Raw genomic sequence first — 576716 nt, 5'->3', positions numbered from 1 at the left:
CTGTTGTTTACCTCTATCTAAAGTAGTCCTAAATCAGCATTTTTTTAAAGTCTGGTCATAAGATAAAGATTTGCATAACTTAATTGCAAGCTTCATGAGTTTGGTGCAAATATACTATACATGCAGGAATAAGATGTTTGGTGGGTTTTTTTTGTTTGGTTGGGTTTTTTTTAAGATAGCTTCCAAAAGCCATAGCTAGACGATCCCAAACCAGAGTCTAAAAATGCTCTAGTGAACATGCATAGTGTTCTGGTAAGCTTTTCATACCAAGACTCTCTGCTTATTGCAAGGTTGTCTATTCAGGGTAACGGGAATACGGGGGAGTCTGGTGTGTGTTTGTAAGGGGAGGCCAGGGCTCGCATTTCAGCAGCACTGCTTATGCAGCTGCGATGCTCCCCTTCCCTTCCTGAGCATTTATTCTGGTCTCACCATGGCCTGTCCCTCTGATAACAGCACTTAGGGAGTCCCTGTGGTAAACTGGGTATGGGAGCTCATCTGGCTACCAAAATTCACCCTCAAAATGGTGTTGTCATTTTTCTTCACTCCTGTGATTTCCTTAATCTGGTTTGTCGCTCAGTCATACAACATCTGCTGGCACGGCGGGAGGTGCTGTGAGGATGGGAACTACTGGCGAGCTCAGGAAATGACACTGCATTGCAAGCTTGCTATTGAACCGGTGGCTAAATATTTATCTGTGACGTGAATCACCTTTTAACCTTGTAGTCATTCATAAAAGCATTGAGGAAAAAGCTGATCCAGTTACTTAAACTATTATGTCAAATTATTCTGGGATTTTAGGCAAATAATACGTACTTTCAGTGACAAACTAAAAACCTATTGAGCATTAGAAATAGGGTGTTAAGGGTTTAACCTAAAATCACAAGCTTCCAGAATGCTGGTTTTAAGAACTTTTTTCCTTCATTTGCCCACTTTGCCTCATCCCTTCTTAAAAAACAAACAAACAAAACCTAAACCAAACTGGAATGAGGAGGGGGAAAAAAGTTTGTGAGGATACATAGTAGATGTTTTAAATTCACTTACTTCAAATTCTGATTGCTTTTTGATATCAGATCTTTTTTGTTGTGTAAAATGGGAAAGGTAAATTCCAGAATGCAGTGCTGTGTTGATGCGCTTAATGGTGTAGTGAAACCATGAGTTCTCAAAGAGAGTAAATTTTCTATTTAAAATTCAGTATTTGAGGGAATTTGAGGGGGGGAAAAAAGGACTGTTAGATAGAAATGTGTTCCTGGTTTGGATGTCTGGTGATTCTTTCTCCTCTCCTGCGTATCTCCATTCTAATCTTGTTTTATTCAGTTGCAGTTTCTGGGTGGTGACTAGTACACTGTAGGCATCTGTATTGTGGTACATGGTTTTCTTCCCCTCTTGTGTACTAAAACCCTGGCTCAGGAATTACTGTAACTCTGACACTGGAAATAAAGCATTTCGGTCTTTTCTTACAAAGGAAGAAAATTAAAGGAGTGAGATTTTCAGCTGCATTTACATTTTTAGGTTTGTGTAAAGATGGACAGAATCACAGATGTCTGATTTTCAGAAGTTGAAAATCTGTGAATGCAAAGCGGTATCTGTACAAGTAATTGAAGGCTTTTGGTGGCATTAACTGCAAGAAGCATGTTCTTATCTGAATTCGTTTGCTTTTTTGTTTAATCAAAATGGAGAAATGAAAGAATGAGAATGTATAAATCATGTGATGTTACAGAAATATGCTTTGGTTGTCAGGGGCTCTGAGAATAAGAGACTTAAAGCCTCTAAGGTAGTATGTTACCAAATGCAGCACTTAAGGGTATTCTCATACTGACACAAACTACACTCATAGTGCTGCCTTCAAAGCTTGTCCAGCCTAAGAGTGGGCCAAAATTCCCCCCTTTGAAATTAAAAAATGTGCTTTTACATTGATCAACATTTCTGTTAAAAGCTAGAGGAAGTAAAATACACAAAGAACCCTCACCCAAAGGTCAGTCAGACAGGAAAACAAACCATCACTGACCCCAAACCTGCAAATAAAATAATTACTGGAGAGCTCTGTTACAGCGTATGACAAAGTAAATGCGTTGAGTTACTTGTCACAGGCCGGTCTGCATAATTGTGCTTATATCAGCGATCAGCTTGGTTCCAGCAAACAGCTTCTTACTAAGTGTTTTCTGAGGAGGAAAGAAAAAAAAACCTTTATTAAGCAAAATAAAGGCAATTTGAATGAAAAGTGCCATTAGGGATGTGATGGGGAAAATACAAATAGTCCCTTGAAAGTGATTAGAAGACAGTTAAAAATGCAGTTGAATCCACAGAGCCTGCCAACACGCTAATTAAACCACGGAGCCACTGGCTTTGTATTAGTTGAACTTTCCAAGCCATCTACCAGCACTGGCCAACCGCAAGGCAATGAGAGCAATCTGCAGGGTAGGATTTGCATGGCAGTTCTATTCACAGACATGTTCTAAGAGTAATACTTATGGGGGGACATGGTTTGCAAAAATAGTTTGAATTAGAAAAGTTAATGGTGATGTGTGAAAGTTGACTGATTTCCATTTTATGTTTGTGCCCTTGGGAGAAAGGGCAACGTATACTTTAGCTGCAGCCTACTGACACTTCAGCTCTGTCCTACTCATGGTTTTTAGTTTTGTTTTTATCTTAAGATCCTGTTAGAAAATGGCTAGATTTGTTTTTTTCTTTCACTATATTTAGATTTTATGGTTGCTATATAAGCACCTTGTATTTTTAGTAGTAAACTGCAAAGCTTTTGTATTCGGCAAGTTTCAGGTTGCATAAACAGCTTATGATAATACCAGAAAGTCCCACAGCAGATACTACGCTGTATGCTGTGCTATGTAGTTGATGCATGTTATAGTTTTGTCTCTAGTGCTATAGTCTAACCTTAGAAAAGCTTTAAATTTATTTTTATAGTATTATTATTGTGTGTATATATATTACATGTATATAAACGCTTTAAATTTATTTTTATAATATTATTATTGTGTGTATATATATTACATGTATATAAATGCTTCTATTCATGCTAGCTTGCTGTGACTTCTGCCAAGGAAACTTTTTTATTTCTCCTGAGCAATGTGGGTTTTTTCTTGACCCATCTTTGCATCGTAGTCATTAAATAACAAGCAATGAAGGACTGTGTGTTGCTAACTGAAGCAACTGTAAAAATTACAAGCGAATTGTTTCACGTTCCTCTGTTCAGCGTTGTAAGGATCCAAACAGGCAGTTCCTGTTGGCCACAGGGCTCACAAAATGCTGTGTAATAGATGTCACTCAAGAACACTGGTAAGAAACTTCAGATCCTAGTCACGAGGTGGGTCATTTATTTGATGATTTGAATATAGCCTGGTGCATCATTCCTTCTCTGAGAATGAAATGCAAATAGAAGAGTATCGTCTCAAATTAACCACAGGCTAACTCGATTAGCAAAGTAAACTGAGGTACAGTAGGAGACGAGCTTTGAAGAACTTGAGTCCTTAGAGGAGAGATTTATTCCTATGGCTGTTGGACATCTGTCGGTGATTACTCTCTCTGAGCATCAGTGGTTCTGATCACAGGCTTGCTGGGTGGCTGTTCTCTAACACACCTCCTGTAGCGGTCTTCTTGACTGCTGAGACTTGTCTTCATTTTTCTGCCTCCAATCTTGATATTTCACCAACTGTTGCTTTCTGCATATCTGCAGGAGGGAACCGTTTTCCCCATGTTTTGTTCTGTTTTTCCCTGAGGGACTGACCTTTAGAGGGGTTGTTATGTATGACCTGGGTGAAAGTGCCAAAGTAAATGATATCTGCTGGCCTCAACAGTCTTTTCTATTTGTAGTAGATGTAAATTGGTTTTCTGTTTTCTTTTTTTTGTTCCCAGTGTCAAAAGGCTTTTGGTATTTTGACAACTCTTTTTTTTTTTAAAAAAAAAGGTGATCTCAGCCCAGTCTGTGCTGTCCTTTATGTACTGCCAGACATGTGAAGATGACTCTGAATCCTGAAGAGACTCCTGCATGTCAGAAACATTTGTAGTTCTCCCCCACTTTTCAAGGTTGCTTGAGCACCTCATGATTTACACAGGACTCAAACATCATCAGTCCAGCGCAGCATTTGTTTGCGTTTTTTTCTGAATCATATTCAAGTGCTTTTTGTTGTGGTTCAGATCATTTACGTAGTCTTTTAGTTTTATTCTCATCATCCAGTTTGTGAAAAAATAATCAGTAGTTAATTCTGCCACATCCAGATTTCTGTAGATCTGTTTTCTTCCTCTGGCTGCCCACAGATAATCACACAGGATCACAGAATCCCAGGTTGGAAAGGACCTCAGGGATGATCTAGTCCAAGCTTTCTGGGAAGAGCACAGTCTAAACAAGATGGCCCAGCACCTTGTCCAGACGACTCTTAAAGGTGTCCAACGTGGCCAAGTCAAGAAGAAACTGTTGAAGTGATCCCCTCCCCAAAAGGAGTTGGTAGCATGCCTTTCTCTCTCCCTTCCATCAAAGCTTTAAATTATTTGATGTATATTTTGAAGATGAGGTGTAAACTTAAGTTTCACATAGAAAAGCAATGAAATATGACAGCCATTCTGAATATTTTGAGATTTATAGGAACATAAGAAAATCTGTTGGGCCAGGCCTGAGGCTTATGTACTTCAGTATCTTGTTTCTGTATTCAGGGAAGATAGATTTTCAAGCAGTCCCATCACATGTCAGTGTTACAAATGCAATTGTGGGCAAGACCAATTCTTGCTAGGTTTTGTAAAAATGGGAGGAAAGAGGTGGTCCTTGTGTTGTAGGACTTCTAACAGGGACGGGGAAATTGCTATTTTAAGCTGTTCAGGCTTTGGCTATGCAATTAAAAATAATAATTCTAAATACTTGTATGGGTATGGAAAATACTGCTGCTATCATCATGTTCCTGATAGGATCTTTCTTTGTGTGCTTTGAATTCTATCTTGTAGGAATCTTACAATATCCGATTATGGAACATGAGGTTGTTCTCACTGCTTTTGCCTTGCTACATTATTTCGATAACGTTCGTCTCTACTGAAAACGATTGGAATTTCTTAACTTTTTGTATATGAGTGTTTTCATACCTCATCATCTCGGTAACTCTTCTCAGAACTTTGCTTAGTTCTGTAGTTGTCCTTTTGGACAGAGTAAGAAGTATTTCAGAGAAGACAGACATAAAGAAAAATACATCTCTGTTTTTCACTGTTTTCTTTTAGGCTTTCTGTTGGGTGATGGACTGGCATTGATTAAAAAAAAAAAACAAACACCACCACAAAACCAAAACCAAAACCCAACCAAACCCAAACCAAGCTGATTTTGATAAAAGCTTCATTTCTCTCCTCCTGAAATTACAAAGCTAAATCAGAATGCTCTGTCATGAAAAGAATAAAGTACATTTTTCTTATTGATGCTTATTACTTTATACTTGGTATTGGTTTTAATTTGCCTTTGGCTATCTGTTTCATATAGCTTATTCACATTTCTATAATTCCTGTCTGCTCTTGATTAATGTAAATAATTTTATCATTTCCTCCACTCCCACTCGTTTGTTTTTTTCTGCCAACCAAACTAAAACTTCTATTACTGTTTTTGTAGAACTTGCATTTGCCCTGCGTGATAGTGGTACTGCTGCAGTTACCTCCTTCAGATGCCTGAATCATGTCTTCCAGATAAGCTGGACCTTGACAGCTTACTGTGCTGCCTTTTTTTTTTTTTTTTGCAAGGTTTAGTTTGTTTACAATACCATATCATAAAGGTATGTGACATGGGAGTGCTAAAAGGAGACTGAAAAAGAATTCAGCTCAAAATTAAGGAAAAGTAAAAAATCTTTGACTGTGGTGAATAGGCTCGATGAGTTCTGGTGGGGCTGTTCCTCTAAAAGATAAGTGCCAGCCTTAGTTTTCATGGAAGGTGATATCATTATATTCAAATACCTACAGCTGTTTATGCATAGAAAATATTCTATACAATCTGAGCTCTCAATGCATTAAAAAGCCACAAAGATGCTTTCCACAGCAGTGTTGCAGGACTGACATATTCTGACAGCAAAAACGGAGAAGCTGTCAATGTGGTCTCAGGTATGTTTTAACTGGTGCTGCTGTTTATTGAGAGTTGTTACCAATCTCTTGATCAGGTGAAGAGAGAGGATGAACGTACAATGGCAAATTAACTTGAAGAACAATGTTACAGTAGAACTGTGCTTCAGTGGGGTCATAACTAATAGCAGTAGCTAATGATCACTATTAAATACAGTAAGTGGTGCACCTGATTGATAAGGTTCAGTTTTTCTGATTGTGCTCTAATATTAGTGGAACTTTGTTGTTCAGAAGTGGGTAACAAAACATTAAAAATGCTTTTGGATGACCAGGTCTAATTAGACCTCCAAGATGTTAACATTTTAAACATAAAATAGAAGCGTGAAAATTAATAAGCTATTTATTTGGCAAAGATCATATGTTTGCAAGGCTGAATCGCAAAGTAATGGGTTTTGCATTTCCAGTTAACATACGGTAGTGCTGCTGTGGCTTTTAAAAATCCTTTTGCAGGGTTGGGACTTAGAGCTGCTTTATGAGTATTTTCATCTGAGGGTGGATGGGATGCTTTTAATTTAAGGCATGCATTTGATTTTTTTTGTTGTTTGCTGTTCCTTGAAAACAAACCGAGGTGTTCAGCGCAAACGCTCTTACTTTTTGGTTACTAACTCCATTCCAGCTTGGGGCAAGTCCACTACTTGCCTCCCAGAGCTGCTTGATGGAGGAGGTCTCGCCTGACAAAACTTGCTTTTACAACCCAAGAAAATGTGTTTTAACCTCCGCCGTCACCACGAACGCGGGGCCGGTGCGGTAACTGTGAAATAATCCTCAGAGACACTCCGCTAAGCGCCTTCCTCAGCTTTGCCCCGATGCGGTTTTCCTCGCAGGAGACACCGGGGCGGTGCTCCCGGCACCGCCCACGGCCTCGCAGTGTTTACAAACACTCGTCACCGGCAAGCGGAGCTCCGCTCCGCCTGCATCCCCGGCGGCGTGGCGGGTGACACCCGCAGAGCCCTCGGCGCTGGGCCGCTGCCGCTCAACCAGCCAGGAGGGCGCCGCCGCCATGAGGCGGCGGGGGCGCGGGGCACGCTGGGTAGCAGGGCGGGAAGCGCGCGGCGGCGGCGGGCTGAGGGCAGCGCGGGTTTCCTGTCAGGCGGGGCGGCCCTCACCTGCCCCGCTGCGCCCGGCTGCGTGTTTGCCGGTAAAACCCGCTGGCCCGGCGAGCAGCTGCGTGGTTTTCTCTTACACACTGATTTCCTTTCTCCCCGAGGTCATTAGTACGCTAAGGAGTGACTGGTCGAAGTTAAATAGCTGTTTTCACCCTCCTCCCCATCCTTTCTCCCAAAAAAGCATGTTCATATGTATGTCTTAGGCATTTTTAAGAGTATTAGGCTTTCCAGTGCTTATTACTTAAAGAGATCTGAAAGACATCCTTAAAAAGAAAAGCCTATAAAAATAACTTTTTTTGAGGTACAGCTCTTTATTTTCTCCTATTGAAGTCACTTCAAGAATTGACAGGGTGTATCACCAAGGCGCTTCACACCATCCCAATCGCTCGCTATTTTTTGGTATTTTAGAGTGATTATATTATGCTTTTTTAGTACTTTCCCCTTGACCAAAATGCGTTTGTGAGACATTGACTAAATCGCAGCAGAAATCCTACGAAGACTGATGCACATTGTTAAAATTTAAGCATGTGAAGAGCTCCAGTATAGGTATCAGGGTTACTTTAAAAATGTAGTTGTATATGGCAGCGGTTTTGAGGCTGCATGATGGAGGAAGTTGTTACTGCTTACAAGGGGCTTCTCACCTAGAAAATAGAAAAAAATGTGTGCTTGTCAGGTGCAGGGATATCAATATGTGAAATCTTCCTTCTTTTGGCTGTGCAGGTTTTGGTATTTGAAGTGCTTATCTTGCTAAATCACATAAGAATATACTGAGAACTGGTTTTGCAAATTGATGTTGTAGGGTTTTGTTTAACAAAAAACAAATCTCACTGGAAGCTGGTGGCACTTATTGTAATAAAAAGATTATGGATAGCTCCTAATGGCTTTTAAAGGTGTTTAAGGCTGGTTGTGTCAAAGTAAGCAGTTAGGGTCACTTAATCTACTTGATTATTCATCAGGTTTCTCTAGCAGTATTTAATGCTTCTGGATCTGTGAAAAAGTGCATCTTGAGAAGGCAGCTTCACCTTGAGGGCTACTCAGTACAGAGCACATATATCTAATACAAAAGTCAAAGAAAGAAAACTTGATTATATGAGTTTACCAGCCCCAAGCACAAGCAGACTGTAAATGAGCATCAAGAAGAAAAGAATGTGTCTAAAATATATGTAGCAATTTAAGGGAAGTTAGGTCAAATAAAATAGTATTAATGGATTAGACCTTACATAGTACTTATACATTTCTGTTAAACTTAGGCTGAATTGTTTTAAGGTTAGATGATGCACATAAGGTCTGCTGATTCTTAATTTCTCTGATGCAGACGGGTGCTGCTGTATAATTCGATGGAGACTGGATAAGATTGGGCGACTTATCTCAAAGGGTCACAAGTGGAGCAGTGCAATGAGTGCTTTGAGACCTTCTTTAGTGTCGGTGGCAACTGTGGCAACTTGGCGCCTCAGATCAGATTTTGGTCAGTAACTTGGAGCCCTAGTTCTGTCCTGAATAGTTAAGGTGGACGCAAAGCAGACAGAGAAAAAGAATGTCTTTTGCTTATACTCAACTGGCAGTGGAAAAAAGTGTGGAATAGTACATAACTGCTATGCAGCTCCAACATCAGGAGCAGGTTATGTTCAAGGAGTGGATTTTTGGGGTTCCCAGACACCCAAAACAGCATTGGAAAATTATGTGTAAGCATGAGTCGTTCCACCACATCTAGCTGCTGTTTCCTGCTTTATACGACAGAGAACAGAACTGCAAGTGGGCAGGTCGGAATGACCTGTAACTGTGCAGTTTTGTATGGTCACAAAGAAAGTGACTAAATCTGCACCAATTTAGAAAACCATGGGCAGAAAGATCTCAGCTGTCCTCCTAAAATGAATATAGCTTCTGGCAATGGATTTTCGTAGAATCATAGAATCAGAATTTGTCGTTTGCTCTACAGTGTTGGTAATTGTCATGGTTTTAGTGGGGATAGAGTTAACACACTTTCTGTTAGCGTTCAGTCACTTGTTAGAGAGCATCATATTGATCATTGGATGCTTGAAAAGTAATTTCAGCATTTATTACAAAACTCTGTTCAGCGTTGTGTTGACAGCTGTGTTCTCTATGCTGTTCCATTATGAAAAGAACAGGAAGGCACATCAGCTTTGTGAATTTAGTACTGGATGTTATTAATAAATTAATACAAATTAACAAAGTTGTGATCCACATAACGGCAAAGCATTAAAGTAGCATTAATGCCTTCAACTTTTGCGAACTGAGCAACTATGAGAGTGGTGGAAAGCGCTGCTGGCCTGATGGGAATTCACCTGGCTGCTCTCCCAGTCTGCCTGTTTTCCCTCTCCGCGGGTGCGGGGGTGTGTTAGGAGATGGGAATCCATTGGTAATTTTCAGCCGGCATACCCCTCAGGATCCCTACCCGATTGTTAGCAAAGCAGGCACAACATTTCCATAGTCGCAGCAGAGCCAAGGGATAAAAAAAAGCTGAGAATCAGGGAGTCATAACTGGCTCTCTGATGCTCCACATTTTCTGTGCCAAACATATGTTGGTATAGAAGGAAGTCTGATTCTAAATACCAAAGTGTGGGCAAGATTTAAGTCAAGTTTTCTGTAAAAGAAACCAAAGCTCTAAACTGTTGCTATATTTTGCCGCATCTGATGTGCGTCTCTGTATAAATGGAATTAACCAGTATGGAATTGTATTGCGGCCACTTAGAACAAGCGCCGATACAACCCCCAGAGTAAAAATAAGGTTTGCCGTAACTCTGCAGGTAGCAGGCACCGTGTTCTCTTCCTTAGCATACATAAAATATTTCTACAGTTAAAGATCTGTTGACTCAAATGTGCAAAAACAGAAGTTTGCATTTCAAATTTACTATTAGGTGTTTGTTAGCGAGTCCATTGTTTTTGTCCAGAGTGTAGAAATGTTTTTAAAGATTATTTTCAATTCCTGAAGAGCATGTGTCACTGAAGAAATTATTTAAATGTCTTCTGAATTAGTAACAGTGTACTTCAGTACTGTAAAAAAAAAAATGCCCAAATGAACAACAAAAAACCCCTTCTGAACAAAAACTGCTTGAAAATACTGTGAGGGTCTGGGCTGTTACAGTGAAGTGTTTGCAGTGTTTATATTTGTATGTAGGCAAAACTACTTTTTAGCACCATCTTCACTGTTTATAGCCAAAAGGGTTTCTTAATTATTTGTTTCTCAATTCTGACAGAGCGCCTGGGCCTTGTAAGGGTTAGAGGAGAGCGTGCAAACATGCCCAGAAGGTTTCGATCAGGTAAATCATCCTCAATGCAGGCGCTACCTTTGACACAGTCCAATTCATGTCGTCTGTTTGGTAGCCTGTAATATTTTGAAGTCAAAACCGCCGATGTGGATTCTTGGTCAGCTTTCCCCATGCTGTTATCTGTGACCTTTTCTCTCCCGCGTAGGGCGACCCTCGGGAGGAGCAACAACCTGCTGCAGCCAGCGCTTGTCCGTGTCAGGGCGCGAGCTTCTTTGCGCCCCCGTTCCTACGGGAAGCCGAGCGAGGTGTGTGCGCAAACACACAGGCTCACTTACCTGAAACTTTGCAATTTAAAGCACTGTACTTGTTTTACGCAGATGTGACAGAACTCCAGGACAGGGAGTTACCTCTAGTTTTACCCTAACCCGTAGAAGGCCGTCAGCTGCATATGATGTATCAAACCTGCTTTTAATCCTGTGGTCGGTCGAGGCTGAAGTTGAGGAGTTACGAACCGCTTTCCACGTGGTAGCCCACCCCCCCGGCAATGTTGGGGTACTTGTGTTTGTCCTACTCTCGATTATCGCCCCCCCACCGCTGTTCCTGCAAGCATCACCAGCCCGGGGCATATGAAAAAACCGCCCGTGGGCTGCGGGAGGTGCCGGCGGCCTCGCTCGGGGGGGGGGGGCGGGGAGGAGCGGGCGGCGGCAGCCCGGCCTCCCGCAGGTGCCAGAGGCCCGGGGCCCCGCCGCCGCCCCAGCCTCGGGGAGGGAAGGGGCTACGGCGAGGAAGATGGCAGGCAGGGCGGCCCCGCCGGGCTGAGCCAGCAGGCTCCGCGCCGCCCTGCCTCCCCTCCCGGCTGGCCGGGGAGGGGCCGCCCCGCCGCTCCCTCGGGCCGCCAGCGCCGCGGCAGGGCCAGGGGCTCGGCGCAGCCCTAGCCCTTCTCCTTCTCCTTCTCCTTCTCCTCCTCCTCCTCCTCCTCCTCCTCCTCCTCCTGCCGCCGCCCCCGCCGGAGGGGGAACAAGGGTCGCTCCGCTCCCCCGCGCCCGGATCTGCTCCGTGTTTTCCGGGCCTTTCCCGTGTTCTCGGGCCCCGACACTCGAACGTGCTGCGCGGCGCTGGCCTCGGCGCCGCTCGCCATTGGCCGCGCCGCCATAGCCCCATGGGCGTGCGGGCAGCGCATTGGCCCGGCGCCGCCGTCCATCAGCCAGCGGCGGACTGCGTCAGGTTGGGTTGAGCGGCGTCCCCTTCCCTGCCTGTGTCTGGCGGCGGCTGCGGCTGCGGGGCCGGTGCGGGCGGAGGGGCGCAGCGGAGGGCGGCCCGCTCCCTCGCTCGCTAAGATGGCGGCGGCGGCGGCGGCGGCCGTGGCGCGGCTGGAGGGCCGGGAGTTTGAGTACCTCATGAAGAAGCGCTCGGTGACCATCGGCCGCAACTCGTCGCAGGGCTCGGTGGACGTGAGCATGGGCCACTCCAGCTTCATCTCCCGCCGCCACCTGGAGATCTTCACCGCTGCTCCCCCGCCGCCGCCACCGGCCGGCGCGGACGGGCCGCCGCCTCCGCCTCAGGGGGACCCCGCAGCTGCCGCCGGCGGCGGCGGAGGGGACTTCTACCTGCGCTGCCTCGGCAAGAACGGCGTCTTCGTGGACGGCGTGTTCCAGAGGCGGGGGGCGCCGCCGCTGCAGTTGCCCCGAGTGTGAGTAGAGCGGGGACCGGGCCCGCCGTCCTCCCCCGTCGCACCGGGGCCCGCCGGGCCGGGCCCGGGCCCACCCGCCGGCGCCTCGCCGCGCCCGGCTGCCCCGTCCTCCCCGGGAGGGTCGGCTGCCGCCGCGGGGGTGGTGCCGCTGCTCAAACGTGCCGGTTGTCCCCGTTGCCGCTTGGCTGGCACATGGTGCGGTGACAGGCGGGGAGCCGGCCCCGTCCTGGCGACACAGGCGAGCGGTGCCCTAGGCCTGCTTCTCCCCGGCACCCCCCGGGCACCGGCGCCTTCGCCTGCTGCCCTCGGATGTGTCCTTTCTCCGGTATCCCGGGCCCCGCCGGCACGTCCGCCTCCGGCAGCCGGGGGTACAGGTGGGAGGCGTGAGACCCCGGCAGCGCCGCGGGCTGACAAACGGTGCTGTGTCTTTGCACGTAGCAGTGTCTGTTGTGAGTTTGGGAGCAAATCCGTCTGCAGCAGTGCTTGGAGGTATTGTAATTAGCAAATAGAATTGGATACACCCTTGAGTATTGTTTACGTCCTTTAAAGGAAGCCAGTCAAGTGGTTATCCACATATCTGGGATTTCTGAATTTAAGATCAGTGCTGAGTAAATCTTGGAACACCCTTGGTGCTCTTGCAGCGTGCAGGGGGGTTGTTTCGTGCGTGTGATTGCCGCCTGATTTTGTGGTAGTTTCTGCCTCTTTGCCTAACTGTAACGTTTATTTTTATGGGTAAACTGAATCATCCGCACGAAATACTTCTGCTAGTCTTAGTGGTTTAAAATGCGTTTCTTTACGCGACAACAAAGGTGTTAAGAGTTTTTAAATGGTAATGCATTCCTTTACCATTACCAAACATTAACTGTCTTTGCAAAATAATTTTCTAGGGGAGTATGTGAGGCCTACCTACTACGTTTAAGGATAAGTTGAACTGTAAATAAGTAAGCTATGTTTTGAGCAGTCTCATGTAGGAAAAGTGAAAGTGGATTGGTTTAGTATATTTTAGCTGTCTTAACTAAGAAATACCTAAAAGGTGACGAGCGTTTTACCTTTATGAAGCATGCCATTAGTGGCAGCCTTCACACCTTACAAGTTTTTAAACTGTGTTTAGGATGTTGATGGCGTATATTTTCCACTTTGACGTATTAACGATAGTTTCCCCACCTGGTTCCTCTGTGAAAATCAAATTGTCTTACCTTTCTGCTTTCTAGGAAATGCTCATTCTGAAGGGGTTTAGCAGTGCCAGTATGTGTAGAGTTGTATAATCAGGAATACAGTTGGATGACTTTTTTGACCTTTAACTGTAACTTCTATTCTTGCTTTCTGCTTTTTAATATTAATAATAATTTGCCATGTGGTTAATCTATATTTTAATCGAACACATTTATGAAATACAGATCAAATACTTTTTTTCTTTGTAAACACAGTTTGGTATAATACACTAATTTGCAAGCAAGTCATTGGGCATTGTATATGTTGATTGCAAACAGTCTAGAATTAGTTCGAGTAATTCAGTCAATAGCACTCTGTTAAATGCTTAAGACGTTGGGGAAAAAAAAAAGTACTGCTTCTTCATGCTGTCCAAGTAATTATTGACTTGTCATTTATTTTGGTTCTTTCTGTCGTTGTTGCTTTTTAAGGGGAAAGAAAATTCTGAAGGATTTTTTTGTGTGTCACTTTTTTTATTGAACAATGATGAAAACTTCTGTGCAGTTGAAATTTCTTCACGAGGGTATGTGGGTGGTGTTACAGAAACTAGCATTTGCTTGAAACAGTGTTCAGGGATTACACCATTTCTTAGACTGCACGCTAGTAGCCTTCAGTTTCAAGATCTGTAAGCTGGTTGCATTAGTTATCTCCTGGTTACAAAATGTAGGTGTGATCTTCCATCAAGTCTTGTAAATAAAAGGTGGCATACCTTCAGTGCTGGCTGGAAACAATGGAGCAGTGTGTGTGCTGGGTGAGCTAGGATTTCTTTAGTCAACAGGCACAGGGATGAGTTTTATCTTGAAGGGCAGGCAAAATCTACAGGGTCATAGTTAGATTGGTGATTAAGATCAAATGTTGCTTTGTTTTTTTTAAAATAATCTGTTTATAAAAGGAAAGGCTTACTGGAGTTCTGTAGGGAAATAGTAGTTTCATTATTTGTGAAGTTTTTTTGTTTGTTTTTTTTTTTTTTTTTTTTAAACACAGGAGTCCAAACAAATGCAAAGCAGACGTTATCTGCTTACAGCAAGTCATTACTGTGAATTACTGATGACTAATACCGTTTGTAGCCATGTTCTTGAGTTTCATTGTAGATTTAACTGGTCACAATGAAGATGATCTCCTGGATTTTAAGACTCAAACTCAGTTACTGCGGTATAACGTAAACATTAATTAACAGTTGAAACATGATTGGAAAGAAAGTAGTGTTGGCATGAACTCGAGATTGATGATTGCTAACCTCCAGCTCAAGTAATCACTAGATCTATTTTTGTTGTTGTTGTTTAATCCTACTATGTTGCCAGTGATATGCTTTGCCTGTGACTACACAGTATCATTGGAAATTTTAATGGCAGGTGAAGTTTAAAAAAAATCAGGGTGGCCTGTTCCTTCTGTTTGTTTTTAAGTGATCTTGGAAACCAAGAATGGAGGGTCCATCTCTGTTTTGTCTAATCAGTAGTGACTTACGGATGACTCCAAGTAAATTATTGTTACAGATTTGACATGTCTTGTTTAATTGTCACTAATAATTGTATGTAGTTCCAGTGTCCTTGGCCTTTTTTTATTTCAGCACAGTGTTTAAATATGATTGCATTAATGATGTTATTGAACTTCCTGTTTTTGGAAGGGAAAACAGAAATACAACTTTGTTGTCTCTTGCAAAACACACATTTTTAACATCTGCTGGGGAAATTAAATTATTAATGTTAGAGTATACTTTTAGCTAGAATAAAGACATCTTTCTTTCTACAGATATAAATGCCGTGAAACATCGCATTACTGCGCGTTAAGATAACTGTTCTGGTTGCTATTTTTAATGCTTCCCTGGAAGCCTCGCTCACAATTCGAATGTTTAAGTTCTCAAGCAGGAGGTAGTAGCTGTGGGAAGTGTGTTTTTATTTTTCCAATTCTTGACAGACTCACATAGGTACTTGTGTATATACAAACCAGCTGTCGTCTTGTTCGTGAATAAAATGGGGGCTGGGGGGAAAACAGCAATTTTTTTGTTCATGACCAGTAAGTAGCTCCTCTGTCAATGTCATAACACACAGAGACATTGGATGAAAGAGGTTTTAGTGTCCCCCATTAAATACACACAAATCAAAGCAGTTCAATTAGTCTTTTGCAACTACTTCTAAGATGCATGGGCTATCACTCACAGTTCATAAAGTTCAGGTTTTTTAATTGGTTTCAATGATGCTTGTTAAATTTCCTGACTTCAGTGAAAGCATTGTTAGGATATATTGCTAGGTAAATAATAACATTAATATTTGACTTTTGAGGTACGTGGCTTGAAAAATACCTTTTGTGCTGGGCACAGCAGCAGTTGTTGACAGAGCTCTTGTGTACAGCTTCTGGAGAGGCAGGATTCCAGACAGATGTAACTGATACAGCTGGAAAAAGCAGACTGGCTTCTGGGTACAGCTTAGCTCTGAAGAAGTTTTTTTGTTTTGTTTTTATTTTTGGGTTTTTTGGATGTGCTTTGTGTATTAGCATTTGACTGTGTGAAGATCCTGACATCTTGGGCTCAACTGTTCCGAGATAACGTCTTGTTCATTTTGACAAAACCATGTATTTTGTATTTTATTGTTTTTAGTTTTGTGGAAGTATAGATTTGTGAATCATAAACAAGATACCATGAACATAAGAACAGCATTTCTGAGTCAGAGCAACGATGCATCTAGTCCATTACCTGCCTCCACAAGTAGTCAGTAGCAGATGCCTCGGGAGGAGTGTAGAAATAGATACACAACCACAACCATTTGGTTCTGTATCCCTTGTGTTTGTTTTCTTTTGGATCCCAAAGCCAGAGTTGTTTCTTTTTGAGTTAAAACCATTTACTGTTTGTACTTTTTCTCTCTTTTTAAAAAAATATATTTATTTTTTTAAAAATCTCTGTAAAACTCTTGTATCCACAACATCCTTCGGCAGTGAATTCCGCAGTGTGATTGGAGCCCATGTTGGAAAAAATACCTCTTTTTGCTGAGTTTTTTTGAACTTGACACTTGGTAATTTCATTTGATGCAACTTAAGTTAGCCTTTTTTATAATAAGAGACAGTAAATAATTCTCCCATTCTATCATTCATTTTATAGATTTCTTTACATTACTAAGTATGGGAGCTCTTAGAGTAAACCATGTTAGGCTGAAGTGAAGCATACCTGACATCTACTAACTAATCCTAAGTTGAGTGTACATGGTTGCAAACTAAAAATTTGTTTGTCTTCTTGTGCTTTTCCTCCCAGTATTCAGAGGGCTGAATGAATATTTTTAGTTTGGTCTTGTAGTCTGGGTCTACAAAGTGGGGTTATTAATGCCTTTTAAGTAGTAGAAGCCTTCCTGCCGACTGAAACCAGTAGATTCTGAACAAGGATCAAGTATATCTATTAACTAAGTAAATTCCTTGGAAAAGTTTTTGTTCAGCATTACCTGAGCAGAAAATAGCGCAACAGATTGCAGAGAACCTCTGATGTCTCTGTGCACTTTTTTCTGTTGTCTTATTGCAGTTAGTTACACTACATGCAAAGATGTGATTACCACATGAGTTAGAGCAGGGCTGCACGCGTGCTCAAGGAAGATTTCTCACTGGAAACAGCTCAGGTTTGGCTTAACAGACGAGGTGGACGGATCATAACATCTCCTTAGGTAGTGTTACTTGCTAGCTTAGGAAGAATGATCTTTGCTTGTTTTTGTTTTATCATTTATGTTTTAAAGATTTTCTTTCTGAGTATAAGTGTCAGGTACTTCAAGAAATCAAACAAAACACTTTTTTCAAGGAATGTATTTGTAAATATAGATTAATTACCTCAGGCCGGATTGGCACCTGCTTTTTCCCTTTCTTGACAACACTTTTGGTAGATAGCATTGCTCCTAGGGAAGACAGCTGGCTGAAATGTCTGAGACATTACTGCTGATTTGTGTTCAGAGGAGTATTTTGGAGATCCATACCGCTTGTATTAAAACTATGAATTACTTACAAATTATCTCTATGCATAAACTAAGAAATGTTGGACTTGGCTGTGACTCATGAATCGGATTTCAGAAACTTTTATTTACTTTCTTTAGCAGACACTGTGTCCTATGCCGTAATGACTAATCAGGTTAACTGGGCTATGTTTATAGGTGTTTTTTTGGCTACTGTAGAGTAGGATTTGCAAATGTCAAGCTCAGTAGCAGTAGTGTTCTCACATAAGTGGATCTGATTGAAAAGGAACGTAGGAGGAAGAAGGTAGAGAGCATATTATTTGAAATGAAAATAGATGAGCGTGAAGTTTCTGTAGTCATAATTTGTGTTACAGTTGTTTCTGTCATGTCACTTTTTCATATTACTGTTTCAATTGCATAGAATTTATGAGTAAATTATTTTTTTTACTGAAACAGTGTTGCAAATTATCATAAACCAATTAGGTGGCTGAGGTAAAGCTTAAGCAGTTTTGTATTTGGATTAATTTGCACTTGCCTTCCTTTTTCTGTTGGTGTGATTGATATGTATATGAAACTTCTCTGTACCCAATTCCACAATTTCACTGATCTTACAAATGTTTGTATGTCTGTAGTTAGCTGTAGGAGTAGGTGCATTGTTTGTATAGTTATATGAAATACTATAAACTGGCAAATCATCTTAAGAATTAGTGGCTTCTTTATCATCTGTTAAGTTACAGTTATATGACAGAAGCAAGGTCAGTGTTGTTTTGGTTTAAAGGTACAAAATCAGTATTAAAACTGTCTGTTCCAAGAACCTGTAGCTGAAACAGAGTTTTGAGATTCTTACCTTCAGTTATAATAATGAGGTAAGAGATATGTAAATTAAATCAGTCTTTGCTTTGTATTGATTAACTCAAAATACAATACTGATCTTTGGTTGTGAAATGCACTGTGTTTGAGTAGGAAGAGCCAACTTCTGCCATCGGATAAGTGTAAGTTAAAGAAGTAGATAAAGTAAGTTCGTCTTTCACCCTTGCTTTTCAAAGTGAGTGTGTATGCTTAATTTGCTTCTAAGCAGGAAATGACATTGTCTTATAAATATTTATCCTTCGTGAAGGTAGATGTGTTTGAGAATCATTCTGCTGTGGAGGAATTTTGCTGCTGTTGGTTTTGGTGTTTTGTTTGGGTGCGGATTTTTTTTGATTTTTTTTTTTTTGAGCAGGTGTAATTCTCATGCACATAGCAAAAGATTTTTTTCACGTAGTCACGCCTAAGCTATTCAAAATAAGATGATTGTGCATCTGATTTACTGTATTTTCAGTATATACAGCAATGCCTTCAAGACCTCTTAAGTCCCGTTAACTTATGTAAAATTATGTAAAACACTAGAAAAATAATTTCAAAGAAAATTAGGAATTTGCCATGTGGTAGTGTGAGGCCATCTCATTTGCAGCCTATAATGAGTTTTCACAACAGTCTTGTCTTTACTGATAAGCTGATGTCTTTCATGGAACTTCATACTGAAATATTAGGAAGGTGGTGGTTTTATCTACTGTCTTGCTTGTTTTCATGATAAAAAGTTGATGTGTAGTGACATTTGTTTCCTGTGACTTCCTGCCTTTAAGGAGTTTTTTGACCTAGATAAAGCAGTCAGAGAGGAGGAACCATGTTTATTCTGCAGCTATTCCACATTGGATGGCATAGAAAATAAATGTTACATTCTTCAGTTAAGATTTCATTGCTACTGTTGTATTGCTGAAGGGTGCTGAGGCTTTAGTAGGTTACTTGAAGAGCTAGTGCAAATCTTTGTAATACGTCTTTTTTTAGAGGGCTAAAGAAGGTCTATACATGGTTGGAGCCTTTGTTTCTTTGCATTTGCTTGTGTGATTCTGCTGCAGCTACTGCTTGTGCTTCTGTGCTGTTCTGTCCTTCTCGTTAGTACTGTGAATCATAAACTTGTACAAACCATCATCTTCATGTATGCTGCACAGCTGAGTATTTGTGGGAGCAAAATTTTCAATATTCAAAATTTCAGAATGTCTTAATGAATGTTTATATGAACACATCACCTTTCTGTTTGACCATGTGCACCAAATCAAATAAAAGACATGAGCAGATTGGCAAACAGTTAATGTCCGTGCTAAACTGTGAACATTCCTATTGTCTTCAGCAAGACAGCTCGTGGGGATAAGGATGCATGTGGAATTGAGCATTCGTAGAAGCAGGCCTGTAAAGTAAAAAAGCCCTGAGATATGTCAATATCATAGCTTTAGGAAGCGTAACAAAAGTAGTATAAAGTTGACTGGAATTAATTTTAATTCAGTGTTTTACGTTAAGAGTTATGGAAGGGACCTCCAGTCAAACTCCTGCTGAAAGCAGAAATCACTTCAGCATTGGGTTGGACTGCTCAGCACCTTGTCTGTTTGAATTCTGAGTATCTCCAGGTATGGAGAAGTGTTAACTGTAAAATGCTTCATGTAACTAGAACTCCATACTGAAAAAAAAAAAAAATCTGTATTTCCAATAGCAGAATTCTGGGAATACACAGGCTGGCTAGCATAATGTGCAGCTTTGCACTAAATCACAGAATCCCAGGTCACTACTTGATATTGCTACTTGATACTGCTGTTGGTGATCTGAAGTAAATGCAGTTGCTAATAAATATTTACAGATTATATCCGTGTTGGTAAATATTGTCCTTACAAATAAAGAGGACAAAAACTGGACTTAGTGATTCCAATTTAAAAAAAAAGCAAGCATCTCAAGGGGTATGCAGGCCAAGTCTACAGGGTAGGAAACTGTTCTGAAAAGTAGCAGCAGAGTGCATTTGAAAGTCATGAGTATAGAGGAATCATTACATGCCTGTACTGAGATGATGTGTCAAAGCTGAGTGGCATGATGGTTGTGTGCAAACAGGGGAGCTATAAAAGGGAGTACCAAGAGGTGCCAGAACTTCATGTAGTTCTGGAATCAAAATTTGGGTTAAAGAATCTTGCAAAACTACAAGGGTTTAAGGGAGTGATTGCTAAAAAGAATTGAAGGCTGGAGGAAATCCCAAATAGTGAGGGACTTAAGGAGTTCAGTACGTTTGTCTTGTCAAAAAGGAGTGCAAGATGGCTTTTATGGGAATGAATTAGAGTATGGAAAGGCTTGCTGATGGATCACAGGTATAAAAACCCAGAAGGTGTAAACTGAACTCTGAAGGTTTGAACTAAGTGTATTTTTTAGCAGTGTTGGAACAGCTTACTAAGAAGAATGGTGATATCTCCATTTCACCATCTTCTGCTGATCAAAAACAGGTACCTTCTTGGAAAGAGTGCTTTAAAGAAAAAAAGAGTAAACCTTGCTGTAGTCAGACCTGGCAATTAGGTGCAGTGTAGGTATGGCTGGATGAAATTTCATGGCTTAGGGCTAGAAGAGGTACAAGTAGGAGAAGCTTCTTAGCTGTTCAGCCTTTACTTCCTCTGCAAGTCCTTTTTTTAATACTCTCCTATTGGGTTATAGCAAGAGACTTTTTATTGTGTGTTTTAACGAGGAGTCAGTGCTTGGCTTGGTTTTTAATTAAAATTGCTTCTAAGGCGTCAAGCATCTAGTTGGGCATTTGTTTATTTACACTTGCCAGCAGTGTTCTCGCATGCAAATGGTTTTGATGATTTTGTTCATTATCATTTTCATCTTCATAGTGGAGTACACTGTGAAGTTTCAAAGATAATTTTTATATAACGTACAGTGATTCTTTGAAAATTCCTATTCTTCAAATAAGTCTTAGATATAGCTCATGAGGTATAAGACCCTTAGTTCCCATGTAGATAAGAAGTCAGGTTAGCATGTAAAAGAGAAGTGTTTACACCTTGTGCTGAAATGAAATTCAGGTTTTCTAAATCACTTAAAGAAATAAAGATGAATGTGTGGGTTTGGTTCAGAGATGATATGGACGAACTAATGTGTTCTAGAAGTTGCTTTTAAATTCTGATTTTTACTGACGTGTTGCAGTATGGGAGCAGATAATTTGCATACCCTTTCCCTCTCTTTTGCTTTTTTCCTTCCTTTTCTTCCTGTCACAGCTGGGAAAAAAATAGCTTAACTTCCATCAAAGCATCAATTTCCTCAAAAAACATATACCTGAAATATTACTGTCTTAGCACAGTGTACGATACATTGTTGTACTACATGTAAGGTAACAATCTGATTTCTTTATGAAGATAAACACATAATTATCTGGTTTTTGGTGTTTTGCTTTGTTTTTGTTTTGATGGAGTTTTTTTTCCTATGCTTTTTTAAAGACTGATAATATATGAAAATTATGATTTATCACTTTGTCCTGTGGGCACATTTGGGGTGTTCTAGGCAAAAGATAATTTGAGCAGACAAGGCATATAGACACGGTTTATATTCTTCAGTAGTAGTTGGTTGGTGTTCTGTAACATGTTACAGTATTAGTGTGGCAAACACACAAGGAAAATAGTTAGAAAGTTTAAATGTTGGGAGCTGACTCTTAAAAAGATTTCTCTCCTTAGATAATGCTGCTATCTTCTGGTCTTTCTAGCTAGGTGAAGAAGGTCTGGGTAGCAATGAGGGGAGACAGGGACTTAAATAAGCTTAAAGAGCATAAGGCTTAGAGAAGAGAAGGGTGAATGTACTCATGCAAAATCCTGTGTGGAGCTAAGTTCATATCTGAACCAGAACAAGCTGATTATTTAAGCAAGCAAAAAACCCTGTAAGAATAATGGTAAAGAGGATGATTTTAGCATCATGCCACATACAGATAAGAAAAATGGAAGTGGAGAATTCAGTTAGTACACAAGAAAGATGAGGACGTAGGCCAATGTTTTTTGCTTTAGATATGGACAGGGTATTAGTGGGGTTTGTAGTTGTTATATGAGGAGAAATGAAGGGGTTTGCTCGGAGGCTTGAAAAAAGATTGGAACTTGAGGTGGAGAGGTCACCTCAAGTTTAAGAGCTGAGACTGAGAAGTAATGTAATTGTTATCCTTACAGAATGGAAGGAAGCTCTGACTTTGATATTTAATTTGGGAAATGTGATTCAGAAAGATCTGGGGTCTCGCTTTTTAGAAACACAGGTTGTGCTTTCATGAGCGTCTGAGCTGATGGAGGGTTTCATTGCTGCTGAAATGGAGCATGGGAGGGGAAGGTCTTGTTTTCTGCAGTGCTCCCAACTGCAGGTTGTGCTGGCCTTGAAGCTCATCAGATGTTCCATAAGCTGCTGAGGTCTGCTTTTTTTGCTATTTTTGGGTGGTTTTCTGTTGCATTGAAGTGGCTCACAGAGAGGTCTGGCAAGCAGTGGAGCTGGCACGAAGTATGTGGTGGGCCTGCACAGACTTTCGGCAACCGTCAGCTTGCTGTGTCTTGTGGAATCATACGTTAAGGAATTGCAGTTATAAGAGCTGTTATGCACTGCGAAATAAAAATGGAAAGGAAAAGAAACATCCAAAACAGTAGAAGAGAGGACCAAAAATAATTTTGATGTATTAAAAAAGCACTTGCAGCATAATATAAACATGTTCAAATCCTAACAGTTCTTGAGAGAGCATGCTTTTTGATAAAGGGCTATGCTAAATATTTGTTTTAGGTTAAAAAATATATTAAAAAAGTGAATCTAAGTAGACTGAATGCTGAGATAGCTCAGTTGTGTCATACCTCTGGTTAATATGTGCTTTCTGGCCCTTTTTTTCATCTCTGCATACATACAAATAAATAAAGAAAACCACTAGAGCAAAAGGGGTACAAGTTGCTTGGCTATGAATCATCTCATAGCAGAGGACAGCATTAATGTGTGGTCTTCATTCCATATGCTAAATCATTTTGTCTCCTGCTTAGAGATAGACCGTGCTCTGTAGGCCATTAGTCCAGTTGGTGGTTGAAGTATATTCCAGACTAGGGAAGTCACAAGCTCTAGGCAACATTGAACATTAAGGATATAGTGGAGGTAGGTGGCCCTTTTTAAAAATCATATGTGGTGTTTTTTGTTTGTAGCCATCCCATCCCTTCCCCCGCCCGGTGCAAAAGCCCTTTTATTTCGGAAAGCAGACTTCTCTACCTGTAAGGCAGGTGACTGACTAGAGTGTGTGCAGCATTCTATCATCTGCCTGAAAGAAAAAGGTATTTTGAAGACAACTGTAAAAACCTTTCTGTTTTTTACATGTCCTTAATTGCAGGGGCTGCATATATCTGTAGTATTTTTTCAGGAAATATGTAAATCTGCTGAAGTTGTGTGTGCATGTTGATCAGAGGTGATCTGCATTTCCTGTGTTGTCTTTTGAGGGTCTCTGCTTGATACCATGCAGAAACATCTCAAAAAAAAAAAAATTGTCATTTGAGAGAGTGCTTTTTCTTTCTCTGCTTTATGCAGGATGCTAAAACCAGACTGCCATTTAAGGCAAACGTGTTAGTAGTCAAGAAATAAGTTTAGTTGATCGAGCTTTCCAAAACTGCTTAGGTAGCAGGCTTGAAAGTAACTGTGCATTTGTTCCCTGGTCTGATTTAATTGTCTTCCAGCTGTCACTCTGAGGCGTCCTTCAGAGGGGATGAGGTGAAACATTGAAGAAAAACAATAATTTGGAGGAGGAGCAGATGATAACACAAAGCGTCCTTCATTTCCAGGGCGGTATTCAGTGGACTTGGATACTGACAAAAGTTAGGAGGAGTGTATTATGTAAATTATCATCAGTCAGAATCCTGTTTATAACTTCCACACATGTAAGCATTAAATAACGTATTGAGCAAAGATGTGTTAGAGGAAGCAAGTTATTTCCTTTCCTTACACGTGTGAAAATTCTGGGTGTGGCTGGGTTAGGTTCAGACAGGATTTCTACTCGGTATTCTGCCTGATCTGTTTTATGTGGTCATTGGTTGATACACTTGTTTTGGGGTAACTGATTGAAGCACTCTCAGGGGTGTGGGGGTGGGTGTGGAGATCTGACCCAGGATATTCTTTTATTGGGTAGAGGGGTTGATGGCTTTCGTTCTTTCTGCCCTTTCATCTCACCAAGTGTATGTGCTTTTTAGTAGTGTTAGGGGCTGCAAGCCAAATGGTGAGCTGTTTTGCTGTTCAAATTATATGAAAACATTGCTTTGAAGAGTGTGCAATCTATTCTTAAGTAACTTTATTAAAATGACTGGATTGGGTAACAAGATTCTCATAGAATAATGAAATTCATCCTCATTCAGTCTGACTTCCAATGATACTACCAAGAGTTAGAGTACAGCCTTTTTCCTGGCAGCACTTTTGTAGCTACCTTACTAAGTTGAAGAATAAAGGCAGTAGTTTAAGGTGGTTACCCTGTACTATGAATGCGGGTTCTGAAATGAATGCAGAACTGAATTCTGAGCTTAGGGTGGGCTCCACAGTTTGTGGTTGATTGTAGTATTATTCATTCAGCTTTCTAGATATTGATAATCGCTACAAACATTTTGGACCTGGAAACCACAGTGTGTATGTCAGTTGAAATGTTCAGATGACAGGCACGTGTAGCAACACAGGAAAGAGATGCAATAGGTAAAAACCACAGTAGAACTTCAGTTGTTTATCCTCTTGAATTGAAATTCAACCCTTTGTTTTTAAAACCTTTTCCTGGTATTGGTCTGTCCATAAAGCTGAGAAATGCAACTAGTCTGTATTATCAGCAAATTCCAGAACTGTGTAACAGTGCTCAAATGCCTTGTGAACCCTGGCAAGACAAAATAACCTTCTGCAGTAAATGGTACAAAGCTCTATCATTTCTTGCCTGTTTTATTACTTAGTTCTTGACTAGCTGCATCCTTTCTCTTTTTTCTTTCTTCCTGAAGGAGTGCTGCTGTTTGAGCAGAAAGCACATAGTGACTTCAGAAGTTCTTGTGAGCTGACTGAGCTGTACAAGTTCTAGTGAGTGGTTAAGCAGAGGAATGGGGTGAGATGGAGGGAACAGTGAGCAGCAAGCTGACAGAACAGGCTTTTCTGGAAGTGTTTCATTTTTACTGGTTGTCTTTCCTTGAATATCCAATTCTGTGAAAGTCCAGGCTTTCTGTGACAAAACTTTCTTCATTGTAACTGAGGTTCTGCCAGAATTCGGTTAGGGCTTTAAAAAAATGTCATTTTCTTAGCTGATTTCTGTTTTAAAGCTTTTTCTGTGGGCTAAGGTGCCGTTTTCTCATACAGTCATTTTTCCTCAACTGCATCACAGGATATAGGGGATATTACCTGTTTGACATAGAAAAATTTGTCACTAATTAAATATTAAACTTGTCTGAATGTGAAATGGGAAACCTCATTCACGATTGGGAGAAGAATTCAGATCCTTCCACCTGTCTCAGTGTTTTAAAGATGTAAGTTAAATTCTGAAAGCAATATGTGATCAAGATTTTGCATTTCCTTCATGAATTTTGGCCTGTTTTGAATAGATTTTACTGTCTAGTGCAGTTCAGGCAGCCGGAGCAATCATCTGCAAGCAGACACTAGTACACTAATGTTTACTTTCCCGTCCATAGTGAAATAACCCTGCCTGTTTTATGGTGTGGTTATTCTGAGGTTGGAAGATTGTTGAGCCTGGAAGAGATCACTAACCCCAGCTTGCTACTTAGCTATAAATAAGTTTGGTCTGCTGTGGGCTAGTAAGTACCCAAGATTCTTATGTGAGGTTATTCACTACTATCTAAGGTTATCAGCAAAATGGGTGTTTTTAAGCCTTTAAAGAAAAGAAGCATGCAAACAAACAAACAAAGGCATGTGAATGTAAATAAATAATTCAGCTCTCAATCAGAAGGATAAAATAAAATTTTATAAAAGTTTTAAGTTTGAGCTAGTGTTTTTAAAGTTGTTTTGGCTTAGCAGTAGCTGAAGAAAACATTACTCATATTTGTGTGTGTGCTTTGTGTTTGCTGGAATGTAGCTGAGAAGTGTTCCGTAAAATAATTTAAATTAATCGGAAAACCTTAAGAACATGGTTGTGTGGAATAGAAAATAACCATAATGTGAGTGAATGTAATTTTGACTGCTTGGAGAAATAACAGGGTAGTGGACAGGGAGAAGAGACTGAGGAAGGTGTTTCTGAGGGATGGAATTTAGTAGTTTAATCAGAAATGTTGGTTGTAAAAAAAATTAGGCTTTTCTACAGCTTTTGAAATTAAGAAAAAACCCTGCAGGTGTGGAAATGAACATGGGAGGCGGCAAGGTAGAAATGTGTTGACTAAGTCTCTCTTTGTTTGGGGAGACTTGAGAAGGCAGGTTGTGTTTTTGGTAACTTTCATAATACTTTGATTCCATTCTTGTACTGAAATGTGTTTATGTTCCTTGTCTCCAAGGTAAGCTATTGTGTCTGCAACTTTTTCTTTTTGCAACAACATTTGATATTAGTTCTTCCAGTTAAAATTCTTATCTTGAATGTCTGAGTAGTTCAGGGTTAATTACTTTCAGATAAATATAGTTAAGTACTGGGGGGTTGGGTGCCTGTTGCAGTGACATTGCATTTCAACTTGGAGATCCCTGGGTTCTGATTAAGGAAGAGTTCGTTACTGATGTGTTACACTAATGCAGTTTTGTCCTACTTGTGACTGTTTTGTCTTCATGGTAACTGCTTGTTCAAACTTTCCCCAAGAGATTTAAAGAAGAGAATGTATAGACTGCCTTATGTTTTTATAGGGACATTTCGTGGTAAATAAATTGCTGACTGAGAACATACTGACAGTGTCTGATACAGGGAGAGCAAGAAGTTGAGCAGATGAAGTTCTTCACTGAGTGAAGGAGACTTTTATTTTTAAATCTGAAAGGTCTTTAGATACTTGTATTGTGATGGTTCACACCATCTTTAAGTCATTAGAATAACCCTCTTAAAGATGTTCTAAATGGAGACAGGATTTGACTTGTGCAGGTAATGATTTAATACAGAAATACAAAGGAAAGAGAGATCGCTCTAGGGGATTTAAACTTAAAATACTACAGGATGGGTATTTAAAAGGAAGTAAATTGATCTAATCATAGCTGCTGGTTTGAAGGCAGAATGGGTTTATATGCTCAGAATTAGCATACAGTAGTGAGGTGGTGATCCTTTCGCAGATGAGGTCTATGTGTCAGCACTAGAAGCAACTTTCTTGGTCTAACTTTCACAGAAAAGGAAATGACACTAGTGTGGGGAGGCAGAGCTGGCTGGTACAGAAAGCAGGTATTTGAAGTTGCGTGTTTGAACTCCAACTGAATTTGTTTTTCCCCCCCGTGTGTTTTGGAGTCCTAAACCTACACCATTGCATTTAATTGTTATCTGGGCAACGGGCTGCATCACGCTATATATTGCTATGTTTGAGACTGTGAATGTGAAGTTGAGGACCAACTTCAGAGTGTGTTGCTGTTCTGAAGTTTAATTGTATGCACGTATAATCCATAGCACGGATCCCAGCAGAAGGTTGCCTCTAAGAATCACAGATACTACAATAGTAATTTTATATAATCTTACATAAACTGAGTCTACTGGTTTTAAAAGTTGCTTCACACTACCACTGGTTATATTTAATATGAGCTCTTCAAATGAGTTAGTGCCAAGCAAAGCATTGTTTGGAGTATGGAGAAATAACCTGGAAGCCAAAATTAGCATGTATTCATTTTGAGTGGTGTGTGTTTCGTCAGGGCTGCCCAGATCATGTCGTCCCTGAAGGCAGTGCATTTCAAATTTAAATGTTTAAGCTATTACAACATGGAACATGCTGGTGAATGGTGCCAATAACATACGCTAAACATATGACCAGCACATGCCCCCTCTTCAGCGTAGGCCATGAATTATTTAGTTTGTGTTCCAAGCTGTTTATTTTTGAGAGGTTTTTCCCCCCTCTGTCAGTGTCAAGCACTGAGCCTTTTGTTTCTTTGTTGTTGTTTTTTTTCTCTCCTTCTTTTCTGCTGTTGCTATTGATTCTGTATTTCTAAAATTTTCTGCTGTGTTTACCACTGTCGCCGCCCCTATTTTGTGCTAGTTCTTTCAGGATGCGGTTCTTGGTGTCTCATGTGGTAGTGTCATTGAAACTGTGGAAACTAGTCTGATTATTTTCAACTTGAAATTGAGAGATAAAATTACCTTACACTTAATCTTTTGGGACTTGGTCCATATTCATTAGTTAGCTGTGATACCTGTTCTTTGTGATTTTTTACCATGATGTTTAACATTTGTGAAATGGCAGTTTTTTTCCCCTCATCCCTTGTCATCTTCTGTGAGAGAAAATGGTGTTAAGCACACACTCCATAGGCCTGTTCTGGTCTTTAAAACCATTTCTGATCACAGCTCAAATTCAGACTGCTTGTGACTCTTGAGCTGCAGCAGCTCTGTGCCGTGGATTCTGATACAAAACGTGTGAGTGAGCGCTGACCCAGACTGACAGCCTGGGGAGTACTAGGGAGCAACAGGAAATAAAACTTTAATGTACCTACAAATATATCGCATCTTTGCAGTGCATTTTATAACATTTTAGGGAGTACTACCTCTCTGATGGGGTCAGACTTGACACAGAATTCATTTGACTTGGTGAGCTTTTCAGAATGCATCACCTCTAATTATTTGTGTGCGCTGTAGGTAACATGTTTAACTTTGCATACTTCTTTGAGATTATTTTCTTAAATGCAGTTTTCTCCTAAGACAGTGCATTGAGTTAAAGAATACACTATTAGAGAAGGCTTTTGCTTCTCGTGTTAAGTATATTGGTAAAACTTTATTTTTCAAGCATGTGCAGTAATTGAAAGTCTCTTTCTCATTGTTCCTGTTTTTAAAAGGGTTTTTTTTTTTTAATCTTCATGTTAGATTTATACAGTAGTACAGTTTTATTACAACATGAACAGCACTTTCACCTCATTGTTTTAAGCATACCTCTTTGTAAGATTCAGGCTGTGAAGATAAACTGTAACTAACCCTTTGGTTTCAAGGTTAGTTAAAACAAGCTAATTGGGAGTTAAGCTGGAAGAACCATCCTGTTCCGTCCTGTGCGTTAGCTCTGGTGTTCACGTCAGATTAGTTTACTGGTGGGCCTGAAAAACAATCCCTTGGAAGAGAAGGAGAGAGGCAGGCTCAGGATTAGTTTTCTGTCCAGTCAGAAGTGCATTTTTTTCCATTACCAGATGGGAAGAAATTAATAAGGTTGATAAAGTATCTTCACAGTATCTTACATACCGGTCTTATCAGCATTTGAGCTGATCTAAAGGTTCTCTGCTCCTGAAAGGTTTTGGTCATTCTTTTTAATTCCTGATCCTGGCGCCAGGGTCCAGCCGCCCCCTTACACTGGCTCTGGCGCTACTAGACCCCTTGTTAGCCAGTTCTCTCACTAGCCCCAGAGAAAACTATTTTCCTCTTAAAAATGTTTTGCTGGGTTAGTTGGTACTGCATAGTGAGTTGAATCAGCTCACTGAGGGGCCTGACAAACCCTACATGTAGCAAAGAAGTCCCTGGCCTCCTACTCCATGGGCAAAAAACCCCACACACCTCAGAAGAAGAAGGAATTAAAAAAAAAAAAAAGTAAAAGGTGACCACTGTGGACAACGAAGTTGGACTGGAAAGGCAACAAATCTGTACTTGTAATATTTTTAGTAGTTTCCAAAATGTCTGTATGATTGGTGGTCCTCATTTTGCACTTTGCCACAGCAACAACTTCAAACACAGATACTTGATAACTGGTTTCTGGTAGGCTCTGTTAAGCTTTGCGTTTTGTTTTTTTGAGCAGTGACAAAGTTTTAGGGTTTCATGTTGCATTTCAAGCTTTCTGTGTCAGGTGATGGTGTCCTGTCTCATTGCCTTTACAATTCTTATGGAAAAGTCACTGGTTTTTGTGACAGTTTCATACAAACGGATTGTTGTTTTCTCAGGAGAGAGAGCAAAACTGATGGTAAGATATAATTTTGTAACTGAACTAATTAGTGCTCTTAAGGTCTTCATTATGTGATTCCTGATGATGATTAAAGAGTGGTAGTTTAAAAATATCTAGTGAACCTTTTTGACTCTTTCTAAAAACCATGACAAACCAACTTGTGCATTAAAGTTAACATTTAATGGAAAACTTGTAATATGTGGGGAAAAAATCTTGATTCTTTCTTTTTTTTGGGAAAGGATGTTAAAAACCATAGTCTTACACAGATTGTTTTTAATCATATAAGGTGTCTGTTATCTTTAGTGTTTAGCTTTTCTGACTTAAAGCTTGTACATCGTTCTCTATATACTGGAAAATTGTACATGTTATTAGACTATAGGATAAGGCCACGGGCGTGCCTTCCAGAATTGTTAAAATGTCTCTTAGATCTTCATATTTTAATCTTTCCTTTCTTCTCCGTTATTGTTTGGATTTTTAAAAATAGAATTTAAACACAGAAATATTAGTCTTTCACTTTTCCAGATGAATGTTTCTAAAATCATAAAATAATTTGATGTATGAGTTAAAAATGAGGGAAATGGGCTCCAAATATGTAGTAGTATTAATTGCTAATTCTGTATTTATGATGACTTTAACTTAGGGGCCACCTTGGATATTATGGTAAATGCCACACTTTTATGGTGCTTCCTGTACTAACATGGATTTTAAAAAAATATTCTCAGGATAAAAGTTTTTTTGTCATTACTGAAGGAAATACAGTATAATGCTGTACACATATATGGAAATTAGGAAACGCTTTCTGTAGCTAGGGATTAACATTTCATTTCAACATTACATCTTTCTGAAAATCTGAATCTTTCAAATATTGGTTGGTTTTCAAGCCTAAATGGAAACATGTTAATTTAAGTACTGTGAAAATTAGTGTTTGCAGTTCTTTTTTTATGCAGTAACGTATGCATGGAACTCATTTGCATCCTTCAGCTTTGCTATACAAGTGGATTCTTCAGTGGAAATTTGAAGAAATCCCATGACTGATGAAATGGTTCTTAAATACGCAATCATACGTTCAAATTTCACTATAGAAATGTATGATTTTTATAGCAATCAATATTTGTGTGTGACAAATATTGAATAGTAACAGCAAATGGTCTTCTGATATAGAGAAGGTCCAGCATATAGATAGAGGGGGGGTGGGTGGAGAGTTTTTGATGGATAATTTGGAAGGTTCTTTATATGACAGTTTTGTCAGCCCCATTCAGGGAAGAATGATACTCAGCTGATAAGCTGGGGAAGCCTGACTTGAACAAATGTCACGTCCCTTTTGAGGGGGGTGAAAGTAAGACCCCTTGCTTTATATATATATATATATATATCTATCTCTATATCTATGTTTATATCTCTCTGGGAAAGCTTTGCAAGTTTCTGCTCATCAAAGGAAGTTTAATTGTTTGAGCAGTTCAGCAGAATGTTCCTCTGCGTAGCTGTACAAGAACCTCTTCAGAGTTGGCTGCATTTTCTAAACTTAACCCTATCAATTTGGCTGCACAGGAGGAAGAGAAGACTGGACTTAATATCGATTTTTGTTCTGGAAGACTTTAACTAATATTGTGTCACTTACTACCTACAAAGTTGGTTTGGCTCTAGCATGTCACGGAGAAGAACCAGAATTTAAAGCAGTATGATGTACAGTGAAATAGTGCATTACGTACCGGGACAAGTTTTTTCCATTCTGATGTTCTGTTTTTAGAAAATGTAATGGTCTGGAAAACCTAAATCACAGAATAATAATAAAAGGTCTGGAACCTGAAGCTAACCCAAAAGAAAGCATTCTCAAGACACGGTTGTTTTAGTACCAGAAAACCTCCGATTAAGTTTGGTTTACACAACCAAACTACGTGCTTTTTGTTGTTACCCTCCCACAGAGTATTCTCTGATGTATGGGATCGATCCAGTTATTGCGAACTCTGCCGCCTGTCTATAGGAATTCTGTTAGGAGGAGGCCGAGGGGAGAGCTTATCGCTCTCTACAGCTACCTGAAAGGAGGCTGTAGCGAGGGGCGGGGTCGGCCTCTTCTCCCTAATAACAAGCGATAGGATGAGAGGAAGCTGCCTCAGGCTGCGGCAGGGGAAGTTTACGTTGGGCATTAGAAAAAACTTCTTCACCGAAAGGGTTGTCAGGCACTGGCACAGGCTGCCCAGGGAGGTGGGGGAGTCTCTGTCCCTGGAGGTATTTAAAAGAAGGGTAGACGTGGTGCTTGGGCATATGGTTTAGTGATGGGCTTGGCAGTGATAGGTTAGCGGTTGGACTCGATGATCTTCAGGGTCTTTTCCATCTTAACGATTCTATGATTCCAGGTTGAACAGTGTGCAGCAGTGCTCTTTATTTAGATAGGGCAAGAAGTAAAAAGAAAAGTGAAGATAGTACTTGCCATATATTTCTCTCTCCAAAACGGTTTGGTTATTGTGAGAAAAAAAAATTTAGTAATCTGGCCTTTTTTGGCCAGTGAAAGTTTTTGCAATTTCATTACATTAGTACGGAGCAGTGTAGGAGTATGACTAATGAAAAAAATAGCAGATATAACATAGATACACAAAATTCAAGTAAGTCACAGAATCACAGGTTGGAAGACGATCAGGGATCATCTAGTCCAACCTTTGTAGGAAGAGAGAGAGTCCTTCAACATTGCAGGTGGGTAGGACACACTCTTACTTTTCAGCACCTCCAGCTGGTGTTGCTGGGATGTTTGCAGGTGGTTTTGCGCTGGTACAAGTAACAGACGTGAATGAGTAACAGTTTGAGTAGCTTGACGAGTATTTGTCATCTTGAATGAGGAACTCGTGTTTATTACTAAAGGAAAGCAAATAGGGAGCCCTTTTTCCCCAGATATTTTTTCAATGTTTAGGATATAAATTGTAGCTGCTTCTGCTTTATTTTTGTGTTTAAATTACTTGAAATACTGTTTTAATTTTCTGTTTGATAATAGAAAAGAAGTCCTGCTTCTCATAGATACACAGGGAATGAGGTTTGTGTAGCTTAACATCTTCAAACTCTTCAGTATATAACTGTATAAATTTTAATTAGAATGTATGCATTTAATGTGTAGTTTTCATGGTGTAATAGTAAAAGACTGGTGAAATGAAAATTCCTTTAGGTCTGTTTGGGAGGACGTGATATATTGCTTAAGATGTTCATGTTTTACGTGTAGGTTTTACAGCCACAATTCTTTTGCTCCTTAAGCAGCTACTCCTGTGCAGCAAACTCCAGTTGAAATACTTCTCTCTTACTTAATTGAATAATCTCCCTTTTATTGAAGATGGGTGTTTCACCTGGTGTTCCGCCTCTGAAAGTGGTTGTAGGAGAAGGAAGACTTAAGGATTGATCCAGTGGTTTAAACAAAGATTGGGTGTTGGGGATAAAATATGTTCTGTTCTCTGCTCTGTTGCACGCTTGCCAAAACGACTTGGCCAAGTCACAAATCTGTTTAATCTGTTTTTAAAAATGGGGATAGTACTTCATGGGCGGAGGCAGGGGGATGATGAAATTTCAGTGCTCTTTCTAGCACTTTTTGTCAAGAGCTATGCTGTGCCTTTTGAAATTAATTCCTTGGATTTTGAAGTGGCTTGCTTTGTCTGCAGTGCAAACACCCTTGTTCTCTCCCTTTCCGATTTGCCACCCCTCTCCCTGTTCTTCAGTACTATTGGTTCTGTTTTTGCCAGCACCCCAGGCTTTCTTACACACACCGTTCCTGTGTGAATGCCACTCTCCTTAAACTTTGGTGTCCTAGGAGTGCAGAGAATGCTGGATTTAATCTGTTGATGCGTGTTCAATACTTCAGTGTTTTCTAATGAAAGATGTTACAGAAATGCAGGGCAGTATGTTTAGTCAATTATAGTTGAGACCTTGAAAGTAGTATATATGAGAACATGCAAATGCCTTCGTTATTTACTAATACACAATACATAACCGCCATTACTCTGACAAGTTTTATTCCTCGTGTAGTTTCTAGGACGTGTACATATTTAGAGCAGTAGGAACCTTGTGAGGAATGCTGGGCTTAAGTGGTCATAATCCATTCTGTTAACAGTATCTGCAGTCAAAATACTGGCTTTCTTGGTCAAGCTAAAAGGTCTCAAGTTCATAAAACTTTATTCTGTTGAAAAGCATTGAATATGCACTCTTGTTTACAAACAGAGTTCTGCACTTCCTTTTATGACTAGTAACTTCTGGAGCGTATTTTTCCGTATTAGTTCATTCAAATTTCAGTCTTCCAAAGAGAATGGTTAGAACAGTTGCATAATAAAACCATTTTTATGCAGTAAGTACAATACATCTTTTAAATTAAGGTGTCATGATGGTTTTACTTTACCCTTTTTGAAGGGAGATTAGACTGTGAGATGACTTAAACTTAGTGAAACATCAGCAGACTTCTACATTTCAGCTAGGGATTTTCCTGCTGGGTTAGTAGATTGGCTGGAGATACCAGTGGCTCCTGGTAGCAGGTAAGGGGAGCAATCATGTGGCTGGGAACAGAACTGGTGCAAGAGGCAGGGAAGAGCCTGCCCCACCTGGCAGTGCTACATCCCTGTATCCCATGAAACCATCCCCAAGGTCAAGCTTTTAGTGCTAAGAGCCTGGTTAGTACTGATGCTTCAGGAATCCTGGCTTACATTTTTCATCGCTTTACTGGCTGTTGTTTGGAGTGAGTTTCATTTTGCTTACTATTGGGGTGTGTGTGAGTGAGTGAGAGTGTATGTGTGCGCTATACCTAGGCTCCCTTTAAATTCAGTGAAAAACAGGCATCCCTAGACCTGATTGCTCCAGACCAGTTTGGGCTTTTCCCTTCTATGGGATGTACACTGTTCAGTGTCTGTTCATTTTCACTCACTATAGAGTTAGATGACTAATACAGGTACAGGTTTATGCTTGGAGAAATTAATCCTGTGCTTCATGTTTGCGTGCTATACCCTTTCCTTCTCTATATACCTTTTCCTTTATCAGTGCAGTGACAATAGTTACTGTATATTCTGATGAAGGCTTTTTATTTGGTCTGGGTTTTTTTTTTATTCCTGGACAGATCTGCACTTGTGTGACTATCTGACTTGTTAAATCATGTCTGTTGTTTTCATTTCTTTTTATTCTTCTGCACCTTCCTGCTGCCCCTTACAACAGCCTATGATTTGAGAACTTGGCATGGTCTTAGAGGAACAGCTCAGGAGGAGTACTTCTTGAGGAGTATTTTCCAACAACAGTGTGTTTGTTGTAGAGTAAATATAATCGCTTTGCTTTGCGGCCTTTCAGACTGTTTGGAGCCTTGATGGGTTCTTGAGTGTCCACACAAGTGATTAAGGAAAGTAAGTTTGTGTAGGCTGTGGAGCAGTCCTTGCATATAAAATTTCTAGTGCACCATCACCAGAGAAGTCTTAGGAATTCACAAATAGAAGAAAAAAATTTAAAAACTGGTTTGAATAAACATTCTGCAGAGTACAGTTGGTTAAAAAAATTATCTCAGAACCTAATATAAAAATCTTGATTTCTGTTGAGATGCTCAGTAGTCTCACCAAAGTGAGGCAAGTATGGAATGGCCCTTGGATGTCAAACATCTTTAGGTAGGTAATTGTGAAATGTAATTAATGCCCATAGCTTTCTGAGAGGAGTCTGAAAAAAGTCTGCTATTTGACCAGACAGGCAGAGTTAAGGGGGAAATGAAACACTGCTGTCTGCTCAAAATTAGAGTTGGTAGGAAGCAGTTTTTGTAGTTCTTCAATGGCCAGAGTTAGTCATGGATTTCAGTGTGAAATAAAGGACTGTTCTGCACTTGGAAGCAGAGTTCTTTCGTGAAAAGGCCATGTAAAATAAACTTTGCTTCCTTGATTTGGGAATAATATTTTTTCTGTGCAGCCTTGCCTCCGTGGGTAGCTGTTCTTTTGGTAACAATTAGGGAGTTTTGGCATAATTTTGCAATAGAATGCAGGTCTCTGATGAGGTAATAAATGAAGTCTTTTGTTACTAAAGTAATGTGTGAGTCATGAGTGCTTTTTTTATGATTATGCTTGCGTCAAAACACATCATGACAGCACTTGTTCACTGTACTTCCCCCTACTGTTCTAATTGTAAGGAATAGTAAAATGCCAAGTGCTGTATGTTTGGCTCTAAGCAGTTTTATTTGGTTTGCCGATAGCTTTCTATTTAGCACTGAATAATATTATTATAACTTCAGCGTTTCTGTATAAACTTTTGCATCCCCATGAGTACCCCGCAACCAAGTGGGGGTAAATGCCAGGCACCTCTGTAACTAGCTAACTTGGTAGTAAAGGATACAGTGGTTTTGGTTTGTCTGCTTCAGCTCAGCTATGATTGTAAATCATATACTTTATGAAAAGTTTTTGAATGGTATTTACTGTTGTGGTAAAAGTTTGAGCTTGCATATTTGATACTAGGAAACCATTGTTAAATGCAGTTATCTGGAAGGAAGAAGAAAAGGTGATTTTAATTTTTTTTTTTTTCCACTTTCCTGTTGCAAGGGTTTTGTTTCTATTTTTTAAACAGGAAACTATTGTATTATAGAGTTATGTGTGCTCTGTTGGGACTCTAAATAGCCTTTTGAAATTTGGCAAAGATAGAGGCACATGATCTTTTGGACAAATTTTAATTTGTTTTTATAGTTTAGGACGAAATTTAGGGGTGGAGACCACACAACCTGACTCTGCATACGGCCTTTGTGTACAGAGATGCTAAATACCCGAAAATGCAGTGTTTCCATAGGCGGAGTTTCTTTTGTATTCACAGGCTGGGGAGCCTCAAATTCCAGAGGCATTACATGAGCAGTTTTAATGAATTAGTGTCTGGTTTTCCTGCAGCAGATGTGACAAGCAGCTTTATAAGCTGCTTCCCATCGATCGCTGTTTTCCAGCTCTTTTGTGTCTTTCTTTTGCTTAGAGAAAAGCAACGAAGAGCTTGGTTTCTACAGTAACTGCTGCCTACATTCTTGCCTGCAGGCCAATTTCTTTCTCAGTTCCTGCAGCCTGTGCAGGGCTACTGTATTGAATTTCTTTAGGTTTTGGGTTGTTGTTTCTTCCCCCCCCCCTTCTTCTTGCTGGTTTAAATATTTTACCCTTTAAGAAAAGAGGAGAATGCAGTGGCAAGTTGTGTTTTTGAGATATGTATTTTTAATTAATGTTAGCACGTTTCCATGACTGTAGGATAACCTAAATGACTTTGCTTGCTGATCAATACCAGTGTTTGTGTGGTTGGTATATAAAGAAAATGAAATGTCTGACTGCTAAAACAAGAACCTTTGAAAATTTGTAATAGCGCTTTCATTAATGCTTGGTTCTGTAGCATAATAATGCAGGGGAGGGGTGAGATCAGCTTTAAGTTGTTAATAGGATCATTTCCATTTGCAGCAAAATTTGCCGTAGTTGAACAACTTCAGTACATGTCTTTTTCAGTCTTGACTCTTAAATGCCCTTAGAGGAATTGTGTGAAATGTGTGCATTGTTTCTTACGAAGTTAGCTTTCGAAGTGGGAAAGAAGAATTGAACACCATTTCAGACAAGAACATGTGTTCACTACTCAGTTTGTGTTTGCTGCTGGTGGTTCAGGAATGTTCCCGTTGTCGTCATCAATATTCTGCTGTCATAGGATCATTTTTTTGACGCAGACCGGCTTGTTCCAGATCCTTCTGAAAGCAGGTTAACACCGTTGCTGTGATGAATACCAACAAGTTTATATACTTCTTATACACTTGCTAAACACGAGGAGGGAAGTATGTAACCTAGATTTCCCACAGGGGAGCCATTAATTTACAGCTAGATCATATTTCCAGCTTTTGCTTAGAATTTGGTAAAAGTGTTCTGTTGGCCATCTTGAATTAACACGAAGCTACAGCAATATTTCATCACTTCTGAAGACGCATAGATCTTTGCTTTTGAATCTGAGTGTATAGATAGATCAGTGATATTTTTTTTCTTTAGGGTGTTTTTTCATACTGCTTTATGTCACTGTGTAGACAGTGATGGCACACCTGAAAAAACACACAAATACTTGTGAAAAGTGTGCGGGGTGCTCAGCATAAAAAGTCTAATTGCTGGTTTAAAAATCTGATGGTGTTTTTTTCCTTATGATATGGGAGGTCAAGCTTGCTATAGAGCCTGCACATTGTCTGATGTGGAGGACATGCTTTGCAACTATTGATCTTTGGTCAACAGAAATCAATTGCAAAGGATACAGAGAATTAAGGGAAACACACACGAGGTCATGATTCACTCCCCAGATGGAAAAGCTGCCACTTTTTAAAGGGCGGTTGCTTTTCGGGTAACCTCTAGAAGTGTCCTGACTAGTAATGACCAAACATAATTGAATGTAAATTTATGGTAAATTAGCCAAATAGAGACTTAGTTTAAAATGCTGGAGGCAGGGAGGAGGAGGAGGAATCCATCCTAACACAACATGTGTGTCTACATGTTCTTGTAGGAAGTGATGCTGTGTTCCTGCTGGGGTAGTTTCTCACATTGCTGCACAGGGTGTGGTCAACTGCAAGCAGAAGAGAATTAAAAACTTCCTTTTTAAAAAGCTAGCAGAGGAGTTGGGCTTTCTGTTTCTTTAATACAAATTTTAGAAGTAAATTTTTTTTAACACGCCACCCCCCCACCCCCCCCGGTCAATAGAGAAAAGTGGATACTCCTTTTTTCTGTTACCAATGATACAGAAAGTTTTGCAAATGTAATGTTAAAGCTAAAATTTCTGATCGGAGCACAAGGTTATACCTCATGTAGATGAACAACAGCTATATAAAAAATTGCCCATTGAGAAAGTTCTCTCTGTTTCGGACAACAGAAAATAATAATCTAATTAGTATTGTAATATACTGGATCACCCTTTCAGTGTGTCCATTATTAATTTTCCTATACTCTTAGCATTTTTTCGTATTATAAATAAGTTTTACAGCAGCACTTTTTAGTGTAATCCTGGAAAAGGTTTTGTAAAACAACTCTCTGCACAGCTGAAGAGTCAAAAATGCTACAAAAAGTTGTGTAATTTTTTTACTACTAACCTATACTTTATTGGTAATCATTTAGTGCTGCGAGTTTCCAGACGTCTATTTAATATTGTCACTGTTCGGATGGATTTATCTGTCTACCTTCATTATTAGTTTGGAAACCCAGGTTTTTAGCTGTTCGGTACTTTAAGATTATCTTATAATTTTGACTCTGCTTTGAAGCAGCTTGGTTCAGTTTGTCTTTTTAATTAGTTTTGGTTTTGTCGATTATGTTTAGACCTAAAGATGATGATTCTGTTCTGGAAATGGACTGCAGTATTGACTTGTGGTTCGATTAAACACAGCCCAAAGTCTTAAAAATAAATTCTGGATGTGAATAATTTCGTTTGCCTGCTCTTGGTGTTGAACAATCAGAAATCTGTTGGTATAAAATTCAGAAGAGGAAGTTAGAAATGTAGTTATATTTCTTTTGGAAAAGGATAGGCTGAGTGGAGCAGCCACTTCCTCCTTGGTCTGGGGATTGTTGATTTTCTCCAAGGTAGCAGAAGTTACTTCTTTCAGGTATCTCCAAGACATGGAGTTGCATCTCTTCTTACAGGTTTCCTAGTGTTTTGCATGTGTCAGTTGGGTCTGAGGGGGGGAACCAAGCTCAGCTCTTTCTTTAGAGGTGCACCTTTTTCTCAGGACGTGAAGGCATGATACAGAGACTTTACAAAGCCTGAAATTATACGTAATTGTACTTCAACTTCTGAGCTTTTTTTACCTCCCTGGTATTTCTTGTTGTTTTTGTAAAGACTCATCTTTGAAGCCTTGCTTATTTAAAATCCAGTTAAAAAGCAATAGCTAGATCTAGTTTAATTTATAATTAATTTCCTAATAATCCATTGTAATAAAATCAATAATAAATGAAGCAGCAAATGGAGAAAGGATGAAATTGTGGTCCTTGTTCTTCCATACTGAAATTTACCCATTATCAGGAAGTAGTACAAATTGTAATTTCCAAGTACCGTGTTCCAATGGACACTTGAATGCCGCTCGGTTTTGACATCCCAGTCTTCGATTCCATTTACAGGTGTTATGTAGAAGGACATAGAGGAAGCGGTACCTTTGTGCCTCTTTCTAACCTTGCTGAGTTGGGGTCGGTGCTGCTGTCCATCAGTGACCTGGGGTGTGGGACAGAGGGTGCCCGTTGCAGGTTGCAGATAATGCCAAATTGGGGGTGGGAACGGTTAATGTGCTGGAGGCCAGGGCTGTCTTCTAGCGGGACCCGGAGGAACCGACTGACGGGAACCTCCTGAAGTTCAGCAAAGACAAATGTAAAATCCGGTGTCTGGGATGGGTAAAGGCTGGGAATGACTGAGTGGGGAGCAGCTCTGCAGAGGGCTGGGGGGTCCTGGGGGAGAGGGGCTGGTGTGTGTTTCAGCAGTGCACCCTTGTGATGGCAGAGGCTGGCCTCGTACTGGGCGGTTACAGTGTCTGGTTTTGGGGCCCCATACAAACAAAAGTGATGACAAACTGGAGGGGTGAGGGGAGGGCTGCTGGGATGCTTAGGGAAGTGGCACATAGGGCACATGAGGAGAGGCTAAAGGAGTTTGACTTTTTGAATTTGTTTGTTTGGCCTGGAGAAGCCCAGTGGTGGATGTAACTGTAGTCTTCCCCTGCCGAAAGGGCGGTTATAGAAAAGATGGAGCCAGGCTATGCCGAGCGGCTCACAGTTTGAGGAGGAGCAGCTGTAGCAAGTTGCAACTAAGGAATTATACCAGGACAAATGGGAAAAACCCTTCACTGTTAAGTGGCTAATTACAGGAATGAATTGGCCAACTTTGTCCTTGGAATGCTTCAAAATTTGATTAGGCCAGGCCCTGAGCAACCTGGTCTAACCTGGAAGTTAGCCCTGCTTTGAGCAGGAGATGGGGCTAGAGACCTTGCAAACTCAATTTCTCTGTGGTTCTGTCTGAATGATGTAAAAAAACCCCAAATTTTGCTTGACTTTAAAATACAATTAAACCAAAAGCAGGACTGGAAATATGCACTGTAGTATCTTACTGGTGACTTTAGCTTCAAAGTGTGCATATTTTCTACCAGAAGTACAAATAAACGAATTGGCCTTGAGGATCATTTTTGCTGGAGTGGTGGAGGAAAGACTGTAAGTAGGTAGGTAAAGGGGAATTAGAAGAGGGATTAGTTTCAGATCTCCCTTCTGTGGAAGGGAGGGCATAGCTAGAAGTACAGTGATTTCCATGTTTTCATGTTAGTTCACCAATCAAAATAGGGGAGGAGATGGAAGTACGAGTAGCATCATTTTAGCCTGCTGTACTCTCAGAGAAAACCTAAGTTGAAAAACGTCTGTTTAGTGGTCCAGGTGTTGTTAATTACCTCAGTTTCCCTTTGAGGTGAGTTACAGTGTTGCCCGTGTTTGAAGTCAAAAATTGACAAAAGCAATCTCCCAGATGCTGGCTGGTTTTTTGTTTGGCTGTTTTTTTTGTGGGTCTTACCTTTCTAATGTAAAAAGTTGAATCTCTCCTTGGCTCTCAGTAAATGAACAAGAGTTTGAAAACTCTCACCTTGTTATTCTTCTAGGTCTGTTTAAAATCTAGGGGGATCCTCACGTTAACTGGTGTTCAGTGTCATAGTCAATGTAATAGAATTATACTACACAGTTGTAACTACCACAGCTTAGGGGGTTATTAGTGCCGAACCCCTATAATCTATTTGGATGTAAAATCTGGAGGTGCTGATAAAAGAACAGTAGGATGGCAGCTTCTGTCCAATTTCTGTCCTGGTTCTTAAATGACAGTTAAAAAGGAGTATTCAAAGGATAATGAGGCACTGAGTATCACAAAAGGGTTTACGTACAGGGAGGAAATTAAATTTGTATTTCTATGTTTTGGCTCCCCGGAAGGAGACAGGACGGAATTCCTCATTTTCAGTCAGGTGGTATTTTCATATAGGCAGAATTACAAGCGTATAAGTAGCTTTTCCCTGCAGTACAGACAGAACTGCTATGGGGAAGTGAGGAAATATTAGAAATACAGATGTGACAAAACTAGACTCTGTACATTTTCCCACAAGACACTTATCTGGGACCCTGCAAGGTTGGTGAACGCCTCAGGGGTAGTGGGTAGATAGCATGTCTGCATTTGGCTGGGAGCTGTCGAGATAGTAAGTTTTCTAGGGAATAGTTTGAAATGATTTGATGCTTCTTGTCTGTCTTCCAGTAGTCAACCCAGAATGAACTTCAAAAAAAAAAGAATAATTAGGATCATGAGTCACATTTTGGTTGTGACACGTGCTGCAGTTCCCTGGATCGCACGCTCTGTCCTCCTGTGCGACGCTCTGTAGAAAGCACAATGCAAGTAGTCGTCATGATCAATAAACGTACAAAATTATTGAAGTGTGGATACTGCAAATAGTTGTTTGAAATATATAAAATACAGCGCCAGCATGTCAGCTAAATAGTGCTACTAGTTTTCATCACTTAAATACCTAACGCATTTTTCATCATATAAATGTTAAAACATGATATTTTGTAAACATTCGTTTTTAGGAATCTGTTGGATCAATCTCGGTGGCTCCATTTGATTTCCTACTCCAAATGGCATCACCCTATAAAGGAAGAATGGTAGTTACTTGAGGAGATGAGGCAAACAGTGACAGCTTGCAAAACTACTCTTTTTTTTCTTCCTCCCCCCTTTTTCTTTTTTTCAAGTGGGTTGAATAGATGAGTTTCTTCTACAGCAACCACCCTGTGGTAGCACATCATGAAACTATTGTAAACACTTTAACCAATGAGTAAAATCAAATCCAGCTTGCTGTAGACTAAATGTTTGATCAGGTCTCTCCCTCTGGGTGTGCTGTGGTTTTTGTTTAGTTCATTGTATAACTAAAGAATATGCCAAAACCAACTTGATTCTGATCAAATTAGAACATGTTCCGTACTTGATTTTGGAAGTAAATGTAATATGTTTGCGTTAATGCAGTTTAGTCAGGAAATCTGTTGGTTAATATACACTCTTTATTCTGCTTTTTGGCTGAATTACAGCTATTAAAAATATGCTTCCGTTAAAAAAACCCTCTGTTTACAAATATGAATCAATTGACAGATGTGATCTTTTGAGAATATTCAGGTGTTTGCATGTTCTAACCAGATAGGGATTTGTGAGTATATTGTGTCTGTCTTAACAACGCCATCCTTTCAGGCTCAGCACGTGAAACGTTGTAAAGTGTAACAGTAACACCTTTAGGTTTAACATAGTTCTTGACTATAAGTTCCAAGTTTTGTTTGGCACATTTACAACCTATACAGTACCTTTGAATAGTCAAAGCTCCTGTTTTAGGGGGTGTTTTTTGTTTGTGGTTCCCCCCAAAGTTAAGCAACATCTGAGATCACCATGTCTCTGCCATGCTTTGAAATATGTGCTTTAGTCTTATCTGAGTAAGCTGCCCTTACTTCTTTGGCAGAAGATGCCTGAAGGGCAGATAATGCCTTAAGGCAGTGCAATAGTGTAAGAAGGGAGACGTTTTAATATGCATACTTACATGGAATACTGGAGGAACTGTCGAGTCTACATTTTATGTATTTCCATATTTCTGGTACTTGTGTCTAAGTTGTGAAGATCCACCTCCCTCCCCATCCTTACCCACCCCAGCACTGGAGGATTCTGGTTGCTTATCATGTACTGGGTTTTTTTACTAGGCAATAAGAAATCTGACCAGTGAATGAGCATCTAAAGCTATGTCCAGTTGTTCCTGCATTCTTCTTAAGTTGAAATAAGTTTCATCTGAAAAGCATTATGTTAAATTTGCAGGTATGGAATAGCCTCATAAAATACATGGAGCAGGTGACTAGAATTTAAACCTGTCTCTATATCAAACATACTGTTGTTCACTTTCTCCCGAGGATTTTTATTTAATCTTCAGCAAAAAGGATGCCTTTGGCAGCCCTCTTTGCATACCCTTGAGGAGTGTTGTCGTTATTGCTGAAGAACTTAAATTTTTTTAAAAATGGTTTTATTAGCAAAACAGCTGAGACTCGCTGAAACAATATAGGCAAAAATACTTCCTACTGGAAAAAGCAAAGAAAAGTTGTTACTGAAGATATTAAAAAACAAAACAACAACAACAAAACAAAAAACACCAAACCAACCCAGAAATTGGTCCATTTAACTTCCTCGCTGAAACGCATGTGCAGTTTTTTGGCATAGATTCTGTTCCTAATTTAGTACATTGAGCATGTTTCAGAAATAGGTCGTCTGTTAAATTCGGACATGGTCCGCACTGAGAGGTAAGACTGAGAGAAAAGGAAGGTCATTGTCGATTCTCTCTCTTTTTCCTGATCCTTGGATGTGTATTGTAGGAAAAAAGAATCACTGCCGTGCATGTGGCAAGAAACGTAGTGAAAATCAAATGCCGTCTTTGTTCCATAAATATCTTTGGAATAATTTTAAGAAATAAAAACCAAAACACATGAGAGTTAGTGTTTTTAAGGCTACTCAACAGCTGTGTGTTCCTTCCAATTCTTACATCACTTTTATGTTTAATATATTTTTCCAGAGAAACTACCACTTTTGTTTACAGGCTGTATCTTGCATTCATAGCTGTGTTTCTTAAGCCTGTTCCTTCATGCTGCTATTTCCCTTCTTTATAAAACTAGATCTACCTAGAATCGCTTCAAAAAACCCAAACCAAAACATTTTCTAAGGTTTGTTTCTGGGTGTTGTGTCATTGGAAAGGCCTTTACATCATGTGGAAGAGGTGTGTAAATATAACTGTGGGTTTAGTGCTGAGTGTAGTCTAACAGCTGGAGAAAGAGGAAGATAGTAAAGTTATTTGAACTGTATTTTTATAGATGCTTTTGTTGAGAGAAAATTTTCTTGTTTGCTCAATCTGTTTATTTACTGAGAAGTTACAAATAGCGTGTTCTGTTTAATTGGGTTAACTTCTAAATGCTGTATACAGCGACGTAGAAAGGAAAATGCTTAAAAGTGCATTCATTGTATTTTATTTTCCAATTTAAAAAATAATTTCACAGTGTTAATTTATCATTAGTCTTTAAATTTGGGCATGCAATCTTTGGTAATTTACAAAAATGGGCAATTTATTGAAATTGGCTCTTAAATTCAACTCCAAGAAAGGTATTTGAATGTAGTGCAACAGCAGCAATATGCTCTGTAAATTAGCAGAATTAGGATTTATATGTGTTTAATAAGTATTTTAAAAGAAAACAAACTAAACCTTTTAGTTAGACCAGTCTATGAAACTGAGTAGACCTCAAATTGGCCAACATTTATGCTCCTGATTAATTTTGATATCATGGAGCTACCTGTTCGTTTGCCGCAGCCACTCTTTGGCCTCATAAAATAATAGCCTTTTGTCTTCAGAATAGCACTTCTTTTAGGGACAGTTGTGAGATCAGGATGAACCTCAAGAGATTTAGAGACAACACATAAACTGCTCTTGTTACAAAGAATTGCATTTGCTTACATTTCTTTCAAAATTTTAAAGTTGCTCGCTTGGGGATCTTTTTCTGCTCACACTGATCTTTCTATACGATCTCTAAAATGAAGATGGTTACAGGTAATTACATACCATCCTGTACCTTTTTATTTTTAAATAAGGTTAGGTGATACGTGCAAATTATGCAGAAAATCTTGCATTCTGTAAACAAGTGGCTTATATATTTTTTTTTTACTTTTCAGCTGTACTTTCAGGTTTCCCAGCACAAACATCAAGATAACATTCACAGCTCTGTCCAATGAAAAAAGAGAAAAACAGGAGGCCCCGGAGTCCCCAGTGAAGCCTGTGCAACCCCAGATCTCTCCCTTAACAATAAACATTCCAGACAACATGGCTCACCTGATCAGCCCCCTCCCTTCTCCCACCGGAACTATCAGGTATTTAAACCCTGCAGATTGGACGTAGGGCAACGTATGGTGACAGGCCTTGGATGGCTTTCTAATTCATTTTCAGTGTTTTGCTTTTGTGGTAAAAGTGTAGTTGAAGCTCAGCATTAGCTGCCTTGGAGGAAACCACCATTTGCTAACTAATAAGATAGTTGCATGAACAGCCTTTAATGCTCAAATTTAACATGTTAAATGTGTAAGTGTGCGCTCAGGAGCCTGGCATTCTTTGAACAGCAAAGGAGCCTATCTTTTTCTTACGTTCCAGATAATATAGATTGCTTTTTACTCTTGCATGCTTATGGCAACACTTTAAATAAGATAAGTCAAAATTATACCATTTTTAAACATTCTGATAGTCACTGTCTCTCTGAAGTTTATGATTAGAAAAAATGTTTTTTGGTTATGATTAGTATGGAAAAAGAGACTGGTCTCTTACTCTAAAAGATTTGTAATTGATTAGTCATTGCTGGAAGTAAGTGGATGTTTTGCTTGAAGTACAGTGTAAGATGCGTAGTTTACTGTAGGGAAGCCTTATGCAAGGGAGGCTAATTGGGTTTTCTTACTTGCTCTGCTGCTTAATTTGGTAATTGTAGCCATTGTCTGACTTGGTTTTTGGGACCAAACTCAATGAAACATAAGCGAGGTGTCCTCACAAACTAGTAAAATCAGTTCAGATACAATTTTTAAAATTCATAGAAAGTTCAGGAGCAAAAATGTCATTTAAAGGCACTGAAAGTTGTGTTTCAAAGTCACATACATGCTTTTGAAAGTTTTTTGTTCCCTTCTCCCTTCCTGTATCTTCACTTGAGTGAAGGTTGTTAATGCTTGATTTTTTAAAAAATGTAGATCTTGTTAATAGAATTCGAATGTAAAGATAGTTGACTTCTGTCATTGCCAAGATCTTTATCTCAATATCGTAGTGTTCAATGAGATCTGGATAAATGGTGGAAGCAGAGAGGAAAGAGATCTAGACTTGACTGTATAACAGGTTTGATTTCTTATTAAAATTCAGGGAAAACATATCTTGCCCGAGAAATGACAGAACAGCTCATAAATATTTCAGATAATATCACGTATATCACCACAGTCTTTGCCTCACTATGAATTTTGTAATTCTCTTCAGGGCTTTCATGCACCTGTTGAGTATAGTTTATTACAAAAAAAAAAAAAAGAAAAAAAAAAGACGACAGTGTTGAGTCTATTTTGAGAGCAAAGCTTGACAGTTTCTCTTCAAATCATCCTGTTTTATAGAAGACTTGTAAACTTGCTTTGATTATACCATATGTGTCGCTTTGTCAATATATGCTAAAGTGAGCACAGTAGAGGGATGTTGTCAGTTGATATGTGAAAACATAGAACAGCAGTGACCTATATTTAAAAAAATAAATTAGTTACATCTTTTGGCTCTAATCAAAGATTCTTCCTTACAACACTTAAAAAATCCCATCTCCATTGTAAAATATATCACTAGTAGCAAATTGTTGGTGGATCTCTTGTGATGTGAAACTTAAATAGATTTTTTTCTATATATATTGCCTGCTCTACAGTGCCCGCCTTGTTTCTGTACGTAACAAGGGATGTAGTAAAAAAGCTTGAGAGGCCAGGCAGGCAAACAAAACTTGGCAGATGTGAATTTGTTAAAGCTTTATTGTATGAATCTAAATAACATTCGCTGGCTTTATTTGTTACTCGATGTTTTGAAGCATAGACTCAGGTTAGGTTAAAGATTGCCTTTGGAGATACGGCTGGTTCTGGGGGCACAGCAGGCTTTGTCATTCTAATTTTTAGTTAAGTTATTTTGAATTTCTCAGGACTGTGTTGAAATCAGTTACAGTATGAATCGCTGAGAACTATGTGTCCTTGTAGAGAAATGCCAAAAGTTGTGGAGTTTTTTTGGGAGAAGGGGACAGACGTCACCCACTGACTGTCCCTGTCCTGTCGGCTAAATGGAAACTGTAGAAGAAAACCGGCTTTGTGCCGCTGTGGTTGCTGTGGACTGTGCAAGGCAGGGGGACAGCCATTAGGAAGATGTTACAGTGAAATTATACGTAATTTTGTCTTTGTTTTTCTGTGATGGATAGCAAAATGTGAGGTATCAAGCCACTTCGTGCATTTGTTTGGCACTGTCTTTTGCTTTGTAGCAGTGTATCTGCTCTGTTGGCCTAATACTGTGTTAACTTAGATGAGTCGGTGCTGATGCATCCTATTTATAGATGAGTTTATGATTTTTATAAATATATATGTGTGTTTAAGTATGTGCACATACCTGTAAACCCTTCAAATAATGTTGGTTTTAGATTTAAACGAGAATCAGAACTTCCCCCCCCACTGCTCGCTATATTTTCTCAAATGTGCGAGAATACCGCGCAGGAGAGATGATCTGTTTTAAGCAGACTGAATACAAGCATATGGCAGAAATTTCACGCAAGACGTGTTTCTTGTTTCAAATGAGTGTCTTAAAATTTTGTGGTTGCTTATGTAGTGAAAGTGCACTTTTCTGTTCGTACATCTTACACAAATACAATACAACCTAATAAATCAGTTAATCCTTTTTCCTTTGGGGAGGAAAGCCTGAGCTTCATCTGACAGGTTTCTTCCTGCAGTGATTTTAATTTCCATGGATGAGTTAGAAAGGCTTGGAAGACAGGGTTTATAATGGAAATACTGGCAGACCCTTAACTGTAGCCTAGAAGCTCTGGTAGCAGGCTTTTCTGCAAGAAGAGCTTTTTGATTAGACATAATGTGGTGATATACTGTATAACAAAATAGTAGGATCTTCTTTTTATGCTCTACAGTGCTGCAAATTCCTGCCCATCTAGCCCCCGTGGTGCAGGCTCTTCAGGGTACAAAATGAGTCGTGTAATACCATCTGACCTACATTTAATGGCTGACAATTCACAGTCAGAAAATGACAAGGAAGCATCGGGTGGAGATAGCCCAAAGGTAAACATTGCTTGAAATCAAACCCATAAATTACATCTTAAGTGAACGTAAGAGTTCTGAAATTTTGTTTGCTAAAGTATATGCACTCTGTCACAGTTTAACGTTACAGACTTTAAAAACAATTTGTAGGGTTTTGTGATTAGATGTGAGATTTATTTAGAGCCCTCTTCTCTTTGGGGGAGGGTCTGTGTGTATTTTCAGTTATGTGTCTGTTTATAGGCTACTGAAAATTCTTGCCTGTTGTATGTTTCTCCAAATTTGTAATGTTATCTTAAAATCTGCTAATCAGAAGAGCAAAATTGTCTTAGTTTCTTTTCTGCCTCAAGATTTTGATCATCCAAAAGTGCTTTACATCATGATAATTGTGTTTTGTAACTTTTAATTTAGAAAGGGATGTACATCTTTAAAGTTTATTGATGCAGACTTTTCTTTTTCTTACACAGGACGACTCTAAGCCACCTTACTCCTATGCACAGTTAATAGTACAAGCAATTACAATGGCACCTGATAAGCAGCTTACACTAAATGGAATTTATACGCACATAACTAAAAATTATCCATACTACAGGACAGCAGACAAGGGCTGGCAGGTAAATTTGATTTCTGGAATGTTTTTTTAGTTGTGAGTAGTACTGGCAGCTATAAATACTCGTAAGAAGTCAGTTGGTGAGCCTAACAGCCCTTCATAAATAGAATGTGTCAAATGAGTGTGTTGTCTTTTTGCTGATTGTAAGTTCTCCCCCCAAAAAAGGCAATTTACATTATTCTATATTTGAAACGTTGCTTTATTCATGGAATGGTATTTTCTAACACTCTAGGAGGGATGCATACAGACTTTTGGGGAAGACAAGTACAGTTGGCACTGTGGATTTAAATATACGTATGCTATCTAGGAATGTAGCTGTGTTCTGTAACTTAATTTTATCTCAAGATAAAAATACGTATGTTTACACAATTTTCAGATATTAAATGTTACATGTTCAGTTCTATTTGAAAACGGTGATCTTGACCGTGCAATATAGTGAAGGAACCAAGCGTGTGTTGTCTGTCATTATCTTGCACTCTTAGGTGCCCTCTTTTATTTGTGCGTTGTAGCCTGTTTGTGAACTTCATAGTTTCTGTACTGAGTTAGACCAAACGCTTTCAATTCTGTACAATTAATTTCTGCTTTCTTTTCATTTTTAAAGAGACCAGCCTCGGCATTTGCCAGGATGACTAACCGAGTATGAATCAGTCTGGCCTAGCCTTTCCAGATACGCAGAAAGGTTCAATGCCTTTGCTGCTGTTTTTAGTTGCAGCAAAGGACAGAAGAGCACAATTAGCAGGACTGGCCAGTTTGCCCATGTAACGCTCAGACTGCACTGTCGATCACGGGGTATCAATTTCACTGTGTTGCTGCTTAGTACAGTCATGATCTGCAGCAGAGGCATGCTCTGAAGTTATTTTCAGGGAAGTAAAATTTGGAGAGACTGGGGGAGGGGAAAAGTGAGGAAGTGGTAATACTCCACTGGCTACACAAGCAGAAGACTAAAGAATACATGCCTTCTCAGTAGAGGAATAGATTTTTAAATATTAATCACATACTTATTTGTCACAGGGCTTATATGAACGTTGAATCACTCTTAGAGGAATTCTAAGGTTACTGGGGAATGTAACTGTTCCTGGCTTTTTGCTGTGGTTTGGCTGGTAAAGGACTCAGCTGTTGTTGTGGCCAGGAAGTCTCTAAGAATTTTGTTTCCCTTCACACATAAGCAATGCAGAATCCTGGCTGCAGCCATACAAACAGATCTGTTTTAGTGAGAAGATTCTGTTTGTAAAATGATGGTGTGCTTTTTGCTTCCTATTCTGAAATACCTTGAATATCTCTGTGTGTAATGCTTCTTCATGTAAGCATTGTGGAACCAAACATGGGCATGTGTTGTAATGAATGGTTAAAGAATTCTGCCTTAGAACAGTGTATGTATTTGGATGTAAAATGCTTCACAAAACCGAGGCGATAGACACAGCAGATACACTATGTACTGGAATAGTTAATTAGCACCTATCCAGAAAACTAATTGGAAAAGCTGAAAATTAGATGCTGTTCAGTCACTGGTCATATAAAGCACTGCTATAACACTAACAGGTGTATCTCATGTATGAATAGCTCTGCTAGCTTTTATCCATCAGGTATTACGTTACAGTTAGGGTGACTTAAATGATAGATGTTTTAAATAATATTTGAGGGTGTATCTGCACATATTATTCAAAACGCAGAGGACATACATATGTATAGTATCCAGATCCTATACCTTAATAAGAGTATTGAGGTATTTATATCCTTTATTATATAAATGTCTCATTTTGTTGAGGACTTGACTCCTTTTCATGAACTTATTTTAGCAGGTACTTTTGGATCAACTCTTTTATTCTAGCATACGGAGAAATTAATACAATTTATAAACATGGTCTTGGCATCTTTCTAGTTCTGTTTCAATTTTTGGCAGGAAAAACCATTTCTGGTTTCATCAGTTTGCATTTAAGAAACCATACATGGTTATCATTGCTTTAAGTTTTCCAAACTTGCCATCAGGGTCATGAACTCAGCCATTGGAGCAGGATTTGCATTTGATTTTGCAAATTTTTGAAGAGCTTCTGATAATGTAAAGCTTTTTCTCCATTCTCCCTCTGTTGCCCCACAAGTATTTCAGTATGTATGCCTATCTTTATTTCCTCCTTGTTCAGTGATAATATTTAGCGAGATTTCAGGTTTATAGATCATAAAAAAAAAAAAAAGATGAAAAAAAAAAGTGTGTAAAGCCAAGCAGAGATACAGCCACTTCAGGGTGTTAGCAGTTTTCTACATCTCTGAAGAGTTGTGTGCGTTACCGCAAAGTGAGGATAAAGTAATGTGTGAAGCAGAGTGCAGTAACGAAGATCTCGCTGAAGAGCTGTTTTAGGACCTACTGCCATTTGTTGTTTTTCTAGACACACTAAATCCTTGGCCTCTTTGTTGAGACAGACTGGACTGCGGGTGAACTCCCAACAATCTAGCTGCATTTGGAACTTGTGTAATTTAACCTTTTCTCTGTTGTGGAACAGTAACAGGATTATCATATAAGATCAGAATCAGTACATGCTGTATTTTACTGGCCCTCCTAGAATGAACTGACATTGTCTTTGACACCTGGGGAAGGGTGGTGTATGAAGACTGATAATTTTTCCTCCTTTTTTTTTTCCCCCACACTGCGTTACGCTCAAGTATTTGTAGTGTTCTAACAGTTTGTTGCAATCACTGTGTTTCTCATTAGAGAATTAAATGGGATTCCTGTTATTGCTGCATTAGCATACTGTTTTTTTTAATTGTTGGGGAAGATTTGAAAAATGCAAGAGTCCTTTCAGGTTTATGGCGCTGCCTTTGTAGTGCTCTGAGTTCTGTTGAATTAAGGAATTAAAAAGCTGAACCCCGAGTCTCCTATAGTACAAACTAATGCAGTAGGCCACATTCTAACTTGGAAAAGTTATATGAATTCTACATATTTTTTTATGTTCCATAGAATTCAATACGTCACAATCTCTCTCTGAATCGTTATTTCATCAAAGTACCACGTTCCCAGGAAGAACCAGGCAAAGGCTCATTCTGGAGGATAGACCCTGCCTCTGAAAGCAAATTAATAGAGCAGGCTTTTAGGAAAAGGCGGCCTAGGGGAGTACCTTGCTTTAGAACCCCTCTGGGACCACTCTCTTCTAGGTAAGGAAAAACAGATGAACAAAAAGACTATGGCTGTTGTTTAATCTTCAGGCTGATACAGACATGATAGTTTTGGATACAGTCACAAGTTTAGTAATTTAATTTCATCCAGACAGTATTTAAATTCTGTACCATTTCCTAGGAAGGCTGCCCCATACACTAGGCTTGTTTTTATTGCTTGTGTTAAAGAACTTGACTCAGTTCACGTAACTAACTGTCACATTGTTAATGTAAGCAAGCCTTGCCGTACCTTTGGTTTTGTTTGTTTGGATTTTTCCTTTTTTTTTTTTACAGAATTATAATTTTCATTTCTAACTGCCATCTACTGCATTTTAAAGCTGCGTGCAAAGAAAATTATCAAATGCCAGCTACCATTTTATTGAACTTAGAGATGACAATTATGTATTTAGTTTGATAATTTAAGCAGAATTCGTGATGGGGAAATAAATGGGTTTAAATTATTCCCTCTGTAAAGTTACAGCCTTCCTGCTGTGCAGATCTTCTAATACTTGCCCTGTAGACTGAGATTTGCTCCTCATTCTTTTCCACCAGAAGAAACGTTCATGTTTCACAGATTATTTAGAGAGTCTCCCTAAGAAGGCATCCAGCCACTTCTTCTCCATTAACTATAACTGAAGTTTGCTTTTAAATTCTGTCCCTGTTTAACAGAAGCTTTATAAAAGATGATCAGAACTGCTTTGGGTTGTAACTGTACTTGCTGGAAGGCAGAGGTGCCCTCCTGTGGGCAGTGTGTGTTACGGTCTCTTTAGAGGAAGGTCACTGTCTTTCACAGTTCAGAAGTTAAAACACATCAGCTGCTGCTTTCATTTTTAAATACAGAAGTGCCCCAGCTTCTCCTAATCACTCTGGAGTGTTGTCTGCGCACTCCAGTGGAGTCCAGACCCCCGAGAGTCTGTCCAGGGAAGGATCTCCAGTCCCAATGGAACCTGAGCCTAGCGCTATCCAGCCAAAACTAGCGGTAATACAAGAAGCGCGATTTGCACAGAGCGCCCCAGGTGAGGAATCCTGAAATAAGCGTTTGGGGGTCGGAGGTGGGAGAGTGCTAGGATATGTTACCAAGACTTCATGTGTACACCAGAAAAACCCCAGTAAATATTTAACTTCTTAACGTTTAGAGCAAATCTTTGATACACATAAACATGCCAGGTAAGTCCCATTTGTGTACATACGGACTGTACCTGTGTGCTGTTCCAGCACCCCGGTCACTTTGTTACTAAGCTGAGATTGTGCTTCTGTCCTCTATAGGACTGTACTGTCTTGTAGCAGTTGTTGCTTCCTTTCAAAATGTATTCTTATTGGTCTAAAAAAAAAAAAAAACAAAACCCCAACAAACCCAAAACTTCAGGTTACATGGGTTACAGAAGTAAGTAAATGTCTTGCCATGCATCTGTGGCCATGTCATCTTTTCAAAGGTGGGGATAAAGAGAACTGAAAGGATAAGGAGAGAAAGAATAAATTTGTGTGACAAAAATTTTCCTATGTAAAAAGGAAAAGAAAGAGCCTAAGGCATGGTGGGATAAGGATGTATTTGTTTAGTTACCTTAGCTCATATGCTTTTGCCATCCATTTTCTTGGTGATATTCTGATACTACAGAAGTGCCAGTGACCATTCTGTGGCAAAGGCAGACACGGTCCTAAGCAGAGACACCCGCCTTTCCCCAGCCAAGGAAGCTGAGCGTCCTGCCAATGCAGACGTGCTCCACACAGCACCTGAAGCACATATATGTTCCCATCTATGGAAAGGAGTTTTACTAAATGAGTATTAAACATAGCTTACGGCTGCACTGGGGGGAGGAGCGGGGGCTTTAGCCCAAATGGTGTATGGGTCTTACTGATACAGCACTTGCCTTGAATATGGCTTGGAGTAGCCATATGTCATAATCTTCATTGTCCGGTTTTATCTTTCGGATCACTGAGGTATTAGAGAAGGCGGTCGTTAATCATCTGAGGCTTTAGTGTTAAGTTTAAAAGAATGACTGGCTTAAAAGGAATAATGAAAACTGGCAGCCTGATGTTTCTGTCTTTCTTGGCAGGATCACCTCTATCTAGCCAACCAGTTTTAATTACTGTACAACGGCAGCTACCACAAACTATTAAACCGGTCACCTACACTGTTGCAACTCCCGTGACAACATCGACATCCCAGCAGCCTGTAGTTCAGACAGTGCATGTTGTCCACCAGATACCAGCTGTGTCTGTCACAAACGTGACTGGATTAGCACCAGCAAACACTTACACTGTAGCTGGACAGGCAGTAGTCACGCAAGCTGCGATGGTAACCCAGCCCAAGGTGGAACCTCAAGAAAATGGAGACCACAAGGAAGTAAAAGGTGAGAACCTGTGGGGTTAGTTGTTTTGCTACCTCTTTATACAGAAGTTTTATTGTTTGAAACTTACCTCCAGATGAATGCTTGAAATGTTTGGGTAAAACTGAAGATTTTGCATCGTAATTTCCCGGATCTGTTAGAGCTAGTAGTAAAACGGTACACTACTTCACTGAGGGTTGATTAAAATACAAATGGTTCTAGAACACTTTCTTGTTCTTAACAATGTTCTGTCTTCTGTTTTTCAGTCAAAGTGGAGCCTATACCTGCTATTAGTCATGCTACAATAGGAGCTGCTAGTCGTATCATTCAGACATCTCAGACCACACCCTTACAGACAGTTACTATAGTGCAACAGGCACCTCTAGGTCAACACCAGCTACCAATAAAAACTGTAACGCAGAACGGAACGCACATAGTACCCATCACCACTGCGATACAAGGACAGGGCAACGCTGGTACGTACTGTGGCAAGATGTGCTGTTGCTTTGTATGTGTTAAAACCTCAGTGAACAGTGCTGTATTTTTGAATTCCGTTCTCGTGTCTTTCGTGGTTATATTGAAAACCAAATTCTACAAAAAAATTTAGATTACAGCCTTGTAAGGGCTCCCTGTTGGTAAGAACCAGTGTTTCTCTTCCTTGATGATTACCTGAACAGCTATTTATTCTCTTTGTGGTCGTTATAGGGATGTACTTAGTGGTGACAACCCGTCCTCCCTCCTCATTAAACCCAGGATATAAACAAGTTTTAAAAGAAGTTGCTGTAAAACTGTGCCATTAAAATGGTAACTGCTCCCCAGATGATTTGTCAAGAACCAACCAACAGGAAAACAAGACAGAACTGGCTTGTGGGTTGGATTTTTGAACTGTTACTTTTTATTCTGTTTTTGTTGAACCTGTACTAAAAATGAGAAAAATTCTGTAAGATTTTGAGATTATTCTTGTCTGGATACCATCTTTCCCCTTGCAGGCTCAGCAGCCTGAGTGGGTAGCAGTACGTGTTCAGAATTTTCATATATTCACACTTGTTCACAGAACGTTCGGTTTTGGTTTGCTTTGCAGGTGCACACAGCTTTGTTCTTAACAGTTTCACTTTGAGATGTTATCTGATACTGAGGTAGTGCTTTTGTCGTGAAATATGTTTGTGGAAATAGTTTTAGGCTATCTTATATCAATTTATTACATGCGTTTTTGCGCTAAAGTCTTTCCAATGGAGTGAATTATCTGCTTTGTTTCCTTTTTACTCTTCTTCCACCACTGACATTTATAGGTCAGTGCTCTGTCTGCTTTCACTTCATTTCCAGTTTAAGTAAAGCAAAAGCAATTGCTGTCAGACTTCATATGCGCTTTTTTTTGTCAGAAGGGACCTACAAATTGAGCCGTGAGTCATGTGAAATATACTGAAAAGTTATTTTTGAAAGTAAGAAATAATTATTTTTGTCTTTTTCCTAGACTCTGTGAAAACTCAGCTGATTTCAGCATGTTTTCCTTGGTAGGGAAGCGTAACGGCTGCTAGGCATTTTTAAGAAAGCGGCTGAACATAGGAGTAGAATTGTGGTGCATCTCGCCGTTTCGCTGCGCGTGCTAGGGGTGCACTCGCAGCGATGGGAGCTTTCTGAGATTCCTGGGCTTAAATGCCTAATGAGATGTTCACGTTTTGAACAGCAAGTGAGGTGTATTCCAGGCCCTGGTCTCTCTGTTGCAGTAACTCCTAAACCAGCAAGAAACCAGGTAGCTCTCGGGCGAAGCATCTGAAGGGGGAACTAGGCCTACAGGAGTACAGATTTGTTGGCACGTGTTACAAAGACACGGCGTTCACACGCGTGCGTTCACACACGTATGTTCACACGCATCTGTGCTCACATGAGACGTCTGTGTTCACACGCATCTGTGCTCACATGAGACGTCTGTGTTTACACGCACATTTCTGTGTGTACCTGTGGGTGCGTGTCTTTGGAGAAGGAAGGTTTGTGCAATCTGATAGCTAAGAAATCCAGAGCAACTACTGTTCTTCTGACATTCTCTATTAGTAGTAAGAAGGTGCTTTCAGATCTTACTGTCAGCAAAACAGTTTGGCAGCGCTTTTTACTTCCTGTCAGTCTAACTGAAGGCTGTGAAGTTCAAACTAAATTCAGGTTTCTTATTGCAGAACAAAATCACGTAACTAGATACTCTTTGTTTTGACTTTCAGTGCAGATTTCAAACACCGTTGTTCTGTTGTGTATTTCATACCTCCACGTATCGGTTGTGGCTGCAGCCAGCAAGTCTCCACTAAACACACCCCGGAGTGCATAATGCAGCAATAGTCCTAATGCATGTTTGAAGATGAGGGGTAAACTTCTTGGGTTTATTTGTGCACCGATAAACTTGCAGTAAGGCGTTTTATTCAGAAGTAACTGTCTCTATGGAATCTGTTCAGAAATTATACAAGGAATAGCTATTCTAATACAAGGTGGATGTTGAGATACACAAATTATTATACAGTGCAGTGAAGGTTTCTGTATCGGATAAATGTTTTCTGAAGTATTTGTTCTACCACTAAATACTAAGTACAGAACAGTTTGGTTACATGGAGAGGTGATATTCCAGGAGTTCTCTAGGATAGCTCACTAAGAACAGATACAACAAGGCCAGCAAGTAAGAATTCCTTTTCGACTTCATGCTTAGGCTCCAGTAGCAGGGAATGCTGTAATAATGTCAGCAAAGCAGTGGCGCTGAAGAAAGTGAGCCTGTGTTTAAAAAAAAAAAAACAACAAACAACAAAAAACCCACACCAAAAATCAAACCAAACTGCACCCCCCCCACCCCCCACAAAAACCCCAATGCAGTGAACAAGTAAATATATCTTCAGAATTTTGCATTATTTGCAAAGACATTTGAATAGTTGGTTTGATAAAGTCAGGGTCAATATTGAGAAATAGACTGCCAGCAAGGGGAGCGGGGACCTCTGGGTGTCTCGGAAGGTTTAAAGGACTGTACTCGCCCATTAACGGTGGCTTGTACTCTGTCTTCCATGGAATGAGAAAGATTAAAATATTTTTTAGGATGTTTGAACTGTCTGCATCTCTGTTGATCTAATTCAAGTTGCGCGCTTGAATCTAGTCACATACGTCATTTGTTAATACTGCTACTCGCTAAAGCACTGCCTTTTCCCTACTTTGTGGGTAAACGCCTCATTATCTGCCAAAGAGGAATTGCTGCTTGAGTCATCTGCATCTCGTGGCTCGCGAATTGCATGGCTTTTCTTAAATAGCTTGTGGCCACAGATGACTCTGACGTGGCGGTGCTCTCCTTCAGGCCAAGTAGTGCATTCCGCAGCCTTCACAGGCACGGCCCCACCTACTGAGGGGGATGTTGAGGTCGCTTCCCGGTTCTGTCACAAATTACGGTGTAGGTTGGCTTTCAGTCATTTAATCTTTCCCTGTCTTCAGCTCCCCGCGAGCAAAATGGAGATATTTCCTCGTGCTGCCACTTTTCTCCAAATCCGCGTGAATGTTGAGTGATTTGGGAAAATACCTTTCGGGCTTGTACAAAGATTGAACGGTCGGACCTGAATCTCGGCTGGGATTGCCAACGCCCCACGTAGTACAAATAAAGGGATTCATCATTTTAATGAAAACGCAAATTCGCTTTCGGTATCATCTGCTCTGGCGACAGTGAGGGTGCTGAAGTCTTTATTATCTCTTTACAGCTGCTGCGAGTCCTTTGCATATGTTAGCAACCCACGCGTCTGCATCGGCATCTCTTCCAACAAAGCGCCAGAACGGAGACCAGTCAGAACAGCAGGAACTGAAACGTATCAAAACAGAAGATGGAGAGAGCATAGTCATAGCTGTTAACGTGGACACCCCACCTGTGGCAGTGAGTGATAAAGGCAGCCAGAACTAGAAACTTAGGGGAGTTCGTTCTTTTTTTCTTTCTTTTTTTTTTTTTTTTTAAAAAAATAAACTCCATGGTGCCAAAAGGAGACACTTAAATATAACACCTAAAACGTTGGAACATGTTCTCACGCAGTGGGGAAAGGGGCCCTGTGATCAGACTTCAACTTTCAGCACTGAAAAAAAAACCAACACAGGTGGCCTTAAAACTTGGTAACTTAAAGTCAAACTGCAAACCATCTTGTTCCAGAGGCTGTGACCCCCGCTCCTCCCTGCCCCTACTGAACTGTGTACACTGAGAAGTACAGTGTTGGGGAGGGCTGCAGCTTTAAAAAAATCTTTATCAGATTATTTTAAGGACTGAGTATCTCAGTGTAACGGCAGCATGATAAGCGCTTAGTGTGAACTGGTTTCAAATGATTGTATATTCCTTAAAGGGAACAGAGGCGAGGAGCCATTTCCTACATCTTGGCAGCTAGCCTTTCATAACGACCTACCCGATGCAGTTGTTGGTAGATATGCAGTATTTTGTTGTTCACATGTGGAATTAGAAATTTTTGAGGTGTATTTTCATTTCTTTGCAAAATAATGGGGTCTTTGACATTTCAAATCACTCCATTTCTACTCCGGAAACTTTGGAATCACACAATACTTTTCATGTGAAATTTTGTTTGGTAAAAAACTGAATGTAGGGTTTTTTTAACCAATGGAATGATTTACTTTCGTCTGTCCTGTTAAAGTTCAGATAAAGCTACTTTATTACATCTGCAAATTTTCATATTTTAGCAGTTGCCTGATAAATTTAATCAAATTTTATTACCATGTGTAGTGATCAAATGCTTCTTTGGGCTTGCATGTAACTGATTAGAAATTACAATGTAAATGAGCCGTTAACTGACGTAAAGAACTGCTATGAATTTGACCAGAGCTGCACTTATCTGTTTCTCTTTCTGCTACCTTTTGCTGTTTGTTACTTTGTGTTGACTTTGACTGTCCCTGGCATATTTTTCCAGTCTGAAGTAAAACAAGAGTCTCGCTTAATATTGTGTATGTTTAAGATAACAGACTGTTCTTCATTTAGAAAGATAAAATTCTTTATCACGAGTCCTTTTAAAAAGAGAGTAAAATTATCTTGTCAGAGGTATATTCGATATTTTTAAGCTTAAGCACCCATCAGTAGAAATTAATCTGACCAGCTTCTCTGTAACACTTTGATGTCATACACTGACCTTTTGGGTCTCCATAAGAGTAGCTGTTGTGGTTTTCTAACAGTGGCTACCATATTATTATGATTTTTTTTTAAAGTGTGTGTTCTGCAGTTGAACATTTTAAAATGTATCGGTAATTTCTCACTTTAATCACGGTAATAGATTCCACTTTACATTTCAAAATTAAATTTAAACGTAAGGCTGCTGTTCAGTCTTTAATTCACATAACGTCTTATTTCCTCATGCGGTAAGGTGAGTGAAAGCTAGATAGCTGGCTTAATTTGAATCTGATTTTTGTCATTTTCTGTAATAATGATGCATTATTTATATTTCCTTTTTCACTACGAAAGGAAAAACTGTATTTTCATGACGGACTGAACAGTTTGGAGTGGTTTATTTAGGCAGCTTTTGGGAACTATTTACCTAAAGACCAAATATGAGAAATCTGTACAAGTTTTGTGTTCATCCACAAAATGGAACTGTTACAATGTCTCTGCAGATAATACATATTAAAAAACTATGAAAAAAAAAACAAACTCTACACAAGCTGAATTTATAACAGGCATTTAAAAAAAAAAAAAGCATAACCTGAAAAGAAACATTTCTGTAAAATTGCAACATTTTCTTTAGAGGTTTTAAAAATAAAAAAAGTAAAGTTTTAACATACTTTTTTTAAGAAAAAAAATCCAGTACTAGTAATTTAATTTGGTGTTGAATGAATTGACTAGAATGTGGTTTATTTTCAGAATTGAGAATCTGTTCACAACTAGGGCTAGGTGAATAATAGTGTATAAGATTTTTTTAAATAAAATTAAATTTTATTCAGCAAATTAAGTTGAAATTACTCAACAGGTGTGAAATATTTATGTATGTTTTGGGGTGACTAATGCACTTATGTTGGCAGCGCCAAAGGAAACGGTATCAGACCGACCAAGCCGAGGTGATCCCTGCCGGCAGCTGCTGGTGGGCACGCCGCGCCTCCCGGGAGCGGGGCGGAGGCGTGGGTCTGGTCCCGCTTCGCCCGCGCCCCCGCCCCGTGCCTTCTGGCGCACGTGGGGCCCGGCACGGGAGCGCGCCTCCGCTCCGTTCCGATGGATAAACCCTTTGGAAAAGCCGTGCGATGTGAGAAGACTGCCCGCGTCCTTACGTAAAAATAACAGCTGCTTACCCGTGCCTTTGGTGATGCCGAAGAACGCTCGTACGGGGGAGTCGCCGGTGCTTTTGACTCACGCAGACTCCTCTGCCTTACGCGTCGGGCCTTACTAAACTGAGTCGTCGGGTTGTTGAAACAAAACCGTTCCCTGGTCTGTCTGTGTTTCTGTGCCTGCCACTATTAACGCAGCGATGGTTACCGCGTAATAGCCAGGGCTGAACGAGGCTCCTGTCACGCTGCTGCTGCGCCTGAGGTGATGCTCGTGACCTTTCTTAAATCGGCCTGAGGTGCTGCTCGTCCCGGACTCCCGCGGTCAATATGATTTTTCTTTTGCAAATGGAAAATTTCTTCAGGTGGTTCATGTTCGCAGAGCTTTGACCTCTCTTCAGGAACTGATGTACCCGTTCTAGCTACCTTTGGTGTTTTACGGTGCATGGTGTTCTTTCCTTTTGTGCTTCTTCTAGGCTGCCGTGCGGTGCCCTTTCTGTTAAGGGTCAGCTTTTGTGTAACCTTTTAAGACGACTTTTAAAAAGACTCCGAATCCTGACGTATGGAAGACCTAACGCGCGTTTGCTCCTAGCGACACAGCGTCCGTCTCCACTGCCCTCCTCGCAGATCCCCCTCCCTGTCCTTACGCAGCTTCGGCTCCGCTGCAGCGGCGTGCGGCAGCAGCCCCGCGCCCCGGCAGCACGGGGGAGGCGGCGGGACGTTCCGCCTTGGTGCTGGCCGCTGTAGCAGCAGCTGTAGGGCCTTGAACGATCCGGCCCAGGGACTCCACGCCCTCAGGGCAGAGGGGGCTGTGGATGGCGTGGGGTGAGAGACCAGTTCTTTGATGGGTGTGGCCAGGCCCCGCTCTGAGCTGCTGCCTCCCCCTGCCCGCATCGCCTGACACATTTCATAGAATCATAGAATCATTAAGACGGAAAAGACCCTGAAGATCATCGAGTCCAACCGCTAACCTATCACTGCCAAGACCATCACTAAACCATATGCCCAAGCACCACGTCTACCCTTCTTTTAAATACCTCCAGGGACGGAGACTCCCCCACCTCCCTGGGCAGCCTGTGCCAGTGCCTGACAACCCTTTCGGTGAAGAAGTTTTTTCTAATGCCCAACGTAAACTTCCCCTGGCGCAGCCTGAGGCAGCTTCCTCTCATCCTATCGCTTGTTATTAGGGAGAAGAGGCCGACCCCGCCCCTCGCTACAGCCTCCTTTCAGGTAGCTGTAGAGAGCGATAAGCTCTCCCCTCGGCCGCCTCCTCTCCAGACATTGACCGCAGGGGTTGCGGTCCGGACGATGCCATCTTTAATTGTGCTTGTTTAGGGAAATACCTGTTCTGTGCTAACCCCAAAAGATCCAAGAGCACTTCTGCTTCACAAACCACTGTTGCTATATGGGAGGCAAAACTTGGCCTTTACTTGCATGGCTGTTACAGTACAGGTTCATTTGAAAATGTTGGGGTTTATAAATTACTTAAATCAAAAAGTGGAACTTGAAGTTTCAGCAATCTATGATTGGATCTGGGTTTTGTATCTTGATTTGATTTCCCCCAAAAGGTAAATTTTGAGTGGTTGGTAGTCAGTAACAGCGGTTGAGTTGTGATTTTTTTTTTTCCCTATAACACATAATTTTATATCTATGTGTGTGATAGATATTTATCTAAAAAAGTATATTTCTCTCATTTACACTAAATGGAGTGCTGCTTTCTACTAACCTGATTGAGCCCCTTCTATAACTCCGCAGCCTGACGTTCTTACTAAGAATGCTACGTTGTGTCTGACGCAAAATCAACTGATAAAAGGGAAGGCTGAAGTCAGTAAGTGCCTGTCGGTTGCTTTTAACCATCAGGTTCTTCTTGATCTTATTTGTGGACTGGAGATGAAAACACGTTTTACTCCTGCTTCTGCTTGTTTTCTTTCCTAACTATGAATCAAGCCAGACTTTGAGTTAAGAATTATTTTTTTGTATCAGAGTCTCGTTCTTCTAGAAGCTGTGGTAGCATTCGGGGCTGAGCTCAGGCGCGCAGCCAGGGATTTGCACCAGGTCACGCGCCCGACGTCAGAAACACGTTGGCCACAAATGTATTGGTTTAGCACAGGCTGCCATGCAAACGGAGAGGTGAGTATTTCTTTAAATAAGTTCAATGAGATGCACGCTTTCTCACATAATTTTCATTAATGTTGGTTTGGTTTCTGATCCTCTTTATGCATTAGTTGTGCTTTTTTTGTTTCTAGAGAAGTATCAGAAAAACTTACTAGAAGGCTGCGGTGGGTTTTCATGTCACCGCTCTCCAGAAGCCCCGGGGGCAAATCAAAGGAGGGCCACGAAACCGCGGTGAAGGGCTGGAACGGCTCAGCGCGTAACCTATTCCTTGAACGGAAAGAACGGACTATTGTGTGAAATTCCCCAGGATCTCTTACAGCCAGAACAAACAGTCATTGCCACCTTTAAACAAATACAACCTTTGGGCAAGGAGGAAAAAAAATAAATGCCGTAAAATGGGGGCATTGAAAGGGCTTCCTAAGCCGCAGGTCGGGCGGCGGGCGCGTGACGCGGCGCGGGGCTGTCCGGCTGAAGCGCGCCTTGTTCCGGAGCCTTTGCACTTAGCTCGGCGCCGCCTGCCGCAGCCCTGTGGCCGACGCCTGCCACCGCCAGCGTCCTGTCCTGCGTCTTCTTCCGTCACTGGTTGATCTTGTGTTTTCTGCTTCAATGTGAATACTTAAAGGTTCTGAAACGCTCGTATGCTGTGGCTCCTGCCACCTGGAATTCCATTGAATTTACTGCACCGGCTCATCTTTTAGTTCTCCTTTCAGGATTTTGAACGGTGACGTGGGTGCTATGGAAGGAGACAGCAGAATTCGGGGAGGGAAGGTGTTTAGTTATTTTTAAATACAAAAGAAATTAATAATCTATATACTTGAACGGCTGATGCTGGTGGACATACGTTGTTGATTTCAGGAACGGTCGTATTTCAGACTGTGCCGATTGCGCCATTTCCTCCCCGGCGCAGGCAGCCAGCGCTGCACCCCCCCCCAGTCGGGGCCGCTGCGTTGAGCGGGGCTGTCTCCCAAAGCCAACGTGCTTCTGGCTAAGGGTTAAGACAGCTGTACTTAAAGGAGTAAATGCTGTTGGATCTCTGGACTATAACACTCACCTTAAGCTAACAGCTTGACATTGTAAAATCTATTTAATCTTTTGTCACATAAAGTAGACTGCTGACAGCTCCTGACCCCTCTTTTACGCTGCAGTCTCACGCAGAGCCAGGGTGTGTTTGAAGGTGGCTGGTTGCTTATTCTGGTCTCTCACTGCTGGCCCGGGGCTAAGCGCGTGCCCTCCCGGGGGAGCGCAGAGCTGTACGCCAGCACGCGGTGAGCACCCTGCTGCTGCCGGCCTGCGCTCTGAGCCTCCCTGGGCACGGCCGCCGTGCCTTATCGGCCATCGCTCGGCGTGGTGGGTATGTACGTGGTCTGTCACATACTTGACGTGCTGTTCATCTTCCAAAAAAGTGACTAACCTCAGCTGATTGCAGAGGTATGTTTATCAACTGTCCCACTTAAACCAAATTTTAGTTTAAATTGCGTATGTGATGCAGTACAGCGGAAAGTGGTGCGATAAAGTGCCGGCAGAGCACCCTGCAGCCCACACCATGTGGGAACACTCATTTTTGATCCCTGTAAAATAGCCTACATACAGAAAGATAAAGATTTGCAAGTAGTACAAGGAAGAATTTGAGATGAAATCCATTCAGGTACGTATGAAGGGAAACCACCACCCACACAGTGCCAGTCTCCGCACCTGTGGTTAGTGTATTCTCATTCTTACTGTCACAGGACCAGCTCTCTGGGCAAGTTTTGTAAGTTCAGTAGTTTTAACCAACCAAGACTGGTGCTCATGGCTGCTCTGGTCAGCGATGGGAGAACTTCAGTGGGAGGATGGGCTGGGGCTTCAGCAGATAAGATACACAAAACCATCACCGCACCCTGCAGAAGGCTTCATGCTTTTGTTAAAGTAGTTTCCTTGCTCTTTAACGTGAGCACAGCTGACTGGAGCATAAACAGCTTACACCTGTGCCAGAGAAAGGATTTAAATCATCCTTGGAGGCAGTTTCTCATGCTTTCCTGCGCACACACGTCTCCAGGCAGATGGTCGTTACACTAATGCAGCTGCTAAAAGGCAAGAAGCCTTGGAAGGGCAGGTGGGGTGAGCAGGGCTGGACAAGACAAGGCTCACACGGGCACTGCGCCTTGGTGCAGTGTAAATACCAAGGGAGGCGGCCGTTGTACTCGTCCGGCCCTGCGCGCTGCGGCTTCACGCCTTCAACAGGCTCCGCTATTCCCTCAGTTACAGATTTATTCCCCCAGCCTACGGCACTAGGGACGTGGGCTGTGATCGTCAGTGACTACAGCAAAATTAGTTACTTTTATTTAAAAGAAATAACATATTACAAATAAGTGTGCAAAACAATTTGTGATTAAATACATGTAAAAGCGACATGCAACCTCGACATCAAAATCTGCGTAGAAGTTAGTCCTTAGTATGTTACGTGATGCTAAAAGAAACTTGTCAAATTTAGAGTTTGCAGCAAAACAATCTTAGAGTGAACTGGCATGTCAGAGTTGAAGCAGCTGTGAAATTAAGTTTCAGAAGAGCAAGACTTCCCTCCCCCAGGTATTTAGTGCTATGAACGGAGAGCTTGTGGCTATTTCAGTTTCTGGGTTAGCATCCTGTGCCTTAGTTCAGCAGTAAATATTAATTGCCATATAACCATTTTGGGGAAGAGTTTACAAGTCAGTTTAGTCTAACCTAACTGTCCCTAGGCCAACACTATTTAGTATGCAACATCTCAAATTAAAAAAAAAAAACCCAAAAGTTTCCAAGTTTCAAGCCATGGCAGAGCAGTATACTTCGTGCCACCTGGTTCACTTATTGTGCTGGATGCGTAAGCAGCCTGTCCCCTCTTCCAGCTGAAGCCCAGCAGCGCTAGAAGCAGTGAGGACAGCTCTCACACCTGTTCCGAGGGTGTTTTTTTAAACCTGGAATGGCTGCTTCGTTACAGAATGGCCTCTCCAAACACAGGAGCTCATGCGCTCGCTCGGTGCGCCGAGGAGGAGAGCCAGTGCCTAAACACACCTTGGGCTACTCTGTACAGTTTGGCACCTTGGACCACGAGCGCTGATGGCCGCCGTACGCGTACAGGAGCAGCAGCCTGAGGCTGCGCCTCCACCACCCGACCCCGTCCGCCAGGCCAGAGGACGAGCATGGGTCGAGCTACAGGTATCTACGCCACGCGTTTGCCCGCCCGCCCTCCCCTCTGCTACCAGGACGTGCTCCGGGGAGGGGAAGGCAGAGCGCCTGCTCCCAGCCCAGCCGGCGGAGCCTTATTTAAGCATGAGCCACAGTATTCCCCCCACTCCCAGCCATCCAGCGGAAGTAAAGCAATGCCTAAAGTCCTGTTTTCACATCCCTTTTTCTAAGGCTAGCTGTAGTCTGTACAGCCCCCTGCAGCTCCTTTAGCGTGGCAGGCACTCGTGTTTAATCTAAAGTCATTTCACAGTTTAGATTAAGAGAAACCCAATAGGCACAAGCTTGTTGAAAGCCACCGTCTTGAAAACTTGAGTTGATGACAGTAACCCAAAGAGATTTTAATGATGAATACTTGCAGAAATGAGAATAAACATATGGAGTCCACTACTTCAGCGCTTGTTCTGATCACGTTGGGCCAGGCTTCTCAGTGAGGTCTGCTAAACTCCTTGATCAGTATTGGACATCCGTATACTGTCCTTCCAAAGACGTGGAATAGCCAAGGCAGTACTTTGACCCACGCACTCCCTCACCTCAGTCAAAGCTTGTCGTCCGTCATTTCTAGAAACTGAGCATAGACGTCCCTTGAGCATTCCCCTTTTTGGTTGAATAAGAACTTGTAATAGCTGCCATCTGCACATATTGCTGCAACAAAAACAAACACGTTAAGTTCAGCTGTTGCAGAGGTACCCTTCTGTTCCTTCAGCTGTAGGACCTTCCGGGCTAACAGAAGGTGCAGAGGTGCTCGGGAGGAACCTGAGGTCCGTCAGTCCCCGCACAGTGTCTGTCAGCCCAGCACCACACCCACCCTGGGCACCTGTTTGATCTTCCTCCCGTGCAGTGTTGCGCAGCGAGGGCGCCTCTTCTCAGCTGAGGGGGCCGTGCAGCGCTGTCTCACCTGAGCCTGCCCTCCGGCTCAAAGCCCCTGTAGTTCAAAAAAAGCTCGGGTCTCCAGACAGAGCCTGGGGGAGCCGCCAGCACTTACCTATGACAGCGTTTGGCTCTGTTCCAAAGGCACAAATGCATGGAGAGCCTGAGGGAACCTGAAATTTGGAAAAACTCCATTTGGAACTGAAGTATCTGGGGAGAAAGCTGGCAGAGGCCAAACTGGAAGAGAAAGGAGAAAAAAAACCAAAAAGCACAAGTCAGCGAGGTGTTGGCTGGAGCTGATGTAGAAGCGTTAGCGTGTTTGAGTCGCAGGGTTTGCACTAACTGCTAGTTTTGATTGGCTTTTTTATTTTCTTATACTAAGTAGCGGGTAGCATCTAGGGAAGTCTAGGGAAGGGCACCCTACAACTGCCTTTCTGGCTTTGTTTTTAAGTGACTGCAAAAACTGCCCAAAGGATTGATTTTTTTAGTAGCGGTTGCTTTATGTGAAGTGTCCACAAAGCATGTTCAGGCTAAGAGAGAGCCACCAAGAACCCACCCGAACCTCTGCCAGAGTCGTACAGCTCCGCAAAGGACAGCGGAGACTGGGCAGCTGCTGTGCAGTCCTACAGCTGCAGCTTCACTCAAGCACAGCAGATTAATCTTACCCCCTCCCGCAGTGTAGCTATTCGCTACTGCCGGACAGGACCAGTGTTCTATTAAAAGGTCAATCTCTCCCCCAGCCCCGCCAAAGGCTTCAGAACAGCTCAAACCCTACCTTGACTGCTTATTTCTTTTAGGGTCTTCTGCAGCAAAAATATGTACTGTGCCATGGTCGCTGGATACGCAGATTAGGGAAGCATCCTGATTGAAGTTAATACTGCAGAGAGCACAGACAGTCACAGTGTTTCTACGAGAACACACACACAGCTGCTGGCGTACACAGTCCTGCTCCTGCAGCTGCCCAGGGCAGCTGCCAGCCCAGGTGTTAAACAGCCCCCCCCTCCTGGAGGAGCTGGGGCTCCTCCCGTTCAGCAGGGCTTTGCTGACAGGACCAACAGCCCCCTGGCACAAGGAACAGAGGACCTGGTTTACCAGGAGCAGCCGGGCAGCAGCACATCATTCTGCCACTTCTGTGGAAAGAAACCGCAGCCTCTGCTCCAAGGAGTAGGCAGGCATTGGTTAAAACATGCCACATTCCTGCCCCAGAGTGGTGCTCAGTAGAGGGGAAGTTCCCCCACTCCTGCGGGAGCGCTTCCAGCAGGGGATTAGTCAAACTTCTGCCTTGGGCGCTCACAGGCAGAGCAGCACAGTGTTGTAATAAACCTCCGCTCACCCCCAGGAGCTCAGCCTAGTCTCTCCAGGAAGCGTTCAACAGCATCATTGCATTCCCCGTATTTCAGCACGGGTTGAAGCATGCCCAGCTACTGTTTATTCTGTGCAGCAGAACAGGCCTAGCAATACCGAGGGGTTTGTCCCAAGCCCTGTAACCTGTGCTGCGCTTCACACGGCTGCCAGCTACTGCTCCTCCTCGCCTGCACCGAGGGGAGAGGATGAATCGCAGGCCTGGTGCGGCCCTGGGACCTCTCACCGCCAGGACGGTGTGGCTTTGTGCCCGCGGCAGCATAACGCTGCTTCACTTTTAGAAGGTGGCTCGGGTGCCGCTTACCAGGCTGCCGCGGCACAACACTACCCACAAGATGACAAAGCTGAGGCAGTTAACCGTACCAGTATATATTGGCTGCCTGTGATCCTCTTCGTAGCTCCTGGATTAAATGCCCTGATGAAGTATCAAATATTCTTATGAGGGTCCCCTGGAAAAGGAATCGAGCATTATATTAGGAAAGACAGAAGACCCTTTACATCTGCAAATGCATCCCAAAACTCTGACCAGCATGCCCTACACATGCCATTTCTCATCTCAGAAGATCTGAGGGAGAATTTTTAGGAAGAATATTGATCTGCCCCCACCCCATCCCCATGCTGTGGCAGCACTGCCATATACAACATTGGTACTTCGCTACTCAACTCAGGAAGTTCCACCCAAGCTCTTCTAAAGCACTGGCGCAGCCCCGGCGTTAGCTTGCAAACGTCAGACTTGCGTACAGCCCTCTGTGCCCAGGTCCTGCGAGTCCTTTCTTTCTTGCTCCCCAGAGTCACTACTCTGTTTTGACTGCTACTCTGCAATTTTTCTTTCCCCCCACCTAAGTACAATCAGCCTGTGGATGGTCTTGCCTTACAGTTAGTTCAGTTGAAGTATTCTAGAAGAGCGAGTTACCTATTGCATGCTCATTATCTGTATCAATCGGAAGCTGAGAGACCCCACGGATGAGTCGGGTTACGGACAGAATACTGCGTTAGAAAACTGAACTTCATTTAAACTAACTTGACACCAGAGATGTAAAACAAGTCTGTGTATCCCAAATAAAGCGGTCGACAGTTCAGCAGCACTTTCATCTGATGAAGAGTGGGTCTACGTTGTCACCTACAGCTCCTGTTACACATCTTGTTAACAAATGCATCTCTCCAGTTGCACACCAGTAAGGAACAGACCCCAGCACAGAAATTCAGGGAAATGTCAGCTTAGTTTTGGTTTAAGACACAAGCTTGAGATGTTTGCTTACAGAAGGCTCCATATGGCAGTTCCCCTATACTCCTATTTCAGTTTGAAAATGCTGTTTGAACTTTTTCCCTATGCAAAAAAGAAATATCTCAATTCAAATTTAGCAATGGAGTTGCCAGTTCTAAGAGCTTTGTTTAGAAGATGTGCAGTAATTAAGCACAGTTAAGAGAGACTATGGCAGCATCTTCTTTTTTTAAGCTCTTCGAGCTACAGACTGTGCAGTAGAAGCTATTCGAAATGGAGGGTCGTTGGGTTAGTTTAGCTTGTCCTTGAGAAACTCACTTCAGTTGAGTGGAAGAAGGCAGCAGGGACTCAGCTTGCCTCAGGCAGACGGGTGCATCTACGCTCCCTTCCCCTGGACGCTTTGGAACCAGTCAGCCTTTGGGAGACGAGGCTCACTAGCAGACGGCAGCGGGGCTCCGCGGGAGGAGGCAGGCCCATGACACGCTTTTCGTTCTTTCTACATCTCCCGGCATCAGCCCAGCCCAAAGGGCTTTGCACTGCGCCATAACTTCAGGTTTGCGTCAGCGTATTGCGTTCCCTAGCCCTACGTAACATATGGCCGTGCACAACTCGGTAAATATTCCAAGAATCATTTATCACTTACGCTCTGTATGAAAACATTGGCAGGATGTGCATGAGAAAGCCGGAGGCAGTGCGCCTCCCTCCTGGTCTGTAACAGGAGTTAAGCCAGAGCAGAACTAAGTCCTCCAGAATGACAGACCTATTGGAAGTATTTCCTTAGCCAGGGGCTTTAAAGTGAATTTAAGCAGAAACTGATAAAGGTGAAAGTACACAAATAAGCTCCACCCCGCCTTAATTTTAAAAATTAATAGCATTATTGAAGAACACATGAAACATTAACTGCTTGGGCCACATCTCATTCAACCGTCACAGAAGTGTCACAGCTACAGTCAGCTAAAACCTGAACGCCACTTCGGGCACTGCACATGGATTGCTGTTTGGCTCTCCTGAAGGAGCAGCAAAGCTAAAGAAAGCCTGAGAAGCCATATTTCAATGACAAATTTTCCAGTTAGTTATTTCTAAGTCTTTCCTACAAAAGGATGCGACTTCCTATTTTGCAAGGAGTTACTACAGTGGCATGCACAGTAAATCAGAGGCAGGAGGATGTTATTCTTACTTTTTCTGATGCTGTTGCAATTCTTGTTCCCTGCAGGTTTAAAGCGATACAGCTCAAGACTCCTTCATGAGCCTGTATGTCGACAGGAGGCTTTTCCGTATTAGCGAGATCCACTATCTGCACGTGCCCAGTATGTGTTCCAGGAAACGCAAGAAGAGAATTATTACTATTTGGACAAAGGACACAGAGACCTAAAGGACAAAAGAAAGAAAAAAGGAAAAGAATAACTGTGTAGTTCCTGTAACCTAATACAGTTTTCAAATATGAGTTTCTAAATATATCAGTAATTTCAGAACAAACAACACACATGTAGCAAATCAGAATTTCATTTTAATGGCTATTGTGGTATCCCAAAACATGATCTGTCCGTAAGTGCAGAGCACAGAGGAGTAGCATAATTTTAACTCACTCTCACCACTTTATTTCAAAGTAATCTAGTGGTGGTTATCCAAAATCTGGATGTTTTCAGAGATCAGCTCCATCAGTCTGTTACAGCAAAGTTATTAAAAAAAAAAAAGTCTCCTTAGTAGCTCAAAAAGGGTAAGAGTTTATCATAGGTGGTATTTTAGTTTCTCCTCGGTCAGTAGAACTGATTAATATTAAATTCATGTTTGAACTTGGCTCTTACAGTACTTGCACTTTTTCCTTCATCCCTTTTGCAGGCCACTTAAGGCGAATCACGTCTCTCCCAGGTGTTCTGCTGATACCAAGTAAGTTCCTGCAAACGGAGTCCACGGCCAGCAGAGCAGTGGGTGGGTATCACAAGGAACAACGTAACTTCTGCTGCATCCTTGGCCTTATGCCCACCAGCCTCTACATCAGCAGGCCGCACCTGCATTCAGGCGGCGCTGCCCTGGGCGCAGCCAGCAACTCCACGTTTGCTTCTAGGAAACCTCTGAAGATGGGGACTCTAAGCCTAAGTAACGTCCTGGTGGAGAAAGTATCTTTCAGATGTCCAAGCTGATCCTCCCAAGATATCGAGCATGGCCAACACCGCTCATTCTACTCTCTGGCTCTATCCAGAAGAGTTTGGCTCCATCATTTCTGTAACTCTGCTTCAAGTAGCTGTAAGCCACCAGCTACAGGCAGCCCTTCAGAGTCTCCTTCTGGCATGACTAAATGAGCCCAACTCCTCAGCCTCCCCACGCAGGCCATGCACTTTGGGACCCAGACCCCTTCACAGCAGGCATGGTGGTGTTTGGAGGCAGATGTTCACACAGCTGCCATTACACCCTTCCAGTTTTGGACCCTCACGTACCCAGCTAGTCTTGAGCATGCAGCTGACATGAGAGTATGCTCACCCCTTCCCTCTCCTGCCAGACAGCACCTCCCTTTCTCGATAAAGTCTCCTACTGCGACAAAACCGCTTCCTGAGGCTACACCCAAGCCCTGTCCCTCCCGCGCCTACCTGGAGCCTAGAGCTGGCATCACTAAACTGGACAGCCCTGGCCCGTGGCACTAATGCTGGGCTTGGTTCCGGATGCCTTCTGCTCATTTCAACAAAAGACAAAGCCATACCTTGCTATTTAAAGGGAACTGTATCTATTTGCTAATTAGAAAAGAGGAATGATTCACTTTAGAGTTTGTGTTTATAATTAAGATTTCAGCACAAAATACATAAAGTTTACAGGTTCTTTACAGAAGAAAGCATACAGCTCTTATAGACGTCAAATATATAACAGGAGTACATGAAAAAGCTTTTCTGTGCCAAGTATTAATAAATTTTAACAACCAGTTTATAAACACAAAAGTATCTCCAAAGGACAAGACTACAGCGCACTAAGTGAACTGTTTAATGACTTGCTAAATGAGACTGATTCAGGCAGCTAAAGAGCATGTCAAGAACAGAATAAATGTGCTTCCATTCCCCAGCCCACCTACACAACTAACCTTTAGGGTTGTAGCAGGTTTCAAAGACGTGCAGCTGGTGGGGGTTGTGTGTGAATGTGAAAACTTTAATCATTGAGTCCAAGACTACCACAATTCTGAAAGAGACAAGAAGTTCCTGTGACTCAGTGTCGGTAAGACAGGGACATAGATATTAATTCAGACCTGCAAAGGCTTTCGACTGATTCAGTGGCGATATTCCATCCCCAGACTTACAGCCTTGCAAAAACCCAGGCAGTGATGAGCCTGCAAAGCACTTGATGCAAAGCGGTGACAGCAGAACCCCTCTGCCCACACACATCAGGCTCCAGCTGCCAATAGATGCTTTTGCCCTAGAGATCCTCTTGAATTCCCTTCACACTCTTCCATACCAAGAAAAAGTCAGCAGCAGCCGCACGAGAACATTTCCCTACATTAGGGGGCCAGAAAGCCTTACAGGCTTTTCACCAAGGTTTCAGATACCAGCATGCTTGAGCTGCGATCTGTTAACACCTAATGTTTGCCCCCCAAAGCCTGTTTTACCTTTAATTGCTGGTGGTGTTTACGCAGGATCTTTTTCTTTCTACAAACAGCTGGAAACAGATAACAACAGTGTACAACACCAAGATGGGCATTTGGAACACTTATTTTTTGTACCTACCTGTCTCTTCGCAGCTTAACTGCTTTGACTTCTGTAGAAAACTCTATCTCAATGACAGTCTTCTTCTTCAGGTCATCCCAGATCATGACTAGAACAGGGCAGAGATTGCATTAGATCATCAAGGCAAATCCAAAGATCCACATCGTCTGCATTACAACAACTGCTGGTTTCTGAGAAGACTAATCAAGCGGAGCATCCAATAGCTAGGCAGTTACAGACTGGCGCCCTGCTCACCAGACGGCATTTAGCTACAACCTGTCAACCCACTCTTTCATACTGACTCGTGCAGGTAGGAGCTGGTAAACCCTAACCACAAAAGCTGACAATAAAAATACATTTTTCTAAAGACAAACAGCTTTTGTTTGTTTTCTGTTAAGGGTTATCAAAGAAATAAGGCAGCAGTCAGAAGCAGCAGCACATTTTCCTACAAAGCTTGCCAGCCAGGGACCTTTTCCCCCCTCGGGCTGCTGAGCCAGACCCTCTTTGCAAAGGTAACTGTGAGAAGTGCAGCCTTTGTCACCAGGTCTCGGAGACCAGTCACTGCAGGTAACTGCCTGTTACCACTGCAACAGCAGTGACGCAATGTATTTCACCACACTTACTTGAACCTGCTGCACCATCCCCTCTATCCAGCCTTCAGAATATACCAGGCCCCAGCTCAAGGCAGTTGTTTTGGGATTTCTCTGGGCAGTTTCACACAGAAAGCACGGCAAACGTGCAAGATCTATTCCTCGAGACTCACCTTTGTTAGGAGGGTACTTTGGCTTTTTCCCTCCACCTACTAGTGCTAAATAGTTGCAGCGAAACAACATTTCAACATGGCCAACGCCACCTTCTAGGAATTCTGAAAGACAAATTTATTTTATTTAAAAAGGTCAGAATCTGTTAAAATGCTATCTAATCTTTATCACTGTTACAAGACAAGCTCGCGTTATCTAGCGCTTCTCTCAGGCACCTAAGAATAGTATCGTCCTACCCCAGCTGACCTTAAAAAATAGAGAATCCTCTAAGAGTGGGGTGACAGACCAGAAATCTTGGTGAAAAGGGTGGCATGGATTTTTTTTTTTGTTTGATGTTTTTGGTGCTTGTTTAAGAGTAGGATTCTCAGCAAAGGTGCTTTATTTTTCATAGCACTGAAGATCACCACTGTTGTCACAGGCCTCATTTTCATATGTAGAAGACAAGAAGTTTTAAAGTTATATTAAAACATGCTGCATGAGAGGAGATCAAACAACATTATCACAGCAGCTTGATCATTTCTATGCTACAGTGGGTTTGTAAATATCTTTAGAAAGACTGTCCAGTTAGCTCAAATTCATCCCCCTCGCACGCACTCCTATGCTAATGCCATGCAGTTAGAAAAATACCAATGATATTCATTAGTCATGAACCTTTTTATTTGCAAGTCTTCATAGACTTGGTGGATTTGAGGAAAGGAGGCAAAACGCACATAGATGTAACTGAACTAGACTCGCCAGCGCTGTTCCCTGGAGCATACCCACAGCTGCTAGAATAGGTAAGAGGTACATCCCAGCTCCAGCAAGCCTCTACTCAGTGATGCAGGAAGCCTACTGAAAGCAAGTTCCATCAGCTGCTACACACAGTTTCTCATTTATAGCGCAAGGAAGTTTTTTTTTTTTCTTCTGAAGAATCTCAACTGCAGAGGAAAGAGAGTAAGATGCCGTGCTTATGGTGCAAGTGGAGGAACGAAACAGCAACCAGGAAATTTGGGAAAAAAAAAAAAAAGACTTTTTTTTAATTTGATGGCATTTGAGTGGGGGCTTGGCTTTGTTTACATAGCTTAGAGGGATGCTTGCATTCCACTGGGGAGAGGGAACTTGACTGTCAGGAGAGGCCGTAACTGTGGCCTTCAAGGTAGATGAGCAGAGTTAAAAACATGAACTTATCCTTTAGAAGACTGTCCGATAACTCCACACACTGGCAGCCTGCAGCAGGAAAGGTGGATGAAACCAGTAAACCATTTCAGAGCTAGAGGAAAATTCAGGAGGACTCAAGAGAGACCTACTGTTAGAAACAGGGATGGGAGAAAACAGCAATGATGTCCGAGGAGCTGGCAGGAAGCACTACGATGGAAGGATGTAGGCATATGCACAAAGGAGAGGACAAGGGAGATTCAGATAGGCATTAGGAAGCACCACAGTACATCTGGATGAGGAATTTATGCTGGGACATGACCACACAATGCTGAAGGTAGATGCCTGGAAATATGTTCATACTAGAGCAGTAAAGCCTTGGATCTCATACAAGTCCTTGTGGTTTCTTCAACAACACTGCTGACTGCCGAGTTTCCTTCCTGAACAGCAGTATTTGGCCACTACCCCCCTTCTGCACCACATGCTCCTCAACTCCATTAAAGCATTTAAAGCATGACAGCACATTTTGTTATGAAGAGGTACTACCACCGGGACAAAGATTTAAAATACTTACGAATGAGAACCTGAGACAATTTAAGAACGTGCAATGTGTTCTGAATCTATGTTAGAACACGCACTTTAATTATTATCTTTACAGTTCTGACAGATGGTGCTTGGATGAGGAATATCATGGAACTCCTGGATATAAGAGAGACAAGCCAGGGTGTAAAAGTTCAGATTTGGTTTCATACTGGGTTACAGAAATCAACCAAATAGTCCCAGATGGAGGTTGTCTATCTCAGGTAGGTTTAACTATACATGAAAGATGCACAAGATTTCTCTGTGTACCTATGCAGCCAGCACAGTCTGACCTCTCAGAATCCACAGGGGAAAGGCAATCTGATTCGTAACAGACTTTCCAGGACTTCTGTGGTGAAATAGGAAAGTCCAGAGCTACTGGCAGGGAGGGTTTTGACAAGGAGCTCAACAGGGCTTCAGCCTGGACTCTGATCCTTTGAGCACACTATCACAGGTGACAGTCCCAAGACATGTTCCTTACAGAAGAATTTAGTATTAAGACCAGAAAACAGTTTGGCAGCTTTGGCCACATGAACAGTAACTGAAATCTCTTACAGTACTGGAAAGTGAGAGCATGCCTGGTTTCATAGGAATTGCTATTTTAAATACATTTTTCCTCTTATTAAGTCCTTTTTTATCACCACGGTGATAGAGTGTTTGGAAGTGCTGGGAAATCAGTGCAGCATGGCAGCTTTCTTCCTATATTTAGGGTTGGAATCACATAGCTAGGTTTCTTTTTCCCTTATTTTGACTCAGTTTGCTTTCTGATAAAAAGCCTCACTACCTGTTAATATAGCTCATCTAGACATTTCTGTTAAGACATGATACTAGGTTTACTGCCTTAAGATCCTCCCAGATTTTTTAAGAGAATATAAAATTTGGAGTATTAGAGGTCTGAGCTCACAGTGCTCTTGCAAGCAATACTCTAAGTAGGAGAATACTCCAAGTAGGAGAAATGTTAGGTTTGGCTCTCCAGCAAGAACGCCACAGTTTTATAGCGGTACTAGCTCACCCAGATTACTGCACAAGAATGGAACAACTTCTCTTGATGGTACATAATAATGCTGCAGCGAGCAGCTCTTCTCCCACTTGTGGATAACCAGGCAACTTATCTCCTGTTCAGGACTACAAACATTAGCAACAGCTAACACAATTCAGCCTCTGCAAGCGGGTGAGACACATTCATCGTCAGCCGGCTTTATGCACATTAAGAGCATATAAACATCTGACCAGGCAGTAGCATAAGTGAGAGTCCCTTCGGGACCAGCATGGGCTTCCATGCTTGAGGCTTTATTCAAAGCCTTCCAGTGATGGAACAGTGAAAGCTAAGCAAGAATCTTACAGAAAAAAAATGAGGCTGAGCTTCCAACCCAGAACTAGCACGCTATAATAAGTACACATTTTACCTTGTTTCTCTTTTTCTTTGAGTGGATCTGCGTTATAGACTCGGAATCCATTTTCCATTCCACATGCAAAGCATCCTGTAGTAAAAAGCACACATATATACACACATATAGAGTAACTGCGAGATACACTCGAGAACTAAGCCAGAGCCAGAGGATTAAGAGAGCGTTACTCCATAACTGCATTGTTAAATTCAAGCTGAAGACCACTTGAAGGCTTTGTTAGTGTTTGCAAGTGAAAACCGTTTAGAGGGGTTGTCCTCTATGCTGGCCTCTGCTGAAAGCAGAAAGTTCTCAGTATTCTTTTTAGACAGGTAAGAAAATGGAAGGAAAGAACAGCAATTCCCAACCCATCTGTATCCTACACCACACACTACAGAGGGAAGGAAACCTGCGTTTTAACTTCTATGGTCCAACAGTGATTATGAAGCAAGCCACTCCTTTCTTATTAGATCCAAATTCACACCATGATTATGACTATATGAAGTATGATCCACTGTTCATATTTCACAGAAGAGAGACTCTCATAGGTTTTACAAATGCTCTAATGAGAGCCTGCTGAGTCAGATGCCAATAATTACATGCCAATAGCTTAAGTCCAAACCAGGGAATGATTAGAAGCCAGATTAAAACACTCTGGAAAATCATTTTAGTTATATTTACATACAGATTTACGCATGTGCCTTTTTAGTGGAATCCATCAAGCTATCAGTATCCTGTCCTGCTGGTTTACTCGCTAACAGTGAATGCAGTTACTAATATAAAGAAATGCCAGTGTGAAGTTAGAAGCAGCTACCGTTGCTAGAGGCAGACTGACAGAAGATCAGTTGCTACACAATTTATATGCACTATATCAAAAACCCAGTTAAGATATTCAAGGTACTGGAACAGAGATATTCAAACTAGTCTTGTTTTATTCTAAAGCACTGCAATGACTGCAACGATTTAATCCCCCCCCAAGTGAAAACTGAGGAGCTTTGTCTAAATGCACCCCTTCCCCCAACTCAGTACCCCAGTGGGTGGGTGGAAGGAGGGAAGGAAGTCTGTCTTTACTCTTAACATAAGGTATCCAAACCATTTCCTCACAGCCAGGTGACCCACGATGTCCTACACACAAGGCTGGACTGGTGTGCTGTGGAGCAATGGCTCAGAAGTGGGCAAAAGGGCTCAGACTGCAGGAGGCTGCTTCAGGTATTCCTGGAGCTAAAGGCTGCAGAGCAGCCAGCAGCGGTTCTCACAATACAGGCAACTGCCTTTGCGGTTTGCATACTATGAGCTCAGTTAAAAGCACTGCATATATGCTCACTGAGAGGCAAATGAGCAACATTCACTACCTGCCTTCCACTGCTTGTATCTTGGTGCAGATTAAGATGTCTGAAGAAAAAATACAATTTGTGGCTCTTTTTTTGTTATAACATGGAACGAGATCAATTTTCTCACATAAGAATATAAAAAACATATAAACTTGATCTTGACAACGGTATTACTCTAAAAACTCCACAATTTAGGAAAAATAATGCACCCAATTTGAGATTTCTTTTTAATACTTCAAGAGTGTAATTCCAAGTAGGACCACTCCAAAACCAAACCAACAAAAACAAAACCAAAACCAACAAAAAAACCAGCCAAATACAACCCTCCCAATCAACTAAAACACAAAAGCAACAAAAAAAAAACATCACCCCCCTTATCTGCTTTACAAACCAGTATCTTATGAGGGGTGGGTGTATATTTGGCAGCATCCTTAGGGTTCCTGTTCACTGAACTCACACATACAAAGGAAAAATTACTATGAGATCCACCCCTGCACCCTTCAATGTAGAAGGGAAACAAATTAACCCTCTTATTTTACACATAGTCACTAACAGCAGAGTCACAGACCCAACATACCAGACTGTTCTAGCACTACCGCAATTAGCTAAGCAGTGATGAAAACAAACACCCAAAAAACCTACTCCCCCAACCCAAAAGCCTCACAGGCACAACTTCATCCTGTTGAAGAATCTGTAATAAATTAAATACAAAAAGTTCTTGTTTACATATGTACATATGTAAACACACATGCAGAGTGGTTAACAAAAATACAGTAATTATAGAAAGATTAGCAAACATATTGAAACAGATGCTTTCCAATTAACTATATTTGTTTTACCTCCTCCCTTCTCAGTGCATCGCTCTTTAGTTTGCTCTGTCAGCTGAATACGTACAAGCACGCTGCCTTGAGATCCCAGCACTAATAAGCTGCCACCTCGCACAGTGTACTTTACTGGGATAAATAGGAAGCAAATTCCAATGGAATAATTTCTCTCTACATAAAAGACTGTACAGGATGAGAACTAATCTGTTTCTGGTAGCTGTAATGTATATCCAGGTAATTATTTTTCCAGCGACAGCTTTATAACTCAATATTGTATTTCCAGGAGACACAAAGGATAGCCGTGCTGAAACTGTTCTATACTAAGAGAGCACCGTAATGTTTTACTTGTGTTAAGACCAGCAGCTTATAACAAACCCAAATGGAGCATTGCTAATGCAATAAAATGCAGACATGACATTTCCTGTAGCACCACTACAGCTTTTCTGCAGGGCAAACCTCGTGACTGAGACGTGGGCTGCTTTTAACGTCCTGGGGATATCTACAGTTTTAACTGGAGACAACACACCAGAACTGAGGGAACATGAGCAATGGTGACCTTCCCGGCACAGTCAATCATTACTGACAGAGATATGAAGTTCGTGGTCATGGCAACCAAACAAGAAGGGGGAAAAAAACCATACAGGAAGATTACAGCTACTCATTCAACTCCATGTTACAGGAACAGCTTTGGAACCCAGTGTTTCCCATCTGACTGATCCCAGCGTTTACTAGAGGATCACAAATTTGACAGTTCAGCTACAGCTTGGAAGCTCTGATGTACGAGAGAGCTGGGGAGGGGCTGCCAGAAGAGGGAATTGCTGCAATAGTAGGTATGCTTTCTTTCAGAGGAAGTTCACATTTCATTTTAAGAAGGGACAGACATGCTGTCAAAGAGCCACTGTCAAAAGAGAACTCACATATTTAAATTACAGAATTATTACCCCAACCCACAGCTGTGCTTGTTCCTACAGTAAAAGTACTATTTGCCAGCAGTCCCAGTGAGGCCACAGTGAGTTTTCTTTGTGTTTCTAAAACCAGAGAAAAAGGAAGAGTTAAATAATGACTAACCTAGCAGCTGCACAAGCTGAAGGGGGCACGCTGACATAAAGGAATCTGCAGGCTTTAGGGCCTGAGATTCAGAAATTGTAGCAGTGAAGTCTAGGGAAGCAACTATGGCAGGCGCAGTTCCTGGCACGGTAGTTGTTCTCGCCACAGCCAATTTGGTCTAAAGCCCTAAGAGAGAGCACAGAATCCTACTAAGGGGTCCCATAGCTAAGCATTTCAGTCCACTGAATGAGTTCAAATTAATAAGCCAAGTGTTTCAACACCAAAACAAGTCCACACCTCGGTTTTCAAACTAGCTTTAGAGTACAACAGTGACAAAAGAGAAACTAATCAGCAATTTACACATACACTTTCTGGTATGGTAGCTTATGATGATGTCTATTCATTTCTGTAAAGCACTTTAATGTCCTTCTGAAAGCATTGGAAAAGTGCCTGAAATCAGTAGTACACCAGCTTGAAATTAAGAATCTAAAGTTAGAGTATTTTATTTGAAAACAGCTGAGAACAACTTGTAATATGGGCCTTCCCTTTTTTGCGGTTACATTGTTTATTTTTTAATTTAAAAATAAAAAGCAGCAAAGACACCCAATTAAAAAATACAGTATCACTCAAAAGAGAGTAAGGGAAGCACATTTCTGAAAAACTGCAGATGCTAGCTTTATCACTTATCAGTCATGGAAGTTAAGACTTGGAGAGACTTATTAGATCATTCCTCCCATCTTCCCATCAGCATGGGATTGGCTAGTCTTAAATTACCCAGAAATTAGGTTATTGTGACAATATATGCAGACACCCACACTACTAAGCTTCAGCACTCAACTGACTCATATTGCTATTTCTGGTAGAAGAAACAAGGCAGAAGTAAGCTTCTCCTCTTATCTACTCTTCTTTGGGCAACCAAAGGATTAACCTTCCTTTAACACTTTAAAATAGCCCTAAGTTAGTAAAAAGTTAGCATGCTACCTACAGTTCAAAAGTCGTCATTCCTAAGCAGGAAGAGCTCCAGGAGCCTGCAAGTGGAAGCCACACACGGGTTTTGTTCAAGGTTTTTGTTGTTACTCAGTTGGCTGGCCAGGCTAGGTAGGCTGGGACTTGAATACTGCTAGGAAGGCGTTTCTCAGTTTACAGATTCCCAAGACAAATTCCTTAACATACTTTGGATATGACATTATTCAAAAAAGTGTTTATGTTGCATTCACTCCTACAGAATTTAAGGAAACCTTTGCAAAAAAGAACAAGTTTTACATGCTGAAATGATGCACTACAGGCATTTGGCAGTAAAGGGGAACGTAGCTTCTTACAGAGTTCTCTTTATAACCCAGCCCCACAGCAGACCAAGCATCAAATACAACTACTTCATTACAGACCCCTACAGATTTGAAATGAAGCTCGTCCTCACAAATCTCCTTCTCCATCTCTGTTGCAAATGCAAGATGAAGACAAGTGCAGAGCTGCTGAAAAACAGACTATTCCATTGTTTTCAAGTCAACAGGATAGCATGAAGAGAGCTACCAAGAAGCTCCCTGCATTAACAGCTCAATATACTACTGACAAAACATTACCAGAGATCTTAGACTAGACTCAACATAATAATTTGTGTTTACACACGACTTCAACAGCATCAGCAACAGGTATATGAACCTGTTTACATGACAGAAGTTCCAAGACTGTCTTAGGCAAGAGCGTTATTTGTTGAGACAAAAGGATGTTACAAAATTATGACCTTCTATTCCTTATTCCACAAAAATGACACTTGCTCATAAGGCTGGTGCTATTTTTGTATTGCAAAAGCAAGACAAGGCATATGCACCCCCTTTCTAGAGAAGGGCCTTCCCCTTTCTGACAAAGGAAAAAAAATAAACCAAGCACACAGTTCTGAAGCTTTTTGGTAGTCCATGTCTGCCAATATGATTAGTTTTAACCACCATTTTTACAATACAAATCAGGCAAAGAAGTTACACTGCAAATTTTTAGTGTGAAGCACTTCGACCGCTAAAGCGATGTTTTGTGAGTTACCTTCTCAGCAATGCAGTTTCAAGAGCGCATCCCTTTAAGCGCAGGATTTAAGGCAGACTTATACAACTCCAGGAGGGAGGCCAGCCCGTTCTGGGCAGCACAGCTTGCGGCAAGCACCAAACCACCGCCTGGGAGGCGGATGTGTTTGAAGATGGACACCAAGCACGACCGTTCCTTCCCCTCTCCCCCACCCAACCCCTCCGAGGCGGCTGGGTGCACGCACCAGACAGGAGAAGGGTTAAACCAGACCTCTGTAAATATGGCCTTTCCAGCTTTTTAAAGCAGGGCTTTAAGCTACCTCCACCACAGCAACTACAGCGCCCAGACCCCGGCCGCAGGCCCCGCAGCAGGGGCGGCCCAGGCCAGGGCCCGGTTACTCACCGGGAGGCACGGCAGGCCCGGGCCCAGCGCCGCACTCCCCTCACCGGCCCCGGGCGGGGACCTCCCTCCGCCGGGCTCCCGCCCGCCGCCCCTGGGCGGCACCAGCCGGCTCCCCGGGAGAGAGTGGCCTGCGCCCCGGCCGGGCCCCACTCCCCTCACGGCGCCGCGCCCCGCGGCCCCCCCTCAGCCCGGCCCGGCCCCACCGCCTCACCGTGGTCCTGGTTGAAGCCAGCGTAGAGCAGCCCGTTGCCGTGCGGGTTGGCCGGGAGCAGGTTCATGACTCCTGCCCGTTCGCCTCCGCCCGCCGTTCTTTAAACCATGGCGGCGCCCGCCCGCCTCAGCCCCGCCGCGGGAGCCCGCCCCAGCCGAGCCGAGCCGAGCCGAGCCGAACCGGACGGGCCGGCGGCTGCTTCCGACCCTGCCAGGCAGCGCCGCCGAGCGCCGAGGCCATCCACCGGGCAGGCTGAAGAGCGCCGAGCAATGGAGCGGCGCCGCCCCACGCCCCCGCGGCCTGCCGGCCGGGGAATAGCGACGGGCTCTAAGAGAGGGGAGCGGGCCCAGGCCCGGGGCGGGGGTTGCACCGCTGGGCGGGAGGGTCTGCTCCGGCGAGACGCGTCTCTGAGGAAGAGGGATTTTCTCCGCGGGGAGGATATGGCCCGAGGGCCGCGCAGGCACAGGGCCCCTCCGCGGGGGGATCCGGCCGTGCTGGGGAGCCCGCTCCTGAGGGATGCGGGCCGGTGGCTTTACCCGCTCGGACCCCGCCCGGGCCTGGGGGAGCCGCTCTTCCTCACAGGGGAGCCCCCACCTCGCAGGCTGCCGGCCTTGGGGCTGGTGCGGGTGGGTGACCCGGCGCTGGTGCAGCGTGAGCTTCGGCCCGGTGCAGCCCCGCCGCCCCCTCCAGGCCTAAAGGGCCGTCTGGTAGAAAGCGCTCGCGGCAAGGCCATACTGAGTAGCAAACTAGTAAGGAGGGAAGCTATTTCTTCTATTCTTACTAGTTAGAATACAGTGAAATGGTTAGAATATGCTGAAACGGGATCCCCTAAATTAAGCAAAATACCCCAACCCACAAACCCAAACACTGCCAACAACAAAAAAAGCCCCTTCAAAATTCATTAGTTTTCAAGACCCAAGGCCATGAGCAACCTGATCGGAGTTCAACAGTGAATTTACTTCAAGCAAGACGCTGGACCCGATGGCCTGCTGAGGCCCCCGCCAACCTGAATTACTTGATGAGCGTATGGTGAGCTGTGAGCCCACGCTTCGTGTGCGCTCACACGAACACCAGCTGTTCCCTGTCCCTCACGTTCATTCGCTTCCTTTTCCGTACTTGCTCTGTGCCTTCCATGTCAATGGCTTGATGCTGCATTTCAGATTTGTGACCTACTCCTCTCTAGCGCAGACTTCTCTTTGGAAATTACTGCAGTTTTTCAGTTTACAATGGCTTGTTAGTTAGAGCTATCTGCAGTGACTAGTTGCTACATTATTCTTTGTGCACTCATATATAAAAAAATTAAATCACATTGCATCTTCACAATATTTTGTCTTCTCAGGCACTCAAGAGACTTGGTACATGCAATAATGAGCCCTTCTTTGCTTTTTCTGAATCTTCCTCTTTCCAACTACAGGCTCAGGCTTTGCTTACTCCATGTGGGACGGCTGCAGGCATTAGCAGAGAGGAGGAGTGCTACCCCAGCCTCGCCTCCTTACCCTGTCGTTAACACTGGCTGGCAGGACGAATAGAGAACGTGACCCTGAGGACACAAACATACATATTAAAGCTCTCTCCAGGTAGGCATTCTTACTGCATATCACATACAGAAAGGAAACAAACTAATGACCTGGTGAATGAAGAGGCCAAGATTATAATTCAGAAGAAACTTGGAACAGTTGGCAACGCACATTGAAGAGAACTCTTCATCCTGCATACAGCCGCTAGCCAAACATAACAGACCGCTCCCGAAGTACGGATGTCTCCGATTCAGGTTTAACCTCTTGTAGCTGTAGGCTGCTATGTACATTTTAACCTGTGGCAATGCAATTTCTACAGTCTAACGGCTTAACCCCGCCACCTTCAGCATTCCACTGCAGCTCACTCGGCGCAGGCAGGCCAGGAGGTGGAGCCTGCTCATCACCGAGGCAGCAATCGCACAGGAATTCCTTCCACCGCAGTGTTTTGCTACTTAGCCTTTAACTATGAGAAGACTTGCTCTTGATTGCCCATTTCTTTAAGTAGTGATGCGTTGATTGGTCCAGGTCCTGGCGTAACATGGGCACTTCACTGGCTTGAGTCTTCCCTACTCACCTATGGAGGCTGTGGAAATCTATGCTGATCCAGAAGGAATGTTATAGATACATAACTTGATGGTATCTCACAATAGTGAAGACACCTATAAGAGACGGCTGAAGCTATACCATCACCTCAAAGGACTGTTATTGCTCAGGAGAACAAGTCTCACAATTCCTTCACAAATGGAAGACCTGACATGTATTAGTCTTCCATATTTCAGTTAACAATATTGAAGACAGATCTTGTATCAAAAGCATTACATGATGCTTTTAGGATGACTTCACATTCCTGGTGTCAAGTTCAGCTATATCGTTCTTCAAATTCTTCAAAATGAAGATAAAGACAACATTCCCCAGTCAAAGAAAGCATAATAAGATTTATTTTCCAGAAACATTTATTTTTTTAAATAGTGCTCTTCCCTTATAAAGCAGCTCTTCAAGTCATGTTTCTTTTACCACAGTGTCTTTGGCATTTTCCTCCTAGAACTTTCTTGTAGAGTGGTATAAAATGTAATTTTTTATTTTATTTTTTACAGAAAAATAAGTATTTAAACCACAAATTAATTCCCCAAAGTATTAAATAACATACCAAAAACTTTATCAAATCTATTACATACACTGATGGGACAAAACCTTGTTGTGTATGTGCTTAATAATTATATATACATTTTTAGCTTAGTTAAGTTAGTTCTTCAAAGTTATCAAGGAAGCTTTACAAAAAATCCAAATGCACAATTGCAGTATTACTAGAATTTGTCACACTATTTGTAGAATTTAGCAATGTATACAATACATTGTGTTTAAAAACCTCTGCCTGAATATGCAAACTGATGACTTTTTTTTTTATTTTGGAATAGTTTGCATAAAGACAGGATTTTACACAATTACACAGTCACTTTCCAGATTTCATGGAATTAAGAAACGAAACGAATATAATGATTATTATCCCCTATATGAAAACACATCTACGAGTAAAAGCAATGGCATCATGCACATCAGAAACTAAAACACAGTATGAAAATCCAACAGGAAAACATCACGTCCTTTCAGTTGCACTGAACACGCCGTTCATTCCGAAGCAGCATTACTGTAGTGAGCAAATAAGACTCTAAAATAAGACTTGTTTTTCTTATTTTTGTCTATGTAGTGCGATACATACATAGAGTGTGCTCAACCGTTAAACAAGGAGTCCTTGCGTTCAAGGCTTCACAGGAGGGGATTCCATCCAGGTTCCTTTACCCACAGAGAGCTTAAGAAATTTTACAACTGTTTCTTGTACAGTTTTTTGGTGGGCTCTGTGGTGGACGGATAATTTTAGCCTTCTTTAAGCTGTTCCTTTTATTGATGTTGCTGGATGTGAGGGAGTACGAGCGTCCATGCATCATCCTGGCATTAAGGCCATTCGCCATGGAGAAAGATTTGAGATGGCTTCTTAAGGCAACAGGGAGAGGGAGCTTGTCAACAAGATGCACGGGAGTACAGGAAACTATGGCACGGCAACAAAGGTCTTGCAGGCTCAGTACTTAAAAACAGACATAAAACTTGCGTTACAATAGCATGCTTTTGTCAGCCCCGTGGTGGCAGCACACCCAGCACTCTGCATGCACTCTGTACTTCCAGGAAGAACTCTCATTTCTTCTCCCACACCCTTTACCACATACACATTATCCAAAATATCTGCTGCTTCAGTTTCTAAGTCTTAATGCTTAGATGACTGAGCATACAAGTTCTAGGAAAGATACGTTATTCCCTACAAAAGCACAACAGGTTATACCTGCAGATATATTTTTTTCTGATTAGAAAGCACAATGAACGGAATTCCCGATTCTTCTTTTTTTTGATGTTTTTGCATCAGGGTTAAAGTTTCTGAAAATTATTTTATATTAATGAACCATAAACCTACATTTATACATTTTCAGTGTACATCGCTTACCCTTGTTCGGCCTCCAGAGCCTGTCCATTCCGTGTCTCATCAATACTATTCTTGCTAGCTCAGTAAAGGACTCAGTAATATTGAAATTACAAAGTGGACTGACTTCAAAAAAAGTCATGCCCAGCCTCTCAGCAAAGGCTTGTGCTTGTTCAGTAGACACTTGGCGCTTGAAGGCTAAGTGAAGGCGATTTCCAACCAGGATTTTTGGCACACCAGGAGCATGCTGAGCAAAGAGACACAAAACCCAAAAATTAATAGTTTGGCTTCCATCTTCCCCTTCCCTCAATTAAAACAAATAAAAGACTTTTCAAGATTTCAACACTAAGTGGCAGGTTGGACCAGATGATCTCTACAGGTCCCTTCCAGCTTAAATTATTCTATGATTCTCTGATCTAAAAATATCCCTTCCTCGGAGGAGACACTTGCACAGATGATGTGGCAAATCTATAGCAAAAGTGGGACTACAATATGAAATCTTTGCCCTCCATATGCTTTCCATCAACACCTTTAAAGAAATCAGACACTAGCTGTTACATTTCCAACTTCCTTGAACTATAAACATAGGAAGAAGATTGGAAACTTGGCATCTTGGATAACTGTGGAGTAAGCACTGCCTGCAAATGCCAGTAAAAACAGTAGGAAATACCATAAGCAGTCGGTCTTAGTCATCTGTTACAGACTACTGACACTCTGGGATTATACCTCACCTCATCTATTTCTTTTATCCATCGATCGATTCCATCAAATGACCAACGATTTGTAATGTCATACACTAGTATTACTCCCTGTATTAAAAAAAATAAATGGTGAGTTTAACAGAGGCATAACACAGAATACTATAATCTGTAAATTCTCCCAGTTCTGAAATCGTCTTGTAAGAGGCTGAGCAACTTCTCAATGGAGCAGAACCTCAGCATCCTGTGAGACCAAGCCCACCCCTCCATGTAGATTCCAGACCAGCTAAGGGGCAGAAACCCTCACTTAGTTTTAGGGTCTAACACATTGGTAAATATTTATTTTCATAGTGGACGAGTTTGGTTGATCATACACACATCACAAATCATAGCAAATAAATATTTTTGGTCTCATTTGGTAGCTTGAAGATTCAATGCTCTGTGTGGTTCTGGAACATAACAGCCGCAACTCATCCGAACCAACACGTCATGAATTATAGCAATACTTCAAAGTCTGAAGCTATAGTGACTTTTAACATGTCTGTCTTTTTTTTAAAGCCACTTCCTTACAAGTCATTACATTTCATCACATTTCAGACTATGCTTGTATTTTTCACAATACTCTTGACAGTTTTACGTTATCAATGTCTCTTACTTGGCACACAGTTTTACAAAGTACTATTAGCACAGCTTTCACATGATCAAAGTAAGATAACATGCTTACGTTATTGAGGTAACCAACAAGAGGCATAAGAATATATATCACTGTATTTTACCCTGGTTGAACTTCAACCTCATGGATTTCCCCTACCCAAAAGAAAATCCTGCCCATCGTTATTTCCCACATTTCACGTTATCTTCAGACTATTACTGAATCTGCACACAATCTACAAGTGAGCCATGGAAGCCGTCACGACGGCTTGCTAACTCTGCTTGCATTCATCCAACAACCATTACTCATCACTGAGAAAGTTGTACTTTGCTTACCTGAGCACCTCTTGAATAAGACCGAAATATGGTGCAGAATCTCCCTTGCCCTGATGTATCCCTAAATGAAATAAATATTATATAGATTTAAAAGAAGTAGGTGGCCTCCTATGTTAAGAGTTCAGCTAGATTAACTCATCTGTACTGATCGGTATCAGCCCCTCCACCAGTCATGCAGTTACGCAGTCACTAATGCATGAGAGCCCTTCTCGCTCTCAGCAGTTTTTCCCCACTGGCATTCTGCCCTTTCCTCTACATTTCTCAGATTTCTCAGCGTAAGAGGACAAGGACTTCAAACTTTACTCTTGTGATTGCCCTTGGAAAACAAAGGCTATTACTCAAGTGTAAGTATGCCACTAGACTGTGCTTAATTCAGCTTGAAGAAAGATTCCGTTTTCACAGCAAAAGAAAAGTGGGAGGAAACAATAGGTATCACCAAGGAAACTAGTGGAAAACAGTAAATTCTTCATTTCAGCAGCAACAGCTCACCATGAGTCTGGTGTGATGAAGGCATCTCTACAGAGTCATAGATGGCACAGATTTTTAGAAAAGCATGCACCAAGGAGGAAAAAAAAAAAAAAAATAAATATCACTGCATAAAGTGTTTGGAAGGAAAAAAAAAATAAAATTTATAGCTAAGATCGTGATAAGAAGTAAAATCCCATAAAGACTTTTTGAGGTATATTACAGATCTTCAGATGCAAGGCGCATATTTCCGTATATGGCCAACTGCAGAAATGTTTCCAATCTGTTATTTTAAGGAGTCCAAAGAACATCCTTGCCCTTCACAAAAAGAATTAAAAATAACTTAGCTTTGACACAAATGCATCTAACGCCAGTAATTAAAGTTTCAAACAAAAATGAAACACCAAAATTAATTTTAAAGATGGAATCGGCTCAGGATTGTCCCTCTGTAGGAGGAAAAGGATATCATCATAGTAACAATTCATTCTCACCTCCAGTTCTCTACTCTGTCTGAACACTGCTTCTTCCTAGACCCTGTCTCTCTGATTGATCTAGATGATGGTTCCTCAAAAATCACACTCCGTCTCCTTCCTGTCCTGCACTGACCTTACTTCTCCCTCCTTTATGCCATGAGTTTAGGGAAAGAGGAAAACAATGTATTTAAGAGGTAGCAATGCTGCTGCATTTTTCAAGTTGTACCACTTGCTGAGTATTTCTAAAGGAACAAGAAGATGGCCATCTTCAAACAGCCTTAACACAAAAGCACCCTGACAGACCAAGAATTTGACCCTACAGGAAAACCAGTTGTAAAATAATGTTATTTGTTCTCAACATGTTTTTATAAAGATCAAATCACATCAGAATGCATATCAATTAAATTATATCAGCAATAATGCCACTTTTTTTTTTAATACTGTGGTTTAGTCGACCATTACTACTAATAAATGGAACAAAGGGACGTTGCTATGCAATCACTGTATGCTTTCTAAAGTACTTCCATGGTTCTCATTACCAGTATATTTTATAATCTCTGAAGGCACTTGTAATCTTTTGTGCCTTTCTTCTGCATTTATTATGCGTGTCTCATGTAGAGAAATTGTAGGGTCCCCCATTTTACATGAAATAGATACAAAATGGAGGTAAAGAGAAAGCACAACTTATTCAAAGGGCTAGCTGCCTGGCTCACTCTTCCTCAGTTGACTAAATACTTCTGAAGCATAAGGGAGAACGCCTGCTCTGAAAAGCTGCATTTCTGTCTTTGAAATATAAACTACAAGGAAAGGTGAAGCACACACTTACCAGAGCTGTAGCTTGATTCGTCGGCCATCCAGAAGAATCGTTGTAGTCTTACAGTCTACACCTGTGGGGAAGACAGTCATGCAAATCTTAGAGCAACTTGGAGGTGTACAACAGAGACACAGTTACAGATTTCAAAGAAGCTGACCTCAAAAAAAGGTATATGTCATCAGTACTCTATGAAGTGCACGTAGTAGGAACAATTTGTTCATATAAAGTTACAGAGACCTTTCATATTACCTAAGCTTGGTCTATTCAGGGGACTAGAGCATCTCCCATATGAGGAAAGGCTGAGAGACCTGGGTTTATTCAGCCTGGAGAAAAGACTGAGGGGGGATCTCATCAATGCTTATAAATATCTGAAGGGTGGGTGTCAGGAGGATGGGGCTGGACTCTTTCCAGCGGTGCCCAACGACAGGCCAAGGGGCAACGGGCACAAGCTGGGGCATGGGAAGTTCCCCCTGAACATAAGGAGAAACCTCTTCCCTGTGCAGGTGCCAGAGCAGGGGCACAGGCTGCCCAGAGAGGCTGTGGGGTCCCTTCCCTGGAGACATTCACGCCCTACCTGGACACGGTCCTGTGCCCCCTGCTCTGGGGGTGCCTGCTCCAGCAGGGGTGGGATGGGGTGAGCTCCAGGGGACCCTGCCAGCCCCCACCACTCTGCGATTCAGAGCAGATGTCTTAGGCTCCATTCAGGTTGATAAACGATCTGTTTTATTCATTATCATGATAGTATAGATGCTTAAAGAGTTTTATCTCTTCTCAAAGAAAGAAGGAACTAGGTTTTTTGCCTTTTCTCTCATACGTACATTGCAGACTAAATGCCGTTCTCTTCCTCCATTCCCTAGCTTCATTGCCTCTATTATTTTTTTCCTTTCTTATAAGAGCTGTCTATGATTCAGAGGTTATATCAGATACACATGTCCGTCTTATATAAAAGCAGCAGATAGTGCAAGAAGTGGCTTGCCTTTTGTCTCCAGCCTTTCCCATTCCTATTGAGAACAGCCTTCACTGCCCAAAAGACCTATGCAGTTAGTGTCCAGCAATCACAGGCAGGTTCCGTTTATTCCTTCCCATAACATGCCAGGCCTTGTGGTTGAGCTACAATATCTCTTTTAGATGAGCTGAAGTACTGCAGTGTTAAAAGGAAGTATGTATACATACTTATACACTCATACACAAGCGCACATACAACTTAACTCACATCTTTATTGTACCTTTTGTAGTCTTTGCAAACAACCTTCAGTGCTTTATAATATTACCTTTTCACTGCTAACCTGGCATGCCCCAAGAAGCAACTGAACTGTGTAAAAACGAGCTCAAGTCTAGTATTACTGTTTTCTTGGGCAAAACGGATGTGTTAGTTACAAACAGATTAGGTAAAACTAATCGGAAGCAGTTGTGTAGCTGCAGTTGACCCCTGAAAATATCCACCACCATGCTAGGGTCAATGGCTTTGAACACTGCGCTTCGCTACTGCATCCACAAATTGCATAATTATAAACTTTAAAAGAAAGAGAGGCTTTTATTTTTTATTAAATGTTATTTTAAAAGTGTGCATTCAGTATTCACACTGTGCAGCCAAGTGACACAGTTTCACTGGTAAATGCGTTTTTCTCATGTTTTCTTTGCTGTGTCATCGTTAACTTCTTGAGTTGAACATTTGTTCAGAGTCTTCCACATGAATTTTAAAAAGCATGGAAACTAGCTCTGAACAGTGTTCTGAAATGTAATCAGACTTGTACCTTGAAGAGAGACACGTGCTTTACTTTCTGAGCATAAGCAAAACAAGGGGATGAGAAAAACATTGACATGGAAAAATAAATGCATACAGAAGAGTGCCCTAATTATTACTTCAGATTTCAGCACATCTTTACCAGAGGAACAGGGATGACAGTGCTAAAGATGACCCTGTAAGCATCAGGTTCACTATTATGGGTGGCATCAACATCCAGAGCAAAAAAAAGTTGATCTATATCTCAATATTTGTATTGATAAACAACAAAATGCTTACCAATATGATTTTTTTTTGCTATATTTATTTAAGGAAGAGAATTTTGGAAGTTTAGTAAGAGGACATATCAATTACTTACATTGCGCTCTCAAAGAAAAAGCACCGGCACATAAAGAACAGATGGAAACCTGTCTCAGCTGCAAGCAGGACTCTGGGGAGGCACCCACTGTGCAGGAGATCTGCTCTCCTTGCCTGAAAACATGTTTTGTCACCAAGTTAACAAAGTGGATCTCCTGTTGCTCCTCCAAGAGAGTATTGCTAAGTGCTGCTACCAGTTGTCATGAAGAGGTCCCTAAAGCAGTCACTGATAGTCTATTACCTCCGTTTTTATAAATGAAAAATGGGTTTAAAACCCACCGGCATAAATAAGCAGACACAGAAAAGGAAGCCTCACCCGCTTCCTTTTCCAGAAGGAAAGGAGTTTGTAAGACTAGGTCTGGAATAACGAACGGGTGCTAAGTTTCCGAAGAGAAGTTATTGCAAGGTGATGGTTGTCAGCTGAGTCAGCTCCCCCTGTAGCCACAGGCAGAGATGCTTTGTTTGTGCTTCTCCTAAAATTTGCACCACACTGAAGGGCTCAAATAGCAGTTGTCACATGTAAAGCGCTGTCTTTGGCACACAAAATTTGAGCCCATTTTACAAAAACAGCCTGAAATTTGAATTCACTAAGTTATAATCACAAGACTCTACTCTCTGAAATGAGGTATTGATGTGCTATCCCAGGAAATGTTCTCCTAGTTATAAACCAGGATAATTTATTGCCCAGAGGTCGTGCACCATTACCCAACGTGGCTGTCTCCAGGTTTTAGTCTCAAGGCAACTCATCTGTACACAGCTATCACCAGTTTCTCCTCCAGAACAGACACGGGGGGCTCTGAATGCTTTTATTACACAGCACAATAGCATCAATTCCTTTTTGTAGGACACCTATTGTCACATAGATACTAAAGCATACGGTGAAACAAGTTCTTTATCTCTACTACAAATAACTTCACTTCTCTAATTTCCTGGCTTCTTCCATGTCAAAACTTACATCCATAGATTAAATAGCTAGTAGCCAAAAACTTCCATTGCAATATTAGCAAATTATTTTTACTTCTGATTTTACTTTTTTATTTGTTGATACCAGCAGAGTCAAACCAGCTTTAAGCTTTCTTTATAAAGTGATTTAAAACCAACAGATTCTGAATGATACTTGCACTGCGGTACTATTAATTTAAAATATTTTTATCTATGAATTGATTTGACTTGTTACACGGTTTATGGAATTTCTAGCAGCAGTAGCAACCACTAAGCATCTGCCCACTTTGAAAGAACAGCAGAGGAGCAGTAAGTCACCTTGCCCTACAGTCTTGCCTAAGTCACAGCCCTACAGAAACGGATATTTGCAGTTCCGAGAGCAAGGGCATTTCTTAAGAATGAGAAGCCAAGAGGAATTGCCTGTTACTGAGATCCTGGTAAAGAAGCAGCTAGCAATGACCAGAGAGGTGACAGAAAGCAAGCTTAAGAAGCAGTCTTGCTGTGATACGAAGACCAGGTAGGTAGGAAGATCAGGAAGATAGAGGCATTGTGATGGTACGTCACAAGTCATTAGGAAGCATATTTCAAAGATGCCGCTTCATGTCTATTGCCTGCAGGATAGTTCACTTGAGTCACAACATACAGGTTCGCTGCTCCCGCTTTTGCAAAGCCATGAATACAACCTACTGTCAAGTAGGAGTGTATTAGGAAAAAATCTCTCAACACAGCTCCTTCTAGTCTGGCAGCAAAGAGAGGGAGCTAAATTCCTCTGATCTTTCCAACTCAAATTAGAGGCTGGTTCGGTGCCATGCCAACTTCACGGCTCCCAGACAAGCGCCAAGCTAAAAGGCCAGGGACAGCAAAAATGGGCATTTCAAGCTCTTTGCTCACTGTAGAAGTGTGAATTGAAGCATCTTCTGCCTTTAGTTCAGGCTCTTATCTGTATATTTGGAAAGACACATGCAGAAAAAACCCCAATGTATTACCACCAGTTTTGGCAGACTTATTTTCATTTATTGGCCAAAGTGTTGCAGTTCTCCAGCAGTATTAGGAAATAGTCAAATCTACAAACCACAAGTTTAAAAAAAAAAAATTTAAAAACCCCCAACCAAACCAACCTATAGACATCATCTTGGGACACTGAACAAACTAGGATATTGAAACTGTTTGCACACTGAAAGAACAAGTTTAATCATTTCAGAAATTCTCGAAAACATAAAACATGCAGAACGAACCCTGCATAAGACTATATAACTCATTCCAGCATCCTGTGCTACTGCTGATATTTCCCGCAGGGTGAAATACCTCTAGTAGTTTATCTAAAGTTAATGAAGAGGCACAGACCATGTTTAGCAAACACTGACACATCCCACACAGTGAACGGGCATCCATCATTCTGTTACAAGACATACCAAGCACAGAAAATTAGCATTGCATAGCTAGAGGACACACAGCTGAACAAACCTGGCGCTGTGCTTTGCACCACAGACCATAAACTACTGCAAGTCGCTCATGTTTAGCCACACAGAAAAAATTGTAATATTTTGCATTATGACATGTACAAGACAAATCTGAAAAATATACTGTTACCAGCTGCTGTTTATGAAAGCATTTTATGGGTTTCTCAAAGGATTTTTGAGGAAGAGATGGATTCAGAAACTTCCTTATGCTTCAGCTGTTACACAGATAGAAGCAGTTGATAATATAACCTGAACACCTCTGCAATTAGCGTTTGCCATTGATTAAGAATCAAAACAAAAAGCCTTTTGCCATGAATCATCAGGAACAGCATGAAACCGTAACAATGAGAGCAACAGATGTGGATTGTGCTGTTGCAGAAATCAAATGTCCTTCCAGAACATTATTCACTCATTTAGTAAGACAGAATAGCTTTGTTTGGATATGCAACTAAAATGTATTTCTACACAAGAAAGGGAAGTAAAAGGCTGCTAAATAAAAAAAAATTAATCTTTGAAATAAACCAGAAAAACCTCCCAGTGCTTAATACTTTCATGTAGACGCTTTTTAAGAAAAATTATTTACCTGAAGCCTCAAATTGAAATTAAAGAACCTGAAACAAGGCACTACCCTTGCTGAAGGGTTTGGATTGCTTAAAGCTAATTTGTAATAGATTTTGTTCTTCTTAAACACGAAATGAACAGATAGAAAACTGAAAGAAATATTATTGAACCCAGGAAGCACTAAGATTCCCAAAGAAGCATTCAGCTGTTTAACAACAACTGCAGTAAATAGGAAGCCATCCTCTCTGCATCGATGCTCTGCAGCCATTACCACACTATCACTTCTGCTTCACTGACCACACTCCATTCACGTCAAAACTGATTATTTTAAGGCTTCCTGTGAATTTCTGCTACTCTTGAGCTTACAGTAGTGTCTCAAAGCTTCTGGGGTTTGTGACGGGTCTCTTCAGGGTGGAATCCTTCAGTCATTTAAGTTTCTTATTTTGTGTTCCACCAAAGGCAACATTATTTGCACCAAAAATCTTTTCAGTTTAATAATTGAGATTCAATGATCTATAGTGCAACTAACAGCCAGTCATTTGGCTTTGGAGCTGTGCAAAAACCCACACTGACTCACCTGAACAAAATCTGAAGCAATGGTCCACAGGCCAACCATTGGTCATATCTTGAGAATATGACAGAGTAAAATGCAGATTTGTCCCTCAAAAATTTTCACAGGAATTGGATGTTAGCCTAATATTTTAATGGTTTGGAGCTTGTTCAGCATTTGCTTTGGATCTGTGTTCAACTTTGATAATTTATAGGAGAGGCAGGGGAGAAGGAAAAACAGGAAAAAACCCAATAACTTTAAAGCTAGATTCTTCAGAGCTGTCCTTCACCGATTCAGCATTGAAAGAGTTTATTCAGTGGCACATTTGTCTTAGAAATGGTCCCCAAAACAATCCTTTTTAGACCTGAGAAAGTACATAATACATGACTATCTCTGAACGTGGTGCTCTCTTGCCTTTTAGCTCATAAACACTTCAAGAATTGACTGGTTTAATTGTTTTTACTTACTCGTCTTAATGTGTCCTTTCTTTAAAGTTTAAGGCATGTTGCTCCTTGTAGATAACTGATGTCAGATTAGCAGCTTTCGTATTTAATTAAAACAGAATCTAACTACTTCAAAATAATAATAATAAAACATTCCAGCTCCCTGCCTCCAGGCCTGATCACCTTCCAGATATTTCCATGTTAAACACCTTCTCTAGCAATTGTTCGCTCCATCAGCTTGTCCAAATTAACTGTTCAATAACAGTTATCTTGGACACATACTAATGTCTCCTTCCCACTGTCTGGTTCTGTGCCAATAATTAAGTGTATATAAATAAATATATGTTTATATTCAGTGGGATTCTGGGCCTGTATTTAACAAAGTCCACTGAAAACATCTTTCAGGTTCAAAGACTGTTGGCTGCACTTCAAAAACCCAGTTTTAGGTTTCAGTGAGTGCTTAAAACCATTTTCTCATAGGCATGATGAGAATTCAATGGTCCCACCGCTTCCCACTTAAAGCTCCCCCAGCTATCAAGCTTTGCACATACACATTAAAACTGAAGTCTAGCGTTTCTCTTCAGAACACATTTGTAACTGTTTGAAGTATATTTGGCAAGTGACACAACTTCCAACTCCATTCATTTATTCTCAGCAAAAGGACCCACAGCATGCTTTTGATTCAAAATTCAGCTGAGCTTTGAAAACTAAGCCCCATGTTTTCAATATCATGCTGCAAAGAAATAAGCTCTTTGCAATAAAACTGGACTGTATCTTTTGATATATAAGCACGAAGGTCAGGTTATGTGACAGTCGCACTTGCCTTTTCAGAATAATCATAACTTTCCAGATTCCAGTCTTCTCCATCGCACCTAATTACTGCAATAAAAGCCATCTGTTTGCAAAGCACAGATTGCCTATTCAGATTGAAAGAGACACTAAAATTTTAGATCTAGACTGTATTCTTCACCTCATTAATCAAGCCATAAACCACAATTACAAAGTCTCACAGAGAATTCACTCATTTCAATGATGTGAAAATCTTCCCAGTTTTAAAAAGAAGCTATTTGTATCAGAAAGCTCGGCTTTATATTTAGCGTTGTTTATGGTCGCAGACATGTGCCAATATCACGGTCTATCCTTCAGTACATCTGTTCTCCTTTAAATGTTTAAAGGAATTAAGTTTACAAGAAATCTACCCTTAAAAAAAAAAAAAAACAAAAAGAAAGTGCTCTTTAACAATTACACAGCTGTTTTTCATAGTTACAAAATCTTTAGAGCACCAGGTTAAAACCTGAAGATCTCAGAGCACTTCTAGTTGGCTGTAGTGCAGACTGCTGTCGTCAGAACCAAAGGAAATGGTAGCAGAATAAGAAGTTTGACACAACTTTACGGCCTACCTCCAATACTAACCTGAAAACAAAATTAACAACAAACTCCAAAACCTATGTAAGCCCCCCAAAATTAATTAGTCAGGCTGCTAATTTACAGAGGCAGTAACTGAAGAAGTTTCTGTTCATCCTCTTACTATTAGCCTTAATAAGTAAACAAGCTAGTACTATGCATATTAAATTCACACCCTTCTCAAAAAGAACATGCAAACTACTTGTTAAGTACATGGGTTTTTTAATCATGCCTTAGCTTGCAGTATTTCTGCTAAGATGGCTAATTAAAAGGTAAACATTCAAGGCAGACAACTGTTTCGAAAGAAAACTATTTGACATCAGCTAATAATCAAGTTTTAACCAAAACTAGCGAATGATCTATTTCCATTCACATTAAGAGGAAAGGAAATAAATCTCCTGAGATCATATATCATTCTCTTCTGTCTTAACACTTGTCAACAACAAAATAGCCTCTTTACAATCTATGGCCTTAGAAATCTATTTTACAGTAAGAAAGAGAACTGTTCCCATCCCCCAGGTCAGGAAGAAGCAGGAACTCTGCACTTCAGCTCATCATTTCCTTTCTTCCACTCCAAAAGAAAAGGATATCGGAGGCATATGGTAAGCTTGTCAACTCAAATGTTTACTACAAGTTGCAGCTAACATCCTCAGATGAAAGCTGCTATATATAAACATGTTATTGTTTATAAATAGCAGCACTGCAGGAAAAGGGAATGCTATTATTAGCTTTACTGACAAAAAAAGTTCTTCCTTTATTTCAGCACTTTTATTAATAAATTTTAAATAAATTGGGAAGAGATTAATATATCAATCTCAGCAATCTCATAAGCGAGGTGGTTTCTTCTCAACCCCTTTTTCCACAGATGTGAAAGAATCAAGAGAAACATGGAGCCTGGGGTGATCCGTGATCCCAGAACGCCTCTGGTGCCTCGCACCTAGATCCAGCTGCTCACAGACAACTCTGCAACTCAGGCTTCTGACTGGAAAATTCACATTAAAAGACAAGATCCCCAAAACTACAGACAGTTCTGGACATAGATTGAGATGGGATTGTTACTGACTGGTAGCAGTTATTAGCCAAAGGTGGGGGTTTTTTAAATAGTTATTTAAAGCCAAGAACCTCAGATTATGAGTTATGAGTGAACATGGATCACTCAGTTCCCTACGTGGGGAAAGGAACATACTGTTGGCAGAAGACAACAAACATCAGCTTTACGATTTCCCTGCTCTCCCTCCAAATTCTTTGCAACTGAACTAAAAAAAAAAAAAAAGAGTAATGTCACGAAGTTCCCAGTTTATAGTCATTGTTATAAAACAGCAACAGTATTTTAAGACAGCTCTTTTCTACTTAAGACTTGCATTTTATATAAAAAATTGCTGTCTACTTTTACTCCATTTAATATCAAAGTAAAGATAACCACAACCTAGTGCCAGCAAATTTGATTTAAAAATTAACCTCTTATAAGTATGGGGCGGGGGGGAGAGGGAATATTCCTCTGTGGTATCTTCTCACTGCTGCTGTTCATCAATTCCTTCAAGTAAGAGCTGGACGGCAAGAGGAGTTCCTTTGCATGCATCAGGCATGTTGTTAGCAAGCATCCTGTCTTCCTAAAAAACTCAGTTACATTATTTTCAAAGAGCATCAGCTCTCAAGGGCAGCCTCTCATTTACAATCCCACCTCTACACTCCTTGCAATTACATTTCAGATTTCAATTTCAATTGCAATTAGGGTTCAGATGTGATTCTTTGTTTCACCTTCTTTGAGATACACATGTATCCCAAGCAACAGCTAAGATACGGTGCTCTGCCTATCTGTGGAAAGTACAGTGAAGGGAAGCTTGGCCAGGCTAAGACAATTGACCCCAAAAAAGTGGAATAAGTTTTATATAACAGTTGATTGTCCAATGTTTCAGTGCTTGTGGATATCTTTGTGGTATAATAATTCTTTAGCATAAAGCTTAACAGTGGGGGTTGAATCGTTGTGGTGCATGAGGAAAAGACCTGAAGGCAGGTTACATATATTTTAAAATTCTACAAACCAAGAAAGAAATGGGACAGAGCCATGAAGAACTTGCCCTTACTTACATCTTAAACGCTAGGTTTGAAATATGGCCAGAATCTGGGAGAATAGCTTTAAACCTACTATAAAATATTAAAAACAGATGCAATATTCCACATTTTACAATATTTTCCAAAAGCTAACAATGACCTTTTATGTCTTCACACTTCATTAGCAGTAAACCAGTGCAAAAGTACCTGGCACGAGAAGAATCGCAAGAACATCGAGCCACTGTTATTGTGAGCTATAGGCCTAAAAGCTCACCAAGAACAGTTGCAAACCTCTCCAAAACTTCCCTGGGCTTTTAATCAAGTCTCAAATAAGTGTTTCTAAACAACCACTTTCAGTTAAGCGTATCAATATATCATAACAACTAGAAAAATCAGAATTGTTCCATAAACATATTGTTGTATATTATGAAAATGTAAGTAATACTTATGATAAATGGCAAGGTATAACAACCAAGGGTTACACAACCCAACCCAAAATGCCTACTCCAGGCTGCCATCAGTACTCCCAGAAATCACAGCAGTATTTGTCACCAAGTGTAGTAAAAGGAAAAAAAAGCAGGTTGGTTTTTTTTTTTTTTTGCACCCCACAAAGCACTGCTTGTTAAATGAAGAAAAAAGATTACTTGAAAAATAATTCTTTGAGCTGAACAAGTAATGAATTCTGTCATTATGACGACCGAAGATCAAAGTGGGAATTCACAACAAGTAGCTGTAAGTGCCATAATTTTGCTTTAAAGATGCCAGAGACCAAAATTCATATCATTATTGAAAAATTACTGTGGCTTAAAAGCTATTATCCAGAAAACATACAGCACAGGCAGAGATACTTGCAAAGGAAGAGCTTTCAAACTAACCTCCAGACTAAGCAACAGACGACCAGATGCACTTCTTAAATTTGGAATTCCAAGTGAAACACATGCTGCAATAAAATGGGGTTTATAGATAATGTTACCATTAACTCAAGGAATGCCCAAGTCATGAGATATCTTCAGGACATATACTTCCACGAGAAAAATGACGGAAATTAAGTCTGGCTTGGATTATGCTTCCACTTCTCCCCTCTCCTGCTCCCAGCTATTCCAGCCAGAAGAGTTGCCAAAGTTATAACTGTACTGCTTTTTCAGGGCAAAAGAAAATTAACACAAAACACTAGCAAACACTTTTTGTTAGGATTTAAAGGAGAAAGACAGACTATCCATTACTGATGCAAAGCTCTTGTTCCACCCATCATTTAGTTGGTTTCAGTTTCCCAAGAAACTGATTTCAGGTGAATAGGATCAAAGGAAATTCCAGGTTGGAGCAATCTCAGAAGGTCATCTAGATCAACCTCCTGCTCAAAACAGGATCAGATATGAGGTCTGGACACTGCATAACCTCTTCGGGCAACCTGGTCCCCAGCTTGACTGTCTTCACGGTAGAAAAGTTTTTCCCCTTACCCATTCCAAACCATTCTTGTTTCAGCTTACACTAGTTGTCTCTTACCCTCCCACCATGTACAGAGCCTCACTGTCCTCCTGATGACCTCCTCATGGGTACCGGGAGGCTGCTCTTCAGTTGCTCCCCAAAGGTCTCCTCCACAGAGGTGACTCATTACTCTGCGGCCAAACTTCATTGAAGTTGTTAGAGCTGCAGACTTTTCTTCACTTAAAAACTATGTAATTATTTTTCATGTAGTCTTCTGCATCCAACCAGCCTGTCTCGCAGATGTTGAGGACAAACACAGTGTAGACTGATAAGTTAGTCTGCCTATAAAACTGCAGCTCTCAAACAGTACTGGACCAAACTCCTGTTTGGAGACAAAAACTAGAATTTATATGGAGAAATTATTACACCACATTTATTCTTGGACTCTAGAATCTTCTTGCTCTAAGACTAACATAATTCTAAAATGTTTCTGTCTGAACTGAAAAAGAAAATAAGTTTAAAAGTTTAGAGGTTATGAACTTGTTTAAAATTCCGTTTATCATGCTCCTATATTATAAAGTATGTGTTCAAGTTAAACTACAATCTACTGATTCAGAAGTGGTTTTGAAAAGTCAAGGCTATGCTTTACACAAACTTCACTTAGCATATTTACCGAAGCAAACATACAGAAAGATTAGAAGAACTGAGCCCTGCCTGACTGAGATCATGCACTGTGCATAGGGATTGCTAAGACAATTAGAAAAGAAATAGATGTATCCAGATATCCATGTTAAAAATTCTGCACCACAGGACTCTCTGTATACTGACTCAATCATTCCATTGAATGCATCAGCTACATGAGCCTCTTTTCCTCAGTCTAGTCTTTAGAGAGTGTTAAAAAGGCTGCCAGACCTGCTGGGTCTCTTCTGGGTTTTCCAGCTGGCAGTTTCATATTTCATGTGCTTAAATATCCCATTTTAAGGCACTGCATAAAGTCAGCTTGCAAACAAAGTATAAGGGCACAGGAGATACATTAACACATTGTTGTCCCTAAAATTTTGAAGGGATTAATTATTTTGATTCAAAACCTTGGACTAAAATATTCCTACCCCCTTTTTCTTTCTTTTAATTAAACTGTTTTTTGTTGTTGTTGTTAACAGTTTCTGTTTCATCCAATCATCTATAATGGCTCATTTTCCATAAAAATGAGCAAATCAAACATACGGTCCACAAATACACTTATGACTGCTCCTTCAATACATTCTTTCAGAGTACATAAGCATTCTTCGCAATTTCAGCTTTGCCGATGTGGGATTACAAGGACACGTATGTTGGTAGGGTCAGGGTAGGGCTCATGGTGTGAAGTCGTACCTCAGAGGGAAAATGCAAGCAGTGGCAGGAGCATAACAGTGAGTTACTAACTGCCAAGATGTGCTCAGCATACCCAGTATAAAAACTGGGGAAAAACAAAGAGGTAAAATCTGAATCATAAGCCTGGAACATGCCACATGGTAAACAAATTATGGTTATTAAATGCAAGTGATGGGACTGCATTTGAAAGTGTGAAATATAAGCTGCAATTCATCTAGGGCAAATGCGTCGCTCTTGGACTGCAGCTCAGTTGGAACCGCTGTCACGTGTTCAGTCTCCTCTACATTTACATCTGCACACACATGGGACTTGTATCTAGCCATGTAGTAAGAATAATTGGAATTTTTCAATAAACAGGTTACCTTCTTCTGACCCAAGAATGAAAGTATTTTTACAAAACATTTATCCATACTTTTGCGTACTGTAGTACACTTAAAGAATATGCCCTATTTTAACAAACAATTAAAACAGGTATTTATGGCATTGGGAGTTTGTGTTATGAACATGAAGCCGAGACCCAAAAGTAATTTATTGGGAGAAACTCTAAATAGTTTGATTTCACATCAGTCAACACCTTATTTTAAAGCTGCATTTTTTGGAGGGCTCGTAGCAGTCCAGAGGTGTGTCTGCGCTAAGTGGTATTGAATGTTTCAAAGGAGGTCGCGGAATCCCACTTACTCTAGCATAAGGGAACAGAAATGCATAGCAAAATGGTTTCTTGAAATTGGCAAAAGGCCACAGAAGGTTGCAACCATATTTTTTAATTAAAAAAGAGCAGACAGGTTACCCATTTTCACAAATGAAGTAGCTGCAAAGAATTCTCTATCTCCAAATATTGGATTAGGAAGATTGGCAGGCGCGTGAGGGAAGCAGACCTCAGAAAGCAGCCAGGTTGGGATGTTCTTCCTCTTACCGTTTTTAACAGAGCACTAGGCTAAATCAGCTCAGGATGACACTTCTTATGCTCTTAACTTAGAAGTCAGTTACTTTTTAAAACACTTGGAATTCTTCATTCCAGAAATTCTCATCATAGTTACTCCACCTCTGCATATTAAACTACCAGTTTCTACTTTGAAATCCAACATTACACAAATAATTTTACTGTCCAGGATAACTAAGTAACACAGCTTTGACTCTTCCAGCCTCCTTGTGCTCACCAGCTATTGCTTCATCACCTCTGTCTTCTGACACCACTTGTTGACTTCACACGGTGCTTTCTTATCAGCACCCTTCAATGGCAAATCCCACGCAACGAAGAAAAAGAGCAAAGCTGTTATACTGGCTTTCAGCTTAGCACAAGAATACATCTCATGAACAATAAATAGGTTTCTCTGCTTCTGACCATAAACATGGTTCCAAAATACTTAATCTTCACTGTTTATATGCCTACAAACCAGGGAAAAATTACTGACTTGACAGAAATGTTTTTGTGTGCATGTAAGGGTGTTTTCACTGCTAGGTCATACCTGTCCATTCCCCAGTTGGAGAAGAGTTACTTTTCTGTCCTAGAGAGGATTCTCACCTTGCCTTGAGCAAATCTTCAGAGATTTGGTTCAGACAGCCTGAGCATTGTAAGAACCAGAGTATGTTCCACTTCCTTAGAGATTTACATCCTTTAGGGTTCAAAAAACCCGTACCTCCCATAAAGAATCACTGATCAGATCCAGTAAGTCTGGACACAGCACATACGTTTCTTCTACCAAAACGCAGTCTAATTAATTTATCAAACAAGTATGTAACTATACCAAAAGCAGGTATGTACTACCTCAAACATTTAAGACAGCTGTTCCTCAATGCACTTTGTCATTTGGCACAGCTTGTTATTGATGATACTTTCTCTTTTCCGCTTATCCCACCCAGCTGGAAGAAGATACCCTCTTAGATGCCACAAACTGCTGTAAAGATGTGAGCAAGGTTAGTTTCTGGACCTTTAAATCCTGTCCATTCCTGGGCAGAAATTATAATTACTAACTTCATAGTAGTTAGCTTTCTAACTTTCCATAGATTTGAATTCAATTTATGGCTGTTGTGAACACCCATATTTTTGTGGACTTTGCCTTGAGTAGGTACTAAATTATAGCCAATACTGACGGATGATTTTATCTTATCTTTCTGAAATACTGGACATTAAATACAGAGCATATGTTGATAAATCTGTGTTTGATCTTCACTTACTTATGAACTTGCAGGTCTAACTACTCAGCTTGCCCAGTTCATACTTCCATATTACAACACATCAAGATAGAAAAGAAAGGGACAATTATTTGTACAGATGTGTTCCACTATATCAACAGATTTAGACGTTGATAAAAAAGCACAGGAAGCTCACACCAAACATGTTTGCTGTATTACATTTGAGTTGATCCTTAAATAAACCCAGCACGACAAACACTAGCCCAATTCAAGTGTTTTCTGTAAATACTGCATTAGTTTCATATTTTCAGTCTCATATTAAACAAAATCCAGAAGAGCTGAATAAAATGGGATACAAACAAAACTTTTAAACTTAGCCAATTTCTATTCTTAATCCCATTTTCCATTCTTGTTTAGCTCCCAGAACAAAAACAAATTTACAGAAATATGTAAATGTAATTTTACCAACGTATCGGATAAAACTTAATCCTGGCACAGGCAAACACAATTTTGGTTAGGCCAAACCATCTTAAAAGGACTCAATTACCTTGAAGTCTGACCACTTTTCAAAATAGCCTGGACTTTGTCTTTCATGTTGCACACCTGTCTGAGAGCCTGACGGTAATTTTGTTTTTGCAGTCACTTTCCCACTCCCTCGTATCTATGAAAAAAATAGGGGGGGTAGGGAAAAAAGACACCAGTAGCCCAAGGGAAACTGAGACAGGCAGCACATAGTTCTATTGAACGAATGTGCATGAGAAAGACAAAGAAGAAAGTAAGCTATTGCTGTAGTTTCTTCTGCCACAACAGTCTAAAATATTACTTGTAGCAATAGCAGATATCAAATTCAGACAAGTGTGTGCAGGTGGGTTTTAGGCAGGAATCTGAAAAACATTCGCATGATGTTAAGATTTCAAGGCTTCTTCATTCTGAAACTATACAATAATATGCTTGACCAAAATATAGGTGTTTTCTGTGTTGTCTTTTGTTGTTGTTGTTGAATACGCCTTGCTAAGAAACATGAAGACCAGTTATTGGAAAAGAACAAGGTACACAAATACCTGGTTTGATTATGTGCATGTGCTCCCAGTTTTGCTTCCCCTCCCCCCATAACGTGGTTGGGTGAGGAGAGGGCTAGGAAGAGAAATAATTTGAGCCTACTGATTAAGTGGTTTCGAAACTGCACTATAAGATGACCTAGCTTCTGACCTTCATGAAACTGTAACACTCCTTGTCCATGAGATGGGTATGAGTGCATGGCACTTGAGTTGCAATATTAAAACAAAGAAATACTATTAATATATTAAACTGAAGAAAAATGGCCAAGTAGAAGAAAGTGTGCAATAAAGCAAAACTAATTTTATGGAAGGTTTGAAGAAACGTATGAAAAACCAAGCAGGCCTAGGATTTCTCTTGCTCCATTAAATCAAGCAAGGTGAATATTCACCGCTTCAAAAAATGTGCAAGACCAGCTAACAAATACAAAGCCCAACACTGCCCGATCAACCTGACCATCACAGGAAATGCTACAGTATGCTTTACCACATTGTTTATGAAAAATATGGAAAAAGAGGTAAAAAAAGGTGTCACTCAAGTATGCTGCCATGGATCAGGGAAGAAAACACAACATACTGGTCTCACAAGGTGGGCATGAGACTCCAAACTTGAGATATGGGGATAGGGGAAAGGCACATGAATGGAAGCAAAGAACAAAGCCAATCTGCATTAGATCATAAGCATTTTTTTCCCCCAGTATGGAAAGTATCTATCGTAAGTAAGGCAAGAATAAGGGGAATTGGTCAAAGCAGGATCCACATCTTCAGCTAACATATGCCTCTCATAACTGACTGCCTATTAAGAATTGCTACAACCTGGAAAGGACAAAATGTCATTATAGATGGTGGAAAAGGGGGTAATTGTTTCAATTTTTCTTGTTTAAACACAGAAGGGGAAGAGCAAGTACAGAGTGGGTTCTGTTTACTGAACTCTCTTCACATGCAGTATATAATACAATTTAATGCTGTCTTTCAGCAGTAAGCACAGCTCTTGTACAATACCATACTAAAGGGGCAGTCATATCTAACATATTTAGAGTAGAATCTATTACTGCTTTACAGACTCATCCCAAAATAGGTTAGATGCCCTATTTGAAGCAACTATCTCTTTCCACCAATGCCACAGAAGCCTACAGTAATAAGACACTAGATGTCTTCTAGGCACTTGGTGTATGAAATCAAACCTCACCTGCTTTTCCTTGTACAAGAATGCAGTTTAAATCCTTTTAAACTGAGATCAGTGGGTGTATAACTGGATTTTAACAAAACTCAAGGGGGAAAAAATTCATGCCTATTCAACCTTTTAGGAAAAGTTACTTCATCACAGCTGAGAGCGATCAATTTTTGCTCTCCTTGTGCGGTGACATAGTCTAGTGTATTTATAGGCAAGCATAATTAACCTCAAAAGGTGTTTATTTGCTCTCAGACACTGATGCTCAGCAACTTTAAACAACTCTTCTGCTGGAGAAATCCTAATAGAATGGGCGGAAGATTGCCCCTAAAAGCTGGTGCCATGTGCAAAGAACTACAGAAAAGTAATGATGTTGCCATCAGTTTCTATCGCAATCTTTAGAACGTGTTGTTTTTAGGAAAATATAATGGTTTCAAAATAAGTCAGTGATAAGCAACCCATCCTATTCATTATTATACTGCTAGGAAAACAAAACAATTTTATTTCCCCTTCCTTTCAGCCAAGTAACATTTTCAAAACCACAGTTTTACGAAGACAGAACAGAGCAACTTAACATCAGATCTTTGTGATAAGACTTTTACCTCAACTAGTTTTGTATTTGGTCTTGTTGGGGGTGAGGGGAGGAAACCACAGTCAGCTCACAAATCTGTGTCTCTTAATTTCTTGTGTTTCTTTGTTTCTTTATTTTACTTAGGGCCTGTTCCCTCCTCTTTACACCAAAGAATGGCTTTGACCTGTGTATTAAGTTATCAGGAAGGGCCACCATGAACTCTGTCTGCTGGGACACGGGCAGCTGACAACTACCCCAGGCTAAATCCTACATGATGTGCAAGGGCAATCTTGTTCTCCCCATACGGTCTGAGGTCGGGCCATCCAAGCTCCAGGCCTACATTCTAGCCACTTAGTGTTCAAGACAACCCCTGATTAACACCCGCAACTATTACACACCAGAATCTTTTCAAGCATCCGGATAAGACAACCAATACCCCAGTGGAGTTCTCAATCTAGGGGCAAAGAGAATTTATGTGAAGAGAAACAACTGTGATGTGAACTTACGAGGATACAAAAATGTTGCTTGGTGAGAAAGGATGAGACACAATTTGTCAGTTTAAACCTGATGTTCCTGCAAGAAAAGGAGTAGGAGTAACACAGGTTTGAACAATCATTCCTTTCAGTCCCTGTGTCAAGCAATCACACTGGAAGCAAGTTAGTATAAAAGCAAAACCAGAATCCAGCTGAATAAAAAATCTATTAGTGCAAAACATCAAAATATTTGTCTACCTAGTGACAGCACATCTAAGGCATTATGCTCTAGTCTAGAAGTAATTATTTCCTCTGAATTTATTCTGACAAGAAATGAACAATGCTTAAAAGGAAAGTTTCTGTAGCTCTCTAGAAGACCATTTTTGTGCAGTTTTTCTTACCAGGTTAGATACCAAGAGTGTCCAATCTATTGTAATTTCAGTTTTGAGCATGATATAGGAGAACTATAAAGGCAGGCTGCCCAGACAACTAAACTTACTGCTTACCTGCCCATCTCCAGGATAACTGCTTTCTAAATCATCTCTGTGAATCATGTTCACCAACGCATCTTCCATGGTAGTCCTTACTTTGTGATGTTAATAAAGCTTCTCCCCTTCTTTCCAACCCAGAGCCCTTTGGTCATTAAGAAAGATTTGGAGACCAAGAGATTGCACTCCTCCTTAATAGCTGAACTATGCCAAATGCTTCCAAACCACAGCTTGCGGAGCAGCAGCAGCTTGCAGGGACTTGACTGATCAGATGATGCTGGCTTTCCTTCCCCTCTCCAGATTTCATATCATTTTTGTGTACTGACAAAAAATAGTAAGACATATGACTGCCATATTTTCCTGGGAATGAGATAGATGGCAGATTTATTTCTGAATAGTTAAGATAGTGCCGTGAAAAGTTAATTTGTGGTTTATACAAAGTTTGAGCCCACAGAGTTGAGAAGAGACAGTCACACAGCTGCACATAAAGCCTTCAGGAATCTGATGGCTGAAAAAAAAAACCCCCACACCCTCCCCTCCTCCCCCCGCCCCCCGTTCTAGTCAACTCCAGGTTTTATTTTACCTTAGTTCTTCTTGTCTGCTTAACTGTCTTAGGTGCTGCTGAAGACAACAAGCAACGAAAACCCCCTTGATCCTTCTTTGCTGATGAGTCCATCCTCACTCAGCCCTTCTTCCACATCTCTTAATATCCCATGGGGCTCATTTAGGTTCTCGTCCTTCCCAAAGGAGGGGTCACACTCTGTTCAACACCTTGTCCTTCTCTATACTTCCTTTATAAATAACCTCTCTACTTCTTAGAGCACTGCAGTGCATCTTAGCGATACCTCCTGTTGTTCAGCACAAGAATAAACCCTATATCAAAGCTAAATTCTAACTTTTCTTCCTCAACTCTAACACACTGCTGTCCTTTCTGAAACCCAGCCCTGTAACTTCAGAGTCATCTTTCCATTTTATCCTCAGAATTGGTAAGCTCTCTGTACAGCTGGTCTTATTCAAGCCCTCATCTGTCCTTCATCTTGATCACTCTCTGTAGCTCATTCTTTCCAAACTTCTCAACATGCATATTCCCACCTTCACTTTGTTAAATTTCAGCAGTGGGAGTAACCTCTTTCCTGTTGCAATAAACATAAAATTCTGTCTCTCTTGCATACATAAATTTAAACATCTGCCCAGATTGACATGCTTCATCACATTAACTTGTTTGTCCTAATTTTCAAGGCCCTTCGGTGTTTTTCCTCTCTCTCCTGAATTGTTCTTGTCTTTCACCACATCCTCTCTCTCCTCTTCCATTGCAGTCTCAAAACTATTCCCTTTCATCCAGCTCCACAACAAAGTTTTGTCATTTCAAAGCTTGTATGTGGCATATTTTGACAGAATCTACCATAGCACTAGACTTTCCCTTTCCAATTCAGAGACGTATCTGGCATTATGAAAGTGGTGGATCCTAGCAGTTAAGTAAGGACTTGAAAATGGTGAAAAAGTCAGTGTTTATCAAGCTTTTTAATCAAGTTAAATTAGAAAATGAGTCATAATACCAACAGGATGTTTAGCTCTATTCCTCTCCCTGCACCTCTATTTTACTAATCCCTGAGCCTGCGCAGATTCCTCACAGCTGCATCCTACACAGCCACGCTCAGATGATGGAGAAAAGGCTGAGGGGATACAGGCAGAAAAGGGATATCAGATACAAATCACCAAAGAAACTGGGCAGCTTATGTGCAGTGTTCAAAAGTATTTCAAGTTTGATGCACTCAAGAACATCAGAAATTGAAAAGTGAGAAAAAATTATCATGAACTTCGACAGTTAAAATCCTTCCTTAAAGGGGACTGGACAGTCTACCACAATTGTGTAAACACTGAGGCTCCACATGTACAAAAATTCTTAATTATGACACTAGTTGCATAACATGAAAAATCACATTATACTCCTTCCACACTTTACTACCATGCCATCTGCTATATCTGCCCTCCCCTTGTAACTCATGTCCCTCTCTTCAGACATGCTTGTCTTCTCGGGCCTAAGAACATCTTTCAGTCAGTGTGAGACAGTGACCTTTGCATAGGAAAGTTTGTGAGGTCTTGAATTACCATATTTGCCTAACCCTGTATAGTTCAGATTGATAAATATCCTGGTGAAGAGACTACAAACCATGAAAGAGCACAAAAAAACTTAAAACACCGTATGTGTACATTTTTAAGTTATTAGTTGCGATGAATTTCCAAGCTGCCTGCTAAGTACTTATAAAATAATTCAAAAATAATATTTGTATTTCTTGGCTGTCAAGAAATCTATTCACAAAGCTATAGTGTTAGCCACACATTTTAAGTATTTTTTCAGAGCAAACCCACAAGCATCACAACGTTTACATGCAGAAGTCTGAAGTAAAACCAATGAGCTCAGGAGCTGGTCAACATTCTCTCTCAGTTACGTCAAGATACACTGGCAACTGAAGTGCTCCTTCAGCGTAAGGATTTATAAACAAGATTGTGACTATGGAACAGGGCCAGACTAGGCACACTCTCCGCAAGCCTTCTGTCCTTTTTCTCCAACCACCTGAAGAGCATGAAGAGTAAATACACTGCAACAGCCCAAGGAGTAATTTAGCAAAACTATTAAGCAACCATCTGAAAACGTACATTGATGCCTTCAAGGTACAGTCTGACTCATAAGCAAGGGTACAGAGAACTCTCCTCCCTCCCTCCAGTTCTTCGCCATGAGTCAGTACTATGAACTCAACATAATAACAGATCCTAAGTCAATGTAAAGCCTTCCAGTGAATTATCTAGTCACAGACTTATACTGGCAGTTAATTAAAGCAATGGGTAATTTGATAAGGTAATTTGCTTTTTAATATGCTGCATGATACGTTTGCATGAGGGGAAAAAAAAGAAGCGAAACTAGAGTATGTTCTAGGCAAACAAGATTGAGGGATTGAAAAGAGGAGAACAGGAGGGAAGGAAAACAGAAATCCCCTTTTCCCCGGGCCATTAGCTTAGTTTTAAGTCAGCCTGCGATGTTCACAACTCCCTATTCTGCAGGCAGAATATATCTGGCACGGATGAGGCTCTTCAGTCTTGCCCTTTAAAAAGCTGAAGTGCAAGAACATACTACAAACACGAACCTTGATCTTAAAGGGCTACCCTTCTGACATTAAGAACATGACAGTGAAAACAGGAGAAAGAGAAATCTTCCTTTTCTGCTCTTTCAGTGAAAGCAGTTTCACAGCAAAAACCTTTGCCCTTCACAGATTCTTTACTAGAAAGACATTTTTATTAGTATTTCCCTTTACTCATTGATAACAACAGAAACAACTGCTTTGGAAGATAAATCCTAGCACCTTGATCAATACTTTCTGTGCATTAAGACGTTTCTCTTAAACTTGAGCTCCGGAACGTTTCGCGCACGAGCCCACCTGCGCGGGGCGTTACACCCCGACAATTCCACCTCCTTTCTGAAAACTACGTACAGCGAAACATCGTTCCGCGCGTCTCCGCCCGCCCTCTCCGAGGGCACCCCTGGGAGCCGCACAGGTCAGCGGGAACCTGCAGACGCGGCTGTCCCCATCTCACTTCCCGGCCCGAGAAGCCGAAGTGCACGGCGGCCTCTGCCCCCCCCCCCCGCGGGCCCGGGTCCCGAGAGGCTGGCGGGAGGCCCCTCCTCGCAGCGGGGTGGGCTTACCCATGTTGTACCCGTAGGGCGACTCGGAGGCGCCGTCCTGCAGGCTGGCCAGGATCTCCCCCTTGCCCACGTCGCTGTCCCCCACCAGCAGGAATTTCAGCAGGAAATCGTAGGCTTTCACCGGGCTTCCCACCTGGCTCATCCTCCCCGTGGATACCCCCGGCGGCTCAGCTCCCGCGGCCCATCCCGGGGCCCGAGGGGGCCAGGTGAGGACGGCGGGCGGCGGGGTGGGCAGGCAGCGGCATATCCGGGGCTGGCGGGGCAGCGGCGGGAGGCGGCGGCGCCGTCCCGTCACGGCAGCGGGAGCAGCGCCCGCCGCGCCATCCCTCGGATGCCGTGGCCGGAGCGGGGAGGCTCTCGGGGGGCGCCTCCTGCAGCGGCGGCAGGCGGCGGTGTTAGGGGCGGGGGACGGCGGCAGCGCGCGTTATGTCGCGACAGAACGAAGGCGACAGTCTCTTCCGACGGAGGGCCCGACCCTCCCGCCGCCCGGGGGCACGAACGAGCAGCGGAGCGGCTCCTCCGCCCGTCCCGCTCCTCCACCTGCCGCCGCCGGCTGTCACCGCACCGCTGCCTCACGCCGCCGCTCAGCCTGCCCGCCGCCGCGGCGCTCTGACAGGACACCGAGCCCCGCCCCCGAGCCTCGCTATTGGGCGGTTCCTTTACGCCCCCACCCTCCTCAGCATTCATTGGCGCGCCGAAACGGTAGCCCCGCCCCGCGCCAGCTTCTATGCGAGTGCTGTAACGCCCCCCCGCACTCGCCGATTGGTGCACCGAAAAGCGCTAGCCCTGGCCCCCTCGGCTTCTACTGGGGGAAGGCAAACCTCAACCGCCCCCTCCCTCGTGCTCCCTTCGGGACACAGGAGCTCAGTTGCTAGGGGACTCCAAGGCGGCCATTGGCTCTTTCCCCCGTCAATCGCACTCAGTCGCACCGTCCCGCCGGCGGGAAGCCCTCCGCCCGGACCAAGCACCGACGCCGCGGTTCGAGCCCCAACCCCGCCGGCCGGGCCGGGGCCGGCGCCCCGCAACCACAGCTGCGGCGGGGTCCCCTCCTGGGTTTGCAATGATGACGGCGTGTGCAGGCAGACGAACGGCCCTAGGACTCGGGTAGGGCTTGCGCGAAGTAATAGCAGCTTCTGGACAAGGAAGGTTTCAGGACTTTCCACCAGCACCTGCCTCAGGTAGGGAACCAACGACCGTCCTGCAGAAGGCAGGGCCCAGCTGTAGGTATGGGACGAAGTCACTCACTCCACACACCTTAAAAATCTTGCTTTCAGGATATTCATAGCCAGAAGAGGCATGTTCTTTTTCCATCGTACCCACGCCAGCGTTGGCTGGCTTTGCTCCCTCGCTATGCACATTCAGATATCACTGTGTATTTGTGCAGAATGGGGGTGAGGCTTGGGCAAGATCTCAGCAAGCCTGAGATCTCCTCCTGGTCCTGCAATCCAGCCTGACAACAGAAGCACCTATACCCAAATGCCTACCCTTATCAATACCACAAAACATATGCTACAATGCAGTAGGTCGGGAGCTGAGGGAACGGGGTCATCTTTGGAGCAAATGCTCACTCTTCCCGTGCCATTAAAATAAATTCAGGTTTCTAAAACAAGGTGCATCAGTGCAATGCCTCTGACCCCAGGTGTCAGGCCAGTGAGAAAAACTGCAAACGACTGAATAAAGATTTACAGGAGCATCTCATCTCTTAAATCTTACCCTAATGCATATATTTACTGCCTGAGCTCTACACTAGGCCCTTTATGACCTCGTCCTTTGCCTGTAGCACATCTGCCAGCAAATATAATAAAAAAATTATTTAAGAAAATCTTGTTTACCCTGAGTAATTCCTAAATATGAAGAGAAAATTTGGTAGTGTCAAACTGCTATAAAAATACATTTGTACAATACAAAGACGTAGAGAAACATCAAAAATAGCGCTGTTACACACAAAGTATCAACTCCACATAAAAATGACAACTTCATGAAAGGTCTTTATGTCCTTGTTTTACTGGACCCCACCCTACGGACACACTTTGCCCAAAGCACCTCTAATTCAGAGGAAATAACCATACGCATAGAACTTACTCTGTATTATCTGCAGCCAAACATACGCCCTATATTGAAAGAGGTATGTCTATACCTTACATTTCTACTAAAAAAAAAACCCGAAAGAAGAGCTTGACTAATAAAGGCTGTTTGTATGGGTATGACACAATGTCAATTTACCGGTCTCTTAAAAAAAGAAAGAAGTCTTACATGCTTATTTTTATTTCAGGATTGCAAAGAGAGATGTGAACTCATTAATATCCTTGTATCATTCCTCAGTAATTTTAATCCAGTGCAAAGAGAAGAGCACAGAGGGTTCTGTGGCACTCACCCATGGGCATCAGAGCACCACGTTCCCAGTGTCAGACAGGCCGTCCTCCCTCTGGCATACTCACGCATCCAAGAATTGCACCTCTTTATAATCAAGTCATCACTTCATGGAATCAAAGTCCTGTTGGAGGCAGGATAATAAATTTGCAGCAATAAACTAGAGTTTCACAGGCTCCAGTGTTTTACTGCCAAAGGTCTATGTATAAAATGAGAGAGACGTGCTCTCCTTCCAGATGCATCATCTGTCAGAGCTTCTATTTCAGTTTTCAGTCTGAGATGGCTAAATGCAGTCGTAGCCGTCATTTGTACTCTTCCTGTGGAAGCAACTTGTAGACAGCTGGAGTACAGCCCTAGGCACCAGGAAACTAGTGCTCTAATCCCAGTTCTAACACAGATTTCCTTTACAAACTTGGCCAGCTTGCTCAAATTCTTTCTGCCACAGGTTTCCAGACCTATCAAAGGTATTTGCTGCATCTATTAGTACAAAGGAGCCTCGTGGGTTTTTAATACAAATTTCAGTGGAGCACTTTGGAGGTGCTCTAAGACAAATGCTGAAGTACAAACTAATCATTATATCTCACTTTACTGAAATTGCATGTGTTTGATTTTTCCCAGAGTTTGCTAAGGAAGAGTGGAGGAAAAAACCCAAGCATTTTCATAACAATGAACTTGGCAAATAAAGGTCATTTGCCCTTATTTTTAAATTAAAAACTATGAAGAGCTTTTCAGTTGCTGGAAATTAAGAACTAATGCCTTTCAAACGTCTGTACTGATGCCATAAATAGCAGAATTCTGGAATGTTTCCACTTACCTGAGTATTTCCACTTATCTGACATTTCTGTGTAATCATGTTCAGAAAATAAATCTGTGCCAAGCCCAGGTTTATTTTGAGGGCAGCGCATGGTTATGCTTTATACAGGAACCAGTGAGCTAGAATACACCCACAGATCTTTAACCCATCACGTGTCTGAATAATATAAAAGAAAATGCATTTGCTAACCCACTTTCAAGCGTTAAGATAACCTGGTTAGGGGCACCTGAACAGAGGAATAATGACATGTATATTGCTCTTCTACTGTGCCATACAGAACGAGGCGAAACAAGTCAGAACTGCAAATAATAATAATTTTCCCTTGATCAAGAAAAAAAAAGACTCTCAAACAGCTATAATTATGGAAAAAACCCCACTTTTTTTACCCTCACAAAGTACACAATTTCTTATTCATTATTACTACAATGATCCAAAAAACGAAATGTTCTCCCTGAACTTTTTGTTGATGGCAAAATTAGTGAAGAACAAAACCCATTGGCAACCTGGCATAGTCTATATCAAAAAGAGAGGAAGTAAAACCATTAGACTCTGGAAAAAAGTTACCTGATTTCTGTTTCTGCAGAACCAAGAACAAGTCCTCTGCCTTTGGTCACATTTTAATTCACATTCTACCGCAAAGTCACTACAGAAACCGCCGAAAACTAATCCATGAAGGCATTAACTCGGCAAACAGACACATCAGTGACTCTGATCCCAAGGTCTCTGCATAATCAGAATAATGGCCAAACTCTGCTCCTAAGGTCTATCTCAGTCTGTTATTTTGGTAATGGAACTTCTTGTTCCATTTATCTGCTCATACAGATGACCTGAGGAATTATTTAAAACACAGATTTGTCTCTCTTAGGTGAATTATGTTTAAGGAAAGAAAGAGAAAAACAAGCACTATCACCAAATCTCAATTAGTGTCTTACAAATCATCTCTTTCCATCATGGAAAGTCCTACATCCTTCCTGATCCACCCTCTAGGCCTATCCATGGGTGTGGCAGAGGAAAAAAGACAAAGAGCCCACAGCGTGTTTCTCACACAAATAGAGGCTTGGAGCCCCAAAAGCCCTAATGCATATTTTCCATGTATATATATAAGCCAACCAATAAAAGGCTACACATACCAATTACCTTTTCCCTTCTTGTACATACTGTCAAGCAGTAAACAGAAATTAGCAGCTGCAGCGCTTTTTTATTCACGATGTATATATTAACTGATGACTCACCAAATAATTTGCAGCCCAGCATGCCAGTTGTCTTCTCCTCCACAGAAATGAACACTATTTTAAACAGAAAGTTAACCACTGTGGATCTTGCAGGCAAGCCAGCATGCATCCATACAAGATAAACATTGCTGGTGAACCCCATCAGGGTTAGAGGAAAGGGGGTGGTTCCAACAGCATACTGCAAGCTTTTTAAAATACTCAAATAGGAATAAATAATACATGCAGCTTAAGAGTGGAGGCAGGGAAGAAAGGATTATTGCAAAGTCAACCCACACTGCCACATGGCCTTTTGTGCTACACGCTGCCTTCACACAGCAGGCAAGGCCTGCACTGCATGAATGACTTCGGTATATGGCTAAACTTTTTTTTCAGTCCTCTTTTAAGTACATTTGGGGCCTGACTCAATAGTTTATTTCAAATGGGGAACAGTAGTCTATGGCACAGAGGCCAAAGATGGCACGCAGCAAGCTTAGGGAAGGCTTGGAGCTGGAACTTGCGCTGAAAAGGGTGTCTGTGAAGAAGCAGCTCCCAAATCCTGGCTCACACTGACTGATGTCTGCAGGAGTTGGGAGCCCGGGCCTCCTGCAAACAGATGCTCTGTAGCATCTTCAGCAATGCAACGTCTCATGGGTCTTGCTGAATTTCTTCCAGAACACTTAACCTCTAACTTGGAAAGCAAGCTGACAGTTCCTCCTTCAGATTATGTCCACCATGTAACTAATAAGCTTGACATTACAATTTTGGTCAAATTTTTGTTATTTCCTATCTGATCAGATGCAATCAGAAAGTACAATTCAATTAAATTCTAGGGCATGAAGGGCAGTTACCCTCTACTCCTACAACATTGCCGATGCTGTTCTTCAGTGCAGCATGAAAAATTTCTTTACTGACAGTATGGAATATTCTATTACGACTTTGTATTTGAAGACTAACCACGCATTTTATTCTATTCTAACTCCATTAAATCTATTTAACAAATTCTAATTGGTTTCTAATTGCTGTGTCAAAAGAATAAATAACAAAAAATCAGACACAACAGGTATTTTCCAAGAGTTGTGGAAGTGTCATTTAATCAAAATGTGGATTTTGAATTCTTCCTAATGTCATAGTTCTTTAAAAACTGCAAAACAAGAAAGCAAGTCTCTGATCTCAGAATGGACATTACTCCTTCGCACTCTGAATAAGAAAGAGGGTTCAAAGAAAACTTACAGCATTATTTTCCACAACACCTGCTGCTGATTCCTAGACTCCAAATGGAGAACTGAAGTCTCCCTCAGCATAATCTCAATCATTCTTCACCAACCACTGTGGACAGCTGAATCCAACCTTTGCAACATGGGTTTAAGGCTAATTTTACACCAAGAGTCAGGAGAGCCAATATGTGGCAGAAAAAAAGATTCCAGCATACAAAAACATATTCTCACTTGTGTTTCCATGCTATCGTGGTACTAATTTATCCCTGGTTCTCAATAAGCCACAGGTTCTTGTGTTTTAGGGTATCACTGTCACATCCACAACTTATAAAGCCCTCCACAGCCAACAGTGTTAAGTGACATACATGCTCTGCTACACAAAAAGGCAAGATAATACATACCATCCAACCAATCTTCTGTAAGCAAGATTTAGCATGCTCATGACATATTTGGAGCTGCTAAAAGCCCAAGCTGCAGCTATCATGTGTCAGTTCAGGATTTTTTAGACGGACAGTAAATGCATGCTTCTAATAAGCACCAATTCTGTTACAAGTCCACTACGTGAATAGCCTTGGTACATGCACTAAACCTAACATCTGAGATGTGAAATTTCTTGTGTACAAAATGTGTAGCTCACTGGCTCCTGACAGTACGATCCCATCAAGTGCTTTCCAAGAAAATAAATACATTGCGCGTGCACACAGGAGTGTGCAACACATCTCATAACTCTAATGTGTGTGTGTAACTCAAAACTTGGGGATTTGGAGCAAAAACAGAACACTGATTATTTGTTCAGGCTCTGTAGAAATGGCCAGATACATAGAGGCCTAGCAAAAATAGTCATGGTAAGTCTGCCTGGATTGCTATAGATCCAGAAATCCTGCCAAATTCAAAATACCAGACCCTAATGAACAGAGTCTAGGTTATTAATAAATAAATAAAAATTTAAAGCTGTGTGGAACCTGTTAAAAAGGAAAGGTACATAGACTTCTGGAAGGACTTCAGTCCTTTCACCACTTGCTATTTTGCTGCTGCACAGGAATTATTAGAGGACTGCACTGTAATCTTCCTGCACAAAACCCCAAAAAGAAAACTTCCAAAGCAAAATCCAGTTTAAAAATTGAAAGTACATGTCAGTAGCTCTAAATTAACCTCAACTGCTGTTTACATAAACTACTACATAAAAACAGATGTATATCCATAGGTGCCAAAATTGCTCAGGCAGCACAGTAATACTCTTAAAAACTCCAAGGCAAAACAGTATAGCGAACAGGGAGGTAGTCAGGAAAAACTAAAGATTAATTAGTGATTGTAATCAGTCAGACAACAGATGGTTAAGGAAATAGTAGGAAATGAAAACACAGAATCTTGCACTAACAAAAAAAATTAATAGAAGATCAGCTATGCTTAGAAATGTGTATTTTTAAAATAAAAAGTTACTTGCTAAATAAATAACAAAGTCTAACAGGAAAAAATATATTAATTTAATGCAGACCTACACTAGCCAGCATTCAATAACAGCAAGCTGTTATTGTTAAATAACAGAATGAATTTGAGCATGTACCTTTATAATAGCCAGAAAGCACATTAAATCCAAACATCTTAAAGTTACTATCCATTGCCTTTGTTACATACATTGCCCTACTGCAGCACCTCTTCCATGACATGTGCGTCCTCTGCATCTATACTAGGGAATAATTCACCACACGCCCGAGGGAAATAAGTTCAAACGAAAATGTATTTGCAGGCTCTCTACAGCCCAGAAGACGTTCCAGGAGGGCTGGGATTTTGGCTGGCATTACTTATCCCCCTGCCCAGCCCCAGTGGGGCGAGGCACTCCCCCGGGTGCGGAGCGGAGGCAACACTGAGGGGAGGCCCCAAGGCCAGGCCTCCCCGCTATTCCCCGTCCGACTCTGAGAAGCGGTTTGACGCTTCTCCCTCTCCCAGCCGAGAAGCAGCGGCTCCTTCCCGGTCCCTCCCCAGCACCTACACCGAGCCCTCGCCCGGCCCCCACGACCGACTGTCCCCGCGGCAGCGCCGAGGCCACCAGCCAGCCGCTCCCTCTGCGCCTCCGCCGCCGCCATTTTGCCAGCCCTGGAGCCCGCGCGCCGCCCCGCGCAGGCGCAGTGCCGCGCTGGCTGGGCAGGCAGCATGGAGGAGACGCTGAGGCGGGAGCTGGGCACCGCCGTACTCCGGCCGACGGGGCACCTGGGCGGCGGCTGCATCAGCCAGGGCCAGAGCTACGACACCGACCACGGCCGGGTGTACGTAAAGAGCAACTCCAAGGCGGAGGTGTGTGTGAGGGTAGGGGCCGAGGGTGGGGTGCGTGTGCGGACCCCTGGGCCGGGAGGCGGCTGTGAGGGCCGTCGCGCTGAGGAGATGGGCGGCGGGCTGGCCTCGGTAACGCTGCGGCCGGCTGAGGGGAGACCTCATGGCGGTCTGCAGCTTCCTCACAAGGGGAGGAGGAGGGGCAGGGCTGATCTCTGCTCTCTGGTGACCAACGCCAGTACCCGAGGGAACGGCAGGGAGATGTGCCAGGGGAGGGTGAGGCTGGGCATTAGGGAAAGGCTCTTTCCCCGGAGGGTGGTGGAGCCCTGGAACAGGCTCCCCAGGGAGGCATCACGGCACCAGCCTGGCGATATTCCAGAAGCACTTGGCCAAGGCCCTCAGAGACCTGGTGTGAATGTGGGGTGTCCTGTGCAGGGACAGGGGTTGGACTCGATGGTCCTTGCTGGTCCCTTCCAGCTCAGGGCATTCCGTGATTCTATGAATGCAGGTGCCGGAGAGGCGGCCGGCCGCGGGGTTAGAGGGCGGCTGCTGCCCTGTGAGGGCCAGGCTGTGGCGGCTGCTGCGGGTCTGGGGCCTGGTTTGTGGCGGGGGTGCCCGGGGATGGGCAGGCCGCGGTGGGGTGGGCACGGGAGTGGGGAGCAGCGTTTCGGATGGGATGCTTATTGTCGTATCAGTGCTATTTGACCAGGGCGTGCAGTAAAATGGCATGCTGTTGTGAGTTGTCAGTTATGGCTGTGGTGACAGTGGTGTCCCCGTGGCTGTGTATGCTCTGAAAGTGTCTGGAGCAACCTAAAAGGCATAAAAGAAGGTATTTTATACCTAGAAGGTGTCAAATTGTCTATTGAGGGTATGCATCTTTCTTTGTTGCAACAAAACCGGTAATTCCCTCCATGTAAGAAGGAACTTTTCTCAATAAATTATATTTTCCACAATTGTTGTTCAGGATTTTTGCTTTGTCCTTTCAATACTTGGTACCAGCTACTGTAGAAGATAGATATCTGCATTTGATAGAGATAAGTATAACGCAGCATACCTGTATGGCATCCTTATTTGCAAATCAGAGGCCAGGTGGAATTTACTTTAAAGGTACTCTACACTTGTGTCTGTCAAACGAAGAGCTTCACTGGAAGAATAAACCCCCGAACTTGTATTTGTCTATAATAGCAAACAGATGTTTTCAAATGCACGTATGCAACTATGCCTATTCCAAATTTGTCTGTGCTTTCTGATCATATCAGGGAGCTGGATGGATGCACTGAGGTGGTAATATGGGAAAATACTGGTGTATGTTAGACTGAAAATAGTTTGAATTGATAGCAATACAGCGACTCCACACAGGCCTTTGTTAATTGTGTATTTAGGTGTACAACCCAGCTAGCTACAAGATAGGCCTTGGGGAAGAAAAGATCTGGATAGATTTTCTATTCAGTAATCATTTCATTTTCTATGCTTTTGCCTGTGTGTGGATTCTGAGTGCTGATTAAAGCAAAGTTTGCCAAACTGTATGAGTGTGCTGTGCTGTGTGTGCAGCAGTGGGTGTATATCAGCAGATTCTTTAGAAAAACAAAGTTCTTTAGAAAACACTGTGGGTTTTACTCTATTAAAGTCAACAGCTGACTTTAACCTAGTGTGATGCTTTAGACAGAGGTACAGTATTTACTGATTTCCTCTGAACAAAGCTATCTCATGGCTCAGTAATTCAGCAGTTCTTCATTCTTGATCTCCTGTAGGCTTTGGAATTTTTAGTCAATGTCTATTGCAAATTGTCCTTTGACCATGTTTTATGTATCAGTACTAAAAGGCTAATATTCTGGTTCTGTTTTATTAATTATATTTCCTTGCTTTTGCTTTGAGCAGATACTGTAGATTTCCCACATACCCTTTTTCTGCCACCTCTGCCTAACTCTTCTGGAGTGGCATTTCTTCAAGTGACTAGTGCCACTGATGTCAGTGGAGCAACTCAAGAGAATAGATTTTACTCGGTGTGGATAACAGTCATAGAAATAGGTCCTAAATTCAGAATGTCTTCAAAGCAAATGCAGTTGGTAATGGCTTGGGTTCTAAGGGCTTCTGTGTGCAAGTGCAGTAAGGGGCATTTGGCTGCTATCACTGATATGCTTCCCCCCCCCATGAGGGAAAAGAAGTAGGCCAGGAAGAACTCTGTGACTGCAAATTAGACTGTTTTGAAGATCATCTATTACTGAGGAGTCTGTGTCAGGAAAGTCATGAAGACTGTGAATGTCAACACCATTCTTCTAGTCTCTCAACTGATGATGTAAATTGCCCGTAGCTTTCTAGACATTTGCTGCATAATCCATTAATAAAATATTGATTACATTTTACAAATATGCAGTTTGCATTCCTTCAGTTGTAAACAGGTTTTCTAAGTTACGGTTATGGTTACAGAGAATGCTAGATCCTAAGTCACTTCCACAGAGTCAGTTTATGAAGTGAAATTTCTGTAACTAAAATCACTGTCAAGTCTGATGGTGTGGATCTGACTGTATCTTGTGTGTGTAGTAACTGCTTGCTCCAAGCTTTTTGTTTAACATTTTCAGCCTTGATTGGTCTTGTGCGAGAGCTTTGTTTACCTGTGACTGATGTTCATAGAGACTAATGCTTTCCTTTAATGTTTGGCAGGCCAGAAGAATGTTTGAGGGAGAAATGGCAAGTTTGGACGCCATCTTGAAAACACAGACAATAAAAGTGCCTAAACCCATCAAAGTTATAGACCTGCCTGGGGGCGGTACTCTGTTTGTGATGGAACATTTGGAAATGAGAGGCTTAAACAGGTAAAACACAGTATTATCTTTGCATCCTTTAACCAGAAATTTTGACAGTTATGTCAGTGAGGTCACTTGTTTTCAGAGGGGAAACTTTAAAAAAATTTTTCTCAAAGCAAGTCAAGATACATTTGGGAAGTTATACAGCAGAGAACTAAATAAAATACTTCATAATGCTTCGCCTAGCAAATTGGTCACACATCAAGAACTGAGTGTGGTTTTTGTTTAGTTTTGCATTTGTTTGGGTTTTGTTGTTTTGTTTTTTTTTAGGTAATTAGTGATTTGGTTTTTTTTTACAGTAAGATTCCCTTTTACAGTAAGGAAAATGTGCAAATGCCACCTTTGACATACAGATGTCAGGGGATAGCTACCATCTGTGTTAACAGGGAGAAAATGATATAACTTTGCCTTAACTGACGGTGCCTTGAGAACAGGGAAAGATGTGAGAGGTCAAAGACAGGAGAAGGAACACACCTTTGTTAACATGGGAGGCAGCTGGCTGTCAGAGTTGTTTGTAATTACTGCAAGACTTTTCTGAACTGTGTAGAGGATAAGCTTCTATTAAAAATTGATACATAAATAAGGCCCACCTGACACTTTCAGCTTCTAGGCTTTTTAAAGAGGAGAAGCTAGAGACAAAGATGTGAAGAAGAGGATGAGTCTCATTTGGCTCTGTTTCCCAAAGACAGTTTGCCCCCCGCCAAAAAAGGAAAAAAACATAATGTGTTGCGTATCCTTTTCTTACAGATATGTTACTGAAAGTTCCTATAGAAGTGATATCACACAGGAATTAGAATTGATAGTTTCTCATTGTTACTAAATTTATGATTGCTGCTTACTTTTAATAGCGTTGTCCGAAACAACCATGTAAGTACATTTTGGTTTATGTTAATGCATAATCTTTATAGGAAGGGGAGCTGTTTATGACTAGAATATTTTGAAAATGTACTTTGTAAGACATGCAGAACTTCTTTAACTTGCTTGATAAATCTTTTCAAGTAACTCCTTGATATTCAAGAACTGGATTCGTTCATGTGTCAGTGTTGCTAAGAATACTTCTCTTTCTTAGACATTCAGCAAAGCTTGGAGCACAACTGGCTGATCTCCACCTTCATAACCAGCAACTTGGGGAGAAGCTGAAGAAAGAAGAGAACACAGTTGGTACAGTACACAGCTGTTTGCAAATTTAACCTCGTTAATAATAATCTATAAAATAGTTAAAATAGCTTTTGTTATTTCAGGATAAGTTCATCTTCTTCCACTAAAGATATTATGAAGACAGATTTGGATGAAACACCCAGGCAGGGGGCCATCTTTTTGCTTTTGTTTGCTCTGCTTGGATCCCTGTAAGCAAAACATTTATTCAATTTGGGACCTTTGGGATCCCGAACCACAGTTTCTGCAAGGACATGGTATCAGAGAAGATACACTACCTCAAAATATGATTATGAAGATTATAATATAGCTGCTTTACATCAAGCTTTAAACTTAAAACCAAACAGCAGCAACTATTGTAACAAAAGAGTATTAAGGTGCAAATTTGTTATTCTCAGTAGAAGAAGCATTGTACCCTTGTGTAGTTTTTAAGGCCCATTTGCATTGTAGATACTTAGAATCTTGTCATTAGTATTGGATTTTTGTCTTTGGTTTGAAAGGTAAAGGTCAAGGGCAAATGGAAGTCCAGTTTGTGGATCAATTTGGCTTTCATACAGTTACCTGCTGTGGCTATCTCCCACAGGTAGGTTGTACTTCATCAGACTGATAGAATTTTAAGTTTATCTTATTTTCCCTTCAGTGACGCAAAGAGCCAAAATTATCATAATGGAAATTAATTTATTTCTGTGGAGTCGTAAAAAGACAAAACACTGTTCAGCCTGCTAAGGAAAGCAGTGCTTTGAAAGCACTTACAGCTGCATTGGACATTCTCTTCAATTGCTTCCTTTTTATCACTTAGAGAAAATTATTTATTCCCCTAGTTTAGTATTTTAAGATAACAGTCTATTAAGTGGTGACATTTACTGTCCTGCATGGTATCAGCACAAAGGCTGTATCATCCTCCAAAGCTTTATTTGAAAAAGAAAAAAATCTGTCTTTTGTGTGGTGTAGAACTAATGTCTTCATCCCTGTTCCTTCAGGTGAATGACTGGCAGAATGACTGGGTGACTTTCTTTGCCAAGCAAAGAATCCAGCCGCAGATGGACATGATTGAAAAGAATTCAGGAGACAGGGAAGCAAGAGAACTTTGGGCACAACTTCAGGTAGGAGAAATTCTTATATTATAGTGATAGCTAGGTATCAGTTGTTTAGATTTTCTTTTCATAAAACAAGGTTCCTGTTTGTTGGTGTGCTCCGTGTTCTGTTCATAAGAGACTCCAGCTTTTAGGGATTAAAATGCTCCTCATTCTAAGGTATAATGGCTTTTGCCACATCACCCTATGCTAATATTCTAAAGTGCATGTCTGCCAAATAGCACTTTGCCTAACTGTTTGGGAAATCCTAGACCAAGTTCACGTTTCTCATTCCCTGTAACATGTTTGTGATGAGAAATATATGTAAGGAGTACTATTCTGCACATTATCTGTTCATTTAAGGTTTGCATCTGATTAGGTGACTGCAGTATTAGCTACCTGGATACTACTTTGTAGAAATCCCTTCAAGGTTGGTGAGAGATTCCTGAGCCTTCTAATGCTGAAGTGCTGGTTGTGGTGGTTGTTATTATTGAAGCTGGTCAATATTGCAGCACCGAATGCAGTTTTAATTTTTTATATTCTTAGTGCTAGACAACATTTGGATGACTCTTCTTCAGCTGCTGGCTTTTACGAAAAATAGAAATCCTCTGATTTTCTCAGCATCTCTGTTGACTAGGTCCTATGCTGTTTCAAGTTCCGTACTGGTTTTTTTTTTTAACAAACTTTTAAGAAGTTTCAATTAATGCTCTGCATGTGTGCATGCAGATAAAGCTCTATAATCATTCACCTTAAAATGTAATCCTTATGTGTCTTGCTTTTTTCCCTCTGCAGCTGAAGATACCCAGTTTGTTCTGTGACGTAGAAATTGTTCCTGCTCTCCTGCATGGAGATCTCTGGGGAGGAAATGTAGCTGAGGATGATTCTGGTCCAATTATCTTCGATCCGGCTTCTTTCTACGGCCATTCAGAGTATGAGCTTGCAATAGCTGGGATGTTTGGTGGCTTCAGCAGTTCTTTTTACTCTGCTTATCATACTAAAATTCCCAAAGCTGCAGGGTTTGAGAAACGGCTAAAGCTTTATCAGCTTTTTCACTACATGAACCATTGGAACCATTTTGGCACAGGGTACAGAGGGTCTTCTCTAAACATTATGAGAAACCTTATAAAGTGACTCTCTGCTTAAGCAGAACACTTCCTAGGTTGCTTGGAAAACCCTATGCTTGGTGGTGCAACTACAGGAGTAGTAATGTTAAAAAAAGCTGCTAGACCCTTGACCTTGTTGCACAGCTAAAGACCTAGAACCAGTGAGTCCTGCTGAATACCAAGTGTGACATAGTCATCCCTTTTTAGGATAGTTGGCAATACCTTTATGGGGGAAATACCTAAGGAAGGAGTTTATTCAGTTGCACAAAAGATCTGTCGGTGTCAAGAAAGCACTGCATGCTTGAGAGTAGGCAAGTTAATAGCAATCAAGCACTTGAGTGTATATTATTTGGAAGAAGTTATCTCTTAGGGACCAGTTGTGCTTCAGAGTAGAGGAATACCAGGGTTTGCATTTGCGCCCTAATGGAAAACATTAGAGAAGTTTTTGTGAAATGGAAACTTGCTCTTCTCAGTTACCGAGGAGGTGGCTAAAAGAGTTGCTCGTTGCTTTTTGCTCTTCACCCCCCCACAACCTTTACAATAGATTGATCAGACTCTTTCAACTCTTCATGTCCAGTTACATGCATGAAAACAATGTTAACAAAATATTTTGAAAGCCAATGAGAAAATTATATAATGGAAACTGAAAAATTATTTGTACTTGTTCTTCATTATGCTAATGTGAATCTGTTGGATGGATACTGCTTCCTCTTCTGTTACAAAGCTGTGTGAAAATACTTATAAATTTTTTCTGGCATGTGCCTTTTGGTGCCTCTCATCCTTCTTATGGGCTGTTCTGTGCTTGCCAGTCAGTGGGCTCTTACCTACAGCAATTTTGTTTTCACCAGAACTACCTCTCTCTCCTTTCCTGGATTATGCTTTTGTCCAATAGTGTGCATTCTTAGAGACCTTTTCAGGCAAGACTTTACACATACACATCCTGTGAAGATGTGTTTCTTGCTAATACAAACAGATGACGACTGTTGTCATTGCCCACAGGATAATGCCATCTAGTTGTGGTATAGGCTTCACATAAATTTTCTGTAGTTTAGACTACATTTTTCTTCAGTCCCCACTAAGTGCACTTTGTAGCTCTTGGGATAAGAGATGTGAAACCAAATGAAGTTGAAATTTAACTCCCAGAACAGCAGCCCTACACCAGTGTCAGAAGTTCTTTAAGGACAGCTTTGCAGACGAGCTATTTCTTGTACCTTTAATATTAGATGATAATACTAAAATTGTACTCTTCTTGATGTAGGCTGGTAATGATATTTCAGTGCAAGCTACCAGGTAGGTGGGAGAGATGCATGATTCCTAACGTGCATTTTGAGTGTTTGGGAATGACCTGAATTAATTAATTAAAAATGTTTTTCACTGGATATTGGCAGATTACTGAGGGCTTTTCAGTTGCTGGTTTTGTAGTTATGAGAATTGGAAGCAAGTTTAGAGAACACTATCACTTGATATAACTTTCTCTCCTTAATTCTACTGCTCTTCTCACTGGCTGTTTAACTTTTGCTACAAAAAGTTTGAAAGCCTTGCTTGGTAGAATAGCTTTTACTTTTACCTTGTTGCTTAAATAAAAAGTTTGCCAGTTGATTATTGTTGTCTCTGTTTTCTGACTTTAAACCTTACAGCTTGCATCCATTTTTGGGAGCTACTTGCTCTAACCTGTTAAAGGTTCCTAGTTTGTTAGACAATTATGGTTAACCAAGATGTTGATGGGACTGTGGTCATGGATTTTAATCTGGAGCAGTGTGTCACTGAAGAAAATTATGTCCTGTTTAGTTACGGTATCATTTGAGGTCCTGTCTGTGCCTTCAGACAGGAGCATTGTACCAGCTGTTTGGATGTGGTTGATGAAATGTTAGCATCTCATATCCTCATCCCATTCACCCAAACTGAACGCCACGTAGTGCAGCTGACTGGAGGAATGCTGTGGAATTTTAGCCAGCAGTCAGTCTGGTTAGATCTTTTAACTGTTCATATCCATATGCCTTCATAGTAAAGTGAGAAGTTATTTAACAATGTCATTCTGTTTACAAATCTTCAACAAATCAGCGTGTTTATTTTGCTAAGATACCTAAATACTTCTTATCATCACGAGGTGAAAAGTGATAACGAAGGTGGATTTTCTGTCAGTCGTAGACCTGAGTGATAAACAGTAAGTCTTCAAAGATCACCTTTTCCCAACAGAATTTAATCAAAATATTTTTATGTTTGAAGGAAAATTGTGTTGTATGCAGGTTATGTAAATAGAAACAATTGTAGTCAGAGTTTTAATTTAAGGGGTAGTATGGTCACTTTTTCAAAGCTATTTTGTGCTACAATTAAATGAAAGGGGATAAAGAGGAACACAGATGAATTGTAACAGTGAGCTCTACTGTACCATGGATCCCTTGATTTTGAGTTCTTATAGACAGCAGTTGAATCAGGATGGAGAAGAGGATGAAATCTCTTCTGAAGGCAGGCTGCTGGTGGACCCTGAAGACAAAATTGCTGCAGTTCTGTAAGGTAGTTTTTTTTTCCTTGCTTATTGTGTAGTCCTGCACTCGTCTTAGAATTCTCTTTGATCATTTTGTTGCAGTCTCTGTTCCAGGTGTGCCTTTGTTATTCTTTATCTCTTTCTCTCATCGTCTAAAGCTAACGTGTTCTGCTTTTCCTTGCCATGTATTCTTTCCTCTCGGTTCTCTCTCTGCATTCTAAATCTGGCGAGAGTGTTTCCTTGTGCCCACACTCTCATTCTATATTTCCTGGTTCTGTATCATAATTCTGCTGACTTTCCTATTTGTACAAAGAAAAAGGGTAAAAGAACCACTGGATTTTTCTTAAATCCACAGTGTACATGTGTTTGTATATTGTTAAAAAATGGTAATATCCTTCATGATGTTTTTAAGTCTTGTCAAGGTGCATCACAATACATATATGGCATATGTAGGCTAAAGTATCTCAAGGCATTTATTTTTAATACTTTAAAAACCAGATCTCTCTCTCTTTTTTTCTTAATTTAAATTTTGAAATTAATTCCTTAAGGAATTAATTAATAGGTTGGGTTATGATTGTGCCCAATTTCAATAACATCAGCTTCTGCCTAGGAGAGGAGTTAGGGGAAGGGAAACTTGGGAACTGGACATGATGGTTAGGATCAGAGGAAAATTCAGGTTGGGAGAGAGCTCAGGAGGTCATTTAATTCAGTCTCCTGCTTAAAGCGGGATGCTCTATGAGGACAAGCCAGGTTCCTTAGGTCTTTATCTGGTCTGGTCTTGAAAACCTCTAAGGATGGAGGCTGCACAACCTCTCTGGGCTACTGGTTTCATGGCTTGACTGTCCTTGTGAAAATACAGGTTCTCACAGAGAGGTTCAAAATGGATGTATTTCTGCTGAATTGCTTATAATTCTTATGTACCCTACATCTCAGTGTGATTTTTTTGTTTTCATTCTCACGGACTGCTGCCATCTGCAAAAAAACAGTACGAATGTTGCACTCTAGTACTGTTTTTCTTCCTGCTTTATGTCCTCGCTGTTGTTCCAAAGTAGATCTGGTGATTTTAACTGATGCTGGACTGTTCTAGCAGAAGTGAAAGCAGGTAGGAAATGCTATATAATTAGCTTGTCTTATAGGCGCCATTTGTGACAGAAGATTTAAGGGGAAAATATACTTCTGGTAACTAAGCCACGCCTGAATCACATAATCTTTATTATTTTCCTTTGTGAAATAATACTTGATTATTTTTCAACATATTTTCAATGAAATCTCCAAGAATTCACTGAAATCTCCCAAGATGTGGTTGATATTTTATACAGAGCTACAGCCTGTACAGTTGAACTGAAGATCAGGTCCATGGGATTAAAGGAGCTCTGAATTATTTGTCCTTGGATAGTTCTTTACTGAGAAACTATAACTTCTGTCAAAGGAAGGGAGGTTTTAATGGTGGAAAATATTTTCTTGCTCTTGGCTTACACTGTTCTATATTGTTTCTTTCTTTCTATGATTCTTTAGATAGTGCTACTCACAAAGGAGAAGGAACCAATCTTTTTCTCATTGGTGTGCAAGGGGATATCTGTCTTCTGGACAGTCTTTGAAAACACTTATTAGAAGCAGTTGTGAGCAAAACAAGAAGAAAAGACCTGGGAAACTGAATAAACTCCTCTATAAGCATAACCCTGAGGACAGGTCTTAAACCAGGAGCCCAACAACGCTCATAAGTAGTCCTTTGTAACTCCTCACCGCCCTCGCCCATCTACCGCACACTGTTAGCAGTTTCCTTCGTGACCTGGCCATGGTGCTGAACGGTTTGTGGGAGGAGGTTTCCTCGACCCACCAGTGGGTTTTTTTCAAGCACTCTGGGCCTTTGAGCCCATCTGGAATGGTTTTGAGTTGTTTTACTTCCAGTGTGTGAAATGATGCTGTTCAAAGCTGCTTGACTGGAAATAACACGAGCAAAAATGTTAGGAAACCAGGCCTTTCACCTCTGCATTACTAGTTAAATATTGATCCAGCCTGGAAGCAACCCATCTCTTGGCTGCTATGTAAGTGATGCAATATATATGGATTAACACAGTCGTGCTTCTGGTTTAACGAAAAATAAAATGTGAGAATGCTGAAAGAAATGTTATAGTCAGTAACTATTGGCATCTTCACTGGAAATTGGAGGAGAGAAGTCCATGGCATACTAGGCCACAGAAATTGTGTGTTCAGTAGTAACACTGTGGATGAAGATGCATTCTCCTTGTTTGTTTTGGTTTTTGGGGCTTTTGGGTTTTCTTTTCCTCAGTGGGTAGACAGAAAAATGAATTAGGGTATCTTTCACTAGGAAGAAATAAGGGTCCCTGTTGCCAAAAGATTTGCCTTTCCCTGGGTGCTCCACTCCAAACTAGGGCATGATTCCCTCCTTTCAGCAGCATTTGGAGACCATTGTTCTACTAGCAGGGGACCCTTTAGGGCGTCTTATCTCCTGAAATTCAACTTGCTTGGCATTTTCACTACCTGGAACTCAGCCATATGAGTCATACTGACTCTCTGCCACAAACTGTCCAAGATCTACAGCTGTAATCAAGTTGCTTTAAGTGCACGTGCACTGGCTTATGTGATTTAATGTACACGCTGAGCCCTTATGCTTTCAGCTTTGTTTGATCTGGGCATAGTTGTTTGCTTTAGCGGCTGTGGCTCACTTTCTGGGCACAAATGCTCCATGAAAGTGTATGGACAAATTACTTGAGACTGCTACAGTAAGTGCTGACTCTTCCTGACTTCTCCCCGACGTTACTTTTGTAGCCCTGTTTTGTGAATGATCTGTTTTACAGTTAGTATATCAGTGATATAACAGAAAATATTACAGCTGGACTTGGTAGAAGGATTGCCGAAGCAGTCACTGGTAACTTCAGACATATAATGCAAAGGTCCAACCAAGATACATGGCTTCTTGCTGCTCTTATGTACTCTTCTGTATTTGAATCACTGTTTCTGAGTCCAGGTCACGAGCTGCACTTGTCCAGCTTGTGCTCTTACTCTGTAAGCAGAGTCCTGCTCAGATAAACCTGGATGTTAGCAGAGTTCCTCCATAGCCACTTTGTCCCTTGGAGGTCTGCTGTGTTGCAGCTGCTCCATGTACCATAAGGAGCTACCTTCTGAGAAGTTACTTGTCTGAGAAATTACTTGTACTATACAAAGATTTTTCACTCCATGGAGGACTGGAACCATTTGTGAATGTAGTGAAAAGCCTACCTAAATAAAGCCAGTATTTGTGCAGTAATCACTCCTTTCTCTGTCAAAACTAAATAGCTTATATGAATCAATGCAAACAAATAGTAATGAAAAGAGAAAATCATGAAAGCAAAGTGCAACAGTGGCATCAGAATCCAGAAATTCCCTGGGGAGATGGTAGGCGTCGCTGCTCCAAGTGAGAGCAAGAACTGCAGCCTTTTCTACCAATTGCACTGTGCTAGGAATCAGTCATTGCCGCCTAACCAAATATGTTATCTTTATACAGATGTTATTCAAACAAATATTGCAGAGTCTGGGTTATGATAACATGTTTTAAAGGTTTAACACTTTATACCTGGGGATGTCAGTGCACTTTGCAAGTATGAAGTGATTAAATTCGGTAGTACCCAAGGGATCTTCTTTCTGTGTGTCACAGATTGTGAAAGGAGATAAAAAGGTGAAATGATGTCCTAAAGATCACATTAAATCTGTAGAAGTGTATAGGAAGAGTATCCCAAATTTATTACCAGCTTGATGCTTTTACTGTGAATTTTCACTTGATAGCATCCAACCCTAAGCACCTACTATCTCACTGACTTGAGGACACTTTCAGGCAATAAAAATCTTTTGACTGTCTCTTACAAGAGACAGAATTATGTCCCAAGAAGGGAAAGCGTTCTAAAGATCTCAGTGATGACAACAGAACTCCAGTCCGCACGCAGCAGAGATAAAACTCACCAACCTTTCCACGTGCTTCGGGTGGCTGACTTATGGTCAGCAGCATAATTTAATTGCATCCTTGTGGGCTGCAACTTTGTTTTTCATATCTTAAATAACCACCTACAACACATCTGCGCAATTTGTACTGTTGCATTTAAACTCCCTCTAGTGGGTGGGTTTAACAATGACGTCTTCTACCAATGTGATCACAGAGCTTAAAAAAGAAAAACGGGTCCAAACTACAAATACCAGCAGCTCCCAGCACAGTTGAGAGAGGACCCAGGACACGCCTCTCAATTTTATTCTAGCAAATATTTCTAAAGTGTTTTATTTTTCATGTATAACTATAAAAGCCCCTGGGAGACAAAGCATTTTGAAACATCATCTCTGGATTTGCCTTTTTTTTTTAATTTTTTTGGCTGATTTTTTTTTGATTTGGTGGGTGGCCCTTTCTACCTCATAGCAGAGTGACAGTGAACGAAGGACCCAAACCTTTAATCTTGTTTTGCAGTGGATTTAGCAGAAAGCAGCTGCAGCAGCCTGCAAATCATCATGGAAAAAATCCTGAAAACAGAATTGAAAACTTCCGTCCTGAAGGCATTCGGAGGCTCGGGAGGAGGATACATTAGCCAAGGCCAAGGTTATGAAACAGACAGTGGACGAATATTTGTTAAAATCAACCACAAACCTCAGGTTAATGCTAGTGGATATTTAACTACTAATACTGTTGCATGTAGAGAACTTTTTCCTTTAAAAGCACCTGATTGTTAATAATTTAGAGTTCTGCATTTTCAGGCTGACTTTTAATTATTCCAGTTTTCAGACTTCTTTTTAAGGTGTAGTTTATTTTAAATCACGTATTAATGCAGCAGGTTTGGTTGATGCAAAATGAGGTGTAATGCAATGTGATAACCCTCAACAACAAGAACTGGCATTGCAGTATGTAAAAGGGGCTAAGTACAGAGCTGTTGGGGTAGTAAAGTCTAAAGCTGAATTTGCATTCATTGCATTCTTTTTCATGTTTCAGTTGGGAGGCTAGAATAGTGGGAGGGAGGAAACAGGGCGCCAGTGCTAAAACTCATGTATTATTTTTAAAGCTACAGAGGTTTCAGATGTCCCCATTGCTTTTTGTATTTCTAGCAGTAAGATTCTTGCAATTTTTCAGGCCAGATTTTTGACTTTTCCATTACTAAATGCATACAGTACCAAATGGCTTTTTGTAACACCACAGTGCATCAGAAATTTGCTTTATCAATACCAAAAACATATAAAACTGCTCGAAAGAACAGCATCTTTACTTCAGAAATGTAGTGTTCAGGCTTAATATTTGTACTGTCATCTCCATCTGGTGGCCATTGACCTGCATGAAAAGGAGAACCAGTCCAAGGAGTCAATCTTTTACTTCATTTGGTAGTGGCCATGTCTGATTTTGAAGGAAGGAGGTTGTGGGTATTATCCTCAGAGATACTGTTACATCTGAGTAGTTTGGTATCTGCATAAACAGCTGGAAATCATGGTGAAAGGTGACATATCCTACTAGCCTGGAATGAATTGGGGAAAAAAGAAGTTAGGATTAAGGTACTTGAGTCTCCCTGCATGGACTGAAGCCTTGCCACAGCTACATTCTTTTATCAAGATGAATTAACCCTTGTAACTTTTCAAACAAGGCTGTTTTTTTCAAAGTACTTGTTGCAGACATCCATAGTTTACCCCAAGGATATTCTTATCCCTTGACAGGCTAGAAAAATGTTTGAAGGGGAAATGGCAAGTTTGGAAGCTATCCAGAACACCAATACTGTGAGAGTGCCTCAGCCTATTAAAGTAATTGACCTACCTGGAGGAGGAGCAATGTTTGTCATGGAGTACCTAAAGATGAAGCACCTCAACAAGTATGTCTGTACATCATCTTTTTACTATGTTTTGGGGTGTATTTTCTTATATCTTACAGTCAGTCAGAAAACTTCATGAGAAAAACCTCTCTATTCTCTGAGAGCTGGAGCTTGTATCTGTCAAGGTCCGTGTTTGGTGTGTGTATGGGTACATATTAAAAAAATACATATTAATATCTACATATATGTGTGTGTATACACTCCTTCCCCATGCTTTGCTCTTCCCTGACCCTCTACCTGCAATAGAGATGGCATGCTAGTGCTAGCCTAGAGCTTTGTGTGCTGGTCCACGTGGGCTGAGATGCTACTAAAGTGAATGTGGTAATGGCTCAGTTTAGCCCATCTTTCCCTCATCAGATTTCTCATTTGAGTTTCTTTTCCCAGCTTATGTTTTCTTTAAACTTAAAGGCTTCTTGTGTCTTTGAAACCTCTGCTTCTCTAAGTATAATCTTCAAGTATGCTTGAAGCCGGTCGACAAGGCCAAAGGCACTAGGGTGAGGAAGAGCGAAATGGATAGATAACATGAGGTTCCATTTTGTCCTTCAACCAACCTGAACATGGAGTTCAGGAGTCATGGGCTCCTGTTCAATTCAATCACTCCAATTCATTCATTCAAATCCATCCCACTGTTCCTAGGAAAGATTTTTCTAATGTCTGACCTCAGTCTGCTGGGTTGCATTTTAAACCCGTTATCTTCTACCCAGTCTGGGCATGGAGAAGAAATTCACTTCCATCCTTGCAGCTCCTTTTCAGGTATCTGCAATATTTTAACTGTTTTTTAGTTGTCTGTCTTCTGCATTAAGCAACCTCAATCCTTGCCGATGTCTTCTTTTTAGACTTACTATTCTTATTGCTGTTCAGCTGATCTCGAAGTACGAGGCCCAAAAGTAGTTACCATGTTCTGTTCTCTGCTTATTAATGTGGAGCTGATAAGGAGGATGACTTGGTCCTCCTGCACTCTGTGCTCCTGTTTACACAACCTTGTGTTCTGTTTACCTTTCTTGCAAGAGCATTGACGGATGTTCATTTTATTATCTGTTACAACCCATTTCTTCAGAGTTGTTGTCTAGTCATTCGCTCCCTCTATGTACTTGTGAAGTTGATTAAGGTTCTATATTTGCCAAACATATACTTCGTCATATTTAATTGGGATTTTTTTCAGTTTTGTTTTGTTTTTTAATTCCTACAGATATTCTTCAAAGCTTGGAGAGCAGATAGCAGATCTTCATCTTTATAACCAGAAACTTGGAGAGAAATTGAGAAAGGAGGGAAACACAATTGGTAGTGTATTGATATCATGTACTTAACCAAAAATGAAATAATCCATTTGGCTGTGGTACAGTATTGCATTATAATTGTAATGATAATTAAAGTCAATATTGGGAGTGTTTCATGAGATATGTCCCTCCTGGCCCTGTGCCGCACTTCTCAGATGTACATTTTGTAAACAGGAGCTATAATTACTATTATAATTTTTAAACATATAATTTTAACCTTGACCAAACTAAATTAATTTAGTATATACTTTGTTGTATAAAATTAGGTGGATACTGAAATTTAGTAAGGAAACGTGCTAATATTTGATAGTTAGAGCTTTCAACGTTTCAAATTGAAAATTTTGACTAGTTGTCTTTTTCAGTGTCAGTTAAACCTTTCAGCCTCATGTACAATCAGTCTCTTAAAATGTTCTTGACCTTACAGACACCCTCTTTTTGTTTACTGTTGGTATAAACAAGTGACTTATTACAGAATATGGTCCTAGTTAGTAAACACATAATTAAGGTCCCCTTTAAAGATGTTGGGGATTACATTTTTTAACTCAAATATGTAGCAAAATATACAACAGTTGGTGCTCCTTGAAGACAACTGTAGTTCAGCAGTGTAAGGTGATGAGCCAGTTTCTACTGACTTCAATGAAAAAACCTTCCCTCATTCTTTGCAAAGTGGATTAAGATGTAAATGAAAAAAAAAACAACAAACCACCAAAAAGAGGAAGCCATACAAAGAATTATTCTTTTAGAGTTGTCAGTATTAAAATCTGAGCTACCAGTCTGTATCTGTGTCTTTCCCACGTCTTCAGGGATGGACCGGGTTTCACTTTCAGTGGTGAACATATTAGAACCTATTATTTTTGAGTGAAGGCCAAATTACTGGCAGGTCACAAATCTATGAATCAAAAATAAGCCATGTTTAATGACAACATGTTCAGTTGTTGGATCAGTAGATTGCAAACCTCGTACGTGTACTCTGTTCCTGAACGTCTAACTCACTTGTCCAAGGAAAAGTCACTAACTGACAAATTGTGCCTCCATTTCTGTTCAGTATCTTCAGGTTTAGAGAGTTCTACCTTTAGAGGGTTGTGACCATGAGATAAGTGTAACTTATTGCTTAAAATTATGTTATATGCCTATTCTCTGAAATTTAGTTCTGTGTTTGCAAACTTTACTACATAAGGATCTCAAAACTCCCAATATTTATTCTGTTTCTTAGGTAAAGGTGCAGGTCACTCTGAGTCTCAGTATGTGGATAAGTTTGGATTCCATATAGCCACTTGCTGTGGCTATATACCACAGGTACGCCCCATGCCCGTGAAAGCTAACATGTACTCGTAAAGCTCTATAAACTCCTTATACAAAAGCTTGTTTTGTTGGCTTTCAGCTTTATGATCACAGTTTTGTTTTCACTGTTTCATTCTGACCTGACAGTGAAGGGAACATGATGGCTGTTCAATGCGTGTGCTTGCTACAATGCACATAGCAAGCAGATGCAGTGGGTCAAACAAGAAGTTGAAATTACGTGGTGGTTCTTTAGCTTAGTGATACTTAACAAAATAAGTATCCCTTCACATACCATGTCTTGGCTTTGTTTCTTCTAAACCCCTACTGTATGGATCTCAAATGGCATAATTCTCTGCTTCTAGGGAGCCTCATCATGTAACACATCACATAAGACACTGGAAAGAGCTCTCAGAGACAAATCAGTCATTTCCTGGCTCTGCAGAGGGTGGAATTTCATTCTACTATTTAACTGAATGAACTTTCAATATCTCAAACTCTTTGCTAAGTACAACTTTTCACCAAATTAGAAATGCATTACCCAATAAAAATTTCCAGACAGATTTTGGAATAGAATAGGGAGTAACTAAAATGATCTCTCCAGAAACTCTCCCTCTAAAATTCATTAGGAAAATCTGAATGAATGAAAATAGCCAGAACCTCATTTTATATCTCCTGTAAAGCCAGCCCCATCAAAGCGTGGAAGAAAGAATCACTCCCAAAAGAATGATCAACGAAATGTCTAATAACATTGTCCGTAGGTCATACTAACATCATCTAGGCCATTGTGTCAGCATTGAACATCTTAACTTGATATCTATATATTTGTAATACTATGTACATGTCAATATTGTTTATTACAAGCCCCTGTATCACATTTTCTAGGTGAATGAATGGCAGAGTGATTGGCCCTCCTTCTTTATTCGTCACCGACTCCAAGCTCAGTTGGATTTGATTGAAAAAGATTATGGAGACAGAGAAGCCAGAGAACTTTGGTCACAGCTAAAAGTATGAACTATGCCTTAAATCTGTTTTTTTAAAGAATGTTAGACAATATGTATCAGTGGAATTTTAAAGGTACTTTATAAGAGATTTACACAGGTTTTAATGAAGAGCAGTAACTGGACTAGCTTCACAGCTGCTCCAACAACATTGTCAGCTGAACAGAATTCATGTTGCTCTTTCAGTTTTTTAACAGATAGTGAAAAAACCCTGCAATTCAGCATTGACATTTATTTCTTAGGATAAAGCTTATAATAAGAAGATGGTAAATTCTATCTAAGAACTTGGTGTTACAAAGTAGGTAAGATTCTGCTGTCCAGGCAGATTTTTTTTTTTTTTAAATAGGTCTGGCTCGCAGCTGAGGCTGTGGTTCAGGTCACGCTCTGTGCAGCACTTAGGAAACAGCCAGGAATGGGTTCCTCTGCAAGCTCTACATCACAATTTTGTTCCTTAATTCTGGTTAATTGGTACAGATGGTTACTACTGCCCTTTTTGCCACTGAAACCTTTTAATTTAACTGAAATTTGTTTTATATTTCATGTGACAGCCAATACAGTCCATGTCTAGAAACAATGCATTTATACTAGATGTTGATACTAGACTGTGAATTAAGTGATTTGCTAAGCTCTGTCAAGAACAATCAAGAACAGTTATTACTGGCTAACAGTTTAGGCTTATGCTTGCAGCCATCAACTTCAAAAGCACCCCACGATGACTGAAACCAGGCAGTATTTCACGAGCTTAATCTCTTATGTTTACAGTACTTCATTTTATTTAATATTTTCTTCAAAACTCTCTAATTCTTATGTGTTTGTTCGTGCTTTTTCAGCTAAAGATTCCTGAAATGTTCTGTGACGTAGAAATTGTCCCTGCTCTCCTGCATGGGGATCTGTGGGCAGGAAACGTAGCTGAGGACGACTCCGGGCCAATTATCTTTGACCCTGCTTCCTTCTATGGCCATTCAGAATTTGAACTGGCCATTGCTGGAATGTTTGGTGGGTTTAGCAGCTGTTTTTTCTCTGCCTATCATAGTAAAATACCGAAAGCTCCAGGATTTGAGAAACGAAACAAATTGTATCAGCTCTTTAATTACATAAACCACTGGAACCATTTTGGGACCGGGTACAGGGGATCTACCATAAATGTAATGAGAAAACTTCTAAAGTAACCAGAAAGGCTTGGGGAATTCTGACGTAGTCCCTTAGTAATGAACAGCCCCGGCTTATCAGAAGTAACACAAACTAGGAATTAATGTTGACGCTAAAACACCTGACATGTAAAAGGCTTAGTACACTTTTGAGGCTCACTAACGAGCAATTGTGTGATTTTTTAACTTAACACGCTAGTTTACTAGCACAGCTTCATTCCCCACTGAAGGAAAAGACTGCGTTGTTGTTAAGACTCCACTAGGTTGGAAAAGTAGCATGACAGTCAGCCAAATCTTACTCTGCAGGGAGTCCCCCTTCACAGCCGCTGTGTTTCCACAGTTGTTTGCGTCTTGCTGCTTCTGCTGCTGCTCCACCAGCAGTTCATTACTGAGAGCTACTGCTGTGGGATTGTGGGGCTGGAAGTAATAACGGGTTCCTTACCTGTCCCCTTTCTGTTCTGTTTTAGTTTTCTCTCTCTCTTTCAATCCCTTTTCCCATTTATATTTCTGTCATCTTTCCTTTCCCATGTTGCATGTCCTGATCCAAAATTTAAATCAGATTCTGTGAATCTAAAAATGAAAACATCCTCTTTTTGATTTAAAGAGTAGACAAGGCCCTTTGGACTGCACTTGGTAAGCATATATAATTAATAACATTTCTAATATTTATTTTAATTTAGTGTAATTTGTTTACATGCTTTTGTTTTTCTCTTGCTATGAGAAATTAAATTATAGTGTTATTTTGTAAAAAGGATGTCTCTGTAGTTCCTTGGTAATTAACCTTATGGTCAGACCACGCAAGTTTGATAATAACATATCATAGTTTTAGTATGCAATTTCAGTGTGTTAAACTATGATAGTAAGGTATTTAAATAACTTTGTAAAAAGATAGCGAAAAGTGGGAGGGAGGCTTAGTATTTTGATGACAAGGAAGCCTCTGTTGCTGCTGTGTTGATTGTTGCTTGATATATTTTGAATTTTATAAAATAATGTACAGTAGGCAAAGCTAGTCTGTTCTGCCACTGCTGGATTATTGAAGGAACAGTGTCAAATTAGGTGGCTTTATAATGATTTTTAATATTCCTAACTGCTTTATTTTTACAGAAAACATAGGCAATGAGAATTTGGGGAGAAAACTGCAACAAAGATACTGGCATACAATGTGAGCTAGTGTACATTAACAAATCCATGTTTTTTTTAATGGAAGAAAGTGGTAAAGAAAGTAGATGTAAGTGCAGTCTGACAAATGCCTGTGTGAATCCGAAAATTTGAGTAACTGAACTTATGTATTTAGGCTTCAGATGCTTGTTGTGACTGATACCTAAAATGTTATATTCAAAAATGCTGAAATATGTTTAGACTTTTTTCCAGCTTTAAATGGCTGTGCTATAAAAACTTAATAAACTTTAAAGTTAGATGTTGTGATTTATACTATTAGAAAAATGCATTTCGTTCTCTGTAAACATAATACAACTAGTTAAAAATTTTTACTTCCATTGAACTTGGGCTACAATTAGGGGAATTTTAATGGTGTGGTTATAATGCTTAAATACAATTATAACTGTGGAAAAGTGGAATAATAGAGTTAGAATACAGTTGAAATTGTAGCTGATAGCTAAAAGATCCAGGTCTAAGGAAACAGCAAAGTGCATGCATACTGTAATTTATCAATGTTAACAAAAACACATGTATTACATTGGAAAGTACATGTGAACTTAAGATTTCTCCTTCTCAAATAAAATACTTGCCTTGCAGAAACTAGGCATTTGGTGTACCTGCATTTGTGATTCTGGTTTGTGTTAACGAATTTGAGCCTGAAGATATTTGGGTATGGATGGAGTTGCTGGATACCGGGAAAGACAAGTTACTTGTAACGTCCTGAGCAGACTTGAGTGTCTCCCTGAATCTTCTTTATAATGAATGGAGTGAAATGAGCACCTCTGAAGGAGAGTCTCTGAAGGAGACTCGTCTCACTCCAAGAACCCATTTTTGTTTGCCAGCTGGTCTGATCCTTCAAGTTTATTTTATATTAAGCAGAAATATAACCCAAAGTATGTATTAGTAGACATTAGTAAATGTCTACTTTAGACTCCGACTTTGGTTTTCTAGTGTTGGCAATGTGTCAAGAGAGAAGTGGAAAAGTAGTGCTGTCATCTGGTAAAATATTCAGTAGCTAGGCGGGAATTGTGTGGGAAAGGAAGAGTGGATGGAGACGTGGTACGTCTTGGGCTGAAACATGACAAAATATCTTCCTGAGAAAGCTAAAGGGAAAGAATCTGGCAGGAGAGATAGTAACTGCTGTGAGGGGGCAGACATCTGAGTCTGCCCACTTGCTTCCCTTCCCTCCTTTCTGTAGTTGTAGCTTTCAGCATTCAAACTTTGTTTCCAGAATTTTATGAGATTTAGATAATGAGTTATTATATTAACCATGTAATTCAATGTTTTAGCGAGGATAAGGGTGAGAAGTGGATAACGGCGTAACCCAGTGGCCTTCCAGAGGCGTGCTGCCCCCTCTGCGCGAGGACAGGGGCAGCAGCTCTTCCCGGCGTCAGGGGGTTTCCGCGCTGGGCAGAGCCTGCGCCGGGGCCGAGGTGAAGGCGGTCAATGAGGGGACGGAACCCCCGGGCCGGAGCCACCCTCCGCCGAAGGACCCGCCGACATCCCCCCCTCAGCCGCCGCCCGCCCTGCGGCGGGAGGGGCGGAGCCGCGCGCGGGAGCGCCGCCGTCCCTGCAGCCTTTGGTCCCGCGCGGCGCCCCGTAGGAGGGAGGCTGCGGCCGGCGGCGCGCGCGGGGCAGGCGGCGGGGAGCGGCGCGGCGGTTGCCGGCCCGGGCGGGGCGGGGTGAGGTGAGGTGAGGGCGTCGCTCCCCGTCCCCGGTGCTGTCGCCGGCGCCTCCGCCACCTCCGAGAGCCGCCCGCCGTGTGGGAGGGCCGGGCCGGGCCGCGGCGGCTGGCGGGGAGGGGCGCGGTGGGCCGCATGGCGACGGGCGGGGCGGGGCCGGGCCGGGCCTGAGGAGCGGCGGCGGGGAGAGAGGGCTGGCCGCCGCTCCGTGCCCCCGAGGGGCGGCTTGACTGACCGGGTGCTGCTCTGCCCAGCTGCTGGAGCGAGCGCCCGCCTGCGGCGTGGCTTTGGGCGAGATGGACGGAGAGCGGCCGGGGCCGGAGCCCGAGGAAGGCGGGAGCCAGGAGCCGGGCGTCGGCACCGCGAGAAGCATCCTGGAGAGTTTCACGGAGAGTCAGGAGGTCAGGGGGCTCATCGGGAACCTGGAGGGAGTCTTTGGGGACCTGGTGGCTCGAGAAATGACCGTGGAAAAATTCATAGGTAAGCGCATCATCCAAGGGGGGCACGTACTTATATGGCTTACAGGAATTTATGACTCAGAAATGACTAAAACTCTGGTTTTGGATTAGTGATAATGCTGGACCTTTATCAACAGGTAGTGTAGAATGATTTCTTTACTCATTTTGTTTCCCAGGTATATATATTTCATTATTATGCGGTATTTAACTAAATAAAACCCTAGGTCTTGGTTTTAAGAAATCTGAATTCTGCCCCATGTTTAGTCTTCACTTACCTATTCAAATGCAGGCAGTAATTTAGTTAAAGCTTGTCAAATAAAGCCATTTTTGTACCTAATTACTTGTTACAAGTGCATACATTTTGAGCTTTAAACTGGTAATCTCATATTTTTGCTTTTATATTTCATAGGAAATATGAAGGCCAGCTGACTCCATACAGATCGTGTAACTGTTTCTGAGTGGAGGCAACTTGGATCTGACTTAGTAGCTGAGCTTTTGTGCCATGTAATGAAAGCTATTCTGCTTCTAGACCTCATCTGGATGTAGAAGTGGTATAATTACGTGTGTGTAGCAGCTTCCTAGGTAATTAGTCTGTTACGATGCACATCTGTGTATTGGATCCAGTATTCTGACCAGATGATTTGCCAAAGTTAATTCAAAGTTTCATGTATTTACAAATCAAGTGGACTAGCGTTTTGCAAAAATGGTGAAATTGCAAAAACTTACAGGAAAAATATTAATCTGCTAGAAACTAGGTAGGCAAACAATAAACTGGAAAAGCCAATATTTGGAAAACAGATGCTGCAGAAGTTACTCTGTAGAATTATACTTGATTGACTTAACTGTCTGTTCCATCTGAGGAGGTTAATGATGAACATGTTCAAAAAGAGGTAGCAAGGGCATTCATATTTGTGTTGATTGTTCAGTATCACAGGTGTAGTAGTAGAATTTGATGGGATAGAAAAGAAATTACTGAAAAAGTCTCAGTGGCTGAAAGGCCATTGCCTCCTCCAACCAACCGTCTTGCTATGCCTCGCTATCTTTCATATCATATATGCTGTCTCAGTGTATTTAAATTTTATTTATCAAATTTTTGCATGCATCTCCATTCTGTCATGTAAGTTCTTAGAAGAAAAATTGTTTTCCTAGCCCTCGAAACCTGTGGCTTTTGCACGGCTTGGTGAAGGTAGGGGGATATTGCTGTATGATAAGTATAAGAAGAGTGTACCATTGCCCAGTAAATACAGCGTTAATATACTTAAAACCGGTAGGCATTGTACATCTTGTTCAATATTTGGTTGTAATATTCAGTGTCATAAGGTATCATTCGATCCTTGGGCAAAATGTCCCAAACATGGTAATAGGCTAAATGTGTGGGATATCACCTGGAAGCTTAACAAATATCTTTAATCTGTACACAGATAACACGGTAAGGATCAGTTGGAGAGGATTTTAACACAGATCTCCAAAGCATCCAAAAAAACATGTGATGCGCGCTTTTTTTTTGTGAACTGTTAGAAGTTTGGAAGACAGTTTAATCTGCAACTATAATTTTGTAGAAAATTTAGGAAGATCTGTTCTTTGAAATAATACCATTAGAAGAGCTTTTTTTCCCAGTTCATTCTCTTCAGCATTTAGACTTGGAGTTTTACTTTAGATTGCCAGGCCGTGATCTGAGAAGGCAGTTTGGCAAGATAAGGAATTTGCTGTTAAATTCCACTTCTGCTTGAGAGCTGTTGCTTTGAGTGTTGATGGAATTTCTTGTTTTCACTAGTTCTGTTATTTGTACACAGCTTAAGGTATCATTAGTTACAATGGGAAGTATCATTAGTGATGATTAGGAGCTCAGGCTTGCCTCTTGGTAGTAGACAGCGCTACGGTATCCCAATGGAATTGTACAAGTTACTGCAGGGATACTGTTGGACTGGCTGCTGTCTTGAAAGTGGTTGTGCTGCAGTGCTGTTGCAGTTGTCTTGAATCTAAGTGTTGATGTGACAAGTGGAGAAAGGGGATAGAGAGCAAAATTGTTCGAGAAAGAACCAAATGTAGAAAAAGGGAGGTAAAGAAGATATTTTACTTTTCTGATTAACAAAGCTGTTTTCTGACCATATATCTGGAATGGCCCAGGCAATCTTCAGTGCAGTACAGGACCACTTGATGATCTGTTCTGAAATGCAACTTTCATTCCTGTAGCTGCTTTTCATTGATTCTAGGTTTAAATTGAAACGCTTTTGTTTCTAAAAACTGTGGCAAATTGTTCGTTTTTTTTTTCAATATTCAAATTCAGTTTGTTTTTCCTCAAGTCAGTTCCCAAAAGGAAGATAACATATTGCTGGCAGCAAGGTAAAGTAGTGTGAAAAGTTTAGAGGAGCACAGATAGTCATAGCTACAGTGTGTATTTGTCCAGTTTAAAACGTGTCAAGGATTCTTTGGGGTTTTTTTCTGCATAATTCCTGTGTTCTGCTTCAAAATAAAAAACTAGCTCTGAGAATTGTGAAGAGCACCTTCACTTGCAAAGTAGTACTATGTTGGTTTTCCTTCTGCTATAGTAAGGTGGCTCAAAACAAAGAGAGAAGAATTTTGCAGTGCCTATACCCTGTTTCATTCCAGGTCCTCCGTGGTGGAACTGTATCTTTAAATATGTTCCAGGCATGGGAAGGAAGATAGACATGTGGTGAAAAAACCCAGTGCGTCCAGGGAGAATTTCCCCATGGCTATATTAGCCTCAGGGTTGGAAAACTGTCATGCTGCTACCACACTTCTTTATGTTGAGATATATATTTGTGTGTGTGTGTTTTTAAAGACAATCTGTAATTTGACATGGTAACAAATACAACAGTGTGAAAAAGTAAGTGGGATTCCGTGTGTTAATGAAGAAGATGTGAACAGAAAAGCAGAAAGGTGTAAAGCAGCGTTCCGGTTGCTGTGTGGGTAAGAGTGGAGTGTAAAGGTGGTACATCTGGAGCAGCTACAGTCTATAGTAGTTTAATGGCCTCTGTTTGCAGAGTTCTGTGAGATACGGTGTGCTGGTAAATTGCACTTAGGAAGGCAGAGCCACAAAGATCTCTGCAGTGAAGGGCAGCAACAAATTGCGTGATTGTTTCATCTAGCTGTGGGATTTGTCCACAGTAATATGAGAGACTCCTGAAGGGAGTTTATGATTGTGCTATGGAAGTGGACAGACTGTATTTTTACAGTTACTTCTCTGTGTTCTTCTTCCTTTTTGACCTCGCTTGCAGGTGGTGGCGGCACTTAGCTCGAAGATACTGAAATCTTAAGCTGAAGCTGTCTAGGATCAGGGGTGTATCTCACAATTAATGCCTGTAAGAGCCTTTAATTTGAATAGCTTATTACAGATATCTTTTCCTTTTCAGGTATAATGGACAAGTACCAGGAGCAGCCTCACTTGTTGGATCGCCACTTAGGTAGGAATGTCATCTTTAAATGTTTTTTGTGTATATATTTGAAAATGTGTTAAACTGAAAGGTCCATCTTTGCTGTGGTTGTTATGACTTACATTATATGACTGCTATCTACCTCTTTATTATTATTAGCAGTATGAGCTAGCTGTAAGCGGTAGTCTCACTGTTTTTTCTCTCATTTCATTAGAGTGGATGATGAATTCATTGTTGGATATAGTACGGGACAATGGATCTCCTGCCCCGCTAGTTCACCTGGCTTTTAAATTTCTTTACATCATTACAAAGGTAAAAAACCCGAAATTGAACATTCTGTAAGTGAAATGTGTAAGTCTCCAATATTTTCTTTGTTGTTTAAGTAACTTCAAAAAAATTTCACATTTTCAAAAATATCCCTAATTAATGCAGTGAAATGTTTTAAACTGTACTGTGAAAGATTAGTTCTCTCTTCTATGGTTTTCCTGATAGCTTATGTTATTTAATGATCCACAATAGTAAAAATCAAGGTCTGAATGCAAAAAAAAATAGCAGATGTTGAGATACTGAGTGATAAAACAAGAGTCATAATGTTAAAAAGAAGAGTGAAGTATGATGAAGAATGAGATGGATTGTGGAATTTTCATCTGAGCATAAGAAAATATTTTTTGACTGTGGGGTCTGAGCACTGGAATGGGTTGCACAGAGAGGTTGTGGAGTCTCCATCCCTGGAGATACTGAATACTGGACATGGTCCTGGGCAGCCTGCTGAGGTGACTGTGCTTTAGCAGGAGAGTTGGACTAGACAGTCTCCAGAGGTCCCTTGTTTTAAAGGTAAAGAACTACCATTCCATTAATTCTTATTAAGTTTGTAAAAACATAAAAATTTCCAGTATTTAAGACTCTAATTCACATCCTTACTGTTCTTGCCACATGAGGATTATATACAAGAAGTTCCTTAAAGGGTCTTTTCCTTGGTACTTGACGATGCCAGATGGCTTACTAAATTTTGAAACTTTCTGTTATAGGTGAGAGGGTACAAACTCTTCCTCCGGCTGTTCCCTCATGAAGTAGGTGATCTACAGCCTGTTTTGGATATGCTTGCAGATCAGAATCCAAAAGACTCTGAGGTGAGAACTTTCTGTATCTTTTGTTTAACTTTTATGTCTCATACAGAAAAAGCTGGTGAACAATGTAAGAGAAGAATCTGGAAAAAAGTTTGTAAAGCAATGACACACCCTGTCAGGTGTTAACTGAACATCTGGATTTAGTATGGAAGTCCTCTTGTCACAAGAGAAATGTCTTATTGAAGGAGAGGTCTTGTGTTTTTCTTTCAGAGGGCATGTTACAAGGATGTAGAAGCAATGGCGGTTGAGGTGCAAGTAAAATCTTCTAACCACTCTTATAAGGGAACAAATAAATTGAAACAATAGTAGTAAGAAAGGCAGTAAAAGATACTGAACTTCTAAAAGGAGTAACTGAAAAATCCTTTTGCTGCTATGCCTATCATTAATGGTCACGCTAATTTAGCCTGAAGTTGTAAAATGACAGGAAGCAGAGTATTTTAGGTTTTATGTATTTATTCCTATTTCTTAATACAAACAGGCTGGTTTTTTAAACCTTTGGGTTTTGTTAAAGTTGGTATGAGAACTACTATTTTGATGAGGAAACTAAGATGATAGTTAATTTTCCTTGTTTAATTTCATAAAATGTTTTATTCTTCCTGAACCCCCCAGTATTCATCTTCAGATCTGTGAGGATTTTTTTTCTTTTCTTTTTCTTTTGAAAGGATGAGGTAAAGATTGGAGAAAACTGCACAATTATGGCATAAGGCATGAATTGCTTGGATTTTTCTGTTTGATAATATATTCCTGGGTGTGGAAAAAATAACACAGAATTTCAGATTTTTTTTCTACCTGTTTGCAATTTGAAAAACAGTGTGACACCACTTCATTATGTGTCCTGATTTAAAGTTTTATTTGGCTCGGAATGTTCCGGGCAAGAATTCTGATTCAAAAAAATATTTAAGCAAGGAATTTTTAAGCATGGATTGAGATAATGGAATCGTAGAATGTCTCGAGTTGGAAGAGACCGATATAAGGATTATTGAGTCCAGCTGAAGATACTGTAGTTCATATTATATTTTTGAATAAGGAAAAATAAGAATTCCAGAAGGCTTATTAAGATATGTGAATTTTAAGAGAGCTCGTCATCTATTATAAGTAACAAAAATAATAGATATGAAGACAGTAATTGTATTGCTGCTCTAAATTGAAATGATTTTTAAATAAACCTTATTGCTTCTGATCACTTTGCTGCTGTTGTTGATGTAGTTGTACAGCTTTAAAGCTTCTAAAAATTCCTTCTTGTCTGTCTCTCAAAACACATCGACAGTTGTTTCAGTAAAGCCATGAAAGCAATACGTAAGAAATGAGGAAGAAGAGCGTATTTCTCTCACATTTCTGACTGGAGGCACAAATGGGCTGAGGGAGGAGAAAACAGGAAAATGGCAACATGTAGTTTTCCTTTGGGAAGGAAATAAACTTGTCTAGATTTCAGATTCAGAGTGGAGGGTCCGTTACTTCTGTTAGAGTTCTCCTGTTTGGAATCTCTTGTGGTTCTGTCTCCTTTGATGTTTTAGATCATTCAGGTTCGGAGCTTTTTCTTTGTCATCTTACTTTAGAAGTTAGTGGATAGATTGTGCTCCAGGCACTTTGTTGGAGTACATTCCAGAAAATGGAGTGCATATTTTGCCTTATCATTATTTTCCAGACTTGGGAAACTCGGTATATGCTTTTATTATGGCTCTCCATGATATGCTTGATTCCTTTTGATCTGGCCCGTTTTGATGGAAATATTACTTCTGAGGAAGGGCATGCTCGTACGCCAACAATGGATCGCATCCTTAAAATAGCAAAAGTAAGTATAATACATCTCGTAATGCTTTCAAACCGGTGGTAGTTTTCTTAGGCTTAATCTTTGATATGTGATAAATGATTGTCTTTTCAGAATATTATTTAAGGCCATATTTTCCTATCTAATCTGTAAAGAATTTCTCTGTAGTTTTGGAATCTTCAGTATGTTCTTTGCTGCTTTAGCATCAGATGAGACTGTTACTTATTTTCCCTAGAACTATCTTATTTTATGACTATCTGATACGAATGCATTTCTTTGATTATGTTAACAGCTTTTAGTGCTTGAAGATACTAGCTAGCTTTTTCTGAAAGCCAAGTTTGATGATTGACTTAGGAAATCAGCGTTCGATCAGGATGAGTAACATTGGAAGCTATGACCGCATGGAGAATTTTCAGCAAAGATAATAAAGTTTCACTAGGCATAAACCGAAGTGGCTAACTTGTCATTCCTTTGAGATAAAAGTAAAAAACCCCCTCCCCACAAATACCTGAACAGTTATGCTTTTGACACTGGCAAGACTTAAGTGGTGTATCACTTGTAGGCATGTAGTAGCACAAATATGACTGTGAGTTAAGGTTTCAGTAAAGGTAAACTTGCTTTGAAAGACACTAGAAGGGAGACTTTGTTGTCTGAGATATGGTCTGGTAAATGGGAAATTTAATTTTTTACCATCTTAAGCTCAGTTTGTAATAATAATGATTACATAATATATGTAATGATACTGAAGTTCGTAATCATAAGTATTGAGAGGTATTTTCATGTACAAAGTTGTTACACAGTTGTTATTAAATCTCCGTGTATGAATTCTTTTGCAATTAGTTTTCTTTTACCTTTAGTGTTACTTGGTTGTCAGTGACAAGGCTCGAGATGCAGCTGCTGTACTGGTTTCAAAGTAAGTCTCGTTTGTTCTTCCTGGCAGAAAAGAAGAAAGCTATCTTCCATTACTTCTGTTTTTTAGTCTGACATTCTACTAATAACAGTGTTGGGAGGACTGGAAGTTGCTGGCTGCATGTGTTGCTTGAATCAGATCAATAGTGCGTTTGTTATTGGAAATGCTGTGTTTTCCTCTGCTTACTAGAGGAACAGGGATCTATCACAAGTGATACTGCTAATAGGATGCTGTTCAAATTGCCTTCTAGGGACTGGTTTGTGCCATAGGGTTTCAGAAGAATACAATTATTCTGTGTTACTGCTGATTTTTGCAGGGTGTTGCGTGGTAAATAGGAAATTGGTATCTAACATTACTGGCTTGAAGTTTCCTAGAAGTTCTTAAGTTATGCAATAGGAAATAGTAATGCTAGATTTTTTTTCTTAATATCCCTCTTGTCACTGTCTTCATTCTCTCATCTAAAAGACAGTTCATCTGCGCTGCTTCTGCTAGCGCACACGTATCTTTTTTTCCAGTCTATATCGCAGTATATATTCCAATATATTCTAGTGGAAGAGGACTTTAGTCAGCTCAGTTTGTCCTTTTGTTTTTTCTTTTCTTCTTTCTTTTTAAAGCAAACAAAACCCGCATCTTTCCACTAGCATATACTCTGTCTACGCTAGGGGGCTCTGCCAACGTAGTTTTGCCAGCGTAGCTGTAGGAGCAGAGGCTCTGTAGGGTGAACGAGGTGAAGTGATGGCAGTGGATGCGGGTAGCTAGCCTGGACAATAGAATCTGTGTTAACGTTTTTCTCTGGACTAAGAGGCACAAAATTTGTGGGATTAATTATATCAAAATAGTTGTTAAATAGAACATCTAGTAGAGCAGATCCTAACTATCTTTTTGGGAAATAACTGTCCATGTACTTATTGGAAGTTTATTCTGAACTTCAGTCACGGACCCAATGCTTTTGAAATCTGTATTTAGTGAATATAATGCTACAGTTCTGAATCTGATGGCAAAACAAACATTTTTTTTTGTTTTAGAGCTGACAGTGTCGTGGAAAATTCATGATGGAGTTGAGACCAGAATCAAAGCTCTCTGGTGACTAGTCCTGTACTTCTCTGATTCACTCTGAAATATTTCAGAGCAAAATTTAACTGAATGCATAAATCATTTGAACAGTCTTCAATAAATAATCTTGTCTGTTACATACTTATTTCCATGTGACAGAATGTAGGTTTGTCTCCTTATCCCAATTAGTTTTTGCAGTCATTTTGGAAGTGATAACTGGAAGTTTCTTTTCTAGGATTTTTATCTATCTGCATTGGTAATCCGTCTTGTCACAAGTTGACAGAAGCAGAGGATTTGAGGTGAAAGTATGACATAGAGCGAATTATTCTTTAACATTCATATGTGCCTGAATCTGTCCTTTATCTTCTTCACTTCCTAAAAACCCAGAAAAAAACCCAAATCAACCAACTGTGATAGACTCTTGAAGGTACCTCCAGTATTGGGAAGCCTTCTCAAGTAAGGATGACAGTAAAATATTCTTTCATCACATTATACAAATTGAATTTGCACTTCTTTTGCACTCCAGGGTATCTGTAAAAATGAATTACTAGTGGAAGCATTCATATAGTAATGTGATTGATTACAGCATTACATTCATGCAGTGCTCAACCCCGGATTTGAGGAGGATTTCGTAAGTGTCTTGCATCCTTGTGCAGGCATGTTGTTAGCAGTTGTCTTATGTCCTCTTCACCTCCATTTTTATTGGCTGAATTAATTTTTATTAAAAGTATATATTCGTAACAAATAAGGTGATAGAATACATAAAGCTTGTTCTAGTACCAGCTCCATCAAGGTTTGTAAGACTGTAATGGGAGCAAAATGACTATTTAGTGTACTATAATTATTTAGTTTATTATGAAAACATCATTTTCAAACTAGTCTAATGGTTAATACACTTCACCAGGAATTAGAAGACCCAGGTCCAAGGCCTTTTGGCACTTGAATTCACTGTATTCACATCCCAAAACAGTTCTTTAATGAGCGGGTGTAGTTGTTCTGAGATGAGATCACTGTTTCATCTTACTGAAGTTAGTCTGTTAGTTAGGCAGCAATGCAAAAGCCCTAGGACAGGCAGAGAGATAAGATACAGGAATCTAAATCTAACATGCTGAGTAGGAAATTCCTTGGGGAGGAAGGGGAAGCCTGGTTTCTGGTTCCTGCTCTAATAAGTCTATGAGTATCAAGTGAACTTTAGAAACATCAGGATCTAAGACCTCCTGTTTTCTGAAGTAATTAGTCTTTCATATGGCAGAGGAGCTGGAGTTTGTTTTTATGAATTCTCTTTTCTGTCTGCTCAGTGACCTGCTTGCAGTAGGAGGAGATGAGGCTTATCCCTATTTTCCTTCTAGTCTGGAGGTTAGGGCAGTCCTTTGAGAAATAAAGATTTAAACTCCTTTGGGCTGAGAGAGGGTCCAGGAACCAGTTCATCTACTTTACATGTTAATTCTGTTACCTGCGCTATTGTGCAAAAGAAGGCTTTGTCTTTGCTGCTCCAACCCCCCCACCCCCAACTAACCCCTCCCCCAAATTCTCATCGTTCTGTTGCTGAACACAATAGATACTGACTTGGAAGACAACCCAAGTGATCACTTGCCTGCTCACTGTTTCCTGTGTTCTCTGTATTTAATATTCCCCGTTAGTTAGCTCCCCATTTAATTTGTAGGTGTGTGAAGTAACCTCTGCATACATCCTTCTTTAAGCACTGCGAACTGTATGCAGTGGGCTTTCCCATGTGCCTTGTTTCCTTTGATTGAGTTGAGAACAAAGTTTCTTAGTCTGAATCTCTGCTGGAAGAGGACCCTAATTTTTAGGTGCTAAGAATGTTAGATTAGATAACTGAAGCAGATGCCCTAACTGTAGCTCGGTTGGCACTGGTGATGACTGACTGTAGGTTTAGGGAAGTAGTTCAACCATGATGAACCTCTTTTGCCCCCTGTAAAATCGGTAAAAATGCATCTCTTGACCCATCCAGTGTGTTAAATAACAGGAGTTTGACCTTTTCAAATACCTGAAAAACCAAATGTAGCACTGGTGATTACTCTTTATGGGCCTGGCTGGCAACAGTGCAGTATAGACCAATTGTTGATTTGCACCAATAGCTGTTCTTGGTGAGAGTGGTGGAGAGTCTGCTTTTTCATTTCAGCTTTTCACTAACTATAATGGAAATAATTTTTATGTGTGACCTTTGGAAGGTTTGTTGCTTTACAGTTGAGATGAGAAATCTCTAGAATCCAAATTTGTAGGTTGGTTTGAAGTGGAAGTGAAATTCTGGGTAAGAGCCTTGCTCAGGAACAGAAGGGCTAAAAATATGATGGTTTGTAGTGTTCCTCCCCTCAGCTATTTAGAAAAATATCCATTGGAGAATAGTCTTTAGGAACTGCAACCAGTTTGGATAGCAGGAAAAATTATTTTTCATTGAAAATCATGAAGTTAGTAACTGCAGCATTTTGGTTTTCTCTGGGACAGATTTATTGTCCGTCTTGATGTCAGGCAAAAAAGGATGGCAGACTTCCTGGACTGGACACTTTCCATGTTATCTAAATCCTCCTTCCAGACCATGGAGGGGACTGTTGTTATGAATGGCATGCTCCAGGCCCTGGTAAGTATGGTTTTTCCTTTAAAACATAGGTGATTGTATTTATGATTATACAGTATTGCTATGGTAGACATTGAATAGCAAATGCACAGAGAGGCTCCTGCTTATTAAAAATGGATAAGATAGTATACAGCTAGAATTTCCTCCACAACAGTTCTGAAGATGTAACTTCGCACATATGTATATTTTCTTTAAGTATTCTTATCATCACCAAATGAAAGTGAAGTTACCTGTATATATACTGATAAATAACTCTCAAAAATGCTTTTAATTACCTGATTGTATCTTAGTGGTCATTTCATAATTCAGTTTGGGTTGTTTGGGTTTTTGTTTTTGCTTTGGACAAAACCTTTGAAATAAATAACTGGAACTGTACAAAATGAAGAGTTTGGGTGTCTGATATAGTAGTGGTCCCTCCTAGACTTTCCAGAACTGGTAACCAAAATGCAGCTGAATCTTGAAAGTTGTATCCATTCTTCTTCTACTAAAATATTGTCCTCAGTAGTTTTAATAAGGCACATTAAACTTGTTAGAAAGGGTCCTTGAGTAGTCTGAAAAAATGCACTATTTCCTGTGTTTTTGCTTGCTAATCTGAACAAGTTTTTTTTTTAATGCTCCTTGCCTTGTGGAGTAACAATAGTTTATGACTCAAAGAGCTGAATTCTTAGTTTGAGTCTTAAAATTTACATACTGTGCATGGGAAAAAATTGCTAATACCTGAACCACTGCTATATGATAGCACTCCTCTTGTACATTCTAAGAATATAATTTTATAAAATCTTGCTTGTAGTTTTACACCCTCAAAAGCATTGGTGTGCATTTTAAAGCACTTGAAGAACAGTTCCGGTATCCGTTCCAGTTTTGATGTCCAAATATATTTGGGTGGAATGGAAGAGTTTGTCTGGGTGGAGTTGTTCCTTTGTGTTTGTGTTGTCGACCAAAGCCGATGTAGCACAAGCGAAGTCCGATGACATGACACGCTCTTGTGCAGTCTTTGTACAGGTTTAAGGATTTGCTGGTGTTTGTACGAGTTTCTATAATTTGCATAATTTTGCAGCTCTTTTTAAATAATTGCTATGAGGACTTGTATGCAGTATGTTACTAAACATCAAAGCAAAGTTCTGGAACTAGTGTGTGGTGTGTGTTTTTTTTAGGTATTGTTTTTTTTTTCCTTCCTCCAGCAGCTCTTCCAAATCAGAAGATACAAGAAATGATCTATATTTAGAATAACTTGGGACTTGCTGCTTAAGCAGGAGGAAGCATGATTTGTATGCATTGCAGTATGTTTCAAAAGACAGAATGATGTTTCATCATTTTATTGTCAGATCTGGAAAGGGAGACTGACTGTTTGCCGTTCTAGGTGCATGATGAGACCTGTAGGATGTATAATACATTAGTGTTTTGTCATAATTCCTTTGAGTTTGGCTTTGGCTCTATCCACCTGTTCATTAGTGCATACTAAGCGAAACAGGTGAATACTTAACAAGTAGAATCGAAACTAGAATGTGATACAATATACCTGGAAGCAGAAGACTGCCTTCTTGCATTTATATGATTTTTTTTTTTTCTTTCTCCCTGGGATAGGAGAAAGTATTTATCAGGCCAGTTTTATTTGTGTCCTGCAGCTCATAACTCCTGTTCCAGTTGGTAGGTACGAGCAGACTGAATTTTTAAAGCCTTTTCTTGCATTCGGTCTTCAATTTTTAATTTCAGTTACTACACTGTAAGCATGAATTATCTCATGGGGGGATAAAGGTTTTCAGAATGATACGTATGCAGGTATGTGTGTAAGCAGACATGCTTAAGTGGAATAGGAAATATTTATTTAAAGAATTTAATATTAAGAATTTTGTAACACACTTGTAACAATAGCATGTTGTCAAACTGAAAAAATGAGCTGAAAATAAAAGCACTGTTTAAAATAAGTAAACCTTTTCTCTTAAACACGCAAGATTTTAACAGTCTATAGAGAAACATAGTACGTAATTGCTACGTGTCTAAAGCAGAACACATCCTTGTGATGGACGACTAAAACTTGTGTCAACAGCTTCAAAATTTTTTGCCCTGATTCCTCTGGTGATTTGTTACTTTAGGAGTCAAACTGTAGTTGCCTGGGCATTTCTGTCTGAACGAGCGGGAGAAAATAGACCAATTTCCATTTTCTGGTCATTACAGCAAGGCAGGTTTTGGGAATGTAACCCACCAGGGTGGGGATAAAAAGTGTGCCTCTTCATCAGATCAGTTTAGAGTAGCCCCTAACAGGGTGGATTTCAGTTGGGTTATGATATTACGCTGTTCAGGATCTGCATTTAGGAAGTAGCTTGTCGTGAGACCGGCATGGCAAAACTGTTTTAAAAAGACATGAAACTCTTGCATTTCAATGAACTGAAACTGTAAGTTAGGTATGCAATGAGTAGTTCGACATTGCTGCACTTTGATCTGCCTCTTCGTGGCCTTAAGTCTTGGTGATTAGGTATGCTACTGTTTAATCTAACTCAGCATTATGCGTAGAACAAGTACTACTGTTTCATGATTCCTGTTGAAACATGCAGACTGCATTACACATTTTAATTCCACTGATGCTTTTTTCTTTTTTTTTTTTTCTTTACACCTGTCGTCAGTAATATATCATTTCACAACAGGTGTGCACTAGCAGGAATCTTTCCTTGCAGTATTTCAGATTCAGTTTTTAAAACTGCCCTCTTTTGTTGAAACTAACATTGCTGTATTGAATTAAATTCACTTTTTGCTTGGATACATTGTATATTTGAAGGATTATAAATGTTGGATTAATAAGAAATCGCCACTTTTTTAATACCATTTGTTTACTTGATGGAAAGTTCTAACCTGCTTTGAGAATCTGCATGTTAAATTCTCTTGGTCTGGAGGTTTGCTTTTAAACCTGCCATTATATCAAACAGCTTTTTAGTTATTGCTGCAGGGTGTAGCACTCCCAGTTCTTGCGTGACAGAGATGTCATCATGTTGAGGTAGCCTTGGGCATTGAAACTTATTAAACCTTATTTGTTTTATAAGTGATTCAGTATACAAGTGTGAGTAATAATTAAAAAAAATAAAACGCCCTACACAGTGATCTGATGAAACTCGAGAGTCTTAAGAACAGGGCATTTCCCTGAGCTGTCTCTAATGCAAAAGTTATTTAGCAACAGCTACATGCTTATGTAAGTTTTGCTCCAGGGAAGAAAGAACTCTCTAACTCCATTCTTTCAGACCCAGAGGCACAAAAATAGAATATTTCCAAATAGAATGTTTCCCAAGTCTCTGTATTTTTGGCATTCTCAATGAATTAGCGATGCTAGGATTGTCTGTTGGCGTTATTTTTTTTAAAAGGTGTTGTTGCTTAGTGGTTTGGTGATAAAGGTGTGCAAAAAGCAGTGTTGATATAAGGAGAAGAAAAAACCTCTTATGTCTCCAGATACCAAGGGCGCTGACCTCTTTCTGGTAACACTGTATGTATCTCCTCTCTTTTTCAGTGGCACAGAGTATTCTAATGTGGCCTTGTCTAATACTTCTCAGTTTTTTCCTTCTTACCATAAGTATTGTGCCAGTTCAAGGTTCAGAAGTTCTGTTAACTGTAAGACTATTTCTTTTTCCTCTTAGAATACAGTCCTGTCTTAAGCTACTATGTTTTTTTTTCCTTCCAAGTATTTCAAATCTGTGTTTTTGGCTAGTCTTGTTAAGATGAAAAGGAACTATTCTGTTAGCTCTCCATGTGTTAGTCTAAACTTTCAGGCTTTCAGCAGATAAATAACTAAGGCCCTATGAAAACTGAACTTCTTTTGCCAGCCATTTAACTGGGCTGTGTATTGACGTTTGTCAGCTTAATAGCCATGTTGATGATGACATTATCAATACCCTGACAAATACGTGACCTACAGAAGGAGTACTATTTGTGTTGAAGACACAGTAAGAATAAGGGCTTTAACTAATCTATTTTTACCATTAGCTGCACATATGGTCTATTAAATATTCTCTACTTTCAAGCGGACCTACTTTTCTGACAGCATGTCCTCCCTCACCTTGTTTACCTCCCCACATCTGGCCTGGAGGCAGGGATGGCTGATAGCTTTCCCTGGACCTAGGTGTTGTGTGACTACTAGGGGGTGCTCCAGAGTAATGAAAGATACCATTTTCTTCTCTTCCTGTAGAGGCTGAAATTATCCTCCCGATCCTTGACTGGGTTGGTTACAACCAGAGGGTAGATTCAGACTTGTGTCTCCTGCTCGGCAGGAAGATACACTTGCTACCAAACAGTCAGGCCACCCTTAATGGTGATTTGTATAGCTTGGGGAACATGTCCTGGAGATGATCCCGATTGATATATCTCATGAAGGTCGGGCCTAAAGTGGGTTATGCAGACAATTGGAAGGTGTGGTGTGTTTCTTCTGTGATTACTAAGAAACTAGGTTTTGTTTTCCTTGCACCATGCTATTTCTAAAGCAAAACCAGACTTGACAGTCGTCATTGCTTGCACACCACTGATTTTCTCTAATTTGTAGGTGGCTTAATTATTTATAAGAGAGGGAGTTACATACTTTTCAACAGTTCAACAGGTTGGGTAAGTTGGTGTGCGCTGTATGTCCTCATTAAAGTGAAGACACCGTGGCGTAACTTTGCCTGGATACTCCAATAGGCAGGCTCCTTACTTGCAGTATTGTTAGTTGCTGACACTAAAATGTCTATGCAGGTGGCAAACCAAGCTTATTAATTATTTTGTTTGTATCAGATTTTTTGAAATGGTGTGCCTTGGATGTTTTTCTTCCTTCAAGGCAGGAAGTTTAAGTTGAATACTGTAATGCTGATTTGCCCTTTTTTCTTTTTCTTTTTCTTTTTTTTTTTTTAATGTTTTCTGTTCATGCATCATGTACTCTTCTTTTAGTATAACCCCTGTAAGCTCTAGGTTTGCAGGTTTTTCCTGAGATGGTAGCTTTGCCACACATGCATGACTGCAGCACATGGCAGAAGAAAATACGTACCCTTTTTTCCATTTTTATTTTCTTCCCTGTTTTTTTCCCCTAAAGGCCAACATTGGTTAAAGTGCTCTTTTATTTTCCCAGGAAAATATATATAGTAAGCTCAGAAGTTTGGGAAATTTGGGCTTGTGAATGCTTTTGCATGCTTTGACTCATACAGAAGTAATGAAAACTTCTCTTCTTGACATTTCTGTAATCAGAAAAAACCCCAGACAGTGGAATTCCTGCTGTGTTGAATATCTGAAGAGTAGTTCTCAACAGCTTGGTTATTACCTATTTACTTCTATAAAAATAGTTTTTTTGGTAAAAATTGCTGTTAAACTTTTCTCTGATACAGAGAAGTACCTGATGTATCACTTGCTGAAACACCAGGAATCTGGCAGAAGGTTGTATCTGACCTGCAATGTACGTTGGTGGGTGCAAACAGAACTTCTTTTCCTTTCAGACATGTGGCATTTTCAGCTGTGTTTACTCCAAAATCAGTAGGTAACATATTCTGTTGAGCAAAACCATGTAAATATGAATTCCCAGTTTTTGAAAAGATCACTATTAATTTAAACACAGTAGCTATGATGTTCTTTGATTACTTTTTACTTCCGCTAAAAATTTGCATCGATCAAATCCCTTAATCCGTATCTCCGTTGATTTACAGAGGTTGCTGTGGTGATTTTGACATCTGAAAGTATATTTTAAATTCTTGCAGTATTTTGTTTGAGAGTAGATGTTCTGTCTTGAAAATTAGATTTGAAAATAATTTGTTTAAGTATGTAGTTAAACTGTTATAGGGAAACAATGTACGTTTCACTGTTTTGTTCAGAAAATAATAGAACTGGTTGTGAAATGGAATCTGCCTATTTCACCTTTCTAAATTGACTCAGAGGCGTGTGAGGCTGTTTTCTTACTTTTTTTAGAAAAGCAGTAAAAAAATTCATGTACAATATTTGAAATATTTGGAGAATTTTCTCATTTCCTGCTTGTGTGTTTGTTAATTCCCACATCTTGCTTAGAGGTGATACCTCCTAGTTATGTTTTACCCTGAGGAAGCAGAACTGGATTCAAAGTTGGCCTTGAGGATGTGAAAACTCACAAAGAAACTTGTAGGAAGGTGGTAGAATTTAGGAACTATGTAAGACTGAAAATGTATGGATGTTTTGAGGATTCTATTCCACGTTGCTCCATCCAGGCACTCCCAGGCAGTATGCTGAGGAGTGTTTGTCCAGGAGCATTCCCAAGGCTGGATTAAAAAGCTGTTTCTTTACATTTTCACTGCTTCAGGAATTATACTGTGTTTTGTTTGAATACGCATGAATATAATTCCAGTAATTTGGAGGCAGCCCATGTGTGTCTTAGAAACAGTATCTGCTCATAACTGGGCTTTTATACAGAAAGGAAAAGTAGTTGTGAGGATAAGGTGCTGCAGAATCTGGCAACCGTTGCAAACTTGCTAACCTTGTGAAGAAACCATCTGATGGGTTTTAAAAGCAGAACACAGGAACAAAGTGATGAAGAAATGAGCTTTTGCATGTTTCAGCAGAGAGGCAGAGAAGTTTTAGAGGCGCTCTAGATTTCTTAACTATACCAGAGATTTGCAGATCTTCTGTCAGCTTTTCTTTAGGCTTTTTAATACAAGCAGTGCATTGTTGTATGTTAGTGGGAAGTATTTATTTTTTTTTGATACTAATATGGTATATTGATAGAAGCTATGCTATGTTTATACCATTTGTGTTGGTAGTTATTTCTATTAGCTGTTCTTATGGGCCTGAAGTAGTTCCGTAGCATTTCTGCTTTTGTAAATGCAGGTTTTAAAGGACACCTTACAATTGCCTAGTTACTCATGAAAACGTTAAAAACCTTATGTAATTCAATATGTATTATCAAATTCCCCTATATAGCTTGTAGTAGAGCTGATCAGAAGTGCTAATTTAGGATCCTAAAATGCAATTTAGTAACGAAACAAAATGGAATGGGTACATAGCCTAAAGGTGTTTTTATTGCCTTTGTTGCTCTTAACCACACCTGCAGTACGGGAGGCATGTGTGCATTTGGTATGTGTGAGAAAGTACATATTTTAAGGTAAGTCTGTTCTTGTTTAACTCCTAGGCATATTTATTGAGGAAGATTTTTTTTTTTCTGGTGAATGACAAAGCAAGGAAAAATAAGGGACTGAACACAGTAGTTCTGATGGATACTAAGTGAACTGAGGAAACTTTACATGTGTAACATGGTTTTGTTCAGTGTTAATAGTCCATTCGTCTCACTGTAGTGCTGGGGCTTAATGGGATTTTTAATTGTATGTGAAATGATTTTGGAAACTCTTGGCTTGTTTAAATCCCTCGGCACAGGAATTAAAGTTTGCCTGTTGGAGGTATATTTGTAGCAGGCTTGCAGTCAGAGATTTCTGTAGCTGTCTGTGTTTAGTTTAACATGGTGTTTTCAAAAGCTGTTTGAGAAGCAGGGTGAAATCCTCAGCCGTTCAGCCTGTACTGCATCCTGTCTGGCCGAGTTTGGTTGCTACTAATAACTAAGCTCGCTCACATGTGTCCACCTGTCCTGCTTCTGAGCAGTGACCAAAGTGTTGATGTGTACTGTGTGCTGTGTCATCTAAATCATAAGTGAGCCGTGTTCAGTTCGGAGACTTTCATCGTCGGGAAGTCCCAAACAGGATATAGAGTTACCCTCGTTCTTCTGCCTTTATTCATGTTCTACAAATTCTGCTTCACTTTTCAGAGGTTCAAAGCAACATGAGCTGTTTGAGATAATAGGTGCCATGGTTGCACCTGCATTGAGGTCCAGTGACCAAGCACTGAGCTGGGTGGTTCAGAGAGCTGAGCTGGCTGAAAAATAGTGGCTCTTGCTTTCTTGCTTTCTTGCTTGCTTTCCCCCTTCTTTCTCTTCTCCCCCCCTTCTTTCTCTTTTTTTTTCTTCCCTTCTCTCTTGAGTGGTTTTTTGGTCATCTCAGCTCCTTGAGTTGGCTGCCTGTATGACTGGGTGGGGGGGGCTGGGCTACAGAATCCTTAACTTGCATTGACTTACAAAGAAGTAAAACTGCACCCTGAGACTTTCTTCCTTTTATGCTATTTAAATTAGTAAACACTAGAGATTATTGCAAGAACATTAAAAAGAATTTTAGAACTACATGCTTGACAGATTGTGCTTTAGAATCTTAGACTCTCATGTCTGTTTTCCCTCTTTTAATTGTAGGCTCAGTTATTTAAACATGGCAAAAGAGAGGATTGTTTACCATATGGTAAGTTTGTAATATCCTGATTTTGTTTTTAAAGCAGTTCCAATAAAAAAAAAAGAAAAAAAGATTAAACTGATAACAAGTGGTGCTGTAAAGAGTGAAATCAACGGGGAAGTTTATAAAACATGCAAAATGAGGGGGAAAAAAGAAGAGATGACAAAGTGAGGGAGGAGCAGACACAAGTGGGCAATGTTATGTTTGAACAGCTCATTAAAGAATTTGGCAGGTGATCACACTGGCCATTGCCAGAAAACAGGAGCTGGACACAGAACATATAAACTATAAGATTTGGAAAATATTTTAAAAAATCATTAGGACATAAACTGATTTTATACATATTACTGCTGAAAATTTTGCAGAAAATCTTCCAAGTTTTAACAGAAACACAGATTTTCAGAAAACCGAAGTTTAAAGAACGTGCTACGTACAGAGCCCAGCTGGAATCATGTAGTGGTACTGGTGAAATGAAAAAAGTTTGTAGTGAAAAGCGATTATAATGAATGAAATTAGGGTTAAATGGGTACATCCTAAAAGCTGTACCTGAAAGGACAGCACAGAATTTTCTGAACAGCGTAGCTGCATGTTGGAATTATTTTCATCTCATGGTGAATGCTGGAATATGGTCAGAATTGACTGCAAAATACTAGCTTGTTTTTTATGGACAGCAGTAAAGAAAGGTAGGGAAAGGTGATGGCGAATTACAAAACACTACAAAAGACCATGTCAGTTTTGTGGAGCTTATCAGAGCACCAGAAATGTGGTTTGTGCTATTCATGGGAATCAAGCAATGATGTAAACTCACTTTAGAATTCTTATGATTTCACTTAATGGAATTATTTTGACTTCTGAGATGAAACTTTGTAGATCTAGTGCTGGAAACAGTTTCATTCTCCCAGTTACTGAGTCTGAGATGCAGATTCATCCTTACAAAATGCCTGAGATATGGGTAAAGATGGAGATAAGATAGTGAAGACAAACAGAATGGAATGACAGGTGTGCTGTACAGCTGGTCAGGAACAGACAGAAAATATTGAGGAATGTCATCACCTAGACATCACCTAGAAATAGCAGACAGCACTGCAGAAGCTGAAAGAGTAATAAGACTGCCAGGTAAGCAGAATAATAAATGGGGTAGATAAAATATGGTATAACACAAAATTATGCCATTTAAAAGATGCAACTGTACAAGACAATGGTCATAATTAATATGAAAGGAAGGTATTTGGCTCACAACATTAACCCTGCTAATAAAATTAGATGTTTTGGTCTTCCTGTAGCATACAGAAAGAATATTAAGTAATTATGAGTCTGGTAATAAGAGGAAAATCAGGGGCATAGCAATGAATAAATTTACCATAGAAAAGAAAGAATGCTCACAACTAAGAAGCAAATGTTCAGACAGAAACTGTTGGGGGTAAGAAAATGTGAGAGGCGAAAAGATCAAAGATTTTTAATTATTACAGTTTATAACAGATCTGACGATCAAATAGGAAAAAAATAGACAAATGTCAATGAAAGATACTATTTGAAATCTTTTGCAACATAGAGCGTGACTTAAAAGTAAGCACTAGTCCTGAAGCCATTTGCATGGGCCTGTAGATATTTTAGCAATTCAGGAGTTGGCAGGATTTGGAAGAGGCTTGTATTTATATATTCTTAATTTTTTTTTCCTCACTCCTAAACCATTAGTCTCACTAGGTTTTACAACTGCAAAAAAATCCAGGTTACTGGAAGGTATTGAAGTAATAGTCATTCTGGCTTTACTGTTTTGCCTGCGTATATTATTTTATTAATATTTTAGCATGTCAGGATAAATCATAAGCCTTTTTAAGAACAGAAAAGATTTTAAAGTCACATCCTATAATTTCTCAGACTTTGAAACAATTGTTACATCTTCGATTTCTTAGTATTTTGAAAACCCTGATACGAGGCTGGAGTAAGAGGTTGCAGAGTATTTTGCCAGTATGATTCCATATTTGCAGTGCTTATAGCAAGAATGATGGGTCCTTCGGAGCCCAAGTTGTTAGCCTCTATTAACTAATGATCAGCCTTCAAAACAATCCTTAATTGTTTCAGGCTGAAAATGTGAAAGGACTATTTTATTTGTAACAGGGATGTGTTCCTTGTGGAAATTTTGAATCCTGGAAATTTATACTCATTAATCAAAGATTCTCCTTTCGTCTGTTTTTTTTTTTTTTACTTTGCCGGACAAATGACTTTGTTACCTTTGATGTGCCCAAATGAAAGGTTTTGTTGCTGATTGTTTACACATACACAGTATTTCTCATGTCTAAATGTTCATGGACTTTCATCGTCATAAAAATTTCTGTGCCAGAGGAGTTAAGTTGGCGCTGCCTGAAAATAATAAATGAGGAAAGGGAACAGTTTCTTAGTATGCAGAAACTTTCTGCAGAGTAAATGAGTTAGATTTTCTGACTGCTGGTTCTGTTAGACTACTGAAAATTCTTAGACCCTGAAAGGTACTTAAACGTGTTACTTCTAGTGAGAATTAGAGGCATAAATAGTCTCAGAATTTAGATTCATTGTAATTTTCATAGTCAAAACTAATCCGTAAAGCAATCCTTCCTGTTTGGTAGGTGGAGGATATTACTACTCTTTGACCAGTGTCAGAGCTACTGCAAAGTAGGCAATAGGGCATTTGCATTTCAGTAATACCTTTAAAAACCTAAATCTTCTAAAGAACTTTCAAAATGTTTCAAAATTTTCTTACTGATATTTTTTTTTAAAAACCATTTTTCTAGCGTGTTTATTTTCTTTTACAGCTGCTACTGTACTTGAGTGTCTTGATAACTGCAAGCTGTCAGAAAGTAATCAGATGGTTCTTCGCAAGCTAGGGATGAAACTCGTTCAACGACTTGGACTGACATTTGTGAAACCGAAGGTAGCAAAATGGAGGTTAGTTTAAAGCTGAAGCAGTTTAAAAAAAATTCCAAAAGCTCTCAAAAAACTTAAAAATACCTAAATCCATATATTTGACTACTGTCCCTTTGCCCTCCTAACCTCCCCTGAAAGACAAAGAAAGAAATCCACGTGTTATTTGGGAATGAACATGTTCTTTAGTTGCACTATCTGGAAAAAGTAGATTTCTTGTGCTGTATTTAGTTTCCTGTAATTTTTTTCAGTTTTGGTATAGTGAACCAGAGCTGTGACAAGCCAAATCTTTTGATTTTTCATGTTACACAAGCAGAAGCCTGTTCCTATATAATGCATAACTTGGTAAAGGTGGGAAGACAGTGACCTTTGTTACTGAAGCTGATTTAGTACAATTTTGTAAGAGTGAACATAACTTTTTCCATTACATAGTTCTACCTCAATTTGATAGAAAGTTCACAGGGGAAAACGTGGTTTGCGATCCCACTTTCATTTTGCATATTAGTCAGGTTTTGGTGTCTGGTTTTACTTACTGCCAGAGGGCAAACTCTTTTTTAGATTTCTCGCACTGATACTTTAAAATTGCAGGCTCCCTTGGTGACTATTTTTATTGTATTTCTTTTACCAACTTTTGAGAACGTCCTTAGGCATAGAAAATTCTTTTTAGGTGTAGAGTGTACCTTGCCCAATGGCAAAAGTCAGTTTAGCATGTAAAGTATATCTTTTGTAAGAATGTATCTACACCATGGGCTAAGTATCTGAGTACAGCTTGGTCAGAAAGTACTAAGCTAGCTTTAACATTTAAAAAGCAGTTTTTAATAAGTTGATTTTATTAATTTTGGGGTTTTTTTAGGTTTTGGAGAGGTTTTTAAGGCATGGGAATTTTGTCTCTCTTTATTGTCAGCGATGGAAAGTAGGTTATATTGAAGCAGGAAAGGGAGAGATAATGAAAAGGAACCATTTAAATAGTCTAGCTCTTCTCACCTTGGAAAAGAGACAAGTGGGTCAGGAGGAGGGAGAATGGGATACTTTTCCCTTTCCTTTAAAACAACCACTAAATAACTGGAGAGCTGTACACCGAGAGGCGTAGTAACTTGACTAGCAGGCTTTATGGCAGTATGCGCCTATTGCAGCTGGAACTTAAATCAGAAAAATAAATGAACTGTGTCTGTTCCTTGTGCAGATACCAGCGTGGATGTCGATCTCTGGCTGCCAATCTGCAAGCTCAGGGTTCAGTTGTGCAGGATCAGATGAAAAAAGTTGCTGCCAATGAAGCTGACGATGAAGAGGAGTATGACATTCCAGGAGAGATTGAAAACGTTGTAGGTGTGTTAAAACTAGACAGAAAGTAATGAAAAGCCTGTAAATTAAACATATTGGAAAACAACCTGCTTAGGGCTAAGAAAGTCATGTGGGTATCTGTGCTAATGTGAATAATTGGAAAGACTATAAAATTTTGGTCTATGCAGCTGGTTAAAATATACTATATTTTTGTCAAATGATTTGGATTTCAGCATCTCAAGCAGAAACTCAGTACTGTAGCATTTATTGTGGGGTTGGGGGATGGAGTTACTGAAATACATTTTACCAATTTTATCCATAATGTGAAAGAGAGATCTTGAACCTTTCACGGATGGAAGGATGGATTAAAATTCATAATGAAAACCAAAACATTTTATTTCGTGAAAGCTTAAGAACTACGCTTGAAATTTTTAAGCTGTGGTAGTATCAAAGGAGCAGCATTTTTTTTATTAGTATGCAGTCATACGGTCTTCTGCTAGCTTGCTGGGGGATATGCTGTAAATAAATAGGCAAAAATTGCATCAGAAGACTTTTATAACTGAATAATCTAATGAACCACTGAAAAAAAAGCAACATGACCTCCATTTTGAATCTTCTGCAGTACTTAAAATTTCAAACCAATTTTCTCCTTTAGAAAATGCTTTTGACATCTTTCTTGTTTATTTGATTTCAAGTCGTACTTGTGTGACAAAGAGAAGAAATCTAGATACAAATATTTTTATTTAAACTAAGAGGAAAATAAACTGGAATATTTTAAGAAATGTTTCTGTTGTTAAATGAGAATAATCTGTTTTGTTTAAATAAAATTATCTGCAGAGCAATTGTTGGTTGGACTGAAAGACAAAGACACTATTGTCAGGTGGTCTGCAGCAAAAGGGTAGGTTTCTTATGGTTACTCTAAACTAATAAACTAAGGTGTACATCAGATTGCATTTCTATGTTGTTATCCATGATTGATAATTTGAGTGTATTGTCAATATTCACAGTTTACTTCAGATGGCTTTAGCACAGCTCACGGTATAAAGTAATGTTGGTATCTTCTTCTGATATGAAATTGGGCTAGGCTTCAGGAAAATTTCAGATAGGTTTGGAAAGAAACATTCTGGATAAGACTTGATTTGAAGGGTGTAAAGTACCATTTCCTCAAAATGTTTTTTTCTCTCCTGCTTTAAAAAATGGTGGGACTAGGCTCTCTTCAATAGTGCCCAACGACAGGCCAAAGGGCAATGGGCACAAATTGGAGCACGGGAATTTCCACCTGAATATGAGGAATAACTCCTTCCCTGAGCGGGTGCCAGAGCAGGGGCACAGGCTGCCCAGGGAGGCTGTGGGGTCCCTTCCCTGGAGACATTCACACCCCGCCTGGACGCGGTCCTGTGCCCCTGCTCTGGGGGTGCCTGCTCAAGCAGGGGTGGGATGGGATGAGCTCCAGAGGGCCCTGCCAACCCCCACCACTCTGATTCTGTGATTTCTGTGTTAAGTTCGCTGCTGTGTAGTATTTGCTTCAAGTTTGAGACTGTTGTTTTAGGGTAATGGTGTAAGGATAGTAGTGCTTAGTCGTCTTTAAGTCAGTCATCTTGTAAGTTTCCAGTAACAATTTTTGATGTGACTTATTCATCAAATGCAGTACTAATGAATCACTGTATGCCTTTTTTTCTTTCTTTTAACTTCTGTAGAATTGGTAGAATAACTGGAAGACTTCCAAAAGAATTAGCAGATGACGTGATTGGGTCTCTGTTGGACTGTTTTAGGTAAAAATCTTATTTCATGCTTTACATGCACCTGAAACGTGTCTGGTTATGAAACAGGAGGACAACAGTTAGGAAGACAGGGCTAAAAATCTGTAAATTTTGTTGCCCTTCCCCCAGATTTCAAAATCTTCTAAGGCATGGATGTGCTAAGGGTGTTCAGTAAAGAAATTTTTCCTAATCCTTCATCTTGACCCCATTCTAAAGTAATACGGAAGGACTGAAGTTCAACTTAGGGAAAATAAAAATTAAAAAATGCTCTTTAACTTGCTGCTTTAAAAACTCCTGTTGTGATCATGTCTTGAGCGTTGTGTGGAAATTCAAAAGGGTTCTGAGGAACACCAGAGGTATGAAGCCATCTCTATGTGAGGGGAGGCTAAAACATCTAGGAAGAGTGAGGAATAAATAAATGGGGTATAATAGAGCTTTATGAAATCATGAACGCCATGGAAATGATTGCCCTCTAGATTTTAGATTATTAGGAGCAAACTGAAGTATCAGGTGGCAGGTTTGGAATAAAGAAAAGGTGGTGGTTATTCACACAGCACATAGTTAAACTGTGAAAACGTCTTGCTGGAGGATGTTGTGGATGCTAAGAGTATATGCCTGAACAAAAAAAACATTCTTCTTTCCTGCAAACTCGTCCGTGATCTGTCAGAGTTTGGAAATGTTTTGGAGAGTGTTGCAATATGCTTGTTCTTGTCCTGTACCTAAGGCATGTACTGTTAGCCGTGTCAGAGAGGCTTTTGGGCTAGCTGAAACTTCGGTTTTATCACATACAGCTGCTAGGATGTTCTTTTGATGCACTTTATTGTTGGATGCCTTGTTTCTGCATCCATGTAGAGCATGTGAAGGACTAAATTATTAAACAAGTATCATATGCTTTTTTTTAATATCAAATTGCTCATCAGGTCTACATTGAGTACTTGAGCTTTAAGATTTAAACCAGTGTTTTAGACTAAGCTAATGACAAAAATAATTTCTTTATTGGCAAAAAATATTGGTAATGTTCAGTTTGTCACTCAGATGTACTCAGTTTTAAAAACTCTTCTCATATTGGTTGTGAGTACAATTAAAAATAGCAGCTCAAAGGTTAGCACATTAAAAAAAAAAAAGGTATAAGGTCTTAAAAAGCTGCAAGGAATGGATCTGCTTAGCTGATACTTACTTCCACTGCATTACTGTGATTAATTTAAGAGGTGCTGCTGATCTCAATTATCCCTGGAGCTTCAAAGACCTGTACTCACTGTGTTTTCTTTCCTTGTTTTTCAAGTCATAGGGATGAGTAATCCAACCAGTACTTGAGTGACCTGCTTTCTTCAGAAACACCTGGGAACAAATGTAGACAAGGACAAAGGGAATCTCTTCTGTATTCTTTAAACTAAATATCTAGTGACCAAAATAAAAATCAGTCAGTTGCTCATTAGAGGCACTTTAAGTTATATCTCTTGGGATAAGAAGAAAAGATTTCTTATATGTAGATAAATTAAAAGACAGGAGACAGGGAAGAAATAAGTGATCATTATTCACAAGGTAGTGAGATTATCAGCGTGGTCCTGCAGGGGTCTGTATGAGCCCTGTGCTGTTCAACATATTCATAAAGGATCCTGGAAAAAAGGTGAACAATGGGCTGAGGAAATCAACTGGTTGTTTAAGTTAGCTTATATAGTGAAAACTAAAGGTGACAGAAAAGGAAATGTTATATAAGCCTAAGTTAAGTAGCTAGACAGTAAATGACATATGAAATATAATGTCTAATGAATGTAAACTTATGCACTTAGCGAAAATGCAGTTAGCTATAAAACAGTTATTGGTACTTAGGAAAGAGGTCTTGAAGTCACCGATAGTTCTGTCAGAATGTCAGTGGAATGCTCAACAGCTGTTGGAAAAAAGAAGGCAAATGGAGTGTTAGATATTATTAGGAAAGGATAACAAAACAGAATCACTGAAAAGGGATTTAACTGATGGGGATTCTTCCAAGTGGACAGAAGAAGCAGAAGGATATAATGGAGATATATAACATCATAAATATGAAAGAAAGAGGGAAAGCAAGTAATTGTTTAGTGTTCACTCTCTCATAATGTGAGAAATGGGAAGCATCAGGAAGTACATTTTCAAGCAATTATAATTAAACCGTGGAAGTCATTGCCATAGGATGTTATAGAAGCCAAAAGTGTAAAGGGAGTTCAAAAAGGGATTATACAAATTAATGGAAGAGAGTCCCATCAGAGGTTATTAAATATGACATTGTGGCTGCAACCTCTGGCTTGAGAAGTCTCCGTACTGCTGGTTGCCAAAGCTAGGAGGAGGCTGAAAAGGGCATGATCCTTTATGCTTTGTCTTTGGCTAAGCATCTGCTATTGATCCATGTCAGAGACAGGATACTGGGAGAGATGAAGCTTTGATATGACCTAGTCTGTCTGTTCAATGTTTTATTCTTAGATTCGTATCTCTAGTTCAATACAAAATGAACTTTTTGCGTGTTTATTCATGCAGTATGCAACCTTTCCGCTTTTCAATCCACTAAAAATAGTGTAGCCTTTTTGATGTTTTTTTGCTGCGTTCACTACAAATTGCTCTGTTTTGTTTTATGTTTTTTTAAAGGTGAATAAACACTACTGTTTGCTCACTGCTCATATAATGTGTTTATTGGAAACTATCACCCGAACCTCTTTTGTTAGTTAAGGACTGTGTTTGGCATTAAATTCATTAGTTATTCTGGGCACGTTCTGTAAATCTGCATCTTTTGCCAGTGTGCTAGAAAGTTGTTTTCCTTTTCTGGATGAGTTTCAGGTATTGTACTCTTCTGTATTGAGGTTACATTTATATTGATAAGCAGGGTTTTTCTGCTTATTTTATAAGTTCCACTCTAAGAAAACATGGGAAAGAAAACATGTTCAACTTGTCATTTGTATATTTTAGAAGTCTGACAGGATTAATAACACATGCTGGTTTGGATTACATGTCTTCTAAAATATTAGGAATTCACCATGAAAAATGAAATCCAAAAAGGGAAGGCTAGTCTTAACGAAACTTGTCTTTGTTCTAAAATTAGTTTCCAGGAAACAGACAATGCATGGCATGGTGGATGCCTGGCTCTGGCTGAATTAGGCAGAAGAGGATTGTTACTCCCTTCCCGAATTTCAGATGGTGAGTTGTAGCTGCTGAACATTAGTAAGTTCATGATTAACAATTTATAGTATTAGAGATTGAACGTGTGGCAATAGACTGGAATTTGCTGATATGATTGTGCTGAATAATGACTGTAGCGTTGAATTCTAGAGTAAAAGTATGCCTATGGGGATACTTAAGGTACTTCTGTCAAAAGCATTTTCGTGGGGTGTGTCTTTTTATACTTAATAAATTTTTTGTTCCAAAATGAAATTAGTTTCTTGGGGTTTTCTTCTTTCTTCCTCCCTCCCATGTTTCTTTCTACAGTTGTATAAAAATACTTCTGTATGTCTCTATATTGTGTCAGTGTCATTATTTAAATAGGTTATATTAAGTAATTGATGACTAACTTGCACTTTAAAGCTAGTAGCATATGTTTCTGATTAAATTTCAGAGGCCAATTTTGTGTAATTTATACAATGAACTGTTTAAGTTTTTAATGTGTTTTTGAAATATCAGGATGGAAAGAAAAATAACAGGGCAGAGGAATTGTTTCTTTGTATATTCTGTATGTATTAACATACATCGAAGTACAGCGATATTAATGTGAAAGTAGTAGTCCTCTGTGTTGTGATTTTGGTCAATTTTTTCTAGAGTTGAAAGGACAAAAGCATTATGTAGTAGTACACATCCACTGTTGGGCACTTCTACAGCAAAAAGGTTTCAAAGCTGGTATTTTGTGCTAGTAAATTCAGTTGCCAGATCTTTTCTATTCTGAAGATCTTGAAGTCTTCTGATCTGAAGACTTGTTCTAGAAGAAACTGTAAAATATGGTATTTAATACAATTTATTATTCTGTCTCCATGAAAAGAGTTCATGCCAATGTAGTGTCTGTTTTGCACGTGAGAATTTTTGTGCAGCTAGCACAAAAAGTGGGTTTCCCAAACACTTTCCCTTAGTTGGTTTCCCTTTTCTAATTACTTTTGTCCTTGTATGATGAAGATTAAACAGGTAAAAACCCCTCAACTTTAAGAATGGGAAGTCATCCAAACATAAGCCTCTATTTTAGTTCTAACAAAACTGAAACAGTACACCTCTATCAAGCTATCAGGATAGCCTCATGTAATAGATTATTTTAAATCTAAATTGGAAGTTTCATGCACGTTTGATGTTGCAGAGGACTGCAAAGGACAGGAGTGAATCCTTGCTCTGCCAGTGACTTGACCTGTGCTGTGAAACCATCTCTTCACTTTTTAGGTTGAGTTTTTATGTAAGTAGAATGGGGATGATAGTTGTATCCTTCGCACCCTTCTTTTTCCACAGAGTTGCAGTGAAAATACATTGCTGCCTGTGACAGTCATTTTAATATACATAGGATTATACACAATTTTTTGTCAGATGGCATAAGATGTAGCCTTCTGTTACTGGGGTGGAAGAATATAAAGCTAAGATAGGGGAGGAAGGGAAGGAGGGAACACAATCATGGCAGCAAGGTCTTGCTGGGAAAGAGATAAGCGTTAAGGCCTAAGTATGAATGATTTTATAGGAATTGGAAGTTTCTTAATAAAACAGCGCTAGGAATTCCAACAGTCATTATATAAAAAGATGGGTAAGAGACATAATCAGAGATCAGAATATTGACTAAACTGCAACTCCTTTGGTTATCTGATATTCAAGGATGAGTTATACGGAAGGCAGAAATGTGTGATATTATTGAAGGATGAGTAAAAGAGGATAGTCTGAATTTGTAGGGATAGAATTTGGAAAGACTGGGACACAAAATGGAATGCAGCTAATGAAGAATATAACTGGTAATGACGGATCATGCTATATCTTCATCAAAGTCAAACCTTTATTATTGCTGAGCAGATCTAGGCTGCAGAATAGCAATGGCACGCTTGGCGCTGTCCCTTCTCTGTTGTTTTTTTCCTTTCGCTTTAATGGACCTAGTTTAATTTGCAAGTCTGTCTTGTTCAGTTTTGCTTTATGTAAGTTATTCAATCCACTATTCATGTAGAAATTCAAAGTCAATAATAATTTGGAGAAAGAAATGGGAATGAATTCTGGAAGTTGGAAGAAAAGCTAACACAGTGATGTTAAGAGGAACTGTGTTGTACTTTGAAAGACAGACTTATGTTCAAATTGTCCTTAATAAAATTATGTATGAAATTAGGACAAGCGCAAGTAGCATTCCTAGCTAGAATAAGTCACTACACAAGTCAAGATACAGGGAGTCACTTCTAGGCAGCTGTTACACAGGAAAGGACTTAAGAGTTCATCCTTCCATCTCACTTGGTACTAAAATTATGACACTTGGGGTACTCATCTTAGGACATGACACTTGAAAGATTATTTAAAGAAAGCTTGCCTAAAGCAGCAGGCATCATGAGGAGGTTAGAAAAGACGACTGACAGGGAAAGACTGAAAGAACTAAGATGATTTGGTTGAGAGAAGACAAAGCTGAAAGCTTATTCTCTTCCTCTTGAAAGAAAACCTTTACTTTTGACAGCTAGTTTCAGTGGCCAGAACAGGACTACAGGTAATGGGTATAATTTGCAGCAAGAGAACAGATAAGCATTAGGACAAATTTTCTTATTCTGAAGGAACTGGAGCCCTAGAATAATTTGTTTAGGGACATTGAGTTAGAAAGATTTCTGTTAGGAAGGACAGAATTCAGGTTAAAAGGTATGGAGAATGGTTTGAGTAGTTAACCTTCATCATTCCCTTCAGCCAAGTTTTTATTGAATTCCAGGAATGGAGATGAGGTAGACTTCACCACTGGAACTTGTTTTTATGAACAATATTTATATAGAGGTGGTGAAGAATAAATCCTTGAATTGTATGGAAAACCACCAAAAAGTGTTTCCTTGTTGATTTAAAGAAATACTAATTAACAACAAAAACGATGCATCAGATTTTTAAAATTATGGATAAGGGAAACAATGAACCTTTCTGCTTCCAGAAATCAGTGCAGCAGTGGCGACGCTAGACTCTGTAATTTCATGTTTAGAAATTATGGATGTGGTAGCATATGTCCCTAAGCTTGAAGCTTTGAACTTGGCCTGAAAAAAAACTTTCTCCTTGTTTCATCAGGTACTGATGCACAACTTGATACATCGTACTCTCTTCCTGCGTTGCTGTTGTAATTTGAGTTAATTGGACTCTTTCTGTTACCATGTTCACTTTGTTCAAACTCAGATTGATATTCTTGTCTTTTGGTAATCTTTTTCTATGAAAGATTAAAAATCAGTGATGTTACCCTTTTTTATGTTTCTTAACTCAGAAACTTAACCCCTGTAATTTACGCTTTAATGGTAAACTTCTTAGAACGCTCAGGCTGAGCTGTCAGCTCAAAACACCAAAACACAAAAAATTAGAAGAAAAACTTTGAGAGCTCTACATTGCATTGCATGCAGCTCTGCTTCCTTTCATAGGTTTATACCTACTAGTAATGTTTAGGCGGGTGAGGATGTTTCTCATCTAAATAATGAATCTATGAGAAATGTATATCCATAGTTTTGAGTGAATAATACTTAGTCTGGGGTAGCGCATACTGTGCAAATTTATGCAAGGTGTTTTATAAACAGTGAAACAGCCTTATTTTAGTTAAACCTTTTGTAGAAGCTTTAAGGCAGAGGGAATTCTGAGGTTTGTCATATGGAGCAGAAGTACGGGTGAATTGATCTGCCTCATGAACTTCCTTCACTGAAGGAAGCTCCTTTTTCAGAGTCCATTGGTATTCCATGCCAAATTCTACCTGTAAATTGAAATTTTAGCTAGCAGTTTCTTTGAAATTTTTCTTCAAAATATGTGCTACAGATAGTGTAGAGAATGTATTTGTGTTCATTAATGACTTTCCATATATTTTAAGTACAGGCCACAGATTTATTTGAAAAATTTCAAGTTTATATACACAGTTATAGAAGCAGAAAATAGTTTTAGGACGTATGTAGAAGCCCACCGAAACTGATAATTAGTGATACATGTATACTGAAAGAAGACTTTCACCAGGAGTTTGCCTCAGGTGAAATAAATTATATAAATAACCTTTTAGGCTTGGAGTTTGAAGGTTGCCCAGAGTCTGTCCAACCTCAGAGGATTAGGCACCTAAATTGTTTAGATCTTCGAATTTTCAGTATTGTTTTCATAGTGATTCAGTTAAAGGTGAACATAAACTGCATTTATTAAACTGACGCAGACTTTCTTTGGTTTAACTTGAATCGTGTTCTTAGTTGACATAAGAAAAGCTTGCTTACGCAAGATTTGGATCAGTTTGTTTAAACTGGCGTCTGCCTCCGAGTAACAAAATTTGGTCTGTTCTTTTGTATTATGGCATAATGGCAAAGTGCATTCATATGCAAATCAGTTTTTACAGTAAATTCTAAATAGCCATGTTTAATCTTAAGCTTATTTAAACAACTGCACGGTGAAAGGAAAAGTTTTTCAAAGAAAAAAGACAAAAAAACCCTTTTAAATGAAATTAAGCCTGGAAAAGACTATGACAGTATGTTACTGAACAATATTATTTCTAGAGCTTAAACATATTTTAAGAAAGGAAGTTGTAAATTATTTTACATTAATACAGTTGCAAAAAACCTTAAAGATTCATCTAATGTACTTTGGCTTTAGTAATGAATGCAAAAATTCACTCATCAAAATCTGAGCTTATACAAGGGAAAGGTCAGTTACTTTAAAATATTAATATAAAATTATGAACATTATTTACATGGGAGAGATTGAATGTATCTCATCATGGACCAAACCCAGTAAGAGGCGGTTCGTAGAAATTTTACTGTGTTGCTGGTAACTAGCTTCTGTGACCAGAAACTCATCGGAAAGTGAAGTATTAAGATACTCTTGTTCTCTTCCTTAAAGTGAAGACTCTGCTACAGTCATTTGGCCTAACTCTTTTAGTGCCTTGCTGTGATTTTGCTGATTCTTTTTGATTTGTCCTTTTTTGTCCTTTTACTTTTTGATTGCACTGAGTATCCTGAGTATCAGAAGAAGTAAGAGTAGCCTCTGTACATGAAGCATTACTGTCCTGAGGACTCTGCCCTTCGTTGTCCATTCTAACTTTGCCAGGGCTGTATGCAGCTAGCTGACAGAGAGCTACAGCCGCTGTTTGTTTCTGTTCATCACAGCTGTCAATTATTCTTAAGTCTTGAGCTTCATTACGGTGAGCTGTGAAAGATGATTTGTCGCAGGCACTGTTAATAGGGTTCTTGGGGTTACATGCATCTGCTCCGGAGGTTTCGTTTTCAGTGTTTGAAGAAGTAGCAGCACCATTATCGTGAGACGGACTGTGGAATGATGTTTTCAGGCTTACTGTGTTACAGGAATCTTTTACCGAGAGGTTCAGAGGCATGTCTTGCAATTCTAGAAAGTTCTGACTTTCTGTTTTGGATGTGGTTTTGTATGTGTGCTCATGAGTAGGTCCTGTGTTAGTGTCAGCCTTTTTTGAAAGATTAAGGGGAGCTATCCCTGTGTCTTCTTCCGTGTTGGACAGTGAGCCTTCATTGTTATGGCATTCGTTCTGTGCATGGGGATCTTCATCTGTGACGTTAATGCTGAAAGAAATGAGGAGAAAAGAGAATTCACCATCAGTTACTCTCTTAAATTGGGGCTGAGGAAGTGGGCAGGAAGAAGAGAAAAAGAATCTGGCTAGAAGGCTGACAATTTTATTGTTTCTCCTGTAACTCCCCCAAGTCCCTTTCACCACACACATGCTGTAATACAGGTAACTGCCTGAACTATACAGCCACGTGCATGGTAATGGCATTGGAAATACCTGGCACACTTAAGGCAAATGAGTGGTCTATTCACTATAGTGACTGAGAGTTGTACCATGTTTTGCACAGTTAATATTGAACAAGTTATCTCAGTGCTATAAATTTAAATATATTTTAGGGGCACCGTGCGAAATGTAGCTACCTTTGTGTGTCCCTAGTACATCTGACAGGAATTCCAAAAGTTATTTTATTATTTTACCTGGTGGGTGAATCTCCTCTATCTTGCTGCGTCTGCGCACTTTGAAGTAGAGTGGGTTGATCAGTGCTTTTTCTCACAGGTCTGAAAGCTGTGAAGTTTTCTTCTGGTTGATCATACTTGCCAAGTGATGTGGAAGATGACTTGTTAGAGAGGTCAAATAAGCCTTCGCATGCCTGGCTTGTCTGAGTGAAGTTGGTCGGGCTGGGTCTGCCAGGGGAGCCCGTTGCCGCACTTCCTGCGAGAGGGCTCATTTTAGCATTCTCTCTTTCATTTTGGTCGTCTTTGGAATGGCTTTTGGCATGCAATAATGTCATTTCTTTTTCATAATCTGCTTGTTTTTTATGTGAACTTAGAGGGTATTGTTGGGATGGGCTTAAAGAAGCTGGATACAGCAAGGTAGTTTCTTCCATTAGATGAGAATTTTGATCTCTGTTAATACCAGCTACGTGTGAAAATCTGTAAAATGGAGGATCTGTTGGCCTACAAAATCCATATGGTATCGGAGGAGCAGAATGATATTGTTGGAACAATCGATAGTGTTCATACGCTGACGGATTTATGGGTTTTGGAAGTGGCCCAGGGTGGGGAAGAAAGTGTCTTTGATCTTGTGTGCCATAGACAGACAGAGCAGAGCTTTCACACTCTGAATTACCTGGAAGCAAGTAAGGTGTGTAGATGGCCAGCCTGTGCTCATAAAAATGGGGTGAGTACTCAGGAATCATCGGTTGCATGTAAGGTGAAATGGAACCAAAGCCTTTCGTGGGAGCAACTTTATGTGGAAACTCTGGGAGGAAAGGAGAGCCTGCTTTCCATGGGTGACTTGGTGCGTGAAATGCAGACTTAGTGTGAAAAGGCGAACTTTTGTTAGAGAGCGATATAATTTCAGCTACTTCACTAGTTTCTGGGCCTTTACTATCTCTGTGTTCTCCTACAGGAACGAATGCCGAGGGCCTTACAATGCTGTCCAAAAGGGGCTGCATGCTGATAGCGCTTTCTGTTGTAGTACTGGCAGGGGTTAATTCCTTCTGAATCGTAGGTTTTTGTCCTTGAGTTGCTGTGTTTGTTGCCTGGTTTTGTAATTCAACATTTTCCTTGGCATCTTCTTTTGCAAAAGGATATTGAGGCTTTGAATCGAGGTTTGACAGTCCATTTGTGACAGATTTAGAAGTAGTTGGTTTGACTGTAGGTTCGAGCTGATTGATCTGTTTGGGCTCCAAGGAACTGGTCTTTGGACACTTAATAACGCGATCTTGCTCCGATACTAAAGTAATCGAGTTTTTGCAGAGGCCATACTTCATATGGTTAAAAAGATGGGATTTCTCATTGCAGGTAAAGGGGCACTGAAAGCACTTGTACTTAAAAGGCTTTCCTGGTGGTCTTGGGATGTAGTGAGGCTTCTTTGGTTTACGTTCTTTGAGGAGACTCATTTTTTTCCCTGCTTTAAACAATTAAATGTAATGATTCTTTATAAAAACTTTCTTGTGGTTAGCTTTCCTCTGTTTTAGCCTCTTGATGTTTCCAGTTTTTCAGGTTTCTAGAATCCTTCTCAGGTGAAGAGAGGAAGCCAACTCCCGTGGCGTCTCAGGGAAGAGGGGGTGCGGGAAAACAACACTTTTGCAACTGGCAGTGCAGGAACTGTAACACAAAGTTTAAAATTAGCTGTGGTGGAACATTGGAACTAAATACAACCAAATACATTCTTTTAACCATATTCTCCCTCATATTACCTACAGTGTGTTGTGGGTTTTTTTTAAACAAAACACAAATGCTAGATGCCAGAGTTGAGATAGACATGCATTAGACTTCGACATCTGTCCGCACCTAAACAGAGTCACAGAAGCGGCTTAATTTTCAGCGGTGCTAGTCATCCGCCACTGGTACCGGCTCGCTGGAGGTTTCTTTGAAAACTGAAGGCACATTCATTCAGAAGATGAAAGTAGAAATCTAGGTGGAGCTATTGAGAGAGAAGTGGAGGTGGGTAGGATGAGAAGAGGCAGGTCCTGGCAGCAGCTGGATATGGGGCAAGCCTGTCGGGCCGGTTGCGGAGAGAGAGGAGGGAATTTCCTGCTTTGGTGAAATGAGGGTGGAGTGGATTGGTTGCACTTGGGTAGCTGACTTGGCTCTTTCAGAGACTGACCAACCCCCTCTTTCACCTGGCATGGCATTTCCTAACAGCCTAATCTCAACGGATACCTCAAAAGTGGCCAATCTCTCGAAGGATAAAACCACACCAATTTTCTTCCTCTTCCTAATTCAATTAAGAGAAATGAGTACTGCAATATCTGACTAATAGAATCTTCTGCTTGATAAACATATTTCACATTCTTCTGCTGGGTAGCGCTTTACATGTTGCATATAGTTAACACGGATGCACAAGTGTATTAATTCAGGTAAAAAAGTGTCTGACAGCAATTGATTTATAGGAGAATGATCTATCTGCCTTTCTTCAGAAAAACGAAGGTTGTGGATACTTTATACAGCCTAATGATTTGCTCAGTAGATAAGTCAGGAGGGCTTGTATCAGCTTGTTCCATTATGTTCACTGATTCTGAAGGCGTGAGAAACTCTCAGAGTGAAGTTCTCATGATTTTATAGGATGTGTTATGGCAGAGATCTAAAACCCGATGATTTCATCATGAACTATAAGCATCATTATCAAAATGATGACTGTTGCAAAACCACGTACTGTATCTATTGTGTTACCCGAAACTACAGGAATACTAATTGTAAGCGTGACTAGATAGCTTGAGATATATACTTTTTTTTTTTAAAAAAAGCTTTTTATATAGAAGTTTGAATTATTAGTATTAAAATACTAAGATTATGAAAAGAATTGCTGGTAATTACATGCTGTGAGATTTTAGTTAGAGATGTTTTGCATTTCTTAAATCAGAGATTATTTAATAGAAAATGACATGCAACACGTTACGAAAACTGAAGGCAGAGCTACAGAATTGCTGCTTGTTTCATCAGGTATAGTAATTCTAGCAAATTGTATTAAATGTTGTTTCTGATGTCATAGAAATGTTAATTTTGTTAAAATAGTAATAGTGAAGGCACCCTGAAAAATGGAAAGCTGCTCTGTAAGTAGAAAAAACAATCAGGTTTTTTTTTTCTTTTAAATTTAAAAATGATTAAATGTGCAATAGCCTAAAGAACAAGGAATGTGTAGAGAAGTGGCTTTTTATTTTCAGGTTTTAGCAAAGCTTTATTTGGTTGTTTGAGTTGGATACCGATACTGTAACAATGAAGAAAAAAAAAAAAAAAAAAGACTTATACAGCAGCATGTTAAAGTCTTGTCATTGGAGTCTGGTTAAAATGGTAGTTCAATAAGTTTAAAAAGAAACATACAGTATTTAAAAAGCATTTTAAATAATGATAGCCAGAATTCCTTTGAAAGATTAAGAATAATGTTTTTACATTTAAAAAAAAAATAATTGAGGTGTAGGAGGGGAGGTCCAGACAGGGAACTGGTCTTTTTTTTCTCTGCCTTAGGTGAGCTCGTTGCATTTATTTTTCACTAATGATGTATAACTAACGTGGACAGTTTGTAATGGACTTGGTCAAGTCAGTTTGTACCTGCTGTTCTTTATATCTTCTTGGAAGTACTTGTGCTAATTATTCTTGAAAAAAATATTGTTGTCAAAACTCCACTGCATTCTTAGCTGAGCCATTTATGATAACAGTCTGAATTTGCATTCAGGTGCAGCACTTATAATAAAGAGATGTTAATTAGATTTTCTTGTTCTGCTAGCTTTCCTTTGCTTAATAATGAAAATTCCTGTGTGTCCTGTTCCCCCCCACCCCGACTTTGTACTTGGTATTTAGCTTTGATTCAAGTTATTCCTGTTCAACAGAGTATTAACTATCGTTTCTTAATAAGATAAAATGCATTGTTGCAGTTTTAATATTAGAAATTTAGAGAATTGGCGCTTCTTTGCCAGGTGGACAGCAGGAGGGAATTACTACAGCTTTTTTTTTTTTTTTTAAAAAAAAGGTTGTTTTGGTTGCTCAGCCTGCAGACACTAGTGCTCCCAGAACCGGCTGCTCTGACTCGAGAGGAGCAGAACGAGTAGCTTATTTTAAAGAGTTGTTTACCCTTTTGTAAAATTAGTGTCAGCCATATGAATGTTCTGTTTCTCTCTTTTACTGTTTATTCCCTTTTTTTACTTATGGTTTAAAAATGGCAGCAATAAAATATTTCTAATCCCAGACAGGAAGGATAATTTCTCCTCCAATCTCTAAGTAAAATGCAGGGGTATCTGGCAGAGATACATATTTCATTATTAAAAAAAATTAAAACTATTTCGTCTCACACATATAGCTGGAAAAGGCATTAATGGTTTAAAGTGGGTGCAGCCAATTAAAACTGTCTCTGTATAAATAATGTTAGTTACTTCCAGTTGTACAATGTATGTTTTATGCTACCAAAATTAAAATTTAGTATTAGAAAAAAAATCAAAATCAGTAGTTGCTTTTTCCTGAAACTTGAATGTCATAACTTGTGATATTCTTTAAAAATAGAAAAGATTTCTTCAGCAGCAGGATGATAGTTTTAATGCAATTTTTTTTAGATTGAGAATTTATTTCCTGTATACCTGATTTTAGAAATGCAGAGTTATACATTATTATAATTTTCTCTTTCTAGTTTTGAAATGTAGCAGTATTGTTTATTTATATTTGAATTGAGAACAGATTATTCAGATAATATTGGTTAAACTTGAGGTTGTCGTAGCTGTTTGTTTCTTGTCAATAGTATACCTCCTCACGGCTGTCTCATCGGTCGCCCTTTCCAGGCTGAGGCTGGTAGCTGCAAATTTTCTTCCTTCTTATTTTAAAAGTATGTTCTTGCTACCTCCTTGCCTTTAACATATTAGCAAGTTCAGAAAGCAGTATCATTTAACGTTGTGTTCATGTGTGTGTGTGTATATAAATATATAAACAAAAATGTACGTGGGTCTAAGTATATACATACATATATGCACATTTGTGTTCATACACACACACATATGTATATATGTACATGTTGTTTTTTAGGTTTTTAAGTAGTCTAAATTGTTTAAGATGCCCAGTTGATCAAAGAGGAAATTTCAAAATGTCTTTTATTACAAGCAGGGATGGTAATTATATTTCTTTTTAGGACAGTGCTTTAGCAAACTACGTAACAGTTTGTCATGCACACTCCATTATTATTGCAGTATCCTTTTGGTGATGTTGATCTCTCTGACCAGGAGTACTCACTGGGGTGGAACAATTTGAAGGACATGCTATAATTAAAATATTGTGATGTGGCATTATTGCATAACTCAAGGACATGCCATTGTCACCTACCTGGAGTGTTGCAAGAACAAGATTTGTGAGTTTTATTCTAGCTGAGATTTTCCAGTGATTAACTACCACTCCTTTCTAAACTTCCAGTTCCTTTAAACTGAAAGATAAATTTTAACGCAACTGTTTGTTAATTAGGAGGAAACATGGGTGAGAGGAGTGGGTTGGCGAGGACTGGAAAGGAAATATGTGTTGAAGGCACAGACCGAAGAGGGACTGCGTGCTTGTGTGTGAGTGTGCGCGTGTGCCTGTGTGCGTGCGTGTGGGAGGAAGTACAGAAACAGAGATTAAATAAGTTGGTTAGGCAGCGTGGATAAGAAATAAAAATCTTCGTAAATATTAAGTTAATAAGTCAGTGTCTTGATACACTTTAATCAACTAGAGAGAGGATAACTCAAAACAATCCAATTCTCTGTGCTAAATTCCCAGAAGCTGGCAAAAATAATAAATCAGAACTGAAGTGGAGCACCTTATTTTCACACAAGCTTTTCAGATTAACCTGCCGCTGCTGTATGAAGAATAGTTGGCAGACTAAACATAGCATTTTTAAGCAATACAGCTTTTTGTCATTCTTCAATATAATACATTACCTTCCTTTATGAAAAAAGGTGCTTGAAACACTTCTTACCAACAAGAGTTAATTATTGTAAAAACTTACAAGAGTTAGTTTCTCTCTGAAAATATTTCCCTCTCCTGTTGAAACTTTCTGCTGAAAGCTTAAGCTGGTGCAGTAAATGCACCTGCTAGGAGCAACCTAGTCTTTTGAGACAGCTGAAAAATGAACACCTCTGATTTACTTTTTAGATGTTAATGTGAACACGCTTTCTTTGAAAAAAAATGCTCTAAAGAAATGTACTTACCAGATACATAGGTGTCTGAAACCTTCAAGGTGATCACTGGTGGTAAGCTGTAGCTGTCACTGCTGAGAGAGAAGTACCTGTTCTCTGCTTGATCTCTAAGTGAAACTGCAGGAGGTTGTTTCAGGGGGAGGGACTTAAGAAGTGTAGGAGTTGAGCCCTCGGGGTGTAGAGATGCACCTGATATTACTCCAGCCTGAAGCTACGATTCATTTGTTTGCGTCCACTGCTTTCATTCAGCATTACCTCAGCATCTAAGCTATCGAAGAGAGCTCTTGTCGCTTCTGTGCCCTCCAACAATCAAATTTTACTCTAAACTGTAGAGTCTGTTCCTCCGAGCAGCAGTCAGCAATGTGGGGTCAAAAATGGCTTAGGTAACATACCGAGCTTTTAATATATATAACTTCCGTAGAAGTGACTCGTGAGCAGCAGAATTGACTGTACACGGGGGTAGCAAAGCTTAAAAATAATTTTACTCTTTTATTAGAGATTGACATTTTGCATCAAATGCCTTTGTACCTTTAATTTTTTTTCCTCTTTTTTTTCCTCCCCCTCTCCATTTTTATTTAAATCTTTTTGTCCTTCATGAGTCTCCCTTCTGAAGGCGGGACTGAACTAACTCCAAGCTTGCTTGCCACAGGAACCTGCCAAAGCTTGTCTATAATCAACAGTCAAATGTACAGATCCTGTAAATGGAAAGGAGTCACCTCCGTAAGAAATTGATAATCACGCATATACGCTTGCTTAGGAGCTGTGCAGCTGAGTGGTGACAGGAGAAAGTCAACCGATGATCCACTGATTAGTACTAGCGCTTGCTTTTGGTTGCATTTGTTCGAGTTTTCAAATGACGAATTTATTAGTGTATTTGCCAGCCATCTAATGACATTGTTGAGTGTTTAGTGAAATAATAACTGGTTGTTAAAAGGAAAATCTTTTGGTAGTTCTATCTCTCTCTAAAAAACATTCCTGTTACTGAATGTTAAAGGGGTTTTTGGCTACTAATTCTAATGTTATTGAGACGTTAAAATTTCTGGTCATAACTGTTAAGTTCAGCTGGATGAACATGATAACCCTCTTATTTCACCCACTCGTTTATAGATAAAATAGTTGCAGATTATTGAAACTTTAAAACATAGAGGTATGGTAAATTTCATACTTGGCAAAAATATTGTCTGTTGAACGAAAATTATTAGGGAAATTGTCACTACAAAACGTGTTCAGGCAGTAGGTAAGAGTTGTTTCAAAATCAATCTCTAAAGCAGTGTCTTAAAAATAATTTTGAAGGTGTGGCCTTTGCCTTGGTGGAATGACTTATGGACATTTACTTTCCTATCTAGGTACACAGATCACCATCCTTCCCCTTGCTATGCCAGGGTAGTTTCCTGGAAAGTTTTTCTGAATGCAAGCAATCACTAATTTTAAGGTAGAAAGATGGCTCTTGGGGGGTTTTTTATTAGTTTTTTAAAAAAATATGTTCTCACAGTGCAGTTTAGCAGTGTAAATAGATGTCATATTACTGTCTAGTTGTTTTAGATGGAATAACAAGAGTGTTTGTAGTCCATTGTTCTTCTATTTAGCTGTAAAATGTTTCGAAGAAAAGTAGTATATTAGAAAATTCTACCTGCAGAGAAAGGTCTTGCAATGTCTGCATTCAGAACCATCCCTGAAAAGACCTAGGGAGGAGGGTCCTTTGCTTTCACAACAGCAGATGTGATTCAGTAGTCCTCACTTGGCAGTGGATAGCCTTTCTGTCATGTCAATGAGTTTGTGTGCCATATCAATATACGTAACTATCCTCATTTTTCTTCTACAAGTGTGGATCATTTTATGTTGTCTGCAGCTGAAGGAGGGTACCATCAGGTTTCCTTATTTTGTATGTGATGGGGTGGAGGTAGGTTGCCTTGAATAGAATCAGATCAGATATTTTGTTTTGAAAAAATAAATAAATTTGCAATTTCTGGCATCTAGTGGAAGCTATTGAAGGATTCCTTTAATAGCGGTGACTGAACTGGCATAAGAGGCAGTCAATATTTGAACCTGATTTTACTTTTTCGCCCCTTCCCCCTATCCCCTTTCCCTGATCTAGTATGTGGAGGGGAGACACGATGTCCAGTTGCTGCCTTGACCCAAGGAAAATAATGTTTTAAATCTAGCTGCTTCCTGGAAGTTGCCGTTATTAGTCAGGTCAGCTGAAATGAGCTGTGAACAAAGTAGAACTGGAAAAAAAAAACCAACCGCTAATATAAATGCTCCTTTTCTTGATACTTGGATGGTATTTAGAACCTGAATCCGGGAGAGAAGGCTGATTGGTAGTCCCCAGAAAAGGAACGTGATAGCTCCTGTTTGTGTGTACTTCTAGAAGTAGTAAATCTTGACCGCAGTGATATTGTTTCATCGCTTATTTTTGTTAACTCATTTAACTTGCACCCTGAGTACTAGATAAACTGAACCCCGTCACCTGTTGGTAGCACCCTTTTTAGTTTACCTGAGCACGAGTCAGATTAAGAGAACCAGGATTGATGTAGTAAAGTTGGATTTATTGATATTATTCTCCCAAGTTGCTTTTTTAAGAATGTGATTATTTTTGTATCTCTGGAGGGCTAAAGCAAGTAAGTGTTATTTAGCTGTAGCTGAATTTCATAGGTTTAATTATTGTAGTGTAAAACTGCTATCCTATAAATGTTACAAACTTCCTTCATGTTTTTGTATGAATTTTTTAGCTCGGCTTTAGCACTAAACAGAAAACAAAATGTCACTAGCAGAAACCATACATACAAATGGGATGAAGTTCGCCTATTCTTGACACACCCTTTACCTAATTTTTATTTTCCTCTTGTACTTCAAAATTCCATGCCCTAAATGTACAGATTAGTGCCAGGTGTTGCGCTGGTCAGTTATTAACCCCTCCGTTGATCAGGTAATTCTTAACTTTCTGCTCTAACGCAAAGAATGGCCCTGATGACTGAGCCGCTCTGCTGTTTTGACTTTATCTCATATCAGTCAGAGTTCTGATACTGGCTTTCAGAGGATGTCCACTGGTTGTCAGTCATCAACAAGGTTTCCATATCTTTCTAGAGGTGCCTTACAATTTCGTGAACTAGCTAGTTATTCCAAGAAAGAAGAACAATCATAGGTAAATGTGAATAATCTCATGTAATAATCTCATGTAGTTGAACACTGGAAGTTGAAGTTGAAGACATGGAGCTAGTGAAGCTTAGCTTGCCATGTAAAGGAAACATCTTAGAATTGTGTGACTGGCAATATTCACTTTTATCTTTGTCGTTGTAGATGTCTCTAGATGCGCGGCTGTGAGCTAAATATTCAAGAGAATCCTTTTTTCTTTCTTTTGATCGCCTAAGCTGAAGTAATCGACCGATTTTGCTTTCTGTATTAGCATGTTTGGACTAGGTTATTCCATACCATTCCCAGAACGGGGCAAATGTATTTTAATATAATGGCTGTAACTCATGTTGTGCCCCAAAACATTACATGATTCTTGTACAATATTCTCATAATTATTTTCTTCTATCCCATATGAATAGTTATTAGCCTTAATGCTTTTCGAATAACACCTTTGAAATGTGCCTTTGTTTTTCATAATGATTCCAGTCCCTGACTTGGGAGATATGTCTGGGCAGATTACCTTGCTGATGTTTGTGAGCCACTTGTACTAGAGCAAATTATTTGTATGGGAAAAGAACAAAAGCTGAGCAGTTAATAGCAACTGCAGATCATATTTTCAGATATGTATTGTGGCCTGTACTGTTAGTGTTTGGCCTGGAACTAGGATGATCTTCCTTATGGTTCCCATCCTCACCCTTGGGCAGTGAAACATCTTGGGGGAAGTAACGTCAGAAATTGAGACTGTAGGCAAAACTATGAACTGTTTATACGAAGGGGTTTTTAATAGTCATTCTTCTCACTGCCAGTCATTCCGACAGAGATGTAAAATGTATCTTTCTTCAGTTTCTCCTTGATCCTCTGGTTATAATTCCCTTTAAATTTTATTATTTTTAGAGTGTTTTTCATGCAGAATGATTTTTCATTTTCTGCTTTGATTTCAAGACTTATGCCAGAGATTCTGAGACAGTTCTCTCACCTAGGTGAAGGTTTTTCCCGTAGAACCCAGTAGCAGGACCTGAGCTGTGCCATGCTCAGTTCTCGTCTATATGAAGTCAGTCCCGCACATTTTTCTTGGAGGCATAATTGGCGTTGTGCTGCCGTGATGCCACTCTCAAAAAGAGCAGTGAGGCATATAATGAATACTCCTAGACTCAAAATATTTCTAGCTTTCAGGTATTCTTTGAAACTTGTCAGATTTTGTAAAGATTTAGATGACTACTATATGTTGTCTACTACTTAAATATTTTAAAAGTGGGGAATATAAACAAGCACGTGAAATCTGACGCTTTGTTTTATTCCATTTAAAGAATACTGATGCTGCAGGTCTGAACTGCAGTTTGTCTGTTCTGTTTTTGAATTCGAAATCACATGTTACCATTTAGCTGTAGAATTTCAGTTGTTTTCAGAACGGATCAAGCAGCTAAATTTGCATGTAGGGAGAACTTTTTTAGCAAGAAATAATTTAAAATCTTATGATCTGATGATGTATTTCTGTGAATTTCCACGTTTGGATTGCAGCAGTCCTAAATGAAACATTTCTTACTGTACAGCGTATGTTAGGCCCAAAAACTTATATTTCAGTGTGGTCTCAGTATGATTTCACATCTTTTGTTTTGTGCTGCATTTGTGGTTTTGTAGGCTTCAGACTATTATTTATAGGGGTTTTTTATTTAATTGGGTGGGGATAAATACTAAACAAACAAGAGAATCCTAGTTTACTTGAATTTCTGGTTTGCTTGTGAAAGGACGTTATTAAAATTTCTCTTGATGACAGCATAGTATAAACTTTCTAGCTAATAAGGTGTGTCATATATAGGAACATGAAACTTCCTAGGTGTTCTTAATATGTCAGTGGTGAGATTAAAAGTGTTCTGGTGTTGAACTCCCTCAGTGGTTTGCTGACCACTGGAAAGTCGCAGCTGTATCTACTAAATGGCTAGGGGCCTGAACTCTCCCTACTTAAAGCCAGAGAAAGCCTCTTAAATCAGTGGTAGAACTATTAGTGTTTCACAGGCAAAGGTAACTTGCTCTTTTTGTTTGTTTGTTCTGCATTCTGTGATCCTATTTTTGCTATAAAACCAGATATGTTTAAAGTAAGAAATATTTACATCTCTGAAGAGTGAGAAAAGGAAGCCAGGGAAAGAAGATGGGAAGAGCTGTGTGGTTACACTTGCAATGAATTGGTGCTTGTTTTGGGAGGATTCCAGCCAGAAAGCCGTTGGTTTTGATCTGCCTGCCGCCTTATATATCCTTACCCATTCGCAGTGAATAGCCTGAAACACTCCAACAGTCCCTGTCTCCTTTCTTAACTGTGGCAACAATGAAAGCAACATTTAAACAGAAGGCAATAACACTGATGAGATACACAAATAATGGCTAATTTGGAAGTCTGGTACTGGTGGGTCAATGCAAGTGATCCAAATCTTGAAATTTTTTTTAATGTCAGAATAAATAGAAGGGATAGAAATAGAGAGTGTGGAAAAAACCAACTCGGAAGAACCAGGCTTTATTTCTTCTGCTTATAAATTACCTTCAGAATAAAAGGAGAAACAAAAAAGTGTAAGAAGAAAGTAGGGAGCATTGAAGTCTGTTAGTGAGGGGGCTGAGAGAGATTTGAGAGGGGACTTGGCAGGGTATGAACTCTTGGGATTCAATCACAAAATCAGTATGCTTTTTACCTCTTCAAAGGGGTCAGACACAATGGTGCCAGTAGGCCAAAAGACCCTGGCTTAGGGAAATATGGTGTGTATTAGCTCTGCTGAATGGTAAGCGTGTTGTTTAAATAGGGAACACTGGTTATTTCAGCTGGCGTTTCTCTGTTTTAAAAATATCCCGTTGTCAAGTATATTTTTTTGTGAGAAGTTGGTATGAACTGAAGTCTCTCGTGCTGTCAGAAGGCTTCTAATAGGTGCAGCTAGTCTCAATAGCAAATGCTAGGGCTTTGAAGGAATACCTGTATATGCATGACTTCTATGTCTGCAGGTTGAAAATTCCCTCAGCTTCTGTTGCAAATATTGTATTCATTTGGTTAGAGCTCTGTGGTGTGTCCTGTGGTAGTACTGGATTATCTGTGTTCCTGGTACAGAGAATGCTTGCGTGTTTGCTAGTACTGATAAGAGACTGGATTCCTGTGTGTTTTATCTGAAAATACAGAGAATGGTGCTTCCTGATACTTACATATAGCTTGATATGCTTAAAAAACCTAAACAAAGTCTCAAAAACTCTACATACAATGAGAAAAGGAGCATTTTTGCTTGTCTGATTTCACTGTGCCATTTATTAAAATAAAAAACCCTAACAAAAAGTAAGAACAATACTGCTTTCAAGTCTGCTGTGGAAGGAGGTTTAACTTAGACTAAGATTTACATAGTCTTACAGAAACCTATTATGTAGCTGTTTAAACTTGTTTATATAATCTGTTTTTAAGGATTGCCTTCTGTCTTTTCATATTCCAGAATAAGTTGTTTGGTATTGATTTGCAGCTGCCAGTGTTTTTGGATGAGGACGCATCAGGAAGTCAGGCTTCTGAAATGTGTTAGTCTGTTCTGTAGTGGTGGTTAATTGTGAGGCTGTTGGCGAGATTGCAGGTACTTTTCATCATAGATACAGGAAGAAATGAAAAAAAGATCTACCTGTCTTAGGTGGACTCTTAGAAAATAGAGAACACCCAAACCTGAAAGGCTGGTTACAGAAGAATTCCTTTTCTCTAACACCCAGGTGAACTTTAAAAATGATGTGTGGTCTTGAAAGTAGTATTTTAAAAAGTTATAATACATATGTCACCATAATAGTTTTCAAATTAGCAAGGAAGCATTATAAATAGTGCAGATCATTTTTTTTTTTTTTTTCACTAGCCAGCAGGTATGAGCAAGAATGAATGCCATAGCCGAAGCCGTAGCAGGAAAGGTCCCTCCCCCAGCGCCACTGGGAAATGGTATAAATACTAAGCAGGGAATAAATGACAATGAATTGCTTCTAGCTTTTTCACTGTAGGGTTTATCTCAGTATTGCACAACCTTAGCCTAAAGGTTGGGGTTTCTTTGGTGATTTTTCTTTTCTGACATGCAGTGTTATAAGTTTACAAAATTTTTATACTCCTTCAGAGTAAGTAATTCATTTGCTTAGTAGGATTTCTTCATAAGCTGTTTCCTCATGTCCTTAAACTGTAGTTTGCTGCTGGTTAAGTTAAAGGAAGAGCTTTGTTAGCTGTAAACCTGTATGAAGGTCTCTGGTATGGCCTTGGGCATGAGTGGGTAGATGAATCCCCAAAATATTCAGCACTCTGTGTTTCAGAGAAGGTAGATCAATACTGTCTCAGGTCAGCTCCAGGCCTTTCAATGTAGCCGGGTAGGGGTCCTTAAAGATTTTCAGTTTTTATGGCTGCATTACATAATGATGTTGCGATAGACTGGCCAGAATCCAGATCTGTCTGCTTCCTCTTTGGCCCCTTGCCATACTCAAAAGCTCAGACTAATTTCAGTGTTGTAGCACTTCTGCAAACCTGCCATGAGTTTATTAAAGCAGATACCTGGGAAATGAGAGCCAGCATCCATCTTTTTAAATACTGTATTTAAGCAACATGACTGGTATCAAACAGTAAGTCTTTGGCAGAGGTGCAGTTAGAATGTAGTTCTTTAGGGCAGCATCGAACTTCACCAACAATCCCTTCTCTCTGCCTGAAAGCCAGTCTTTGCATTACATATTTTCCTCCCTCAGCAGCGAGGCAGACAACGATCTCCTTTGCTGCCCAGCTGTGATTCATCGCTAGAGCAGGTCTTTCCTGTGTGCTGGCTGAGATAGGTCCATGGAAAAAAATATCACGTGATCCTATAATTAGAGACTCTCTTAATTCATTACGTAGTGAGAGACTAAACTGAGATTGCAACCAGACAGACACAGCCCTTCATAGAGTCACGGGTTTGAAAATGGTTATTTGGTTTGTGGAGATGCATATATAGAGCCTTATATACGTGGGTCAGCGTTAAGAATTGTGAGAAAGTTACGGCAGCTTAAGAGACTTTAGCTGTTAAATTCCTACATACCTTCTGAGCATGCATGAATTTTGATACTTTCCCCTTCTTCCCTGGCAAACTCCTAACTGGGTCAGGCTTGGGTGCAGCAGTGAGAGAAGAGAGGGCACCTGTGACAGTTTTAAGGCACTCGCCCTCCAGGGTGCAAGGTTAGTGCATTTCACAGAAACACATGAGGATTTTTCGACAGACAAAGCAGCGTGTGCGTTTTCTGACCCTCATTGAAGAATTTATCCTCTCGATGAAATAGTCCTTTAAAAGTAAATTCTGAAGTAGACAGCTTGTATAGAAAAATGAGAACACAACATGAATGTTTGGCAGAACTTTAAACAAATATTTATTTCTGTAATGGGCCTAACCGGAAATGATCTGTTTGCATCTGTGTGGATATCTGAAATATCAGTATAACAGCCCTAATGGAGTTACAATTAGGACCTGCCTCTTTCTTCTAGAAGAGGTTAGAGTGCCACGTAAGAGCATGTGGTCTCAAATCTGAACTTCTTTACAATGAAAAGCCAGAGTTCTTGTTTTGGCACATGAATGATAGTGATAGGCATGCTATTTAAAACATGGGAAGCTGACATACTGTAGATACGGCTGTTTACAGTTTATTTTTTTTACGCCTGAGGCTCACAAAGAGGACAGACAAACCTACCGACAGACACTTCTGCAGTTAGTTTCGTTGAAGAAAAACTTGAAGAATAAAATTGTTATTCTTTGTATTGATACTTACAGCTGTGTTTAATCTTCATAATTCATTAATTGTAATGTTCTTAGCTGCTCCTAGAGTGACAATGTGTACAGTACTTCCTTCAGTAATAGCAGACATCCATTTTTGTAGTATTTTTTCTTATATTTTATAATTCTAAAATAGAAGGTTTTGCGATATATTACTTATGAATTGAGAAGGCTTCTCTGAATAAATGGTCCATATCAAGACATAAGTCTTATCTAAGAGGCAACGTGAGCTTAATCTGTTTTAAGAGTGGCATATTTTAGTTTTAAACCAAATTTCAACAATTCTTAATTAACTTGAGATCCAGTGAACAAATCTGTTTTAAATGAAATAGGGTTGGCATGAAATTTTGAAGTTGCCTTGTGGAGACAAGACCTAAGGCTAAGGAACAGGTTTTTGTTGTTTGTTTGTTTGTTTGTTTAATTGCTGTATTTGTATGTTTTATATGATAAATATGGCAATAAATGAAAAAAAAGTTACAGTCTGAGGTCGGAGTAGTGTAGGGCTCCTGATGGCATGTGTTATAGTCTAGGTTTGTGTAAAGTATGTTTTTAAAGGAACTTTTTTGAAGGAATAGTATGAGGTGTTTTTTATTTACATACATGTGACCTCTCATTATACAATGTCTTCCATAAGTTCTCACAACTAATTGTTCAGTGTTCAGTACCTGCACCCGAAAGGTGTTTGGCATCTGATTGTTTAAAACCTGTCTTTAAAAAGCAAAATATCTGTGCAACCTGTCTGCAGTATGAGGGGGGGAAAAAAATCTGTTTGTAATGCTTTGAAGCCAGAAGTCGTTTCTTTATTTTCACAAGGCTTGGGCAAAGAGCTGTGTTGCAACCTGCAGTTATGTTGTTAGGTAAGGCAGGGTGGAGCGTAACAGGTGCTTATTAATACCTCTAGGCTACAGGTAAAGGTGACTGCATTTTCTTGAGCGTTCAGAGACCTAAACAGGTGGATATTGTTTTAATAATTAGGTTGAGAGTGGACACTATTTATCCTCTGTTTTTAATGGCAAAGGTTTGATGTATGATCTATGAAAGAAATGGTAAGTTTTAAAGTTAAGGTACGGTTCAGTTCGTCTCCTTATTGCACCTTCCAGCCCCCGCCCCCTACTTTAAAATAAAAAAGGCATGTTCATAATTTCAAAGGTAAAAATTTGTCTCTGCTCTTCCAAGTTAAAATAAGTTTCTTCTGGAAGTTTTTTCTAAAGTTTTTTTAATCTGTGTTTTTATTTATTTTTTTTTAGCTATGAATTTGACATGATCTTAAATCTGAAAAACCTGAAACAATATAGAGCTGTGACAACGCTGAATGTTTGAGAGGTGGTTAGAATGGAGAATTCAAATTGGATAACAGACACAGAATTAGAAGCTGACTACAAAGCTTTGAACTTCATTGCTGCTTTGCGTATCTAACAAACCTCTGGAAGAGTAAGAATGTGAGGAGTTTAAATCAGAGAAAAATGTTAACTAAAATTAAACTTAGAATTTTGTGTTTAGACTGAAGATGAAAAGTTGTGTGCATGAGATAACACGAACACGGAGTCTGCCAAACCATGGATTAGGAAGGTCTTTTATAAGATATTTCAGTTACAGTGACCTAAACGCTACAGATGGCTTTGCCTGTACTGCTCCTTCAAGACTTCCTTCAGCCAGGTCTCCTAACACTGCAGGAAGCCGTAGCAAAAAATAAACCTGTGCTGTGTTTGAAGAACTCTAGGGTAAAGAATGAAGTGAAACCTGGAACCTTTGTAGTGTTTCTGCTGGTTTTTTTTGTGACTTTTAGATACCAACAGGAGATGTAATGCTGGACTCCCTTTTTCAAACAGACAAACATTTTTCAGGAGCAATTTTAAAGTCATATTTACCATAGTCCACAGTTTGCTGGTAAATACTCTATCAGTGTAGTATGAAACTTTAACAGCTGTCCCCTTGATCAGCATTTCCCTGTTGTTGTATTTGTATTTCCTTAGCCCTTACCGCTGCGTACTTCACCTTGTCTTCCCTGTTTTTCCCACCATTCTAAATGTCCACTTCTGTATCCTTCCTTTGCATTATACCCCTTTGCTCTCCAGACTTCCAGTCACGTTGCTTCTCTTGCAGCCTCAATGCTCTGAGTCCCGGCCACAGGACATCAAAGAGGTGTGAGTCTGAAGGCCTGCTGCGAAAGCTTGTCAGAGCTGCTCAGAGTAATTGTGCTGCTGTTCCTGGCATTTCCTTAGTTTCTGCTGTTACAGACCCCAGGCAGCGTCGCCTCTGTCTTCGACCCCAATGAGCCAGGTGCCATTTGGTACTGACCCTACTACTGAGGAAATTCATGCCCTGGATTGAAAAGAACCTGTGTTTTTTCTTTGATGCAGACGATACAGATGTGAGGAGCTGCATGGGGGTCCTTCTTCCACATTTCCTTCAGTGCAGAGAGATGAGAGTGCACTCACAGCTGTCTAAAGTAGCTGGAACAATCAGCCTGTGCTGAAGGAAATTTGTAGCTGCTTTGCAAAATTGCCTTTGGCATCTGTTTTAGTGTTCCTGTAGAACCAGCTAATTCCATTTTTTTTCATCAGTTGATGCAGCATTTTTCAAAACAAGCTAGTCAACATTTTTAAAGATTTTTATTGCAGTTTCTTTAGGAACTGGGAAGTGCCCAAATATCCATCCATCTTTGCTCTATCATTTGCATGAATGGGAATTGTTTCTTTTCCCATGTAGTCTTTGTGCTCCTAATACTCATATCTTGTCCATCCCTCTGATTGCTGCTTTGTTTTCTTTAGTAGGTTAAAATGAATTTAAATGGCATTTTGACACTTCCCTTCTCCAGTTGTGGTGCCTATTTTTTTTGTTGTTTACAGTAGCAGACATACAGTGATGAACTGTACATTGAAGTTTAATTATTTTGTGATTATATCCACTCAAGTATGTCCAGGCACAGTTTTCTAATGAAATACAGTTCAGTGATCCCATTTCTTGTTCAATGGGATTACCTTTTGACAAGTATTTTCTAAGGAAAAAAGATACATTTGATGAATTTGATACAAGAAAGAAAATCGAGAATTTGTTTCTTTTTTTTCTAGAGGCTGTTTGTTTCTACAGACATTATTCATTTATTAGACATGCCATCTAGAGAGAGATGTATTCAAATTATGTGTCTGGATTTGCAGATACCAAAAGGAAGCCTTCCGGGGAGCCTTGCATACACATGGTATTCCCTAAACTGTGGCAGTATGATACTAGAACTGTGTAAGAGAATTCTTCTTTAAGTTTTTGGAAGCTCTCTTATCTGTACAAAAGTGTTATTGACTTCTGCACTTTTGCTAGAGATATAAGCATGTAAGTGAAATTCTTAATCAACTTGTTTTCCCAAGCTTATTTTTGTCACTTCCTTACAACAGTACCTATGTTATAAGGCCTTTGTAATAAGATTCTGGGATCTTCATTTACCTTTACTTCTGTTTTACTACTCTGCTTTCTCGGTTTTCCCTAATATGATTAAAAAAAAGAGTAGCTGTATTCTACTGCCGACCCACTGCACCGGTATGGCCTGGGCTTATGCTCTATGCAATAGCATTTCCTCTGGAGCTCCCTCAATAAAACGTGGCAGACACATAGATGATATTGAGGTCTGTGGCTTTTAGGCCTTCCTTGGCTGAAGCACGCTCAGGTCAAAGTTTCTTGTGTTGTCCATTAAATCAGGAAACGATGCTTGATCCGTGCATTTCTAAGAGCTGCCTTGGATAAGATAGCTGTCGTATCAGTTGATCTTTGGATTTTGATTCGTTTCATGAATACAGGTAATGCCACTCTTCTCCCAGAAAGGAGCTCTGTGTTCTGGGGTACGTATGTAGTAAAAGAGGTACTGACACTGTCAGCCCAGGCTGATTTTCTAGGGCAGGAGAAAGGAGAAACAGAATATGCTCAGGAAAACACAGTATGTTATTTCCATTTGGAAACACAGTGTATTTCTCCTGCTGATTTTTTCCACTTCCTGTAACTAGGTGGATTCATCAAGTGCAACTTTAATAGTCTGGGGTATAGTTTAGTTTCTGTTAAGTGCCGTCCTGGGTTTTAGTGTCCCTTCCTGTCCTCACCATCCCAAATAGCATGATTGAGAAATAAAAGGCAGCTTCCCAGGACATCTGTCAGCTGTGTTTGTCTTGAATCTCTCTACTGGGCCTCATGAGACAGCATTTGCAAATTTGGGCATTAGAGTCAACTTAAGTGGATTTTGAGTGCATTCTGAAGTGCAGCGCATGGGTCCATATTGCTCTTTAGGATGCAAATACCTCCATCTTATTTTCTCACTGTTTAACAAAAATGGATGTGTTGGTGAAATCAATACAATTAACATGACTGACAGGAGGAAAAAAAACACGGACCTTTTTTTTTTAAAAATTTGAATACTGTTTTCCTTCATCAAAGGTTTCCAGTCTTGCATTAAGTCATTCTGTGCTGGTGAAGAGGCATGTAGTCATCACTGATCTTTTGGATGTCTAAGCAGAAATGAGAGTAAAACCCACCTGTTTGCCTTTCTGGGTTACATTGCAGTTTTATACGTACTTTGTCTTTATGAGCTCTGCAGTTTGGCAGTGCTCGTAGGTTCAAGTTTAAAACACTGCATTGAAGTTGCTCAAAATAACAGCTCTACAGGGAATAAAATATCACTGCTTACTTGCTTAATGCAAGAATGATGTCACTTTGCTTTAAGATTATGCAGAAGCTGTACCTAAGTCCCTTTCAAGACTGCTATGTTGATGATTCAGAAGCATTGTTAATTATGAAGAATTTCTTATATTTGGATTTCTACCGTGATAAACGTTGCCTGTGAACAGATGGATACGGATTCTTTTATTTTATGGTAGTTACAATACTGTGTTTCTTAAGAAATACTTTTTGTAGTGATAGAAGCTGCTGTAATATTTAAACTCCAGTACTTTAAAAAGTGGGGACTATAAAATTTTGCATTTTCAAAATTACTCTGACTTTTGTAGATATATCACTGAATAATAAATGATATCAGTGCTACTTCTTATGTTAACCCACTTTATTTAATCCTCATGGAATTATATGTGAAGGAAATAAAACAATAAACTGCCACTGATAAAGAAACAAAATAACATATTAAAAAAACCAACTCTTCTTTCTAATCATCTGTAAAATCACTTGTATTAAGAGCCATGCTTTCTTTTATTTCAGAACACACAACTCCACCCTGTGTCTCTTCTCTAATGATCCCTGAATGCTCGTATACCTTTTTGGTGGGTCACTATATGGTCCTAATTGTTGCTTTTGTACACTTTTTAAATTTAACAGTTGTTCCCGTCATTTTGAAAGCGCTGACATATGATGAGAAGAGAGGGGCGTGCAGCGTGGGTTCCAATGTGAGAGATGCAGCGTGCTATGTGTGCTGGGCCTTTGCTCGTGCTTATGAACCTGCAGTACTGATACCATTTATTAATCAGATTTCAAGGTAAGTGGTGGCAATAAGAAACCGAGCTGTTTACAATTAGTTTTAAAAAAATCTAGTCAAAATTAGGAAGGAGCTAGAAGTTCATCTAGTAGTCTAATTCTGTATCTTCCAGAAGTTAATGATCTAGGAGTCTAATGCTCTGCCTTTATCAAGACATCAAAAATTAGATATTGACCAAAAGTGATACATCCATTTAGGGGAAATATCTTCACACTTAAAAAGAAGCTAGTCTGTCCAATATAACATGAATGAAATTCATTGATCTCTGGATATTGTTCACCAAGGAGTGGAACTTTTTGTTTCTCTGTGATAATTTTTAATAAAGTTCATTGATTCATGGTAACAGATATGCTGAATATTATAAAGAAATGAATATGAGTGGGGTGATGATGATAGACACAACACCGTTGCCTTTCCATGTAATTGAAGAAGTCTAAAATTTCTTCCTGTTGCAGTATGATGCAGTTTAAATTTTTGGATTGAAATACGTCTAAGTATTTCCTTATCAGGCGTGATGACTTTATTTCCTTCTGTTCATCTGTCATAAGAAAACCGAAGAAAAATCCAAAGAAATTCACTGGAAGAAGATTCAGAGAAATTAGTGGAGGCTGTGGGGGGGTGTCATCTGTTGTCTGCTTGATCACCTGCTTTATGGTGAGGTCAGCGAAACAGATCCGGGAAGTTTAAGAAGATTTGGAACTGTAGTGCAGTAGAGGTAGGAATAACAAACCACTCTAAAATTGTGGAGTTGCTTTATGGTGTCATAAAGAGCTGCAAATATTAGAAGAGGAGAAAACTTACGGAAGAGGATACTTCTTACCTTCTTAGGTGAACACTTGTTTCTAACAGTCCAGGGGTTTTGGTGATTCGTCAGGTGGGTATTGTGCAAAGAATATAGCTTGTCTTTATTTACCAACATACAGCCTGCAAGTTGAGCAGCTTGGCTCAAAAAGAATAAACTACACTTCAGCTCTTCAGCTCTTCTAAATAGCCATTTTGGAGCCCCCGGTTCTTCTGTACAATTGATAGTTTTTTTAAGTATTCCAATTCAAAGATTACTTTGAGTAATAAAATCACTTCCGTTTGCTGAAAGTGATAAGAACTTGAGCTCTACACAGTGATTCTGAATTCTTAGTAACATCACTTTTTGAATGATGGAGTTTTTATTATAACTAGTAACACATTTTAGTTAAAGTTAACAAATACATGAGAGAATTTTTTTTCTCCTGATACCATCTATTTTTATGGAGTACCCCAGTCCAGAATGACCACAGTATTAAAGCTGAATGGAAACACATGCATGTACTACTTTCTCAATCTGTGGTTTCTGTTTCAAAAGAGTTTCAAAAGTAAAATTTTCAAAACATTTCCAAATCAAAATCTGTGACACTGCAGTGGTGGACTAGAACTTGGTGCAGCTTTTCACTTAATACTGATGATATTTTTGCAGATACAAATTGGTTTTATCTTTTTCTTCTTTCTTTGGTCTCGTGCTTTTCTTCCTACTTGCCCTCTGTAGCATTTAGCCTTTTAGTTGGCAGCACGCTGGCTGACATTTCAAGGTGTCATTAATGGGTAATTTGCACTGCAAACACAAAGAGGTAGCTTCTAACAGTTTCTTGGCAAGCTTTTAGTACAACCATTGATAGCAGCAATTCAGGCATCTTTGTCTCCATTGGAGGGGATTTGATCAGTAGTCATTGCATATTATCTTTTTGAAAATAAAAGTTTGGACCATACAGTGATTTGTGGTCCTGGATATCTGGTTGCATTTCTAGGGGCTGCCTTGCTTCCAGATTGAAATAGTTCTGTCAGCAGTCTCATCCAAAAAGCCTTGTTTGGAAACACAGGATTACTTACTTGGCTCAGCAGGTTCCCAAAGTATGTGGCTTTTTTCTTTAAAATTTTTTTTAAATTTTTTTAGTTTTTAAAGTTCTCTGGGACAGTCTGTAAGCCCTACATATCCATTTTTATTCCTTGATACAGGCGCACTGGGCCCTTGCGGGTCTCTGCTGTTGTTCATCCTTGTGTCCTCATGTTCCAGTGTCGGTCCTGTAATGCAGGGTCGCACAGGTGTCTCTTACCTGCGTGGTACTTGCTCCTGGGGTTTTTTGAGACCCTGATAAAGTCGTTCTGTCTAAAAACCTGCTGTCAGATTTCTTAAGGCCAAACGCTGTTTTTCTTCTTTTTTTAAGCTCTCATATCTTTTCTCTGAAGTGAGCAGACAAAAAAATCTGAAGACATCTTAGCTTTGTGTCTCTGATAAAGCAGTTTCTTCTTGTTTTGATGATGTTTCATCTACAATAGCGTAGGTACTAAAGGAGAGAGGGGTCTTGTTCTAGCACAGCCTGGTGTTACGTGATGCCATCCACTGTTTCTGTAGGATGCTCAGACAGAGAATGCAGTGCTCCAGAATAGACCTGCTTCAGTTAAGTATGCTAGAAATAGTGATATTTACCATACTAAGTTATTAATGAAATATTTTATTTTGAAGGGTCATATTTAATTCCCTTCTAGCTGGGTTCCTGGTAAATTATATATAGTATGAAATTCTTAACATAAAGGTACCTAAAGATGTGTTTGCTCAGTGAAATAATCGTGTGGTTACATCTCGGGTTCTATTCCTATTTTTAATCTAACCGGCACAGATAATGTGAACAATGAAGACACAGTGACACCCATGACCAGAACGTTAACAAGTGTTTCCAGCGGGCTGTTATCAGCTGTGCAGAGTTATTTACTGCTATCTTTAAACTTGCAGGAATACATTTATATTCTTGCTGTGAGCAAATCTTAAGCATGAGTATAGCCATGCCAATACTAAAGTCTGGTTCAAAACTGGTGCCTTTTGTAGGTTTGGTGAGCAGCCTTAGGAATATAAATCCTCTGCTTCCATCCTCTGACTTAGTTGAACAACTTTAAGGTTTCTTTTAAGGTCTGGCAAGCTTGTTCCTTATGAAACTTAAAAAAAGCATTAAGTGTGAGTGTGTAAGCCTTCTATTTATCAGAATTCTAATCTGTTCTGTTTATCAGAATTTTTCTCCTGTTCACGATGCTTTGAGCAATATATTTCTTTTACTTTCACTGTACCACAGTGCAGAACAGGGCTGTTCTCTGCACGTTAGGCGCAAGCTCACCATTTTGATTTTTCATGGTTTGTTGGGTTTTGTTTTACTGTCGCAAAGCTGTCAGTGGGACCTTGTGGACAGGTATGAAGGAGGTTATGTTTCTGGAGAAGCTCCTGTCTTTTAGCTTTCAGACTGTTCTGGAAACAAATTCTTCTTTTCTTTTCAGGAAAATGTCAAGTGAAAATATCTTCTGATATATCTCCTACCTGTGGTAGTAATACGAGCTAACACTGTGGCTATGCCAGCTACGACAACTTCAGTTGTTTGGAATAAGTTAGTGGAGTGGAGAGAAACACAGGGCGGGTGGCAAGGGGGAAGCTGACAGTTGCTTATGATCAGTTGTAAGGTGGTGTGGTTTGTATATGCTTGCTTTCCTAACAAAGCTGCACCGTATTTTAGCAAGTATTAACGCTATGTTAAAGCTTTACTTAAAAATCTTTGTAGTTATGTTGGCCATACCTTTTCTAAATATAATCAGCTCTTGAAGGTAGAATTGCCACTCCAAAGAGAAACGGTGAAAAAGAATATTCAAATAAAGTATGACACACAGTTTCACCTATTGTGTCAGCAAGCCGATAATTACATACAGCTTTTTTTTAAATCTAGCCTTAGGTGTGTCACTGTTTTACTTAAAGAAGAGTCATACTTCTAGCCACAAGCAAATTGTTGCTACCCTTAAAAAATGCAGAACTCAGCACCTTGAAAGAAAGTACATAATATCCATTGTGAGCTGAATTACACAGCAAAAACCTCTGCCTATATACGAATACAAACTATTAGATTCTTACAGGAAAATAATAAATCAATTACCTGCAAGGAAAACACTACCTCCTTAAAAAAAGTGTGGTGAGTGATCACGATCCTGAACTGTTTGCCTTGTCGTGGTGCTAGAAATTGCCAATGGTTTATCCTTCATTCGCAGTCTCTGACACTGCTCTTTACCTGGCTGGAGGAGCACAGATAATGCTGACCTTGGAGCGTAGGCAGCTGGTTGCTACAGTCAGACTCAAAAGGCAAGGCGTCGTGGTAAAGCAAGCGCGCTGGGGGTAACTAGAGGTTGTTGAGTTACACAGCGAGCTGCTGCGTGACTTCCTACTGCATGTTGTGGCCTTTGGCACATGTTAGTGTATCTTGTCGGGAAACTCGCTTGGGTACCAAAATACAGAAGCAGCATGGTGCTTAAACTGGGTCCTGCCCCACGACCCATTCAGACTGTGGTACAGTAGTTACAAATTAAAGCAGAGGGGTAATTTGGTGGTGGGTTGGTTTTTTTTTTTCTCCTTTTCTTGCCTGCAAAGTTGTATCATCATGTAATGGAAAGACATTTTCTATGTTCTCGGTAGTCAAGGGACATACATATTTCAATTCTGAGTGGTGAAAAATCACCTTACACTGCATAAAATAATATTTTTCAGTAAAATTTATGACAATGTTTTAAAAGAAATATCTGTCTCCATATTCAGTGATAGCTGTTTCTTCTCTGCTTTCTTACAAATGTTCTGTTATTAAGTGATGAAATTGTCAGAATATTGAAGTCACAAACGTAGGTTGCTGTAGATCATAGATCAGCGCTTTTGCTTCCTGACCTTACCACTCTTCTTTAAAGAAAAAAGACGGGGAACGCTTACTAGAAATACTCACCTGAGATTATTTCTACTAGTACTTGCTCGTATTTTCACATTGGTATTTTTTCCCTACCCGTATTTCAACAAGATACAGTCACTCACATTTGCTTATTTATTTTTTAAAGTCTAGTTGAGCTGGTTTCGGAAACCTTGCTTGATCTATTCAAACTGCAGGACCACAAAAAGAAAATTCTTGGCAAAGTAGATGAAACTTCACTTTTATTGCAGGATAACCTTACTACATTTTGCAATGCATGTACTGAAACTGCTCTTCAAGCACATCTTTATGAAAGCACTACTTGACCGAGATTTTTTTCTCTTCCAGTCTCTCTTTTCAAGCTTAGCTATGAGGGAAGTTAAACATAACTTAATAACTTGGAAATACGGGTAATTTGATTCCTGCCCCCTTGGGTGTGGAAGTTACAGTCTGTAAAGTGGCAGGTGCACACTAAGAAGCTGAGCTGTTTTGTTTAAAACCTAAACAAAAAATAAAAAGGAAAACATACTTCTACTCTATTATACAATTATAGTGATTAAATTTTTGCTGGCTATCTTAATTATTTGGAACTGTTGCATAGTCAGAATGTAGTTTCATTTATCTGTCATTCGACGGTGTAGGTAATCAATAAATGAATCATTATTTAGAAAGATCTAATTGCTATCTCCCATTCGGCAGCGCACTAATACAAATAGCGCGTACAGTGTAGGAGTGCGGGCGGCTTTGTCTTCCCTGCGGTGGTGCGTTGTTTTTGAAGAAGGGAAAAAAAAAAAGGAAGGTGTGGCTATGGATGAATGATGTAGCTTGCTCCAGGGCAAGATTGTCCTGCAGAATTGGGGAAATCTGAAGCATTGCTTTGAGCTACATCTTGTACCATGATGAAATATTGAGAATAGCTTTCTTCTTTTATGTATTTGAATGTTGCCTTCAGAAGAGAGTTGTGTGCCTACTGTGTCTTCCACTTGTGTAAAGTTATTTCCTGCAGGGACGTTATATGTCTTTTTTCCTCTCTCTCTCTTTTTTTTTTTTTTAATAATAGCATTTGTAACTCCTGTTCTAAACATTTTTTTCCTTATTTCCCTTTTCTATATGTGTATTTATTATACTTCCATCGTTTTGCCCTAAAACTTTGGTATTGGAGTAACACACTGAGCAGCGTAGGACGTTGGGTGGCTGGCAGAAAGCGTAAGAGCTCGGTGCAAGCTGCGTTCGAGGGCCTGCGAGAGTATGCAGTGTAGAAGTGGGAATCGTCACTGCATTTCTCCTTTCCTTCAGACCTTCTCCTTGCATAGATAAACACGAGGAATTAAATCTGAGACTGTAGTTTTCAAACTAGGGCTTTTTTCCCTAGGAGTGCTGGCTGAAACAGGCTCTTTTGCTTGCTCCTTCAGCGGTGCTGTTGCTGCAGTTGAGCGTAGCACAGCTGAATGGGATAAAGTGAATGGGGGAGCTTCTCTGGTTTAAAAAAAAACCCAACACCCTAGCAGAAGGAAAAATTAACTGTGCCTAGATCTGTTTTCATCATCCAGCTGTCTGTGAAGCCATTCCAGTTGGGGTGCTGGCATGATTGAAGAGGTGCGAAAAGGGCTGTTTGCAGCAGCAGCTCTCCGCAGACTCGGGTCTGGCTCTGGTCTTGCCCCCTTTTTTTAACTTGCTTGGATTGTTCAAAACTGTTTTGCTTGTGATGATTATTATGCCTTCCCTTCCCTGCCCTAATATATAGTAAGGAGGAGAGTTTTCTGTCCTGTCACAAGTTAGACTTTTGCATTTTTTGGGTTCAGGAAGGAAATTTTGGGTTTGTGCCAAATTGGCAAGAGGTATGAGAGTTGGGCTTAGTTTTTTTTTTTTTTCCCCCTTCCCACAGCTTCAGGGTGGTATGCTTGAATTAATGGTAACAAATGCTCAGAGGTTAGCAGTAGGATAAGCTTCTTGCTGCTTGTGACTAGTATAGACCAGAAGTGTCTGCTACAGGGGATAAAGGAAATTCAGATTTATTGTCTGGTACATCTGGTGCTTATAAGGAGAGGGTAACCTGATATTTCTGATATTTCTGTGTTCTGATGTCTATCACCTGGCTGGCCTCTGCTCTCTGATTCTTTCTGCCATGTCGGGGAAGGTAATGAGATCAGTGTTGGGCTGAGGAAGCGAGCCGCTAACATACCTTGGGTCCTTTTAACTTTCCTGAAGCCAGTTAAGAGAGCACTTGGGGGAGAGGGGAAGAAAGGGAGAAGAACTATTAGTTGACTGATAGAGTTGCAACTTGCTTTTAAAAGTCCATTTGTGTTTATTGCACACTGAACTGCTTGCCGGGCATACAGGCTAAATATACCTTAAGGAACTACAAAAGGTGTTTCATAGAGACTGCAAGATGCAAAGCCGTTCTTTGCTCTACCTGTTAGTAGTCAGGTGTGGTACGTTTCAGGCAAGTCAAGACATGATTCTTTAACTGGCTTAAAAAAATATCCCACTTTGTTTGACATAAACAGGTTTCTTTATGTTAGGAAATCCTGGTGGAGTATCACATAAACTCCCACGACAAAGCAGACAGGTGAAGACACCTTAGACATGTTTCATCTTAGGCATGTTGCTTTCCTTGCTAATCCCTGTGTTACGGCAGTCTGTCCCTGCATTTTCAAATAGAAATTAACTTGAAAAAATTATTTGTGTCGTTTGATAATTTAAAAATACTTCTATTAAAAGAACTAACAAACCAGGGACTACAGTATGATTTACGAACATAATGGGGCTACGGGGGCAATGACAAAATTCCTGGCTTTTTTTGTTTTGTTTTTCTTAAAGATGGTATTCAGTTGCAGCACTGAATAACTCGGGTGGCATCACATAGACAGTATGTTGTTTTGCTGGTTTTACTTATACAGGCTTGTCTTAAGGTAACAGAAGAATAAGAAAAAAGGGAAAAGTACGATTTGATTATAAGCTGAACTCTTGTGTAATAACGTGAGACTGTTTTCTATTATATTTAATAAACCACATTTTAAGTCTAAATATGAAATTGGAAGAGCAGTATTTATTCTCCAGTGATGGTCTTTTAACATTTCCAATTTGAAAAGACTGCATAATCTTTCAGATAAGCATGTTAATATTTAATACATACATCCTTACACTCATCCCAAAGTGTCCCTTCTGGGCCACTGTAGGAGACAGGACAATGACTGGGAAGGTTTTTAGTCTGACCCAGCACAGCTCTTCTGAAATACTCTGTAACACTTAACTTCAGGGAACCTTTGAGCTTCCTGGCTTGATGAGAGGTTATTTTTGGTGTTTGGTTTCTTTTTTAGGTTTTTTATTTGTTTGTTTTGTTTTCTCAGAAGAGAACAATATTGAAATATTGCCTAACTGACAAAGTAATATTTTCTCTTATAGTCCATGTAATTGGAAGTATCAGGCAGAAATTTTCCTCTTTTTGCTTTCCAGGATGATTTTCATCCAATTGCTTAGTTTTCAATGTTCTCATCTATAATTGAAAGATTTTCAGGAGCTATTAATATCATTAAAACTGTATACCTTTAAAATTATTTTTAAGTTTCTCTGTATGACAGAAAAAAATCAGCAAACATGGTATAAAGATGATGTGTGTGACCCAGCACTTTCTCAGCTGTTAGCCACGTATGCTCCTTCTTACTGGAATGCTTCCTAAACATTTGCTCTTCCAGTCGCTATCGTTTGGATGACCTCCCTTTGTCCCTCACCTAATGTCTTTGTGGCAGAGAGAGGAATTGCTCATGCAAGAAGCAATGAGAAAGCATTATTGGTTTGTGTTTGTTGTTTTGTGTGGTTTTTTTTAAATTTCATTCTTGCTTTCTGTCTCTTGTTTTCCTTAATGGAGATAAACTTAAATTACAGAGGCAACACTGATTGTGCTTTTCGGTGAATTTTAACAACACAGTATTCTTCACTGTAGGAAACTGATAGCCACTACCCAGGGAAGCTTGATATTATCAGTGTAATTAATATCTTTATGCTAAAGCAAAGCTATTGTGGATTTACTTTTCAGCCAGTATTTATTTCCTGTTTTGCCTGGAGTCAATAAATAATGTAATGAAGAGTTTCAGAGTTTGAAAGGAATAATTTTCTGCTTAAATGATTCTCCTGAAGTGATGTTTATTTGTCACTGAGGTTAATTGAATGCTGGAGGTGGATTTCTAAAGCTGTAGACTTTGTGTCCTAGGATATATTCTCTCCTGTTGGGTGGCACATCTTTTAAAAGCAGTTCTTTTGAGACAGAAGAAATAAACTGTGCAGGGTTACCAAACCTTGTGCCAGAAATAAATAGTTCCGTGTAATCATGCCTCTCTATCTACAGGTCACCTTTGTAAAAAACTGCTTTGCAATTTATCTTGCAGGTCACTTTTTAGCAGGATTTGCATATTGTTTTCTGATTTTTTGTTACTTACAGGATGTGATTGTTCTTGTAGGGATCGCTGCAGGATTCTATTGCTTAGCTTTTAGTTTTGCTTAAGCTTTACATAAGACTTGCTGTGCATTTGGCTATTGAGAAGCTGTATTTCCAAATTTTAATTCAAAATTGCACTGTATGAGTGTCACATTAGAGAGCATAGTTATGTCCAAATTTTAAACTCCTATATTTAAAATAGAAAAGCTTTCTATGCAGTTAAACATATTTGCATACTCCTTAAATTGCTTTAATCCAGTAGGATGGCAGTTGTCTGTTTATACTATGGAAAGTCCACTGCAAACTAGAGAAACGAGGAAGTACATAGTTATTTAAACTCAAATTTTAGTTTAGGCTTGTATTTATAAATAATAAGCTCCAGAGGAAAGGCTGCGTGTTCTGCTTAGAAGTCTAAATGTTGAAATGACGACATTAAGCATTTCTTCTCATATTTTTTGGTACTAATACTCAATATTTTATTTCCTCAGTGCATTGGTTATTGCTGCAGTATTTGATCGTGATGTTAATTGCAGAAGAGCTGCCTCTGTAAGTTATCACATTCTAGCTTATATGTTTCTGTTACTTTTTGTTTGTTTTCATTCAATTTAATTATTTGTACGATATATAAGCAATATATTGTGTTGTGAGAAAAAAAGTGGTTTTTTAAATCCTTAGAAGTATGGTGTGAATTTAGATTTTGAATTATAGACCCCACAGATCCACATCTTGATTTATGGCCGCAGTTCACAGCCTTCTGTATTGTTGTCATGATGGATAAGATAAAGTATCTAAGAAGGAACTATTTAGCATTTTCTAGTCACGATATCAAAGACAAAAGGGTCATTCAAAATATACAAACATTGTATCTTTTTCAAGTCACCAAACTGTTAAGTTCTGTAAAGTTATAATTTTCTAGTTGTTCATTAGCTGCAATTGCGGTAAGTTGAAACTTTCTAGAACAATATCTCCCTTTTAGACATTTTTTCAGTTATTGTACAAAAATCCATAGGACTGGGGATTTTTAAATTAAAGTGATAAATCCATTAGGCAGATATCAGTATCCAGTTAATAGGGGTGACACTGAAGTATATTCTGTGGAACCTTTCTGTAGAAAATATTTATGCTCTTCAGAGTTGAAAAGAATGTGTGATTCTTCCTAAAAGAAGGGAATTTATGGAGGAGAGGCTATAGAATTTGAGAAGAAAGAATGGACATCTTATCTTTGAGAATTTAAGTCAGGGTGTTGTATATATTGAACTTGATTTCTTAAAAAAAATAAAGAAATATGAGTTGTCTGTTTCAACAGATAAAACAGATTAACTTCCAGAAATATTAAAAAAGACCCACTCTGTAAGTGTATTAACTCCAACACGGGACCGAATGATGTCTGTCAAAGAACCAGGTGTCTCTATTCCAAAGAATAAACTTCCCTGTGAATGCATTTAAGAAAAAAAAAAAAAAGGCAGTCTATGCGACATGCAAATTAATTGACAGGTCTGTCTTATTTTTTGACTGAAATTTTGAAAGCTAATGCATTTATAACATAAGAAGGATTTCTCAGGGATACCTGGATAGCATCCTTATTTTTTCTAGCCACACCTCTGCTTGAGAGTTTAAGCTGTTGAATGAAGCTGCAGCATAATTGCTGGGGAAGTGAGTCAGTTGCTTGTGTAATCATATCACAAATCACTTTGTCTAAATAAGTTAAAACCAAAGTGTGGAAGCTAAGATACTGTAGATCGCTGAGTACTGATACAGCATATTCGTTACATACTGTACAGTTAATGGATATGAGCAATGCTACTTCCCCCAAACTTCAACTCATAAATTTTAGAAACTGTAGAATTTGGTATTCCTGGCTAATTTAAGTCACTTTATTAAAATAAAATCCTTAGAGGAAAACAAAGGTAGCTTTGCTTTCCTGAGAACTGCATAAAACAATAAGGAGTGTAGATGACAAAAACTGAATTATTTATTTGCTCTGTAGAATTTTTCCTAGGAATCAGTGGTAATATGTATAAAAGAGAATTCTTTTTAATGTGACTGCCACTACAAGTGTACTGCTTACCTTTAGTGGCTTGATATAATTGTTGTGTGTTATCTTCATTATGTTTCTACACTTAAACATAAACCAATAGTTTGACAATGAAATATGGTGCTAAACCAGATATGTTTACTAATGCTATAAGCTTAGTGCAGATTGTGCTTCCGTATTTCAAATAAGTACAAAATACAGTACATTTTTTCCTCACTTCCCTCTTCTACTTTAAACCAAGCTATCGAGTATTCAGCAATTCAGTAATTTCCAGTCAAATTAATTTCTTCATTACTACATTCTAATTTAGAGCTGGTCAAAATTTGGAATTGCTGTTTTGGTGGTTAGTTATGAAAGTACTGGAACCTTTTTTATTTTTTTAGAAAGACGGGCAAAGGAATATTTTGTGCTTACCAGGCATTACTACAATTTTGAAGAAAAATACCTGGGAGTCCTAATTATTTCCAATCATTACTACACTTAAATACATCTTTAAATAAACAACATGTTTTACTAGATTTTCCGTCTATTACAATATGCAATACATTATAATGCAGAGCACCAATAAAACAAAATAGAATCTAGAGATATTTTGAACCCTGGGGTTAGAGAGAATGAAACAAGACACTTCTTTTGAAGCTCCAAAAGCATTCTGAGCTGGCTTGTGCAACTCTTTCATGAATAATCATTCTAAGGAGTAATCACATGAAAAAGTGATCTCGGATTGGGCTCCATTCAGCTCTGGCATGTTAGAGAGAGGGCTTCTTTTTCCTTTTGCTTGGCTGATAGTTTTTGAAATCATGACTCAGAGGATGTTTTAATATTTTTTTCAGGTTTTGTGGGAACAGCAAAGTATTCAAATTACAAGGCTAGTTGGTCATCTGGGTTCTGATATCATTGAACCTTTAAGATCTTTGCGTCCAGTTTTTCGATGTGCAGAAGGGGATTGTATGAAAAATTAAATTATTACAAAACAATTTAAATATTTGGCCTCTTCTAGGAATTTGCAGTTGTTTGAAAGTATGATTGAAATGGTAACATTTTCAGTTATTGAAAATCCCCTAAGTATTTTGACGAAAAGTCTTTTGTGAAACAATAAAAAAGTGCTAAAGGAACAAGGAGGAAATCCTGACAAAATTAAATGATCTCTAGAAAATTGTCTTTTCTTTTGGATGAACAATATGTTTCCTTTTTTTCATACTTCTATTTTACTTTCTCTCACAAAGCTTTAACAGAATAATATTGTGGGGATGATTACGCTGCACAGAAAATGTTATGAGGCAAATCTTTCACACCCAGGAAAAAATCATAAAATCATAGAATGCCCTGAGCTGGAAGGGACCAGCAAGGACCATTGAGTCCAACCCCTGTCCCTGCACAGGACACCCCAAATTCACACCGTGTCTCGCCAGGCTGGTGCCGTGATGCCTCCCTGGGGGGCCTGTTCCAGGGCTCCACCACCCTCCGGGGGAAGGACCTTTCCCTAATGCCCAGCCTAACCCTCCCCTGGCACATCTCCCTGCCGTTCCCTCGGGCCCTGGCGTTGGTCACCAGAGAGCAGAGACCAGCCCTGCCCCTCCTCCTCCCCTTGGGAGGGAGCTGCCGAGCGCCATGAGGGCTGCCCTCAGCCCCCTCTGCTCCAGCGGAACAAACCCAGGGACTCCAGCCACCCCTCGTACAGCTTCCCCTCTGAACCCTTCACCAACTCCATGGCCCTTTTCTGGACCCTCTCCCATAGCTTTATACCCTCAATGTCCTGCGGCGCCCAACCCGGCCCGCAGCCCTCGAGGTGAGGCCGCCCCAGCGCGGGGCAGAGCGGGACAATCCCCCCCCTCGCCCGGCTGCGATGCAGGGCTCGGTGCCCCCCAGGGCACAGCTGGCCCTCGGGGCTGCCAAGGCACGCTGCTGGCTCACGTTCAACTTGTCGTTGGCCACGAGGTCTTGCTGAAGCTAAGAGAGGTTCATGGCGATGGGTATGAACCTCCCTCAACCTGAGGAACCACCTGTGAAACAAGTTAGTATGCAGTTTTAGTCTGCAACTGGAAAATTTTCTAGCTACTGAGCTATGTATACGGAATTTGCTGGTTACCATGTTTCTTTTCTTTTCTTTTATGAATTGTAAATTCGTAACAGAAGCATGAAAATGTATGACAAGCTGATTATTTTTCTCCAAGGCTATTAAATGAAATAGTTGAGAAATATAGTAAGGCAATACTAACATCTGTCTTTATAAGCAGTGGATAAAGTTGTGTGTTTTTTATAGATAACCTAATCAATTAGGTGTAAATTGAAATGTAAATTAAAGTTTAGAATACATCAGATGAATCCTAAGTACTTTTGCCATGCTGCTGGACTATTTCTTAGATCTTCATGATTGTTTTTGTAAGTTGAAAAATGAAATGGTGATATAGCAGTGGAATTTTAAAATTGATACATTAAGTAAAGAAACCATGTGAAATCTTTAGGTACAATAGCTGTTTTGCTGCAACATTGTCCATAGACCCCTATACATCTTTTCCCAATGATATTGCCACAATATATTTCAGTCCTGGGCCTACAGATACATTGTAAGTAGAATAAAACTTTCAGTGGTTTGAGACCGGGTGTACATTGTTTGGATATCAAAGTTTCTGATTTAAAAAGAAAAAAAAAAAGAAGAAAAAAGCTGTACACATTTTCTATCAGTGAGGCAGTTGTCTGAGCAGTACATTTTTAAAAGAAATTGTCATGCAGTGATTAAACTATTAAAGCCCTTGGATATGATAGTTGAGAGCATCATCCATGCCGAAACATCCCTATGCTGAGTGAAAGGGTCTCAATAGCATATAAAGGGGATCTAAAGCAAACATGTAAATAAAAAGAAATAAATGATGCAGCACAACATGAAACAATGTCCTGGCAAATGCTGGCTGGGAGCCTATGTTGGTAGAGAGGTAAAGAGTGAAAAAAACCCCATGTCAGAAGCTGGGCTACAGCATACAATAAAGAGCAAGTGTAGAGCATTGCTACAGCTCGTGTTCCTGTTCTGGAAGGCTGATTTATGTGTTGCCCAAGGGTGTATCTGCGCTGCCGCCACTGTGGAGGATAGCCCATGTGGTTCTACCTGAGGCAATCCTAAACTGGTTAGCTCGGGGCCATTGCTGGAAGCGTGGCTGCTACTGCGAGCAAGCTAAGGTGGGCTCCCAAACCTGCCACGGTGGTGGGTAAGCGGTTCAGAGTCAGCCTGTGCTACGTGTCCTGCAATGGCTACACCGCGAGCAGGAGCTGAACTAGCCTGGGCAAGTCTACAGGAACTGTAGTCATTATCCTAAACAGACATAACCTCAGAAATGCACTAAGAGACTCTGGCTTCATTAGGGCTTGCTTCACCTGTGTTCTGTGAGTGCTTGCTCCATCTGTAGAGTGTGATACCTTGGTGAGCTAACTTAACCTTTTGTTTTTACAGGTGGATTACTGCTTGCATACTGTATTTATGTAGGAAATACAAAAGCTCTGTCAAAGTTCTTGTGGCATTTTCAGCAAAGACTGGGACTTCCTCCCTGTATGTTAAATACCAGTTAATTGTCAGGTCACAAGTGGTCTCCATCCCTGGAGATTTGTGTTTGTAGATAGCGTGACGTTCCCTAAGAGAAGCGTCCAGATAATGATGATCTGTCTTCTCTGAAAAGAGTTAAAGTGTATGGAAGTTTTTGTTAATACTTATGATTGTATATCCTTTTAAGGGACAAAAAATAATTGGCCCTTTTGAGAGAGGGAGAAAAGTCAAGTAGGGACGAGGGAGTGAAGTAGGTTTTATTCTGTATACCATACAAATAGAGATTAACTTTATGGTTGTATTGGTTGCATTTTGCAAGATTTTGAGTTTGTTTAATGTAAAACACAAAAACATACATGATTTTTGTCTTCAGGTTTTACAATTTCCGTGTTTCAGTGCGCTTTCAGATGCGTATCTTTCAAATAAGTATTGCATTCTCAGTATTTTTGGTCTGAAGTTTTCATTGACAGAGGATCAAACTTTGCCTACTATTAGCAAAGTATGTTGAAGTAGTCAGGCAAAAGTGAGCTGTCTTGATTTCTGTTGTCTACAGGTATTGACTTTCAATTCCAATGTGAAGCCTTGTGTCACTACTCAAAAGCACTCTTGTGGGTGTGACTAGTTTAATAAACTTGCATTCTTGAACTGCTGTCATGCAACATACAGCTTTAAGAACGCCAGAACGTAGAGACGCAGAAACAAAAAAGCCCTGTGGACTTGTTCTACTGACAAAGCTTACTTTATGTAAAAAAGAAAAGCCATGGGTCATTTATATTGTTGTGTATTTTGAATTCATCATCTGGTGTTTATCAAAAAGCAAACCTGACTTGTTTTGGTATGTTTGTTCTCTGTTCCTTAGGCTGCCTTCCAGGAGAATGTTGGGAGACAGGTATGGTAACTTTCCTGAATCTTCATTCATTAGTGCCTTGGAGGGTGCTGTAAACGTGTAGTACCTCAAATCAAAATTAGACGCTGTGGCTTCAGAGAAATTAAGTAAAAGGATGTCACAAAATAATTATTTTTGTTATCAGTAAACAGGTTCTTGTGGAATATTTTTTTTTTGAGATGTGAGTTCTATTCTAGTATTCTAGTTTTGGAAGAAAATGAGCTTTCTGGTAATTTTAAGTCATTCTGAAAAACAAAGTCAGCATGTACGATGGCCATTATACACCTTGCAAACTGCAATGCTCTTAAAGCAGGAGAAGCGCAACTTGTTGGTTATTCTCTTGCTACATTGACATTCTAGTTTTCAACAGAAGTGGAAGAGCTGAAGTGTGCTGCAGTGTCTTCTGTGGTTGGTGGTACAACAACAAACTAAGCTTAAAAGTCTTCAACTCAATATTTGGTTTTGCCTGTTGTACCATAATGCTGCCATCTAGATATTTTGAGAAATCTGTTACTTTTGGAGGTTCCTAAGTGCTTTAAAAAAAAAAAGTACTGTGGTAGGTTCCTATGTAACAGCAACATTTAAGTAGCTAAAATGCTCAAACAACTTTGATTTGCAACCTTGAAGGAGAAGCAAGTAGGATAAAGATTTGGATTTCGGAGTTTCCTGGTTTCTCATCAGGAACAAGTAAAGCTGAATATACAACTTAGAGGGAGAAAAGGGTGGGGAAATGGTTCAGTGGTTCTTGTGACAGAGCAGGGCATGTGAGTGTGGTTAAAGCAAATTTCATTATCAATAAGCTATTCTTTAAGGGATCTTTGTTAAAATGCTGTCTAGCTTTCCCTGGTATCATTCATGAAGATCTCTGTGTTACGAGCCGAGGTAGTATTCCTTTAGAGCTACAGGTATTAAGCAACGTGTCCATAACTGGTGTGTGTATTTCTAGATAGAATTAGGTTAATAGCAGAGAAAGGGCGCAAGAAGACTGGGAGGAAGAGGGTAGGTATTTTTGGTGGCCTGACCCTACCTGGTCTGTGATAAGTAGAAGCCAGCATGATTCTTGCCTATAGTTACTGCCCTGGAGAGGTTAGTCACCACACAGCAATTCAGCCCGATGCCACTTCATGAGGTACTGAATGAAGTAAGCGCCTTACTGTGACTTCAGATCCAGGTGAGATAGGGCTCCTGGGTGCTGAGGCTTAGAAATGATTCCATGTAGCAACAGTCTTGTGGAGTCGTTTATTTCTTAATCAGAGGGGTGCAGTCTAAGTTAGTTTACAACCAGAAAGCTTGCTTATTGATTCTGCTTTGATGCAAGATTCAAATTTGTCAGTGTTGGTAGAACACACAACAATTTTTGCTTACATGCTGGCACGTTAAGGAGGAGTTTGCAGCAAAATAGTAAGTTATTCATGGCGTGAAGGATGCCATCAGTCTCCAGTCAGTTCCTGTAGAAGTTCAGAAGTTGTGCTTACTGAACCATTTCTTACTTCCTAGGAAAATGGTCACTTAATCAGTGGATACACCCTCTGTAGTTCTTTACCTGGATGTAATGTGTTGAAAGAGACACCCATTCTTGAATTGGAAGGAACTAAAACATATTCTCCATCTGAAGTAACAATGCTGATACTAAATAGTTGGAGCAAAAAGTTGGTCTCGCTTACTTCCTTGTTTCTGCCTGATTCACCTTTGCAATTCAACATGTCCTGAATCCGAGAGCTTGCTCTTATGGCCTCAGAAAAAGGAGCCATTGTATCTTATACTTCATGTAAATGGAAACTTCGAAAAAAATGGGGAGTTTTTTTTAAGCATAAATCGTGAGAAATGCACATACTTCTGATAAAACAAACTTTTATATTGGAGAAGCAAGTTTTAAGTGTTTTGACGGAACAGAAGCTGTTAGCTTTTCCTCTGAAGTCTGTCTCTGCCATCAGCCGTGACCTCTGTACTCTTGAACTTGGTTGCAGGAATTTTGCTGTCTCACTGACATGCACTGTGGCACGGTGACCTTTGGTGAGGTGGCATCAAATTGGCACACTTACAGCCAAGTAATAAACAGCAAGCTTCAACTAGGAGCTAGAACTGAAATTGTTTAGCTGTGATTTTCCTTATGTACAGTATTACATGCATTCTTAGATATTTAATTGTATGCCATCTTGTTTGGCTACAAATCATATTGAGGTATTTCTCATGTGTGCATTTTTCTCCCTAATTAGCGTTTCAGTAGGTTTTTGGAGAGTACATTAATTTCAACGCTTGCCATAAATATTCTGTCTATCCTTCTTGGTTCAGCCAGATTCCTGGCCTTGTTATTTTGGACTGTTGGCATTATGCTTCCCCGAGTAAGACCTTCACAGTAGCTGACAACTGCCCACTGCTTGCAATATATACGTCTTCAATTATTCAGGCTTAGATCTAGAGATATTTTCTACTATTTTTCATGGCGGTATCCTAATGTGGAAGGGATGAGTGAGCTGTAAACAAACAAAACTGTATCATATCCAGAACCTGTACTTCCACATACCCTGATTGCTTAAATATCATATGATTGTCCCTTTTGTAAGTGAGCGTAGTGTCTTTCAGTTGGCTGTTTTCCATTTGTACTTAATTATGGCTTGTGGAGGCTGTGCTGCCTCCTCCATTCCAAAACACAGCCTTACTGCATAGTACTGTGTTAAACCAGTCATAGCCAATCAAAATTCTGAATATATGAATTTTATTGCTTATATAAAAAGGCAAATTTTTAGGTGGCAATTACATATTTAGAAAGATAATTTGTCTTCTAAAACTGGAATTTTTTTGAGCAGTGATGTCAGAAGTGTGATACTTCTGGAGGATTCAATGTTTCAGGCTTTGCTGGGAACTAGTCTTCTTTTTAAAAACAAACTAACCCCAGTTTTTAGTTCATTAATAAGTAAGTCATAAAATATATGTGAAAGTAGAAACAAACAGAAATAATTAAACCTCTGTGTATTCTACGTGTGATGCATTTCTTGGTTCCTGAATCTCTCATTTTATACTTCACAAAACTCGCAGCAGATACTTGTTCCTTCACATAACCTGAAAACATGTTTACATTTATCTCAACGTTCTTTTAGATAAATCATTTCTTGTGTACATACATAGTCATGCATTCACCAAGCATATATTTGGATATGACTTGAAGGTGTTAAGATAGCTATTGCATAGTTTATTGCCTGCTGCTATTTACTTTGTTTATCACTGACTCATAAGCGAAGCTAGGTATTTTGCTGTTTATATATCCGATATCCTTTATATCTTTAGGACAAGTGATTTTCCTATAAATTAGAAATTGTAGTTTTTCACTGCTTGGAGGGTGGTAGTAGATTTGTTTTCAGTAATGTTACCTACTTGGAAAATATCTTATGTTTTCAAGTAATATTTTCTTTTTTTTTTCCCCCCTCTTCCCTGTGATGTTTGTAGGGCACTTTTCCACATGGCATAGACATTCTAACTGCAGCTGATTATTTTGCTGTTGGTAACAGAGTTAACTGTTACCTGACTATAAGGTAAGCATTAGTTTTCCTAAAAAAGAGGGACGACTTCTACAGCAGGAAATATTGGTCTGATTGTTTCACCTTACTGAACACTATGTTTATTACAGTTGTTTTTAAATAAATTAAGATTTTATTTTTCTTATTTCTGCATCAAACTGTTTATTATGCATAAGACATGGTGAAAATGTGACCATGATTTTCTTGTCTATGTGGAGGAAGCAGCCAAGAGGCAATATTTGCAGGTGTCACAATACTGTCTAAGCTGGTCAAAATTAGAGAAGGCCAGGGGATTTTGAAGAGTTGTAGTAAAAGGAGAGGCTGTTATGATGGCAGATAGACTCTGATGTGGGTAAACAAATAAACAAATACCCATTTAAAATAGCACTTTGCGCGAGTTGTTGAATTTGCAGTCTGTTTATAGACCTTTAACTTGCGTGCTTATATTTTTCTTAGGTAGCTCAGTGAAAATCTAACCACGGTATGCAGTAGTGTTTGAAAACACAAACTGATTGCCACAGTATGGAGTCTGCGAAGAATGTAATGGGAAATACCGTAACTGGTGTGGTGCTGTTATAAATCAGCCTCTTTGTGTCTTGGAATACTGTGTCGTGTTCTGGTCAGCTATCTGAAAATACAGTAAAGCTGAAGTCAGGGAAATTCAGAGGCAAACTGGGTGCACAGGATGACTAAAATGAACACAAGATTGCACTTCCTCATGAGAAGATGAAAAAGGCTGAGGGCTGGGTTCTAGCTTTAGTTGTCTGAGACAGACAGTCTAGCCTAGGTGTCTAGCCTCTCTCCATAGCCAATGCAAAGAGACAGGCACCTACAGAAGGTGATTCAGACCATTTAAGATAGGTCAGTTAAATTGCCCTATGGAGTTGCATGTTGCTCAGAAGCCGACAGGTTAGAAAGGCTTCAAGAGGTTATATTCTTGGGGAACAGAAATAGCAAACAGGTAGATGGCAGTTTGTGCTCCGTTGCCAGTTTTGTGACTTCCAGTGAGCATTTTTTAAAGACAATTTGCCCTTGAACGCACTATCCTCTCCTCAACTATTTTTTCTAATTAATCTGTCCACCTCTGTATTGTCCCTTTTGTACATAATAAATTCAGTCTGTACATATCTTCACCTTTTACCTACTGTCATTCCTTCTGGGGTCCACACCCTCCTCCTACACTCTCCCCAGAGCCTCTCTTCCCCAGAGCTCCCGCCTGCTGAGCTGATGGGGAAATGCGGTCGCTTGGATTCGGTGCTGCTCTAGAGCCATGTAGCGTCAATGGCATTTTTTAAATTCTGGCTTTTTGTACTAGCAGAAAAATGGAAGATATTCAAAATTGACAAATCAGGTTTTATTTTCTTTCTCTTATAATTTTGACCCGGAGACTAGTTATGTTTTCCTCACTTTTTGAGATTTGAATATTTACTTTTGTTTTTTTCAGATGCTCATTGATTACTCATTGTGATTTCCAGGGTTTTTGTAGGAGTGCTACTTATCCAAGTGAAAATATTTTTACTGTTGGTTTCTTTCTTCCACTCTTGTGCCTTTCTTTAAATTGCGCAACAGAAACAACAAATTTGTAAATTCTTTATAAATAATCTTACGCAGCTAGCATGATTTCTTAAAACCATGTTCAGTGTTAGTAACCAAACTCCTCTTTGTAAAGTATTTGTCATCTCATTATATTACTTTCAAAAATCTTCACCACTTTGCTCTTCAAGGAGGGTGTAATTATTTGGGTCAATATTTAATTATTTCCTTATTTTTGTCTGAGAAACATCAAAGGAAAAGTACATAAGCATATATTTGGCTGCACAGAAAACAAGTATCATTATGATGTGGTAGGAAGAATGGACCTCTCTGATCGGTATGCCTTAAGGGGGTGTAATTGTTTATGTAGCTTGAAAAAGCTGCTTGAGGTCCATATTCCAGATCTAGAATCTTTAGCTGTCCTTCCCCCACCCAGATCAAACGATCCTGGGACACTTTGTGTGCCAGCGTAATGCCGTTATGTGAAAGGAGGCAGTGCAGGTGTGGAGGTTGGTACTCCCGCATTCCTTTGAGCAATAAAAGCCAAAAAAAGATGTGTCAGTTTCTACAGCTGAATTTGGGTTTGGTTAATAAATGGTGATATATTCTTGCAGAGAGGCAGTATCAGATATATAAATATAGGTATATGATATATGTGTGTGTGCGTATAAATAGTTGCTTATATCCTTTCAAATCTAAATATTTTTACACTAGTTTTTCACGCTGGGTGCCCCTTTGAAACTTTTTGCTGATGTTCTTTGGAGGATTCAGCTCCAAAGAGGAAACCCATTTTGTAAAGAGTAAAGAGATTATGTGATTCCAGGAGTTCTGGGCTTGGTAAAAGCGGAGTTAAGGAAGGAGCTTCTTAATCTAAGTGGAGTGGGATACAAAAAAATCTTACCAGCAACATTATCAGGAAGGCTATACTTGTATCCAAGGCTACTTGCATTAAATACTCAGTGGGGTACAAAAGATGAGGACTGTAGTTAAAGATAGTTATAAACTAAAACTGAAAATGAGATTGGGCTGCAGACATGGCCCAAGAGATCAAGTTCGATGATCTGGGCAAAGAAGTTCAGATTAAAATGGTTGGGAAGAATGGTGAGTGCTAAAACTAGGACCCAAAAAGCGAAGAAGTGAATTCAGATATGGCAGGGAGAAGGTGTCTGTTACTGTATGTTCTTCCAGAACAGGGAAAGGAACTAGAGAGTAATGAATTTTATATACTGGCATCAACAACCAGTTAAACCAACTGTCTAATCCCCCTCTAGGGCTCGTAGCAGTCGTAGATAGTACTTTTATATCCTGTATTGGCTCAAGTGACTGAGGTCTGTTCTGTGGATTTAAGGATTCCTACTCTTCTGATGTGTTACTTAGATATCCATATGGTAACATGCAACAGTATTTGGTTTTTGTCTTTGTTTTGCTTCTAATTACACACACGTATATTAATGGAACACTATTATGGTTGCAAAGTTAATCACTCAGAAGATATGAAAAGGTGAAATTAAGGTAACCCATGTGTCCTCAATTTCGTCTCTTTGTGCATGCCGTTTTGATACAAACAGATTCTGCTGATAGTTTAGCTTTCCAAGATGATTTAACACACATCAGGTGAACAAAAAAACATTTCACTTAACTTCTGTTGACCTTAACTTTCAATAGTTGATGCTTCTGAAAATTGGAAAGCAAGTGCGGCTGTAAAGTTAGGTAGTTATGCAGGCTACCTAGGGGATTAATTCTGGGGTTCCCTTACCTTTTAGGTCTTGATTTTGCAGCTTTGACTTTTTTTTGTCAGAATTGACTTTTTGGGTATGATTGATTTTTGAAAAAGGACAAATTGAAAACCCATACTCAATTTTGGACCACTGCATTTATGAAGATGTAGCATGTTTCTATAACTTAATTTTACTGTGTGCTGTGGATTACATCATTAATAGGTTTCTCCAGTCGGAAATAATTGTATGAGTTAATACGCACATCTAGATTTTCTGGAAAGTAACAAGGGGAATTGAATGTTTATTTTCGCTTTTTGTTGCTGTCAAGCTTTTTGTATGTATAGGAGATTTTATAAAGAATCTGAAAGTTTAACAAAAGTGATTTTAATGTTTTTCAATAATTGTAAAATATTTCCTATTGTATTATTTCGTTCAGCTGCATCTCATTGAGGAGAAGGCAGGCTTAATTTTTTTTATTGCATTAAAACCAGAGGATTTAAATCTTTGGAGTTTGTATTAAAATGCACACATGTTGATTCTGTACTCTCTTTGTGGACATGTCTTTTTCAGTGTATATATTGCTGGCTTTCCTGAGTACACACAGCCAATGATCGATCATTTAGTTAACATGAAGATTAACCACTGGGACAGGTAAGTTCATAAAGCCTAATTATTAATATTCAGGAATTGACTGTTCTGCGTATCATGCTTTCCTAGATTATTTCTGTGAATTTTCCTTACACTAGAGTCTGCAATAGCATTTGACTGAAAGAAACTGGACAAGTAGTGGCTGATGTCATCTACACCTCCCTAGCATATTGTCACTTAAAACCTGCTTATGAATTTTGTCTTTTTGCCATGACCTCAATCTGTTAATAGATTAATAAAACACATTTATATGGTATATAGTGTATGAGGGGTAAACACCGTCACCATACAATTATCATAATTAAGGTAGATTTCATGCATAGAGATGGTGCTTAGTCATATTCAGTGTTCATGAAGATTAAAATGTGTACATATAACACAAATGAGATTGTATCAGTGCTGATAATAGTTTGCATCATGAGAAATAATAATAGTTTACTGAGTGTCCCTGCCAATGCATAGAATGAGCCCTCGGGTTCTGCCATCTACACTCATGTTTTTCTTTGTCTCTTTCAGCAATAAGTTCTATTCACACCGCTAAAAGCTAGCTGTAGGCTGTCTGTTTGGTCCACTGTTCTGTTTTGTTGGCTTTTTTTGTGTGTGTGGGGGAAGCACAGGATGGACAGAGAATACTGTAGTTTTTAAAATTGCTGGGGTTGTTATTTTGGTTGGGGACAGGAGTCCCTGACATTATTTTTCTTTTAATACATTACTTCTACTAAACTGCTAACCCCCAAAAAATCCATAAATGCTTTTTTACATCTTCAGTGTTATTCGAGAACTTTCAACCAAAGCTCTGCATAACCTTACTCCACGGGCTCCTGAATACATGGCACATGTGGGTAGGTAACAAAGAAGTTCTGCACAGCATGCCATATCGAGTGTTCTAGCTTATGTAGCAAACGTGTAATAAGAAAATATAAATATGCACCATGACGTAAGAAAAATTAAGGTTTCCCCTGCAACTTAATATAGTTTAGTGACGCCAACAGCTTTACCAGTTTTCAGATTTTACACAAAAATTATAAAATACTACCAGATCTTTTCTTATCTGGGACTGGACTTTAGTTATCTGCTACACTGGGCCCTACCAGTTCTGAGATGAATAAATGGGTGTAGTCTTGATGCAACAATTCAGACAACTAGCCCTCAAATTCCTAGCTTTAGCTTTGTTGATATGGCTTTGATGTCATAGAAGGTGGGGGGATCTGTTTTGTCTTGTCCAGTCTGACATCTTCAGAAGAATTCCTTTTTGACTGATGTGTGTGTAATCAAATGTTTCTTAGCGTGAATTCAGGATCCTTTGCTCGGCCCCCTCAAGATTCTGAGGGTGTACCAGTTGCTTTTTAGTCGGGCTGGAAGAGAGCACCTGACACCCAGGTGAATCTGCAGTTACGGATCTCACCTAGGCTCCCTACGGTTGGACTGGGGAGGTGGCAGTTTACATGGAAGTACAACTCCATGGAAGTACAAGCCTCATTTCCCTTAGCACTCAGCCAACCCGATGCCTAACAGCAAGTGTGTTATTTTATTTACTCCAAACAGGCAGGTCGTTATAAGTACAAAATTTCTGGTGTGGTTTACTATGCTTTGTCAGAATTCACTTATATTCTTAAAACTTGGTTTTCATATACTGGCCAGGATATATTGGCCTGAATTTCCAGAAATGGTTTTCCCATGTTATTTCTAGGTGGTCATGATTAAATTTAGAACTGTGATCTGTAACTATGCTTTGTTTTTTGTGTTGTATTTTTTGTGGTGTTTTTTTAAAATTTATGTCTTTCAGTTTTGCCAAGACTTCTGCCTTTATCAGTGGGCACAGATCTGCACACACGCCACGGGGCAATTCTTGCCTGTGCTGAGATCACCCATGCACTGTGTAAACTAGCAGAAGAGAATAATAGGTATAAATGCAAGATTATCTTGACTATAAATTTTCCTTTCATGTCTGGTCTATTGAAAGCTTCCTGACTATAATTATGGAAATTTCCATCTTACTGAACTTTTCCATTGAATTTTTGTTTGTTTTGATCAGTCATGCCAAACCTTCACATTTTATTCAGTGATGTCATAAACTAAGTCTAAATTCATCATCAGGAAGGTCAGATCATTTGCTGCCTTACCTGGAGAGTTCAAACTTAGCATGTAAATATAGATTAAACCCCTTTTCCCCATAAGTAGGCTGTCTTCCTGGTGCGGGGACAGTCTTTTGTCATCAGTGTTAGAGAAATACCTCCTCAAGCAGTTTGTTAACAGAGTTGGACTGATTTAATTGTAGCTGCTGAACACTGAGCCAGATATATATATATGGGTGCATGCGTGTACACACACACACATATTACATACAGGTGATGTAGCCAGAATAATTGATAAAATTATTTGGAGATGTCTTTGCTTTAATGTTGTGATTAAAGAAATGAGTCATTTACCTTTTCTTTCTTCCACAAGAATCACATGTGAAAAATGGTTCAAAATCGTTATTGCAAAAACTAGAATTTGGAAGTTAACGTTAGTAGTAGAATTTTATACTAGTATGACTTAAATTGGGATGAGCATCTGTTTGACATTGGGGCAGTGGAAAATAACACTCCGGAGTGCAAACTTCACTGAAAATACATACAGTTCTGCAGGATCCATAGATATATATACAGTGAAGAAACAGATTAAAAAAAACCCCACAACAAAACCAAATAGGCAGACTTTCTGGGTCATTTTTGTTCTAAAAGTTGGATAGTTGGATAATTTATTTTACTTCTGACAACATTCTGGTGCAGTCATACAAAGATATCTAAAGTGGTGACATCTAACAAATCTAATGTTGTCATTGTTTGTACAAGCTAAGTATACCGAGATGAATTCGGATAATAGATACCAAAAGTGTGCACTGATTTTTTTATGACTTTTTATTATTGAAAAAATAGGAATTGTATTTGTCAGCAGTGTCTATCAAAAGAATTTGTGTTACTCTTCAGAGTTCCCTTTTGAAGTAAGTTGGAAAGTTAGAGAAAAAAAATGCAGAGCATTTTTAGTGCTAGGATATACTTGAAACTGATAGAAAAATCGCAAAGTGTTGGTATCCGAACATACGACTGAGCTGAGAAGGGTTATTGGTGTAGTACTGATTATGATGTTATTGGTAAATGACACTGATTTTTTTTTTATAGTCCTTTAAGAATGAGTTTGCTACATGATGAGGAAAGAACTTATTATGTTTGCTGAACTATTTAAAATTAAATATTGCATATTTCTGTTGAGCATAATTTGGAAATCAGTGATTGTTTTTTTTGTTGTTTGAAAGTACAATGAAGTCATGGAAGAAAAATTATTTATAGCATGGTTAGGAAACCAGTCTTAAAAATGTTGTATATCTTTACAGATCTCTAACATATTATTTCAATGAAAAATCATTGGAGGGACTTAAGCAAATCCATCAAGAGGTTTGTAGCAAGTATAAAAGTATCTTTTAGCCTGGTATGTTGTATTATTTTTAAACAAACATTTACCATTAATACAGCTGTTCTCCACCTTCCTCTCCCCCTTGCCAAAAGTAAATGATCTCACAAATAGGAATTTGGGCACGCACTCCAGGCTCTCTGGTAGCTAGGTGTCCTTGACGTTGTGTCGTACTCCAGTATAAGTTTGTATTTGGTCCCTCTCTGTTCCGCCAGCTTCTTGGCTAATTCTCTGATGCTGGCTGTTACTCTTCTGAAGCGCTGCATGGGGGTATGCTTCGTTTGTTTTTCTTTCCCCTTCTGTTTCTTCTCCCTTTCTGTACCTACTCACTGGCCTCGCAGATAGACGCATGGCTGTTGCCTTAATGTGACTGTGCTCAGAGATCTCCCAGTGAGTCCATTCTCTGTCCTTTCTACTCTCTTACTTTTTTGGGATTTCATGGTTAAATCCTTGCGTCCATAGTTTACCTGTTCATAGACCTTCAAAGTCACACTCTGTATTTCAGCTGATGAGTTGTCTTTATCTCTACTTATGACAAATGAAGTCGTGTCCTGCTCATAGCAATTTAAAATACATCTATGGAGATAATTTTGTCCAACTTGTCACTTTACTTTGAAGTCATCCCATATTGTTCCCTTTTCCTTTTGGCTCCTATTCCTTCACCCTATGGAACAGACAATACTTCAGCATTCAGGCTCCTACTCATTTTCTGCAGTACCTGTAGTACCTTCAGTCCCAGTTTCAGCGTGCTAAAGCTGTCAGGCTTCCCCATTTACCCAGTATGCTTTAAAGTACGTGGGTGTGTTAGTTCTGTGCGCAGGTGAAAGCTGCTGGTACAGGTTGAAAATGCATCCTTGTCCTTGTTTAACTTTCTCTCGCTGAAATGCCTGAAAGCTTGAGCAGCAGTATCTGTGCTGTAATTGAGGCCTTAATTTTGGTATGGTACTTTCCAGTGTCTGCTGTTGTCTGCTCTTGTAACTGCAAAGTTGGTGTAAACTCTTTCTTTTTAAAAATCTGTTTTTTGGGTTTTTACTCCATAGAAGTTTGATCGCTGATTTTTGAATGTTAACAATGAAATAATATTTTTCAGTCACATTTGAACTTTTAAAATCTTTTTTCTGTTCTCTCTAAGCTGACAAAGTTATTTTCAGTGTTCAGACAATGAGGTATATTATAATTCTGAAAGGGCCAACTGTGGAAAGCAAATATATTTTTGAAAGCCAAACTAGCTTCCCCAGGGTATGAGCAGCTAGGATGTGGAATTCAGGAAATTAGTGCTTTGTGCATGTGTAGAATTTATTTTATTTGAATGTAAAATTCAAATGGATAGAGAGGTTTTTTTAAAAAATATTTTTCCTTTGAATTTTATTTGTAAAATAATCCAAAGTGTTGCATAGCTCACAGTATATAGACATTGCATGTGAAGGAGGAAAAATGAAACCACTTGTATCAAACAAACTCCGCTAATATTAATGTTTCTTGCTCCCCCCCCAGCTTTGCAGTCGTCAGTTGTACAGGTAAGAAGATGGATGCAAAAAAATCGGTTTTGAAATAATTTTTGAAAAGTATCAATTAGAAAGTAATGAAAACAGTAGGATCCTGGGGGGCTTTTTGGTTTGTGCAAGTTAATTATACCTACCACAGACTGCCAGGCGCTCTCAATTCATCAGAATGCAAGCACATGCGTTCTTTTGGCTTTGCCTACCTATTAGAGAGGCTGATGTCGTTCTGTAATGGTTGTGGTGTTTAGAGAGTGCGACTCACAGGCACGTTAGATTAATGGGAAAGTGGTAAGTACTGGTCTCAATATTGTGATAGAGACAGTTAAAGAAAGGAAAGAATGTGAAACAGAATGTGCTCACTAATCCATGGCTTCCGCAGTGTGCGATGGATTTCTTTCCCATTATTCACCTGTACTGTAGTACTTGTATGGTTCAAATAGATCTATGGAAATGACCTTGAAAATAAGTTAATGAGTCCAAATCTATTTATGAATTTTTAAAAGGAGCTTCTATCTAAATTCTAGACTTACTTTCTTCATCCTCTGTGATGAGTAGGCCAGGAGTATTACAAAAGGTTCAATGCAATTTTTCAACTCTTGTGCCAAAGAAAATGTAAATGAGTTTTCACAGAGCTGTTTTTCATTTCCTATTTATTGAAGCTGCCAGGAAATAAAGGGAGTTTGCCTAAGTAACTGTTCAGTAAATATGAATTAAAACTGGTATGTGACTTCAGAGTTTATTCCTAAATTTAAGGAAATCAAAACATAATTAATGAATTGTATTCCCTAATGAATGTATATGCGAATGAGGGCTTTTTTCCTGCTCTAACTGACAAGTTCTTTGAGCTTTTGGGCAGTTTAGTTCACTTCTTTGCACGTGACATAAGTGAAAACAGTAAACCTTAAGTAGTTTTTTGTGTAATTATTGGTTATAATTTAAAGACATTTTATGTAAGTTTCTGTATCCTGAAACTTTCTGAAAAAATGTTAAAATTTACTTCTTGAGGGTTGTTTGTACTAACGTGAAACTTCCGCTCCAAAGTTAGCTTGTACTGGTGGATGGTTTTAATGCTGATACTGTGCATTCGTGTCTTTGTGGGTGGCTGTCTTGGCTCCTATAAATTCTTTAATGTCAGGGTGGAGCTTGGGTGTAATTTGTTTTTGTCATAATGTGCACTTCTTGCACTTAATGGTATTTATAAGATGCCTACAGAAATGTTTTCATTCTAGATAAGACTTCTAATTCAGCTCCAAGCAAAATTGATTCACTGCTGTTTAATACTTAGGCTGAGACAGAGATGTCTACTCTAATCCATATTTTAAAATATCAGTATGCATAAAATATTGTAAAATGGGACAAGAAAACTAAACTAGGTTATAAAAACAAACCAGCAATCTGAGTATTGCTGGGCAAGCATTCAGTGAAACAAGCCAAACTTGTTTTGTGATGAGTAATTATTGCACATAATATTCCAAAGATTTCCATTTGAGAAATTGCTAGTGGGAATTTTCAGTGTAACAACATCTTGCAGGAATGCTGAAAACCTCTGTGTTTTATTTGTGTTTCTAGTTTTTAAACTGCACTAACAAAAAGTATCAGGCAAGAGGTCTCAACTGTTTGTTAGATATTTTGCTTTCATTTCTGGCAATGAAATAGCTGTCTTTTTGTGGACCAAATGAATTTTAATGCTTTGATCAAGTTGTTTCCAGAAATTGTGTTGGCCTGTAAGAAAGGAAGTGTAAGAATGCTGTGGTGTTTTGTGTTGTGTGGTGGGGTTTTTTTTGTTGTTGTTGTTTTTTAAATTTGTAATTTATAAATTTTAAGCTGGAAAATGGGTCATGAGTTCTTGATTGTCTAATGCTCAGGATTCCATTGGATCCATAAGTACTTCAAGCTAAAAGAGATAAAGCCAAAGCGCTGTAATGGCGACCTTCCTTTAACTAACAATCTTATTTTGTTTAGCAGCTCTTGTAATGTCTTGCCTGATTTTGAATGATGACAGTGAATTATCCTTCAGTCAGGACACAGCCCAAATTTGAGTTATTCTGCACAGTCTCTCAGCTTTGAGTATACTTGGCGGAATCAAATTTGTTTATGTTGATTGTAGAAAATCCTGTCCTCTACTGTATTAACATTTTTTGAAAAATGGAAGTATCTTTCCATCTTCCTGTATAAGTCCTTTTCTGGGTTAACCATAGTAGGCTGAAAAAGGCGAATGCAAGTCCAGGCACATCAGTATGTACTTCCTTCCATTAGTCTTGATTCTGACACATTTGATGCACTAGTTTGTCTTGAGGAGCTGGTTGGTTTAAGCATTTGCATGGCACTTCCAGTTGAGTATTGTGCAGTGAGCCTGATTTTCTGTATTAAATGGGCACTAGTTATAGCCAGTCATATGCAAACCGTGCCGCTTAGACTGTTTGTCCATCGTGCCTGTTTTGTGCTATATGGGTTATAGAGTTATAAAAATTGTGCTATATTTTATTGGCTTTAAACATTACTTTTAATATAAAAACCTAAGACAAGAACTTGTGGCATCTGTTGCCTTAGGCTGTCTCACTTGGGATAGGAAGTCAGTCTGCCACTTCAGACGCGGTGTTAATGGTCAGCTTGATTTATACTATGCTTCTACTGAACCACGATGATTAGCATCTTTTTTTTTTTTGTAGCAGATGTATTTCTGTAGTGCATAAGACCTTGTACTGCTTCTCAATATGAAAGGTCCTCAAGAAAAAGATATTTTTAATAGTAGTTCTGTTAAGATTCTTTAAAAATGCATCATCTGATACAAGGTTCTTGACTAAATATTCAGCTGAATAGATGTTCAGAGTTCTTTTTTACCTCCTTTCTTAATAAAGGTAATGGAGGTCTTAATAGAGTTGGGTAACAAGATAATTTAGGGACGGATATGGAAGTGCTGCAGGTAGATATGCTGGGCTTCTTCCAGGTAGTTGCACTGTGCTTTTGTATTTCAGCAAATGGCCTATTTATTGGGCCGTCGGGGTTCCCATCAGAGCTGGGTATGACAGGATACACAGTGTTTGTTAGCAACTCCCACACTGGATGATTCAGTGCAATGTGCTGCACGCCGAGTTTTGCTCTGATCTCATTCCTGTACTATATGAAGAGACTGGCTGCGTGTATTACACGGTCAGCTACAAGAGACGAGCAGTTTTATGTTTTGAGAATAGTAGCCAGTGTAAGCTGAGCTGTCATCTTCAGAGTGTCAACTTTTCCAAAAGATTAAGGTAGCCCGTAGGTGCTAGGCAAAAGAGAAACTCATCTCATTTCAAAGGCCTTTAAGGTTGCAACTAATCTCGATGGTTTCAGGGCAAATGTGTTTCTTGGCAGACATCTACATAAAAGAGGTTTTTAGGCATATTAACTTAGTCAGCAAATAATTCCAGCCTTGCAACAAAGCTCATCTTAACAACTCTTCCAAGTTTACTTTTGCATCCAGTAGCAGGATGGTTCTAGGAGGTCGTGCTATACTATGTTCAGAAGGTGGAAATCTTTTGCTACAGACCGAAGGCACTGGGAAAACTCTTATTTCCATACAGCCAAGATTTCACCTGTAGTCTTCTGGTGTTAGAATACAATACAAAACATGTATGGTCAGCATATGAATTTACTGTAACCTAAAAATAGGTGTTTGTCTGCTTAGTATAGCTTATTCTCTGCATCTTCAAGGGACGGTGCTAAGAGCTTTATTAAATACACAGGCTTTTTCATCTGTGCTCAAAGGTATCTCCTTCCTCCTCTGTGTACCTTGTGATAAAGCCATTTTGTACTTCCAAAGCCCAGTAAGTGTACAACCCGGACCTTTTAAGATACCTCAATTCTATTTGGGACAAAGAGTTCCTATGGAAAATAATTGGTTACTATTCATATGGAGATGAAAATACCTACTCAGCAGGTGGTTTTAGCTTCCTGGAAATTGAGTATTTGCAACTGAATCTCTTCAGCTATTCCAGTACTTTTAACTTTGGATTCAGATGTTCATAAATTAAGTAATAATAATAAAAAATCTATGAAAGTACCTTAAACTTTCTGTATGCACTGAAAGCAGCACTGTCATTGGTTCTGATTCAGGCCTGCATAATTTCAAAACAGATACCAGCATTCTTTGGTCAGTAATCTTAATTCATTGGTTCTACAAAGGATTATACATTTTGATTATATTTTCCACAAATAAATTGTGACTCATGCCGAGCTGTTTCTAGGAGAGAAGCATTGCTGTGGAACTGCACATAGGAAGGAATGCTTAGGAGCTCAAGGAGCCTGGGCACTGCATCACTCAATTTCCAAATTGAATTAGTAATTAAACCTTGAAACAGGTACATCTAATAATGTGATGCAATTTGTGGATGTGTCTTTGGAAGAAAAAAGAGAGAATACTGACTGTACAGCAAAATTCAGAATCTCTGAATTAGGTAGATCCGTATCTTTTTAATTTAGTGAAATACTGGAGAGCAAGATAACATTAATACAAAGATGCGCATCGTGTTTGACAAACGAAACACTGAGGAAAGATCTAGGATTATGATAGACTTCTCATTTCTTAAAATTGAAATATGTATGAGCTGTGGAAAGGCAAAAAAAATTTATATATATCGATGGACACACTGTGATGTCTAGGCAAGAAAAAACTTGAAAAGTTTTGCAGAGAAGAATGCATGGAATCGCAGTGCCTTAAGAGACAGATTTGATTGTAGTTCCTGTGTTACGTGGAAATCTTACTATGCAAATCACTGTCACCATTCTTCATTCTTGCACAGGGACAACAACCCTCAGTGAAGCTCTAAACTCTGAAATTAAATTGAGTTGATGTAATGCCAAAGGAAGGGATAGCTGTCAAATTATTACCATAAGAGTAGCTTTAAGTGGCCTCACTTCCTTATTGGCAGTGTGGAGAAGTTGAGAAGAGCAGCCTTTATGAGTCAGTTCTTGCTTTGTAGTTTGAACAGAAGTCCGTATCTGAATCCTTGCATCAGCAGACTCTGTTGCACACCAAACAAATTTACAAGATCATTATTTTCTACTCGTTTGCAGTAAGACAACAGACAAAAGGCAAGGAATGGGTGAGGACAAAATGAAGGGAAAAGAAACGTTGAAGAGGAAGCAAGCCTTGCCACATCATGCTTCTGTTTTTGCCACTGTCTCGCCTCCTTGCAGCACTTCTTTCTTTTCTAATTTAAATTTTTTGGAAGCTGGAGAGCAGATAACGTGGCAAGAAGGTGGGGTAGATAATACAAAGACGTTATCAGCATGGGGATGTAGAATCTGTGCTTGCTTCCTAAGATGATAAACTGAGCTGTGCATTATTACATTGAACTTAATATATTGGTTGTCAAAAGCAAAAGTTTCCCAATTAAAGGAAGTGCTGATCTATGGCAGATGAGAATATTGTGGCGTTGGCGTCTCTGCCTTAACTGAAAAACCAATGAAAATGTTGGGCAGTCAAAGACCCAGTGCGTGTTACAGGAGGTACCTACTTGTGTGGAATGGAAAAACTTGTTTAAAATGTTTAGGCTTTTGAAGCTCATATAAAAGGATAAATTGGAGAACAAAGTTCTAAGAGTTGTTAGAGTTGCTAAGTTTGCCTTCTGAGCATAGCTACTAATTTTATTGTGGGGAGGGAGGAGGAGAGGAGGGAAGAAAAGGTTTTTAAAAAAAAAAAAACCCCAAGCAAATAAACAAAAATGCCTTTGTTGTTCCTCCCCCTTGCTGGGAGTTTCTGCCAGAGTGTGGCCATACAAACAGGTGATTAAGGGTTTGGCACACCTCGGGGAGGAAATATTCTAGCCAAAGCGAAGGGAGACAAGAATAAGGAGCCGAGGGAGGAAATATCCAACGGATGGGCATGGGTCGGAGGTTCTTAAAATGGAAAAATCAAGCCACAGAGGGTGACACTGAGCAGAACACCCCACGCAGTGCTCACGGCACCTTGGGGTATCCACGTAAGCAGCAGACATTGCTCAGCGGGACGAGGGGACGGCTCTCTGCCCAGAGACGTGGGAGGCTCAAGAATGGAGGCAGGCCCTGCCGTTTCTGGGATGCTTCTCCCCCTCCCCACGTTCTGCCCAGTTCAAACGTTCTCCTCCTCATGCTGTCAGAGGCCAGGCTAATGTTCAGCAGGATAACTGGGCTGGATAAGCCAGAGGTCTGAGCTGGTGAGACCGTCCCTATGTAACACACACTTCAGGAGGGTCTGAAGCATAGTGAGCTATTTGTTTCACTTCTTTTTCTGATGCGTTGAAGTTTTTTACCCCCTTGCTTGTGGTGATGAATGCAAAGCCACCTAGGAGGGGGCTTCAGCAGGGAATGGTGGAGAGAGAAGGCTGAGAAACTTCGCCAGTAAAGTAAATCAGTTAACATTTGTGAAAATGGGAACTGATAAGTGAAGTTTCTATTCAGCGTTCCAGAGATGAAGATTTTGTTAAAATATTGCATGTAATTGCTTTTCAGGCACGGAAGTCAGAAGCTCATAGACTCGTATGACTGAAAAGTCCTACAGCAGGTCCCACAAGTTTGGAATGCTTCTGAAGCAAGTGAAAAGAAAAGCAGAATGAACATGGCAGTCTTTTATTATTCATATTAAAAATTAGAAAGACTGGGACTGCATTTTTGTAAGAAAAAAAGTTAAATGTTCAGGAAGGTTTTGTGTAAATCATGCTGAAGACAAGGCAACAGTTGATTTAAAAAGAAGTATTTTAGAGTTGGTCAAATACAAAACTGCAGGTATTTTTTGACCTGCTTTCATTCTGAAATGGTTTTGAGGTGTTTTTCCTTACTAGGCAATGCACCAAAATTGGTTGTGGTAGGTTATTCTCTGAAGGCTCTGTTTCTGCTTTGCAGGGGTTTAGGTGGAGAACTGATGAGACCAGCTGGTAAGTATCACAGCTATGGTGTGAAAGCAGAAAATGTGCAGTAATGAATTCTTCTGTTTACTTTTTTCCAGTTTGTTTTGCGTATATTGTGTTGAATGCATCAATTATGCACAGTAATTAACAAAAATACAAAGTTTGCAGGCCAGTCAGAAGAGAGCTACATCAAACATTGGCTGCCAGCACAATTGTGAATAACCCTGTTTGTGTAAGAGCTGGAGATAGTTGTTGGGTTTATGTCACACATTCCCTCCTTCCCTTGTTGCACTCAGTGAACTTTATTCAGGGTTGAGCTGGCTCCCCTCATTGATATACTCAGGTTCCTCTCCAGAAGAGATGCAATCTGTCTGTTAAGACAGATGTCATCATGTAACCAATTGATAGAATCACAGAATGTCCTGAGCTGGAAGGGACCCACAAGGACCATCGAGTCCAGCTCCTGTCCCTGCACAGGACACCCCAAATTCACACCGTGGCTCTGAGGGCCTCATCCAAGTGCTTCTGGAATATCGCCAGGCTGGTGCCGTGATGCCTCCCTGGGGAGCCTGTTCCAGGGCTCCACCACCCTCTGGGGAAAGAGCCTTTCCCTAACGCCCAGCCTCACCCTCCCCTGGCACATCTCCCTGCCGTTCCCTCGGGTCCTGGCGTTGGTCACCAGAGAGCAGAGATCAGCCCTGCCCCTCCTCCTCCCCTCGGGAGGGAGCTGCCGAGCGCCATGAGGGCTGCCCTTGGCCCCCTCTGCTCCAGGCTGAACAAACCAAGGGACTTCAGCCTCTCCCCATACAGCTTCCCCTCTAAACCCTGCACCAATTTCATGGTATCATAACACATATATGTACAAAGGTGAAGAATAAAGACCATATAAACAAGTTTGTGGAAAGGGTGGTATCACAGAAAAGGTTATGGGTTGTTCACATGGATTTTGAAGATTGTTATGAAAAGGAAGGGCATTGCAGGAAAAAGTATCCATCTGGGTAGCCCGGGTGGGTAAGGAAATGATGCCAACTTGAGCTTCCTGCTCATGGGTTGAATGAAGAAAGTGCTACATAGCAGATTCTGGCTTTGAAGATGTGAAGGCATCCAAACCTACTGGGTAGAGGTTTTCAGTACCAAGATGGAAGGGTGATCAAGTAGAAGAATTGAAGGGGGCGTGGGGATTTCTGCAGTCTTTGAACGAGTTTACAGTCTTGTGACGTGATAATGCAGGCTGAAAAGAATAGATAGGTGTTCTTAACATGTTTTAGCTTTTAGGCAGCTGAGTATTTCATAGTATTGGAGAAGTACAAATGACAGTATTTTGGCATGATACAACTGTGTAGGTGGAATAAGAGAAGAATTGAAAATGTTCCACAGATTGCCTGCATGTCTAATGAAGCTGATGGTCTCAACCACAATAGAGCATGAAAGAAGTGTAGACAACTAAGGAGGAACCCTAAGAGACTTGGGTTTAGTCACATTGTACTTAACCTTGTCTGTGAATAAATATCAGAACAAAGAAGCTGGTGTACAATATTGACTGGAGTTTGAGCCCAGGGAGCCTGATTGTGTGACATTACCATAGTGAGGACTGAATTCAAGAGTAGATTTTGAGCCCAGTAAGTTGACTATAAATGAAGAAGAGGATGAATTGTATACAGAGCCCCGAGTAAGATGCAAAGATTAAGTTGTGGGAGGAGAGGAAAACAAAAAGGTAGCATTATATAGTAGCTTGTTCTGTCCCCTCCCTCCTCTCCACCAGCCCTCCACCAACTCTAAAGCAGTCAGGTAGTGAGTATAGTAGAAGTTTGCAATGTTTACTGTGTTGATCTCTATTTCCCCAAACAGCTTTGAAATACTAAAAAAAAAACCTGTTCTGAAAGTGGTTTTGTAAGCTTAGAACTCATTTAAGTTTATAGGTTTAAAATAGTAAGACTTAATTATTAAAATGACATTTTCTCAAATTCTGAGGATCGAAAGAAGTAAAACTGCATCCAGTTTTATAGCTCCTAGTGCTGTACAGTGAACAGATGCCACTCCTTGAAGGTCCAGAAAAATGGTAATAAGAAGTAGAAAAGACTTTCATATATATTTGAATAGTTTTTTCGTGGCTGTAGTATTATCCTTGTCCAAGGTGGTTTACTGTCAACAATACTGCATAGCCATTGACACACTGGTATAGAAGGGGAAAGGTGGCCAGTATGTATGTATGCACCTGAAATGTCAGAGGGGGGAAAAACATACCACCGAACAATGGATTTGCATGAATAATGGGACTGACTCAGGTCAGAGGACAGTTACTGCGTAGTAGCTTTTTTGTATGTAAAAATTAAGAGAGTAATTTCTTTCCAGTTTCTAATTTCACATATTTTGGACTTCTAATTGCAAAGTTTCTTCAATTTAAAACTAAGGCTAATGTAACTTGATGTAGTTGTATCTTCAGAATGGCTGTAATTTCTCACTTTTTTTATTTATCCAGTTATCAAATTTATTTTCTTACAGTCTGCACTTTAATTGAAAAGTTGTCACTATCAAAAATGCCATTTAGAGGAGATCCAATAATCGGTATGTCGTATTTTAAATAACCTTCCATTATCTTAGTAGTTATTCATTAAGCAAAAGTATTAATGAATTATGTTTTTCAAAGAAGCAAGGTTGGGTAGCCTAACAAAAAAAATCAAAGGTACACAAATACTGCAACAGATGGTGATGTTATTTGGAGATTTGTTTTGTAGCTGTTTACTAGTATATTTTTCTTCCTGTCAAGTTTTCAGCATTACCAGCTATGTATGTTGTAAACCAAACTGGAATAGCTATGCTAATTGTGAATCACAACCTTGTTTATTTTGGAAAACCAAGGAAATGGGTCAATATGTATAACTGCTCGTCTTTGTAAAAAATAAAACAGGGAATGTTGAAGTTCAGAAAGTAAGAAAAATTAATATCAATTTTGTTCCTTACTACTTCAGGTGGCTGGCAGTGGTTAATAAATGACAGTCTACGAAGTCTCCCTCTTGTTTCAAGTGCTGCACGACAGCATATTAAGGTACAATAGCTCCTCCTTCATGGGGTCACATTAAATACAGAATTAAAATTATTTTTGCTTTCTGTTGGTGGATTATCTTCTGTAGAATCTAATTGGTTCTCGAATGTTTGTTTCTTAGATTGGTAAGAAGGGTTATTTTTTAAAAAAAATCCTCAAAATTCAAAGGGAGCTTTTTGATTAACACTTGAGCCGTTGTCACAGGGGTTGCGCCTGTGTGTACATTCGGACAAAGCAACTGACAGGCGCTGGCACTGACAGCGGGCCGGTGTTGTGTAGTCGCTGACGGTAGCCTGAAGCTTCGTGGCTATATGGTTACTTTGATATGATACGTTGCTTCTGTTTTGGTGTACCTGTAATATGGGTAAGATATCTTGATTTTGGTAGTTTCAGAGAACTTTCGTGAGAACTAAAAAGAATCTCTGGATGATGTGCTCAGGCCCGATGTACTGAGGGCATGTTTGTTAACAATGAGAACATTGGTCTGATCAACTGGAATTATTCAGGAAAACGTGCTCAAATTTTCCATCAAACTCTGCTGTAAATCCTTATACTGTGCTCTCAAGCTGCTCTAATTCTGAATATTAAATCCATTGATGGATCTCTTTCATGCTGGTTTACATATATGATCTTAACACCTCCAGTTATTTGCCTTAATTTTCCCAAGTAGTATTATGACAGTTTGATCTTGCGCTCTTAAAGGCTCTACCAAATTATAAAGACAATTTTTGTCTGCCCTCTTAAAGCTTATAGCCTCACAGAGACAATGTGAATATAACATATTGTGTTCATGTTGTTAGTTTTTAAAAATAAGATAAAAAGCCATTGCAAGTATCTGGTAGCTTATCTTTTAAAGGCTTCCTTGGAAGGCCAAGTAGACTAGAATGTATCCAAATCACTGAAAAAAATTAAAGATTAAATTTGAATTCTTGGAATATTCTTCCGGCATTATCAATTTATTCAAGGTGTTTGTATGTCTTATAACTGGAACTTCTAAACCAAGCTGAGAACTAATTATAGACTTCAGAGAATTTTGGCTTGTTTGGTTAACATTAATTAACGTTGAGCAAAGTGTGCTTAGTAAATGTCAACTTTCACTTGATTTCTGTATATATTTTAGAGAGAAGTAATTTTAAGGACAATGCTTAAGGCATTGGGAAGTAATCTTTTTTTCTGACATACAATATATTCTTCCAATATAACTTCATGCATTTAAGGTGAAAACAGTTCTCTTTAGAAAGTGAAGGATCTGAGCAACCTGCTCCAGTTGAAGATGTCCCTGCTCACTGCAGAGGGGGTGGACTAGATAAAAGGCCCCTCCCAACCCAAAGTATTCTATGACTCTATGATCTACAGCAATTAGATAATTCTGTATATTTTGCTACTGTAATGCTTGTGGTAGTTAGAATATTATTTAGATGAATACTGATTTTCTTTCAAGTCCTTGATTTTGCATAGAGAGCAAGTCTGAGGTGTCTCTGAGGGTAGAATTAATAAGCTGCACAGGATTCCTGCATTATCATTTAAGATTTCTTATACCCGGAGAACATAAGTAAGGATCATTGCTATAACAGGGAGTGAAGAGGGCATAGTTTTTGTACGCTTTCAAATTTATGACCACTTTGGTCAGCATTATATTATTAGCTGAAAAGTATTATTCAACCATTAATTTTATGAGAAAATTTGTTACATGCTTTTTGAAATAGCAGCTGTATTAGTTTTGTGTTCTGTATTGGTGACTGAAACCACTCTGAAGACTACGAGGTTCAGGCATAATACACAACCTTTGATCCTTTTCTAAGCCAATTAAGATTGAGACACAAGGATTGTGATACTGGATAGTTTGGCTTTTTTGTTTATAACCTTCAGTCGATGGGTTTTCTTCTGCGTTTCCTTTCTGTAGCTTTCTGCTGGGGGAATATGGTTTGTTTCTTATCAGTCTGGCATCAATATATTGAAGATGAAATAATGGCTTCTCTATTTTGTAATACTGTGTCATCTTGGAGATCTTTTAACTGAACTGAAAATACAGTTGATACATTACTATTAATGTCTTAAATAGTAATTTAGCTTACTGGTACTTTTGAAGGAATAAGACTACAATCTGTTTTTTTCTTACATAGGTTTCCTGTTCAACTATTCTTAAACCAGTATTGGGAAGAAATAAAAAGACTGTAAATGTCAGTAGCAGAAGGGAATGATTTAAAAAAAACCACTCTCTTTTTCCTTAACGTTTTAATTCTAACGTATCGTAACGTATGACCTTAGTAAATATATCAAGTTCACGGTTTTGCCTTTGTTACAGGAGTCTGCAGTCTCTGCACTGGCTGCGCTGTGTAATGAATATTACATCAATGAAAACGGAGAAGCTGATCCAGCTCTGCAGGGTAATGACTCATGTTTACAGTAGAGGCAGAAAATACTGGGCTGGACCTAACTTGCTCTTTGGAGGTATTGGATAAAATGGGGAGGAGCATCACTAATTTTAAAGGACCTTAAAATGCTCCAGGAAAGAATCATAAAACCAACTGAAATTGTAGGAAATGTCTCAAGGGTTTTGCTTGCTTTAGACTGGAGGTGAAGACAAGGTACCATAATGATGAATATTAGGAAAAGCAGATTGCTTTTCTATTCCATACTGTAAAACAAAGAAGCAAAGAATACGTGTTTGTGGCAAATCCTAAATTTTAATGAAATGAGACATTTTCAGGTCATATTTTGGTAAACTGTATGCAAGAGATTGTGGCTGACTTAAAGAAGAATTGGTTGGGGATAAGAAGAGAAGGACAGCAAGGACACCCAGAGTTCTTGTAAATGTGCGTGTGAAACCTCATCTGTTTGGATTTGGATCAGTAGCACAGGAGTGGGCTTAAACTTTTGTTAAGGGCATATGAATCAACATCTTTTTTTAATATGGGTTTTTTGGACCTTTATTTCAAGTATCAAATTGTATCATGTCCGTGAGAGACAGATTGCTGGATTCTATAGAAAGATATTTTAATAACAACAACATTTATGTTCTTGTTTGTCTAAATATGACAGTGAAATTGCTTAATAAAATCATTTATTTTCCTATTTTTTGCCATTACTAAGTCATTTCTAAATCAGGTAACAGAATACCTTATTATTTATTTCTATTATGGTAGTTCCCAGAATGAACCTGATACCTATCACATATGCAGTAGCATGCAGTCTATGCCCCAAAGAAGTTAGGGCTGATATATAAGAGCAGCCTATCTTGATTTATAAATCTTTTCTATATTGCTAAATCTCTCTATTATTTTTTTTTAAAAAAAAAAAAAAAAAAAAAAAGACATTTCCTTCATGGCGGGTTGGCACTGCATGCCTGACTTTTTGTGAGCAGCATGGGAAGATGTGCTGTGGTACTGAGGCAGATTTAAAAAAACAACCTCAGGAAAGGGTAATGTTTTGTAAAAACAGAACACTTTGTGCAGGAGGAGGCAATGCTGAATCAAAGAAAGCAAGCTAAAAAGTAGTTGAAAGGGTAGTAGGTCACATTTTAGGTGAGGATGAAGTTTCAAGCTTCTGTAAAAGTGGACTGGAAAATTCAGCCAGATGTAAAAATCAAGAGGGAGAGGTTTTACTGGAAGAACACGTAGTAGATGGCTGCAGCCGTTCTGATGCTCTACTCTTTTAGATGCCTGTTTAGATGCCTGAAATTGTGGTTTTTTCCTGGATTCTAGGTTAACTTTTCATCTGTCTTGTGCTTAAAGGAATCATGGCGATGTAGCCATGATGGTCTAGGGACATAATTGGAGTTAGATTTGCAGACACAGGCAAAATTTTTCATCAGACTTTCTGGAATGATTTACAGAATAGAATTGTGAGTTGGAAATTTGTCTGTTCTAAAAAATCTGTAGTCATCTCTGTCTTGATTATACTTTTATTTGGCCTTCTACTGCTCTAAAGCCTCTTCCACAATAAAAGAAAGGGACATTATATATGCAAGCATCTTTTAAAAGAAAAAAAGAGTTCTGTATTTCCGTCACTGTGCCAGGACAAAATATATATTTCATGACCATTAAAATCTGTACGTTACGAGATTGAAATCCACCACTAGAAATCCTCCCCGTGATGTCTGATGCATGTATGTGTGGAAGCTACAGTGCAGAAGACATTCAGTGGCAATGCAGGTGCCTTAGATAAATCTGTTAAAGCAGGTCTAAACATGATTCAGGGGATTAAGGGGGGAAAAAAAGGTTTTGGTAAAATTTAACCAGTGTTCCACTACAGCTTGACAGATTAAAATGAAAACACAAAGATAAGTGATTCAGCATTCTGAGCCTGTCCCTATAAGACTGCAGTTCTGTTGAATCACTTCTTTTGCCTCTGTTTCTTTTCACCTTTTCTTTGTTTTATTTTTTTCTGTCTTAATGTGTTCTGGTTTGGTTTTGATGACTTTCTCTTTAATATTCTTTCAGGATGGGTTCTGTTGAATTAATATTGTAGACACTTCATAGGCCATGTTGTTTTATGAAGCTGAAGACTCTTAGAAGAATATTAACATTTGCATTACCCTCGCTAGCATAATTACTAAGTAGTTATAAGTAAAGAGCGGCTCGTTTGCTAGTTGTCATGTCTTAATTTTATGTCATTTGGCTAAAATGTCAATCTTAAATTTACATCAATCAAAGGGAAGACTGTCATAGTCTTACTGAGATCATCTTGCTGTCTAAGCAAGCATTTCATCTTCCTATGGCCTCAAGACTCTATCTTACACTCCAGTGGTTTGGAAAATTTTAAATAATAGATGTACTTATATAAAGGTATTGCTAACCTCTGGACAGGGTACTAGTTCCCTGATGTGAGGAACTAGTTGAGGCCTGTCGATTGCACAGGGATTTAAATTAAAAAAAAAAAAAAAAGTCAGTCATGAGTTATGATTAATGTGTAGTTTCTTCTGGTGACTATTCTTTTTTCCTCTAGCAAATATTGCTTAATCATTAAATCTTAGATGACAGTAAGCAATGGCCCAATTATGTAATCTTCCTAGGGTCTCTGATGCTTTTTCTTTGAAGATTAAAAAAAAAATGCATATTCAGACCACCTTTCTCCTTTTTGAACCAGAGCTGTGCTTATTGCAGCTCTCTTGGTTGTTCTTAGAAGCTTTTCTGGAGTACCTTGTTCTTCTCTGATTTTACAGAAGAGTTTAATGTAGTACTGAAAAATCTGGTAAAGGAAGCATTGTCTGTTAAGTCTATGATAGACTACAGTAGAAATACGTAGACAGCTTCCTCAATTCTTTTTTTTTTCCTTTTTTCTTTTGTTATTCATCCTCATTTTCCTCTTTGTATCACTTTAGGAGGCTCAATGATGAAGTATTTTTGTGCCCAGTTCAGTTTATCCTTTTTCCTTTTGTCTCTGCTACTGTTTGTAGAGCCCTTGTCCATCTGCTGTCATGTAACAACGCGCAGATTCTGAGCACAGTAGCCCTGCTTCCAAGTGGTCGCTAATTTTTGAGCTTTCTCCTACACAAAGCCCAACTTTGTTTTTGTCTCTACATAAAAGTGGCATGATGTGATCTTATTGCTTAGGTATGATCCATGTATGCGTTTAAATCCTGAGTCCAGTTAAGACTTTTTTTGGGGAAAACTGTTGAATAACAGACCTTCATGAATCCAGAGACATCTCTTTCGTAACACAGGGTGCTTGTCTAATTGTGGAAAATAATGACCTGTAAATATAAGAGAACTTGTTTCCCTAGACTATGACTAGGATTAGACTGTCAAAAATCTGACTTGATATATAGAAAATAAAAATTCATTCATTTAACAGTGAACATCCTAATTTATTTTTTCTGTAGGAAATTAAAGTTATTCTGTATTTCAGTTTATTGAATTATAAAATTTTCTAGCTGCTCTTCTTGGGGGATCTTCTTCTGTTTTACTTTTTTTTGTTAGCCAAATAGGTGATGATAGTGGTGCGGTATTTGCTTTTCACTCTGCAATTGTATTTTTGCTAGATGAGCTGGTGACACAGTATGTTTCAGAACTACAAAACACAGAGGAAATGATTCGTTGTGGCTTTTCACGAGCGCTTGGGGCCCTTCCAAGATGTCTGCTAAAGGGCAGGCTCCAACAGGTGAGAAAATATGATCATTACAATGAGAAGAGGGCACAGAGTATTTTGAATGAAACCTATGATCGTAATCAAATAATAATGATCGTAATTAAAGGTCTTTGTGAAAGGGGTTTGGATTGTAATGTACGGTAACTCCAGAAAATCGTCATTAATTTAGCTTGCTGTAGATTCTGATAATTAAAGTTTAGTCCTGCTTTAGTAGTGTTAATGGAAAAGCAAGAAATTGAATTATCCTTTTGCTATGGAACATTTGTCCAAAGGGAAAAGTGAGGCATGCTGACAGGTCGTGATGAGAAACCAAACACTGTTGACTGCTTGGTTCTTTCATATGTGATTAAGCTCATCTTAATATTACATCTAAATTTAACATTTATCATAAATAATGCATTGGATTTAAATATATCAAATTTTATATTTTTTTCAGGTTTTAGAAGGTTTGAAAAAAGTTACCTTGATTTCCCCTGCAGACGTGAGCTTTGCAGAATCCAGAAGAGATGCCCTAATAGCAATTGCAAAGTATGTTAAGCATGTTTATTTTTGACTAATTTTAATTCTTTCTCTAGAAGTTTTCTTCTGTTCATTCTGCTTTCTGCTGTAGTGTGGTTTGTGAAATCAGTTACGCTATGACATACATACATTTAGCAAGGAACTGTGTGCATCTCCATTATTCAATATTTCTTTGATTCAGAGGATTATCACACATTTGATGGTGTTGTGGATTTTTAAAATCAATTAACTGAATACCTAGACTGTATTTTAAAGATTTTAAAGTTCGCCTTTCTCATGGGCTGCATTTTAGTGAGCTTTAATGAGGAGGAAGACTGTATGGTTTTTTGACCATAAGAAGAACGAATAACAAGAAGAAAGAAATTGCACTTTTTCTCTAAAGGAGTATTTTCTGATGTGCCACAGTGGAGTTAGTGTTAACAGTATCTAGTGTATATGCTCTTGAACTGTTACAATGCAAAATAAAAAAAACAACAATCCTTTCTGTTAACTATGCCTTCAGTGTAAAGAAGTTTGTTCATGTCAAATTCAATGCACATTATATTAGTCCTTTGCTCTTCTTGCTTCCTCCATTTTAAGGCGAGTTCAGAAACTGGCAGGTACTTGAAGCATGTTCCTTTTTGTATTGTTATAGATGTAGAAACAGGCTGCTTATCTATTGAGCTGTTTTGCCTTGCCAGTGTTCCTTTAAACCTGACCACTGGTCAGAAATCCTCAGGTTAAATACATTACAGTAGGCTCAGAAATATTCTTCATACTGTTTGTAGCAGATGTTATAGGTATTTAGAAAATTGTACGTCCAGGGAATTTTACCAAGCAGCAGAACAAAACTATGATCTTAATGTTTCTCCTTGCTGGTGTGGTATCCGCCCCCCCTGCCATTTTGTCTTTTTAAAGGGTTTGCCAGACAGTAGGTGTAAAGGGAGAAGGATCCCAGGAAGAATATGTCTGCAAAGACAACGTTACTCAGATTTATGCTACGCTACTTACTGGTGTGACTGACTACACCACAGACAGCCGAGGAGATGTTGGAGGATGGTAAGATGCCTTACAAACGGAGACTTAAACATAGCTGTTGTGTTCGAAACGGATGTCTTTTCAAAACTTGTTAGAAATAGATAGCTCCAGGCTTTTGGAGATTTGAGTATAGATAAAAGTACACTGAAGGAAGAGGAGTAGAAAGTGAAAGGAGAGGCTGACAAAAATTTGCCCCGTGCCTCGAAAGTTAGGAAGGTGGGTACTGTTGTGTTTTAACCTGAAGTTCAGCCTTATTCTGTTTTTGTGGATGACATTCTTTTATTTTAGTGAATATCTGGAATGTATTTAATTGTAAAAATGTACAGAGATTTAAGCCATTACTTCTGTTTCTTTGAAATAATACGTTTACTCCTACCTAGTGAACTCTTACTGTACGTTCGTGTTGTGGGGACTTTTTGCCAGGAGAGGGAGCAGTTGCATAACGTATTGGTGACAAAATTTCCAGGCTAGTAACTAACCAAGATGGATAAAACCTTTATTAATTGTGCTGCAGTATTACTGACTCTTTTCTAAGTTTAGGTGTTCAATGATTTAAGCTATTAAATTGCAAGAAGAATTAAGTTAGAAAGCTGTAGGAATATAGCATTCCACGTGGTAGTTACAGGGTGAGAAACTATGTGAAATATGGACCTTAGAGAGCAAATGAGTGCTAAGGAAATGTACAGGCCCTCTTAACAGGGTGCTTTTCTGCATGTGTTTATGAGCACAGATATGGCCAGCCTGAAATAGTGCTTATTAATAAAAAGTATTAAATTAGGAGAAATCAGGAATTAATCCAGTATCTGCAGATTTTAAATCTATGACAATTTTACTGCTATGTAGAAGGCTCAGAGCAGTAACATTTAATCCTTGTATAGAGAAGCCATAAACTTAAGAAAATTAATGCAATAAATTAATTTTAATTGTCTGTTAGTTGTTGGAAGTTGATCTTTAGTAAAATGCTGGTTTTGACAAAGACTTAGTAATTTTATTGTCTTAATCCATAATTTTAATTTGAAAATATGCAGATATAGGTTGCTTCTAGATACAATTCTATACATAAAGAACAGCCCTGTGTAACAGTATGGGTAATACTGTTTGTATGGTATGGTAATATCTTAGTAATATATATGTGACCTGCCTGGCAACTATACAAAGCATCTCAGGGTGCAGAGATGCACGTTCAGGATTGCAAATTAACAACCTGTTGATTGTTCAGATCTAGTATCTGGCTATGCTTTTGTTATGTACCAGGCAGGAAAGGGGGAGTGCCTGAAAAGTACTGGTATGGAATAGCTTTGTTTGTTCAAAAGATTTCCACATTTTCCCAGTTTATTGAAGAAGCTCTTGTCTAAAAGTGCTGAGTCACATGAAGGGCTTTGGTGTTTAGTTTCAGTCATATCCTTGCACAGTGTTTGTATGAAATAACTTTTTAGACATTTTTTCAGTCACTATCCTCTTCCCTGAAGGGTGTTTTCGACAGTAGTGTATGGACATGAAACATAATTTCCTTTTAATTTAATTTAGTGCCATCTACTAGGTTGTGTCTGGCAGCTGAGACTCAACAGGTGAGGAGGGGTAGAAGGCTACTGAAATGCAGGGCTCCAAGCTAGGTATGTTGTGGTTCTGGCAGAGCTCACAGGCGGTGGTTGTGACCTGCGATGGTAACTGCTGACTTGGGAAGGCTGCAAAGGCAGAGAAGTTAGCTGTGCCTTGCAGGGGAGGGTGTGCACTCCTCCTTGCTTGTCATACTTCCTTCTGGAGCCAAACCAGTCTCAATCACTTGCTTGCTCCCTCCTCCCTGCTGCAAGCAAAACAGTCCAGTTCTGGAGCATTGGCTGCGTTCAGCTTCGGCGGCCATGCATAGCATGCTGATCCCCGTTCAAATCCGGTAGAGTAATACACGATGCCAAGTATGCATTGTGTGAGTTCAGGAACTTTTTGTTTAGGCTCAAATTTCTGGTTATGTCTGTTTTAGAATTCTGTCCTACTCGCTCTTGATTTTAGCATCGTTATTCTATTTGGTAGCTCAGGTTTGCTTTAAAAAAAGAAAAAAAGGTTAATTACAGTGGCATTCACCTGTTCAGGATTGTTTATTAGCTCGAACACAAGGGCAGGTGCTGTGAAGTACATTTGGAATTATCTTGAGGAATGGGAGCAACTATAACACACCCTATAACTTACTGTTGTCTTATGTAGGAAGAAGAGTTGTGATTCTTGTGCAATATGTATCATGCTAGAGTTTTGCATTGCCGGCAAATATCAGGTAGTTTATTCTGCTGTCAAACGTGAATGCTGGTACTCTACCAAGTCATTATCAGTCACTGAGAGCTCATAAGTTCCAGCGTGAGTTGCAATAGTTATTTATAAGTACTCTGTCTTTGAACAGAAAGTGAAGTGTAAGTTCTACAGTAGGAGAAAGATACTTTGTGCCATGTTAGTATTGGGCAAGTTTTTTAATTGACTAGCCTTGTTGCTTTAGGGCCCTTCAGTACAATATTTACAAATGTCTTGGAAAAGTACAAAGGTCAAGTAATCCAGACTACTCTTATCAGCCTGAGTTAGTATTTGTGTGTTTGTGTTTTTCTTGTTTTATATAATGATACCCAGCTCCTCAGCCTTCAGTACTGGTTCCTAAAATTGTCATACAACAGGGAAACAACAACACAGGACAAGAAATCAGAGGAAAGTAGGTGTGTTTGACATCTCAAACTTAGAAGAGGAGGAAAGAAGGATGCAAACTAGTAAGGATCAAGAGCAGGTCGTTCCAGCTTGCGCAAGGGAAGAAGGAGCTTGGCTCTCCTTCTCCTCCTTCCTCGGCCCAAAAAGAAGCAAGAGGGAGGTGAATAGGTCTCTTGTTCACAGAATACAGTAACGCAAGAGTGACACAGGTGTAGCTGAAAGAAAACGTAAGAGCAGCCATAGAGGGTGGGGAGTCAAAGGGAAGCGATACTAAACTTTTTGCTTTCCAAATTAGGCAAGATACTGAAGTAGATAAGAACCTGATTAAATATAATTAGTTATTCAGATTAACTTCCACATCTAGCAGCTCTCACTTCAGTTCCCCATACCTAGTGTGTTTCTTTCTATGTCTAAAAACAAAACAAAACAAAACACCCCCCAAAACTCTACAAAGTGGAAATTCTCAAAGAAATCCTGAGGAAATTAAATTCCCAACTGCCATTAGAATCAAAGTGCTTTGAGGACCAGATTCTTTTAAAGCTGCTTTGGCAATGCCAGCCAAAGTCAAGAAATATGTAAATTAAAGGGGGAAGGGGAATTCTTTCTCATAGCAAGCTATTGGCTGCTAAATACTTTTGTGGCCTCTCAAATACGCTTGTTTTCTCATTCTGAGTCTTCTAAACCATTGACTAAGATGAAAGATATGGGGAGAATTGACATTTCTCTGGAGAGACCTTGTCTTTGGCGTGTAATTTTTGTCCTTCTTTAATGGAATCGTGGGAAAGTTTAACAAACTTTACTTTCCATATGCAAACTCTACATTTCTTTTGACAGATTGTTTGCTGGGACTTGTCCAATCTGTCTACAGGTGTTCAACATGAATATCTAATAGTCAGATACTATATGAAAAAGTAGGAAAACATCCTTTGATGAAAGATTGGCAAACTTGTATTAAGCTACTTAGGGAAAAATGATGTAATTTACCTTTTTGACCATTATAACAAATGTCCCACCCAGTTTTAGATTGCAAAGGCAATTATTTTCAGCTTGTTTTGGAATTAGAAACAGGAGCGTTTCTTTTCACAGTAGGCAGGCGTACCTTTTAAAATATTTCAATATTTTTTCTTTTTAATTATTAGTACTAAGAAAGGATGACATTACCATGAGTGACTAACGTGATGAATGTGCTGGTCCTGGTCTTCTGCCGGATCATGTAACTAATTGAGGATCTGCCATAGTGCTGCTCATATCTTAAGAAACTACTTTTAACAGCTCATGTATTGACAAGGCATGTGGTTTAAAACAAGTGTATTGATTTTGGTTTTTGGTTGAAATTACACTCTTCATCCTTCTTTTGTATTGATACTATATTTAGACATTTTGAAGGTAGAAAATCTTCAGCATATAGATAATATGCATTTCAAGAATAAACTAGTGTTAGTTTATATAATCTTTTTTAAATAAAACTAATTATTGCTGAGCCACTTAAGCCATTCTGAATCACTTTGTTTAATATTGGAAGTATTAAGCCAGAAAATTTACAAGAATAGGACACTTAATGCTTAAATATCTTGTCAAAATGTGGGCTGGCCTTTTTAGAAGATGATTTGAAGCAGATGAAGGACTTAGGTTTAAATACATCTACTTGCACACTGAATATTACTAGTTATATAACTACACGAATATAACTAAATAGTTATTAATCCTAACCTTCTTAAAATAAAGAATCAACCTCACAACATCTGGCTGGAATAAAAAAATGAGATGGTGAGGCAGGGGGCTTGCCTGGAAACGAGGGTGACCGTTGCACCCTCTGTGCAAATGTGGGTCTCGCTTTGCAGAACGGGGCTTGGGGGTGCAGCGGTACACAGCCCTCTTCCTCCCCAAAACGCGATAGCTGCTCTCAGGGGTCAGCACTGTTATTGTTTTGAATTTTTGCCAGTGTCTGTTTAACTTAACTGCCGATGTATTTCTTTAAATAGATAGTGATGTAACTACTCCCGTGTTCTGTTTCCACAGGGTACGTGAAGCTGCTATGACAAGTTTAATGGAAGTGACGCTTCTGCTGGTTCAGAATGAGGCCAAGTTAATTAATGCCAACATGTATGCTGCTTGTACTCTTTCTGTGTCTTCTCTCTTATAACTGCATTCCAGTCCATACAAGAAAGCGGTGCTTACATACTCTATACTTACTCCCTTATTGAGTGTGACAGAACTTTTGACAGAAGTGCACCAAGCTTACACCCGTACAGATGCTGAGAATATTTTATGTGTTTTTCCAAGAGACTAAGCTTGTTGAGAGAAACTGGGTGGCAGTCCCACCTTCGAAATACAGTGCATCTGTGGGATTTGGTCTATACTTGCAATGTCTGTGGATCTTGCCAGTATTGTTCACTTAAATAGAAAGCAAATTTGCTGGCTTACCCAGAGCATCACATCACTAATTTGGAATGTGATAAAATGTTCAGATGTGTTTGTATTCATTTCTGTCTTCTTTGTAGAATTATTAGTGAGGAAATACAGAAAAACATAATTTACACTGAGCTTCTGATTTTCAATTTCATGATACATTACTCCTAATAGTAAAAGAAAACCCAAAGCTTACTGGTCTTTATAGGTTCACCTGCAGCACAGCTTTCCTAGTAATGGTGTTGGTTTATAGCCAGAGCATGCCCAACGGTTACCTGAATATATATATAATTTCTTTCTTAATTTAAAAAACCCAAACTTTGAAGTAAAATACTGGACTCTGTAGGAATATACTACTCAACCAGTGCTCGCTGTCCAGAGGCTTCCTCCTATGGGTCTGTCGCCAACATAGGTTATTCACATGAACTTAGAAAAGCATTCCTGCCAGTTGGATCATGTTTTGTAAATATTCTGGGTCTTGCTGTAGCTGAAGGAATTGTAGCTGCTTTTACTATCATTTGTTATCCTTTCTGATGGTGTAAAGGCCCTTGTGGAACATATTATTGCAGCTGAGAGTTTAGTTATGAACGTAGGCAAAATAGGATATGGTTAAAAACTGGCCAGAGGCGAAGAACTGATTAATTTGGGATATGTGAGATTTAGGACAGACCTTGTCCTCAGCTACATGTGCAATTTTCTCAATTTTCTACTTGAAAATGTGCTTTTCTCAAGGTTCCTGCTCTATTTTCATCTGAAATGTAGCAGTTCCTCCAAATCATAAAGCACCTTTGTATCTTTTAGGATGAAAGGTGGTATGTGAATACCAAATACTATGTAATATTAACAACATGACATTTTTGATTGACCTATCAACGACAGAGCTTTAAAGATTCTGTCACCGTATTTGATGTCTTAAATCCCTTGTACGTTCATTACAAAGAGTTAAATCAGAATACTTTCATAGCAGGATATTTTTGATATTGTTGAAACAATTTTAATTTAAATACATTCTACTGATTAAATTATGTGAATAATTGTTTTCTTCTTTGTAGCTGCAGACAGATTATGTGCTGGCTGGCTCAACAGTCGGCTGAAAAAATAGATAAATTTCGAGCTCATGCAGGATCCGTGTTCCTTGCTCTTTTACATTTTGACCGTCCCCCAGTTCCACACATACCTCATCGAGAAGAGCTAGAGAGGATATTTCCAAGGTAATATATTGAAGAAGGTGTCCTAAACCAGTGAAAATAAAAAGATGAATGCACACAGTTACACCTAACACAAGCAACCCAATGTAATTTCTGTGCCCAAATGCCTACTATGTGTATTGAGGAATATTTGGTGCTGTTTGTTGGAATTTCATTGAAGTGTACAATGAATATGCATAAACATATAAAATAGAACTTCTTACTGCAAGAAGTAAGTGTTAAATGAGTGTGTGTCAAAAACCATAGTTTCTGAAGGAGATAGGTCTTACGTGGTCGTGCTGCACAAGTCTTTCTCTGGATCAGCCCGAATTAATTTCAAACCCCTCAGCCAGTTTCATGGTGGATGATAGAGTTCGTGTCAGTAGCAGATAGCTGGGAGACCATTGGTAAAACAGATCTGCTGGGAGCTGTGTTTTGGTAATCCAGCTGTTTATGAAATGGCTGGTTTATAATCTCATTTTCTCTTCATAATGTGAGAGCTGGAATTTACTGGCAGTCCCCTCTCCTGATTTGTTTTTTCCCTGACTGGAAAACACTGATTGATCATAATGATAATTTTTAATGAATTGTATTATTTTAACCAAGCTGTAGTTGCAGTAGTTTTCCAAGATGGGATCCTTAGTTAAAGTAAGAGTGAGAAGAACCCATTTCTGAATGGTGATTATAATACCTGACTGGGATGAGGAAGGTCCGCCTTTGTGTCCCCGTTCTGTTCAGCAGAATCTCAGCCTCCTGTAACCCAACAAGTGCTCACTCTGCTAGACTGCTGAGTGATCTGTGGTGGGGTGTCTGTGTGCCAGCCTTTCCTGGGATAAGTCTGTCTTTCTATCGGTTGTTGGTGGGAGAGAACTGGGAATGGAATGCCAGAAGGACACCCCTTATTTTCTTGTGTTTCCTTCCCCTTTCCCCAGGTCAGAGAAGGAGACTCTAAACTGGAATGCCGCATCAGAAGCTTTCCCTCGAATCACCCAGCTTTTGGGTTTGCCAACATACCAATACTATGTGCTTTTGGGTCTCTCGGTGTCCGTTGGAGGATTAACGGAGACAACGGTAAGAAAGCAGTGGCGTTCCTGTTTGGTAGGAGAATGCATTTACTTGATAAAATTGGTGACTAAGCATTTAGTCTGTTACAGTGGATATTGCAGATAATTATTTCTATGAGAATGTCAGATGTAAAATTTTTAAAAGAAATCAAGTCATACTGATAAATCTGATGGGCTTTATATTTTTTTGTATTTAAAAGTATGTCCTGAAGTTACTGAGCATGCAGGAAACAAGGAGTAAGGACCTTTTTTTTTTTCTCATTTCCTGGCCTGATGGAAGCTGAGTGTTCCAGCCTGTTGGCTCAGTCAGCCTCGTATGTTTATTTGCTCACCTTTCAAAGCTGTTAACAGAGGAAGAGCCATTCATCCTGCTAAATGTTGTGGCTAAATGCAAGGTGATTGCTCTTTTTAAATGAGCTGAATCCCTGTGTTCTTTTTTTTTTTTTCCCCCCAAAAATGATACAAGGTGTTAATTAGTATTTGTCAATATGTGTTACAGTATTTTTTTGTTGATTTGGTATGCTTTCTAAAAAAGAACCAGAGAGATACCAAAAGTTACCTTACAAAGAAATACAATTCAGATGTCTGAGTCCTCTGAGCTTTGCAATCTCTATTTCATTCTTCTGGGCATGAACAGTATCTTTATCACTGGTTTTGGTAGTCTGTTATGCTGCCAAAATCTTCAACACTGTATTATAATTTTAGTGTCTCCTTCTGTCCTTCTATTACAGCTTGTCTTGCTAGTTTCTGAATTCTTAATTTCAGCTATTTGGCTTCAAACTTTTTGTTATTTGATTTGATATAGCCAAAGATATAACATATATGAAAACAGCTGTTGGGGTAAGGACATGGTTCAGTATGAGATTCAAAATGACACTGCAGAGAAAGACCAGTAGCAGAATATTCTGGACTGCCAGTTAAATCTTTAAATTGCAGTAGCCCTGTAACAGCAGCAGGAGGTCATGAGTCAGCACTCCAACAGTGTTTAAGAGTGTTTCTAATTAAGATTGCTGTCTCTAATTAAGAAAGCTGGTAGAAAAGTGGTAGGTGTCAGGCAATGTAGTTTTTGTGGAGAGAGAACAGCTCCGGCTGGGTTCACAGAAGAAAGGAGGTAATCATTTCGAGCTTGTCTCCCGCAGCTTCCACTTTTCAATCTTACTATGAGCCGTTTAAAATATGCCCAAATGATGGTTTCTGCCTGGTGCCATGGGTTCTGTGCTGGCGAGCGAGAGATGCCCATATGCCTCTGGGTTTCATGTAGCTGAGAATTTGGTGTCTGTGCAGTCTCATGTATTTAAACCAATTTTAAGAATTTTAATGTTTCTAAAATAACAACTAATTATATAGCAATGGCTATTTTAAAACTTTAAAAACATATGCTTATTGGCTTGTGACAATAATTATTGGATAGACAATGTAACCCTGAACGGATTTTTTTTTTTTTTATAGCAGACATGCACAGGAGATTCAGCTTTTAGTCAAGCACAGTTAATTATAGGAGGCTCCACCAAAACCAAAGTTATTCGTATAAGTATAAAGAGAGAGGAAAGTTGTGGAGAAACAGACATTCTGACTGCTAACCGAGGGCAGAGGAAAATTCTTACTCAACATTTTAATACCTTTTTTTGTTTGTTTGTTTTTTAAAAAAGCTCTGGTTGTGCTTGGTTTTGAAAAGTGTAAACAGTTCAGTTACTTCTAGCTCCCTTCCCTTGTTACCATCTGCCAGTATATTTAAGGAAACCTTCTGTACTGTCTTCAAAACATGATTTTGAAATGTTAACTTTCTGTGACCCTGCATTTCTCTTTAACGCTAAAGGCTTGTTCCGGTTAAAATACTCTCAACGGCTTTGGCTTTAGAAAGAAGATGACCTAATTCTCTTTTGAGCCAGATAGAAGTGCAAGGGAGGCTTAAAGTATAGAGTATTTACACTTGGGATTACACAGTGTGTGGTTAATTACATTTAATATTTAAAAGGTGATATATAAATTGGAATTGATGTGTATTATAATAACTTGTGTTTCAAACTATTCTATCAAATCCTGTAGTGTTCTTTGCTGAATATCCAGGGACTGATTTAAAACATTAATAGAAAATTTTAAGAACAGTTCCTATTAAATACATATGAAAGAAGCAGATCTTTTTAAATCTTGGATAAAAGAAAAGGATTAAAGTATGTGTTCTTGCAGTAACCCTTTTGTGTTCTTGTGATCTCTCTCTTTTTTTCCTTCTCTTAATTAAAAAATACATGTGCACATACACACGTGGATGCAGAAGTTAGAAAGTTAGAAGATTCTCGTATACTGCAAGATAATCTGAGTTCAAATGTTGGTTTGTCTTTAAATCATCTCAGGGAATTAGTAGGAGAAAGGCTCTGTTGTAATTCAGTGGTCAGTGGCTATTTTTCCATAGTTAAAATTGCTCTGCAGTATATTTAGCAAGAGTAGTTCTTTGTTTTGCTTTTTAAAGAGATTTTCTGAAATGAGCTGTGTGGGGTATCTCAGAAACATTTTGGTGGCAGTGTGGTTGCTGAAAGAATTGTAGCTCGAGTCTTTGAAGTGATCTGGAAAAACAGAAGATGTCATTCCCTTTGGGATTTGGCATTCTGCAACATCGCCTTGGTTCAAAGGGCACTTTCTCTGTGTTAAAGAATCTTCTAATTATATATCTGGTCCACAATGATGCACATTTCTTATGGCTGCATAAAAAAATCCTCTCAGTATATGGACAGCAGAACTATACAATGGTGTCCTTTCTCCAGCTCACAAACCCTGGAGTTTCAGGGGCCAGCATATAATTTCAATATAGTTTCATTATTGTTGAATTACACTACATTTAAAATTTTGTTAAAGCACAGAATGTCCTGCAATTCCCCTCCCCCCATAAAGACTGCAAATTATGTTTTAAAATGTTGTAGAAATTTTAAGTAAAATCTTAAAAAAAAAAAAAAAAAAACAACCAAAAAAAAAGGCAGCCTATTTTGCAAATTTTAAGTTTTTCCCCAGGCCAGTACCAGGATTCCAGCATGAGATGCCAAAGACCTGTAACAACTGGAGTTGCCAGTTCCAAACTATCCGATGAATGCAAATGTATGCTAAAGCGCCTGACAAAAATTAAAGCCCGTCTGTGGCAGACGGATGTTAATATTATGTATGTGCCAAATACATTATACAGTTTATGTTTTACTTTCCTCAAAATGGGCTCTGTGTTTGCCAGTTATGTTTATGACTGTATGTACCGTTTGGAGAAAACGCTGGGCTTTGAACAGCTGTGTTAGTTCTTATAAATTAAAATGTTGGAACATTCGTAGATGATGTTCTAAAACATCTGGTTACTGCGATGAATTCTATGCAAATTAATGCATATTGGGGTTGAAGGAACGGGCCCCAAATCCAGTTTTATTGGTTGACAATTCTAGAGCAAAATACATTTGAGAATAATTTTGGTCACTTCTTTTTTAAAGAAAAAAGTAGTGTGAATTATTATATTCCTACTTCTTGTAAAATACCACTGACTTGAGTCTTAGAAGTACTAGTCTCCAAACTTTGATGTATTAAAAGGAGTGCTGCAAGTAAAACAAGACATGGTTTCACTGGTGCTAAAATTTAAACAATATGCCATTTTTTCTGAAGTTACTGGGAAAATGGGCTACTGCCACTTCAGTGCTGTAAATTTGTCGGGATGAGAAATGATCCAAACCCAGTGTTATTTATTGAGCATAACATAGTTTCTTCTGCGCGAGTTACAAGAATGTTCTGACTTTGTGAGTAGGTCTTTCTCTGTTGAAACGCTCCTATGAAAACTGGAGCCTTTAGCAATTATCTGTATATAAAAACGCTGATTTTGTCCAGGCCTTTCCAGTAGTTTTTCACTCCCATTTGTGGTGTGTGAGCTGCAGAAGACTGAATTCTGTTACGGTACTTGGGTGTCCAAGAAGACCGTTGTTAGATGGGAGACTGACGACCATTAGGGTATGTCAATTTGCTGAACATCTTCAGTACAGGTTCTTCCTTTCTCATCATGCCCCACTGGCTTTTTTGTCTGTTCTGCCCAAGAGAGTACTGCAAAGTAAGAATCAGAGCCCGTAAGTGGATTTGGCATCTCTGTAGCTGATGCGTAGCTGAGAGTTTGAATGCTCGGTCACACAACTGGATGCCTAAGCTGATTTTTCTTTGGCCATATCAGTCCCACTTGTTGCCTCAAGATGCTTCAGAAGTATTGTACTTCAGTTGTGGAACAAGCTGACTAGGAAGCAATGTCATGAAGGTTTGTATAGATGCCTTATTTATACACCAGGCACCTGACCAGAGCTGTTAATTGCCTTCTCCCCTTGCTGTAGCTTCCTCATACTTTTCCCCTGGTTCAGGAGGTAAAATCTTTAGGCCTTTAATTTTATCATCAGATGAACGGTTCCCTAGAACACTGTTCACCTTATTGTGTATTGCCTGTCACTGAAGTATCTACTATTGGCTTAAATTATGGGAGAGCCAAGACTTGGCAAACGCTGTTTTTACTACGTTTAATAAGAACAAGGTCATTCTCAGGACTCCTCTTAAATTCTTATCCAAAGTTGTCCCAGTTCCAACCCATTAACCTCCTAATTTCCTTTCCCAGTCCTCGTGCAACCCCAGGGAAAGGTAAATGTCACACATTTGATATAGTGGGAATTCTGTGTTCTGCATAGATGAGGAAGACATTTCGAAGTGCTCTTCTCTGCAAATACCCGTGAGCAGTTAAGGTTATAGCTCAGATACTGTCCTCATAGGTTATCTGGGAAAAAAGGAGTGTTCACTTGAGGAGGAAAGCTGGATTCAACCTATTCATGTAATGTTATCTTCTTATGTTGGGGTTTCTTCCAGTAAAGTGTGTCTGGTCTACACTGACCATTTGGAAAATGTCCCATTTTTAAATCTCCCGAGCAGTTATGTGGTGCTTTATCCACACCTGTACTTTTGTCTTGTTTAATTACTTGCTAATGAAGAAATGCTCTCTTCATTATGCAGTTTCTCCAATTATCCTGCTGCTCTGTCTTGGTTTTGCACAGCTTTGGAACATCCGGTGTGTAGCTATGCTTGCCCTTTTCTCTCGTGCCCATTCTTGTCTTTTCAGTCATTCGAATCTGGAGGAAAAGCATTGAGTAATTAAGCTTTCTTCAAAAAACAGCACGAGATGTGCAAGGTAGTTCAAAAGACAAAAGAAATAGGAGAGAAAATGACATCATTAACCATACATGTTTTCAAATCTTTTCCTGAGACTTGATTCAGATGCAACCTTCCTTCTTCGTATAATTGATCTCTGCTAGTGTAAGGTATTAAGACAAAATATTTCTTCTTTACTCGTAATGGTCTTAATGCACAGATGATTTTAAAGGGTAGTGTACAATAATTAAGCAGGCTTTAAATTTTCAGGAAATCTCTCTTCTTTAGAATTGTATATCCTCAACCTTTCGGTGTAAGGATGCAGCTTTACCCAGCATACAGGGTGACACACAAACGTTGCTTTCGGCATACGAACGAACCACACTCAGTTCAGTATTTCAGTTTAGTATAACCGGCTTTTGTTTAAACAATTTTCACTGAGATTTGACTATCATTTCGAAATGCAGAATAACTGAATAATTTCTTTAAAATGTTTGACCCTTTCAAAGAAATACATCTGCTCTTGTGTTGCTCAGTATGTTTCACTACAGAACGATTGTTAAAATAGCAGGCTGCTCCTTTCCAGGTCGCACGGAGGCTGTGCCGTGTTGTTTACGAGTAGGCTAAAGCTTTTGAAAACTAGTTCCGAGTTTTGATTCAAGGGTAAAATGTTTCTTGTTCTTCTGTGCTGATGTACCCATAAACATTACTGATATAAAATTCAAATTAGATAAAATGTCTAAATAGAGATTCCTCTCTTTTTGCTTTCAGGAAGACATTTGTGACACTTCTCATACTGATCTAATTTTTATTGTTTTTTCTTTTCTGGATAAAAGAGTCAGTCTTCTGAGGGAACTGATTGCACCTTTAAATCAAAATACTATGTATAAGCTTCAGAAAGGAAACCTCCACTGACTGAATGAGCGTACTTATTTCTTGACTCCACAGAAAATTATTTAACACTTGCAACCAAAACGGAAAGAAGTTTGTGCTTCAAAACTGATCTGCCCCACCTGCCCTGCCCACAGCCCCCTCATCATAAGCCAGTTTCCTGTAGGGGGACACCCCTGAACTCTCCCCCCTTCCCTAAGCAACTTGACCAAGCCCCAGCAGGACTGGTAACCCTTCGCATCAGAGTCAGGAGAAGGCAGAAATCTGATTGTGTTCATCCTTGACATATTTTCCTGCAAGGTAGTTTCTGTAACAAAAACCCCCAGATCTTTCATCTCATCCTCAAGGGAAGTCAATATATGGCGATGAACCTGGAAGCTGAAATTCCTACATCTCCCAGAAATGGAAGTTCTTAGCATTGGTGATGATGTTCATGCAGCCTGTTGCAGTCCCGGTCCTGCTGCTCAGGGGTGTACCGTTAGCTGCCTGGGGGCACGGATCCCGCAGGAAAGGGGGATCCCCAGAGGCCCTGCCTTCTCCCCTCCCGCGCTGCGGGTCCGGGCTTCCAGGCCGAAGCCCGGGCAGGGGCGGCAGAGGAGAAGCCGGCCTGGCTTGTGCCCGCGGGCGCTGCGGCTCCTGCAGAGCCGGGACGGCGACAGCAGGGAGCTGCTGCGTGAAGGCTGTAGCCTGTGATACTGCACGGCTGGCGGGACCCCATGGACTGCTTCCAGCTGAGCCCTGAGCATAAGCACTAAAACCTCCTTCTGCCATCTTTCTAAACTAGCTGATTAACATAATAAAGTTAAACCAAGAGTCATTATTTCGGAGTTGTTTTTAATTTTTAACCCAAGCTTACCGCTGGGTTGTGTGGCCTGCATCGTGTGCCCGAGCGCTTGCCTGCATTTTTCAATTACATCAGCTTGTTTAATAAATATTACCTCTTGAACTTCTTGTGTACTCCTTAACTTTCAGAGCCATAACAGTACTATTATTTGAAGTAAAGCAGGATAATCATAGCGGTTTGGGGATGTTTTATTTTCAGAGAAAGAAAATAATGAACCTTTAATGTGGTCTTCTTTCCTACAATGGCAGAACTTAAAAAGGAAAAAAAACCCTTCCTTGAAAAAGGATTAATGAAAGTAAAATAGCTGTCTTCCTGTCAAGTGTCGATATTGAATTTATACACTCGGTTGCAGTTGGAAGAGTGCGTTCGCAGTGCAGGTGTGCACCTCGGGTAGTGAGGGATGAGCCTAATGCTGTGTGGTCGGCGTTCTTGTGTGTTGCAGCGGGGCTTATTCCCTGTGCCTTCATCTGAGGTTCCTTCCCTTGTAGCTCAGATACTCTGCCCAGAGCCTTTTTGACTACATGAAGAAAATCCAGGATGATTCCAGCGCTATGGAGAGTTTTTGCGAGACGTTGCTAAAGGTCTTTGAGGACAACCTGCGGAATGACCGGTAATGGTTTTGTTTTGCTTTTTTATCTTTAACAGCAAGGCTGGTTGAAGCCAGATGTATGGCACATCTTTTTTAATATGCCTAGGTGAAGTTTGCCTGAGCCGTGTCAATTTGCTTTAACACCGCTGTTCGGTGCCTTTGGTAAAAGGCATAACAAAGGAGTGCTGGTAGAACATTTTGCATTTACTGTAGTTTAATATTGCACATAATGTGATAAGCACCAGTATTTATCTAATGCTGTATTAGGGGCTGTATATTGCTGCACCCTTTTCAGTGTAGGCCAGTCTGCGTTTCGTTTATGCAGCGCTTTTTCACAAGCACTTGAAATTTAATTTTCTCGTGGAGATTCTTCTTTAAAGGTGACTCATTCTGCATAATAAGATTAATTTCTTTAAGCCTCACTTAAGAAACATGTGCAAAACAAAATATTCCCTAGGGGAAAAACCCCCACAACTATTAATAGAATTTTCAGTTTTATTTTATTTTTAGTTTGTTGCTTGTCTCAGCTGTTGAAATAGCAAACATGACCAAAGTTATCCCAGTTCACAAGTTGTGCGTTTCTTCGTTTGTTAAATACCTGCAATGAGAAGGTGGTGTAACTTTGGACACATTTTGTGGAATATGCTGTTTATATACTGGAAAATAAATTAATATTTTCTACTACTGTTAATTGTGTACTGTTAATTTCGGGACCCTGCAAGTTTAAACCAGACGTGTTGTTAATTAGGTTTTTTCCCTTTTGGCTGTAATGGAATGTCCCCTTCTCAGCCAACGAGGATGATTTAGCCAAGACACAGAAGTTACTGAGCAACCCTTGTCTGTGTAAATTAGAGTTCTAATTTAAATATGTGTAGGTAGATAGGAAGTTTCTTTCTTTGCTTCTAATTAAAAATAGTGTATATATGTATGCCAGGAAGTGTATTTACGTTGTTAAATTATTTTCTTTCATCAGGGTGTCTGTACCTCTCCTGACAATGCTGGACCAAATGCTGGCAAACGGCTGTTTTGATATATTTACCATGCAAGAGAAGTAAGTGGCTGATAGTCTTGTTTGTTTTCCACCGTGCAACAGGCCTGTCAAATCTTACACTGACTGCTGCTGGATGTCGCACTAGATGTGGGTGCAGCGCACTCTTAGTGGGGTGTGTGTATGGATATAATATTTTAATTTCCCTGAAGTGGGGCAGCTGTGATAAATTCTGGCCCAGATAACCTTGAAAGAGCCTTGGTAAAATCTTGGACTCTCGGATCAGTGTAGAAGTTGGTTATCAGTTCATTGTTTAACAACCTGTACGTGAATCAAATCAGTTTGCATGGTTCGCCTGGCAGACTCGGGCCGGGATCAGACCCACTTTGCTGCTTTCCTTAACTGCTTCCTAAATGCACGCTTTTTGGAGTACGTTCCTCACTGTACTGTGAGCCTTTAGCAAGGGCAGCCGCCTGTTGTGATGCTGCAAAATAGTGTGCCTGCAGAGTATCGCTTCCAAAATCCCACTGCTTTTGTTAATGCAAATCTCTCCAAAGAAGTTAATTAAGAATCTAATAATAATAATAATAATAAAAAAGGCATGTCCCAGCTTTTCCACACTGAATTCAGTCTTCTGGCAAGTATTCCATTCAGGAATGGATAAACACAAATAAGATATTCCAGTATGAAATCGTGTTTTTTTGCAGATGTTTCAGAAGAGAATGCTTTTAATTTCGGTAACATTACAATATATTCCATGAACTTTCGCAGGCAGCATCTTGGCACATCTACTGGTATTTGCAGAATTGCACAACGTGAATCCTATAAGCACGTATACTGGATTTAGAGTCTCTCGATTCAAGAATTGCTCACAGCAGATAAATTTGGAAAGCTCTTATCGCTTTAAAAGTTTTAATTAATTCTACTTTTGTTTTCAAGGGTGTATTTAGATAATCTCTTAAATTTGGCGGACCCTTTTTGAATGGGACTTTAAAATGAGTCAAATACTCACAGATGGAATGAATATTATTTGTTTGGTTTGGTAATTGTGCCAGCGATCTGGGACTTGGCTCCCGTTTTCCCTGCTGGGGGAGGTGATAGATTATGGGTGGAAATCCCAGGTAAAGTCTGTCTCTCCCACATCATGGGTCACTAAACAGAAAGCACATGGTAGCATCACTGCATTGGCTGTGTGAGAGTCAGAAGCGGTGCCATTGTCATGTGTTATTTAAAAGGCCTGAAATAAAATCCAGAGGGATTATGGGGGGAAAGATTTTGAAGCTGATCCAAACGTATTTGCTTCCAATTTGATGATGAAACCAGAAAAGAGAAGTAATAATTATACAGCCCAGTGGATCATTCTCATGGCAAGGGAATGAAATATTGGCATGAAGTGCAAGAACTCATTATCATACGAAAGCTCTGGAAGGCCAGAGCTCTCAGAAGTTTGAGGGCAGCTAGAGACAGAGGATTTAGTTCCTCTGTGTGCCAGGTTTTTGGTAATAGAGGTACGTTACGGCCGAGAGGTGACTGTGAGCGGGTTACTGTGGGGACTTCACGGAGAGTCACGTGAGCCCGATGAGCGGGTTCTGCTGTGCTCTGAGAGCCTGTGTGCAGATCAGCTGAACGCAGTAGATGGGTGAGCCCAAATCTATATTTAGTGCAACGTTTGCATTTTCTTACTTTGGCATATGTCATTTGGGTATAGTTAGGGATGGATAAACACCGATACCGGCTCCGCGGCCTGCCCGCCTGCACTGCTGGATGCCACCTGCTTCTTTTTGCATAGAGGAGAAGTGTGACTTTGGACCTGGTTTCTTGAGCAGGACCTTTTTACTCCCTTTTCAAAGAAGCGTGCCATAAAAGTCTAGAAATACAGGGCAGAATGAGCCTGAAAATTGAGATGCGCTGCCTGGTGGCATGAAAAGGCCGTGCTTGCATGCAGTTTCAGAGCCTTCTATATAAAGGGTGCCTGTAATAAGCGGAATGAGCTGCACGGTTGTTTTTAGAAAACAGTCTTACTGCTGGTGAGCAACGTTTCTGTTGCTTCTGTTCTGCTGTGAACTTCTTGCTTGTCATGTAGCACACGAAAAACTTCTTGGAGAAGCTGTGGATGAAACATTAGCATTCCTTGGGGTGTTTGGTTCCCAATTCATCTCCTTCCCTCATATTTTACCACATTGGGCTGAGTGGAGTTTTAGCAACTGAGGTTGTCGGACGTCTGGCATCAGGATTATGCCCGCGCCAGCTGCTTAATAGTCAACTGCCACATTCTAAAAAGTATTTGCAAATGCATTTGGAAGTTTCAAAAGGATATATGCACTATCCTGGACCTTTTTTGTCTAATAAAACATTAGCAGTCCAGAGCAGGTACTATCCTACACTGTCTAATTTAGCCAGGATTAATAGCTGTTGGCTGAATTAATTTGAGGCTCGTTAGGAGCCCAGCGCTCCCGTTAAAGCAAATTGCCACATGGTGTCACTCCTGCCCCGCAGAGGCGTAACCCGCGGCGCGTTTTCCTGCCTCTTCACACCATATAGCTCATAAAGTTTAGAGTAGGCAGCTTGATGCTTCTGGCTCTCTGTAAGGCTGGCCTTGTGATCGCTGCGCAGGAGGGCAAGCGGACCACGGGGCGTTTCTCCTCCACTACTGTGTTGTGAATGCTCCTCTTTAAAGTGCGATTCGTTTGTCACGCGTGGGTCTTGCTGAACCCCCCAGAGGGGAAGCGAGGTGCAGGGTAAATTCCTGTCCAGCGGGGTCTGAAATGCATCAACTGTCAGTATCACGGGGGTAATCAAAAGGCTATCAGAAGCAGCTTTTCTTTGTTGTGCTTGGCTCAGTTTGAATCTGTAGTATGAAGGGAAAAGCTCTGCCTGCCATTTTCCAGGTTGTTCCTTCCTACTCGCCCGGAGCTGGCATAAACCTGCGTGTCCAGCATGAGAGCTTTCCCCCCTTCCTTTGAACTGTCAGGAATGGTTAAAAATATCCTCCTTCCAGTAAAATTCAGCTTGAGGTAGTTCCTCGATCTGTTCTGCTGTGCGCTCGCAAATTGTGCCAAAATAAGGAGGGAAGTGGGGGAAACCCACTTCTTCAGGCAGCAGTGCAGGTGTATGGCGACACTGTGGCGTCATTGACCTGCTGTTTCCTCCCTGCCCTGCGTGCCCTCCCGCCCCGAGCACGGCGGTCCTTTGCAGCTGAAGTGTAGTTTCTTCTCTGTGCTAGCACAACCCAGAAACTCATGATTTCATCTCTGTGTACATTGTGAGTTTGTGGAGCCATATTCATAATAATGTAGGGAGTGTTAACTGATGAGAGAGACTGCCAGAGGCAAAGGGCGCCGTGCTTGAAACACAGCTGTCATAAATAAAGCAGAGCGTATTGGGCTTTTTAAAACTCACCAGTGGCCGCTTTTAAAAGATAGTGGTGGCTGTCAGCTCCCTGCTGGTAGTGGGACAAAGGACAGGGAGGAAGAAGGGGAGTGAAGCAGGGAGGGAACCGCAGCCACTGGCAGAACTGGCACCGGAGCGTTGTGTTCTGGCTCTGGCTCCTGCAGCTGCAGGAGGGATTCTGCTGGTCACCAGGGCTGTCAGCCTGCCGAGAGCCCAGGGAGATGCAGGTACGGTCAGGTTGGTCCATAGTCGGTCCTGTGTGAACAGGATAGCCGTTGAATGACAACCCGGGATCTAATGCTTTCTGGAGTAAGAAGTAGAAGTGCCGTTTCTCTTTCTCGCGGGTATATATTTTACATTTTCAGCAGAAGCGTTCATGCACTGTACAGGTATAGTAATTGTCTGGCGGTCTTACAGTGTATGTGGGTCCCCACTGACCTCCGACTAATGACTTTTATGAATTACATTCTCCCGTGGATTTTTCTTTTTAAAGCAATTACACTGCTATTGTGTAATACACGATAGAGCAAAGAGCACAGCGATGGCTGGCCTCGGGCTTCGTGGCCACCCCAGGTGGTGTCAGCCGAACTGCTGAAACTCAGCGCACCTTTAGAAGGCAAGAGCCCTTTCTGCAGTACTGCGTGCGCCCAATTTACATAATGTAAAGACTTCAGGCTGATCCCTTTTCCCCAGATTCCGACTCTGTTTCTGCTGGCACTGCGCCCACACAGGAGAAGGAATTTCCTCAATTTCCTTTAAAGAGGCCAAGCTATTTGAGTCATTTGAGATCACACGTAGGTTAGGTTTAGTTATTGCAAATGTGAAATTGGCAAATGACAGAAAGCAAAGTGCATCTGTTTTAAACACAAAATGCTGCACATAAGGTTACGGCTATTAAATTTATTCCAGATGCTCTTGTTCCAATTGGTGTCTTTGTTGCTGTACTTCCCAGCGACATCCGTGTTGTTCAACCGATTTAAATCTCACCTAATCCACTATGTTGCCGTTGTTCTGTGCTGAAAGCCAGGATGCGTTGCAGGTATTGTAATTAGTTGTCTTCACAATGTCCTCGTGTAATTGGGGCTGGGAGGAGGAGAAATTTCACCCAGGTAAGAAAAAACATACCTCCTCTTAATATTAGGAGATGCTCTTCCCTCCCCTACCCAGACAAATCAGTGTGACTCACTCAGGCAGACGCCCATCATTCTCTCAGCGTCCCCTGCGCGCGCGCTTGCCGTGCTTCTCGTGCTCCTTAAAATTGGTAACAGCGCTGATGTGACGGCGGGCAGAGGGTGGCAGCAGGCCGCTCTTCCAGCCCTCCCCGGGCTCTTTGGTCCTGCCGCTGTCAGCTCGGGAAGTGTCTTATGAAGCCTCAGTATCAACATTGAAAACCTGGCAATTTTATTTACTCTTCTAATGTGGTTTTCTGGACAACACTGAGGCAGCCAGCCGTAGACAGCATTCTTTAGCTAAATGGTTCCACAGTTTGTTGTTCAGTTTTTTTAACCCCGTCAATATTTGCCAGTATTTTGTTAAGAATTTTAAAGAAGTAATTAAAAAACACTAAGTCTTGTCTGGAAAACTATATGTAACAAGGTGCATTTACTTAACCGAACATCTTGTTGGTCCTATAAACCTCGTTTTAAATGTTCTGGTTTTCAACAGATTACACTACACAGCTTTTTTGAGTAGCTTTTATCCACAGCTTTGAATCACGGTAGCAGAAAATAAATGTTAGGATTTTTGCTTTCTGCTTTACATACACAATACAGTGAGGTTTCCAAAATATGCGGTCTAGAAGTAATTGTGCTTACTAGACAAATATGACATAGTTTCTTTTGCATCTATGGCACTTCAGCCTTGAGTGTAGCAAGTAAGAGATTAAATAATTTGTATTGAAATAAAAGCAATATTCCCTCTTTTCTGCTCTTTAATAGATCCTTGGAATATGCTAACAATACTGGTGTTTGTATGAGTGTCTGGGAAAGAGCTGTGAGAATCGCGTTTCCCAGACTGTGGAAAAAGAAAAGAATTTGCTAAATATATTTAAAGATGGCTTCATGACTCGTACACTTAACAGAACTGTAAGCCCTGTGTTTAATTACATTGTCTGGAATCACTGAAGGAATTTGGGCTGTGAAATGGTGGAGTACTTAAGAACAACATTCTTCCCCTTTTATGTGAAGTTTGGTTGAAGACCTTAGGGAACGACCAAGGCACCACAATGATACACAGACTAAATAATTTTTATTTGGCTATGGAATATTTTAATTCCTGACATAGCATTTCTGATCATACCACGCTTTGTTGTAAACACGAGCCGTGGCAAGCCGATTATCGTGCATGTGCTGAACCAGTCTGGCTAAATGTCGTTCATGCCTCAGCATACAGGTAGGAGCAATGCCAGTAATTAACACTAACCTCCTCCCTTCCCTGTAAAAAAATAAAAGAAAAGCCCCGTAACGTGGTGGCCAAACTCGCCAAAGGCCCACCTAAAGCAGGGCGTGCTGTTGGGGAAGAAGCACGTGCTGCTCTGCGTTCTTTCCTCTCCTTTGAATGCTAATCTGGAATCTTCACCATCATGAAATGTGTTTGAAATTCTATTTCTCATCTTTTTTTCTTTCCCGTTTTCAGCCATCCCTTTTCAGTGAAGTTATTTACCCTTTGTAAAGAGGAGATCAAAAGATCCAAAGACATCCGGAAGCTTCGCTCCAGCATAGGAGTGTGAGTTGATGAAATAATCTTTTCCCTGCTTGTAAAAAGTGAAGAAAATTTAAGCGCAGTACCCACCAGGTGTACCAGCTAGGTCTACTTCAGGTGAAATGTAAATGAAAACCACACACGAATACCTGTAATACCAGGTCGTGAGAGTTGCACGTACTTGAGGGTGGCAGGGGTGAAAACGTATGAAGGATCGGATAAAATGTAAGTACTTCTAAAATGTTGTTGATGTTCTTAGAGATGCAGCGAATCGTTTACTTTTTGCTTGTAGAGAGCTTGACTTGGTGCCGATGCAAAAAATACATAATTGATTAGATCTTACATATACACTAGAAAGGGCTGAAAACACCTGCAAAATTATTATCTGGCTTTAGGGTAAAAGCCCTCAGTTCAGACAGCAGAGACGACGACCCAAACGTGCACTGGTCAGGCAAGGCAGTGCTGGGTGAGGAGAGGAGGGGGAAAAGAGACAAAGCGTTGCAAAGCTGAACAAAGGTTCCTTGTCAGGAACTCAGCAAAATTATTCAGGTGTACCTATGTCAAGCAGTGGCTTTATTGACTCTCATTTCTCTATTGGTAATATTTTAAGAGTGCCAGAAGGCCTCACAAGAGAAGTCGCCCACATTTCTATTTTGGCTTTCACTCCTAAGTACACCATGTAAGAGCCTACCCGGCCCTGTGGTGTCTACGCGAGAGCGCGATTCACATGTGGTTTTGAGCGCACAGCCTTTGGTGCTGCCAGTCAGAAGCCTTAAAACCATATTTGTACTTGACACAGACGCGTGGCATCTCAGGAACCCCAGCAGGTTTCCGTACACCTACCCTCGGTGTTTGCTTTCCCACAGCACTCAGAATATCACCTGAGATTTCCCGGCGGTAGCAAAGCTTCCCCTCCCACCTTTTTTTCTGATCTACATCTTCATTTTGATCCTTAAAATACACTTTTGCAGTTGTAACACAAGATCTGTGTTTTTTCTTAATTTTTGTAGGTTTTGTGGCCTGATTCAATTTCAAGGAGACATGAGAGAGAAAGTTTTATTTCAATTGTTTCTCCTCCTTTGCCATCCATTTCCTGTAGTAAGTATTGAAGGCATTGTGTATTATCAAATGTTTTATTTAAAATACAAGTAAAAATAATTTAAAGTACATTAAACCAGCATTCTTTTTATCAAATATTAACATACGGAGTAGGTTTTGTTTCTCCGGGGTCTGCTCCCTGCAGCGCTGCCACTCGAACAGGCTACAGGGTCCTTGCAGCGTACCTGGCTATTCCCACACTGCTTTTCCACCTTCTGGCCTTACTGTTTCAAATTAGGACGACTCTGGGTGCCGAAGGCGTCTCTCTCTTTCACGCAGCAGGGTGAAGATCTGTTCCACTTAGTGCCCGAAAGCTCCAGTCAGGCAAATGACTAAATTAACTAAGTTACCGTTAGTTTTGCAGTATTCCTGACAGTCGGAACTCAGCAGTAGCTCTGGTTCAAGAAGAATACAGCTGTTCCGTCAGGCGTGCAACACAGGCGCGCTTGTGCAACCCAGGAGGGTTTATCGGGTCACCTTTTTCACAGAACTGACTGAAGCAGGGCACAAACCCCAGGTTATTCCTCAGTACGTATAAGAGCAGATCCTACGTGGGTAACGTGAGTCCTTAGAAATTTTTGTGGCCTTAGGTTTATGAGAGAGGGGCTGCGCTCGCCGTACGAGACCCGGGAGCCCCAGCTCACGGCTGCTCTGGCAACCAAGCACCTAGAGCAGCTCTCTGTGCCTTTGGTGCACAACACAAGGGTCTCACCTGGGGACATTTGTGGGTGTTCCTGTGCGCGAGGACTAGCACCTCGCTGCTGCAGGCAGCCATGCAGCTGCAGCTGTAGTCGAGTGGCGGAGGAGCAACAAAGGCTGTCAGAAGTAATTGCGAGGGCGCACAAAAAGAACGTGAAAACCCGTGAGGTCTTACAGTGGTTTGAGAACACGCTGAACAGGCTGGTGTCTGGCCAACACAAACCGACGTTGTTTATTCTAACGGTGATTGCTTTTGCCAATTTCTTTTTGATAAGGTTAAAATCATATGGGGCTCTGCAACGTTTGATACTTCAGATTTTTATTCCAGCTGTTTCCGTGGTGCGTGTGCTCGCTCCATGAAGCATCTTTTGCAGGAAGGGCTCGGTGTAAGGACTGAAGAGAGCTCATTTCCATTTCATGTTTTATTGGTATTCTACATCATGTTTTGTTTTTACAGTTGGGTCCATTTAATTTGGCACTACTACTGCAGAAAGAACCCTGTCATTTCTTTGCCTGCCTTTGGTTGTCATCAGGCTTCCTTGAAAAAAAAAAAACAAAACCCAGAGTTCGTTTTTGGTGTTTTGCTGTTTTCTATTTAGTATCTCTCTATGCACTGTACTTCAGGAGCCAGCCCAGCTGGCTTCCTCTGTATGCGCAGCAGCGCCACTACTGAACAGCGCTCTGGGAAAAATACCTGCAAATTACCTGCTTCCAGAAACTGGAGTGTAAAAAGCTGATGTTACTCACATCATCGGCTGTCTCCCAGCAGGTTTTTAGAGTTTTGCTGACTCTTACGGCCTCCAGACTAGGAAACCTATCTGTTTTGTGGGCCTACAGCAACCCAAGGTAGAGCCAGACTTTGGCTCCGTGAGTCACTTCAAGAAAAGAAATGCTCCAGTCGGGCCATTGGCAAACATTTGCCTTCATTCCCTGTGGGGGACAGATCTTAACCTGAAACCCTGCAAAAGTTTAGTGAAAATATACTGATTGTAGTAGCGTGAATTTCCGTGTGGTGCAGAACCGCAGCCCCTTCCTGCAGCGAAGGGCTAGCGGAGGCTCGGGCAGCGCCGGTACCGGCGGTGGCGGCGGGCTCTTCCGCACAGGGCTCTGGAGGGCACTGACGGTTCCTCTGCCTCTTCCCCGTAGATACGGAAAACGACAGCCAGTCAGGTTTATGAAATGTTGATAACCTACAGCGATGTGGCTGAGCCTGCCGTCGTGGAGGAGGTTATGACCATACTCAGCGATACCAACTGGTAAGTGACTTTGCTGCCAGATACTAATAAGAGCTGAAATGATGTTTGTACCGCTGAAGTTAAAAACAAAAAGGCCACACCTTTGAGAGCCGATGGCAGGGAAGCGCTATGAAACAAGACCACAGATTTAGCTATTTATCGCTTTTAGGCCAGAAAAGCATTGCTGAAAAGAATTCTTCTGTTCTAAAGAACGATCTAGTACATTGTCCCGCTGGAAGCGGTATGTATAAACTCACCACCAGATAAAGTAAAAATATCTGTATTTTTATAACAACATGAAAAGGGAGGAGCTCTTGGAAATTCTCCATGAAACAGAGAGCGACTGGGCTGTGCAAACAGTCAAACTTCAACTGCACAGACAGTTTCTTGGCATTTAGGAGCACTGGCAGGATTTTGGGAAGGGATGGATCTCGGCAAGCTGGAAAACAACAGAATTAGCAGAACAGCTCAAATCTCCCATGAAATGTAACTGCTCAACATGCTACAAACGCTGTATTCAAGCAAATATTTTGAATTGGAACAGTTTGCCTGTTTCCCAGGCGTACGACTGCGTGCGTTAAAGGACCACTTTTATATAATGTAGGTTTGTTTTTTACCTGCTGTTACCTTTAACGTCGGCTTCATCCAAGCGTGGGGGGTCTTGTTCTTCATGAGCAGGATTCACCAAAGCAGCAAAGGGCCTTTGGGGCGCAGGGCGAGCGGGTTCTGGCAGCGCCGCCCCAGTGACAGGACAGGGAATGCGCACCAGAATTTTGGTGCTGTTCTTCCCTCTTCTGCAAATTTTAGCATTGTGCTTTATGGTCACCTGGCGGAGTCTGCAGAAGACTCCAGGTTTCAGATATTTGAGGAAATATTAGTTTTCAGATACTAATGAGTTTATTAGCTTTGCTGCCACGTTAAACGTTTTTCCTTGTTACAGACAACTCTCCCGGGTCATGGGTCTAGTAGCCCAACACCCGGCCTCAAACAGCAGTCAAAGTTAAGAGATGAGAATAGAAAGATATTTAAAAATAAATTTATTTAGTCACCATCCTAAATCGCTTTTTATCTTCATTGACATTTCATGGAAATAAAATTAACCTAGACATGTTCAAAGAACAAATACACTGTAAGGTCATGGTTTACATATTTTCAGACTGCACGCTTACATTATTTAACTTGTATTTAATTTCTCTTTTATGTCTGTGCTTGAGCTTAAATAACTTCATATTTGGGAAAAGAAAATGAAGCTTGTCACTGTCAGGGGTGGCTGCTTCTATTTTTCTGAATCTTCCAGTACAAAAGTAGAATAAGGGTCTCAGATTTAAAGAACTGGTTATCAAAAGTCCTGCCTATTGCTAAAATGACTTGCTTAACTACGCATGGATGCCGAGTGTCGTGTTTGGTGCGATTCAGTGATCGCTTATGAAATGCGAATTTAAAAGCAGGCTGGCTCAGAAGTTGCAGAAAGAATTTGTTAACAGAAACAAGCGAGCAGGATTAGATTACCGCTGTCACAGAGGGATGTTTACAGTACCAAAATTAGAAGTGGTACACACCAAATGGCTACAGAAGAAGCAGCAGTAGCCCAGCTCTGCTCAGAAACGGGGTACTAAACCAAAGCAAAATACTTCCTAAAAACCACTTCAGAAAAGTAAATACTCTATTTTCACCTTGTCGTTTTTAAGGTGTGACTGGCTGCCTGGTTTAGTCTTGGTTCAGGCCCCGCTCTAAGCTCCCCGTTGCAGTATGTCCACTGCACTAAGATGGAAGATGAAGCGCGAGTTTACTTAAACCTTAATTATTTTATCTTGGTAGATTTGAACTGTTTACAAAAGAAGATAGTTGAAGTCATGGCTGAGTGTCAGCGCGAGCTGCTTGTTATGCTCAAGCTCTCTCAGTGCTAAAGCAAGCACAGTAAATTCTGAATTACAATAAGCATTAACATCAGGAAGCCAAACGAGAATGAATATTTGGGGAAGATGATAATTACTGGCATACGTGTATTTGTTCTGTGTTGGAACTACAGAGACTTTGGCATAAAATGGTGTAATTCAGAGTTTAAACCAATTACGCTAAGTAATAACTTTTCTTTAGCTACAGCAAGGTGTCCAGTATTGAACATGACAAATTGTCCAAGGTGGTTAAAAAACCCGCAAAGTGCAGATTATTTCTAGCTTGCCCTTCATGCTTTTTCTCTCTAGTTTTGGACTCTGTTTATGTGCTGAGAGTTACATTTTCAATAGCCCATTTACAGTTGTTAAGAAAAACAAAATAAAGCCGCGTTGGCGAGTAAGCCTAGCAGTCTCTCAGCATTCCAGTTAGTCAGAGGGGTCACTTTTTACAACATGGAAAAGAACGTCGTCTGTATGGATTTCTGGCAGTTGGGGCTTTTTGTAACTGACAGCTCGTGGGGAATTCTCTCGGGGACACCACGCTATTGCAGAAACTTCTTAAAAGACTCACAAGTTTTAGGACGGGATTTCCTGTTTCAGGAGAAAGCTGCTATAGATTGCAGGATGTTCTCCAAATCCCGTGCCATTTATTTAAATTCTTGATATGAAGTTTTCTAAAGCAAAAAGGAGCTATAAATGTAGAGACTAAATTAGTGAACTTCTAGGCAAAAGGGTTGTATGAAATAGTGGGGTTTTTTTGGAATACAAAAGCCTGGAAGAACAGTCTTGGGCATTTTACTAGTAACTGCCACTTCTGGAAGACCTGCTGGGTATTTGTGGTGTATCTGGCTTAAGATGGTACAAAAATGTTACGTTGTTCTTAATATTGTGACACAACAAAAACTTCTGCAGTTTGAAATGGACATGAAATATAGATGCATACATCGTAACGAGGAAAGGGATAGCTAACGAAGGTGTATGAATGTAGCCACCTTCAGGTTTTCATTTTTGAGTTAACTGGAAGGTACTTCCTCACGCAGGGAGGCGGCCCTGCCAGCAGTGAGAGAGACACGCAACTATCTCTGCGACCTCATGCAAGTGCCCAGACCGCAGCTGGTAGCCAAGGTAAAGTATGGAAATGTACTCCTGAGGGGTTTCGTTTTTTTAAAGAAGCGTAGAAAAAACCAACTGTGCCGCCAAACGTCCTGGGTCCTCGTGTGCAACCGCCGCCGTTCTTCGCTGGTTCGTCGGTATGTCAGTGTGCACCGGGAGGAGCGCCTTACTCCAGAATATGTGGAATTGCTGAAGACTGTTGTCTTAAGCTCTTCCAGTCTCGGTTCTTGAAAACATTCCAGCCTTGTAGTGTGACATCTTACTCAGACACAACGCAAGAATGAGATAATGCAGTGCAGATGTTTCAGAAACTGTTCGTCTGCCTTTTCTGAGGAAAGAAAAAGGATAAAAACTTCCCAGTCAATTTAAACAACAAAATTGTAACGTGGTTGTGCAAGCCACAGAATTCTAACAGTGCCTAAGAGGACAAATATAATCTAAAAGCTAATATGTTCATAAGATGACAGGCAGTATATCCACCTGTAGGTCCTGTTTCATTTCCATGTAGAAGGTTTGGAATCGCCCATCTGCTCAGTGTTTCGGAAATACAGAATTCTCTGCTTTGGTAGGAGTTTCTGAGGGGCTCCTGCCCTCTCTGTCCAGCGATGAGGAGGCTGATTTATTACTGTTTTAGGGAACATGTGCTAACGTGACAGCTTACAAAGAAAAGTTATTTTCACTTTTGAGTAATACAAGGTGAAAACACTTGATGACCCAAGGCCAGTACCTCAGCATCCACAGAGGCCCCAGTATCACAGGCATCCACAGCACATAATTTATTCTGTAAAGTGATTAAGCTTAAAAATAGTGGTATAGCACCTTATTCTTGGCCTTTGCGATTTTTATTGTTCTGCTTTCATAGTTCTAGAACGTTTTGTCCTTTGTAATTATTTTAGAATTCAGATACATCACCCGTGCAGGCTTCTTCCCGAAGTTTTTCCTACTAGAGTGGCTCTTCATTCCCTTCGTTTCCTCATTAAAATATCTGAACCCCATTACATTGATTTTCGTGACTAGAATTACGCAAAGCATTATTTGGTTGCCCCGGACAGTTCCATTTCAGAACGGCATTAGCCCTTTTCACAGCTGAAAGTCACTGCCTTTTCTCCTCCGGAGCGCCCAGAGGGGCCCTGAGCTAACGGCATTCCTGACGTGCGCGGTGACCTGGCTCCCTGTGGCACCGCGCGGTGTACGTAAGCTGTTGCGGCCAGGTCTTCCTGTGTAACCGCTGATAAGCCTTTGCACTGAAGCTGCCCCCTAATGTAAGATCCTGTGTTTTGAGTTGTCATTGATATAAAAATATATTTTTTTTAAACGTATACCTTTAAAAAAATTGGGCAGAAGCCATACCTAAGCCATCTATCAATAACCTCCAAAGACACCACGCTGTCCCCATAGCAGCCTGCTCACCTTCCTGGTCTTACCGAGACAGGGCTGCAGGTTTTCTGCTTTTAGCACAATTGTAAGAAACCTGCAACTAACATTTTTGTGGTTTTTGGAGAACGAGAAGCTGAACCCCTCGCCCATACAAGGCCTTGGTTTTAGAGCAAAAGTTGCCCCGAGCATTGCTGTTTCAAGGCCTTTTAATAGAAATGTTTTACGGTCAAAATAAGATGTTACCAGATGAATTCAGGGATCTCAACACACCTTATTTCAACTCCTTAATTACTGGAGGCTGAGAGAAGCCTGACAAGTGAACAGAAAACTGTCTCTGATATAAACCAAGGAATAAGAAATAGCCAATTATACGTAGAGGTATTTCAGGTGGAACTGTTACAAAGAGTATCATGGGAAATCTGGAAGTGATGTGGCTGAATTTGGAGCGTCACCTTTTCTTCCTCTTTTAGCACAAGCCAACAGTTAGTACAGCTTTTAGCAAAAAGTTCAGCCTGCGCCTGCTGGAGTTCACTGAGTGACACTCGCTGCGCTAGGAGGGCTTCCCACAGCTGCCCAGATGTCCCTGCTAGCAGCCACTTTGTGCTCCCCCAGCACAACACTGCTCTGCTTCAGGAGCTCACAGGGCCTGAGCACGGGGGAGACACGAGAGAGCAAGCCAAGCATAACATTATGAAAAGGTGAATGAGGCTAATTTCATATGAAATCCACACTTATCATTCCTTTAAAACTTGTACAAATAAAATTTGCTAAAGGGTAGTTAAAAATCAAGGTGTTCAGAAGGACTGTAAATATCACAGCGTTGTATGGCTGTAGGTTCTCTCCTCCATTTAGTTTACTTAACTACGTGACTGGGATACTGTTAAAACAGCGATACATGCCGCTCGACGTGACCTCTTTTTTCTCGTTCTCTCCTGCAGAATTCAGCATAACGGCGGTGCAGGCACTGGCTGCTGGTTTGCAAACCGAAGCGCTGCCTTCGGGTGCCATTAGGACTCGAAGAGTTTGTGCTGTGGCATCCCGACAAACTGGATTCTCGGCCCGAGCTGCGAAGCGCGCTATTTAACGTAATAAGAGGCAGAGATGATGTCTTAAAGCATTGTGCAGATATGCCATACAAAGGCAGCAAAGAATCATTATGTTTTCAGTTTTTAAAGTCATTATCTGTAGCCACAAGATGGCGGTTTCTCTTCATACTCCTGTCACAATTGACCTGGGTTTTTTGATGTCAATGATTTACACTTCTACAGCTCTGAACGGGGCCATTCAGCCTGTGCTTGCTGTACACACATGAAATATTAAATCTGACTTGCCGCATTACTCTCTTAGCTCTGAAAAACAATTCTTTTAAGATGGGCAACGCTTAGTGATAATGCAATGTTCCGGAACATAAAGTATCTCTGTGCCCAAGTCTGTCATTAGTATGTCATAGTCCAACAAAAAAATCCAGGCTTCGCTTCAGCTAAAGGCAAAGCCTCTCGTAATAGCTCTTTATAGAACTAATTCAAGGAAATGTTTTGTGGTAAACCAGCATTAAGAACTGAAGCTTTATTTTTGACTTGAAGAATACAGAGGTGACTCAGTACTTCAAGCAACTGCTAGGAATTCAGACCATTTCTTATTGACTATAAAATGACCTGGCTATAACATTTATCTTTGGGAAGACTAAGGTGATGGGGAGGACAAATGCACAGGCACCATGATGTTAGTTCTAACTACACTGTGTTATTTGATGGTTCTAATTAAATCCCACTATCCGAGCACTTCAAGTAGAACAGTGGCTCTCTGTGCTATGAGAAGTTGAAAGGAAGGCAAAATTCATTCAGAGGAGCTAAAAACAAGACGGTTTATCTGTGAAATACCTGCTACAAACTGCAGCAATCTGCTGCTGCAACTGTTCCTTTCCAAAACTACAGCCTGTCTCACTCTTAAGAGTCTTTTTCCTTTTTAAGAGAGCTATAAATTACATTATTCAGTACTTCTTAAGCATACTTGCAAACTGGACTGGCAGATGAAATTCAGTTTAGCGCGCTGTTATTTGCTGGCAACAGCCTGAGCTGGCCACGTGGCTGCTCACACCACGGGGGCTGCCTGCAGGCATTACTGCGGAGGAAATACTCCTGAACCCACCGCCCACGTTGCTACACTGTCATTAAAATGGAAGTTTCTAGTAAGGTCTCAGATGACGTTGGCTTTGTGAAGTTATACCTCTAGGTCCCTGCTGCACGAAAAACAGGAGTTGTGTTGGCAACGCCTGCTTATTGAAAAAAAACCGGAGAAGGCGCAGTGAGAAGTGTGAGCATCTGCACATGAGCTCGCCGGGCTGCCAGGTGACGCTGCAGCCACAGCGGTATGTCTCAGCCAGTCCCGAAACAGCGGATGCCACACCTGAACCTCAGCACCAGCCCCGGGCAGAGCTTTACCTCGGCCAGCACCGGCCGCTGCTCCAGGCGCAGGAATTGAGCCAGCCCCAGGGAATGGGCGAGGGCCCCGAGCACCGGAACCCTCTCTGTACGCTGCCCGCGGCTGTAGGCTTTGCTTGGTGCGTTTCTAAGGGTTCCCTATGGTGACAGCCCTCTTGTAACCTCACGGCCTGCATTTGATGGTTATTTAAATTAGAAATACAATTTAACAATCAACTTGAGTTTGGTAAACAAGTGATGTGCAATAGCAAAACGAGCAAACAGCATTATCCCTAGTGTAACCAGGCCTTCCCTTAGCAAGGGGTTGCTCAGCACAAAGACTAATTTAATGAAGCCCAAATTACTAAAAATTTCTAATCCGCTGAACACTTGGTGTGCCTACACACAGCTACATAGAGACTTCTACAGCCTCAGCATCACTGCCTTACCTTGGGTTTTAGTTGAAGTGATAATAATCCATCCCTTCCTTCAAGTTCAGCATGTTCAGGTTTGTTTCAAATGCTCCACCTGTCAAATCCTGTGAGGGGCGAAAAAGCAAATTGGCTCAACCAGACTAACTCATTTCCAGCTGTACCAGGTTTTGGTAATTTGGTTCTTCAGACCACAGGAGAAAGTCCCACTTGCAGAGCTAAACACAAACAAACCAAGGCTCAGAAATGTTTCCATTCAAAAATGAAGTGTATGTTTAAAACTTTTAGTGTTCAAATTAGCCTGTTTGCTGGGGGCTGTTAGCTGCCGCGTTCTGCTGCGGCGGCGGAGGCTGCGAGGGCCGTGCTCGGCCCCGCGCTGCAGCGAGCTAGCTGCGCCTTCTGGTTTCCAGCGGACCAAGGCTTGAGTTTGACAAGAGAGTGATATTTTTTTTTTTTAAATGTAGATTTCTGAACAATAATTAGCCTGTCTGACAAAACAAACCTTTCATCAAGCAACTGAAACATATTGCACAGTTAAAGGTGTTTCCTTTCGAGCCCTAGTTACGTTATCTGAACAGGAACCTGGGAGGTTTGCTCCGTGAGCACTCTTGCAAGGCAGTGATGTCATTAAGAAAACATGCCAACTTCAGCATTTCTGAGCATTTCTACTTTGGTCTTCACGGAGTCCTTAATTCTACTGATCTTCAGGCACGTCACCAAAAAAAACGCACTGAATTAAAGCTCACAGTACTCTAGGAGGTGGGTAAGGAGGTTGCTCGTGTTCTTTTGGTTGGCCCAGAGCAGCAATAACAACGTACTGCAAGTGTTCAGGGCAGGAAGTTACAAAAACAGATTCCAAGTGAAACTGTGGAGTTAAAGGAGGTGGAACACCTCGCTTTGGCTGGAATAACTGGCTTCAAAAGATTGCTGTGGGATCTTTAATGAACCTGAGTTCAGAAACGAAGGTTTCAGTCTCACGTGGAGGAATGCGCAGCCAGCTTCCCAGCGCACCCTGGACCCATCAGCTGGGCTGCTTATAAGCATGCTCACAGCATCTGGGTGCTGCTGCGAAGCCTTCCATTCAAGGGGCGCTGCCACCTCCATCAGCAGGGAGCCCAGGAACAAAACAAGCTGACCTGTCTCCTCCAAACCTCTGCATTGTTTCTGTGGCCTGAATTTATACAGGAAAGGAAACGCTTTCAAACCTCTCGCCCAAACAGCAACGCTGTGCCACAAGCTCACAGATTAACTCCCCTTTCTCCTAACGATTCCCATCTACCTGCCATATTCCATTTTCACTAGCGATGCCAAAAAATACATAATCTGATCCAGAACTTCAACAAAAAACCCCATAACCACCAGTCATGAAATCATGCCTGAGCTCTCATGTTTACTAACCATTAAAAAAATAATAGCTAATGACTAATGTGGAGAAGGGCAGGACAGGGCCCAGGGCACTAGGCTTTTTAAGCAAGGGCTCCCCTCACCTTAGGTAACCAATTTCTTATCTGAGCGATAACGCCCTGATTGTGAAAGATGTTGAGTACTTTTTACTTCTTGAAATCAAGAACACTTGATGAAATTTCATACCTTGAAGGACTCGGTCCTAGTTTCGCAATTCAGTCAAGGTCCCAGACCTTCATGGGTCCATCTGCTAAAACTTACCCCTCCTGTCACCAGGGATGCTACCCAGAAATGTAGGTCTTCATTACGACCTTTAGCCTCCACTAATGATTTCATAAACCCAAGATTTCCCAAGTTAGGACAGGGTACGAAACAGTTGCATTTAGCTTGCTGAAAATGAACCTGCTCTAAAGAAGGGTTAAAAAATATTTTTTTATACATATCTCTGTCTGTATCCCTCTATCTAAAAGATCCCAGGTGCTAAATAAAGCAGGAGAATTACGAACAATTCTCTCCTTCCCAGAGCCCAAGACTGAGGTGACAGAACAAGGCAGGGTTTTACAATAACTGGTCTAACAGTAAATTTACTGAAAACTTTCCACAATCAAACTAGTTTAATTACTGCGACAGGAAAAAAAAATCCCTTTCATTTCAGGCACTTGGAATCCATGCCAAAACAGGGCACAATACATGGTTTCTAAGCGTTTTGCTTTTACCTCAAAGCGAGAGAAAATACTCGGTGCAAACCCTTCGGTGAAGTGGTACCGCAGGCTGCTACACCGTTTCGACGAGCTAAAGGCGCACTTTTATTCTCTTCAGCAAAACCTTGCATAGGCGCGCGCACACCGAGCAGTTTCGGCTACAGCCCTTTGTGAAGCCATTTTAAAACGCAAACTGAGCGAGGATCACATAGGATGGCTGCTTCTTCAAAAATGATTTCATATGGTAACAGAGGAATGCCAGTGCCAGCGAGGGAGGAACTGCCTGAAAAAATAAATAAGCAAACACTGCTCCAAGTACACGGCCAGCGGAGTCGTTTCTTGCAAACAACCCACTTAGTAAACATATCTAATCTTCAAAATTCCCCTCTTAGAGCTGCATATAAACAGGCAGGTTTTGTCTGTACCAAAACTAAAAATAATCCCCTACCACAAACTGCAAAATAAAAGACAATAAGGCCCCAGGACACTTTCTTCTTCAGAAGGATGGTGATGAACTTCTGTTGGTAAATAATAAAGCTAAATTTGGAAGTCTGGGATGTTTAGGAATTTGTTAATGACTTTTGTTTAAGAAATTAGCTACGAGGATCTGCAGCTAATTCTGCCTTACATAAACTGCCAGCAGTTCCACGCCACACGGAGCTAGGTTCTAGCTGTTGCACTGTCGGCTCTCTACACAAGACATGTCCGTACATTCACTGGGGTTTTGTGCGTTTGCTTCTTGCGTGACCTGAAACACAGAGCTGGGGCAAGCTCCTTGCCCTGAATAGTTTGAAAATACAGGTCATTTGTAACCTCTCAAACCCAGGAGTTTTGGTTTTGCCCCCACAGTGTGCAGGAGGACAGCACCCCTTTTTGCAGAGGAATTTTATGTCTCCACGTAGCCTTTCACATCAGCCTGGGGCTTCAACTTGTAACAGCAACATTTTTTGCACAGTGCCATTTGATAAAGCTGGGTGAGCAGCATCAGAGAGGCAGCAAAAAGTATTGCAAAAAAGACGGTTTTCATTTGATGCAGTCTTAATATTTTATGTACTTATCCCCTAGCCTACTTTTTCCTGTGCTCCCTCTTTCAAAAAACATGTTGGCAGAAGGAATGTAGAAAAGGTGATTAAAGAAAAGCAAGTGGGCAGTGTTGCTTTCAGCTGTGCCTTCAGATGTGGGCTGCCCAGAAAGCAAGGCAAACTCAACCTATAAATACAGCAAAGACTAACCCTCAGCATCATACTTGGCCTGCACAATATCAACACAGATGAATGAGAGAGTTCAATGCTCTGCTCTTCTTAACCCATTTAGAAACCATTTCCTTTAGTGGTCAGGTCTAGAAGCTTGAAAGCTGCTGTAGACAGGATACCTGAATGTTTTAAACCACAGACATTTATCAACTTGTTTTGTTTTGGTAGAAGACTACTTTCCGTGACAAAACTACTACTGAAAACCGTGGCCATTTCAATCCACGCACAACCTTGCAAGTAGTAAGAGTGGGATTTCACAGACTCTGACAGCCTCCAGAAGACTCCTAACAGTAATAAAATACAGAAAGTATGACAACAGCTGAAAGAGGTGCCTAAAAACTATTCCTTCAGACCAGCTGCGAAACCCAACGGTAGAGAAAAGGAGGGTTGGTTGCAGAGCAGGACTCGGAGACCCTCTGATTCCGCTTCTCTCTCCACCGGGTTTTACACTCCCTGCACTTTGATACAGGTAGATTTACGGTTCTTATTTCTTAGGTTGCTTGTGGTTTCTCAGGTGATAACAGGGTATCAGGTAGCCCTAACAGAAAAATTTGGTTTCAGTTCTTTTTTATAAACTCGTTTTTCTAACAACCCGATTCTCTGTCTTCATAATATTAAATAATAGGCTATAATGACACAGGTTCATGTTACAAACTGGTATCAGCACGTTTAAAATCTGTAGAAAGGTAAGCTCCATGACGGGCTTTCACTACGTTGCTATGCAAGTCTATCAGCAGCGTTGTCTTGTCTTCCCAGTGCATAATGCTGCCGGAGCTCCATGCGCGTGGATCTTTCTTTACCTCTGCGCTAGGGTGGTTTTGCCACCAGCTCTTAAAACGCCAAAATCCACAGTAGCCACCGCGTAACTGAACCATGAAGTGAGAGGGGCGAGATGACTCGCCTGCAGTTTCTAAAGATTTGGCTCCATACAAATGTCTACTGACTTCCTTAAATTCACTGAAAAAGGGAGCTGCTTCCGAGGCAGATTTTAGAAGCAGCTTTACAAACTCTGAAACTGTTTCAAGTAGGTCAAGTTGTGTTTCCAAAGAAAATACTGCATATTACTGAAATGATACTATAGCCTACAGTGTTCTGTGATCAGCAAGTAAAAAACGCTCAGTGGCTGTAAGCAGAAAAATATACCGAAATCACAACTGAAGTCGGGGACCAGAGTTTTCAGGCAAGACGCTGTACAACAGTCTCACTGTAAGGGCTTCACAAATTAAATGTGCTTTGTAACGAGTCGCACAGATGTTTCATCTAGAGGCTTCCACCCACCATTGTACGTAGCACAAAAAATTAAATTAGTTGTCATATTACCAGCTTATCGAAGAGTCTATCGACCATCAGCAGGTGCTAATGCCCGAAAGTACTTTTGGGCTGGCTTCACAACTCACAGTTATGATCTCAGGGCTGATCGTAAGGTTGGGAGTGCTCAGTTAAAAGCAGACTGTACCAGAGGAGATTCAGCTACTCAATCTTTGACCACGTCTAGTCGGGCGTTAGAATGTCGGTGTTTACATGTAGCGACAGGTTTCAGTTACTGTTAGAGATATTTTTGCGAGCGTTTGCAACTAGAACGTATTTACTATTTTGCTTTAAAACTTCTGTGTTATCCCATTTGCTGTACTTTGCTATTTTAAATATAACAGCAAAATAACTGCTGGTTATCATCTTCTCGTTATGTCATTAGGTCAATTAAACCACTTGAAATAAAGTTACTGCAGCCAGGCACAGAAGAGGCTTCAGAATTGGCAGCGCCAACCAAAAACAGTTTTTAAGGTCTGATTTAAAAAAGAAAGCCTTTGCATACATAAGGCTGCAAAATACTAGGAAGAAATGAGGCCAGGTGGCTGGCTGTATATGCTCGATGTTGTTAGGCAAGAAAGTAAAACAGATCCAAGCTCTTTTACAGAGGATGTACCTTTTACTGTTCTTAAGACTACTTTACTTAATACTGCTGGTTTAAATCCCTGAAATACTCTGCACAATCAATTTGATAAAAAAAGGCATCTACAATGCATTTCAGTTGCATAGTAAAAGCTTCGAGGAGAAGCTCCTTACAGTAAATAGGAATGTCATTTCATAAGGAGCAAATGCTGATTAGGCACATAAAGCTAAGGCTGACGGTGGTACTCACCAGCTTCACGCAGATGATGAAAGGTGGAGTTGCAGCTCTGAAGTGACATACAGGAATTCTTGGCTTCGGTCTCTCCTGCAGGAAGAAGCAGTAGACTCAGTAGAGGCACACACTCGTCAGCTTAGTTTTAGGAGCTGCTAACAGTAAAAGGGGAAAAAAAGTATTTTGAGACCTCATGCTAAATAGTCAGCTGGTCACAGGCTTCCGCTCATTATTTTGCCAGTCGTTTCCAGTACCCCTTATTTCCTTACCATAGTCTTTCAATACAATTGTGTTTCTTTGACCGAAGTTAGACATTACACCAGATCTGAATTAAGAGCTTTCTGCTGTTGAAAGGAGGTCTCACTCCTCTCCTCCACTGCCTCTTCCTTACCCCCAACCTCTACTTTTTGCCCGTTCCCAAACAAGTCCCTCCTCGATCTGATCGCAAGGTACGCTGCTTTAATAGCCTACCCCATAAAAAAAAAATGTTCCTTCTCTTTTCTGGCAGGTTTTCTGCCACTTCAGTGAGCTGCATCAGCTTACTGTGCCATCAGAGAAGCATCAGAGCAGGCACAATAGCGGGTGCAAAGGAGAATCTCTCCCTCTCTGTGGGAGCTGTTAAATGGCTTATGCCCAAGTGGGACTTCACCATGGATCCAGGCTGCAGACTTTTCTAAGGATTCACAACAGGTTGCAGCACAATCTTCGCTATGACTGACCTGAGAGGATGGCTATGTCTTAGGAAGACAAATGCACAGGATCTGTAACGATGATGCTGACAGTATTACTGCACTGGCAGTGAGTCCTCAGTATTCCAGGTCAAAATCCTGGACCCCGGCTGCTTTCATGCAGCTGAAAACACTCAGTAGCTTCCCAGTACAGGCTTGGTTTTACAGTTACTCTAGTCTAACCACAAGCTGTACCTGAGGAGGTGCTGCTCCTCCTCTCCCTCTACCCCCCCCTCAGTCCTACTCCCATCAGAGATAAGGATCGTGCAACCTCTGGGTAATTTGATTCACAAGATAACTTGCAAAAGGTAACCCTTGATTTTGAGGATTCCCTTTCTGCCAGATCAGCTAACTGAATCAAATCCTGCAGCCACAAGAATGCTAGACCCACTGTAAACAGAGCAGCGGGAGTGTGTGGCCGAGGCCAGCGCGCGACGTCGGACCACCCCTGCAGTGAGCCGGGCTACGCTGTCATGTCAAATCGCGCTCTCCAAGGCTGCGCTCGCAGGGCGCGACCCAACGCCCAGTGAAACTAAGAACTGTCTGTCCCCCGACTGCTGTAGGGAAGGGACTGAATCTGGATACTCCAGGCCTTGAGCCAATTCCTGCCAGGAGATTAATAGTGCAACAAGACAACATTATTTTTTCTATATGGTTTGTTTATTGCCATCTTAATATCATGCTTCCTTACCTAGGGAATAAAAGATTGCTGCCTACAGCTTTAAAATTAAATTTTGATTTTAAACTTTAAACTTCAGTATCCCAAGGAACCCATCAAAGTTTTATTCAGATACGGTGAAACTAATATACAGATAGGTTACAATTAATCACAGAAGCTGTCTTTAATAGACACTTGACTTTTATCTATCACGAAAAAAAGTTCTACTCCCACTTAAAAGAAAAAAAAAAAACCTGTCAGTGAAGGTGATGTTTTACCCCGTCATCTGAATCCTTTCAGAGTAGATATATTTTTGTCACTCTAAACTGACTTCAGTGAGTGTGAGGTCCATGGCTCTGGCTCCGTAGTTCCCACTCCAGCAGCAATCCCCAGCTATCCAGTCTTCTGTCACGGCCTCCTGACCAACACGAGCTGCTACACCCTATCGAAGATCAGCGACGTATTCTTTTACCCCATTTCCCAGAACACTTCCAGATCACAGTAAAGAAAGCGAGAGCACTTGTAACTAACCTCAGATGCTTCGTAAGTGTAGAATCCTTTTGCTATTTTCTTTTCATCAACATCACAGAATGCAATTACCTGGCAAAACAGAAGCAGAGCATTTCAATACCATCCTTTGCTACCAGAAGATACTTCCCCTGCAGTGCATCTATGTAGGTGATGCTCCAGGCGCGTGAACGAACACCGGAAGAGGGCAACGCACCCCGGTCCTCCCACCGAGCTTAAGCATTTATTAAATCCTTTCCAGGTGTATCTTAAGGAGATGACCCGATTTTGCAGTTGTCTCTGAGCACGTTATGTTTTTACGAACATGAGAACAGGTGATGTAAGTGACTGCGTAAGAGAAAACATCTATGAGATCACCAACTTCATCCTCAGCGATATGCTAACGTAAACTAAAAACAGAGACTAGCCTCCTCTTTTGGGCACTTCCACTGAACGCCTACGGCTGGATAATACAAGCCTGCCTCTTTCTGCCCGCCCCAAGCATATAACGCAGCGCCAGGTACCTCAGTGTAACAGTGCCGCACGACTGCTTTGGATGCTCTGGTAATACCAGCCTCAATTCCAGGTCACAACACACCAAAAGTTCGGGAATTCCTGTGGTTTTGGACTTTGTATTTTTCAACTGAAATGTTCAGCAGATTTGGTGTTTAAACACATAATTACCGCTTCATTTTGGTTAGTCTCACTGTAGTTATGGAAGCGTGATTTGCAGCCCTAGTTGCCAAGTATTTCAGATGGTTTTTTATTTGCATTCCTCATAAATATGCAGGCAGATTAAATGCCTGCAATCCAAAATACGCAGTGGCCTCATTTTTGAGCCATCAGGTTGCCAGTAACACTTCGGAAGACTTTTTAAAATAAACATTGCTTTGTTTTCCTCTGACTTCCACTGGATCTATTCGTACCGTCTACACAGAACTCTTACACTGAAGCAGAACGGTTAAGATAGTTAAAGTCTTGCAGAAATCAATTATTCTGGTGAAAGCTGGATAGCAGTTTTCCTATCTTTTTAAGTGTTGCATCAAAAATTGATTAACACCACTTACTGCTGAGAAAATCTGAAAAGCCAAACAGCTGTTTATTAATTTATTAAGCTAGAGAAGGCTGCAAAAGGCTGGCTTGCTTTCTGTGTCTACAAGTCTCTCCCACACATTTTCCTCCTGTGATTACGATAGTTTTCTTTTACCTAAAGTGACCTCATTCTGTTTGCGCAGGGGAAACGCTGACCCAGAGCACTGGTGTCATAATGCTGAACTTCTGCATTCTTCGTTGCTACTTCACCCCGACGCAGAGCGCCACCTTTACAGCCCAAGGGCAAAACTGCAGAGGAACAGAGGTGTGTTATGTGTGGTCTCAGGCAACGGCCAGACAGAGCTCCATTCTCTTGCAATAAAAAAGTGTTTCTACACCAAAAATACTTTGGAGATATTTCCACTGCCCAATGGAACAGTTTTATATCTAAATCCTTAAATACCATAATATCACTTCTTCCCTTAAACTTCAGTGGAAAGTGAAGGCAAACAAAAATACCATGGGGCCACAAACACAGCTGAACACCACCACCATTCAAAGTCAATGTGGAAAATACAGCTAATAAACTTGAGGGGGTGGGCAGGGATAGTCCTTGGAACCACTTAGAGGTAGCCATTCATACCTGGAAAATAGGTTGCTTGAAAACAGGCACCCAAAGAAATAAAGAACAGAATGTTAAGGAAACATTAATTTTTCACTTTGGGGCTGTACGACTGAAGGAATCACGTTACAGGCCAGCAGATCCAGGCTTTGCTTTGGATGACCCTGATGCAGGGGTCGCACTAAGGACACTTCCCTCTGTTTCAGGCATTATAATGGAAATAGGAAGGAGGGAATTTCAGGGCAGTACTAGGAAGTTACTAGACAGTACTTTGTGGCTGATGCAGGCTGGGTTAGGCAGCAGTGAACACAAGCAACTCCTTCAAGCACAAAGACTAGGAACCAGGACCTTTCTTAGGCTTTCTTTTTTCCTCTTAAACACAAGTTAACACGCTTCACATCCCTGGCCCTATTTCCACAACTGCTGTAATGCTTTACTGTAGTTGAAAAATCAGATGGTGTGGACCAAGCACCATAAACTACATCCCGGCATTTCCTCTACCCATCTTCTTTATATGTGTACACACCCCCCTATATAAATATGTATATATGTGAAGGGAAGCAAGTAGAAGCCTGTTTGGAAAGAGAGATTATTTAGCTATATCCTTTTCACTCTGTGTTAACCACCTTTACAATTCTCCAATATGCCCCAAATCTTAGTTCCACTACTAATGTTTTACTGTCCTACAATCTGTGGCCTTTACAAACAAAATCTAGCAGGACATGTCTTCACTGTCAGCCAACAGGGTTCTGGGAATAAATACAGTCCAATATTTATCTTCTAATAATTGAGGCTATTTTTTCAGCTGCTTATACTCCTAGAGATTTTAAAAACCAAAACAAAACACCGAAACTTTTGACATAAGGTAAAGTGAAATTCTATACTTCAAGGTCAGTAACTGAGAACTCTGTTGCAGGATCTGTGCTGGAGGGTATCGCACCGTTCACCTTCAGCATGTTATAACACAGTTAACAGAAACCCTTGACTGGTGCACAGATTTCTTCTTAACACGAATGGCACTAGAGACCCAAAGATAGCTCTTGTATCGCGAGATTACCCATAATCATCGTACTTCCTCTCATCCTGTGCCGTAACTCACACTACCCTGTGTAGAAAATGCCGCAGACTGCCTTTGCCACACGAACCGCCCAGCCCCCAGACGTCTCCCACGCCAAACGCCTGCTAACAGCAGCTGTGTGAAAAAAAACTTGACAGGTAAGTCTGCGACCAATTTCCCTTGGAAGATGGAAATTGCTCTAACCCCTTTTTCAGTCACCACTAAGGTATCACCACCTATAATTTTCACTGGACTCAGCCAGCTTAAATCTGATATTTACCGTATTATAACACAGGTCAGGCTTGAACGGGCAATTTTTCTGCCAGACTGTACACCATGTGGGTGGCCAAAATGTAAGTCAACTATTTTTCTGACACACACTATTTATTTTCCAATTAAAGAAAATCTATGTGTGGAGTCTAAATACAGGACGCAGGCACAGTTGTTTATCCTATAAGAAGAACCTGAGGCATCAGGCTTATACGAGCTATTTACTTTACACTATTAGGATAAACCCAGTTACCTATTTATTTTCCTGCGTTAATGGGCTCTTTCTTGTATCCTTTATGAAGACCACCTATCCATACACAGTGTCTCCCAGGGAGGAACCTATGAATTATAAAGCTGTAAAGCAGTCTTAAGTTGGTTTTTTCCCTCTCCCTCTAGCAAAATGGCTCTTTTGCAATGCCTCTGACAATATGGCACCATTGAAGCTTAGACAGTCCTCGCCTCACACTTCAGTTTAAGGAAATATATAAATGATTACAAAGTTTTGTCTTAAACATCACTTGTATGAAAATCTGCACAATTCCAAAACAAAGAAAAAAGACTGCTATTTCTCTCAGCTAAAAACTGGAAGAGACAGCTAGGTATCTGTTATATACGAACTGCATAGTTACTGTCAGGGATCTTTATAAATATGGATTGCAACATACATTAACAACAGCGTAAGGAAAAAAGGAGAAACCGTTTTCTCCCTCATAAGAGAAAGTTTATAGGGCTCAAAAGATAAGATTTACTCAGAAAGAATCTCTGTCGGGGAAGACACTTTTGAGGAAGATAAAAGCACTTCTCTGGCTGGTTCTTTTTAATAAACACAGCAGCTGTGAGAAAGGACACACAGGCTGGGACCATCAGACCTCCCCGTGGTAGGAGATTAATGGGCGGCAGATTAAGCCTACTCCAAACGTACAACCTAAGAAGTCAGCCAGAGAGGGCTCAGGGTGCAACTGTAATTATCTGGCTGTTTGAGCTGGGCTACTATTACACAAGAATTAACAGTTTGTTTTGTACTTGACTTGTTTACTGCCTTGTTGGCCACCGCAGAGGATGATGCTGCCTTACATTCCCCATTCCACTCTGATTTCCTGATAGAAAAACTGAAAGATTTCATCAGCCTAATAACGTCCTTTTATGGTGAATGATGATCATAGGATTTTATTCCCTCATCATATTTTCACCTGTGGTCTGCTTTAGGTCTGTAATGATCATTTACAGCAGGCAACAAAAGGTAATCACAGCCACTTGTCACGGTCTGTTATAGCTGGAAGGTCGTGAGAGACAAGTTTTACAAGGGGGAGGAGGGTGTGTGAATAACTTAGTAGAGCATGACTGAAAAACGGACAACCCTTGTGATAAATGGTCACCTGCACATTGTCTCCTCTCCCTCCTCCCTGGTCTCACAAAACTTACCTTTAAAGAAGACAACCCGCACTCTACAAAATCCCGTATGAGCACACCTTCCCTATTGCATTCTCTCCACATCTCATGCAATCCTTCATCCATTTTAAACTTCTAGTGACCCTCTTGATTCTTCTATTTATAATTCTTTCATTCAAACTAATATAAAGCCTCGGAAGCACATTAATATACATCTCCACAAAAGTTAAATCAATTGTGGCCGTTCATGTCAAAACAAAGTAACTGAAAGCATTATAATGAAGGTTTAAATAGATACAGTTAATGGCAAACAGAACAAGAGACACACAGAGGCATAAACATCTTCCAGTATGCCACAAGTGGAACCATGGAACTAGCAAGCAGCTGTCCATCACGAGCCGAGTCATTTTCAGTATCAGGGTGCTGCTTTTATTTCACCTCTTTAGCATTACAGCTGTGAAGCCGCCGTGGGTTCCCGTAAATCCCAAGCGCACATTTCGTGACTCCGCTTAAAGACACTGTTCCATTAAAGAGAGCAGCATCTTCCCGCTTTGCACATCCACGTAACCAAGTTGCTCAAGCGAATTTTAATATCAGACTCCAACATGCAAAATAAACTTCTAAATATTGTACATACAAGACTTCCCTTATTACATACAACATACGACTGCCTTTATACGTAACAACGTGGGAACTAGTTGCAAGCGTCCCGTTTCGCTAGAACAGACAGCTACAGTAGTTACGCCAGCAACTCCTCCAGTGTGCACGCCTCAGCTGACAAAAGGGATGCTGCAAAAAGCACATCCTCCCGAATGGAAGCAGCAGGGAGACGGCCCCGCCATATTGCAGCATGAAGTATTTGCTACAGTCCAAAATGAAGCCTCTATTTTACCCCGTGTCATTTTAGGATGCTTTATACCTGGATTTGACCGAAGCTTTCAGATCTCACCCCCTCTTCTTGCTCTGTAGGCTCTCTTTTAACTCGCTTCCACACTGTCACTCTATCTCCCGCTCCACAGGCAAGGTGGGTGCAACATTCTTCCCTTTATGTTTCTTTGCTTTTACATGTCCCCACTTCAGTTTCTCAAACTGCCATTCACATGCTTTCAGGTAGTTAAAATGCTACAAAACTTCCACATTTCTTGCTTTTCTGAGTGAGCTGAAGGACCAGAGTTGAAGTACATGATTTACTGATGTTGCTCTTAGAAAAAAAAATGCAAAGAGAAACTAACAGATGATTTTTAAATGGTTAACGAGGTAGGAAAAAGGGCGCACAAAACACTTTCTTGAAACTTTCAAGTTTGCTGCTGGCCGATAGGGTTGTCCTACAGAAAACTTCACGGGCTGGCTGCGTGCTAGGACTGTTTCCATGTCACTAATTAGCTGATGCTTATTTTGTCCTTTCCCCCTCCTTTTCTGTGAGCTACTCGAGCACTATTTTCAGCTATCGGAAATGACACAAAATGTTAATGCTGGAGTTCTCTTTTTAGTTCAAGTTTGATGGAGAATAAAAGACCAGACAAGACAGCTCAGAAACCCTCCAGGCATATGTAGCATCCCAAAAACATTTGGTTTCCATCTTCAGCTGCAAATTATAGACAAGACGGATGTGTTTTAAACAAAAAAAGGTCTGTTTGACTTCATTCTTGCAGAAACGCTAATACTGAACCACTGTCAACTGCGTGAATCAAGAAGGGGATGGCCAGGAAACAGAATTTCCCTAAGAATACTGAGATCCTGGTAATTAATTCATAAAAAAACCCTACTAGTTGAATAATTTTTTTCTTGTGTTGCTGTTTTGCAAAAATACTGAGCCTTGGATTTTTGCCTGAACTCTCTGGAGACAAAGCGTTATTTTAATATTCACCATACAGATGTCTGAAGGAAAAAAGAGGATATTGCTTAGGTGTCCTCTTCTCTTCTAGCACAGCCAGAATTCAAATTCAGACTGTTTTCCAAACAGACTAAAGTAATAAAGTAATAAGTAATAATAATTGTTAGCGAGTATGAATGCACACAGACTGCTGCTTCCTGGAATGGCCAAAATTTTGTTTTCTAAGAAGCAATGCTGTTGGGCATGCAACATATTTATATTTTTCAAACATCCCACAAAAGCCTAGTCAGTATAAGAGATACAACTGCTTTGTTTATCAGGTTCTAAAAACACTAGAAACATTCTTTTCTGAAAAAGATGTTTTCTTACGTGTCCTAAGCTTGATAGTTCAAACTAATCAATTCTCTTCCTGAAGATTTAGTATAGTTTTTTTCACAATTAGAAAATAATACAGGCTGTATGTAACAGTTTTGGGATTTTTTTTGGGGGTGTGGGGGTGTTGTTATTTATTCTAGGAGTATGTGTCCCATATTTTCTACAGGTACTTCGTGCCAATTTAGACCACAACCCTGCTGTGAGTCCACATTCCATCTGAAATCAGTCTCATGACATCTAATGAAATTCTGAATCTCAGGAAAAGGATGCAGCAACAGTGAAACAAACCACAAGAATCTAAACTGACTTAAACTATAAAACCAGCTGAAATGAGACAGTTAAACTATAGAGCTTATTTTGGCAATTTTACCTGCATTTCAAAGGGTATTAGACCTTTTAAGAGCATACTGTTTTACACAACTGGACCTTCAGAGGAGAAAATGATAATTATATTGATGAAATACATCCTGTTTTGTCTTAAGGACCTTTTGGAATTGTATTTTAAAGGACTCTATTTTACATAACTGATGAATTCATACCCCAGGGCCTCCATTTACAAGACAACACTAGATTCTACCTGTAGATTCAAAATGATGCTGATTCTCTAGTGTTCTCATAATTAACAGAATATACGAAAGCTTGTATTTTGTTACCGTAGTCTTTAAAGGGTGAGACAGGAAAAGTATTTTATCGTTCTTACAGCTGGAAAGGACAAAGCAACAACTATTTACAACTTTTGTTCATATGGGATTTGAGACTCTCTGGCAAGAATTGAAGATTAGTCACAAAATACCTGAAGGATTTTTGAGGAAAAGTGTAACATGGAGTTTAACTAGCCTCCTTTTACTGTTAATAATTTTGAATAAAATGAAAACTGCCATGAATTACCTACTGCAAATTTTTTTAATTTATTTCCTGAAACTCCAGCAGCATAATCCTTTGATTAGCGCTTAAGAAGGGAGATGTTTTAACTACTTCTGCAGCCTTTTGCCAATGACTTACTATGAAACATTAGGGTATCATTTAAGCTTCCGTTCTGAGATGGATAGACTGGGGTCTTACTTTTGGAAAAGCTAGGAAGTTACAATGGCAATCATAACGAGCCTGACTAACTACATAAACTAGCGCTTTAATCACTACAGATAACACTAATTTAACCAGAAATTACCTATCTAAAAGCTCGGCCTCTACTCTCACTTAGGATGATACAAGTCACTTTCTGAATCTGTTTATCTTCATTGGTTATTGAGAAAACATCTGAATACTTCAGATAACATGTGAGACAGTGGATAAAGTTTGATCGCTCTGTATGAGGTATTAAGGATCGGACTGTGACTGCATTTCAGCAGTAGTTTTCTGCAGTACATTTGCAAAGTGAGTCATACTTGGCACGAGCAATTGCATCTGACATGTAAGCTTGCTGAAAGTGTCTGGTACAGTAGCCAGTAATTAATGGGTTAATGCCAGTGCAATATTTCAATATCAAACTAAAGCATACTGGAATATCTGCAGTCGTAGCCTTGACAGAAGCAAAAGACTATCATGGCCTGCAACCCTGCCAAAGCAAACGTTATGTAAAGGTCAGCTGGAAAGAACGTCAAGATCCACTTAATTAGAACCACACCGTCAGCGCTCGCATGCTGGGGAATGAAGGTTGTTCCTCAACGAAGAAGAGCTAAGCTTTGGTTCTTTGGCAGAGAAGTAGCAAAAACCCACCAATATTATTTTTCTCTTGCCCTTTTTGTCATCTCTGCAGTGGCACCTTCAAATTATCGTTGTGTTTGCTCAACAGGATGTGACATCCTGAATGAATCACCTACAGAAGTAGGTGGCAAATGTAACCCAAAGCTAGAGAGGTGTTCTAGCTCAATATCTCCATGTTCTAGCTTACCCTCCATTTTGGCTTGGCATAAAAAAAGCTAGGAAACAAAACAAAACCAAAAAACCCCAACACCTAAGGTGCTGAGACACTGCTACAAAAACAGCATAGTCTATTTTTTCCATAACATCTCAAAAATCTAGCAGACAAGCTGCCGCCTCTTCCCTTGGAACTTATTTTCTACTTCTCGTAGTTTTGCGGACAGAAAAGTGCAATGGTTGCTAGTAAGTTCATGGAATTCTCAAAGTGCTCTGCAAAATACTAATAAAAGAGAACATTTTCATTAACCCCCCCAAAGTCATGTGCACGCTCCACCGCATGACCAAGATAACTCAATATATTTAATGGATGCTTCTGTCCTCTTTGAATGAAGTAACTGATGGGAGACACACCGCATTTAATCTTCGTCCTTCACACAGTTCACCCACCACCACGTGATGGCAATGGAAGAGGGATGGCACTGGAATATCAAGCAGGAAATTCAGGTTCACTTCTTGCATTGTGTATTTACTGTATGAGTGTCTCCCATGTCTATTCAGTAACTTCAGCTATGGATATACAAATTTCTTCTATTTTTTATGTGTGTGTGGTCTGAAGGCCACAACATTAATCAAGTTTATATATGTATTTGTCATTTTGTCTTCCCATCCATATTTTTAAGAAAAGAAAACATATTTGGCAATAAAACGAATGTTCTGTGGCTTTTTATAAGAAACAGCCATTTGACATTAGCCCTAAAGCCTTTATCTAACAAAAAGTTATTACGCAAAAGAAAATGCTATAAAAGTACAGTATTTAAACTCTCGGACAAATCTCTCCTGAGAAATATCTGCCACTGCCAAATATAAGAAACCTCCACGTTTTCAATTGACTGTAAATTGAATTAGATAGTCACGTGCAACAGTTTCTGCTCGCCTGTTCACCCTGCAGCCCACCCCTCTTTTTAAACAATCGAGCTTTTCATTCAAAAGCGAGTTACAGTACAACTACTCCCAACACAAACCAGGTCGGTCAGCATCCGACAGGGACCTGTCCAGTATCCGCTTAGGAATGGGCAAGTATTATGTGTGAATGAATAATCCTGGACAAGGCAGTTTAGTGTTATACCACCCAAGAGTTATTCTGCTCACCTTGGGAGCCTGGCTACTACGCGGTTAGGTACACACTAGCAGGCCATAAACGGTTCCAGCACGTCTCACCTACTGCTATGCTTAGTCAACAGCTAGTAGGAACTTGGTGCATATGTTGCACTACATACACACCATACACTCTAAATAAAATGCCGTATTTTAAAAAGAAGCATTTTAAAAGAAGAAATATGTTATACAGCATATTGAGAATTCCCCTGATGACGTTAATCATCAACTCGTACTTTGGGGACACAAGATCTTATGAGAATTTTGCTACATGATGTTAGAAGGAGCAAGGAGACACACGAAAGGGAAGGAAGGGGTTTTAGTGCAGATGTTACCCACTCTTAGTAGCTCACCTTTTTCTGATTAGCTGGTGACAAGCTTCTGTAGAGCTTCTTGCCTTGCTTGCCAGCATTCCAAATGGTGAATGATGCCCAGGAGCTCAGGACTCTGTCTTCAAGAAACCTGACTCGGTGATTCCAGATGGTTCCCCTGGAGAGTTAGAAAAAGGGTAGATTTTGACCAAACTGTTTCACACAATTAAAAAAAGAAAAAAAAAAAATCACACCAGAAAACTATACTAGAAATTCTGAGGGAACTGTTGGTAGAAAAAAAAGAAATTCTGTGGAAGTTCTCAGACAAAAATCATTAGGATAGATTCGAAGCCGTAGCTAAACCATTATCACCTTCAAGAACCCTAACAGAAGACTACAAGATGCTGAAAAACTGTGGCTCTGGTAATCGAATTCAGTACCGATAATTCCAGCTGCCCACCAATACGCTGTTTGCCCATACCCACACTCAGCATATGGACTGCTCCATAACCATGCAGTGCATACAGGCAAATGATCTCCTAAACCCAAGACGTTCCAAATGTTCACGTTCCAGCTGTCCATGCATTCACTCTCCTTTGTCAATACGAAGTCGAAATCTCACAGATTCAGACTCCAATCGACCCAGGTATACAGCCCAAGGCTACAATGAAATCCATTTACGTTGTGGTATTCAGCTCGAGTCTTCAACGAGTCAGTTTTCACAGCTCTGAATCAGCAGGCACCACAGAGCAACACAAACTACCAGCTGTTACGCACCGCTCGCGCTGTGAGGGTGCATGCACGCTCTTTAGACCAAACCAGAGCCATTTAATTTTAAAGGTTCCAGAGTATTATTCAGCAGTGATACGAGCATGACTGTGCCTTTATTTGAAGATGACTTTTATAAGAACTAGCCTTTCTAGAAACAAAGAGCAATAAAAATCCCTTTTTTTGTTTTGTTTTGGAACAAGTGGCATGCCTCACAAAACTTCTTAAGATATGCTTTAGAAAAAAAAGCAAGCTGGCAGATGTCTGGGTCCAATCACACCTTCAGGTTTGTAACAAGTTCCACAATACAATTTAAGCCAAGCGGTTGAGGTTAGCAACTGTGAGACTAATACCGAATGATGAACCCCGTGGCTTTGGAAGCAGCACCAAGGGAACACAGACCATCTTTAAATACTGAAGGCCCGTTGAGATCTTCCATAAGTTCAAGACAGGTTCTCAGAAAAAGAAGACAATTTCAAGGAAAGGATTTGTTCCTGGACCATTCCTCCTGACTCTCAGATCCACTTTGACAACTACAGCTTTTTCTGTGTACATGCACGTGTACGCGCATTTCCAATCGCGGTCAATCAGGTACGCTTTTAAAACAGCAATTCCCACCCTACAGTGTAAGATTTAAGACCGCATCATTTACAGTGGTTTCAAGAAAACTGCCTTTTGTTAAGATGATCTGTTTTATGCCCAGGTTCATTTAATTTTCATTAACTAGGAACCTCTCTCATACTTAACAGATAGTTTTCTAGATACAATAAATCGATTTCCTCCAGTTATCTATGGACAAATCTTCCCAACCGGCATCTCTTGAACAAGGCACCTCGAGTTGAAAATTTCTTTCGTAGGAAATTCTGATCAACGTTTGTCTTTCCTTGCTGAAAGCATTTCTTCAAATAGGTTTTTCCATTTGCTTTATCACGACAGAACATAATACACTTTATAGCAATTGTTACAGATTGTTCTACAATTTGTAATACATCTTGTGATCCAAGAAATTAGATGGTGCAATTAGTTAAAGCATTAACGGAAAAAGCCTAGTAATTTTCCTGTGAGATCCTAAAGCTGCCTATGGTTTGTCTTGGGAAGCATGTATATTTTCCTACCAATATACCTTCCTCACAGTTCAACTTTGAGCCCCACTTCCATCTATATCAAGTTGGTATGGAATTTAAACACCAAAATACTCAAAGAATATGTTATTTCTTCTGCTTCAAATAAGGCTTCTGATTCACGAGTCAGCAGAGGTTATCGTCGGGCAGCTACAGCCTGTTACGTGTGGTCTGCAAGTGCAGCTTGCTGTTTCATAGAAAAAAATCAAAATCCATTTGAGCTTCCTTGCTGTTAAGGATCTAAACTGCCCGGGTGGGCAGAGAGTCGGGAACAGGAGCTGCTACAGCTAATGCTGTTGTCAGTCATTCTCAACGACCCAGACTGCTCCGTCTCCTAGTTGCACTTCTGATTATCCCTAATCCTGTGCGCATCACACCAACTTTGGTTCCCTTACAAAATGCTAAGTACATGACTATGATCACTAGACAAGTCTGATGATCTGGCATTACAGTCACATATGACTTGTATTTTCTTGATTTTCAAAAATTTTCAATTTTTTCATTTTCAAAATTTCCCTTTATCTAATGGATTATCAAATGTCACAAAGCCAAATTTATTGTCCCAAATTATTCTTATGAAGTATGCATCTGAGGTACAAGTATAACACTGGAGGTCACTGAGGTTAATAGGTAACCTGATTTCTTCCAAGAAGTTTGTTAGCGAACTTTTCTAATATTTTACCGATAGGAATTTTGTGTTGTTCCTTCACATCCCTGAGTTATCGTTTGAAAAAGACGAAACCCTCATAGCACTAAGACATATGGATTCTTGCCGGGATTATTAACTAGCTCCAGCGAGCCCACTTCACTTCAGCGTGCGATTTTTGAGCACAGCCAAATCCTGCTTAGCACTTCATCATTGACTGTAGTGTGAATAACTTGGAAAGAACTTCACTCACAAATAAACGTACCTAAGAAGAACAGTTACTCCATAGAAAGTTTCCGCACTGTTTTGAAGACTACGGCCGTGCACCAGCACTTCAACTAATGGAGAAAAAAAATCTTGGATTCGACTGCAAATCTCTTCTAATGCAACCACAAGCTGCATGCCTGCTGCAAAGCTTTAGCTGCTGCTGGCATCCTTTGACACTTGCCTTTTTCCATGTCCATTAGAGCATAGTATATTCCCAGAAGAAAAGTTAAAGCAAAGAAATATGAAGGTCAAGTAGTTTTCCAGGATCACTTTACTGGAAATTTTAGAGCTTCTGCTAGCTTCTAAAAAGGAAGATTATTGCTTTACACGTAAATGGAAAGGTTTTAAAACTGATTTTACTTTGAAATGCGACTTCAAAAGGATAACACTGTATTACATTCCAGAGGCACTTCAGAATCTGTGCTGTTGACTTGAGTGACAAAGGCAAGTTTCTTTTCCACTTGAGTTTGCAAAGTTAAGAAAGGTAAGGGAAAAACAGGCAACGTACAAGGCACAAAAATAATTATCATCTAACTTCTAGGTGTAGGGCAAACACTGGAATCTACATCCAGGTGCACAGAAAATGTTCTTGTTACTCATGGAAGCGTCCTGGGACATTTAGTATTGGTTGCTTCCAGACAGCATGCATTTGCTGCCTAGGCGATGGGCGCCTGTATTCCACACAAGTCCCTACAGAGGTAAAACTCAAGCAGACCAAATCTCGCTGTTGGCAATCGCCCGCAGACAGCAGGCTGAAGCAGATTTACTGACCCACTCCTACCCATGAATGGTATAGCGAGACACACAAGGGCGGAAAGCATGTAAGGGAATTGCACTCAGAAGGATATGAAACTCATTAAACTCCAGACTAATTGGATCGCTGTTCAAATACAAGAATATTGTCAGGCAGCTTCATTTAAACACCAATAAATGGCTTTCTTAAATACCTATTTTGGGTTGTGAAAATGAAGCAAATATGCTCAGGACTTGTGATTTTTTGCCTGCATCACTACGAGGCTTTCTTATGAAAATGCCCACAGAGAAGTATTTAAACATCACGTCCCCATATCGCGTATGCCCTTTTTGATGAAACTTAACTTATAGCGAACACTTTGCAGTCTTGAGGTAACCCTGAAATACTTCTAACAGTGCAGGCCGAGATCATCAGATAAATACAGAATTGAGGGGAGAATTTGTGACTAAGCTTTAGAGGGACAACCATAGACTTAACCTTTGCGAAAACGTGCTCTGCACGAACAATGTGTCTCACACGTTGGAGCAAAAGGTAGCTCACAGAGCGTCAAGAGAGAGAATTTCAGTTATCCCCTTCAGGCTTCCGGCTCACTTAGTTTGCCACATTTTTTGATGTTTCCAGAATAGATAACTGGGATTCCTGCCTTGAGGTATCAGGGAACGCCATTTTCCCATCCTTTAAGAGCCAGTGCAGGTGCAGCAGACGGGAACTGTAGCAACGTGCAAATGATGATTAAAGAAAATGCCTGAAACGATCCAGAAGTTGTACAAACCACTACTCAGAGACAATTCTCACAGCTATTTTCAGATTTTACATTATTACATATTCATAGCCACCAGCAAAAACTAGGAGGTGTTATTCCTCTGCATCATCCCAAATCGAGGCTGCTTCTCCTACCCACATCAGAAAGGATTAAAGCAAGCAGTTTCACAGTAGCCTTTAGTATCACTTCCTTGCCTGTATTCAGCTAATAAGATTTTCCTCAGCCAGAAGGTGGGATACAAATTCTTCTGCTTGTAGAAGGTGGTTCCCACACTCTAATGCTCCTCTTTGACCCACAGTCTTGAAGTACATTATTTTCCCAATTTCTTTCGCTTTCTTGTCACTTCTTTACTTTACCAGAGAAATGTAAGTAGTGTACATTTTTCTACTTGGAAAAAAACATTCTAGAGGTTCACATAATTTTCCTAAGATCTCACTTGCTGTGGCCCCTCAATACTCATCAGTTATGTAGTCTGGAAGGAAGATGAGGAGCCAAAATTCTGCCGGAGTGAAATGAGGGTATTCATGCAGCGGGTGAGAATGACGACGAAGTGTGTTCCTCCGTCCCAAGTAGTTATTACCATACCATCCACCCAAGTAATATAACAATGGAGCTCTGTTAGAATGTGTGGTGACCTACTGACTGAATACAGGAGTCAAGAAACATCTGCTCTACTCCTATTTTGAAATGAAAGATAATGTGACAATAAAAGCTATATGATTTAATGTCTGAGCTCAGTTAAACCTCGCCATATTGTTTGACTGCCTTCCCCCAGCGAGGCTACATAAGTGAATCAACAGAGCAGACAGATGTACAAGTACTTGAGAAATGCACAAACACAAGCCCAATATCCTACACAGTACTGGAATTTTAGGCATTGATTACCATCCACAGTAACACTATAAATCTGACCTTTTCTATATGCGCCGGTCCCGCACGCTACTCAGGTAACACCAGACAGGAAGAGGAGCTGTTCCAGTGAACGGCTGCTTCCAGTGGGTCTTTTGTTCATGGCAGGGTGATAGAATTTTATATAATAGGTGAATCTCACCTGATAGATAATCCGAAGATGGAAGAACAGACAACTTTTCAATCACAGTGAGAGCTGAAGGAACGGATTCTTTACAGCTAGTTTTGCAGGCCGAATTCAAGGCCCTTACAATCCAGAGGAAATTCAGAAATTAATCCCATTTGAACCTTGACCATACTGGTGAATAAACTGATTTTTTTTTGTCGTCGTTGTTCTGTTGAACTTCATGTGAACTTATTAATTGCTGGACTATATCGTCCCTCTGAGTTATTACATTTACACTGTTAATAGGTTCTATTAATGTCTGAGTTCATCTTCAGGCCGTGGGTCATTAACTGAGGCATGGTTTGCATTGTGGCCTATTTTTCATGAAAGGCTTATTAAGAAAGACAGAGACTATCAATGTTAATGCCATTTACTTTTCAAGACTCTAATGAGGTCATTAGTTTCCATGTTTAATTGAAGCGCCAAATGCAAGCATAGAAGATAAAAATGCAGTTGACCTCATCTTTATTTCAGCTGTACAGGAATATGTTACGCTATTCCTCTCTCCTGCCTATTTTTGGATGCATATGCCTTTGCAGGAAATGAAGCAGGCATTCCTGCGCTCATCAGCGATACGGGACCCATGCCTCGGAGTACCTCTAAAACAACTCAATGTGTGTTTCAGACTGAGTGCCTGTTCTCCTTCGCTTAGATGACACTGGAAGCTTCTAGTGCCTGAAACCAGATGGTTTCAATAGATTACGTAATTTTGGTTATTTCTGCAGAACAAGCTCTTACAATATTATACTCGTTCTGAATACACGGCATATGAAGTTACCGTAAGCCTTGTAAGTACGGTTCACGTTTTCTGCATAAAAGGGAATCGCCTGAATCTCAGAGGGAACGTACAAACCTTATTTTCTGCATACACTAAATTTCTCTTGACCAAAACCTTGTACATTGCCACAAAGGTTAGCTACCTGCCCCAACTGCCTGTCATGAGCAACACTACCTAAAGACAAGTACAATGTTTTATTGCTCATCTTCTTCCAAGCTGACTTTTATCTCGCAGTGAGGTACATTGTTTTATATACAGTCCCTTTTGGCAAGATAAAAATCTATGAATTTTACAATGTTGTTATTATACACCAAACTTTCTTACTACAGTACTTCTCACTATAAAGGCAGCTCTGATACTGTATCACACCAGTGTAATGCAGCTATGTAGCACAAAGTACACACAGCCCTAGGATACAAGCTGTAATGTGAGATAAAATGATTTAGATCTAGAGAGATACAGTATGTGGGATTTTGTGTTGTAAATTCCTGGCTGAAGAGAAGTTTCTCAAAACTTGCCTCATTCGTTCCCATTGAGCAGGTATCCATCGTAGACTTTAGATGCAATCACAGTGAGAACGTTTATATTTCTGTATGCACCTAATGAAGTCTAAATATAGACTGTGCTTCGTTCCAATTTTGTCATATACCCAAAACATTTAATAATGCAATCTGATGCCTCCAGGGTAAGGGAGAATGCAAATAAGTTTTTGTTTCCTGCTTCACCTCTAGATATTTGTTCCAGAAGGATACTAATCAGAGGAAATGACCTAAAAATCATTAGTGTTTACAATCATACATACTAAATAAAAAGAACTAAATGTTGCTTGCCAAGTAGCTTTATATATATTTTAGGAAGTCTGAAAATGCAAAATCAGGCATTTTTTTCCCTGAACAGTAATGAAAGACACTCGTATAAACTGAAATCAGCCCACAATAGGCTATAAGCGACTGTCGCCTATAGGCTACAAGCTTGTACATATTCCTGTACAAGTGACTTTGCTGAAAAGCCTGAATTACACACCTTTGTATAAACAAGTCCTATTAACCAGCTCTGTTTTTTAAGACTGAAACTAGGCATAAACCATTTAAAAGAAAAAAAAAAAAAAAACAACTTTCCTACAAGCATCATTTTGGTCTCAGACAAGACATTGACCTGCTTGGTGAGTTATTACTTCCAAATCCAGGTCTAGGCTAACTCTGAAAATTCAAAGACAACATAGGCCAATGGTGAAAGGCAAATGCCACAGAAAACTGCTCAAACCTAACACACCATAAAAAAAAAAAGAGACTTCTAGGAAAGGTAGAAGGTGCACTAAGTAAGGTGAGCTGACCAAAAGGCAAATTTGGAAAGACCCAATTCAAATTATAAACTTAAACATTTGTGATGAGTCCATTAAGCTCTTTTTGCTCAATGCGCACCTCAGCCTTTAGAAACAAGCGCTGGCCAACCCCGCACAGGTCAGGCAGCAAACGGGGGAACAAGCCAGTTAGAAGAGATGTTACACAACCTCACACTGGAACGGTCGCACAAAATATTATTAACAGTAGTACCAGCAAAAGCCAAGACGAAGAACAGCTAGCCTGACTTCTTAGAATGAGACAAGAAAGGCGCCAATTTGGACAGGCAAACTGCACATCTGAAACAGCTTACAGTATTTCCACATTCTCACAGCATGTTGTAATTCAGGGTGCTTGTGCCACACAACCTTGTAGATCTGAATAAGCAACAGCTTGCAGTAAATTCATAACAAACTCATTTCCAAGAATAAGATGTTTTCCCACAGCTACAAGCAACAGGCTTCCAAGAGTTCTAGCATCCCATGATGCATGGCTGAAAGGTTTGTACCTAACTGCCAAAACGAAAAGAGAAAAACACCCTTACATTTAAACACACACACACAAAAAATTACCTCATAATTGTTTGCAAAATCCAAAGAATATCTTCCATTTGCTTGGAATGACTTTCAGGGTTAAATGATTTTACATACATATGCATACATAAATATATGTATTTATTAAAATCTATAGTGACAATAACCATGTGCATGATAGTTACGCTAGCATACTATAGTATTTACAGTTATACAGTAATATAGTGATATACAGCTAAAATGCACAAAAAAAGTTTTGTTGTACTAGTCAGTTCTACAAAGCCAAATAGGATTGACTGAAAAGTGTATTAATATCATTAAAACAGTTTACTTAGTTACCACTGTGATTCTGGTGCGGGACTCCTAAAGGACAGCAGAATTGGCATAATTTTTCACTAATGTCAGGGCATAAGAGAAAGGATGGACTTTGGCTCAGCTTGCAGGACTTCTGATCAGGAAGAATGCCTTTGAGGGGTGAAATGAGTGTGCAGAGGCATCACCGATTGACACTTTAACATGTTCTTTAAGGGTAGACCAGCACTGTAAAAGCAGCAGGCAACAGCTTACACGGAAGCACCTGAGAGAATTACTCCTAAACACCCTCAGGCATTTTTCAAACCTCATTATCTGATTTTGATGGTTTAGACCTTTTAAAACAGGAAAATAATATACGTAAATGCAGCACATTATCAGATGAAAGGTTTAGTTTGTTGTTTTTTTTTCAAAAGAAGGTTTTTGTTGGCATTATAAGTTTCTGTTTACTTTTTTGGAAGTTGAGACAGTTCATTTTGAAATTAAGCTTTAAAATTAAAAAAATATTTTCTTACATTATGGTTCACACGGCAAAAAATATGAGAATCAAAACCTCCCATATTAAAAATCTTAATTAAAAACCCTAAAACAATTTCACCACTAGGATGTATTTCAAACACGTTCTTGCAATCGTGTTCAAAGTATTGGAAAAGTTACCGCCTCACTGCTTGCTTTTGCCGTGTTCAGCAGATGAGATACATAATCATACGAAGTATTCTTAATCTGCCTTGAGGGTAAGAAACTCAGATGCTTTAAATAACCAGAGAGGTTATTCAGGCAGATTACAAGATCTCACGTGATCAGCTAGAGTCGCAGCTGAGGGATGGTAGCTGGAAGTTGAGAAAACAGTACTGCTGTGAAATTATTTCGAGAACAGTTGCAAAGATGAAACAATTCCTTTGAATATTTGTTAAATGTTAAAATGCCCCCACCCCATCCCTGCCTCACTAAATCATTAACACAGGTACACCGATAGGGTACAGGCAACAGGATCCGAACCGAAGACTTCAGTTCCTAACTCCAATTCCAGCATTACAGTATGTCACTCGAAAGGAAGCTGTAGCAAGGACGAACAGAAAGGTAACCTTCCACCACCAAAAGAGGATACCACCAACACATTATGCTTGCCTTTCAGCCTGTTTAAAACAACCAAACCAACCCCCAAACAATTAAACACAACCAGGTAATTATTTGGCTGTGTGATGTCTTGAAGAGATTAAGCATCTTTGCTGCCAATCATCCAAGATGAAGATAATTTTTAAGTTCTACCAGAAAATACAACTTACTCTAAGACGGAATGAGTTGCAGCCTGTGGATGGTAACGGTACAACAGGAGGCAATGGTTTACTCGAAAGACTCCACCACCCTTTTGGATATGTTTATAAAAAAACAGCAAGTCTTCTGGAACACCCTGCAAGAGAAGCGGTTATTTCAAACCAGGAAGCGACCAGTATTCATAGTTACATCTGAAGGCACGTTTTATTTTTCTGCCAAATGAATAATGTTTAACAATTTTATTCATATTCTTTTGTATGTCTCCATGAAGTTCTCTAATGGGCCATTAAATAATCATATCTGTAGAAAAGATAAAGCTATTTAAAAAAGCAAGCAGTGCTATTTAAAAAATGAAGTAGAGCTGACCACAAGGACAGAGGTGGAAAAATAAGCATCATCTCCTTTTGAAAGAGATCTAAAGCTTGGTACAGGTTCGCTCCAAACGACAGAAACCCAGCTGCTGAGGGGTTCATGAAGCCTGAAGCGCCAAGTAACCAAAGTTTACTGAAAGGGACCAGTGACTTCAGAGGAGTGGTTTTCCATTTTACTAGAATTGTTGTTCGTTCTTTGCTTGCCATATGTACTCCGATCTCTACTTGGAAAAGTGAATCAGGCCCTACAGTAAGGGACCTTAACAAAAACCTTACTAAAAACAACCTCAGAATGAGGCAACATCTGAAACCAAAACTTTTTTCTTGCAACTTATCTGCATGGTACATTCTTCCCGATGGGACTGCGAGCAATAGTGCTGAAACACTGCAAGAAAATAAATCTCCTAGAATTGCGGATCTATCAGGCTCTAGGAAATATTAGAGATATCACGATCACATGCAACATTTCCCACCTAAAGCTCTGAAAATCTTCATGCCCAAGAAACAGTATCAGAAGGGCAATCTTGTGGCACATAGTATTCAATTACACATCACAGCATACGAAAGCATAAACCTGCCTTTAAAGATACAGCCCCATACCGAAGGTAAAAAAAGTAGCATCTGTTTACATTTTGCAATGGTACAACTTCTTGAAACATGGCTAGAATATCCCATTTTTCTAAGCTTAAATACATATTTTTTTTCTTTCCTCCAACCCTGTGTTTAAAAGGTCACATGATTTTATCAGGCTAAATATCTCTGCTGTATAAAACCAGGTGGTCCAAATGCAATATTTAAGTGTAGCATCAATAAAAAGCTGAAAGATAGCATGACAAAGTTGTGGAGGAAAATTAGAAGAAGGGAAAAATATTGAAATACATTTCTTGCTGTAGGCAATATCATATACATGAATAACTGGGGAATAAACCTCAACCTCGACTTTAGGTATTCTATTTCAACACAGAAAATAATAAAAGCACAAGTTAAAAAAAAAAACAAACACAAATTTTTTCCCCATTACCACAGCTTCTGAGTTTCTTCCATAATTAAGAAACCAAGATTCTATAATTAAAGTGCTGGACACACAATCCCGCTGTGGTTTCTTCTGGCCTTCTAGTTACAAGAGCAGTACAGTTCAGTGACCACACTGAGTGTTCATGTCAGACACGGTCTGGGCCGAGCAGCCAAGGGGGGCTGCTGGGGGAGAGAAATGAGACAAAAAAAGCTTTGAACCCTGGAAACCAAATCCAAAACACTCAACTGAACATATGTATCTTGGGAGAAATCAGAACCAAATCAAGCTCTGTACTTCGCAGCTCCAGACTTCACTATATAACAGATTGATTTAAGGCGCTGAATTGGGCCACACTCCCAGATTCAGAATTAAATGGATTCTGATCTGATAAGCTAAGGGGAGCTTATCTGTAGCTATTGTTTGTCTTCGTAGATATTTGTCTGACTTTGAGTTTAAGAGCTCCAATGCAGAAGAAAACTTTCAGAGAACTTCATACAATTTATGCTTTATATGAACCTACTTTGAAAGCCACAAAAGAAATCTGGGGGAAGTTGGAACAGCAGACAGCAACCACAGTCATCAAGAATACAAGAAAAACACAAACTCAAATTCTTTCCATTTATGTTGTAGCCCTTTCTATCATTTTCTTATTCTGGACTTTGATGGAAATACTGAGAGTCAGCAGCAAAGTTTAAACCTTTTTCTCTTTTCCAGCCACACACTAGACTGTCAGGCAGGGACAGATTTTGTAGCACTCATCGCTGTACTGCGGCGGTCATATTTTGATTCAGATCTATGGTTGCATCACATACGTACCTGCAAGTCATTTTCTTTTGGATAAGCATTTACATTATTCAAGATAACTGTTAATATGTATATAAAAAAAGAGAGTTACTGCAGAAGTTAAAGGACCTTGCAGAATGCTGTTTGGTTCTGGAGTGCTCTCGTGCTCTACTTCAACTGGCAGAAACACTTTGAAATGAAGTACACTCACCCTTGGAGTGAGCAGGTGCCTTGTATTGCTCAGCAGTGGCCTCTCATGTTACAAAGGAGCAGCACTGCCATGCGTTTTTCAGGGGAGGAAAGATGTTGACTGTGTTATAGATCCTGCAGGGATGGGACTTCCTATGGCTCTTGAGCGTGCAAGTTTGTTGCAATGCAAGAGTTTCTTCCCAATTGAGACAGATTATTGGATCCAGATGGCATTTTAAACACCAGGACTCTTTGTCAAACAACACAACTTTCAGGGAAAAAGCTGTTTGAACACTAAAGGGACATTTTAATGTATTTTGGGAAAATTAATACCCGTAGCTAAAAGTATCAATTAACGATCCAGCATTTCAGCAATAGGCTACCACATAAATAGCTTTCAGCACTAATAAATACAATTAAATTGCATGGTTTACATGTTACTGGATTACATACAGAATTTTCCACATTATAGGCAAACCCCAACCCTACATGCTCTGCTGCGCTAAGGGACAAACTCCTTGGCCTGCCTCACTCAAGCAGCTGATGAGCACCTCCTACCGACAAACACAGCCTGCGCTGTTCTGACCAGCATGCACTAGCCACGTGCAAAATCATCGTTCACTTTAACACATCACTACTAAACAGGTGAAGGATTTGTGTTTACCTAGTATTTTGGGCAAGTATCACAGAATCACACGCAAAGAATCACAGAATGGTCAGGGCTGGAAGGGACCTCTGGACGGTTGCCTGCACAGATGAGGGGACTGATTTTCTATACACAATGGGATGTCAAGCAGAACCTAACTTGAATTCAAGTAATTCCTTGTTCAGGGACCAAATATTCCACGATTGTTCCCGTCACCTTCTCTTCGCTCGCTGCTTCTCACCCCTAGCAGATCACGGTGCATGGAACAGTACTCCAGCTACAGTGTCCTCAACATATGTACTTGGGCAACGCGGTGCAAGCCACCTACCACTACCACAAGCAATTCTGGCTACAATTTTTGCATCAGTAGTGTTGAGGAGCAGCAGTAGGGATGAAGATACTAATCAGCAATTTTTGGAGGACTTCTAATGAAAGAGTGGCCCTCTGCAATGCTGTGACTAGTGACACCTGGTGAGAGATCATGCTGTAGCCCTGGGATGACCAAGAGTAACTACTGCAGAACTTCAGGCTGACAGAAGTTGGTTTTTTGGTCACTTGGACATACATTAGGTTGTACAGGCATAAGCACTATAGAAGAGCTGCCTTCTACTGCTAAACCTAATAAAGGAGATTGATTCTGTGGCAGAATCGATCTGTCCCAACTTCCTCATCCATCTCATGCATTGGATGGATCTCACCTCACCCATTCAGCCTCCTCTCAGTCACGCTTCCCCTGCCCCTTCCAGCTGACAGGCACTCCAGCAGAGGTGGCAGATCCTTGTGAGCAAACCCAGCGGAGATTCAGCCTATGCAGAGCAGTCTAACTAGTGAAAATCAGAAATCTAACACTGAATGTTTTCTATATCAAGGATACAGTCATTTACAACAAAAAGCGATGACAAAGAAGACAAGGGGAGTAAATCTAGCCACACGTGACAAAACCCTTCAGGTGTGGGAAAGCTTAGCCCTTCCTCGTGATCAGAGGCATCAAGGAAAATCAGGCTATAACGTGGTACACCTTTTGCAAACCAGACAGCAACATCAGGGTAGTTGTTAGACAGAATAACCCAAATTGCTTTAATTCCTCAGAGGAGCCCAAATTGGTGAATGGAAAGAATGAATCAAAAGGAAGTAGCTTTTGATTTCATACTAACCTGTTTCTTACAGGACTTTGGAAGGAGTTTGTTTCATTGCTATTTTTTAAACTAACTCATTTCAGACAGCACATTTTAGAACATTCATTAAATAAGAAAAACATTTCACTGTTAATATTATGCTAGAGTTGCATAAAAAGCAGATCAAATGGTGTATTTTACACCACCTGAGATTAAACAGGAAAAAAAAAAACCCTAAACTCAGAGTCATTTAGCAACAAAGATGTTGAGTAAAAAAGTCAAAGTACTTATTTTTCTTTTTTAGTACCTACGCCAACAGCTGCCCAAGCGCATTTCCTCAAAGTCTTGAGCTAAATCTTGGACTTACAGAAACAACACGTACAGAGGGGTTGGTTGCATGGAAATGAACACAAAGGACTCCCCATTTTAAAGGAAGTACTCCTGCCTTGGAAACAAATGCTGTTCTGCCAGGCATTAAACTCTCTTACCCACCAATAACTGCTGTTCAAAGTGTGCTGCTAACGGGGAACAGCTACAAAGCTGCTGGAAGCTAAAGTTAAATAAAAAATTGCAGCTCTCCTCCAATTTCAATGTAAAGGTGAAAAAATTAGGAACTAAAGTAACTTATCAAGAATTATCCACCCTTTCGTCTTTCCCTAAAGACAAGTTTTATATTAAATGTCGATTGTATTTTTCTGTTGTAACGAACAACTTCTCATTGAAATTACTTATTTCAAGGAGGAATTATTGTTAATTGAAACTACTCCTTCGTTTAACTTCCTTTAGGATAGTCACCAGAGGTATGCAAGCAGACTAACCACAAGCTAACTTATAGAGTAGCTTCTCTTCAGGATTAGCCAAGATACTCTTAACTCTTTTTCTGCAGATCTGTCACTTCATTCTTGGGCTCCCCTCCAATTCATGTCTTTACATCATTTTAGTTTGATTTTAAGACCTGAAGCCTGTAACATTTCCTTCATTGTTTGTGAAATCACAGGTTAGAGGAAACTCCAGATCATCGCTTCCATCCAAATGTATCAGCACAGAGAAATTCAGTTAAACCAAGTTGATGGGGAAGTCAAATGGGAGGGAGATGGTCAAATCTAAATGATATTTAATAACAGACTAGCAAAAAATGTCATTAGAAATAGGGTATGGGGTGAATTTTCAAACAGCTTATGAAGTGCAATTAAGCATTGGCTCCACCACCTTTTCTGTCCTATTTAGATCAAATACTAATCTCTGTTCAGCCTTAACTGCACCAAGCCAGAAACATTAGTGCCTGTGTTTTATCCAAATTTTTCCCCAGAGCACCTTGATAGGTTATTTGACAGACTGACCATATTTTAATTCATGTTCCAAAAAACCAAGTTCCTACTTAGCCTTTTACCTCTCAGGCATTACTGTAACTGCTTGCCTTTCTGGAGGGAATGACATATGTATGCTCTGGCAGAGAAAAATGGAAAAATGCATTAGTTAGCACCTAGTAGCCTACAAAGGTATCTTAGAGCTTTGCAGTTTGTGCTACAGTCTCCTGTGCACCAAAGGATACTTTGACACCTCATCAATTCATGGTTTTTGTGACCTTTTATCACAAAAATAGATCAAAACCGAGCTCCAGACACTTAGTTTGGAGCCACAGTTAGTGTTCAGAAAGGCCAGTGGCTTATAATATGCTATTCCATCTGGGCCTCATTAAGAATAATTTCCCCCTGTTTACATTTTGAGATTAGTTCAGAACTTTAAGGCTGTCATCCCATTTTTAGTTTTCATACACTTAAAAAGGAAGGTTAAATACAGAGGTGACAGGAAATTCGGGAGCAAGTTGCGGTAAAACTCTAGAGGAAGAAGGAAGTGTGGCGTATTACAGTTGTGATGTCAAGAATAATACTGCTTGAATAAAGCCAAGACTATCCAACTTGCCACATCTGCAGGGAGTGGAGGTTGCAGGTTAGCAATGCTCATTAATACAGTTCTTAATGTACACAAGATTTCTTACAGCATTTATCTAAAACAACAAGCCAGTTCTTTTAGCTTAGAGCCATTACAGCACGCCTTCCCAGTGATCTCCATCTGGACATCAACAGCAGACAGAATCTGTTGTCCACCCGAAGAATACATTTTGGTAGAAGTACACGAGGTCAGTCGGCTACAATTGCAAAATGTTGGCTTTGCACGCAAATTGAAGCGCACGGTCAAACCTATGAAGCAACAACTTTGCTTAGCTAGTAACAGACACCACGCCCACCACTGCGCATGATTTCCTAAGTTCCCTACTTTAACATGACATAGCTTCGAAATCTACTTTTCGTATTATACAAGACCATATACACTATTTCCTCAGCATAATTTTTTGTGATGCTTTTGGATAGTTAAGACTTTTAAACGATGATGCTAGCTGTTAGAAGACACCAAAAAGCATAGGAGCAACACTAATCATGCAGATAACATCACACACTAATTTTCAAGCATGAGTTCTGAAGGGTTTAGTGAAGTCCTGCCACTTCTTCAATCAGAAAGTACTACACTCTTTATCTGAATTGGCTGGATAACAGGAAAATTATTTCCCTTTAAGTTCCTAAAAAATTAAGTCAGAAATATGGTTCATGCGACTCTCCTCCCAGCAGCGGATACTATTAAAAAAATGTTACTTTATGGGCTTGTGACCATCTCTATTGCATTATCTTAGTCTCAGCATACCATTAGAGCTTGCTAAAATAAATTATTTTAAAATACTTCTGCTTTAATTATCATATATCAGAGTTTGCGTAAACAACACCTCTACCATTTTAGTTAATTAGTGCATAAAGCAAACCTGTCAGGTTCTTAGCCACTATTTATGAAGTGGCTATTTAGGATTTTGTTGGACATTGCCACAGTGATTACATAAAAGGAATACATTTCCAACAACTGCAGATCTTGACCAGAAAGAAATATTTATTTCTAAAATATTTTTATAAATATTTTTTAAAAATCTCTTTCACATGAAGCCTGGATGGACAGAGAGATACATGCATACTTGCGTACCTACCTGTAATTAAAAAAAATACATCCTAACTTATATATTTCTATTCTATCAGTCCACCCATACTATTAACATAAACATCAGATCACAATTTCTTCCATGGAAGAATTATCTTCGATTTGTTCTAAGCACTGAATTATGAAGAACAGGTGCTTGGATTTAATTCCAAATGAGAAATGCAGCTTTTTGGCAGGGAAACAGTTTAGCAAATGGAGACGCCTGAAACGTGGAGATTTGTTGGCCTGTTTCTGTGTTGACTTGCAGCAATATGACATTTACAGGTCGCACTGTTAAATACTAACCCAGAAATGGAGATGGAAGTGGTCAAATCAACAACGCCAGATCATGGGTCAGGTCAGAACGTACACACTCCTTAAGAGTACTCAGTGCTAGTTTATAACTCTACTGATACACAGACAACATCTTTCTTTGCCTCAAAGGAATTATTTTAAAAAGAAAATAAAGGAGTTCAACCAATGCTAAATACAGTGCTAAATGCTCAAAGTTTTAGGATTTGATTTTGTGTTCTCTAAACCCACATATGACAAAGGTTTGACTTAATTCCTTGTGTTCATTTGCTTTGTTCAGATCTGTCATCACCTTTGTTCATAGGGTATTTTTTGAAGGTCCCCTGTATCAGCCAGTGCGTGAGTTTTGACATGTTGGACACTTCACAACAGGGGCAAAACTAGAAGGACGTATCATGCATTGTGGCTGAAAAATCATTAGGATTAAGGTTTGTCAGCATATTACATCTGAATAACCAGTGGGATAGTCCCTACACAATTATAAATATAAAGCAAAACAAAAAAAAAAACCAAACCCAAAACCAGAACAAAGAGAAAAAAACCAAACCAAAACTCAAAGCAAAAAGCGTAGAACAATAGTCTGTTTAACTTAACCTTTTGAACTTTATCAGTAGGCTTGCTGTTCTATTGTTGTTGTCATGTTTGAGCTTGCTTGCTTGCTTTATTGAGCTTACTAACAATGCTCAAGAAGTTAAGTCAAACATTCTTCAGAGAATGAAAATACAACGATAAGGAATAATAATTAAAAAAAGAAATAAAAAGCATGGGTCAGCAAATGTGGATTGTATTGGGAGCCAGGCACCATTCCCAGCTCTTCCCCTCACCCGCCGTGTAATTAAGGGCAAATCTTTTCACCGCTCTGCACAATTCTGTTCTCTGTCCACTGTCTCCTTAAATTATAATTTTGTTGGCAGCCCAAAGAATAATCTTCGGATATCCTCATACATAGATATAAGGTGTGTGTACGTCTGTATGCAAACATACATGCTGCATGGCACAGGATGGCTCCATTTAGAGCAATAATAATCATAATATGTTGTAGCTTAAATAATAAAGTAGGATTTGCCCTAGCAGATTTTTTCAGAGTACTATTAATGAAGTCTTTTAAAAAAAAATCAGAACCACCCATTCTAGCCCTAAAATCTCACCAAAACCAGGTGAAGCAAAACCCCTCAAGTCCAAAACACACAGAATGGATTAAAATGCATTGGAATTAGATCTATTTGCCAACGTATTTCTACCCCTACCACAATAAATACCGCCAATAGACATCCCTGCATTTTATTCCATAAACATGCTGATGAGCCTAAAGCAACCAAATTGAACTCATACAGGAAAACACCTAACTGTGAGCAGAGGAACGCTTCTCAGGTAGCAGTCGTTTCTCTTGTAACCTCTCAGTCCTGATCCTTGAGGAAAAGCTACTTAATATCTTCCAGGGACAAGCCTGAGAACTAAGACTGACAAGTGGATATGAGACAAGTGGATAATAATAGCAGTTTTATGGCAAAATGTGACCCCCTCTTCCCTTCTTTCTTCACCGTTTCCCCTTAGGAGAACCTATTACCATCTCTTTGCCTTCCTGCACCGTCCTTCCCTTCCAATCTCTTTCACCAAATCTACCTTACCCTTCAGGGATGGTTCTTAATGAAGCTATGAGCTAACTTTTGTTAGCTTTCAGATCTGCTGCATCTATTTCAGGGACTGAAAAGGAGCTTGAATGGCTGAATCCTCCTTTAATTTTTCCAGGTATGCTGACATATCTAACAGATGTGTTAGATTTATCTATGAACTCCATCTCAGTTCTGTCCTTCAATCACCAGAGTTACCCCAAAACAACTGTACTTGGTTAACAACTGTTATTTAAAAAAACCCCACGTATACGGTATGACCCAGATTTTTTTTTAGACCTCAGTTTTTACCTGTACCCCTTTGCCTACTGCTTCTTAATAATGGGTTTAAGGCTGTCAGGGGCTATTAGGTAAAGAGATGGTTCCTGGACTATTTGTCATCCATGGCACTCACCCTTCCACCTTCATCAAATTTTCCCACATGAAAAAACCATTCTCGAGAACAGAACCAGGTTGGCATGATCACAGTAGGTCCATGGGAGGTAAACACCTAGGAAAAAGGTGAAAAAGCCAGTCTTAATTAACAGAATGTCAAAACCAGCATCTCTTGGGGAACAACATAGACCTTATGCATTCACCTGAAATCCTGCTAATAGTTATACTTCACCTTCAGCAAAGTTAAGCACTGAGAAATGCAAGTGCTTAAAATTTAGCACATGCTTAGTGTTTGAAATGCAGTGTATACCAGCACCTTTGAGGTGTCACAACCCAACAGACGAATCTACTTCCTATTCCATAACCTTCTCTTTTATCATAAGTTGCAACACACGCAGAGTACTTCAAACTTTATTTCAAATTTAGAGAGGTATACTGGAAATTACATTTCTATTAGTAATGGCGATGTTGACATTGAAGTGAATGAATTGAGAAGAATCTTAAAAATTCTTAAACTTAACCCTACAATTGTTGCGTGTTGATCTTCCATTTTATATTCCTTATACATATATTAAGGAGGAACTTACATAGACCTTTTATTTCTGCCAAAGACACTTTAATTTTAATCAAGCTTGGACAAGTAAGATGCAATTTATTTTAAACATTACCAGAGCACTATGGATTTGCTACCCAGAGGTACCTACCTTAAAAGGTTGTTGGAAAGAAAATGCTTTAGGGACTGAAAAGGGAGTGGCTATTAATTTCATCCCCTTGACTAGGGACAGCCAAGAACTACACAAATGGTTCTTTGCAGCTTTAAACAAACTTGTTGTAAACACAACTATGAGATAAACCAGAAGAATCTGGATTACAGAAGGTAAACTGGTTCTTTCATTACAAGATGAAGCATCTAGCCAAACAAGAGACTGAAATTGTCAAACAGAGTGTGCAAAGTTAAGACAGGAGCATGTGCCTGCTTCCACGAACTACGCAGGAAATAAAGAGCACAGCCTGGTTTACAGGGGCAGAAGAATGAAACCTCACAATTACTGCCAGTCTTCAAACACTAATGGAAGTGCTAGTCTCATGAGCAGGTGATTTCATAGCATGCTATAGTGGTAATATTAATACTGCTGTATAGTTGAAATTTTTAAGCATTGATACTTGAATGTAGATTTTATCACGTGCACCTAAGCATTTACATTTTAAAGGCATTCCTCTTAATTTCAACCTAGGATGGAGCTCCTTAAACTCTTCTTATGGCTGGCAACTTCAATTTCCACAGATGAACATGGATTTAAAGCCCAAATTTTACACACTCAGTTCTATACAGACACTTAGACCATCTCTCCAAGCAAATTAGATTAGAAATCTAATCTTTTCTTCATGCCACTTTTCTTATGGCATGAACCACTTGACCAAACACAGGCATCCACCTTAGGGTTAAACACGCTGCATGCGAACTCCAGGAACATAATGATGGAACTCCACTGTCCATAAAGGGGTCCTAAGGTGACTCATCACAATATAGACACTTAAATTTTAGACAGCCATATTTAGTCAGAATAATCCTGTAATTTAGTGGCTATGACTTAACACATTAGCAGCTTGTTCATAACTGAAATACACCAGCCTCAGAGGTGCTAAATGTCAAAAACTCCCGCAAAAAGTCAGTGGGAGCTGAAAGAGTCAAAACAATCCCAGAAAACCAGAGCAGCATGGTTAGTCAGTACACAGTTATTAGCTCCACACTAATTACAGGGGCAATTGAGTATGGCCTGAACCGAACAATGACCAAACAGTAATCCCAAAAGAAAACAACAGTAGGGAGAAAAGCTAGGCTAGAATGCATTGCATTGAATCTCATTTCTGAATGAAAGAAAATCTTCAAAAGAAAGTCTTGAGCCTATTGGAATACGTGAAATCTATTTGGAGAGGCTAGAATGCCATTTCCTCAGTGCAGCGAGGCTCATCAGACAACATAAACGCACTTAAAGATGTAGCTCAACGCAATTAGTCATGCTCACGTGCAAGAGCACACATCCTAAATACCTTAGATAATCTGTGTTCCATTGACGCATATATTTAAATGAAAGCAAATAGAACAAATATGAAACAGAAAAAAAACCATCAAAATGTCACTCCTGTTAACACAGATGATGATGACATGATGATGATTCTATGGCAAACCATTACACAGTGCATACATTGATGTCCTTCCTAAATCAAACAGTGCTCTATGACACGCTGCCCAACTCAGAAAAGATACTAGAGGGGAATCACATGGAGGAAACTGAGACTGATGATGAGGTGGCTGGATTGCCACATATGATTTCAGGGTTTTCAAGGGTCTTCCCTTCAAGAAAGGCTTTGAACATGGAGCATTACATCAGCTAAGAATAAATGAATTGGTAAGAAAGCTTTTTTCTGTATGAGTATTTATAATGTGACATCAAAATAAACTTCAGGAAATTTAAATTTGTGCTGCAGTCACAAAGGACAAATTCATGCTACCTTGTCCCTTGCTATGCTAACAACAACACCTGTGAAGCTGAAACTATCTTTTTCTGTTAGCTTAGTTTTCAGCTGGATCTGCTCCCTGATCCAACTAACCACAAACACACTAGTGTTACCACTAAGGAGGATGCAGGAAAACAGGGCACCAAACACAGACAGGACAGCAAGACTGTTCTTTTCAGCAGCAGTATAGACAATGCATAAATAGTCCTTAACCTGACAGGGGAAACTGTATGCTCAAAATCTAGATTTACAGTACATCTATATTCATTTAAGGGCTCTCCCACTCCTCCTGCCCCTGGCTATGCATCCCAGCCACTTACAACAGCATTGGCACTCACCTGACCCCACAGTCAGCTACATCAGAGCACTACATCAGCAAGAAAGCGATTTTTTTTTTTTAGTGTCAGTTTTCTATAGCCTTAATTCTCTGAATGGGTTCACTGTGGGGTCAGACTAGCAATACTGCTGACATACTGGATGGGGAAGGAACAAGCTTGGGAGAAGAAAACAAGACCTCCCTTTTTGGTCACTGCCCACAGTTAATCAGTCCAGCTGTAATATAAAACTGCACCCTCTGTCTGAATACTTCCAGTGATGGGAGGAGAACTGGCTCAGGGCAAACACTGAACTCCCAACAACTGAACTGAAACACTGCTGCATCTGCCAAACTTTTGAAAGCTACCTTGGAGAGCTTTTGGAATTCCACCTTCAAGCCAAAAAAAAAAACCAAACCAAACAAAAACCCAACCAAACAAACAAAAAACCCCAACCTCAACCTTCTGCAGTTTGGAAATCCCAGATTTCAGCTTGGTTTAGTCAGATGGGAAAGTCTCCTCTGGATTTCTTTTTTGCCTACTCTTGTAGGCACTTGCCAAGGTGTTAAAAAAAATGGTCAAACTGGACGACTCTGTGATTAAAATCGCAACTGCTCACTGTGTGAGATTGCCACTCAAAATTTTATCCATAAATCTTTTAGATTGCATGGACTGGACCAAGAAAAACAAAGAGCACATGCTAACCTGAATCTGAAAATCAATCAAAAGCCAAATCTGAGTTATGATGCAGTTCTGTAACTGCTACGTTTAGTTTTCTTGGAAACATTCTCTGGCTCTGCCCAACAAAGGTCCTGAATCACCTTGGAACCTCAATGGGTTTTCAGTCCTCCTCGAGGGATTAATCCAGTATACTGGAAAGCAGTTTGGACCTGTGAACCTTTCACACACGGCTGTATTGGAAAATTAATGCTTAATTATAGTTGTCATTAATTACAGTACACTGTATACTGTAAAGGTCATCTAAATATAATCCATTTGAATGAAACCAACTCATTAAAACCTAAGTACAGGGCTTGTACATGAAGGTACAAACCTGTTCGGATTTAGAATGCATGAAGAACACAGTGCTGTCATAACCAAACTGGGATCCATCAGTTTCCAGGTGATGGAGACAGGCTGCTATTTCAGCACCATATTTGTTAAATTATTTAGAACTTTTATTGTCATCTGGTTTTATTCCAAGTATCAAGTATCAAGTCATTGAAGCTGATTTGCTCTGGTTTGTTCTTGCTAACTGGCTATCGAATTAGTCAACTATTACAGAGGTTCTCTGAAAATAAATCTAAAGAATATAAAGAGTTGATAAAGTGACTTTCATTTGTTGTGGTTCAAAGCTGTCAACAGCACATGTAATCCTGGTCCCCACTGATGCTCACTTCAGAGCATGTCAGCATACAATATGAAATGTAAGTTCCAATACTGAGAAAGGCATTCATGTGTTTATAGTAACTCTTCACGGAAAGTTCTATTTCCTGAACCAGCAAATCAAAATCTAACAGCAATGTGCCAAAAGAATACATGCAGATGGTGAAACAGCCTTATCACATTGTGTCAAGCAGAATACAGAGAGGAAACCAGTGACTTCACAAGAGCAGCGTATTTAATCAAGGGCCCAGATTGCTTTCCAATGTAACAAGCTAATTCCCCAAAATACACCACACATTTAATTCTACTTATGCTATAGCATTTGTGAAAATTATATCCACACAGATCCAGGATTAGAAACAATCTCCTACGTTATGATAAATAAAGCTTTCCAATACCCAGGGTCACACGTTAACACTTTAGAAGGTGAAAAAGAAAAGAAAACAACAAAACCCATGACATGGCAGAGGGCCACAATGATTTTGTGAGCTGTAGGCAGACCATAGGCTAAAGGACATCACTCCTGGCTTAGGAAAAGCCATGTGTTAAGATACCAGTGCATTAATTCAGCAGTGAACGTACCAGGACCTCACTACTAAGGATTACCAGGTTTACATCCAGAATACGGTGGGTGTATTAGTGTGACAGAAGAGGCATGGAAGGCAGGGAAGGGAAGGAAAGACTCCTTATCCTGCTTCAAAAAAAGTATTCAGCAAATAAGATTTTTATTAAAAAAGAATTACTACAAACTTTATTAAGCTTTGAGGAACCTAAACACCCAATCTGGTATGGATTACATTCAGTTAGTTTATATCATACTGAACTGCTTTACCCTTCCTATGCCTATATAAATAATTGCCTGTATCACCTAATCATTGTATGCTTCAACATTAGCTGAAAATCCCTGCTCTGAAGAAGCTGGGATCTGGCACAGCATAAAGCACATTTCAGAAATAAAACACGCCATGACTCTCCATACTGAAAGGCTGATATATACACAGTAATTCTGGTACAGGCTTGACTAAAAATCAGCATTACTTAACCTTCACAATCCCAAAGTCTACTTAGCAACCAAACTAACCAAAAAGAATTCAAGAATCCTGAGAATTGCTAATGCCAGTGAAAGCAGAGAGCATTCAGCATCTCCGAGAAGGCATTCCAGTCCTGCTCCTGGAAAAATTACGACCTACAGCTCCCCATCATTTCCTCAGGATTTGAAGCCTTAATGAAGGCTGAAATGTTTCAGGCTGCAGGAAACACAAGGAAATTCTCTGCAAGAATAGAACCAACGAGAGCAGCTGCAAGGTGATGCTGTCTCAGCTGCTCTATCGGTTTTTCTATCTGGTGTTTCCTACCACTGTTTGAATGGACCTATATTGTTTATTTTCTGTAAAAACTAAGTAGATTGTACAGCTAGTTTCCTTTTCAGTATATAGCCGCAGAGTATGTCCATCACTGGGGAGATGTTCTCTGGCACCTCTGAGTACAATCCCTCCCAACATTTCAAAACTTAATTGAGGTTCAAGTTAAGATACTATTAAAAACCCAACAAAAAAACAACTTTAATAACCCTTTTATAACCCTGTAAGTGACCTCTCTCTTTGGTCAGTCTTCCAAACAAGTACAGTCAAATCTGTGTACAAGCTGTAGTAATAATAATTTGTCTTTGACACTTTTACCCACACAGCCATTCTATGATTGACAGTTAACTTATCTGAAATATATGTAAAAAGTTTTAAGCCTATTTAAAGGTGCAGTCGGTCAAAAGTATAGAACAGAATACCGTCGTAACAAAATATTACATGAGTTATGGAGTGCCAGGAATATACATAAAAAAAAAAAACCACACAAAAACACAACCACACAAAAAAACCCCACAAACAAACAAACAAAAAATCAGAAAAAAAGATTCTGCAAAGTTGTTAGAATCCTAGTTATATAGGCTAAACACTAACACTTGAAAGCATTTGCTTTCATACATAGGCTGTTTTCCTGAAAGCCTAGAAGGTTAACCGAGACATAAATGTTATTACATGAAAAGCTGATGTTTGCTTTTTATCTTTTTATGCAGATTGAAAAGAGAAAATGTTCATTAAAACATTTATGGTATATTTTAATGCTTTTGAAAGCATACCGAAATCTCAATGGACATCACAAGTGAATCTCATACAAATCCCTGCTCCCCACTTCCCTACATCCCAGCACTTCCAGTTCTCAGGCTGTAAGCAGAGGACAGTAATGGGAGGAAAGTGGGGAGAGCAGCAGTGCTGGGAGAAACAAGCTGAATTTGCTTGAACTGCCATAACGAACTCGCTTGTCCCTCACAGCTTATTACATCCTTAGTGCTTTTCACCAGCTCATTCACTTTAAGAAAAACATGATAGTCCCTTTTATAGGTATTTGACCATTATACCAAAACACAAAATTCTATACAAATAGTATTCCCTATGTTATATAAAATTTTAACATCAAGTCTCTACACTGTTGGATGTGAAATCACCATCTGAAATGAGTAAGACTGTGTGTATCAACATGGCCTCACCTGCTCCTGACAGCTCTGGCTACAACAGAGCGCCACACAGAATGACATGCAGGGCAAAGACTTCTTATATCAAGCTGCATGCTGACTACCCTTTTTTTTAAAAAAAAAAATCTGCTGCTGAAAGGAAATCTTTTTGCAAGTTTACAAAGGTAAATATATTAACTATGGTTTTACAGTGTAATACATATGTATTGAATTAGCTGTGTTTTTGCTTTATGTGAGCTAGCCCATGCCAGCCTCACTGTGCTGGATAATTAAGAGCTGACTATACTGCTGAATCTCTTTTTTTTTTTTTTGTAGTTGAATGCTCCTAGTAAAACCCAATAGCAAGCACCATTCTTCTAGTCTTTTTCAGAGCCTTTATCTACTAATGACGATGAATTAACCTACTGCTGAAACCAAAAGAACAGATGCATGCAAAGCGAATAGCCTGTATGATTTTAGCATGTCTTACATCTTTTTTTCTTGTCTGTAAGCTGCTAAAAGTGGTCTTTGTAACATCCATGCCTTAACAAGTCTAATTCTTGGAGAGTTTCCAGTATTTAAAGAGTCAAGCATTTAAAATGGAAGAATTACTCCATCCAGTAAAATGAAGCACTCTGTACCAAGAGGTTGTCTACTTGGCTTGCTGTTTAGGCTGAGTTTTTACCACAGAAGAAAGAAAACAATATGCTTAAAGTCTTGTTAGCAGATACTAAATTGTGGTTAGAACAAACAAGAAATCTGCTAAGAAGCAACACTGACTGGTGCTCAAGTCTTCAAAATGATCTTTCCATTTGATTTTTGGACATGTCCTTTATTATTTTCACAAGATGAAGACTGAATAGGTTGTTTAGATTTTGAGACAGTACCCAAATGAAGGTAACATAACCGAAATATTCTAAGTTATTACAACAAAATATGTATTTACACAGTGATTTTCATCTCAAAGATCTATGCAAAACAAAAGATGACATGAACGTCCATTTTACAATGACGGGACAATTCTACTCTTACAGAGAGTTACCAAATCTGTAGTGTTCAGAAGATTATTTGAAAGTATTAATAATTTTCTGTCTATAAAAACATCAGCTATGTTTGTAACTTATTAAATAATATTTAATAGATTACTACACATACAGCATGAAGATGATCATGCTAGCCCTGCAATGGTCTTGAAAATCCTCTCTTCTTTGGATTCACATTGTTATACCCCTGAGGAACATCTGCTTCAGCGGTAAGGAGTGCCAGCTCTGGGGAAGTACAGTAAAACACTCAGCCAACAGCAGCATAACCTTTTCCTCTCTTCCATCTTCCTGATGACATCTGCTCCAATTTCATCTCCCTACACTGTGTGTAGCAAACAAAAACCAAAAAACCCAAAACAAAACTATCCTGCCTTTTAAAGTGCATGATGCTATGTCCACAATTAACAAAGCAATCAGCTGTTTGCTTCTCTAAAACCTGCTAGGAAAGTGGAAAACAAATTCACCTAAAAAGCAACACATGAAACTTTTCCACATACCACCCTCTAAAATTAATGTTCAATTGATACGTGAATAAACCTCCCGGCAAATTTCAACTTCAGCGAATTTTAAAATGCAGGTATTCTGAGAGATAAACACAAACTATTTCTGAGCGTTCAGGTTTATCCAGAAGCATACCATATCCCACCTACTAATGTTCACTGATTCTCCTTTTCAAATAAATGTTCATGTTATAAAACTCGTATGTAACGTGGCAGCGGGGGGACATACGAACCTCAGTTAAACGAAAGAAAAACAAGCATAGATCGGTAGGTAAGGAGATCGCTTTTGAATTTTAAAAGTTCAGCTGTGTGCTAATGGACATTCTAAAGATCCACAGCAGAAATATTAAATATACATGCAAACTTGTTGCAATTATTTCAATATGAATGGTATTTCTTTTGTGTGGTTTTTTCCCCTATAGGCTTTTAACTTTTAGAGTAGGTAAAGAGAAAAATCAAATCAGATCTTAGACTACACATTCTGATTATTTGATTAACAACTGCAATAGCAGAATGTTTTCTTTAGGAAATCAAAGCAAACTTTACACTAAATCTCTCCCTCATGTCTTCCATCACATCACAAGTCTTTGGGAATTATCCAAGTACCAAATCCATTCCAGTGCACCGAAAGCATTTGATTTGCATTCTGTATCACTTCAAAATTGTGAATGGGAGAACAAAGAAAAGACAAAATTAAAATCACTTATTTAATTATTTTAGAAAAATTAATTTCACTGCTAGCGCAAGAAACAGTAACGCAACATATTTCACAGGGCGGGGAAATGAAACTCTTCTTAGAGTTTTGTTTTATATAAATGGCCTATTACTAGCCTAAAACTAGTCTTCTGCACACTGTCGCAAATCTTTTACCACACAATACACTTTCTCATGCTGATATATACCAAGGAGGAAAAAAAAGCCTAGTACCTCAGCAGACGTTTTTACGCACACATACATGTTTGATAATGAAAGGGACCTGATACATGTCAAGAACCCAGTGATCTGTTAAAACAGTTTGTTTTTCAACAGTGCAGGAGATAAAACTGGAAAGACCTGCACCGATCCTGAGAACGCAGAGAAATAAAAACTAAGTGCCCGTCAATTTGTAAAAGTCTGAGAAAAAACAGAGCGGAGAGCACTACAAAGCTTCCCCCTCCTACCCGCATTCTCTTGTTTCAGCCTCCCTAATAACTTGTTGATGGGTTTGTATGTGGGATTTGATTTTGTAGGTTCTTTCGCTGCCTCCCAGCCAACAATCTGATCAACATTTCCTTCTTCTTCTGACTGCCTGCTCTATAGCCAAAGCTCTCACAGCAGGGGTAGTTTGAAGGTCTTATCATATCTCTGAATTAGTTACTATTCAGACAGTCGTTCAACCTATCCAGTGTGTTAAAATATTTTCAAAGTCTCAAAAATTCAATGATAAGAAAGAAGGTAATAAATAGCTTCAGATCTTCCAAGTGGAGGCTGGTATGAAAGAGCTTCAGGGCACCAATGCTCCAATTAGAACAATATAAATCACCAATAAAGAGCAAGGATTAGGGCCCAGATTCAGCCTAAATTAGAGATGTGTAAGGAAGCCTAGGCAGTATGGGTCCTCCCTACCATGGAGAATTTCTGCCGCTGAGCAACTCATCTAAGATCTCTGCTGCCACCTCTGATGCGTGCATGCAGTGGAGCGCCCAAAGAATGAGGCTTCGCAATTCACTAGTTCAGGTAAGCACCGTTAAATGGGTGAATATCCGCCTAAGCCTCGTGTATCCATACATTCCTATTACCAGACTATTATAATTATCCTAGAATTGATTAAATGAATTCCTATAATAAGAAATCACCTCTAGAAAACTGTTTCAGTATGCTATGTGAATCTGACCATAAGCAAAGTGCAGCTAAAATGTTCAAAGAATTAAGAGGAAGTAAATTCTGCTACACATATGAAAAAGACTTTTTACATTTTTTTAAACACCTTTTTCTTATCCTGTCCTGCAGGAATATTTACACCTAAAAGGACAGTAGACATGCACTATCCTGCACTCGGCATGTATCATCAGTAAATAGTAACGGCATCATAGAAACATGGCAGCAAAAAGGGTCTTTCTATAATTTCGAAGAAAAAATTAATAACTATATAAAGGAAGCCAATTGAATCAGAAAAGAAAATGTTGATTTTTCAGCTGCCAAAAAGCTGAAAATCAGTGGAGGAAAGAGATGCTAGAATTGTACTTAATGTAATTTAAAATTTGAAAACAGAACAGCAGTTTTGGCTATACCAAAAACCAAGTAAGGTTATAGCGCCAGCTGGGAAGGATCTGCTAAGCAGCTCTTGTGATTTATATCTTTGAAAGTTTCACGGGTCACTCAACATAAACACCTTTGTTTGTCAAAACACATCCTGCTAAAAATGATTAAGATTTAAATGAGGTTTCAAATCTCTGAATTACAAATTCTGAAAAAAGTAGTGTAAAACACAAAATCACATTAACAATGCATCTTAGAAATATTGCCTTTAAAAATATGTAATAATTCTAATTTCCGTCAGTACTTCGTAAAATTTAGATAAAATCTTTGATAATTTTCCCCAAACTCCATTAAATTGGTAACAATAACTTTGCACATATCACTCGTAAAAAAATAAGACAAAACACAGCAATCCAAGAGGAACTTTCAGCGAAGTTTTCTCTATGGTTTTTTTCCCTAATAATCATTGATGCAAGTTGTTATGAAAGTTGGTCCAATCTTTCCTACAGGAAGGGAAGACACCAGTTTTGACATCCCTATAGGGAACAGCAAACCCCTCTGCCAGCACGGATGGAGCAGTCAGTGTTACAAACTAAGCAAATGAGGAGTTTTGCTGCCACAAACAAGTCATGGTGACAAACAGCGGTAACTCCGAAGCTCAAGCACCATGTCAGCATAACACAAAATTAAAGAGTAAGAGCGTTAATCAGATCTCCCAATAAGGCTCTAACTTCGCTTCGTATTACGCACATTCAATAGATCAACAATACTCACTCCTATTTCTTACAAAATATTTTCTATGCTTTGTATCTGTTGCATTAAGACATTATGGCTTCTAACTACTATTTCGACTGTAGATATCCACAGAAATCTGTGAGAACTTAAGGTTCTCACTATGTATACAATTTCTAAACCTGAAGCTCTGAGTCCCTGCACAAGGTCAAAGAAAAGCACTTGTCTAGAACGAGGGCTGCTCTGCCCTGCAGCATCCCTGAACTCACACAGTCAGAGCATCTCTCGGCCAGCACAGGCAATTCTGGCTGTTCTGAATCCACTTCAGACACACCTACAACCTTCTCCACACTGCATAAGAAACTCAGCAAATCTAACACACTGGGAATTAGACCCCTGCGTTCGGTTTAATAATATCCAACATAAGCACTACAACCTCTTTTTGGAAGTGGGGATCTGTGGCCTTTTCAAAACTGCACGACTTCACAGGGAAATCCTATGTAAAAATAAATCATAAAACCAGAAGGATCCACATATTGCAGTAACTGAGTCTAACTTCCAAAACCAGCATAACCTCAGAAATAATCTGTTAAATCCTGATTCAGGAAACCATTGCTTTAGTAGCATATACATAGGCAAGCTGCACATGTTTAAATATTTAGCTAGGTTGAGACACTTATGAGCAGCAATTTTTCACCCATGCACATGCGTTATTCTGCCCCAGCAAAATTCACTGGAGACTGGAAGGAGAAAAGGCAGCTTTTCAAAGAGAAAATGGATCTTGAAAAATATGCCAATTCATCTATAAGAGCTATATTTATGTAGTGAAGGTTACTCACATCATCTCTACTAGCAACAGGTCTTTTCTAACTTGAGTTCAGCGAAAGAACTGCAAGCTGTGATCTTCCAGAACCAGCTGAAGCATTTTAGCCACGCGCCCAGCTTCATGATAATAAAAATATTCTTCCCCTTCAAAATAAAACTTCAAATACTGCCAAAAGACCATAAAACTAATGAGGTATAATACCTTCAGGACTTGTTATTGTGGTGTACTTCAACCAACACCCTGTGAAAAATGATAGCAATGCCGTGCCTATGAATAGCCTGTGTTAGTGCAGTAACTGGTCACCGAGGTACCACCCAAAGAAGAAAGAGGGACCTGCAACAGCAGTTTTCTGGACTCAAACCTTCAAACTCAGCAACATCATCTCTAAATATGTAAGAAATACTGACTGGCAAGTCTTCCAGCCTGCTAAAGAAGATAAAGAGAAGACACCAACTCTTTAACGCTCATGGAACATGAATAGATGTCCTGTTCAGTTGAATTCCAATTTATTTTTGTACTTCACTGAAATGTGAGAAATCTTAATTCTAAGAAAAAGTAGAGAATATGGTGCTGTGTGTTCTTGCTGCTGTTTGTACAGTGCGACTGCCATGGAGGATGAGGAAAGAAAATATCCTCCAGGTAGAGAACCCCCCTTTTTATAGAAGTACCAGAGGAAATTGGGGAAGTGCAGGCACTTACTTTAACCCACACACGTGCTTTAGACACTTCCCTGCACCAGCTGTGCCAACTTCAGCATTGAAGCAAGTGTGACTCTTCAGGCACTTTAATTTGAATTAGGTTGTTTCTAATAACCTCCTCCCCTCACTTCCAAGGGGAACTTCTCACATGTTTCATTCTATACAATGATACGATGTTTATACCAACTGCCACTTAGAAAAGACATAAACCAGGTTTATATACAGTTCTGCAAAATGTAAAGTTAAAAAATTACACGAAGCTGCTGTAGGGTGTCTTAAGTTAAATGGAAGATGTTTCTGTTTCCACTTATATCAGTGAAAATATAGACTAACCCTCGTTGACTTCGGCAGACTTACCGCATCCAGTGCGTAACTGGATGTAATGTTTATACTTTCTGATGCATAATACACTTCTGACGTATCTACAAGATCCTGTGCAGGCAGACATAAGCTCTCTCAGAGAGGCGAGGTATGTCAGTCCAGGCGTAGTGCTGTGCCAAGCCTGGGCGCACGGCTTCCAATCAGATCAATGAGTCAGAAAAAATTAGTCTTTGAAAGGGATAAAGCTCTGACCTGGGATAAAACTCCTCATCATCTACATTCAGAAGAATGCATCAACATACCCAGAACAGAAGGCATTTCTGCTGATTTATGAGGCCTTCTAAAACGGCTTGTCCAAACACCAGGTCGTTTGGACATCGAGAGTGCGCCTGAAAGACTTGAAGAAAGTATAAATATTTTAAAGTGCAGCTGCAATTAAAAACCCTCCTATTTTCTGGCACAGAGCACAAAATAACAGCCACTTTTATTTTATCACTACCAAAAGATGACTGGACAAGTTTTACTCAGCCTTATCATATTACTTTTGATATTTCTGTAACAGGCTGGGTTTATTCTCAATTTCCAAGTTGTACGGTTTCCAACTTCCAAGCTCTCAGTCCAGATAACTTTCTGCACATCCCTCCCCTCAGCATCTGCCCTGCTAATTCCGCTGAGCCCCGCCGGCCCCCCCATCCCGTCGCCGCCTCTCAAGTGCCTGCTCCCACACGAACCCCGCAGTGGGGTTACCGACGGGACACCAGCAGACAGCAGTTTGCCTTTCACGTCATGCTCAAATTCAAGTATTCCTTCTTATGCTTGAAGCTTTCATTAAACGAAGGAAGGGTGTGTCTTCCAGTTTTACTTTAGGGAACCCAAAATAAACAAGCGGTCCTTTGAAGGAAAAGGATAGGAAAATAACAAGGCCTTCAAGAAAAGAAAAAAAAAAAGAATAAAAGAAAAAACAGGAGAAAACTTGAAACTTCCTATGCTATCACAGCTGTTCTGGTCCCTGCATTCTGTTTATATATTTCTCAGTCTAACAGTCAAACAGTTCAAAATAACGTAATACGTACGCTGTACAACAACTACCAGGGCTGGATTATCTCATTTCTACTGCAACGTGAGACCTATCACCTCTTCACATGAATTGAAATAAATAAATGAAAGGAAACTTTTAAGATCAATACCATGACAAATGATTCAAACCTCATCCCTTCATTTGCTAAATCTAAGAAAGCTAATTATATCTTGCGATAACAGAATGTTCGCTGTAGCTCAAAGAAACTAGTGTATTTATGATGTAAGTATTTTTGGCAGAAGTGTACTAACACAAACTAAAATACTATGGAACTATTTAAGGAACTTTTATTTCAAATAAAAAGATATGCACCTTGAGGGGTTAGTTTATCTTTTGAGTGACACAAAAGATTACAAGCATAGCTATCATTGATTCAAATCAACTCATTCAAGTTAAAAACCGCCGTGCTTTCTTCCTACAAACGATGCATTTCCTAGTGACGACACTCCACAGAAACTGCAAATTACTCTAGCTTCAGGAGTCATTTACTACAAATGAATCTCAATGGTTACTGTACTAAACTAAATATGGTAAGTCACAAGTACTATGAAAGCAGAATGGGTGCACAGAAACGAGTTCCTCTTGGACCGCTGTGTTTTAACAGATGTTATTTCACAGGGTGGCAAAAACCTGAAGCGTACTTTTTTCAGTGAAGGTTTGCTTTTTAAGCATATTTCATTCCTTCCTTTTATGAAAACAGGTCTGGGTCAATGTTCTTTGTTTTTTTTAAAACCAAACGACGCATAGTTTTGACAGCACCTTAGTGTTCACTAATTTTTTCAATGTTATCACCTGTTGTCACAATAGTCTTGTTTTTCTAAACTGTTCTAGTCATAATTTCTTTTCCTAACTTACTACGAATAATAAAGTAATTGGTATTCTCCAGTTCCACATAATTTCTCATCAGCCAGCTGTAATGAGAAGATACCCTTAGCATTGCAGCTGCTTCACAAATCCAACGTTTTTAAATGTCAATATTTAAAATAGCGACAGAAGTTAAAATCCAAAATGCATTCCATATTAAAAACCATAATCTTGTCAGGAATGTCCTCTATGTTCTAAATATTTCCATTTAGTTCAAATAAACCATTCTCTTGACAAAAATGTGAAAGCAAGCCTTTTCCTAATGCAAGAAAAAACTAAGAGGTTTTATGCTTTAGATTTGAAGCTCTCCCCGAGCGTGCAGTTTCAAACCAGTTTCAGTCAACGCTGCAGTGCTCCTGAACGAGCCCTTGGACTGCAAATGAACCCTGCAGCTTCAAAGTAACTGCAGAGACACAGAAGTGTCTCTGTGGGCCCATCTCTGTGGTACTATGTGGGCCTCTACTATAATTCATTTGCAACAGTTGGAGCAAAGCATGAGCTTTTTACAGCATATCACTTTGCCGTTGTTGTTGCTTTTGATAAACAAGATAAATTATCCTGCAAGACATCGGTCTGTGGCCGATAACTCCGAGGCAGCCCAGAGCCTGTGTGGCGGGCTGGCTGCCGGGTGCCCACCACGCTGCTCCCTCACTCCCCCTCCTCAGCAGGACAGGGGAGAGAATAAGAGGTAAAACTCATGGGTTGAGATAAAGGCAGTTTAATAAAAAAACCAAACAAACAAAAAACCAAAAACCAAACCAAACCAACGGCTGAACATCAAAGCAAAATTTTAAAAAAATTTTTAAAATATTTATTCCCTATTTCCCATCCGCAGGCAATGTCCAGCCACTTCCTGGGAAGTGGGGCCTCAGTACGTGTGCTGGCTGCTTTGGAAGACAAATGCCTTGATAACAAATGCCCTCCCTTTCCTTTCTCTTAGCTTTTCTTGCTGAACAGGGGCAGCTGCAGAGAGAGCCCTGACGCTGCGCGGTCGGTGCCCGGCAATTGCCAAAGCACTGGTGTGTTATCAACATCCTCCCAGCTACGAGTACAAAGCACAGCACTACATGGGCTGCTGTGGGGAAAGTTAACTGCACCCCAGCCAGAGCCAATACACCCTGATTTTACTTTTGAAAAGTTAAAACACCCCAACCAACCAGCCAAACAAACAATGAAACGCAAAAAACAAAACAGGGCTTGTGCATTCCGTCAGTAAAACCAAGCAATCTCCTGAAGCCACTGTGCTTCTGAATATCTGCAAATATTCGAAGTTACTTTGTTAGTAGCTGCTATCAGTGAGCAAAACCATGAGATTTTTAAATGTTTATCTAAAAATTAAAAGCTTGGGTACATATTTAGCCCTCACTTAAGAGCAGTAAATAGCTTCCCCTAAATTCAGCAAGAGATAGACCACGGTGCTAAAATCTCAAATAAGTAACTCAAGATCTGAGGACACATCACAAGTTTTAATACTGTAAGTAGAAAATTCTTTACTTAAAAGAAAGGTTCTTGGAACGCATAAATGATTTATGTCACCCTTGGGCATTTCTCTCTTGGTCTTAAAATAAAGAAGAAATTGTTAACACAATCTTCTGATCAAAGAGCATCACCAGGAAACAGAATATAAATTTTTCTTTTTGTTTTTGAAAAGGTAAAACATCAGTGTGCTCTGGGAAAAAAAGAAAAGTAATCACAAAGAGAATTAGGAAAGAAAGAATCAAAGGTAAAGAAAGATTAAAATTCAGCTCTGCAGATATGCTGTCAGCCTCCTGTGCAGGCTGCTGAAATCTCTCTCAAGGTGACAACTGCAGTATCTGACCTATATGCAGCAAAACCAAACTATATTCAAGTTCCAGTATGGAATAGGTAACTGAAGCAATAGGAGGAGAGAGAGGGAGAGCAATGGAGGGGGGAAGGGTGATGGAAATAAAAGCACCCAGCAGAAGACCCTTGGGCAGGACCCAAAAGCTGCAGACAGGACTCAAGAACTTGTAGAAAAACCTACACAGCTTGGAACAGGGAGCAAAGAAATTGCTTACCTTTTGCTTCCTTCATGCTTCATTTGGGGGGGTGGGCAGGGAATCAGATTTTGCATGCGTAAAGAATCTAGACTATGACAAGAAATATCTGCTACTTTCATCAGCTTATTGCATAACAAGAACAACTCACAGGACCCTGAAGTCTGCCCATCTACTCAACTCAAAAGAGGTGATGTTGTGTATAAGGCTAATACCTTTCAACATGTTCCAACACATTTCATAACTCCACAGTTGAGTCTAATCCACATGAAGTCATCTTAAAGAAAAACAAAAGTAACATGATATACCAATTTATTTTATAAATGTCTGCATTTGCAGACTAAAACATGTGGATTTGGTTTTAATTTCATCTACACAGTTTTATTGATGAGCTTCCTAAATCCATCCTAAGTCGCCCTACATCAAATGGATAACTGTAAATGAATTTTAATACATTCTCTCATTCTTTGCTGAGCTGTAGAGGCTATTAGAATATAGAATAAAAATCCCTTTTACAGCTTTCTTACGATACACAGAACACGGAGAGAATAATTTCAGTCATTAATCAAAAATTACTTCCTTGCCATTAACATTTACTTTTTCCTCTGAAAGTTTATGATTCACAGAAAGGAAAAACAACAGATGAGTAAGGAAAACAGTCAAACAGTTTTTATTTGTCCTTTCATAAACATTGCCTCTCAATGGAATCTACTTGAAGCTTAAAGTTTAGCCCAGTATACAACACATTCCTGCCACGAGGAATTGAGATACTGGTCTGATAGAAAGGGTCGCAGTAGCAACTTAGGAAGAGAACCCAGGGGATGCACTTGCATGGAATGTATATTTGGCATATACCAAATAAATCCAACCAACCATAAAGCTTGTTCACAGTTACGCCTCATTTCATATTTGAATATAGACCACATGTTTGAGGATTAAGCGGGTGAACCCAATCTGTCTCTTCCAGGAAACAGAAACGTAACAATTGGGCTACAGAACTGTCAATTATTTCATATAGACCAGCTGTGTGCACAAGGCATCTTGTGCTCCAAAAACACAGACCCTTACTACAGGAACAAGATCTTCTGCAACACAAGCCTTAGACTCAACACACACCCACGCGCAATCGAGCCAGTAGCCTTTCCACAGGAGAGAGAAAAAAAACCCTACACACACTAACGCTGCAAAGAGGACGGACACACACTTCAGAGCTTTCCCAGTCTGAGGTGGACTTCAAATATCCCTTTTTTCATTTAAGACTTTCAGTTACTGGGAGTGTCTTTTTTTGTCATTTTGTATAGGAAATAAACTAAAAAGGGAAATTGCACTTGTACCTCCCTCCATCTACTTTATTGCTGCCCAAATTGTGTTTCACCAGACAGCAAGCAGACCTTACGGAGAAAACAGCCTGCCAAATTCTAGAATTACAGGTTAAAAACCAGACACAAGCCAAATGAGCAGCACAGGATCCATAAATCTCAGGCAACACTAAATTGAACTGAAGCTTATTTTTCCTTTTGATCTCACTCAGCAGATTAACCAGGCTTTTCCAGCGATCAGTACCTAATACTTTGAAAAAAGACACACAGAAAAGCTGACAGTTTTGATAATTCATTTCCAATACTTACGTTTTTTTCCAAAGTCTTTTCAAGAGTTGATACTTGCACATGACTTCAGAGTTATACAGAAAAGATGGATAGTAAATCCTGGTGGGGAAAAAGGGCCCTATCACTTCTTGTCTTGCACTTCTAAGAAAGTAAACATTAATGTTATGAGTTATGTTAATGACTTACTTTAAGTTATGTTTAATCATATATGTTTTGTAAAAAGCTTCCAGGCAATAACAGCTGAAGCAAGAGCCACAATCTTGTTTATGTATGTACCTCGTTTTCCTTTAAAAGACAAACTTGTAGATAAAATAAATCAGGTTGTTAGATGAACTATAGAAATAAGTCAGTGAAGTCTCAGCCAGGAATCAGAATGCAGTGGAAGAAATAACCACTGGTACAATTCAGACAGTCACAACAGCCTTAAAGAAAACATGACTCACAAGGTTACTGAAAAAAATGTCTCTTTTAAACAATCAAAAGCTTCTTATTTTGGGATGCACACCATTTTTCATTATTTGTTTTTCCCTCTAAAACTTGCCTTATGTGACCATATTACAGGAGCAGGGTACAGTTCCTTCAATCCTTTTAAACTCTGCACGAGAAAAGTCTCCTGCAGTGGAGAACCCAATTTTGTCCTTCAAATCACCTGCCTGACTTACAAACATGCATAAGGTTACATAACCTTACGCACAACATAACCGTATTCCGCATATATAACCTTATTACATATCCAACACGCCCCAGTAAAATGGACACATTTTAGAAAAGTCAGTTTAAACAAAGATGTACAGGGTTTTGTGTAAGAATACGCCCGCAGGAACAGGACAGATTGTTGTGGCTGACACCGCAAGACTTTTAAGTCCCAAGATCAAGTGCCCACGAGTATATATTTTCACTCACAAGCAGCACTGCCGCCTGTCAGACAGGCGCTTATTTTTTATTTTATAATAAATGCTTCAGGAATACACCGATAACAGAAAAGGGCCATGATAAAAGCCCGTACCTCACGTTCCAAAATGATACTTTGCAGCATTTGTATGCACCTCCATGTATTTGCAATCCTATGACAAAAGTTTGTGACACAAGAAGAGAGCCTAAAAAGAGACTCAGAATGCTTTAACAGAGTACCACTCAAGAAACGAGGTAAACGTTTTACCTCTGTTAGGAACCACTGACGTGAATGGTTCAGATGCAATTCCACGCAGGTCAGAAGTAGGCCTCCCCTCAGAAATCAATACAGAGTTAGGACTGTGGGCCGGAAACTTTGGCAGCTTCCCTATGTCGCACTGTGACAAGCATGATCTGAAAACTCTGAACATAATTCAGTATTGAGGCAGGAAAAGAGATTAGAAATGAAAATCTTGTTCAAAGTTGATACTTATGCCAGACCCACCAAGTTGCTTAGAGAAAGCTTTATACAGAGAGTTAAAGCTGCTTTGTTAGGCAGCTTTAGAAATATTTTGAGCTGTGGGAATTTCTCCCCAGTTCTCCCTTCTCCCCTCCCTTTTTTATATAAGAACTTTTATGAACCAGTATTCAACTCCAAACTTCAGAAAGCATACAGGGCCATTGGGTCATCTGCATTACAATGCCTGATTCATCATGTATTTATATCGTAAATTATGTTTCACTTTAAGAAAAATAATTTCCTGTCAAAATGAAAATGCTCGGTTTTGACAGTTAATTTATATGCCTGACCGAAAAACAGACCCCAGCCAAAAATCCTCATTAACTTAATTTTAGCTAATGCATACCCGCATGGAGGCAGAGAGGACAACTACAGATGCATAATTTTATTATCTGGATCAGAAGGTTATTTCTGAATATGGGACAAGTGGCCACAAACAGCTATAAACATACAAATTGTAAAGATACTGGACTACTAACCACATCTGTATTGGTTACATGCCTATTTTAGTAAACTTCTACTTTTTCCTTATGAAATCTGGAATACTTACTTTAGCAGTTTTAAGCTTACAGGGATCTACATTTTTCTGTTGGAAACTTTTGGGAGAGAAATATTGTATATTACCAGTATTAGTTTGTATTCTTCCCTTACAAAATAACAGAAGATTTCTGGGGCTCTGCACTGCTCTGCCCAAAGCAGAAAAAAAGTCATGTATCAATAGAACAAGTTACGTTTGTTATATCTGTGAACATAAATAAATCAGTGCGGTCAAGTTTCATTCATTAACCGTGGAACTTTCAAAAACGCCCTTTTCCAAATGCAAATTATTTCTCAGCAAAAAAGCTTATATAATTTTGCATTCAAATCATGCCACAAAGTATCTGAATTTCCGAGTCATTCAGACATTTTACTGACAGTAAGTTTAACTGCCTCTTTTTTTCCCCCGTCTTGGTTAGTTGGTGAGCTTGAAACTTCAGTATCCACTAGGACAGCCTATCTTGTCTCTGAGAAGAAAGGCCCCGATTATAACCTTCTGGCTTTCAAGAGTGCCAGTAATCAAAGAAAAAAGAAGGAAGATTCAACCAACCAAAGCACAGGTAGAAAAAAAGTGGTGTTTTTTTTAAAAAAAAAAAAACAAAAAACAAGGAGAGCCTAAAGAGTGAGCAGAGAGTGAAGCCTCTACTCAGCAAAGTCTGTGAAACCCCTGCTAACTCAGCTGAGCAGGACTGAAGGTGCACAAACATCTTATCCACTTGCACTGCTGTTGGCACTTGCACCTTCACAGATACTGCTTTGACCCGATACTTTTTCAGAACTCTACGCTTAGAGCTGTGCACGCCTCTGAAAACGCGCACGTGGGAACTGGTCAGAGGTCACTGCCTTCCATTAGTGGGATAATCAGAATGATGGAGAGCAGACATCACACTGAAGTTTTATTTCTAACAAACAGGCTGAACCACTAGGAGGCTTACTTATAAAAATCCGTTTTCTAAGGTGCGAAATTTGTATTCTTGATTCACCTTCTGATGGCATCTACTACGCTTTTTTTATTGGAGGAACTGCAACGAAGATCGATCTCCCCTGAAGAAGTCAATAGGAGAAGTTAAACCATTTCAAAAGCCAGGATCTTGTACCTCCCCTTTGTTAGCAGAAGCTCTCCCACTATGTACACACCCCACTTTCAGCAGATGCTGTCAATATTTTGATGCACTTTCAAACATGTTTGTTTCTTTATATCACACTATAAAACCTCCTCATCCCTTGGGAAAATTATACGTCAGTTCAGGTGTTTGCCATCCTTCTTATTTCAAGATAACACACAAGAATAATGTCCACATAGACATTTCCCCTCTGTGCACTTGTAAGTCAACTAGATTTGTGTGCATTCTGGATTCAAATCCACAATAAACACAAAGCACAGTATCGAGCAGAAAGGCAGCAGTTGATCTGAACATCGCTCCTAACCAAATGTGGCAAGTAAGTCTTTATCACTTTCAAACTTAAACTACCGCAGATGAATACATTAGTACAAGGCACTGTTGGAACGAGGATAAACGTAACCAGTTTCCTAGGTTGTTTTGAAGAATATTTTCCAATTTCTACAGGTTTTCACTTTGGTCTTAGATGTAAACAATAGAGCTTCAGAATACCAGCACTTTCAAATAGCTTGAAAATATAAGTGCCACTGACAGATTTCATTCAATGAAAATGACATTAACTGTCAACAAACCAAATACTATGGATGAATTAGAATTCCTTTTCTTCATTAAACTCTCCTAATCACACAATTACTGCTTGTTAGGACAAGCTCCCTGCGCAGTCCTTCTGTCAACAACAAATAATCAGCTTCACCCACCTGAAAATTCGGATAAACTATCTGAAATAATAACGGGGTCCCTGCATAAGTCCACTCTTTGTCTTCATTCAAGGCACGCTCAAGCAGACAAAAAACACAGAGCAGATTCAATGAGACTGAACAGTGCACTCACCTGCTCAGTTGTGTTTCTAAAACACAGATATTCTGGGTTCATGTAGGCAGCTATACAAACTATTACCAGCTGAAAACATGATCCATTTTCATCTGACAACCTTTTAAACATGTCCCTGAAATGTTAGCATTATTACATCCAGTTTAAGCAGTAGGAATAGACATGCCCCTGTGGTCACGAGCCTGGAAGAGAGCCTAAATCATTCTCAGATACAACAGTGCTGCTAATGCATCGAAGTAATTTTCTTCCCTTGACCACCTATGGCATTTACCACATTTTCTGATAGGCAACTCCTTTAACTTGGGATTCACACACAGCGAATCCTCAAGTTCCTTGCCTGGAGCCATGGGTCTTGTCTTAATCCACCCTTAATTTTCTCTGTAATTCCCCAAAGAGGAAACCCTGAAAAACACGGAAGTATGCGGTTCAATTTCTCTGCCGCAGTTTACTGAATGGAAATCAGATTTGGCCCCACTGTCTTACCCAATACAAAACTGAAGAAGACAGCTCAAATTAAAAATTTCATGCATACAGCAGAGCAATGCGTTTTCAAGAAGTCATTAGTGGTTTTAATATGGGATTACTGAATGAGGCATTTCAAGCTATGATGATATTAAAATAACCATAGAAATCCAGTAGGAAAACAGCTTTGCTGGAAATCTTATGCAAGGACAAATTCCCTAAATTAAAGGATTTAAACAATGAACTGTCAAACACGACTTTGAAGGGTATTTACAAGATGAATTACTATTTCAAAATACGCACAGAACTCTCCTACACTGCCCAGTGCAAGCCAATACAGCCATTCGTTCTAGCATTCATGGTAACAGCCCAGTCAGGTTATGTCACATTAACAACTGCAATGCATAACAGACCACAAACGAAGAGGTATCCTCCTTCTTATAGGAATGAGACATACGGAGGACATCAGCACACCCAACAGCCAGATTCTTAAGACCTGGCTTTGGATTCTACACAGCTACAGTCATGGAAACAACAGTTGGAATACGTAAAATTGACTGCAAAATAAATTTACTGGAAGAACCCAAATTTTCTGTAGCAGAATAAACATATCCAGTAATTCTGATACTCTGCTGCCTGCACGACATAATCAGAAGAAGGACTTAAAGGTGTTAGAAGGACAATCAACAAGAACCATGTATCAGCATACTTAGTTTTATGTTCTGCTCTAAACAGCCAGCTCATGCATAAGAGGAAAATGCATTATTTTGCATACTGCCAAAAATATGACCGACATACTACAAAAACAAAGACTATTTACCAATAATCAGTGTTTGAGATGACACACAGAGTATCAACGTTTAAAGCTTCTATAATAGAAGCTGCTAATTGAAATTCCTCTAACTTGTCAGGGGTTTAATACCATTGTATCACCCCCTATACTGCATAACTGCCTGTTGAGTTTTTTCCAACCGTTACGCTAGTCTATCCAAATGAGAACATTATGGATACTTATTTTCCTAGTACTACCTATAAACCTACTGGTATTCCATATCTTTGCTTTGTAATTCAATGCATATGTAGGTATGTATGTATATATGTACATGTGAAGATCTGAAAAACACCCAGTGCTTGCAGGTGCAAAATTATCCAGTACTACCCTGGATACAAGTAGAAATGTAATTTGCTTTGATTTTTGAAGTGCTCTAAGAAAGTCAGAAAAGCTCTAAGAAAGTTAGATGTACACCTTTAACTTTTGTTAGAGCCTTTGAAGCTTACAGCAACATTTAATTGATTGATACATTTCCATCCAGTTCAGTAATTCAGAGGTTAAAGGGGAGAGACTGGAGGGAGGAGAGAGGCTGCAGCAACCTCTTGTCAGTATTGAATTGTAAATAAAGGTTTAAGCCACTCAAAATTCTATCTTTTGTGTGGATTTCATAAAGTCTTCACAGATATCAATTGGTATTATTCAAGGCCTACAGGTGTCTCAAATTCCTTAGATGCCCTGGTGATTTTAAAGTGCTTTTAAATGTATGGTTCTATAACCACTGTTATGCTTTCTAAACAAGTAAATTAAAATTCCATAGACTAAGGAGGCAAGGCTTGTTTCAGTTCATTAGGGTCTGCTCCCCAACTTCCATTTTCTGAAAATGCATTTGTTAGATAAGAATTTATATTGCATGAAATACTTCATTCTTTCCAAATACTTACCTCAAATTAGTTCTACAAGTTCCCCAAAAAGCGTCTCAAAGGCATGCACTTTTGTTTTTAATCAAGGGATACTAGTCTAATGGATAGCACATTGAACATACAGTGTTCTACACTCCCTAACAAAACTAGAGCTGAAGTGCAACTTATTTTCTTAAGGGAGAAATCACAGTAATTGCTAGAGTTTCCAGACGTAACCACTGATTCCCTAACAAAGAACAGTCTAATTCTCCTTCGCCAAATAAGCATGAGGGTTAGGAACTGGTAGGAAATAAAGAGAGTAGATGACAACTAACGTTAAGAGAATGTAGCTGGAGGACCTAAATGACTACAGATAACATCTAACAAAACTCCGTAATGTGGAGATGATCAATTTATGCTCTGCAAGAAAATACATCCTTCCTCTACATCAGCAGCAATCTTTGCTACCAATTAATAAAGATACCTGCCATTTTAGAGGTGTTTTCTTCATGCTTGCTAGTTAAAGACAAACAGAACTAGAAATGAAACCCCTGGGAAAAGTTCTGAGTTCCAGCTAACATCAGGCTAGGATCAGCTCAAACTGAAAGAGGAAAAAAAAAAGGAAAATCTTTGTCTGGATAATCCCTTTGAGGTTTTTCAATAGACAAATGTCATGTAGGTTTCGTTCATAGTGCAAGAATACTGTAAACTCAGAAGCATTACAACTGCCAGCTGAATTTGCCCCAGCTACATCTGAAAAAGGACTGATATCAACACACACCATTGTTAAAATGCTTTATTAAATGACCAGCTACCTAACACAATGTCCCACTTGTTAAAAAGCCTTAAATTCTCCTGTTGCTAAAACTGCAAGTAGACATTTGCCCTGATCATGAAGATTCTGCGTATATATTGTACTGCTTCTCTTGCTTTGTGAAAGGGATGCTCATATCTTCCTGCAACGCCTTTATAGAAAAGTGATTGTGAAAGTGAAGCTAGAGAAAAACAGCTGGCATTGCAGAAAAATCTCTTATCTAAGCAGTCTCAGCTAAGATTTCTGTAACATAACAGGCTTTGTTCACCTACAAAATATCTATGATATTTTAAAAAGACATTAAAAACCTTTATCAGTTACTGTCTATACAGGACTGGGTATACAAGACCTATTCCCCTATGTTCTTCTGAAGCTTATATACAATTGCCAGTAATTTTTTGTCTGGTACTTTACTGTATAAACAGCCTGTTAGAAAAGTCACCATCACCAGCAACGCTCCTCCCCAGCTAAATCCCTCTTGTGGCTTTGCCAGACTGTCTTTTTAAACAGGAAGCAGAAACAAATAGGTAGGGTTTTGGTTTTTTGTTTTGTTTTGTTTTTTAATCAGGATGCTATCTTCGTTTAAGCTTTTTTTATAAATATGACTTTTAAGTCTTCATCTGAAAATACTTCAAACATTGAGATGTTCACCCAACTGCTCCACCCACACATCAGTAATACAATGCTAAAGAAAAGCAGAACTTTCCATAAGTCATATTCGTAAGTCTATGAATCAAATAATACATTTTCTTTGTCATTTTTGCTTAAAAATAATTGCATAGACAACACTTCATATAAACTGCAGTGACCAAGTGTAACTGTAAGAACAAACCTGGTTTGTTCTATTTCTTGATGTACACCTGGGGCAAGTGTAATTTCTTCTGAAAGCCACATTAGAGGGCAAGAGCAACTGGACTAGCCACACCAGAAAGGAAGACAGCATGTTAAGGCAATGAAGAGGTGCTAAGACAGTTTGATTACTCATCAAGTCGAAGGGGAGTGGAATTTGGATAAATAACTTCTGCCAGATTGCTTCTACCCTCCCTTTTGACCAAGAGTGCTGCACCAGGAGTTCCATTGTGCTGACCCACAGCCGAAAGTGGAAGAGGTGGCCCCATATCCCCCATGCCCACCATCCCTTCCTGGCCTCACACATCCATCCCCTCCCTCACATCGGTTTTGGCACTCCTTCAGCTAGATGAACTGATTCAGCTTGCTAAGCTGGCAAAAAAAAGGACACCACCAAATGAGGAAAAAAGAGGAAGTGAGGGGAAGAGAGAGGGAGGAGCCTGGCTGATATTTTTGGTGGCAGTAAGCCATGAGATCAGCTCTGCTGCATTATGTAGCTGCACCATGAACGCGAAGCTCTGCAAGACTGGCCGAGCTGACCTAACTGCACACCACCACAGTTATGAAAAGGATTGGCTGCTCTTTCCCTCCTGGCCATACATTCCCCACTTTTCCCTTGCTACAGCCCTGCTGTTTGTCTGAACCCTCAGTAAGTCACACCAACTTGCTAACCGAGCAAAAAATGCTTTTCTCCCTTTATTTCCTACCTGACTAGCAAGCTTAATTGGCTCGTTCAGGAGCAGACAGGCACCAGAAATGGCTTGAGAGAGGGTGCTGGGCTGCCCAGCTGGCAGCTGGGCTTTCTGGGTAACAGACAAGCTCAGCAGCTCTTACGGAACCTTAGATTAGCATCAGAGTTGCAGCCTAAGTTAACAACTTGCCTTGTCTCTGCCTCCTCCCGCCACTCGGCCAGCACAGGCGCTCCTCCACACCTTGATGAAGTAGTTCAGCATATTAAACAAACAGGAAAACTTTTTTCTCTTCTTTGTAAAGAGCTGAACTGGCTCATTAAGAAGGCAGCTAAACCCTTGTACCAGCAAGGAAATGGGTGGGATCATGAAGAAAGGAGAGAGAGGGTAGGACTCATGTAAAATAAAATGTCAAAGAACCACAGCTTAAAAATACAGTGAAGTGCACTTAAATACGAAGCCAAGATTTTACTGAGTTCAGTCAGAGATAGGTATTTACTGTAAGACAAATTTTATGCTGAATGATGCTTCATTAAAAATAAGCTGCCATTGCTGCTTTGTTTAGACTAACAAAGGACAGAAGCGAACACACACAACTTCGCTTTACAATTGTGTAAAAATAAAGCCGCTTGTAATCGTTTCTGTCCACATCTGCCTTTCTTATTTTCACTGTTTTTGGAGGTCACGCAACAGCATCTACAACACAATTGTAAAGGATCTCATACAAAACAACCTGGAGAAACGACAACACTGTGTAGTATACACAGAGGTAACAGCCACTTAGTTTCTGATAACATTAAATATTACTTGCTGTCTTCTGAGAAGTCATGGCTCACGGACAGCTTCCACAGTAAGGACAGTTCTCAGTAGCTCTCTACCAATGCAATACTACTAAATAACATTTAAAAAATATTGTGTATCAAAGCTGCATTTGGTTCAGCTGTAAACAGGAAAGGACTTACTGATCACACATTTTTTTACTTCAGATTTCCAAGTACAGCTGCATACTGGTGCTCTAAGTAAATGGTCAGGCTAATCTGTCAATTATATAATACCTTGGGCACATCAGACCGATCACATTTCACTTTTAATCCCACATAGCAAATCAACCAAGTAAGCAAAGTGGAGGTCTTCATTCTAATCCCAGTTCTGCTTCTGCTGTAGATCTCATCATAGTCTTCATTTCTCCTGAAAACAAGGAGGTGGGACTACCCTGCTCTGCAGAAACTGGAAATTTGGAAATGCTGCAATCATGAGTGCTGGTTGAAAGATCTCACAAAAACCAGCTGCAGGAATGTAGCCTGTTGGGCAGACCAGGGAAGGCAATGAAAGAACAGAATACTCCCCTCTTGGACACCACCAGCAGAGCAGTACGGGAGTCCTTAAAGGATGACAGATTTAATCTGTTCCTAATTTAGACACTTTTCCTTCAACATGGAGTCCTTTCTCAGAGGCTTGCACTTATTTCCATGGAAAGCCTGCAACTCAGCTTCCCTGGAGTAAATCCATGGCAGATGTCTTTGAAGCTAACAAGGCTGGAATTAGGTTAGCCAGTGCCTGCTCCATGGCTAGGCTGGCTCTCGTTTCTTGCTTGAGCAAGTGATGAATCTTGAAGCTGAGACACATTCAAAATTCAAGACCAACTGCAGTAGCACTTCTCTCTTGGCCATTTTCCAGACAGTATAAGCATCTAGAATCACATCTGAATGTAGATATATGATGCTCAGATTAAAGGATAAAAATAGGCGGCCTTCAGAAAAGGCATCAAAACAGACAAGGGAAAACACTGCACAGATGGAAAAATTGAACAGCGGGTTTTTCTGACTCAGAGGTAGGTGTGATATTCTTCAATGGCAACAGACAAACTCACACTTGAGTGATAGTCACCAAGCAGTTATAGCTTACCTCTACAGATGTTGCAAAAGAAAAGCTTTCCGGTCCCTTAGGACAGGTGATGGACACCCTCAGTGAGGGCACATGCCAGGATTCTCTACCAAAGGACCCTTCTGCCAGACTGCTGGCATAGCTGCCAAAATTAACTGAACGCTAAAATAGTCCTTTAAAGGAGCTCGGTTCCAGCTTAAGAAAAGTAAAAACCACAATCATTTTCGTGCTCTGGTGTCAGCTATATTCAGAAGCATATTTGAAAGCAGTTTTGATTCTAGAGACTACATTACATTGGAGCTTAAGGCTCACAGAACAGGCAGATATGTTTATATGACACTTAGGTGACAATAAGAAAGTTCTCAGACGTTCTAGAGACTAGATATAGAATGAAGTTATATTTTGAAAGATAGAGCCATGATGTTTCTTCTGTAAGCTTTTGCTTAACATTATGTTACAGAGGTGACTTTGCACAGTCTTAATTATTCCAGGGCTTCAGGTATCATTCAACGTATTCTTATGCCTTTGCAAATCACTACATCATATTGCCTTATGTAAGACACTGCTATTCATGTTCAATGACTCTAAATTCAGGAAATAATCCAAACATTTCAGCCCAAATAGGGAGTGGCACGTATAAACCTTTATATGGTCTTTATTGGTGGATATGTGCCTGTTGCATTCCCAGAAAAACATTAAATCATGGCATGGTATCATGACAGACTTCTGTTTGTCCTGATGTTCTTGAAACCCAATTAGCCAGACTTGACAATACTGATCTTTAATAATGGTTAAGTCCTTGAAACAGCCACAACTCCCCCCTCGCCCCCCCATAGCAAGAACCTAGGAAATGGTTAATTATTAGACAGAAATACATGTCCTTTTTAAATAAAATTTGCACTATTTTTAGAGATCAATCCTCTGACGGTTTAAATCATACACTTATGTACTACAATTCCGAGGGTACGTTCCCATTTCCAAGAGTAAATACATTCCACTTAAGCTAAGTGCAAAATGAAGGTCAAATCTGTGAATCCATATAGCACCTAGATCTCCTAGTGGGTAGAGAACAGTCCAAATATCTCGACTCAATTAATTATTAGAAAAATATACTTGGAAAAGTAGCAGCTGAATAGAAGGACAGAAATCAGCAATTCAAGGTTGTGAGATGAGAGTAATAATGAGCTTTAAATGAAAACAATGCCTTTTTTAAAAAAGTTTATGCCAGAGAGGGGTTTTCACAACGAGCTAGAAATATTTTCAAGTCTTTCCCCAATTACACAAACAAGTCCTTTACTTGAACACCACTTGCATTGTTCTTTTCTTCTTGGAGCCTAAAGTAGCAATAAAACAGCTACTTGATAATGTAAGAAATAAAAACTGTTAAATTCAGTCATTTCTGTGCAAAGCTAAGAAAGCCATACAGTCGTTAGCTTCTACCCACCCCCAAATGAGTCACTTACTCATTTTTCAACTGCTTGTATTTATTTTTTGTTGGACAGTAAAGAAGAGACTATATTCTTGTACACGCTCCATGGTTCACTGTATACCGTACAGTAACTGGTTTGATGTCAATACCAGAAATAAATTCGTAATCTGTTTCATAATTAGTACTGTGGCCAAAAGGTGGCCAACATTTACTACTGATAGCCATGTCTATATAGTGTTTTTTATCCTTTTTTTCTGAAATGCTCATATAGTAAGGCCAACCGTTCAATTTACCAGAAAAAAAAACAAAAACAAACAAACAACAACAAACACCACACCCCACCAAAAAAAACCCACACAGGAAAAAAAACAACCCTAAAAAAGAACCACTTCCCTCTGGTATTAAAATTCCTCACATCTTTAGATTTGTTTTAAGTTTATGCAGCTGGCAGAATTAAGAATAAACATTACTGTATGAGAACTGCTGACACAAGTGCTAACCCATAGAGCAGATGATCTTATGTGCGTGCATAATAATGAACTCCCTGATGTAGTCTTCAACTTGGAAAACCCTATGTGTCTTCTATTTTAGATTCCTTTCAACAGTTAACAACTAAAGGCCTTATTCATGAGGTAAATTTATCTTGGGAAATGCCCTGAAAGCACAGACTGTACTCTTCCTATGTACAGTAGCTTACTATTTTCTGAAGATTTATCACATGCGTTTCTTGGTAAGAGATTACATTTCATTATTTCTAAAACTGATTATATTATACATATTACACAATACTTACTAAGAAGTAAAAGATTCTTTCATGATCCTCCTCTTCTGAACAGATTTACCTGGTTATATAAATCTTGCAGTTAAGGGATTTAGGCTCAATCATTTTATCCTTGGTTTTTATTGTCTTGTGTTTATTTATTGTTACAGCAGCAGCTGAAGGAAGCATTTGGAAAGATCTCACAAGGAAAAATTCTTGTTGGCTTTTCCCACTCAGTGTCCTGCCAGCTTCTGGATAATCACACAATAGCTAGTGAATTATAGAGTGTGGTTTTTAATTTATTGCAAGATTTCTTCTTTTTTTTTTATTGGCATCACGGATCTCCAATCCGAGAACCACATCCAAAGTCTAGATGGCACTGAATTCTGGTTTCGCTTCACTCTTCATTTTTGCCATGATGTGAAACATAAATCAACCATACAATGGAAGGTAGCTGATGTTTGCTAACATTTCTTTGACACTGAAATGCCGGCGTCTGACATGAGAAAGCCAAAGAACAAGAAAATAAAGACTTATGGTGAATATTTATATTTAAATTGTAAGCACTGTTATTCTCTTGTGTTGCTAAAGGGCATGATTGCCTCTCCCAAGAGCATCATCCCCCGCTCAACTCAACTAAAGAACTGGAGAAACTGAAGGAAAAGGTATTTTTTTAACAAAATATTCTTTTAGGTTATATTTTCAATCATGATCTGCATAAAAGAATTCAGTTCTAGAGGACAAATAACTTGATCAAATACATATAGGTAAGGATATAAATTTCCTTTAGGTTTAAACTCTTCTCTGCCAAAACGTCCTATTCCAGGCTATTTTCTGAAAGGATAAAAATGCAAGTAAGCTATACTCAAAGCAGGTGAAAGATGTCCCCAATTTTATTTATACATGTAACAAGAAACTTGGATCTCTCTGAACACAGTGAAGTCCTTTTACTTTCTGACCCACAGACCTCAAGGAAACTGATTCAGAGATTTAAAGGAACAAAGCCACACGCAGACGGAAGGATGGTTTTGAAGCCCAGTACGTTGGTACAATAACACAGCTATTCTGCATGAGCATCTGAGGGGTTCTGATTGATGTTATGAAGCCTTTGGTTCATAACTGCTTTGATATACATGAAATCTAGGCATTCTTTTGCACCAGTATTTTACCCACCAGGAAGTGACAAGCTACACAAGACACAGACCCAGCATTTATGCTGTACTTCCTTGAATCTCTTGGAGATTCCCAAGGTAGAAGGATAGCAACAACAAAAGAAGCATTTGAAAGGGTTGTACCACCAACGAACACATGAGGTAAGGGATGAACAATATTGCAAACATAGACAAGAGAGTGAATGTTTTGAAGCATGAGACTCACATTCAGCTGGAAGATCAGACAAGAAATAAGTGAACTGATTATAACAGAAAGAGGAGACGCCATGCATTTAGAAAAAAAGACTTGTGAAAAAGGGTGCAGGACAGTATCTGACAGAGCAAGTGGACTCTTATCTATTTCCAGAAACATGAGGCTGCACTCTGTGCAAACAAAAAAGGAGCTGAAAAGCGTTTAGGTTTTGTGTACTAGAAGCAGCAGATAGCGGCCTGGACAGAGAACTGACCTGGTTTCATTCCTGCAAACGCTCCTTAATGCATGCAAACAGATATTATATTCCTAAATAGTATAATGACATTCCTGTGTTACAGCACTTGTAAATGAAATTACTTTTCAATACAAACAAACATTAGGACATACAAAGTATGAACAAGCAGGGCACATGCTTCTGCCACATGCCTCTGTAGGCGAAATTAATATTCAGCCAGTTCAGTAACGCAGTCTCAGGAACTCGGTGCTGGTTCAGTGGAGACAGTGGCAACACCAACAGCCTTAAGAGGTTGCAACTTTTAAGCTCAGCCTACTTCCACAGACCTTAGTTTTTGGCTTGCTTTTTCCTATAGATTTCCAAAGCATCTCCTGGGTTTTAATTTCCATAATGGTCAGCTGAGTACAACTCCAGCCCAGGCTGCTTATCCACTGAGCTCTGCCTGTTCTGTTTCTGAACCTGGAAACTGCCAGACCATCTCCTTTCCCCTTTTCCTTCACTGGGAAATGCTGCAGGTAAATCTTTGCCTTCTTCAGTTCTACTCCTGTTTAACAATCTCTTCACGGGGCAAAAGGGCTATATAAAATACAACCACCTTCTCCGTTATGCTTTGCACTACACACTGAGTATGGTGGCTGCATGGATTTTAATTTGTGATCTTTACTGAACATAGAATACATATATAAATCCTACAGGGTTGGGGTTTTGGTGGTTTGGTTGTTTGGAATTTTTAGCATTTTTGCTTCAGTTCCAATATCAACTTCTGCACATTTGACATCACTCAGTTACAGGTAGTCTAGGCTTTTTTGTTGCAGTCTTTTTTGGGTTTTTTTAATTGAACAGCTTTTGGGGTGGTAACAGCCTGAGTTTCATGTTCTTTGTCATGTTTCCATCCTGCTGTAATTCAGTAATACCTGGTTGAGGTCTGAGTCTAGTTTTCTTTTAAGCAGCATTTAGCCTTTTCTGATATCATAGTTCACAAGACTATTATATGACAAATTATCTTAAGTACCAGGCATAAAATTACATCATTCTGGCAACACTTCAACTCATAACAATCAAATAGTGATATGCTGTCATTTTCAGAAGCCGTAAACCACAGAAATTAAATACAGCTTTTACACTCAAGATTTTATACCTTTTCCAATACTTCTACTTTTCTAAATAAAAAAAACAGAACCCGTTTATCATTTTTCACTTGCTGGCCCTATCAAATTGTTTGTGAGCAATATACATTATCTGTGCCACCGTTCCTAGTGCAGACTAAGGTTTCCTTTGGGCACATTTGCATTGGTGAATCATGTTTTTTGTGATGAAGTATCACTTCCTCTTGGTAAAAAAGGTTCTTACTACACCCTACAAAATTTTATGTTGATTTGGATTATCAACTCACTGGAAATTTAGTTTTTCTTTTACTATATCTGCACTTTCAGTTCTGCTTTTTCTTTATATCCTCCTAGGTTACCCTTCTATATCAAAATCTCTCCCAGCAACTGGCAGCCTTAGTTCACAGTGGCTATTTTCTCATCATGTCTTGCAATCTGATTCAATTGTGTCTGAAAAATTTGATGGGCTTTTTATATATTCAAGCTCAGGTCTTCCAGTCATATTTTCCCTCATTTTTAAGTCCTTTTCCTGCATTAAGGTTTATTTAAACTAGACTTTCTGTGCTTTCAAAAATTACTCATCTGAAGAACAAACTTGTTGACAAATGGATCGCATGTTACTCCTTCCTCTTAATGTCTTCTGCGAGAAAATTAAAGAAAAACAAAATCAAAAGCCAGAAACAGAGGAAAGAATTTGCAGGGCATCACAGGGGGAAAGAACAGCGAGAACACTACAGGCCTCTCAGGACACTCTGACAACTGCTCTCACCAAAAAAATCTGCTTCAATAAAATGCCTAGGAGTGACACATTTTAAACCAAACTTCAAAGAGCCAGACACAACATGCACAGTACAAACTGGAATTCACCTATAATTTCCCACCTGAAGAGGCAGAAAAACATAAACATCATCTCATTTTGCCATTATTGCTTAAAGATAGCAGACATGACACAAAAGCCCAGGGACAAAGAGAGACAGACATTTGCTTGTGGTTACCTCATCTTCTTGCACACTGCCTCTCACTTAATTCTTCTGGAAATACACATTGTGCTGTTTTATAAACATTGTTTTCATTTCCTTTTCAGGGAGTTGTCTATCAACAGTCATTATTATAGTGCCCTAACTATGTCAATGCCACATAAAAGTTCCAGCCTTCTAACCAAACATCCCTCAGCTTCTTTCTCAAAAGGCTTATAAGGAAACTGAAGGAAACACAATATAAAAGCACTGGAGCATATGTCTATACACCTCCACCATTAAAATAGAAAAATCACTGACCCAGAAATACCCTGAACTGCGTACGGTTCTCTAAAGACCACAGGCAATCAACAGAATGTATCTTGGCTCTATACAAATCATAATAATATTTTTCTTTTTTTCCTCTTCCCCCCCCCCCCTTTAAACAAGTGTAATTGTAACCTCTCGTGGCATGTGATGTCATCTGCGGTAAGGCTAGAAGTAAAATCAGGGTGCCCCTGAGTCTGTGGAAATACAGACGCTGACTTAAATGAAACTAGAACTTCAACCTGTCAGAAAAAAAAAAGATTGGCTTAAATATATTTCTTGATGAAAAAACTTCTGATGCTGTGTTAAGTGTGGCATCCAAATGTGTTTTCATAGCAGACGGAAAGGAACACAGAGCAGAATTCTGTCGCAGCACTAGGTAATAGGACTGCTTGGCTTTTCTAGCAAAATTAGGTTTGGGGGATTTTTTTATGTTCTCTGCTACATGTTGAATTTGTTGAACTCTTACTCAAGGTGCACGTGCTTGTTTGCAGCACAATCTCAAAAACTCTTTGTTTTTCTCCATCCCTTTAGACAATACTAGAGTTTTTTTGGTAGGGTTTTAAGACCTCATCCCATTAAATAAGTCAAGAAGTGATGCTTTGAGTATTTTATAACATAACACCAGGGAAATAAGCACTTTTAGCTCCTGTCCTATTACGACCACCTTAACTGGGGAATGTCTTCTCTAAAATTCTCTCAAACAACTGAGGCAATTGTTACATCTGTGTAGCATTACGTGTTTTCTTTGATTTTTGAGGTACAAAAAGAACAGGATTATACCCAATCCTGTAGTGGATCTAAAAAGATGCAAAAAAGCAAGCACGTCTCTCTTGAAATGCTTACCTTAAAGATACTACTGCCTGTTTAAATTAAGAATAAATTATCAAGCAATAAGATAGCACTTCCTAAAATGTCTCACATGCAAAATACAATTGTATTGCTACAACTGCCTTGTCAGCAAAGAAAATATCAAATAAAACCCTAAACCTTCTGGCTTCTAAGCTGTGTAATCATCTTACGCGTCTTGTGCAAGTATACTGGCTACTAAAATTCATGCTTTAAACACAAACAAAAAGCCCCAGTTCTTCCACGATGGTAGTCAAAGACTGACTCTGCAACAAGGACAGAGACAAGGCTAATTTGTAACTTAAAGGAAGAAAAGCCTGAAAAGTAGGCAAAACACTGAATAACCTTATCTTAATATGTTTGCATTCATAAAATATGCCATCAACACTCACAAAGCTTTGATTCAGATTTAAAAAAGAAAAATAATCCTTTGTTCAACATCAATAATAAGTTAATAACAATGTTGCACGTACAGGATTCCAAGCTGCCTTTGTACACAAACTGCCACAGTGACAGTAAGTCAGCGAGTCTTTCATACACCCGACCCTTTGATCCAAACACGTAAGAACCTCATGCCCAAACACACTCACTGAATCTTCATGCTTCAATTCACAAAGGACAGAACAGCAGTTTTAGTGTCAGACTTGTTCAGCAAGAGCAGGAAGATAATCCAGAAACAGTCACACAGTCTGTTATTTCATTCCAAAAATAATTGGGATTTTTGATCAATGATCTTTTACCATTACAACCAATTTCTGAGTGCTAATATAGCTCTTTTGATGCTTCACCAAATGCACACTAAGCCATGAAAAACAAACCCCCAAGAGATTGGAAAAGATTTGGCAATTTCAGTTTCCAAGTTCAACAAATCAGTATTGTTAATTCTGCCTTCTCCTCTTGGTCTTCTGTGCACAAATTACCTTTCTGGAACTCCCTTCTCCCGTTTCTGGTTCTTTCCTCCCCTATCTCTCAAGACAACATTCAAAACTGCAGTCCTCAGTAAGCTTCCCAATCCCTTCCTTTCTACCGATCCTCTGGAAAAAAAAAACACAACACAACCAAACCCAACCCCAAACCGCATGCACAGCATTTCTTATCCCATTCCCGGCATCCAGCAGTCTCGCTGCCCGGTGGACATAGCAAACTGTTCTGTTAAATTGTGATACGCTCTGAGGGTTTCACAGCAAGCATCTAAGAACGCCCTGTGAGTCTGTGGAGAGCACTTGTGCGTCAGATTTGCAACAACACGCTGAGTTCAGCAAAAAGATTGCTGGACCTTGCAACTGCATAAAAAAAAGCTGTCAGGGCAAGAGAGGGAAAGCCATTCATGTTTGATGAGAAAGGTAGAAGTATTTACGTTTAAAACTATTCTTTTCTGATTGAAAACAATCAAAGGCTAAGGAAAACGAGGCAAAAACGTTGTTGCCTAACTCTTTCCCAAATTATGCCTTTAATGATGATGCAGACAATTCTGGCAGGGAGGGTGGTTGATGCAGAGGAAAAGCGGACAAACCCAGGGGATAGAAAGAAATCTAGAGGAGGATAAACAACAGACAAAATGGACTGCAAACGTTTAAAAGGCAGCATCAGAGGCCTGCTTGTCAAGAAATCGAGGGGGACTCAACAATGACAGGATATGTCTGGGTATCAAAGGACTGAAAGTCCAATGGCATTATACATGCAGAAGCAGTGCGTACTACTTCAGTTGTTTATATTGGTAGGCGTGAAGGTCAGCTACTTATGGGCACTTAATGTCAAGTGACATTAACAAGGACAAAACAGGATCCTACTTTAAAAATGACACTTTGTTTCTACTGGCTTCTAATGAGATATAATCTGAAGGGCATTAAAATGGACTGGCAGCCATAAGACTTATTTATTAATCTAAGGATAACTAGCTAAACAATGTAATTAGGAGTGGAGAGAAAGGGTGAAAACTCTCAATTTTGTGCTAAAACAAACAAACAAACAAAATCTTCCTTCAATTCAGGCTTAAAGGTTCTCACTTCATCCATGACAGAATACAGATGATTCACAGCTGTTTGGCATCTGTTGCACTTCTACCTAGTGAATGCATTCTCTTCATCATTAGATATCTCCAAACACATGAGCTGGAGCACTCACGTCCAGGTCACTGGAGTTGGAGCATCCTGTATGTTACTGAATGTTCCTCCTACATTTCTGATGGCGGAAATCAAGAACCAGAGACCTACAGGCACGGTAACGTGAGAGCAGTACCTGCTTACCTACGGCTACGGAAAGGCATTTCCACTTAGTACGGCCATTTGATTTGTGAAAGTATCTAAAAGCATCACCCTTCAATTCAAACTAAGATTTTTGTTATGTACATTGTTAGCAAATAAAAAAAGCTTCTTGCAGTTAGAAAGGCAGAAAAGTGTCAGTTCTGATTTATGATCAGAGAAGTCTCATGTTTACTGGATGATTCAGAAAATGTAGTTGTTACTTAACTGCAGTATTTTGCAAATGCAAGATGAGCCAAACTTTTGATTATTTTGTTTTGAAATGCAGAAGCTTTTGACCATATGAAACCAATTTTATGTATGCCACTGATTCAAAATTCTTAAAATAATGTTTTTGTATGACTTTTGGCATCAAATTATTGTACAGTATCACATGGATGAAACATCTCAATTGAAACAGCTGTGCAAAGTACTCAAATGGACTTGCTTTCTTCCTCTTTGATAAACCTTTAGCCTGCTTGGAAATTCCTATTTTTACCAGACCTCAGTTTGGTCGGCTTATTTGGCAACCTGTCGTCTTTCACAGGCACATACTCTCTCAATTTTCTAGCAGCTGCGGTTATACAAATTTCCATTAAAATCTACACGTATCCACTTAAAAGATCAGATTCAGAAGACTCAAACCTGCTAAAGCAGTAAAGAATAACAGCAAAGCGCAAGTAACAGTTCTTGAGATAAATTACAAAAACAAGATATTAAAGTGACATTTACCTATTTTCTCTTCTAAAAGTAAAAAAAAAATGCATCAACTTTTCACAATTATACAAGCATATCTATCAAGACTGTACTTGAAATTACTACGTGCTAGCCCTGTAGCAGTGCCCCAAAAAATTAAGAACCAACATTTTGACTAAATGCAATATTTTAAAATGAGTGAACAGGAACAAACGTAAAGTTCTGGTCAAAAGATAGATAAACCTGAAACAGTTCATGTGCATTTAAAAACCCTGTAAGATGGCACATGATTTGCCTACACGGGCTATATCTGGACACATATATAATCCAGAACTCTCATTATTTGTAAACTGACCATTAGAAGCCCTGAAGTAAGTGTAAATATTTAACACCATCCAATGCCAGTAGAAATACACACTTGCCCCCCACAGCATGTTAAGAAAGCTCCGCAGCCTACTCATGATTATGATTATAGCTAGGGCCACAACACCCTTGCTTTGGCAGAAGAGGAAGAATTTTTTCAACTATTATTAGAATGATTCCCCCCATCCTCCCTCCCCCCACAAAGCTCTGCACTAAGATTAATGAGGTCGTTCATGCCTTTGAGAGCTACAGGAAACTGAAATAATGACTAAATATTCTTCGGCTGTGTTTTCAGACTTGCCTGTAAAACTCTTAAAACTCAGATTCTGATAAAATTACATTGCTGTATCTCTCACAGAGCTACCTACCTGTAGCACTGTCTTGTTAATATGCTGATTTTCTCAGATAAGAATTATTACAGTTTATTGGAGGACTGGTGGCATAATTCCTCAGTGAAGTATCTCGAATTGAGACAGGCGTAATGAAAATGCATTTTAGAAGACAATTATGGAAACTGTGAGTGAGTGAGGGTCTGTTTTTGCAGAAGGTAGATAAGCTGCTTTTCTTTGCCAGTTGCTCATACATAATTACACATAGTCAGTGAAGCAGACGTTGAGTTTTCACATATGCAATGTACAAACACCACCTTTTTGCTTTAAAAAGAGGTTTGACAGAAGTTACAAAAGCATATGTAGAAGCCAAGACCTGTTATTTTTATTATCATTATAAACAGACAGTAAAAATATTACTACAAAACAGTTTTGGTTTGCTGATGTGGGTGACAGGTAGCATTTCTACAATCACTGAAGTTACCAGGAAAAAATTAACCAAATGTATAAAAAAAAACACCGAATGGAAGTTCAAACAAGCTTGAAAACACGTGAAGCAGTAGCAGAAATATGTAATAGTTGTAGAAAGACATTTATTTCCTTGTAAAATTTACTGTTTGTGTTTATAGAGGTCTCTGGTAAAAGGTCAAAACTGAGAAAAGATTGCACTTCAGGCTATCCATCAAAAGTTGTAGGAGAAGCAATAAAAAGCCCCAGTGTCAAAGACAGAAAATCAAAGAAGATACCTATTTTAGCTTGTAATTTTACTTGTGACTTTGGAAAACTTCTGACTTGACCAGTAAATATGCATTGAGTCAATATTAAAAACCCAGACAACACCCCCACTCCCAACAAAACATTATTAGCCACCGCCTCAAAAAACCAGAAACACCCCCTGCCCAAAAACCAAATTCTCTTTCTTTTCCTACAAACTTTAAACCTAATCACGTAGATCAATAACCAGGAGCCCTAGCACATTAACAGTCCTTTTGCTGAAGTTCTCATCATAGCATACAAATACATTTATTTTCAGAATCTTTACTTTAAGACCCTGGCTGGCACAAATGAAGCTAAGGAACTATTAAGCATGTGCCTTCATTCAGGATTTTTAATACTTGTAAATGCACCACCTCTATGTGTGTGTATATGTGTACCAACATTGCCACTTAATTTACCAATTGTAACAGATTCTGAGATGTCAGGGGAAAAAAACAATATGACATTTAGTTTACTATTCCAAGACTCCAAATCACAGTTACACAATTCAAAGGAGGCTGGCCCCAGCTAAATGGGGACAGTCAAATACACGTGTTAAGTGCAAGTTAAAAAATCTCTATCAATTAAAAAAGAAAATCAGTAGCCTGGATTAAAAAACCTGGGTCCCTACTTTTAAGGTCCAGTGGTTTGCTTGCTGGTCTCAGCAGAAAAGCAAAAACCAGTCCCCTCCAACTCCCCCCTATTAATATCCCCACCCTGCCATGTTACTGTTGCCCATCAATATAATATTCTGTATGGCACACCTTGGAAGTTAATCTAGAGCAAATGGAGGATACTGTAATCTCATAATTCATGCTATATTTAAAAAAACCTAACAGCTACCTTTTCCAACACATTTGTAACTAAGTACTGCCTTAATTTCCATGTTCACCAAACATTTACCCTTCTTAGAATCTGGTATCACATTACACAATTTGGCCTAACATTTGGCTATCTATACATTATCCATATGAAACAATGGACAGTTTTCAGTTAAAATACTTCAGCATGACACATTCTGAATATGTGATCTGGCACAGATGTATTTATGCAGTGGCATTACAGGAAAATGTCATTACTAGCACAGAACTGTCCTGCGTTTACAGGGCTAAGAGTGTTACTCCCCTTGCTAGTGCTGGTCGGCAAGGTCCTCCTTCGCTGGTAGGGGACCCAGCTGCAGCCGCATGGCTGTACCGCGCTTCCATTCCCACAGCAGAGGCATTTGGCCTCCTTCATACTAAAAATGTATATGTATTAGTACTGCTTATGTTTTACTCCTAACGAATTAGCACAAGCCCTGCCACCGCAACAGCAGTTTGCCATTAAGACCCAAACTATGTTATCCTTTTCACTGAAGAGAAAGTTGAGTTGCGCTCTACGTCTAGCTGCTTGCACCTGGTATCCTACTATAAAAGGAGACTTCGGACTTCACCTACCCCTAATAGAGAACTTGAAACTTAAGTATTAGAGAAAACATGCTTGCTACTGAGGCATGTAATTTCTTCCTTCCTCTTTATTCTAAAATTATTCACATTACCTACTTGATGAAAAAAAAGCTCAAGCAACCTAAGATTTGAGTCACACACAGAACACGGTAGATTCTTATCACAGGGGCGCTTTTCTCACTAAACAGTGAAATGCGTCCTGTCCTCAGGCAGGCAGAAAATAATTTCTTCTTTCTGAATAATGGAACTTGTTTTTACTACAGATACTGTTTCAGCCATTTAAGAAATATTTTCATGCACTGCTTTTGCCATTTTATCAGTGCTCTGTGTTCAGTAGCACCCTCGATTGTGCAAAACAGCAAGGTCACAGACCCAGTCATTAGAACTTGGCATTAACGTGCTCACATTCCATGGCCATGGCTTTATAATAAAAGCCATGAAAGGGCGAATTTAAAATACGGCAGAAGACCAGAAAAGTTTTTCCATTTCCAATTCTAGAAATGATCTTTCTGATCCTGAATAGCAACCAGACCCAGAAAGTGTCTGCTCCTTCCAGTAAGCTATATTTTTGTTCATTCTCCTCTTCTCATGGTCTCTAAAAGGGCAAGGGATGCTTCCCCCATCACTACCAACCCCTGTTAAACTTGAAGATCTAAATTATTTATTTGCAGAAGAAAATTTTGTTAGTTTTCCCTCATTAATACACAGTTATTTACACAGCTCTACCAACAAAGAGGAAAATGAGAATTCATTGGACAGGGCATCAGCATCACCATTACTTCAACCACCCCATTCGGTTTGAGATAAAGTGAGCTCTATAGTTAAAATTCCTTCAACTACTAGGAAATGCCTATTTACACTAGCATGCCAAGCAGCACTGCCAACAGAGGAGATGCCCCAGGTCACCTGGAACCATGAGAATTTTAAAGAGAACTGCTCAGAAAGCAAAAGGACAACAATTCATCATTTTTAATTTGCAAGAAATAGCTACCATTTAAGTTCTTGAATAAAATGGGGGGGGCTCTGTGTGTGTGTGTATTATTTTGCTTTAAATACAGTTCAAGCTAAAGCAATTAAAATGTGAAACAACACACTGGCAATTACTGCAGTAAATGAAAGGGTCAGCTGTTCTGCACTTTCTAAAAGAGGAGGCAAACATCTAGCAAAGAAACACAAAATCCATAAAAAGTCCTTAACCCACAATTTTGTATCAATAGACACAGATCTTACAGCACAGAACACTGAGCGTTCTAGCATCCTCATTCCTTCAGCTGAGAGACAGAACCATGGCCTCACAAAAGTGACTTTGTGTAATTTAACTGGGCTATAGCCCACAAAAACTGCTATCGCTGACGCCCAGCGTGCTGACAGGAAATAGTTGCTGCCTTGAGCCTTGATCTACCCACGTGAAATGGAGCTTGCTGGCTGACCACAGACCGGCCTCTGTTCTCTTTGTAATTGTCAACATCTGCTCTGCAGATCTATGAATAATTTTATGACACACACACAAAAATCTCTCCTACTGACTCCAAAGGTTGGTTTGTTTTTTTCTTTTTAAACATGTGTAATCTGACACTGAGATTAAGAGAGAGCCTGTTTTGCTCATAGGTTAAGATTTACATTCCTCTGAAAGATGCCATTAAAATGAAATTCAGGGCAGGTAGGAAAAGCTAAGGTTGCCGACTGTTATCTCCTAAAATCAGGTGGCCGAATAAATGTTGGCAGTTGAGATAACACATCATTTTCAAATATTGTAGGTAACCGGAGCAACAGTTCCCTGGTGTGGGCTCCATAGTAGCTACCTCCATGAGAGGTAGCTGTGATTCCTCTGGTTGCTTGATTCATGCCAAGTACAACAAACCACAGCTCAAACACCTCACTCCTGAAGAAGCAAGGATACTGATATACCAATGGACACATTCAACATGACTCGAGTTTCAGTTAAAGGAAGAAACACATCTGAGGACAGAACAGCAGCACTAGCGCTTGAAAACTCAACTTTCCTGCTCTTTCAAGCCAGCCAGCAGGAGTTTTAAGACTGTCAAGCATTTGAATCTAACGGTTTCTAATTCGCTTTCATTTCCCAATCACAGATTTATTTATATATTTATTTTTATAAAAGTGTGTGAATGTGAAATATACAGATAAAACTCTGGGGATACAGCCACACTACAATTTTAGATTGTCACCATGCCTAGCTAAGAAGCAAGAGAAGAAAACCGGAGGTGCACAGATGCATTGCCACTTGCTGGTCTGCAGTACTCATTAGCGATGCTTCTCTTCACGATCAGTAAAAGCGGAAGAGTGGAAACAGAAATAATTAAAGAACAAATCACAAGGTGAGTGAGCACTTGCCAGTATAGTTCTCAGTTTTCCAGGACTGGAACATAACATGACAAGGCTTTCTTGACTGACTCCCGAGCATTGCATAGGTAGACTGGTGGCTGTATGTGGGACAAAACTAGAAAAAAATTAATCCTTTCTCCTTTAGGTCAAATACCCAGGAAATACACAGAAGGAAAAGAACAATGATAAGCATAAAGCTAAATATGGTCCTTTTAGTGTCTTGCTGAAGCGCACACTATATTCAGGTCCACTGCAATGACTTCTTCATCTCTCTTTCTTGCTTCTGTTACAATAAAGCAGAGAATTTCCCTGCAATTTCCCAGATGTAAATGCTGTGACAGTAAGATTGCTTTTTGCTAGCTTGGCTGCAGTACTACTTTTCTGGCCTGGCAGCACTCTAAATGAAGCGTGTCAACGTGTATGAGCACATTTAGTTTAGCACTGCTTAGCAGAGGTCTGTAGGCCCCTGGAGTGTGGTTTCTCTCAGAAACATTAAAACCTGTTTAAATGCAACTGCCAACCTGATGCCCAATTCACCTCCTTTCCCTGACACTTTGACTCAAAAGAGAGAGCATTTCGCAGATACAGTACTGTTTTCTCCTGAGTTTGAAGATGTTTATTGATCTGCTACTTTCTTGCACTCCTATGAGTGCAAGAAACTATGTAGAAACTACAAAGCAATTTGCTCCTTGCAAAATGAATGGCAATTAAGTATGTGGTGAACTTGCGGCTCTTCTGTGAAGAACCAGGGAAAGACAAAATTCTTTGGGGGAAGAGATGAAACTGAGAATGAAGTGGGAAAGTGAAAGGTGCTGAATGCTGTCACAGCCGTAACAACCAATTCCAAAAGTTCACGGGGAAAAACAGCAAAAAGCTTTATGACACACAAAAGAAAACGTATCATACGAGACCAGGCCATACAGCCCCAAAGTTCCCCAAAATTACACAGTCAAACAGATGGGTTTCAGACAAATAGAAGTCTGGCATGTATGTTCAAAATAAATTTTAGTTAAGGTGTATAAAAAAGTCAGTATTGCTATTATGTGATATTAAGCACAAACTGGGACCCTATTTTACTAGCTTTTAAAAAAAGAACATGGTCACGACTTTCACTCTAGAGGATTTACAGTTCTGCTGCAAAGGTGCTTAAAAAGGACAGGGAGTGACAGACGGAGAGGAGAACAAAGAACATGAACACTAGATGAGGCAAAAATCAAAACAGAAGCACACCAAGTACATCTTGTGCAGAAGGATGTTCGTGATGAGTAGGTGTGGAAGAAGCATTTGTGTAACATGCTGCAGTCTGATTCAAAAATCAAAACAAACCCTCAAAAAACAACAAATAAACAAAAAAGGATGTGCCTCTTAAGAGTTACTGCTTACGATCTGGTCTCCCATCAATTATATTATTTTGTCTTGTTATATGCTTATACAGTAGATGGTGACCTGGATATAGAGTGTACAAGGAAGATGACAAAACATTAGGAATACTTTACATCAATCCCAAACTCTTGCACTACAGCATCAATCCAACAGGCTACACAAGGCATAAATATTTTCATGTAAGAAATAGCTATGCTACAGAGACTTGTACATATTTTACTGTAATCAGAGCAGTGCAGCTCTCTGGTAGAGATGTGGCTGTATTTGCATAAAAATTGTAGGTAATTAAAGGGTAACTACGAGCTATGCAGATACAAATCTCTTTTATAGAAGCGGACCCACATAAGGGCTTTTAGTAGCATATTCTGGCATCAAATCCCTAATCAGAGAGATAGAACAATAAACTTTCTACAAGCTTACAAGCTTGACAAGGTGAAGTATAGACAGCATGCTTCTCTTTAGTGGCAGCATAAACCCTACAAAGTGATATAAATTAAAACAGTATTTTAAGTCAAACTTGAACCATTCTTTAAACAGCAAGGGCTTGTCTCAATTTGTCTTTACCACTTTATAAAATAATCATAATCCTCAGATTAGTATGTTCATTACTGTATTTTTTTCATTCTGACATTATTAGAGTAGACGTATGCAAACAATTAGCCAGAATATAGTACTGGCATTCCACAAAATTATATGCCTGAAGTAGTGATTCCTTTTATTGTACACACTTTCTGAACACCTATCTTCTACACTGACAGGTATGCTTGATATCTGCTCCAATAAATTCAACACTAAGTTCCAGAGCATAACTGAATGGAAAAAATATTGGAAAATACTTTAAATTTGTCTCATAAAAAGAGTCCAGTAGCATCTGCTTTTTCTGATTCAGTAGCTCTGAAAAAAATCACTATAATTTGCAGCAACAGCTGAGCCATCACACTTTGTTTACCAGCAGCATCAGAATTTTCAATTTCGCTAAGGTATTATGTTTGTACAATGTAGGGTATAAAACTGCTGGGTTTACATTTCTCCTCCACTGCCTTTTCCTGTGCCGCGGGAGCAGTCATTGCAAGTGATGTAAAAGGTTAAATCCACCCACATCATAGAAACCAACTCATCCAGAGAGGTGGCAAAGGACCAACAGTTACACTAGAAGCCAGATGCAAGACCATTTCCTTCCTCGTTATACACCCCATGCATTGCAACCGCTCAGATTTCCGTTTGGGCCAGGGCTTGACTATCCCTCTGCTAACCACAAAGCACATGCCTACTCCACCTCCTTTACATGTGATCATTTTAGTTCTCAAAACGCGAGCTGCATACACAAGCATTACTTCTAGAGGAACTAGGTATGTTAATCATCCTTAAGATCATGTAATTGGAATAAATGAATAGACAAATATCTATTCTTTATGAGAAAGGACACACTGTTCACAGCTACAGCTGATCCAAGCTAACGCTCTGAAAAGCTCACCATTATCATCTTTATTTGCAAAATTTCAGCTCAAGAAATTCCAATCACCGTCCATTTGGCCAAGGCTGTACAAACGGAATAAAAACCCCACGTCCCTGTTTGTCACACTTGCACTAAGAAAAAAAATTCAATTAATCATTAAATCTGTATCCTTATACTCAAAAGCTGTTAGACTGGACCAAAATCCATTTTGTTTACAGCACAGAAAGAAAAAAGCCTGAAACGTAACAGTATAACATATACTGTTAATACTTATGAGAGGATACGGTAGGTGTGAACACGTTAAAATTCAGCTTCCTTAACTAGTCAAAAATGAGACAAGCAAGGACTGCCGTAGAGACAAATGTCAATCATGGCAGGGCAAAGTCAGTATAAAAAATATTAAGAAACAAAAGCCTGACTGTGATAGATCAAACTGGCCGTTAGACCGACTATCCCATATGGGAAACGATACTTTCACACTCACACACTCAGTCACTCCAGTTACTACGGAAATTACTGAGCTATCCTGAAAATCTGGTCCAGTATTTTTATCACTAGAAGATGAGACTGAAAAAGTTATTTTCCAATAATAAATAGAATGCGCTTAACTCGTGCTCATGCAGTTTTTAAACAGTGAAAAACTGTTCAGTGCCCAGTTGCAAGAGAAAAAAAATGCTTTTTCCTTTATATAAGGCTATGAGAGGGAACTACACTGCAGTAAAAGTATGTTTGAAATCAATAATTTTTATCACACTAAAAGCCGCAGTAAAAATATTTCCCTTTTTTGTGGAATCAGCACTTTGATTTTCAAATTCAAAGAAGGAAAATTACAGGAAGTTAAGGGTGTATCTGCTCTGTGCGCTCACATATGGAGGATCAACTGAAAAGTAAACATCGCTATATTAGTTGCAAACTTCTATTGGGAGTAGGCTTTTTGTTTTGAAAGGAAAAAAAAGAATTTACAGCTATTCAATACCTCAACTATCATTTTAAAACAAAAACTGGCTTTTGTCCCTCATCTGTTAGACAAAAGTAGTTTTCTTAAGCGATAAAAGGCAATGAGAAAGTGAAGCTTAAAGGCTGTTTATTTGCTAGCAAGCATTTCAACAGGATAAATATGGAAGATCAAACAAGAATAAATGGAGCATTCAGAAACTGGAAGGCATTAGTTGGTTCCATCCAAGTCCCTAACTGCAGTCCTACATTAATAACCAAGTCCTGATTTTATTTTAACTTCTTACCCTATTTTTCAAAGTAATTTTCAGAAGTATTGAGGAGACATAAATGTCAACCACAGCCTGGAAAACAAATTATGCATTTCTGAAAATCTAATCCTTGACAGTCTTCCTTTGCACTTGGCATTACCTGTCTATCTCGTAACATCAAATGTCTTAAGAAAAATGTTTTTTAGGATGCAAACACGTTGCATTCCATATCAGTATGATTAATTACTTAAAATACAAGAGAAGATCATTGGCTGGAACAAACTGCAGCTGAGAGACAAACTGTTTTCTACCTGATTAATTTCAGTGTCCGTCAAAATCATATGCTGCTTCTGTCATGCAAGTATCCGTCATGCTGTAAGACTGCATTTATCAAGAACTTTTTGGAATAAAGCCAGACTTATTCTAATCCCAAGCTGCTTTTGTACTATATGATAATGTTTCTGTTCCGTTTAAATATTTCTATGTATTATGAACCACATTCAAGCATGCAAATTATCAACTATAAAAAGGAAAAATCCAAGTTATTTAACACCCTTTCCTCCATGGTATACCTTTAAACTCATGCAAAACTGCTTACACACAAAGCAAAATCTTAATACATTACTGAACTACTACAAACCTGTTTCTAAGTTCAAAAATATTTGACCCCGAGATGCCTTTACATAAAGCCTCACTAGGAAGTTCTAATTGTGCTTGGAGTTCACAGATGTGGGTAAGCCACTTCTCTCATTAAACTTTCTAGAACTCCATGAACCCCTTTGACATGCATTTTCAAAAGTAAATATAAACACTGACTAGCTTGTGAAACTTTGTTTCATTCTTCTCCAGAGGAGAAAAAGGATCAACCACAAAAGGAAGCAGCCAATTGGGGTTTTTCTTCTTATATGGTATATGCTTAATCCCATAAAAACCAGTAAAACCCAACCGTAATTAATCAGTTTATGACTTGGGTTCTTTCGCTCAGTAGTAAAACATCAGAACTTTGTTGTTAATGACACATTTTAGATAACATGGGAGAAGGAAGAGGAAACAGTTACAGAAAAGCCCAGGAAAGTGTTGAGTAGCTTTTTATTGAAAGACAGCAAATACAAGTGAGCCATTAATAGTGGCAAAGATGCAGGGGGGTGGGGAGGCTATCAGTCAGCCTTTCCATGTTTTATTCATTCTTGAGTAAGGAAGTCCTACCCTCTGTCCACTTTGTGTCTTTACTAATATCAGCAGACAGCAGACACTGCAAATATCCACTTTCAGGTTGCCACATCAATTATTATTCCAAATGCTCTGACACACCGATAACCAACCCTAGCACTTCTAAAGATCGAATTTTCTGGTCTGCAAGCAGAAAAACCAGATGCTCTAAACCAGAGATATTCAATCTGTGGCCCACCTGGAAAATTCATCCTACCTGCAATCTACTGCTTCCAGCTTTTTACCAGTAAGAAGTTGCCTGTTGAGATACATGATGACACCGTAATATCCAGTGTATTGAATTTATGTAAAAGGTCCAGCCACGGTATCAGGTCCTTCTTGCCTCCAGAACAGGCTACATGCTCGACTCATCCACAGTGCTGGATCTATTTCCAAACTGAGTATCTGTAGGAGATGCTGATGTGCAGCAGGAACTTTTATCCAATATTAACTAAACTCTAATACAGGAAGACTTAGTAAATAGAGAAGCACAGCTTTTAAGCCTATCAGCTAAATTTAACAGGCACCTGTAAGAGCACAGAAAAGCAGATGGTATGAAACCCTATCATGTTAATTATTGTTCTTCTGTCAGGTGGTCCAGGCAGATTATCGACAAGAACTACAAACCACCTGTGAAAACTTCCAGATTTATCCAACGCAAAGAGCTCCGAGATGATCTTCAAAGCACAGTGTGTGTCAGGAAGCAATACAGACACATTACTGTAGACAACAGACACACAGAATTGTCATGTTTTGTTCAGACAGTTATTTTTCTAAATCAGGACAGTCCTGTCTCCTCAACCACAGAGCCCACTCCTTTTTGCAAGAGTCTCCTCACAGATCACTCTAAGCTTGCCGCCTGCTTTCTGAGTGAACAACCACGTGAAAGCAGAGAAGCCTCTTGTCTTTGGGGAGGAAAAAATGGTAGGTCAGATGGAATTATGCTTCAGGCTGAATATAATGCTTCACAGGCTGTGAGACTATACTAACCTAAAGTAGTGATTTAACAGACATGGATATGAACTCGGCTGCATTACTTACAGTCAGCAACAATTTTTAAAAACTTCTTGTATAAATATTTGTGTAATTAATCCAACCTTAAAACCATTCAGACACTTGTACTTATACAGCACAGTAAAATTTCCAGTGTATTAGGGCTACATGATTAAACTTCAATCACATTTCAAGCACAACTCAGACTTGGATGTCCTGTAGGGTTAGTTTTAATCTGCATTTTTTCCACTTACTCCAACATCAAAACAGTTCTCATAATTTATTTGCTCATTTTCTTCCTGTACCTGTCACTGTCCTCGGCACTTACTGAACAATTAAAATTATCTTTTCTTTTTTTTTTTTTTTTTTTTTTTAACTATTGGCCAGAAAGACAGCAAGTCTGCCAGGACACATATACATGTACTTTAAGGCTTATACTAGAATACCTATCAAAGCATGTTTTAATCACTCATTATTTACACAGACGATGACCTTAAACAAGAAAATATTAATCTTTTAAAAAGTAATTTTCTCATGATTATGCTCTCTTTGTACTCCTACTCCCCCCACACTCCCTGGGGTATATATTCTGAAATTTCACGCATAGCATAAAGTATCTTTGGAATGTTACAGTATAATTGTTTAGAGAAACATTTAATGGATGAGTAAGCATCAAGAGGCCATGGCTAAGGGAAAAGAAAATTTAAAATGCTAGAAGCGTTTTGTATTGAATGATCTTCTCAGCATGAGGACAGGGGAAGGACATTTGATCCAAAAATCTGGTATTGACTCAAGTGATATAAAACCAGCAGCCAGCACCAAGGCATATGAAACCATCCAACCACCTAACAAAACATCTGCTACCACCCACCTCTTTCAAACTGGACCTTAGTCACTGTCTAGTAAAGCAGTCAAATGCGATGGGATATTATTTGATTAATAACATGGATATTTTGATAGAGGATTACATGATCTTGACAATCGGGTATTTTTTAACTGGTTGCTGGGTTTCCCAATTCACAGCACAAATAATTTGCATGTGCATGATCCAGAAATGCAACAGAAGTAACTGGAAAAAAAGCTGGGCACTGAGTACAGAGACAGCTAAAAAAAGCTGAACATTCTTTCACTGCAGGAAACTGCTGGAGACAATATGCTGTAAATTAAAGCCAATTTTCCCGAATTCCCTGAAGGACTGCTCCTCCCAGAGATTCTACAAATCCATTAGCAAAGGCCCATCATTATAGTTTTCTTGGGGCTTATTTACTGAAGAGAGTTTAAAACAGCACATCCAAAATTAAACGTACGCTGTATCGGGCGCAGGGGAGTGGGACAAATCAGGCCTAACCTTACATAATCGATTCATGTACTGATTATTAGAGAACAGCTGAGATGGTTTTCACTCCCAATTCCCCCTCCTCCCCATACTTTAAGTCAAAGAAAAGCAAAATAATTACCTCCCTACCTGAATTTCTGATTAGAAGAACGGATACTGAGGCAGGAGAGGTGCCATATGCTGGCATGCACTGCTCTAGAAATCAAGCAGTTCTTTTAGCATCAGAGTTAGGAAAGCCAAGCTTCCTACAGACCTGGGCCGCAGCTGAAGCTTGTCTTACAATTTGGCACCTAAAATCTCTGTCCAGTTGATTCTGTGGTGCTCAACAACATATGAATTGCAGCTGGTGCAGTACAATCTATCCTAGCTTCATACTTCCACAGAATTTTCAGAAACCTAGTGTCTTTGAGGAAATCCTATTTCTCCGTTAAATTTGGCAGAGAACAGGTAACAAGTTAATAAAAATGAATTAGGAAGAATGCATAAATAGTATGATTCTATAAATCTCATCTTGTTAATAAAGTCATGGACAAGTAGCACAAGTTCTGCTATGCAGCCTTCTAGTTCCAAACCCAATATATTTTCCAAAATTCCTCATCTCATATGTGAATCTAAATCATACGTAAAAATAATGGACTGCACATGCTGCTTGATTAAGGCTTTAAGAGATATTTATAGGCACATAAGATTGCAAGGGACTTCCCAGGTCGCTGTATTTGCATCTGACTATCAGAAACAGTATATTAAATAATCTCTTCCAGAAGACTTACATCCCCATCTTAAAATGAGTTTTCTTTTTCCATACCCCCTCTTATATAGTCTCAGAATCCCAGAATCCCAGGTTGGAAGGGACCTCAGGGATCATCTAGTCCAACTTTTCTAGGAAGAGCCCAGCCTAGACAAGACGGCCCAGCACCCTGTCCAGACGACTCTTGAAGGTGTCCAATGTGGCCGAGCGAACCCCTTCCCTGGGGAGATTATTCCAGTGGTGACTGTCCTCACTGTGAAACATTTCCCTCTCGTGTCCAATCGGAATCTCCCCAAGAGCAACTTGTGTCCATCCCCCGTGTCCTCTCCATGGGACTCCGTGTAAAAAGGGAGTCTCCATCTTCTTTGCAGCTACCCCTGAAGTGCTGGTACACAGTGATGAGATCCCCTCTGAGCCTCCTTTTCTCAAGGCGGAACAAACCCAGCTCTCCCAGCCCATCCTCATATGGCAGCCTCCCCGTCCTTGGATCACCTTGGTGGCCCTTCTCTGGGCCCCTTCCAGCCTGGCCACATCCTTTTTGTACAGCAGGGACCAGAAATGTACACAGTACTCCAGGTGTGGCCTGACCAGCGCTGAGTGGAATATTAGGATATTTCTTTCAATTTCCAGCTTAATTCATTAAAGATCCCATCCAGTGTCCACTTAGATGAAACCCTTCAGATTGTGTAGGACAAGTTTTTACATCCTCAAGTTTTTCTTTCTCTTGCCTTCAACGACACAGTGAACCAGATGTTACTGTCAGATAAATTCACTGGTTTAAATCTAGATTTTTTCTCTAATGCCATACTCAAAGGCAAATCCAAATATTCCAGGGGTAACTTTTTCTGTAAGAACTTTCACTTGGTGAATTATAGGGGACCGTAATACCACTGATTTTAAAACAAGGTCTATAGATGACTTCTTGTGTTACAATGGCCATACCAGAGCCTGAAAGTATGTCTTTGGGGATTAGGGTAATGGGGAACACAACACAGTTTACAATGAAGTCTAACAAACAAGGGTATGTTAATCTTTTCAGCCACTTAAATCCAGGAAAATCAAAAGCAAATGTCTTCCTACCATAGCATCACAAAAACCAACCCCAAATACTTGCATCTTAATGCCTGCTGGGATGTTTTCTGCTAACCATCCGTTATATTTCTTATACTCAGTACACACATTCCTCCACAAGCTGGACTGATTTCTTCCACAGTTTAACTTGTTTTTGCCAAAGTCTCTTTTAGTTCAGCTTTGGCTGCCTGCCTAACGAAACAACCTTTCTTTATGCCAAAACTGTCATCTTCAGTTGCACAAGACGCATCTTACTTACAAACATGTATAATGAGCCCAATGTTTAATGCCTGAAGAACTGCTATTTTAAAATTATCTCTAGCAAAACTTAAACAGATACAGAAATGGCCAGTACCTAACCCGGGGCTCGGGGTGGGAATCATTCTCAAGGAAGATTTTTTCTTCCTTTTGTATTTAAATACACTTTTTAAAAAGAAAACCCTGAACTAGTTATTAGAAGGGGAAAGCATATGCATTTAACCACAGACAGCAGAGAGAAATGTAAGGCTCACTCCAAACCTGAAGTTGAAAGCTTCATTCTCACTCAGTGTGATGTCATCATTACACAGTGATCACATGCACCATAAACTTGCCTCTAATTGAAAACAGCCTTCAAATATAAGACACTGATAACATTCATGAGTTATCAAGTACTACTGATGACTGAGAAAATCCATCTTGTTCTACTTCTCTGCTGTAATTTCAGTCACAGCTGAAACAAGAATACCTGTGTCAGAAGTTGTTCCTCAGTCAGATTATTGATCCAACGAGTATACCGTTCAGTGGACTCCGGTGGCTCTCTTCTGACTTGGCAACCAATAATCTAAAGCAAAATGAGATAAATCACATCATGTAAACTGCTGTACACCCACATGGCAACAAGATCATCAAACAAGCATTCAAAATGTGGGAATTCCAAGAATGAAGTTTATCTATACAGTCCTTATTAGCCCCCTTCTATGTTCATAATTTAATATAGTCTATTATAATGTAATGTAATATGCCACAGTTGCTCTGCTCAAATGTTAAATAGTTACAGATTTTCAAAGGTCTCTAGAAAACTAACATTGAGAAGTGTCTGCCCAACAGCTTCAGTCTTGGGAATATTTGAAGCATTTCGGTTGAAATTTTCAAAGGTAAGTCATTCAAAGGTAAGTCATGCAAAGGCAGACATCGAGAATGCAAAATTTCAGCCAAGATAGCTGAAGTTTGGCAAATGAAAATTTTAACTTGGATAACACCAGACGATCATACCAACAGTGCCACCACCTATAATACCACACATCACTTACAATTCATATAAAAATAAATCTACATTCTGATTTGTCTCATTCATGGTAGAATAACACAGACATAGACACCCCATTTTGATTTGTTCACTGCAGTACAATATACCCATCTGAGGAAAGTTTTCTTCTCTAATACTGTTCTGCAGCTGTACAGGTTAAATATGAATTTTAATATTCTGAACACCTGCTGGCATAATAAATAGCTTCCAATATCCACCAAAACCAGAATATTAGAGGGAATTCGTGTAATTTGTAACCACATAGACACACAATGCAATTTCATACAAACTCTGAACTGATTACAAATCTCTGGTTAGACACGGAAGAAGGCAAGGAGAACCCATGGGGTGTGATCATACAGAACTCTACTATTTGCTGCTCCTGAGGGCCTGCAGTCCACCCCAAACCATCAGGGTACTACCGGCCTTAATTATATATGCAAAGCAAGCTGATATTGTTTTATACCAGCTACTGTACTCCTGTCATACTGTAACTGTCTATTTCTCTTCCAGATTTTGATGGGTACTTCCTGCTGAGGATGTGTTCATTCACTGAGAATTAACCCCAAAGCGTAGGTATTAGCATTTCTGAAGAGTAATTAATTTCATACAATCAAGTTCTGCTCAAGAACAGTGTGGAAGACTGACTTTGTTGATTTTCCACCCCAAGCATTCATAAGGAATGCCAGTGTATACACTGCGCACAGCAAGTTTAAATCTTTCAGGTATCTCTATTCACAGAGCTTTAAAACCCTCACAGAAGTACGCAGTCAGGCTAGAATTCTGCATGTGCAGTTCTGAATACTTTCATGTGGGAACAAAAACACCATGAAGAGATCTTGCTGGGGGACTGGCTGGCAATGAAGCACCACAGTTTAGATTATTAAATACAGTGAAAACAAAACAAACAAACAAAAAAACATTTAAAAAAAACCCCATGATTTGCTTATCCCATAGGAATAAAACAGAATGCCTCTGAACTATGAAGTTTTTCCTCAGTGACAACTACTAATTACCTTTGACAACTTCAATTCTTATCCTAACTTTCCCCTGAATTACAGCTAAGCAATACTAAGACGTTTTCAGAACGTTAAACCAAGATTCTTTTAAATCAACTCTCAATTAGAAGATATGTTTTTAAAGGGGGCACTCCACAAGTTGCATCAGATGTACATACATTCTGTTCTGTGAGGATGACTTTTATTTAAGAATAGAATTATCTACAGAACTGCTGCTAATATTCATTAACGATGACAATCTTCTCTTGCATACCCCAGGATTTTATAACTTACAAAGACACTTTACAAAACTACGCATGCCAAGTCAGAATGGAGAAATTACAAAGCACTTTTTTCTCAAAAGGTATTCTATAACAATGCAACAGGGAAATCTGGTTTCTTTATTCAAATAGTCATAGCCTAAGCTGAACAAACACAGAATCACAAACATCTTTCATGAGGTAATAGATAAGGAGAACATCAGATCTGTTTTTCTGAAAACCTGGTTTTCAGTTGGAGCCAAGGAGTAAGTGCAGTCATCTCTTTCTATGCAATTTCAAATTGAAATGAGAAGTAGAGGACAGAATTTCATATTTTTATATTAATTTCTGACCACTTTCACAAATGTTGATAGTTTAAGCAATTAAAAAAAAAAAAAGTGAATCGGGGTGCTCAGCTAGAGGACTGTAATTCCCTCAAGTCCAAAGAAGATGTGGTTCAAAATCTCAACTCCTTATGCTTTTTTGCATTGGGTTTAAAATTTGCATTGCAAATTCACAAACTGAATGGGTGTGATCAATTACCTGTACATTTGTACATTTGCTCAAGTAAAGGTGAAAGCAGACAGAATAACTGTTATTAAACTGGATCCTGACAGCTGTTTTCTGTATCATATATGGCTTTTTTTAATTTCTAGAGTTTGAATTGGATTCCTAGCCAACATTTCCTCCTCTTTCCATACATATATATAATTCCATCGCAGGATCCAATTTACATCTCCGAATTTTGGCTTGTAACAACGATTCTATACTTACTGTACGTAGGCCTTAAAATACTTTGAGCCTTTTGGAATTGAAAACACCATAATTAGGAAAAAAAAAAAGAGCTCATCAAATAAACAAGTTCTTTCAGAATTACTGTTATTGCAGCAATGTAAATCCAGAACAGAAAAAACAATGGGTTACATTCAATTTTACTGTAACTTGGGGCAGAAACCTTGGAAGTATAACTTTCCAAACTCCTTCATCAACTGACATGCTTAACATGCAAGACAGTGAGAGGGTAACAGTCTAGAGCCTTAAATACAAAGACACTAATCAAGTTCAAAACTAGGGGTTTTTTTTAGAAAAAGGGGGGTTTTGTACACAGACATTTTTTCTACAGCAAAGCTCAATCTAATGTTTAAAACAACAGTAAAACCAGTATTAAGATTTTAATCTAGAAAAATATATTAAGAAATACAGCAGAAAGTAACAGGATTGGCCTCTGACTTTTAAGAGTTACATGTTAGAATAAGTCAGTGTTTCAAGAATCAAATTACATTTTTTTACCTAGTTCATCAAAAACTTAGACTAGTCACTAGGGCAACCCTTCTAGTGCTGTGACTCAAAGTCCCTTTCGCAGCACACTACACACCTAAAGGCTCATGGCATCGAGTCTAAATGTAGTTTTACTAGAACTGATAGCTTGTTGTTCAAACCCTTTGCTGTCTCCAGAGCAATGGATTCCACTTCCATGACTAAGCAGTACACAGCTGATGACTCTTGGTCCTTGAATTTTCAAAATAAGAGTCCAAACCCCTCCATTCTGTAGCCACTAACAAAGCTAGAAGCAAGTGTTATGATGACCTACTCTAGTATCAATGAACACTAAAAGGGAAGAACAGTAAAACCAACGCTGAGAATTAATGAGAGGGAAAAAAGCTGCTTGCTGGTAAAAATGAAGACAATTCAAAATCTAACTTAGAAAACCAAAATTTTCTGAGACTCCACATGCTTACTAATGTCCTCGTTTCTCTAAATGATATTTAGTATGTAATACCTTCTCCCCCATACCTTTGGCTTTTCTTACTCTTTTATAGCTTGAGGTCTAGAAGGCAGGTATTATGGATGAATGAACCGCCTCCAATTAAGTTAATATAAAGATGAGGTTAAGATTTCACTCACATTTAGTCTTCCTTACAGACTGAAAAGGATCATTAACTAGACAATAAAATATCGTAATACATTCTTAGCAATCCTATGCTTGTGTCATATACGGAACTAAAGGGAAAGAGAGAAGAAAAGAGGGATTAATGTACTTAAACCTTTACTAAAGTGTCCTCCATAGTAGTGGCTTTAAGATGGCTTTTTCTTAAAATTACTTAAAAGTACTATCTACACACACAACAAAAGTATTTCTTTCCAGAGGCCTCCTTATTATTCCTAAAATCTAATTCTTCACAAGATAATTGAATTGTTGTCTTCACTCCTCCTCCTCACCCAAAAAACCAAACCCACAACAACAACTTGACAATTCCTTTCTTTAAAAGCAAAGGAGCAAAAAAAAGCTGTATTTGGTGTTCCTAGTGGCGTTCCATAAGATCTCCGTGCATGTACCAAACCCATCAGCAGGACACACAAAGCAAAGATCTCCTTCCTGCAGAAGATGGTATTGTAAAACATCATTTAAACGCATTCTTTAATTATAATGATATCACAGCAACATACACTTAACAATAAAAATGCATGTTATTGAGAACAGCTGCATTTTGATCTTGCAACACAGCAGGAAAATAACTACAAATACATAACAAAGTTAGCATTTTGTAAGAAGTGAAATGTTCACACTTCCCTCTCCCCCAACAGCGAAATGTTTTGCACAGCACAGACTTCCTGCTTTCTTTTCATTTTCAGAACCAATACCACTCAAGACTGCTTTTAGCATCACCTTAAGAGATATGTTTTACAGACAAATCTTAAAATTGTTGCTATGCAATCAAATTTGTTTCTAGATCCTCCACCAGAAAAATTCCACACGTTTCTGCTCTTTAGCTGTACCATTCCCCTCCCAACGGGACTCTGACTCACAACTGGGATTCTTGACTTACATGATTGCAAGACAAGCTTCACCAACAGAGTAGCTCAACCTGAGCCTTTGATACAGCTTCTGTAAAAAAGCATAGTAGTAATGAGCACGCTAAAAAGCATAGCTCATTTAACCAGCTTCTTTCATCCAATCAAAATCAGGATTATTTAGAGTACAAACAGCTTCCTCTAGTTCCCCTGTGTAAGGTGTGGCATCAGAAGCAACTGCACACTGTTTCCCATTTCCTCCATGCCTCACAGAGCTTTTATATTCACCTCACTGAATATTTCCTCATTGCTTTTAAATTGAAGTGCAAGGTTTTTCACTGTTACTTCTTTCCTAAGTTTTAGAATACTTTGATAAAAATCTTTCTGGCCTATTTTACACCCATTCAGACTTCCAGAAAGTACAAGAAACTCTCCATATTAGAAATGGAGAAATTAAAATTATTCTAATTATTAGAAATGGAGAAATTAGAATTAGTGGTTATATTTTAACTACCAACAAACACATACACTGAAAAGCCATACAAGTAACTTTTAAAAATTTAAATGGCTTAAAATGAGCTTTGTGGGAAGAAGTGGCCAGTGTAAACATCTAGCTTAGGGCTCTACAGTCCTGCCTGGCCTCCAGCTACTATTTCACAGAAAGACCAAGCCTCTACTACCTGCCAGTCCTGTCTAGATCATCTCAGCCAGCCTAAGGGTCAAAACAGCATTATATGTCTATGTTCAGGCACCCAAATCTCTTTTCTCTAATAACTCTACCGCTTCACGTGATTAGGAGTGGAGTTAATGAATTCTATCAAAATAGGATCAGAATCAAAGTCACAGATATGCACTTTATGCCACGATATTTAAAACATTTTCAGGAGTTAAAGCACTATAAACTAATACAATAAAACACAATTAAAACAGGTCAAATAACACAAAACTAGAATAATGGGGTTCTCTGTGAAATAGATGCTCTAAATTGGTCACAGTACACTAGGTCAGTCATGATGTATGAAATACAAATCTAGCGAGCACGTTCAACAACTTGTTGATCAATACAAAGCTCAGAGTTCTGATCACGTTCAGAGGAACTAGGCAGGATGATTACATGCATTACAAAACTGTACTATGAGCACACAGAGTCACTGTTCTGCGAGTTACAAAATTGTTCCACTGAAACACAAGAGTATTTCAGTCCTATATCTAATACGTACAAAAATCAGTGTTCTATACCCAGCAGCAGCATCAGCTGTCGGCTAACATGCTGTAACTCGTCCAACCTTTCACTAGCGTTTGTTTTTACATGCAAAATTCAGGTAGAGCTGTTCCTTATTTTCACCATTTTAGGTTTTTATGTTTTCCCTTGCACACGTAAATGGAGAAGGAAGGGGGTGAGAGGAAGCAAAGATTAAATGAGTTGACAGTAATTAAAACAATACACTTTCTGCAGATGTAGTGGTTCTCTTTTTTTAATCATTACAACTTCCTTTAGCACAAAGAATCTTTCTTATTCAGGAGACAGCCTATGGGTCAGGGACCTCCTGTTGTCCTAAAGAGGAAATAAGGATGAAAAATCAATTGGTCTCCAATTTTATCCAAATTTTTTTCCATCCTATTTTTATAAAAAGGGGACATGAACAAAGACAGGCAAAACCATAAACTCTCTACAGGGTAGTAGGCACTTAGTGCCTACTATATACATACATACAATTTCTTTACAATGTGTCTTCTTTTAAGGAGCTTTGTCTTATGAAGTCTTTTTAATTAAGCAATAATGATATTGAGGCAGGTATCTGAAAAATAGGGGGTTTTTAGCAAGGAGAAAAACACAGCTTTCCTGTAGAAAATAAATTGCCTTCCTCAACTTATTAAATGAAATGCAACTTTCAAAGATTATATAAAGTACAAAACTTTCTACACACTGAGAAGAAGCGTGCAGCGTTGAGTTTCATGTCAGAAATATGACCGAGTGACGTAAACCCCCTAGACGAGAATGTAATTAACTACTTAGTGAAGCTTTAATTAGAAGTGTCATGATATCTGATCCTAGATAATGTTCTATGAAAAGAAGGACTATTCAAATAGCAAGCAATACAGGAAGGATTCTCTCTAGCTCACACCACCTTTTTCCCCCAATAGCCTGTTTATGAGTGCCCACAGAGGGAAATTTCCTAAACCAAAAAAAAAAAAAAGCTAATAGGAGGCACTTGCCTTATCCTGAATGTTTAATCATGCCTACATCTTGATGTATAAAGGAAAGGCAGATGTCACCTGTGCTGTCTCCAAATCCTACCTCTATTATTTTTGTTGCGTTAATTTATACACACACACCCCAGTTGATATGACACTGCAAACATATCCTGACATTCAGACGACATCTTGACAGGAGAGTGAAAATTTTTCCGTCTTCCCTCTGTATTGATTTCCTTGGTTTTCATTCACATAAGATTTTAAATATTATTTGGTTGTAAAAACTTCTATAAAAGTTTTCATTTTCTTTCTGGGTAGACACACACCCCCTTCACAAATACATACTTTTTTTATACATATATCTGTCTAAAAGATCAGCAAAGCTTTAGGTATTGGAGCAGTCCCTCTAACACAAGCTGCTACATGTATGGATCAGCAGCGTCCCCAGTATGTTTTACTGGAAGTGTCAGGTAGAAATCTACCACAAAAAGAGCAATTGATTGAGACAGCCCAGGATTTCTTTTCAAGTAGACTTATGAAATAGTGCTTCTAGCATAATCTCTAATCACACAGCTGTGACTCAGCATTATCTCATCAGATCACCGATTTCTTATAGGAAACATGATTAACACCATCTTCCACAACTCTTTATTTGTAATTCACTCAGAAGAGCTAGAACTTTATTATGTTAGCTAGCGTGACTGTAAACCTAAGATTTAACCATTACAGTATCTAGAGTACTGGATGGAGTTTTCAGCCAATGGTAATAAGCATCATTTCATTCATTTTAACTAAACGTGAACAGGTCATTACACTTATATTATTAATTTCCTCCTTCAGATAAGGAAAAGTTAAAGAGTATTTGGAATTATATGTTAAAATCTATTTCAATTGCAATTCCCTTCTGGAGCAGGTAGGAAATACCATCTTGAAGAAATTTATCAGTTCCGTTTCCAGTTCTGCTTCTTACTGTGCTTACTTAGAACAGGTAATTAAAGCTCAATATAGCTAAATCCATGTTTTGTAAAAATATACTGACATATATATATATGGGATATCACTGAATGGTCTTCCTTCAAATTGTGATGGTGCCTTATAAGAACCTGTCCTTAAAATGTTAGCCATTAAGGAATAAAAATTATGGAAAAAATAAATAATAAATAATAATAATTACTATTATTCTTGTTTAGGCCTGATTTAGTTGCCATTTAACTAAATTGCCCTTACGCTACCACGTATTTCATTAAATCTAACACTAACGACAGGAATTCACGAAGTTTCTTTAAAACTCAAGAAAATTCATTTTTTGATAATGTGACAAAATTACAGGTTTCCTGAAAGACTAGGATTTATAAAATACAGCTGTGTACTGAGTACACTTTACATTGAGTTCCCAGGCGAGTACATGGTCATCCCAACAACTAAAACATCTGCTTTAATCCATAAGAAACTTATATGGCATAGCAACAGCTAAACAGACTAGATACTTATACCAACATCAGCATTTTGGATTTTGACCTTACTAAATACTAGAGTTAACATTTATGTTGTTAAAAATAATAAAAGATTTTATTTAAATTATACTGTGTATTTGTACAGGCCCATGGCCTTTTAGTTTTTAACGCAGCACAACAATGAAATGATTCAAGATCCTAATGGCTTTAAGAAGGATCTTGTGACCATCATTTAGTGTAATCAAAGAAGAAAAATACACAGAAGGAATATTTTTATGTGCCTAAAATCTTTCCAAAACTACATACTCAGGGAAGGTGATAAATTTTTTATCTCCCCCTCATTTCCAATAAAGGAATTGGTACTCTTCAAAGCACAACACCTGTGAGGTAACTTGCATTAGGTGTAAAGATACAGAACACGCCCTAGTGTATTTAAAGCATGTTTTAAAAATCAAAATATGCTGATAGTGCTGACTCCCCAGAGAATCCTTTAGGTCAGATGAATAACCATTTTGGCAGATGTTCCTATCTTGTAGAAATCCATTTTTAAGAACACCTGTTAAACGTTCTACTTGGCACTGGTTCAAGTCCGAAGTCCACAATAGGATGTTCCAAGTTTATTTTCAGCATATAAAAAAAGAGTAATTAAAAACCAAGGAAGCCTGAATTCTCTTTAGTGAATTTATATGGAAAACAAGAAGTCAAGGTGGTGTAATCAGAATGATCACAGCTGTGCATCACACCACACATACATTTAAAAAGGATGCTGTCCTGCGTATGAAATCAGGAAGGACGAGCACGCCAGTTTTGGAAAACCTTTAAGTAACTGAAGAGATACTACAGCAAATCTGTAGATACTACAGCAAATTAAATGAATTTCAGAAGTCCTTTATGAAGGTAAATGAGTAAGCCCCAGTATAACTAGCTTAGGCAGGAAAAAGCACCAGGCCTCAGAAGCCCTCGTTCAAAGCCTGCCATCCTGGGATAAACAAGATCTAAGGGCTCCAACTCTATGTTAAGGCTAGCGCACACACAACCTGAACTTGATGCAAATGAAGCCCGCCTTTGGATCCTGTGAAGATGCTTACACAACCAGTCCTTTGCATAAAGCTTAACAACAGTCAAAAAGAGCAATATGTTTGCACGATTTCTATTTTAAAACTGATTTCTCTTGTGTATGTAGCTCCACAAAGTATGGCTGGATTAATAATAGTTATCACCACAGCAAAACAGCTAAAAAGGAGGAGGAGGGGATCTTGATTTTCAAACGTTTTGTACTTCAGACATAGTTTTAAAAATGCAATATGCTGAAAGTCCCCATTTCAATCACACATTCATGAATATCAAACTCTAGTATTCACAATCGTTTGATGGGGTTATTGGCATGTGGAGGCCATATTAAAACAAATTTAATTACAAAGTGGTGTAAGTTGGGATGTTTCTCATTTGGGATATTTGATTAAATGTAGAACAGACTTAAACAGACATTGTGACTTTGAAAATGCAGTGCGGTTTTTTAGAAATACCGAATTAAAAGGAATCTTTAAGGAAGCTGCTTAATAAAAAGCAAAGACACAGCTGAATTCCAGCAGATCTGGGTGATACACATGGAAAGGCCCAATTAATGAAAACCACCATAAGAATAATACTCTCATTGTCACAGAAAGAATTTTCATATTCTCCAGTGCAGAAAAAGAAAAGGAATCCTATTTTCTCCTCTTAGACATACTCCACTGTCACCACTTCAGAACAAAACATTCACACAACTACTGCTCTAGTCTTCTACCCTCCACACCAAAACAAGATTTTAGAAATAATATAAATAACTTTTAAAAACCTCTAATGGCAATTTCCTGAAGTTAGAAATATATATATTTTTGTACGTTCCCATGCTGGAGAACCTTAGTTTAGAGTTACAATTTCCACAGGCCGGAGAACAGAGTTAAAGACTTGTGGTTTGTTTATGGTGTGCAGCATACGGGAACCGAGTATAAAGTATTAAAGTTCCAGTGACCAGCCTTGTTGGGTTAGTTCATAAAAACATTTCTCTGGACACATTTTTCTCTTGCATCAGAAAAAAACCCTTGTTTTAGACAATCGACAATTGTAGGTAATTACCTCAGGAATATAATCTCATTTTCCTCTCTGTCCACACTAAAGAAGGACCAGAGCCTCCTCAGATCTACTTAGCCCATTCAGTGGAGCAAATTCCTATTAACAGGGTTAAGCAAACAAATTTGATCTATTCATCTGTTCTTCAAGACATGCCAGTATCCTATTCATTTCTCTTTAACAGCTGTTACATGAATTAATGCTTATATTAAAGCTAAACTCTATAGGCAGTGCTTGCTAGGACATGCCTGGGCAACACACACCGATCTGCCTCAAACATGCTGAGTAAGGGAGACAGAGGAGAGCTGATGCAAATTAAACTAAGGAGAAACAAACATTACTTAAGTTCTACACGATGAAGATTTTAAGTTTATGTCCAAAATAAAAGCATTTATCAAAGAATCTGCTAAGCTATATGCAACAACTGGAAGACAAAACAATAGAAGGGAGACTGGTAATACCTGGACTTCAGTAGAAGACACTGAATGACAGAAGATCACCAACAGCCATTAACTTGTTGCACACAGGAAGGACAAAATTCAAATGGAGGGACTTTTCTACCACACTGAACAGAGAGGTAATATTTCAACATTATGTAGTTATCTTTAATGACAGTTTAGCAAAGCTTCACATATGCTTATCTTTTCACACCTGCAAAATACATACAGGATACTGCTTATCTATTTTTGCAGTCCAGACTAAAACACTGTCTAATTTAAGTAGAGAAAAAGGTAATAAAATCTCTCAGGAATAAAGGCTCAGACTACGGAACATTGTTGACCACTTCCTTAAAACAACAGATGAAGAATGGCAAAGCCACTCTGGAGGCAAATTTGCATCTTCTCACTCTTAAATGAAGTCCTTGTCCATTGCATCACACTACTTCAATTACACGAGATCTGATCTAAAGCTCCTGAGAGTAAGTCTCTTATAGGCAGATATAAGCTCAGTCTGCCCATATTCCAGGCTGACCAGAAGCTGTAAAGCTGCTGTAAGAGCACATACAGGCCCGGCTAATACTGTGGTAAGGCAGGAAGTACTGGCTAGAGTTCAGCACTGCTCTAATCACAGCCATCGAGCTTTCTGCTGAAGCAAGCTTCTGTCTGCTAACTCCCCCCCGGCCCCAAAGATACACTCTTAATATAGCACATATTTTTTTCACTGTGTAACATCATACTGTGATCCAAATACGTTAAATAGTTCATGAACACATTCAGACTTCAGGTCAATTCTTACTGAATTTACTAGACTTGTAACTCCACTAGAACAGCATAACATCTAATAAACTGTTCCTTTGCACAGTTTCCAGTTTTTTAAAAAAAAAAGTACCAGTTACAATTTCATAAAAATCCAATCTAAAACAAGTTTTAGAGCTTCTGAATTCCAATGTAACAAAAGCCTATTTTAAGAACAAGACATAGGTATAGGAGACACACATTATCTCAATTTTGCCAGTTCTAGCCATACAAACAAGGCTACCTTGTTCATTAGATAGAATAAATCCCTGTCTAACTGCAGTGTAATTACCAGACTGCACAATAACAATTTTGACTCCCAAGAGAAAGTACCCAGACGAAGCAGAGCATGTAGTCTGAAAGGTAATCTGTTATTTTCAGGAATACTCTAACATTAGACTAATAGGAAGATACAGCAAACAAAAGGCTTTAAGATCTTTCAGAGGTGACCAAACTCCATTGGTATGTGCAATGTAAAAATCACTACACACTGAGGACTGCCAATATTCCCAAACTGCTACTGTTGACTGCCAATGTATAAGGTGGCCTCACTCTTTATTTTTCGCTCCATTTTTATTTTTTATCCCCTGCTCCCTTTCATCATGAAGCAGCCTGGCCTGGCACAAGACAGATAAAACAATCTTCTGCCTTTATTTCAGGCTTGTGATAATAAGCAGGAACAAAAAATACCACATTAATGTGACACACTGTGGCACAGCTGCTCAGTAAAAGGCTACACTGAAAAGCTTCTGTTGTACAAGCCAGTGTTCTAGTGAGTGATGCTGCACGGGAATTCTGTCACAAGAGTGTCTACATGTGCCATTGCACACTTGAGATGAGATGGAAACAGTCCTCTGGATGTTTTTTCCACTAGCTGAGTGCACAACGTCTTAGCTACTCAACATAACAGATCACTTCCAACATGCTATTTACATGTGGTGCTCTTTTTGTATAAAGAACGATCAGTGCACACTCAGCCATGCAAGACAGTATATATAACGTTGGGTTGACAGTTGGACTTGGTGATCCTAGAGGACTTGTCCCACCTTAATGATTCTATATGGAAACTGGTCCAGACTACCTAGAATTACCTCCCTCCCTCCAAGGACAAGTGCTAGATCTAAAACATGGAACTCACTGACGGATGATATAAGAATATCTATTAATCTTTTTGCACTCAAAACAAAACAAAGCTCAGTATTTTGTTAAGCCATTCTCACAATACTGCTCTCATGGATTAACTCACATAAAAACCCTGTCTCTTGCCAACAGAAAAATTGTTGAAATATTGTCGTTCTTTAGGTAATTTGAAAAAGAATCAGGTCTCATTATCATGGCAGCCGTATAAACACTCAGTGCTGATCTTAAAAGCTTTTCCACATTAACATCTAATCACATACAGCTAAAACTATTCATTTTAATTATATCTATAAGACAGGATCTACTCATTTTATTGTATACACTTTCTGTTGCTACTAAGAAAAATCTTTACTTGCCATTTCAAATATTAATTGAAATGAGTAAGGTGGAAGCTAAAAGGACTGACTTAATCAAGAACCAATGGAATTGGATCATTTCAGTCACAAAAAAAAGAAAGGGGAATCGTTCAAATTAGCACTCAATAAGCAATAGGTAAGGAAAATAAGGGGGCGGAAACAGTCTAAGATGTAATGGAAATGTGTAACAGGTCTAGGCAAGTAAAATGGCACAGGTTACAGTAACAATACAAAAAACTTATCTATTAGACTATAACTTTCAAAATCAAGAAATGTATGTGTCCAGACCAAAAGAAAAGTGAAAAAAAAAAACCACCAAAACTTCATTTCTAAGTTCCATTAGTGAGCTTCAGCAGGGAGGGAGAGGGACATACACCACTTTGGCCTAGGGTTCTGCCTTAAAGAAAGGGTTGAGCTCAGCTACATCATTCATTTGTTCATTTCCTCAATTCATTTGCTGATTATGCAATATTTGTTTACAGCTTTCCTACAGGCAGATCAACAGGTCTGTGAGCTAATCGTGCCATGCATTGTTCGAGTTCATTCAATCCAATCAACTGTCTTAGAGTCACATTAACCATGAAAGATATGCAGAATTTAGTCTGTTGGTTAAAACATTCAGATAATGCAAGCAACAGGTTAAAACAGCCTTAGGCATTGCAGCTCCAGACCTAAATCCAAGCTATAGAATATGCCAAAAATTTGCTTTAGAGATGCAAAACACTGAGAATCTCTCACTGAAGAAATGTAAATGGTTATACGCAATATTCTCTCACATGCCTAGTATCCTATATGTTTGAGAAAGAGGCTAGTAATTTTACCACAAAAAGAAAGGTGTTTATTCTGACACGGGTACAGATTCTCCTCTTATTCAGCCAGTGAAAACAAAAGGAAATAAAAACCTTTATTTTCTTTGCCTGCATTTTGATTCCAGCTGTTGGGAAGATGTAGGAGACAGTGAGGAAGAGCTTACCTATTTTCTAAGTAATTCTGCAGAAAGAGATAAAAAAATTGGAAGCCACATGCTGTTCATGTGCACAGTCATACTGTGGGGGCACACAGATACTCAAATTAAACAACGGTGAGAGAAAAAATAAAGTAACACCATGCCCAGCACACAAAACGGTGTCCAAAACCATTCAGTATGGCTCCAAGACAGAGGAGAAGGTCCAGCAGGCTTTGAGTGTGAACAATGGTACATGTTATCTTAGCACCCCTCCTCTCTCCTCCCAGTATGTGGAATCCTTAGGAAAAAGAAAAACTGGAAGAGTATTCCAAGTGCTGCACCATTCTTGAAAGCCTCCACAGTGGCACCGTGGCTTGGCAAAATGTGGCCATGTACCTATGTATCTCAGGAGTGAAGCACTTGACAGAGCAGCTCTCTAACACTACTCGAGCTCTCCAAAGAGTATACTCAAACCACATCCAGTCATTTCCTCTTGGGATGCCCACAGCAGATCCTGATGCAGCAGGTCCCTGCAACAAGACAACCTGGGAGCAAACACTGCTAACAATCTCATCTGTCCTTGAAACAAAAAGCTTCAGGACTTCTTAAACAGTACTACTCTGCTCAAATAAAATAACAGAATAGATGTGGGACATAGTTGCGGAATACTGCAGCGTGCGTGTGGGCATGCGCTGTTTGGGGAATAATGTTGAAACTGCACATTTCCTGGGCGACTCCAAACTCAGAAGCCTTGTTCAATAGAACACTAGTATGTACACAAAGTTGGATCTCCTCCAGAAGAAAAGTATAGCTAAAGTAAGATATGAAGGCCTGATTTCTTCAGAACTGAAGGAAATGTGATCTTGAATCTTCCCACTCATTAGCTGCCAACCAAGCATACGTGATTTGTGGCTGGTAAATAAGCAACACCTGGCTTACGCTGGAGAACTGGGAGAGATGCCCCTTCTAGGGATAAACAAAAACTAAAGCGAGGAGTTTTAGTAACAGTCATTCCTTCTCCAGTAACAAAGTCACTCCTTATCCTATCAGGGCATAAGGAACTTGAAGGCACGCTTGTATGCGGTGTAAGGGCACGTGTGCACGGGACAATCAGTGCCAAAAGGTTGGTAGCTAGTGTACTATCAACAGACAGTACAATGTCCCTAAGGTTTCAAACCGCTCAAAGTAGCCATTCATATTGAGCTAGCAGAGCTTAAGAATTTGTAGGATAAATACGCGAAGTCTTAAAAACTCGTATCTTCTAAGAGTGTCCTATTTATAGAATCCCTGTCAACAGGACTTGGAGATATTGTAAAATATTCAGAGGACAAGATGACAGCGGTTCTAGAGTGCTGCATTTAATAAAATCATAATGTATTAGTAATTTGTCTTTTGAGACCAGAAATCCTCTACTCTAAATGTTACTAATGACAGAACAGTTCCATCCCACAAGATTTTTTTTAAAAAAGTATTCAAGATAAGAGTAGCTTAGGAGAGCAGAGATGAACTTGCTCTTGCTCTTTAAAGCATGATTAAGTAGTCTACAATACAGGAAATAAAGCTAAGGGCTGCTGCAGTGTTACCCCAGTCAGTCACATTCCAGTACCTGAACCTGGGGGCAAGCCTCTTGCTTTTTGAGAAAGAGAGACACCAGTTTTTCTGAAGAACAACTGGTTGGAGAGTCATTTCAAAGGCATCTGGTATGTTCCATTCCCCTGTTTAGCAACCAGACTTCCAGTCAGGGTAAGGCAATTTGCATTTAAGAATAACATGAAAGAGGAAGAACCTCAGGGATTAATTAGGATCTTGGACATGATTTCTCTTGATGGAGAAAGTTGGAGATTTTTCTTACCTGTAAATCTATAGTAGTAATGACAGTAGACTGAAGCCTCCAATATTAGAGCCCCTGGGAGTTCTGGCTCTCAGTAACAACCAGCAAAGCTAGGATTAGGAACAGAATTTCTGCGAGTACATTGTGACTACATAAAGTCAAAAATCCAGGCCAGAAGAAGTTGCAAAACAGTGGAAAGTCCAAGTCTGCAACTTAGAATTTCAGGAACAAACCAAAAAAGCTCACTGCTTCACAGGCATTTCTCAAGCTTCTGCTTTTTTTTTTTTTTTTCCACTCCACCTACTCTGGCTTATCATACTGACTGAAGCTAGGGTCAGAACTTCAAACACAGAACAGAACTTTATCTGCACAGGCCAGCCATCTTCCAGCCAGAAGATTTAATGACATGATTATTCTGAGGACAGTAGAGAGACCATTCTCTGAGGAACAGCACTCCACCCTGACATCAGTCAGTAGATATGTGCCCAGAAGGTCAGCTTTTCTTTTCTCAAAGTCAGTCAAGTCGTGTCAGAACTATTGGGGAGCCCTGGATCAAACTGATCTATTTGCTTATCAGGAATAGATGTTCCCATTTCTCCTTTCAGGCTTTTGAATTCGAGTTCAGTAAAATACAACATTAACCCAGGAAGTATACTTCACATAGGCATTACAAATATTTTCTGTACCTGTAAAATGGAAAAATACGTTCTATTCAATTCAAACACAGATTCATTTTCACCTTCATAGGGTCCAAGAACAAAGAAGTAAAATCCTTACACCTAAAAGGCAACAACACAGGGCAAGAAATAATAGAAAATAAAAACCAGATGTTTAAAGAAAAAATAAAAGAAAACAAAAGAAAAACAAGGTCATTGCCTGAAAAGCTGCAAGGAAACCCTCCGATTCAGTAGAAAGTTGAGAGAAAGTGATGGCATGAGAGATCTACCCAGATGTTCTATGTCTATGCCATATGTGGAAGAAACACACATCTATCATTTTTCTTAAAGTTTAAAATCTCAGGCCTTTCTCTCCATTTGAGAATTTTTACACTTCGCTAAATTGAAGATTTTAGGTACTAATACGCCAGATAACTAAAAGGTGGAAACCCTTATTTCCCATGCTGAATCAGACTGACTTTGGCTAGTTTTATATAACAGGACGCAAAGCTCAAGTTACGCTTTGCAAATAGGCCAGTAGTAACCCCACTAAAATAGGGCCACAAGTTTAGATTAGTTTAGAGCATGGGAAAAACAAGTTTGTGTTGATTGGAATATATCATGATATCCTTCAGTCTACTCAGGCACTTGTTATTACTTATTTGATTGTCGTTTAATAGTTCATACTGAATATTGTTAGGCACTAAAGTGTAACAGAATAGAAACAACACAGTTAAGAGTTTTCTAAATAGATCACAAGCTGCTTAGTTAAAATTAGTCTAATTTTTAAAAAGTCTTAATATACACATATAGAACTCATATAAGCAAGAAATATGATAGCTCTTAACACTAGTTTCCAGAAAACAAGCTTACTGGATCAACTTGCCTCTCCAGTTTTTTGACATTTTACTACAGAATTACATTAACTGATTCCTATCAGAACAAAAACAACTTTCAATATATCATTTTATCACATTCATAATATGAACTAGGTTAACTGCTACTCAGGTACTACTAAAACTATAATTTGATAAATTACAGTGTAAGGGTTATCAGATTTTGTAAGAGACCTAATAGAGGTGGTGTGATGAGCAGGTACACATCCCACCGCTAAACAGCCGGTTGTTTGGCAGGCATTCCTCAGCCGAAACAACCACAATAATCTCTGCTTTGAAGCAAGCGTATTTCGGGGGGAAAGTTCAAAAGGTGTTTAATTCCCAGAGAGTGATAATCCTAAAACTGTTGACGTCTATTTTGTTCTGAGACCTGCAGGAAATACCTTCTTGACAGATCAAATCAATTGACTTTTCCTTTCCAGAAACCTTGAAATAACTCTCACAAGAGAAAATGTCAGAGATGTGAAAAGAGTCAGCCTATTTTTGCTTAACACTGCCAGTAAGAATACAAACTCAGTTTTCAATTTTATAAAGGAGTATCTATGTCAATAACATTGACAAATAAAGTAATTGCCATACCAAATTATTTATATTTATTATCTTCAGTAAGTAGAACATATATACAAACTCTTTCTAAAGGATACTGGCCCTAATCACAGAAATTTGTTTAAAATCAAAATAATTTCTAGATCATAAAGCAACTATCTCACAGAATGTTTTTGAGAGTTTACTTCACAAGAATAAAGAATGGCATTCCAAGAATATTTTCTTTTGCAGGCAGATATAGGGAGAAACATCAGTTTAACTGTAGGCCAGCTCATTAATGGTAACAACCCATACATTCCTGATGGTTTACAGTTTTTTAAATATTAAAAACAGATAATCCATAGCTGTAGCCAATCCTTTGCAGCTTTTCACATTACTTAGTAAGGCTACATAGAAAAGTAATTCTCCTTTAGATTACATACATTAGTGAAACTTGTATACTTATTTGAAAAATAGTATCACTGTCATAATGAGATTTAGTTTGCTGAATGGAGAAAGTAAGTGGAAGAAAAGAAGTTCAGTCAAAGCTACTCTTCAATGCAAGGACTAAAAATAAAGGAAAAGAATACACTGGTTATTGCTTTGCCTCCACCAGCCCTACTGTGAAATTTTCATATCCTTTTAAAGATGTATCCGGCACACTGTAAAAGAAAAACACACATATACACACAAGAAAAAAGTACTCACACTGTTTGGGCGTTGAATGGCAGCTTCGAGCTGCAGTCTAACCCGCTGTGGCATCATCACATCATCCTGGAATAAATAGCACACTGTTACTGAACATAAAAAGGGTCACAGTACAGTACTCACACACACATTAGAATATGCTGTTAAATTAACATCATTTTACTGGCTTGCAGTCAGAAATACAAATGGAACAAATATTAAGAGACTTTACAGTTCTAGAGGATTAAACTCAGCCCTGTTTACATTCAAAGTGATCAAAATTACTATATGACAACCATGTTGTGATCGCAACATGTATCTTATGGGCACCCACACATTTTACATTTCTAAAGAAATTCAGCACCTCGTTAACACAAAACTCTAACAGCAGGACTGATAGGATGTGCGGACAAGGGACTAACCTCGATTAAAAGCATGAGATTTGAGACATTCTAGCAACAGGAGAGATGTTCTTTGTAGTCTGGCTCTATTTTGTTTCACTGAGAAGGAAAAGCCTTCAGTCTCTAGATCCACCAACGTGTCGTAGTTCACGAGCACAAAAACTAGTATTTGTCAAATAATAAAATTCTTGGAGGGGGAAGAAAAAACTCACACTCATCAAATGCATCAGCAGTAATACTGGCTTCAAAACACACTACCTAGATTTAAATTTTATGTTAATGCTTTTCACCTGTAGAATAAAGGTCTGTTTTGTTTACATACAAAAAGACAGCTTACCTTGTAAAGAGTTAGTAACCTTGCTATCCTTCCTTGCAGAGACAGGAGAATTTCCTTTTGAAATTGTAGTCTTTCAAAATTATATTATTTCCTGTTCAAAATTATATCCTTTCTAGACTATGGTTTTACAGTCTATTAAAAATGTCCAACTATAGCACAAATTTTCTTCCCTAAATTTAATCTCCTGAGGTTTCAACCTACATTCTTTTCCATTTTGGTGCCACATTCCTTCCGTTTTAAAGGGTCAGTACAGCCTGTCTTATACTCTGGTTAAAGCTGACACAACCTGTTTCTCCCCAGAGTATTTCCACATGTCCCTACCTTATCGGGCAAACACCATTCAAAGCAGCCCTGAATTACTGTTCTCCAACCATTTTTTTAACAGTTCCTCACATTAAAATCATTCTAAGGAGATTCCTACTAAAGCCAAAGAGACAAATATTGAAGTTCCAACAATTTTCACTTTAAAACTTTCAGTCAAATCAATGGCAACAAAAATATATTACTGCTTAAATATCTAGAGGGTTGAATGACCTTGATATAAAGGTGATACTACAGTTTTATCAAAAACAATGCAAGAATGAAAAAAGTTTTAGAAGTAGATCCAACAGTTTAATACAATACAAGGTTAAAGATAAAACAAAGCAATAATAAAACCGAGCCTTATCACATGCAAGTTTATAAAAGATGGAAGGAATACATTGCCAAAAGCATTTTTCTGTATTTTGTATTTAGGATATATTTAGTAATAAGCATAGGAGATATTACTGATTTTCAAAACCACTGGAGTGAAAAAAACCCTTCTGATTTCTCAAGCTCTATGTGTCGGTTACTTCAAAACTACAATTACATTGTTTACCATCAAATCCACCTTATCACTAAGGCACCAGAATTCAGGTATTGTACCAAGCAAATGTTCCAAAAACACTTTTACCCTATTCCCCATAAGAACAACCATAATAATATTTCTTTACAGCAAATACAGAGCTGATTTTTTTAAATTAAGACTTGGTTTTCATATAAACAATAGGAGATATATTTAACTGAGCTTTGTTTACTCCTTTAAGGATTAATTAGGTTTCTTTGATATCTTGTTAAATCCCTAAAAAATAAGAATGCAAAAGAAATATCAAAAAGCAGGAATTTCAATGCTTAGAACAACGTTACTATTATCTCTTACAACATATGCTCTTGTGGTAAAAGATTCCACTGTTTATGGTCCTGCACAGCAGAGATAAATTTAACAGAACTCATACATTCACAGAGATTAAAAATAATCTACTTGATTTTAAAAGGTTAAATCAGCGTAGAAATAATTCAAACCAAATTTAAATATTCTACTCAAACAGGTCAATGTTATGTTTGTGCAAGGAGACAACTTGACAGGAAAGGTCTAGTTTCCCCTAGCAAAACACTACGTCATTTTCACTCTATTGGCACAACTAACAAGTCTACAGATTTGGGTCTTTGCCTCTCATCAAGATCACCAGCGTCCTGTAAAATCCAGCAAAAGAGGGGGCACAATAAGCACAAAAACTTCAAAATGCATTTTTTTTTCCCTGTTTTGTTTTAAATACATTTTTGTTCTGTACTGCTGGAAAACTCTATGAACTCTTCCCCTGACTGACCTTTAAAAATATTTTTTTTAATACTTTTGTCTTTGGGGCTTTCAGGGATAGGGGATTGTCTCATGGTTTTGAGGGGGGTGTTGTTTGTTTTAATTAACTGTTCGACACATATGATGCACTGCTGCATAGTTCTGTGATACTTTCTAGGTTTGTGGAAGGAGGAGAGAAAGGAAAGACGGAGACGAGAGAAAGGAAAGACGGAGACGAGAGAAAGGAAAGACGGAGACGAGAGAAAGGAAAGACGGAGACGAGAGAAAGGAAAGACGGAGACGAGAGAAAGGAAAGACGGAGACGAGAGAAAGGAAAGACGGAGACGAGAGAAAGGAAAGACGGAGACGAGAGAAAGGAAAGACGGAGACGAGAGAAAGGAAAGACGGAGACGAGAGAAAGGAAAGACGGAGACGAGAGAAAGGAAAGACGGAGACGAGAGAAAGGAAAGACGGAGACGAGAGAAAGGAAAGACGGAGACGAGAGAAAGGAAAGACGGAGACGAGAGAAAGGAAAGACGGAGACGAGAGAAAGGAAAGACGGAGACGAGAGAAAGGAAAGACGGAGACGAGAGAAAGGAAAGACGGAGACGAGAGAAAGGAAAGACGGAGACGAGAGAAAGGAAAGACGGAGACGAGAGAAAGGAAAGACGGAGACGAGAGAAAGGAAAGACGGAGACGAGAGAAAGGAAAGACGGAGACGAGAGAAAGGAAAGACGGAGACGAGAGAAAGGAAAGACGGAGACGAGAGAAAGGAAAGACGGAGACGAGAGAAAGGAAAGACGGAGACGAGAGAAAGGAAAGACGGAGACGAGAGAAAGGAAAGACGGAGACGAGAGAAAGGAAAGACGGAGACGAGAGAAAGGAAAGACGGAGACGAGAGAAAGGAAAGACGGAGACGAGAGAAAGGAAAGACGGAGACGAGAGAAAGGAAAGACGGAGACGAGAGAAAGGAAAGACGGAGACGAGAGAAAGGAAAGACGGAGACGAGAGAAAGGAAAGACGGAGACGAGAGAAAGGAAAGACGGAGACGAGAGAAAGGAAAGACGGAGACGAGAGAAAGGAAAGACGGAGACGAGAGAAAGGAAAGACGGAGACGAGAGAAAGGAAAGACGGAGACGAGAGAAAGGAAAGACGGAGACGAGAGAAAGGAAAGACGGAGACGAGAGAAAGGAAAGACGGAGACGAGAGAAAGGAAAGACGGAGACGAGAGAAAGGAAAGACGGAGACGAGAGAAAGGAAAGACGGAGACGAGAGAAAGGAAAGACGGAGACGAGAGAAAGGAAAGACGGAGACGAGAGAAAGGAAAGACGGAGACGAGAGAAAGGAAAGACGGAGACGAGAGAAAGGAAAGACGGAGACGAGAGAAAGGAAAGACGGAGACGAGAGAAAGGAAAGACGGAGACGAGAGAAAGGAAAGACGGAGACGAGAGAAAGGAAAGACGGAGACGAGAGAAAGGAAAGACGGAGACGAGAGAAAGGAAAGACGGAGACGAGAGAAAGGAAAGACGGAGACGAGAGAAAGGAAAGACGGAGACGAGAGAAAGGAAAGACGGAGACGAGAGAAAGGAAAGACGGAGACGAGAGAAAGGAAAGACGGAGACGAGAGAAAGGAAAGACGGAGACGAGAGAAAGGAAAGACGGAGACGAGAGAAAGGAAAGACGGAGACGAGAGAAAGGAAAGACGGAGACGAGAGAAAGGAAAGACGGAGACGAGAGAAAGGAAAGACGGAGACGAGAGAAAGGAAAGACGGAGACGAGAGAAAGGAAAGACGGAGACGAGAGAAAGGAAAGACGGAGACGAGAGAAAGGAAAGACGGAGACGAGAGAAAGGAAAGACGGAGACGAGAGAAAGGAAAGACGGAGACGAGAGAAAGGAAAGACGGAGACGAGAGAAAGGAAAGACGGAGACGAGAGAAAGGAAAGACGGAGACGAGAGAAAGGAAAGACGGAGACGAGAGAAAGGAAAGACGGAGACGAGAGAAAGGAAAGACGGAGACGAGAGAAAGGAAAGACGGAGACGAGAGAAAGGAAAGACGGAGACGAGAGAAAGGAAAGACGGAGACGAGAGAAAGGAAAGACGGAGACGAGAGAAAGGAAAGACGGAGACGAGAGAAAGGAAAGACCACAGTAGTTTAAGACATAATCCAAAATAAAATAATAAAGCAATTAGGTGATGAGGAAGAACAGCACAAAATACAAACCTCATCCCAGACAAAACTGAGTCACATCAGCCTTTTAGCTTTTTAGACTCAGGCTGAACAACTGCAAAATCCAACTTCAACACTTTACAGATTCTTTCCTGTCAATGACTGGACAGGTAACCACAATGTGGAAAACAAAATATATTTATACAGAAATAATCTTAAGTAACGTGGTTGTATTCTAGACCAGCGTTTTAAAAAAGCAATTTAAATTCTAATGAGTAAATCCAAAAAGATTGTACCACAAACTAGGAGCACTTTAAAGGTTTTTCTACTTCATAGGCCAATGATAGGAGTGAGACGCCCAACCATGCACTGCAGTGGTAGGAGTTTATGGAGCTTAAGCCACTAGAGTATTAGACAATTAAGACGTTAAAATATTTTATCCGGTTGTACATCACAAATTTTCTGCCCAAACTGTTGCATTTATGATACTGAATTCAGCAACTGTGTTGCCAAACTTTGTTTTCTAAACAGAGTTTGGTCATCTTTTTTGGTTTAAAACTGAGAACAAAACCTCAGCATAAGACAAACACTTTCCAAATTATTTTTTGCTCACGCCATGTCAGAGGGAAAAAAAAGTACATATCTGAATGTAGCCGCTATATCAAAAAGGGAAGTATATTTAGTTTGTTTCTGTCTCCTAGGTGTGAGTAGGAAAGATAGCAAGGCTAGCATTGATTTACATTGAATATATAATTTTTAAAAACTTAATTTTAACAAAAAAAGTTCCCACTGAAATTTAATTTCTCCTCTTAACATGGAAGTCAAATCCTCTAATGGTTCTCTTCTAGTAGATATAAGGGAGACAGGATGAAGAGAGATTTCCCCCACTGAAAGCACTGACAACAGAACAGATTTAAAATGCTCAATAAACACCTGCCTTTACTAAGCATATATCTGCAATAGGATAGCTAAGTAAAAAAAGAATCTGTAAGTAAATCTATTTTCATGTGACTCCACTCACCTAACTTTGCCAAGAAATTATGAAAAATCTCAGGTAATAGCTGGGTTTACCATTGTCTAAGTACGTACACACAAACCATGCAAACAAGGTGAAACAAACAGGTAAACGGCAAGAAATAAAGCAACATAAACAGAAACCTACTTTAGGCAAAATAACACAGAATTTACAGGAATTTTGCTGATTACAAAATGCTTCCTGTTCTCCAGTGTCCATTCTGAGTGGGAAAACAATTTGCTGAAAGATGGGAGAATGAAAAGGACTTTATTTCACATGAAAAGCCAGCAGGGGTTTCTAAACAAGCCCAGATGTGCTTCTGCCAGTGGGGTGCCGTGATCTCCATCACCTCTCAGTCCAACAGGCATTCTGCCTGCTTGCGTTCCTATCAAATAGATCCCTTCTGTAGAAAGCTGGCTTGCTCCTGTCAAGTTCCACACCACTTAGAGATGCTGCCAAATCAGAAAAGCTAGTTATACAACTATCAGCTGGGTTGTTTTCCTTCCAACCAGAGACACCATTCTTTATAAAAACACACACAATTTATACTGAGCTAATTGTTTTGTTTTACTTTACTCATATGTTTAGTGGAAGAAAAGGAAAACTAAATCAATAGACTGAGTTTAAGAATATTACTCAAAGCTGTTGTTGTTTCAGTACGTGTTTCTTAAATCAATCTGAGTAAATTCACATGACAAGCATTCACTGGCCTCTTCAGCCAGGCTGTCTGGACCAAGCTGAACTCCACAGTGAAAACTTGATGATTTCTCCCTCAAAAGTGGGGTTTTTTGCACTTCAGAAAGTAAAACATAACATACAACTCATTGTACAATACACATCTGCTTTTTTTAAAAAAGGACAAGTTCTCATAAAACAACACACTAATCATAGCTCAGTATTGAAGTGCTTTCTTAAGCTTACATTACAGACTCAGCATCACATGCTTTTGCAAATTCCTTCGTATTTGGCTGCGCAGAGAGAGAAGGAGAAACCAACACACTCCATCCTCACAGTAATAGCACCTTCTTTCCATTGCAGCTATTACACACAAAATACAACCTGTAGCAACACCAGGAAGGACGTTTGACTCGCTGAGAAACAGTATGGCATCTCCAAAGTTTTCAGTCCATCAAATAGTCATTCATTTATCCTGCATCTGCTCAGTATAGTCTGAAAATCCTTCTTTGGTATTGTTCAGTTCAGCTCCTTGAACCAGGAAAGTAAATGGCCTGGGACCTCCAAAATCTGGCCCATCAACAGCACTACCAAAGCAAATACACTGACCCTAGGCAATGTTCCAGAAGGCAGGTTTTTAAAGCCCCACACTATCCAACACATCAGAATCATTCACTCCAGTGGCCACACACAAGTCACCTGAGCAGAACACATCCTAATGGTCTGTCAGTACTTGCAAGATCATAGGAAAAAAAAATACTACTTTTCTGTTTCTACTCCTGAATTAAATGGAAAAAGAAGGGGACGACAAAAAAAAACCCCACACTTCAAAGTTTAAGAAGCTGACTTTATTGAGCACCCTTCTTTTACTAAGCATGACAACAAAAAGGTCTACATGGGAGGATATGTTTGGTGTTTTTATGTGCCTGAATAACCAGCACCTTCCGTCAATACAGAATTAAATATAATTTTTTTAATGGAATCTTTTAATTCAGCATCAGGAAGTTTTTGCTGTTGAGGCAGCTCCCACCTTGGTGCATCTGTTCAGCAAAGGCAGACTTGTGCCTTTCCATACCTAGCTTTTCTGTAGTCATTGGAGATCACTTTGGACCCTTCTCACAGTTAGAGCACTGTAAAAGGTATGTCAGTATTTGCAGGCAAGGGAAGCAAGTAACTCACACGGTGCTCAATGGCAAGGTCAGTAAACTCAGACAAGAGGAAAATCCTCGCTGTCAATTCCAAACACCCACTTAAACCAATAAACAGATGAGGATATACGTAGGGAGACGTGATGGCAACCAAATTCTGAAGGTTTGCTTCTTCATTTATGGAACAGAAAATTAACATTTCACATTCCAGACAGAGGCATTTAATCTTTTTTAATACATGCACTTCTTTACAGAACAATAAAAGGAATGATGCCTTCAAGCATTCACAGTTTGATTTTTTGGTGCTTATTAGTGATTCAGAAACATGCACATCTGTGCAGAAGAGGCTTCTGGTAATGGAGTTCATCACTATATTCCCTTCCCTGCTATTTGAGTAACAGCTTATTTCACTTTTTAAATTTGCAAGGAATGGTATGTTAAAAAAACAAAACCCAAACACATGAAGTCTGATCATTGCTTCACTTCCTAAGCTATACAGACATTAATCCAAAAGAAAGGAAGACTATTTCAAAAGTTTATTAGTGCCTGTATAGTAACGTATAACAGCAATTAACAAGAAATCCACCTTTCCAAAAGCAGCAAGTTATGGAGATTGTAAAAACAAGCAGCTATGTTTATAACTGAAAGCTAGCTTGAAGGCTGGAGTCCCTGAAATATCTACCAAGTCTGGCTAGCTAACATCCAAACACCTTCTTCCAAGACGTTTATGAATACCCCCTCAATGAAGTGTTTTTGAACTTGAAACTCAAGAAAAGCACGCAATTTCATGGCAATTAAGAATTAACATTCCCAGCTTAAATCATACAAGCAACTCTTACAAACAGAAAGGCACAGGTCAGCAGCTGCCAATTCAAACATGGGAATGCCGATTCCGGTGGTCCACCCTCACTTCTGGTGAATAAAACTTCACTGTTGCCATATGTCATTTTCAACTATTAGCAAGCAGTGACACCGTGGCAACGTGGTTTAGAGTCACATCATTGAACTGGCTAAGAACCTCAGAAATAGGGACACGTTGCCAAGAGAGCCTTTTGAAAGACTAAAACAAGTGTGACTTGAGTCAACAAGAGTCAACTCAGGTGAGCATGACTGGGTTTGAAATACTGCAGGTCAAAAAAGGATACATTTTTATATTTCTCCTTTAACAGTCAGCAGCCCTCCAACAACACATTGATTAAAGCCGAAATAATGGGAGACTACACATATTATTAGGACGAAGTGGAAGTGTGTTACTTTTTAAAGAAGCACAGTTTTATGCAAGTATAGGCATGTTTAAGTGAATGTCAACGAAAACAGCACTTCAAAGCAGCAAAAGGAATTTTTAGTGTAAGAGCCCTGCTGTGCTGCAACTCCGTAAATGACTATAACAAAGATGGTAACCACCCCAGAGAACTGACAAACTCAGGTTGCAGTAAAATGCAACTGGTAGATAAAGTCATAACTGCAGAGAATTTGAAGGGTAAAGGTAACAGTAAAACGTATTTGCAAAATTACTTAATCCTACCGTTGTTACGACCAAGATTTTCTGAGACTATAAATATTAAATATGAACAATTTGTTAAGTACCTTCAATTTTTCTACTTGTTTTCCTGGTGGGAAAAATGCCGCAGTAGCTTAGAGGTGAAGTCTGTAACAACAGCCACAGCAAAAAAAAACTCCATAATAGCTATTAGTTAAACAGCTGCCGCTTCATACTAGAATAGGCTGATCAAGTTCTGACAGTTCTGAGCTCTGTAACCTTTTTTTCCACATTTCTTCCCAATTTGTTGTCCTCACAAATCTGTGTTGAGAGACATAACACACGCAGCTTGACTCCAGCTGGAATGGCAAGCAAAACAGTCTCTCTGGAGCCAGCACTTCCGAAGATGCTCCCAAATATACTCGTGCATTCATTTCACTTCTTTGAGTGAAATGAATGTACAAGGAACCATGAGGTATTTGTCCACCTATATGAAATGTATACAAACTACTGACCCAGACCCATTTCTCCCTACATCTACCTATAGCAAACCTGAAATTACAGCTGTGCTCCTGAAGGTCAATTCCCTGGCATTACTGCAGCACATTCCAAAAGGCTGATATCAACATTCCTTCCTAGAGAGCTTGATACTGGATTGGTGACTGAAATGAAGAAGGTAGGTGGCGTGTAGAAGCCGAGCTGTTAAACAGCTGGCAACATCTGTGTTTCAGCTCATACCACACAACATTTACTCACTACGGCCAAAATATTGAGCAATTTTTAGAACTGTAGCAGTTTCCACATTCATTTTATTTCCTCCAATCTGTTTCCGGCAAAAAAAATGGTAGCCACAAGGAAAGACAGCAGGAAATACATTTCAGTAATGCCAATCGTTTAGTATTTCTTTTGTATCAAGATTAGGCTTCTGAGAGTTCAGAATGCCTTCTATCTTGAGGCATCTAGCTCAGCAGCAGGAATAGAAATGTGTACAACAGAAAATCTTGGTAGCTTCTTCCAAGCTTATTCGTACTGTAAGTCAAAATTCTCAATCAGATCACTTCATGTAGGTCTTAGTTACAATAAATATATACTTATGCTAATGATAATCTTGCAGAAATCCAAAAATCATCACCTGTTACTTTCCTTAACAGTTGTAATTTGTTCTCCTGATGTATTCTTATCCTTCACAGCTAGACAGCAAATAGAAACCACGCAGGAGCATGAAGACGCATACCGTACAAACACCATAAGGTAAATAACAAATTAAGAATTTTGAAGATATCTTCATAAAAATATTAATGAATTTCATTTAAAGAATTTAATTTTCTAGATTTCTGCTAGTGATTTATAAAAAACTAGATCTGTCTGCATTGCAAAGAAAGAATAATCCAAAATTTACCCCAGTAAATTTTTCTATACAGATTGAAGACAGAAGATATGAAGCTCCCCGGGACAAGATGATAGGCTAATTTCTCACTTGTGCGTACCTGAACTCAGCTAACTTCAGTCAACATAATTACGTATGTAACTCACCCTGTGTACTCCCTAGAACGCCCCATACAATGTGGTATCTGTCCAAGCCTGGAACACCTGAACTTTGAAAATCATAAAACCTTTTTTTTTTTCCATTTTAGATACATGAACAGCTTCTCTGACTCACAATATAGGAGAGTTAAACCCATGGAATCATTCATATAAATTAAACTAGCACTTGGGTTTGTGTCTACCTGAAGTAAAGCAAAAAGAACTGGATCCCAAGTTCATTCATCTCAACACTGGCATCGCTCCAATTACTTGAAGGCATGATTTATGATGTCCCTGCACTCTTTTAATACCTTGAGTCAGATGATCAAAAACAGAGCAGCGGATTTTGTGCTTATACTTCCTTAAAATAATCTGGTTTTGAAACAGACACTGACACTCAGTGCTGGATATGAAATACTTTTTCTGATGTATGATAAACTGACCTTTCCAAACACCATTAATTTGTGTATGTGGCTGTGAGTTCTGTGTATTCAATGGATGCTTAAAATTTTGTTTCTGAAATAACCACTTTTACCCATATGTATCTGCTATTGCATTTCAAAACTTCAACCATGTTCAATCATGTAAATTCGATTTACATGAAATACACTCCGTAAAACCAACAAAAAAAACCCCAAACCCAAACTGTTAGAGGGAAACTAGGAGAAATTCAAATAAACTAATTTTAAAAGGCACACTGTATTGCTAAATACAGTAATAACTTAATAAAAGCAAGAATAAAGGCCAGGAAAGCCACCTGCAAAACTTAATTTCTTAAATGGTAAGAAGAGAAATTTCTGCTGCATTGCCTTGGGTCAGAAGAAATACACCAGCACTTAACCATGTCTTGCAACAGTACACTGACTAATTCACAAAATTTTAACACACAAACAAAAAAATCCTTCTATCTAGTTGATACAACAAATGGAGTCTGCAAACTGAAAGACTACCCCAATTAAAACCTGTGCAGTTATAAGGCTGTAGAGTTTTCATCCCTGCTCTCATTACACTTTCTAATAAGCACAGACAATCATAACATGAAGTTGAATCCTACCTGAAACCTACACTTTGAGCAGCCAGTTCCTCCCAGTACTACACTAAGCCATAGTTCAGTTCCAATTCAGAGGAAAGTATCAATCTTCAGGTGAAATTACATGAGATCAGTGAGCCTTAAAGGTCTTGCTCTTCTTGCCTGATCCTAGCCACACGGCACCATTCCTCAGATCAGCTACGCATATTCGTGAAACCCTTCACGGCATATTAAGCTGCATAAAGTCAGATAGCTATCTGTAGGTGAGGGAGCTGAATGGGTTCACAGAAGGTATCCAACAAAGGACAGAAAAAAGATTCAAGATGGAAGGTGAGACCTCTCCTATTTTGCATCAAAAAGCCAGTAGATTAGCTCTTAGTTTCTCATCAATATAATTTTCCAAAGAATGTGGGAAAGAAAAATCCTGAAAACACCTAAGTACCAACCTGGCCTAACCCTGCTCACAATAGCTTGTGAAATCTGACAGGATCAAAGAATGGTGTAAGGCTGTAGGCTTTCTACAGGTTGGAAGACAACTTTATGGCTATAAATAGTAACCACCGTGTTTAACACCCAAACACCTTTAAACAGCTTGTCTTTAAGGCAAACCAGCAACTACATTAAAAACAAAATAATTTTATTGACAAAACTAAGTTAGACAAAATGCATTAACTTACTGAATCCAGGAAGCAGAGATAGGCTCCTGAGCTCTGAATTACTGCTTGATTTTTAGCAAATCCAACTGTGGAGAAAACAAACATAATTTCCATTTCTTTAAGTCTTACTACAGTCAGGAAGACATTAAAGGAAATATGAAAATCAGTATCAAGTATGCAATTTTTCCATATTTAAAACCAGGTAATCTGTAAATACTTAAATAGATACCTATTTCAGTCTTCATCTCTGAGTAGTTATCAGTTGTAGTTGCAAGCCCACCACAAAGACATAATAAGTAATATGTATCTTGAGAACCCAGCAATAAGATGAACTCTACTTACCACTGAAAGGCACCTGCAAGGTAGGAGTGTTTACCTGGGATAGTTTTTGTATGTAGGCAAGGTCTACCTAAGAACATTCTGGCCTTTAAATTCTTCTCCCAGGCAGCAGTATAAGAAAAAAAAGAAAAAAATCACACTACATCCAGTGTTATTCTGAAAAATGCTAAATGAATTTCACTTGGTCAAATGTATAACATTTACGCTTATGGAACCAAGTCAGGGAATCCAGCAGAAGATTGCCCTGACATGGAAACCAAATGATGTGAAGATATGCAATACTGTGGGGTTTTTATTCTTTAATGGGAAAACTGGAAACATAAAGCCAGAAAATCTCACCATGAAGTAGAGTAGGATAATATTATTTGAAATTATCCCCAGAGTTCCTGATTTTGCATTTGAAAAAAGCAGACTTCTGTAATTCTCTACTCTTTTTATGTAATACAGGCTTAAGTTTACTCATGAAACAAATTTAATCAGGCTCAAAGGTTCACTTAGTTAAGGCACATACTCCTTGGCGGTTTTGCTGAACTGTCCCAGTACAGACAAAGCCTTATGACTGCATTTCTTACTGCCTCAAAGGAACATTATGTCAACTACCAACAGAACACTACTAATAAAGGCTCTTCCTTATAATTCTGTTATTCTTTTCTTATGTATTTTCAGTATTTTAATCCTCACCCTAACTTCTCTTCACCATGGATTTCTTGGACTTATCTTGCAGTATATTTACATATCACTTTTTATACACATATGAATACCTAATCTCCCATATAGAGTTACTCTCATTCTCCTTCCTACTGGCAGTAAAAAAAGCAGTTGGCAAAGTCAGTAGCTACCACAACAGCAGAGCTGAATCCTGGCATGAGCAGTTTTAGTGGGAAACAACTGATGCAAGTCAGCAGGCCTGGACATGCCAGTCAAGCAAAACCCTAATAGTGTGGAGGTCCTTACTAAAGCAAGAAGTAAGAGAGCAGGATAGAACTAAATTTGCCCAATGTCAGTCAAATCAATACTCTCATACATCACTACCAGCTGTAAAGCAGCCTGTACTTACATTTCAGTGCTGCATTAGCATACTCCAATTTTTCAACAGTCTTCAGCAGAAAATAATGAGGTGCTAAGAACCAGTGATGTAGGAAAAAAAGTGAAGGAGGCTCAAAGGCAACTACAAAATACTCTATGAACTTTCTGAAATATTTTAGATCCCATTTTCAAATAAAATAAATATTTGTTATAAGAAAAAGTTGGAAAATATTTCTTTCTAAGATTAAGGCAGAAACCATCCAGCTTTTCACATACCAGCTATTCTTTTAGAGGAGAGGAAAAAATACACTTATTTTTAAAATTATTAATAAGAAAGATATAACTCCCCATAGAAGAAACTAGATATTAAAAATTGTTTCACCACAATGAATCCTATGCTTGGCATGAGTAAAAAATTTTCTTAATATTACTCTACTGAACAAAATCAAAGGTTTGTGCCAGGTCTCTGGGTTTTGCAAGGCCTGCTTACTTGATGAAAAGAGCCTGTTACCATGGTTACAGCTGTAAAAACTTAAGCCTCAGTGAGATATTAACATTCCTCACTCTTGGAAAGAAAAAGGTTTCCTTTTTTTAGGCAACTGACCCTTTCTTTTTTTCTAGGTTCCCCCCCCTTTCTTTTACATGTTAGAAAAGAATCAGAAATAAATCCTAATCTTGTGTAAATAGTTGAAGATGTGAAGCCTGACTAGTACATTGTTTCTGTACTAAAGCATCTTCTTTTAAAGGAAAGACTCCTTACAGTTGTAACTAGTCCTTAACATAATAAAAGTAAATCACTGAAAGCAAACAAATACGATGGATTTCAAGTAACCTGCACCTAAAATGTAACCATGAAGAAAAGATGTCCTCATTTTAATGGTGACCTAAGAGTGACTTCCACATGATTAAGCTTGGTTTTGTTTTTTTTTCAGAGCTACGCATTTCATACTGTTATTTAAAACAATGCTCACAGCTGCATCCCCCACCCCCAATTTATTAAAGATTTGTTCAGGTTTCAGCTATCCCAACACCGACAAATGCATGTTAAAACAAAAAAAAATCTGGCATATCTCTAATGGCACAACACACTCCTTGTAATTCACAACTTGAACTTCGTTTTAGTTTCAGTTTCCTAATGCGCAAAGGTGAACTGACTTCAGAATTCTAACATAAATTATTGTTAAAACATCGCACCTGTGTGTTCTTGCAAACTAAAAACTGGTTTACACACAATTACTCTCTTAGGAACAAGACTTTACACATAGAAAATGTTTTACAAAAATGAAAAATACATGATATAGCAAGATGGTATTAACAAAACATTACTAACCAACTTTCCTAAGTACCATCATTAGCAACCTCTGGTATTATTCTTCGACTTTCTTCCTGAGAAGTCACAATCTACTCACCTTGTAGATCATCAATTACTAAGAGAAATAAGATTTGAAAGGAGACTGATCACCCAAGAGTTGGGGGGGGGGGGGGAGGGGGGGGAAGGAAGAGAAGATAGATAAATTTCCAAGAATACAAGCAATTCTTGACATTGCTCCACTCCAGCTTTATCAGTTGCGCGAAGGAGAAAAATTCCCTCTACAAACCTTGTCTGTCTTTTGTCATCACCAGTTCAATAATGCCAATATTACAAGATGCACTGTGAAAACAGCAACAGTTCAAGCTAGAGATGCTAAAACACTAAAAATATTTATAGTAACAGTTATGCTGTGTTGCTTCAGTGTTGGTAGGTCTGTCAGCTGTTGAAAACACAGCTTTAAAGAAGTCTTTAGTCAGACCTACTCTCTAGTTTTCTTTGTCAAAGGAAATGACAGTAAATAATGCCAGGGGCCTGTACCAAGTTGCAGATGAATTCAGTGCACAAACTCCTATTTATTTGCATGTTTCAACAAGGAGATGAAAATTAAGCCTCTGAAACAGAACTGGGCTTTTTCCTAAGAAGACCATTTTGAGGAGACTGTAATAGCCTAGGTTTCTTTCCAGTTACAAATAGGACATTGGGGGGGGGGGGGGGAACACAAAACAAAACACCAAACACAAAACTAAGCATATTTTGTGTTACAGTGTTTCCGAAGTGTGTCTTAAGCAAGGTAACTTGAAAGACACAAATTTGGAACCAGTTTTATATCAGTCCCTACCTGTCTACTCATTGTCACAAAATCCAGAATGATAGAAACATTAGTTACACAGCTCCCATACAAAACGTCAGCACACTGCCCTGCTTGCTTTGTCCTGTTGTTGTTCTCCTTCAGAATGCAAACACAATCTGCCAACTTCAATGCCATTCAACACCTGCTTCTTCAAAAGCAATATACTTTTATTTCTATTTTACATTTCAGCAAGTTTGTCTGCTAAAAAAACTCTAAACATAAAACAATCAAAACAAGAAACTGATAGATCTGTTATCTCCTCCAGTGGGTAAAGGTAGTTCATATTAGCATGTAAATCAATAGGGAGTCACACCGCACACCTGTCTGGTGGCTCACTAAACATATTGGTTTAGCCCCTTGTGTAAATACTTAGGAGTTTAGTGAGAGTTTTTAGCTCACATCAAACCTTTTCTAAAACCTGTGTCTTGATCTTATCATCAAAGGGTATAAAAAAAGTATTCTGTTCTATTCCAGTGTCTATTCTACAATACTGAAAGACATGCATTTACTTTTTAAATCATTATGTAAGAAATTTTTATTTCTTTTTTCTTAAAGGCCACCTCCTGAAGATGAATCAGCTATCAGGAAGCCACAGTAAAATTGTAAGCGTTAACAACATTGTGTATATTACAATTAAACAAAATTCTTTTGCAAAGCAGAGCACAAGTCTTAAGGCAAGTTCTTCTTCCCTGGACATACAAACAAATTCTACAGAGCCAAACCAACAGGGCCCAATTCTAAATTGGAATGAGTTCTTGAATGAAGAGCTCTGGAAAACAATGTGGGGTTTTTCCCATTGCAACTGCAAGTGGCTACAAAGACACTTTTCAAATTAAAAACCAGAAGGTGCCTGCGATAACAACCTAACTGTCAAAAAAATCACCATTAATCTACATACCGCCTCGAGGTTGAGAGGAATCATTACTACCAATGACTACTGGAACACCAGCAGCTTCCAATTTGGTCTTCCATTTTTCAATTATTTCAGCTGAACCATCCTAGAGAAAGGATGACACAGACACAGCTGTTTTAATTTGCATGGTGAACCAAACACAGGTCAAACCAAAAATTCCTATCAGACAGAGTATTTACTTAAACAGTATTTTAAACAATGTCTGAAACATACCTTACTGGCATCATTAAAAACTGACAGCTCCATGGTTTCTTTAAAATCTTGTTCCCAAACTGACTTCAAGCATTCATCCAACCAGCATTCGCTGTTGTGAACAGGTACAATGACAGACTGAAAAAAAAAAACCCACAACAAAACAAACAAAACCCCAAACGTATGTCAGTAAGCACTATTTCTTTTTAATTACAGTCTAAGAATATATATTTAAAAGGGGAAGTGCCAGATCCTTTTGAAACTAACTCGCACAAAAAATGGATCTTAAATATATAAAAGTGAAGTTCCTTTATTTTAATCATAAATATACAATTTGTTTTCTCTATCAAACCTATTTTTTTTTAATTTTTGTGTTCTACAGGATGGCTTTTGGTAGATCTCCAAGGAAACAAAGAGACTGCTCAACCAAAAACGCTTACAAAACATCTGTGACACCACGCTAACCTGTTTCTATTTTTCCTATATTTCTTACGACACTCTACTGCGGGCTTCCATTAATATACCTTACTCATCAATTTTTTCTTTATGCTCACTATCTAACCGGAGATGCTCATATACACAGCCTGTACCCTTGGGCTCTAGCCAAGTTTTTAAAAATGATTCTATCTAAAGCTGCTATTAAGCACAGTAGAAGATGACATATGACATAGTTCTGAAGCCTACCATTTCAAGTGCAGGCTTTTCTGTGATAGCGTCTATTGTTTCAGCCACATACAAAGCATGAAAACTTATCTTTAAAATTAAAATTGGATAGAAACCAGAGACGAGGGATTTCTCTATTTGGTTACTCACTGCTGTTCTAATTACCCTGCAAAGGCCAACAACCCCCCCAAATCCTTTCAGTATTTCAAAAAATAATACATTCCATTCACAGAATGCAAAGCCCAAAGAAATTAGCACAGTAATGCACTGGCGATGTTTGTAAAGGCAATCCAAACCCGTACCTGTTAAGATCATTTATAGATGGGGAACTTAAGGCAAAGAGCTTAAGTAACTTGTAAAAAGTCTCATGGGACATTTTAAGAAGTTCCTAGAAACAGAACTTAAACTCCTTATCATGTGGTGTAACCATAAACGCATAGTTTGAAGAAACAGAGGATTAGTACCTTTTGTGAGCATGTGAGAATCTTAAGAAACAAAATACTAGAAGAATAGTGAAATTGAATTATTCAAGATGTAGTGACATGTGAGTACCAGTACATTATGCGAATATATGCAAATGCATACATTAGCAGGCAGATTTTGTGGACACTGAGAGGTGTATTTTTGGTTTTTTAGAGTATGATGTATGTATACACAGGTATTACAGAGTATGGTGTATGGTATAATGATCAGCAAATAAGAAACTTAACATTTCACAGCAAAATAAAAAAATGTTTGTCTAAAGTAATGAACACCCTGATTTTTGGCAGGGTGCTGTAACAGGCCAAATGGGTATTTAAAAGAAGGAGAAGGAAAGCTATCTAGAATATTAAGCAAAGCAGGTTTTTGGCTTCTGTTTTGGAGAGATAAATAAGTAAAACAAGGAGAAATAAAAAAATAAGAATGTGAAATCAATTACCAAATAATTACAACACACAGACAAAAAGAATTATTTCAGAACGGTCTCAGAATAGTACTTTGAGACAAAAAAAAAGCTAAAATCTGAAATTCTAAACAATTATATTCAATTTACTCAAGATTTTAATAGCCTTTATGTCTCTATGTCAATTAAAATACAAACCTATACATTCGTACTAATCAAACATATGCATTCAGAAAGAAAAGGGTTCTCCAACTCTTTCAATGGCAATATAAACTAGCTACAGTTTTACCCATCCAGAAACATAACAATTTTCCAATTTGTTTCCTAAGTAACTCAGTAAAACTCTGACTATGCCACCACAAACTAGCTTGATATTGGCTTGAAAACTGTAAAACTGGAACAACTTTGCTTTTTTCCCAATAATAAACTCCTGTTTTAAGTCAGGATAGCAGTGCAAAACACTAAGATTATGTTTGGACCTCTCTGTTTAGTTTGAACAGAAAGCAAAACCCAGTACTTTAACAACAGCACATGTAGAACAATTCATAAATATCTGATGGCACTAAGGTACTCTGAACTCAGCATAATAACTCATATTAGCATCTCCTAAACACACTACTGTCAGCAAGTTCTACTTCCACAGAGCCACCACAACAATGGTGAGCTAGATGCCTGCCAGAATAAGGTAGAGCTGAACTGCTGATGACACTTTTATGTAAAACCTGAAAAATTAACAAATCCACACAAATAACTGTACACAGCAATATGGTTAAAACATCAGAGTACTGCTAACATCGTATACTAAAGGTTCCTTAGGTTCTAACATTCTTAGTCGGTTTACTGTTTTCCTGTGTTTATTTTTTTTTAAGCCAAAAAGAAATTAAAAATACCGCAGAGCTAAACTTTCATTGCTCCCTCATTTATTTCTACATTTGTAGCCTGGCTTAAACGTTACCAAGAGCACTCGTCCTTGTTTTGCCAAGAGCAGGTCTGCGGGATATCATCCGGAACTGGGCATTCGTAAATTGGCCTTTACCACCGCATGATTTATCAGAATACTTCAATCCCCTCAGTTGATTTAAAGAAAGAAAAGCTTGAACCGGGGCACTACTTCACTTACAGGTGCAGATTCAGCATAACACCCCCCAGCTGGTAGTAATCTCGAGAGACCCCGTCTACTACTTCTGTCCCAAAACAAGATCAACCACAGCTGTATCATTGCTGCCAAACCATAACCTCCAGGGACAGAAACACCAACCTTGCTAAGACAATCTCTAAAGGCAGGCATAAGGGAGACCTGGAATACAGTTTCCCCATGTCTGAAGTCTTTTTGCTACACTTTATGTCAACTACGACTTCCTGATCCCAGTACATATTATTATTCTGTTCTCCTTCCAGCAGCCTACCATGTATTTGAAGACTGTTACCATAATAGTGAACTACAGAAATATGCATAATGCTCTTTCAAAGTCATTCTGAATGAGCATAGGGACATAAATTGCAAGCAACTAATATATTTTTGTCATTACAAGGTCAACTGAGTGACAACTGAGTCAGAATGATAATTTCATTAGCGGAACTGATTTATAACAGAATCCAACAAAGGAGCATTTGCACGGCCTATGAGCCAAGTACAACAGTTAAAATACAGAACTATGAATCAGAACTGGATTTGAGCAATGTGACACTACCTGGTGTTCCCTGAACTTCACACATTCTAGAGTAGGGCCTGAAGCGATTTCAGGTATTTTTAGTAATGTGGTTTTGCCATCACTAAACTGAAGACAATGATTCTTGGCTTCACTGCAAAATGAATTTTGATGAATGGCAAAAGTGACAGAATGTGAAACAGTTAACAGGTAGTTCAGTCCACTGTCTTCTACAAATGCATTGCTCAACCAAAAAACCCTCCCTTCTTCCCTCAGCTAGACCACTGGAAAACAATGCATCAATCATAAGATTGGAGAAATGTGAGGTTAAAAAAAAATGAGTGACAGAAACTGTGCAACTGAATGTTTTGCATCAAAAAAATGTCTTATTTCTGGCATTACCACTGCCATCCTCTCCTGAGGATATAGGTAACAAATGACTCCAAAAGGAACGTTAATTCCAGTTTCCACACATTTCAGTTCAATTTAACCTCTACCTGCCTCCATATCTAAATGTGGAAATTACTAAAATAATTTTAACACTGCTGAAGAGCTTACAGAAGTCAGAAACTGTTATTTTTAAATGAAGTTTTCATATGAGTCACTATCCCAAACCATTTAGAAACTCGTGGCTGTTGGCAGAAACACAGTAGTTTTGTCAAATCTTATATATGCGATACTTCGGATAAACCCAGAAAGGTTTTCAGGCCACAAACTTTGACCTCTCTTCAGGATCTCTTCATCGTTTTTACTTGCTCATTGACCTGTATGTTTTCTGCCTTTTAGATGTTTGCCTTGCTACATCGAAATTGCTGCCAAACCACATCAGTTGTACGGGTATATATCTGTGAAAGGAAAACTAATTTGGAAAAAAAAAACCCTGCCATCGTTACAGGGAGTCACAAATGATAGGAGCATGGTAAAGAAAAATGTAAAACTATCTTTTCGACCTCCCCGTGACCAAGCGTGCGCGGCCCGTCGCTCCGCAAGGCCGACCAGCACAAAACTGCGGCCCAAAGCCCCTCCGGGAAAGCCCCGCCGCTCCCCCGCAGCACCGGCAGGAGCTCCGGGGCCAGCTCCCCGGGCCGCTGGGGACGGACCGACCGACAGACCGACCTCCCGCCGGGCCCCCCGCCCGCGCCTCGGCCCGCCTGACACGTACCACCTGCACGGCCCCGGGGCGGCGGGCCGCGGCGGGGCTCCCGCCGGCCCTCCCCGCCTCCGCCATGGCCGCCTCCGCCCCTCAGGGCGCGGGGAGGGGGTGAGGGGGGCGCTCCTCGGCGGGGTGTCCCGGAGCGCCCCGGAAGAGCCGGGGCTCCCGGCAGGGTGTGTGTGGGGGAAGGTGGCTGCCTCACACGTACCGCCGTGCTACCAGCCCCCCCCCCCAGCCCCACTTTTCTCTTCAGGGGACGCCCCCCGGCTGCCCGCCCGCCGCGGCAGCCCCTCAGGCCTCCCGCGCACCGGGGCGAGCCCCCCGCCGCGGCGGGAGGAACGACGATAGATGAGGCGGCTGGAAAGGCCGGAAGCGCCGCCGCCGTGTTGCGCGACAGTCTGGGAGGGCGGCGAGCAGCGAGGCGCTGAGGGGAGGCCGCGCGGCCGGGCCTTGGCCCGCGGGAGCCTGGCCGCGAACCGCAGGCCGTGTCGCCTGTGCGAGGAGACCGCCTCGGCCGGAGGCTGCCCTGCCTCGGTTTGAAGTTCTACAACGTTCCTCCTCGCCGCGGGGGCGGGATCACCCCCAGCCTAGCTCGGACTGCGCTGCTCAGGCTGTGGCAGGGCTGGAGGTCCTGGCTGCGGAAGCACTAATTCATTAAATAAACGGTGCCTGCGGTTTCCCACCTGTTCTCTAATTACATTTTTTACTTGTATCACTCCAGTCAGCGCTTTTGTTGGTCAAGAACAGTGCTACCAGTGCCTTGTTTATTTTTTAATAACCTTTAAAAATGGGAAAGTGTTGGTGGTAATGATATCATCGTTGATCATTTACTTACTGAAACTATGACCGTGCAACCACTTACTCCCTTGAAAGTACTCACAACTAAAAGGAATCGCAAGACCAGGGCCTATACAACAACCTATTCAGAATTTTTTAAATTTCCACAAAGCAATCTTTGTTGAGGAAAATCCTGAGATTATCCCTTGTTTCTCTGAAGAGCCTGTTAAACAGCTAGACAATTCAAGGAGCAAACAGAGCAGAGTTATCTTAAAATGTTTGTTGGCACACAAATCTGAGAACTGAGGAGGTGAGGAAGACAGCCAAGCAGTAACTCAGCCTAGGAATCTATTTCAAATTATCTACACAGCTTCTCTCCATCCAGCCTAAGTTTAATCTCTCTGTGAACAGCACTGCTAAAATATGATCATTTCTTTTTCTGGCAACGAAGGCTGCTAGCACTTTTACATTGCCTGTGTGTCTTGCTTTATCTAAGAAAGTGTAGCAAAGTATTGCTTTACTTGCAGCGAACCCAACAAAAGTTCTAGTCAGGGACCGGTGCCTCATTATGCGAAGCAGTCTACAAAATGCAGAGCAAACCCCTTGCTTCCTTCCCCAAAGAAAATAAAGAACCAATCAAAACCACCAGAACTGTTTTCTAAGTTATATTCTGTAGCTGACCACAGAAAGTAATTAAATACAAACGTCTACTTAAAATGTGATTTTCATTTGGAAGCATTTTGGACAGACTTTTAAAGGCCCACAAGCATGCAAAAACTATCTGACTGCCACTGTGAGAGCTGTAACCTGATGGCTTTTGAAAATCTAGCAGGCATTTCTGTGTTCCTGGGCAACTAAATAGTTTCAAAATATAGTCCATTGTTGCAAGCCTATTCCTCTTTAATTGTGGGTCAGAATGGAAAGAGGTCTGCTAACGCCGTCATGACAAAATCCTTTAGAAGGAAGCAAAAGTGGTTTGGTTCTAGTTATACTTTCAATTGCTTTAAAGGTTTTTCAGAGTGGTGGGGAGCAGCACACAGAGCACTTAGCACTAAAAGCATTACAGAATCAAAGACGTGTCTCATACTAGTTTTTAGGTTTAATTTTTATTTCTGATGAAACAACCTCTTAAGGATCATTACTGTGAACTAAAACTTCCAAATTCTGGAGGCTTTAGCTATCGAATAGAAATCTTCATCTTGGCGGAAAGACAGCTAGAAAGTTATTTTGCTTTCTTTACATTCAGCTTTGTCATTTTAAAACCCACACAGTTATGGTATAGACAGCTTAGACCTACTGACTTGTGAGGACAAATCTCAACTGATTTCACTAGGAGGTTAAAAAAAAAAGATGAAAAAAGGACTGCTTGCGCAGGGCATCACTAGGGTGATCAGCCAAGTAGTCTTGGGTTTAGTTTCTTTTTGAAAAAGTCAAACTGCAACTGAAGGGGTAAAAGAGTATCCTTACAAACAAACCTGTTTGTGTTGTGGAGCAAGTGCACAACTTAATTTACTTTTATCTTTATCGGAAAGACAGAATGAGTGAGTATAGAGCTTTCTTCTAACACATTTGTCACTGAATTTACAAGCTACAGCACTGAAGTATTTCCAGAGTACGCCATGTTGAAAGGATCATTCAACAAAGTAGGTAAAATATTCAGCTTAGAGCTGGTTTTGAAACGACTTCTATTCAGAGAATGCTTTGAGCTTCCAGAAATACTCAGATATTTTTGTAAAACACCACAGTTGAGCAGGGATGCAGTATTTCTCGTTATAGTGCAATGGGGCAGAATGGGACTTCAGAAGCTCATCTAGTGGTCCTGTCATCCTGACACAGAATCAGCTTTGTCATTCCTGACAAATACCTACTAGCCTGTTCTCAGAGGCTTTCCTCCAACAATGGAGGCTTCATAACGTCCTCAGACAATTTACTACAGCCCTCACTATCTTTACCCTTAAAAAGATTTCCTTAATATCAAACCCAGACCTTGCTGTGGTTTCAAAGCCCCCTCAAATTCAGCAGGCAAAGATCCTTTCCCCCTAGCCTGTCATCTCCCCAGTTGCAGAGCCCAGGGCAATAGGGCCTAAGCCTATTGCCTAACTTTTCCCTTTTATACAGAAGCTTCTTGCTATCTCTCTCCCTCCACAGGCTAAAACCTTCAGCTCCCAAGGTACAGTCCTCAGTTTAAGTCCTCTGTTAGCAGCAGGAGTTTAAATATTTTCCCTTAGGCAAAAATTATCCTCCTTTCCTCCTACCTTAGGCCAGATGTGAAAAGTTCTACTCGGCTTTTTTCTTTTTTTTTTTTTTTAAATAAGCCACCAGCACCCTATCCTGCATTTTCACAGGCCTAGAAAAGATACCCATTTCATAATCAAACACACTGAGTCAATAGAACCGAGGAGGCCAGTAACCTGCCAAAGATAAGACTAGAATCTCTTATGAAGGACACAGCCCAACATCCCTTAAGCCTGTGCCTCTGCCCTGAGAGGCTCCCTCGGCCCCCTCCTTAAGGGGTCCTCTGATAGCCCTCTCCCGAGTGTTTTTATCCCCTGCAGCTGTGTGCCTCCTCAGCTGCTTTCTTGCTAATGCCTATGTTAACCCTTTCTTTGCCTGATAGGGCTTGCAAACTCCATCCCAAATCCGTTATTCCTTATCCACAGAAAATAAGTCCTTCCTTTCCTCTCCACAGCCACGATATATGTCTTTGCAATTTTTTGTTAAGTTTCCCCCCTATCCCACTCTCGTTTGGGTGATAAACATCTGATTCATTCAGTCCTTCCTCGCTGGTCCTGCTTTAGACCTCTCTTTATTCTCATCTCTCTTCTGGTTTCTCTCTGGGCACTTTGCATCTCCGCTGGAGAATGAGACCCAGCGCCAGACCTCGTGTTCCTGCTGGGGCTGTACCAGTGCTGGGCAGAGCAGGATTACTTTCCATGTCTCGCAAGCCATACTCCTGTTTGCACAGCTTAGTGCAGTGTTTGCCTTTTTCACAATGGCTTGACACTGTTGACTCCTGATCAGCTTGTGATCTATTATATCCCCTAGATCTTTTTCTGCATGAGGGAAACAGTTTTATTCCAGTCAGCCACATGAGAATAAAATGACTGAAGTAGTGTGAGCGAGATTATCTGCTTTGTGCTTTAATACCAGAATTGTTTACTGGTTTCCAATTAGTTACATGCGTACACCCTGTTAAGGGAGTTGGTTGCACAAGTGTTGCTAATGCCTTCCTTCGGCCTTCAGAGCCCTTATTGCTGGTGGGGACTAGTACCTAAGAGTTATTTGGGCCAATTTCCCTGCGTACTCAAGACTTCAAATGCTCAGCTGCAATTGCAGACCTAATTGTTCTGAAGAAAACATCTTGTAATTTAGACATATTGAGCTTGAATAACCTCAGTGAAAAATGCTGTTGCTCTTTAGAGAAGAACTGCTGTGCGATACATTTCTCCCTTTGAAACATTAGCTGTCATTACAAAGGATGCTGCTGCTGCTTGTTTCTTCTTTTTAAATGAGTCAGTCTGAAAAAGCCAGTGGTCGTTTTAATGTGTTCGGAAATGTCACAAATATTCTGTTAACAGGGGTACTGGACTTAGGTACCTTTGTGGGTAAACTAGAAAGATCCCATTCATTTCAGTACCCGGCCACACCTCCAAGCATACACTCTTCTTGACCACCACCAGTCATCCCACTCCTGGTGCGCTTTCATTCCACGTCCTCTCACCAGGCTGCTGGGCCACACTGCAACTGGGTGTAGGTTTTCCCTGTTCTGCTTCAGCCATTGTCTCAGCTGCTGGAGTTCAGCCTCTGGAGGGTACCTTTATGTTTAGTGTGTTTTTATGGATTAAGACTGCAGGAGATAAGGCAGTGGTAAGGGAGAGGCACAGTTCTTCCTCAGAATTGAACAAGATCAGGGCAGGTTTTTCTTTGCCTAGGGCTTCAATAATTGAGCAATCTTATGCCGAGTTAGAGTTTTATTTGCAATCTTTTCTGAAAGGAATGCTTCTATATAATGCTGTATTTTAAATATAAAATAAAAGAAACTACTTTTTAGCTGGTGAAATCTGCTGGAGAATACAGTGATAGGCAACTGAGTATGGTCTAACCACCTCGGTTAATACGGTTTGGTTTTGTTATTAAGTAACCAATCTGAAACCCAGTAAAGTAATGATGGTATTTTCCTTACTTACCCCAAAAGCTTTATAAGTAAGTTATTTAGGGGGAAAAAATCTTATTTACAAAAGATAGCAAGATTCTGATAATGGAAATAGAAGTTAGCCTTGAAATCCCATTTTCCTAATCTTGACAAGTTCCTGTGCACCACAAGTGATAACCCTTGAGAATCAAAGCTTCTACTTGAAGAAGAATAAACCTTTAGAAAGTTCAGGTTAAGTTCTTTGTTTTTCAAAACCATGCCTCTGTTTGATCTTCTTGATGACTGAAGTGTTAAGCACTTAAGAAGTAAAGTTATGCTAGACAGCTGAGGAAAGTAGGTGGAATTGTGTATTTCCCAAAGATTCACTGGTAAATTCATACCGTCCACAGTCAGAATTTTGTTGAACTTCAGTACCTTTGGGAGCTTAAACTTCTTTGTATATACGTACAGGAAGCATCTGACATTTTAAGATGGGAAAGTGCTTGAAGAAATAAATCATACCCCTACAAAGGAATGTATACGTAACAGGAGCTGGGATGTGTATAATATAGAGATCCACAAGACAATGTATTGGATGCACATCTTTATATGACATACAGAGAGGAAGGGAAATGAGCAACATTTTGAGTTATGAATTAGGCAAAGGTCTCTGAAGAAAAGATTACAAGAATTGTATAGCTCTGGAGAATACAGCAACGTTTACTTAATACATCTTCATTGAAAATAGAATTCAATAGGTTCTTTGAATATTTATGCTACCCTATAGAAGACATCTTATTATATCTTATTGTATCTTATTATATCATTCTTAAAATACTAATTTACTCTGAAAAGTGGGTCTTCAAGTACAGTTTATTGCAACTAATGCCATCTAAATTTTGTTTAATTGTCAAGCAAAGACCGTTTTTCCATTTTCCTGTAAATGCCAAGTCTTCAAACTCACCTTGGGTAATGAAATTCAAAGTTCTTTCAGGTTCATGCACCTCCAGTCAAACAGATTTTACAGCTTCACTTAAGTTAATAATACTGCTGGTAATACAAAGGCTAGTATAGCGAGAAGCTTACTCCCTTACAGCTCTGTTGGCTGTGTGTTGTAAAAGAGTAGCAAAGATGTAATTCTTGACAGAAATCGACCAGATGTGAGCAGAACAGAGACAGGAAACTGTCCTCTGTCAATGAAAAGATGTTACTCCATTTTTATGTGCTTTCTCTTCTGAATGTAACTGGTCTTGAGGGCAGGAAGGCCTTTGAACAGCCTGACAAATATGCTGCTAACCTGGGGACCGCCAGCTCTATGAGGAAACAAGCCAACGAGCTGTGCAAATGGTATCTGTTTGGTATGGCTTGTTACTATCGTATCCAGTGGTGCCTGTGGCTCTGGGGCTGCAGGAGGGATGGAGTCACGGCCCCCGTGTGAGCTAATCTGTCAAGTCCAGACTCATGATAGCGATGTCCTCACGTTGGGCCACTCAGCCCAACTGGAGGAAGCGTGGGCTGCTGGGGGAGTGGGAGGTGATGACACCACCAGGCTCTCAGGACTGCACAGCACCGCCGCTTTTCCCTGGCTTCAGGGGAGCTGAGAAGGAGCTGTGGCCCCATGCAGCATCAGGGGCTGCGGGGGCTGCCAGCACAGTGGGGCGTGTGAGAGGGAAAGGAAGGTCTGGAGCCCTTTGGACCTGAGCAAATCTGTCTGTATAATAATCCTTTCAAAGGACATTACCAATTCACAATAATTTTGTGTGAATAAACTTACAATTGTGTCAAGTTTGTTTTTTTTCCAGGTAAGGTTATGACATCCTCTGTGGCATAACCTACAGATAGAATTTGGCTATCAAAACTGTTTTAGGAGTAGGTCTATGGAGACTACATTGTTGTGCTAGCAGGATATAAGAGATGACAGTAAATTATTTCATTGTGCAGAGGCTCCCTGGTAACATCATCCTGATGCCATTAGAGCCTGCAATAAACTACCACACACAAAAGACACTGCCTCTCCCTCCCTGTGACAAAATCCTTACTCATCTACTTCTGCTGAATACTCTTATTCTTTCCATAATCAACCCAGCTACTTACTTACTTACTTCTATCTAAACCTTCCGTTCCCAAATAAGGTACTTCTTTTTTTCTACTGCAAGAGAGAGAGATTTAATTTCACCATCTGGGAAGCCAAGATCCTCATTTTGACTTCAAGTGAAATCAACTAAAAATAGCATTTTGCTAACATTGCTTCTTGTGCTATGTCCAATATTCTGCCTATTGAAACAGAGTTCAAGGATATATAGGTGTCCAACTCCATTGATAGCATTGGCCTAGAAGCAGATCCTGCAGGTATTTAAATACTGGGGTATCTGAATATGCGTATGAGAAGTTTCATTTTGTTTTAAAACCTCCAACTGTATAAAGTTGTAATTTTTCACTGTTCTCATCTTGGGTTCTCAGCTTATGTATGCACCCAACAACCCGTGTGCCAGTTGCAGTTATTATGCGTGTAAACTTGAACTTTGACATTTCACACTGTTGCAGAACTTTGGTATGTGCATTCCTTTATCTTCCCACCATCCCTGCAGTTGCTCTTCATTATTGTCAGTGCTTATTAGTTAGAAAACTACATTCCATTTTGTTTGGGCCAATTAACTGGTCGGAGAGAGCGGCTTTTCTAGGATCCCCACTAACTGTATCGCCAGCCATCATCTACCAATTCATTAAATAAACCTGAGCTCTGCTGCATTTTTCAAAGAAGCAAATTCTTGTTTCTCAGTTGACCAACTTGCAAAAACTCTTCAGACTTTTGGGTATTCCACATTCTTCTGACAATTAAAAGGGAAAAGACATTGTGTAGCCTGTTAAATGAGAGCTGTTGTATGAATTATTGTCGTAATTACTTCATATGCATTTTCATGTGTTTAGGATGCTGTCTTCCTAAATGCCAGGGAAGAAGAATACCAGCAGAGGAAACAGTCCTTGTGCTGCTTCAATATTGTGACTTGCAGCCTGTCTGAAAGCATAACAAAGACTTGATTGTGCAAGGGCCCAGCTGATCCAACAAGCAATGAATAAGTGAGCAATGGTCAACAGTGAAGGAGTGGGTATCACAGAGGGCAATTCAAAAAGGTTATAGTGCTGTGAAGTGAGGGAGGCATGAAATGAGATAGAACTGGAGATACAAAGATAATAAACCGTTGGGGTTAGTTCTACTTTTGGTTTTTTTTTTTTTCCTTGAAATGGTCCATCCCTTTTGGCTAAAACAGAAGAAGGAAGATGACTGTAAACTGGTAAGAAATAAATCTTCCAGTACAGAAGAAAGTAATCTCATTCTTGCATTCTAAAAGAGGGATAATTTAAAAACATCTGATCCACATGGTGAATGAGATCTCCAGAATTCTGCTTAGACTTGTTAGCTAGGATAAGATAGGTCAGTGTCAGGGGAAAGAAGTACAGACTGACAGATCTTTGTTTCTGTTCAGCATTTGGGTCCACATAACGCCCAACCCAGTCTTGTCAGCATGAGACTTAGGAAGAGAGCAGTGAGAATGTTTGATACATAACAAGAGGCTTTCTCCCGTTGTTCATGGGAGCACAAGTGCCTAGTGAATACTAGTGATACTTCAGTACCGCTTCAAGGACTTCGCCCAAAAGCATTAAAAGAAAGAGAGTTTGGGTCACCATAGCATCTTCTAAAGATATTAAAATTTATTCTGGCTTCGTGGTGTTTCTGAGTAAAGATACTTTCTAATTTGCTAGTCATTGCTTGTCAGTTTTCATTAGATCTCCCGGCTTGTCACTGTCCTTGGGACATTTCAGATTAAGATCTTTTAACCTCCACAAGGCCTTACCATCCCCTCAAGCTTTCATGTTGTTTTGTCTTTGCCACTGCTCTTGCAACAGTAAATTGGCAGAGCACCATGAATTTTTGTCAGTTGATTTTCAGAGTTCTTCATCAACTAAATTCAGCATCATAATATAGATAAGTGACTTTCAGAAGTCATGCAAGGAACTGGGTGGAGACTTTGACAGAACCTAACTTGCCTCTTCCTCAGTCCGCTACTTAATCAGTGGAGCATTTCTGTGGTGAGAGCTGTAGGCACCTAAATGAGAGTGTGATCTGACTTAACAAAGCCATGACAGCCAAAACATGCTTTGAACTAAAAAAAACCCCAACAACCAAAAAAAAAAAACAAACCCCAAAAGAATCCAGCCAGAATCTCTTTCAGCAGATGTGTTGTTTGTCATTAGGAAACTTTGCAAAATGGATTGATTCTCATCTCAGCTTTGGGTCTCTTTGCAGGATGCTGCTGAGCTGGGTGGTGCTAAAAGGGTCAGGGGGATGCAGGGCCCTTTATCCCTTCCTTTGGATACGTCTGCCCTGCAAATACTGCCACAGAGCAGCACAAAGGACCCTGCTTTGTGGAGCAGCACAGATCTGATTTCATGATCTGATCCATTGTTTTTCCTTAAGCAAATATGTAATAATGTCGGAATTTATGGATTAGTTAGACAATCCCTGATCTGCTTTAGTCAGAATTAGTGCTGTTCCTCCCAGAATGTCGCTGATAGGAGTACTGTGCAGACAGATTGGGTATGTACAGAGGGCTCCCTTAGTTTTTTTCTCTGTTAATGCTGCAATATTTGCTAAGGCGTCACTCATTTAGCGAGAGAGTTTAAGAAGAAATGAGAATTCATGTGCTGTTAATAACAACTGGGCAAACCTCACTGCCCTTTTTCTAGTAAAACTGCCATTTTATTCAGGGGGGAAGGTTTGTCCTATAAAAACTACCCCATGGGCCAAATCTGGCTCGCAGGAGCTTGTCAGCCTTGCTCTGAAAAATCGCTGTCATCAGTTCTGGGGTTGATCTGGGCTCTGAAAAGACCTGCTGTTGAAAATTAAGTGTGAAATTTGCAAATGATTAAGTTGAATTATTTACCTTGTTAGTTCATCGTGCCTGCAAAAATATTCTCTTCCCTTCCAGTAACCTAGCAACGAATACACAGTGCACAATTATTTTTTCACAATTTGTAGGAGAGTTGCATTAAAATGCATGTCAGTGTCTTTATTTCATGACAGGCATGTAGCAAACAACACTGCAAATGTTTGTTTATCCTGGCAAGGGCTGGATTTGTTTAGTGTTAACTTGCATTGGTTTTGTCTAAGTTCTGAAGCAGAAAGGAAAATACATTCTTGTTTTCAGATCAGTGTTACAAATATTCTCTTCAGCTTAGTTTTTATGACGAGAAGTGACTACTAATAGATTCGGACCTCTCCCCTCTGCTATCAGATTCTCCCGACGTCTACTGGAAACTTCCGAATATGTTTGAAGAACTCCTGATGGCACAGACTGGGGCTACAGGTTGCAGAGTGCATGCAGGCTGGAGGAACTGGAGAAAATGAAAAACTAAGCCAGCCAAGAGGATATGCATCAAGATGAATATCAGCTTCACCAGTGGCATAAATTACGTTTTCTAAAACAGGAAATTAATGTTCATTAGATGGTAGAAATAAACAACTGGTCCTCTTGAAAAGTCCTCAGATTAAACGCTGGGTTTCCGAGTACTTTTTGGCAGACATTTTAAATACCTAGGTTATTGTGAAATGAAAAGAAAACACTAATTCTTGTGGATGAAATGCACAGGACTATCCCCAAAACAACAATATGCTGAGGCCTCTTTAGAGGTTTTTGTTTTTGACTGCAGCTTTATCCGGTCCCAGGCACGCTAGCATGAGTTAATGCCTGCAACCCAGAGGAGTCTTGAGGCTTAGGCACTAAATCCTCTGCCTGGGTCCCCAGGTCCTGAGACAGCTTTGCTGTGTGGGATGGCAAATGATCTGTGTTTCTTAGCCATCTTTTGTGCTTTGTGTTACCTTTTTGATCCTCTCAATAGGCTGCTTGGGTCCAGACATCGTTCCCTTCCTTGCTTTTCAGTTTGACATGTAAAGAGTAAAACACAAATTCCTGTCTGCATGGGCTGGGTTGCTTAACATTTTAAGGTGTTTGGAGGGGGGGGAATGGTGAGAGAAGAGCACAGGAACCATTGCCACTGTGATGCTGTGGCCCTTGGCTTGATAAAAACCAAGCTGTGTGGTTTGGGAGAATGATCCTTGGTACCCTAAAGCTATGGTTTTAGCACTATCACAGAGCATAGATTTAATCCTTACTCCACCTTAGACTCCTTGGCCAAGATTACGCCTCACCCAGCCTCCCTAATCTGTATGTCTTTTAGCTAGCTGAGGCGCTTAATTTAAGAATAGTGTAGCCAGGAGTGTCGTCTCCCTTTGCAGTCTTCCCGGAGAGGCAGGTGCTTGCGGAAGGTGATTCGGCTCTTACCTGGGCTGAGTCAGCTGGCCCTGCCGAGGGGCTGTGCTCCCCACTGCCTCTGGGGGACACGAGGGAGGAGAGCATGCCTGGCCTTCTGCTTAACGGCCTGTGTCAGTCCTGTCTTGTACCCTGCTCCGGTATCTGGGAGATGGAAATAAAGGGGAAAGGCACGTTTATTTGCCAGCAGCTGGAAGTGTAGAAATTTACAAAATAAAATACACACATTGGGCAAACTACTGCTTTGCCTTAAATGTCTGAGTATTCACGGGAAATGAACGCCGCTGCCTGCAGAGGTAGCATCCCTGCTCACACACTCCCTCGTGCATTGCGAGCTGATAGGTGTGACTTTAGGTACACCTACTGGTGTGGCCACGGCACAAGTCCGGGCATCTCCGCTTTTTTATTTATTTATTTAGGCGTTATGTCTTGTAATTAACTTGTCCAAATAATGATTGCTTTTTTTTCCCAGAGTTTTTCTGTTTATCTGACAATTAAGACTGAAAATACCTACATCTCGCTTTTCTGCCTACAGAAAAATCCATTGGTTTGGGTGGGAGCTGCCTGGGACCCCAGCGCAAACATCCCGAGGCGGAAGCCGGATTGTGCTTGCTGCAGGAGCTGCCAGTTCAGTGGGTAGCTGTTTGTTTCAGAGAGCTGCCTGTGTGTCCAAGGGGAGAGGGGCAGCTCTGCTCCCAGCGCTCCCCCGCCCCCTCTTTCAACACTTCTGTAATGCTGCCACACTCTTCAGAATGCAATCTCTAAATTGACACTGTTCCGTCAGAAACCCTGTTCTCCTACGCCTTGATTTCAGGCATGCAGTTAGTGCTAGCTTTTAGGAGAGATTTGCTTATTTTTCTTTAAATGTGTCTCGGTTTCTGTTACGTTCCAAAGGCCACAACTTTTGCATTTAAAACAAAACCAAGAAAAGCAAGCCCTGAGTAGCAGTGATTTAGGAGTAATAGGAACTATGCTTCCCTTCCAACCCGAACTATTCCATGATTCTATGATTCTGTGATATTGGCAGTAACAGAAGTAGGCAGGAGTAAGCAGAAGTGTGCCATTATGGTTGAGTGTATTTTCATCACTAATTCTAATTTCATGAGAGCCAGTAACATGGTCCCCCTTACCACACAAAGATTTTCCACTGTCTCTTCAGCTCCTGAACCTCTCCCTGCTCTGTTATTCCGCTTACTCCTGCCTGTCCACTGGATTTACTTTACAAATTCTATTTAATTCATATTGCTCCTGTATTATTTTTCTATTGTCCTCTCTGTGGCTTGTTTAAATTCTTACGCCACCATCTTCTCCCTCCTGCTTTGCCATGCATGCTGTTTAGCTATGGCTTTGCCTTTCCAGAAAATACCCTGCTTCTCCTCCTTCCCCCTCCTCCTCCAAAGTTTCAGATTTCCCTTCCTGGCAGCCAGTGAGGGGCTGCACACCAGGCACTAGCGGATGGGTCTGCTCTGTAACCACAGGACCTGATTCACCTCCTGCAAGCTGAGTAGCGTGAAAATAAATCAGCTGAGAGGGAGCTGGTTGGGAGTTGCAAAACACGGGACGCATGGCGAAACCAACACATGGGCTGGGTAATGACCAGCAAGGCTCTCAAGGAGTTTGCAGTTCTCCCATATATACTCCCTTTGGGACAGCAATGCTGAGTGAGACCTTTCAACAGATTAGCTCTGCCACACTAAACCAGCTTTGCACGTTCAGCTGAGATGTGCTTAACCCAAAATCCTGCATCTGAAAGTGCCCGTACCATGCTTTCCGGCTGGTTCCAGCTTGGCAGGAGAGTTTTGTCCCTAATACCTAGGATCTAAACGCAGCCATGCTTTGAAGAAAATGTAAATCCAGACCTGAGCCTGAGCCCATCTCTAATCACCGCTTGATTTTGTTTTCTCCAAATCTGCACATTTGAGTACTGAAGCAAATTAGTCATCCCTCCCTCAACAGGTTCTCCTCCTGCAGCCGCCTGTTCTCCGAGTCTTCAAAATCGCCGCTGTTTGTGCCTGGGTTTGTAGCCATGACGAGCAAATATTGGAAGTGAATTTCGAAGCAGGTGTCTGAAGTGACTGTGTAGATCCTCATCTTTGAGTTGCTCCTTGAGGAAGGCAAAGGAGCTTTATTGGGGTTCAAGTGTTTGAGTGTATGAAGCTGTTTCCAGAACCTGTATCTCCAGTCCTGCCACATTAGGCCAGTGTAGTAACTTTGTGGCTTCTGTTTTCAGAGTAGTGTGAAGCCTTTGCTGCAGAGGATTTATGTTTCCCTTCGACATTATACAATATTTTCCTCCCAGATTTCAGTGAAGTTCTGCTCTTTCTGAATTGTAAATGCAAAAAAATTACTGTTCAGAATGTTCTCTCTTGAAAAGATGTTTGCTTTTCACAGCTCAAACAGAAAACAGCTCAGTGCATCCAAAAGCTGCCTCACCCTTTGAGCGTGTTCCCAGATCTCAGCCAAGAGCACTACTATGGAATAGCTGTGAGTAGCCGGAAGAGCATTGTGGGGATTGAGATGCAAATGAGCAAACCAAACAGCCCCCTTCGCTGCAGAGGTTCCCTATCTCCTTCTGCCCCTCACTTTTGAACTGGGGGAGGCTTAACCTGGGCACGGCTCTGCGGCCACGAACCCTGGCTCTGCAGCCAGAAACGCTGGCTCTGCACCCACGATCCTTGGCTCTGCAGCCGCAACCCTGGGCTTTGCTCATTTGTAAGACTCACCAGCTTGGGTCTGATGAAGAACTGTATCAGCATCACCAAGGCACAGAGGACAGGAGGGGCTTTCAAAGGCCCCATGTTGCCATTACTTTTCTGGGTCCCCAGAACTAAATGCCGCTGCCTTTTCTGAGTTAAAAGGGGAAGAATGAAAGCCAGAGGTAGTAGCCACTGCAAAATAGCATGCACTGTTCCGTATCTTAAAAGTTCCCAGTTTTCAGGCAGTTTCAAAAGTTCCAAAGTGTAACGTGAGCAGCTGCCTGGGCACTTGTTTGTTTTATCAAATGCAGAGAGTTAGAATATTGCAAAGGAAATCAGATCCAGTAAGTTGGGGGGCGTGCAGAGGGTTGCACATATAAACACGCCGAGGAATAAAGCAATACGGTGTTTTCTCTGCGTGCTTTTCTTTCCACTATGAGGGAAGGAAGCAAAACATTCTAACAAAACCTCCTTCTAAAGAAATAATCAAGGCGCTGAGCTCTAAAGCCCGTGTCACTGCACATGACCAGGAGAATAAGGCGTTTTGCATTATTGCATGTTGTCATCACTTTGCTCAGTGTTGTCCCTGCATGCTAATTACATGTTTACATGCATTGCATCATTTGACATAATTACTGTAATTATGTTAATACTTCATAATCAACAGAACAGTACCTGTAATTTACCAAACAAAAAGCGACATGAAAAGCTAAACCCACAAATGGAAGGGGATACACTGTGAAGGATTTAATCCTGGGTGCAGAAGCAGGCAGGACGCACTTGGAACTGGAATGCCCTGCTTTAGCCATCAGATCCTCCCAGACAGCACCAGGGCACTTCACAAGGTGTTTTAAAAGGTGCTAAGGAGGGTAACGCACCAAACTGTGAACGGGATGTAAATGTTTAATATTCATTCATGAACTCTCACCTAGAAAATTCTGTGCAGTGCCCTTAACAAAGCTGCGTGACAGAGGCTCGAAAGAACAACAGGAGAAAGTCAGTGGTCTGGAAATATTTTAACCCCTCTCCTATCTGTGGATGTGCAATATCAATCTCGACTCCCTTGTTGCTTTTTTGAGAGAAATATGTGGCACCTGGCACATCGGAGCACCGTCTGCATGCAGCTGGATCCCCCCATCGGTCTTTCTCTTTTGTTCCCCTCCCCATCTATCTTGGCCCCGGTACTTTGGGTTTTGGGCTGATTCACCCCCTGTGCTTCCATCACATTCTGGAAGGCATTTCTTAGCCTCTGGTTTCTCTCAGAGGGTCTCTGCCACTAAGGGTTAAGTATCCAAAGTCAGCTATGGGATAAACAGGGACATAAAACAAGACAAGGAGTTATCCAGAGTGGTCATTAAGTGCTGGAGAGTTTTACAAGTAAGATTGAGTCCCAAGCGCTTCCTGGCAAGTGGAGACCCAGGAAGGTTCTGGCAAAATTACCGGCCTCCATCCATTCGGGAGCTGTGCCCAAGTGGCGATAATCCTGCTGTGGGCAGAGCAACCTGCTGCGGCGGGGCACGCTGCTGGCACCCCGCTTTGCCTGGGGAGAGGCAGCAGGCCCCTGCTGCACCCCGCTTTGCCCGGGGAGAGGCAGCAGGCCCCTGCTGCACCCCGCTTTGCCCGGGGAGAGCCCGCGGGCCCCTGCTGGCACCCCGCTTTGCCCGGGGAGAGGCAGCAGACGCCCGCGGGCCCCTGCTGCACCCCACTTTGCCCGGGGAGAGCCCGCGGGCCCCTGCGGCACCCCGCTTTCCCCCAGCACAGAAGGAGCAGCCCAGTGACTTTCCCGGCCAAACGAAACCCTTTGCTCCCACCGGGCTCTCCGGGCATCGCCCCCCGGCAGAGCCCGAGGGAGGGGAGCGGGCCGGGGCACCCGCAGCGGCGGCAGGGCTCGCACCCCCGGCCGCGGCACCTGCGGGGAGTCCCGCACCGAGCGGGCCAGACCCTCCCCGCGGGGCAGCGGCCCTTCGCGATCCGGCGCCGCGTTTTGCTCGCACAGCAAGTGCCGGCCCCCCCCCTCCCGGAGGAGGGGGGGAAGGAGGAGCCGGCCCTTTGCGGGCGGTGCGGGGAGGCAGGGCCGCTCCCCGCCCCTCAGCTGGGAGCCCGCAGCGAGCTGGTGCAAAACTTCAGAGCCGGAGCGGCGCAGCGCGGAGCTGGGCATGGGGTAGGCGCTCCGCTCCGCCCTGCCGCGCTCCCCGCCATGTAGGCGAGTCCCCCGGGCGCTGCGCATCGCTCCGCGCCGCTCCTCGCACCGCGCCGGGACCATGCGGGGCGCCCCGGCCGCGGGGCTCCTGCCGCTGCTGCTGGGGCTGCGGCTGCTGCTGGCCGGCGGCGCCGCGGCTCAGTACTCCAGCGACCTGTGCAACTGGAAGGGGAGGTGAGGCGAGACCCCGCCGGGCTGGGGCTGGGGGGAGCCGCCACCTCCATCCCCGCCCTGGGTGTGGGTGTACGGGGGGGAAGTTGGTGCCGAAAACAAAAGGGAGAGCCCCCCCCCCCCCGCCGCTGCGATGCCCGGGGATGGGGGCGGCCCGAGGCGGAGAGCCGGGGCTGGAGGGCGGCTCGGCTCGGCTCTGCCCGGCCGTCCCCCGCCGCGGGCGGCGGCCCCTCTCGGCGGGCTGGCCGGGGAGAGGCGCGGGGCAGCGGCCCCGCCGCGGGGAGGGATGGAGGGGCCGGGGCGGGCCGGGCTCCCCTCGGCCCGGCGGCGCGGCTCGGTGGGCTGGGAGGAGGAGGAGGAGGAGGGCGGTGCCATGTCCGCCACGAAGTTTCTCCCCGCGACCATCTTCCCCGCGGCCCCCGGCGGAGGCGGCCGCGCCCGGGGAACGAGCGGGGCCGGGTGCGTGGCCGGGCGCGCTCGGGGCAGCCCCGGGTACCTTCCCCGGCCTCTCCCGCCGCCGCGGCCCGCCGGGACCGGCCCCGGGCTGGGGTGCACCTGCGGGGAGCCCCCGGCCCTCCCGCTGCGCCCCCGGCTCCCTGCGCCCGGGATCTGGTCCCGCACTGCGTCCCGCCCGAGATGATGGTGATGATGCTGAGCCCTGGGAGCAGGGGCTGGCACAACGGCCTGGCTCCTGATTTATTCTAATTGCGCTCGTTGTGAAAGCTCTCCAGTTTTCAAGTGTTTATCTCCCAAATTATCTTTCCTTGAATTGCCTGTAATAAGTTTAACGTGTGTGGTTGGGGCTGTGACCTCCTCCTCTGCCGTTCATGGTTTTAAAAAGGGACTCGGCTAACAAGCGAGTGTTGCTGGGTCAGGCTTTCTGTACCCGGGGAGTAAACCACTGACTCTCGTATTCTGCTCAAAGCTGACTTTCTTTAAAAGAAAAGTTTGGCCAGCTTCTGTCAGTAGGGTATTTTGGAGTAGGGAGAATTCAAAGTAGGGAAACAGCTGGATTGACTTGCAGCATAATAATTTCTTATCTGTTACTGTCTGAAACACACAGATGCTGAGTATTTACTTCTTTCTGAACTTTCTTTGACTCTTGACAGTTGATGCATACTTAATCCCAGTGAATCCACTTGAAGGCAAGCCCATTTGATAAGGACCAAACCTATTAGTTCTGTGGCAAACCCCTAACTGTATCATTTTGCTTTAGCAATACCTTCCCCCCACCCTCCCCTCCAAGATGTACCTGCTTTCATCCCGAGCATCCCAGCTGCCTGTACTTACCTGGACCTTGCCACATAGTATCGCAGTGTGTTTGTTTAAAAGAACGATGACAAACCCCTATAATCTTGCCCTGTTTCGTTCTCATTTTTGTCCTGTTTTGGCAGGGAGGAGTGAAATACCACTCCCTGTGACTGAGTTTGGGGTGAACTGGTGATGCAGGACTGGACTTACTCGCCTGTTGTTGCTCTGGTGAGCCAAAGCGGTGACAGCTCGGGGGTGATGCCGTTGAGGTGCAGGGAGCAGGGAAGAGCTGCCCTCTTGCACACACAGTTCAGTCTGGGTGGTTTCACTTGTGTGAGAGAGTCCTGGGGTCCAGGCAGACAGGAGTCTCGGGAGGGGATAAAGGAAACCAGGCTGACTTTGGCCTTGCTGGTAGCAAACAGGTGTCAGAAATGCAGGCAGTCCTATGGCTGTTAAATATCCTCTGCTTTGTCCTAGAAGACTAGCAGTTAAGAAGGAAAGAAAGGTAATTTGATATACCAGTAAATACCTCCTAATTAAGTATTTCAGTGAAGATACTAATGGCTGTACGGGTCAGAAAGAATTTTTTTATGTGGAATATAATGTTTTGAAGTCATGTGATGTTTTTTATCTTAACTAACTGTTCGAAAAACCTAAGAACTTGAATGCCAAAATGTAGTCTTTCTTCCCACAGTGAAGTTCTAGGTTGTCTTGTGCTGGCAGATTTGAGAGTCATCTAGTCATCTCCTACAGTAAACCTGAAGGTGTGTTCTCACCTTTATATACATGTGTATATCAAAAACAATGATCTTAGAAGCAGAATACTCTGGATAGACCTTTTTTTTTCTACACTAACTTGTGGAGAAGTGGCGAGCTTATATCCCTGAGTAGCAATGAAGACTTCACTAGGATTCCTGTAGGGATCCCTTATGCTTCCAGGGAAATCTGATGCAATGCACAGCTTGACACCTGCAATTTAAGTACACTCAGTAGGCCATAGCATCATCTTAATAAATAGCTTGGCAGAGAACTTCCAGGAAAGCTTTGTCCAGAAGAAAGGAGAAACTTCACTATGGTGTGTGTCATGTCAGGTTTTTGTACTGCAATGACCTCTCGATGCTTTGGGCAAAAGTGCTTCAGTGACATGCTGAGAATACGCTAGTCTGGCATTTTTGGTTGTGGGAGTGAGAATTCAGCTCTGATGTGTCTGCTTATGTCCATCGATCTTGTCCTCTGCACCGGTGGATGTTCTGGGGAAAGTCTCAGTGTTCTCTAGCTTGTCAGCCTTAATTTGATACTCCAAATGAGGAGTGAAAGTTCCGTGTGTTCACTGAGGGGTGCTGGGAGGACGTGGGTACTTCTAGGGCTCTTCAGAGCATCTGTAATAGAACTAATAAAGTAAATACCTAAAGTAGATAGTGTGAATATTCCTCCTGCTCTCTTTTTCTTTATATAGCACCTGTTGCATGTTGCAGCATAACAGCTTCCTGCACCGATACCGTAATAGGTCTTTCAGGGCAGACAGAGGGGGATGGCTGAAACCAGAAAGGGAGAAGAGTGAGGAGACAAATACAGTGATTCAGGATGTCCTCATGGATTGGTATGAGGAAGTAGTGCTTGTTGTAGAAGTCAGTCCCAATAAACAGCACAGATTTGAAAGGGAGGATGGATGGCTCATCCATCACTGTAACCGTGAAACAGCTGCCCCGTCTCCTTGCCATATACTTAAAATCAAACCAAACCACACCAAAATAAAACTTGCATGAACTTGGGATTAAAAAAAAAAAAAGGCTCCTGGACCTCCATTGCTTTGTGGCCGTGGTATGTCTGACGCCTGGCTAGCAAGAACTAAACATGACGTTCAACAATCTCTCAATGTGGTGACATGTCATTTTGGCAGAAAGCAAAGCGACAGGTTTTACTGGACGATGGTGGTTGCTGTTAAGTAATGGGAGCGTGTATTAACTTTTGAGTCATCCTTTATTATAAGGCTTAACGCGTACAGGTACTTGTGCTTGATGTATCTGTCTAATGGCATCACTCTTGCCTGTGGGAGATAATTGGCTTTCAGAAGATAATTTCAGAGTCCACCCTGTTTTTTGTTTGAACAGCATGAATGTTTGAACAAAATGAATGTTAAGGCTTTTTTTTTCTGGCAGAAATTCACTGCCTCGGTGTTGTTGGGATCGCTTGCAACAGCAGTTTCCCTGCATGAGTTCAGAGTTTTGCCCCTGGTATCTTGCTTCTGTTTAAGCACTCAGGCTTCAGGGAGGAATTTGCCAGTGTAAGTGCTGCAAAACCTCTGCAGCTTGTTTTGATGTCTTGAGTAAGAGCAAGTGATGTGTGAGGGTAGGTTTTTGCCCCTTTGCTGAGGGATAAGCTTTACACTCTCTAATTTTACTTATTCACGGCTTGCACATAAACAGACTTCTGTGTTTTCTGTTGAGTGGCATCATCCGCATGCTGTGGTGAAAACTGATTTTGTGGACCAGATGTGGATTTACAGTCAACTTGAAATATCCCATTGCAAGTTAAGTTTCCTGAATGTGTTAAGTACTACTGAATTTGAGGGCGAGAGACTAAAGGTCAAAAGCTTGTCCCTCTTTTCTCCTCATCTGCGTTCTTCATGTGGCTTTCAAGATTATTCAAAAGCACATGTTTGCCAGCACCATTGTTATTAAATATGACTTTTTTTTTTCTGAACTTCCTCATGTAACCTCTATCTAGTGGGTCACGCTGACACTCACAATAATGAGTCACGTCAACAGTAAATGCAAACCATGTGGGTTTCCCCCCCTCCCTTCTTTTACACATGGCTTCTTGTTACTTTCTAAATGCTGACTTGAATTTAAACCCTGTTTAGCACCTGAATATATCTTTGGGATGGGGAGCTGTGTATTTGGAGGTTTCTGCTGAGAAACCAGAGCTTGATGTCATTACTTGCACTATACTAAAATATGTTCTTTGCCACAGATTTCCTGTGTAACCTCAGACAAATCATTTAATCCTTTCAAAAATTTTTTTTCCCTGCCTTGGTTCGTCTGCCTGCAAGTGGGAATGTTGTGAAGCTTCTCTGAAGCACTGCAAAGCAGCCCCTTGAGCTGGGTTGAAGGGTCTCATTTTGCGTGGTGCTCTACGGGCACGGAAGAAAAGATGCTTATGTTTGGAAACTAGGTACGCAAAGCGTAGGAGGAGAAACAAGCTTGGTGGTGAAGTGATTTGCTCATACTCGCGTAATAGGTTTGTGACAGGACAGGGACCAAAGGATTTTTGCCCAATGGCCCAAATACGGTAACCAATAAACCAGACTTCCCACAACTTTTTCTTTTAACTGGAGTGCCTACAGCATGTGGTGATGTATTAGTGCTCTGAGTCGCTCTGGGTAAAGAACCTGTGGTGTTGGTCCAGCATCAGTGGCAGGCAGCAAGGGTGGTTTAGAACTGTTCCCAGTTTAGGCTGTGGGCAAGCGAGTCCTGGGGCTTTACTAGTCATCCTGCTTGAGCATGGCGGTTTGCTCTCCTTTCACTAGCAGTTGGCCCTGGGATCCCCGTGTTGCTCTCCCGTCCCATCTCTGTGACCACCAGCTCTTGAAATGGCTGTTGGGGTGTTAGTTTTTTGCCATGGTGTTGGGTAAGGAGGCAGGACCAGCAGTAGCCCTGTGCCCCGGTGATGGTAGCTGGCCATGTGTTCCCTTTGCTGTGTGTCTGCTCGGAGCCCATCGGAGCTGGGCAGTAAAGTGATAAGCTAAGCTTAAATCTCATGTTGGGGAGGTGGGGAACATGGTTCACAAAGCGAAGCAAGCAGCATAGTTCGGTGCTTTCCCAGCTATGACTGGAGCATGTAGTGTCTTCTCTCCCTACCTCCCAGTTTGGAGACTGGGACTGCCCAGCTGGGGCAGAGGGTATCACTAGCACCCAGAGCAACCCTTTGCTCCAGTTCACAGGGTGAGCTTGGCATCCCTCCCAGTTTCACATCCATTAGGAATATAGACTTGGAAGGGGAACAAAGTACTCGGCAAAAGGTGGAGTCTGATCTGCGAGGCTGGAGAACGTGCTGGTTTAAGCCACCAGGAAGGGAGTTCAAGCGTACGTGTTTTACTTAGTATGCGCCAAGTCATTGCCACAGCTCAGCTGATGGGCAGTAACTGAGGCTGTAGTAATTGAATTGCTTTTGATCATGTGCTTATATCCTACTTAATTTTGGAGTCAATTACTAGCGGTTTGACTTTTTCTTTTGGGAGACGATTTTAAATTGTCCCATAATATTAAGGTTGCAGTCTTGCAAGAGATGAGCATTTCTGACTGCTGCTGAGCTGGATGGGCTGGTACTCAGAACTGTCATAGATCTCCTGCTTTTGCTGATGGGGGTCTTTGAAGGTTTGAGGTTATGACAGTCGCATTACTAGCTCTGTCATGTCTCTAACTCTCTTTCTTTCTTCCCCCAGTGGCCTAACTCACGAGTCTCACAAGAAGGATGTTGAACAGGTCTACCTCCGCTGTTCTGAAGGGGCAATAGAGTGGATGTATCCCACGGGAGCGCTCATAGTCAACCTGCGACCCAACACTTCACCTGCCTCTTACAAACATTTGACTGTTTGCATAAAGCCCTTCAAGGACTCTGCAGGAGCAAATATTTATTTGGAAAAAACTGGAGAACTGAAACTCTTGGTCCGAGATGGAGATCGCAGCCCCAGTAAAGTATATTGCTTTGGTTATGATCAGGGGGGCCTGTTTATTGAGGCCACTCCTCAGCAGGACATTAGCAGGAAGATTACGGGCTTCCAGTACGAACTGATGAACAAGGGGATAGCATCCGATTTGCACACAGTTTCTGGTGAGTTCTGGGATATTGGTCATATTTTCACGTTCTGTATTGGATGTGTAACAGATGGCAGAGTGAGTGAGTGGGAAAGTGGTTGGGTCTGAATTTCATGTGCTTTTAAGGACATGTTTTATAAACAGGCTATTGCGGAAGAATTGATTTTTTTTTTCTGGATTTTTTTTTTTTGCTGTTGTTGTTTTTTGGAAGCTGGTAGCATAGGCTGAATTCCAAATGATTTGTTAAGGGCTACATTGTGAACAATTCTCCCCTTGCAGGCGTGGGGTGAATCACAGGAGCTGGCTTTACCCTACAGTGAACTCCAGCGTGAACTGGGCTTCCGAGCCTTGCTGTAACAGTTTTCTAACTACTTTTTTACTCAGTTTTTAAGACCCCGCTGCATGTTTTGAATAATAAACATTTAAACAAGGAGGAACTCCTTTTCCGTGGTGTTTTTTTTTCTCTGCAACTACTGCTACTTGCTGACCTAATTATTTTTTTTTTTAAACAAGGAAAACGGTGTGTTCCTTCCTTAGCAATGCCTATTACACTCTCTTGAGCATTACTGTGCCATGGCAGAGCTCTTCAACACCATGACAATACTTTTACAGTGCCAGTGTTGTCTTCTCTTGACCATTGTGAAAAGCAAGTTTTGTAGGGAGGAGTTTTACAAAAAGCTTGTAGGAAGGGGGAGTGGGGGAGTGGACAGACTGAAAGAGCTTATGTGCCGGTAAAGTCTGATACTAAATAGAAAACTAAATACCATTTAGGAACAATCGCTCTAGGTGTAACCTAATTATGCTAATCAATTAGACAGTTGAGAAGAAGAATAACTAGCATTTATGGAGGATGGCGGGGGGGAAGGGGAAATTCTTTTTACATAGGCGGTATCTCATTCAGGCATCTCCTCCATTCAGAATTGCCTCCAGCTTTTAGCCCCAAAACCAAGGAGTGGAGATTTCCAGAATAGCCTGAAGAGCAGCAGGTCTAGGGTAGTTTGTCCCGAATGACTAGGGAGGTTTCAGGGTTTAGGTATTTTAAGCGGGGAGGCCGTGGTGGCAGCCAGATTTCCCTTCTGAAATGGTAAGGAGTGAAAGCAGCCCCCCAGCAGGGGAGAAGATTCCTCGCAGCACACTTGAGATGACTCGGCCCAGGGTAAAACCCAATGTAAAATGAGCTGTAAAGACTCTGTATGTAGTATGCAGGCTGTCTAGATTCTGCGGCAGCGATACCATATGCTTTGCCTGAGATGCTACTTGGTAAGTGGTGGTGTGGCAAATTAAACTGCAGTTGTATCTTCTAGGCATTGCGTCCCTCGTCCTTTTTTGGGTTAAGAGATTGCAGAACTTGAGTCCCATCCTCTCCCCTAGCTTCCTTCAGCAACAGGACTCTGGATTCATCCGTTTGCCCATTTGTGGGTACTCGCCGCCCTGCTCGCGTTTGGATGTAGGCACACCAACTCAGATGTGGCTTCTTTCTTTTGTGCGGATCTTAGTCGGACTGAGATGAACAGTTCTTAACTCGGCAAGACGGCAGTTGGCTGCGGGGTGATGCAGTAACCCCAACAACGGATAGGTGGCGTGTTTGCCATTAAAAAAAACCCCATAAACGCAAATATTGAAATATTTAAGTTGCCTTCTTTACTCTTGGCATGTATGCAACTTGTAGCTTAATATCGAGAGTTCTGTATTTTAAGTGGACTTCTCTGCTTCTACATTTTACAAGTGCTGCAGAAGAAGTCGGGTATCTGCTGCAGAGCTGTTTTCCCAGTAAGATCATTTCTGCAAAGATGAATATGTTGTGCAGAATGTTAGCTATGTAGTAAAATTCCATTGCAGAAGACATAAAATACATTGTTTAATCAGTTATTTGGAGAATGTTCCCAGATCCAGTGCTTCTTTGACAGACTGTGAGGATGGAGACACAGGCAGGCTAGCGATAAGTCACTTAAACTTACCAAGAAAAGTCCTACACTTCTTTTTTCTCCCAAAAAAAGTTGCAATTGCTTTTGCATGTAGGTAAAACAATATGTACTGCTCATCACTGCTGTTCTTAGTTTACACATAGATACGGTTTCTTCCGAACTTTGCTAAAATCAAGAGGACTCGTTGCTGACTTACTTAACATCACAAGCCGGCATAAACTGCTGTGTTTTTAGAACAGAGTGCTCTTCATTCCACATAAAATCTTGGAGATTTTTAAAGCTGATGGGAGTTTTCTTCAGAGACTTTCAGAAGTCAAACCGAGGACTGAATCCAATTACAGCCTCCCTCTTTGATAGGCGTCTTAAATCACTTTTTCTGTGACTGCTGTAATTTCAGCTGTAACAGACAGTGGTTGAATTTCAGTGCTCCCTTATAAAACAATGTGGTAGGCTATCTGCTTCTCCCTCCAAGTGTCTTGTTTGGACAGAAGAAGCTTTTTAATAGTTCATCAGCAGAGCCTTCAAGGCAACCTAGGGATCTCTATTGTATTTTAAAATATTTATCTTGCCTTTTTTTGGATCCCCAGACTCTGGAGAGGGGTGGCGGGGGGTTAAAACATGATGAAAATGCCATACATGACTCTTTCCACTACTTAGTCAGATGAGCACATTAATTCTCCTATAAATATCTGTAAGTCCGGGGAAACTGCCAAATAGCTGCCTTGCGAGGCTTCTATTAAGCAATATATTTGGGGCTCTTTGCAGTTCGTGGACCGCCTTTCTTCTGGAGTTGCCTCTAGTTTTTCTGTGAAACCTCTAAATAAATAAATGCCCTTTACTGAGCTGTTCGTTTGGAGAGGAAGTTTACCTCAACTGACTGAAGTCGCTGGTGGCCTCTTCATCGGAGAGTAGGCTCAAGCCAGGGACAAGTGCTGACCTTAAGGAGCTGAAAACTGGATTTAAGGTTCTGCATTTCTCCCCAGGCATAATCTGTCCCTCGGTCACGAACGTGGCTTGCAGTGTTTCGGCTGTTGCACACTGGCAAAACGAGCCTGCTCATCTCCTAGTTGCAGTTTGACGGCGTTCGGCAGGGCTGGCAGTACGTGCAAAGAGATGACAAAGATGTGAGATGCTGTCGCAGATGGGGGCAGAGATGTGCTGGCAGGGCTGGGAAGAGGAGGCTTGCACACTTCCTGGTCCTGCTTAACACTGCAGCGCTGCTTCTGATGGCGAAGGACCGAAAAATCACAAATATTGCATTATTTTCTTAGGACAGCGGAGTGGGGGAGATGACTATCATAAAAGACCCAGGTGTGGGGCTCAGTAATCCAGCCCTTTCCTTGAGCAATAACTACTTGCTAACAACTTCTCTTGACTTTGCTAAATGTTGTGTTTGTTTCCTGGTGATAATTATTGTACTCTGCCCTTGAGTTTACTCTCTCTTCCTAACCTGGCATCCCAGCTCTGATTAAAGAGTGTAAGTCATCTGTTTAATACTTTAATGACCTGTTGTGTCCTCGGAGCCCTGACATTGCAGGGTGCATCAACAAATCAGCAGTGCTTGGCTGGGTGCCTGTGGTTTAATTATAAAACCTCAAGTTTTATTAGTTTACAATCATTCTTTCCCACTTAATCAGAGACTAGCAAATAATTCAGTAGAAAACACACAGGTTCTGAATTGGCCTTTCCCTTTTCCCTTTTGGGTTAATGACACAGTGCGGCCTTAAAATTTTCCAGATTTTGGGGGTTTAATCCTTTTCTTGGCTCTGAGTCTGCTGTATCGCATTCTCTTAAGGCTTCCCTAATGTTAGGAAGTATTTGTAATGTACTGGTAGGTTTTAATTCAGATTGCTGAAATTCGGTGTGGGATGGTTTTTACTGTGATAGTAGCGAGCAAGGAAGTGCATTTCTGGGGATTTGTAGTTTCTTAAGATGGGGAGAGGAGTGAAGGCAAGCACGCTACAGCACTTGTCACCATTTTATGTAAGTGGGGAGTCCGTAAGAAGGGTCAGCTGGACAATTCAGGCATCCTGATGGGTGCGTTCTCTTGATGCCCAAAGTGATGGGTGCCTGAACGTGGTTTTTGTTTCAGGTGAGGGTTTGGATTGGAGCCCTATATAATTCCCATCCACACTGATGGCCCGTTAACTTCGGCTCATGCTTGCAGTAAGGCTCTGAAGCCCAGGTGTTTGCCCAACTGAAGAACTGAGGCACTGTGACATTTTGGCCCGAGGCCATTTGAGAAGCAGCAGAACTTGTTTAGGTTGTTGAATTCTGTTGATTCTAATCTTTTCTGCTTGTGCTGGAAGAAGATACTGTGGGTGTCTGGTATACTGCCTATGCAGGCAAGTAGACAGAGGTTTTGGCAAAAATATTGTTTGGCCACGTCGTTCCTAGATGTTTTCTGAAGGTGATGACCCACGTGAGCTTCTCGGCTGTAGTGGAGCATGTGCCTGGTTTAGGTCTGCCTTGCACCGCAGCAAGTTGCTTGGGTTAAACTCCTATGAAAAGTGAGAAGGTCCCTTGATCATTTTTTGCTTTTTAAGTTCTTCAGCTACTGCTCAACTAGTCTGAAACAAGAATCTGTAGGTTTGACCAAATATTTTGGAGAGGAAGGTCAATCCTCTTCCCCCCTTCAAAGACCTTTACTTTGTCACCTAAAGTCTGTTTCAAAGTGCCGCGTCCAAGCTCTGGATCCAGCTTTACGTAAGGTGTGTAGTTTGCTTTTCCCATTGCACCCTCATGGGGACGTCTGTAATTTGATTGTTAGAGCTCAGGAGGTAAATTGAAAGCCCTTTCATTACCCACCCGCTTTTGTGTAGTAAAGAAGTCAAACTTTAACAAAAATGTCCCTTTATCTTGATGGCATCTACTGACTTAGAGCAGGTTCTAGTAACTGTTTTATACATTTTCTTTATTAATGCTGGGTACCTGGCTGAGAATATTAATAGATAGGAGGTACAGCAATCAAGTGGGTGTCTGAAAAACAAGGCAAAACTGGATAAATCCAGTTAACTAATTAAGAACAGTATTCAGCTATTTCCTGTAATGCTGTTAATTCACTGGCCTGAGAGAACAGATTGGAAATCAAGAAAGCTCCTAAGTATTTGGGCTATGCCGGTGTTTCTACTAACAATTGGCTTTTTGAAGCACCCTTCTTAACTTCTGATCTTTAATGCAGTTTGGGTTTGGCAGAGGTGGGGCACCAATCTGCCATATCTCTACACGCATTCTCCCAGAGCACCGTTGCCATCGCAGCTCGTAGGTTCCTAATCTCATGCTTTCCTCTAATTGCTCCCAAATATCCCCTTTTTTTTTTTTCCTTTTTTTTTTTTCCCTCGGAGGCTCAATGCACTGCTGAGCTTTGTAGCCTGAAGCAGCAGATACGCTGGTGTATTTTTCTCTTGTTGCCAGAGCGGAAACATTGGTGCTTTTTTGTCCCAGAGGCCGGTGAGCAGGAAGCTGCTGCTGGCGGTGCCCGCTCTCTGCCAAGGTATTCGCAACATGGAAATTGCGGTCGGTCCCCGCCGCGCTCATCGCAGCCGTTAGCAGAAGAGGTGATGGAAAGAGGCACTTGCAACACTTAAATTGAAAGTCCGCGCGACCTTTCTGTTTAGCACAGGTTCTGCTTGAGTCATTGTGATCAGCCGAGATGTTGGCACCTCGCTGCGTGGCGGGGTGGGAGCACCGCCGTGTGCGGCAGGGTTGGCAGGGCTGTATATTCCAATGCCCACCATGAGATGAGAAAAAATGGCTTGCTTTGTCTTTTAGCCCCCCTCCCCCCAGTTTTCTGCACAGGATAAACCTCTCATACCTCTTGGGGTTATGCTGTATTAGGCGAAGAAAAGTAAATCTGAGCGTGGTCTGGTTTGATTTGCACAGAACAGAATTGATATCGCACTCCTCCCACCAGCATTTGCTGGCAAACGCATAACGAGCAGCAAAGCAAAGCCAAGGGATCTGTTCTGTAACTCCGAGTGCACGTTGCCTGGGTGGTGTGTAAGGCAGGGTCACCGGTGCGGCTAAAGGTTTGCTATTGTTTTATACACTTTTTCTCTCTCTAAGAGATCAGCAGCAAGTTTTAAGAGAAAACCACCAGAAAACAGCCTTTAATGCAGTTGTTTGAAATACACTTCAATTATTGGCCTTATAAGGGACCATTTTGACTCTCCTGCTTGAGGATAAGGTATTTTCAGACTAGTGTTTTGTGCGCTCACCCTCCTTGCAGGAAGGCCTTCCGTAGTAACTTTCATGTCTTTTCCCATAGTAAACGATGCTACAAAACTGGGCACAAAGTAAGAGTAAACCGCATTCACTGACCCTACATGTATTTGAAAAAGCACATTTTAAGGTAATTTTTGAGAGCATATCACTGAACTTGGTGTCATGGGTCAACATCTAAATTGGTCAGGCTGGCTGCTGTATTACAGAGCCTGGAGTGGGATTTGAGGAGCTAGAAACCTGCTGTAATTATTCATGTGCCTGAAGTGGCCAGATTTCCAGCGAATGACTGACTGGGGGGGAGAGTTTGAGAGCCAAGTTTTTGGGTTTCTTCTTGTGTGAAATGATTTCAAAGTGCAGGTCTGGTGCTCGGGGAATGCAAATGCACTTACATGTTCCTAAATTGAGCAGGGGTGATGTTTTCGGGATCTAAGCCTCAATAAGGTCACAAATGTTGAACTGAGATGCCTTCACCTAAAAAAACAAAAAGGCGAAACCAAAATTGGAGGAATGCCCTAATTTAATCTCTTCTTCCCCCAAGAAAATGAGTTTGACAGCAGTCTCCTCTGGCCTTGCTTGTCCTTTGATGTTGCCAGGACAGTAGTTGGTTTTGCAGCGGGCAGAGGAGGTGACAATGGAGCTGCAATGATAAATACACAGCTGCAGGGGAGAGGGGGTAAGAAAATAGCTTATTTTTGCTAGACTGGCCACGAATGCCGTTAGCTTATTTCTCAACTCAGTGGGCAGTCAAAACCAATAAGCAGTCAGGTGTATTGTCCGGGCAGCTGGGGCTCTGCTTTGCTCTGACCTTTACGTGCTGCGGAAGATAGTCCCACAAACAGATTTGCAATCCAACGGAGTTGCTTGGCAGTCTTTAATAATGCTCTGTGCTTGCTCTGCAAAACTGTTTAGTTTGCTAATTCCTGAGGCTGTAGTTAAAGAAGGGATGGGAGGGCGGGGGAACCGCATTCCTTTTCCTGCCCCCCACCTTCCCGGAGGAATAAGAAACTTACTGAAACACGGGCCATATTTTCCTTGTGTTAGGGCCTTGATTTGCACGACAGAAAGTATCTTTTGCCTTAATCTGCTGTTGAAGCCAGAAAATATACACTGTAATATCACATGGATGCTTGAAAGCTACCCTGGACCCAAAGCTGTGATATGTTAAATCTGACCTTGGGAGGCTTAATATGGAGCCTGGCCTGGCTTTCCATTGCCTTAACGCCCCAGGACGGTTCCTGTTTGTATAGGATGCACCGCTGTCCCCACAGAACTGTTAGTACCTTTACACCAATTTCATCTCTGTATAAGTGGATGTGAGAAATTTAAGGAGGAAAAAAAAAAAAAAAAAGAGGAAAAAGTCCAGGCTTATGTAGATCTGACAAATGATCTTAATATGACAAAGAAACGTTTGCGGTTAAATAAGAAAAGCTGTATATATCTTAAAGCTTTTCCTGTTGCAAATGGAAAGCCTTAAGTAACTTTTTTGGGGTTAACTGAACAGTGTTAAAACATTGAACGTTTCACTGCGTGAGCTGTCACCCTTCCACAGTCCCCCCTCAAGAACAGGCTGATCAAATAAATGTGGTTTTAAAATGAAAACTGGCCTTGTTCCTTCAGAGCTCTCCCCCATACCAAGAAGAATTTGATTTCTAGAAACAGGAAGGAGAAGGACCTGTGTGGATGTCAGTGCACGTATGCTACTTTTTTTTAATTCTTTTATTTTTTTTTTAATACTTACTTAATCTTTGATCTGTCATTATTCACTCTCAGGGTTTAACTTTAACCAGCCACTTGTTACTTATTTCTATTCCCCTGCTCCATAGGAGGCATTAATGGGCTGGACCGAAGAGGAGGGTGGCGGGGAGGGCGGGAGGGAAGGCTTTGCGTTCCTGGCAGGTATCCAGCCTGGCGGTAGGTGCCGGCTCCCGCCTCTCCTGCAGCCCGGGCAGGGGCAGGGGGAAGCTCGGGCACCAGGGCCGTGCGCCTGGCTGCACAGCTTCCCCAGGGCACGGGGGTAAAAACCACCTTACTTTTTCATTTTCTGCCCTGCAAGCACCGCATGGCATCTCCGCTGAGTGTCTTGTTAGCTGTCAGGGACAAAACCAAACACGACATCAGAACTCTCTCTATAACTGTGTTTTTCTAGATCTGATTAGTGTGTGCTTTTACAAGGCTTCGGAATGACATTTTCTTTAGAAGAAAAAAGAAATATTTTCTGAGTGAATTTTAGAGGGGATGAGCCAAACCCTAAATCTTTGTGGGTTTTGAATCAGTAGAAATATTTGCTGTGGCCCTGTGCTGCTGGGCGGTAGGTGGGCAGCGTGGAGGGGCGATGCTGCAGCCGCCCGTGCTGGCGGGCCCTCGCGGGGCAGCCAGGAGAACGGTCCTGCCCCAGCCCTTCCTCGGCTGCAAGGTCGGAGCAGACCAGGGGAATCCCTCAGCCTTCCGGAGGCACCTCTGACTTGCAGCAGCTTGGCCATGCTCGCGCCTGCCCAGCGCTTCGCGTTCCTAACCCCCCTTGGGCAGCAGCGGTAGGTTTGAGGAAGGAGAGAGGAATTTATTCTCTGTGAGATAAACAAATATATATATATTTATGGCTTTATATTAGTGTCTTGTGCACATACAGCAGGAGAAATTCCCAGCAGTCACCTTGCTGCCTGCTTTTCTTTTTAATTGCAGTTAGGAAGGGGGATTGAGAAAGCAAAGAAATGGCAGGTGACTGCGAACGCTGCTTGCACAGAAACGCGGGCTAGCACAGCTGCAGAGTTGCTTCTTGCTTGCTGGGCTCTCTTTGCTGCTGCAATTCAGACAGAAGGAATTTAACTGAAAATTTGATCTGCTGAGTAGGGCTCTTTGGACATGATACGCTGCAGGCTTGACAGTAACTGAGGATTTTTATAGTGCTGGTGATGCAATGGGTAAGTGTAGGAGCTCAGCTGGGAGTTGGCACTGGCCCTGTTAGCATTACGTCGCTGCCCACCCCGGCACCGAGGTTGTGCCATGGCAGCGCGGGAGCCCAAAGCCCAGCACTGCTCTTCGAACGCTGCCCTGCGATCAGGAGGTTGGAGAGGGTCGGGGTAGCGACGGAGACTGAGCTGTGCGTGTCGGGCGCATGCGGCAGGAGGGGAGGGAGGGAGACGGGGTTTGGGACAGGCGTTTTTCCTGGTGGAGCGGCAAGCAGCCCAGAGGAGGTGGGGCAGAAAGAAGTGTCTTGAAGATATGACACCTCTCAGAATTTTTCCTGAGTTGATGCAACTCGTGCATGGGCCTGGAGGTAGAGCTTAATAATGCTGCTTGAATAAAAACTGCTCTGTGGGGTTTTTTTTCATTCCTTTAAAAAAAATTTTTAAACAAATGGCTGTTTGTGTTTCTAGCTGACCTTTCAGCTCATTTGTTAGAATGGGTGCTGCATCTTGGAACAGCAAAAAGGCATTGACTCTGCAGTCCCAGAGGATCCTTACGTGCTCTGTAGCTGCTGAGCCAAGTTTCGTTTTGAAAGCTGTTGCAAATGGAGCTCGCCTAGTACCAAATCTCTTCCTCACACTGTTTACATAAATAGTCTTCTTTGGTACTTAAGGACTTTAATACCCTCTTGGAAGACATTTCTGTGAAAAGATAAATTTCTGGTTTATGGTCTCTTAACGTTTCTCAGAACACAAAGGTCATCACATCTCGAATGGTGGGGTTTACAATATGCTATTTTTATTCTTTCTTTGCAGGAAGGAAGTGGTATTAACTCAATACTCTTGGCACAATCCATGCCACAGCATATGAGAGTCTGCATTTCATTAAACTTATTTGCAGGTTTAAATTGTTCTTGGCCAGTCTCTATATTTTCCAAGTTACTTCTGGAAACTTGTACATATGTGCAAGTTGAACTGAATGTTGGAAATAAGCTCAGTCAAGGAACTGCAGCTGACAGTTTCTTTTCTGAAGAGGTAAAATCCCCAATATCCCTGCTTCATGTAAAGAAGTCAGGGGAGAATGTCATTGCAGCATCATGATTTCGGTCCAGCTGCTGAATCACTGTCTTGTTCCGTACCAAATCTTGGCTGTGTTTTGTCTGTAGAAGAAGGGAGTCTCAGTTTTGTGTCTTTGCTCATGATCCTTGTTCTGATCCGCCTTTTCTGCTCAGCGCAGGGGCTCAGATTAACTTTCTAGCAAATACGGGGATGAATTCTTCTGCCTTCAGAAGAGCACTAAACTCTCTCAGTATGTTATTCATAGCATTAACCTTCTATTCACTGAAGAAGCACAATCCCTTCGGATCCCATGTCTGAGGCTTATTGAGCCAAGAGGTTGGGAGTAGTGCGAGTCCAACTCTTGTGTTTTCTCCCTGACTTGGTGTTTTCCTATTGCCATGCTGGAAAAAGCGCAGTGCTTGCAGAAAGCCCTGTAATCCTATCCCATCCAAAGGCAGGAAAACCTTGTAAAACAAGAGAGTGATGAGCGAGCTCCTCTGTGCGTTGTGGCTGGGTGTCAGTAACTTCCAGCCCAGCTGCGGAGATGCTCTGTGTCATCTGGCCACGTTTTCCCTCGCTGTGCGGCTGCAGGTATTATGTTAAATGCAGGTGTGCTGGATGCAGCTCTGCTGGCCTGGGCTCCCAGCTAGCATGTCCATTTTAAATTTGAGATGCACTTAATGTGCACATGCGTTGATGTAGTTTAGATGGTGTTTTGGTGTGGGGGTTGTGAGTGTTTTGAGGTTGAATGGGGTTTTTTTGGCTTGCTCAGGAAGAGCTTTCTGAGGGGGTGAGGAAAGTGGAAGGTATATCTAGAGAGGAGGTGACTAGTCAAAGCCTGGTAAACCAGAGTGGTTGTCAAATTCTTGTCCACCTCCACTGCAAAGTAGCAGGTCTTTTTGTTTGGTATATGAGCTGTGAGGGACTTGTTTCGTGGCACAAGTGTGGCCTCTTCAGAGAGGAAGCCTAGGTGAACTGAGGCAGAAACAATTACAATGATTTATTCTACTTTTTAGTTAGTTAAAGCAGAGTCAGGGCAAATATTTTTTTCTTGCTCATAAGAAGTTCCCCCTTAAACTCTTGTATCCCAGTTAAATTACTTATCCAGTAATCAGTTGAGACATAGTCATTTCTGCTTAGGGCTCAGAAAAATGACTGAGAAATGCACCATCATTGGAGAAACTGCATCTCTATTTTTATAATCTGCTCTCAGAAGACTGTACTCCGTGTTTCCAGGAAGGAGACTCATCCTATGATGCCCTTTCCAGTACGGTTGCAATTATAGAGCTGCTGGCAGAATTGAAGGGTGTGGGTGGGTTTTTTTGGTTCCATATGAAGTGATGCTGATGTCAGGCTGAGAGCTTTCATCTGGGAGACAGGTCTGCTGTGGCCCCACACTGGTACGGCTTGAGGTGCTGTGGTACGGGCTGGCTTAGCTTAAATCAGCCTGGTCTGCGACGAGACCCATTTGAATGTCATCTGCTGAGCACGCAAGAGAAAAGACTGCTTGTTCTAATCAGAAGATTTAAACCTAAAGCTAGCAGAAAATAATGCTGCAAACCTGCCTGGGCCTCCTCAGTAGCTTTTGATACTTAAAAGGTCTGATTGCTCTTCAAAGAATTATTCAGAACTACTAACGTGTGGGTGATGTATGCCACGGAAACTGGAAGCACAGATAAACCAGCTCTGTGTTTCCCTCCCCCACCATCCACACCTCTACCACACCGCACATGTATACAAGCTTCTTAATAAAACCAAAGGGTATTCCTCGGTAAAGCGGTTTTCTGTAATTACTTTGTGTTAAACATTTTCACTTCTGCTTAAAGGGTGTCTCTCTTCCTGTGCGTGCTGCCGGAGCCTATGTGCTGTATGTGCAGCAGAGCCTACCCAGAGACACAGGGTGGATGGAGAAGGTCTTTTGGGCTCAGTAAGTGGAGCTTTGGGACAGTGTATAGAGACCTGCAGCCTGCTTCATCTAGTCTTCTTGATGGCTATGAAGTTGTGGAGTGTGTTGAGAAAATTCAGGACAGACAGAGGAGACTACTTATGGGCTGGAAGCTGGTTTTGGGGTAAGGTAAGGTCAGTCAGACCCATGTGTGGCTCTTGAAACACATGTTTCAAAAGATCAGGCCCATTCATGTGGTTTCTGCGATGCCTGCAGCCAGAGCCAGCGCGCCTCACTTTGAATGTGTCCTGCAGGGAGCTGTCATCCTAAACCATGACGATGGCCCTTCAAATAACCCCCATCTCCTATTTTCAGCGTGTAGAAGGGTTGTGTGCAAATGTTGCAAACCAAAGGAGGAAGGGACTGGAGTCGTGTGTGCTGAGGGAGGACGCTAACACCTACCCACAGCTCTTGAGACAGGGGAGCCTCATGCTAAATTGCAGCACTAAAGGTGCACTTAAATCCATCCCCAATATTGGAGGAGATCCTTTCTAGACAGCTCAACTCCCTGGTGCTGGTTGGGCTGGGGGCCTTCTGGAGCTCATGGCATCTCCCCAGGGCACGTCCCTCTCTCTTCCTGAGCATTTCTGCCTCCCTGCGGAGAGGGCCAGCAGAGAGTTTGACAAAGCTGTTGGCCAACAAGTGCGGTCTATTGTTAGTATCGCCACATCCTCCTCGGTAACATCAGGTTCAGAGGGCAAATCGCTCAAAGCAGCTGGGACATGACTGCTGGCTTGTGAGGAATGATGTAATTACATCTCCCTCAGCGGGGAGGTGAATAGAGAGGCCTTTGGAGGCACTGGACTGGGGGGACGGAGGGAGAGGGCTGCCTCAGGTTACTTCAGGTCAGGATACTGTCAAAATCCATCAAAGGCATTCCCAGGAGAGTCGGCAGGCGATGTGCACAATGCAGGCTTTATGCCACCAGCGGTGGAGTTGAGTTATAGGCATCTGGGCTTTAGAGGGCTTCAATAAAACGTTGCTTTTCTCTCTCTCTCTCTCTTTTTTTTTTTCCACCCTTCCCCTGCTGCTGTATGAGTTAAGGTTCTTTGGCTTATCGAGTTTAAAGGAATTAGAGCAGCTGACGTTGATGATGTTGTTGTTGCAAGTTCATAGACTCGCTTTTGGACGCGAGAACCTGGGCAGCCTTCGAGACATCCCCAGGGAGTCGGGCATCCGGCAAACACAGCCGTCTTGTTTAGTAACTGGGCCTGTTTCCCCAGAAAATGAACATCTTCACCTGCTGTGTGTGAGCAAAGTGCTTTGTTTAGTTTTCTTTTTTAGTTATAAGGATGCTTCCCACTTTAGCCTGAGGTGTGTGGGTTGTTTTGACCTACTGATGGAGGAAAACACCTGCCGCTGATCCCGGCGTGCATGAGTGCTGAACTGCAGCTAAAATCACTAACTTGTGGCATAAACACACAGATTCCTTAATGACTGTGATTCAAAAGAAAACGTAGGCATTGTGTCCTCCTAAGGGTTTTGTTTCTTTCATGAGACTGTATAGGAATGAAGCTTTGGTTGTAGCGGGTGAATGTTATTTGCTTTTTAATGGTCCATTTACCTCGGCGGTAATCCTTCACAACTCGCTTTCCATCTGTGCTCACATACCTTGTTTTTGCCACTTGCAAGATATATTTGATACTCTGTGAATGCAGATGTGGGAGTTGTTCCACTAAAGAGGATTTCTGTTCTTCATATGTCTGGTATTGCAGTGATGGGTGGTGGTAAATGGTTGTTAAATAAGCTTGCATGCCACCCAACTGCTGTGAGTCAGCATGGATCTGAAGTAGGTTTTAAGTAATGATCTAGTGTGAGCAATGCTGAGCACTTTTAATTTCCTTTTGCATCTAAAAAGGACGCAGGATCTTGCCTAGCGTCCCCAATTAAAATTATTTGGTTCCATGTGTATGTGGAGATTTGTTATTTTGACTTGTTATAGTGTCAGTCTATTTAAATGGAAGGAACCACTTTTAAAGTATTTTGGTTTTCATCTTTAATGCTGTTGCTTGTGTTGCACTCCTTTCGAGAACAAAAATGGCTTAGTCATTTTTGTTTTTTCAGTTTTCTGATGGGGTTGGACGAACTACAGAGATGTCTGGTCTAAACCAAGACTGTTTTCACTCAGACTTAAAAAGGCTGAGATGCCTTTTTATTATTAGATCTTTGTAGAACAAAATATCTGAAATCCAGTGTCTGAAGTCCAGCTGTGGATATTGAGGACGTACATCAGCTGTGCTTTGTTTTAGAGCTTCTGTCCATGTAAAAATGCTGTAGGATTTGTGCAGGTTGGCAGGTTCCCTCCATTTGGTTGATCTAACCCAAGCCCTGATTTGGGCACAGGCAGGCCAGGCAAGAGGGGCATTTGCCCTGGATCAGTTTTGTAGGTGCCATGAATGAAACAACTCCATAGCAGGATGTTATGTGACTAATATAATTTTGTCTGTCAGATAAAACTTGGATGTTTGGTCTAGCCACTAATCAAAATCTCTTGAGTCTAAAATATCTTTAGACTGAATTTATTGTAGTACTCCAGTACTGTCCGGGCTTTGGCTGGCTCTGTATTTCTCATGATATTAAACAGTTGATTTGTTTTGAAAAGTCCAAACTTTTCCAAAAAAGAGAGCTGAAATAGTATGTGGGGGGAAAGAAGGGTGGTAAGGCTGACTTGTTTCTGAAGGCCCTGGAGGCATTCTGACTTGGCTAAGTAGAAACGCCCGATTGATCCAGATGCTTTAACAAAACTAATTTGCCTATTACTTGTCTCTTCTTTTGGAGCTCTTTAACCTTCTTGAATTATTCCTTCAAATATCTCTGCCCAGAAATGTGCATTTTACATTCTCTTCAATCTTATTAAAGAGTGTGTTACACTGTGTTTTAATCATCTGACTGGAGCAGATCTGGTGGATTTGGTTCAATAATCCTTCTTTCTGGATCACTGCTTTTCTGGGACCTTGGAAAAAATTAGAGATTTGCTGTGTTTTACATTAAAGAATGGCGTATGCCGTCTAACAGAGAGAGGCTAATAGTGTTGTAGGCACCGGCTACACGTTGTTTAGACTAGTTTAAATCTACTTCTTAGTGCAATGCATAAACTTCTCTGGGAAGCAGGCGGGGGTGAGAGGAAGGGTGTGACTATTTGGGAGTCTGGTAACTAAGTGTTTTCAGATGTTGACGTTCAAAAACTAAATTTTGGGGGGTGGGGAGAAGTGGGGTAGCCTCAGCTTAGGGTTTGACCATGGACTGCGTGGTGAAATAAGCTGTAGCTCCAGTGCTTCGCCTTGTCTCCAGCGTAAGCCCTGCTTTGCTGTAGTCTTTGCCTATACTAGTCCAGGCAGAGCAGCGCGCTTGATGGGTTTTCATTCTTCTGACTGATAATGTAAGGGCCGCTTCAACATGACATCAAGTGGAAGATGTGGGCTCTGATCCCTGGGCCGCCAGTGGACAGACTTAATTAGCATCGCTGGGCAGCGCAGACCCTGATAGTAAGGAAATTCCTGAACTCAACAGGGTATTATAGAAACATCTGTACTGCAACTACAGTACCTTCTCCTCAGAAATAGCTGGCTGAGTACAAAGAGGAGCCACATTCTTGCATTGATTAGATTAGTGCAGATATCCAAATGTTTCCAGCAGTACAGGAAATGGTCTTTGTGCTGCTTGAGCTCAAACTGCTACAGGCTCGAGTTTCCGCTTTGCCTTGACGCCCTCAAACACATGCGCTGGGGTTATTTTTCCTCCCTTCTTTGCCTCCCCCACTCTCTAACCTCCTGGATCTTTGATGTGGTGGTAGACAAAATGGCTTGTGAAGTAGCCCAACAGCACTTGATAGAAATTGTAAGAAAGAAGCTTTGCCATCAGAGTTTAAAGGGCACACGATCTTCAAAGCCTTTTCAAGAGCTTTGAATTTACAGCAGAGCATGCTGCAAATGCACCCGCTATCAAAACATATTTTGCATAAGCGCAGCAAGCGTGTGGGGTGTTTGCTACATAATATATCCCAGCAGGAGCATTAAAGAGATCCATATTCCTACATAAGTACAAAAATCTGAAGGGGCTAGGGTTAGCCTCCATTTCTTGTAATGTTATTGATGCCTGACAGGTCTGTGGACCACTTGTCCCCATGTCTTGTGTGTGTGTGTGTGCGCGCGCGCGCGTCTTGTTTTTGGTTAATGTAACTACCAGTCTATTTATTTACTGTCTTTTAGCCCTTTGCTAACGCTGACCCTTTCTCTGCAGCTCCCTGCCGACCATGCAGTGACACAGAAGTCCTCTTGGCTGTCTGCACTAGTGATTTTGGTGAGTTGTTGCTTCCCCCGTCCCTTCTCCCCAGGGGTGGCTCACTTGAATGTGACATCCATGAACGCCGATGGACACCTGCTTAGGCCTGGCAACTTCCACCAGCAGTCAGTGCTGCCTAAAGGGGCTTGTGCGTGGGAGAGGTGTGAAGGACCCAGCTGGCGCTTCCCCAGGGTGGACAGAGAATGGCCCGTCAACCACAGTGGAAGTAGAAGTTCAGAGACTTGGGTGTATGCAGGGGGGAGGCCTTTACTTGCCGCCCTAAAATGGACTGTGGATGAAAGACCAGAAGTTTCAATAATTCTCCGTGCTTCCCTTTTTAAAGGGGAAATTAATATTAGCCGGTGTCTGTAATGGCTGAAGAACAGAAAGTATGTTGTCAGGGAGCTCTAAGCATGTGTCTTATTGTTGGAACTCTTCATTGTGATGGATCCTATTTTCCTGATGTAATTATTTTTGTGTTTAAATTTAATACGTGGGTGCTCTTTGCTGGACAGGTAACAAATATAAACTGTAACAAATGCAAATATATGCTGGAGGTTACTGATACAGACTTAACTCTAAAGGATCAAAACTGGGGCTGCTGTAGTGAAATCAGTTCCCCTTGAGCTGCCTGCTTGCATGAGGCTGAGTTCGGAGCCAGTTCTTCCAGAGGGTTTGGGTAACTCTTCCTTACATTCTTTTTCTGTTTCCAGTGATCAGAGGCTCTATTCAAGATGTAACGAACGAGGCAGAAGAGCAAGAATCCATAATTCACGTCGGTGTCAACAAACTGTACAGGCAGAAGAGCAAAGTCTTTCAGCTCACGGGGGAGAGTGGGAACTGGCGAGGGCAAATAAAGACCCTGCTGGAGTGTGGGGTGAAACCAGGAGACGGAGACTTCCTTTTCACAGGACGCATGCACTTTGGGGAGGCCAGGCTGGGCTGTGCCCCTCGTTTTAAAGACTTCCAAAGGATGTACAAAGAGGCAAAAGACAAAGGGCTAAATCCATGTGAAATTGGCCCCGATTGAAATCCGCTGTTTGGCTGAAGATCGCTTTTAGCGTTTGGCCGGGGATATTTCCTGGCCACGGTGAAAACTGAACAAAAACGGTAACTGAGAGCATGGACAGATCTGGAGTGCAGGCTGAGGCCCCGCAGGACACGTCTGCAGCCTGCGGTGCTGTTAGGCTAATGGAAGCAACAGAGGTACGAGCTCAGAAGGCTGCCAAGCAACCAAGGCTGGATTTTTAACCAATCTTGTCCTTACGAATTAAGTTATTATATTTTTTTAGTGACTTCCTTAGGAAAGCAAACAAAGAAAACTCCCATGTCTTAATAAAAAACCCAAATGAAAGCCAACATGCCTTTGTATCTTTTTAATACTAATTTTTAAAAATGTCTTAAGCTGATGTAGCATTTGGTATGGCGTATTCTGTATAAATGGCCAAGAATGTGATAGAGCACGGTAAAACATCTTAACGTTGATGCTTTGTAAAAAGCTTGGTGTACAATTCAAAGTTGTTTCTTATGACAGAAATTTATGGAGCCAAACTCCTCTGTGTGTGTTCTTTTTTTTTTTTTTATTTGAAAGAATGTACAATTGCCGCCTGCAATTTTTTGTCCAGGCTGGCAGATTTTTTCCATTCCAGAGAAATAAAGGTCCCTGGATTTGACACATGCTGTTTAAAATCTTTATTTTTTTTTTTTTTTTCCTTCTCCATAAGGCTGATCTCGGCTAGTCCAGATGTGCTCGTATATCAATTCTGGGCTGCTCACTTATTTTGTGGCTTCTCTGAGCAGAAACAGAGTTCCTGTGAGGCATTGGGAACCGCAGTGTTTTTCAAAGGGGAAGCGGGAGCTATTTTTGGAGATTTTTAGACACGTGTCCAGGCAAGGCTCTAAGTGTTCTTCTCTCTGATGCCTGTGGGGTTATTTTGGGAACGGCTCCAAAGAGCAGGCTGCCCCTTCATGTTCAGCTTTAATTGTGCTGGCTGGTAGCTGGGCGCAAGGCGGACGTTCGTGCCTCCTGCGAGTGCCGGGGGCCAGGCCCAGGCCACCTTGTGGAAAAATAAGCACATTAGTAAGGGTGGGCCACTTTTGCAGGCAGTGTCCCATGGGAAGTACAGGAGCTCTTCCCCCTTGCTCAGTCCCGTTGTTCCCCGTAACGTGCAATGCATCACTTTAATGGTACCTTCCCACGGATTTTTAACCTCTTGCCCGTGTTTGTTCTTCAGCGCTTTCTGCAGCCCCAACTTTTATTTCAAGCCATCAAGTTATTTAAATAGAAAGTTTCCACTTAGTGACTCTTTTTGCCTCATCCTGCATATCTCCTTTGTGTAATTGCTTTTTTCTGAGGCTTGGGGAGGGCATCTGGAGCGACTCGGAGGATGGTCTTCTCAGGTGGATGCAGGAAGTTCTAAGATGGATGGGAGAGAGGTGTCCCATGAGACTTACAAGGAGTAAAAAAAATAGGATTGTACCAAAATATTGGCCTGAAGTGGGACCAAAATCCCTCCAAAAATATTTCTGTAGACTGCTCTCAGCAAGATTTGTTCTGTGGGCCTGTTGGAGAAGGGGAGTTGCTTTTAGCTGTGCTAAGATGATCACAAGAGGCTCCAGGAGCTGGTGACTAATTCTGCAAAGACCTCTAAGCCCAATTAAGCACCCATCTATCTGCTGCTTTGACCCCAGCTGCCTTCCACCCTCCTCTAAGCAAAGCACCAAGCCCAGCATCCTGGTCTCCATGGTTCAAGGTTCCCCCCATCCTACTTCAAGTTTTAAGAGAAATGGACCAGGATCAGTGGAGGGGGGAAATTATTCACTCCTTGTCTTCATCCTGCCCCAACCCCTCTCCTGTGGCATTGCTTCCACCTCTAGGGATCTCAGCCCAGCCTTTTGTAGGCTTTTAAAAATGGTTCTGTGATTTAGCACTGAGATAACTCCTGAGTACATCTAAGGGGGCCTGTAAGTAAGCCCTGTACCTAACCTCTCCTCTCTTGTTGTGTTTCGTGAGCTTTTCCAGCACAGAGTGGCTGCTGGCAGGATGGGGAGGGGAGAACGACATTTTCCTGGAGTTGTCCCCAACCTGCCCACTCTCCTCTTCCTATGCGAGGCTGCGGGAGCAAGGGGAAGAGGCTGAATTAAATGTTCAGCCAGTATTTGTGAGGACAGTGCTAGCAAAATACAAACGGGTGCTTTGGCCCTGGAGCTCCATCTTTGGCTGCAGTTTGATTTTCATGGCAGTTTAAATTGTTTGTAGACCTTTCCTTTTTTTTAAAAAAATACCCTTTGAACGACGCTTGGAGCCAAGCACCAAACTGGTGCCTTTCTTTACTCCAGTGTCTTGTTTGCCTACCCAAGGAGGAGCAGGGTGGTGCCTTCCCCCACCTCCACTGGTAGTGGCCCTGCTCCCTGCTGAATTGCTCTCCTCCGGGAAGCTGCCTGGGTCCTGTGAGCTCCCTAGACATCCTTGGCGGGAGAGGAAGTATCACCCTGCTGATTTTTGCTCTGCCTCAGCTCCACAACAAACTGCAGAGATGCAGCGCTGGAGTGCTCTGTAGTTGCTACGCGTCCATCACACTGGCGCTTGCACGCCTACAATTACAGAGCGTCGGAGGGAGCGGCTGGATGAGCAATAACTGCTCAGAACCCAGTTCTTTAATCAAAGTGGCATTAAGATCTTGCTCTGCAACATTTTCTCACCTCCCCCCTGCCCTTGTCCATGTCTCGAGCCTTGCTCGCTGCAGCATCACAGGTTGGCTAATGTGCATCATCCACAGCGAGTCATCGGTAATTGCAGGCCCCGCTCCCGCTGCAGGGCCTGGTGCCACATCTCTCATAGCTAGGTGTGCGTGCAATTTGTACAGCCGGAGGTTAATGGAGGGATTCCACCCACTGCCCTAAAATCCCAGTTCCCAAACGCTCACCCTTAAATCTTCGAAGCATGATTACAGCTTGACCTATCTGTCAGCAGAGTCGGGGATAGAAAGGATGGATTAGAAATTACTGTCTTTGCTCACGTGTGCTGACTCGACTCTGTAATGAGTAGCAAATGACCTTTTGATGCAGCATTATGTGAGGACGTGCTTGTTGCCACCTAATGAAACATCTTGGCTGAAGGCGACCCAGGATATAGGTGGAGCAGGTGCTTGCAAATCATTGCTTGCTTGCAGCTCTCTGAAGATGAAGGGCTTCCTCTTGATACCTAATTAAAATAATAGAATTCCTCTTAAAAGGAATTTCTAAGAAAGCAGAACTAACGAACTTGAATTGCCTCCATTAGAGCCCCCTTCAGCTGGGCAACACGACCAGTAAAAGACAAGGCATCTGCTGTGTTTTTGCATTTGAACTGTGGCGAGCGTGTGGTTTGGGTTGTTAGAGAAAACACTTTCCACCGTAACCCTCTGCTTCTCTGATTTTCCATAAAGCATCAGTAACGAGCCCACTGGTGAATTAAGATACCTCCTAGGTAAGAGCCGTGCAGAGCTTACTGTGGTGACAAATAGGTAGGTTGAGAAACTTGTGTGGGTGTCTACACGGGTCTGTTTGAGGTCTGTCAGAGGCTGCCCGCCTGGGGGAAAGTTTGCCCTCTTTCATCCTGTGGAGAGACAGGATCATCACTTCTCCAAACACCGTGACCTCAGCACCCAGTGTGGAGGGGAGCGAGATCGCTGTGCTTCGTTTGCCTAAAGCCAGGCTAGAGGATCTTGATTAAAACACCTGCTTCCTTCCTGTTCAGGAAGAACAGGCCCATTTTTCTCCAAGCTACGCTGATACGCTTCGCCTCTTGCATGTGAGCCACGGCCACGCTGCAGAAGTGTCTGCCCCACAGCCCGCCCCGCCGGGAGATGTCCCATCCCACCCCCAAAACAACTGGCTAGTAAGATCAGAGATGTTTGTAGGCAGCTTTTCATCAAGCTCTTGTCTGTGGCTGGCACTTTCTTCCAGCTCCACTGTCCCACTTCTGCTGGTGATCCCAGTTGCCATGCCAGGAAGCATCAGCTGTTGCTTTAGCACCGACCTGCTGCTGCTTTCTTCTCTCTCCTGCCATGGTCCCGTGAAGCACCTTATCATCAGCATGGCTCTGCCTGTGCTCTGCAGGGGAGGGCACTGCCCTGATTTATCTACTGTGTCGGGGCACATTGTGGTCTGGTCTTCTGTGCAACAGCTTCTCCCTACTCTAAGGACATGTAGGGGCTGCGGGGAAGGACACTGTGGCCACACTCAAGCAAAAGAGTAGCCACACTGTTGTCATCTTGAACACCAGCATCAGTGTCTTCTTCAGTACAGAGAGGGGCCTGCTTGGTCCTGTGCTGCTTGAAATGAGAGGGGGAAAGATGTGATCTGAGGTGAGTCACTTTGGCAGAAGGCAGGAGAGGTGATCTGGCTCTTGCATCAAGCTGCTCTGAGCCTCCAGAAGTGTTCACCGGCTGGGGAGGAGGCAGTGCACCCAAGGACATGCCATGGTGCAATGCGGCAGGTGTTTCCTGCGTACCTCGCCTTTGAAGTGTGATGAGACTTGTATGAACTCCGAGCCTGGCCAGCTGATATGGTGCAACACCTCCGAGGGAGATGGGGGCTCCCCTGCTCATCACAAACTTAATTAGATGGTACTCATTTCTGGAACTGGAAAACTCTCTCAGTGATGCTTGTCAGAGATGCTGGTTGAATGGCAAATAAAGTTAGCAATATTGGGACCAGCTGTTCCAGAAGATATCAAATTGAAAACCAAATTGGTTGTCAAGTAAACCAGAAAAATATCAGTAGGGAGACATGTGTGAGTCTCTGAGATGGGTTAGAAGCAATACAGAGCCAAAACAATGTGCAGAAATGTCTTGACAGCAGCAAGATTCAGGCCTGGAGGAGTGGAGCTGCTGGCGTGAGGGAGGAGAAACCAAGTTTCTCCTTTCCAGCTTGACAGAAGCGATTCCCCTTTCTGCTGCAGGGGCCAGCCTTCTCTTTCTTCAGCTGACTTTGATCCTCCTTTCAGTGATGCCTGGCTGTGGCTGGCTGTGGGTGGGCAGGAATGTGGTGTGATGGTCTGGGTGCTGGAGCAAAGAAAGTGCCTTCTCCAGACTACCCTTCTCCTTCACCATTAATCTTTATCTCTGAGCTTCACTGACAGTCATTGAGGGACCAACCCTACAAGTAGCTATGAGTGCTCTCTTCCTCCTTTTCCTCCCCTACCAACAGCAAAATGCTTAGTGGCAGTGAAATAAAAACAACCCTGAGAAGTTCATTTTGGGGTGTCACGTCCACTTATCTCAGCATTACCCAAATGCCTTGATGTTGCCCCAAACAGCATTTGGAAATCTCTGGCCAAGGCTGGGCAGAAAAATATGGAACAGGGCTGCATATAACCGCTCCCTTGTGTCCCTCCTCGGCAGCTCTCCCAGGCCGTGGGTGGTAGGGATGCCCGTGGCAGGCTGGGAGCATACCAGCCAGTGGTGTGTACTGGCACCAGTACATGCTCGTTGCTGGAGCCAGCACCTGGCTGCTCACTCACGCTGCAGTGAGGTAAGCGCATTATGTAGCTGGGCTGAGGCCGAGCAGCAGTTTCTAAGGGAAGACACTCCCCCTGGCCCTCTGGGACAGGAGCATCCATGGAGATACCCAGCTAGGTCTAAGTGGGAGCAGTAGGGAGAGGGGTAGACCAAAAAATGGGTAATTTCCAATAGCCATCTCACCTAGTTTAAAGAAATATGCCTCATATTTTAATCCTTTCCCTGTTCCCTGCAGGGGAGGAGATGCAAGACTTCCAAATACAATAACCTGGAGGAAGCTGTGGCAAGCAGCCTTTGCATGCATGAGGATTTGCAAAGCCTCGAAGGGACCCAGCTCACAGGAGAGGTGTTGAAGGGATAGCCAGGCAGTTCCTCAGATGGCCGACTCTGCCTATTCTCAGCCACAAGGCACAGTAACGAGAGCACTGCTTGTGACTACTGCAGAGAGCCGGGGCCTCCTCATGGCATTTCCCTCCCCTTCCCCAGCTGAAGCGTGTTGAGCTGAGGCTGCTGTAGGAAACAGGTGCTATATAACCCAGCTCACAGCTCTCCCTCACAGCCTTGCTCTGTGCTGTGAGAGTGTATGCTGTGGTGAGTCTTTCCAGAAGGTTTGTGGATGACCTCTTGGTCCTTGCATGGAGGACAGAGATGGGCTGCTCCTGTGTTTGAGGTCTCCATCCTGCAAAGCCTCACCCGTGTGCTCTGTGTGTGCAGGCTGCCACGGCAAGGGAGAGGCTGCCAGCAGTGCGGAGAGGAGAGGAGTGTCGGCTTGTGCTCACAGCAGAGCTGACTCAGGGCTTTCTCCCCAGGGCTGGGTGCTGACTCAGCTGCTTTGTCTTTTGCTGCCTTCTCTGAAAACCAGGGACATCTCCTGGGGCTCAGAGGCCATAGTACTAGAGCAGGAGTGAGTGGTTCGTTGGTTTTGGGAGAGTCACATCTTGGGTGTTTTGGGGCACAGCTGGGAAGTTCAGTAAAAGCTTAAGGCTTGTTTCTGGATGTGCATTTTGTACTCTTGCCGAGGAGCGTGTGCTGTCTAGCTTGGACTGATTACTGGGGCAAGTGTGTCTTGCCGCAATGCTGCTTCTGCTGCTGTGTTGTCCACCCCCATTGGGGGGGTGGGTGGTGAATTGGGGCACAGAGACTCTTTGGCTGGCAGAGTTTCACTGGAGTGTTTTTTCATAGTATTACTCATGCATATGTCAGAACAAAACTAGTATGGAGGAGGCTGGGTGAGGTGGTGATGAGCTTCTGGATTAAGAAAAACCACACCGTGGAGGTCTTGTCTCCTGCTGGGAGTGGGGGGCTTACAGCACCTGGGATGCCTGAGCTTTGGTTCTGCTCTTTGCAGCTGGTGGCCATGTAGGTTTAAGTGCTGAGCTGGGATGTGTGGAACACCTTGTGCATGTAATGGGGATCTGCTTGTGCACCTAATCTACTGGAGGGATCTCCCAGTAACAGCAGTGCGTGGGGTGCTGGGTGAGGCTCCATCTCCATGGCAGCAGGCTGCACCACCGGGACCCGCACCAGTGCGTTGCTTGTGGGCAGCAGCATGTGCTGCGTGGTTTGGGGAGCACAGGACCAGTTCTCCCACCCTGTGGCCCTTGCCCTGGGGTGTTAGGGAGTCGAGGGCATAGAGGTGGGGATCCCCCTTGGTGCTGCTGCCTCTCACATGGCTCCCTGGAGAGACTTCCTTTGTAAAGGAGGTGATTTTTCAGCCTGGAGCCTGGGATGATGTGGGACCCTCCCCTCCAGCCAAAGGGATGGTGATCCCAGCAGCTCTGCTGCCATTCCAGGTTCCCCTGAAAGGTTGATGGGTCCTTCCTGATGCCCCCCATCAGCCCCATGGGCTCCTCTCTGGGTGGGAGCCTGGAGCTGTGAGGTGGAATCCTCTTCTCCTTGGTCCATTTATCCTCTCCTGTGATAAATGTGTTTATCCCACTTGAAATGAGCTGAGAGAGAAGGGCTTTGGGCCAAGCTTGAAGGAGAGCCCTGCCCCCACAAACAGTGGTGAGGGTATTATTGCCCTGCAGAAACCTGCTGAAATCCTTTATTAAAAGGATAGAGATGGGGAAGGGGTGGATGAAGCCGTATGGGTGCCGCTGTCACCCCTGTGGGTGCAGGGAGGTGGGGCAGGTGCACATCCAGCACTGTGGTGGTTGTGGAGGGGTTGCCCCATCACCAACCGGTTTCTCAGGTTCCTTTGGGAAGTGCCAAATCCAGTTGGAGTCAGACTGGTTTGTGCAGAGGCTTCATTTGCCTGGAGAGGAAAAATAACAACAATTAAAAAAAAAAAATCAGTTCAGTCGCCTCAGCCCAGGGTTGTGTTTTTAAAGGGAGTGGTGTTAGGGGGGGGTCTTAGGCACCCCCCACACTGTTCTTGTGCTGTCGCCATGCCGGAGCCTGCCCCGGAGCTGATTTACGCTGTGGTTTTTAGAGAGGACAAACTGGGACTTGAATGAGACGCAAACAAACACATCTTTCATTATGATCCTGATTGTGGGGTTTCTTGGAGACATGTCAATGCTTTGCACGGGAGCTGCTCGTCAGATGGAGACAACAGTATGCCGGTCATACAGTTCGCCTGTGCATCGTTGGCTGGTGGGACAATGAAAATCAGCCATGGACATGTCCCAGGGACAGCTTTCAGCATGGGCATGAGATTTTACACAGGGCTTGGGCTGCTGCCAGATGTCTGGGGCAGTTAAGCCAAGCTTGCCTTGCCCTTAAACTTTTTTCTTCAGACTGTGCAGTGTTACCACTCTTCCCTGGGTCATTCTTGGGATTTCTCTGGAATAAGCAAACTGTTCGCCTCTTACTGTGCACCAAATGCAAAAAGACTTTGTGTATTAAAAATCAGCTGGGGGGAACAAAATGCCTTCAAAATACCCCCCAAATACTACTACCCTGAAACAGTTATCTTTAATCCTCTAGGGCATGTTTTAATCTGTGGCTGCTTTTTGCTTGTGGTAGTACTGAATTTTTGTCAGTCTTTGGTGGGGGGACAGGGACGTCCCAGCCCTGAATGCTGGTGTATACTGGGCAGCTGGGTATGAGTGGTGGATTTTGGACAAGGAAGACCTGGGCAGCTCAGTCTGGCTGAAGCACTGACTAACTGCAGACAGCCAGTGCCACAGTCAATAGGGATGTGTCCCTGGCTGGGCTCATCTAGTTCAACTGCCCCTTTGCACAGAGAGGAGACCAAGCGCCTTCCGTGACTCACGGATGCAAACACCTCCTTACACCATGGGTGTAAACACTGCAGGAGTGGCTCCTGGAGGTGAGAGGATCTAGTGCAGGTATTAGCTGAGCTGGAGAGACCTTTAAAAGTAGCTAAAACTGAAGCTAAACCATAGCCTTTATTTCACTGTGTTTTTCCAGTGTTGTGAAGACCTTCAGAAGGGACAGGTTCAGCCCCTGAGTTGGGCCAGTCATGTCTGCCCACCTTTGCAGGGCTGTTTTGGCTCACTGCCTTATCTCCCTTGTGATACCACATGCCCTTTGCTTCCTGCTTCGTGACACAGGGCCCTCTGAGTAGGGAATGGGTGATTGTGCTAAGCAAGCCCTGTGTAAGCAGCCTGGCTTTGGGGAACTGCTGCAGAGGCAGCAGAAGTGAAGCTGGGTGGAAAAACCCCTCTGTGCTTGTTGTTGAACTTCCAAAACCGATGTAGCCTATGCTTAGAATCCAAAATTAAACTATCATTTCTCTCAAAGCCATAGGTATCAGAACATGTGACATCTGGAAATATCTGGGGACAAATTCTACTTGCTGTGACACTGTTTACTGGCTATAGAGGTGGTCAGTGACTGCCATAACTTGCAGAGCTGGCGGGCACTGGCAGCTCTTGCTCGGGCGGCACCCCTGAGCAGGGCAGCACTCCCTGTTGTGCTCTTCTGTCTCGGTGTTTCTGTTCTTTCTGGGATTTGTCTGTCATGGGTGTGAAAGGGTGCACGTGAGCTGAGGTGCCCTGCCTGGGCTCACTGCAGGTGCTTACCCAAAGTCTGTCGGGATTCTCTTTACCTCATTTGCCTTGATCAGCAGGATGACCTGGATGCTCTTGGCAGGTGAGGCTGGGCTGGGGGTGAGCGCAACTAGGGCATTTCATTTTTGCTTTTGGGACCCCTGTGGGTCAGGTAACCTGATTCAAATGCACCACAAGGTTGGCACAGAGGGTCTGTGTTATGGCATCCCATGGCCTTTGCATTGCAGGCACTCTTCGTGATGGGGTGAGTACATCCTTGTCCCTGTGTGAGCTGCAGCTGCCCCTGACATGCCCTGGATGGAGCTTCCTGGACATGCCGGAGAACTCTCCTGGTTTCCATGCTCTGTGGAAAGACAAGTCAGAAAAATCCAGGCTTTCCAATACTCATTCAGAGGTAAGCAATGACACAAGTAGGAGCATGGACACACCATTGACCGGAGAGCACTGCTCTCCACACCTGGTCCAGCTGGCTGCTTCTCCGGGGGATGCCAAGGGCCAGCACAGGGGTGAGCATAGGCTCTCATCTGATACCGGGGCTTTAAGCATGAGACCTGTCCATATTGTCCCTGGGGTGCTGATGGTGCTGGTAGATAGGGGGAGCTGCAAAGGACCGGGCTGATGGGGAGCAGAGCCCACAGATCCTTAATGCTGCCCAGGCTGGGGAAGGCTGAGAATCACTGTCTGGGGGAGTATGATGGCATTACTTGTCCATATGTGGGCCAGCATGTACCGAAGTCTGACGGTCATCCACAAAATGGAGCCTGGGCTGCCCCTGGATGGCCCCTGAGCCACAGAGACTTGCCCTGCTCCCGTCCTCATGTAAATCGTGTGTTGTAAACTCTTGCTGCTGTTTAGATGGATGTGAGATAGTTCAGCCTGGACCTGAGTTCAGTGCAGAGCTCTAAGTTTAACCCATACAAATGCTGCTGAAGAGTTAATGGGAAACAGAGCGTGGAGGAAAATAAAGACAGACCTTTTGAGGTCTCAGCTGCTCAGAGTAATATTTGGGTTTGGTAACTCTTTGTATCTTAGAGATGGGAATGCAGCAAAGCTCTTTGAGTCCAGAGTATACATGGAGCCCGACAAGATTGTGGGCTAATATCAACAAACCTTTTGGAAAAGCAGATCCTGTCTGCTCCAGCAAAGCCACAGTGTTATTTTTCTTTCAACAAATGTATTGAGACAATAATAATGCTGTGCAGATTGGTTGTCCCTGGTCTACATGATTTATTAGGAAACAGAAACAATTGCAGTTGCTGGAGAAAAAAAAAAGTAGCTTTGGACATGCATTTTTTTCCTTCTTTTTATTTTCTTTCTTCCCCCTTGAATTCCTCATGAACTGAAAAAGGCCACCTAGTCTGGTCCCAGGAGAGGGGTTGCCTCCATGCTTGCATTTCTTACTGGACCACCAACCCTGGGCTTGCTGCTTAAATACTTCAGTACTGGGGAGGAGGAGGGGAGTGAAACAGTGCTGGGGGAGAGGCTGGGAGAAGGTGATACAGCCACAGAATAACATTCCCAGGCAAAGAAGCAGAGCAGGTCTGGAGGAGGAGAGCTGCAATCTGTTTCTAGCTGTCGGTGACTTGGGGACAAGTTGCTTCCTTTCTCTGAGCCTCCCTTCCCCTCAATTTATCCTGTTTATTTAGTGCAAAAGCTATTGAGAGCGGTGCTGCTGGCCATGTGCGTGCTGCACCGGGCGCCGTGGGCTCCTCAGCCCAGCCCGTACCTGCAGGTGCAATTGAAGCACAAGAGGTGATTGCGATTGCATGTTGCACACTGTGCCCGCTGGCTCTGGTGGCATTTGGCTCCTGCACCTTGGCTCGAGCAGAGGACGGCTTCCCTTTACAGCAGTTTTGGTTGCCTCATCAGTTCGTAAAACCCCTGGGGAAGAGGCAGGCAGGACAGGTGGGTGGCTCCACTGTGCCAGTTGCTTTTCTGTTACTGCTCAGAAGTTGCAAAAGCTGTGAGCTATTTGGTTTAGAGAGTGGAGCATCACGATGTTTCTGGTGGGCACCCCATGCAGATGAACAGAGGCTTGGGCCATGCCTCCCTTCTCCCTGCAGTGCTGTTCTGCCCTCTTCCAGCCTGCCTTTGACTGTGATGGGGTAGATGAGCTCTTTTTCTGGAAGGCTGGGTCTCCTTGGGACCATGGGGTTGAGATGCTCCTCCACCCAGATGCACCAGGTCCTTGCGGGTAGGGAGATGCAGCCTTTTCAGAGTAGGTTTCCTGGCCTCCTTGGCCTGCCAGCAGCTATCCAAGACTCTGTGGGAGCTCCCGTTGCCTGCAGCCTCCCCTGGGGGCTGTGCCTTCCCTCCGAGACCAGATGCTGCCGCCGCAGTGCGGTTATTGCTCAGGCGGGCTGCCCGGTGTGGGGGTGGATGGCCGGGCGCTGGCCTGGGGGCCGGCGGAGCTCCCCGGCCTTGACAAGAGGCAGCTGGAGGATGAGGCTATTCCTCTGCCGCAAAGACCCTGATGCACATGGGGGGGGGTTCTGCTCTGGATGGGTGCAAGCATCTCCTCAAAATGCCCTGCGGGGATGGGGGAGGGCTGAGCTCCACCATGTTGGGGCTGAGCCCAGCCTTGCACCGTCCTGCTTGCACCCATGGCCCTGTGCATCAGTTTCACTGGGTTTTCTAAAAAGAAACCCATGGTTTTGGTTAATGAAGTGTAAGGGGCTCCCTTACATCTCACCAAAGTGTCTCTGATTGCTTTATTGAAGCAGCAGGGCCAGGTGCCTTGGCAGTGAACTGCCGACTGAACGTCTGCATGAGTAAGTGATATCATCACGGTTTGCTTTGCCTTCAGAAATGACTAAACAGATTTTCTCTGGTTTCCAGTTGACCCCATGGCTCTGTGTCAATGATGGGAGCAGGCTGTTTAGGTTTGAGTTAACACTTCCCCAACTGGCCCTGAATCAATCTCAAAAACTGGAGATGGATTCAGAAGGTAAAGGGAAGGGAGAAAGCTGCATCCACTGCACCCAGCACTCGCCGTTATTAAATCAGGGATTGCTGGGAATAATCTCTGATTCATTCTCCAGCTGAAACACAAGCATTTTGCATTTGTCTGAAAGGATCAAGCTTTTAAAACTTCTGTCCTTCTGGCTGGACTTTTCCCTTTGAGGAGTTAGCCTTGGTCCCAGATTTAAAGGGTAGGGGAAAAGAGAGTGGGGGTATGGGGTGGATTTCCTCTGTAATGTTTCTGTTCCATGCCTGGAGTCAGCACAAAAAGGAGTTGGTGCAAATTAGCTATATTTGATTATTGCAGGGGGCTATAGGAGGGCTGGGTAATTGCTGCATTTAGTTCCTTTTCTTTTGGGTTTCACTGACATTTCAGATAGTAAATGAGCAGTTCCTTCCCTCACAGATGTTTTCTGTTGGTCATAGTTGGGAAGAGACCTTAGATGCTTGTGCTTCATTTGCTGTTTTTCTAGGCTTGTTTAAATCAGTGTGGGGGTGCAGGGCTTGCTCGGCTCTGGCTGCTCCTGCCATCGGATTGCAGCAGGGGTCCCTCAGTGGCTCTGGGGAGGGCAGCAGCTCCCCTCCCTGCTTGCATAAAAGAGGAGGTAGAGAAAAAGTGAATTTCAGTGGCCAGACCCCCACAACATTTTTAGAATTTTCTGTGGCTGCAGGGTGCCAGGTCCCTTCCCTTCTCAGCCCAGCTCCTGCCAGACGGGCTAAAGCACGGACTGCTTGGGCAAGCACAGTAGGCTCATGCCAGAGAGGTCCCGGGAGGAGTGAAATGGATCTGGTTGTAACCACCCAGCTCGCTTTTCACCCTCAACCTCTTTCTGTCAGCATTGGAAAATGGCAGGCGTGGGGCCATGTTGTTGAGATGAAAAGGCTCGCAGGTGCACGCTGTTCTCCTGCAGGCTGCTGGGCTTCCTCTGGAGCTGGGAGCTGGATGCAGCAGGGCTGTGGCCGCTGGGCCAGGACCGCCTGTGCTTTCACTTTGCTTGCAAGTGTTGAATCTGCGTGTCTGCTGCCACGGCCTTGAGCTCCGCTTTACCCCTGGATCAGCATGGTGTTAGGCATGGGCCAAACCTGTGCTCCACAATGAGGGAAGGGAAATCCAGCTCTCTGTGCTGGATCTGGGTAATACATCTCTTAATCCAGGCATACACACAGATAGCTTGGAACATTGGGGGATATTCCTGGGCTTCCAGGCTTCTCCTGAGCTCCTGTGGGCTGCCTCTACTGAGCACCCATGCTTAAGGGCATGCACAACATCCAAACATCTCTTGCAGTTCTGCAAAAGAGGTTGTGTCAAAATTGCTACGGGTTTTTCTTGGCTCCCTGGAGAAGGAGCATCATCTTCACCAGTGCTCAGCTGAAGACAGAGGAGCAACCAAATGAAAGCTACAAAGCACAAGTGATCCCTATGTAACCGAGCACAGGTCTGGATTCCGCTGTACCAGTATACAAAGGAGGAGGAGAATCCACAAGATCTTAAAACCTTTAAATACTGCAGTTGATTAATAAAGCCTAGATGTTGCTGAACAACCTCCAAGTGACAGACTCACTCTGCCTTTGATTTGGACCGGTACAACAGGAATGGAGAGTAGCCATCAGGCTGTAGCAACGATTTCGTGATTTGCAGCCCAAATTCAGGAGTCTCCCCAAGCTGGCCACCGTGCTCAGACCCACTCTCATACATACTTTTCATGAAAAGGCAGTAGCCTGCAGAGGCACAGTGACACAGGGTTGTGTGTGCTGTACATCTTCAAGACCCTCAGCCAGACTTGTTGGGCCTTAAACCCCAAAACACCCAGTGGGGAGACAAGAAGCCTTTGAAGTTCCCCCAGCCTGCCCAAGCTGTGGAGCGGGGTTGTGAACCTTGTCATTCTCTGTGAGAATGTTGCTTTTACAATTAAAACCCACGCAAACCCCCGGCCCTCGCTACTGCTTGTGTTACCCCAGTGAGCTATCTGACATTTGAGACAGAATGGGAAGTCAAAGAATGTGAGGAATTTGGTGACTCAACATAGAGTTTATTATACCAGTCCTACCGTTTAAGCTCATGTAATGTAAGATTGTTTTATGGCATGTGGCACAGTTCTGTGGGTTAATTTATAAGCAAACAATAATTATTCAAAAAGGAATTTTTTCCTGTGCCTACATAAACTTGTTATCTGTTTGGCAGCAGGGGATGCTGCAAAGAAACGCACATTTACATTTTTTGCGTTGATGCTATTTGCTTTTCCTGGAGCAGCTCAATGGTGCATTGACTATGAGGGCTTACTACTGAACTTGACCTGGGAGTGGCATGGAGATAAGCCAAATGTTAAGAGAAAAGGAGCCCTTTGTGTGGGGATGCCAGTATTTAGGTCTCACTTTTAGGTCACACACTCGTTAGGGGTTCCTTCAAAGTGATGGATTCTTCTGCTAAAATTTAATGGTGTCCGTTAAATCACAGGGTCATGAACTAGTGCATGTGCTGAAAATGGTTTGCCAAGGGACCATGAAGACAAGGCCTTGTGTCAGGAGACTTCCAAAGCAAATTGGATTTTCCACACAGCAATGGCTGCATTTGAAGGTCTGTCAGTGGCCTGTAAAATTCTCTACCAGTGATAACAAGACCAGATTGCTGAGCGCTGAAGCAGTGCCACGAGCGTTACAGAACAAATCGCTCCCCGCTCAGTACATAATAGCTTCTTGATCATCAGTCAAAGGAAGAATTATCTTAACTAGCAAACAGGCTGGAGGAGGCTGCTCCCTCTCTGCGGGGAGATTATCCCAGAGCTCTGGGGTTAAATCTGCTGTGCGGAGCCTGGGGGTTTCTGAGGACGTCAGTCTGGAGCCGGGTAGGTGGATTTTAGGTTGGGTGCACAGAAAAGGATGAAGCAACTAGATGTCAAGGCCTGTATTCCTGAGCAACCCTATGGGGTCATCTGGCCCTGCTGGTGTCCAGCCCCAGGACAAGCCCTGCTCAGTCACATCTCTGCTGAAGGAAATGTGGACCAGTGCAAGCATAGTTGGGTATCTGTGTGGAGAAGTCAGTCACTTCCCTGTTCTCCTGGCACTAACCTGGTCTCTGCCTGGGTTTTTTCAGTCTATGTGCTGTGAAGGGTGGATGCAAGGAATGACTTTATCTTCAGCATAGTGTGAGATGGGGTCACTTGTGTGGTTAGATACTGAGCTGATGGGAGGAAGGCATAAGATGATCCTATTTCAGGAAAAGATCGGGTGGAAGAGGCTGAGCCTGCTTGCTCTCAGTCTATGGCAAGAAGAGTCTTAGGAGTCTTCTCTCCCTAATGTGTTTTCTATGCCTGCTCTCTGCCTGGATGTGGGTTGTGTGTCACCTGCGAGGTGGGAGATTCTGTAGCTTGCGTGCAGATCCATAAACAGAGTTTTCTACCTTCTGCATTGTGACCCTTGAGGACAGGACTCTTTAATCATGATATCTTTCCACCTGCCTCACAACTATTTATACAAGGATTACATCTAACAAGCGTTTCCGACAGACTGCTAAAATCATTGAAGCAGAATAACATCTAGCTCAGCTCCATTGGCTGTGCTGGAGTTGCAGGAAGGGTGATTTGGCTCATTACATAGCATCCTTAACTGCAGTGGCTTGCTAGGCATCTTAATGTGGAGCCAGGAGGTCGGGGGTTCAACTTGAACTTAAACCCAATGCTAACAAACGGGGGAAGTTCCAGTTGTGATGGCAGTATATTTTAGTGATGAGGTCAAGTAAAATGCCTGTTAAAGATGACTTCTGTCCTAAGCATGAGAAAATAAAGTGAAAACTAAAAGCTCCAAGGAAGGCATCTCAGAAAATAGTCTAAATCCCAGTGGTCTGGTCAGCTTTTCTTTAGCTGTTTTTATTAAGGACTTTCATGTGTTGGAGGAGATATGCCACAGCTGCATTGTGTTTTCAGAGTGGGTAACACCACCAGACCTGATATTTGAGATTTGGGGCTCTTCATAAACCTTATGAAAGGATGATTTAGAGGCACATTCACTTTCATTATTTAATGTTGGTGGTCTTTTAAAGCCTGATGACACAAAAGCACTTTTTGAGCTTTAAAGAGAGTCATAGAATCACGGAATGTCCTGAGCTGGAAGGGACCCACAAGGACCATCGAGTCCAGCTCCTGTCCCTGCACAGGACACCCCAAATTCACACCGTGTCTCTGAGGGCCTCATCCAAGTGCTTCTGGAATATCGCCAGGCTGGTGCCGTGATGCCTCCCTGGGGAGCCTGTTCCAGGGCTCCACCACCCTCTGGGGGAAGGACCTTTCCCTAATGCCCAGCCTAACCCTCCCCTGGCACATCTCCCTGCCGTTCCCTCGGGGCCTGGCGTTGGTCACCAGAGAGCAGAGATCAGCCCTGCCCCTCCTCCTGCCCTCGGGAGGGAGCTGCCGAGCGCCATGAGGGCTGCCCTCGGCCCCCTCTGCTCCAGCTGAACAAACCCAGGGACTCCAGCTGCTCCTCATACAGCTTCCCCTCTGAACCCTTCACCAGCTTTATGGCCCTTCTCTGGACCCTCTCCCATAGCTTTATACCCTCAATGTCCTGCGGCGCCCAACCCTGCCCGCAGCACTCGGGGTGAGGCCGCCCCAGCGCGGGGCAGAGCGGGACAATCCCCCCCCTCGCCCGGCTGCAATGCAGGGCTCGGTGCCCCCCGGGGCACGGCTGGCCCTCGGGGCTGCCAAGGCACGCTGCTGGCTCACGTTCAACTTGCCGTTGACCAGAACCCCCCGGTCCCTCTGCAGAGCTGCTCCCCAGCCTCTCGTTCTCCAGCCTGTCCGTACAGCCAGGGTTGCCGTGCCCCAGGTGCAAAATCCAGCACTTGCCCTTGTTAAACTTCCCACAGTTGGTGATTGCCCAGCTCCCTAATTTGTCTAGATGTCTCGGCAGGGGCTCTCTCTGCCCTTGACAGTGCCAACAGCTCCTCCCAGTTTTGTGTTGTCAGCAAACTGAATTAGTATTCCTTCACGTCCTGCATCCAAGTCATTTATGAAAAGATTAAAGAGTACTGGCCCCAAGATGGATCCCTGTGGAACCCCACTAGTGACTGGCTGCCAGCCCGATGTAACCTCATGTTGTCCTGAAGTGAGGTTGCACCCATGCTGTGGCCTCACCTTGAGGTTCCCAGGAATCAGGAGAAGCTGGAGCACCCAGGGGACCTGGGCTGTAATCCCCTGCCTGGTCTGCGTTTTCTGCTACTATGGGCCAGCTCTTTAGCCTCGGTTTGTTCCTTTATGCCATGGTGTAATGATACCTTGTGAAGATGAAGGTGGCAAGGTAAGTGTTGAGAGCAATTGCTATATTGGTTTGCTTGTCTGGGTTTCCTAATGACCCATGTACATTTGGGGGCTGACATGCTTGCTCTTATCTTTCCACCACCTGTACTGACCATTTCTTTGTAAAAACAGGAAATAAGTTTGTTTCTTCCTTGGTGAAACCCTTTCTCTAAAATAGTAAAGCCAGGTTTCTGTATTTCTCTCCCTGCCTTCATATACCAGGGAAGCTAATTTTCCTTCTGGTTTCCATTCCATGAATTTTAATTGATTTTACAAGTGATCAAGCTAAGGCAAGCTGTTGGGGATGCAGACTGACTTGTTCATACAAAATCCACAAAATACCTGCCTGCGCTATTTTTGCGGGTCTCAAGGCTGGTTTCCATCCATTCTCACACCAGTTTGTCTGAACTGTTTTTAAAAGCAGTTTGGATGCAAAGTGCCCTTGTGCTGAGAGCGTTATGTACTTAACCGTGCCCTCCCTGAGCTTCAGCTTGAAACGCCACCTCTGAAAGCAGAAGTTCAAGCCCTGTGCTTATCTGGCCCTGACCTTTCAGCTGAGCTTTCCACTGTGAAGATGGGTAGTTCCCAGTTTCTCACCAAGGGAAGCTGCAGGCCGACAAGCAAATATCAGAGCACTTTGGAACAAGAGATCTGCCATCCGTTTGCCTATGTTAGTATTTTGCTTAACTCTTAATTTTGATGCGCTAAGTCTTGGTTGATGCTAAACATTTGAGCTGTTTCTCCGATACTTCTGTCAATGGATGAAAACCCGGAGGTCAAGAACATCCTGCTGGAGCACAGCGCATGATCACTGATGTTAGGTGTGGGAAAGCCAAGAGCTCCTTCCGGGCTGATGCTGGACTGGGGAACACGTCGGTCACGCATACGCTGACCACTGGCTTCTCCAGTCCGAGCCTGGATTGAGTGATGGAGAAGGCAGTTCTGGTTCCACCCAGTCTCTGAAGGATTTGATATATTTTACTGCCAAAAGAAAACAGCGTAAATCATCTCTGAGTGCGGAGCTGCCTGGCTCCCTTAGAGGGAAAGTGCAGTTAGGGTGGGGCAAGAGCACACAAGGATGCAATGCTGCTTTTAGACTGGCGTGGTATAAAAATCCCCTCCGAGCTGCCTTCAGCCCAGTAAAGCTTGGGAGGTGGGTGGCTCTGTCATGGTCATGCCAAGCAATTTCTTGGAAGAAAGGGTGCCTGGGGACTGCTGCTGGGGTGATGCTGCATGGAGCCTGGGATGGCCTAGGGGTTTATCCTGTTTCCAGTGCGATGTGCGTGCATGTTTATGAAATCTATCTCCCTGGGTGATGTCACGACACGATGAGAAACTAGGTCATAAATTAAAGGAAGAAAAAAAAATAGACCCCACTGTGGGTCAGATGCTGGCAATAAATTCAGATAACAGCTCATCAGTGCCTCTTCCCTTGTTCTTGTATGTGTGTGCATTTTTTTTTCCAGTTGGGAGAAGAGCTGGTGAAAAGCAGCTGGTTTTTATTTGTTCTCCATCCACATCTGATTAGATAGTCCTTCTTCTGCCCACTGAGACGTGCTCGGGAGCTCTCCCAGCCCCTCAGCTCGCTTATTTTCTTGGGCATCAAGTAGTTTGGGACTGTTGGAGCTTTGTTTTGCAAGCTGACAGCATTTCAGAGGTACAAAGGGCTCCTTCATGATACAGGGCTCAGGTCCCGCTGGGCCAGAGGGCATGGCCAGATCCTGCCGTGGGGCTGTCTATGAGGTGCTATGGGTTTGGGCCTGGGAAGGCAGCAGCGGGGGCATGTTTCACTCCCTGACATTAAGCTATTAATTTGTTTTTAGGCAGTTCTGAGGCTCAGCAGCCCAGGAGGAGGGTGGTTTCCCTCCAGGCTCTGCAAATGTGTTCATCACCAAGGCTGATGGGGAGGCAGCTCTGCCACAAGGAGGAAAGAAGGTTGTGGTTTTGTACCAACAGGAGAGGATAACCTAACAGTTAGGTGGGTAGTGTGTGTGTGGAGAAACCAGGGTGAGGGCAGGGGCATGCGTTCCCCTAAATGTATTGCTTACTAGAGGCTAAACAAGGAAAATGGTGAGCTGCTTGGTGGTTGAAACCAGTGTGAAAACTGTCAGCTCCACCAAACTTCAAATCAAGCCTTTCCAGGCCAAGCCCATAAAGCTTCTTCATACCAAGCTACTGGAGGACTCTCCCATCAAAGTGTTTCGCAGGCAGATGTCTTCTTTCAGGAGACATGTATGAGTGTTTTGCTTGGGGCAAGAAGGCTGTTCTGGTCCTGTCCTGCCTCTCCCTTCCCTTCCCCTTGCTATGTGACTGGTTGGCAAGATTAAGATGTCTGGTCCTTCTCTCTTCCTCCGGCTACAGCTGCCAGTTGGTGTCCGGATCCTTAGTGCAGACATAACCCGTTAGCAAGGATGGTCAGTCACGGGATGGATGAGCTCGTTACCAGAATAAAACTTTGACCCAGAGCTTCCCTGGTCAGCAGCCCTCCTCAAGCACAAGGAAAATGACAGACAAGCTTATCTGAGCCTGAGAACTTTTACTTTTTTTTTTGCTAGGTGGGAAGGGGATCTCCCATTACAAGTCTGAAGCTGAGGTGTTGTGCTCCTGGTGCTATGCCTGGGCAAGTCCTGGCCGTGCTCCCCCGTCATGTGCTGAGAAGTGAAGTGCAGCTCACGTAACCCTCACCTGTTAACCGATGGGGGTTATGGGCTCTGTGGCTTTGCCTCAGGTTCCCAAGTGAATTTCTGGGAGACCTGGGTTAACTCCTGTGCAGAGGATGAGTGGGGATTGCAGAGCTCCTAAAGCAGTGGTTCCTGGAGAAGCAGGGGAGGGATGTGACCCTTCTGTACATCAAATGCAAACATGGAAATAATAAGGTGGGAAAAGTTCTTGAACTTCTCTCAGAAGCAAGTTTTCTTTGGGTCAGCTTAAATTTCTGGCAAAAATTCACAGCTGACTTTATTCCAAACTTGTTTCTCCATTCCCTTTCATCCATGCAGCTTTGTGCTAAAAACTGTGGAGGCAATTCCACCCCATGCAAAGGACCAGCCAGCATCCGTGTGCCCCTCAGATGTGTGCTGAGCCCTGCAGGTTTCCCTGATGTGCAGGGTGCAGCCGAGGGGAGGGTGAGAGGGGATTTACCCTGCCTAGATGCTGGGGATGACATGAAACTTGGCCCATGTTACAGCTGCTCTGGCCTGCAGTGACCGTGTTGGTGCAAAACCTCCATCTGACTCTGTATCAACAAGTTCAGTTTCGAAAAGAATGATAACTTGTTTTATTTTACCAAAGCTTTGTGAGATAGTGAAGTTTCTGGATAGGATCTGCAATGCTCAGGTTCAGGTATTAGTTGCATAATTTCCTGTGTTATTTCAACACTCTAGTCTTTTTTCCTTTCCTTTTCTTTCTTCCTTTTTTTTTATGAGCTTCTTTGCATACTGGATAAGTCTTATATAAGCATATGTTGGGTTGGAAATTTTTTTTGTAAGTATTTTTTTTGGCAGAGAACTCCTGGCACATGATACAGCACTCAGAGCCATCAACCGTAGCTGTGATACAGATGTTCATTGCCTGTATAATCTTTCTCATATCAAGCAATTACCCTGAGCCAATTTCTTTCTTTTAAGCACCTTGTTGTGGGAACGGAGCTGTAAATGTATGAATTGCTGAGTTCCCTTATACTTTTTTACAGCAGACAAACAAAAAATTTCAGCGAAGGGCCTCAGTGAAAATCAAACATGCAGGGTGCTTTAGATAAGAAAGGACAGCCACTACCAGAGAGGTTAAAAAAAAAAAGTCCCTCTCGAAAGAGATATGCTGGAGGAGTGCCAATAGCACATAGCTGCGTGGAGACTAAATAAAACCAGGTGAGTTTCCTACCATTGTGGACTATCAAATGTGATTTCCATTTGTGATGGACGTGCTGTTTCTGCCAAGATCATCTGGAGGTTTTCATTTTAGGACTTATTATTTTTGTTGGCCTAATATAAAGCTACAGCCCAGAGTGCTAAAAGGGAACATTTCAGGAATGATATTCACAGGAGAGGGGGAAAAATGCCCTTATCAGAGTGAAAGGCTCTTCCTGGGAGAAGGCTTTTCTCCTATGAGCAGTGTAGGTCTTAGGATTGCTTCTAATGCAAAACAAATGGGAAAACCTAGTGAGAGGAAATGATGTATTAGCGTTGATCCTCAGTCCAGAGCCACCAGGTAACATCCTTCCAAATTAAGAATCTGGCTAGGTCCCAAAATATTCAAAAACTAGGTGTGAACCTGAGATCCAGATCAGGCTGTTTTGCACTTCTAAAGTGATACAAAAAAGGCTGGCGAGCTGCCTTACAACAGCAAAAAAAAAAATCAGAGAAGGTTTCTGTCTGCCAGAGTGATGTGCCGGGGTGGAGCAGAGCCGGGAGGGCCCTCCTGCAGCCGCAGCGTGTCAGGACAGGGGGACCTGCCCTGGGTCTGCTTTGCCACACGCTCGGAGCCGAGCTGCTGGCCGCAGTGTGCGTGTCACCACGGCGGTGCTCGGCTCCTGTCTGCCGGGCTGGTTCCTGTTTCAGTCTCCTCCAGCTCAGGAGCCTCAGGAACTTGGTGCGGTTATGCTCTGGGGCTGTTCCCACTGACCATGAGGAGACATTGAGGGATGCCCACTGGTCCAGTTGTGAAGTACGTGTTAGGTGAGCATCAAGTATATGGGGAATTTGGGATCGTCCCTTTGCTGTGGCTTGGAGTGCACGGAGATCACTTGAGCAAATGCTCGAGGGATTGCCTGGAGCAAGGCCCAAAGGGGGATCCGCTTACATGAATAACAAGAATATGCAGTAAAAATAGTTAGTGCTAATGATGTTCTGAAAGGGAGATTAAACTTGCTGCTTCAGGGCTAAGCAATCTGAAGCTCTAAGTGGCCAGAGTTAAATTTAACATCCTGGAAAATGAGTCCAGATCTGCTACCGGATCAGGTGGTGGGAGCCCTGAGACATAATGGTCCCCTGCAATCATGAATTTGGCATTTTTCAGGATTTTGCAGATGGACTTGAGCTGATTTCTGAGCAGCAGTTGTTTACTTATAAAAACGCCACGTAACTGAATTACAACTTTCTTGTAAGAGCTCTTTTAAAACGGAGGGCAGCTTTCCAGCAATATCCACCCCAATTTTGGAAAAGGTATGGGCATTGACATGCTCTGTGCCTCCTGCTTGTGGTACAAATATCTCCTCTTAGAAAGTAAGTAATTGAAATCTTGTTTGGGTGGCCATGGACTAGGGAAGAAGGAGGGGAAGGAAGTGCAGATATGACAACCCATCATAGCCCTTCCAGCTGCCCAGCATGTGTCCTCTTACCACAGAGTGGCCGCAGCAAGCAGCCCTATACTGGACACACTCGTGCAGTGGTTATGGGCTGGAGTGAAAAAAAATATATGGGGACACCTGTCATTTGCACGTAGGTGAAGACGTTTGTTATTTGATCCTGTGCCTCACCGTGCATGTGAAGCATCTGAGCTGGACCTGGCCACGTGCCTACCTGGTGTGACATGAGATGTTGTTGGGATCCAGCCGGTGTGTCCAGAGCATGACCCAGAGGTGTGTGGCATGTGGAGGTGCCTGACTCAGTAGAAATGCTGGGGGCTTTGACCTGCCTCTGTGGAGCAAGGGGACGTGGGCCAGAGTAAGACCTGGCTGTTCCCTGAATGTTCTCATCCTGCCACAGGGATTTTTGCTGTGCCCAAGGTCATCCCACATGGAGGTGGCACTGCCACTGCCATCCTGCTGGGCAGTTTCTTTCCCTGCAAAGCCAAATTCCCTGACTTGTCCATGTCCCTGTGCCATTGCTTGGCTCCAGCAGAAGAAGCTATCACCAGCCCGTCCCATCTACTCTCCAAGGCCACCTTCGGGGAGTCACTACCTCTGATCCAACTGGCTTCTTCCATTTTTTCCTAACCCATTCTGGGTTAAACTGTAGGAAACCATTAGGAATAGGAAATGATAGAAACACACTTCATATGTTGGAGAAGGGGTGACAACACCAACAAGGAGAGGCGATGTATTAGAGGGGGCAGTGATTTCTGCATCTGGAACAGGCTGGGGGGAGCACTTACATATCTGGCACCCCAGAAGGCTATATGACTCTGGTCTGTGGCTCCAGGTGTTGGCATGCAAGAGTTCTTTAGCCCCGTTCCCGCCGTCACAGCTCACCAAGAGTGAAACCCCTTTCTTTACCAAAGTCTGAAGCAATCTGAAGACTGTTTATCTCACTGACCCAGACCCAGGAGAGCAGCTGCTGCAGGGGAAAGGACAGGAGTGGTGACCCTGGCCTTGAGGCCATAGCAGATCTTGTGGGACATTGGTGTTGGTGTTGGCCAAGGGGAAAGAATAACTCCAGGAGGACAATGGTTGCAGGAGGGGCTGAAACAGTATGCTTTCTACCTACCCTCCGCACATCTGGGTTCTTGGCATCCTCCCACCGGCCTCTTGCTGGGCCCAGGATCAGGAGGGATTATTTAGATATTTGCTTGCTATTCTGAAATTATTCAATTGTTTCTGGAATAGCTGAGTCTGAGCTGGGATTTTGTAGGGATTTTGCAAGAGCCTCTGTAATGGACAGAAGTTGTTCACTCCTCAGAAATTCTCCAGACCCAGTGGTCTAGGGAAGGTTCATCTGTCAACAATTGTTGATGGTGTTGGTTAGCACCAGCTCTTCCCTTTGACAGATCGTGCTACTCTTTTCCAGGACTTTCATTTACAGGAGGCTTCTGGCAGCCTGCAGCTTCCTAGATAGAAAAGCCAACAAACAGTCTGTTCCTTCTCCTCACCAGATTCATAATGTCATTTCTTCAGAGGCAGGATCTCATCTGTTGCTCAACCTTGGTGTAAGTAAGTTTGCTGATGTTTTTCTCCACCAAACCATTCTTGTTCTGCACGTACTGTTGGAGATGTGTAAAGATTCACGATGAATTTTTCCTAAAAAGATGGTAGGGAATAGGAACACTTGGAAATGTGGGTCTGATTTTGATTTTTTTTTCCCATTTCTCCTGAAAGAACTATGAGGCAGGCTCAAAGCAAGCTGGGCTTGCTGGAAGCCAGAGGTAAGACATCCACAGCTGTCCCTCAGGGGGCGTAAACTATGTTTATGGCTATGCTGTTGCAGCAGGTGCAACTCCTTTGTGTCTTACAGAGCCTAGTAGCTGTTCTGCCATCATTGCCCTTTGAAAGGAGAAAGCAAAATTAATTTCAGGAGAGAAATAAATGGATTTAGAGCAAGAATAATTTGTCTTCTTGTGCCACAGGAATGCAAGAAATCACCCAGTGAAAGTAAGCTAGGCAATGCAAACCTCACATAAATCTGGGGAGAAATTTTAATCCAAAGTACTCACTGACCTTCACTGATGCTCCCCTTCATCTCACCAGTATTTTATTCTTCTTAAACCCAGCCCCACCACTGGCAAATCTTCAGAGAAGTCAGTTCTTGCACAAACAGGAAAACAGACTCCCTTCCAACTAATTTAGGTGGTGTTTCCAGTCCATGGCCAGAGGACACAGAGGCAGGGAGCTGTGTTTGCCTCCAGGACCAGGTTTGAGGCTGGTCTGGAAGAGATTAATTTCCCAGGTGGGCATATCTTCCAGGGTGTCAAATTCAAAGCCAGCTCAGGGGTGAATTCAGAAATTTCATCTGGTTGTCCTGTGGGGAACCGACTTATGATCTGGAGTGCTTCACCCCATGCCACGCATCCCGCAGTGTCCGAGCGTTGGACCCCATCACCGACCCCCAGTGAATGCATTTGTCCAAGGCCGTCTGGGATGTAATTCAATCCCATTTCAATGTAATGAAGTGAAATTAAACACGATGATATCTGGGACTGACGTACCTGGATCTTCTCCTCCTGTGGCTGCTGCAACTCCTCCAGCAGCATCCGAGGTTATCCAAGCATCTAGGGACCCAGGCCTCGCTGCCTCCTTTGATCTTGTGTTACCCAGCCGAGATGTAAATTGGCAGAGGCCACACCAGAGGCAGTAGGGAAAGGTGAACTTGTTCCACCTCTGCAGGTTGAACGAGCAGGACAAGAGGTGATTTTAAGAAAATAAGCAGCTTGTAGGGGTGGTGAGAGGACAAAGGCTGGAAGGAGCTGATAGGAGCTGAGGTGGGATGGCACTGGAGGTGAGTGATCAGGGGAGCCTTTTGCAGAAGCAGCCAAGGTGGCTTAGATGCTTCTATAGCATCTTGCCTAACGGGGACAAAAAGGAGGCAAAGGGAAAAGGAGGGTATGCTGGCCTCGCACAGTTGAGCTGGAAAACTGGGAAAGCTGCTGTGGAAGTTGCTGGGGTATCCTGAAGGTTGGTTTTTACCTAAAGGCTAGGGCAGTTAGGCTTTGCAATCCCATTTCTATGGAGAGGCAGAAACCAGAGCTCATGCCTAGGACATGGGCTGGAAAAGCTAAAAGAGGGACCATCAGTGCAGCCTTGTTAGGCTAAGGTGAGCTCAAACACAGGACAGTGATGGAGGCCCGGCATGGGAGCCTGGGACTGGCTGTTAGAGGGAACGCTGCAGGATCTGGGGTAGGGGGGGTTGCACTCCAGAGCAGGGCAGAGCACACGATAACAGGTTATGGTGGGAAGGAGCTCTTTCCAGTGCTGCTGGCCTTGACCTGTTTGCAGTTCGGTGGGATTGGGCAGTGGAATTACAACAAAGAAGTTACCCGGATGGACCAGAAAAGCCTTCTGACGTGGTTTTTCCATGGAAGGCCAGTTTGACCCTATTGTAACCCACAGAACATCTCCTAGGCGTAGGGCTTGCTGGCAATGTGAATATATATTATTCCTTTAATAAAAGAAAATGACTGCAAGGATTGTGGCCATTTAAACTTCAGCTTTTATAACCTGCAAAAAGTGAAAAGGGAAAACAGCTGATGTTCCAGACTGGGAGGATTTCTCCACACGGGGCTGGAGCACGCACCCAGCCTGCTCCTGACCCCCTTCCAAGAATCCCTGTCTGAGTCCCAGAAAAAAAACCCCAACCACTCTGTGCTGAGAGAGGCCAATACAAGACCCAGCACACGTGGCCTGTGCTGTTCACATTTCCAGATTCTGAATCATTTCCTCCATTCACGCACTTTCTCTCTCCATCTGGGTTTGGGCCCATCCAGCTCTCTGGTTTCCCTCCTTCCTGGGCTGTACAGGCTTTGAGTGCTGCCCTGGCTGTGTTACCATGGCTGGAGATGAGTCTCCGGTGGGCTGCTAGCAGAAGCATCCCTTGGCACTGCTGGATTCGGCTATGGGAGAGGTCGGCTGCCGTTGGTGTGTCTGTTGGGACAGGGTATGTGGAGGGTCTCCAGAGAGCCATCATGCACAACGCCATCTGGGAGGATGACAGACAGAAATCTCTTCCCCAAGTAGGACCCCCCAGGATACCTCCTCCCAGTGCTCCTGGACCCGTGAGATGGACATAGCTCTGGGTGCAGAGCTTGGTGGGAGGGAGAGCGGTGGGGACAGGGTGCTGAACCCCCCAACAAGGGGAGAGTGTTGGCCTGGCCTGGGAGAGGGGGCTGCCCCCCATCTTTGCAGGGCTGCCCTGAGCCTCTGCGCGCCTGGCAATGTGCTCGCTGCCGGATACGGGCTAGGAGGGACTCGGGCTGGGTTTTATCTGCTTCCTTTCAAGTCCTTTCCTCTGCTCACACCCTTGTACTTCCCCCTCATGTACAACTAGTCCAGTGTATTGTGGCTAGGTCATGAAAAAGACTAAACAGAAAGACAAAAAGAAGAAATCTTAATTAGATCCTGTATATCACTTAATGTCCTTAGAACAAGGAAACAGTTTGGGTTTGTGGTGCATGAAGGTGCAGGAGTATTCAAACTGAGAGCTGAGAGGGCAGTGCACGCACACGTCCTGCGGACCCAGAAATACTCTGGCTGATGCCTAGAGGAAGAACTCTCTCTTACAACCGATCAGCTGCCAGAAATCCTCTTTGGCTTCACCGGCCTCTCTCTGTGTTGCCCAGCATGCTAGATAGATCCATTTTGGAGCTATTGTACCTGGGTCTCCACTAGATAGAAATAATCAGCCCTTTGAGAATTGAGGTGTCTGAGGAAAAAACCTGTCCTTTATTGAGAAGCAAATGTTTGCACAATGGGAAGTGAAAACAACATGGAAAAAGGTGAAATCATTGACTTTAGGGAAGTTTGTAATTAAAATCTCTAGGTTGCCCTGCAGTAAGTAACAGAGTGACGGAACCACATGGACGGTAGGCACGGCTGTGTTAGATGTGAAAAACGAGCTGGGTAGGGGAAACTGAAACACACTCATTTCTTGAAACTGTTATGTGGCATGTGTGAAACACGAGATGCCTGTGCCCGCCTGGCAGGAGCTGGCCTGCCAGGGCTTATCGATGGGAGCAGCCACGGCGCCCCGAGACCCTGGGCCAAGTGCTATTTTGGCTTGGCCAAAACAAATGGCAGTTTCCTCTCTCTTTGCAAGTTTTAAAACATAGGTTGTCATGTGAAGGAAATTGTGCACGACGATGATGAATGGTTGTGAAATACCATTTGCCAGAAATATTTCTGGATTCTGCAATTTAGTTGCAAATTACAGAACTCCAAATGCAGCCTTACGGAGAGGATAAAGCCAACCTTCCCTGGCTGTGCTGGCCGTCGTGGCCCTCTTTTCCCTTTTCCTTCACCCACCACGCTCCACCCAGCCATTTTTAGCTCTGGGGCAGTTTCAAAAGACAACATTCACCCTCCGACAGCCGCAGCCGGGTCCTCGACTGGGATAAGCTGCGGGAGCTCGGCTGCAGGCAGAGGAGCTCTGACAGCTCACATCTGTTGGCGGTCTGGCCCCACACCCCTTCTGAGCTATTTCAAGATGAGCAAAACGGAGTCATTGGAAATTGCGGGTTAGTTCAGCAGTCTTGGCTATCGTGCTGGATGGCGCTGAAGTAGGCATAGCAACAGGAAAGGAATGTTCCCTGTAAAAAGATAACCGTGCTTTGCCGAGGACGTGGAACAGTAAAGTTTGTTAAAGCAATCAGTATGTGTCATAATGTTTATTTAACTGAGAGCAGGGACGATGGAAAAGCATCGCAGCTGTGGAGAAGCCCAAGAGTGCTAAGGAGAGGGATGGAAAGCATAGATTTAGTAGCTGTCTTCCCTTGAAAAAGAAAACAAGCTGTGCTATCAAGTAATCGATGGGGCAGACAGCAGGAGAGTACACAAGGTAGCTGCTGACTGCTAGCTCTTCTGAAGGGATGAGGTTAGAGTTTTATTATCTGAAGTTCACTTTCAGGTTAACAGCTTTGAGGATGTGGTTGCAACTCTAAAGGGAACAAAATTTAATTCTTTTCTAAACACAAGCTATTTCTGTTTGAAGGCAGATAACCTTTTTGGCTGTGTTATTTGCCAGTGGTAGATAGAAAGATTGGCGCAGTAGAGTGATGCTTGAATTCCTCCAGCAAATAAAAGGGGAGAGCTTGACACCACAGAGCCAATGTGGGGCCAAATTGTGCTTCAGCCCATTTCCTGGGGAGCCCTTGCAAAGAGCAGCTCTGGTGTGACTCCTTCTGCAGGAGGCCAAAGGAAGGCAGAAACAGGATGCTTGATACTTCGTGTAGCAACAGATGAAATCAAATCCTCAACCCAGTGCTCTGGCAGTGGGATCTGTTAGGCTGTAGAGTGGTGCCAAGGGATGTGGGAAACTTGCTGGGCTTGCTGCAAGAAATAGACTTTGTCCACCAAAAAAAAAAAAAAGTTGAAAAATTTTGCTTCATTTTTTTAACAGAAATTAAAACTGCTTTTGGTCAAAACTGGAAATGCTGTGACTTTGGGGGTTTTGGTTTTCTTACAAAAAGTCAAATCTGTTTTGGGAAATGCAATTTTATTTATTTGGGAAATGCAATCGTATTTTAATTGAAGGCAATGTTTTCTATCAATAAGGGGAAAATATTGTCTCAGTTGTTCTGGTGCCATCTAACACTTAGTCAGCCAAAGTACCTGCAATACACCGAGCAGCAAACAACGCTGCATTGGCTGCCCAGGAGCGAGCCATCCTCTGCCCTTCCAGCTCTCCACGTCGGTGTGTGAATGAAGCCTTGCAGAGCCCTCCCCCTCTCAGAGGCAGGACGGTGGCTGCCTCCAAAACTGCTCTCTTCTTTTCTGAAAATGTACAGCCCCTGTGAGACCTACCGCTTAGCTCTGCCTTCACCGGGGAGCTGGCACATATGTGTTTCCTCCAGGGATCTGCTGGAGCAGCTCTGTAACGCACACTGCTTTTCTCCTGCTCCTCTCTCTGCCGACTCAACCTCTATCTCTGTAACAAACTCCAGGCTTCCCAGTCGCCCTGCAGAAAAAAACCATAAAGCCTATTTCAGAGACCAAATTGCCCATAATTTACATGCCTCTCCTCACTTTGAAACACAAGACGGCTGATGATAACATCGCGAGTGACAGAAGTGGTATCTGTTGCTAATTACAAGCTGACATTATGGTCAAGCAGAGCCATGGGGCCCATAAAAAGCTTATTCAAAGTTGCTGTTCTCCCACTTCAAACACAGGCTGGACACAATGCCAGGCATTTTCCACCTTCAGAAGGAGTGCTCCCTCCGAACTGGCCTGGCGGCTCCTTCTTCAAGAGAAAAATTGCTCAAAGAAGCAGCCGAGGTTACAACAGCCTGGTCTTCACATGGACCAAGCTGACCCTTTAATGACGAAATGAGTTAATCTTTCATAGAGAAAAACAATAGCTATTTTGATTTCTGAAACACCTTCCCCCTCCCAGGCTGTTTCAAGCTGTCCCACAGGCTCGCCGTGCCTGCCGCGCACCTGGGAAGGGTCGCCACTGCCAGGTGGTCAACAGCGGCACAGAGAGCGCAGAGGGGAGCCCGAGGTTGCTCCGTGTCGGGGGGCGCGGCTGTGGGTGCCTCAGCCTCCTTACCCCAGCCACCAACCTGCCTTCTTCCCCGGGGAGAGGACTCAGAAGTGCTGATGTCTCGGGGTTTTTTTGCTGTAACCGCCAGACACATTGTTCCTAGCACTGTGCTCCAGAAAATCTGGTTTTTTCCCACCCCTCTGTGTTTTTCAAGCACTACTCTCCCCTGCACGGTTCTTGCTGATGCTTGTCCCGTGGCTGCTCACAGGACTCCTGTTTTTCTGTTTCTGAGGCTTTCACGAACGCTGGCCTTAAAGAAAGTGCTCCTGGCAAGAAGTCATTGCTTCACTTTTGGCTGTGCACAAAACGCTCTCCCGCACCACATCTCCAGAAAAGCCGATTCTGCGATCCCGTGGTTGAGTGGCATCTCCCTGCACATGCCCTACCTCTGCTCGGTGCAAAGAGCAGCACCGGTTCCTTGACAGCATATTTCAATCATTAATTACGCTGATGCAACTCCATGCAGGGATGTTATTGCTGGTTTAAACCTGCCTCGTCTCACATTGGATTGCAACGCAGGGTGTGTGAGCGCGGCTGAATTACACACAGAGTTAAGAGAGATTCTGGTGGCTGGTCCTTCTGTGGCTGTTACAAACATCAGCCTACAAGTCCCTTTCTCTAAGCATTTGCTTCTTGCGGTAATTGTCCTGGTATAGGCATGTCAGGACTTTATCTGACCGGGAGCAATTGTTTGGATGGAGTTACAGCTGGTAGTTCATATCAATACCTAAATAATCCCTGTAATCCAAGTGGACATGACTTCACCTTTCTAACTCTGAAACACAGTGCTTCTCATGTAAACTTAATTTGCTGGGGGAGATGCGGCACCAAGCAGTGAAAGGTGGGAGGCAAAGGGCAGTCCTTTGGGCTGGGAATACATGGCTATTCCCCTGAGCTGCACAAACAGGGCACCGGCTGGCCGAAGAGCGCGGACAAGGCAGCTGCACTGCTTTAAGCAAACAGCTTTATTCAGCTGAGGGTGCAAACCAGAGCACGGGTCTGCTGGGGCTCACAAGCGGCATTAGCAGGGCTGCAGAGCTGCTTCCTCCCATCCTGTGGCTGTGGTGGGGCTGCAGAAGCCACACGGGCAGTTTGCTCTTTCTGCAGCCCTGACAGCCCACGAGGGAGTGGGAGCAAGTCAGGACAGGTCTTGGGGTTACCCTAACCTGGAGGCAGCCTCTGGGGCGTGCAGTCTGGAAAGGGTGCACAGGCCTTTCTAACACTGCTTGCCTGTGGTTTGATGGAAGCAGGGGTGTGGAAACACATCCTTTGCCTTCCCCATGTGCAAGGAGGCCCCTGTCATCCCTGGCCCCAGAGCAGATCCTCGTTGCTGGCTTTCACTTTGCTCCTGAAATGGGGAGATCTTCCCTTGCAGGTGGGAGGTAGCGTTGCAGGGGCCGGGGAGCTGTACAGCGGGGCAGCTGCTCCCCCAGTGCAAAGCCCAAAGTGACGAAAACAGGTCGGTCTCTTTTCCCAAGTAACAAGTGATAGGACGAGAGGAAGTGCCAGGGGAGGTTTCAGTTGGATATTAGGAAAGATTTCTTCACCGAAAGGGTTGTCCAGCACTGGCCCAGGCTGCCCAGGGAAGTGGCTGAGTCACCATCCCTGGAGGTATTTAAAAGGCGTGTAGATGTGGCACTCAGGGACATGGTTTAATGGTGCACTTGCCGATGTTAGGTTTATGGTTGGACCCGATCTTAAGGGTCTATGATTCTGTGATTCTGATTCCTATGCCCTGTGGGACCCCTAGCAAATCCCATTAAAATCGGTGATTAAACTCCCATTAAATCTCCCCACTGTGCTTTCCAGGCTTCGCCACAGCCCAAACTGAATTCCTTCTTTCATCCTAAGGACAAATGCATGATTGTCCTACCGAGCTTGGTGGCACTCGTGCCTTTGTTATAACCTTCAATTTTTTCCGGCAGCCTTTGGCCTGGGCTGGACACTGCTGTGTGGGGAGCAAAATTCATCCAGACCACGTTTTCAGAGTAACATTATGTGGTGCTCCATGGAGCTCCCTTCGGGGCCTTGCTCCGTTGCCTCCTGTGTAAAAAGTGCAATGGAAAGAGGGACAAAAAAATAAGGCTTAGGAGACCCAGCAGTCAATGAGCAAATGGACCCTGCACTGTGAGCCTGGCTCCTGTAACAGCTAAAGGAGAGTGTTTCCCACCAAAATGTGCAAATGCCCCAGCTACACAGTGGGGAGCAGGGCCAACACAGAGAGCTCTCTGCACCCTGCTCGGTGGAGGGTAAATAAAACTCCTTGTAGAAAGGTTGCTGGCCTGAATTTAAAAACATTTGTTCTGTTTCTTAGATTCTTGAAAAACAAACCCCTTGGAACAGATCGCAATGCTGCCCCCAGCCCCCAAGCTGGCCTGGTGGCATCCCCGCAAAGGAGGCATCCCCCAGCACCTCTGCATGGTGTCTCAGGGGTTTGACCTCTGCCAGTGAGTGGCATTTTGTAAAGCTTCTGCTGCTCCAGCACCCTGTAAGGCGCGTGCAGACCTCCGGCACCTCCTCAGAGGTGTGCCGATGATTGCGTCAGGGGTTTGGATGCCGAAGCCATAAAGCCTGGCAGAGCCTTTGCTGTTAAATATAAGGGTGGGAAAGTGATCTTGTTTTCTAGTGGTGAAAGGAGAGGAGGCTCCTCAGTGCAAACCTCCAGAGGTGCCAGTCTGCAATCCTCCTGGCAAATAGGGGTTGCCCATCACAGCAGAGAGGGGCATGGCAGGGTGGGCTCCCTGCAAGAGCCGAACTCTCTTGGGGGCTTTTTCTAGTTGCAGGGGAGGTCACTTGACAAGCACCAAGAAGATCTGTTGTGGGGTTCGCTTGGTTTATGCAATTCATAATTAATGGCTCATGGGCAGCTGCGCCGTGCGGATAAACCTTGCCCTTCCAGGGGACGGACGGAGCTCGCTGTGCTGGGTTTGGTTGGCACAAATCACACATTAGCTCTTTATCTCATTGAAGTCAAACATGAAAATTGATGACTCGCGCAAACTCCACCCTGGGAGCTTTTGCCAGAACAGTAATGTCAGTCGGGGTGTAGAGCCTTGGGTTTCTTTGGTGGCATTTCCACATAGGCTAAGAGCTCTGACAGAGAGCCGCGTTGCAGATGCTGAAGCCTTTGCTTTTCCTTGGGACCCATCTCATCACATCCCTCCAGCAGGATTTCTGTCCCTTGGCTCCTCCTGCTCCTCACTGCCAGCAGTTAACTCCCCTGGCAAGGAGGCTGGCTGGTGCTGCAGTGCCCTGCATAAGCAGGAGCAGCTAAGGGGCAAGCACAAGCACCCCTTTGCTTTGGGAGAGGAAATTGGAGCTCTCCAATTTGCAGAGTGGTTGCACAGAGCAGGTGTGTGTGTTTGTGCCTTAAGTCATTGCAGCTGTTGAGTCAGTGCAAATGAATGAGAGCTGAAATGCTCTGGCTAAACCATCACAGAAAGCTTTGCCAGAAGAGTTTATTTAGTTTGCTGAGCTGGTATAAACTGTAGGTAGGAGTAAGCAACCTCTTTCTGGAGAAAATTTCAGCCTAAGCTTATCACAGTGGTCCTGCTATGTTATTGTTGCTCTCTAGTCACCTGTGATGTGCTGAGAAGGTGCTGCTGATTGCGAGTGCTGCTGCCCTGGGCTGTGCTGCTATTTGTGTGCAGGAGGTGTGGGATCTGGGAACGAGGTGGGAGCTCGCTCTTCTCCTTCAGGTCTATTAAATGAAAAGCCACCCTGTCGACAACGTCATCCTTGCTTGCTGGCTGTAAAGAGGTACGGCTGCTAAGGGTCTGGGAGCTGTGTGTCTGGGGTGGGGTTTGTTGGGGACCTGGCAGGGCCATGTGGGGGGGGTGGGGTGGGGTTTGGAGGATGGGCAGCTTGGGCTAAGAGAAGCTTACACAACTTTCAGGGGAGAAGCAGTATAGCAGTAGTTTAACAGGGGTGATCAGGTTAACTTGGCTTGAGAGCAGCTAGGCCTGGGGCAGGAGCCCTGGGGCTGCCTTCTTAGAGGATGCTGGTTTTTAAAGATGCTGTTTAATCCATGTGAGAGCTGCCTGTGTGGGGAGTTAGAGTGATGCTGGGGGTGAAACTGGCACCTTGAATGCTTTTTTTTGTGTGTGGGTTTGTTTCCCCAGAAGCTGTGGAATAAAAAGGAAAATCCAAGCAGATAAGGACAACATAGCTGAGATGAGGGCTTTGTTTTGTTTTGTATGTTTTGTTTATTTGCTGCTTTAACTTGTGACTTGTCAAGTATTGAATAACCTGAGGGTTTCCTACAATATGGCCAGCGTGAGGCTGCTTTTGCTGTTCTGCCTTTCCTCACCTCAGAGCCCTGCTGTGGGTAATGGTAAGAGGCAGGATCAGCAAATAAAGGTCCATGGTCTTCTCTTACCTGGCTTAGGGCTGGAAGGGAGAGGGTGGGTGAGGGCAGTCAGCTCTACGAGGCAGCAGCCTCCCTTTGCTGGCTCTGTGGAAGTGCTCATCTATGTGTGCTACAGACCACCAAACCCCTGTGGGGTACAAAGCTAGCTTGGTGACCGACAGCTGTACCTCTAAGAGAGCAGGAGAGATGAGTGTTTGCTCCCTCCTACACGATGATAGGGGATATATTATGCAGCTCTCCTGGGTGATCTCTGGAAGCAAATTTTTTTTTTTCTGCCTCTAAAGCATTTTTAGCAAGTACCAAACTTGTATTCCTTTGTTTCCTTTTGGGAAACCAGTGGTGACCTAAGGCACCTGCAGTACAGACCTTGTGTGCCCAAAGAAGGGCAACGAAGCTGATGAAGGGTCTAGAGAACAGGTCTTATGAGGAGAGGTTGAGGGAACTGGTGGGGCTGTGTAGTCTGGAGAAAAGGAAGCTCAGGGGAGACCTCATTGCTCTCTACAACTACGTGGAAGGAGGCTGTAGCAAGGTGGGTGTTGGTCTCTTCTCCCAGGTAGCAAGTGATAGGACAAGAGGAAATGGCCTCAAGTTGTGCCAGGAGAGGTTTAGGTTTGATATTAAGAAAGATTTCTTCACCGAAAGGATTATCCAGCACTGGCACAGGCTGCCCAGGGAAGTGGCTGAGTCGCCATCCCTGGAGGTATTTAAAGACATGTAGATGTGGCACTTGGACGCATGGTCTAGTGGTGGACTTGATGATCTTAAAGGTCTCTTCCAACCTAAATGATTCTATGGTTCTAAAGGGGAAGACTGGTGCTGTTTGCTGTCCTGGACTTTGGGAGGTCCCTCCACAAATCACCCAACTGTATGCAGAAAAACTGGGGGATGTCTTGGGTTGACCTGGGCTTGCCAGCGAGTGATCAGTGTTCAGCCCCAAAGTGGAAGTGGTCTGGGTGGGACTGGTGAATGCTCAGGAAAAATTGCAGGCAGAGGGAGGTACTTGGCTGGAGCACTGGCTGCTCCCTGTGGCTGCAGGGATGGTCATCTCATGGGGTGGGCATGAGCTCCCAGGTCCCTTAGCTTGCTTGGCTCTGCAGTAGGATTTCTGGGGATGCTCTGGTGCATGTCTTTGCATGTTATTCCCTCTCTATGACCACAAAAGCAGTTCTCAGCCCTTACCCCTATGGCAATGAATACATACATGTGTGTGTACATGCTCTGCCCTGGCAGAGCGGTGGAAACCGAGTGCTGGCTGCACAGCCTTGTGATGGGTGACTGCTTTGCTAGGAAAAGGGTGGTTCAGGGTTGAGTTAATTCTGCAACAGTGCAGAGATGCAAAGCCCTTGGCAATGTGAGAGGTGTCAAACTGTAAAAACCCGTGACTACCTGACTGAGGGCTTGCAGGAAGAGCTGCTTTTCTGCCCATGTGGGCTTGCTTACTACAGCAGACGCCTGCTGCAGCTAGCTCAGGCAACTGAGAGTTGAGAAAAGCTCTTATCAGCTCTGCTTTTGACTTGGTGGCTGAGCCTGAGAGGAGGGCTGGGCCTTGGTTAGCCTGTTGGTCTAATGGGGGAGATGCCACACAGCCGAAAGGCTTTGTCAGCCCCTTCCTTGCAGCCTGCAAAGCCTCTTGCTCAGGATGCTTTGAAGAATGCAGTGCATTATACAAACTGTGGACTGGGGCTGCTGCGGTGTGGGATGGGCCCCTTCCAGCCTAGGTGATTTGAGTGGCTCTGCTTTTTGTCCTGAAATGTACCTCTGTGGTTTGTCCCTGCTCTAACCCCATCCAGCTTGCTGGGCTGAGGGTTTTGCTCTGTGAGCATCTCTGGTGGATGTTTGAGAAAGCTGAAATGTCAGATTGACCTTTGGAGATTTTTTCTTTTCTTGAGGAAGAAGGTTTCTATACAATTCATGTCATGAATCAATCCAGAGAGATGCATTTTTCTGCACCAGTTAAATAAAAGATCATTAAACTTAACAAATGTTTCCCAGCCTGCCTGCACTTTCACGCAGTGTTCAGCTATAAATATGATCTGTGCTTATAGCAACATAAACAATGTGCTACTCAAAAGCAGGAGAGACTATATACCTTTTCTTTTTGTTTTTAAGCAGCCCAAGAAATATATACACGTTGCTAATCTGTTTACTTAAAGCAGGAAGCAGACGAATAGTTTAAGATAATGTTTCAGCCTACTGTGAGTTATAAGCTCTGCAAAGTTTGTTTTCTTCATGTACTAATTTTTCAAACACGGAGAGAAAAAGCTGAAAAATTCTTGTCAATTCCTTAATTGTAGGAATGATTTTCAGGAGTTTCCACTGCCTTGCCCTCTCAAAGTGACATTTGAGACCACCGATAAGGGGAAAAGGAGATGCAGTCATCCTAATTCTTTTCACATGTTATGGAGCCTAATCCTTCTTGCTCTCACCACCATGTCCAGCTGACTGGCTGGCTGCTGATTTCCCCTGCTTGTGGGGAGATCTGAGGGGTGATATGAGTCTGAAGGCCTGGAGAAGGAGGGGATCAGTTTAAAGGAAGAAGATGCTTAATTTGTAGGCATAGTTTATTCTGGATTTGGTCGCACCTTATGCTTATGCTGGGCTTTCTTACCGCCCCCCCCAGCTAAAACATCTTTTGGCTGACATCACCAGTGAAATGGGACATCAGAGCGAATTTTAAATGGTATGATACTTGGAGGCTGGCAGCTGAAGAAGCCTTGTCTCTGGCAGGGTGAGGAGTGGTCTGCAGGCACAGCCTGGGGACATCAGCAGAAACTGTAGACTGTGACAAGGGCTGGATGAAGCTTCTCCATCTGTGAAAACCACACTAGAAAAGGTCGCTTGCCTGATCTGCTCAAGCCTGCCTACGAGGGAGAGGGTGACTCGGGATCATACGTGTTTGTCCCTGGCCAGAGGGATCGGTCTCCACTGCCACATCCTTCCCATGGCCCTGCAGCGAGGTCTAGGGCAACCCTCTTCCCATCCATCTTGCAACACTCTTGTACTAGGTGTTTCCCGGGGAGGGGGGAAACCCCCCAGGTTTCTGAGGAACCTGCTGCACTCCAGCCCTGGGCCCTACCCCAGCCTGCAGCAAGGGCCAAGATGAGGACTTCATGCCAAAAACTGCAAAATGCAAACCAGCCAACAGGAGCCAAATTCTGCCCTCGGCCATGCTTGAGCACCTGCAGTGAATTTTGTTTCCAGTAGTTCAGGACAATTATTTAGCCTTTTGTGCAGCAGGAGCACTGCCCTGGTGGGTGGGGGAGCCCCCCAAGCTTGCTGGGAGCAAGGGGAAGAAAGGCAAACTGTTTAACTTGCTAGATGCTTAGATGGGCTACAAATAGCTTGGCTGGTGCGTATTCATCCCTCTCATCACCCGGGTGCATGTCTCGCCCGGCGCCATGGGAACCCGGAGGGACCACCGTCTGCACCCATGGCAACGGCTCCTCGGGAGTCATTCCTCCTCAGCCCCTGATGCCGAGCAGGGCTGTTGCAGCGGCTGGAGACCCCAGTGAAGGTAAAGAGGAGAAGCTTGGGACTGCTGGTGTCAGGAGTAAATTAAAGCTGGGTGAAGAATGAGGATCTGATGGTGGTTTCCCCAGCCTGGGATCCCATCCCAAGTCAATAGGGACACTCAAAGCCTGAGGAGCAGCGTTGTGGGGTATCCTAAATCTGATGGACAGCTCTCTGATAGGCAGATAAAAGGCAAGGATGTATAAGGAAATAATTGTGATGGGGCTGGAGTCTAATTAAAATGGGGGTTGTTGGTTAAAAGTGAAAAGAAATACACAGCCTGAGAAAAGGCAACCGGGAGCAAACAGGCAGGGCTAACTCTGACCCTTCCTGTTGGGAGGGGATAGGGAGCTGGTGGCCAGCTCTGTCCTCTGCCAGGGCCTGGGGGTCCTGGAGGCTGATGGGCAGGACTGAATGTGACCTACAGCTCACTCCTTTAGAGCGGGTTCTTCCTTGGGATCCTCCTTCAGCAGCAGGTGAAGGTGCCTGCTCAGACCCACCTCTGGTAAGCAGGGAAATGTGGTGCTTTGGGCAAGTTCTTCAGTGCCCAGCAAGGTCTGTGGGATACAAATGCCATGACTGCAGTCAATGGGATTAGAGCTGATGCCCCAAATGGCAGCAGAGCTTGCTTGCCCAGCTCCGTAGATAGTCCTTTTAGTTCCTTCTCTTGCAGCTTCCTTAGGACATGTTGGCTCCTCAGTGCAGAGACATCCTAAGTGCCCTTGCAAGGGCTGACCCCAGCCTGACACACTTCATGAAATCCCTGGGCCTCTGCTCCCATCCAAATTTAGCAAACCGCTTTATCTGGGTCCCTGAAACACGGCCACTCTGGGTGTAAAGTCATACGATGTCACTCTTCCACCCCTTGATGTGGTGTAAACACAGCAGTGGGTGCAGTGACCCCGGCGCAGCTGCAGCAAGTCGCAGCAGGGTTTGCACAGAGCTCCCATGTACCATCCCCCAGCGAGCAGGACCCGCCGGCAGTGATGGTGGAGCTGCGAGGGATGGGGGTGCACACGTCCTGCCCCTCGCTCCCTTCGGCGCTGACCCCGTGAAGGGCTCGGCGCTGCTCGTGGGAGCCGAGTAACTGACACTGGGTGCAGCCACTGCACGACAGCTCTCATTAGGGCTGTTTGTTTTTTGCAGTGAACTGTGTGTCACACTGAAAACTGATACTGCAGAGAGAGAACAGTGTCCTTTCTTCCCCCACCTCCCTCATGGAAATGAAGGGGCAGCATATATTTACTTGTACAGAGATACGGGTGACTTGGTGAAATAATAAGGGAGTTGTTAAAGAAGCAAAAACTCCCAAGAAGGAGAGTAAGCAGAGGTTTTATTCTTTTTATCACATTCTGCTTTCACTAAGCACAAATATAAGCCTGGCAGTAAGGGTCGTGTCCCCACGGTGCCCAAAGGGGCTTGTGGCTGAGGGGAGGTGGCTCAGGCAGTGCTGGGCTGAGCCTGGCTGCGCTGGCGTGTGGACAAGTCACCTCAATCATTCAGTCATTAACTGACAGTCTTGTAATCCCTTGAAATCGCCAGAGAAAGAGAGACTTGGAGACATGGTTTGGATAAGTACCTAAATTTCCTGATCCTTGCAGGAATGTTAGAGCTGGCAAAAGAGAAGTTTTGCAAGAAACAGGCCATCTCTGGAGGTTTCTGATGCCTCACACTGCTCTGACCGACGCTAGCAAAGGGCAGGGGTTGTGACACTGGAAAGAGCCGACAGCTCTGTTTGCACTTCCTTCGTCACTTGTAAATGCACTTGGTTGGAGCTCTCTGTGCAGTCTTCCTATATGCAAGCCAAGGGTGCCAGGGCAAACTTAAAAACAAGATAAAATTAAACAGTGACCTACAGCAGGCTGAAATGACTTTGTTGACCTGCGCTTTTCTTAAAGGATAGGTCTGTCTAGGACACTGCTGTAGTTAGGCAGGGCAGTGTGTATGTCCATAAATAGATATATGTCTTTTTTTGCACTCGCTTTATTCTAGTGCCTGTCTTGTGCCTAGGTCCATTGGGTTAAGTGCACTTTGTCTGCAGTCAATGACAAAGCTCGAACAGAGCTCTAAGCATTTTGCCCTCTGCTCTTGTTTTGTTTAGCCTAATTCACTCTAAAAAGGCTATTTTGGTTGAATTTCCACCTGTGTGCCCTACCTACCCTCTCCCCTGCTGTTTCTGTCTGCCTTTGCTCAGAGGTGCCGCCAGCACTATCTCGGAAAGGAGCTGGAGTCAAAGCTCTGATAAATTAGCTTGTTTGTTCAGTGTAAAGCATCGCACCGTTCCCAGCTGTATTGTTGTTCTTGGCTTGAAAGTTTCTTGTTGTTTTCTAATTTTAATCCAAGCCCTGGTTCCCGGACTACTGCAAGGGTCTGCCCGTGCACTGCCCCAGTGCGTGCCAGCCAGCCGAGGACCTTGGCCCTGGCTGGAGGTCTGCGAAGTGGATGGTTGGTGTTTAATCTCCTTATTGCAGCTCTTTGATTGGAGTAATGAGGGCACATGTGCTCAGTGAGATAGCCGAGCTAGAGTGGCAAGGGACCAGCGGGCAAGATTTCGTTGTATGATCTTGGCTCTGTAGCGGGCCTTCCGCATGGGTGTGCTGCTCTTCAGTGCCTGAGATGTGAGGCAAGATGAGGGTGAGAACCCTGATCTGTTGTGTCAGAATCATGCAACGGTGAAGGGGTTATTTCTCAGCAGTGCTAGAAGCAGTGTAAAGCTGTCTTTCTCATTTTCCATTGATTTTTTTTTTTAAATTATTTTTATCCCAAAGTTTTTAATTTTCTGTGTGGGTACAAGTGCACAGAGAGCACATTTAAAATCAGACTCTGCAGTTCTCAAAACAAGCCATAAATCCACACTTTGATGTGGAATCAATAATTTAGTCATGTCAGCTGGATTTTAAATATGTTTTGAAGCCCAGTAAAGGAATGAATTAAAGGAAGAATGTGCCGGCCTCGGCAGGCAGCACCTGCCGGCCCATGGGCTGTGTAGAACAGCGTTAGGCACAGCAAAGCTCTGCATATGGAGGAGCTCGAGTAAGGAAAACTTTGGGTTCTCACATCTGGTATCTGAATATAATGTCCTTGGTATGATTATCCTACTGGCCTTTACAGATGCAGGAATGAGATCCCAAATGAGAGAAACATCGGGGGGGGGGGGGGGAACCTACTTGGCTTAGGATAGGTGAGGGGAAACTTGGTAATAAGAAAGGACTGTGCTGTTGCAGTGGCTGATTCAGCCTGGTATCCAGCCTGGAGGGGGATTAAAGGGTGATTCTGGCACCTGGTTGTTAAAACACTGGATTTTCAGTGGAAACGGTTACTACTGACTGTCCCGTTCACAGTTTATTTTACTTGTTCATTAGTTCCAGGTGAACTCAGGTTTTTCCATAGTAGCTGGCCAGAATGGGTTTTCTGAAGGCTGGTCTGGATGACTTGGTGTGAAGGAAACTGGATTTTGCCCAAATGAAAGCAAATAGTGTTATATATTGATGGAGCAAACTGCAAAAATTACATGTATAAGCAGTCACAGCTGGGTTCATTAAGCCATGTCTACTTGGATAAACACCCCAAATTATTGGTGTTTCAGAGGTGCTCAAATACGAAGTTTATGTTGGATGCAGAGCAATGTTGTCTCTGGAAAATAAATTTAGCTTACACTGTGGAATAGAGTAATCAGGGGGTGCTGGTCAGGCATGAGTTTTAATATCTTTTTAATATTTTAATATTTTTTTTAAATTTTTCTTTAAGGGCTCATTGTTTCTGTTCTTAAAATGTGCTTGTCCTGTGGTAACTACAGCAAAGCCCCGCAGTGAACCCGCACCTGCTGACACCTATTTATCCTGGGTGATCTGCGTGTCAAAAGCAAACATAGGCTTTTCCTACAGGTTCTCTAGGTTAAGTCTGGATTTATGCCAGAAAGATGCATTTAATCCTTTAAGTTCATGGGGGTTTCTAGTCAAGGCTGTGATGAATCTAGGTATGTAGAAATAATTTTTACATGCTGTGGTGTCATCCCTGACTAAAACCAATAAAACTACAACAAAGCTACACCTGATTTGATTTGAAAACAGATATTTTAAGTTTTGATGCTAAATGGTACAGGGATGGGGTGAAATTTATACAGGAGCTTACATAAATCACCATTTCGCATCCTTGGGCTTCTGCAATCGCAGCTAGCGAGCAATCCCTGCTCCCACAACTACGCTGATGTCACTGGTGTTGCATATACAGGAACATAAGCAAAAGCCATATTCATGCTGAATTCCACCCGAGGACACAGCGAGAGCAGTGCCTGTCAGCCAGGAGGATGAGGTCATTGCAGAAATTCTTTACATTCTGTCTTCAGCATAGGGTGCCTGAGCAACGAGGGTGAAACTACAACGATAACCAACAAGTGGGACACTCTAAATGGCACTGGGGCTGTTTTTTCTCCCCCTGGCCCCTTCCCCAGCAGAATATGGTTAGAATAAACTGTTAAATTAGGTTCTGCCTTGATGGAGGCTACATAAGCCTTACACGCACTGCTAATGAACAACAGAGCTGTCTGTATAGAGGGTTTGCAAAGGCTCTGGCCTCGGCCCATCGGTACTCCCAGTGGTATCCATGCTGTAGGCCATGTGATGGGGAGGCTTGTGAGCTGCTCTGAAGCTCTGCCATCCATGCTGTGGCTTATTAACCATAAATAAAAGTAATTCTGTAAGTATTGAAACTGCTAGAGCTCAGCTTACTGTTGATTGGTGTCTGGTGGCTTGTTCAAGTTTTATTAATTGTATTAAAACTGCAGCACGAGCTCTGTCCTCCTTCGACGCTAGAAAATCCAGACTAGTGAGAAATGTTGCCTGAGTAGGTTCCTCAATCCTGATCGAAGCTATTTTTCCTCTCCATGGCGGGGGGCACCCCTAACCTCTTCCCTGTCCCAAGAGATTTTTCTGGTGTGCAAAGAATTGATTTTTGTGCTACTGCCTTTCTTTCACGGGGAACGTTAATTGAGCTCTTTTCCTTCTACTCACTTTCTTTCGCCAAACTTGAAGTAAGTTAATATCTCTGATCTCTAGTCCATGTCAAAAGTGGGTAACAGGCTCAAATGCAACGTGCGTACAGCGTGACTCCATAAACCTTGTTTCATTTGGAAAGTAGGATAAAAGACCTTAGTCATGAATTTGAATCGTTGTGATTAATAAGCAAAGCCAAAGAGCCTTCACTTTGTTCATGGTTGTTCTGTGGGCAAAGGCTCTCTATATCTGACAATTTTATTTGCTGCTGTTTATTCTCTTATTTCTAATATGGGATGATTCGTATTTTTTTCCATAGATATCAGGACGAAAAGCGACTTTAAATCATCTAGGCTGTGACCTCCTGTACAGCACAGGCCAGAGAATTTCAACCCTTACTGAACTCAATAACTTGCATTTGACGAAAGTGTGTCTTCCAAAAACCCATCCAATCTTGATTTAAAGGCAATAGATGGTAGCTGCCTTGGGAATTTCTAGAAAAATAAGGCTTCTGCAGCTGCCTTGGTGTTTAATGTTATTCTCAGGGGAGCAGGGGCGGGCGGGAGGCAACAACTCCAGTTTGTTTTAATTCTTGGCAGCTCTAGTTTATGACCTTGTGCCATTGGTATTATCCTCCAGCATTTAGCAGCGTTTTCCTGACCAGCCCTTGCTCTGGGTGTTTGTTATTCTGGGCACTTGCTTGTTTTGAGAGATCCCTGGTAGGTAAAAGTGTGCTGGGTCTGGGTGGGTTCAGTTCAGGTCTCGCTCTTCTTCTTTTAGTCACAACTTGGCACTGCAAGAGCTGCCTAAGCACCTTCATGCTGGGACGCTTGCACCTCCAGAGGGTCCATGGCTTCCCTTTTTCTCCAGGAGAATTTAAGGTGCTGCCTTGCTTCCTGTTCTTGCAGGACACTTATCTACTTGGATCTGAGCTGAGGCCATGACATCTTTCAGGGAGGCTCCCCAAATAACTGCCAGATGGCAATCACATTCGGTTCCTCCAACCAGGCTAGTTTTGAACCACAGACAACAGGGTAATAATTGTGTATTCCTATTCTTTAAACCAGCTAAATCCCGAGCTGGGCTTTCTTCCTTCCTTCTCCAAATGTTTGAATAAGTGGAGCCAAGTTTTCTGTTTTTATGAAATAATATTGCCTTGATTCATGTAGATGTTAAATAAACATGTAAAATAAACGGACTGTGAAGCAGGACTGAATACAAAGCTGAATTCCCATGGTCCTTGGCTTCGAGGAGCTGGTCTTCTGACCTCCATGGAAAGGCAGGATGCCTTTGGTTCTCCACACCTTTCAGATGGACAGGCTGCTGTCATTTTCCCACTTCTGTGATTTTATAGGGAAGGGATTCAGGACAAGCAACATCAGGAAAGACTTCCAGTGACTGGTTAGATTCTGAAACAAAAAGGTCCCATGTCATTCATGTTTTCAGACCTCCAGGCCTCAACATCCTGGTGGTAGAATGCCTTTCTTAACATCCATTCTCAGTCTCCCTTGCTGCAGCCTTTGCTGCTTGTCCCTTCTGCAATAAGTCCTTGGTCTCTTCTCACAGCTCTCTTATGCCTGAGCACTTACGTTTCCCCTTGATCTCCCAAAAGCCAGGGAACCTAGGGAACAGTCACTCAAAAAGTGCAGCTGTTAAAGTTTGGAAGTTTGGAACCCTCCCCTTGCCTCTACCCCAGACCTGCCATGGTGGCCCTTGGCAAGTTCTTCCATCTTGGCTTGGCTCTTTCAATTTTTTTTTTTTTTCTACTCATCAGCCCTCATGGTCTCCAGGATTCCCTCTCTGTGTGCTGGACTCTGCTTTCCAAGTGGGACACTTTGTATTTTCAATCTTTTAAAAAAAATTTTGGCACCACTCCCATCTCTCCTCCACAAAGATTAAAGAGCATGAGCTGACAGTGAAACAAAGATCCACGTCACCTTTCTGTGCTGGCCTGTTGCTTGCTCCTCCTTCCTGCACCTCTGCCTTCCCTCAGTCGGGGTTGCATGGAGTGATCTTCTCTTCCTCCTCCTTGGAGTGAGGTTCATGTCTCCATGTGCTTCCCAAAGCCTCGGGCTGTGAGGGTGCCTTAGAAATAAATCATTCTATCACCCAATTGCTGCAGTGTTTAATTACCCCCTACTTGATGGGGATGTCTGGAAACATAAACAGAAGGGATTCCAGCAGTTCTCCCAGTGTCTAAATGTTTGAACCACATTGCGTGCTTCATGCTCTGTCCTTTGCCACCCTTCCAATATCTGCCTGGTTCTTATTTCCAGTACAGTATTTGTCCCTACTGAGTTCTCAGTTCTGATGATGTTTGGGTTTAAGTGCTTCTAACCAGGAAACATAGCTGCAAAACAGGAGGGAACTGCGCGTGCTTGCTGAGCACTACGCTTTTGAAGAAAGACTGAGCTAGTGGGCATGCTGTCCCCGCCAGGGGTATAGGAATTTCAAGCTGTTGGATATTTAGCCCTTCACATACTTAGTTTTGTTAATATATTTGAGCCCTGATTAATGAGTTGCATGAAACATGAATCTCTTTACCGTCACCTGTGCTGTACATGCATCATGTTCTCTTGCAGCTGACTGTGCTCCAGGGGATGGGCAAGCATAGGCATGCTTCATTTCATGACCTCACACAAACCAATTACCCCATTTACAAGCAGCATTATGCTGTGCTGACTCAAAAGCCAGTTTTACAGCATTTTGACACCAGGAGTTAATGTTTCTTTTCTTTCCCTTTCAAGAAAGGAGCTGTCATTCATCCTTTCCCTTTTTTAAACCTGCTTGATAAATCTGTTTCGACTCTTCTGGTGTGCTTCTGCGAACTCCCCTGCGGGTTTAGGCTGGTACATAATGAGACAATTTGGTTTACCTTTCTTTCCCATCAGTTTAATAACAAAGTGTGTGTGTTTTTTCTCTTTCTTTTTAAAGTTTTTTTACTTTAATGAAAGACTGGAGTGCAGTCATGGGGATGCAAAGGTATCACATCTCTAATCCTTATGCTGGTCCAGGAGCACCCAACTCTGAGGCACCTTTCAAAGTCCCAGGTACTGTATTTGACTCTGTTTTCCTGAGGCACTTGAAAGTTCAGAGGATTATCCAGAGTTTATCCAAACTCATGAGAAGCTCTTGGTCTGGACTGAGATCTGGAATCTTAACAAAAATAGAAGCAACTTGTATGAGGTTTCCACTGCTCCTCGATTTTGCCAGAGTGGAGGGATGAAGAGATCAGCTTCTCCTGTGGTATTATGGCTTCAGGTACGTGCCAAAGCCAACAAAATGCAGAGATGTGTAAAAATGCTAAAATAAAGCATGGCAGGAAAATGTTAGCTTGATGTTTTCAAACCTCAGTAAAGGGTTGGCTTGAGTCTCTCTGGATCAGCTTTGGGCTGGTTGCTTCATCTGCTGAATTCAAGACCAAAGGCTCCAGCAGATGCTAGGAACCAAACCTTGATCATGGTGTGGCTGCCGCAAGATTTGACAGGGCCTCTGAAGCTGTGTTGAAGACATTGTCCTGTGAGGGAGGGACAGGACATGGCTTGAACTTTGTCCAAATTGTAAGGTCAGACCCAGACTTGATGTTTGTTTTGTTTGGGTGTTTCTGCTTCCAACCTTCTGTCAGAGTGACAGAAGTGGGGCTGGGTTCCTCCTTTGAGCAAGTCAAATGGTTATGTGTTGGCTTTCTGGGGTCTTTCCACCCTTCGTGGCAGCGGTGAACCATTGCGCCAGGCCACACTTGCTTCAGCTGAATGGGATGGCTATTGGAGTGGCCTCAGCTGTCTGAAAGCTCCAGCTGTTTCTGCAACTGTGAGGAATGTGTGCTGATGAGAACTTATTCTAATTATCATCTTTTGGCCAGGGGCTGTCATTCAAAAATTTCTGCTCACTTGCTCCATTCCCCACATGCTTGGTGTGATGGTAGCAGAGGTTGCAGGAGGAAGGTGAATATAGAAGGGCTTTCTCTGGTGCAGTGGATCTCCTGGGATCTGCAGCTGGCCAAGGAAAACTTTGCTTCCTTTCCATGTGCTGTATTGGAGGTAGCTCCTTAACCCATTAGCCCTTCACTTTGGCTGGTAGCTGTGGAGCTGTCGTTTCCTTCCCTCCTCTGTGAGATGAGAAATTCGAGTGGAATTAAGCATGTGTGGCTGAGAGCATGCCCTTTGCTGGAGGTGGGGACTAGGCTGTTAGTTTTGCTAACTGGGAAGTTGTTTTTGACTCGGTCCAGAAATTTGATTTTTCTTTCCTGTTTTATGGTGGGAGGCGTTTAGGGTTATGTAACTGTTCTTGTTCAGTTGCTTTTTGGGTGATGGCCAACTGTTCCCAGTCTGGAATGAACCAAGGTTTCCCCAAGCAAACAGGAAGATGAAGCAGAGGAAGGATCATCACCTTGGACCTGCCACCTTCCACAGTCCACACTCTGTTTTCCACTTGCTCTCCATTTGGAGATTCCAAAAGGCTTTTCTACCTACACAAGCCCTGTCTGAGGGAAGCTCAGAAAGGGGAACTGGTGCACAAAATGGTGAAGCAGCTCCAAATGCAAGGCCAAGTGTCTAGGCAGCGGAGGAGGCAACCACACTCGATAGTGCAGAATGATATGGTGGCAAGGGGCTACTTACCTAAAGGGAGGCAGAGTTCCTACTAAAGGCAGTGCGAAACTTTAAGTATGGGACTGCTGAGTTTGGCCCCATAAATATTTGTAATGTTGGTTTTGTGATTTAATCTGTGGGCACTCTTTAAAAATAAGAACTCCCTTAAACCAAACAGGAACTCCCTCTTCTACTCTCTCTCTGGTCTCTTCAGCTCCGGTGAATCGCTCTCGCCTTGCCTAGGCCCTCCTCCCTGCTGCGGCATGGCACAACTCCCCCATCAGCAACACATTGTTCTCACTGACTTTTATTATTCCATGGGCTAATTTACTGTGCGCTTTGATCTCCTGTCAGACTCACTGCTCAGAAAGGAGGGAAAGGTTGAATTTTTTTTTTTTCTTTTGCATCTGCCTCACTTGTGCAGAAAGGTCAGGCTGTGAAAGGAGATAAAATGCCAGGGAGAGACGGTGAGGTTTTGGAAGTCTTTGGCAGAGAAAACATTCTAGATATGTCAAGGTGAAGTCTCAGGGAGACACTACTAAATAGCTTGTATCCAACCCCATGCTGCAGTGCCACCCATCCTTGTGAGCAGGGTGGCACGATGCTGCCAGGCGTGCTGCCAGTGCTTAGCTGAGAGGGCAAACAAGGCTTGAACAGAATCAAGGCTATACAGTTTGTGGGGGGTTGTGGGGGAATGGACCCACTGTCCCCAGGGTGAGACTCACCCTGCCCTTAGATTGAAACTTGTCCCTTGGGATTTGCTGAGCTCAGGCCAAGGGCTGCTTGTGGGGATGCTCTGGCAGCAGCTCTTGCTTTGCTATGGCAGGTCCTTTTGAGCCCTGCTCTTGCTGCATGTCTTGTTTTTTCTCCTACCCCCATACCTGTTCATGTTTTTTGCTTCCTGAAGGTGTCACCTCACCCGTCTCCCATGCACGGTGGCACTGCTGGTGGCATACCTGCCACTGCTGCCGTGCCTAGTGTAAGGATGTCTTTTTGGAAAGGCTTCACTGAGGTGACCCTTGGCAACAGTAATGGTGGGGGTGGATCCCACTGTTTCTACTACAGGGACTGCCTCTAAGCTTGGGAGCCACCCTCCTTGCCAGCTGAGTTAGCTTAACACTGGAGGCACTGGCTAGGGCAGAATTAGTGCAGGAGGAGGGTAGGGAAAAGCACCTCACTTCCACACTTGCCTAATGCACAAGTTGTTAGATTCATATTGCCCTTGGGTGTCAACTTTTGTGGAACAACTGAGCTGCTGGGGTTGTGTAAAGCTGGGAGTGTTTTCAGGGGGGGAAGCTGTCTGAGCAGGTGAAAGGAGGTGGCATGTTTATGAATAACGAACACTGGTTCTGGGACTGGTAAAATTCACACGTGGTGCTTATTGCCAAGGGCTCTGCTAGGATAGCTCCCCAAATGCAGTCCTTGCACTAAGTCGTGACGATGGGCAGTGCAACTGGGAGGAGATGTTGCTCAGGGGTTTGGAAGAATGGCTGTGGGCTGGGGCTGACCCTAAGGTGTCCTGGGAAAAAGAGAAGAAAGATAGACCCTGAGGGATGTGTTTCTATGACCACAGAAACTTCCTCTGATCCCTGCCTACTCATCAGCAGGCGAGGATGGTTTGAGCCAGTGAAAATAACTCCAGTATCGCACGTGATGTTAATGACCCCTCAAGAGGCTCAGCACCACTCAACGCCCTTTTAATCTCCTGGCGTCAATACAGGAACAGAAGAGCTTGGAGAAAGCGTGTACATTATCACATTGTGGAGCAGCTCCTCAAAATCTGAGGTCCTAAAAGCATTCCCTGTGCTGTTCCAAAAGGCACTTTTTTTAAACTTCAAGCTAGCTAGTAGGTCAGCACAGTAACGTGTCCCTCAGTAAACCTATGGTGCCCTGTTACTGCTCTTTCGGAAGAGTGTATGTGCTTTACATATTTCAAAGATCCCACCACCTCTCTACCAGTGATTGCCAAGCTTAGCCAGGCACAGAAGTGATAGTAAGATAAAGGGACATGGCATATTTTATCTGATTTGTATCCCTTTACATTGTCTTTAGGTTCAACCTAAAATAATGGCCAGACCACTATGAACTGGTTTGTCTGAAAACAAACCAGACTTTTTATCTTGACTATTCAAAAGTAGGAGCTAAAACAATTTCTGGACACTGGAGGTTCTGCTCACAGGTCTGATGACCCCCTGAAGAACTAAATTTTCTTTATAAAACCTGAATTTGTGTACCATGCAAATGCATTGTCCTGTGCATTCTACAGCCCTCCAAGCAGAACCTGCGGACCCATTCATAGGAGTTGTCTCCATGCAAAATTTCAGCTGACCAGAAAGGAGGGATCCTGGCTGTAGAAGTATGAATTGCTGTATGAGATGACTGCAGAGTAAGGCCAGTTAGAGAGTCAACTGAGGTCTTGTTATTGATCCCCAAGGAGACCACAAAGTATTGGAGATAGAAGAGGGAGTGTTGTACCTGGAGAGCCAAGAAGCCTATGAGTAAGTGCCCATTATGTGAAGAAATACCTTTTCAAAGAATCTCTTAGTCTTGTCACATCTCAACTATTGACTGACCTCTTGGTTTTCCTTCCACATAGTGTCTGGTTTCTCCCTTTTGTGTAGTTACTGAGCAGATATTACATCTTCATGCTCGTGTGAGCAGTGTAACACCTAGTGAGGGTGGGCTGCTGCTGGCTTGCATGATTATTTGCAGATTGACAGCAACCAAGGCCTTGCAGTAGGACTACGGTCCTGTTGTGCTGCATGTTCCAGAAAGTGTAGTCAAACCTGGTCAAACTCGCAAGCTGACGCGCTGATTCAGCAAAGCCCTTGGAAAAATGCTTATGTCCTGCTAAAAGAGGTGAAACCTCTTGTTCTTTAAAGGACAGCTTTAGCTTAAGTTTGCTTTAAAGCATGTGTTTACTGCTCTTTAGCTTTTGTGTGACCTGATCAATCAGTCTGGCTGTGCCTGTGGATGTGGAAGAGCCTCATCTGTTTGGGGCAGTTGCCGTTTCCTACATGTCAGAGCACATTTTAGTGTAAGAGAACTGGTCGCAACCTCAAACATAGGATTTGCCCTACCATTGCACCTTCCTGTGTTCATGTTCTTGAAAAGGGCTTGGTGGAAAATGGTCCATCTTCTCCTTTGACTTTCATGCTTTCTCGCATGAATCACTAGCTGCTGTTCTTGGTGATGTGCTGTTGAAGAGCCTAACAAAGGAAATGACACTGATGTTCAAGTTAACCTTCTGACAATGTAAAAATAGCTGGGGGTGAAATGCTGCTCCTGAGAGCAGCTCTTGTCCCAGTTTAGTGCACCGTTATTCTGAGGAGAAAAAACATAATTATAAAAAGAAATAAAGGGATGTTTTCCTGGACTTTGAATGCTTTTGACCTTCGGGAAGAATGCTCTATTTATACCAGCAGAACTGTATATTTTTAAAAGCTTCAAGACACACGTGTGCTGAGAAGTCAGAGATGCTCTTTGACTCCAACTTCTTTTTTGACCTCTGCTAGATTAGTAAAGATATAATTTGCAACATGACCCCAAGAATCAAAAGTCTCTTTTTATTAAAAACTTCGGAAATGACCTCACTAGGGAGTTGAACTGATGAATGCATAGATAAGAAATCCTCTACTGAAGCTCCTTTTGAGAATTAATGCGCAGAACAGATGAGAATATGGATGCATTTGGGACAAAACTCATTCATTAAGCCATGCAGCGAAAGAACTAAAAAGAAATGAGTAATAGCTGAAGGATTTTAATACATAAATAGTGTTAGTCCGGTATCAGTCTAAATTAGAACTATTGAGCAAAGTATTTGAGCACATGCTCAAGTGAATACTTGAGCATTTTCATGGTTTTACAAAATTTAGGTCCAAAAGTGCCTATTCCAATAATCTATTTCCTCCCAATGTTGACCAAAGAAATTCACCTCATAGTTTTGGCATCCTGTATTGGAGCTTTAGCATATATATTAGAAAGACCCAGCGTTGGTTGCTGGAGACCCTGTTGTTGAATACTTTCCTATTTTGGGCAGTTGGGGTCACACCACCTAAAAATCTTTACTAGAAATTATTGTTTTGGGTTTTTCCTCCCTGCTTCCCACACTTGCTGCTCTGTGCTTTGAGTTGTTTGGTGTAGGGGAGTTGCTGATTCATTGGTTTTTCTCCTGCAGCTGTACCTGACTTTTAATTAAGATTCTAGAGGAGGTAAACAGGTGGACAAACCTCACAGCAGAGGAGGGATCATATTTTTCCTCAGTCCCACACTTACCGCAGATCTGTTACCGCTGACGAATTCAGCTGTTACCTAGGGACGACGTGGCACCGTGGGTTGCTGCAAGAAATCCTTCAAGTGCCGAAGCAAAAGGGCACAGTGGTGCTTGTGAGAAGCCAGAGGGTGTCTGCAAAAACAAACAGAAGTTTGTGACCATTTACTGGAATAAAAATAGTGAGTCACTCTGGTAAGTCAGCAAACACTTTTCAAGTCAAGTGCTGTTCCTTTGAAGCTTTTGAAGTTTTGGAGGGAGCCAGAGCTGAGCTTTGCTGTACTGAGAAAAGAAATAAAACACTCGGAGCTCACTTGAGTAACTTATAAAGCTTTGGCCATCCTGTCTTCAAGAGAACCAGGAACTGTAGAAAAAGCTTTGAATGGGTCATAGTTTTGCTTTTCCACTAAAACACTGTCAAATCAAGAATTTACTGGTGTCGGCAACTTTGAATCGGAAACAGTATTCTGCTGGGCTTCCAGGCCTTTTAAAGGCAGGGTGCGGGTTAGCGAATACCCCACCCAAAACAGAGTTTGCACTGTGCTAGATGTAACACTGCTACCCGAGCAGGCGGCCGCGCACCCTGGCCAGCAGCGCTCTGGTGCGAGGTGGTGGCTCCGGCTGAGCTCTTGTGAGGGTTTGCCATGCAGCTGTTTGCCTTTGGAGGAAAAAAAGAGGAGTGCTGGAATGGTACTGTTCAACATGAAAACTTGGCAGTCGGGCAAAGCACCCACTTGGAGTGCCAGATGTGCAGCACTTGGAGTCCTCGGAAGCTCTGAAGGGCTGGGACTGAAGTGCTTTGCTCGTCTTGTGCTGAACTTCTACTGAAGACGAGAGTTTCACCGAAACGGAAAGGGGGGAGTCCGAGGCAGTTTGGCTGCACCAGGTCTTCCTGGTGGGATGTGCTTTTAGACTAAACTACCTGAGGCGTTATGGGACAGCAAGTAATCCCAGTGGGGGGAAACTGAGCTTTATAAGCCGAGGGCACAGTGCAAACCAGTTGCCAAGCGTGTAATCTCTGCTTATTATCTCCCTAATATACATCATCTGATCCACTGCCAGCACTTACTTCCGCCTCTCCGTCTTGTTACACCCCCCCTTCCTGCTTGTGTAGAAGATAAAATGTGTTGTTATAACTGTAAATGGGGCCCCTGGGACTGGTCCCGACGTCTCTGCAGATTGCCTTTGACATATTTGGAGTTTAAAAGTAAAATAAATACATTATATTTATTTTATATATATACATAAAATATATTAAAATAATATAAATGTCGCCTTGCAAATCTGAGAAGAAAGTATTAACCATTTCATGCTGGACATACAGCTTAGCAACAAAACGTCAGGGTTTCCTGTGCGTGCTTTTTACTATTTCCTCTCCGCACTTGCTGTAATCTCTGAGACCTCTGGCAGCTCACATACATGGAGGTTTGTCTTCTGGGTTAATGTCAGTTGGTCCCAACTTTTGTTTCCGCTATGGGTCACACTGAGAGGAATCCTGAGGGGGTTTTGGTATGTGTGTCGGTGTTTTTTTTGTTTGTTTTATTTTTTCTCCCCCGCCTTCCTCTGCAGCATCCAGCGCAGCTGGCCAGGAGCCTTCAGGCACCCCTTGTTCCAACAGTTCCTGGTCTTTCAAACTGTGCTGGTGCCAGTACGCGATAAGTAAATGCTATGGCTGTGATATTTCAAATAATGTTCAGTGCCAGATCAGGTCCCTCTGGGAGGATGTGCAAAAGGAACAGGGAGTTTTGAGGTCCCAGCTGTGTTTAGGGTAGTGAGTGCATTGGTGAACTAAGGCTGGTAACAGCTCTGCTTATTCACAGAGACCCTGAGGCTTGCAGGGAGTTATACTGGTGGTAAACCTAGGATAAAAACTGAGTGCTTGCTAATTCAAGCCTATTTAAGACCACAGGGATGCTCTCCAGCATCCAGCCCCACTGGGCAGCAGCTGTGCTGGGTCCCTGCTGCTGCAGAGCGGCTGGTGCCAGAGACCTGTGGGGTTCAACCCCTCCTGCTGTGCCACAGCTGCCTCTCGACCGGTCTCGGAGAGCTCCTTCCACATTACAGGGCTGGGAGAATCAGCTGCAGGTGGCTGTGTGTGGGGAGGTTTTGGGGTGCTGCAGGAGGAGGGAGATGCATGGTGAGGCTTTGAGCGGAAGGAGTTGGGGTGCGTGGATGGGGCTGAGGCTGTGCGGGGTGGCGGCGGGGGGGATTGCAAACAGGTCTGCAAGAACAGGGCTGTGTGTGTACAGCCCTTCCCTACCTTTGGAATCCTGGGGAAGTGCTTGAAGTCGTGGCTTTTGGGCCCAGAAGGGAGGTGCCCAAAAGCAGCAGAGCTGGTGTAATGCATGGGAATCCTGCCCTGGCCTTCTGCGTTAGGGGTGTCCCGGGGGAAGCTGGGGACAAGAGCCGTATTGCTGAATGCAGAGGCAAAAGGCTTACACAAAAAGGCAGCGATCCTTCTGAACCAAGGTGGAAAAAGCAATGCCATGATCATACAAGGAGCTGAAATGCTCTGACTGCGGGAGACAGTCTGTAACCCACAACCTGGTAAGAGGAACAGCTTCACCTTCCTGCGCTCCTCTCGCAGCATTCAGCATCGCTGCAGAAACCTGCCAAGCCACAGGAGAACCGAGGGCATGGCAAGGGGACCCTCCCCTCTTGCTTTGCTCCACAGAGTCCTCTCTGCTGCTAGCAGCTTCTAGAGACCATGAAAGGTGCAGAAACAGAAACTATAAAAGTGTTGTTAAAAGCTACGGCCCTGTTCCTGGCGGGTGGCTGCTCTGCATTTATATGGGGGGTCAGACCAGATCTAAGTGGTCCCTTTTGGCTTCAAAGTTTATAGCTTTATGAATGCCTCACAGCATGCACTGCAGGGCCTGTCTCTACTCGATAACGTGGCTGTATGAAAGAGTCATAAATCAAACCTGAAATCTGGCAGGTTTAATAATAAATCCCAAACTTGTGCCAGGTCTGTGAACTTTTCAGTATAACTGAGGTGCTCTGAGAGTGAACCTGAGAAGATTGATGGTTGCAGGAGAAAAACAGGCAGAACTTGTCAGTTTTGACCCCAAATCAAGGAAAATGTTGTGGTTTTGGCTAAGTGGGGCTTTGTGGTTTTTGTTAACCTGAGGCTCAAAGCAAAGTGTGTTTGGGGGTGTGGGGTGGGTGGGAAGAGCATGAGTTTAAATGGGAATGCTTTTTTGTCATGTTTCTCACTGCTCTCCCTTGGAAGAGGGTAATGTAAGGAAGTGATGGTTTATCTCTGTATCAGGAGAGTAAATAATGCTATGGAAAGCCTATTTTGTTACTGTAAAGTTCACATGTCCAGATTCCAAATCCCACGTAGCCCAACGACTGATCCTTTCTGATCACTTTTTCTTCCCTCCCCCCGAGTCCCTTTGCACCATATCTCTGCTAAACGGGCAATTAATTCCCTGACGTGAGTTCAGATGAGGGTTAGTGAGGAGCAGAGGGGGCTCCTTGGTAGCTTAGGGCTCATTTTGTGAAGGAGGAGATATTTCCTGCTCAGAGAACGCAAGTGTTTTCGGATGCGAGGATCCCAAGGGAAATTCTGCTCCCATGCTTTTTTCCCACCTCTAACCACACCACTGAACAAGCAGCACCATTGATGCCCCAAACCTCATGCTGTGAGCCTTGCAGCACCCCCACAAGTTAAGCTGGAGGAAAAATTGTTCCTCTGTCACCTTTTTTTTTTTTGCCATCTCTCATAGCATATCAACTGAGTCAAGAAGTAGGGCGTGGGTTTTGCCAACATCTCTGGCAAGAAACAGTTTTTAAGAGAAAAAGCTTCTCCTTTGGATAATCCAATGTTTTCAGAGATTTTAGCAAAGGACTACAGTTGCTGTTGTCTTGTAGTCCCTGGGTTTCCCAGCTCTTGTGTGTGGGCATGTATACCGGGACACTATATCTGCCCGGTGCCTTGCTCTGATGCTGCCTTGGAGATATCCAGCTTCTGATACCGCCGAAGTCTTACAGGGATACTGGGAGTCAACGTTTTCTGAAGATGTGGGTCCCTGGGTGAGACTTCCATTCAGACAGGTGCTCAGGGGTAGTTTCAAAAGCTCCAAGGCACCCTACTTGGAGAAATTTTTAGCAGGTTATAAGGTGCCTCTGCTGAAAATCTCACTAGGCATCACTGTCTGCATCTCTTAGACCCTATATGACTTTAAGAGTTATTGACTTCGTTGTTTATTAGCTTTTTTTAAAAAATTGCTCTTGCTCCCAGGACACAGTTGCTTGTGTAAGTAAATGCAAAATACAGGCATGACGAAATGTGCAGGGAAGTCCTTGGAATATGGGTCAGGGCAGAGGTGGCTAAAGGCTGAGGAGGAAACTTCCTGCTCTGGGGACAATGGCATGATTGATGCACCCAAAGAGCTGATTTAATCCAGTTGAATTATTTCATCGTGAGGCATAGAACTGCGATAAAGAGGCTTCCTCCTCTCTGGATTGATGCAGGGAGGCAGCCAGATAACAGGATTAACGATCTGAGCCTGCGGTTCAGGTTTCATCCCCAGTCGCAGTATGAATCATATGCGACCCTGCTGACTTGGTTGCCGTTATTCCAGAAGGGCAGGGGTTTAATGAAAGGTGGAATTGAGCCTCCTGATCTCAAGGAGACTGGCTTTCTGGGCATGATTAATTTTTCCAAGTCAAACAGATCTTTTGGGCCAGTGAACAAGTCTTTGTTCAGTGCTGGCAGGGTCGTGTTAGGAGGAGGAGACTTCCCTGCTCTGGGCTAGACCCCTTGGGGCCTGCTCGTCTCAAATTAGGATGTCGTTTATAGGTGACGAGATGTTCATTGTGTGTGTGAGTAGTATTTGACCTGCTGGTTTCAGGCTGGGAGTGTTTATTAGGGTTGGAGCTGCACAATCTGGGCTCCATCCTTCATGTTTGGTTTTTTGTGGTTTTTTTTTTTTTTCTTTTTGTTCTGTTTAAATGCAGTTTTTTAACTTGTAAGAAATGCTTGAAGCAGGGGTGAGAAAATGGGGGTGGGGATTTTTTTCCAGCAGAATCAGTTTCTTGATCCAGTCTGCTGCAGGGCCACCTGACCAGTAGGGCTGGTGCAAGGGCTGGAGCAGGAGCAGATGGGCAGGGGCATGTGGTGGGGAAGGGACCGCTCCTTTTCGGCAGCAGACGCGTCAGTGCTGGACCAGTGTCCCAGTAACTGGGCCCAGCGAAGTCCTGCTGCACAGAACTGTGCAGGAGGGCTCCTGCAAACTCAGCAGGATTCCCTTTTGCCCTCATCCCTCGGAGGTTTCTCCATCTGGAAGGACCCAAGTGGTACAAAATAGCCGTTCTCGGAGCCTGGCAGGGAGCCACGGCTAGTAGAGTCAAGCCCTAAAGTATGTATGTGAATGTAAATTGTGAACACCTCCAACGCGCGGGCTGTTTGGATCCACGGCTCTAGCCTTGGCCTCCTTTCACGATGATCAGAAAGGGGTGGAAAATATTTATACTAACAGATTGTGAGCAGCTGTTTTAATGAAGCATTTATGTACTAGGCAAACTTTAAATTGCCCCAAAATGGGACACATGTGTTTTATAAATACACCATTATAAAGAACTGGGGAGTTAGAGATTCTGGATCCAGAAGGCTAATCCTCCTACACTTATTTATTTTAATAAAGAGTTTATACGTTGGAAAGCAATGGTGTAGAAAATAAGCGTGGGGTTTTTCAAAATGCCACCATGTTTCAAGACTGTGGCAGTGGAGAATTAACCTCTCTGGATCCAGCACGTGTTACCTCTCAATTCTGCACACCAGCCTATTTAAAAATGTTGCCAGCCCACTTTGAGCAAGAAAATACCGATCAGGTATGGATGCCTTCCCATAGGAAGATAGCATTTAGAAGATGGATTTGTTGTGGTTTTAGATCCAAATCCAAGCTTTGAAATACTTTCAGTTCTCTGCTTTCTTAGCAGAGGAGCCTGATTCGTGATGTATCACGTGCCAAATCCCGAAGTGCATTTCTTAGGCAAAACTGCCAATCTCTGGATACTGGTGCAAGTCTAGAAAACAAATTGCAGTGGGTCTTTGGGGCTAGTATCCTCTTCAACTGCGCGTCAGCTCTGTGTCAGGTAGGAATGCAAAATGGCATTTTGGAAATATTTCCTCCCACCGGTACCCCTACCTTCTCCAGATTTTAGGAGCCTTTAATTCATAAAAATCCTGGTAGGAGCACAGGTGAAATGCATGCAAAGGTGTACGTGCACTCACTCTGTCAATTAAAAGTGGAGGTCTTGCCTAGAAAGTTCCTGAGAGTTAAACTTTGCTTACTTATTCAAATAGCATGTGGCCCTGCTGATCTGGGGAGGTTGTCATGGTTATCCCACATCAGCTGATGTCATCTCCTTTTCTTAGAAATAAGTGCTTTTTCAGCTGACCAGTTCAGGGTAAAGCTGTTTAAAATGCTAAGGCAGCCAGAGCAGCTCGCTGGGGTCTCCGCTATCGGGGAGTGCATAAAAGCTGTGAATCAGATGGCACTACTAAATTGTGGAGGAATTGATGGAGAAACTAGTATGGACATGCTTGGATGGGGCAGACCCAAAGGTATTGTGGGTACACAATGGTGGCACTGAGGAGAGCGGCAGAGATTGGGATCGCTGGGGAAGCTAATTGAAGCGGTTGAATAGACGTAAGGAGAAAGGCAGTCAGAAACGTACAAAAGCACGGAAAAATGAACCACTAAGTTGTTTGCCTTGTGACTTGGGGATTTAAAACCAGGATAAGGGTGCTGAGTGACAAATGGCTTTGGGATGCTAAATGTCAGGTCTGAGGGGCTGTGGCTGGCATCTGTATGTCCAGTGTTTTAGCCTTGCATGAATAATGGCATCTTGCTGGTGAGGAAGAGCCCTTTACAGTCCTGACGCTCTTTCTGCCGGGCAGCGCTGCGACAGCTGAGCTGCGCGGCTCCCAGCGCCGCTGCCGGGGAGGTCAGGGCAGCCTCGTGGCGGCAGGCGATGGGGACCAGCCCACCCGCGAGACAAGCGGTGCTCGCTGATGTGCGAAACACGCCGGCGACCAGAAGTTCATGGTAAGATTCAGGAAATGATGTGAGCGGTCTCAAAAAGCTTCCTTTGGAGATAGGATGAAAGTGGTCAGGGATATAAGCTGCACCAAAAAGCATGTGTGAGGGTGTTCTCGCACCAGTCTGTGCGAGAAAAGCAGGTGGGTCTGCTTCAGAGAGAGGAGAAGTGCTTGGACAATCTGGTGGTTCCTAGGTCAGTCTGATAACCTTGTTTTCTTCAGCACCCGTATGTAGGCATGGAAATGTCTTAAGCAGCAGTTCTGAGCTGGAGGAATGCAGCCAGGAGGATGCCTGCCTGAGCTCTTCAATATTTGGTGAGGGTTGAGTCCCTGCTGCAATTTAGGGTATTGGAGAGGCTCTGGAAACATCAGAACTGGTAGAGTCCGAAAAATCTTCTGAGGTCTATTCCTTTATCAAACGTGGTTGAGATGGGCCACAAGGTTCAACAGCTTCAGGGGAGGAGTGGTGGAGAGGAAGCGACAAAGAAACAGGCGGCACTGCTGCGTATGACTCATTTTCTTAGGAATCCTGGCTGTAAAAATAACAACTCTACTCATCATTTTACAAATGCTTTTACAAGCACTTAAACATGGGATGTTAATGTTAAGTGTTGACCAAAATGCTCAGAGCATGAAAACTTCATTAATCTGGAAGAAAACATGTAAAATGATAAGATAATCTGTACTTGCAGTCACAGCACTGTAAACCGATCGCTTGGTTTCACACCAGTATAAATGGGAGAAGAATATTCTTTTTTATTCTTTTCTCTCTGTTATGGCTGGAGATCTATGTCCAAAATGCCTCCTTCAGGCTGGGAGATTTTCTTCTTTTTATCTTTTTCTTTTTTTTTTTTTTTCTGGTAAGGGAAAAATAATGGAAATCCAGCCCCTTGGAGGTAACCTGATCAGAGACATGCTGACTTATACACACGCTCCGGATCTATTGATCTCCCCTGTCCCCTCTGCCCTCTCTGTCTGTAGGTTATAGAAACAACGTCTGTCAGCAGCAACTCTGCTTTCTGTGGTGGTTATTAACTCTCTGGCAGAAGGGAGTCTGCTCTCCCTTTATGGGGTCCCAAGACCCACAACGAACTTCACAAACCAGAGGGAATACCTCCAGGAACTACCCATTTGTACACAAAGCCCAATGTTTTCTTAAAAAAAGAATAAAGTATCGAGTATCAGGGCCCTACAGTTGTGCAAGTGTTGAACAAATCTAACGGGAAATGCAGAAAAATGTCTATTTAAGCCTGATATTTGGGCAAGTAATAAATGTGCTTTCTTACAGAAGCACAGAGTGCAACCTGTTGCCTGTCACCCTTTGTTTTATGACTTTGCACAAGAGAAAAGAATCATAATTTCAGCTACTGGGCAGGCAAATATTGAGAAAACTTTATCCTACTGGGACAAATCCTGTGAGAAACCAAATTCTTTTAGCTTTCTTTGCCCCTGAAGTTAAAGATTGCTTCAGCGCCACTGCAAGGCACTTTCCCCAAAACCCTAACCTCGTGCCAACAGAGTCAGTAAGATTATAGCAGAACACTCTGCTTCTTCACATTCCTGTGGGGAAGATAGGGCCATCGTCCTGGGGATCTTGGGACACGGAAGCACAAACTTTCAATCCATCTCCTCATTCCGTGTGCCCCGAATATAAACTATTGGACACTCTTGCTGTGACTTCTTGCATCGAACTGGGCTGTACCCAAGGGTCTGACAGGGTCCCCCCAGCACTGCAATCTGCTCACACTTGTGCCCCAGAATACGACGTTATAGTTTTGTTTCTTTGCAGGGAGCTCGTCCTGCCCCTTCAATTCGCGTGCTTCTGTTATGCATTAATAACCTGCTCTTGATCTTGGAATAGCCATAGTGCTGGTATATCATCAGAGGGCTTGAGGATCTTATTTCAGGAATGCAGTTGTGAGTCCTAAAAAGCAATGTATCATAAAACTGAGCTGGATCTAGGGTGGCCCTTGGGAAAATTCAGTGTAGCTTTGGAGTAGGGTAATACACTGTTTATTTCCATTCCCTACATCACCAAGGTGCCTCAGAAAAATGCCCTCTCTTCATCTCCAAATGCTTTGCTTCATCTGTGTCCTTTGTGCTAGTGACCATTGTGTGTTTGCATAGGTGATGCTCCTGGGGTTTATTTGCCTTGTGTGAGTCCAGCAGACAGTGCAGCAGTTGTTGGGATCTAGCTGGTCTCTGCTTTCATCCTTGCTTTCAGGCTGCTTCCCTGCTTGTTTTCCTGTAGGACTTGCCAAGGAGAAGGCAGCAGAAAGAAATCAGCAGTACGTGGGTCTATGGTAGCTTTTGAGCCGTGCACGGCAGTCTGTCCACGTCCATGCTGCAGCACAGGCACTGGGATGGGGATGGAGTGAGGCCAAAGGAGGCTGATGATGCTTTGCCGAAAGCTGTGAGCCATGCGTCGATTGCCAGACTCAGGCTCAAGTTTGAATTTTGTACAGATTCCCTGGCTGATGCCTTAAAAGCTGCAAGTCCTCAGAGCAAATCTGGAATCAGTTTGGTGCAGGCCATTCAGTTTTAAGTAGAAACCAGGCATAATTGTAACCTGTTGACCAAACTTTTCTGTGTTTTGATCCCACCAAACAAGCAGGAATTGAGCAAATGTTGACGTGAAACTCTGCAAGCCTAAACCTGAGCACAGCCTGTGTCTTCCCTGCTTTTGACTTCTGACAACAAAGCTGGCTTTTTTCCATGGTAAATCATGTGGTGTCTTCACGTTGTAACGGGGGATTCAGCTGGATCGCTGAGTTTTAGACGGCATTAAATGGAGATTGGACTGGGGGCTTTGGAAAGGTGAAAGATTCTCTGGGCCTATATTGAGACCCTTAAAGTCTGGCTCGTGCTGCCAGAAACTGGGTCTAATGTATTATTTTGTCTGGCGCTCTGTTTGGAAAACTGCTTTTGGCTGTCTTTCCTCTGCTACCCTTTCAGATGAATATACAATATTCTCTCCATTCACTGTACACGTCAAAATTCCCACTAGCATTTCTGCTTTCATTTGCCTAAAATATTCCAATTAGATACAATCAGTGGCCTGGCGTAGCATGGCTTTTTGAAACTCTACTCTCTCTGCCTAGGTTGCTCTTCACAGCATTTCCTAATTGGTGTGAAATCTCCCTCCTTGCCCTGCAGCCTGTGTCAAAGTTGCTTTTCTATAAATTGCTGTGCTGTGTCCCTGGACCTTGTTAAGCCAGAGAGATGTGGGCTACATTCGGTCCTTTGGGGGCTCCCCTGAGCTTGCAAAGGCATCTCCTGTTTCAGCATCTGGCCTTTCTGTAGGGGAATCACATGTATATTCTCCTGACCTGCTGCCTTGTTAAGCTGAGGGTTCATTAACCTGTAATAAGTGTTTTTGGTGTATATTGCTGCTACTTGATTCTGGTACCTGCTGAAGAAGTTCAGTCTGCTATATCTGCTAATCTATCCTACTCTTCCTGCGTGAAAATAAGCTCAATAACTGTAGCTAGTTCTGTCCTTTACCGTGCAAATGTTCCTGTGCTTTTTTTTTTCCTCTGGCTGACTGTAGAGTTTCTTGTTGGGATGTTTTGATTTCCCGTTCACATGCTTTCGCAGAGATGTAGAGCAAATGGTTTACTCCCAGTGAAGTTGACTTTGTTTCCAATTTTTTCTGAATGGATAGGAGCCAAGATCCCATGCAGGGTTTAGCTGCCTAATTTATCATTGATTTCACCCTGATGATGTGGTCCTTAGTGCCTGTGCAATTGGAATCGGAAAGCGGGTGCCGGCAGGTTGCCTCGGGACTGCCCCATGCAGAGGGGTCCTGTCCCAACTCCACCGCTGCCCAGCTGTGTGGCCTTGGGCTAGTCACAGGGCTGGATGGGGAATACTGGAAGTCATTATTTTCCTCCAGAAAACTTTGCCCACAAAGTTTCAGACATCAAAGATGAGGCCTTCAGGCATGACTATAATCTCAGCAAATAAACAACCACAGAAATCTGGGTGTACAGTGTGCTGTTGTGGAGCAGTTGCAGTGTGTTTATGCTGCCAGTGAAGGGGAAAATAAATGAAAGTGGTTTTTGTTCATTTTCTTGTGTTCTGGTTGTTTTTTTTCATCATTAATTACATGGTTAGCTCCCCCAAGCCTCTGGGTAAGGCAGTGCGCAGTCCCATGGCCACTGGTCACCATGCTCCTACACTGACAGGCTGGATGCTTCTGAGGAAGAGGAAGGAAATTTCTTGGCAGCAAGGGCTGAGTAACCTTTACTTAGGGGAAAGGTTGTTCTTAATCCCTTAAAGGCTGGTTTATGGCTTGAAGGCTGAAGGCTTTTCAACCCTGACACACGTAAGCCTGCCTGGTGTAGCATTAGGTGCTGTTGTTTTGATAAACATAAAAATCCTTTTGATTTCCGATAAGCAATAGATCTTGAGAAAACCATGTGTCAGTAAGTAATCCAGATTGTCTGGTTGTTGCGTAAGGAGCTGTGTAAGAAGATGTTGTGGCAGCAAGCAGGACGCTGTGTGGATGCTGAGTGGTGTTTAGGACTTGTTTGCTGACAGAAGTGAAGATCACGATGAGATATGTGGGTATTGCAACAGCGTATGGCATAAGAGCTGTTTGTTCACGTAAACAACACTCCTACAACAGGCGTTCTGGAGCGGTAGAGGCAGGGTTTGCTGGAGGTGCTTCATGTGCAAATTGCTTTAGAGAAGGAGCAGTGACATTCTTCTCCTGTGAGCTGAATGTGTTCGTAGAGCACCTAGGCCAGGGCACGCTGGGCTGGACTGGGGCTGAGTGCAACAAAAGCAGTAATTTAGTGCTGCTGGAGTTAGGGCAGAGGTTGGTGCTACAAGTTAAACATGACTCATTAGTCACAAAGTACACTGGAGATTAAAAAAGAAATCATCAGATAGGTACTCTGTAATTAATATTCCTCCAAGTCTCCCTTGTTATCAAGCCAGCTGGTGCCGAGGTGCCTAGGAAGTGGCTTTACGAGGCTGCCACCTCAAGGACACGCTCTGCCCTGTGCCACTTCTGAGCTTCCCTGGCATCTAGTTCATGGGCAGCATTGGGCCTGCGGTCCCCGTCACCTGCAGCTGACCTGTTCTTGTGCAAAGAGAGGAGTAAAGGGCACCTGGGTTTTCTTTCCTTCCCTTCCTTCTGCAAGGAACTGCTAGTGGCTTTCTGCCACCACCTGCAAGCCAGCGCAGACCCTGTCTCACCAGCCTTCAAGAGGCAAGATCCCAAAGAAACTCCTTGGGGGAACAAGTGCAGTGCTGAGCAGTAGGTGTTTGCAGGACAATACCCTGAATAAAACCTAAAGAGGTTTCTGCTCCTTATTCTAGCCCTTGCCTTCTGCTGTAGTGATATATCAGGCTTCTTTTCAGTGTCAGAGATTTAGGGGTGAATCTTTGCTGTTCTCCCCTCTGTTTTGGGCAAGACTGAGCTCAATCACAAGTAGAAAAGGGCCAATTATTTTAAAACAAACAAAAAAACACCCACGAAAACTTTGGACTGAACCTGGAGAATGCTGCTTCTCAAAGTATTCACCTTTTTATTTATCATGTGCATCCTTTGAGGGCAGCAGGAGAATCAGTGAACCTTAACAGGGTCACTGTAGGCTCTGGTATAAAGATGATCATTTTTGGCTTGGAGGAGTTGGTTGCATGGCTGGTTTAACAACCTTCTATAACCTGCAGGGCAAATGTATTTGCTTTGGCTGCCGAACAATCTAAACACTCCACCGAGGGCTTCGGCTCTGCTGTGCATAGTGGATTTATCAGCAGTTGTTTCAAAGCTGTGTCAGGGTTCCAGCCAGCAGCTCCTCTGGCGTAATCTCATCTCCATCTACCTTAACAGGCAGTCAAATGCACCTGGGTGCAGAGGGCCCTGACGAGGTGCTGTGCATCCCTACAGCCTGCCCAGGCCATCGGCTGTGATTCAGCCTGATTTACACACACCTCGCCCACTCTCTCTGCTTTAATTGCCCTTGGCTGCACCTACAAAGGGATTTGAGGTAGGACGGTGATGCTCTGGCCCAAAACTCCTAAACCCCCCAGAGACACTGCTTGTGTATTTGATATCCAGCACTGAAGTCCCTCTGAAGCTGGAGTTTCGCAGCTGGTGTGCACAGGAGCTCCTTGTCTTGACAATGTTGAACTGCTTGGGAAGTACCTGCTTGGTAAACAAGGAGCTCTCATGCCTGCCTCGAACTGGGAGGCTTGGGCTGGCTGGTGGCCTCCACCCATGCCCAACGGGAGCCCCTCCAGCCCATAGCATGCTAGTAAAGCTATGCTGTTGTGTGGTGAGTGTTGTTTGTTTGCTCTCTTCTTAAACAAATCCATATGCCACCCCTTCCTTTTCACTTTGTTTTTCTGAGCGTGCTGGAATATGGGTACCGAAGGCACAAGGCTTTCGGAGCAGGGATCAGCGTGCTGGGCTCCCTGCCTGCTGCTGAGGGTGTGGAAGCAAAAAGAAGAGTGGGCTGTGTCGAGGGATGCTTCAAGTTGGGCTTGTGTGCAGCTTTCCAACACAAACATGAGCCTGCCTCCCTGCTAGCCCTTCTCCCCCCAAAGCCCAGCGCGTGACTCGGAGCGGGGTAGCAGACACCAACGGAAAGTGCCAAACTCATTATTTAACTTTGTCGGCTCGGTAAGACAGTCTGATGTTGGTAGGAGGTTATGTTTTCATAGAGAAAGCCTTGGAGAAAATAAAACAAACCCAACCTCCCTCCCATCTTGGGGCCTCACTCGGTTTCAGGTTGGGGCCAGGGCTGCTGACTCATCAAATGCACAGGTGCCGGAGAGCCTTCCCCGGCAGCGAGCACCACCTCCCCGCCGGCCCTCTGGGATGGGTTACAAGCTTTGCCCCCATTTTCACTGCAGAACAGGTCCTGGATCACCTTATTCTTCTGGGGGCAGGCCCGCCGGTTTTGCAGCGTGTTGCTTTGCATCACAGTCGCATGCTTCTACTCCAGCACATAATTTGGCCCTGTGCCTTTCTTCTTTCCTTTTTCTGTACCACAGGAAGCAGCATTTATAAAATCCCTAATGATCCTGTCAGCTTTTATACATTTCCTGTCTTGCTTTTTAAATGAAAGAGGAAAACATAGCACTTCTGACCTGAATTACTTTGGATTGTGTTTGCTGGACATGGTATTAGTCACTGGTCTGCTTTTCTTCTCCCATCCGTGATGCCAGGATGGCTGTGTCTGCTTCCATGTCCTTATCAAAGTCCTGGCAACTTTAGTGATTTCCTTAACACCCCCTCTTCCCCTCTCAGATTCAGGGGGAATCTGAGTTCTGGTTTAAAAAGTTACATGAGAAAATTGTTTTACCTTTTGGAGTTATAGAGAGAACCTGGAAAATGTGAGCCTTTCTCACCCTGCAGACTAAATACCAGAAGGCAGATAAAAAGAACTTCAGCTCTGTTACTTAAGATGAAAAAGCCTTGAGTTTTAAATTTTTTTTAACCTAAACTAGTTGGGTGTCTTTGGGTTTTTTGGTTTCGTTTTTTTTCCCCCAAGTGTCTTATTTGAGCCTATGACACAGGGCTGACCTCCTGCCCAGTGTACCTGCATGATTATCTGTCTGCAGGAGAATATCTTGTTTGACCTGTAACTTAGAGCATTGTTGAGGCCATAGATGTATTTATTGGAGGGTATAAGAAGTCCTGAGAACTCTGACTATGTACCTGGCAGTAGATTTGAATCCTACACTAATGCTATCTCTATTTTTTGCGGGGCAGTTAAGAGCAAGCAATCCAAGTGACAAATCTGTTTTACTCTGCCAATACCCAAGGTTTTTAGGGGTTCCTATAGGCAGCCCTTATCCGTGAGGCACACGGAACTGTGCTGGGCAGAAACTCTTAAAGCCAAGGGTTGCAACAATTTGTCTGTTCTTGATGGGTGATGTCCTGTTATGGCAATCCCGGCTCATCCAAGGGGCCATTTCCCACCAGTGCTCAGGATCACTTCAGGAGGGTGCCTTCCTGCAGCACTTTGCAGGGCGTGCTGCTGGAGAGGGGCTTTTCTCCCAGAGCACTCCCTGGTGTGCACAAAAGCAATAAATATTGGACTAATTTCTGACAAAAGATAGGGAAGACTGACTCTTGTATCCTCACTACCTTGAACCTTTCCAACGTTATTTCCTGCATTGGTGGAAAACTTGAAAACCCAGACATGAACTGCTGAGTTGAAAGAAGTGTTAATCCATCCTCTTTGCTGCCTTGTTTTTTTTTCTTTAGAAGCCTTCTCTGAATACTATTGCTACCCATACTTTTTTGAAATGTGGAGGCCAAGTGCCTGGCAACTGTATAACTAGCACAAAGCCAGCTTCGGAGCCGACTTGCACGCAACGTTGCAAATAAAAGTAACTGCTGGAGTCACTGGAGCTTAACCAGACTGAACACTAGTCTAAGCAAGCAGAAGAATACTGCTCTGATTGCTGTAAAGAGGCATTACTCTACAGCACTTATGAAATCGCAATGCTATAACCAGGTGTCTCGAGCAAGGGAAGAAGTGGTTGAGTGGTACATAAAAAATTTCAGACTCACTTTCTTCACCTAAAACAGGGAGCAAATGGCCAAGGACATCACTGGTGCAGGCTATTAAATCAGCTTCAGGGGGAGCTGGATGCAGTTTTGCAAGGGGAAGAAATCAGGAGGACCAGCTGTTAGCTGGATATGTTGCAGTTGAGATGAGGTAATATGGTCAAATATGTGCCTCTTGCAAGTGAAGTTGGTTATTTATTCCCTTCAAAGACTTTGCTGTGTCTACTCAGCCTGAAGATTATTTTTACAGTTAATATCAGCCTGGTACAGGCCAGACTTGTTCTCCAGCTGCTGGTACCACTGAAGCAGTGGAGGAGCAGCCAGATCTGAAGCCCCGCTCAGGGGCCCTTTGATCAGGGTCTGTAGGATTCCTGGTCACCCAGAGGAAGCCACGAGTGCAGATTATCTTTATCAGGCACTCGAGCTGAGGCTACATGAAGCAAGTCAGAAAGCAGCTGGACTGATACTGCTGTGTTTGACCCTATCAGTGGCCAAGAATGGGAGGGCTCAGGGGAGCTATGCTGAGTTCACTAGGCACATCTGCACTGTGAGGGTGGACCCCAATCTGCCTTGTGCTGGGGTGCGTGCGTTCGGGGTGGGGTATCACAGAGCGTGATGCAGTCTCCCTGGGGCATCATGTTGTGTATGCGTATCTGCTTTCTTTTAGTGTCCTTGGGTGCATTTTTTTTGTCTTCACGACCAAGCAGAGGAATCTCTTAACGCTTGTCCAGCCTCCTCAGCTCCCAGCCAGCTCCGCCAAAAAGCTCCTGGTCTTGCTGCGGCATCTGCTGGAGCACGCGATGCCCCCTGTCCCAGACCATCGGAGCAGTGGCACTTCACTGCTTTCAAACCAACACTGGCTATGGCACAACATAGAGCCCTGTGAGACCCTCAAATCTTGTTGTGTTTACCCTGGGGTGCATTTGGGGGGAGGCAGCTTGTGAGCAAGCTGGAGCAGGCTACCTGGTCTCTGCTGACAACACAGGCTGTCGTAACCAGTTCCTGTGGGCCAGATGTGAAATATCATCAAATGCTGCACAGGGTGGTGTTTGACACCCACTAGTGATGGCGAGGCACCAATGCTGTGTTTCTAAGGTGATTAACAGCTCTGGTGTCGCACATCCCTGTGACTCTGGTGCCATGCTCTGTGTTGTACCCCACCTCCCGGTCTGGCCGTGCCATCCTTTCCAATGAGCTCCACACTCCTGTTGGAGCTGGGCTCCTGCCATCCATCATGTCTGCTCCAGAAATGAGGGTGTAAAAGTGCAGGAGATGGGCCTGCCTCCATCCCTAGCGAAGGGCTGGAGCAGAGCAAAGAACAGCTGTGGTTGTTATGCCCATCCCCTGCACAAAATGGAGATCAGTTAGTCTGGGTTTATACTCTGGAAAGTGAAAGATGGGGAAAATTGTCCTTCTGCTGCTGCATGTGCTCCCTGGTGTTGGGAAACATGCTCAGCACTGGAGAGTTGCCCTTTAAGGAGCCTTTCAGCAAATGAAAGGATTGAGGGAGGTGAAAGGAGACTTCCGAGAAGCATGGCCAAAAAGGGGGGCGGGGGGGGGAAGGAGGGGAGAGAAATATTTTCTTTGAGACTCCGCTTTGAGAGGCTTGGGGTTATCTGGGTTTGGAACACTTAAATTAAGGGAGAAGTCAAAGAGAGAGAAGATGTCACCAGGCCATTTTGATGCAAGATGATTTCTTAACACGCACAGACCACTCCTGACTTGAGGGGATTTACCCGTACTTAGCTTAAAGGCTGGAATTGGAAGAACCAGCAGAGTGCTCAGGTTTCTTACCAGGGGATTTGGTTTGCAACCCTCATGTTTGGCAGGAGATGCATTTTACTGGTCTTACACAACCCAGTCTTTCCAGTGCCTCTGAGCTTTCCATCACATGCAGTCCCCTGCTCCCCTCCTCCTGCCATGGCTGATGCCTGTGTTACTCAGTTTTGAGACCTCAAGCACTCAGGGGTTTATAATTCAATCCTATTCCCAGTTCTTACAGGACTCTTTGAGGTCTCTTCCTTTTAGTGCTCCTTGCCTGGGAGTCTCAGACAGGTTGCTCCATGTTGCTGGCACTGCTGGCTGCCGTGTCCCCTGCCGGCCTTGCCCTTTGTCACCAGCTCGCTGGCATTTTTGGGCTGCCTGGAACAACAATGAATGCCCTGGAAAGCAGCGGGAAAGCAGCAAAAATCATGTTGGGGCTTTATTTTTCTTTCTTGTTTTGACAACCTCTGGCAAGAATCTAGATGAAAACAGAGGGGCCGCAGGAATGATTGAGGAGAGATTTTTGTGTGGTGTTTCTTATTATTTTTTTTTTAAAGATTGGATTTGCCAGGAAAGCCACCCACCTGTTCAGACAAGGCCTCGATTGTGGTAGGCGATGGTGAACAACTGAATATCTGTGTTGCCTTCCAAGAGCGGCAATTCGTGGGCTATTTTTAGCAGATTTGCACACCTCTGTTTATTTGCTCTCCCTGGTGCACATTCCTGAGTCCCTGCGACTTCCGTAGCGTGGCCAAAGCCGGAGGCAGAGAGGAGCTTTCTGCGAGTGCGCGCTATTGCTACTGGGAAAGGATTGAGATACTGGGTTTTAGCCCAGTACCCATTCAATATAAATCACAGTTGTGGGCTTTGCCTCTGGGGTCCCTGAGAGTCATCCCTTTTCACAGTGGTGATGCCCCCCACCTCTCCTGTGCCTCTCCGGAGGTTTCTGGAGCTTATATGGGCTGTATCTTCATCTCCTTTTTATTTCACTGGATGCTGTTGGGCTACCGGCTTGTTTTCTTCTTAATGGCAAATTACTGCTCCACACAGTCTCCAAGACAAGGGCGGGGTTTAGTCTGCTGTGGTGGTTTTTTTTTTTTTTTTTTTTCCCCCCCTGTGGTCATAAAATAAGGGAGAGAGTAACTGATGTCTTGGGGTGGAGAGAAGGGATTTATCAGTGCAGAAAATCAGACCGATCTGAATGAATCTCATTAGATGTGGATGAGTCCTTAAGTGGTAAAAATAATCAGTCAGCTGCATAAAACAAAATGCTTGTGGACTCGAGCATTGCTGTCAGAGCCCGGCTGTCAGTGTGGTCTGCTTACTGCAGTCCCCGAGAGCCTCGTCGACGCTGGTGTGCATCTTCTCGACATGCCTGTGAACTAGGGAGGGGATTTCTTATCCTCGTCATCAGAAAGAGCTGAGAAGCGGAAAGGTTGCAGCCTGTCTGCCCTGCGGGGCCAGTTAGGCTCCCAGGGCCATCTCGGATCCCATGGTTTTGGCTGAGCCTCTGTAACCTGCCCATGGTCATGCAGGAAAGTCCAGACTTTCAGTGTAGGAATACTTGATCCCCAGGGACCACTCTTCTTTCCTTCCCGTTACTGCAGTTACTGCTGACCGGGTGCATCTCTGTGCTTGGGACACCATTACTCCTTTGCACAGGTAGGAAGGCTATTAGACAACCCCGTTTCCTTTCATTCTGCATTTTCTCTCTGGGTTTGCATTAACCCTTGATCTAATGCATTTTCAATGTGAGCCTGCATTCCTTACTCCTTATGTTGAGATCTTTGGCCATTGCAGCATGGTCACTTGGGAAGGTTTAACAGATTGAGGATCGGCTTTGAAATATTTAGACTCATGAACTGCAGCAAAACTAGCTCAGCATTTCCCTGCTTCCATCAAAGCCAAGGCCATTCAGTTACAGGAACACAGCACATGGACTGGGCCAGGCACAACCAAAACGAATGGGACTTTTGTTAGGGATTTCCTTGGTGGCCTGAAACCTGTAATGATTCTGCTGCTGTCAGACCCGCTCTTTAGCGGACGTGTCTGTCTGCCTCCATCCAGCTTAATGTTGGCTGATGTGAAGGAGGATCTTAGAAACTGATGTCTGGGCAAGTCTACATAATATTAGTCTCTGCATTACTCTGCGTGCCTCTGACTCAATACCCTGAACTGAAACTTCCCATCTCTCTTGCTGTTGTGCCACGCAGTTGCCTGGGTGGTGCCTACTCCTGGCAGTTGGGTTGGAGTGGTGCAAAACGTGAAACTGAGTGGTGTGTGATGGACTGACTCCAAAGTGCTTTGGAATATGGTTAGGATGTAGACCGGCTGCCTAGGCTCAGCTTTGTTTGCAGGAAGGTTACAGGATCACTGAGATGTTTCTGTTGGAAATGTAGTACAGTTACCCTGGCTGTAGCATACGGCTTTGCGTGTGGGAACATGTGGGGAAGAGAACCAGGTCCTGGTATTGTGTTCAGGTTTGGGTCCCTCACTACAAGAGGGACCTTGAGGGGCTGGAGCGTGTCCAGAGAAGGGCAGCAGGGCTGGGGCAGGGTCTGGAGCACAAGTGTGCTGGGGGGCGGCTGAGGGGGCTGGGGGGGTTTAGCCTGGAGAAGGGGGGGCTGAGAGGAGACCTCGCTCTCTGCAGCTGCCTGAGAGGGGCTGGAGTGGGGGGGAGGGTGGTCTCTTCTCCCAAGTAACAAGCAATAGGAAGAGAGAAAACAGTCTCCAGTTGCATCAGGGGTGGTTTAGATTGGAGATTAGGAAAAATGTCTCCACTGACAGAGCGGTCAGGCACTGGCACAGGCTGCCCAGAGAGGTGGGGGAGTCACCATCCCTGGGGGTGATCAAAACACCGTGTAGACGTGTCACTTCAGGGCATGGTTTAGGAGGCCTGGGGGTGTTGGGTTGGTGGTTGGACTTGATAATCCTAGAGGTCTTTTCCAACCTTAATGACTCCATGATTCTAGGGTAGAGAACCTCACTTGTTTCTTGTCCACCTATCCAAGGCAAAAGCAGCTTTTTCTGGGCTGAGTCCTAAGCAGACTCTGCATACGGATGGAGGCATCCACTCATGTAGCACTTGGAGACTGTTGTCTGTTTTCATAGAGGAGCTGATGACCTCTCACATCTATCTTAACTGTTGGGTGGTGATTACTTGGTGATTCAAGGCACAGTATCAGTATCTAAACATGGAATGACGCCAGTGACCCTGACGGTGCTGGGATTAGCAGCATCTCTCCTCACCTACCACTTGCAGTCTTGCAGCAGTGGAGCTAGAAACAATAGGAACAAATTCCCTATACTGCTTTAATATGGCTTTGCCATGAAAGTATGTACGCCTTATCCAGCTTCCTGTATGTTAAACAAACAGGGAGGCTCCTCGTTGTAGTGAAAGCAGAACCATTAATAACATTGTTTATAATGTGCTTATTTGTTGATTTGGAGGTCAAGCATGTTTGACATTCCCACTGCTCAAATGGGGCTCGCTTAGCAAGGACCTCTGCTTTACATTGGACACATCTCCTTTTTTTGCAAACCACTTCTACATTTTCCTGAGAAATGTTTATGGTTTGGAGGTCACTGACATAATTTTAAACATCTGCTCAGCTCAGAAAGAGAGAGAAAAGAGAGAGAATGTAATTGTTTTTGCCACGGCCCTCTTAAGCCTTAGTTATTTCTTTCACGTGCTGTGATTCATGTGTCACACTCCTGCTTACTTCAAGCATCTTGACATGCACAAACAACAATTACTTCAGAGCCAGCGAAAGCAAACAGCTCAGCACCTGCTGCGTGCATGCTGTCACAGCGACTTTTAAGCAGACTCTTGAAATTAATTTTTTGTGTGTGTGGGAAGCCCAGCCTTGATGATGCAGGTGAAGGAGGCTTTGTCTTCAGCCTCCTGTGTCAAGCAAGCAAGGAAGATCTGGACACATACCGCCTAACTTCGTACTTGCTTTGAAAGGACCAGTTGGGAGGCTGGGGAGGTCACCCAGAAGGCATTGTCTGTGCTGGCCATTGGCCCTATGGAGGTCTTCCACTGTTTTATCAATAATGGAGACACCTTTCAATAGCTGGATTGTGGTTATAGCAAGAGCCCTGGCCTGTGCTGATGGTTTGGTTGATGGCTGGTCTCTGTATGATGAGGTTGAGGGTATCTAACTTTGATCCACAGCGCTGCTGCGCCAGGACAATAAGAAGAGATGGCCGTTGTTCAAAGCTTTGCTTTCTTACATCACTCCAGGAGCTGACAGCTGCGTTATCTTCTGAAATCTGTAGCTGAGCTAAAAGTGTTAAATATACCTTTCTCTAATTTTTGTATATTGTGCTTAACGTTCCTCTATAGATTTTGGACTGCTAAATGGGACTGTGTTATCATCCAAAGCCTGAAATGGAGGTAGAGTTTGATATGGTGACGTCTCTGGAAAATGGTTGCTGCAGATCACTCATCTTGACATTGTCAGAAGTAGTTTCTATTTTTTTTGAAAACAGTCCATTTCTCTGCAAAGCACACCACCAGACGAGCAAGGCAAGGGAAGCAGATGCATTATCAATCTATGAAACAAACTGGCCTGCTTTTCAAATGAGATACCCAAAGACTGCCAGAATGTATTTTGGTGAGGAAAGCAAGACGACAAACTGCTTTCACTGCAGAGAGAACAGGCCAGGATTCAGAGTTGTGCATCTACCACCTATAGAAAGAAGGATGCTAATTTGTGTTGCAACATTTCTATAATAAGCAAGTATGCCCCCTGCCCCAAAGGAAGGAGTGAGTCCCTGTGGGATTACACCAAGACAGAAGTTTGGGGTTCAGTGTCCTTTGGAAATCTGGCCCCTCTTGTGGATCCTGCCCTCTTGAATTCCAGCTATAAAGTCTGCCTTTGGCAATGTCTTTGTAGAAGTGGGTATGGACTTGTTGGTCAGCCGGTGCGTGTGTGCTGGCTGGGCAGGGTGACCAGCTTTGTCCGCCTTTCCTGCAGTGCCAGGATCCAGGGTGTCTCTTCCTTTTACCCAGGTGCTGATTTCTCAAAAAGCATGTGGGGACTCACTCTCGGAGACTCGCACCCATGTCTTGCATGTGGCTGGTCCTGGCCAACCGTGTACAAACCTCTTCGGGGGTGTTGGGGCTTGCAGAGAGTGCAATCACAGAAGACTTGTTTCTTTACAAAACTTTAGCTAAAGTTCTAAATAGTATTTTGATTTTGTTTTCATTCTAGTTCCCTAAGGAGAAAAGGATGGCGTGCTTGTATGGGGCTGTGCATATGTGTGTTTGTGTTTATCCATCCATTTTTCACTCCCTCATATGCTAGGTTTTGAACTCCTGGGCCAATTTCAGCAAAATCTGCCATTTCGGTAGTGGTCTCAAAGATATTACATCTCTTAAACTGTATGGAAATGAGCTGCTGAAAAAAGAAATATGTTTTTATTAATAGCTGCAGTGAGGAGAAGACTGACATCTAAGCTCAACCCTTAGTAGACAGCAAAGAGTCTGCATAGGGGAATGCTATAAATGCTGCAACCACAGAAGGAGTTTCAATCACAGCACATCCTTTATTGTGCACCAGAGAATCCAACCACAATGCAGAAATCCCCAGGAAACTACCCTGTTATTTCTGCTGCTTATAGAAAAACTCATCTGGTCTGTTTGTCTGTTTATTTGTGTTTTGGTTTTTTATTTTATGGGGAAGCCGCAGGGCATGATATTTTAAATTAGTATTCTATTGCTATAGGAAATGGTGAGAAAGGTCACAGAACTATCCCTCGCTTGGCAACAGAAGACCTTTAAAACCATGTCCAGGCTGTGATCTGCTGAGCGGGGTGTTGAAGATGTGCTGAAACAAGGCGTGGGAACATGGAGCAGTGCGCCGGGCAGCCCCCTCGGGAGCTGGTGGGAGTATCTGGGAGGTTAACGTGGCCTGCCGGCACCGTGCTGCCCCGGGTACCTCCCCCCAGCCTCGCGCTCAGGTGCAGTGCTCGCTGCAGTGCTGCTGCTCGTTCCTGTGGGGGTAGCGTGCTAAAGGTAGGGGCTATATGAGTATAAGATCCAAAGAGGGGACAGGTTTTCATGCCATACCGATGGTGGGGTTTGTCTCACCAAACCGTAGCTGTCTACAAAATAACCAAGGCTCAGCTGTTTGCCGTAAGATCGCTTTATAAGCAGAATAAATAGGCAAAAATAGAATAAACCCTTTGTTATCCTAAGGCGTGTGGGGGTCCATCTTTTGGGGTGATTGCTTTATGCCATGGGCTTCAGCGGAGCTCAGGGTAACCTGTTTTAGATCTAATCATCTCACTTGTACAAGCCCTGTTAAAGGCAGGTGGATCCCACTCAAGCTGTTCTAGTCCACAGTGGTGGCTTCCACAAGGGAGGTGTTCTAGTGCAGGGTTTCAATCTACCTCTACCAACAAGCTCATCTTGAGCCTGAGATCAAGATGATGAGTGGTGTTTGGTCTTAGGATGCTGCTAGACGGACCTTAAATCTGATCTGCCTCTGAAAATAAAGTGCAAATGACCTCTTGCACAGAAATTGTGATGAGGGCAAGTACCCGCTTACGGGGAGTACGCTCTGAGGATGTTCGCATCCTTTTGGTCAGTAAGGGAGACTTACAGATGTGCTTGGTGTTCGCTGACTAGTGCCTATGAACATTTTAGCACACTTTATGGCGGCAGAAAAGAGCAGAAATTAGAGGAGATGTTGGAAATCCTAACTGGTAAGGGGTTTTCTGGTTATGTTGACAAATGACAATGATGTATTTCATTTTTTTTTTCCTTCTTTGCTCTGTATTTGCTGATGTTCTCAGCACGATGGGAAGGCAGCTATAACGCTGCCGCTAATCAAGCCCAGCTGACTTTTGCTAACAAAATTTCTGCTTGGCATTACAGTGCTTTTCTTGTGATTATATTAAGAGAACATGGCAGCTTCTAATTCTCCTCTTGCCATTTCTTTCTGTAGCCGTACATCCAAGTGTGGGGGTGTGCGACCATGTGTACACTCACTCCTTCATGGGTACTCTGCCCTGGTCGTATTTTCACTCTTTCTATTATTTCTGCAGGCTGTAAAAGTTATGAAACTCGAAGAAGCAAGCCAGCAGTGTGGCCTGTTCTAGGAAGAGATGCTCTTTATATGTGGGGACTGGGGTGTTGGAAAGACCGACACTTGTTTTTGTCATAAAAACTGCTTTTTCTAACTCCAGACTGGCTTAGTAATATGTCCACGAGATCCTTGGCAGTTCCAAATACCCTTTTGCTGTGCTCTCTGCAATTGTTTATTTTATGGTGTCGACTACTTTGTATTGTTAGGACATCGTTGCAGGCCAATATTTTACTTGGCAAAAATCTTTGAGTCACAAGCTCAGTCTCTCTATTTCCCACTGTGAGTGATCAGCAAAACCTAAGCACGCTCTTACATCTGCGAAGGACTTGTGGGTAAAAGAGGGGGATTAGCAAAGAGGTGATCTCAGCCGCTTGCACTTTGCATGCAGCAAAGTAATTTAACAATCATAACTTAAAGTGCTGCAAGACGATGCTGTGACTCCTCCCCAGTGTCTACAGCTGCGAAGTGCTAAAGCACGCCACTCTCTGCTTTATTGGAGGCTGGAGACCAAAACCAGTTGAAAATTTGAAATTACAGCTTATCCCTTATTGAATTTGTCATCCCTGAAGTGTGAATGCACACCCTTGTGTGTATACACACACAGAGGCTCGCAAACAGCAATTGATTATCTTAGGGACAGAGATGGGGAGAGGTGGAGCTTGTGCTTGTGGATTTGGTCTTGTGAAGCTTCTCATCTTAAAAAGTACTGAACCTCTCATCTGAAATGTGATGAGTCAGGTTGTCATGGCAGGTAGAGGAATGTTTGGTGCCAGTTTGGAGAGGGGATTTGCTGAATGCCGAGATGGCTCAGTCTGCATGTCTCATCACCATGCCCTTATATAGAGTTTGATGTTGGAGCAATTATTGCTCTATTTTTATTGAAGATTTGGCACATGTATATTTTTTCCCCTGCCAGGCAGTTGCATCTGTTGGCTCTGGATGAGCCTTGTACCTATAGTCTTACAGAAAGCCACCGTGTCATGGTGAATTGGAACACAAACCTGTTGCAATGAGTCGCAAGGCAGAGCACACTGGTAGCCTAAACCCTAGTTGCAGGAAATCCCTGACCACCCCAAAGCAGGCTACTTTCCTCATAACGCTCCTGCTTGTGGGGAGCACAAATGGACAGATGTCCTCCAGCTTCTTGGCTCCCCGAGAGCTTCTTCCCAAGTAAATGGCTGCTTCTGTCTTGCCAACAGCGATATCAGTGATGGTGCTGGGACAAGGTGCCTCTGCGTCCTGGTTTGGATGGTCCCCTGACCATAGGGGGTCTTGCAGATTTAACAAGTCTTGACCAGGTAGTTGTGCTTAAAGGCTCGAGGACTGGAGGTGAAAACAATCACTGGCAGATGAGTCGTATTATGTAGGAGCAGATCATCGCAGCTCAGTTTTGTTAGTCAGGAGCAGGGTCTAAGCTTGGATTGCATGAGCAGCAGAGAGTGGGTTGTGTTTCATCCCAGGAGAATTTTGAGGGTTATTTTGGCAGAGCACGATGGAAAAAGCATGGACTGTGGCTGCCTTCACAGCTCTTGGCTGTGCAGATGACACAGTTTGCCTTCTAGCCTGCCAGGCCTTTTTGCCTTCATTAACACAAAATTTTTTTGGAGCCCTTTTTTAATCCTTTCTTTCAGTCTCCTTCTGGCTGGTCTTTGTCCTTGAAGCCCACACTGATGGGACCATCCAGTAGGTAACTCGCACCATTTTCGTATGTTTTGTATCCTCTGTGGTTGGAATTTCAGTGCTGCAGGGTCAGCTTTAAATTATCCCTGGAGGGTTGGTTGTGTTTTATAAGCTGGATGGCTTGGCTCACAGCCGTTTGATTTTTCCAAATATATAAATCTATAGACATTTGCCTTTGGCGCAAAAAAGCTCCCCACTTCGAAGTCAAGAATAATTATTTTCCCAGAGCCAAGGTCAGCAGCTGGAATCAAATAATGGAATGAAAAAAGCCACTCCTGATGCTTTTCACATGATATTTTAAAAAAAGTAATTTCAGTGCGTTAGCATCTGTCCCTTGCTCCCATGGCGGCCCAGACAGAGCTCCTTAACCCAGGTACAGCTCCCAGCATCCTCCAACAGGGTGGTAATTTCCTCTAAAGATGAATACCACTCATGTAATGACCTGGAAAATCACCCCCACCTTCTCCAGCTTCCTGAACAAAAATTTGGAAAATCTGAGTTGAATTAGGCATAAATAAGGTTATGCCAAGACAAAAGCCTGGCAGGTTTGTCAATACACTCATGCTGTTGTCAGAACGGATGTTTTGCAACACTTGCTAGTTTTCCACCTTAACCCAAAGCTGCAGAAATGGAGGGGAGAAAAGCGGGGAGAGACAACGAGGGCAGGTTTGGAAATCGCCTTGGGGAGAGCCTGGTTTTCGGCCACTGTGTGATTTGCATCTACCCATTAAAGAGCTCAAAATCTGCTCCCGGCCCAGCAAGGGTGCGTGGGTACATCTGAGTATGATGGGTTTGGAGGTATTTCTTTTTGACCTCCCTGGGACGATTTAGTTGTGCTTTTGGGCCCAGAGGCATCGCCAAGTTGCCATAGTGCAATGAGCTGCCCAAGCCCACCGAGCTGTGCTGGCTCCTCGCGCGGGTGCCCTCCGCTACGGGCACAGGCCAGGCCGTGAGAATCGGCTCTGCCTGCAGTGAGAAAGGCACAGGAAGCCCCAAGAAACGGCATGCAGCCGGTACCCCCCCATGTGGGTGTTTCCCTGAGATTTTCCAAAGTAGTCCAAAACCTCACAATTTCCTTTTTTTTTTTTTTTTTTATGGTGAGCTGGAAAAAATGTGGTTCACATCGATTGAAATCTTTCATGTGGATTTGTACTTTTTCAGGGAGAAATTCTCTTAGCAAGTAACTTGCACTAAAAATGCCAATTTCGGCTTTTAAAAAAGTTAAATGGAAAAATTGGGGAATACTAAAATTCCTTCCCAAGAGAATTTGAACAGGACCAGGTTCTCGCTGTGTTCCTTCGAAGCAGCCGGAGCTCCTGTGCTGGCCACGGTGCTGCCATGCTGTGCGACGGGGCCGTTGCAGACCCTCCTGTCTCTGCTGCTGTAGGTTTAGGGATGAGCCCTGCACAACCCTTTCCAACTGGCTCTGCGGAGAGGACTTGGGATGCAGGAGGAAATTCCCCCACTTCTGGCTCGACCGGCAGTTTGGAGGAGAAAAATGTACACTGCATCTGTACAGTGTATTATTAGCTATATCTAGCATGATTTTCCTTCTTGAGACTGTTGAATTTATTAAGGATTATTATTTCAGGCATCCTTTCCCCCTGCTACTGAAAGCCCATTAACATGGAAAACAAACCCTGCTCTCTCTGAGCACATGGATCTTTTTGGTCTGGACCAGCTTGTGTCAGAGTGACATAACCCAAAAAAACAGTAGGAACCATTTGACTGATATTCTGCTGCCAGAAATATTGAAGGTTAAAATAATTCTTGGCAGGGTCTCCCCTCCCCTGCGGATCCCAGGTGTTGGACACGCTGGTTCCAGCTCTGCCTTGGCTGCTTTGGCCTCTTGCGTGGCTGTGAAGCAATTGATGGCAGAGAACACCAAGGGCGAGGAGCCATGGCTGAGGGGGACAGGCTGGGCTTGGGCCAGCACACGTTTCCCTCTCCAGCTCCGTGGCTTCCCGTGCTCTCACATCAGTATGGATTTAGCTGTGCCCTGGTAGCACTGCAGGGCATGCTCAACCCAGGGTCTGGGCTGCAAGGGCTTCCCCAAACACAGGCTGGGGAGGCAGGCACCCCTGGGCTTTTTACCGTGAGCCATTGCCTCCAGGCTGGGATGGGGTTCCTGGCTGCAGAAAATGGGGAATATTTGGGCAAAACCCCCAGCTCAGACAATGGCAGAGAGATGCGTAAATTTTCTCCATGAAAACCACAGGTGGTGGCTTAGGGGAGGTGGCAGGTATTGCTTTGCAATCACAGGAACATCTTCATTCCATGTAGTTCCACGGTGGAGTGCCTTTTCTTCCCCTTTATGTTATTTGTATGTCAATATTGAAGGTGGTGTTTGTTATCTTTTCTATGCGGTTACTGTATTTCCCCCTTCAGCTTCCTCAGTGCTAGTTGTATTCCCTGGGCAAACACTGGTCGTGTTCTGCTCTCATCCTGCTAAAAACTGACCCGTGGGGCTGCTTGGGCTGTCAGCCAACAAGATGGGCTCAAGGGGAAGGGTACCGGCTGAGGTGGCTGATGTCCCTGGAGACCTTGGTAAAAAAACCCTCAACATTTAGCATGATGTTGGGTAATTCACTACTACTTTCCTTGTCTCACCTCCAAATCTGTTAAATAATGAAAATATTGATCCCTCCCTTTTAAGGTAGGTCAACATCTGGGTGATCAGCCTTATTATGAATTTTAGAGAAACGGGCCCATTTTTGTGAAACAGTCAGATTTCTGGCTGGTGTAAATCAGGACAGTTTTGTCACAGGCAGTCAGAGCAGAGCTATTTCGCACCAGCTGGAGATGTGCCCCGAGGCAGCCACTTTGCAGCTGTAACGTATGGGCGGGTAATTTTGTAAAGTATGAATACTGTTTTCAGATGAATTGAATCTCTTCGTGTAGAGAGCTTTCAGATCAGTGGATACACTGTGTTCCAGTTTAACCCAATAAAAATTTCTATCTTCAAAGCAATCTCCAAAGACTACCCAGTCAAGCCTCAAAATCCCCCCTGGGCAGCAAGTTAGTTTTGTTATCCTTATTTTACATAGCAGCAAACCGATGCTGGGTTTAAGGCTGACATTTTGGAAAGGTGTCCCTAATTCTGGGTGCGTTCAGGTCTTATCCCCATCGTCCAGTGCTGTCACCCTTGAGATGGTGCTTGGTGAGTGTCTGATCTTCCACTCGTGCTGAGAATGTGAGGGTGATGGCAAAGTTGAGGGAGGAAAGGAAATTTTGGGTGATGGGTGCCCATGAGCCATGCAATTGCTGTCAGGATTATTGTCCAACTGCACCACGGGTTCCCAGCTCACCCCAGACCTACCAGCTCAGTGTGGCAGGACGACCAGATTTGGAGATCTTCAGGTTGTTTTTTTTTAACCCCACAGTGGGTATTGCCCTTTGGGCTGTTCATTGTAACTCCTGGTATCAGATGAAGAAGTGTCACCCAAGGGAGCAAGGCCAACTGTTTGCCCGCCTGTTTCTCCATTGCCCTGCACCTGGTGTTGTCGTTCCTGCCTGTCCCGAAGTGGGTGTATAATGGCTCCCACTTGCATTTCACAGGCGCCCTGGATGCGTAAACAAGGTGAGGGCCGGGTCTGGCTCAGAGAGCTGAGGTGAGCATACCTTCCTCCACAGTTTAGACCAATAATGTGTTTTGTACCCATGTGTCATTTGTTGCCTACCCAGAGGCCCACGGAGTTTCACTACGTGTGTAAGCAGTGTAACCAAGTCATGCAGAAAAGACTCCAGCAAACACTGAGCAAAAGAGCAGCTCTCCTTGCCCAGTCCTACAGCCTGACGAGGCATGGGTTTATTTAAGAGGCTGAGCAGGATAGGTATTTTCCATGTAATAAGAAGGGTGTCACCAATGTTTATTCACTTCAGGCTGCCCAAGGTGTGCTCGTTTGCAGGCATAAGCCCCTCCAAACCGAGTAGGGCACCAAAGCCCTTTTGTTTTACATGGTGCATACTTGGTGTGACCTGTCCTGCATGTTGAGCCTCACACGTTGGTAATGTTTCTTGGGAGACAAAGAGTCTGCACCTAGTTTGTCTCCTTTGGATGGCTGCTTCTGATTTCATCTGGTGTTACATCTGCGTTGTACTAAGAGAAGCTGAAATGGGAGCAGCTGCAGTTCCACCATGCGCCACAACTTCAGACGGCTTTTGAAGAGAGATGACTGCAAGGTCTGGGCAAAACCCCAACCCTGATTAAGCCATCACGTGGTGCCTGTGGACTTTGGCGGTGTAGGCATGGAGCACGCCTTCCTGCAGGCAGAGTGCGGCATGTGGGGAAACCGTTGCTGGTAGGAGAGGAGATGGGGCTAGGGAGACCTGGGCTGGATCAGCAAAACATGGCGGGAATCCAAACTCTTTGATAAAAGGACAAAAATCAAAGCTAATTGTGGGAAGAGGATGTGGAACACTTAAAAGATAACTTGGTAGAGAGAGGTTGGGTCCAAACATGGGGTATGTCAGGTGGGTGTCCAATCATGAAAGCCATGGATGTAATATAGGATGTGGGACTTGGCATATGGAAGAGGCTACTGGTCCTGTTTGAGGTGGCTTGGCATTACCAGCCAGAACAGGCCTGTTTCAAGTTACAGCTGTCAGTCTTTTATACTCATGGAGGTGCCAGAATCAGTTGCTTTGAGTTAGCAGGAACAAAGGATTCTCTGAATCAGTAGTTTAATGTAGCATTGGATCTGATATCGGCATCTCTTAGAAATAGAATTTGATTTTTTAAAAAAATATGCCTGCCCCCCCGTGCTCTTAGTGGTGAAACAGGACCAATTTATCTGTCCACTGGTAGAATCTTAATTTTAAATACTGGTAAAACTTGACTTCTGTTCATAGGACCATCTTTTCCACCCTCATTAATATTGAAATAAATTTCCCTATGACAGAAAAGACCAAAGAGCTGTGTAAGAGACAAACATTGGACCGGAAGGACAGGAAGAAATGGTGCCACCCAGGAATTAAGTCCGATGGCTTTGGCTGGAATTTTAGCCCAACTCAAATGAGTGGCGAAATTTGCATCAGCTTCAGCTGAGCTGAGATAAACCTTAATCTATCGCAGATCATAACCCTTTGCTGCTTATAATGTGAGTCGTGTGAATGTGGGTTTCTAGGCTTCAGGCAAGTCTGATCATGGGTTGGTTCAGAGCTGTCTTACCAAAGCCAATTGCAAAAGTCATATTGACTTCAATGCGACCAGGTTTGGGCCCTGGGGCAATCCTAGCCTTTTAGTCAGTTGAGATCAAGTGTTATATTAATTCAATACCTGATGAATCACCTCTCAGGATATAATTTTTCCCACTGCAGGGAAACGGGTATATTTGACAATCCAATATGATCCTTCCCTCTTTAAGCACTAAGAAACTAATCTGACTAAATCTTCTGGCAGCAGACATCTGAAAAACGCTGGAAAATGCCATGCCACGAACGTGGCAATGTGCAGTAAAAATAGCTTTACACTGAAAAGCTATTTTATTACAGCAGTTGTTATAGTTTCTGGTTCTGGCAGGGATACCCCCCCCCCCATAAACCCCGGCTTTAAAGAAGGGTGTTGTAAGTCAGCTGTTGTGATTCACATTAGGCTGAAACTTGGCACCAAGATATCTGTATGTTAAACTCATCCCCTGCAGGTCTTCTGAGCTTTCTCGAAGCACGTGTGTGTGGCTTGTGCACAAGAGAAATATCAGTCCAGATTCACCGACTGCCCTAAAAGGCTCCTTTCTAGGTTATAGATGGAGCATTCATGCAAGGCCAGAGCAGCCCTAAGAGCAGCCAAGGGCAGGAATGACTTGGCGTAGGCGCAGCCGTGTGAGCTGGAAAACCAGTGTGAAGGTCAATTTCTTTGTTACCGTCTCCCTCTGTTTTGTGTATTATATTTCACTCTTTCCAAGGTGACAAGGTAGAAAATGAGAACCCATATGTGTTCCTGGATCTCTGCGTCTCTGCACAACTTCCATCTGTCCCGAGCAGCGAGACATGGAGGCTGCAGGGAAAAGGGGAGAGCAAAGAGCGCCTTTGCCAGCCAGGTCGCTGCTTGGTTTGGGTGTGCTGTGTGGCACATGGCAGCATCCGCAGCAGTAGCAGAGAAGCTGGGTGCAGAGAGATTCCCCACTGCCACCGCAGCATCGCCAGGGAGAAGCTCAGCACAAGGCACTGTTGTATCTTACCCCTCTCGTGAGCTGTGCAGAGGACTGATGCAGACTGACTGCTGCAGAAGGCAGATGTTCTCTTGGGGCTTATTCAGGAGGACTGGAGCACAAGATGTGGACAAGATGGCCAAATTTTTCATTTCCTGGCAATGGTTTGCAGTCATTTTCGGTAGGAAGAAGCAAGCAGGGTTTTTTTTTTTCCAGTTAGCGTGAAGGGAACCACCACTAGAAATATCCCACCTGGAGGTCAGTGGTTTTTGTAAAGGTGGCGATATGTCACTGCAAGATGTCAGGCAAGCTAAAGCCTAGAAATGAATGAATTGTCTGGGGTCACTGTACAAGAGCTAAACAAAGTGCAGCTATATGTGTCGTGGTCTGTTGCTGTTAGCGCAGGTCCTGTACACAGCCAGGCTCATTTTCATCAGGTCTGCACTGCTGCAGAAGGCTGTTGGTGATGGAGCGGCCTGGGCAGCATCCCTCTGGGGGATGTGCATCCACACGCAGCTCTTGGGAATCCCCAGCTCGGAGAGGCTTGGGCCAAACTTGCTGGGTCAGAGCTGCAGGGAAGGGAAGGGGCGGGAAGGTTGGAAACAACCAACCCAATAAAATCCTTTCCACCCCATGGGGCCTCTGGTCCTGAGTTGTGTCAATGCTGCACGGGTGATTCCTGAGCACAGGCGATGCCCTATGACAGACGGACAGCCCTATCCCGGGTCACTCAGCAGGATTCTGTTTGAAGTTTAGGCAAGGTCTGGATGTTTTTTCTTTTTTTCTTTACTACTTGCCTTGCTGGGGCAAATGCACTCCTGTTGTTTCAGAGCCAGCTGTACTTTATGCAAACCAGATGCCCGTTGCAGACGGCCGTCAGGTGTTGCTGCCACCGGCCAGCTCGTGCCATGACTGATCCGTCCTGGAAAGGTCAGCCTGGGAAAGCAGAAGCTCTGCTCTGGTCCGGTGCTCCTTTCGTGGCAGCACCAGTGTCCCCACCAAGACACTGAGGCCAGGCAGGACCTGCATTTCTGCAGCATCTCCCAAAGCTCCCCCAGGTGGGACCTGTCCGAGCCTGACACAGCTGTGCAGCCGCTGCCTTGGGGGGGAGATGCTTTCAGAAGAAGGGAGCACAAGGAGCAGTTGTTGAGAGAAATGTGAGATGGCCTGCGGAGATCATAGCCTCCCACTTGCTCCTGCACAGCCCCAGGCAGTCAGGGGAGATGAGATGCCTTCCTCTCCCTCCTAAGCCAGGGTTTGAGTATGAAAAATGAACCACGTGCCCTGGTCCTCGCCACCAGCTCCTTTCCTTGTGGTTTTCTGTGTGCTGCAGTTGCATTTTGCAAACATCTGGATTCAATAACCCCGTTGATACAGCCCATAAAATTAGAAACTGAACACTGCGGAAGGCAGAGGTCAGTGAGTGATTCATCCCGATATAATGTGCTGGGAGCGCTCTGTGACTCAGGATGGGGCTTTGTCGGGTCGTGGGGGTGCGGTGGGGCAGCCCCCTGCCCACAGCTCCCCATGCTCCAGGAGGAGAGGTGGGAAAGCAGGGGGAGGCGTTAATCTCCTCCGGCGTTTCCCTGACCTTGGAGGGAGAGACCTGGCACCTCCTGCCTCCGAGCATCTCTGCGGCTTGCAGAGGAAGCGCTTTGCATCCCGTTATTGGGAGGCTAATCGAGGACTTGGAAAAATTGGGCTTGTTTCCTCTCCACAAACTTCTTGTGTAACTCCAGGCAAATCCCTGCTTTCCTTCTGGCCTATGGCTGTGGCCATAAAACCAGGACTCGAGCCCTGTTTTGGGTGGAGAAGTCTCCACCTGTGTGTGACCTTATCCCTGCAGTGTGCTGGGCAGCAAGGCTGAACTGCAGCCTGCTGCTCTTCTTCACTGCCCTCACCATGCCCTCTGAGCACCCGAGTACCTGTGCCATCATCCCTGAGGAAGTGGCTCCCGTGTCCCGACTGCTGGCCTGGCTGGCTGAGGTCCCGGCTGGAGTCTGGCACCGGTGCTTGGTGCCCTGAACCTCGCTATGGGTGTTTTCAGCACCCCATACTCCTTCCTGCTCCAGTGGCTGTGAGTCACCACTGTCTCCGGACACATTTGGGGAGGTGAGAAGCCTGATTCCCTCTTGTGATGCCCTGTTACTCCCCTCTCCCTGGTGAGTAGAGCTGGAGCCAATGTTTTGTTCTGCCATGTGCCAGACCCAGGCCTGAGCGGGGACCAAGGAATGGGTGGGGGTTAGACTGCGCATGGGATGGCTTAAAGCTCATGCTTTCATATATTAAAATGGAGAACAAAGGAGGAGAGGAGGGGATGGAAAAGATCAGAGAGCAGAGCGTAGATTCAGACCGGACTGCTGTGCTGCTGAGCAAGAATTCAGAAAGCCCAAGGACACCCTCATACCTGCAAGCACAAGCGTGCGAGCCAGCTGCTGCGCATGCAGGCTGGGAGTGTGCGTGTGCTCATCGCCCTGGATTTACCTTCTGATTTCTAAGCCTCAGTGGTACTTGCTCGCCTTGCGTTCTCTCTGCAGCCAAGAGAGTGAGAAACTCGCATATTTGCGTGGTGACAGCATTGCAATCTGCTGTCTCCAGAGCGCAAAGGCACTTGCCAGAGGGATGAAGAATTGTTTTCATCATCGTACGTGTGGGCACTGACTCACGCAGGGCACTGGATGATGGGGGAGGGATTTCAAAGTCAGGAGGAGAGCCAGACCTTACCTGCAGGGCTGCAAAGACTTTCAGATGGCGTTTGCTACAGCGAGATGTCCCTTGTGATCTCGTCTGGAAGTTGGTTACCACCCAGTGCGTGTGACTTGGCTGTTGTAGGAAATGCAAGGTAGGGGACCGCTTCTCAGGCTGGCGGCAGTGGGAAGCAGGACGCAATGTCACGCCAGCTCTGGACCGGTGATGTGCACTGGTCACACTGGGGTTTGGTGCCACTGCTTTGGTTGTCATAGAGCTCTGTGGCAATGGTGTTTGCTGATCCTGATCAAAAAGAGGCGTTTAAGCCAACCCATGCAGGACCTGGTCTAGACAAGAGGTTTTATTATAACTATTGTTTTTTATCTTAATCGTTCTTTCATTTCTATTCCCCCTACTTGACCTCAACACGTTGGGACCACCAGTCCTGTTGGCATGAAACCATGTTTTCCTACTATCCTGTAGCCAAGATGATAATCTCCAGAGCCACTTCCTGGGCAATTTCTTGGGTGGATAGTATCTGTGGTTTCCCTTGTGTTTGCACAAGTACTTATATCAGCAAACACATGGATCGAGTCTCAGCCCCTGGTACTGCAGAGGAGCATCTTATACTTCCAAGCCCTGATGGCTCAGGGACTTTTCCTCCCCCTGATTCTTCAGCCTGGGTGAAGCCGTTAATCTCCCAGCCTGCAACATGCTCTTTCACACCCACCCTGCCAAATCCCTCGCTTTGCTGGGTGGGAGCTTGCTGACAACTTGCAGTGTTTATAGCTACCCAGGTGCTCTAGCATGGAGGGGTTTTGCAGCTCGTGCCACTCCCCAGGGCTCTCAGGGGAGGAGGCACAAGCCACGTTGCCTGCAGGCTGCCTTCCCCAGCCGTGCCTGTGCTGAGCTTTTTGTGGAAACCAAGCCTCATGGCATTGCGTGAGCATGTTTTTAGCAGCAGCGGGGGATAATCTGATCCAGGAGGTAGCTGCCTTCGCCCTGCAGCATCGATCCTGGAGTGAAACCCCAGGGTTGCTTCTCACCCTCGCTCCCCCTGTTGCTGGTGCAAGGGGGATTCCCTAAAGTTAAGGTGGGAGATGGGATTCTTTGTAGAAAGCTCAATAGCAGTGCTGGGCAATCGAGTTGCCAAGAGAAGGTCTTGTGTTTTGCCACGAGGCTCTAGGCTGCACTTCAGCGGACTGAGCTGGACCCTGGGGGCAGCCGGCCTCTGCTTCTAACATCTGATCGTGGGGTCTTAACGCAGGACTGGCAGGTGCTGCAATAGCCCAGACCTCAGCCAGGAGACTTGTGAGGGTGTAAAGTCTGGCTGCCCTGGAAGTCCTGCAAGGCTGTGCCCAGCAGCTTTCCTGGGCTGCGGGCTGTCGTGTGGCCCCGCAGAGACGGCTCTTGGTCACTCCCCTACCCTGTGTGGATCTTGCTCCTTTTAAGGTGAATTTTAATCCCATCTAACTTTGCTGAAGGTAAACTGATATTCCCTGAGGAAGCACAGGCATGATCAAAGGCCAGCGAGATCTTTTTTCTGGAAAGTTTGGCTGGATTAGGCTAGGCTTTGTAAATATCCAGACCAAGTACATGACCTGTGTTTCATTTCAAGGCTATTTTATTAACTTTATTTTTTTGACTTGTCATGGCTTGAATGTGGCTTGGTTGAATGGCTTCAAACTGTTAATAGCTTTGGCCTTGGTGAGAGCTTGTGCTGTTAACTAATTTGCAGCGGGTTTCTTTAATTATAAATGCTCTTACTTTTTCACATCATCATAGTCTGCATGGCAGATACATCTTTTTAGAAGCCATGTGCCTAGGCCATGAGGGATTTGTAAAGGCTGTGGCTCAGCTGGGAGCGCAGGCGCGGGCCACACAGGCATCAGGACATATGCAGGCAGAGGACCAGACGTGTATTGGGAACACAAAAGAGAAAATTGGTGTGTGGAGCTCTTAGCAAGAGGGTGGAAGCTCAATGCTGCTGAAAAATCACACCCAAGCAGTCCCAAATGATGCAGCCAGAGTTGTCAGCTGCAGATGAAAAACACCCATCTTTATCTCTCCCCGACAGAGTTTCTGCTCTGCGATGGGGGCTGCAAATGTTTTGTAGCCTGCAGAGCAGTGCAGAGGCTGAAGCACCCTCGCAGGGTGGCACCTGGGTAGGAAACACCCAGATAAAGGAGGAAAAACAAATAAAAACTCTCTGTTTATTTAATTGCTGGTGTTTAAAGAAAAAAAACAACCACCCACAAACAAGAAATGTCAAAGGAGTTCATGGTGGGACAGGAGCTCAGTTTCGCTGTGTTGTAGCCCTGGCTGGTTTTAGTAACGTGGCTCTTGGGGCCGGGGCTGTTGGGGCCTTTTGGGGGAACTGAAGCAGATCGGGCTGCCCTCTGCAAAGGGAAAGGCAAGTGCTGAAACAAAAGGCTGTGCTGCCAGCTCAGCAGGCTCGAGAAGCCGTGGAGTCCTGCCTTAGTGCAGAAATCAGCCGCAGAGGGAAGGAGAAGTTAATTAGATGGAATAAATCGCGTTACAGGGCTTGCTGGTAGCTGGGCGCAGGAGAGCTGCGGTGGCTGAGGAGCGCCTGTGCGGCGGGCAGCACTGAGGGCAGGGCGTCCTTGTCCAGACATGCTGTCACAAGATTGGGGCTGTTGGGGTGATCTGACTCACTTGGACCAAGGACACGTTCCTCAGAGCCCTGCGGAAGGATCTGGGCTTCGGGGCGCCGCTGGGCTCTGGCAAGTTAAGCTCAGGGCAACAGGAAGGCTTTGGTGTGCAGGAGTTGTTTGGCATTTGTTATGTCCAGCTCCCCTCCTCCTGTTGCATTGTTTTTTGCTTTGCTCTGCATCCCAGCACCGATACCCAACAGGGGAACGTGCATCATGGTGGTGGCCCACGTGTGACACGCAAGCGTGGCGTGGGCTGAGCCCAAGGGTCCCCTGCCTGCAGCCCAGCTCCTGCACAGGCACCTGGGTGCTTGGCTTTCGTGCCCTGGGTCTGGTCCCACGGAGCAGCCTGGGCGTGGTGTGCAGCGGGAGCTGCCGGCTTCTGAATCACACTTTGGCTCTGGCCAGCAAAACCACACGTGCTCTGAAGCCGCGCAGCTCGAATCCAAAAAAATAAAAAGCTCTTCCAATTTCGCCCCCACCCTTTCCCTCGCCCCCAGCTCCAAAACCAAAAGGGGAGTTCAGGAGTTTCACACAGCATCCAGTTTCAGGCAAATGTTTTTTGTAAAGCTAATTGAAAATATTCCTCCACACGGTTCCCACTCACACAGGACTGTTAGGGAGGTCAGGGCTGTGGTGACGTTCCCGCGCATCCCTGGGACGGGGCTTGGGCAGCCGTCGTCCGGCACGTGGTGCTGAGGAAGGTACTGAGTGGTTACAGCGGGAGCCGGGAGGTTTTGTCAGATCCTCATAAACTCTTGAAGCTTTATGGCAACTGCTCAACCTTGGAGAATAGCTGTCCCAAAGAATTTATGATGCAAATGTTCGTCCCAGACTTTTCAGAGGCGAGTGTGAAATGGCTTAAATCATCAGGATTTGCATAGCATGAGCTGATCGCGATGTGTAGCTGCCTGTGAAAATGTTTTTAGCAAAACCCCTCTCCCTCCTCTGTTGTATTTGATGCCCACCTTGCTCAGCAAGACCCTGCGACTGCCTCAGGCGATATCTGCACATCCCTGAGGGACCCTGGCCCGTTTGGATGGGCTGGACCGGTCTGCAGGCTGCTGAGGGATGCCCTGCCTGGGTGCAACCCTCCACGTGCCTTTCCTGGCGCCGCGTTCGGGCGTGCAGGCGAGGTGACAGGAGCGAGGCTCTGTGCGAAGGCTCAGGTTTAGGAGCTGGGCACTGACTTCTGGTGAATTACCTTCATATTCGTAATTCTCCACTCACTTGCGAGTGTCACAACAAGAGAGCCTGGAGAGATGCCCAAACACACCAGAAAGGGATCTAATTTCTTTTTGAGGGAGTTGCTGCAGAAAAACATTTGAGTTATTTGCTAAGCTCTAATAACGATACTTTGCATTTGCATCGCAGCTTCCACCTAAGGGCATCTTGGCACAGCCGGTAATTAAACCTCCAAGTCCTTGTGAGGGAGACAAAGGCCTTTTCTAACATTTGACAGACAGCTAAACTTTGGGCCAGGGTCAGCTTAAGTGGCTTGCTCGGAGATGTACATTGAGTGTGCGGCAAATCCAAACTCAAACAAGAGCCTCGCTCAGCCCAAAGAGACATTTGGGATTCTGGTCCCTCCGCTCTGCTCCAGTTGGCTTTTTGTGAGCCTCTGTCATTTGACGGCAGCTCAGAGACATCCCTTCTCAGTATTAAATGCAGGAAGGTCTTTTGTTGGACTTAGGCGATGAGGAGAGCTAATTGCAAATTCAATTTTGGTTTACAAAATGCAGCTTGGTCTACATTACCTTAGCAGCCAAAGAGTTATCTCTTAGGACTTTGCACCAGCACTAGATTCATTTCAGGTCTGTTTTCTTTAGAGCTTTATGGTCAGTAATTAATGGTATAATTACACATTGACATAATGATGGCTCCTGACACGGCAAAGCTTGGGGCAGGGCCCTGAGTGTCACTCATTGTTCGTTCCTGTTTCTTTATTTTGGAGCATGAAAGCAGGTGGCTTCGGGGTTTGCTCGGAGCTGGCTGCTGGGATCCTGGTGGGGGAAGCCTTGTGTAGCAGCGCTGGGCAGGAAGGTACCAGCACCCAGCAGAAACCTAAATATCCCTTTGCTCTGCTGGGAAGTCTTGCAGCGTTTCCTACTGCCTCTCCTTGCCGGCTGCCTTCATCTGCCGGGCAAATCCCAAAGGAGAGACACGGTGGGAATTCAGCACAACTGGGCACCTGTCAGCGGGGCAGAGCTAAGCCTGGCAGAGCTGCTTGAGCTGAGGGCATTTTCTCTGCACCTCCAGGCTCTTTCTGGGGTTTCCAAATTACCTCCCCTCATGCAGCGTCTTGGCTGAACAAGAGCAGACCGGGAAGGTGGGAGCTGGGTGTGCTCTGGGGGGTTACAGCATGCGGGTACAGGCAAGCGGGTGCATGTGATGGGCTTCTCGGGCTCCCTTTCCCATAAGGAGCTGCACTTGCCTGTTCAGTTTCATCATGTAGTGGTGCTGCAGGCAGGATGAGGTCTTGGACCTGCTTTCTGGTCCTCTTCAACCCCCTTGACGGTGAGGATGGGACTCGCTGTCCTGGACTATCGGGGGACTGGCAGAGCCCAGGGACATCTGGCAGAGCTATTTCAGGGTTTATCGCCTACGCTCGCTGCCCTGGGAACGGCGCCTTATGTCCTCGGGTGTTTTCCCCGCTTCCCAGTCACACAGCCCCTATCCCAGCCCCTGTCTCTGCCCTGCTCCAAGCATGGCCAGCGCAGCAGCCGGTGCCACCCGAGCCCTGGCTGCCATCAGGACGCGGCCAGACTGGAAGGCCACGGTTGCCCGTGGGTCAGACCTTGGCTGCTCTTCCATCCCCATCTACTGGCCAGCCTGGAAAAGAGCTTGCTGGGGAAACTTCACTCGGCTGTGGTCTGTGGACAGACGTGTTGGGAGCAGCCGAGCTGCGCTGACCCTGTGATCCCTGTGCCATCCCCGCTTGGCCATGGTCAGGAAGGCGGGACCAAGAGCAGATCTGGCTGTGGGAAGAAGCAGTTCACTCCGATTTTGGGGGGGGGGGGGGACACCTTTGCAAGACCCTGTGGAGTCTGTATGCAGAGAGGGAAGCTGCTTTGTGCTCAGCTCAGATTGGTGTTGGGTCTCTAATGATGTGTCGGAGTTTGTTTTTCTCCTTTCTGTGCTGGATCTTGGACAAGAAAATATTGCTGGAGAGCTGGGAGTGGGACGGCAGCTCCGCTGCCCCAGACCCCTGCGAACTCTGCACATCCTTGGGTGAATTCTCAGCTTTATCCTTTCTCAGTGTATTCTTCCAAAAAACAAAAGCAGCAAAACCTTCATGTCTCGCTGAAAGGTTGCCAGGCATGTGTGGTGTTCCTGGCTAAAGCTGGTTCACTCTTGGTTTTTTGCCCCATGTGAAGGGAGCAGAAAATCCCAGCAAGCTGGGTTGGTGGCTGGAGGCAGGGCAAGGGCAGGCAGGTCCCGGTGGCTTTTCTGTGCCGGTTTTGTACTGTTTCTGGTCTCTTGGTTTGCCCCAGCTGTAATCAAAGCTGTGCAAACTGATGGCAGCGATGTTGTGAGGGTGCTTCAACTGGCGGAGCTCGTTCCTAGAGGTGAGAGTGGGACGGTGATATGGTGGGCACTGGGTGTGCTGCCGCCAGGCTGTAACGTCTGGTGGATGGCCGCTCCTTTGCAGGCAGTGGGCAGAGGGGTTGAGTTGGTGATGGAAGCAGCACAGTGGCTGCACCGGTGCTCCCTGCAGAGAAACTGGCTTGGAGATGCCTCTGGGAATTGCAGCCATCAGGTTTTGCAGGTTCCCGGCTGCGGTGGCTGAACCCCAGCCCTCCCTTGGAGGACTTGGCTCCCTGGAGCACAGCACTGACCTCTGGCTTTAATTGATTTTTCAATTCAGTTGATCTCTCCATCTCAGCACTCAGGGAGAAAAAACTTCAAGGGGGGGAAGCCTTATGCAGACAGGAGACCTGGCCCATGCCCAAAGCAATAAAGCACCAGAAGGGGGAGGGGGGGAGACAATGAAGCCTCTGAAAGTCCAACCTAGGAGGGAGGTTTACTCTGCCTTTTAGACAGCTTTAAAGTCACATTGTCTGATTATTCTGTAGCACGAACAAATTAGCCTGTGATTTAAACGGGGGGTGTAATTACTAGCCATCAGACCTGGTTGCTGCCGACCCCTTTTCCTCCCCGGCGAGGCAGGTGCTCGCATTTTCACGCCCAAGCAGACGCTGTGATTTCTTGCTCCTTGTGACACTGGCAAAGCTGCTGGTAGCACAAGTCTAAATTTCTACCCAGGGAGGTCATGTCTCTGGGCATGAATGTAATGAGCAGGCTGTGCCAGGGAGACTGTTTCTCTGATGTTTCACTGAGAGGGTGACAGTGGTCCCCCTCAATGCGTCACAGGGTGGCTCCGGCTGGCACAGGGACATGGGGCCAGGGGAGGCAAAGTAAGGCCGGGTACCCCTTGTTCCCCACGGATGTCATTGGGGAGGGGAAGATGCATGCTTAGGGGAAGGGGTTTCACCTCCTGCTCACACTCAGTGACATGGTAATTTCCACTGTGAATTTTTAATAAAATATTTAGGAAAAAAAAAAGTCATTGAATTCCCTAAAAACATTCTGGTGTACAAATGTAACGTGCAAGAAAACCCTCTGCAGTTCTTTTAGTTGCTTCTGCTTTAGATATGACGCTCATCCTGTGTTTGGGATGTTGGTGGGAGAAATCACGGATTGGACAGGAATGGGTTTCCCCGTCCTGGGGAGGCGGATGCGCTCATCCAGCAGCCTCAGGCACTGGGGATGGAGCACCCACTGGCTCCTCCGAGCTCTGCTCAGCCCTTTCTCCTGAAGTTTGTCTTTCAGATGCATCAACTGGGCAATTTCTGCCTTTTGCAGACACAGATCTGAAAGGAAGAGAAATCCTGGCAACTCTGAGCAAAGAAAAGCGATAGGTTGCTCCATTTGGTGCCAAGCAGCAGATGCCCCTAATAATTCTGACATTAAAATGCCACTGAGTGCATTTGCAGTGAGGTCAGCTTATCCCTGTGCTGATTAACAGGAACTGAGAGCTCTGCTGTAAGGACCCATCCCAAAACCCAAACCAGCTGTAGCCATCCCCCCGCTCAGGGATCAGCCGCAGTCCACGCTGGTTTGTTCAGAGACGTGCCTCTGCTTTTGCTGTCAGGGCCTGTTTAGCCTCAGTAAACCCTAACGATAGCACAGCTAAAGCACACCCTCTCTGATCCAAGTTTAACTTTTCATGTTTAAGAGAAAAAAGGAACATCCTCCTAGAGATGTAGCCAAAGCAGTGGTGGTGCAGGGCCCGGGGACGGGTTGTGGGATTATGGATGCTGGCTGCAAAGTCTCCGTGGATTCATGGGTTATCCTGAAAAGATGATGTGCAGTTGCAGATGGGTTACTAAGGGTCTACTTCATACATTTACTGCCACTACAAAAAATGATCAGAAGGAAAGTTGTACTGGCAGCTAAAAGCAGAATGTCTACTAAATCTCAGGTGGGCAGTTGAGCCTGGATTTTGTTCCAGTAGCTGCTAGTGATGGCTCAAGCATCACACACCCTCCTGACCCTGGGAATCCACCAAACCATCAAATATGGTGAAAAGTGGAATGTAAACTCAGCAACAGACAGAGGTACGTGCTGAAGCCCCCTCTGCTTACCAGAGGATTAGGAACATGTGTGAAATTCAGTATGTGCTTGAGTGCTTTGTGGAGATGGGGTGGATCCAGAGTCTGGATTCTGTCCCCTGGCCTCTCTTTCAGGATTTTGTGTTAGCTTGAATCTTGGGGAGAATTCACTTAGGCTGTAGTCATGATAGCTGATGTAGGCATATGCGTCCCGTGTATACATTATCTCACGTGGGACATGGAGAGGGCTGTCCTCAGTAGCTGGTGTGTGCAGACAGACCCCAGAGCTCCCCGGCTGCGAAGGCAGCGGCAGACTGGTAGCACTGGACTGCTGGGGAGACCATCGCTAAGCGCAAACTCATTTGGATCCAATTACTTCAGTGCAACAAGTTATATTGTGTGGGAAGCTCATGTACCGTTCCTCTCGCCATCTGCTGGCAATTAAAAATCCATCCGCTAGTTTTATTCTAAGGAAACAAGAATGTCCCTTTGTAGCACCAGTGGGAGACTGGATGATACTGGATCCCTGAAACCACCTCAGTTAATGAAAATTGCCCAAACCCCAATACCAGGGCTCTGGGCTGAGGGCAGCTCTGTGCAGTACGGCAGTGGTTATATTTACTGTACAATTTTTTTGCGTGTATGCAAAAAAAGTGCTCGAATTCCGAAGCCCACGTTCTCCAGACCCATCTGGAAGGCATTTTTTCCTCTGACAAGTCGAGCAAGAGTTTACCAACGACCAGCAAAATCTGTTTTGGTGAGCGGTGCTGGGAGTTGGAAGATAGCTCCTGGGGTTATTTTAGTAGGTTTGAACTGAGGGTGGAAAACCCGCCTTTGCCCCCAAAAAGAACCACGAGCAGTGTTTTGCTTGCCTGAACAGGACAGGTCCTTTTCGATTGCATGAGCTGTCCCACCGACAGCTCTACCTTCCATAGCGTGATGCAGGGCCATCTGCTCCGGCAGGCTGGTGGTGCTGCAGCGGGAGCGCAGGTCAGGCTCTGAGGTCCTGCAGGAAGGTGCAGGGTGGTTCCCCAGGGACCACCTTTCTCCTGTGCACGAACCTGGCAGCTCTGCAGTCACTGGCCTCAAGCTGTGAAGACGGGTGTCTCAGGCACTTTGCACTGGAGATAAGGAGTGAGGTCTTTGTGGTGTCCCGTGATGGTGCTGGGCTCCAGCTGCGGCTCCTCTGAGCTCCCTGCCCTTTGCAGTGAGCTCTCACAGCACACTGCGAGCCTGTTTCTGCCTTCCCATCCTGGCTCTTCATGGCCTTCCAGGATGCAACTCCCTTATGCTGCTGGAAATCTTTTTCCTGACAAAGTTTTCCAATTTTCTGCTCTTTTGAGGGTTGGTTGATGTATTCTGCTCACGTTCATCATGCAAATGCTTCTTCATCTATGGTCTGCTCTTCTTCAAGGGCACTTTCTTCTGTTTCCAAGATTGTGCTGCTCTCCACAGGTGGCCAAACAGCCCAGCTCTTTGGTGTCCACCTTCAGAGCATCTCCTATCTAGCATCAACATGGAAAGCAGCAAGCATGGCTCTGCTATCACACTGTAGGGATTTTTATGAGCTCCTCAGATTGGCTTGAAGCAGGTGCTGAGGGCTTAATAAAAGGTGTCACGTAATATGACTTCCGAGTGTTTTCACTGCCATATAGGTACTGAGAGAAATTGGCTTAATCAGAGCCATCTGTAGAGATCTGTGACCCAGGAGTTGGATGGCAGAGAAACTGGTGGCTGCTGACTTACTCCCAACAAACTTAACTGCAGCAATGCTGGCCTGTGGCTGCGTTGTTGCAAACTATTCATATAGATATATATATATGCGCATGAGTGTGTGAGTGTATGTATGATGGCATTAGTGGAAGTTCCTGAATAAGCCTGTGGAAGGAGATAAATGACCCTCCAGAGGCCTTTGGAAGGTGCTCCCACCCGCCGAGTGGGGAGACCCTCAGGGCTGCAGCCAGGGTGTCGCAGCGAGAGGGACCTGGGCCCCAGGGGACGGATGCTGTGGGAGGCCAGTGGCCAAGTAACTCCTCTGTCCCACTCTGATCACTCACCTCACTGGGACCAGAGATGGGCCGGTGCTAAGAGCATTTGGGAAGGCCTTTCCCCATGCCAAGAGCGTGCCTACATCCCCATGCTCCCCCGGGGCAGCTGCCCAAAGCGTGTCGGGCACACCTGCCTGTCTGCCTGACATGCAGCAGGATGGGGAGCCCTGCAAACAAAACTCGAGGTGTGTGCACGTTTGTGTGTGCTCCAGCACTGGTGGGGAATCACTGCCGTGAGACTGTGGGGAATCCCAAGGTATGAACATGGCTATCTCTCCCTTGATCTCTTCTAAGTGTGCACTGAGACTGTCTGCCAATTTTGTAAAGGAGTCTATCTTTACAATTATCCATGATCCCCAGTGATATGAGACATTTAATCAGTATCTCCTGACTTCTTGTCAGATTAATTACCATCAGCTATGTATTTTCTGCTGTTTTCAGGGGAATCCGGTCATGGGAAAGTGAAGAAACAGCTCTGCTTATTTTGGTGGGGCTTGCCAGGAGGAGGGAGGGCACCGAGGCCCTCGTGGCTCTATGGTGGGGTGTCCATGTGCAGCGTTGTTCTGCGGGTCTCTGTGAGCCTGTCCTGCAGCCCTGGGCTGGCCCGGTTTTGCAGGCAATATCAGTGGGAGCATTGCTTACTTGCAAAGGTATATTCTGCTCTCCATGACTCCTTCCCCCGCCAGGAGCCACGGGCCAGTGGTGCAAACCGTTCCCAGGCCAGCCTGGTGAGCCCTTGCACAGCGCTCTGCCTCGGCCGGGAGGGACGGGTGCGTGGGGCGAGAGAGGGGAAAGGAAACAGGAAAAAGGGTTGGGGCTTCTGGGGAACGGCGCGAGGCTCTTCCCCTTCGATCTGTGGGCAGCAATAATTTTGGCAGCAGCTCTGCTGATGGCGTGGGCTGCTTTCGTGTGCGCGTGTCCCCTCCCGCTTTCTCAGGCTGCAGCCCCGCTCTGAAAGCAAGCCAAGGCGTGGAAACCTAATCCCGCACGGGGGCGGCGTGCCTGTCCCCGAACGCATTCGGGATGGCGGCCGGCCCGTTTTCTCCTCTGCAACTCCAGCGTGGTGTTTGGCGCCGGGTGGGGGATGCTGCTGCTCCCCACGTGGCACCCGTTAGGGATCCTGGGTGTACAAACGAGCGGGCGAAACAGGGGAAAGCTGAGGCTGCGGAGAGCAGCGCGCAGGGCTGCCAAGCCCCGCTTCCCCCAGCTGTCCCCGATTAGAGCCCGACATGCTCTGACCAAACGGTAGCAGAGGCTCGTTTCCACAGCTGCCGTTGGGCTGAGGTTCCCCCGTGCCCCGGCGAGCGGCACTTTCTCTGCTGTGTTTTACGAGGGTGGCGTGACGACGTGCTGGCGTTCACCACCTCCTCCCCCCGGCTGCCCGCAACCAGGGCGATGCGGTGCCTCCAGCCAGCAGCACCGCTCGGGGAAGAGAACGCCCTCGTGGACTCGTCCCCGCGGTGCTTGTAGCATCGGCCTGCTGCTTGTTCCCGCTTGGCTGCGGGCAGGTCTGGGGGGTGGGCGTGCTGAGGAGAAATAAACTGCAGCTCCCAAAAGCCAAACCTAAATTCACTCTTCCTTAAAAGATAGTGTCTCCCTTCAACAAATCCATGAAGGTACTGGGAGGGCAGAGCTAGCTCTGCATCGAGCGCGGGAAGCGCCTGGCTGGGAAGCGGGGCAGGTAACTGCTCCCGAGTTCAGCAGCGCTGAATGGCCAGTGTGGTTGGAGTTGCTGTGGTTTTGTACTTCTTTCCCAAAAAATAGATAAAATCTGAGGTATTTTTTCCAGAAATCTCCCTATCTCTTCCCGCTCTCCCTGACAGAGGCTGCAGAGCAGAAATGCGTCTGGAGCCCCTTGGGCTTTTCCCATGGAGCACTTGGCTTGTTAAAATATTTGACATCAGAGTTCTTTATTACCCGCAATAAAATGCCTCTGCTAATCTTTAACATGCAGCGTGTCAGAGAAAAAGGATTGCATTAAAAACCTGTTTATGGGAGTGTTACTAATACTTGTAAAAAGGAGTAAAAGTGAATGATGACTTAAAAAAACATCACTTCTGTGACAGCAAAGGCACTGCCCAGTCAGACAATGCCTGGCAAAGCCGCAGAGAGACATTCAGTCCGGACCTGAACCCAAGGCTTAGTACGAGGATGAACTAGCACCTCGCTCCCTCCCCACCTTTGATTTGCAGTGATTTCCAAGCCTGCTGCTTTTTTTCCTCTCTAGTCTTAACTCAAAACTTCTCCTTCAGCAAGCCAGTCAGGAAACACCTCTGCGTTGCAGAGCTCAGCCTGCCTGGGGGCACGGCCAGAGCCGCGGCACTGCCCCGTCCGCCTGGCACTTGGGTTCAAACAGAGTTTTACAGCAGCTTTCCCTCTTTTATGTAGTTTGGGAGACGTTTGAATATTACAAAATCAGGCTTTCCTGCAGCATTTGGGTTTTTATAAGACTGCTATTTACTGCGATATCTTAACGCCTTGTGGCTTTTGGTTATTTTCGTCTGTTCTTCCTGTTGTATGAGCAGGGAAAAGAGCAGAGCAGCTGTGGTCCCAGGGTGAGATGGCAGTGCCATACCTGCTGCTTCAACAACTGAACGAAAATATTTCAGCCCTTTAGTTGTATAATTTGGTCTCAGCTCCTGTTCGAGATGAGGTCTGGGAGTGTCTGTGCTGTAATTGCATGGACATGCCTGTTCCCAGAGCTCCGCTACCGGATTTCAAACAGCGAAGAGGAAGAGCATCAGGTGTCAAATCTTATTCTGCAGCTTCTACTCCAGTCTATTTTTAATATCATTTTTATTGCATTTAAGATAAACAGCAAGTGGATGTGTTCCCATGGGAATCAGGGTCCATCCACCACTCCTGTCAGTTTAGCTGAGGGGAAATTACTATTGCGTGAGAGTCCCCAGTGCTTTTGGTGCAGGAGTGCTAAGATTTCCCCTCTTTTTATGATTTCATTATATTTACCAAAGCTGGTTCACATTAAGCCGCAAAGCAACTGCTGTGTTGCCCCATGGTGGGGGGAGGCAGGGGAAAGGGCTGTTTCTCCATGTCCAGCATTGCACCCTGATCCTTGCCTCCCTGCCAGAGCAGGGCAGGAGCAGAGGCACAATCGGTGTCACCCTGACTGCTGCCAACAGCAGCTCTGAGCAGGGCCCTCCATGCCTCCCTGCCGGCCAGGGTGGTGGAAGGGGCTGCAGGATCCTCTCCTGACCACCCCTGCATGATCCTAGAGTGGGACCAACATGTTCCTGCTCTCCCCAGCTTGTTCACAGCTGCTTTGATCCAGAAGAGGATGTTTGAGTTGGTCCAAACCAGAATATTTATGTAGCATTGCCCTGACTTAGGCTTCAGAGAGGCACCATAGCTCTGTGTCCTACCAGCCGTGGAGAAATATCTCCAGTGTATTGGGTGGGCTGGATGCTTGCCATGTGGGAAGGAAATACCAGCTGCCTCAGATGCTGAGAGCATCCTTGGACAAGAGCCTTGTTGGTCTGGGCATGAGTTGGGCACCGTTACAGTCTGGTCAGGAAGCTGGTGCAGCTGACAGATCAACTGACCTACAAATACTGAGGACACGCTGGCCTGTGTCGACGTATGGCGAATGCCACCAGGTCCCAGGTGGATACGCTCTGTGCAAGTAGCTTCTGAAGGACAGATGCCGCTGAGTGCTGGGATGGTGTGTGCTCAGACAGGGAGGCTGAGCATGAGGCCAATACGATGTCTGTGACCCACAGGAAATCTCCGTCCCTGTGTGATGGTGATGGGTTTGGTGACAGACCCAGCAAATGGCAGTGTAAGGAACGGGATGGAGATGTGGGAAAGAGCTGGTGGATGCAGAAGGCATGGGGGAGTTGGAGCATCTTCTGCAGCTGCAGTCAGGAGAATGTCTGGAATGTGAAGAAGGTGAGATTGGTACCATCTGGAGAGATGGGCGGTGGCAGACGGAGCCAGGGGGACCTTTGCATGTCCCCACTTCATGCTGCATCTGCCCCTGGGAGTTATAGTGTTAGAACTGGAAGAATTTCTTGCTTTTATGCTGGAAGCTGTGACCCCAGAGTGAGGACCCAGCCAGAGGAGGCCTGGAAAGAAAAATTATTTTCTGTGGTTGCATTTTTGAGAAGCCAAAAGTCAGAGTGAGGCTCTTCAAAGGCAGCGCTGCTGGCCCTGCTCCGCAGATGGGCTGCCTCACACCCGCTCCCATGCATCTCCCGCTCATCAGCGTAAACCAGGCCCATGCTGCTCAGATCTGAAATGCTTCATGTAAATCATATGTGAAGCAGCTGGAGGAAATCAGTAGGTGAGGGATTGGAAGTGGGGCTGGGATCTCAGCAAGGGTGTTAATAAGGCATTTAGTGCAGCCTGTGGAGGCTGAGGCTTTGGTTTGGGGAGCCTGTGGCCTGGCAGGGTCCTGGGCGGGTGTCACTCATGCCCTGTGTCCCTGGTGGGGGTGGCACAGCTCCTGGTCTCCAGGGGATCAGTGGTTCATCACTGGGGCACCATCCCATTTTAATGGGATACCATCCCCAGTGGTATGGGGTTGGTGAGGATGCTGTGCTGACCCCACGGTCGTGGGGATGCTCAGACCTGTGCCCTCTGCGCCTTCTTCCAGGTCTCGACTTGGCCAACATGTCGCCCTTCCACATGCCCCAGGGATGGCAGAGGGGCCGGGTCCCCTCCCTGAGCACTGCCCTGCTTGGTCCTGGGGTGCACCAGCTAATGCCCCGCAGCCAAGCAGAGCCACGAACCTGCTCAACAGGAACTGCAGCCTCCTCTGTGCTATGGAAATCTGCTCCCCTCCTCCTGGCCTGAGGCCAGGGCTGGGCCAGGGAGAGATGGTAACTGCTGACAGCAAGGAAGCCAGGAGGTGAGACATGGGCGGACATGGGCAGTTGTGGTGACAGGCCTCTTGCAGGAGGAGTTTCCAAACTTCTGCCTAACCGCAGCATGGTACCTCGCATGCTGGGTGGAGCAGCGTGGAGGACCCTGGATTTGGGTTCCTCCTTGTCCCTCACCAGAGCCAGAAGCTGGTGGTGGCGGGGCCACACGCTCCATGTCTGTGCCAGGGATGTGCCCAAGTGCCTGGGCTCCCTGTGCTGCCGTGGCCCCGCCAACACGATGGCGCTGGAGGCCATGCCGACGCTGCAGACACTGAGACTCCATGCTTCCCAAGTGTTGCTGCCCTGCGTGGGCTGAGTCACCATCTCCTGGCTGTAAACCCAGCAGGCGGTTTCGTCTCGCCCCGTAGCCTCGCGGTGTTTGCTTGCTTCTACCTTGGCGGTCGGGAGATGCTTAATGGGCTCCGGTGCCTCCCTGGGGTGTGCTGAGTCACAGAGAGAAGAAATATTTCCCCTTGCACATCCCAGTTCAAACATGGAGTTTGTGCTCTGGAGTGGGGCAGAATGTTGGTGTCCCCAGACCTGCAGCACCCGATGGCAGCTCCCCGACACGGGGACACACCAGCCACCGGCATGGTGGCTGTCCTCCCTCGGGGGCCTCCCGGCATCTGCCGAGCGGGACCAGGCAGTGCGTAGCACCGAGGCGGAGGTGAATACCTCCTTTGACACCAAGAACTAGACCGAAACTATGTCAACGGAGAGAGCCAGGGTGGCTTTTCCTGTTTTTCCTGTTGGAGGCTTTGAACTGTGTCCTGCAGGGTCAGCGCACAAGGGGAGACACCTCGGGCTCTGATGGGGAGGGTCTGAAATTCTAGACCCTGGGAAAGGGGAGACGGATTGCCTGGGAGAGGTATCGGTGGGAGAGCCCGCAGAGCCCATCCATCTCCAGGGCTTCTCCTGGAGGAGGAATCTGGGGGCAAGTAGCGACCCATGTTTTCCAGAGTGATGGAGGTAGCCTGGGGCAAAGGAGGAGAGCAAATTTGATGTTGGGGTGCTCTACCTTTGAAAGGCTGCCTCTACCCTATATGCAATGCCGTTTGGGCTGGTTTAGCTGCTATTGGTAAGACTGTGGTCTAGAAGGAAGCCTATGAATGCGTCAAAGCACTGGGGATCTCCAAGCAGCAGTGTAACGTGGAAGGGACCCGTTGGCTACAACCCACCTCTGGGTTTTGGAACCCCACAAGGATGTTTCAGGGTTTGCTGTAAGATGCTCACTGCCCAGACCAGGCAGGTGGCCCAGAGTCAGGAAGAAGAGAGCAATGAATGCACACAGCTCAATCTGTAGGGTGCGAGGGCAGATTTTAGGGGCAAGGGTTTTCCCAGGGCTTGGTGATCCATTCTCCTGCTCTTGTACGAAGAGGCCAGCACAGACCTCAAACCTCTCGGCTCTCAGTCCTGTTCAAAAAGTGGGTAAAAGCTGCTGGGAGAGGGTAACACCCCAGCTCAGGAAGGGCAGGGAAAGCCCTGGGGCCACTCATCATGCACGTTCAACCCCTCCTGCTGCAAGGGCTGCAGTCGGATTTTATTGCTACAACTATAAAGATAGAAAAGCTGATAGCACGGGACCGTTTCTCCTGGTATACAGAAAGGTGTTTTATCTGTAGTTTGTTCTGCTGGTGGAGCAAGGGGCAGGTCCTACCTGCGGGCCACATTGTGTAATCCCCGGCTTCAAAGGGGTGTCTGCAGGAGAAGCAGGGGATTAGTGCTGGTCGGTTAAATCAGCTGTGCTGGAGAAGCTGGGCCCTGGGCCAGCAGCATATCCCCCCACCTAACCCTCACCACCAAAAACGTACACGCAAAATAAATGCTGTTTTGCTGGTCTGTCAGTATCTCGGGGTTTTGCTGACGCAGGTGGGTCAGTCTGGGCTTGCCCATGGCCCATCCAGGGCTTGTGCAGGTGCCCCAAGAGGCACCAGCTCTTCTCTGGGTGGCGTTTCCCTGCCACTTTCCACCCATTCTGGTTATTGCTGCAGCAAATGGATTTATTGGTGTCAGGCTGCCCAAGTGTGAGTTTTAGCGGCCGGGTGGAAATCGCTGCCAGGTTCAGGCTGGTGAACCAGACACCTCTCTGCGTTATTTTTATTGTTCTGCTGACATCTAGTGTGTGAAAACCTGTAATGCAGTGCTCTGAGTGGGTTGGAAAATCTGGATATAGGACAAATGGGACTGCTTCTCGCCCTGCTCGTGGCCAAACAGGCACCAGTTTGGTCCCCCAGTTCCTCTGTGGAAGCCTCAGTGACCCAGGTGACCACCAGTAAGGCAGGGGACCCTGCAGGCTGGTGCTGACTGGTATTGTCAGGTAGAGCTGCTGGAAATTAATCCTAACTGGAGCAGGAGAATTAATTTGAAGTGGATTATTCTCCAAGCCTCCTGCTGAATGTGGCCCGTTTTGATGGGTGGTCAACGTGCCAGTGGAAGCAAGAAGCTGCTGCATCATCCTGGCGACGTGCTCTCCGTTCAGGGTCCTCCTCTGGGGTGGCAGCTCCGCAGGGAGGTTTGGTGCTGTGCATCTGTGCTGGGTGCGGAGGAGAGCGGGGCACGGGGAGCAGCGGCTCCCTGGGTTTCTCGCTCTGCCCCTTATTCTGCTTTGGCTCAGGGCTTATGGTCTGGTCTCCAAATGTTAGCTCAGGTCAGCGAGTTCTCCTGTTAAAATAAGTAATTTTTAATGTCTGCTGGTAAATAATGCTTATTAATGTCAACTTGTATCCTGGCCTAGTATTCTTGCCATCTGCCTCGATGTAGGAGACTGGTGGGAGCTGCACGGGTGCTGATGGTGCCCCAGACATGGGGTTGGTAACTGTGGCTCCATCTCCTGATGCTGGACTGAACCCACGAGCTGGAGGAGGCTCCTTGGGGACACAGTGGTAACCTCTGGAGGTGACCGGTGACAGTGGCCAACCTTAGCATTGCCCCTGTACATTTCCCTCCCTGGAAGTTTAAATTTTTTCATTTCACTGTGTTTCTCTTGCATTGTGATAGGAGCCCAGCTTTTGGCGTGCAGGGCTGTTACCACTTTATCACCCTTCCAGCCTTCAACGGGCTGGTCTTGAGCACCCAAAATGACCCAAACACAGGCTGCTGGTGTAGCATGAGGTGGGGAAGCCCTGCACAACCCCAAAGTATCATCGAGGACAGAGGGGACCACAGCTCAGACCTGCCCCATGTCCTGACTGGTCCCATCCCTGCGGTCCCTGGCACAGAGCACGGCACCCGCTTGCGGTGGTGCCCTGGGGCTGGGCACACCGGCACCTGCCCGGGTACCCGCTCCTGCCCCCCGTGAGAGTGCCGGTCCCTTGCTCTAGCCCAGTCACAGCAAATCCTCCTAATGTTGCTATGGGCTGTGCGGTGGCTTCAGGGCTCCTTCGTGTCACATCACAGGACGGAGACGGGCAAGTGCTCCAATGTCCTCGCACGGAAAATGTGCGTTAAGATAAAAAGTACTGTGGGAAATCTCATGCTGAACCGTTTACACCACTCTTCACATGACTTTATTTTATAAAAAAACCTCTCAAATCTTGCCAGAAGTCAAGGTTTATTTCCCTGTCCTGAGGGTATTCAATCCTCATCTCATTAACTTTCATTTTAATATACAATTGCTGAGGAGAGAAAATAACCGAAATATTTTGTCTTAGGGAAAAGATCAGATATAAATTTATCCTGAAGCCATCAGAGATGCTTATCGGCATGTTTTTCTCTCTTCCCTAGCTGCATGAGCTTGCAGAAGAACCAGTTTTGCTCGGCTTTGGCTTTCTGAGAGAAGAAATGTTTGCTGGAGAAATTCAGCTGGGCAGCAAGTCCCTGCTCGGGACGGGTTGATGATTTGAGCATGGGATAGGAAATGAAAAGCATCACTGTGTGGGATCACGTTGGGGCGCCCTGGGCGACGGAAGGACTTGGCTCTGAAAAAAGGGAGAGATTTTTTCCCAACAATTTATACAGAAAAACATCCTCTGAGTGGGGTGTAATTTATTTCTGCAGTTGAAACCATCTGCTTCTCACTTTCAGCTACAACAAGCCCGGGTTTACAAAATGAAAAAAATGTGTTAAGTGTGATTATTAAGCCTAATCTCACTTTCCTCCTTGGACTTTGCTGAGGCCGTACCCAGGCACAGGGCTGTCTGGAGGCAGAGCGCATCAGGGTGTTCGACCAGCCCCATCCATGAGTGCTGCTCTGGGTAATGGGTGAAAACTAGTACTGGTAAAACTACTTTTTCAAAGCTGGAATGAACTTTACTTAAAAATGTCTTGAAAACTGAACTTTTGCCAAAATGAGCTTTTGCCAAACATCACGTCAGCAAAAAATGATGGGAAAGGGCAGTTATTTTTCCCATTTTGCTACTCTCCAGCCCCCATTCCCTTATGTTTGCTACTTTCTGTATGAGGTTAAAATGGGAGAAAAATGCCCCAGCTGCTGCAGGCAGAAGCAGAGCGAGCGATGGAGGTGGAAGTGGGAAGGCTGAGATGGCTTGGGGGGCAGACAGGGACAAGCAGGCAGAGCTGCCTGGCCGTGGTGAGGACAGAAGGAGTTAAGCCGCAGCGCTGCTGGGGGAGCTCAGGTGTGGCTCTGCTTTCCTTCCCGGCCTCTAGCAGTACAGCACCAGGCTTTGGGGAGAGGTTAGGAAATGCCTGTCCCTGGAGAGCTGCCCCAAGAGGGTCCTGTCCCTGTGGGATGGGGCCATGAGGGCAGCACCTTCCCTGGGGGCAAAGCTGGCCCCATCATTGGTGGGGAAGGCGAAGCAGATGGTGCACCCAGATTTGCCCTGTACAGGCTGGTTTTGAATGGCTCTGAGGAAGCAGCCATCGCTCAGGAGAAGAGATTTACTGTGACTGCTTCTTGGCCAAGGAGGCAGCGGCGGTGTCCTGCCTCACCTGCCCGGAGCATCGCCAGGCTGCCCTGGGGAGCAGCAAGCTGCGGAGCTGCTGGATGTGCAGCCCCTCCAAGCACACTGAGCCGCCGACCCACAGGTTAGAGCACTTAACTCTATAACTAGAAACCTGGTCATGAGTGAACAGCCCAGGTAAGTGGAGTAAATATTTTTAGGGGTAACCCTAGATGCAGGTTTGATAGGTAAATGGGAAAGAGTGAGGTTTGAAAAACGATGCTCTTTGTCCTTTTTCTGTCTGGATTTACGTTTTCCCCTGGAAGGAGGAGGGCTCCACTTCCAAAATAAGTGGTCATTGCCAGTGTGGGCATGGAGGGTCTAATAAAGCTTTTGGTCCTGTGCATTTACTAGATGTTGTGGCCGGTGCTGTGTAACGGGCATCCTGCGCTGCGCCTGCCGCCCCGGCTGCCTGGCAGAGCTCTGCTGACGTGCGAGGGTCAAACAGCCTGAGGCGTGAGTCCAGGCCTTCAGAGAGCCCAGTGACCTTCCCCAGCACGGGTACAGCAGGGCTAAACTTACGCCCAATTTTAGGTGCCTGGCCTGAGATCGTCCAGAGCAGTTGGCAGGGTGGGACCGTGCACCGGTTCCCTGAGGCCGGGCACTGGCTGCTTGGCAGCTCTTCTTCCATCCCTCTCCAGTCTTCAGGCTGGAAGGCGGGTTTGAATCCCTCCCTCCAGGTGAAAGCCTGGATGAGCTGGCTGTTTTATACTCCTCTTCCAGCACTTTTTAAAACCATGAGTGGCCTGTGTTCATGTATTAACAAATGTTTTCATTCCTGCTGCTGGCAGGGAGCTTTCTCAGGCTTTGAGAAAAGGTAGCAAAGCTGGACAATACGGGTGATGAGTTCTGGTGCTGTTCAAAAGGTGCAGGTATCCAAGTTGGATGGTGCCCTGGTCCTTTCTGCTGGAGAGGGCTCTACTCTAGCTCCAGGTATCCAACACCTACCACAGGGCTCAGGGTTTCCTCTCCATGGTCTTCGGAGCTGAGAGAAGGTGGGTCAGTGATGGCTCTCTGGTTTGTTCACAGGATTAACTTCTTTGGACCCACGTGGAGTGTGACTGGAAGCCAAAGTCTCTTGAGAAGGCAATTCTCAAGCTACAGACTAGCACAGGGTAAGGCAGAGCAGAGGTGGGTTTGCTCCCAGCTGTTGGTGCCACAGATGACCTGTCTCCCTGTAAAATGATGATCGTTATAATTCTGCCCAGTTTCTGTCAGGTGGCTCCTGCGGGGCATCAACAGAGAACCACAGGCAACATCCTAAAAGCAAAGCGTGAGCCACAGTGGAAGTTAAAAGGACCAAAATCATCACAGTGGCTACCTAGTGGGACCAGCTTTGTAACAAACTTCCTTGAAAAACAGCCTTGGTCCCCTTTTTCAAATCTACTGCTGCCACAACGGCCTCTGTGCTGTTGAGTTTTCCATTTCCAAAAAGGCGTTGAATGTGCCAGTGTTTGCAGGGGAGGTGCTCTGGGGTGGAGAGAGGCCAATGGCAGCAGGAGATGACTTGAACGACAGTACAATGGGTGACTTCTTTCCCATAGGTGTCTGTCTCACATGTGGAAAGCCTCACGGGAGGGTTTAGGCTGCTGCTGGTGGCAGTGGGGACAGACCAGTGGGAGGTAGGGCCTTTCTGGAGGAGGACAGCGTGGCTATGAACGGCATAAAGATCCACTTAGAGCACAAGTGAGCCATCATTGAGAAGAAGCTCAAACTGCAGAAGACGCCTGCTCACACCAAGTGCCTTTTCCTTAAAGTAGGGTAGTTTGAGATGTGTCCCATTACCGTAGCTGGAGGGATGTGGGGTTGGGAGAGCAGTGCCTGCCCTGCCCGCCGCAGGGTGCCATACCCACCTGCAAAATGCCTCCAATGTGCAATAACATAGCCTAAAACAGGTGAATCTTCTACGTTGTGGCTGGGAGTGTTACAAATCTGTAAGAGGAGAGGCTTGTCTACACAGCATAGGTGAGCAGGCACTTCTTTATTTCAGCGCTGGGGGCACGGCGGATGGCTCTGCCAAACACGTGTCCTCCTTTGCATTAAAATTAACCATTTTTTAATAGGCTTTTTCTGTCAAGTCACTTTTACATAAATTGTTTAACACAAAAATGCTACGTTTGCTATTATATTTAAACTTTACGTTGATTGGTTTCTTTGATTATATAACTTCATCAGTGTTCATATTGCAAAATAATCATTGGTCACCTCTACTAATGTCCACTAATTGGAAATTTTGATATTCACATCAAGACGGGAAGGATAAGGGGATTTCCAAGCAGCATCACTTGGCATAGCAGGTTTCTATAGCAAGTTTCCTTGGTTTCACAAGGCTTAACAAATATAATAACTAACAAATACGGTTCCTAGAGTTACAGGATTCAAACGAAACTCCACTATTCAATTCTTCATTGTTTCATCCACTTTCTATTAGTTTCTTAATACAAAACAGTAACTACCTAGTGAGGTTTCTATGGTTATGAGTTTCAAAACAGACAACATTCTAACATTCTTTTTCTACTATAATAAAATCTGGTGATTTTTTGCAACAGGAGTGCTATGAATTCAGGAAGAGCTCCGGGGTGGATGCTTTTCCCAGCGTTTACATCAGGCTGAAGGACAAACTGTCTCAAATCAGGTGGGTCATCATGGAGCCTGGTATCAGCTCGTACTTCTTGCGAAGCTGCACCTGAGGGCACGTGCCTGCCTACAAACAGCTCTGTGCTATCACCAAGTGGAAAAAGCAAAGGCCTGGAAAATTGCATGTGAACCAGGCTAGAGCCCACCGTGCTGCCCTTTCTCTGGGATAAGATCATCCCTTCGGATCCGCAATGTTACACTGGCTGCTGTGACAGCAAGGCACAACCGGCCAGGAACTGCTTGAATTTTTTTTGATTTGCTGAAACTGGAACTTTTCAGAGGTCCTGATAAAACTTCCCTTAAGAACGTGTTTCAAACCCAGGAAGGAGTTTGTTGTCAGACGTAGAGAGAATGAGAAACGGCCAGATAAAAAGGGCATGAACTCGCAGTGTGAGCAACAGAGACCAAACTCCCTGCCCGTCTCGCTCGAGACAAGGTGCATGAACCCACCGTCCTGGTGAGTCCCCCGAGAGTGGGGTCAGGCTGGGAGCTAACTCTGCTTATCTTCTAGTGAAAAATTTCAGGTCTCATCCTGACAGGGAATGGGGAAACGCTGGTGATTACAAGGTGTTTTTGGAGCTGACAGCGCTGTTTCTTGCCTGCCCTTAGTGACAGGTTGTGATGAGGCATTAGCAGGTTGCAGGATGATCAAAGGGAGAGGGGAGGGGTTCCCCAGACCAGGAGGGATGCTGACTCTCATTCCAGCGCCACCCTGGAGCAGAGGGCAAGAAAGACCAAGGGTTTCTGCCTCCCCTCCTTCAGTTTTGTCCTGGTCTTTCTTTAAAATGATAAACACCAGCAGTCAGCCAATAATGATTTAGTATGTGGAAAGCCTGAGCTTTATCGGTGTCCCTATCCTGGCTCCTTTTAAGTCTCCTGTAGAAATCTCATGAGCAGCAATATATAAACTGGCTGAGTTCGTACCCACGCAAGGTAATGAGGCTCAGCCTCGTAAATTCCACTGGTTTATACATATTAGCCCAGTTTCCTCAGCAAAGGAAAAACTACCAGGTGCCATCAGTGATGAAGAGAAGGGCTTGTGCTGACTGGGGTCAATCTCGAAAAGCACTTTGCACCCCAAATGTCAGCAGAGATGGGGCCTCACGCACCAGCGCTGCAGCGCGTTTGGGACGTTGAACCAGCCTCTCTGCTGTTTTCGGGCAGGAATAATTTCTCATAGAAACGGCTGTCGAGGCAGCCCTGCAAAACAGCTCGAATGCCTCTAGGCGGCATGAGAGTGTGTCTGATCACAGCTGAACGCACCCCTCGCTCCTGCTCTGCTTGCAGGTCCCAGCTGGGGAGCCCCTTCTGATCCCTGCCCCCGGCCGCTGTATGTGGTTGTGGGTTGGAGGTAGCGCGGGGTGCTGTGCCGAGCGCCCCAAGCCCCAGGTTGTGCCCAGAAGTGCTGAGAGGCAGGTGTGGCGTTGCCCGCTTTGGAACTGGAATCAGGCCCCACATCTGCATGTGCTCACAGAATCCCGTTTGGATGAAACCTCTGCAGCACTGGCTGGCAGGTCCTCATCCTCCGGCCAACGTGAGGAGCTGGTCCTGCACATCGACCGCTTCTTTCCTTCCTTTTATTGCTGAAGAGATCCGCTTGATCGAAAGTGTGGTGCCTGCAATTGGACCACCCAGTCATCACATCTCTGCCCCCAACCAAAGACAAGGAGGGATTTCCTCAAATGTAAGTCCTGGGTTCAATGGTTTTAACACTGAGCTGCCTTTTAGGGGGAGGTGGAGTTTGGTAAGAGATTTCTGGAGATACAGAGTGAAATCCACCTGTCCTGGCCACACGCCTCCTTCAGCAGTGGTGCAGTGTGCCCTGGAGGTGCCTGTCTCCTTCCTCCGACAGCGGACAGAGCCTCAGGGACTGGCTTAGACAAATAAGGACACTTAGGAAAGAAAATCCAAATTAAATAAAGGTTTATGGATTAAAATCCTTGGTATTCAGGAATTCAGTTTACTTTCATTCATTTAAGGAGAACTAAACTGAGTCATGGTTATTTTAATTCTGCTAAAAACTACAAAGAAGTTTAATGTGGCTTATCTTAATCCACTTGAAAAATCAATTCAGATTAATTTTCTTGAGTGTCTTGCATAGTTTGCCTTTGATTTTTCACATTTTAATTACTTTTATTGTGCGTGGCTGAAGCCTAGCATGACTGGAGCTTCCATCAGTTGCAGAAAATGCTCCTGTAGTCATGTGCAGGCTTCAAATACAAAGCTCATATATTGGGTAATCAGGACGGCGAATGCTCCTGGATGGGTCCTGTAAACCATTTCACAGAACTGCTGTGGTCGGCAGGGACTTCTGGAGGTTTTGAGTCCAGGCCTGCTGCTCAGAGAAGGGTCAATCAGGGCAGGCTGCTCAGGGCCACGTCCAGTTGGGTTTGAGTATTTCCAAGGATGGAGACTCCAAAACCTCTCTAGGCAACCTCTTCCACAGGTTGACCACCATCACAGTGAAAAAGGTTTCTCTTCTGTTTCAAAAACACAGTTTTCTATTTTCCCATGTCCCTTAGCATGTGGTGCAGAACGGGAGGCAACAAGAAAGTGACCAACACTGCTCTGTGGGAACAGCTGTACCCAGATCTCCCCAAAGTATTTGAACGCAGATGCCAGGTGATGTCTGACAAGAGTTTGTACCTTAGCCGCTCCTCTTTTAAGGCTGAGATATCTGGGGCTGACGTTTACCTCGGCATGACGTACAGAAGCCGTGACCAGAGAGGTTCAGAAAGCAACAGCTGCACCTCAGGGAACAACTTCTCCTGCAGCACCCTGCGGAATGGGAAAGGGCTTTCTGCTTGGCACAGTGATGCGGAGATACCCCTCAAATGGATGTGTTTGGATAGGGATCTACCCGAACTACCCCAGCAGGACCTTGTCCTTTTCCTGGGTCACCTGTGATGACGTGACCTTGATGCACCAGTTCGAGTATGATTTGGTTGAGCCCCTTTACCCCAACTTTTGGCTTTTAATGAAAGCAAGCTGTCAGGATAATGTGACTGGGGGAAAACGCTGCAAAGATCCCAGCCTCCTTGCCTTCCTTTGTGGAGCTGCTCCCTTGAAACCATCTGATTCAGAAGAACTGGCCAGTGCTTCGGTTATGGTGTGGTGCCAGTGCTTTTGCTGCTGGTAGCTGGGCGAAGAAGGGAGAGGTGTTTCAGTAAAGACTCTGGTAACCAAATGTGGTTCTGAGCATCCCATAATTTAGAGGTGGACAAGGCTTGCGAGTTCATGCAGTTACTTGTCCAGGGGTCCGTGCAGATTGTTCCCAGCAGTATATCCACTAATACTGTGTTTAGCATGAGTTAAAACTTTCTTTTAATATTTTTTCCCCCAAGGATGGCGGTGTGCCTCTGCCCTGATGTGCTGGCCTTACCGAGCCCGTGCAAGCGAGCAGGCAGAAGCGAGGCAGACCAAGGTTGTGTTGCCATTTTCCCTGCTGTGCCTGGATAAACGGTCTCAGCCCCCAGCTCAGTTTCCAGCTGGCTCCAGGATCAGGGTGGCACTGGGGCAGTGAAAGGTCCCCTTCGGTCCTCCCGCCCCCAGGTCTGCGCTGAGAACAAAGAGCTGTGAGTGAGGCTGGTGCAGGCATTGCTTCTGGCAGGAGAGGCCACGCAGTGTCCCCCAGGAACAGCCCGGAACCCCCTGCCTTCTCCAGAGGTAACCGGGGAGCGGGTGGGAAGCGCAGCCCCGAGCAGAGGAGCAGCAGCTCAGCTTCCACCCCGCAGGAGGGTGCTCTCAGCCCGCTGCTGGCCCCGCTGCCTTCCTCTCCCCCCTCCTCTCCCTCCTCCTCTGGCAGCCGTAGCAGGGACAGGGCCCTGCAGCCCCCAGCACCCGCAAGGCACGGGCACCCCGATGGTCCCCCCCTTCCCTGTCCCCCGACCTCCCGCCACCCCCAGCCCTGCCGCTGGGTCCTCCTTGCTCGCTGCCGCGGGACCCCACAGGGGTCCCATGTTAAAGGTGGGTGACTGAGGGGTGCTCCCCTGTCGGGTGATGTCTTAGCACCCCTGCACCCTGCCCGCGCTCCCCTTCCCCTTGGGAGAGTCGCTCTTGAGCGCGGCTTTCGGAGCCCCACGGTGGCAGGGGGGACAGTGTAAGAGGTCCCATCGCGGGTTAATTTAGCTGTGCACCCTGCAGAGTGACCTTTGCAGTCCCCTCGTGCCCAGGGCCAGGGGTGGGAAGCACGGAAAAGTCCCTGCACACGCTGTTGCTCTCAGCAGGATGGGCCAAGCTGCGGGCAGCAGACTGGTGCAGCTGCAGGGGCTGCTGAGAAACTAAATACTTCCACCCTCCATAAGTCAGCAGAGCAAGAAGGAGAAAGAAGCTTTTACAAAGCGCTTTGCAGGGGAGGGGAGTCCATAATCGGCCCATTCTGCAAGTGGGGAAACTGAGGCAGGGACTGGGGAAAGCGTTTGCCAGCGGTCACCTAGCAGAGATATGACTTTAGGTCTCAGGGTGCCTGGTCGGCACTGGCCCAAATGCAGTGTTAGTACCAAGTTACTGCCTTTATCCCAGGTACTTTCTGCCTTGGGCTGTGATGGATAAACGTTTATTGTGCTCTGTCCTCATTTTGCCTGGGATAGAGTTAATTTTCTTCCTAGTAGCTGATATACTGTTGTGCTTTGGATTTAGTATGAGCATAACATGTGGTAACACACTGATATTTTAGTTGTTGTTAAGTAGTGCTTATACTAAAACAAGGACTTTTCAGCTTCCCATGCTCTGCTGGGTACACAAGAAGTTGGGAGGGGGCACAGCCAGGACAGCTGACCCCAACTGGCCAAAGGGATATTCCATACCATATGATGTTACGCTCAGCACATAAACGGGGGGGAGTTGGCTGGGGGGCAGCGATCGTGGGTCAGGGACAGGCTGAGCATCAGTTGGCAGCAGGTGAGTGGATGCATCACTTGTTTTTCCTGAGTTTTCTTCCTCTCTCTTTTATTATTTATTATTATTATTAACAATAATATTAATTTTACTGCAATTATTAAACTGTTCTTATCTCAACCCATGAGTTTTCTTACTTTTGCCCTCCTGATTCTCTCTCCCATCCCACCGGGGCGGGAGAGGGTGAGTGAGTGGCTGTGTGGTGCTTAGTTGCCAACTGGGGTTAAACCACAACAGTTCTTCGTACAAAACAAAACCAGAAGTGGCAAGGTAGGGTAGAAGAAAAGGAAAGGCATCAAGGCCTGGGAATCTGCACACGTTTCTCCTACTGATCACCAAAGGGTTGGCCAGAAGCCAGATTTTATTTTCTGAAAGTTCTCCTGGGGAGAAAAAGACAAAAACACCGAACAAGACCAAACCAAAGCCGTTAGCTGCTGAAATCCAAATGTTCTAAGTTTATTCTCATTTAACCTCTATAAAAATATATGAAATGGAAAAAGAAATTTGCTTTCTTATGGCCCAGTAAGTCAAGACTTAGTGTTTCATAAAGCTGTCCAACAAGATCCAGTGTCTCGGAGACGAAGCTGGACAGTGGCATCTGGACAGGAGATGCCCATTTCCATAGTGAGGGCAGCAACGACCGGGTCCCTTTAGCAGGTCTGGGGTGGCTCCTCCACTGCTAAAGGCCAGTAAATGAGTGGATGTGTAGCTAAAAGAAAAGTTGCTCTGGTGATGGGTATGTAACAGCTGGTGCTTAGAGAGACTCTTTGGTCTGTGTTATGAGAAATGTCAAATTACACAACTAAATCAGTCCCTGTTGGTTTTAAGCCTTATGGATCTGTAATCCTAAGGGTGCACTGATGGATTTACTGCCATTTCACCGGTACTCATTACAAGAGTATTTTGTTCCAAGAGACTAACTAGAGCAAAAGGGCCGTAAATCGCACCCATGCATCAGCCCTGGCAGAAGAGGATCTGATGCTGTAGAGGGTCCAAAGAGGACACCATGGCTGAAGCAGAGGCTTTCTGCTGGCTGCATGGCCTCAGGTGCTTTGAAATGAGGATATGAGAAGCAGTGGCGCTTCAGTGAGCCTCCAGCAATCCCATGGATGGGGGAGAGCATTGCTTCTCCTTTCTTTACAGGCTGAGGTTTCCTTTCTCCTGGCAGCACACTGCACCCATGCCTGGAGCACCCCTGGCTGTGTCCATGCCTGCACTTGTCCTGCCAGAAATAAGATCTCATGTAGGAGAGATGTGCTTGCAGTTCACCCTGGCATGGACAGAAAGGAGAAACAGCCACGCAACTCGCTCATCTTGAGCTGTTGCAGATGTGGGACCGGCCATGGACCCAACTCCCACATTCAGCTGCAAAAATAACTCCTTTATCCAGGCTCAGTCCTGCTCCCCCTTCATCCCCAGCATAGCCCCACCAAATTCCACTTCCCAGCACCTGTGTAGTGGGTGCTTCCAGCCACAGGCAGGGATCATGGTGCTGGCACTGCGTAGCCCCGTGCCCCAGCACCACAGCTAAGGACAGAGCTGGAGGAACCTCCACCCAAAGCTGGCTCTGCTGCTCTCCTCAGCTCTCACTTTAGCTTGGCAGCCCATGCCCAGGAGTTACATATTTTATCCCCGGAGTGCCAAGCTGCTCCATCCCCAGGCTGCGTTCAGGGATTGGCATGCAAATAAACCCACTGCTGCCTCAGCCTGTGATAATTAAAAGTGAAGTTGTAAAACAAGCAGCATCAATTTTTGGTGCACGGCCCCAGTAACACATGGTGATTGGACTGAGTTAGGAGACATTTCCAGCTATGCAGCAAACTCTAAATAGCCTGGAGAGAATACATGGGAATTTAGCTTGTGCAGCAATTTCAGATGTCAAAACAAGTTTCCTTGTTAATATGAAACTATTTGGACTTTGCATTTTTAATTAAAGCTTTTAATTATCCAACTGTATTTTATTAGCTTTTATGAAGACAGCTGCTTTAAACGCTATAAGCCAAATCTGTGCTCTGAAGCACTACTTGTCCGAGGCAGGGTTTTGGTTGTGAACAGCCTTCATTGTGAGTAAATGGGGTTGTTTAATTTAAATAGAATTTACTGTCCCAGCCAGATTGAAACTCTTTTATGGCAGAGAGGATAAATAGCCTCGGTGGGAGCGTTCGTGTGCCCGTGGCTGGGAGGGGATGCTGTGCTGGCAGCCTGGGGGCTCGCCCGGCAGCCCTTTCCAGGGTGAGCATCAGCTGCTTCTGGAAAGGGTTGCTCTGCCCACCTCACCTCCCTTCTTACATTGTTTTGTCTTGAGCACTAGACCCAGACTGAAAGGTCCTGGGTGGAAGCCTCTTGCGCCCTTGTGGTGGGTTTTGAGGTGCTGGGGTCCTGGAGCTGGTGGTGCTGGTGGGTCACTGCAGAGTGGCGGAGTCACCCTCCCCAGTGCAGGGGCTCAGGGGAGCTCGCTGAGCTCTGGTTTGCAGGAGGTCAGGCTTCATAGCTAGTCTTCCCCCATGCCTGCTCTTCAGTACTGTGATCACAGACTATTTTTATCAAGCAACAGCTAATGCTTGTGGTCCTGTTCATAACATGGATTACTTATTCATTGGCATCATGTTATTTACAACTGCAGTGTGGCCCCTCTTGGTTTACAGCATGCCAATAGTTTAACAGCTTGTAGAAGCCTTTATGTCCTCCCATGCAGGAGAAGAGGCAAAGAACAGGATATCTAAATATAATTGCAAGGGAAGAGCTGACAATCAGGATGGGGTTTCTGGCTGGAGAGCAGCCCTGTGCTGAGCTCGGTGCCATGTTCACAGGGAGCGCTCTGGTTCAAGACCTTACTCTTCATCACTGTCAAAAATCAGCAAAACATACTAAATCATCCATAATTTGGTGAGATGAAAGGGAAAGCAGGCAGCTTTTAAGCACTGATGCAGGTCAATCCATAACTAGTGAGACCTAGCAGGATCACAGGCTGAAGTGATGATAGCTGCCCACGAAGCTGAAAGGGCAGCTCAGGAGCCCGTGTGTGCATTCCTGCGTTAGAGGACAGATAAAAGCTTTGGTGCTGGGCAGGACCGTTCTCTCCAGATCTGCGTGTAGCTGCTGGCGATGAACTTTCTTCTGTCCTCTTTTGTGTTTCAGGAGAGTTTAGCTGGGATTGATACGGGCAGAATATTGTTCAAAAGAGACAGCACTACATAGCATGGCATGCGGGGCCAGAAGGAGAGCAATGCACAGTTAATGAACATGTCTATAACTTCTGCATGGGCTGGAAGGTCAATGAATTGAATATCTCTGGCTTACCTCAGACCAGTGCCCGTGCTGGCAATCGGTACCCGTGGAGCATTGCAGTGCAGATGACAGAGGGATTCCTCCTACGGACAGGTTCAGGAGTATCTCCCGTTTAGCCCATCCCCAGTGAAAGCCGCTGTTCGCACTGCAGGCTGTACTGTCCCTGGGGCATCGCGCCCAGCAGTGCGCTGCGAAGGGCACCGACACTCAGGCAGGGGCACGTCCCAGGAGAGCGCTAGATGGAAATGAAAATCAGTGATAGGCATCCAGCTGGCATGTGACACATGTAGACAGAACAACAGAGCACGGGGACACGGTTGGGCTGGGATTAGGGCAGAGAGAGGCTCTAAAAATCTCATGATCTGAGACCTCATCAAAGTCCCGTTGTGTGGGTATTAGCAGGGATCCAGTTAGGCAGCTCTGCTGTGGCCTGGGGGGGCTATCAGCGTTAGGAAAACACCAGTCATCATTTGGCATGATTTCATTTGTCTTTCCTTTTCCCTGCCTGGTCTGAGCCTGATGCTAACACAAAAACTCAACCAGCCCTTCTCCGGCACGGGGCTGGAAGGAGCCGGTGCCATGAGTGTGCTGCAGCCGCTCCTCCTGGGTGAGCAGTAAAAGGCGGACTTGGCCTCTTGTTGCTGCCGGTCTCTTCATCAGACAGTGGGATTGTACGAGGGGAGGGGAAGACTGAAAGGAGAAATGAGAAAGCTAATGAACTTGAAAAATGGATGCAAGAAAGGAGTCAAAGTGAGGCTGGAAGGGAATAGGCTTGTTGTAGCTTAATAAACATGTTCCTGCTGCTGACAGCGTTGCCCTCTTGATTTGTAGGGGGAGTTTTGAGAGGAAAGCAAGCACCAGGCTGTGGCTCAGCAGAGACACCCCAGGGAGTGGGGAGCTGCCTTCCTGGGGGGGTCAACAGGATATCCAAAGGGTGGGTCTGGAGCAGAAATTCTGACTTCACCCAGTCCTAATTGCAGAGTTACCTCAGCCGCCGGGCTGGCTCCTTACTGGGAATGGTCTGGGGCCAGCAGCCCAGAGCAGGGCAGTGACTGTGCTGCTGTGTGGGGAGAGGGCTGGGGCTGTCCTAGCGTTTTGCTGTCTCAAAGGCACCTAAGAGGGGTACAGAAGGACACAGGGATTTGAAAATCATGAGTAAATGGTCCTGTCGTTCACAGGCTGTCTGCAGATCAGTGCCGCAGTGAGCAGTGCCCTGTGATAGCTGAGCTCTGCCCATGGAGCTGAGTGTGGCCGGGACAGGGATGTCACTGCGCACACCAGCGTACCTTGGGGCTCTGCCTGCCCCGTGCTGCAGGGCTGGCTCTGCCCGGCTGCTGTGTCCCAGCGTGACAAACCACCGTGTCCTGGCATGACAAACCACCACGTCCTGCTCAGGGATGGCTTGTTTCTGCTGGGGTGGCACAGAGGTGGCTCAGGTGTGAGTGTCTCTCTGAGTCCCCAGAAGGATGCTGAGGGCTTGTCCCGGCTCCTCTGCGTGAGGCAATGTTTGTAAGGTCCTTTAATGTACTTTAATGTCACCTGCGGGTGACACTCTGTGTAGGATGCTGGGACAAGGTAGAGGGAAAGAAGTACTTTGCAGACGTGAGTGTAAAGGCATTTGCTGAATTTTTCTAGAGTATTTGAGGTCAAATCAGGATGGGAAAACATGGTACGAGTGATCATTAAAAAAACCTACCCAGACCACATCCTTGTCACACCTCTCTGAATATATTGCCCTGACCTGGTGAATGCCTCTTGTTTTACACTCTTGTGGGGGTGGGCATGAGCCCCATCCGACCTGGCAAGGAAGAGCAGCAATGTGATGATAAGGAGCTGATAAGATGAGCAGCCAGGGATGAGGGCAGCGTGGGTAAGCTCATAAATTCTGGGCTGGGATCAGCAGTTAGAGCCTGTTCGGAGTGAGCAGGATGAGGACAACAGCAGCAAGGCAGCAGGGCCATTGGGCTCTCTGCAGCGCAAAATCCTGGGGAGAGCCGAGTGCTGGCACTGGCTCGTGCGCAGTGTTGCAGTCTGGGGCCCACAGGGACCATGTGCCGGAGGCTGGGTGCTTCCAGGGTCTTTCCGCCAAAGAGCTCTGGAACCAGATCCAGGCTTGTCCTTCATGCCCCTGTGTGGATGGTTGGTGAGTTTAGCCTTGGACAAGGCTGAGCTAGAGCTTAACTGGCAGCATGGGCAGCTGCGGCTCTGCTGGAGCTGGAGGGTTTCCAGTCTGCCTTGTTTGTCCAGGGCATGAGGATAAAGTGAAGATGTTGTACTAGTCTATAAGTATGGAAAAAGCATTCAGGAACACATGGTGGTTTTAATGAAATGAAGCATTTTGAAAAGACCCCAATCTTGCCTGAAAAATAGTGTATTTTAATGGATCAGAAGTATTGGAAGTTGTGAACGAATCTGGCCAGTTCCACTTCAGGCATTAAAGCTGGGTCAGAAAAAAGTACCAGGAAAGCCTGAATTCTGAACACGCAGCAATGAACCTGCTTCTACGCAAAAGTCTCTGTCACTGAGAAGAAATGAGGAGTGAGGAGGAAGTGGAGTGTTGGGCGTTTGCTCTAAAGCAGAGCATGTTGGATGGGGAGCGCAGCAGCGGCAGCTCCCTGGATGCTTCCTGCTGGGCTATCCTCCAGTGGTAAATTCTTTTTCCTTGGTCCTCCCTGCTCCCAAGGGTTAAAACAACAGTGTGACAGCCCTGTCTTGCACATGGCCTGGGTGTCCTGTTGTGCCAGCCATCCTGGCTTGATCCTGCCTGGTTCTCAGTGCTGTTGTCCAGGGGACTCCTGCAGCAAAGATGCTCTGGGACACGACAGCATGTCACCCCAGCAGCACCAAGGCTGTGAAGGAGACCCCAGGACTAGTAATACCCTTGCCAGCAAGTATTTCTGTCTCAATACCAAGTGCCATGGGTTTTCCTTTTCCCTTTGACTGCCCCTTTTTTATTTTTTCTTCCCCTTTGGGAGCTTTAAGGGTAGGTTTCCAGAAAAAGATGCAGTATTCTGTGTCAGTAATCGGGCCTTGCTGCAGCTGAGAGCTCATAATGATGAAGATTTAATGCAAATCAAATGGACTTTTCATCTTAGCAGAAAAGTATTTACAGCCCATTAAGTAGATGGGAAAACTGGTCATTTTTTTTGGAGGGGAGCAGTGAAAAAAAAATAGTGCTCTGTAAAAAAGTAGCCACAAAAGACTCTTAGCTTGTGAATTTAGCCTGAGAAATTTATCAGCTTTGGGGATGGAAAACTCATCATTTACATATAAAAATATATCACTTTTAATTACACAGCCAACTTCAGCTTTACTCATTAGCTACTTACGCTACTCTGCCAAGTTACACAGTGGCAAGCTGGCTGGAATATTTTATATGGCATTTCATCCTGGAGCAGAAAAGTCAGCATATGGCTCCATCAGCCTTTGTATTCCTGGGTCATAGGGTAGGGAAACGAATGCAAATAAAAGGAGAAAGGCTGGAAGACGGGACGGGAAGAGGAAGGTGAGTGCCTGGGAATGTGCTAACACGTACATTTGGGATGAGCTGCCCTGGTACATGTGGGTGCCTTTGGGTCTGCAGCTCTTTGCAGGCAGGTGCTCTGCTCCAAGCAGCGCAGCCAAGGCTGATGGTGAGGTCTCAGAGATGGGAGCATCCCAGGGGAAGGGGCTCCAAACTGCCTTTTTAGGTCATCCAGTCTGACCCCTCTTCTTCACCTGGGTCCTATCCGCATCTCCTCCTGGCTTATGCTTACACCATCTTCTACTACCTCTGATAAGGCCTTGACTTGTTGCTTGGATAGCTGATTTCGGCACCTAATCACTCTCGCTTCTAAGACAGTTTTTCTTAATGCCTTGCCTGAAATATTTCCATTTGTGGCTTCAGGCCCCAGCACTCCTTGTTTTACCATTTCCAGATCATTTGAATAATCCCCCTTTCTCCTTTGATGGTATTTCCCCGGAGGTATTTATAACATTATCACACTCCCCATTTAATCTGCTTTCTTACAGACTGTATAAAATTAAACTCCATCTCCTCTCCTTTGCCTGCTGTGCCCTCTCAGCTTTGTGTTTGTGGCAGCTTGTTTTGAGCTGTTTCTAGTTTGGGGTGACCCCTTTGATACCCTGTGAGAAGCCACGGCTGTGGGCAACCCACCCTGGTGCAGCAGCGCAGGCTGTGCAGAGCCTGGGGTCGCACAGTCCCTTGGAGGGTTTGCAAAGGACCCCCTCTAGTTTAGGGCATCTGTCGGCATTTCCCCAGGACAGCAGAGCTTTGCTGGGAAGCCCAGTGTGGTCTCAGCAGTGTGTCTATCTTGTTTGGTGTGAGTAGTGCTAAGATGACCTAAAATGTGCCTGGTGTGTCTCAGACAGCAGCAAGTGGCAGTGCACCCCAGCTAGCTGGGTTTGCAGGAGATGGTGGCGTGCGATGGGTCCTGCTTGTTCAGCCAGTAAACCTGCAGAGAGCTGCCAGCAGCGGAGAATTTGGAAAGGATCATCCTTTGAGATTTGGGGTATTTTCTGAGCACAAAAGCCCCAGCACTGTAATCTGCTCTGAGCATGGGGGACACTGGAAGGGCACCCCCAGCACCCCCACTCCTGCTGTGAAACCACATAAACCAAATGCAGCCAAACAAATATCTGCCCTTCTTACCCAGGGAAAAGATCAAGCAGAGAACGTAGAGTTTCAAAGAGGACCCTTTTTGGTCTCCTACTCCATCCCTTCCACTCGGCTGCCTCTGCCTCCTTCTCCCCTCCCTTCCTTTCCCTTGTGGCAGAAGAGCCCAATCCACTCGCACTGAGCGAGGCCGTAGCCTCCAGCCCCCGCAGGTGGGGAGCAGAGGGTGTCAGGGGCTGCGCCAGTGAGGAATTTTAAATTGAAGCTCTTTTTCAGGGGCAAACCACGTCTCTGGAAACAAGAGTCTTGAAAAGGAAATATGTCCTTCCCTTCTCCCCCCCCACCAGAAACTGAAACGTACATGTTTGCATTGTGGAAGAAAAGTAAAAAATTTCCAGTGAAAATTGAAAATAGTTGATGTTTTTAGAACTTGCCCAGAAGGAGGGAGACCTTCACAGTTTTCCTTTACCTAGTCTCCCAGGCCAAGCTGAATGATTGCACAAAGCTGCTGGAAATCTGCAGAACCTGGGTTAGAGGTATGTGGCTTTACTTCTGCGATATGCCAGCTACAGAGGTCTTGTTTCATCCTGGCCCAGCCATGATTGACATTATATCGCAGAGATGGGCTGAAGCAGAAGGGAAGAGCAGAGAGTAGGACTTCACCGATACATAGCTCCTTTGCAGCTTGGGGAAGCCTGAAGCCATGGGCAGCAGTGGGGAACGGGGGGCTGCTCAGTGCACAAAGATGGATGCAATCCCCCCAGTGGACAAAATCAGATTACTGGGGAGAGGGAAAATAAACCTTTGAAATGCTTATATCTAATCAGTAACTTTGAAAAGATACCACTCTGGCAGTGGGACACTGACTGACAGGAGGCTTTGAAACCTGGGCTGGGGAATTCCCCTTGAATGGGAAACATTCCCTTCAAATACAAGAAAACCACTTCCCTTCCCCATTTTCTGGCAAAGGAATTGGGAATGGGAACCTGTGGACAGGGTCCAGTGTAAATGTACAAACTGAAGGTTCCTGCAGAAACAGAGAAAAGGAGAGTTGTGGCTCCCAAGGCCAAGTTATGTAGCAGATGTCCCTGTTGCTGTGCCTATATTTTTCCCCCACTGGAAACAGTGTTTGCCGTGCACGGCCGCGCAGGGCTGCCGTAGCACCGGTGTCTGCAGGACAGGAGGCTGAGCGTCGTGTTCCTCCCTGGCTCATACCACCCAACACCTTGTGTCACCCAGTAAACTGGAATTAATGGGCAGAGTTCACAGTAGCATCATTGTTTTGCATGTGTGGGATATTGAAGGCAGCCCTCCCTTCTTACAGTTACCTAACTGGCAAGAAATCAAGGGACGCTCAGAGCAAAAATTAAAAAAACCCAACCAAACCCCGCAAAAAAGCCCCCAAACCTCAAGTCTTATGTCAAACCTTAAGTCATATGACAGAGCAGTAAATAATGGATCTGGTGACCTAGACCTGCAAATATTTACATTCCTTTGGCTTGGCTGATAGCGGGGGTTCGGCTTACCATGTCTCACCTAATTAGCAGAGGGCTACAAGAATCCAGTGGTGGGTTCTGGTTTCTTTTTCACCTCGTTTGTAACGCGTGCCCCTCTCTCTCGCTTGCCATGTAGTTTGCACATGGGTACATGTCAGCGATAACATATGGGCAAGGTGTGCGGTTACGCGCAGGGACTGGCAGGACTCAAATGCATCAGCAGCTCCGAGGCCGAGAACAAGTTCCTGCAGCCACCCAAGAAGGTGCTGGCCTTGATCCCCTTTTAGTCTCAGTTGCAAAACCTGTCTGAGGGCTGCCAGAGATACAAAGTTCACCGCGGACTGTGAGCTCCCTGATTTTAGGGCTCTTCCACTCCAGGGGCTCAGCTGGCTGTATCTGTGCTCCTAATAAAACCTTGCCCATACTGGTGCCTGGGAGCGGTTCTGGGCCCATGCTCTGCCGTGATCTGTGCCCAGGCACGGTTTGGGAGGGTGCTGGCTGGCACGGGTCAGAACCTGTGGTCAGGAATGCCATAAACAAACTCTATAGGTTGTAAGTTCATGTTCAGGCCTGTGTCCTGGCTTGGTTTAGTTTACATGTACAGAGGGAACTTAACTGAGTGCAGGACCGCTTTGTGCAGATGTAGGAGTGTGGGATAGGAGCCACGCACAGCTTAGGTGATTCAAAAAAAAAAAAAAAGAAAAAAAAAAAGAAGGTGGAACAGTCACTGGCTGTAGTTGATCAAACTGCAGTGTGGTGAGTGGCCAGAGGATGCCCAAGCTAGCGCCAGCCCAACAGGTCTGCGCATGGGTGCAGAGGTGCCAGAGCTGTGTGGGGCTTGCTGTGGGGTGGGGCGTCCCTGTGGTTGCAGCAGAGATGCTCGTGATTGCCTGATGCTGCCTGATCTAGCAGCAGAGAAGCAAAGGCAGAACTAGCTCCGGGTCAGGTCACCCAGTCAATGGAAACTTTTCTTCATTTTGAAAAATTCAATTTAATGCTTTCCTTTTGATGGAAGCCTGATATATTCCTCCAGAAGCTTTTAAAGCAAAAGGTTCTGAAAGAGTTGTGTGGTGAAATCATTAACATGACCAACAATGGCAGTTTGGGAGTAAAGGTTAAATCTTCTTTACACCAAGGGACAAGCTTTTTTGCAGCACAAGCCCTCCAGGTCAGAGGTTGGAAATGCCAAAGCAGGAAAGAGGAATTTCTTTGTCTTTTTTTTTTTTTTTTTTTTTGTTGTTTTCCCCCTTTTTTCCCATGGCATACCCGTACCCTTCTTTCACCTATGTCTTTGCCCAAGGCACTGCCCCAGAAATTCTCAACTTTTTAAAGGATCACATACCCCTTTAGAAAAAAAGAAAAAAGTCTACTTTCTAACCCCAACGACGGGTTGGAAATGGGGTGCTAAAGTACTTAACCCTTAGGTAAATATATTTCCATTGTTCTATTAAATCATAGTTTACTCTCTATAATTACAAACACTTTAACTGGACACAGAAAGAAACTGGGAGCAGACCCTCCCTTTCCACTGCACAGAGATGGAAGTATGTGGCTTTGTAACTGTGTTTGTTTTGTGGACCAGCCGACGTTCATGGACCATCAGTGGCCTGCAGATCAGCGCGGAGCAGCTCTCCAAGCCCACACACCGTGGGTGACGTGCTGCTGTCCAGGAGGCTGCCTGGCTCATGAAATGTAAACTATGAACACTTGGACCTGAGAGGGGCTCTCCTGCCTGCCTGCTCTCAGCTCCTGCATGAGGTACGAAGACATGTCAGAGCCCTCCAGGGTAGGCTGGAAAATCACCCCCCCAGTGACTCCAGGCTGTGGGGCGGAGGGCTTTGGTGCCATGTGTTGCAGTTAGGTAGGGGACAGAGAGGGAGCCAGGGGCTCCCAAACAGAGCCTGGGTTTGGTGAAGGCTATTAGATGGAGAGCTTGCTGCTTCCCCTGACATCTTTATGTGCTTTAAACACTATGAAGGCCACTTAAAAATGATCTTACTTTGCTGATTAGACTATTTTACCCAGCAGATGCACAGATCCAGCTTTGCTGACAGCCATGCTCCCACCAAGTAATCAATCAAATCTGTCTCATTTCCATCTGTAGGTCACTCCAGCAACAACGCCTAAGGAAAGCAGGATGCATGGAGCTGCCCTTGGAGCGTGCACAGTCACACATGCTCTCCTTTCCCAGCTGCAGCAATGATGGGGAGAGCCATATCACTTTATCTTGCTCTTTCTGCTGCTGCTGAGTGGCCCTTGTGCCCGTTCCCCAGCAGTGATAGATTGAGCCTGGCTTGTTTGGCTGGAAACGAGTGGCCTGGATCTGCTGGCAGGCTGGGGGCTGGCACAAACCCTGGGCAGGGAGGCAGGCTGGGGCACGTAGGGTGCTCGTCTGGTACCAGGGCAAACACCTGCAGATACGCATGCTGCCCGTGAGGTGGGGCGTGCTGATAAGGCCGCACGGCGCAGCTCTGCCTGCGCCTTCACACATGGGTCTGCTTGTCTCAGTTCCAAAACTCCTCCTGGTTTTAGCCTCATACTTTTTCCTGAGTCTCTCACCAGAAATTGTGAGCACAGGAAGAGGCCCTGAGATCAAAGATGGACAGTTTTCATCTCCTGAAAACAAATCTGCTTTTTTTTTTTTGGTGGTGGGTTTTTGGGTGGGGATTTGAGACCTTCTGTTGGCCAGGCGCCTGCAAATGGCAGGTAAAGCATTGCTCTGGGTTGGATGGGCATCACCCAGAGTGAGAAGGAAGGACCCAGGGACTTGCAGACACAATCTGTTTCTCCCCTCCTGCTCTGCTGATCACCTTCCATACCTCCACAGCTCTGGCCAGGCGATGCCTAAAGCCTGGGCGCTGTGTGCAAGGGCCATTCTTCCTCCGAGACAGAGGTATTGCTTAGAAATGCCTTTTTCTTGACTTGCATGGGCATTTCAGCAGCATCTAAGCACTGCAGAGTCCATTAGCTCCACTTCATGGCTGAACAGCCTTTGCTTCTGCTGGGGCACTCAGCTGACTCTTCCCAGAGTCCAAATAAAACTTTAAATGAAAGAAAAACAGCCTGGGAATGCAGCATTGTGTGACATGCCGGCCCAGCTTGGAGGAGCTCTGCTGCACAGGGATGGCCGCCTTTTACTTCCTCTTGATCCTGGTGTGCAATGATGCAAAGCCCTTTTGAATTAAATTATTAAGCTGGTAGTAAGAACATCATGCTCAATTTGTTGGCGTTCCGCTAAAATGTCACATACATGATTTATATGGAGGAAGGGATAAAAAGAGGGGTACAATTAGGAGGTTGACCCTACACAAATTAAGGAGAAGATCCACACTGGCCCAAAGTCAAGCTGGTTTTGCTGGGGTGGATTGGGTTACCAGAACAACACGTAGAAATGCTGAGGGAAGGGGAAGTGAGGGGCTGGCTGTAAAGGGGCAGGCTGGGTGTGCGGGGTGGCAGCAGAAACTGAGGGATGGGTTGGGGAAGGAGAAAATAAAGGGTGTGAGTCTGTAAAATTGCCAACCAGCAGCAGTGGCTCTCGGGAAAGCGTACTAAAGGAAAAGAGCCCCTATGCTGCACTATGTGTATTGCTGTTGGGCTTTTTATTTGCCAGAATGCTACCCCCAAAATGCATTCACTGAAATGTTTCAGCGGAGGGTGGGAAAAGCTGCTTCTCCCTCCTCTCCTTACTGTTACAAGCAAAACTGCTACCTGGTGTAGGCTCTTTGTCAAAAGCTGGAATAAACCCATCCTTGCATCAGTCTTCAGTGGTCTTTTCTCCTAGGGTGCTTGATGCCAAGGAAAAAGGTGATGAGGAGGTGACTAGGAGCAGCTGAGGACCTGGAGAGCCAACCAAAGGGCTGTGAAGCTGGACAGGAGTGGCACAGCAGAGCCTAGTCCCTGCAAGGAGGCTGCGAAGGTGCATGGTGAGACAGCAGATGTGAGGGCATACCGCAGGGACACCCAAGCACAAGACATAGCTACAGTTAGCTAGGGTTTCAGACAAGGTTCGGCTGTTTTCCCTGCCATATGTATTATGTAATTTCCTTTGGTTTCTTCCCCATAAGTCACAGTCATTGTCTCTGCAGGGCTGATGGGGGTCTTGCTCTGGCTCTCAAAGGTAAGTTTGATAATGACATTATGTCCAGCCAGAAAAGAGCCGCGTTTCCCCACGGGTAGCCCCAAGAACATGCATAGAACCGGTGACCTATTGGGCCTTCAGCTACTGTGTGTTGGACCCCACACAGCCCTGTGAATGCCTCTTTATCTTACTTCGCCATGCTCCCTGCTTGTCTAGGCTGGGGGCCTTGCATCATTCTTACAACACTTCTCAGCCTGACCTGTAATGCCCTCGGTTGTACAAACAGTCACATGAGTGAATGTTATTCATGTCTCATACAGAGCTTGTACTATGTCTTGGGCAGTGTATTACAAACTTTTTAAAAGAAAAGCAACTGAATAAAATCCAGTCAGCTTTACTTAAGGGCCAGCATCCTCGCTTCTTGTGCCGCAGCCAAGGAGGCTCCGACAGGGCTGTAATTTGTTGCTCACAATAGCTCTCTGTGGCAGACAGGGGATGGAGAAAGCTTCCCTTCATACGGCAGCGACTGCAGCACTACAGCTGCAGTGAGCCAGAGCCACGGGCAAGTGCATCCAGGGGGGCTGCAGCAGCTGGAGGCTGCTGAGGGTGTCAGATGCAGCAGTGAGTCTCATCGCTCGTTCCCAGACTCCCAGGCATGAGATAGTCAGGTCTCCAGAGCTCTTCAGGTTTTACAACCAAACATTGGGTACCAGGATCAGGAGCCTAAACCCCTGAGTGACCCACCCCAAGAGTTCAGCCCAGCCAAAAACCCCCGACAACAGAAAACCCAAAGCACAGACACATTAGCATAAGGGACATTAAAATCTTAATTGTCATTGAAACTCTTCTTCCCAAATGTGCAAGGCTGGGTTTATGTCTTTTAATATTGAGTAAATTAAGCTTGATGCTAAGACATACTGGCTTGGTGATAAATGGTGTGTGGAGGGATGTTTTATGGGGCCGTCATGGGGTACTTTATCTGTTGCCACTTGCAGGCTACCAATTCATTCCTTATTTATTTTCAGAATTAATTTTTATTGATTCCTTCCCCTTCCATTTCCCCAGCCACAAAAAATGAGGGAAGAACAAACAAAACCTAGTGCAGGAGGATGGGACATCGGCTGGCTCTAGGGACTGCAGTCAGACTCTGCACATCACCCCAGGTCACTGGTTGAATTGGGGCTGGACTGGGGGTGTCGGGCACCATTACCCCACCGGCTCCCTGCCGACCTGTGCGACATGAGCTGCTGGCCCCGGCTGTGGGTCCAAGTGCTTCTTCTGTATAAACCACCACCCAGGCTGGGATGCTCATCAGTGAGAATGAGAGTTGAATAAATGAGGGAGAGGAAGGAGTTCTGGTGTGGTGTGGAGTGGGAACAGGTCCCATTAGTCCTTGTCAGCGGTGGATGGTGGTCATGCAGCCCCACAGTTGCCAGACAGCCTGACCCAGTGAAAGCCCCTGCTTTAATATGGGGTTTAAAGGGGGCTTTAAAGAGCCAGTTTAGAGAGAGGGAAAATGTTTTTAAAGAAAGGAACAAAAAAAGCCCCAAATGGAGCAGACACAGGGGGAAGTGCTGGTGAATGGTTTCTCCATGCTGGTGCCTCCCAGCCCTGCCTGGGTGCTGGAGCCCAGCGGCACGGCCGTGGGGGTGGCAGGGTGCAGGCTGGGGCTGGGGGGAAGGGCCAAGAGAGCCTTGGTCCCCCCGGGGGGGCACTTGGGGACCCCACACTGGGGACCCCTGTGCCACAGGGTGGCGGGAGGGCTGTGGCGGGCAGCTGCTGCAGGGCAGTGGGGTTGCCCGCAAGGCGTCCCTCCATGCTGGGACACGGGGACTGCACAGGCCCGTCCCAGAGAACTCTGCCCTCCAAGAGCCAGGCTGTGGCAGCGGCCATGCCACTTGGCTGCTGTGTTTTGTCACACTCGCCCAGACACCCCACAGCAGCAGTTGCTATCTTGTCTGAAGGCGATCCCAGCCCCTACAGACAAGGGGGAGGACTGCGTGGGTGGGTGCCTGTGACCGCGGATGCCACCTCCTTCCTGTGCAGTGCCACTGCCAAACTGATGGGAGGGCACAGAAGGAATCACTGCAATTAACCTCTGATGCTCTGACTAATCGGCTGGCACAGCATCCAAACTGAGCTCCTTTGAGCCTGGTGAGCAAAAGTGGGGGGTAAAGTGGCCACCTGAGAGCACTGAGTGCTCCCTTCTCTCGCTCCCCGTGGGTATGCACTTGCGTTAGAGGGCCTGAGTGCTTTTATTTTGCTAAACCACTTTGAAGTGGAAACCAAATTGCATGTCTTCCTCTTCCCCCCAGCTCCCCTGAGCCCTCCTGGTTTAATTAGTTCCATCTGATGTTCAGAGGCTTCCAAGAAATAAATGTGCTTTTAAACAAGTTGAAAAAAACGGTGGTGGCAGAGCTCAGAGAGCTGTCTCACCAACACACAGGCTGACAAGGGACACGCAGTGAGCACAGTGCAGCCAGGCTCAGTTTCCCCTTTTGGCCACAGAGATAGCCCTGCTGGGCATGTTTTGCATGTTCATCAGCAGAAGTTTGCAGCCAGGTACCTTTGAGCAGTGTGCTGAGGTAAAGAATCGTGGAGGAAGACGGGTTAGCGTAATGCTGCGCTTGCTGAACAGGCTTTGGTGTTCTTCCTTCTGCAGCTCCACCCTCTTGTGCTTTGCTCTGCGCTTTCTATCTGTAGTTCAGCTTCACAATCCAGGTTGACAGAAGCAATAACAGAAAAGAAACAATATCTCATAGGCATCTTGTCTCATTGCTTATAGACACTCACTTTGCTGTATACAAACCTTTGCTAAGAAAGACTGCATCATCCCTGTGAGAGTGTGGAATAACTTTAAAAGAAAGTCCTAACTCAGCATAGACACTGAGTAAGCAGAAAAAGAGGCCACAGTCTTGCAGGAACTGTGCTAGCCAGAGT

At 42.4% G+C, this 576716-nt stretch overlaps 9 protein-coding genes and 1 long non-coding RNA gene across 24 annotated transcripts; 6 read left to right on the top strand and 4 right to left on the bottom strand.

The window, feature by feature from the left end:
- Positions 1 to 11413: 11413 nt before the first annotated feature.
- Positions 11414 to 60732, top strand: FOXK2 (forkhead box K2). Its single transcript, XM_075111420.1, has 9 exons — positions 11414 to 12116; positions 45769 to 45963; positions 48768 to 48915; positions 49359 to 49505; positions 52452 to 52645; positions 53486 to 53661; positions 54700 to 54996; positions 55239 to 55448; positions 58683 to 60732. Exons 1-9 carry the CDS (start codon positions 11764 to 11766, stop codon positions 58877 to 58879), a joined length of 1917 nt encoding a protein of 638 aa, XP_074967521.1. The 5' UTR covers positions 11414 to 11763; the 3' UTR covers positions 58880 to 60732.
- Positions 60733 to 65630: 4898 nt separating this feature from the next.
- On the bottom strand, positions 65631 to 83904 carry WDR45B (WD repeat domain 45B). Its single transcript, XM_075111421.1, has 10 exons — positions 83356 to 83904; positions 77549 to 77623; positions 74432 to 74533; positions 73690 to 73777; positions 73053 to 73147; positions 71163 to 71353; positions 69127 to 69212; positions 68177 to 68278; positions 67517 to 67638; positions 65631 to 67176 (listed from the first exon to the last, which is right to left on the bottom strand). The coding sequence occupies exons 1-10, from the start codon at positions 83420 to 83422 to the stop codon at positions 67070 to 67072; spliced, it is 1035 nt and encodes a 344-aa protein (XP_074967522.1). The 5' UTR covers positions 83423 to 83904; the 3' UTR covers positions 65631 to 67069.
- Positions 83905 to 85779: 1875 nt separating this feature from the next.
- RAB40B (RAB40B, member RAS oncogene family) lies at positions 85780 to 113252 on the bottom strand. The gene is made up of 6 exons (XM_075111422.1): positions 112677 to 113252; positions 90789 to 90849; positions 89025 to 89085; positions 88071 to 88148; positions 87364 to 87586; positions 85780 to 86952 (listed from the first exon to the last, which is right to left on the bottom strand). The coding sequence occupies exons 1-6, from the start codon at positions 112816 to 112818 to the stop codon at positions 86681 to 86683; spliced, it is 837 nt and encodes a 278-aa protein (XP_074967523.1). The 5' UTR covers positions 112819 to 113252; the 3' UTR covers positions 85780 to 86680.
- A 386-nt stretch (positions 113253 to 113638) lies between these two features.
- Positions 113639 to 115221, top strand: LOC142065502 (uncharacterized). Its single transcript, XR_012663438.1, has 2 exons — positions 113639 to 113854; positions 114999 to 115221. It is a non-coding gene; the product is annotated as an uncharacterized LOC142065502 (long non-coding RNA).
- Positions 115222 to 120272: 5051 nt separating this feature from the next.
- LOC142065501 (ketosamine-3-kinase-like) lies at positions 120273 to 128287 on the top strand. Its single transcript, XM_075111708.1, has 6 exons — positions 120273 to 120577; positions 123215 to 123366; positions 124427 to 124518; positions 125013 to 125095; positions 125493 to 125615; positions 126378 to 128287. Exons 1-6 carry the CDS (start codon positions 120437 to 120439, stop codon positions 126714 to 126716), a joined length of 930 nt encoding a protein of 309 aa, XP_074967809.1. The 5' UTR covers positions 120273 to 120436; the 3' UTR covers positions 126717 to 128287.
- Positions 128288 to 129097: 810 nt separating this feature from the next.
- Positions 129098 to 141466, top strand: FN3K (fructosamine 3 kinase). 6 transcript variants are annotated; one of them, XM_075111705.1, is made up of 9 exons: positions 129098 to 129202; positions 133624 to 133805; positions 134850 to 135001; positions 136191 to 136282; positions 137492 to 137574; positions 138442 to 138564; positions 139388 to 139553; positions 140265 to 140338; positions 140810 to 141466. In XM_075111705.1, the coding sequence occupies exons 2-8, from the start codon at positions 133665 to 133667 to the stop codon at positions 140300 to 140302; spliced, it is 795 nt and encodes a 264-aa protein (XP_074967806.1). In that variant the 5' UTR covers positions 129098 to 129202; positions 133624 to 133664; the 3' UTR covers positions 140303 to 140338; positions 140810 to 141466. The 6 variants fall into 6 exon arrangements, with proteins under 6 accessions (XP_074967806.1, XP_074967803.1, XP_074967805.1 ...); XM_075111704.1 differs by lacking the exon at positions 129098 to 129202 and having other exon boundaries at positions 131198 to 133805; XM_075111702.1 differs by having other exon boundaries at positions 139388 to 141466.
- Positions 141467 to 142456: 990 nt separating this feature from the next.
- TBCD (tubulin folding cofactor D) lies at positions 142457 to 273828 on the top strand. 4 transcript variants are annotated; one of them, XM_075111042.1, is made up of 41 exons: positions 142514 to 142550; positions 142800 to 143025; positions 143413 to 143585; positions 146378 to 146428; positions 146613 to 146710; positions 147427 to 147528; positions 149171 to 149317; positions 150151 to 150206; positions 153723 to 153855; positions 162047 to 162092; positions 164873 to 165005; positions 166165 to 166307; positions 167100 to 167160; positions 167960 to 168034; positions 171087 to 171181; positions 197514 to 197670; positions 207324 to 207381; positions 213265 to 213294; positions 216736 to 216821; positions 220628 to 220708; positions 221474 to 221547; positions 222492 to 222609; positions 224082 to 224142; positions 225653 to 225675; positions 232519 to 232550; positions 235026 to 235088; positions 235493 to 235569; positions 237872 to 237953; positions 241550 to 241668; positions 242093 to 242184; positions 243073 to 243213; positions 247894 to 247977; positions 249336 to 249494; positions 250403 to 250541; positions 257894 to 258015; positions 258968 to 259045; positions 265007 to 265096; positions 266083 to 266170; positions 268016 to 268125; positions 271040 to 271124; positions 273428 to 273828. In XM_075111042.1, the coding sequence occupies exons 4-41, from the start codon at positions 146383 to 146385 to the stop codon at positions 273437 to 273439; spliced, it is 3396 nt and encodes a 1131-aa protein (XP_074967143.1). In that variant the 5' UTR covers positions 142514 to 142550; positions 142800 to 143025; positions 143413 to 143585; positions 146378 to 146382; the 3' UTR covers positions 273440 to 273828. The 4 variants fall into 4 exon arrangements, with proteins under 4 accessions (XP_074967144.1, XP_074967141.1, XP_074967143.1 ...); XM_075111043.1 differs by lacking the exon at positions 143413 to 143585 and having other exon boundaries at positions 142457 to 142545; XM_075111040.1 differs by lacking the exon at positions 143413 to 143585 and having other exon boundaries at positions 142468 to 142550.
- On the bottom strand, positions 174438 to 183701 carry ZNF750 (zinc finger protein 750). 2 transcript variants are annotated; one of them, XM_075111044.1, is made up of 3 exons: positions 183319 to 183701; positions 177131 to 178765; positions 174438 to 176709 (listed from the first exon to the last, which is right to left on the bottom strand). In XM_075111044.1, exons 2-3 carry the CDS (start codon positions 178555 to 178557, stop codon positions 175989 to 175991), a joined length of 2148 nt encoding a protein of 715 aa, XP_074967145.1. In that variant the 5' UTR covers positions 178558 to 178765; positions 183319 to 183701; the 3' UTR covers positions 174438 to 175988. The 2 variants fall into 2 exon arrangements, with proteins under 2 accessions (XP_074967145.1, XP_074967146.1); XM_075111045.1 differs by lacking the exon at positions 183319 to 183701 and having other exon boundaries at positions 177131 to 180548.
- Positions 269127 to 405771, bottom strand: QTGAL (queuosine-tRNA galactosyltransferase). 6 transcript variants are annotated; one of them, XM_075111048.1, is made up of 13 exons: positions 405625 to 405771; positions 401289 to 401405; positions 401061 to 401160; positions 396657 to 396721; positions 384626 to 384691; positions 365959 to 366054; positions 311728 to 311823; positions 302262 to 302386; positions 292661 to 292796; positions 282738 to 282806; positions 280839 to 280913; positions 275359 to 275447; positions 269127 to 271440 (listed from the first exon to the last, which is right to left on the bottom strand). In XM_075111048.1, the coding sequence occupies exons 1-12, from the start codon at positions 405688 to 405690 to the stop codon at positions 275367 to 275369; spliced, it is 1092 nt and encodes a 363-aa protein (XP_074967149.1). In that variant the 5' UTR covers positions 405691 to 405771; the 3' UTR covers positions 269127 to 271440; positions 275359 to 275366. The 6 variants fall into 6 exon arrangements, 4 of the variants coding, with proteins under 4 accessions (XP_074967149.1, XP_074967151.1, XP_074967150.1 ...); XR_012663303.1 differs by lacking the exons at positions 269127 to 271440; positions 275359 to 275447 and adding an exon at positions 282461 to 282648 and having other exon boundaries at positions 280838 to 280913; XR_012663304.1 differs by lacking the exons at positions 269127 to 271440; positions 275359 to 275447 and adding an exon at positions 282461 to 282648 and having other exon boundaries at positions 280906 to 280975.
- A 15801-nt stretch (positions 405772 to 421572) lies between these two features.
- On the top strand, positions 421573 to 445684 carry METRNL (meteorin like, glial cell differentiation regulator). The gene is made up of 4 exons (XM_075111177.1): positions 421573 to 421923; positions 427616 to 428004; positions 444284 to 444343; positions 445039 to 445684. Exons 1-4 carry the CDS (start codon positions 421811 to 421813, stop codon positions 445353 to 445355), a joined length of 879 nt encoding a protein of 292 aa, XP_074967278.1. The 5' UTR covers positions 421573 to 421810; the 3' UTR covers positions 445356 to 445684.
- The last annotated feature ends 131032 nt before the right edge of the window (positions 445685 to 576716 follow it).

This window comes from Phalacrocorax aristotelis, chromosome 16 (assembly GCF_949628215.1).
Source record: "Phalacrocorax aristotelis chromosome 16, bGulAri2.1, whole genome shotgun sequence".
Taxonomy (NCBI): Eukaryota; Metazoa; Chordata; class Aves; order Suliformes; family Phalacrocoracidae; genus Phalacrocorax; species Phalacrocorax aristotelis.
This window is presented reverse-complemented; position numbering and strand designations above follow the sequence as displayed.

Coding starts and splice junctions, on each gene's coding strand:
- FOXK2 (XM_075111420.1), top strand. CDS start 11,764: ATGGCGGCGGCGGCGGCGGCGGCCGTGGCGCGGCTGGAGGGCCGGGAG. Junction 45,964..48,767: donor TCTCCCACCGGAACTATCAG/GTATTTAAACCC, acceptor TATGCTCTACAG/TGCTGCAAATTCCTGCCCAT. Junction 54,997..55,238: donor AGACCACAAGGAAGTAAAAG/GTGAGAACCTGT, acceptor TCTGTTTTTCAG/TCAAAGTGGAGCCTATACCT.
- LOC142065501 (XM_075111708.1), top strand. CDS start 120,437: ATGGAGGAGACGCTGAGGCGGGAGCTGGGCACCGCCGTACTCCGGCCG. Junction 124,519..125,012: donor GAAAGAAGAGAACACAGTTG/GTACAGTACACA, acceptor TTGGTTTGAAAG/GTAAAGGTCAAGGGCAAATG. Junction 125,616..126,377: donor AACTTTGGGCACAACTTCAG/GTAGGAGAAATT, acceptor TTCCCTCTGCAG/CTGAAGATACCCAGTTTGTT.
- ZNF750 (XM_075111044.1), bottom strand. CDS start 178,557: ATGAGTCTCCTCAAAGAACGTAAACCAAAGAAGCCTCACTACATCCCA. Junction 176,710..177,130: donor AGAGGAGATTCACCCACCAG/GTAAAATAATAA, acceptor CATTTCTTTCAG/CATTAACGTCACAGATGAAG.
- RAB40B (XM_075111422.1), bottom strand. CDS start 112,818: ATGAGCCAGGTGGGAAGCCCGGTGAAAGCCTACGATTTCCTGCTGAAA. Junction 90,850..112,676: donor GCCCTACGGGTACAACATGG/GTAAGCCCACCC, acceptor TCTTCCCCACAG/GTGTAGACTGTAAGACTACA. Junction 88,149..89,024: donor CTTATTCAAGAGGTGCTCAG/GTAAGCAAAGTA, acceptor TTTTTAATACAG/GGAGTAATACTAGTGTATGA.
- METRNL (XM_075111177.1), top strand. CDS start 421,811: ATGCGGGGCGCCCCGGCCGCGGGGCTCCTGCCGCTGCTGCTGGGGCTG. Junction 421,924..427,615: donor CTGTGCAACTGGAAGGGGAG/GTGAGGCGAGAC, acceptor TTCTTCCCCCAG/TGGCCTAACTCACGAGTCTC. Junction 444,344..445,038: donor TGTCTGCACTAGTGATTTTG/GTGAGTTGTTGC, acceptor TTCTGTTTCCAG/TGATCAGAGGCTCTATTCAA.
- WDR45B (XM_075111421.1), bottom strand. CDS start 83,422: ATGAACCTGCTCCCGGCCAACCCGCACGGCAACGGGCTGCTCTACGCT. Junction 71,354..73,052: donor AACCTGCTACAACCCTAAAG/GTTAGTTGTGTA, acceptor TTTGTCCTTTAG/GTCTCTGTGTCCTTTGTCCA. Junction 69,213..71,162: donor TTGCAACAGCATCAGAAAAA/GTAAGAATAACA, acceptor TTCCTTTTCCAG/GGGACCCTCATAAGAATATT.
- TBCD (XM_075111043.1), top strand. CDS start 142,842: ATGGACGGAGAGCGGCCGGGGCCGGAGCCCGAGGAAGGCGGGAGCCAG. Junction 147,529..149,170: donor AGAATCCAAAAGACTCTGAG/GTGAGAACTTTC, acceptor ATTATTTTCCAG/ACTTGGGAAACTCGGTATAT. Junction 235,089..235,492: donor TAGAGGAGATCCAATAATCG/GTATGTCGTATT, acceptor TTACTACTTCAG/GTGGCTGGCAGTGGTTAATA.
- QTGAL (XM_075111048.1), bottom strand. CDS start 405,690: ATGGCGGAGGCGGGGAGGGCCGGCGGGAGCCCCGCCGCGGCCCGCCGC. Junction 292,797..302,261: donor GCAACTCATTCCGTCTTAGA/GTAAGTTGTATT, acceptor CTAACTCTCCAG/GGGAACCATCTGGAATCACC. Junction 275,448..280,838: donor TCATCATCTGCGTGAAGCTG/GTGAGTACCACC, acceptor CGCCCCTCACAG/GATTTGACAGGTGGAGCATT.
- FN3K (XM_075111702.1), top strand. CDS start 133,665: ATGGAAAAAATCCTGAAAACAGAATTGAAAACTTCCGTCCTGAAGGCA. Junction 133,806..134,849: donor AAATCAACCACAAACCTCAG/GTTAATGCTAGT, acceptor ATCCCTTGACAG/GCTAGAAAAATGTTTGAAGG. Junction 136,283..137,491: donor AAAGGAGGGAAACACAATTG/GTAGTGTATTGA, acceptor TCTGTTTCTTAG/GTAAAGGTGCAGGTCACTCT.